At 43.9% G+C, this 472,026-nt stretch overlaps 2 protein-coding genes and 1 pseudogene across 7 annotated transcripts; all 3 read right to left on the reverse strand.

Annotated features, from left to right (window-relative positions):
• Nucleotides 1-46,891: 46,891 nt before the first annotated feature.
• On the reverse strand, nt 46,892-88,958 carry MDK (midkine). The gene is made up of 5 exons (XM_077461710.1): nt 88,795-88,958; nt 54,573-54,649; nt 52,956-53,117; nt 51,131-51,292; nt 46,892-47,323 (listed from the first exon to the last, which is right to left on the reverse strand). The coding sequence occupies exons 2-5, from the start codon at nt 54,646-54,648 to the stop codon at nt 47,298-47,300; spliced, it is 426 nt and encodes a 141-aa protein (XP_077317836.1). The 5' UTR covers nt 54,649; nt 88,795-88,958; the 3' UTR covers nt 46,892-47,297.
• Nucleotides 88,959-111,993: 23,035 nt separating this feature from the next.
• On the reverse strand, nt 111,994-453,144 carry DGKZ (diacylglycerol kinase zeta). Of its 6 annotated transcripts, none has more exons than XM_077461759.1 (33): nt 357,228-357,414; nt 355,839-356,087; nt 268,885-268,987; nt 259,902-259,997; nt 242,841-242,918; nt 235,399-235,455; nt 233,247-233,315; nt 230,373-230,444; nt 223,350-223,466; nt 223,196-223,267; nt 215,664-215,759; nt 209,153-209,235; nt 205,612-205,672; nt 200,224-200,337; nt 197,063-197,203; nt 195,640-195,718; nt 194,213-194,268; nt 194,073-194,135; nt 185,675-185,748; nt 183,523-183,634; nt 176,157-176,353; nt 171,325-171,425; nt 167,601-167,680; nt 161,466-161,510; nt 157,524-157,593; nt 156,088-156,128; nt 153,760-154,034; nt 142,726-142,757; nt 142,447-142,490; nt 138,696-138,816; nt 134,944-134,980; nt 130,053-130,152; nt 111,994-119,685 (listed from the first exon to the last, which is right to left on the reverse strand). In XM_077461759.1, exons 2-33 carry the CDS (start codon nt 355,976-355,978, stop codon nt 119,569-119,571), a joined length of 2,943 nt encoding a protein of 980 aa, XP_077317885.1. In that variant the 5' UTR covers nt 355,979-356,087; nt 357,228-357,414; the 3' UTR covers nt 111,994-119,568. The 6 variants fall into 6 exon arrangements, with proteins under 6 accessions (XP_077317885.1, XP_077317874.1, XP_077317847.1 ...); XM_077461748.1 differs by having other exon boundaries at nt 356,655-357,414; XM_077461721.1 differs by lacking the exons at nt 355,839-356,087; nt 357,228-357,414 and adding exons at nt 275,090-275,693; nt 297,951-298,176.
• On the reverse strand, nt 144,938-145,692 carry LOC143940426 (apolipoprotein M pseudogene; annotated as a pseudogene).
• Nucleotides 453,145-472,026: the final 18,882 nt, after the last annotated feature.

Below are 472,026 nucleotides of genomic sequence, written 5' to 3' on the forward strand. Positions count from 1 at the left end.
TTCAATACATTTTTAAAATAACAGTTACATGGTTGAAAATAAAGATTCTTGTCTTTGTGTTAAAGCTTTGTAAACTTCCAGCTGCCTGCGACCCTTCTCACAATCAACTGCCTTGGTTTCTGAGCACACAAGGCCTTGCCTCACTTTGGGCCTAGTTGTTCTCTGTTATGCAACATATTTTATTAAAGACGCACAGAGAACAGTCTTGGTAGTACAGGTGACCTCAGCCCATGTCCTCTTACTGGTTCTGGGCATTTATCCGGTGTCCCTGGAAATAACCAATGCCTACAGAACCTGATACCCCTATTGTTATAGGGTTGCCCCCATTGTATCTTCAGCTCTGCTCTACAAGGCTGAAGTCTTACCCCTGTCTTCAAGGATGTCCACTATGGAATTTTTGTCTGTTTGTGCTCAATTACTAGAGCAGTCTGCTCATAGAGGCTCTAAGCTATGGTCCTGTGGCATCTGCAGCAGAGTCTAGTTTTGGCTCATTTGGGTCTTCAACTCAAAATGTATCTTAGGCAGGCTATAGAATATGTGATTTTCTTTCCTGCAACCATAGGAATCCCTCCCATGGAGCTATTCTGTTGTCCCCGGGCAGGGGAGGGGAGAGCGTGGGGAGCCATCCCTGGCGGGAGAGCACAATGATCTTTGATAGCAGCTATAGCCGCTGGCTATAATAGCATGCTATAAATCTGAAATACTGGTTGTACCCAAGTCAATCGATGGATGAACTTGGGTACAATCAGCTTGCCCATACATGAATCGAATCTTGGCCCGGTTGGCCAGTCCCTAGGTGGTCCATCAAGACTCCAAGTTCAGGGGCTAAAATCTGGGAAGATGAATGGCCTATACAGCACTTAAGTAGCAAGGTCTGCGATGTAGTTGGAGGAAAAGGTGTACTCTGTCCAGTAGAATCAAGTTTTACAAAACATTTCTTCTCTGTGATATGTAGAGGCAAGGATGTCCTCCTTTTTGTAAATTTCTTAAATTTTGTGTAACTGAACACTTAATGGGGGGAGCTATAGTTTGCTTTCAGAAAAGCACGATGCAGGCCTTGGCAGCAATAAGTAACTAAATTATAAGTGACCGCCAATAACACTTATACAACATACAATAAGGTGACCAGATTTTTAAAATGAAATCCAGAGACATCAATTTTTTTTTTATTGGCAAATGTTAAACTATTTTATAAGCATATTTTTCTCAAATTATACTGTATATACAGTGTATGTGGTATGTGTTTATCGGATGATTGTATGCTATATACCTTATTTCTCACATTTCATCCATGAGATAAAAAAAAAAAAGATATTTCTTAGAATTTTTGGGGATAAGACTACCAAATGTTAAGAAGATAAGATACAGAAAAGACTTTTCAATGCATATTTTGTAATTTATTCTTAACAAAGGAGTGGTAAGAGGTGCGCTATGTACAGAGTGCAGAGTTCAGGGGTGCACCCATAGATGGTTTGAATCTTAGCCGGTCCCTGCTAAACCAGGCAAGATTCAAATCATCTATGACTGGCTTAACTGACTATTTCTTACAAATTTTTTTTACACAGTGCTTCGGTTGGGGGTGGGGCTGTGGATGGTTATGGCTGGATGGCGTCAGTAGAGCAGTGGACAGAGTCAGTTGTTTTGAATTTTTTTTCTAATTCATATATTTTTTACAAATGTATTTATTTTATTTTTTTTACAATTGAATTTCTTCTTTTTTTTTTTTTTTTTTATGACTATTCTTTTTTGGGGGGAGGAGGTTAGCAGTGGATCATATCAGTAGGGCAGTGGATGGTGTCAGTAGAGAAGTGGACGGTGTCAGTCGGTTTTTATTTTTATCTTTTTTTTTATTATTATTTTTACAATATAATTCCTAGATATTTATTTATTACAATTCTTTTTTTTTTTTTTATCAGCCCTGTTGGGGGGGGGGGCTTTGACCCCTGACATCTCCCCTTTGAGATAGGGAAAGGGACTGACAACAGAGATTCCCTAGCCTCAGCTGCATTAAAGATGAATGGACAGGAGACAGCGGCTCCTGTTCATTCAAAAACGGAAGAATCATAAACACACTTTACAATGCTGAGTTATGAATGGACAGTCAGTGATCACTGACTCTATTCATTCAGAAATGGAAGAAGCCACTAGGTTACATATTTACAGGCTCCTTCCTCCGCACTCCATCCTGACAGATCGGGGACAAGGGGGGACCAGAGGGGTACAGAGGGGGACCAGAGGAGCATGCAGGGGGTGAGAGGAGCACAAAGGGGACCAGAGGAAGACCCAGGGAGCTGGAAGAGGACATGGAGAGCCAGGAGAGGAGGAGGAGCCGGGGAGCCGGAGGAGGACACTGGGAGCCAGAGGAGGGCATAGGGGCTCAATTAGGGACATTTGATTCATTCGGGGATGATTGGTGCGGTGGTAGGGGGAGTTATAAGCACCGATCTCATTGTATAGCTTTCAGTATAGCAGCTGACAGCCACTTGAGAGAGAGGAGAAGAATCGGCTGTTAGCTGCTTCATTAAAGCCATAAAGGGAGATCAGTGCTTGTAACTCCCCCCACTGTCGCACCCACTGATCATCTGTGAGGTTGCCCGGGCCCCCATTGCTGAGCTCAGGACACCTTGCCTGGCGCCGCCCCTGCCGGGGGCAAAACAGCGGACAGACTTAGTCCAGGTACTGCCACCGGGAACGTCTGGTCACCCTAACATACTAGTCAAGTGAAGCAGATAAGCTGCAGGGTCTTCTCTTAGCTGGCCTTCCATGAGTTTGAAGATAAGGTCACGAACCTGTGCATAAGAGGGTTTCAGAACTGGACATCTGCAGAACATATGTACCCTAAGTATGCTGGGAGCAACTTGTAAGAGGTGTAGGGTGTAGCAGCTTCATCAAGGGAATCACACGTACTGACTTTATAAACCAGGCGACGTTTATTAAGCTGCTCCATATGGTGCCATGATTGACCCTCTAGCCACTCCCCCGCTTGAGGATGATGGTTCTGACATCCTGCCAACTATGCCAAAATGTAAGCGGTGTAGGGTGTAGCGGCTTCACCGAGGGAATCACAGGTACTGACTTTATAAACCAGGCAAAGTTTATTACCGGAGTATAAACCCAAGCACACAATGCCTATCGGCTGATTCACACACGTTACCTGGGAACAGCGGTATTCCTTCAGCAGATGGATATAGGCATCTGATGCACTTGTCCCTCCCTCACAGCGAGGACACCAGATTTATTATCCACAGTGGTGAGTCTTTTATCCAAACAGGATTTCTGATACAGGACTCCATAGGAACCCTGAGCTATCCCTCACAGGCCGGAACATTCTCCCTATCTCCTCCTAACTCGCCCTCTATCTCCCTGTCTATACACACACGTGTTCTGTTCTCAGATGGCTGGGCTTTACTATATAAGATAGCCACCCAAAAATGGCCGACCAAATCTCCTGAGATTTGCTTGTCCTATCAGGACACCAGGCTTCTCCAAAATGGTGCTGGAGACAACTATAGAGGCCAACCAGCTCTGAACATATGTACACATAAACATATCAAATTGGTTGAAAAGTAAGTAAACACACTTGCTAACCCACTTCATCTTGCAGCCAGCTAGGCTGCCCTGCACTACAGCTGCCTACAAGTGGCAACATTGAGAGGGTATACATTGAAAAATTGTGTGTGGGGACATGGGTGGAGATGCTCTTTTTGAGCCACCTGCAGATGTCTCAGATTTGCAAGCGTTTGTTTCTAATCTGGTTAATGCAGCACATGCCACCCTGCATTTCAAGAATTAGTCTGCTGTCTCAGACCTAGAGCTGAAAAGACCTCTCCAGTACACCTTTTAAGTCATTTGTCTATGATGAGTGGAATCTCCCTATATAGATTTCCTATAGAAAAGAGAAAAACGTAATTTGATGCACCCTATGCATTACATGTGGCAAGGAGGTAGAAGGAATTATGATAATTGGTTGCACGCACATATTTTCTGACATAAATGGTCTTATCATAGTTATCATGGGGAGTGACACTTAGAGGAAGCATCTGTACTGCTCAGATATAAGACTAGCAGGGACCACAGATAGTGAATTATAATTATATAACTATAATAGATATAAAATGAATGGTTCCACTGAAATGCTTGGAAGTAGTATGGTCCTGAAACATAGCCTTTGGATGAGCCTGCCATGTAAGGTGGTTGTCTAAAAACAGTTCTCCGGTTCTTAACAGGCATAAAATTGCCAGCAATCTGTCTGGAGCTGTATTAAAGCAGTGCCCTCAGTAGCAGGGGAGCTGTGCTCTACATCTACTTCTGGGCTGGCCGGATCAGCATTATGGTTGCCCTCAAAGGGCCAGTTGTATCTGTAAGACTATATACATTCATTAAGGCTCCCCAGCCCTACCAAACCATATCGAATGGTGGGTGTGACCAAATTGTAGTGGGAGGGTCTTATAGGGACAATAAATACCAGAAGTATGTGCGGAGTTCAGGGGTGTGCTAGGTACAGAGTGCAGGGTTCAGGGGTGGGCAACGTATGGAATACAGGGTTCAGGGGTGTGCTAGGTATGGAGTGAAGGGTTCAGGGGTATGCTAGGTACAAAGTGCAAGGTTCAGAGGTGCGTTATGCACGGAGTGCAGGGTTCAGGGGTGTACTAGGTATGGAGTGCAGGGTTCAAGGGAGTGGAGGGCAAAAGCCACAGGTGGTGGAACTCTGCCACATTCCTGCTGAAAAAAGCCCTGGGTGTAAGGGCCACCGGAAATGGCCTGGCATGCTGTGTGACACATGTGCCATAAGATGTAACTAGAGTACTCTGGCAGTTTTTGATATCGAATCAATTTCAGAAAGATACAAAGAATCGGGTTCATAAAGATACAAGGTAAATCTTATTAGGAACAAATTAGGAGAGCCAGAACAGGATAAACGCAGAAAAAAAACATGTTAGCCTTGAAATGTTTGTGTATGGCATGTGCTGAAATAAAAGAAATAGTTGTGGCACACTGCAGCAAACTGAAGAGTTTGGAATGAATGAACAAATATGGGGCTAACAGCGGGGAAAAAAATCATGTCACCGTGCCAGTGACATCACTGAAAGGAAAAAAATGTCTAGAGACCTTTTTTGTGGATGATGGAGAGATGGGCTTCAAGGAGTGCATAGAACTAAAGGATCTGGGGGCTGAAAGGACTGTAGGGGTTCATCCAGATGTGCAGCTATCATTGCTGCTCCTCTTAAAAACTGTTTTCAAAGGGTATTTGTCTAACACTTAGGAGGTGTCTGCCTGTTTTGTCCCACTGACCCACTGCACTGCAGCCATGTGCATGGCATGCAGTTGCAGTGTGGCTCTGTTCCATGTAATATTGGCTATGGTCATAAAGCAAAGCATCGCGGCCAATGCATGTGTACAGTACTGAGCAGCTGCATCTCTTTATTCAGGTAGTTGTTGGGGGCAGTAAAAACAGGACCCAACTGCTTGCTTTTACCACCTTCTGTCCACCCATGCGAACAAATACTAAGGCCTTTTTTTACATTTGTGGTTGGGGAGGATGAGGCCATGTTTTTACCAACCGTCGCCCCACCCCCAAGCTGCACAAACAGCTGCATGGGGGTATACAGATGTGCAGCAAAAATTCCCCCGTCACATTCAATGGGCAGTGCCACCCACTCAACGTGACCCATTCAAGTGAATGGGGCTAAGCTGTAACCACCCCACAACCACAGCGATTTAACACCTCCTCATCACCTGTCCAACTCCTCTAAAAAGTTATCCAGTGCGATTCACTCTTCAGAGGGTTACTGTAAGTCAGTGATGGCTGGTGCTCAATTTTCTTGAGGGTGGCTTGCGGCCCCCAACCAGCCATCCAACTCCCCGGCCAGCCAACCACCCCGGTGCTCGATCGATCGACCGCTGCTCCCACGTCACTCGATCACTTGCTGCTTCGCTCGCTCATTGCCTACCAGGCCCCCCTGCCAGCCCCACACTTACCCCATCCAGGTTGGGGCTTCGGCAACTTCCCCCCGGGTCCCCTCCTGAGTCCCGGCAGTCGCTTCCCCTCTCGGCCAATCAGCACTTAGGACTCCCGGCCAATCAGGTCTCAGGACCCACTTCCTGATTGGCTGGGAGGAGAAACAGGAAGACATTAGAAAATATTAATTTGCTAATATCACACAACTGGGAGGCCACCGTTTTTGAAGCCAATTAGAGCCTCAGGCTCTAATCATGTACTTAAAAAAAACAATAAAAAAAAAATGAAATCCATGTGTCCGGCACCCTGCATGTAGATTAGGGGCCAGGCACATGGATTACGGGGGCAGCACCTCTGCGCCCTGAAAGAGCGGCTGCCACTCCTGTAAGTCTAATCTAGCTCTAAGGCTGCGTACACACGGGCGGATTGTCTGCCCAACTAAGTTCGGCAGACAATCCGACAGACAGTCCGTTCAAAATTAGCATGAACGGACTTGACCACACACGATGAGCAGACAGTCCGCTGAAAGCGTGCGTGATGACGTGTACAGCACGTACGACGGGACTAGAAAAACGATGTCCTATACACTGCAATGCAACCTTCGGCCGTGTAAACCCTTCCTGAGCATGCGCCATACTTAGTCCGTCCAACTTGCCTACACACAAGCGGACTGTCCGCTGAAACCAAGTTTGGACGGACAAAACCAAGTTTGAACGGACTGTCTTACTGTCCGCTGAAAAAGTCCGCTGAAGCCCACACACGAGCGGATTGTCCGCTGAAACACTGTTCAGCGGACTAAGTTGGGCAGACAGTCCGCCCGTGTGTACGCGGCCTTAGGCTCTGTTCACACCTATGCAGGTGCAATGGGGTACATGTTTTTGTGTGGCATGCTTGGGGCTGCCTATTTATTTCAATAACTTCACTATGTGTGAAAAACTCACAAAATGCATGACCCTATTTAAAAACGGAGGAAGGAAGATTAGGGGGTCTGAGGAGGAGAGGGGAGGTATGGGCCTGAGCTTTTACCCCCTTGTATTCGCAGTTAGTCAGAATAACACATTTCCCATCCGGAGCTTAAAAGCAGCTTCTTCTTCCCCTTTCTGGTCATTTGAAATGTCACATGACAAGGGGAGAGAGGAAGAAGGGCAATCTGCCCTCCCTCTTCTTCTACAGCACTGTGCTGCAGGCTGGAGGGAGGCAATACAAATCCTCACAACAGTAGCTCCTTCTGACTTGAGTGATGCTGCAGTTACTCCTGTCCTATCAGTTAGGAGCTGGGTAAACATCAAGATTGCCACCACCCCTCCTCAACACAGCACACGGGACATGTACCTGGGGATAATCTGAGGGAGAAAATTAAAGTATAGTTGTTAGGTGGGTGCAGAATACGCCTCTCTGAAAAGAAAGGTTTTCAGGGATAGTCTAAAGGCAAACAGAGTAGGAGATAGTAGGAAAGATTGAGGTAGGGAGTTCCATAAGATGGGAGAGGCTCAGGAAAACTCCTGGAGGTGAGCATAATAAGAGGTGAAGAGGGAACTAAAGAGCAGGGGGTCTTGGGAAGAACAAAGAGAACGATTAGGTTGATATTTTGAGACGAGATTAGTAATGTAGCCGGGGGCTGAGTTGTGGATGGCTTTGTAAGTTGTTGTTAGTACTTTGAATTTTATTGGTTGGGTGAGTGGAAGTTAGTGGAGAGTTTGAAAGAGAGGAGTAGCAGACATGTAGCGGTTGATAAGGTGGATAAGTCGGTCAGCAGCATTCATGATGGACTGAAGGGGGATAGCCTATGTAAAGGTAATCCCGTGAGTAGGGAATTGCAGTTGTCGAGGCAAGAGATGACCAGGGAGTAAATTAGGAGTTTTGTAGTGTCATTGGTTAGGAGGGGGTGTATTTTGGAGATGTTGCAGAGGTTGAGGTGGCAAGATTTGGACAGTGATTGGGCATGGACCGAAAGGATAATTCGGAGTCCAGGATCACACCTAGAACCTTGGTATGCGGGGACGGGCTGATAGTAGTGCCATTGATCTTAACAGAGAAATCAGGGGAAGGGGCACATGGAGAAGGAAAAATGATGAGCTTGATTTTGGATAGACTGAGCGTGAGGAAGCGGTGTGACATCCACGCTGAAATGTCAGTTAGTAAATCAGTAATAAGTGAGGAGACTGAAGGAGTGAGCTGAGGGGTAGAGAGATATCTTTGAGTGTCTTTAGGGTAGAGATGGTATTGGAAGCCATGGGAGGCTATCAACTGGTCCAGGGGAGGTGTAGATCGAAAACAGGAGAGGTCCAAGAACAGAACCTTGAGGGACCCTGACAGTGAACGGGAAAGAATATATAATTTCATGTTTCTACTTCTAATATGTTTTGGGCAACAGTGGGGGATGAACAAGAAAGAGAAATGTCTCTAGATAACCCATTGAGAACAAAGCTACCCCCCATGGTCCAGAAGAGATGCTAGAAAATACACAAACACCTTGAAATACTACTTCTTTTTAAAGGATTAAGAAGATCAGACAGAAGAAAGGAAAATAAAAAACAAGAGAAGAGGCTACAGAAAAAGGAGAACTAATAGAAACAATAACAGACTGGTAAAGCACTTCCAATACTGATCCCAACACTGACACATTAGCACAAGATTTTTCCAAGCAGGGGATAAAGGTTGGCTCAGTCCCCCTTGAGTCCTGCAGCATAGATGGCAACCTCGGCCCAAGCCTCCTGCTGTTCAGGTCCCACTTGCTTGCCAGGGTGTCTCAACCAGTCGAGATAAGACCCTGGCACCCTCAGCTTCCTTCCTCCTTTCACTCAGCGCACCATCTTTCTCTCTCTCTGGCACGTTCTGCCTGAATCCTGCCTCTCCACCCTTCTGTGCCCTCCTCACCCAGGGATTGGTAGAGCTCCCATGAATATTCAGGCTTCTGTCTCTATCCCTCCACCCACTAAGACCTGGAACTTTCTGGAAGCTTCCAGAAGCCAGGGGAAGGAGATCAAAGGCTGCCAGCTGAACTGTGCATGATCCCAATTAATCCTGGCTTAAGTAAATTTACTTAAAACCCATTGATATAAACAGTTAAAAAAAAAAGGCATGCCGGGAATGCTAACTGCACATTGACTGTGCTCTCAGCCAAACTATCAAACCATCCAATGGCTGGTGTCATAACGAATCACATGTGCAGCACCATAGCAGTTGAAGATTAAACAGAGGCAAAGATGGCAGCTTCCTTGGCTGAAAACGATAGGGGAGTTTACTTCCACTTTAACCTATTCACACTATGTACACAATGGGGTGCTACACTAGTCTGAATTCTGAATCTATCTTTTATCCATACACTATTAAAGACTTTCTCATAAATACTTATCACCGCATTACTTTTACAGAGTTATTAAAAAAAAAAAAAAAAATATATATATATATATATATATATATATATATATATATATATATATATAAAATATAAAAGCAAACATTTCAATAAAATTGATATAAAGAGAAACTGGTCCTAATTTGAACTGAAAATAAGACCATGATTATTAAACAGGCAGAGAAAGGGAAAATAATTATCCCAAATAGAACATATTATGAAAGTTTGCTTTTGGATAAAAACACCTACATTCAATTACCAGAGAAATCCTTTATCTGAATATAAAATGGAGATGATAACACTGTTTGGCAGGGCCTTATCTAATAAGATTTTGACAAAAGCAGACTAGTCTTCTCTGTATAGGGATTTTTTATAGCACTCTTTTATCATTGTCCCAAAGGCCATAAACTTGAAAATAATCCACCGGGGAGACTTATTCTCAGTTATAATCAGCTTAACAAGTGGTTTGTCCCAAAATCCATCAGGGATTCTACACATCTACTAGAGACATTATGTGGACAATAAATATATGGGTATCCTTGGATGTGTGTTTACTTTATACTTCAACCTCCCACCATATTGGCCTTTTAGCATTAAATTATCATCCTGCCAGAAACCCTAACAAAAATGTTAAGCAGGCGCAGTTAATTGTGGAAAACACACATTTTACACTTGAACACATTTGGCACAGCTATGGGAACAAATTATACCCCTAGCTATGCAAATTTGACTATGATTTACTTAGAGGACTTATACATATAGAAGAAAAATCCCTTTTTTGGCCAACATAGTTTCTTATGTTTGTTTTATTGATAATATTTTAATTATTACAGATGGCCCCATGGAGCACATCATTTCTCTTCTTCAATCATTGGATTACTAATAACTTCAGACTATACTTCACACATGACTATCATTTAAATGGCATCAGTTTTCCTTTAAATATAATTTAAAGGCATAGGTTTTCCTAGACTGAATATTGTCATGTCCAAAAATCACTTTAAATTGACATTGAGCGACTCTTACTTGCATAATAAGAGTTGCCATCATCCCTAGTTAAAAGCCAGTTCTATGGTCTCAGGAAAAATTTTAGCCATACAGAGGACTATGAGTATAAGTGTTATTCTGGGAAATACATTTATTGATAAGGGTTATGGTGTGACTACAATAGGTGAAGCCTGCCATCAGACAAAACACAGCACTAATACCCAGAGTTATGAGACACAGTTCATTACATAATTTAACTATTGTTTCTGGCCCACTGAAAAGGTTATAAATAAAAATTGCCATATAATATTTTAGGACTGTAAATTAGCACCACTACTACCCTAAGTGCCTAGAACCCTCTTCAGGGAAGCTCATAGCATAGGCTACAAAATAGCAAATAGTAAAATAATATTTTTCAATATGAAATCTGTGACTAAAACTTTACTGAATGATTTCAAAGAAATCCTCCAGCGGAAAAATGGAAAATACCTTAAAGTGTTACAAAACCCAGGACCCTGCATTCACTATATCTGGTCTCCCACAGTAAACAGAGCATGGAAACACAATTATTTAAAAAAATATGCTAAATACCTTTTCTCATCAGCAGTCTTGTGACTTATATCAGTGTCTGGCCGAGCACTGGTCAAAGCTTGTAGGGGGGAGTTTTCCTTCTATTCTGACTGTCCTATGAGGCTGCATGACTCCTGACCCTCCATTACCTTCTGGGTGATCTATGTACATTCTACATACCAGACTCTAAGCCATATTCACACAGTATATAAAAAAACATAATTATTTTACTATAATACAGTAAAACTTGACTGATAAAAGTATTGGTTACAATCTTGAAATGTAAATACATGATTGTAGCATCTAAATAGCTTGACGTGTTTCGTGAATGTCTTCCACTCTTCAGAAGCAGATGTGGGATAATGGCTAAAGGAATATTTTTGAATTACAATGGGTCTAGAATCTATGGGGAGAAAGGATGGGGGAATATTCCACCTACCCATACTTACAGATCAACTATGAGTCTGATTTAGAATGTTGACAACTGAAGGTTGGCTGGGGTGGTCATCAGTCCTGAGGAGCTGCGGTGGTATACCCCATGGCTCAATGGTGGAAAACCATCAGGAAACAATGTCCCTGGGAATAGCCCCCCATAGATGTCCAGGGGTGATGTGAATCAGGGGTGGTTGGAATCTGATTGATTGATTGCTTCTGTGGACAGGTGTCTTTTAGACAGGTAACAAGTTGAGATTAGGAGCACTCCCTTTAAGAGAGTGCCTCTAATCTCAGCTCATTACCTGTATAGAAGACACCTAGGAGCCAGAAATCTTGATGATTGATAGGGGGTCAAATACTTATTTCACTACTTATTGCAAAGCAATTAATAACAATTTTGAAATGCATTTTCTGGATTTTTTTTGTTGTTATTCCGTCTCTCACTGTTAAAATAAACCTACCATTAAAATTATAGACTGATAATTTCTTTGTCAGTGGGAAAACGTACAAAATCAGCAGGGGATCAAATACTTTTTCCCCTCACTGTACCTGTCCTCCTCTGGTTCTACAGATACTGTATATTGTTTATTATATTTTTATATTCATTATTTAGATATTAGTTCATGAAAACATATAGCTCCTCCCTATACACTGTCATCCCAAGAATTTAACATTATCATTTCTTAAGAATTTATGTATATGTTGTGTAGATAACCATTAACATATCTTATTATTTATTCTAGATAGGTTTTGATATTTATTACCACTCCCTACCTCTTCTGAGTAGTAGGATATCATATGACCCACTGGAGACATTCCTTATCATTATTCACTTCTATATCTATCTATATACCTTTATGGTTCTATTACATTCTGACGTCGCTGTCTTTATTGTGGTATGGCTTTCGTAGGGCTATTAGTGGATATATCCATGTATTTCCTACTTTTTAACCTCCTCTGCCTCTCCCAGTGTGTCCTTAGGATAAGGTTTATCGTATTATCTTTCTGAAACTAAAACTGTTTTTTTTTACTGAAATTGATATCATGTCAAATTTGTTACATTATAGGAAATAGTGAGGAGTACTCCAGTTCCATCTATTGGTATAATAACACTGTTACAATTTCATCCAAATTTGAATTGTATTTTACTTTAGTGTTAAAAACATATTTATGATTTCACTTCTATATGTATCCCAGGCATTACAGAGGTGCATCCATGAAGCAGACACAGAGCTGCTGATAAGGGGTGGAATGTTAACATGTGAGTGGATATTTATTCATTTTATCAATAAACTTACTGAACTGCTGTACTTAGAGGCACCCTCTTGTGTTTTCTACTATATTATAGATATCCCTTCTATCTAATGAGGAGCTGCTCTAAGGACTATGTGACCAGATACTAATTACAACTTTAGTCATGCCCCCCGTAGAGGTTGCTGATTGTAGGGTTCACCAGTCACCCTGCTCAGCCAGACATCCATCTCTCAAACACTCAGAGACATATAAAAGTCCATAAGCTTTGTTTTTTGTTTTTTTATTGAGGAGATTGAACTTGGATGGGAAATAGGGAATCATGGGATGCCCAGGAATATTCAGTGCAACTTGCTTGGGACTTCTATATACACTCTAGTATATACACGCCAGCCTTCTCTGCAGCACAAACTCTTGCTCAAGACCTCTAATCCTTCACCCCTCCAGCACTTCACTTGCTGCATACCATTAGTTCTCCAGCCGTGACATTAAATACAGTGATCAGAAAAAGATTTGTACACTATAGTAGTGACACTGGTGACAGGGGGTGAAAGGGTTAACTGGGGGGGGGGTGATCAGAGGGTTAAACCTTTATTAGGCGGTTAATGGGGGTACCCTAAACCTACATGGGCCAACTACTAATTGCCCTAACGCTGCCTAACTGAAAAGGGCTCCACGAGGGGAGGTGACATCACTTCCTCTGCCTATGTTTACATTACACAGGCAGAGGACAGTCTCTCATTCGCCAGAACCAATCACCAGGTCCAGGCCACAAATCAGTGGCCTGGGCCTGGAGACTGATCTGTTCTGGAATTAATATGATCACCGCGGGGGTGCGAGCATCGTTCAGCTATGGTGATTTGCACAGGAGTGCCGTATAACGACGGCGGCTGGTCGGCAACTAGTGAAGAAAATGCATCCAATTCAGGTATGTGTTCTTAACCCAAAAAAGTTATATTAACCGATCTCAGACGCTTCCAAATCTCCTTTTTATTTCTGATCTAACTTCCTGAAATGGGTTTTGGGATGCGGTTTTGGTCTGTAAGTTGCATGTTTTGGGCTGTGGGTTTTGGGCTGTGGGCTAAAGGAGAGGTTTGGGAGATAATGGAGAATATCAAAAGGTTGCAGAAACATATAGGGAAAATTTCATGAAAAATACTTTACAAGGACATTAACTAGAATGTCTATCTATCTATCTATCTATCTATCTATCTATCTATCTATCTATCTATCTATCTATCTATCTATCTATCTATCTATCTATCTATCTATCTAGCTATGTATCTAGCTATCTATCTGTATTTTGTATTTTTTTTTTTTAAACAAGACCAAAAAACATGTATTCTGTCTTATCATATCACTATCTTTTCTATGTTTACAAAATTTAAATATAATTTTTTTCAAACAAACAGGAGTGAGAGGTTCGGGAGTTAACAGTTCGGGAGGAATCAGAAACACACAGTAAGAAACAATTTCATGACAAATAATTAGTAAAGTAAAATGACTATAATATATATCTTATCTATAAAATCTATACAAGAATAATAAACATACATACTATCTTATCATATCACTATCTTATCTATGTTTACTAAAAAAAACAAATAAAAAAAAAAATATATATATTTTTATTTTTTTCAAACAGAAGTGAGGGGAAAGGTTCAGGAGTTAACAGAGGATGTGACAAGGAATCAGAGACACACAGATAAGAAATTATTTCATTCAAAATAAATTACAGAGACATTGTGGATCTGGATGGACTGTTTAAAAAAGTTATATATTATTTAGTGTCACGAAAAAAAAAAAAGGCCCACTCCTCCCCTTAAAACTGGCCAATCATGGCGGCCCTGGAGGAAAGGCAGGAGTTACAGATGGAGCTGTTAATCGACCAGCAGCTTCACCAGGAAGACCTGGAAGACCGGAGCCGGAGGAATAATGTCCGGCTCCGCGGACTCCCGGAGGCCACGGGGGGGGAAGACCTGAACGATACAGCTCTGGCCATCTTCCGCAGTATCGCAGGTGTGGAGCTGCCTGAAAGAATGACGCTGGACCGAATACACAGGGCACTTGGACCCAGATCTCCCAACCCAGAACGGCCCAGAGATGTGATCTGCAGGATCCATCACTACACGCTTAAGGAGCAAATCGTGCGAAAAGCGTGGGAATCGGGAGTTCCTGACTTTGATGGGGCAGCAGTTAAAATTCTCCCGGACCTCTCTCGTGCGACGCTGCAACGCAGGGCGCTTCTCAAGCCCCTGCTGGATCTCGCCAGGCGACAGAACTTCACCTACAGATGGGGTTATCTGTTTTCTGTAACCTTCCGGAGAGACCAGCGGTCCTTTACACTCCGGAATCCTGCCTCACTCCCAGCTTTGTTTGCATTCCTGGAGGTGGAGCCGATAACAGTCCCCAACTGGCTGGCACTCATCCCCCGGTTCCCGGCGCGCCTAGACCAGCCGCCCCAGCGGAGAGCAGGGCCTATCCCAGGTCAACCAAGCAGCCGCCGTCGTGCGAGAGCACTCTCTGCGGAGGGAAGTCGGGAAACGTAACTAAATGAGGCTGTAAGTACATTCCCTGGTTGCATTGCCGGTTGTTTTGCCCCTGCCCTACTCCAGTGGACCCCTACCACCCCCCTGTTTTTTACTCCCTGTGGGTGCTGACTGTCCGAAGCCGCGCTGGGGAAAGGGAAGGATTCTCGCGCCTCACGATCCCTGTGCCCTCCTTCACTGTTTTTTTTTTTTTTTGTCGCCTGCTGCCGTCTGTCCTGCATGCCGGACAGATGATCCTCGCTCCCTCACATACTCGTAGGTTCTTTGGAGACTTGCAGGGGTGCCAATTGCGGGCAGAGACCAACCCTAGCTTCGGCTTTGCCAGAGAAGCGTGTATACCGTTACAAGTTACCATCCATTGGATCTGTCTGTGCAGGCGGAGGGCAGCGCCACGGACTTTGCTGAGAGGATGGGCATTTGGGGGGGGAGCGGGGTCGGGGGGCAGGAGTTGTGGCGGAAATGTGGGGATGTACAGTTTATTATCGGTTAGATCCCAGTGCCCTGCTTGCAGGCTCAGGTTTGCAAGTTGAGTTCGCAGTTTTGTTTTCTCTTTTGGGTTTTGTTTTTCTTTTTTCTCTTGCCTGTCACAATCTGAGTAAAGCTGATTGTTTCTTCCTTGCTGCTGCGTATGTTTGACTTAATGTTGTATGAATAGACACGGTCGGGTGGAGGGGGGCGGTTTCGGGGGCTCATCTATGGAGCCCTGCCCTCCCTCTTCCCCCAATTAGGATTGCATATCCGCTCGGGATGCGCCTGCGCACCTGAGTAAGATATATGCTAGGCTCGTGCAATTGCACGAACTCAGGCCCCCGGGCCAAGGTATAGTGGTTGTAGTTCTTTTCTCTTTTTTCTTATCTCTTTCTCTACACTCTTCTCTCCTCTATCTACCCTTGTACTTTTCCGTCTCCCTTGCTCGGAATACTCTCCTCCTCTGCATCTTCCCGATTTTTCTACCCCTTCCCTTATCACAGCTAATCCCACCTACCAGCTACCCTTGCCCCATATCCCCCCCCTCCCTCCCCCTCTTCCCTTGACTGCCCTCACCCGCCCTCCCTCCTTTTCTTCCTTCTCCCTTCCCTCCTGCCCTGGACATGGCCCTAGACGCTTTACGGGTGTTGTCCCTCAACGCCAGAGGGCTTAACACGCCGGAGAAAAGGCGGATGTTATTGCATGATCTCAAAAAAACGTTTACTGACATCGCGTTCATCCAAGAGACACATTTCAGATCTGACAAACTGAATTATTTACAAAATAACCACTTCCCCTTGGCTTTCCACTCTACTAACCCATCGGCTAGATCCAGAGGGGTATCCATCTTACTCTCTAAGCATATCCCATGGCGCACCCAGGCTACCATGGCTGACCCCTTGGGACGCTATCTGTTTCTCAAGGGGCTGGTGGGAGAAACGCAAATAACACTAGCTACTGTCTACGCCCCGAATGATGGTCAGGCTGCATTCCTGGAAACCACGCTGAATAAACTAGAGGGCTTTCAGCAGGGCCACTTGATACTAGGCGGGGACTTCAATGTCCCATTAATACCGTCCACGGACACCTCTACGGGTAAATCTTCGACTCCCCCAAGTCACCTTAAACGTATCGCCAAAAGATTTCATAGAGCCCAACTAATTGATGTATGGAGATTATTCCATTCTGGTGAAAGGGACTACACGTTCTATTCTCCCCCGCACAGAATTTATACTAGAATTGACTACTTTATGATTCCCCATGGCCAATTACATGCAGTGAGTGCTACATCGATTGGACACATTACCTGGTCCGATCACGCCCCTATTCTCCTTACCTATTCCTTAGTTGGTAACGCGTCACCTAGGCGACGGTTCTGGCGCCTCAACAAGAGTCTGCTACAGACTCCGGAGGTATTGGCAGAGGTGTCCAGAGAACTCGACCTGTACTTCCAGTCGAATGACAGGCCGGATTGCGATCCTGGCGTGCTGTGGGAGGCCCACAAGCCAGTCATTAGGGGCATCCTGATAAAGCATGGCGCCCGGATTAAAAGGGAACGAGCGAAACATCTTACCCAACTGCTGCAAAAATTAGACGCCCTGGAAGCTCGGCATAAACACGCCCCATCCCGAGCGACCGAAGCGGACCTGGCAACGGTTAGAGGACAGATTACTGACCTGCTGTGGTATAAGGCCAAAGCGGCGCTACAGTTTTGCCGTAAGGCGAATTATGAATCCGGGAACAAGTGTGGGAAGCTGTTGGCGAAACAAGTGCGAGACCATAAACTTTCCTCCTATATCCCCAGGGTGTCCAGGACTGACGGGCGACAACTGACCCTCCCAGAGCAGATTACTCAGGAATTTGGTGAATTTTACTCTCGACTATATAATTTGCAGTCACCTGGGTCGCCTCGGGCCGCCATGGTGGACTACATTAGGGAGTCCCAGGTGCCCTCACTGCCTCCAGAAATCCGGGAAGAGTTAGACTCACCCATCACTCTAGTGGAGCTCCAGAAAGCGTTGAGCTCTATGAAACCGGGGAAAGCACCGGGGCCGGACGGCTACACCACACAATATTACAGAACACTGCTGCCAATTCTGGGCCCCCGTCTACTTCAACTGTTTCATGCATTAGACTCGGGTTCGGTTTTCGCCAGGGACACACTAAAAGCCCATATCTCAGTCATACATAAAGACGGGAAGGACCCTATGTTGTGCGGTAGCTACAGGCCCATCTCGCTCCTAAACACGGACCTGAAGCTGTACACCAAGATTTTGGCCACCCGCCTGGCCCAGCATGTCTCACGGATAGTGCATCTAGACCAGGTGGGATTTATACCTGCGCGAGAAGCAAGGGATAGCACGTCCAGGGTGCTTAACCTCATACACATAGCCCGATCTAGCGGTACACCCTGTGTCCTTCTTAACACGGACGCAGAGAAGGCGTTCGACCGGGTGGACTGGTCGTACATGTTCTCCGTCCTGAGACAGGTGGGGCTGGGGGAGGTGATGTTGCGCCGCATAGCGGGAGTGTACTCTAACCCCTCGGCACAGGTAAAGGCAAATGGGATATTGTCAGATTCCTTCCAGATTAAAAATGGCACTAGACAGGGTTGCCCACTCTCCCCCTTGCTGTTTGCTATCTCCTTGGAACCATTTCTGGCCACGATTAGACTGAACCCCGACGTCCAGGGCATAAGGGTTGGTAAAATGCAACACAAAATTGCGGCGTACGCTGACGACCTCTTATTTACACTGACAAACCCTGCCATATCTCTCCCGAACTTGCTTAACCAATTTGAGATCTATGGGACTATGTCCAATCTACAGATTAATTTCACGAAATCGGAAGCGATGGGGATAGCGATACCGCCAAACACTCTACGGACGATGCAAACTGACTTTCGATTTAGGTGGACATCTACAGCACTGACTTATCTTGGCACGAAAATTCCAGCCGACCTTTCGCGCATATATGAGCTGAACTTCCCGCCGCTGCTTACAACTACTAAAGCACTATTGTCTAAATGGCGGACGAACCTAATCTCTTGGTTTGGGAGATGTAACCTACTAAAGATGAGTATACTCCCTAAATACCTCTACCTCTTTCAGGCCCTACCGGTGGCTATACCGTGCACATTCTTTAAAAGAGTGCAGGCTTTGTTTACGGAGTTTGTCTGGGCCCACAGGAAACCCCGCATCAAGCGCTCACAATTGACTATGCCCAAACATTCGGGAGGCCTTGCCCTCCCGGACGTCAGAGGCTACTACCTGGCGGTTCAGTTGGCCAGAGTTGTCGATTGGCAACGACACGGGGCACTGAAGCTGTGGGTCCAGATAGAACAGGAGCAATCCACCATCCCCCTAAATAGGGCACTCTGGTGTTGGGATGGGATCCCAACTGACCTTAAGACACATCCCCTGATTGGAAACACTCTGACACAAAGTGCAAAAGCTATCCTGAAGACACAGCAAACCACTCGGACCTCTCCCCTGACCCCTATATTAGGGAACCCTAGCTTTCCACCGGGCATGTCAACCGCACACTTCCGGACTTTAAGAGACACCGACAGGACCGTGGCTTCAGGTTTCGTGAGGCAGGACAGATGGCCTGCCATTGCGGAACTGATGGACCCCTTAGGTCTTTATAGACTTACCTTCTGGCCGGCGGTACAACTACACCATTTCCTTAAAACCTTGAGGGACCCGCAAGCATATGCTAGGCAACTTACGACTTTTGAAGAGTTATGTTCAGGGGTGGAACCCCTCCCACATACGCTGTCCAAGACATACGACCTGCTGAACACCCCCCCTACCCAGCCTTTGTTACCCAGCATCAGACAATGGGAAACTGATCTGCAGTGTACGTTCACGGCAACACAAATACAGAATATGATCCACTTGTCCTTTAAATCCTCAATCTGCACCAAAACACAGGAAAATAACTATAAGATTTTGACGAGATGGTATCTGACACCCAGCAGACTCCAAACTATCTTCCCCGAGGCATCGGATAGATGCTGGAGGTGTGGGACGAGCAAGGGTACGATCCTACACATTTTCTGGTCATGTTCCAAATTAACCTCCTTCTGGACGACAGTCCGCTTGATCTCTCAAAAGTTTACGGACTTCATAGTCCCGGAGGATCCCGCTTTCTTTCTGTTGCATGTCTCTACCATGTCTGTCAAAACGTACAAAAAAGCTGTCCTACGTCATCTGGTGAATGCTGCCAAGTCCTGTATTCCCTTACTCTGGAAACAGCAAAACCCCCCTACTATTACACTCTGGCTGAACAAAGTAGAAGAAATTAATAGAATGGAAGATCTGATAATGACCGCGAATAACAAACACGAGGTGTATCAGAAAACATGGACCCACTGGAATATTTTTAAATATTCAGAAGAGGGCAAAACCCTCCTTGGTTTGGGTCAAACTAGTTAATGTTAGGATTGGATAAGATCTGGTTCTGTGCACCTGGCTGTTTAGGGGGCCATGTCCAGAATTGCTTCCCATCCCCCTCCCTCCCCTGACCCGATTTCCCCCACTTATCTTTCCTATCCCGTCTCCACCCTCCCCCTCTCCTCCCTCTTTTGCTTTTTCTCCCCTTCTCCTCTCTTTCCCATCTTCACTCTTTTCTCAGTCTTTCCTCTTTCCTCTTCGGTGAAGCCCACGGATCGCCGACCTCCTAGGATCTGCGTGTCAGAGGGGTGTGGACAATAGGAGAGCCTGGCGTAAGAGAACTGTACTATGGACAATATTACTCACATGCCAATGTGCTATAGCTGGTAGAGAGGATGTCCTGTGTTCGCTTGTCGCAGTTACCTTTTTTTTTTCTCTTTTTTTTTACTGTATGTACGTTTCTGTATCTGACCCCTTGGGACCGGGATTTGTGGGCCTATCCTCTATTTTCTGTTTCTGTATTTATGTGATATAAAACCAATAAAACTGATATTTGCAAAAAAAAAAAAAAACTGGCCAATCATGGTCCTTTTTTGTTAGGAAAGAAGTGATGCTAAACTCTGGTTTAAAAAATATCCAATTCAGGTATGTGTTCGTAACCGTAAAATCTCCATATATTTTTTTTTTTTTTTTGTAAAACAACTTCCTGCTGTGGGCTATGGGATTTGCAGTGTACATAGAGCCGTGTACATAACTGCAGCTAACGTTCACTGCTTGTTCCAAACAGACAGAAGTGAAGGGTAAAATGAGAGGTGTGGGAGCTCATGGAGGATGTTACAGTACAAGGAAGCAGAAAAACAAAGTAAGAAATGAATTAATGAAAACTAGATAGCAGGGCCATTTCCTAGTGGATGTGTATTGATTTTTACTGAAAAAAAAGGATATTGTTTAGCGTTGTAAAATAAAATTAAAAATTCGACCTCCTCCTCCCCTAAGGGCCGGTTCACACTGCGACGCGAGGCGAGGCGACACGGCTCGCCTCGCCTCGCTCCCGCAAGTCGCCCCCATTCAGTGCTATGGAACCGTTCTGAGAGGAGCGACTCGAGTCGCTCCGACTCAGAAAAAAGGTTCCTGTACTACTTCGGGGCGACTTCGGGGGCGACTTGCATTGACTTCTATGCAGAAGTCCTCTGCAAGTCGCCGCTGAGGTCCGTGCAGGTCGCGGCGAGGCAAGTCGGAGACGCCTCGCCGCGCATCGCTGTGTGAACCGGCCCTTATAGTCGGACAATACCTCTCCTTCTTTGTAAGATGTTAAATAAATGACATCAAACTCTGGTTTAAAAAAAAAAGTGTTTTGCTGTTTATATTTTGAGTTTGTAGATACATTTTTTTAAAGATATTTTTATTACTTTTTTTTAACATACAAACAAACACACAATAAAAACAACAAAATACAAACATAAAATACAAAATGCTCCTATGTCAGCCTAGAACAGAAGGAGATTGTGCGTCATGTACATACTATGTTAGTCAGAGTGCATAAGATCTAGCTTAAAGTGGTTGTAAACCCTTACAACACACTTTAACCTACAGGTAAGCCTAGATTAAGGCTTACCTGTAGGTCCAAGAAATATCTCCTAAACCTACACTGTTATACAAGCTGTACACTCACTACTTTACATTGTAGCAAAGTGTAATTTCTTCAGTGTTGTCACATGAAAAGATAGAATAAAACATTTACAAAAATGTGAGGGGTGTACTTACTTTTGAGAGATACTGTAAATGTAGACTATGAAAATTTGAATCTGTGGTGTGCACCAGCAGGACAAAGAAACATGTTCACTTTAATGCCCCCCTCACAAGCTGCATATATTTAGCTTTCTTTCAGTGTTCAGACACTGGGAAGAGAAGTCCTGTGTAAACTATGGATTACTGCAGTCATAATTTACGTGAGACTATGGTTGCCCCATGTGATGATGCTGATTGGCCCAATGCTGTCCTGTGGTGTGAATCACATTCTACTCCACACCTGGAAGTATCAGGTATTTCTTTAGATCAGTGATTCTCAACCAGGGTTCCTCCAGAGGTTGCTAGGGGTTCCTTCAGCATTGGGCAATTTCTGCCTCTCAGATAAGTTCCCCCTGACACCATTGATCTTTTTAACTATCTGTAAGGAGGTAATTCTTCCCAATGACCACAAGTGTAAGGACCATTCCTCTCACGGACCATCACACTGATGTATCATGAGTTGTAGATTTCTAATTTTTAGAAGGGGTTCCCCGAGACCGGAGAACTATTCCAAGGGTTCCTCTGTGATGAAAAGGTTGAGAAAGGCTGCTTTAGACCCTCAGCACTAAATAGAACTGCAAAGAACATGGTGAAACAAAGAGCTAAATCTTCAGTGCAACAAAAGATAGGAATCGGCTACAAAGTTTGTTTAAATTCCTCCAATATACACTGATCACCCAGAATTATTATTTAAAAGTACCTGTGATCATATTATTTTTACACAATTACCATGTGCCTGCATTTGCTCTTTGGGGGGGCACTTCAGGCTCGATGGACTCTAATATGCAGGAATTAAAATATATGAAAAATCACTAAATGCACATCAAAGTGCATTTATTACATGTCATTGGAACTGACAAGTTACACATAGGTAAATTAGTTACAACCTGTGGATCTATAACCACTGTTCACGTTAATATATAAAACAGAATAGAGAGGTTGGTGCAGCCTATTAGTGTTGGCTATACCTTTCTATACAGTGAGGAAAAAAAGTATTTTGCTCACTGACAAAGAAATGATCAATCTATAAGATTAATAGTAGGTTTATTTTAACAGTGAGAGACAGAATAATAACAAAAATTTCCAGAAAAATGCATTTCAAAAAAGTTATAAATTAATTAGCATTTTAATGAGTGAAATAAGTATTTGATCCCCTATGAATCAGCAAGCTTTCTGGCTCCCAGGTGTCTTTTATACAGGTAACGAGCTGAGATTAGGAGCACTCCCTTAAAGGGAGTGCTCGTAATCTCAGCTCGTTACCTGTATAAAAGACACCTGTCCACAGAAGCAACCAATCAATAGGATTCCAATCGGGGGGCGTGGCTTAGCCAAGCATGGCGTAGGACATGTGATACTCCCAGTATGGGAGGGGCTATATAGGGAGGCAACTTCCTGTTTAGGGTTCCGATAAAAAATGATTTTTATAACAGCTTACCTGTAAAATCCTTTTCTTTAGAAGAACATCACAGGACACAGAGCCATAGCAATTACTATGTGCGTTATAGTCCACCTTCAGGTGCTGGACACTGGCACACCCTAAACAGGAAGTTGCCTCCCTATATAGCCCCTCCCATACCGGGAGTATCTCAGTTTTGTAGCAAAGCAATACACATGTATGCTAGAAAGAGGGGCGGGACCTCTGTGGGTCTGGAGGCTTGGTGATGCACTGCCCACGAAGCACTGTGGTCGTTGAAATAATACCTATAAAGCATTCAAGGCCAGCTTTATTTCTCACCCCATCTGCAGAAAGTCAAGGACTCTACCTTTGACCTATTTCCTGGGGTGCAACTGCTGGTTTCCCACCAGGAGACATATGTTTCCCAGACTCCATAATATGTAATTATGCAAAGCCGGCACCCTTGAATTAACCAAGGTAGAAACTACTGAACCTGACAGCCATGGGCGTCCGCAGAACTTTTTCCAGGGGGGGGCATCATTTTAAGGCCTCTCATGCTCCGCCCCTTTTCGACAATCTCATGAAAATCTTTCCACTGGTAATACATATGTGTTATATAACAGATAATTCATCTTCACTTTGTATTGGAAGTTACTCTGGCGGCTGTGTTCCATGCCCATATAGCCTAGAGAATGTACATCTTTTTACATTGCAATACATCTGTTGTGGCCATATTTTGATCTCATACTGTCACTGTATAGGCTGTTTTCATCAAGATAAAAATATGGCAACAACAGATGTATTGCAATGTAGAAAGATGTACATTCTCTAGGCTATATGGGCATGGTACGCAGCCACCTGAGTAACCTTGTGGACGCCCATGCTTTCAAAAACCAGCCCTGGAAAAAATTTCATACCAGCCTCACAGCATTATTATACCAGCCCAACAGCATAACGTCATTATTTTCTTGTTCATGAAAGGGAAAACCATACATTTTAAAGCACATTTAATGAAGAGAGTATTAGATATAGATATGAAATCACATAGGGCATATATATACACACACACATATATACAAATTCCAGTTAATAGTGGTAAGTGATCAATCATCAAGGGGGACCCCAGAAACTGCAGAAAGAATACTCTAAGGTAAGGGAGGTGGGTTACTAATATAAGGAGGAAACCCTTTATATCAGTGCCCCTTACATTATCGTATTCACTCCCCCCTTACATCAGTGACCCCCGACTGGCCTGGCGGTGCTTTCACTGACCTCCTCTTAGGTGCACTGTGTGGGGCTCAGTCAGTCGGCTCCAGCTTGGTGGCTCTGGTTTTATCCTATAGTCTCAATCCACACAAGTCTGACTTCTCCCATGTCCCCCATCCTGGCGGTGCTCCCACTCTTGACTCCTCTCCAGACTCCCTCAGAGACTGCAGACATGCTACAGGAGATGGTCAGAGACTGCAGACTTGATGCAAGAGCTCAATGCAGCCTCATCAGTGCCCATCAAATGCAGCCTCACTGTGCCCACCAATGAAACCTCACTGTGCCCATCAATGCAACCTCACTGTGCCCACCAAATGCAGCCTCACTGTGCCCACCAAATGCAGCCTCACTGTGTCCATCAAATGCAGCCTCACCGTGTCCATCAAATGCAGACTCACCCATGTCCATCAAATGCAGCCTCACCGTGTCCAACAAATGCAGCTTTACTATGCCGTGAATGCAGTCTCACTGTGCCCATCATTGCAGCCCCTCCTGTGCCCCATGTCCCAGTCTGCAGGCCCTGTCTGTGGGAAGGTGTGTTGTTGATGCTTGGTACGGTACCTTGCATGCCAGCAGGATATCCATGATGGCCAGCAGCAGGCAGGGTCTGTTCTCGTTTTGGATGGGGACGGTGCTCCTTCCAGAGGATCTGTCTGCTGTGAGTTGGAGTGGTCCTCATTTTCCGGCCCCAGTCAGCCTGCCCTCTGGTCCTGGGGAAGTGGAGAGCACTTGGTGGGAGTAGGAGAGAAGGGGGAGCAAAGAGTACTAGTGGGGTTGAAGAACACATGGGTGGGGGCAAAGAGCGAGGGGGAGTGGAGATCACAGGGGTGGGGAGCAGAGAGCACTGGGGGGGGCTAAGAGTGTGGGGTGGTGAAGAGCGCTGGGGGGGCAGAAAAACAGGGGGAGTGGAGAGCAATGGGGGGAGCTTGAGAGCACCAGTGGGGGCCAGAAAGAACAGGGGTGGAAAGCACGGGGGACTGGAGAGCACTATGGGGGGTGGAGAGCACATGGGTGGGGGCAAAATGCAGGGGGAGTGGAGAGTACAGGGGTGGGGAGTGGAGAGTGCTGAGGGGAGCCAAAAAGTGGGGTGGAGAGCACGGAGGGTAGAGAGCACTGGGGGGGGCTGGAGAGCACCAGGGGGCAGAAAGAACAGGGGTGGGGAGAATAGGGGGCTTGAGAGCACTGGGGTGGGGGCTGGAGAGTGTTGGGGAGAGCTGAAGAGCCCTGGGGGGGGGGGAGAAAGAACAGGGGGGAGAGCACTGGGGGGGAAAGAACAGGGGGAGAGCACTGGGGGGGAGAAAGAACAGGGGGGAGAGCAGGGCACTTTGGGGGAGAGCAGGGGGGAGAGCACTGGAGGGAGTGGAGAGCACTGGGGGGGAAGAACAGGGGGGAGAACACGGGGGGAGAGCGTGGATGGGAGAGGACTGGGGGGAGCGGAGAGTACTGTGGGGGGGGACAGGGGGCGGAGCACTGGGCGGAGTGGAGAGCACTGGGGGAACAGGGGGGAGAGCACTGGGGGGGCAGCATTGGGATGGTGGCTAGAGAAGGGTGGGGAAAGCTGGAGAGCAGGGGGGGCAGCAAGAACAGGGGAGGAGAAAACTGTCGGGGAGGGCAGGAGAGTGTGGTGGAGGAGAGCACTGGGGGGGGACAAGGGGGAGAGCACTGGGGGGAGTGGAGAGCACGGGGAGGCGAGAACAGGGGGGAGAGCACTGGGGGGGAGTGGAGAGCACTGGGGGGAGAACAGGGGGGGAAAGCACTGGGGGGGCAGGGGGGAGCACTGGGGGGTGAACGGGGGGGTGGAGAGCACTGGGATGGTGGCTAGAGAAGTATGGGGAGAGCTGGAGAGCAGGGGGGCGGCAAGAACAGGGGAGGAGAGAGCACTGGGGGGGCAGGAGAGTGTGGTGGTGGAGGAGAGCACTGGGGGGGCAGGAGAGTGTGGTGGTGGAGGAGAGCACTGGGGGGGGGGGCAGGAGAGTGTGGTGGTGGAGGAGAGCACTGGGGGGCAGGAGAGTGTGGTTGTGGAGGAGAGCACTGGGGGGGGCAAGAGAGTGTGGTTGTGGAGGAGAGCACTGGGGGAGTGGCAGGAGAGTGTGGTAGGGGAGGAGAACACTGGGTGTGGTAGGAGAGTGTGGTGGTGGAGGGGGGCAGGAGAGTGTGGTGGTGGAGGAGAGCACTGGGGGGGCAGGAGAGTGTGGTGGTGGAGGAGAGCACTGGGGAGGGGGCAGGAGAGTGTGGTGGTGGAGGAGAGCACTGGGGGGGGGGGGGCAGGAGAGTGTGGTGGTGGAGGAGAGCACTGGGGGGACAGGAGAGTGTGGTGGTGGAGGAGAGCACTGGGAGGGGGCAGGAGAGTGTGGTGGTGGAGGAGAGCACTGGGGGGGGTGGCAGGAGAGTGTGATGGTGGAGGAGAGCACTGGGGGGGCAGGAGAGTGTGGTGGTGGAGGAGAGCACTGGGGGGGCAGGAGAGTGTGGTGGTGGAGGAGAGCACTGGGGGGGGGGCGGAGAGTGTGGTGGTGGAGGAGAGCACTGGGGGGGCGGAGAGTGTGGTGGTGGAGGAGGGCACTGGGGGGGCAGGAGAGTGTGGTGGTGGAGGAGAGCACTGGGGGGGGAAGGAGAGTGTGATGGTGAATGAGAGCACTGGGGGGGCAGGAGAGCGTGGTGGTGGAGGAGAGCACTGGGGGGGGTCAGGAGAGTGTGGTGGTGGAGGAGAGCACTGGGGGGGGCCAGGAGAGTGTGGTGGTGGAGGAGAGCACTGGGGGGGCAGGAGAGTGTGGTGGTGGAGGAGAGCACGGGGGGCAGGAGAGTGTGGTGGTGGATGAGAGCACTGCAGCCCCCATCCCCCCTCGATCCTCCTATCCAGGGACTGTGGCACAGATGGGCATCTCCTCCTCCTTACAGAGTGGCCGCCGAACACAGAGCCACACAACGCTGGCTCTGTGTTCGGCGGCCGCTCTGTAACACAGTCCCGCCCCCCCAGACCGGCTTGTGTGATAGGCGGAAAATTGATTCTCTCTACTATCACGCGAGCAGGTCTGGGGGGGGCGGGACTGTGTTACAGAGCGGCCGCTGAACACAGAGCCAGCCAGTGTTGTGTGATCCAGAGGAGAGAGCGAGGATGCAGCCGCCAGCGGACTCAGTAAAAAAAAAAATGCAGCATGACGGCATGCAACACCTTGGGGATTCCAGGGGGGGGCACTTGACCCCCCTTGCCCCCTGCTGCGGACGCCCATGCTGACAGCCCACGCTTCTTCAGAGTGTGGGTCTCAATAGCCAAACCGTTAAATTTAGCGTTTGTAAAGTAGAATGGAACACCGAACCTTGTGAGAGAAGGTCTGGCCTTGATGGTAGGGTCCATGGGTCCCCTACTGCCATCTTTACGATCTCTGCACACCAAGATTTCCTGGGCCCTGCTGGGGGATGCGGGACCTGGAAGCTGCCGCCGAGTAGGGGCAGTGAAAGTAAACGGCATTGTCGATCGTTTTCAGTTCTCCCTTATGCTCAGCCTCTTGAAGAGGGGAAGAGTTCAGCCCAGGAGGGGGCGTCTGGAGGAAGCAAAACCCCCCAAACTTACCGGAGGTCTGCCTGATAGCTGGAGGAAAAAAGTGCTGCTTCTGTGACACAGCATGGTCTCTGGGCAAAGCATGAGAAGGTACATGCTCCATACAGCCCCCAGTGGTGACACTTAGGCATAACAACATTTACTTTAAAGGAGACATTTCATAAGAAAATGTAAAGACCATACAGCTATTTAACAGGACAGGTTCCACTCAGGCCTCTCCATGGTCAATCAAAGCAGTTGAATGCACATACTCAGCGTCATATCCAGAGGTTGTCTTTGGGAAATAGATGTATGAGTGTTCCCAGCATTGCTGCAGAGGTTGAAAGGGTGGGGGGTCAGCCTGTCAGTGCTCAGACCATAAGCTGCACACTGCATCAAATTGGTCTGCATGGCTTTAATCCGAGAAGGAAAGATGATGCACAAGAAAGCCTGCAAACAGTATGCTGAAGACAAGCAGACTAAGGACATGGATTACTAGAACCATTTCCTGTGGTCTGATGAGACCAAGATAAACTTATTTGGTTCAGATGGTGTCAAGCATGTGTGGGGGCAATCAGGTCGGAGTTTCATGGTCTGGGGCTGCATGAGTGCTGCCGGTACTGAGGAGCTACAGTTCATTGAGGGAACCATGAATGCCAGCATGTACTGTGACATACTGAAGGAGAGCATGATCCCCTCTCTTTAGAGACTGGGCCGCAGGGCGCTATTCCAACATGATAACAACCCCAAACACACCCCCAAGACGACCACTGCCTTGCTAAAAAAAGTTGGATCTACAAGTGATGGACTGGCCAAGCATGTCTCCATGTACAACATATATAAAGTGCTGCGTAAATTGACGTTGCTATATAAGTACCTGTAATACATAAATTAAATAAAGGAAGATCATAAAAATGATTTGTTGCAAATTGCATCAAGCATGGAAAAAGTTATTTTGGCACTGACCACCAGGGGGAGGTGCATATCAGCTTTTTCGGTGTACAGGATTGTATATGTATTGTTTAGAGTACCTGATAAAGACGTATCCATTGCTTAAAGCGGGAGTCCGCCGGGACTCCGCGTTTTTTTTTTTTTTTAAAAGTCAGCAGCTACAAATACTGCAGCTGCTGACTTTTAAAATAGTGACACTTACCTGTCCAGGGCGCCCGCGATGTCGGCACCCGAGGCCGATCTCTAGATCGACACTCGAGTGCTGCCGCCGCCATCTTGGGTATGGGAATCAGGAAATGGAGCCTTTCGGCTTCATTTCCCGGTTCCCTACTGCGCATGCGCGAGTCGTGCTGCGCAATGAGGACGGTCCCCGCTGCCTCTGGGATCTGTGTGTTTCCCAGCAGGCAGCGGGGCACTTGCGGAAGGGGGCGGGCACTTGCGGAAAGGGGCATAATGTACGCCCCTTTCCGCAGAGAGCTATCCCGGAAGTGGGTGCAGTTACCTGGATTATCCAGGTAACTGCACCCCCCTCCCCCCTGAAAGGTGCCAATCGTGGCGCCGGAGGGGGGGAGGAATCCGATGAGCGGAAGGTCCATTTTAGGGTGGACCTCCGCTTTAAGGACAAGAGAATGTTACAACAAAAATGAAGATAATTCAGTAACACCTCAGTCTTTTGCAATGGTCATTTAGTTGCAAATTCTGTAAATATACAGTATGTGTACCAAAAAAAAAATGTTATAGCTAAGATTTTCATCTGGTTTATGCATAGGTGTGCATAGCCTATAGCATTAGTGTGTGCACCCCAAAGCTCAAACACATATGTGTGTGCATGTGTATACATGATATACGGCTGGTGTCAGTAGAGCAGTGGATGATGTCAGTGGGGCAGTGGATGGTGTCAGTCGTTTTTATTTTTACTATTTTATTTTTTGATTTTTTACAAAAAAAATTTCAATTAGTTTTTTTATTATTATTATTTACAATTTTTGTTTTTTAATTATTTTTTACACATTTTTTTAGGTACCCCATTAGGGGGCTTTGGTGAAATATTGCGGGTCTAAAGAAGGGGCATCTGCAGCACACAAGGTGATCAGGGTGTGCCCAGGCACACCTGGCACACCCTGTGCGCACACCTATGGGTTTATGTGATGACAGCAGCAGGTTTGTGGGTTGATCTCTTCCGTAATCACAAATTCAAGAATAAAAATAAGAGAGTCTGCACAAGTTGCAATTACCAATTCCTAGATTAATAACAGAGGGATGTATCTGATTTGAGTCTATGGCACAGGGGCACTGTGAAGAAGGGAGATGAAAAGAGAAGATGCCATCTACCCTAATGTGGTTGTAGGTGGGATGCAGCGCGGTGCGACAGCAATAATACACACAGTCCAAGTGCGATGAAAGAACTTGTATTGAAATAATGCAAAAAAAGTTCACAATAAACCCGGTGGGAAGACAGCCCAGCCCACTCGCAAAATGCACATTTATCCCTTGGCATATAATGTTCTAAACCAGGGGTCTCCAAACTGCGGCCCGAGGGCCAGATGTGGCCCTTTGCTAGCCTTTATCCGACCCTTGGAGCACTATTTCTCCCACTGATATGAGGCAATACCCCTCTTACTGACACCAACAATGGGGCACCATATCACCATACCAGGGGTCTCCAAACTGTGGCCCGAGGGCCAGATGTGGCCCTTTGCTAGCCTTTATCCGACCCTTGGAGCACTATTTCTCCCACTGATATGAGGCAATATTCTTCCTACTGACACCAACAATGGGGCACCATATCCACCAATATCAATAATGAGATACTACTCCTCCTTCTATTGACCCCCAACCCTGGTGCCATATTTATTTTCACTAATGCTGGGCCCAGGAGCAGTGCAGAGTGTGGAGACGCAAATGATTGAGGACCTTTTTTGTCCACATGGAAGTCTAATATTCAAGGATTTGGAAAGTGTTGCTGCTACATACTGACTAGGAGCCATATTTAAGGCTTTGAATAGCGCTTTCACTCCAAATAAATCTACAGACCTTGTCTGGCAATCTGCCATACCTGACTCCCTGAGATCACCCGGCAAATTGAATAGAGCAAATCCCAGTTCTTATAACATTATCGTGCAGTATTGGTGCCGAGGGCTGGCGTCCTCTGGCACCCCCGCTGGCAGTGCTTCATCCATTTTTTCAAGTTATATGGGGGAACTTTTCACATGTAAGACAAAATTATGAATGCATATACTCTTATTAAATACCCCTGACAAAGGTGCTAGAACCAGAAATGCGTTGGGTACTGGAGATCATTACATACAACTATCTTTTTTGTCATACATACCATGTAACCTGTTGTTTTTTGTCTTGTCTATGCTGTTTGCATACTTGTGTAGTATTTTTCTATGCCCTTTTAAATACCGGTCATTACATTATTGAACGATTTTATGTATATTCAATCAATCAATTATATTTTGTAAAGTTTACATCTGTGTTTGCTGCCTACAAAGTCCGAATGAAGAGACCCCTCTTCTAAACTATAGTACTGCTTGATTCACCATCCAGCCACAGCGGTAGGGTTGCCACTTTTTCTTCAAGTCAAACCCAATTTAGTACAGTAAAAATGTTTTTTTTTTTTTTAAGTAAAGAATATAGGATTGTAACAGAACTGGGACAACTTCTTTGGACGCTCCAAAGAGAATAGTAATGTGGTGCGCATGGTGCCCCCTCACCCTTCTTTCGGGCCCTGTTATGAGCAACATTTCTGTCTGAATAATGTGTCTGGGTTTCAGGCTGACTGAAATCCAGACACATGATTCAAAACCTGGACTGTCCGGGTGAATCCCGGAAAGGTGGCAACCCTACACAGCAGCTGTTAGCCTACTATAGAGTTTTACAGGCTGCTGGCAGGGGGACTGGACAGTTTACCTAGGCCTTCCACCCATACCTAAACACTATGAACTGGGACTAAACATCCAGCATGCATAAGGCACAGAAATGCAACACTCCCTTACAACTGTGCTCCAATCAACAACACTCCTATTCCCTAAGTGGTGTTGTTTGGATCACCATGGAGAGAACTCTCAGAACTCTGTAGGACCAGACTGCAGCGCATTGTGTGAACAGTGGCCCGGTGTCCTAGCAGATACTGTCCCCCATCACAAAGCGTCCGCCGAGAAGCTGAACATCTCTGAAGAAGAACAGCGCTTGTCCAGGTTCAAGCCACACAGGGGCGGGCTGGGCCGGGGGGCAGGGTGGCAATTTCCCCCTAGGCTGCCCTAACAATATATGCAAAACGGCCGGCGGCCACCGCTCACGATTTTTTTTTTTTTTTCGGGTCAGGACAGGGGCTGCAAGCTGAGGCAGAGGGAGGGGCGCGGAAACTCAAGAGGCACTCACTTATGTAGTGGAGGCCGCTCTGTTCCCACACCTCCCGTCGGTCGCGCTCACACTAATCCAGTGACAGTGGAGTGAGAGCCAACCTGTCAGCTCGTGTGGGGGATTCCCCCCCTCCTCTCCTCCTCCTCTCCTCCGAACACTGCAGCTTGTGTGAGCGTCCGCCCACTCTGTTCCCTCCCCTGCTTCCTCATTGGTAGAGGGAGGGAGCCCATCAGAGCCTCCAGCAGCTGCAAAGCATCATGGGACATGTAGCCCCGGTGGCCTAATAGCAATTCCTGGGCGCAAACAATTCCCTAGCTTGACCACAGGAAGAGAACAAACGAGAGGCTGCGGGGGAGCAGACTTTCACCCCATGAGGCTGATCCTGAGGACAGAGCACAGATAATGTAAGTTTTTTGGTGAATGTGTTTTTTTTATTAAAAAGAAAAGTCTTACACTATGAAGATTTCCCACTTCTTTCCCATTGTTTTAAGCTGGGAGCTGATATTATTAACCCCTTCATGCCTAAACCTTTTTTGACACTTGTTTACAAGTAACAAATCTTTTGTTAAAAAATTACTTAGAACCCCCAAGCATTATATATATATATATATATATATATATATATATATATATATATATATATTATTTTTTTTTTTAGCAGAGACCCTAGAGAATAAAATGGCAATCGTTGCAATATTTTATGTCACACTGTATTTATGTAGCTGTTTCTCAAATACATTTTTTTTTGGAAGAAATACACTTTCATTAATTTACCACTTCAATACTGGGCATTTTCATCCCTTCCTGCCCAGGTCAGTTTTCATTGTGCGGTCATGCAACATTGTACCCAAATTAATTTTTTCCCACAAATAGAGCTTTCTTTTGGTGGTATTTGGTGATATCACCTCTGCGGTTTTTATTATTTGCACTTTAAACAAAAAAAGAGTGCCAACTTTAACCACTTCAGCCCTGGACCATTTTACTGACCAAAGACCAGACCACTTTTTGCGATTCGGCACTGCGTCGCTTTAACTGACAATTGCGCGGTCGTGCGACGTGGCTCCCAAACAAAATTGACGTCCTTTTTTTCCCACAAATAGAGCTTTCTTTTGGTGGTATTTGATCACCCCAAACAAACAAAAATAGAGTGACAATTTTGAAAAAAACGCATTATTTTTTACTTTTTGTTATAATAAATATCCCCCAAAATTATATTAAAAAAAACATTTTTTCCCTCAGTTTAGGCCAATACGTATTCTTCTACATATTTTTGGTAAAAAAAAATCGCAATAAGCGATTATTGATTGGTTTGCACAAAAGTTATAGCGTTTACAAAATAGGGGATAGTTTTATGGCATTTTTTAATAATTTTTTTTTACTAGTAATGGCGGCGATCAGTGATTTTTATTGTGACTGCGACATTATGGCGGACACATTGGACATTTTTGACACATTTTTGGGACCATTGTCAATTATACAGCAATCACTGCTATACAAATGCAGTGATTCCTGTGTAAATGACACTGGCAGTGAAGGGGTTAACCAGTGGGTGGCAGTGTAGGGGTTAAGTGTTCCTAGGGGTGTGTTACTAACTGTGGGGGGCTGGGCTTTCATTTAGTGAACACTGATCTCTGCTCCAATCACATGGAGCAGAGATCAGCGTCACTTGTTGCTAGGCAGAACGGGGAGATGCTGTTTACAACGGCATCTCTCCGTTCAGCCGCCCCGTGAGACGATCGCGGGTATGCCCGCAGCGATAGAGTCCGCAGGACCCGCGACCAGACTCACAGGGGTCCCGACCAGATTGGACGTACCTGTACGCCAATATGCCTGCCTGTGCCATTGTGCCGACGTACATTGGCGTGTGCTGGTCTGGAACTGGTTAAAAAAAACACAATATTTTTTACTTTTTGCTATAATATGCCAACTTAAGCCTTAACAGTTTAGGCTGATGTGTAATTTTCTACATATTTTTGGTAAAAAAAAATTGCGATAAGAAGTAATAAGTTATAGCGTCTACAAAATAGGTTATTGATTTATGGAATTTTTATAATTTTTTTCTTTTTACTAGTAATGCTGCAATTTTTATTGTGACTGTGACATTGCGGTGGACAGATCGGACACTTTTGACACTATTTTGGGACCAGTGACTTTTATACAGCGATCAGTGCTATAAAAATGCACTGATTACTGTATATCACTGGCAGGGAAGGGGTTAACACTAGGGGGCAATCAAGGGGTTAAATGTGTTACCTAGGGAGTGATTCTAACTGTGGGGGAGATGGGACTGACTAGCGAGGAGACCAATCCTATATACTAGGAACATACGATCTGTCTCCTCTCCCCTGACAGGATGTGAATCTGTGTATTTACACACACAGATCCACATTCCTACTCTGTCATGAGCGATTGCGGGTGCCCGGCAGACATCACAGCAACCGGGTACGTGCATCGGCTCCTCAGTGACGTGTACCTCAGTGTACCACCAGGAAGCCAAGGATGGCCTATGATAAAGAGCACACTGGTGACATCTATCATAGAACCTGGTCCAGGAGGCAGGACTTCGTATGACAGAAGCCGCACTGGGTAGGCGGGAGATCTCCGCTCTGTGTTATCCAGCAGCTTTTCTCTCTCTAATCCCCATGCACTGAACAGACTGCATTGATGGGCTATGGTGAGGCTGCATTGATGGGCACTGACAAGGCTGAGCTGATGGGCACTGGTGAGGCTGCATTTATAGACACTAGTAAGGCTGCATTGATGGGCATTGGTGAGGCTGCATTGATGGGCACTGGTGAGGCTGCATTGATGGGCATTGGTGAGGCTGCATTGATGGGCATTGGTGAGGCTTCATTGATGGGCATTGGTGAGGCTGCGTTGATGGTCACTGTTGATGGTGAGCTGATTCGTGGATTAATGGGCCACTTGACTAGACTTGCCCCCCAGGCCTAAGGCTGCCAGCCCTCCCCTGAAGCCACACCATCCAAGTGGACATAGAGTCAGAATATAAAAGAGCCGAGCGAAGTGAGCCTGCGAGGGGCCCTCTTACTATCTGCAACCCTATGTCCACTTGGATGGTGGGGCTTCAACCTGGACTCTTCTTCATCTTTAGAGATGTTTGGCTTCTCCTTGTCCCCTGTACTGCGCAAGCGCTGTGCCTGCGCAGTACGGCCCGGACACTATCCGATAGGCGGACACTTTGTGTCAGAACACTGGCTCTCCACTGTGCTGTTGACACAAGCACCTTTTAGATTACAAAGCACCACATTGGTAAACCTCTTTATATACACTATATTGTCAAAAGTATTGTGACGCCTGCCTTTACTCGCACAAGAACTTTAATGTCATCCCAGTCTTAGTCCATAGGGTTCAAAATTGAGTTGGCCCACCCTTTGCAGCTATAACAGCTTCAACTCTTCTGGGAAGGCTGTCCACAAGGTTTAGGAGTGTGTCTATGGGAATGTTTGACCATTCTTCCAGAAGCGTATTTGTGAGGTCAGGCACTGATGTTGGACAAGAAGGCCTGGCTCGCAGTCTCCGCTCTAATTCATCCCTAAGGTGTTGAGGTCAGGACTGTGTGCAGGCCAGTCAAGTTCCTCCACCCTAAATTTGCTTATCCATGTCTGTATGGACCTTGCTTTGTGCACTGGTGTGCCGTAGGGTTGCCACCTCATCCCTTTAAAACAGAATGCATATGAATTACACAGGTTCTGAGGCTAATTTAATGCAGATAAGGCACTAAGTGAGTTTAATTACCACCTTAATCAGCCACAGAACCTGTGTAATTAATATGTGTTTGGTTTTAAAGGGATGACCCTAGTGTGCAGTCATGTTGGAACAGGAAAGGGGCCATCCCCAAACTGTTACCACAAAGTTAGGAGCATGAAATTGTCCAACATTTCTTGTTATGCTGACAGCTTAAAGGCCCATACACACGATCAGACTTTTTGACAACAAACATGCAAATTAGCTTTTTTGAGGCAACATCTGGCCGTGTGTACGCTCCCTCGGGCAAACTTTTTCATTTTTCATCGGACTTTTCATCAGACTTTTGTTGGCTGTGCAAACGGACAAAGTTTTTGACAACATAAGTCCGATGGAACAAAGTCCAATTGTGTGTACACAAAACCATCAGACTTTTGTACAAAGTACAAACACGCATGCTCAGAACCAATGCAAAAGATCAGACAACAATACAGAAGTTGACCAAAGGTGGCGCTGGAGTGATTGAACATCCTCTTTTAAAGTGTCATCAGTACGATGAAACGTCACTACGTTCGTATTTGTTGCCTAAAAAAGCAGATTGTGTGTATGCAATACAAACTTACGGTCAACGCCCTTTGTACAAAAATCCAAGGGAAAGTTTGTACAAAGTCCGATCGTGTGTATGAGGCTCAAGAGTTCCCTTCACTGGAACTAAGGGGCCAACCCCTGAAAAACAACCTCTCACCATAATCCCCCCTCCACTAAACTTTACACTTGGCACAATGCAGTCAGGCAAGTTACGTTCTCCTGGCAACTGCCAAACCCAGACACATCCATTGAAAGCACGCCTCGGTATTAGCCTGGAAGGCCCTAGTTGATAGAGCACTATCTTTCTATAAAGCCACTTATGCCCACAAGGGGTGGGGTACCCTCTAAATTTGATAAGGTTTGGAGGGGTTGGGACAATTCTGCCTCCACTGTGTCAGGTTAAAGAGGAAGTAAAGCCAAAAAAAATACATCCTGTAAGGCAAAGGCATAATGAGCTAGTATGCATAGCATGCTAGCTCATTATGAATAACTTACCTGAGATGGAAGCCCCCGAAGTGACCCTCGTTCTCCTCCTCTGATGCCGCTATCCATACCGGAGTGACTTCCGGGTATCGCAGCTCAGGCTCTGTGACTGTCCGGAGCCTCGATGACATCTCTCCCGCGCATGCACGCGGGAGACGCCACTAATGGCATGATCGCCGTTTGCAACGCCACTGTCTACGGCACCGTGTAGGTTTAGGAGATTTTTTTTGCACCTACAGGTAAGCCTTAATCTAGGCTTACCTGTAGGTAAAAGTGGTCTGTAAGAGTTTACAACCACATTAATAGCTACCCTGGTGCTTCACTTCATAGTTTGTAATACCAAAACTTGCATTTTGTATTGGTTCTTCTGCTTGATCCTCTATACTTTTAGGGGTCATCTTGCCCTCCTTTGTTATTGCTACATGTAATGTCTGTTACTGTTAGTATGCATTGGGGTTGATTTACTAAAACTGAAGAGTGCAAAATCTTGTGTAGCTCTGCAAAGAAACCAAATAGCTTCCATTTTTTTTTTTTGTCAAAGATTAATTGAACAAGCTGAAGTTAGAAGCTGATGCACAGCTGCACCAGATTTTGCACTCTCCAATTTTAGTAAATCTATCCCATTGGGGGGTTATTTACTAAAGGAAAATCCACTTTGCACTGCAAGTGCACTTGGAAGTAAAGTTGCTGTAGATCCGAGGGGGACATGCAAGGAAAATAAAAAACAGCATTTAAGCTTGCACATGATTGGATGATAAAATAAGCAGAGCTTCCACTCATTTCAGAGCTTCCCCTTAGATTTAGAGCGACTGCACTTCCAAGTGCACTAGCAGTGCAAAGTGGATTTGCCTTTCGTAAATAACCCCCATAGTGCTTTTCATGTATGTACTGAATTACCTGGGTTGCTATTGTAGCCACTGGCACTATTGTATTGTGGTCATAGTTTGCGTTAGATTGTCTATAGTGTTTTCTTTGTAATTAACTATAGTTAAAAACAATAAAAAGACATTTCAAAAAAGTTTTTTCTCAGCAAAATAAAGTATGGAGACATGGATGGATTTCAATACTAAAAATTGATTAAATAATAGCATTTTCAGTAGTGCTCAGATACAGTTTAGTTCAGCTTTGGCATGCATCTATATAAGATTATATGCATTCAGCATGCAGGAAGGTGGTGGTTAATGCTGCCCTAATTGGGAAGATTGGCGTTAATTGGGTTCCTGGGTTTTTCTAGGTGGGTTTTCTTGAGTTCAACCTAGGGTTTCCACCTGTTCTGGGATTCACCCGGACAGTCTAGGTTTTAAATCAAATGTCCAGGTTTCAGGTGGACTAAAACCCAGACACATTATTCAGACCGAGCAGTGGCTCCCCAAGTACCCAAGATAGTAACACGCACTTCCCGTTTGGCCGGGAGGAGAAGCAACATCTGTTCGGCCGGAAGGATAAGCAATGCCCCCGGCTCTTCCCTCGGCAAACTGGAGCGAGGAGCAGCAGGTGGAGGGGTGGATAGGCAGCAACAGTCTCTAAGCTTCCAGGATCCTGCACCACCTCATCATTGGCCTCCTAAGTTAAGGCCACTGATTGCCACCATCCAGTCTGTCTCCCACGGGGAGGGGGGGGTGGTAGTGTGAGTGAGGGGGCCAGGATTGTATGCCGCCCCCCCCTCCCCAAAGTTTTGAGCATCAGCTGTCACTGTTCCCAGTGCCATGCCGAGGTTGGAGGTCTTGCTACCAAAGGAGATTGCTGGGGCTTGCAGATTGCTCTGCCTAGAAGAAACCAATCCTGGATACTGCCATCATGGACTCTGCCAAGAATGGATTCTTTCCTATGCAGGTATGCTGGGGCAGCCACAAGCCTAAAGTTGGGAACTAGGGATATTAGGGAAAAAACTGCACTTTATTCCGGACTGTTGTCTGTGTATGTCATCATAGTAATTTATTCAAGTAAAGGGTTTGAAACTTTGCCTTTGCCTGGTCTGAGGTTACTAAAGGAGTGTAATACAAGTAAAGTAGTTACATTGTTACAGCTTGGGTCACAACACACCTTGGGGTATGAAGATAATGGCACAAGAGTTTATACAGTGTGAAGATTACGTGGTTACCAAGAGTAACAAAGGTTTCTCTAGTGATCTGTCATAAACGTGTACATCAGTGGCCATCAGGATATTAATTTCCATATTGAGCACTTGGCTCATGCACATTAGTAATAGTAACATAACCAATTTTTCCTGCTGTCCTGGACCCTGCCTGAGGGTTCCCCTTGTGCTCCTCTCTCTCTCTCTCCTCCTATCATCCCGGGCCTGGGAGAAGATTCAGTAAAGAAGAAAGCTGTGCAGAGGAGGGTGGGCAGAGCATTGGACTCCGCCAGTCAAATTATGTGCAGCCGGTCTGACCAATCACCGGCTACTTATGAGGGTACCAGTCATCGCCGCCCCCGACATTACGCTACCTGCCTGGAGTTTGGATGTTCTCCCTGTGCTTGCGTGGGTTTCCTCCGGATACTCCGGTTTCCTCCTACACTCCAAAGACATGCTGGTAGGTTAATTGGATCCTGTCTAAATTGTCCCTAGTATGTGTGTGTATGAATGTGAGTTAGGGACCTTAGGGTGTAATCTCCTTGAGGGTAGGGACCGATGTGAATTAAAGGCTCTATATATGTACCCTAAATAAATAAATAAATAATAAATGTGCAGGAAGAGAAACAGAGTGAATCTACTGGACTGTACATAGTTGGTCCCAAGTCAATTTCTTCTGGGCATCCCATATTTCCCTTATCTCATCCAAGTTCAATTCCCTCAATAAAATACAAAAACAAAGCTTATGGACTTTCATTGTCTTAGCCCTTGTACACACGGTCGGACATTCCAATGGTCAATGTCCGATAGGACCGTGTTGTCGGATAATCCGACAGTGTGTGGGCTCCATCGGACTGTTTTCCAGCTGGGCTATAAAATTTTCCGACAACATGATCCGATCAGACTTTGTCCGATCATGTGTAGAGAATTTCGATCGGACAAAGTGCCACGCATGCTCAGATCAAATTCCTAGACCAAATCTATTGGCTACTAGCCTGAACGTAGTCCCGTCCTAACGAAATAACGTCATCACGTTAAGTACGATCGGATTTTCTGACAACTTTCTCCGACTGTGTGTATGCAACAGTTTCGGACAAAATCCATCGGACAAAATCCGACGGATTTGGTTGTCAGAATGTCCGACCGTGTGTACAAGGGCTTAGAGTGTCTGAGAAGTGAATGCCGGGCTGAACAGTGTGACAGGTGGGCCACATCACTTAGCAGCCCCTACGGGGGTACCGCTACATTAGTATATTGCGAGAGTTTACTCAAGTCAATAATCTGTTCTAGTAAAGGTACCCCATGTGTAAGGCAGTGGCCCTGTACAAAGTGCCTAGTACATCCCAGAAGAACCCATCCCAGGGTAGACCTCTCATGGGACCCTGGCTTGGCGCCCAAGGAGGAGGGAAACATGGAGGATTTGACAACCACCCTAACCCTGCACCCGCCTACCCTTGCAAGCAAATCATATTCACATAAAATGCAAAAGTCAAATACATATTTAAGCCACAATACAATATTACTGTACAGCTAAACCATTCTATTCACTCATCATGGAACAATTTGAGGTTTGAACAATTTTTTTTTTTTTTTCATCTTGACCTAGACTTCTGTCTTTGTCGGCCTTCACTGTGTCTCCTCCAAGCATCTTCAAAGAGTGCATGTTGGAAAAACATTATGTTTGGCATCTGAATCACTGATCTTCCTTCCTGGCATATAAACCGACCATAGGTTTGAGAGATGAGTCACTGGTGAAATATCTAGTCAGTCTGACATTTAAGAAAAATGGTGGGATTGATTTGATAGTAACTGTTAAAATCCGCAACCAAATTATCTTCTGGGATGTACCCTGGCCGTGTGGACTGATGCATGACTACGATACCCATACCATGTCTTTATCTTCTCCCACGCTATACTGCATTTGACATGAGTAAGCCGGATGTTCATTTATTTTCCTTGAAGGGAAACTATAATGGTTTTGGGCAAATGTTATTTTGTTTTTGTTCTTAAACAGTTTTTCATATCATCTGTTTTTTTTTTACAGTAAGCCCTTGTACACACGGTCGGAAATTCCGACGGAAAATGTCCGATCGGACCGTGTTGTCGGATAATCCGACTGTGTGTGGGCTTCATCTGACTTTTTCAGTCGGAATGTCCAACAAAGTTTCAGAGCTGGATATTAAATTTTCCGACAACATGACCCGATCGGACTTTGTCTGATCGTTTGTAGAGAATTCCGATCGGACAAAGTGGCACGCATGCTCAGATCAAATTACGAGACCAAAGCTATTGGCTACTAGCCTGAACGTAGTCCCGCTGTAACGAACGAACGTCATCACGTTCTGAGCGATCGGATTTTCCGACAACTTTGTCTGACTGTGTGTATGCAACACCAGTTTCAGACAAAATCCGTTGGAAAAAAATTAGATGGACTTTGTGGTCAGAATGTCTGACCGTGTGTAGAAGGGCTAAGGCAGGGCCACTCACCCATACTGCTGTCAAATTGTGAAGAATGGGTTTGTCTATGCAGCCACTGCATTCCCATACACATGAATGGGTTGCCCGAATGCAGCATCCACTGTAGATGTTCCAGCAGACAATAAGAGCCCTTTCACACTGAGCCGCTTAGAGCGTCAGCGGTAAAGCGATGCTATTTTTGACCGTCGTTTTAGCGGCACTATTCGGCCACTAGCGGGGTGGTTTTAATCCCCCGCTAGTGGCCCGAAAAGGGGTTAAATTCGCCTGCAAAATGCCACCAGAACGGCGTTTTGCTGGCGGTATCGCAGCGCTGCCCTATTGATTTAAATTGGGAGCAGTGGTGGAGGAGCGGTGAGTTCACCGCTCCAAAGAAGCTGCTGGCAGGACTTTTTCTGATGCCCTGCCAGCCCACCGCTCCAGTGTGAAAGCCATCAAAAACAGGAAGAAGATCTGGACAGCCGCACTCAAAAAAGGGGTCTAAATGACATAGAGATGGCCAGCGTGCATCTCACAAGAGCAAACAAAAGATGGGGCATGAGTGCTACTGGATCCAACTATAACAATAGATTAATAACAAAGAAAGAATATGAAGAGGAAGTGTGAGAGAGAGCCTCTGCAACAAGGGGGTGGTAAAAAGGCAATACTGATGTAGCACCCTCTAGTGTGCCAGAAGTGTAGATTTTTTTTGTTTTTTTTGTTTAGTGTAGGTAAATATGTGCAGGCTTGGCTTCCCATATCATCCCTTCCCCATACCTCCCAACATTTTGAGATGGGAATGAGGGACATCTACTAACAAGTGTATGTAGGCATAGGACACGCCTCCTGCCACACCCCCTTAAAGGAGAAATAACCAAAAAAAAGGTTAATTAAATCCACAAGGGTTTTTTTTTTTTTACTACTATTCCTTTATATTAGCTTTTAAAATTCACAATGCATCCATTTAGAATTTGGATGGAAGGTTTAGCACTGGGAAACTGTTTTTGAAGGATAAAAAGTGCATTTTATATACAACTATATTAGGGCTGTGGAAATTAAAGATTAATTCCTCGATTAATCGTTAATTTTTTTTCATCGATCAAAATTCTTTTGATCGATCAAAAAAAGCACTTAGATCTTTTCTTTCTACCCATGACCTGGCATCCTTGCTGAGATCTAAGGAGACGTGAGAGAAGTTTATGTTCTGTATTAAGCCTTTTGATATCTGCTTGCATGACCACCTGTTTGCACAGGGGTCCATGCCATAAGGTGAGAGTGATTAGTTAGACCGGAGGTGGAGGGATTGTCACGCTACTGTGGAAAAAAAAAAATTACTTACTTCAGTGCTAGAGTTTGAATTTAAAACGTATTTGTGTGAACTGTGAAGTTAAGTCATGGATTGTGGAAACTAACTAGTGTCGGGTGATTGTATATCGTGTATACCACATTTACCACTGACTAATGCAGAGTTGCAATGCAAGGAGATCAGCTAAAAGTAGTTGGATCTGTATGTGCGTTATAATTAATCTAAATTAGTCGATTAATCAATAAAAAAAAAAAAACGACTAATCGAACATGAACATTTTAATCAGTAACAGCCCTAGACTATATAGATAAGATCAAAATGAGGGACAAATGAGGAGGAAAGAGGGACAGAGGGACTTTGCTCCAAATAGGGAGCTATGCTTCCTTATCAAAGTTCAATTCCCCTAATGAAAAAAACAAACAAAGCTAGCTGCAAGGACTGTTTCTTGACATTGGAGTGAGTGAAAAATCCATGTGCCTGGCTGTGCAGGGTGGGAGATGACCACATTTACCAGTGGCCCTTATGGGGGTAGCGCTACACTGAAAAAAAAAGTAACACGTATAGCAGGTGGAGGGGGAGGCACGGGAAGACATCGAGAACACCCAAGCAAGGGCTGAAAATTCCAGTGCCTATAAGGAGGTATAGCTTGTTGCAGGAACCAAGGGAAGCCTTTTGTTTTTCAACAGAACAAGCTATCCTGCAGATGACAGTGGTGCTTACAATTATCAGCTTTTATTAATTTATGTAAAGCCTTTATCCCATAAGGGAAACAAAATGTTGCTGTAACTGCTTTAGGTTAGGTTCATACTATGCAGCCACGTTTGCATGGGCACAGCAGCTCATTCATTGACCCTATACCTTTTCCAAAATCACAGCCACGGGGAAACTGCAATGGTGTTATACAGTTTCCAGTGCATGGGGATGTCATTAAGTGTGTTTTCACTGCAGGTGCAGCAAAGTGGGCAATTTACACGCACCTGCACCAGTGGGAACTTAGCCTTAAAGTGGTTGTAAACCCTTACAAACCACTTTGACCTACAGGTAAGCCTAGATTAAGGCTTACCTGTAGGTCCAAGCAATATCTCCTAAACCTATATGGTTTAGGAGATATTTGCCCGAAAACGGGCACCGCTGTCTACGGCGCATGCGCCGTAGACAGCGGCGCGCAGGCGCACTGAACGCGGCAGTTCCAAAAATGGAGCTGCCGCATTTGTCGACTCCCGTGCGCATGCTTGGCAGTGACGTCATCGCGGCTTCGCCGAATGCGAGACGCCACCAGCAAGATGGATGCGGCGGACTACAGGGGACAGCGCGACTTCGCTGGCTCCTGTGTCAGGTAAGTGACACATAATGGGCTACTATGCGATGCATAGTAGTCCATTATGCTTTACCTTTGCAGGGAAAAAAAGAGGAAGTAAACTCATCAGGGTTTACTTCCTCTTTAAAGAGTAATAGCTGGAGCTTGGCTTCAATTTGATATTTGATCTAAAGCTGCCAGTACATATGACGCTCATTTCCCCCCAGATTAATAATGCTGCTGTCCAAAGGTGTCTCTGTTGCTCCTTCATCCAGAGTACAGGCACTCTAATATAGGAGTTGTGTTACTGGCCAGATCACCAGGTGAAAACAAGGTAAAAGCCTACAAAAGAAAACAAACACAACCACCACATTTCAGGATTGGTAAGCTGCAATATGTAAAGTATTTTTGTTTTGGGTTTAATACTGCTTTAAAACTCCTGTATTAGGCTCCGGTCACACTGGAGCAGCTCCAAAGTCACCAACTCCCCGCACAGCGCGACTTTAGCCCAGCTTGCAAACGACTTCCTAAATAGACGTCCATGCAAGCCGCTCTCAGGCGGATCCGATCGGGCCACCCATTGACTTCTATGGGGAGGCGAATGTCGGGGGATATGTGTCTGTCTGCAATCGAATCTGACAAGATGCGCTGAAAATAGATGTATGGCGATACATTCGTCTTCCATCCAGCGGATCGAGTGGGATCGGATGAAAACGGACAGGAGGTCCTTTTTTATCTAATTTCCTCATAGAGGACAGCACAGTGAGCAGAGACAGACCTGTCATCCTCCTGCTCAGCACGGATTAACGGAGCAATCCCTCGCTGAGCTAGCGGAGTCCGTAAAAACGGATCCACCCCATGTGAAAAGAGCCTAACAGTCTAAACAAAAAAACAGTCGTCGCATGTGCGGTGAAGCCAAGCCAACAGCTCGGTAGTGGCGTAGGCTCATCGGAAGTGACGAGGTCGAGGATTTTCATAAGTCAAGGATTTTCTTAGAACACCGGTGACACTCGTATGTCTTGCGAATTGGATGTGGTGAAAACGGCATCCAATTGACACATATGTGAACCCGGCCTAAGTGAACCTGTTGCTTTGCCCTGCATTAGCCAAGCACTAGAGCAAATAATGGCAAATGGCAAATAATGGCAAAGCATTGAAAAAATATTGTGTGTGTATGTATTTTTTTATGCTTAGAACTTAAAAAACATTTTTTTATTGTTGTGAGACCTCTGCAGAGAGACCACTACTTCCACACAGGCTTTGGTGGGGGGTGCACTGAGTCAGGCCAGCTGTAAGGTGCCCATGGAGTGCAAGCACCACTAGGTGGATTGACATTCTACCCAACAGCGTGTAAAGTTCTGGAATCACTCAGCAGAGGCAATGTTAGTGCAGTGGATTGTTGACTGTGTAGTGTAACAACTGACTTACCCAAATATATGCAATTGCACATTTGTGACCCATTTATTGTCAATATTAGAGATGGGTTCGCTCCAGAACTCTTGAACATCGCTAAAGTCTATGGGACACAAACATGAACATTTTACCCATTTTGAAGGCTTATATGCAAGTTAATGGACATAAAAAGCATATGGGGGGACTGGGTACTGCCCCAGAGGACATGTACTAATACAAAAATGTTTTTTCTTTTTTTTTTTTTTTAAAGATTGTTTCTAAAGAAGCAGTGTTTTTAATGATGTTTAGAGTGAAACAATAAAAATTCCTTTAAATATGGTGCCCGGGGGATCCCCTTAGTCTGCATGTAAAGTGGTGCATCTGTACCGTGTATAGAACCTGCTGCAGCAAAGATAATATTTCTAAAGAAAAAAAATGACATTTAAATTGATTTTCCCTGCAAGCTTTCTTTATTTAGTAAACAACAGTTTGGGGAGCCAGTCTGTATGATGAGGCCAAAATTGAGTGCACTTGGAACAGGATTAGAGATTTTTTGATAAATTCTGGTGTCTCTTTGGCAGACTTTGGATGGAAATAACAAGGTTTTGTACCACAGTGAGCAAGCCTTATGTGTAGGAGTCAAATTATAGTATACTCAGACCAAGATTAACATTTGTTTTTCAGCTAAATTCTGATGTCTCTTTCACAGACTTTGGATTGAATAACAGGCGCGGCAACATTGAGCTTTGGGTGTTGGTGGTTTAAGGGCTCTGACAGTGCTTTGTACCCTGATTGGCAAAGTCTAGCACCTAACCAGCAGTCAGGTGCAAGGCTTCATCCAATTAGGGCCCCAGAATGCACTAGGCAGTGGGATGTTTGCCCGCTGAGCACCCAACAAATTGCCGAACAAGGAATGTTCGGCCCAAACTTTTGCTCGCCCCAAACTGTTCGCCCAACACTAATCACAACTGAAACTTTTTTGCCTATGTATTGTAAAGTCTGCATTATTTTGAGGATCATATTAATTTAAGAACTTGCAAGCATTTCACTAGCAAGCTGCACTGCTATTATTTTGTTGTAATGCACTACATGCACTGCTATTAAATGCTTCATTTTTATTATTCTTTTAACTGCCATTATTGTACTAATGACGTTGAAAGGAATAATATGTGTTTTTTTTTTTTTTTTGCCCAAATATTAGTGTTCAGTAAATGTTTAATTATCAAATGCAAGGGAAGTCAGATACTCCAGGTACAGACTTGGCTCTACTACATCACACAGAGAACATACAACAATCAAACAGGAGTCATTACTACAAATTCAAACTGTACATTTATTTAAAAACAAAAACAGTAAAAAACAAAAAAAAGGACTTTTCCTATTAAAAAAAACACAGAAATATGAAACCACACACTTACAGTATGTATAGGTAAAGGGAAAGTTTATATATTGGGGTATCAGACAATAGCAGAGACTGCAGAGAAAAATATTGGGGATAGTTTTATCTTTTGTGAGAGGAGAGATTGTATCTTATTTTTACATTCCTTTTCTTTTTTTTCTTCCTAAAAGACATTAGTGATTAAAAATAGAAATCTTGGGGTAATGGGGAGAGGGCAGAAGATTGCATGTTGAAGACTGACTGTAGAGAGCATGTGTTGACTCGGTTGTTCTTTTGGGTTCAGACCCCACTGGAAAATGTTGCTGCTTCATCTTCAGTCTTTAATCCTTCCCCTTTCCCTTTTTACCTGTAGAAAAGCACATAAAATTATTTTTTTCCTATGATAGTTTCATGGTATGTCAAAAGGGGGATATTTATCGGAGATTATGTGTGTGATTAAGTATGCCACAGAAACCTATAGCACACAAACTGGAGGATGGGAGGTTCTGCCGCTTGGATGATACATAAGGGGGCTAAGAGGCACTGGAGGAATCTGGGAAGTTCCAACACAGGGCACCATCTGCCACTCTGTAGTATCCTGGATCCTATGGGGAAATCCAGGAGGATCAAGACACTTACTCACTATTGGCTTGACTCCACCCTAAGTCACGGCCTTGTAGAGCAGTGGTTACCAACCCTGTCCTCAGGGCCCACTAAGTGCCCGTTCACACAGGGGCGACACGACTTGCAGCGCGACTCACAGACGCGACCTGCACACGACTTCAGCAGCGACTTGCAAAACGACTTCTGTATAGAAGTCAATGCAAGTCACCTGAAGTCGCCCCAAAAATAGTACAGGAACCTTTTTCTAAGTCGGAGCGACTTGAGTCGCTCCTATTAGAACGGTTCCATAGTAAAGAACGGAGCGCGACTTGTCAGGCGGCTAAGTCGCCTGACAAGTCACGGTAGTGTGAACGGGCACTAACAGGCCAGGTTTGCAAGATAACTGAAATACATCACAGGTGATATCATTTGCTGCTCAGTGACTGCAGTATTCTAGTCTACATCTCCCCAAGGGAATACATAAAACCTGGCCTGTTAGGGGGGCCTGAGGACAGGGTTGATGACCACTGTTGTAGAGAAACCCAGCCAGGTGCTGAAATCTCCATTGGCCATGTGGAGAATCTGCTTTCCACCAGATCAAACATAACCTAAAATCTCTCACTAAATAACAGGAGCTGTTAATCAGTCTTTTTGCAAAGCCTGCATATGTAATATATATATATATATATATATATATATATATATATATATATATATATTAAATGCATCTTTTTGCAGGTAAAAAAAATTGTCAATTTTTTTTTTTACTGGGAGCCTGCAAAGCATTGCACCCATGATCAGCAGATCCCGGGTGAAATACAGGGCTCTTGCAGACTGTCAGTGTAAGCTGTCTGCCCATACCTCGTTCAAGCAGGCAGTTACACAATGACAGGAATGGCCTTAATGAACTACCTAGAGAGCTCAACAGCACCCTGGTATTTCATTTAGAACTACAAGCCAAAAGCTGCAAAGCCTGTCGGTACTTGTAGTTCTCCCATTCACAGAACCAAATGACGTGGCTGGGCAGGTGGAGGTGGAGTTTTCTAAATTGTGTAAGCGAGTGTGGGGAAAAGATCCCCTGACCGCTGTCACAACGAGGAATTGGGGGGGGGGGGGTTGTTGCGACAGTAACATGTTATAAGTTACATCTTGAATATGGGTGTAGAAAAGGTGAACTTATCCTTTAAATGTGGATGGAGTGTAGTCCAAACTGGTGCTTGGAGGATACAGACAACAATGATAAAATACCTTTACATAAGTTACATTTTTCATATAATTGCATAGTATAGTTGCATGGCATGATTCTTTTGATATTCGTTTTTTGAGTGCGTTCTATGAATGAAACATTATTTGAATGTTCAGTAGGCACCGCAAGTTAGGACCGAACCATATTCACTGAACATGAATGTATGATCAGGAATGTAGGACTGGGGGATTACTAATAGTTAATGCTTACCCAATGGTTTATCTCTACTCTTGTTCATTTTGTTTAATACATCAGACCCTCCAAGTAAGCTGTATTTATACTTTTTTCTCCCCTAGGCCAGCTAACATGTGAACCCCCACTGTCAATCACAGACACAGACATACAGCACCAAAAATTACCTTACAAATTATAACAATGGCAAGATTATGATTAAAATAAAGAAGTTGACTCAAAAACATTTAGCGCAATAACAATCAGTAACCTGTCTGCAGATACAACACAGGTTTTGTACTGACAAAACTAAAGATCATCAGTACCATACTGACACGCTTAAACACATCTGCAGACACAAAAATGGTACTGCACTGACACAACCAGAACCTTATGGGTAAGTAGCCAGCGTGTAAAGACCCTCCACCCTAGCTGACATCATGTAAGGGCTGGGGGAGCTCTGCAGACCCAAGGCTGGTGGAAAGGGGAGAGTCCCTTATTAAATCTTTCCTATATCTATATACTGGAACATACCCCTCAGTGAGGTTTGGGGGGGGGGGGGGCAGCTTCCTCTTTTGAGACAGTTAGAAAGGAATTTCCATTTTTGGGACTTGTCATCTACACATGTGAACTGCTTGATGGATGTAGAAAGAATAGCATTCCCCACTACACTGGTCTCAAAAGGGTAGCTTGAAACCACATGTATAAATTCTCAAAAAATCTCAATAAAGAGGACTCCCAATAACTCAGAATCTTCTCTGTAAGAAAATATATAGAAAACCTTCACCACCTATAGAACCTGGTCCAATAGAAGGAGTAGGACTGTGGTCACTTCTAACATCACAAGTAATGTTCTCCTAACTGTGCTGGCCTCAAGGAAGCCCGAAACTGCATGCCCACCCCACTGGAGGTTGTAAGAAATCAAAAAGGTTTACAACTCTAAGGGGACTACAAAGGTCTCAACAATCTACATATGAAAATATATAAAAAGTCAACCTTTACTACCCATGGAACCTGGTCTAGTTGTGTAAGTAACAAACATCACTTACTCTGTATTGCACAAACAAATGTTGTACTGTGTATAATTAACAACCAGCGAAAAATATAATTATAATCGTTATATTGTAGAATGCATTATATACAGTATATATGGAATTAATGAATTCCATATATACAGCATTATAAACATACCATTTATTTCTCCAAAGTTATTTCCACTTTAGGTAAACTGATGCACACAGTCCAACTTTGTTTCAATCCACCAAGCTATGGTGCATTAAAAGAGTTCAGTACACCCACCAGATGCTACAGCGTTCAATTAAATTCAGAATAAATGGCACGGTTTAAAACGTATTATATATTAATCCATTGGATCAAAGTATCAGCATTTACCTGAAAAGTGTGTAAACTTCAGAGTAATACAATCTCTGAAAATCACCTCTTATACAATGTATCTGCTGCCATTATATGTACTAAATTCATCCAGGTCAGGAATGGACAGAAAAATGTACCAAAAATGTATTCCTTTCTTTAGAAACAAAACAGTGTATTATGCAGGGTAACCATGAAGGCCAACATAGTATAACTCAAACCCTCATGCTGATGTGTCGAAATCCAACATAAGCGACTGATACAAACGGTTCAAGATTGCTCCATTGCCAGTCAAACAAATAGCATGCCAAAGGTTAAGTAATCAATTGACCTATATGGTTCCCTGGAATCAACGGCTACTTCAGGAGGAACTTTGAAACCTTTCCAAATCATTGACCAGGGTTTTTAAAGCTTCCATCTTGCTCCTTCAAACATCACATCCATCCTGTCGAAATGTGATGCATGACCTATGCCCTTACTCAGAATGCAATAAAAGCTGTTGCTTTTAAACAAAAAAAAAATCAAAGTACAGTGCTAGCTTTAGGACAACAAAGGGGGGATTGATATGCATATTAAAACAATAAATCTTATTAAGTAGATGCCTATCTGAACCTAGGTACCAAATCTTGAGAGCTGCTATTTGCAATTGTGTATGTGAAAGTGTGCTTGCCAAGTTTTAGCACTGCCATGAGACTGGCCGACCAAAACTATTAGAAGAATATTTGTAGAATATTGTCTGGAGATCCAGTTATCCATCTTGAATATTGGTTTTCGCAAACTCACCTTTGGTTTTGGTCTTAATTTTGACGGAGCAGGGTTTGGTAGCTTCAACGGTTTGTTGGCATTCTGCGTTGTACAAGGCCTTCTTCAGTGTTCCAGTGCGGATCTTTACATTAGTCTCAGTGTTACATTCTCCCCAGTTGTTGAACTTGTACTTGCAGTCAGCTGGAGGGTAAGAAATATATGGTGTTACAGCTAAGCCAACCTATACTGGGCTTAAAATATTTTGTCAACTCTAAATCAATTTTTCAGTATGTTTGGCCTCATGTCTCACAATATATAGTTTTTAAATAATTTCTTTTGAGTCTGTTGCAAAGTTTCTTACCCGGAGATTCTCCCAGCAACAGCTCTTTCTGCTTAAGGTTGACAACGCTAAGCTGTTCTCGCAATTAGCAGAAGCTTTGTCGGCCTTCTATGCGCACTTCTTCAGTTGGCCAGTCAGGTACCAACCAGATCATCAGCTCATAGCCAACTGAAGGAATGGTAACACTGCTGCTAATTACAAGGCAATAGCTTAGTGCTATCAGTCTGAAATAGAAAGTGATCTTACTGGTAGGATCTCCAGCTAAGAAACTTTGCAACAGAATTGTACAAAATAATTTTTTCAAGAAACTGAATACAGTGAGATATGACGACTAAATGAAAGAAGTAGGGCTGTGGAAATTAAAGATTAATTCCTCCATTAATCAATAAATTTTTTGATCAATCAAAATTCTTTTGATCGGTAATCACCTCTCCGCCGGATTCCGGGTCTTCAGGGAGTACCGTCGGAGACCTGGTGACGTCATGGACATCGACATCACTGGACTCCTCTCCCTTCCCCAAGTGCCTCCGTCTGCTAACGAAGGTAAGGGGGGGAGGAGTCCGGTGACATCTAAATTCTGATTGAACGTAACGCGCACAGAGGAGGAGCTACGAAGGACGTCACCCGCTGCTGCCCTATGGAACTAACACGATTGTTGTGTTTTTATCATCTTTATGTAAATAGTTTGTGTTTGAACACAAAAATTAAATCTTATACTTAAGTGGTGAGCACTTAGATCTTTTCTTTCTACCCATGACCTGGCGTCCTTGCTGAGATCTAAGGAGACATGAGAGAAGTTTATGGTCCGTGTTAACCCTTTTGATACCCGCTTGCATGACCACCTGGGGTCCATGCCATAAGGTGAGAGTGATTAGTTAGACCGGAGGTGGAGGGATTGTCACGCTACTGTGGGAAAAAAAATTACTTACGTCAGTGCTACAGTTTGAATTTAAAATGTATTAGTGTGAACTGTGAAGTTAAGTCATGGATTGTGGAAACTAACTAGTGTTGGGTGATTGTATATAGTGTATTCCACATTTACCACTGACTAATGCAGAGTTGCAATGCAAGGAGATCAGCTAAAAGTAGTTGGATCTGTATGTGCGTTATAATTAATCAAAATTAGTCGATTAATCGATTTTAAAAAAATAGATTAATCGAACATGAAAATTTGAATCAGTAACAGCCCTAGAAAGAAGCTTTTGGGTTTGTATACACTAAGTGCTGTAATCCATCATTTTGCTGAATACGTTAAATGAAATCAAATCTGCAGGCAAAGTTTGACAACTGACAAGTAATTACATGCACAGACATGCCCGAATGATCAAGCAGGCACATTAATATCTATAGACGAGAGCAGGAGGACATTCCAATTTTTGGTATCTTTCAAGGGGTAAAAGACAAGTTGGGAGTTCTATTCGGGTTCATTGATTCTTCCATGAGAAGCATCCATCAGAGCCTACAGAAAGTGTGACATCTTTGTAGCTCATTGCACTAATGTTTCTCTTTATCCTACTGTCTCACCTCCAAAGGGTTTCTTCCAGTTGCATGGAATTTTGCACTTTAGTTTGCTTGTCTCCTCTTTGCATGTCCCCTCCCGAGTTCCCACACCACAGTCCTTGCTGTTCGGGACACAAGGGCTCCACTTCCACTCTGAGCAGTCCGATCCGCCTTTTTTACCCTTGTCTGTGGATGCAAAGAAAAAAGGGTTTGCAAAAGCTGTATGTCAGCACTGAAAAAGAAACTGAAGGCAAAGTACCGGAACTAATGGGACAGATTTATGAGCCCTGGAAAAAAAAGGAAAAGATCTTAAAGTAGATCGAGACCCTAACTGGGTGACTGAGTATCAAACAAATGCTTTGCTGTTTACCATGAAATACTGTTAATTCTTTTAAATTAAGTTTTGGGACTGACTTCCTGATAGTGACAATGATGGACCATGCCTGAGCAATGTGTTTTGGCACATTCACATGGCAGAAGTACAAATGGGAGACAGTTATCATCCCATAACAAAAAGTGCCTGAACAAGGACATTTATGGCAAGATCACCAGCTATTATTTAGAATAAAATTTCAAATTTAAAAAGAATGAAAACAACTTTTGTAACTGGGTTAACATGCTAAAGTTGTATATAGGTTTTTAGTGATTGAGTCTAGATACCCAATGATTCCAGCCTTGTAGTGTGGTTACATATTCTTACTTAGGCCGGCCGGTTCCTGCTTTGAACAGTTAATGGGCAGTATGAATGTACCAAGTTGTTTAATCGATCAACTTGGGTATAACCAGCATGCTGGATTCTCTTGTGGTTATCTAAAGCGGCTGCTGTAGCCGCTTGCGATAATCACTGTCTTTTTCCGGTGGGGACTGTTTCCCCTGCCCAACCCCACCGGGGGAAGAAGACAATGGTCCAGAAAGAGGGATTCCCACATCAACACGGTCTGTGTTGCTGGGGGAATCTAGCAAATGTATTTCCTGCAACCTGTGGTTACGGGAAAGAAAATCACTCTGTGTATGGCCGGCCTAAGTTTTGCTCTAGAATTATCAGCACTAAGGAAGAGTGCACCCCCTTTAAAAGGAGGGATCCCTTGTCTTTTTATATTACCCAAGCATTTTATATAAGCTATTTTGTTCCAAGATAAAACTCCAATTCTGTTTTGGAGATATCCCACCACTACTTCTAGGCAGGATTCACCACCTGATCAGTTTGAACCAGAATGAGCAGCTTCTGCATCCCTTTACATATGCCAGCTCATTCAAGTATCTCATTCAAATGGAAATTCCTGTTGCAGGGGATGTCTTTAATATGATTTCAGGCTCTTCACAGAGATCTGGGAAGAACAGTGGTCTAAATATGTGGGAAGTAAAAGTTGTGTCATTTTTGTATACAGAAGGCATACAGAGATCCCTGGCAGGTATACAATAGATACAAAGAAGTAACATTAGAATGTTTGACTGTTTAAATAAATTATAATGGCTGCATTTTGTAAATAAATATTGATTTTTTAATATTACAAAATAGTTCGGGAAGCAATTTTATATATTTTTTCTGGTTGATTAAAACAATCCTAATTGCTCAGAGAGTTTAACTGGTCTTTGTAGGTAAATGTGGAGAGGAGAAATGTCTTTCATAACACTAATTACCTTTCTTCTTGGCAGCCTGAGAGCTGACGGCAAGGATTGCCACCAAGACGATGACACACAAAGCTCGCAATTCCATCCTGTAACAAAAAGATTACATATAAAACATGACTAAGTATTTTAAAGGCATTCTATATAAAAATAATTTGGATGTTGCTTGTTAATATCGTCTTAAAACTAAACCTGTCCTGAGAAACGATGTAATCTGCAATGTTTAACCTTTTGGAAGATGTCATTTGCCTGGCTGGGATATCAAATCAAGAACTTATGAGTTGCTCGCCTTGGGCAAATATGCAGACCAGGACTTCTTGCCTTTCTTAAACTTCAATAATGGCATACTCATTCATGTTACCTAAAGTATTGAGACCAGAGACAGTCAGGCAAGATGGCTTGGCCAGGTGCTCACCGTGAAATTACAATGATCACCTGCTTAGAATGCAGGTGTGACCCTCAGAGCACACTCATTCTTCCCAGTTGCTTGCTGCAAGGCTGTTACTAATAGCCGGGTCACAATGAAACACCCATGGGCACAATTTAGAAAATGTGCTTTGTGCAGCAAACAAAATCAGGGGTTCAATTCTATACCTACAATACACTGAGAGGATGCACTGCAATATGGGATGTTGATCTCCCTGGCTGGAGAATGACAAGCATAGACTCTTTGTGAAGCCCACATTTAAGAAAGTCCTTAACTCCATATAGTCCAGACAAGGTACAGGTCCACTTTTAGGCATTAAAGAAAAACAAAGATGTATTTGGTAATTCTAGTAGTAGTTGGTCACTTTCAAAGTGGGTCAGTTCTGTGATGATGAAGATGTCTTATAGCTTACCAAACAATTTCTTCAAGAGTGTCAGGAAAATACCCCAACAATTATATCTACACTGGTAGCACCTACAACTTGATCCAATAGCCATGGAATGTGTACATGTAGATTGTAAAAAGACAGAGTGGGAAATATTAAAGTTGTAGAACAACCCTATTTAAGTTATATCATCCCCATCCTTGGTGTTAGGAATGCTCCATAAGTGTGGTCAAAAATGTTCACACCTCCCATCTGGTTCTTCAAGAAATAACATCCACCTTTCTATGGTGATTGGATCAAGGTGTTGTTGCTCTTCTGTGGAATTAGAAAATCACCTGGCTTTTAGGAAAAAACTCAAGACTTTCCTCTTTTAGCAGATGATCAAAGTTCGCCACAGCGCCTAGAGGCGATTCAGTTCGCATTGTGCGCTATACAAGTATTTCATTCATCCATTCATTCATTCATTCATTCAATTAATGTAAATGTTGGGGTGTTTTCCTGACACTCATAAGAACTGAAGGGGCTTGGATAAGCCATAAAACATCTTCAGCATTACAGAATAAGTCCAGTATAATGGTTCCAGTGGCTAACTACTAGATGTAGCATAACCTAGATAAATGGGACCCTTCACACACATATGTAATTAGTACCTCTATGCAGGGCCTTTTTTCTTGGAGAATAGGTGCAGGAACTCCCCCGTCGGAGTCATCCCTTGTCTCTGCCCCCTGGCCACCTCTGACCACCGTCCCTTGATTCCACCCCCTACCCACTTACCAGTACTGCCCCATTTAGAAAATACAGAATCAAGTATCATTTTGTGGCGCTAAATAATTTGTATGGAACATGTTGATGATAAAAAGAAAAGCAGTAAAAAAGATCCCCTGCAGCCAGCAACAATAGAATCTAAGCAATAGACCCCCCCCCCCCCAGCAACAATGGGCTCCACCCCAACAACTATAGGATTCCCTGCAGCAACAGTGAACTACCCACAACAAAATATCACACCCAGTAACAAGATATCCACCAAAGCAACATTAGACCCCCCCAGCATCCCCCAGAAACAATAGACCCACACACAAAATCAGATCCCCACCAGTGACAATAGATCCCCCAGCAGTCAACATCCATAGATCCTCCAGCACACCCCACAACCCATTCTATTACATACATTCAGTGCTGCAGGTGCCGGAAATACTTTCCCCGGTGAAAAAAAAGTCCTGCCCCTATGGCATGATTTACGAACCTTCCCTAAGGTTTCATTTTAGGCTATACCTGCAGTGTTCTCTTAACCAAGCAAGATTTACCTAACTATGCCTATAACCATGCCAACTGAGCATTGTAATTATTCCTTAACAGGAATGCATAATGTGGCCAATCCTTTCATATATAGTCTGAAAACCTTGTAGGTCCAGTATTTGCTATAACCTTTACACACATAATAGTACCATTTGTTCCACATGTATGCAAATGATAAACTGTAAGCTTTAATGGATCATTTTTATTTCTGGATAGAGTAAGGGAGGGATAAAACCCTGTCAATTATTATTATTTTTTTTTTTAATCTGCCCAGCTCACGCTCGAGTGATTTACCCTTCAATTCCTGCCCCAGAGATACAATAGGAAGTGGAAGGAAATCTCTACAAAGTGAGAGGAAATACTCTCTTGACAGATATTAACAAAGGTGGGGTTTCCCCTCACTCCCTGTTCTGGTGACAACCATAAAATTTTGGGTTTCCCATCACTTTCTGTCTCATCGTCCATGGTCAGCAGGCTCCTGTTCCTGTTAACAGTTATTGTTCCCAAAAGTTTCTCCCACTTTATCTGTTCAAAAAGCATCAGAAGGGAATCATAGATTCTGCAAGTTTATACTGTAGAAAGTTTAAACTTGAATAATGTCATTTTTTTTTCACAATCCCTTTGAATGCTAATAAAACGTTGAATATGAGATAATTGGTCAGCAGGGCAAGATTCAGGATTGTGAATCTACCTAGTCAGGACAGAGACCGCAATTAAAGACCAACAGAGGTTATAATCCTTTGATGCTCTATGCAAAACTATTAAAAGAAAAAGAAAAAAAATTGGGCTTTGCATTTATTTTAGAGAAGATCAAAAGTGTCACGTAAGCCAAATACGGTCTAATTTAGCACAAGGGTTTCAAAAATTGGTGCAATAATAGGGCTTCCGAAATGTTATCACTATAAAATGCTCATCCAGGATCTAAGAGTAATGAAAAAAATAACAGTCTTGGGAAAAACAAGCCACATGGTAGACCCATTAACCCAGCACATTTCTACTGCTGGAAAATAGAGTGCAGTGAGCAATCTCACACACACACACACAGGATGCCCCCTGCTGATGCTGCTGCTAAGGATTCCTGTACAGCCCCTAAAGAATCCAAAAATAAAGGCCAGCTCACAAAAGGCAGCTCCATCCACTGAGAATAATGTGTTATCCATCCAACCATAGATAATGTACTCTTCAGGGCACTCTATGAATTCTCCAGCCCCATAGCAGAGGTAACCCTACACTCTTCTAACTCTATAAACGACATTACAAGCAACAAATGTGTTATTTAGCACGTCCTCCTTGTTCAAAAAGGAAACTGCAGTGTAGTTTAAGCGATTACTCTTTATGAGCAATTATACCTGCAATCAGTATCACTGTTCAATGGCCGCTACATGGAAATTAATTGCATGTAAAGATGAGCAACTTGATCCAATGATTGATTGAGTAGGTGTGAATTCTGCTTATACTTGTGCATGATCCTTGTGTTATTTCCCTAAAACGAGGCAAAGTGGCTGCTGAAAATGCTACTTTCCTGGTAGTCATGGTTGCCCATCACCTTTAATAGTTCTGTTACTGACCTAGTATGCAACTCAGGTGCTTTAAACTCATTGGCTACACAATTGTTCAGGACAGTGACCCAAAATGATTGACATTGCAAGAAAACTAGAATATGAAGAAGGTCAGCATTGGCAGCATAATATATATTTCATATTGCAGGTAGAAGATAAAATCTCTAAAGGCTCTCATCTATCCAAGTCATATTGTTAGTAGTAGTTGGTCACATTCAACTGGACTTGTATTGTAAAGTTGAAGACCTTTCACAGCCATTATCTTTATCCAGTCATTATCTTTATCCAGTCATTATCTTTATCCAAGCCATTTCTTCAGTTCTGATGAGTGTCTGGAAATGACCCAAACCATACAGGTAATACCAAGACCTTGATCTAATCACCATGGAAAGGTATATGCTGATTGTCCAAGACCAAGATGGGAGATGTGGAAGCTGTGGAACCACCCTGTTCCACCCGGTTTCCCCCAAAAATGATACCTAGCGTGATTGTCGGTGATGGCTGCAATATAAGCCCTACCTCCCAAATAAGCCCCAGTTAAAGTCCTTGTAGGTCTTATTTTCAAGGTAAGGCTTATTTGGGGGGTAGGGCTTATATTGCAGCCATGACCGACAATCACACCAGGTCTTATTTTCGGGGAAACAGGGTAGTTACATAATCCCATCCTTCCTGACACCAAATATTGAAGGAAACTAGTGAACTTAGCAACAACAGACCCTGTATTTCTCTCAGTCCTAGTTTCTTTAAACAATCCATTCAATGGAATTTGTAAAAAGACCATTAAGGACACACGGCACCCCCCCCCCCCTTATCCATGCGTCCGGCCCCTTGAAGGACACCGGGAGCATTTATTACAATGGTGGGGGTGTTTTTTAAAGCACTGATTACTAGAGCTGAAGGTTCTAATAGGCTTCAAAATATGATGGACTTGGGGCGAAGAGAATGCGCTCACAGCCCACCCAGGTATGTTACAATAGCAAATGAATATTCGCTTTGTAACACTGATCCTCCTCCCTGGCCAATCAGGAAGCGGGTCTGTGACCCGTCACCCGATTGGCTGAGAGGATAGGAGGAGGAGGGAGAAGACGCACAGCCGCCATGATAGAGGAAAGGGACACAGGAGCCACAGCCCAATGCTTGCTGCCCACTTCTCACTGCCTGCTGCCTGATGTCCGATGCCTGCTGCTCACTGCTCAATGCCTGATGTCCGATGCCTAGATGGGGTAAGTGCCGGACTGACCAGGAGATGGGGGTGGTTATTTGCTGACCTCCCCCCCCCCAAAAAAAAAAAAAAAAACACTACCAGCCGCCACTGTCTGCCACTAATGATATCACTATGCCGTGAAGTCAAACTGAAAAGAAGCATAATCAAGGTGCTGGCCTCATAAGCAGGGAGTAAAGCATGCATAGATGTACATTTTCTATCTTGGCTAGCAGGTTCTAAAACTATTGTTTCCTTGCACACCTTCATGGAGTAATCTTCAAAAAACATTTTAGGTTGGAGGGAGAGGTAGTGTGGTGTAAAGGGAGCCTATAGAAAATTATGGCTATCTTTTGGCCTTGTTTAATAAGGATTTATCAACCAACTGGAATTCACATTTGTGACATCAAACCAGTATGCAATGAAATATGCCACAGGTTATTGTATTTAAAAATAATAAGTACTCCATGAAGCCAAAGGCTAATGTACGACCTTTTCAAGTGTATTTGCTGTCAATGGGCCCTCAAAGGAACTAATGAAAGAATTTGTTCTTATAGCTGGCTTTCACATTGGTGGTCCCATAAATTAGTTTTGTTCTGCCTATCCCAGATTCTTTGGCTGCAGGAGTCCATACATTTTACATCAAACAAAGGATGGCCTTGTACATAAAGCTGGGTATACACCGGGAGTAAATCATTAGAACATTTTTTGATTTTCAATCCATTAATATGCTACCTTTCACAAGCTGGGACAAAAACATTTAGAAGGAACAAGATAAAATACTTATTGTTTCTAAGAAATTATTCCTATTATTACTCCCCCCCCCCCCTTCTTTCCTTCCCCTCCACACCTGCAAGATATAATATAAGACTATGGCAAAGTGCAGGAAAGTCACAAGTGCACTGTGCTGCACCCATGGTGTGTGTAACCTACATTGCATCAGTGTGAAGCCTTTTAGAGGGGCTCAGGACAGTAAGGGCTCATTTACATTTGCAGTTTGGCTGGGTGGTAAAACCTCATAGTTGAGATGTGTTTATACCACACACCTCAACCACTGGTGTAGCGTCAGGGGTTGCAATGGTGACCCTGCACCATGATCCAGGGGGCCTGTGCACAGGAGGGGTAGCAATAACAGGACCCAATACTCTTCATTTTCCACCTGCAACCGTTGAAAGCCAGCTTCTCCTCCCCTCCCTCCCACCAGTATTCATCAGCTGCTGGAGGAACATGTTTATTATGATATTCAAAATTCTAAAATTCTAATTAATTGTGGCCTGTGACCAGTTACCAAATCACTTAAGTGGCCTTCGCTCTTCAACAGGTTGGGCACCCCTGTCCTAGGCCTTTCTTCCATCTGGGACCTGACCATTCTCCATCTTCTGTGCTACACATGCCAGTTTCGGGGTGGGAAGTGGAGGTAAAGTTAGTCATTAAGTCATTATTTTTCATCAGCTGGGAAATGAGAGCTTCTGTTTGCTACTATTGTAGCAACTTGATCTCAGTTATGCCACACAAAATTGGCCCAAACAATCCCCATTGCTATGAGTTTGCAGAATTCGTACAAATGCCATAACTCACCACTGTTCCTTACTCGGAGGGACTGTGCTGCTAACCAAATCTTTTTTTATGCTTTGCTTTTATTTATTTATTTTTGGTTTAAATATATGTATTTCTTTTTTAAAAAATTGCCATTTACGTAACAAAACTACCCCAAACCTTTCATCAAACATCTGCATTTGTGGGCTTAACCAATGACTTTTTGTGTATTATTTATTTGTGGTCTGCAAAACTTGTAGGGGTGTGTCCTCTGTCTACAATTTAGTGCTAAGCACTGTCCCTTTTTCTTATATGAAATTTAGGAGATATTTTAATACTGACCATGCAAAATTTCAACGCAATTTCAGCAAACCAATTTCAATTGCAAAAAATATCTGGTTGGTCAAGGTAGTCCACAGCAATGGTTTCTGTTGAAACCAATAAACCAACAATCTAAAGAGTTGTTGGCAGGTTGCCTTGACTTCTCGTGTTGATTTGAGATCAAAAGCTGGTGGAAAGTGGTTAAAAATTGCCTTGATAATGCCACAAGAATCACGTGAATAGTCAGATAGGGTTATGGTTAAGCCAGCCATTCAAACTGCATGTGAAATGTCTATATAGCCATTTTATTTTGTTTTGGATAAAATAGGGAAAGTCAAAATCTCCCATTTTTTTTTTTACCTGGAAAAGGTATGCTTGTTCTGAATTTGTACTCATGCATAGCTCTCATTGGGAAGAATTTCCTAAAGATGCAATAGGAAGTGGGAAGAAATCTCTCCAAAATGGTTTAAAGTCCCCTCTTAGACACTTGCCACTAGAACAAGTGTCCCCATTGGAACATTTCCCTTTACCCCTTGTCCTGGTGGCAACTGTCAAATTTTGGATTTGCCATCACTTTCTGCCCTGCTAATGGTCACCGGAATAAATAGAGAAGATAAATACTTGTAGAGCAATATGAAGATTGACTCTAGTGAATACTAGTTCATTGGATGCCAAGTTATATCAACGGCTTTAGTAGAATCACTAACCTGGAAAAGGTATGCTTGTTCTGAATTTGTACTCATGCATAGCTCCCAAGTGTCCCTCATTTCGAGGGACTGTCCCTGATATGTCCATCTGTCCTTCATTCCTCCTCATTTGTCCCTCATTTTGGTCTGATCTATATAGTTATATATAAAATGCACTTTCTATCTTTCAAAAAGTATTTCCCAGTGCTAATCCTTTCATCCAATTTCTAAAATGCTGCATTTGTACATTTTAAAAGCCAATATAAAGGAATAGTAGTGGTAAAAAAAAAAGCACTTGTGGATTTAATTACATTTTTTGGGGGTTAATTCTCCTTTAAGGGGGTGTGGCATGGGCGTGTCCTATGCCTACATATGTTTGTCAGTAGGTGTCCCTCATTCTTATCTCAAAATGTTGGGGGGTATGCTCATGCATAAATACTAAGACCAATTTACACAGAAGCCAAGGAGCTGGTGGGATAGGCTTCCAATGAGACCACTTAAAAAAATGAACATTAATTTTCGGCAAGGAACCAATAGATGTGAAAATTACAGTCACATGGCTAAAAATAAAGATCTTTATTATTGTTTTAAAGCTTTTTGATTTGAGCCTTATGTGTCTCAGTTTTGAACACTGGCATCCCAGGCGAGACAGTGGTTTCAGCACCCAGGTTTAAAGCGGTATTGAACCCAAAATCAAAAATGTTATATGTTGCAGTTTGCCAGCCCGTACCAGCATGTCTTTGGAGTGCAGGAGGAAACCAGAATACTCAGAAGAGAAGAAACCCACACAAGTACAGGGAGAACTTGCAAACTCCATGCAGGTAGTGTCATGGTGGGAATTTGAACCGATGACCCTAGTGCTACAAGGTAGAGGTGCTAACCACTATACCACTAAATTTCATATCATAGAAACAAAAAGAAGGAAATGGAATAAAATGTTTTTCTTTTTCCTAATTTAGCATCAAAGATTTTTAGAGGAGGATTTCATGTGTTTCACATGTACAGGCAGAGATGGAGGCTTTGCATACATTAGTATTGATAAAGATCTTAAATACAGTTACATTTACCGAATGTAAAGTAAAACAAAGGGTCCGCTCATTTTAAATTTGTAGGTTTTTAACTTCAATACTGAACAGGATGTGTTTTGTTTTCTTCTATCTTTAGATACCAAACTGGACTTCCATATATATTTAGAAGAAGGCGATCAGTTGGGTTGCAGGTGCCCAGAGCTTTATGATGCAGAAATATAATCCCTATGCCTTGTACACACGGTCGGACATTCTGACAACAAAATTCATCGGATTTTTTCTGACGGATTTTGTGCCAAACAAAGTTGACGGAAAATCGGATCGTTCTGAACGAGGTGACGTTCGTTGCGTACGACAGGACTACGTAGAGGCTAGTAGCCAATAGCTTTGGTCTCGTAATTTAATCTGAGCATGTGTGGCACTTTGTCCGTCGGAATTCTCTACAAACGATCAGAAAAAGTCAGATCGGATTTTGTTGTCAGAAAATTTTAGATCCAGCTCTCAAACTTTTTCCGTTGGGATTTCCGATGGAAAAAGTCCGATAGAGCCCACACACAATCAAATTTTCCGACAACATAATCTGATCGGACTTTTTCCGTCGGAAAATCCGACTGTGTGTACAGGGCATTAGAGTTTTAGGCATTGGATTTTGTTACTCTGGTCATCGTGACATTCAAACCTGTGCAAAGCGAAGAAACAGCCTGGTGCTATTTTGTAAATAACCTTGAATTGTTATCTTTAGTGTTTTAAAATTGGGAGCAATCAATTCACACAGCCAAGTCTGATTTATCAAAGTATCTAAAGAACAGTTTGTACTGACCTTCATTAGCCAATCAGAAATACTTATGCAGTTATCCCAACTGCACTAGACTAATGACCAGTTAAAGCCTCCTTTTATAAATTAGCCTTTGAAGTGAATCTTTGTTGCCATTCTAATCTAAACATCCTGCCAAAGAACAGCATTTTCCGTCTCTTATTTGTTTTTCGTCTGTTGTTTTTCTATACTGCCAATCAGATTTTAGCTAACATAAATATAAGAATGGCTACTAATGTAACAGTTAATGTTTCATGTAACAACAGCATAGTGGACCCTTCACTCACTGAACCCCAAAGAAAGGCACCACAAAAGGAAGGGGCCTTCTCTCTTTGACGACCAATGTAACAGGGGCCTTGCAGGGTCTAATAAATACAAATACCAAATCTTTAATTTTCATATACAAATGTTTAGATTTAAAAAAGTTGAATACAACTGGTTAAAACCACAGTTACTGTAAGTCTATCCAAGATGGGCTGGTCCTGGCTGAAGAATCGAGAAAACGTACCTATGCATTTCGCGGGGAGTCCCGCTTCACCGGGGCCTTAGGTTGAATCATAAATTTGTACATATACCGTGTCATTTTTGCCAGCCGGTCCGGTGGAGAAGAAGCCTGGGGAGCCCATGGGGATCCGTGTCTCTACACCCCCCCCCCCCCCCCCCCCAAGAGAAAACAGACTCTTTGAACAGTCAACAGGGGCCAGAACTGAATCAAAAGATTGTTCCAAGTTACAAGAGGCAAAATGGAAGAGTGAATCAAGCCACACCTAAGGTTTTGCATATCCTTGCAGCATCGAAGGAACCATGAAAAAATCTATATTAACGATTTACTGGGTGTGCATGCTTTCTCTGTCTGTGTCTTCAAATGAATGACCAGAATGAGTGGCTGGTCATTCATTTGAAGACACAGACGGAGGAAGCAAAACACATACTAAATTGTATTACTCTATTTTTAAAATTAATGAAAGCGATTGAAACAGAAATAATAAAGGCAAAGAGAAGGCAACATTTAAAGCTTATTTAGTAGAAAGCCTTTCAATCTTCTATAAAAGGAATGTAGTTTTTTTTTGTTGTTTGTTTTTTTTGTCCCCCGGGACCTCTAACACTGAGTGTTCAATCGCTTGGCTCCGTGAGCAGAGACCTGGCGAATGTCAGTTAGCAGCGCTCTGCCTGCCTGCTCCTCCCCGCTCACTGGAGCGCTGGGCTGTGGAGGGGGTGGCCGGCTCAGGCTGAGGCTTAGCTGGGTCCAGGCTTGTGGGTGGATCCTGGCCCCATTGTCGTGATCTTGCCCAAGCCTGGACCGGCTCTGTGACGTCAGCCGACAGTGGGCTTCAGCCCGCTCCCTGCCAAAAACAGTTCACAGGGGTGCAGAATGAACTGCACTACTGTGATCCACAAGAGAAGTACAGCCAAACGAGATTTATTGTTTTATGTAAAACTGTCTACAATTTTCCAATAGTGCTTATGTATCGAGAGAGGGTTCCTTGACACCTGAAAGTCATTTGAAGAGGTCCTTAGCTTAAAAGCAAAGTCTTATAAATAATATACAAATGCAACACTCCTTGTACTGACAATTGGAGATGCAAATGACCAGCCACAATGGTCCTTGCGGCATCACTTCGCTCTCCGCTCATCACTTCAGGTCTCTGATGACTTTTGAAAGGCCTGTTCAAGAAACTAGTGCAAAAAGCAAAGCATTTTGCACATCAATATCTTTGTATCCTCCAATTGAACCATCCTCTAAATGTGTACACGTTTTGGTAATTTAGGATCAAATGGGGTTGAATTATTAATAAGGGAAACCTCACCTAAAAAGGAAGGTATCACTTATGCCGAGTACACACAGTCTGATTTTCCAGCAGCAAATGTTCGATAGGAGCTTTTTGTCGGAAATTCTGACCGTGTGTAGGCTTCATCTGACATTTTCCATCTGAATTTCCGATACACAAAATTTGAGATCTGGATCTCAAATTTTCCGAAACAAAATCCATTGTCAGAAATTCCAATTGTGTGTACACAATTCTGACGCACAAAGTTCTACGCATGCTTGGAATCAAGCAGGAGAGCCACACTGGCTATTGAACTTTTCTCGGCTTGTTGTACGTCACAGCGTTCTTGGCGGTCGTAATTTCCGACAACATTGTATGACCGTGTGTACGCAAGACAAGTTTGAGCCAACATCCATTGGAAAAAATCCCATGGATTTTGTTGTCTGAATGTCTGATCGTGTGTACACAGCATTACTCTCCTCCTCCCCTCTCCTCTGCCATTAATGTAGTTTTTTTTTTTTTTCTGGGAGTGGGTACCCATTCCTGGCAGGCTCACCTAGGAAATCCAAGCAGCATTTCAACCCCCTCATTCTACCTGCCCGCAACCTCCTGGGATGTCACATGTCCCAGGAGGCTGCGGGATTTTCCCAAAAGTGTAGCACAACTCACGCATGTGCAGTGGAGAGCCAGCTTCCCATAAGCAAGCAAGGAGCCAAAGACTGACAACTGAGAAGGGATGATAGCACTGGATTCCTGGGCTGGTAAGTGTCTACGGTATTTGTAGCTGTTGAAGTGTTTTTTTGTTTTTTTTAACTGACTGGAGCACCTCTTTAAAGTCATTCTATAAGTTGGTTGGACATTTAATACCTTAATGCATTTTCCAGTGCTGGAACAAGGTCATGTAGAGCCCAGGGTGAAAATGCTAAACTGTGCACCCCCCCCCCCCCCAAGATGTATGAGCATTATGTGCCAGCACATAAAAACACTGAGCACTAATCTGAATACTTACCCCTTAAAGGGGTTGTAAACCCTCATGGTTTTTCACCTTAATGCATTAAGGTGAAAAACCTTCTCTCATGCTGCAGCCCCCCCCAGTACCCTCCTTTTACTTACCTGAACCCGGTCTTTTTCTCACTGGGACGAGCCCGTGTCCTGATTGGATAGATTGATAGCAGCGCAGCCATTGGCTTCCGCTGTTGTCAATCAAATCCAATGACACGGGCACCGCGGGGGGCGGGGCAGAGTCCTGCTTTCTGTGCTAATAGGCTCAGAAGCAGAGCACTTCTCTGGCAGGTCACTTGAAAAGAGGAGGAGCTACCAGCGCTGCTGAGGGACCCCAGAAGAGGAGGATCGGGCCACTCTGTGCTTAACTAACTGCACAACGGTGGCAAGTATGACATGTTTATTATTTAAAAAACAAACACAACTTTAGTAACCCTCTAAGCATAAATTCCCCCTCCACCCCACAAATAGAAATTCACTCCTCCTATCACAAATCCTTTATCCCTAAAATGTCCCCTCCTAGTACACATCTTCTCCCCCTCACTTCAAATCTCCCCCTCTCAGCACAAATTCTCCCCCAAATCCCGCTCTTCTAGCACAAATCCCCTTAGATAACCACTCATAGCACCCCATCTCCCCCCAAATTTCCCCTCCTAGAACAATACTTACCCCCTGGCGCCCCACCAAATTCCTCCTTTCAACACAAACCCCCCTCCCCTATCTAGTTCTGGTGCCCCCCACCTCTCATGACACCACAGTGCCCTCCTGCCCATCCCTTGTCCTGGCCCTGATCTCCCCCCTCACCCCTCGGTATACTTACCTAAGCCCGATCTCAATCCAATGATCCTGTCTGTAGCAGCTTTCTCCTCTCCCTATCTGCTCAGAGAGGCCATTGTCTCCTGCTGCTGTCAATCAAATTGTGTGAGCAGGAGGTGGGGCTGAGCCTGCAGGTATGCCCCATAAGAAGCAGCTTCCTATGGTGGCGCGCTGAGAAGAGGAGGAGCCCAGAGTGCTGGCAGGGGACCCAAGAAGAGGGTTTTTCGGGAAAGCTCTGTGCAATACCATTGCATAAATCAGGTATATGTAACATGTTGGTATTTTAATTAAATAAAAAGAAAAAAAAAAGCTTTTACAAACTCTTTAAGGTAAATAGGCTGTTCACTTTGCAAGGAAAGTTGCACTTTGCAGGGAAATCGGTACCAGTGCTTAGTGAATGCAGTAGAGTTTCACTTTGCAAAGAATACCCAACCACATGCAAGGAAAATAAAATAAAAACAGCATTTTTACTTGCACATGATTGATTGATGGAAGTTAGTAGTTTCACCACATTTAGGCTCTAGGGCGAATTCCCTTGCAAAGTAAACACCCCGTATGCCTTCAGTAAATCAACCTCTACCCGTGAAACAAGGGTCTTCCAGTTTACTACACTCCAGGCACAAAGACCTCCAACTACATGAAGTCCCTGTAAAGGTTTACAAATAAAATAACTCCACCACCTCCCCTCCTCACCCATCACTGCTGTTTTTATGGTCCTGTCCATCTGTTGCATGTAGACGGTGACCTGTGCAGTGCAAGGCTAACAGCCCCAGGCACATTCCAGCCACAGGACCCAGCATGGTATGCTCCCAGAGGGGGGAGATTCCCATCTGGGGCCCCGTCCAGGATTTAGAGAGGCCTGAAAATCTGAAATTCACACTCCAGTCAGCCAGACGCACACAATGTTTTAATCCCTGGGCCCCACCACCATAATACAACATTCAGAACAATACGTGAGCTGGCCTGGACATAAAGGAATACAAAAATCCAATCATAACAGGCAGACGGGCCTGCGTGCAACTTCGTCAAAACATTGCCATCACAGATCTAACTGTACAGACAATACGGTCATCTTACAGCATGTTATGCAATGTTACATGATGAATAATCCCAAGGGTTCCATATTGGAAGCGACTGTCAGGTAACCATCGTCCCCTCTATAATATCTCATCTTCTTAGCAGGATACCTGTGCTGGCTGTGCGCCTAACAAATTGCAAGCAAATTGTACAATAAACTCACCATATATGTTGCAATCTGACTGTAAAATCTTTTGTTAAAATTACTAAAGCTATGTACTATGAGGAACTACCGAAATAATCCAATCAATTCCTATCCAATCAGGCAAGCTCTTACACTACATATTTGTTGGTAGATCTAAAGGAAATTGTACAGTCCGATTATAATGTATGGTGGTGAGCTTAAGGCTCTGTTCATGCTAGTGTGATTTTAGATGCGACTTGAGTCGCATAGAATCACATGACAGTGGAAATCACATTGGTTCCCATTCCCATCAATCCAACTCAGCATGGTGCAATTTTGGAAAAGGTTCCTGTACTACTTTGGTGGGCATCCAGCAAGATTATGACCCCATAGAGTATGCAAATCATATCCAAGTTGCACGGAAAATCAGATCATAGCAGTAACGAACGGTAACAGGAATTGCATTAAGGCAGCCTGCTCATCTAGAATGAGCTGGCGATACAACCTACAACCTAGCACAGCACACACTATACCGGAATCCTTCTCCAAAATTCGACATACGGTAGTGTGTTTTGTTGCGCTTCAGCACAGGTGGGTTGCCCTAATGTACTGGGCTGCCATCCAAAATGAAATGCAAAATAATGCATGCAAAGTGCCGTGCCAGGTTATATGTTACCACAATACAAAAGTGTGGTCCCTAGAGTCACCAAATCTCTAACATAAGGGCTGCCAGTGGTGTCGCTAGGGGGTGGCTTTTGGGGCTATAGCCCCAAATCTGGGGCCCATAGCATTCAGTCTCTACAAAGGTCCCCAAGGGGAGAGGAGATTCTCTGGGGACCCTGGTGCATGTGGGAGGCTCTCTGGGGACCATGATGTAAAGTGGGGCTCTCTGGGGACCCTGATGTAAGCTGGGGGGCTCTCTGGGGACCCTGATGTAAGAGGGAGGGCTCTCTGGGGACCCTGGTGTAAGTGGGGGCTCTCTGGGGACCCTGATGTAAGGGGGGGCTCTCTGGGGACCCAGGTGTAAGGGGGGGCTCTCTGGGGACCCAGGTGTAAGTGGGGGGCTCTCTGGGGATATATATACACACACACACTTAGATTACTGAATATACATGTGAATGCCCACCCAAGCGTATGACTTTCTTTACTACGCTGCTATGGGCAGCTCTAAAGGAGATTGTATAGTTTAAACATAAGATGGCAAATGTAAGGCTGGCAACACACGGCTACTCTCAGTCAATTTCAACCAGCTTTTGATTGCCAAAAATGACCAAACATTACCAACATCATAAAATTACTATAGAGGTGGTGGTAATTTGCCCTGATCTTTTGTTTTATATAACATTGAAATCTGCTTGAAAGAGGTTAAAAGTGCCTGAAAATTCCAGTATACAGTAGTACCTTGGATTGCGAGCCAATTTATTTCAGAAGAATGTTTGTAATCCAAAGCACACGTATATCAAAGTGCGTTTCCCCACAGGAATCAATGGAAAATCAGATAATTTGTTCCAGTGTCACTGCTAGTATATGCAGTACTGCATGTGGCCAGAGGTGGGGGGCGCTGGAGACACTAGGAAACACTTGGGGACGCTTGGAGACCACTCGGAGATGTTCGGAGACAGCATCTCCGATGCCCCCCACCTCTGGCAACATGCAGTACTGCACATCTCAGAGGCTTGAATCCGGCTCCTCTTGTGAGACAGGATTAAAAAAAAAAAACTTCTCATATTGTGAAACGCTCATAAACCGCGTTACTCGCCATCCGAGGTTTTACTGTATTTGTCCAGCAAAAGGCTAGACAGTCAGCTAGGGCAGGAGTGGATGCAAGTGCCTTTTAATCTTAGCACTCGGAAAGCTACGAGTTTGTTCTTGACTTGACTTTAAAGAGGAAGTAAACCCTTCCAAACAACTTGGACCTATAGGTAAGCCTAGATTAAGGCTTACCTGTAGGTCCAAGCAATATCTCCTAAACCTATATGGTTTAGGAGATATTTGCCCGAAAATGGGCACCGCTGTCTACGGCGCATGCGCCGTAGACAGCGGCGCGCAGGCGCACTAAATGCGGCAAATCCAAGAATGGATTTGCCAAATTTGTCGACTCCCGTGCGCATGCGCGGGAGTGACGTCATCGCGGCTTCGCCGTATGACAGCGGCGGACCTGCGAGGCGCGACTCCCGTGCGCATGCGCGGGAGTGACGTCATCGCGGTTGCGCCGCTGTCATTGGTCGGAGCTGCGAGACGCCACCAGCAAGATGGACGCGGCGGACTACAGGGATCAGCGGCGACTTCGCTGGCTCCTGTGTCAGGTAAGTGACACATAATGAGCTACTATGCGATGCATAGTAGTCCATTATGCTTTACCTTTGCAGGGAAAAAAAGAGGAAGTAAACCCATCAGGGTTTACTTCCTCTTTAAGGCTGGGTTCACATATGTGCAAATTGGATGCCGTTTTCAAAGCATCCAATTTGTATGACACGTGATCGTAAACTGGTTCTCAATGATGCTGGTTCACACAGGTCCGGGTACGGATTCCAAAAGGGTCCTGTGCATTTTTGGGTCTGGTTCAGGTGCGAATTCAATCGCACTTATGCTGGTGAACAGAAATGCATCAGACCCCATGCTGGAAACCGCGGCTGCACATATGTGAACCCGCCCTAAAGTCTTGTTCATCCGTTTGTCCAAAAATGATCAAACAGATGAACCTGAGATTGCCAACATCTATGGCAGTGGTGGGTGGAGGGTCATCCTGACTATTAGTTGTATTTGCCATATTGAAATTTTGTTGAAAGTGGGTACAATTGCCTGAACATTCCTGTATCTATAAGACTAACCAGACAGTTGTGGAAGGAGGAACAGCACAAGGCAAGTGGCCTTTTATCTTGGCACCAGGAGAGCCTTGGGCTTGTTCTTGACTTTGCCAAAGCTCTATACACAACTCGTGGGCCTTGGGTCCTAATCCTGGTCCTTCTCCTCCCCAGTTGCAAAGAAACGGATTTGCAGATAGATGCAGATACTTGGCAGGCACCACCACACTCCTACACTTTTCCAGTAATGTTGGTTTGTATGCTTCAGTGGACATGTCAGGTTTTAGGAAAAAATCTGGTTTTAAGAAAAAAAACCCACACAAAAAGCATGTAGTGGTACATTATCGTGTACAATGCTCCAATTGCATGCAACAAATCAGTGCCACATGCTACTTGTATACCCTAAACCAGGGATATGCAATTAGCGGACCTCCAGCTGTTGCAGAACTACAAATCCCATGAGGCATAGCAAGACTCTGACAGCCACAAGCATGAAACCCAGAGGCAGAGACATGATGGGACTTGTAGTTTTGCAACAGCTGGAGGTCCGCTAATTGCAGATCCCTGCCCTAAGCTATAGGAAGCTGCTCATTCCATCGGTTAGGCAATAAATCACTACTTTTGGTAACTAACCATTTGTAATTTCAATAATACAATTAAAACGTATGTCAGAAAAAAAAAAAGTAGCACATCTCTAATACTGTACATCCACAGTTCCCCATGTTTTCTCCCTTTAAACACCTTGCTAGTACAGATATATTCCTGTTGATTTGCTACAAAATGCACTTCTAAATCCTGTTGTGCGTTAACAACAGACAGGATATGTGGCCTGAGGGGTGTCAGCCCTGCCCAGTGACTTTTGCTAAACTCACTCTTAGATCTCTACAACATAAAGGCTGATCATTCTGTAGTCCAAGATAAGAACTAGGAGGGCTCCTTGAGATTACACAGGAAGTGTGCTGAGGACACAGGACAGCTTTACATTTCTGACATGATCAACAGGTATTTTTTTGACCTTCTCAAATAGATTTTATAAAACTTTTCCAATGGTATATTTAACAGACCAAAAGGGAGCAAATATGAGATGTTCAATGCTGGGATTTATATGCATTTTAGGCTCATGCACCTCTAGGTTTTCAGTTAAAAAAAAAACTAAAAAAAAAAAAAACAGCCACTCACCTGTCCCAGGATCCAGCAGTGTGCTCACCCCAGTCTGTCTCACCCGGTGTCTTCGGTCCCTGGCATATTCACAATGGGCACCCGGCTGAGACAGCTTGCAGCTGCGTGTCGTGAATGGTGGATGCAGTCTTCGGGACCTGTCAGCGTCCCAGAAGACTGCAGGGGAAGGGAGGAGAACGGAAGTGGGAAGCAGGTACCTGTGAAAAAAATCGAGTACTTGCTCCCCCCCCCCCCCTCGCTGCTCAAAAGTGCCAATTGTTCAAGGGGAGCGCGGAACGAGCCCTTAAAGGGTGACTCCACTTTCGTGTCAAAAAAAATAATATAGCTTATACAATTGTGACAGAAGTCATATTGTAATTGAATGTTATTAAAAATTACCTTTCCTTTTCAATCTGCAGTGACTGTAAATGCAATGCAACATGGCTACCTAGAGGCGCTCTGTACACAGAATGTGTACTAAACACACCCCAGAAACATCATTTCCTGCTTGGGTGATTGGCTCGCCAATTTTCCCAGAAGTCTGCCTAAGCTACAAGTCAGGTTTCAGGCATCCCCTGCGACAAAAATGTCGGTTTTGGTGAGATACTTCCTGTAGGAACACGTCTAAGGCCAGGTTCCCACCTCTGCAAATTAGATTCGAGTTTCCCCGCATTCAATTCGCATAGCCGGAGAATGTGACTGGCTCCCTATGGAGCCGATTGCGGCTGCGGAACGCACTGCACAGAAACGTGCATCTTTGGCTCCATTTTAGTGCCGAATTCAGGCATAGATTCCGTCCCGATTCGTCCCTGAAACGGGGAACATCCACAGCTGGTTCCAGTGTGAACCCAGCCTAAGGGATGCAGGTCCAGCAGTTTTCCTCAATATTGCTGTACAGGTGCACAGCTGATTGATAATGATGAAACCACTCCCATTAGATCCACTCGGCACAGAGGCACAGAGGAACATACATGGATTTCTTCAGAATAACAAAAGTTAGCAATCTGCAACAAAGTTAATGGGTACATTATTACCCAGATCACACAGAGGGGAATGTTTTTTTCTCAACAAATATGGAGTTACGCTTTAAAGCAGAACTTCCCCTTTTGGGTGGAGCTCTGCTTTAATTGTAAACCCAAGAACAAAGCTGTAATATATTGCAGCTTACCAGTACTTTAATGTGGTGGCTGCATTTGTTTTCTTTAGCTCAAGTACATTTTATGCACCTACAGAAAAATACCTATTAATCCTGCCAGAAATCCAATGTCCTTGCAATGTCCTTTGCACTAAAATGCTATTTCAAAACAATGTTATCCATTTTTCTCGGCACTTTCTATAAACTACACTTGCTAAATAATGCAGATGAGTAAAGAGAGAAGAGTGTATATAGTCAGGAAATCAGGAGAGGGGCCTATGATGAGAATGTGCCCCTCCATAGATACAGTACAGAGAATGAGCGTTGTCATTGTAGGTCGGGAATGGTTACTGGAGGGATCATCAGGTGAAATTGGAGGGGGGATCTAAAAAATAATCTAATGCAGCCACCACATCTAAGCTGCAATTTATTACATTTTTGGTTTTGGGTTTAGAAACACTAATATATAACAAATTGCAAGGGATATTTTTAATCCTTATAAAACACAAGGGGTTGCCTGAACAGACGTCTACATAGCTATACATTTTTGGAATTTGGCAAGAAACACGCATACTTTATGGAGATGTTTAAATTCAGACACATCTGGTTTACGCAGTAAAAATTTGCCTTTATGAAGTAGTTCATAACATAACGAGTAATGGTACTCCAGAAAAACTTACTACATTTTAGCTCCAGGCAGAGAAGCAGTTGGAGTTTTGAGCATAAAGACTCAAGTCCCCCCATTTTTTTTCCTTTTTCTGTAAAAGTCAATAATCTAATGTTAGCATTGGCTAGAAGCCACAACTTCGGGGATTTTATTCATACGTAAGATAAGGAATAGCATTTCGTGTCACGTTCCCGTCTCCAAACTCAGGATTACCCATTAATGGCCCAATTAACTTTAACTGGATCACAGTGCTTAAAGCAATAAGGGAGTCTCGTTTGTTAGGAATGCGCAGGTTCAGAGTCTTGGATGCCGGTCAAATAAAGCATATTAAAAGCTGTATAAATATTTGAGAAGCCACATGAGAAGATTTAATGAAGTGGGGAGAGCCATTGAGGTTAACAAGGGATGTATGGATGGGAGAGAGGTAGCGGGACTGAGCGTGAGTGAAGTTTGCGTAATGGCCTTTCAACTCCTCGAAGTTGAAGAGGTTTTCCACTTTAGAGTGGGGCCCTAACATTGTTTGAGGGAGGCAATGTAGGTTTAATGCTCCACATTCAAAAGCAAGAGTGATAAAATTCCTGCCAAATTCTAGCCCTCCACTCATGTCCCTGGGCTTCCAATGATACCTGCACCTTGAGCCTCTTGAGTCTATACCAGGAATGCTGGGGGCACAACCACCTGGGAACAACCCCCACTCATGGGAACCCGGTATTTATACAACTGATAGTCATCCCTACCTTTTCTACATCACCACCGCCTGGTGAAAATTGGCATTGCTGTCCATTGAATCAGAAATGCTGGCAATTTTAGAGTTCTACCAAAAGCTGCATGGATCATCTATAGCTGGTCATGGATGTAAGGTGGTGATAAGGGTGGTAACATATGAGCAGATGTATTGGCAATATCAAGAACAGAAGAAAAGATTGATTGCACACTTGAATCCAAAATATACTGTACACATTTCTTTATTGTCATGAGCCAGACAAAATTGCAATGATTATCAGTTGACGCGTTTCACACGAAAAGAACTGTGCTTGTAAGATGGTTTTTGCCCACCCTTCAAAGTGCCAGGACTCAATGTGATGTTTTCTGCATAAACATAAATTTTCCTATTTTCCAAGGTTTACCAACACCTGAGTACATTAAAGTGAATCTATACTCTATCTTAGGGTTTTTAAATGCTGAAGACTTACAGAGCTATATTATGATGCAGGTCAGTGGCAGGACATGATCATCCATAGACCAGGGCTAAGATACCATATTGTGCCCTCTCCCCCATTATTTGTGTGGTTATGAGGAGGAGGAGGGGGTGAGAGAGCCCAGCCCATGCCTCCTCTCATCTCTCTCCTCCTCACCTTGCCGTTTCCAGTGCTGAGCTGACAGAAGTAGTGATGCCACTGTCACTACTCCTTTCAGCCTTATAGTAGAAGGAATTTCCGGCGGCCCCATCCCTACAATGCACGCTGCGCCCAGGGCACCCGATCCTTCTGCCCACCCCTTGTCCTGGCCTTGATGCAGGTACAATCTAAATGGAATGAGGGCTCAGGAAAAATTATTTTGGGGGCAGGAGGTGGTAAGGATGTTTTTTTTATATTTTGTGAGGTTGGGTCTTGCTTTTCCCTTGGCCAAATCTGCCAGAGATGTAAGGGGTTGAACTTGATGGACATCAGACTCTTAATTTAACATAGTTCGTTTTGAATTTGAATTTCATAAAATTAACCCTTACCCACCTGCCATACCCTTCTACCGAGAGCACCCCTATTGGCCACTTAGTTCAGTCCTAAAGCTAAAGAAGACAAGCCCTTAGTAATAAAGTGAAACTGAGATCAACCAGAAGTTTCTAGTTAATAAAAATAACAAACATCTTGTGGTACCCACTATTAAAGTGTTACTAAACCCACAACAGTAAAATCAGTCTGTATATGCAGTAAAGCATGCTTGTTATACTCACTGTGGAACCTAAGGGGTTAATCCTCTGCATTGTGTATGATCCTGTCTTCTCTGATCTTCCCCTTCTTCCACTGTCCCCAATCCATCTCCTGATAGATCAGAGGCTAAGGGACAAGCTGCACATGCTCAGTTTAGTATGTATTGCTAGAGTTTTTTTTTCTTGGGAGGATGCATGTGATCAGCTCAAGGCCAATCAACACTGTCCAGTCAGAGGGTCAGGGGTCCTGCAGCCTCATAGGACAGTCAGAGCAGATGGAAAACTCCTGCTACAAGCTATAACCAGACACTGATAGATGTCACAACACTGCTCTAATTGCTGAAGAAAAAAAAGTATCTAGCAGCTTATATTTACTAAAACTATTGCATTTTCATGTTCTGTGTACTGTGGGAGATCAGATATAGTGAATGCAGGGTCCTGGATTAATAACACTTTAAGCAAGATTTCTTAATTAAAGTTTTAAAATTGACTTTGCATTTTAAATATATGCCAACCCCCGACAACGTATTAGCTCCTTTTGTCTCTTAAATATACAATTAGAAGCATTTTGTTATACGTCTTTAAGGTGGCAAAAATACCTTTTGATCATGCCAGAAATTCAGGGCTGTCCAGTGCACTTTATGACTGTTATCTCAAGGAATCTAATCATCTTTTCCAGTTATCTGAGACTGCAAAACAATTCATACAAAGTTGTGGAGCTAAGGAGAGGGGAAGGAATTCTGTAGTTCAGCAAAAAAAAAAAACTGGCATGTATTATTTTGTACTTGCAGGGTCTTTAAAGGGATGAAACATGGGGAAATGTTAATGTATTGCAGATATGTACTGAAATGCCTTTTGTATTGTGCCCTGAAACACTTTAAAGCTGAACGTCAGGAAAACTATTTTCCTAGCACATCTGTTAAATGGGACTTACAGTTAACGATCTCATACAGTGCATACAGCAAAGGACAGTGGGTCACTCCATTGTCTATTCATAAGATTATTGTTTCAATAGTTTTTATTAAAGATTTACAATACAAGGAACAAAGATCTCGACTTTTCATTATGCAGAATACAACGTGTTTAGGGAGCCATACAGGGAATATTCTAATACACTTGAGGATTCCTCCTCTTATAGCATACATGGACCATTATCACCTCCTGATGTTGACTGTAACTTATTTGCTTAGATAAATGTGGTATATATGCATGGGTGTCCGCATGTAGGGGCAAGGGGGGTCAAGTGCCCCCCCCTGGAATTGAGGATCAGATTTTAAATTCAGCACAGTTGCGTCACTATCAGGGCTTCCTGCCCGCTCCGTTCATTCCCTATTGGCCATAACTGAGGGCCAATCAAAGGAGACTAGGAGAGGAGAGCATCATGGGACATGTAGTCCCAAAGATTGGCAGCCCCATTTTCCACAGGAAGTAGGCTACAGCTTGATCAAGAGAGAGATTGAGAGACTGCAGCCTGGAAAAAAGCTGATGGAGAGAGTGCTACATCACAAATTATGAGGAGTTTGCAGGGTAGAAGCCAGAGAGACCAGGGTACAGACATGCTACACTAGTGACCAGAGTCACCTCCGGGGGACCCAGAGTGAGTGATCTTCCAGCCGGAGGGATCACTGCTGTAGTTTCGCTGGGTCTGGTAAGAGGGCCTGTTGGTCATTATCCATTACTTATCCTAGGGACTGTACTTAGTCTCCAGTCTCTGACCATGATAATGGGATCATAACATTGTCGAAAAGGGGAGGTGCATGGGTGACCCTAAAATGATGCCCCCCTCTGAAAAAAGTTCTGTGGACGCCCATGTATATATGCCTTTCTCACCTAAGAATCTTAAACTGTACACAGTATCACAGCATCTATGACCTAAAGTATATTTCCAATCCTAGGCCCTAACGTATGTTCCACCCGCTAGGAAGGAGTGAGGTTCCTCCGGTCACGCGGGTATCTCCCTACATAGTCGAAACAGACAATGGTCCGCCAAAGGTGAATGAGAGAAACAACATAACAAATGAAATAAAAATTGAAACCCAATAATTAAAAATTATGAAAGGGGGGGGGGGGGGGGGGGTACAACAAAGTAGAGAAAAATTTCAGAGGAGAGGGCAGAGAAGGAAAAGTTTGGGTGGGGAGGGCGACTGTGGCTCCGTGCCCAAAGACCCATTTCTTGAGAATAGGTCTAATTTGTGGGGTCATTTGTCAGGTATCTAATCCATGGATCCCCTGCTTTGTGAAACAACTTCATCTTATCTTGTACTATTGCTGTTAACATTTCATTCAACATAAACCACGGCATTTTGTGTTTAAGCTGATCAAATGGCAGGGCAGCGGACCTCCAATTTCTAGCTATAGTTATTTTAGCTGAAATTAATACGAATGTCAGAAGTCTTCTTTGGAATCTGCAGGCTTCCTCTATCCTGCCACCCAGGAGTGCGTGTTTTGCTGATTTCTGTATTCTTTTTAAATAACTCAAGGCATTCTGTGATTAGATGAGGAGAGGGATGGATGAACCTCATGATCATCTCTTTCCAGGGCCAGGTATTGGTTGCTTTTATTGAACTGTGATCACTTTTATCACTTTTATCTTTTATTTTTGTATGTCGGTTTTTATTAATTAAAACCTACTTTTTGACCTGTACCATTGGAGCCCCTTTTTTTCTTTCCCTTCCATGTCCTGTGGATGAGAGTGTTTTGGGTTCCAGTATCAGGTCCGTGCCACCCCTATAGGGGGCAATTCACATCAGCCTCCATCTGTCATCTCTGAATTTCTCGTTGCCATTTCCGGCTGTTTGAATCATCTCTATAAATGAGATACCAACATCTGACTGACTACTGTTGGCCAGTGGTTCAGTCTTATGATTGACATCATTGGGAGAGGAGCCGGACGCATTCCTAGGTCTTCCAGGATCACAGTGACAGCCCAGTTCATCAGCCCATCAGGATTATCCATGCTCGATTGATCCGTTGCCATTCGACAGTCGGGTCCAACAGTTCTGGTAAGCGTGCATAAGTCACACCATTTGCTTGAAAGAAATTTCCTGGATGGTCCGTATGGCTTTACGCCATTGTCACCGTGATATTCTTTATCCATTCATGATGGACATTTGCACTATATTGGGTTCACGTGTGGACTGATTTTTCAAATATTTGTTTCACCCTTTCCCTCCTTGGGTGTTTATTATTTAGTGATTTATACATATCTCACTGTCTGATCACTTAGCGCTACACATTCACCCCCATCACTTTTTGAATTTTCGTCACATTCTAGTGTAGCTGCTTCCTTATTTAGATTTAGGGAAAGCGCAATAATTCTTTTTATTCACATCTCTTTCCATTCCCTATGCTTAGAGCTCATTTATTGGCAGATAGCAAATGTGCAAAAATGTATATTTTTTCTGGAGTTACGCTTTAAGTCCACCAAGTTTTGTTGAATTTTAAATTTACTGTAAAACAGTAGTGAAGAAAACAATACATCCCTAATTAATATAATATTTGTTTTCATATTTACATGATGTGTCACATCCTTGGCTGCATCATCATTTTCTACTCATAAATTATTACTCAGACTGTTAAATTGCTTTCTAGCTGCTACTACTAATTATTCTTCATAAAATTGGATAAGACTTACAAAAATATAATGATACAACACATATTACACCAAATGCATAAATTACCGCATTTATCGGCGTATAACACGTTCCGGCGTATAACACGCACCCCAAGTTTAGGAGGGAATTTTAAGGAAAAAAACTTTTTAAGGAAAAAAACTTACATTTAAATGCCCATCAATGCAGCCTTATCAGTGTCCATCTGCAGCCTTGATCAGTGTCCTTTGCAGCCTTGTAAGTGTCACTTCATGTTTAAATATGGTATATTATTTTACAATTTTCACACAAATTTGCGTTTTTCAGTATTTGAAGCATTGCATATGAGACACGCTTTTTTCTGTCCAAATAGATGTAATAAAAACATGTGTTGGCACTGACATTGCACAGGTGGATACACTCTTAAAAACAGATGGAAAAGTAAAAAAAAAAAAAAAAAAGAAAACAATGGAACCCCAATGCAATGCAATACAATGCAGTACCCTGTGATGCAAATAAAACATTATTGCGCTTATCACCCCCATTTTTATGACAGGGTATGTACCCTGCAGTGTAAATCCTGGCTATCTTCCAAAAATCCAAGGATCCCCCTGTGCAAATAAATATTAGTTGGCATTGGCCATGTGGCCTTTTGCCTCCTGCTTGCTCGGTGGGGCCACCCTTCACATTAAATCGGCCAATAATGAAGCGTGGGAGGTTCGTTCCCAATGATGTTTGTAAGGTGGTATTTTAGGTTTTGGGACTTCTAGATTGCTTTGGCAGAAGAGATGGGAATGAATCACTGGGTACCAACATTCACATGGGACTACAGAAAACCGGACGTTGGAAATCGTAACCAAGAGCAAGGGAATTTTGGGGACAATCCTTGCCATTCACAGTAAGATTCTAAATGGTCAGTTCCAAAAATATTACCAAGGATTGTGTAATTAATAGGCCAATCTTAAAAATCAGGATAGTCCTTATACTGTGTGGTTGGGATAAAAATCTCACCCTTTGTGCTTTATGTCCCGGCAGAATAATGTTCCTACTGTCGCTATTCCTAAAAAATACCTTTTGCCAGTTAAAAGCAAGTCCATGCAAAAACTGATTCGGGTGTCACCAGGATGATGGAGGGATAGGCTGTTTTACCTCTACCATTCCAGTTTTGGGATAATATTTTGGGTTTTAAAAACCAAAATTATTATCAGGATACCCATTACTGATATATGTGCTTGGTTGCAAAGTGATTATACATGTGTATGAGAGCTTTTTAGGGCTTATATGGGCTTTTATAGGAATTTTCTATGCCTAGCGTAATTTCCCACCACTTTCCACTCCCAGGAGCCACACCTGCAGTGTACAGACTGCAAGAGAAGTAAATGATTGTACATGGCGTGGCTCCCTGGGAGCAGTAAAGTGCTGGGAATTTGGACATAGAAAATGCCTGTAAAAGCCTTGTGTGTGTATGAACCCTTAATCAGCATTTAAGCTTTGCTTTTAGTTTATATAAACCAAGCCTTATGCATCTCAAATGCCTGGGATCACTATTAGCCCTTAAACTGTATCCAAAGCAAAACCTTTTTCTTTTGGGGTAGCGTATGTCCCGGTTTGGAATATTTACTCCGTTTGTCATGGGGACAACTGTCATTGGGAATATGAGGGAAAATCCAAAATTCTGAATTTTTCATAAGAGGACAAATAGCTGGGACATTCTTCTGGTGACAACTTTCAGGGAAGGGACATCACTTTGGAGAGAATTCCTCTGACTTTTTTTTTAGTTGACAGGAAGTAAAGGAAAATCCCCCCAATAGGGCACACATGGCAAAATGAAAAAAAAAAAACGGAGGCAAGTTTTAAAGCAGCTCCCACAAATCTGGTCTCCTGAGTGGCTCCCACTGAGTGCAGGATGGGGACAAGCAAGATGTGGGTGCCTGGGGTGCAGTGCAGATGCCGACACCCCCACTGGATGATCTCCCTGTAAGTGAGAGAGGCGGAGCCATTTGCAGTGTACGGGGAGATCCTAGAGCTGGCTGGGAAGAGGGGTGAAAGTCAGATGTGGATGGGGGATGTAAAGGTAAACAGCTGTGGAAGAAGGCTGAATGCTGCACTCTGTGTAGTGCACACCTTAACTCTGCACTCTGTATGCAGCACACCCCTGAACTTTGCATGTAGCGCATCCATGACCTCTGCACGCTGTATGCAGCACACCCCCGAACTCTGCACTTAGCGCACCCGTGAACTCTGCACTGTATTTGATGCTGTTTGAAGGGTGTGTGTGGGGTTCCAGGGGGTTTTGGGGGGTCATGGTTGAGTTCCTGCACCTATTTTCTAAGAAAAAAAGCCTAAGAGATGGTCTCCTGTGCCAACTGTAATGTGCCGCAGCAAATAAAGTCACCCAAGGCTTTCTGGGGAAGAAAATGTTGGAAAGCCTTGTCTGATTGCAATTGTTACCCTGATAAGCATAATAGACTTAAGACAAATGTTCACAAGATTCAACCGTTCATGTTTTGGGAAGTGCTGACAGATCACATGCCTGAGGAAATAGAGTTTCCAAACATGGCATGCACAACCTTTAGAAAACCTTTCCTCCTTGCTATTTTTTCCATGTTTTTACAAGGTGGGTAGTGAAAGGAAAAAGTAGGAGATCAATTGGCCACACCTCAAGATACCCCTAACAACCTCTGGAGGAACCCTAGAATTCAATGGCACCCTGGTTAAGAAAATCTGTGATAGACAATTGTCTCATAAAGAGCAGTCCGAGATGTCTTCTGAGTGCATAGACATTAATACCACTTGTTGAAGACAGTGGAAATTGACCATCTTGGTTATGTGTGACCTTTGTAGCTGGATCGTGTGGTAGGAACACTAGGTATTTCTAGAAAAACATGTTACCTGTTCGCTCACCTATTTATCTACTCATTAATTTGCCACCAGCTGTCTTATTACGTGGAAGCTTTGTAAAAAAAAAAATGGGGCAACCATATGGCAGTCTCTGTAAAAGATTCCTCTCCCCTCCTGTAGAGTAAAAGCTGTACTCCTAAAATCCAATGTGAACTGCTAACTTCTAACTTGCAGGTGGCAATGGCAAATCAGAAACCCAGAACATACAGCACATACTGCATTTTATGAACCCTGAAAGAGAGGAAGCTTCAAAAGTGTTTGCAGCTCAGTTGCCCAGTTTGTAGCTTCCTTGCCCAATTGCTCAAACTTTGAAATGTGGTAAAGTAACTATTACAATACAGGGATGCCAAATTTCCAGCTTCATTGGCAAAGGTGAAGATATATGCTTGTGGAGCACCATGGTAAAATCTACATGGGTTGCATAGAACCCAAGTCTGGTCTGATATATGGGCAGGTCAAGGTATGGATAATGTCCTTGATTTCACTGTACTCAATACTCAACCAAGACTTGACTACTGACTTGGTCTGCAACTTTAATATTTGAATTGTATAAAATATTTAAAAAATATATTTATGCCATTAAACATCAGAGAACAGGAATAGAGGCTAAACATTAAATCTGGCTTACTGAAAATGGACTGTAGGTTTTGTTTTTTTGAATAAGGAACATACCTAGTTTTTTCGACATGTATGGATTTAATATAGGACATTCAGTAAAGGGCAAAGCGAGCAAATCAAACCTTTCAAATTACTCGAATTGAGATTCCTAAAAAAATGTATTCTGCCTGATTGTTACGACTTACCATACTTACATTTTTCCTAAAAAAACTATTCTGGTTCATTGGGCAACACCTCTACTGTTTGTTATGTGGCAATTCTCCCCCTAAAATGAATCTATTTTATCTCTATATCAAGCTCATGTTGATGCTGTCCTTTTTGTAAGAAGTTCCTTTGTACAAAACACCAATGTTTTGTTAATCTTATTAGCAAATCAGGGTGGTTTAGAATAAAAGGAAGGGAAAAAAGAACTGAAGGGGATATAGGAGAAAAACTATTTTTATGCAGACCTCTAAAGAGTGGTATCCCAGGCACGTGCCTCGTTTGCATATACAGTAAATAAAAAAATAAAAAAACACAAAAAACATAGGCCTCTGTATCCTGCCCTTTTCACCCCTCTACCCTCTTGACTCCCCCCAATAGCACTTGGTCTATAGTCACAGCTCTCCACCCCTCTACAGACCTCCTGCAGGGCTTGTGATGGACAGCAACAAGCCATGAATGGGCTGGTCATTGACATGAGCATCTGTGAACCTTGCAGCCTGGAGCAGCAAAACATTGAATATAATAGACTGCCTACCCATGGTGCATTCAGCAGCAGCCAATGAGCTCATGCACTGGGTATTGTTTCCTCTAAATCCAAAGAACTTTTATTGATGAGAATGGTACACAATAGGTGCCAGCATTTAAGAAAAAAAACTGCTTTGCATCAGGTTGGGCATTATAACGTAAAATGTTATTAAAGTAGAGTAAGCATTCAGGACGTTGAGGTTTACTAGTGGGACCACAGAGTCCTGATATATTGATACTTTATACATATTTCGGTCACACTATAAATTGCATATACTGAATGTTTATTTATCTTTCTAAGAACAGAAACTTCATTCCAAGTATATGCAGTATTCTGTATATCATTTTTCATCAGTTGACCCCCATATGAGTCAGAGAACTACTTTCCTTCTTGCATTTCAACTAAACTTATTGTCTTCACAATTTTCCTATAGAATTGTGCAAAAAAATTCCAACAACTTAGAAAATATATAAGAATTAGTTACTTCTGGCTATTTGTTGTTTGTTCTTTATACTCTGTGACCAGGAGTAGTAAAAATACCCATTGATATTATGTTCACTTTGCCCAAACCTAGAGATCTTAGGTGCCTTCAGAGCTCCGCTATCAGTCCCGGACAAAATTGGGAATGGGGGTGGAGTCTTTGACAGGTAGGATTATATTTATTTGATAAACCAGTCTTTCTTAACTTTTGTACCCCAGAGGAACCTCTAAAATAATTTTCAGCTCTCAGGGAACCCTTGCTAAAATTAGTCAATCAGGGTCAATGGGAAAAAAATGCCTCTTACTTTGTCAGTAGGAAGAATGCAACTTATTACAGTGGTGGTCAGAATGCCACCATTAGGCCTCTTGCGCACACAGCTCTTCTGAATGCCTTTCTCCTGGCTGGAGAAAAGCAGCATTAAAAATCACCATCAAGTTGTGTTTGGGAGTGTGTCTAGCATTTGGGCATTCATTACTTTCTTTGGCCAGAATAGTAATTATTATGGCCATTGAAAAAAAATGAACGCTTAAGCGCGAAATGTGCCTAGTGTGTAGGCATGTTTACACGCGCTTAGCCGCATCAGCCATTTTTTTCCTGCTCCTCTTCTGAACATGAATTTGGTGAGTCCAGATTTCTGTGTGTGCATGGCTAACAGAGAGGCGTTTAGGGGCAAAAAAAATAAAATATCAAACACCTGTAAAACGTGTAGTGTGCACGAGGCCTTTAAGACAGCAAAAAATATAATTTGTATCATGCTGCTGACTTTGCCAATCAATGTATGTCCCAGAACTATAATAAGTACCTTCACATAGGAGGTCAATTAGCCACACCTCATGGAATGCCTAGAAACGTCTGGAGGAATCATAAGGTTTGGTGGGACCTTGGTTGAGAATAGCTGTTATAGACAATTGTCCCATGATAGTCCGAGATTTCTATTGAGTGCGTAGACATTAATGCCAGTTGGATACAAGACTACCTAAGTCAATGTCAATTTTCCACCGTGGTTATGTGTAACCTTTTTAAGGGGGCCTTTGAGGAAACACTAGGTACTTCTAGTAAACGCCTTACCTTTTCCCTCACCTATTTATCTCCTTGTCATTTTACCTTCAGATATCTTTTTACTTGGAAGCTTGTTAAACATTGGGGCATCCAAGTGGCTCTGTCAAAGCTTCCACTCCCACCGTAGAGTGCAGCTACACTCCTAAAATTCAATGTGAACTGCTAGCTTCTAACCTACAGGTGGCAATGGCAAATCATAAACGGAGAACATACAGCACATGCTGCATTTTACAAAGTCTGAAAGAGATGAACCTTCAAAAGGGTTTGCAGCTCAGTTGCCCAATTTGCAGCTTAGTGGCCTAATTACTCAATAAACTTTGAAATGTGGTAAGATAACTAAGGAATGTAAAATTTCCAACTTCAATGGCAAAGGTTAAGATCTATGCCTGAGAGTCATCATGGTAAATTCTGCACAGTGTGTAACATAACCCAAATCTGGTCTGATATATACCCAACTTTGGTCTGATATATGCCCAGGTCAAGGTATGATAATGTCCTTGTCTTGCCCTTGACTTCACTGTATTTCATATTCCACCAAGACTTGACTACTGAATTGGTCTGTAACTTTATATTTGATTTAGATCAAATATTTTTAAATATGTTTTTGCCCTTAAAACACCAGAGAACAAAAATAGATGCTAAAAACTACATTTGGTTTACTGAAAATGGTCTGTAGGTTTTATTTGTATAAGGAACATACCTAGGTTTTACAACATGTATCCATTTATTATATTATGTCTTCATCACAAATTGTATTGTAACGTAATCTCCTTTTTTTATAATAATAAGTTATGAATACACTGGAAGCTTGATATGAATAGACTAAGCATGTTGTTTAAGATGCACGCTGCCAGGATTAAAAAGAAACATTTTATAAGGTTATACATTATCCAACTCTTACCAGCAATGCAATCCATCTATCTAATGCGAACTTGGTGATAACTAACTAGCACAGAAGAAAGAGAGTGTTTGACTTGGGTAGGTTGAAAAGATTTTCCAACATGCTGGTAAATCAGCAGCTCAGTTTTTTCTGACAAAATGAGACAACCCCATCCCCAAACACATACTAATATAACACTGCAAAATATATGGCAGTGTCCAAATTACTTTATATCAACAGTTAGGCTTAATGTACACGGGACGTTTTTTACAACCTCTCCTGAGCGATTTAACTTGACAGATAAAAACCCAGGTTTAAAACGTCTGTTTTGCCACCTTTACATGCCGCGTTTTGCCATGTTTGCGTTTAGAAGCTTTTTTTTTTCCCCAAAATGTAACGTTGGAAACTTTAGCATCTGAACTAATTTTTTTGCCTTCAAAGAAAAGCCTCTAAAGGCAACTACCTAAAAATGACATTGAACGAACCTGTATACATATACACATAAGATAACATTGGATGAGTTCAGGGGCAGCTGAAAAAAGCAGCCAACTGCCTCTGAACGTCCGTTTACCAGCAGCAGTATAAATGAGGCCTTAGCATTTATCCCGTAATAAATCTACTTACTGTATTTATTGGCATATAACATGCACTTTTTCACCCTTAAAACTGGGTGCAAATAGCGTGTGCATGTTATATGCCAATATTTCAATTTTAGCTGCCTTGGAGGGGAGGGGGGGGGGGGGCGGGACGAGCGCTGTCAGATTACATACAGTGAGAATCTCCTGTTTAATTGGCGGCCTCTGTAATAGGAAGTACCATCTCCTGGGCCGCCATTGGACCACTGTTCTGTCTATCATAGGAGATTCTCACTGTATGTAATCTGTTGGCGCTTGTACCGCCCCCTCCCTGTCCCTTTTAGGCTACAGATGGGCATCGATCAGGCTGCACTGATGGCAATGTTGAGGCTGCTGCATTGAAGGCAATGGTGAGGCTGCACTGATGTGGACTGATAAGGCTGCATTGGTGGCACTTGTGAGGCTGAAGATGGGCATTGATCAGGCTGCATTGATGGCAGTGGTGAGGCTGCAGATGGGCACTGACCCTTATTTTTCTTCAAAGGTCTTTATTTAATTTTTTTTTTCTCCTGAAATTTCCCTCTTAAAATGAATGTGTGTGTTATACGCCGATAAATATGGTAATCTCGTTCTATAATAACACCTTTAATGGTGGGTATTTTTTTATTTCTACAGAGAAAAGGGAATGATCTTAAATTGAGTACAAATATTTTACAATCAGTGGAAATAGAGACACACACTTATGATATATGGTCTGTATTGCTTAGGTGTTAAGCTGGATATACACTATACAATTTTCTGTAGATTTTTTTTTCCTTTAGATTTATCAAAACCATATAATATGAGATCAAACCTTAAGAGTTTAAATTTGTATGCAATCAGGCAGGCCCTTGCACTACATGGTTTTGGTAAATCTAAAGGAAATCAGACAACAAAAGTTGTATAGTGTGTATGGGGTCTTAATTCTGATAGTGGCCATACATTTGCATTTGAGCTAGTTATGAGTGAACGTACACAAGTGATTTATCATTGCTTACAACATTGCACAATGTAACACAGGGTATTCTTCTGCATTTTGCGATCAAATAGCAATAGAAAAAAAAAAGAAATCTATCAGCCATAAATCTAAACCAAAAAATAGTCAATAATGTAAAACAATTAAAAATTTCAATACAACTGTTTATTTTACATATTTATTTCCTGACACACGCAAACATAATTTTTTTCGATCAATCATAAGAGATTGTCAAAAATCCACCACGGCTGATCGAATTCACAGTCGAAATCAATCAAGAACTTTCTATAACTATTGAATAGATGTAATTTTTTATTAACGTTGATCAGTTAAGTTGCACTAAATGATCAATTAAATGGGGGGGGGGGGGGTCTTTGGTTTGCAATTTTTTATCAAAGTCAATCAGTTGAATTGCTTCAAATGATCAACTGAATGATCCTATCAATACATGTTTGCCCACCATAAGCTCTCACCAGACCATTCAAATTATTTTTCAATCCATGGAAGATATTTTGAAAGCCTTGGGCTAACAGTAAAAATATTAGAGAGAGAATAGACACAGTCCTACTCTGTTATTTTAACTGGCAGAAAAAGTGATAAAAAGTTTGAGCAGCAAAGGGGCAATTGGGACACAACTAGTTAGTGCTGCTTACCTGCTTGGTTGCCTCTGTTCACAGCAGCCTCCTCACTCTGGATTGAGTTCAGCCAGCAGTGCTCTGCTCCCCTTATCTCCTCCTTTGTGTTCTCCCAACTAGTTTCAGCTAGTCGGACAGAAACCTTTCAATTATCTGCTCAGCTGACACCAGTAGGGAGTTTTTCCCAAACTCTGCCCAGCTCTGACCCTCCCCCTAGAGTGAGAAGAATAGGGAAGGAGGTGGTGGTGCTGCTGCTGGAAGGGAAGGGAGGGGATGTGGGCTACACTATAGCCATTTCACATCATCCAGCTGTGCCAGATCTGGCTGAGTACCTAGCTGTAATGTCCTGGAACATGTCACACCCGGTGGCCCCTGGGAAACCAGGATAATAGGGCAAGGATGCCTTAACCCCTCACATACTCAATGGCCAAGAGGGGCCAGAAGAAACATATGTGTAATGTACATTCTACATTGCCAACTTCAGTCTTGGAGTCTGTTCATAACCATAGACACATTTTTTTTTCTTTATGTTTCAATAGTTTTTATAAAAATTTTCAGCAAAACCAAATAGAGATTCGGCATTAAGTTTAACAGTACACAACTTACTTATGCATAACACAGACATTGAAATCACAAGCCCTCTACCCCTTGTAAACTGGCGCCGGGTATTGGCTTCTTTATTATCAACTTATATATAGTATGATATACAGTTCTGATTAGTGCTAGCCGATCGGGAGGCAGGGTACCCGTGTTGGGCCTCTTGCCACAACTTGCTTTTGTAAAACCATCTCATCATTCGACATTTTTTTCTTTAAATACACTTTTGCTATGGAAATATGGGAATTCATGTGATCCCTATATTGGCTAACTAAACCTTTGGAACTGTTGGGTTCCTTCCTCAAGCATTATGTTGCACAATGCTTGAGGAATGAACCTAATGGGTTCTGAAAGCTCGTGTGTCTAGTAACTGAAAACCCAAGTTCAGCTTTACTGGAACAACCCCCCCCCCCCCCCCCCTAATTTTTATTAAACCAACGTGGTAACCTGACATCATCAATATTGTTCCTGAAATGGTGGTTCTGAATGCTGCAGAGAACACTTCCGTTTAATAAAATAGACATTGTTCCCTGTGGCAATCTAACATGAGCCCAGGCTGACCTGGATGACATACATCCAAGGGGTGTGTCCATGACACCCTGAGCTCCAGGAAGTCAGCTGAATGACACTGGCTAATAATAGACTCTGGATGAAAATTGATAATCCAAATGATCTTAAGGTGGCCATCCTCCATGGGTTCTTTTAGTGCTTCCTTTACAAGGGATTTAACCATCAGCAAATCTACCATTGCATAACATGTTCAGAAATGATTGAAAAGAAAAAAAAAGAAAACATCTATAAAGCAGTCAGCAAAAATGTAAGGGTTTCTGGACCTTTTCAACCTAGGTGAGTAAGGTGTCTGTAGCTGAACTAGTGCATTTTAGTGTACTAGTTAGTGTATGTGTTATGCCCTGTACACGCGGCCGGTTTTCCGATCGGAATAAACTCTGAAGGTTTTTGCGACGGAGATCCGACAGAATTCTGCTCAAGCTGTGTTGCATACACACGATCACACCAAAGTCCAACCGTCAAGAACACGACGACGTACAACACGTACGACGGGACTAGAAAAAGGAAGTTCAACAGCCAGTAGCCAATAACTTCCATCTCGTACTTGCTTCAGAGCATGCGTCGTTTTTGGTCTGTCAGAACAGCATACAGATGAGCGGTTTTCCCAATAGGAATTGGTTCCGTCGGAAATATTTAGAACATGTTCTATTTCTAGGTCCTTCAGAATTTTCGATGTAAAAAGTCCGACGGGGCATACACAAGATCGGAATATATGATGAAAAGCTCCCCTCTGACTTTTTCTGTCGGACATTCCGCTCGTGTGTTCGCGGCATTAGTGTATAGTAAATGTACTGTAAAGTCAACATTTTTAGTTGTGGATATCGTCTATCTCCGTCCCATTGGATAGATCTCTCTTTATGTCCTTCACGCACAGCATCAAGTGAGACGAACTCTCTCAAACATTAGAAAAATGTTCTCTTCCTCCCTGCAGCAAAAGTCCCTTTAGAAGATTTCCCCACTAGTCCTGATCTGGTAGCAACTCAAGATTTTAGATGTTTTCTTTGCCTTCAGTCCCAGTGAAAGTGGGCACTAGACCAAATGGAGAGAGTAAGGTGCCTTTCACATGGGCAATCAGGTCCGCCTGTGAGTTTTTCAGGTTGATCTGATCGAAAGGTCCATGCATTCCCATGGACAGTCAGGCGTAAACAGACTTGTGTCCGTATTAAACTCACCTACCTCTGGTCTGATGAAACAAATTTTGAACTCTTTGGCCTGAATGAATGGCAACCGTCATGTCTGGAGCAAAACCAGGCACTGCTCATCACCTGGCCAGTACCATCCCTACAGTGAAGCATGGTGGTGGCAGCATCATGCTGTGGGCATGTATTTCAGCGGCAGGAACTGGGAGACTAGTAAGGATCGAGGAAAAGATGAATGCAGCAATGTACAGGGACATCCTTGGTGAAAACCTGCTTCAGAGCTCTCTGGACCTCAGACTGAGGCAAAAGTTCATCTTCCAACAGGACAATGACCCTAAGCACACAGCCAAGATAACAAAGGAGTGGCTACGGGACAACTCTGTAAATGTCCTAGAGTCGCCCAGCCAGAGCCCAGACTTGAACCTCTCTGGAGAGATTTGAAAATGACTGTGCACCAACGCTCCCCATCCTACCTGATGGAGCTTGAGAGTTCCTGCAAGGAAGAATGGGTGAAACAGTCCAAAATAGGTGTGCCAAGCTAGTAGCATCATACTCAAAAAGACTTGAGGATGTACTTGGTGCCAAAGGTACTTCAACAAAGTATTGAGCAAAGGCTGTGAATGCTTATGTACATGGAATTTTTCCATGTATTATTTCTAATAAATTTGCAAAGATTTCAAACAAACTTATTTCACATTGTCATTATGGGTATTGTATGTAGAATTTTGAGAAAAATAATGAAATAAGGCTGTAACATAACAAAATGTGGAAAAAAGTGAAGTGCTATAAATACTTTTTGGAATACACTATATGTTGCCTGCTGTCACTGCTGCTTCGCCCATCTAAATTCTGACTCACTAAAACCACGGTCAGGGCAGGTGTGGCGAGGTCCCATACACTTGGGATGGGTTACACTTTGGAAAGCAACATGTTGTTTCATTTTTTCTGTGGCATGCATACAGCCCGGAGTGGCTGCATGCCTTTGTTTAGTGGATGGTTGGATGGGTGGTAAAACCATAGTTCAACTGCCTGATTTTACCGACCCCAGCCACCCTTTTGAACAAAATGGTATATAAACTAAACCCTAAATGATATATAAACCATTTGGTAATCAAAGTACATCTACAAAAAGTTAGATATATATTCTCTTGCACATTACGGGTCCAAAGTCCATAAATGTAATTTTCTGTTTCCCCATGATGGCTCTTTTTTTTTTTTTTTAACAAGACCTAGTAATATGTGACCCTTGCACTCCAGGGCAAAGTCATGTTGAAGCTCTTTCTGTGTTTTCTTTGTTCTAGACCTCATTAAACTGGCATTTCCAGAGCACTGTTGTTTAATGGCTTGTTTTACCATGGGTTGGAGATTAAACAACTTCAAGTCAGCAGAGCGACAGAGGCTAAGTGCCATTGTCTTCAGTTTAAGGACCATTAACGGAGGTCATATGCCTAGATCATGAGCATGAATAGGTAGACATTCACCCAATATTTATTTTACTTATTGGAATATTACTGACACTATACAGAAACCATTGAACCATTAACACCAGTCCCTGCCACCTAAAGAATAAAGAAGGTTGACAAATGTGCTATACACACTTTAAAGTGAATTTAAACCTGAACATTGAATGTCTCTTATTTTCTGCTTTTAGTCCTGTTAAATATATCGTTGGAAGCATTTTGCTATATCTGCAAGTTAAAATATATGTTGATCAAGGCAGGAATTCAAAGCTGTCCTGTGCACACAATAACTTAAAGAAGTTATTAAAGCTGACCTTCCCCCCAAAAAACAAGTCAGAAATAACACTTAGTGCTTTTAAATTAGACAAGTACACACTATAAAGGGCTTTGCTTTGTTCATATTTCATGTTTGAGATACAACCACTTTAAGGTCAGGCAGGGCCCTTTGAAACCTCTGCACGTGGTATACAAAGATGGTGGGGTGATGGGGGAGTCGTGCATTACGGGGACTGAAATTCCTCTTTAAGCTCGCCTAATCATTATGGACTACAGAAACAATTGCATGGAATTCCAGCTGTGTATTAATTTTTTTTTTTTTTTATCATTTTGGGTTAAAGTCAGAAGGCCTTAGAACCTCTGTAAGGTTTTTACTGCTATTTGTGTCCAAAGAACTGAAGCTTCCTTCTAATTTATTGTCCCTGTTGACCACAGGGGATGTGACTGTGAGGAAAAATCTCCTTGAAAAGGACACAGCAGGACAAAGCATCAAACTCTTCTTTACTCTATCCAGAAACTACCAGAACAATGGTTTATTCTGAGATTTTATTGTGCATTTTCATTGGGAAAATTCTAGGGGTTCATACACTTGGACAAATTCATGTGTTATTTGTATGTGAGGTGAATCATTGAGCCGAGTGCTACCAAGAGAGCAAAGGTGTGAGCATACACAATGAGCCCCATACTCACCAATGTGATATGGCCTATACTTCAGGTGGGAAAGCAGGGATCTATTTGTAAAGGTCTGATGGCCCCTGCTGAATCAGTGCCAGGGCTCTCCAAGGATATCAGGGAGGAGCATGATCTTTTGCCAATTGCAGAGCTATAGGTCTGACTCTGTAGGATGCCTATCTAACTTCTGCAATGGAACTATTGCTTCCCCACAGAAAGAAAAGGTCCCATTCTGCGGTATTCTGGCAGAGGACAGGTTTTTCTTTTCAGGCTGTGGCTGTTTTAGAAAGAAAACAAACTGTGAGACTTTGCTCACCTTTGTTTTGATGAACCTGAAATGTGTCTAGCTGATTTAAGCTAAGGTTTCATTTGGGCTTTAAGGCTCTACTATACACCCAATGGAAGTGTGCACAGCAGTGAAATCAGCAGACGCCTTTTACTTCTGTAATACCGTTTTGGGTTCTCTTCCCAACAATTACACTTCAGCTTTAGCTTGAAGTTATAATCATGGCCGCCATCAGGGGGCGACAGCCTATACATATGTAGGAAGCCTGGGTGCCTCAAGGGTCCTTGCTGCCCAGCAGGGGCTGGAAGAGCACCAGCCCCTGGCGCACTCTTTTCATGTGGGTGGAGGGGTGCTGAATGGCTGTGCTGGCTTTCTTTATAGGTGCACTACAGAAGGGGAGTCAGTAGCCGCTGCTGCTCTCGGGCTCATTACTGCCACCTCCAAAGACACTGGTAGTTTAAATGGCTTCCTTGGGTAGTAAGTGTGTAGATGATTTAATAGTACAAGCAATGCAAGGGTTGTGATGGTGGTACACAACAACTGACTAAATGTGTGGCTGAGCACTGGGTGTCTAGGTGCATCTGTCAGGAATTATAGCTTTGCCTGTGTCCAGAAGGTCTTCAAGTTCAGTGCCAAAAAGAAAGAATGACTATGGGCGTTATTTACAAAAGGCAAATCCATTTTGCACAACAAGTGCAAAATGCATTTGAAATTGCACTGAAAGTGCACTTGGAAGTGCAGTCACTGTAAATATGAGGGGTAGATCTGAAATGAGGGGAAGCTCTGCTGATTTTATCATCCAATCACGTGCAAGCTGAAATGCTGTTTTTTTTTTATTTTCCTTGCATGTCTGCCTCGGATATACAGCGACTGCACTTCCAAGTGCACTTTCAGTGCAATTTCAAGTGCACTTTGCACTTGTAGTGCAAAGTGGCTTTGCCTTTTGTAAATAACCCCCTATGTGTTCCTACCAAGCAGTGCTAAATGTTGGCGCACTGTGTTCAACTGAATGAATTAATGAACAGGAGCATTCAACAGTATATTTCAGTGGGCATCACAGAGTGGTTTTGTGCAGTAGAAAACTTTGGGTTCCCATTTGCCTCTAAATACATTGCTCCAGACCAGAGTATGTCCCCTTCAGGAACTATTACATTGTACAGTGTGTTGTTTTTACTATTTTCCATTGAGAAGCCTATTTATTCACTTCAGCAACACTCTTGGTATTATTGGCTCTGTTGGCATGATTTCCTCTGGTTTCTCCAGCACCATAGAACACAGTCCTTAAACATTCCTTTTGAAGTCTGGTCATTCTACAGAGGGACCAAGATGACCATCAGAATTCAACCCAAACTCCTGATTTCCAGGAAGCCTTGATCACCTACCACCCTTCATATGGGAATCCTGATGACCTCTACTGGACCTTTTGAGTCCCTTTGTAGCTTCTGTCCCTCCCCGAGCTCCACTGACAGTCCTTCAACTCCATATATTGGGGTCAAGGCACACCTTCCTACCTCTATTCTGCAATGCAAGTCTAAAGCCCCATACACACTATCAGTTTTTCTGCTGAGTTTTTCCTTCGGTTTACCAAAACCATGTAGTGCAAAGGCCTACCTGATTTGATACAAATTTAATCTCCTAAGGTTTGACCTCATATTAAATTCTCTTCCATCCCGGGCAAGAGAAATGTCTTTTATGGAGATACTTTCTTGCATGCATCACGTGATACTTGTGGCTGCAACTTTTCCTTATGAGCACTGAAAACGACCATGTCATTGTATTTAAGGCAGGCAAGATAAACATCCCCAGGACAGAAGCCGGTACAAATCTGCTATACAATTACTATGAATCCTTGCAATCTACGTAGTTGACCTTGTGTGGATTTCTGTTTCTTGGCAAAACTGGAATTTCACTATAACCTTGTCATCACTTCCAACATCTTTTTGACATTGCAAACCTGAAGCCGCGTACACACGGGCGGACTGTCTGGCCAACTTAGTCCGCCGAAACACATTTCAGCGGACAGTCCGCTCGTGTGTGGGCTTCAGCGGACTTTTTCAGCGTGCAGTCTGGCGGACTAAGTATTTCGGAATTTCCGTAATATTGTCCGTCAGACTTTGGTTTCAGCGGACAGTCCGCTCGTGAGTAGGCTAGTTGGACGGACTAAGTATGGCGCATGCTCAGAAAGGATTTACACGGCGAAAGGTTGCATTGCTGTGTATTGGACTTCCTATTTCTAGTCCCGTCGTACGTGCTGTACACGTCATCGCGCAAACTTTCGGCGGACTGTTTTGCATCCGTGTGTGGTCAAGTCCGTTCATTCGAAAGTAGGACGGACTGTCCGTCGGATTGTCTGACGGACTTAGTTGGCCAGACAGTCCGCCCGTGTGTACGCGGCTTGAGAGGTGAAGTTATAGGAGAATTAGGGGTGACGGGCTCAAACGTTATTCCGAATTTCACATCAAGTCTGAACAAGTTTAATGGGAGCGACTTTATCAGGATTTGCAGTTTGAATTATATGAGGAAAAGAACGCTGGGTTCACTGCGCTGTTGATGTCTCTTGGCTTCGAATATTTACCACCAATCTGCTGCCGTGTGAGAAGCCTTGAAATCATTCTCATAGGATGCTGACAACACTCTCTATTATATAGATAGCAAGTGAAGGGAACGTTTCTGAATTTGTACGCAATAAATGATCCTTAAACTCTGGAACGGAGGGGAAGATAAATAAATGTTGCATCAAGAACTATTTTCAGGTAAACCATATAATAACTCAAAATGCGTATGAAAACAAAGATACTCAACGCTTTACAATTCAACTCTACAAAGAGAAGAATAGAAAAAAAAGTTAGATTTTTCAATGAAGACAGGGAGGCTTCTGGGTAACTCCGCAAAGTGCTTCTCAGGAAAGTTGGTACACTGGGGAGGGGGAAGGGAGGGGGGCAAGGAGACTAGTTTAATTCAGGCTTGATGGCTTGCCCATTGCACCACCCCGCCTTTCCCCAAACTCTTTTAATGAACTGCATCTTGAGTGGTTTACAAACAGCCCTCTCTCCCCTGCCGTTAAGTCTTTGTGCGCTCTCCTTTTTTTTTTTTTTGGAAGAACATAAGGGGGGGTGAGTTTGTATCCTATTTCAGCCCTTAGCCCAATGAGAGATGAGGAGCAGGGGATGGGGAAGGGGGGCTTTCTTGACCTGGAGCAGCCTGATTCAGTCCCTGGTGACTGAGTGTTGAGCTGTGAGTAATGTATTACTGCAGGATTGTACCCCAGGCTGACTTAACTCCTGCTCTGCCGCTGAAGCCCAGCTGCTTTCTGCTACATGTTTTTGGGTGAAAATAACCCAAATCAGTGTTTATTATTTAGTCTGTAGGAAGGTTATAGAGTCCACAGACTATGGTATACAGTATATCTAAAAATAGATCAATCCTGATGTACCGATATACCCCATAAATGCCAGGACAGTATAAATACCCCCAAATTACCCCTTTTTAGAAAGCAGACAGTCCAAGGTATTTAGAAGCATGACCAATCTTGAAGTTTGTACTTTTTTGTAATAATAATTTGAAAAATGAAGAAAAAAAAACTGTTTTTTTGTTTTATATACTTTCCCCAGTGAAGTACAACGTCCTCATATAACTGGTGTTCATCATCAGGGACACTGTCTGGTGAGAGTATGTTGAAAAAAAGAAAAAGAATACTTTTTTTTTTCTTTAACACACTGTGACCAAAACAATACAGTGTTACCATAGTAACACTGTACTACTTTGGGGAAGTAATCAGGATTCTTTTTTCTTTTATACACGATTGCTTTATAGCAGTGAATTTCATTGCTATAAGCAAGCATTTTACTGAATTAAATTGATTCATTCAGTGTCTTTAGTTGTGATTAGCTGTGATTGGCCAGAGCTAATCACATGGTACAGATGGGCTGTGATTGACCCTGTCTATACCATGTGATCACTGTGACCAATCACAGCTAGCAAAGGAATGGTATACAATGGATGGCATGAAAGGAAGCAATCCATTGTTTACAACTGTCATGTGATCTGCTGCGTCATTTTACTATAGGCCAGGCATGTTAATGGTGATCATACTTGCTTTGTTATTATTATTACAGGTACTTATATAGCGCCATCAATTTAAGCAGCGCTATATTTATATATATATATATATATATATATATATATATATATATATATATATATATATATATATATACACACACACACACAGGGCTTTTCTTCTCAGAGGATAGGTGCAGGAACTCTCCCCTTCCGACTCACCCCTTGTACCTGCCCTGTACTCACCTCTGAGCACTGTTCCTTGGTTCCACCCCCACTCCCCCTCCCAGTACCGTCCCTTTTAGAGAATACAGAGCCAAGAATCATTTTGATGCTAATGATAATGATGTGATGCTAAGTAATTTGTATGGAATTTGTTAATGACAACAAGAAAGACGATAAAATAGATTCCCTGTAGCCAGCAACAATGGACCTTCCAGCAACAATAGATCCACCCCAGCAACATTAGACTCCCAACAGCCAGCAGCAATAGACCACCCCCCCTGCAAAAATAAATATCCTGCAGCAACAATTGATTCCCTAGCAGCGAGCATCAATAGAACCTGCAGCACACCCCCAGCAACTCTTACTATTACATACATTCAGTGCAGGAGGTGCCGGAACTGCGTTCCCCCCACATTCTCGCTGAAAAAAGCCCTGTATGTGTATATATATATGTGTATATATATATATATATATATATATATATATATATATATATATATAGTACATTCACATCAGTCCCTGCCCTCAAGGAGCTTACAATCTAACTCACATTCATACATACACATAATTGGGACAATTTAGACCCTTAATTTATAACCTTCCAGCATGTCTTTGGAGTGTGGGAGGAAACCGGAGTATCGGGAGGAAACCCACCCAGGCACAGGGAGAACATGCAAACTCCAAGCAGGTAGTGTAATGGTTGGGAATCAAACCGATGATCCTAGTGCTGCCAGGTAGAAGTATTTTGATATATGATTGATTTATTTTCTGATCAATCTCTTCTGATAAGAAATAAGAGATATATTTAGTTTTTTTACTACAGGTACTTATATTGCACTGGTAAATTACACAGCACTTTACATATATTGCAGATTCACATCAGTCCCTGACCTTAAGGAGCTTACAATCAAGAATTTTTTTTTTTTCGACCAGCCATATGGCTGATAAAAATAAAGACAATCAGATTTCTCTATACACACATTCAAGGTGCATGGAGGAAACCTTCCCGCTGCGCTATAGTACTCTGACAATGGGGACTTTGATATACACTGATCAGGGCTGCAGCCGCTGATTGAATAAAAAGTTTCCAACATTCCCATTTGTCAAAAGTCAATCATTAGATCAACAGAGGCGGCCATGGATGGATCAAACTTTTCGCTGGTCTCTGTTGAACTGGCCAAATAGGACAGGAAGTGTATTAGGCTTACAGAACACCTCTCCTTGTCTCATCTTTATAGCATAGGGGAGGTGTTCTGTAGACCACAAAGAGAACTGGGCCGGGCTGATATCTGATAAGTGCAGCACAGGAAGTTGGGAGCACACAGATTAACTGATATTCTTTGTATTTGTAGCATTTTGCGATAAAATCTGAAGAAACATACATGTATTGCGGAGATATACCAAATATGTTTTTATTATTATTTTTATTATTATTTTGCCCCGACACTTTAAAATATGATGGGAAAAATCCTCTCTGAAGGCTAGGTTCCCACCTCTGCGTGTGGCTGCTGGCGTGGGAATCGCATCTGTACCTGAACCCACAAACACCCGCAACCAATTTGTGCTGCTCTTAGGAGATGTGTGGTGCTGCCATTCATTCTGAATGGCACCCTCACGCATTTCGGCACGCGACGCGTTTGTGGGTGCGGGTACAGCAGGGAAATCACATTGTCAAAAAAAATGCAGTTTTCTTGCGGTTGGATTTTTGAAAAGGTGCTTTTTTTTTTTGCGAAAACGCAAGCGCAGCAGCCCATTCATTTAAATGTGCAAACGTGGCCCGCACAAATCATTGAAGTGTAAACCTAGGGTTAGAGCTAGTTCACACCAGAAATTCAAAACGCACTGGGTATTCGATCTGCTGCGAGTAATTCTAACATCACCCCAAATGCAGATTGCAAAGGCAGTGCGTTTGCCTGCACCGGATTGCATGGTACCACAGTAGAATGCGATCCAGTTACAGTGCGTTTTTAAAAGTAGTGCATGCGCTACTTTTGGTGCGATCTGGCACATTCCTGTGTGATCCCACTGTTACACGGTTAGTCAGGTTGAAAAAAGACACAAGTCCATCCAGTTTAACCAATAAAACGGAAAATAAAAAAAAACATTTTTACAATCCCATCAGTGGCGGCTGGTAGTAATTATTTTTTTGGGGGGGGGGGGAGTTCTGGCCTGTCGGGTGGGTCTGTTGCACTTACCCCATCTATGGTGAGCAGCGCTTCTCCCTGGCTTCACCAGTGGCTTCCTTTGCTCGGCGCCAGCGGCTTTCCCTTACCCTGCTCTCCATGGGCATCGTGGTGTCTTCCATTTCCCCCCTCCTCCTCAGCGGCCAATTAGGGGTGGTCGCTTTTCGGCCAATCAGAAAACGGGTCTCAGATCTGCTTCTGATTGGCTGGATTGAGGATCAGTGTTTTAAAAGCGAATATTCATTTGCTGATGTAACACGTGGGTGGGCTCTTGGCGCAATGCTCTGTGCCACGAGCCCACCTTTTTTTGAAGCCTAATAGAGCCTCTTGCTCTAATCTGGTGCTTAAAAAACACCCCCCTGCCACTGTAATTCACATGCCCGGCATCTTGAAAGGGTCCAGGCGCATGAATAGGGGGTGGCGGTGTCCTGCAAAATAGCGGCCATGTATGGAGCATGGGAGTGGCGGTCATGGATAGAGGGGGCGGGGCTCTGGCGCCCCTAATGGATGGGCCGCCACTGAATCCTATATACACAATCCTATACTCACAGTTAATCCAGAGGAAGGTGAAAAACACTCGCAAAGCATGCTCCAATTTGCTACAGCAGGGAAAGAAATTCCTTCCTGATCTCCCGAGAGGCAATCGGATATTGCCTGGATCAACTTTACCTGTAAATGTCAAATGGCACTGAACCCAACAGAGGTTCTAACCCATCCCGAATGTATCCAAAACTGCAAAAAGATTTGATTTTTCTGGAGTTGGGCTTCAAGCCAGAGCGTTCGCCTGATGGCTAGACAATTGGTATTTTGGTCAGCAGCAGCCAGCAATGGCATCCTTTCCTCCCCTAGTCTCTCAGTACAGGATTCCTATAGACCAGTGATGGCAAACCTTGGCACCCCAGATGTTTTGGAACTACATTTCCCATGATGCTCACCTACATTACAGAGTACATTAGCATCATGGGAAATGTAGTTCCAAAACATCCAGAGTGCCAAGGTTCACCATCACTGCCCTAGACCTAGGAGGAACCTCCACAGATCTGAAGACCAGGAAACCTCCATCCACGGGGTGCTGTGGTCAGCGAGGGCCCCTGGGTGCTTCTACATGGCTGCTACAAGCAATGACAGCTAATGTTCGATTGTGAAGATACAATATAATCCTGATAAAAGATTACCTGTAAAAAAAATTGATCCCGCTAAATGGCTGATCTAATCAATGAACGGGAGGGAGAGGCCCATCAGTCCATAGAATGATCGTCTATGACATGAGTTTGAGTCAGACAGTGTCTGTCTGGAGGGATTGCTCAATAACAGACATAATGAGCCAATATATCTACACTATACGTGTTACTGAGCTCACCATGACACAGCCCACACCAGTCAGTGCCTGAGAGCTACAGGTTTATCTTGTGTACACAGCCTGTCATATACACCCTTCATATATCCCATACATAAACCAGACCACTGACACCACTACATATCCAGGTATTAGGCTGTGTCAGGCTCCCGCCAGTATATTCCCTCTGTCTGCATATATTTATATTAGCGAGAGAATGAGTGATAGAGGACAGAGAGAGAAAACTGGAGAGAGATAAGGAATATGGAAAGAAGGAGAATAAATGAATGAGTTAAAAACAGAATGAGAGACAGAACAGGGAAAGGGTATGAGAGAGAATGAATGAATGAAAAACAGAATGAGAGACAGAACAGGGAAAGGGTATGAGAGAGAATGAATGAACGAACGAATGAGAGAGAGAGAACGGGGGAGTGAATGAGAATAAATAAATTAATAATTGAATTGGAAATAGAATAGAGACTGGGAGAAAGAAGAGAGAGAGAGAGAGAGAAAACTGGAGAGGGATAATGAATATGGAGAGAAGGAGAATAAATGAATGAATGAAAAACAGAATGAGAGACAGAACAAAGAAGGGGTATGAGAATGAATGAATGAATGAATAATTGAATGAGAAATAGAATAGCGAATGAGAGAAAGAACAGAGAGAGGATGATGATGGTGATGAAGAGGACAATGATGATGATAATGATGATGATGGAGAGTAGGAGGATGATGGAGAGGAGGAGGAGGAGGATGATGATGGAGAGGAGGAGGATGATGATGGAGAGGAGGAGGATGATGATGGAGAGGAGGAGGATGATGATGGAGAGGAGGAGGATGATGATGGAGAGGAGGAGGAGAATGATGATGGAGAGGAGGAGGAGAATGATGATGGAGAGGAGGAGGAAGAGGATGATGGAGGAGGAGGGGAAAGAGGAATAAATGAATGAATAGGAAACAAAATATAGAATGGGATACAGACGAGAGTGAGAGAGAAAAATATGAAAATAAATGAATGATAGTAGAGAATGAGAAACAGAAGAGGGAGAGAGAGAGAGTATATTGCCGCGTACATACGAGCGAATTTTCCATCAGAAAAAACTTGGATGGTTTTTCCGACAGAATTCCGCTCAAGCTCGGCTTGCATACACACGGTCACACAAAAATTCTCTGAACTTTTGCCCGTCAAGAACGCGGTGATGTACAACACTACGACGAGCTGAGAAAATGAAGTACAATGCTTCCGAGCATGCGTTGAATTGTTTCCGAGCATGCGTAGGAATTTTGCACGTAGGAATTTGTACAGAATTTCCGATCAGAACTTTTTCTGACCGAAAAATAGAGATCCTGCTCCCAATCTTTTGCTGGCTGGAATTCTGCCAGCAAAAGTCTGATGGAGCCATACACACAGTCGGAATTTCTGACCAAAAGCTCTCATCCGACTTTGGCTGGCAGTGTGTACGGGGCTTCAGACAGGGATTGCGGAAGAAAATTTAGATAATGAGAGCCAAGGGGACACAAAGAGAGAAAACCAGAGCGGGAGAATGAGAAAGACAGTGGGTGAATGAATGGGAAACAGAAAAGAATAAGAAATAGAAAGAAAGAATGAAAAACTGTACATAGGATGAGATACAGAAGAATGAGAGAAAATGTGTAAATTAGAAACAGAATAAGAGACAGAGAACAGAGAGAATGAATGAATAGGAAACAAAATAGAGAATAAGTGACAGAGAGACTTAATGAATGAAAATTAATGAATAGGAAACAGAATCTAGATGGAATACAAACGAGAGAGAGAGAGAATGAGAGAGAGAGGGGGGAGAGAGAGAGAGAGAGAGAGAGAGGGGGAGAATGAGAAAAAGAGAGAGAGAGAGAGTGTGTGTGTGTGTGTGTGTGTGTGTGAGAGAGAGAAAATGAGATAGAATGAGAAAGAGAGACAGTGAGAGAGAGAATGCGAAAGAGAATGAGACAGAGAAAGAGTAAGAGAGAGAATAAGAGAGAGAGAGAGAATAAGAGAGAGAACGAGAGAGAGGTAGAAAGAGAGATAGAGAGAGAACGAGAGAGAGAGAAAGAGAGAGAGAGAGAAAGAGAGAGAGGGAGAAAGAGAGAGAATGAGAGGGATAAAGAGAGAGAACAAGAGGGAGAGAGAGAGAGAAAGGGAGAAAGAGAGAGAGGGAGAAAGAGAAAAAGAGAGAAAGAGATAGAGAGAAAGAGAGAAAGAGAGAAAGAGAGACCGAAAGACAGAATAGGAACTAAGCTCCATTCACACTTGCCATACGACTTTTGGACACAAAGTCTCATGACAAGTCGCAGCACATGTATTTCAATGGAAGCTGTTCAAAGCTATGTGATTTAGGCACAGCGATTTTAAAAAGGTTCCCGCACTACTTTGATGTGACTTTCATGCAACTTGAGTGCCATAGACTGCAACGTAAACTTTTGAAAACATCAAAGTTGTATCTTAATATTATCAATGAGACAGTTATGCAACAGTCAAAGCCAAAGTCGCATCCAAGTTGCAATGTAAAGTCGCATGGAGCCTAAAACTGTGCCTCAGCTTCCTGTTCTTACTGCCAGTGTTATGATGCATAAGAGTGGCCTGGTATACCGTATTTTCTGCTATAGGCGGCCTCCAGGTGTCGACATGTAGTTTCAGATTTCTACTACCGTAGAACACCCCTGGTGCTGTATTATGCAAATGCTGACCAAATAGGAAATCATGAGAGGTATTTTTGCCCTGAGCATAATTATGGATAGCAGGACAATTGTAGCATACGTTCCTTGGGGGAAACCGCACAGGGATCATGCTCAGGGATCATGCTTTCTAACAAAATGCAGTCTGATAAATATTTCCTCCCTGTATTGGTCGGCCAACATATCAACTGGTGCCCATAGGCACCCAATCCTCTGTATACTTTCCATTTATATGAGGCTGGTACTATTCCAGCAGGTGCAAATCATTAAAAAGTGATTTCCATACTGACGAGGTCCAGGCTTTCTTCTGTGCCAGGTGCATGAATGAGATGTCTTAAGAAACATGAAAGCAGAACAAGGTTTAATTATTGCAAGCATTAAAAGTCTGCTCACACAGAAGGCAGCAAGCGGAAGGTGGAAGAGGTCCTCCAGGGCAGACCTCACACATCTTTTGATGGGCGGCAATGCATTAATATTCATTCCTATTCTCATGAACACTCCTCATGGCAAATGTTTGACCCCAAGTCTTCAGGGAGACCTTCAGGAAAATGTATTTTGTGAAATTTCTGCCTTATAAGATGCTCATTCCCCACCTCTGTGGACATTATGGCTTCAGACTGCGCTGCAATCATGTTCATTACATGTATACACGTAAATGAGTCGCTTCCACAGCAGTACCACCTGGCGAAAGCAACATGCTTAATTTTTGCCGTGGCCATGACTAACCCTGACAAGCTGCATTCGCTTCTTTAGGTGGTTAGTCAGGGGAAGAAAAACTGCTCCTCAACTGTCTATATTTACCCCCATTCCCTCATGAGCTCTGAATGCTACAACCAGTGGCATCGTTAAGGGGTGGCTATTGAGGATGGAGCCCCGATTCTGGGGCCCATAGACCCAAGTACAGGGCTGGCCCTATCATGAGAGTGTGCCGAGCTGCCTCACACATCGCTGTCTGCACTCCATGCTTCACTGACATTCAGAGAAGGGATATGAGTGTGAGAGCGAGTCTCCTCCTTGCGCCGCACATATCATATAGTCAATAGGTGAGTGCGGACCATGGTGGGGGAAAACTCTGTATACACCCAGTGTCTTTGTACACCCAGCCTCTCTGTATATACACTAGTCCCTCTGTATGTGCACCAGCTTCTCTGTATGCAACAATCCACATCTGGTGGCAGGTGACGTAAGAAGCTCTCTGGGGATCCCGATGTAAGGGGGAGGCTCTCTGGGGACCCTGATGTAAAGAGTGGAGCTTTAATATAATTATATAGTAATATATAGTGTTTTATATATATATACACACACACACACACAGGTATATTATATACATGTGTATGACCACCCAAGCATATGACTTTCTTTACTTCGCTGTTATGGGCTCTAACTCCAGATCTTTTGTAGACCAAGCAACACCCCTGACTACAGCATATAAAGACATTTGAGACAATAGTGTGCTTCAAACCATGTAGAAAGTTTAAAACTCAACTCTGGAAAAAGTAAAAGTCCTCCCTTGCAGGGAGGCAACACCTGCATTGCATGGGTTAGTGCTAGTTCATTCTAGGGTAAGGTAGAATCACGTTTACATACCTTATCCACTGCTCACCCAGCAAACTGTGCTCCCCTCTGCTCGCTACCCTCACTACCCTCCATCTATTGCAGGACTATGGTCTTGATGACGTGTGGGGAATCTGACAGCCAAAATGCAGGGGAGAAGAGGATGCAGAGGAGCCTGCGAATAAAACTGCCTTACCTGGTCCACTAGTAGTTCTCAAGTACCCCCCAGCGGGCCATGTTTTGGGAACTTCCCTTAGATAAAATAGATCTCATTAATACCATGCCATTGATATTGATATTGATTTAAAGCAGCTGTGCAAAGTAAAGGAAAACCTGAAAACATGGCCGTTGGGGGTACTTGAGGACTGAGGTTGAGACCAACTGCTTTACCTCATCCACTAGACCCAAAGGGCCTGGTATGCATTGGGGGGGACCCCACGCCGTTTTTCTTTTTTTTCGGCTGATGAGTAATCCGTTATTAAGGATGCAGTAGCCGGCTTCCCAGCCCGCTCCTTAGCAACAAGCACAATGCGGTAAATTACTGCAGTAAACAATGTAGAAATTACCGCTAAGGCGAACAAATACCGTATTAGGTATTTAATGCAAAATTCTTAATGAATAGAACACTTGCACAATTGTTACCGCATGCTGTATTTTACAGCATTTTATTAGCCGTTACTTAACTCTTAGTGAATTGACCCCAAAATCTTCTGGAAAGATTGGAAAAAGAGTGGAAGCTGTTTTTTTTTTAAAAGCCAGCAGCTACAAATACTGCAGCTGCTGACTTTTAAAATAGTGACACTTACCTGTCCAGCGCGCCCGCGATGTCGGCACCCAAAGCCGATCTGTAGATCGTTTCTCGGGTGCTGCCGCCGCCATCTTGGGTATGGGAATCAGGAAATGGAGCCTTTCGGCTTCATTTCCCGGTTCCCTACTGCGCATGCGCGAGCCGCGCTGCGCAATAAGGATGGTCCCCGCTGCCTCTGGGATCTGTGTGTTTTCCCAGCAGGCAGCGGGGCACTTGCGGAAAGGGGCGTAATCTACGCCCCTTTCCGCAGAGAGCTATCCCGGAAGTGGGTGCAGTTACCTGGATTATCCAGGTAACTGCACCCCCCTCCCCCCTGAAAGGTGCCAATTGTGGCGCCGGAGGGGGGGAGGATTCCGATGAGCGGAAGGTCCATTTTAGGGTGGACCTCCGCTTTAACTTCATATTAATGCCTATAGTTTTAATTAGGGATGTCCAGCTGGCTGATATAGACCAGATGGTCAGGAGTCCACAAACATTTGCTCATGTAATGTAGCTCCAGGGGTTGTTTATTCATTACATAGACATGTATGTCCATAGGCCATATAGGATGGCCAGTTATACAGACATGATCAAACTGCTCAAAAGTATCTGGGTCATTAGAGGGACGATGAATGCTCCCTGCAGACACCTCAGAGGGCAACTCAAATGTATCTCAGGGGAAAACATGCTCTTTCTACGTTTTCTAACCAAAAGCCTCTGCTGACTGCATCTGCTGCAACCTCGTAAACAACAGATCATTGTTCAGTTAATGTGCCTCCCTAACGAAAAACCAAATCAATGTCCATTGGGATGTTGATGAGCTAGACCAGTGGTCATCAACCCTGTCCTCAGGGCTCAGGCTTGCAAGATAACAAATACATCACAGGTGATATCCTTTGCTGCTCAGTGATTGCAGTATTCTAGTCTGCATCTCCCCAAGGTGATACATAAAAGTGGGCCCTGAGGACAGGGTTGATGACCACTGAGCTAGACCTTTCTCAACCTTTTTTTATCATGGAGGAACCCTTGAAAAAAAACTTTGCAGGCTTTGGGAACTCCTACTGATAATTACTTTATGTACAGCTCATGGTACATTAGTGTGATGGTCATTTGGAAGAATGCTCCCTACATTTGTGGTAATTGGGAAGAATTACACCCTTACAGATAGCTAAAAAGATCATTGTTAATAGTGGTTACTTAACTGAGAGGTAGGAATTAGCCATTGCTAATTAAACCCTAGGCAACCTCTGTAGGAACCCTAGTTGAGAAAAGCTGGGCTAGCATGATACGTGGGAATTTTTATTTTCACTGGCCACAGAGGTGGTAGTAAAAACAAGTAAAAATTTCTGATTCACTGGTGTCATTAGAATGAATACATTTCCATCTTGGTGTCAATTAAAGTGATTTGCTTCACCAAGGGTAAAAAATGCCCAATCGATGTCACTGGCTTTCTAAAAACTCTCCTGCATTGGCGATTAATAACACATCCCTTTGTGTAGGTTTTCACATCCTGCAGTGTTCTTCGTTGTCCTCATGGTTGGAGCTATAAAGGTATTGTCGAGTAAGGGTACAATCCGCCTGATAGTGGACTTATTTTGCCAAATGCTGGAACAGAGATCGCTCTTCTGTGTGGCAAATGCTACCATTCTGCATTTAGCAGCTTTTCCTGGGTTTTCAAAGCCCCTTGGTTATGAGCATTATCCTTTCATCAACGGGCATCCAATGAGCTGAAAACGTTGTCTGCTTTCTGATTCCAATAACTAGTATCAGTTATGCAGGCCATATACAGAGCAAATTTCTTTCCTGCAAGCCACTAGCGGCAATCGCATGTAAAATCAGACAGACTGGTTGTACCCAAGTTGATCGATCAATCAACTTGGCACATTCAGCCTGCCCATACATGGTTCGACTCTCGGCAGGTTCCTGCTGAACCAGCCCAGATTCAAACCGTCTATGGCCAGTTTTAGCATTATTTCCAATTTTCTGTGTGGGCTACAGAATACCTCCTCCTATTGTTATGTAGTTAGGGAGAGGGGTGTTCTTTAGTCTTTAGACACTTCCTATCTAGGGTGATAACACTGTTCCTCCATATGGTACAGTGAGTGTCTGTTGTCATCTAGGACAGAAAGTGCGTTACTGGCAGAATCCCCAGGCGTAAATCAGGCTTGTGCTGGAGACTGGACTGACTGGATTGGTCACTGGTACTGAGTGGGTATTCATGTGGGCAAAAAGGAAGAAATGCCTTGCAGTGGATAGTTAATTTATATAGTATTATTTATACATTTTTATATTATGTTTATATATTAACATTGATGATTCTTACATTTATACATATTACTTTATATCTCTTTTATCCATCCTTTGTTTTGTGTGCTAGCCCTCAAGCAGGACGAGTTGTAACGCGTTGGATTGATATACACGTTGCTAATTTTTAAGTAGTCACATTACCCTGGTCACCATGCGGCCACCACATCCACAGACTGGTAAGCTGCTATTTTACATATTTATAAATAATATATTACATTTTTGTTCTCGAGTTTAGATATGCTTTAAGATACTTAATGACATCATCAATCTGATGGCTGAATGGTTTGGTTCCGAAAGATTTCGGTACAGAAATGTAATTTTGTGAATATGCACGCTGCTACCTAAACAGAAGGAGCACTTAGAAGACATACTCATTACTGACTTTTCTTGGAGGTGGAGATACAGTAGTGATCGGCTATGAAAAATACAATTCAACCTTAAAAATCTGTAAATAAAAGATATATGCCGCAGGAGGGTCTACAGATATGTGAACATTTCCCTATCTAGAGTACAAAAAAACAAAACAATGGAATTGGTTGAATGCTCTTGGTATGGCTTTAATCACCTTTAAAGAGGGGGTTGGAAAATAGAAAATCAGCTACTTTTCTTCCCTTTTCCCAAAGTGCCCCAGGAATCTTTCAGCTGCAAAACATAGAGATAAAACAACAAAAGTGACGGGTTTTAAAGATTTCTCAATAGGGCGTATGATCGTTTCTGACAGAGATGACTCACGCGACAGTGGAGCAGAAGCCCCAAGGGTTTAAAGTTCCACCACTGTTTAACCAGACTAGCTTTGCAGTCACACCATGGTTTACAAAGATGACTGGAAGGAAAAAGTAACAGGCTTTTTTTGTAGAAGCCATCTTTTATTTTACAGACGATTATAACTTGGAGACAGATTTTAATTTATTTAAGAATAACGTGCATTTTCACAAAAAAAAACCTACCCCTGACCCCCTCAGCAGGACTGTCCACTGGATCATAAGTCCACCATCTTGGTGTGTTTCTAATATGACATGCATGTTTCAAGTCTGACCATAGATTATTGGTTGTCCAGGTTGTGTGCACCAAGTCTTTTTTGGTTTTACCAAACTTTTTTTTTTTATGAATGTGAAAGGTTTAGAAACCTTTTTTTATTGCTGTATGTGCCCCTGATAGATATATTTACCCTCTATAGTTGTCCTTTTGACCATTGTCACCAATACAGAAAGTGATAGGAAATCCAAAATTGCCACCAGAACAGGTGGCGAGGGTAAGTCTTTCAATGTAGACACATGGTACAGTGACCGCAATGTACAGGAGAAGTCTACTCACATCTCCAAGGCAGGCAATGTAGGAAAATCTCCCCAATTGGACTGACAGCAAAAAAATGACTGACAAGGATTTCAACGCATCACTGCTCTATCGAAAACATTTTGGCTAGACAGATCTTATAAAAAAAAAAGCCAGTGCAGTACAACCCAAAACCTACCCCTGCCCCCCTCAGCAGGACTGTCCACTGGGTCATAAGTCCACCATCTTGGTGTGTTTCTAATAATATGACATGCATGTTTTAAGTCTGACCATAGATTATTGGTTGTCCAGGTTGTGTCCACCAATCTTTTTTTTTTAACCAAACCTTTTTTTTTTTTTAAATAAAATGTGGAAGATTTAGAAACCTTTTTATTGCTGTATGTGTCCCTGCTAGGTAGATTTGCCATCTTATATTTGTCCTGGTGACCATTGTCAACAAGACAAAAAGTGATAGGAAATGCAAAATTTCACAATTTCACCAGAACAGGTGAGGGTAACTCTCAATGCGGACACCTGTTGCAGTGATCGCGACGTAGAGGGGAATTCTACTCACGTCTCCAGGTCAAGCAAGAGAAGAGAAATCTCCCTAATGGAACAGACAACAAAAAATTTACTGACAAGGATTTCAACCTATCCCTGCTCTATCCGAAACATTTTGGCTAGAGAGATCTTATAAGAAAGCCAATGCCGAGGAAAACAAACGCTGCCACTGTTGACCTCCTGAAAATGTTGTTGCAGACTAGAAAAGATATGGTGTTGCCAGAACCTGTTAATGTTCAGTGACTTACTGAAGCTATTGGGTCTGCATGACAGCCGGGCAACCAGCAATTGCAGGATAAGACATCCTATAGAGAGGTTTCTTTTAAGATGGTGATCCCCCACCGACATCCAAGGTCAAGCACAGCTGTCAGAACTTGCAAAGTTGGGAAGCCAGCAGGCAGGAACTAGTGCCCAAACCTTGGCAGGATGTGAATAGCGGGATCGCAGAATCTAAAGGTTTCCGTTTATAGGCAGTGTTGATGCAGTTGGGATGAGGGGTAGAAAGGCAAGATTACCCTTTTAAATTAAATTTTTTCCATGCAGCATTACTGGAGGAACCATGTACAGTAACCCTCCCAATAGCATTATGTTAGTACAGACATGCAGCATTAATCTGCCAAAATTCCAAAAAACCTTTACTGGAGGAACCATGTACAGTAACCCTCCCAACAGCATTATATTAGTAAACATTAAAATTCAGGGAAGCTAATTTTTGCAAATTCAGACTTCAGCTACTAAGTTTGTGCTTTCACCAGCCCCCCTGTGGTGCACATTTGTTTTATTATTGAAGCAACTTCACTAACCAAAAGATGCAAGAAAGAATAGGCCAAAGTGCCAACCTCTTGGTGTTGAAGTTGGAATTTACTTTAATTGCCTCCATGGGTATTTAGCTTCTGAGTCATTCTAGATCTAGAAGATATTTTAGTAGGGACAAGCTCCACCAGAGGCAACCTCGCACTCCAGTTGTGGTGAAACTTCAAATCCCATCATGCCTCTGCCTCTAGGAGTATTGCCTGTGATTGTTAGGGTCTTGCAATGTCTCATGGGACTTCGTTTCAAAACAGGTGGAGGGCTGAGGTTGCCTACCCCTCAGCTACACCATCCCTCAGGGGAGGGGCCAGTTATGCCATCCCTCAGGGGAGGGGCTTGCTACATCATCTTCTTAGGTGTTTTATCAAGCTATCACTGAGTGCAAATGTCAAAAATTGTAAAATGTAATGAAACAAAGAGGCTCATTAGTAAAATGTACATATTTTATTTTTATTGGCAAGAAAACAATACCTGTTTGTGTAAAGCCAGCCCCCATAGAAAGGGAGCAGGGGTGGACACAATGTGTATATAACATTAGGAAAGTGAGACTAGCACTAATACAACCGCTATAAAAACAAGAGATCGCACACATGTTCTGATACAGAAACCCAGTATTGCACACTCAGGGGGGGTGAGGACCAGAGGGGAAAGGGGCAGTGTAACAAGTTCAATTCCCCTCCCCCCATCCGGCACCCTGAGAAACAGAAGATTGCTGTAACAGTAAAAGTAAAACATAACAATGTAGGAGACCAGTGTATCACTGTGTACAGTCAGACGTCTGGACTGAAAGAGCACCTGTCACAGAGGAGGTGGCTACTTTGTGTGATTCAGTGTTCATCATAGAAGGAAAGGTTACCTTGCTGGAAAGCAGGGACAACACTGAGGCACATCTGCCACTGGGTCAGCCAATCTGGGTCTAATAGACTGGATGTTCATAAATACTAGCTCAACTATTTTGCATTCTAGCAACCTATGTTCTGGTGACAACTAGATTTTCAAGATTTGTCTGTGTAATGAGCAGTTCCTAAACATAAAATTTTTTTCTTTAAATTAAATTAGTATTAAATAAATAGAAGAGAGCGTCTAGAGTGCCTCGATAGCAGTTTTTGGTGAACCAATAGGCTGGAATACTAGTGAAGACCTTTCTTCCCCAGTAAACAGAAAGGCAATAATTTCTTGGTTTGGCCACTGCATGTCCTTGATGTCCCTGGTTCCTTATGAATTGCCAACCTGCATTGACATGAACACACTACAGCTGCCACATCTGTATCCCGGTGACAGGTTCTCATTAATACTGAGACCTTTGTCAAGTGCTTCACTCTGTAATTTGATAAAGTGGGAAGAGCGACACTTTACAGTCATTCGTTTTTTTTATTATAGAAGAATCTGGAAGGAACATTTGAAAACATTGTCCCTTTAAACTGACTAAATGTATACCATCAACGGATGCATATTTCCTGGTCAGAGAAATTTTTTTTTTGTTCCATTCCTTCTATCTATGTGTGGTGATGCATTCATGATTTGTGGATGAGGTCTGTCTTTTCTTAAAGGGACGGCATTACTGATGTCTATCCCAACACCGCCAGTGTATGTACAGTACATGGGGCTCAGAATGGCGGACATGCCTGCACAATGCTACTGCTCTAGTGTGCAGGCAGCCATATTGTGTCCCACTTTTATCATTGGAAATGGTAACCTGTAGACCATATGCCTAAAGTCTTAAAAAATAAACCCAGCACAAGTTTTGGTAATCTAAACTACATATCGGAGTTTAAAAAAAAAAAAAAAGAAGTTGTCATCTTCAGTGAAAACCACATACCGTAACAAATAATCAGTAGATCCAGAACCATAAGAAAGAACCTGTATGAGTTGAGATTGTCTGCACCTCCCGTGTTTCCCTATTGGTCTGAGAGGTCTTTAATCACATATAGAACCAGTAAGGGCACGAAGGCAAAGCAAATTTAAAAAAAAAATCCAGATTTTCTTGGAAATGTACACTTCTGGATCCATTAGACTTTTTACAGTGCGGTTTTTACAAGTAAACCCTACAATTTTCATCATATACGCCATTTAAACTGGCCAGGTTTCGGCCAGGTTTTCTTCAAAGAGAAACTATATATTAACATTCTAAAACGGTTGTCTGTTGGTGTAGTATGCAATAATGTATTTTACATGGCGGCATCCTTATTTACTCACTGTAGACTCTAGTTGTTGCACACTACCTGTGCTTCAATACTTCTATCCATATATGAAAGGCTTTAAGCCAGACTTATCTCAGCAGGCTGTAACCAAAGATGCTAATCCGATGGCATTCCAATTACAACTTTGTAAGAAAGACAACAACCAGCATATGGAATTGCAAAAAAAACCCCCAAAAAACATGAAAGTTGCATCAACACTAACACGGTTAAATGTTACAATACCAACTGAATGTATTCACTTTTTGAAAACACAGTATAGTTTCCCTTTAGTTCTTGTAAATATAATCCTGGGTAGTGGGACACACAATCAAAAATTTTTCTAAAAATAAAAGGCGATGTCAGCAGAGCTTCACCCGAACCTTTTTAAGTATGGCGTGGACAAAGGGGTTACGGTTATGCTACTAGGGCCCCATTCGCACCTGAGCAATATTTTCTGCTTGAAGCTTGTAGCTCTTAAATGCTCAACAAGCCAAATCCCATTCATTTCAATAGCCCCTGTTCACATGTGAGCGTTCTGTTGCCTGAAGCACAGTGCTTTCCATTGGCTAAACAAAAGCCCCTATAGCTGTAAAATGCTTGTAATAGGCTTCTAAAAAGTTTTAACCTTTTCGCTGCCAGGGGCGTTTTTTTTTAACACGTTTAAAAAATTATTTTTTGGCCTGAAGATTACACAAAACCCCTAAACATATATTTTTTCAAAGCAGACACCCTAGAGAATAAAATAGTGGTAGCTCCAATTTTTTAAGTCACACGTTATTACTGCAAAGAGAATGCAAAATTTCAGTAAAATACACAACAAAGTGAATTTTAGGGCAAACAAATGCAATAAACTACCCACATTTTTGGCAAAATATAAAAGAAGAGGTTGTGTCGGGTAAAAAAAATACCCAACACGTACAAACTTCAGTACCCTATATTGTCTATGGGCGACGCTTCAAAAGCCCCCTATAGGTATTAGTTTAGTGTTGCGGAGGAGGTCTTGTGTTTGAATTATTGCTGGCGTGCGTGGCAATATGTAACATATGTATCGCAATCAACGTTTTCACGCGTAGGCGCCCATGATGCATGCGTTTACCTTCGTAAATGTGGGGGTGGGGGGATTTTATGTGCATGAGTGTAACTATTTTTTTGAAAAAAGAAAAAAAGTCCCCTATGTGATGTTTTTTAGGTGACAGGTTCTCTTCAATGAGACATGCAAGGTCGGAAAGACCCTGCATGTCTCCCTTGTGCTCCACTGAATGCTTTGCAACATCTTTTCCTGGCTGAGCTAGCTGGGGACATGGAGAGCTTGACCCGGAAGTGACGTCAGAGGCGTCGCTTTTCCGGGTCACAACAAGGAGGAGGACAGCAGATATGTGTCTGCTCTTCTCCTTCCCCTCCAGCCGCCGGCACCCACCATCTCGTTCCAGGGCCCGCAGATGGGCAAGCAGTGCCCGGAGAGGATTGTGGGGCGCCAGTACTGGAGGTGTGTGTGAGCAGTCTGGCGGAAGCGCTGCCACCCAAATGCTTTCACCTGACAGGCAGGAGTCTGTCTGTCAGTTTCACACACAATCCTGGTGGCTGTGCGATATCCCCCAGCTGTCAGGTCCATATGATGTACGGACCTGGCAGCGAATGAGTTAAAAATGCTTGTAAAGAGCTGCAAAAACACTTAAAACACCTGAAAAACGACAGTAAATTGCTAAAGTAAATTGCTCAAGTGTGAATGGAGCCTTACATGTTAAAATTCCCATATAAAGTTTTTTTTTTTTTTTACTTTTAGGTGACCTGCTATGAAAAATATTTGACTGTCAGGTCGAGCGCACACAATGCCCACCTGACTCCGCCTTTATGGGTAGATGTCTCAACATACTGGAATTTGGCTTGTGTCTTGCATGTCCAAACTGATCACACAAGTGTGTAAGCTGTACAGTCCTAAATGAAACATAAAGAAACACACACAAGCCATAATATAGACGTGGGAAAAGTGGGGATCAAACATGACCAGACCACAAGGACACTGGTTAGCATGCTGTAAGCAGCGTTTGTTTTCCTGCTCAATGGACCAATGCACAGCATTCAAAGTACTGTGTATTGCAGACATATTGCTGTAAATTCATTGCACTTCTTAATCCCTGACCAGGGGGATCTGCAGTGTTCTTTGCTTTTAGCAGTGAGGATGGAGAGATATGTTAGAGATAAATGGAAAATATTCCACCATATACACAGGGGATTAAAAGGGTCAAAGGCAACTCAACCCTGTTATTGATTGTCAATCTACAATGCTTACATAGTTAAAAAAAATAAAAATAAAAAGTCAACATTAAGCAGGGCTTTACCAGGAGCTAAATATAATATTCTGGTGTCAGAGGCTACATTGATTTTTATACAAAAATATGCAATAAGTTAAAGTGAACACCAATCCATAGCAGCCAATAACTGATGTGCTTTGAACAGTCTGGATTCAGTGAACTTCTACAAAACAGATACTATCTGGCTGTGATGAGTTTCAGAAAGTGCTGGATTTCGGTTCTTGTTGGTCCTAAGCACTGGCCCCCACTAAGCCCAAGGCATTGCTCCCCACTGAATGCAGATGCCATGATGTTGGCGGCACTTCCAGTACTTGTTATGTACTTCTTTAGGGATGTTTTTGTTAAACACCACTAAACGAGAAAAGTTAAAGACATGGGCAGAACTGGCATGCAATCATTGACTTTGTGGGCCATTTTGGGAAAGCCTTTGTTTTGGTGGGCCTCTAGCAAGAGGAAGTTTGAGGAATGCTCTAGAACACATGTCAAACACAAGGCCCGTGGGCTTAATCTGGCCCACCAGGCCATTTCATGTAGCCCTCGCATCTCTTCTGCAGCTGTGGTACCCCCCTCATATCTGCCCCTGTCTCGTCTCAGCAGTCCACAGCAGAAAGGAGGATAGAACTCCTCCACCAGATCCGGTGCTTCTATGTTCAGCTGTAGCACCCACCATCTCCCCTGGTCTCAGAATTTAGCACACTCTGGCAGCTGACTCCAGTTCTCCTCTGGTCCTCTTCCAGACCCTGCACTTTCTGCTACCCAGCTTCTTCCCGGCAGCAGCGCAAGACCAGGTAAGTGCACTATGATGTAAGGGATGGTGGGAGACGCTAGACTTGTGATGTAAGCAGGAGTTGGTTGCTCTGGACATCTAGTCTTAGATACAACCGGCGCTTAGAGAGAAACCATAGTGCTGATGCGACACCCCTGAGTTTGACACCCATGATGCAGACAGAAATTGTCCACAATTGACATCTGCAGCAGCCATCTTGGAAAAGCCTGCATTAATGGGATGTTAGGGTGGTGATCCTTCATAAACATGCTTTATTTTTCTCCCCCTTTCTTTGTAGTTGATACAAATGCCATAGGCACAATGTACTATTCCATTCAATGCCTGGAGGGAGCTGCTCTTTGCACTGGGTGGTAAAATAAGCCACACTGTCTCAGATTCGGTTCACGCCTATGCATTTTTTTTATGCTTTTTGCACAAACACAGTACAGTCCATTTAACATGATATCCTATGGGACACGTTCACATCTATGCTTTTTTCAGCCGCCGTGTTTTTTTGGAAAGGATCAGGGACTCTTTTAAAAGCAAAACAGTGTGTTTTTGGTTTAATGGACTTCAGTGGAGAAGCTGCAGGATTGTATTGTGTTTTTGAATCCACCCAACATCAAACTGGGCAAAAAAAGGCAAAAAAATTGCAAAATGCACAAAAAAAAACACCCGAAAAATGTGTGTGCAAAAATGCAAAATGCACCACAAAAAACAGATCAAGAGCAAACTGCGTAGGTGTGAACTGAGCCTCAGTGAGTCTTCAAGGTAAGTAAGGAATGACTGCACAAAAAAAAGACCTGTTTCCGTAAACACAGCACTGGCAACCAATTGGTGAGCTGAATCATTATGTAAAAGAGAAGACTTGAGTTACAAATACCTAGTGGTACTTTGTGTTTCAGCGGCTCCCTTAGTCTGTGTCTGCTAGAGAAGAATGGTAGTTGAAATTCTCTACTCAACAATTTGGAGTTTTACTTTAACAGCAACATGAGGTAATCAATCCATTAACTGATAGCGCTACTTAGCACTTACTGCAATAAATCAGTCCAACGTTTTGACCCTAATGTGAGCCCTCTGCAATCCCTTTCAGCCAGAATTCACACAACCCTTCACTTGTTCGGTGGAAGGGTCTGATTCCTGAAGCTCATGCGATTTATCTTCTTTGCATTATGTCACCAGTCTTACAGTCGTGTTTAAATGTGATTAGTTTCTGTTAGAAAAGTCCTAGTTTTCATACTCTGCAATTCAGGAGAGTCATTAACAAATACCCCCCACCACTAAAGGCTCCTTCTTGTCTCACAGGGAAAGCCTGATGGCATGATGTACCAAAAAAATAAACAAAAGGGCTTCCCAGATCACCGACAAATAAAAGCAGGATTGGCTGTTGCACTACAGCTTTTATTGGCTTAAAAATGAAGCCGCTAAGCAAGTAAGCTGTAATTAACTAAAATCTACTTTTATAAACTCTAAAAGTTAAGTTTTGCTTTTTGGGAATATTTTTAACCGTAAGAGATTTTTCTCTTTTTTTGTATGCTAAAAAATAGCATAACTATTCTCCCTTGGTGGAGAGAAAGCTGTATCTGAGGACCTGCAGTGCAAGAAACTCCCTGCTTCTGCTTCATTCATTTGCTTCCTCCACCTCTCCTGCTCCTACCTGAATATTCCCCACCAGTCATCAGCGGGGGCAGCTTTGACACTACCAAGCTGGCCACCCACACAGAGACAGTGCAAAAAAGGTAAGTCCGAGATACGTTCAGCTCACAGAAATGTATGTCCTGAAATAACAATGAATCCACTTAACTGAACACTGAAGTAACACCCTGGGCAGTAGGAATAGAATATTCTAGTCACAGAAAGTATATACAAAGTGCCTCTTGCAAGGCATATTCTAAACTTACTAACCAGTCCACAAGTTACCCACTTTAAATCTGATAAGACAGGAACTGTTTAAATAGGCTCTCGGCAGCTATCTCGGTTCTAAAGGTTACAATATATATATATATATATATATATATATATATATATATATTTTACACACACACACACAAATTAACATAAAACTAGTTCAACACAACACTCCACAATGAGGATTTAAAAAAATATTATACATAAAACATTTTGATGACTGCAACCACCAAGATTCAGACATCATCATAAAAAGACCACATGTAAACTAGCCCCAATTGCCAAGACTAAATGTGCAAGAACATGACAAGTCTTGTGCCCTAAGGGATCTGAGAATAGAGGGTTAGCACAAGTCAAGTCACATGAACAGAAACAAAATGGAGGACAGTACAACACCTGTTATTAAATATTCGGGGGCATCTAAATAAACAGATACAAAAATATAGCTAATATAGAGGGGTAAGCACAGTGAGTAGGTCACTGAGAAGGAGTAAGTATCGAAAATGGAAGCATGTTGGCAAGAGGCCTATTATCAATGAAACACATTTTTAGGGGATGATGAGCTTGTAATTTGCTTTGTGAGGTTGGGGGATATTTCCCATTATGGTTCAAAAAGATGACCAGTTTCCAGCAGAGAAAAGGCCAATCCCTTATCCAGTAGTCCTAGAAGGTGTCATGTACAGTTGGTGGGGCTTTGAGGAAATGTACAGTAAGGCTTTTCTGTAAGGGGAAAAGGAAAAAGGAAAAAAAGGTGCAGTTCTGCCCACATTAAGGGAACCTGGAAGGTTAGGACTGTCTCTATGAAGTAAAGTCTTTATTGTAGAGCTCAGGTTTCCCATCACACTGCCGTTTCCTGGTCTTCCCTCTGGATCATTTGGTAGTGCTGTCTATTCTCCAGGTAGGCAGCAAGTTCAGGGTCCTTAGCCTTCTCAGCTCGGTTTTTTGGGGTGTCCCCCTGCAAGATATAGATGAAGAATGTTACCAAAAGGCAATGTAAAAATCTATCAGTTTGCTTTCAGTAGTCAGTGATTTGTCCATACAGGGCAAAGCAACAGCAGCTTCACTTTGCTGCAGACCTCTGCAGATGAATATACTTATCTAGACCTATCGCTGAGCTACCAGCAATTAAAGAAATGTCATGTGCTAGATGTAAGTCACAGCTTACACAGGAATATGGACTCCCCAAATGGCAATGCTGTTTGGCTGTGTGGTTAGTGTTAAGCCAGGAATATGAGAGACAGTGGTTGGTGACAAGCCAGGATGAGGAGGAAGATTGGCTATGTCAAGCCATGAAAATGAGGGAGAGTCATTTGTGTTGAGCCAGGAAGATGAGAGTGAATGGTTTGCATTGAGCTAGAATGATGAGGTTGAGTGGTCTGTGTCAACCCAGTAAGATGAGGGAGGGTGCAGAGAGGGGAGAGGTCAGTGTTAAGCAAGGAAGACGAGAGGGAGTTGTGTGTGGAGCCAGAAAGATAATACAGAGCAGTTTGCTTGGAGCCAGGAAGATGAAGAGTCGTATGTGTTGAGCCAGGAAGATGAGAGGAATTGGTCTGCATCAAGTTAGGATGATGAAGGGGAGAGGCTAGTGTCAAGCCAGAAAAATTAGGGAGAGAGTGACCATTGCTAAACCAGGAAGAAGAGGAGACGTGGCCAGTGTCGGTCCAGGAAGAAGAGAAGAAGTGGCCAGTGTCGGTCCAGGAAGAAGAGAAGTGGCCAGTGTCGGTCCAGGAAGAAGAGAAGTGGCCAGTGTCGGTCCAGGAAGAAGAGAAGTGGCCAGTGTCGGTCCAGGAAGAAGAGAAGTGGCCAGTGTCGGTCCAGGAAGAAGAGAAGTGGCCAGTGTCGGTCCAGGAAGAAGAGAAGTGGCCAGTGTCGGTCCAGGAAGAAGAGAAGTGGCCAGTGTCAGTCCAGGAAGAAGAGAAGTGGCCAGTGTCAGTCCAGGAAGAAGAGAAGTAGCGGCTACTGTTGGCCAGGCCAGGAAGATGAGGGGAAGTGGCCAGTGTCGAGGACAGAAAAATTAGGGGAAGTGGCTGTTTTAGAGCCAGGAAGATGAAAGGGGAAGTATTAATTTAGCAAGATGAGGAGGAGTGCAGTTGTTAAGCCAAAAGCTGTGGTGGAGTGTCCCCTGCCAAGTAAGGAACATGAGGGGAGTGGCTGTTGCAGCTGATGATGTGGGATAGTGCCCATTGGTGAGTGAGCGAAATGAGGGCTTCCAGACAGGAAGATAGTGAACAATGGCTTTTGTCATTACAGGAAGAAGAGCAGTGGAGGCCAGTGTTATGCCTGGAAGAAGAGAGGAAGGTGTGTCAAGCCAGGAAGAGGAGAGTGGTTTACATCGAGCCAGGAAAATTAGGGGGAGTGGTTTGTGTCCAGCTGGACAGATGATGGGGAGTAGACTACGTTAAGTCAGAAAGATGGGGGGGAGTGGTTTGCATCAAGTCAGGAAGATGAAGGGGAGTGGCCAGTGTTGAGTCAAAAAAAATTATGGAGAGTGGCCATTGTCGAGCCAGAAAGATGGAGGAATTGCCGTTGTCAAACCAGGAATATAAGTGAGGTGGGCAGTGACAAGCCAGGAAGATGAGGGGGAGTGGCCAGTGTCAAGCAAGGAAGATGAGAGGGAGTGGCCAGTGTCAAGCCAGGAAGATGAGAGGGAGTGGCCAGTGTCAAGCCAGGAAGATGAGGGGGAGTGGCCAGTGTCATGCCAGGAAGATGAGGGGGAGTGGCCAGTGTCATGCCAGGAAGATGAGGGGGAGTGACCTATGTTGAGCCAGAAAGTGGAGGGGACTGTCTAACCAGAAATACGAGTGAGAGTGGCCAGTGTCGAGCCACAAAAAAAGGAGAAAGTTGAATGTTGAGCCGGGAATATTAAGGGGAGGGGCCAGTGTTGAGCCATGGAAATGAATGTGAGTGGTCAGTGTCGAACCAGGAAGATGGGAGAGAGTTGTGTGTTAAGCCAGGAAGATGAGGGCAAAACCAGGTACATATGGGTGTATGTCATCAAACCAGGATGATGAGGGCAGGATGGTCTACAAGCCAGAAAGATAAGGAATGGTCTGTGTCAAGCTGACCAGACAAATCGAGCCCTCTCCAGCTCTCTGCAGAGAATCCTTATTTCCACTGCTTGGCCTTTGGCATAGTCTAGCCCTCATTGATCCAACACCATCCCACAATAGCCTACAAATATATATATATTTATATACTTTTTCTGCAATTTGCAACCTAACAAAACTGAATTATCCATACACAGTGAACTTATCCATGGTTACTATGGAAAACCGTATATATATATATATATATATATATATATATATATATCACAATACATCCAATGTAGGCATCCACATCCCCCACAATCAACTAAACCAACATATTTATCACAGAATATAGGTTAGTAACTCTGGTCCTCCACCAGAGAAACATTGTATAGAAAAGGAGCAAGCGGACTATTGCGGTGCAGAATTAGTGTAAGAATCATGAAAAACAATATAAAAAAAATGTATTTTTATTTAGAAAGTTAACAAGCACTTTTTTATGTGCTTGTTAACTTTCTAAATAAATAAATATATATATATATATATATATATAATTTTTTTTTTATATTGTTTTCCATGATTCTTACATTAATTCTGCACCGCAATAGTCCGCTTGCTCCTTTTCTATACAATGTTTCTCTGGTGGAGGACAAGAGTTACTAACATATATTCCATACTATTTGGATGATGGTGCAATGTACTTAGTATATTTTTTTGTTCCTTTCATCTGTAGGCCATTGGCACACAACATATTTATCACATTGGGATTTTTTTTAAAGGATAAGCTCACTTTTTCAACATGCTATCCATTACACCCATATATAGGGTATAACATGTTCAGCATCCCCCCCCCCACACTTCCCTGTTACAGCAGACAGGGAGTTCTTCTCCTGCTGTCACATTTAAATCTGTCCACACAGCTGCGTCAATTCATTCACAGGGATCTGTGAATAAAATATACTACAAATCCTGTCTGGCACCACAGCCTCCGCACTTGTAGTTTCAATGGACTGAGAATGGGCTGATCAGAGCACTCATAGTCCATTCCCTCTTCCTCCAGCTTTTAAAATAAAAGCCTGTATAGAGATATGGGCAGAAAGCTGGAGAGAGGGTGTGCAGGAGCCTGACATGGCACCTGTGATCCACTGACCGTAGGTGCAATACTTTCCAGCCTCCTGTAGAAACAAATAATAGAAGGACATTTTAACCTAAAAATGTATGTGCATTTATTATTTTTTTGTTAAAGGTGAAGCCTTTAAACCGGAACTTCACCCAAAAGGGGACATTCCGCTTTAAGTCCTCCTCCCCCTCTTCTCTCATATCTGGCATGTCATTTTTTATTTTTTTTGGTGTGGGGGGGGGGGGGGGGGGGGAGCAGGTACCTGGTTTTGACAGGTACCAGCTCCCACTTCCACTTCAATCTCCTTCTCCCCACCCTCCTCGCAGTTTTATGGCACATGTCTCAGGTCCCAGAAGGCTTCAGGACCCATGCAGCATAGTGCAGTTCGCGCTTGCCAGCAGTGAAGCCAAAAGCTGCATAGCCAGCTGCCCACAGTTAAGATGCTGGTGCTGGGAACCCAAAGGCTAGTGAAAAACTACCCCAGGTGAGAACAGCGCTGGTTCCCTCGACAGGTATGTGTCCTGATATTAAATGCCCTATTACAAATCTTGTAGCTGCTGACTTTTGATTCTAATTCTTTTTGCCCAGGCTGTACAACCACTTTAAGTATACTGATAAGTCATAGGTGCTCTAGATTGGCTATGGTTTATTGGTATCCTTAAAAACCTTGTTCTTCTTTTAGAACAATCCATGTACAATAATAATGCAGATGCTGGCACTGTATGCAATCCCCTGTAACTTTGCCAGATGGTAAAACCAGAACATTATTCGACGCGATGCTGCTTGCCAACATAATAAAATAGAGAATGTACAGCGTGACACTAAACAGTGATTGATTGCATATTTGTGAAAGGGAGATATTAGGTCTAATTAGAGAAGAATCCCAAGAAAACAATAATAAGGCGAGTTGAAGAACGCAGAGCAGAGATTAGAGCACACAGCGGAGAGCCTGTCTAGTGTTATGTGGGACAGGCACTTGAATCATTGCACTTTTTGCCAAAATTCACTAAGCTCCATCCCTCTCCTCGTTCATGCTGGCACACCGCTGTCTTTACACTTATTCTACAGTTATTGTATCTCCAAGAAAATGAGTCATTGCATTACCAGCAGCAGAACAGGAAACTGGAAGATTGACTGTAGAACATTGTAAAGCCTGGACTGTGGATAGTTAGAGACCTGCAATAGAGTACAGGTCCATGCCCGAAGGAACAGGAGTGAAGGTGCAGTTTTATATTGCAGAAGCAATATTGGTTTAATGAGAACACAAAGAGGAGATTTCTCAATTAGTGTTTTGGGTTTGGAGTATCTAAACTGCACCAGCTGCTCATTGAGGTACCAGGATGAGATGCAGGATCAATGGCACACTGAGGGACTAGGGCTGGGGTGCAGTTTCAGCATTGCATTGTTTGATCGCAGCATGAGCTGTAGGATCAGAAAATGGTTTATATTTCACTATTTTTATTGAAAAAGATCCGACAGAAGTCAGAAAATGGTTTATAAAAAAGACTTTGGCCCCTTTCACACTGATGATCCGTTCAGGCCCACCTGTCAGTTTTTCAGGCGGACCTGAACGGATGCTCCATAGACCTCTATGGAGCGTCGGATGTCAGCGATGACATGTCCGCTGACATCCGACCCGCTCCGATCCGAAAAAGTGTGACGGAGGAAAAAGCTATTTTTCCATCCGTCTGCGGATCGGATCGGGTGACGACGGACACTGCGGTCCGTCGTCATCCGATCTCCCATAGGGGAGAGTGGCGCTGTGACAGGTCTGTCCCTGCGCAGTGTGCAGAGACGGACCTGTCATCTCCCTGCTCAGCGGGGATCGACGGAGTGATCCCCGCTGAGCAAACGGATATCCACGGGGAGGACCAGCACTGATCCACCCCGTGTGAAAGGACCCTTTAATAGATTGAATTGATTTTAAGAATTTGTCCGAAGGGCCATTCACACTTGTGTGTTGAGGCAAAGATTGATCCAATCAAACAGGTGTTAATATACGTTATTTCAAGGCACCTGCGCTGTGCGTTGCACTGCCATTCACTGTGCATGGCACCACAATGCATTGTACAGTAGAGCACAACACACTGCAGCACACCACATCCAGTTTTGAAAAAAAAAGAAAAAAAAAAGAAAAAAACGTCATGCACCGTTTTTTTTTTTTTTTTTTTATAATGAATGGTCTACCTTAACAGAACACATATTACCGCAAGCCAGAACGTGCATTACTGTATTATATATAACACTCACTTTTTCACCATGAAAATCGGGTGCAAATAGCGTGTGCATGTTATATGCCAATACTTCAATTTTAACTGCCTCGGAGGGGATGGGGAGGGGGGTGGAACAAGCGCCGTCAGATTACATACAATGAGAGGCTGCTGCATTGATGGCACTTGTAAGGCTGCAGATGGGCATTGATGGCAATGGTGAGGCTGCAGATGATCATTTTTTTTCTGAAACTTCCCTCTTAAAGCGGAGCTTCACCCTAAAGTAGAACTTCTGCTCATCAGAACCCTCCCCTCCCCCCCCCCCCCCCCCCCGGTGCCACAATTGGCACATTTCAGGGGGGGAGGGGGGTGCAGATACCTGTATAATACCGGTATTTGCACCGACTTCCAGGCATAGATAGCTGCAGAATCTGCGGGTATTTATGCCACATCCTGTCTCTTCCCCGCTGTCTGCTGGGAAACACAGGGGTCCCAGAGACAGCAGCAACTGTCCGTATTGTGCAACGCGACTCGCGCATGCGCAGTAGGGAGCCTTCACTTCCTGATTCCCATACCGAAGATGGCAGCGGCAGCACCCGAGAGCGGATCGACAGATCGGCTTCGGGTGACGACATCACGCCCGCACGCGCTAGACAGGTGAGTGTCCATATTTTAAAAGTCAGCAGCTGCAGTATTTGTAGCCGCTGACTTTAAAAAAAAACAAAAAAACTTGGGAACTCCCGCTTTTAAATGAATGTGCGTGTTATACACCGGTAAATATGGTAATTAATTGCAATGGATCGCTTTAGTGTGAATGGCATGTAAAGGGGCAGTCCACCAGCATTTTCTTTATAAAAATTATAGCTACTCAAGTCTTTCAGTGGGGCTCCAGTGATTAGAGCGGTCTGTTGGAAGTTTCTGGATCTGCTCCTAACATCACGGAGTCCTCATTCTGCTGCTGCAATCTCTATGATGCCGCATTAATAAAAAATAAATTCTAACAGGCAGCATGACTATCTCCTTATAATGACTACAGTAAATGAGTGGAATTGTGTGCAATGATGCAGGACTGATCCAAAACAGTCTTTGTTGACCACTTGCCTACTGGGCACTTCCACCCCCTTCCTGCCCAGGCCAATTTTCAGCTTTCAGCGCTCTCACACTTTGAATGACAATTGCTCGGTCATGCAGCACTGTCCCCATACTACATTTTTATCTTTTTTTTTTTTGTTTTGATCAGCTGTGACTGGACACAGCTGATAACATGGTAAAGAGCCGCTGCAATTGGCTCTTTCCCCCGATGCATGATCGGCTGTGTCTGAAGACCATATCGATCACAGAGTGGGTGGGAGGACACGGTTCTGGGAGGATGTCAATAGACGCTCTCCCAGAACTGGACGACTGCGCTGAAGCCACCATTCGGCTATAGCGCGGTTGGCAAGTGGTTAAAGCAAATAACCTGCTCCGATGTGAAACCATAGAGTTATTCGCACTGTGCCCGATTTTATTTTCTGATTGACGAACGGAAGCCAATTGACTCTGCATGGAGTTTTTTTTTTATGTCCTCCCTGTGCTTGCATAGGTTTCCTCTGGGTACATCCAGTTTCCTCCCACACTCCAACAACTTGATAATGGGATAATTGGCTCCTGTCTAAATTGGCCCTAATATAGGTGTATGTGAGCTTATGAGATAGGGATCTTTGGTTGTAAGTTTCTTGAGAGCAGGGACTGAAGCTAGTGTATGTATGTAAAGTATGTAAAGCACTGTGTAAATTGGCAGCACTAAATAAATACCTGTAGTAAATAAAAAAAAGAAATACTATTTTCAGACATAAAAGGCCAATAATTTGCGACACGTTAGTGATTGCAGAGCGTGCTCTAAGAGAGTGTCCGGTATCTAGTAATGAGGAAAGCAGTCTCAGTACCAGCCTGTGTATGGAATGCACATTAAAACCTGTAGCTGTTGGGGGGGGGGGGGGGGGGGTAGCTGCCTGCAGCTGTCTGGAATTCCTTAGCTTCTGTCTTAACCTTTCTCCCAACACTTCCCGTTCTCCCCCCCCCCCCCCCCCCCCTTCCCAGCCTCACACCCCGACCAATAGCCTCTGTACCAACAGCTGTCACTGCTCTGGTGGGGGCAGTATCCACAGAGGGGGGTCACAGGCAAGGCAGGGGTACAGCTGAACTCATTACCACAATGGGCCCCACGTGAGGACGACCCATCACACCTATGAGCTCTTTGTTTAACAGCACTGAAATAAGAAGGGCCTGTGTTCCCAGCTACCAACAAATCCGTAGCTCCCTTTTTGTTTTCAGACCTGCAGATTGATTATTTGCTTTGGGTTTCTACATCCAAACATGAGGCCCATGTTTCAACCAGAAATGGTCTGCAGTATTCAATATCAACCAAGTGTACATTGGTTTTCATGGGTCTGACCAATATAAACTGCAAACTGAATTGTAATTGGCTGCTATTGCTTACAGAATATCACAGTGTTGGCGTGCCATGACCTAAAGAAACAAACAAGGAGCAGTGTAGGAGGAGGCAAGCAAAGCAACCAAATGGCAGATGTCATTTTCCTAGTGGAGGCTAGAAATGGAATTATGCAATCTGTTCTGGATCTGTGACACTGGCAGCCAGGCAGCTAACATTTTCAAAAGCTCAACATTGGCAGTCTATAAGTAAGCAGGGTAAAACCCTTTAACAGCCTCGAAAACTTAAAAACGAATATGACCAAAGCTTTCTTGGTCATACTTCTGTGAGTCACAGGAGTGCACTTACTTTTGCTCTGTGACCGGGAATTAGCCAATTACGGGTTATTCCCTGTCATCAGCTGAAGTGGAAGAGCTGCTTCAGATTCTGGAAGGATCCTAACAGGATCCACCCAGCTGCCTGATTGACAGCTGGCTCTGCCTCTCAGGATATGGCTGAGAGCTGACCCCCCCCCCCCCCACCCCCCCCCCCCCCCGCTTGGTGTTTCAGTGAGCACTAGAGGAACAGAGTGGAGAGCGGTGACTGACCGTCACTGCTCTCTGCTCTGAGCCCACCAATAGCCAAGCAATCATTGGTCATGTGATCGCTCAGTTCTCGGTCTAAGAGCTCATGTAGGACAGCTGCAGCATCACACCAATTCTGCACCTTAGCATGAATGTTTATTTTTAGTTTAACCACTTAAAGACCAGCCGCCGCAGTTGTACTGCGGCAGGTTGGCTCTCCCGGGCGAACTGCTGTCATTGTACGTCGGCTGCTTTAAGAAAGGGGCACGCTGTCCACTGGCCACCTGCGATCGCTCCTGAGAAAGACAGAATAGGGATCTGTCAATGTAAACCGAAAGATCCCCATTCTGTCAGGGGAGGATAGACAGATCTGTGGTTCCTAGTGATTAGTCTCCTAGTCTCCTCCTCCAGTCACTACACTACCCCCACAGTTAGAAACATCTCCCTAGGTAACACATTTAACCCCTTGATTGCCCCCTAGTGTTAACGTATTCCCTGACAGTGACATATATACAGTAATCTGTGGCTATATTTAGCTCTGATCCCTGTATAAATGTCACTGGTTCCAAAAAAGTGTCAAACATGTCTGCTCTGTCTGCCGCAATGTTGTAGTCCCGCTAAAAATGGCTGATTACTGCCATTACTAGTAAAAAAAAATTTAATAAAAATGTCATAAATCTAGCCAATATTTTCTAGACGCTATAACTTTTGTGCAATCTAATCAATTTACTCTTATTGAGTTTTTTTTTTACCAAAACTATGTAGAAGATTACATATCGGCCTAAACTGATGAAGAAGTTATTATTATTTTTTATTTTTTTTGGGATATGTATTATTTCAAAATTGTCTGTCTTTTTTTTGAATATAGCGCAAAAAAAACCCCAAAAAAACAAAAACCGCAGAGGTGATCAAATACCACCAAAAGAAAGCTCTATTTCTGGGGTAAAAAGGACATAAATTTTGTTTGGGTACAACCTCGCACGACCGTGCAATTGTCAGTTTAAGCGGCGCAGTGCCGTATAGCATAAAATAAAAAAAAATTGCCTGGTCATTAAGGGGGCAAAGCCTTCTGGTCCTTAAATAGTTAAAAACCCCAAACCTCCATTACAATGAACTGGTAAAGGAGACAAATACAGGAGAGGACAATGCTGACTTTTTTTTTTTCTTCTTTCTTTTTAAAAAGGTGCAAGTTTGTGAGCCGTCATCCTGATCCTTGGAGTATCCAAGAATTAGAAGAAGGATCCCATCAGGTTCCATTCATATCATAATCAGGTTCTATAATTAAATATCACTTTTGGATGGACTAACCCTTTAAACTACAAACTGAAAAAAAAAAAAATGCAAATGGCGAAACATTCAATATACACATAATACAGCATAAAACCTTTTTTTAAAATCCCTTACAGTTGGGAAATTTACAAAATCTGGAGCCACATGTAAATAAGAACGCTCCTGGATTTGCATATTTTTCCCAAAGTACATGTTATATTGTAACCCACAACTGTATATTGTCATTATTTATAAGTAAAGTCATATGCTAAACTGTATTTTTTAGTAAAATGCAGAAACGGCCCATTCTTTTGTATTAAAAAATGTCTCCCAGTATATACATACTGTGAACAATGGGTAAAAGAGTAGTGGTCCCTTTGTCTTCTCTAATTGAGAAAAGAGGTAAAAGAGTAGTGGTCCCTTTGTCTTCTCTAATTGGGGTTCGAGTACCCCATCTCAGTGTGTGCAGCGGTGCAACAATTAGATTACTCTCTGATTAGGCGCAGGAATATTTTCTTTTATACTTATACTGTGAACAATGCTGAACTGGGGATTCAACCGTCCAAAAATGTGAAAATTAACCTCTTCAGTACTAGAAGAATGCCAGAGTGACAGGATTCTGTGCCTTGGTTTTCCCCTCCTACAAATTCCTCAGTACAGCCACACCTGTATGTCTACACATCAACACCCCCTAGCTTACCTGTAAGTCTGTCTTCATGAGCGATGCTCCGGCCTCCACTATATAATGACAGATGGTCCGCTGACGTAAGGATGCCGCAAGGTGCAAACTAGTCTCACCACTGCAACACAAAAAGAATGGTTAGGAGGAAGACAGTTGTGGGGTCTACGATCTAAGCCTGCTAAAGTGCTGTACAAAGCTCTATGAAACCCCCTCTGTACCTTTTTAAAGTAATTCTCCATCTTTCAGCAAACACCATCTTTGTATTAAACAAAGAACGCACCTTAATGCTGGCCCTCGCAGCTGCTTATACTTCATATAGTTAAAAGTTTGGGAACCTCTGGCAACCGAACCTATATGAGCTTAGGACATCCCATTACCATGATTATGGAGTTGTCCCTTTTTTTTGGCTATAACAGCCTCTGCTCTTCTAGGTAGGCTTTTCGCAAAGGCTTTGAAATGTGTCTGTGGTAATTTGTGTCCATTCAGACAAAAGAGCATTTGTGAGGTCCTTTGCTGATGTTGGATGAAAAGACCTGGTCTTCAGTTGGTGTTTCAATTTAGCCCAGTGAAGTGGAGTAGGGTTGAGGTCGGGGCTCTGTGTAGGACACAATTTCCTCCACACCAGACTCATAAAACTATGTCTTTATGGAGGTGGTTTTGTGCAAAGGGGCAAAGTCATGCTGGAACAAAAAATACTTTTTTTGGAGGAGCACATTTGCCTAAAATGTCCTTGCATGCTGTAGCATTAACAATGCCCCTCACTGGAAACACCTGAACTTGGAGGCTTTTGGCCACTTAGCATAGGTGCGATAGGTGTCCACAAACTATGGCTATATAGTAATTACCTTCCATTGACTCCCTCACCACTCTGGTAGTCTACGGAAGTAATATAAAACACCTGGTCATTTCCGGTATGGGGGAGCATGTGAGACTCACACTCCTTCCCAACGTAACAGTGCTGGTGCTTTGCAATTTTTGCCTTAATTATTTAATTACAAATGTAATTAGTTTGCCAGAAAAGTATAAACTACCTTTAATATAAGTAGGCTAAGCAAAGAAAAGTCAGGAGCCAAGCATTGGCTTTTTTTTACTGGTTTGGAATTTCAAAACCAATATTTTGGAAGTTTGGAATTTCAACACCAATATTTCTCTGCATTGGTCCTCCTAACCAACTTTGGAATTTCACTGCTCTTGGTACAAAATAAGTGTTCCCTCTCTGCTGTGTTCTCCATGGTAGAAAAAAAAAAGCATACAGGGACGCACATGAACTTTAATGGCATCCCAGGCTTAGTCCGTAGGGTTCAGTATTGAGTTGGCCCACCATTTGGAGCTATAACAGATTCAAGTCTTCTGGGAAAGCTGTCCACAAGGTTTAGGAGTGTATCTATGGGAATGTTCAACCATTTTTCCAGCAGTGAATTCAGGTACTGATGTTGGATGATCAGGCCTGCCTCGCAGTCTCTACTCTAATTCATTACAAGGGTGTTCTATTGGGTTGAAGTCAGGACCCTAAACTGGCCCATCCATGTTGTTTTATGCATCTTGCTTTGTGTACTGGTGCGCAGTCATGTTGCAACAGGAAGGGGCCGTCCCCAAACTGTTTCCACAAAGTTGGGAACAAGAAATTGTCCAAAATGTCTTGATATGCTGATGCCTTACCTCTTCCTTTCACTGGAACTAGGGGGCCAAGTTCAACTCCTGGAAAAAAAACACACACCATAATCCCCCATCCAACAAATGATTTGGACCAGTGCACAAAGCAAGGTCCATAAAGACATGGATGAGCGAGTTTGGAGTGGAGGAACTTGACTGGCCTGCATAGAGTCCTGACCTCAACCCAATAGAACATCTTTGGGATGAATTATACCAGAAGCAGAGACTGGGAGCCAGGCCTTCTCGTCCAACATCAGTACCTGACCTCACAAATGTGCTTCTGGAAGAATGGTCAAACATTCCCATAGACACACTTCTAAACCTTGTGGACAGCCTTCCCAGAAGAGTTGAAGCTGTTATAGCTGCAAAGGGGGGGCCAAATGAATATTGACCCCTTCGGACTAAGACTGGGATGCCATTAAAGTTCATGTAAAGGCAGGCGCCCCAATACTTTTGACAATATAGTGCAGTGTTTCTCAACCTTTTTACCATCGAGGAACCCCTGGCAAAAGGTTTGAGATCTCGGGGAACCCCTAAAATAGCATTCAGATCTACAACTCACGGAAAATTGGTGTGATTAGCAAGCTGTGATATAACAATTATTTTAAGAAATAGCATTAAATAATATAAATAAATATTAGAACTTACCTATTTTATGTGAAATGTGTGCGTTTTTTCTTCTGAAACACACAACATGGCACAGGGCATACAACACAGTACAGTACAGGGCGTATAGCAGGGTACAGGGCACATAGCCAGTTACAGGGCACACAACACAGTACAGGGCGTATAGCAGGGTACAGGGCACATAGCCAGTTACAGGGCACACAACAAGGTACAGGTCACATAGCCGGTTACAGGGCATGTAACAAGGTACAGGTCACACAACATGGTACAGGTCATATAGCCAGTTACAGGTCACACAGCAGGGAACATATCACATATCAGGGTACAGGCCACATCATTTGTTACAGGTCAAATTGCAGGGTACAGGTTGCACAACATGGTACAGGCCACATAATTGGTTACAGGTCAAATTGCAGGGTACAGGTTGCACAACATGGTACAGGACACATAGCACTGTACAGGCCACATAGCAGGGTACATAATTGGTTACAGCTCACACAACATGATACAGGTCACATAGCAAGGTACAGGGTATACAAAATGGTACAGGTCACATAGGGTACAGGGCACACAACATGGTACAGGTAACATAGCAGGGGATGGGGCACACAGCAGGGCACATGAGGGTGCAGGGAATGGAGCACACGGCAGGGTACAGGAGGGTGCAGGGAATGGAGAACACAGTAGGGTACAGGAGAGTGCAGGGAATTGAGCACACAGTAGGGTACAGGGAATGGAGAACACAATAGGGTACAGGAGGGTGCAGGGAATGGAGCACACAGTTGGGTACAGGAGGGTGCAGGGAATGGAGCACACAGTAAGGTACAGGAGGGTGCAGGGAATGGAGCACACAGTTGGGTACAGGAGGGTGCAGGGAATGGAGCACACAGTAGGGTACAGGAGGGTGCAGGGAATGGAGCACACAGTTGGGTACAGGAGGGTGCAGGGAATGGAGCACACAGTAGGGTACAGGAGGGTGCAGGGAATGGAAAACACAGTAGGGTACATGAGAGTGTAGGGAATGGAGCACATTGCAGGGTACAGCAGTTTTTTCAAATGCAGAGTAGGGTGGGAAGCGGTCATAATAAAACCTCTCTTATAGCGTGATCCTTCCCGCCGGTCCCTCCTTTCCTCCCTTCCACCCCAGATGCTTGTATATGACATCACCCGGGGTGGACGGGAGGAAAAGAAGGAGCCTTGGAAAAGATCGTGCTACGAGAGAGGTCTTCATACAGTGCTACTCTGCATGTTGACTGAGACTCGATCTATCCGTCTGTTGTTTGTGATCGACAGGTAGATCGCGGCGAAACCCAGGTTGAGAAACACCGATATAGGCTCCCATGCCCCAGGTGTTGTCAGTGCTCCCTCCTCTCCCTTGCAGCTGACACAGAGGAGTCAGGTCACATGACCAGAGTCAAGCAAGCTGACAATAGGCAAGTATATACATCTTTTTACACAGGTTAGTCAGCATAGATATTAGGAGTGGAAGGGGACATTTTTAAAAACAGTTAGTTTAATTCAGACTTCTACTTTAAAACTGAATTCCAGATAGATTTAAAAGGCACAAATTAATACATCTCTGTATTTATTAATAATTAAATACAGTACATGTCTATTCAACTAGTTTAGGTACCTGAACTTCTTTTTATCAGCCTCCTGCAATTTACTATACACTCAGAGCGAGAGTCAATCAGGTATGCTGCATGCAAATCTGCATGTTGGTAGGGTGAGAGAGCAGAGGGATGACCTAATCAGTGTTTCACTGTTCAGTAAGCAGGTTGTGAATGGAGAAAAGACGACATTGTATTCCTTTTATAGTCAAAAACTGTAATAAAGAGGTGTCATTCAGCTAGCTATGCAGCAGAATTGTGTAAATCTCAGGACTGGAGGAACAGAAATGTGTAAACAGCTCCCTACACAACTCTGCCACATAGCACAGTCCTGTCTGGGAGCGGACGGGACCTGATATTTCTCTTCTGTGGTCCAGTAACACTTATGGGTCTCCTCCACATCCCCACCCAGTGTGTGGACAGTAAGGAGAAGCAGTACACTGATGAGGTCATCTCTCTGTCACTCTGCATTCTCCTCCTATTCGCATGTCTCTTGTACTGCAGCACATGTGATTGGCTACTTGTACTTCTTCTCTTACCCCAGTCTAAGCTCTGCTATACAGGGACTGTAAGAGGATGATATCAAGTCACATTCAGGTAGGTAAAAAAAAAAAAATACATTTCATTATCGAATATTGAATACAGAGTTGAATTGATGTCTTTTTCTTATCTGCCTGGAGTTTAGCTTAAAGAATACATTAGGTGACTATACTCTTCATAATCTACCAATAAAAAAAATAAAAAAATACTGGTTTTGAGTGGACTGAACTGATTGGCTGCATTTTAACAACATAATTCTTCCATTGTCCTGGTGACAGATGTTCCACGAGTGATGTATACCTAAAGGTGAAAACCTCAAAAGCTATGCTGATGTCACAGAAACTACCCTTTTAGAGGCAATTAACTTTCATTGCTTTAGGAATAAAAATCCTCCTTTAAGCCTTTTCTGACATTAATGTCTCTTTAACACCCATGACTCAGCAAACAGCCCACGGAGTGATTTTTGGCAGCAAACTTACTTCTTGAGCTCTGCAACATCCAGGATTTCAGACGGAGCTGGATAAAAAAAAAAAAATGCGAGACAAAAAAAATGATATGAGACATTTGGAGTGTAAAGGCAAAAAGTAAGAATGTTTTAAGGGCTGGTATAGTGTATATTTAGTAAGTGAACTGTTCTGATTGCACTGGTTACTAAGGCCTTTTTATGATTTTGCATTGTTGTTAATACAACTTCCTATATTTTTATTAATGTACAACAGTATGTATAATGCCAAAATGTTATGGATATAATTTGCAAGAATTAGAACCCCTGACATTTTTTTTTTTGCTTAAAAGATTTGAGACTGAAGTGCCACACCACCTAATTAATCGTCCAGATATAAAGATTTTCCAATGTAAGCTCAAATATAGCCAATATCAATGATTCAGGGGCCAGGAACAGCTGCTGCTTTATCAGGGTATGAAATAGCACATACATTGTATTCTTCAGCCAATCCAGTCCATATAAACATCCCTAGTGCCCAATCTGCGGCCCTTTTTGTGCGTTACTCAGGGCCTCGGCAGACACTAATCTGTGTCTCTCTATTGTCCTGTAATAGCAGTGACTTCTAGCAGTCTCATGTAACATGTCTCCAGTCTGTGACTGTCTGCTGAAGTACAGTATCTCACAAAAGTGAGGACACCCCTCACATGTTTGTAAATATTTTATTATATCTTTTCATGTGACAACACTGAAGAAATGACACTTTGCTACAATGTAAAGTAGTGAGTGTACAGCTTGTATAACAGTGTAAATTTGTTGTCCCCTCAAAATAACTCAACACACAGCCATTAATGTCTAAACCGCTGGCAATAAAAGTGAGTACACCCCTAAGTGAAAATGTCCAAATTGGGCCCAAAGTGTCAATATTTTGTGTGGCCACCATTATTTTCCAGCACTATCTTAACTCTCTTGGGCATGGAGTTCACCAGAGCTTCACAGGTTGCCACTGGAGTCCTCTTTCACTCCTCCATGACATCATGGAGCTGGTGGATGTTAGAGACCTTGCGCTCTTCCACCTTCTATTTCAGGAGGCCCCACAGATGCTCAATAGGGTTTAGGTCTGGAGACATGCTGGGCCAGTCCATCACCTTTACCCTCAGCTTCTTTAGCAAGGCAGTGGTCGTCTTGGAGGTGCATTTGGGGTTGTTATGTTGGAATACGGCCCTGCGGCCCAGTCTTCGAAGGGGATCACACTCTGCTTCAGTATGTCACAGTACATGTTGGCATTCATGGTTCCCTCAATGAACTGTAGCTCCCCAGTGTCGGCAGCACTCATGCAGCCTCAGATCATGACACTCCCACCACCATGCTTGACTGTAGGCAAGACACACTTGTCTTTGTACTCCTCACCTGGTTGCCACTACACATGCTTGACACCATCTGAACCAAATAAGTTTATCTTGGTCTCATAAGACTACAGGACATGGTTCCAGTAATCCATGTGTAGTCTGCTTGTCTTCACCAAACTGTTTGCATGCTTTCTTGTGCATCATCTTTAGAAGAGGCTTCCTTCTGGGACAACATACAGACCAATCTGATGTAGTGTGCTGCATATAGTCTGAGCACCGACAGGCCGACCCCCCCACCCCTTCAACCTCTGCAGCAATGCTGGCAGCACTCATATGTCTATTTCCCAAAGACAACCTCTGGAGATGATGCTGAACATGTGCACTCAACTTCTTTGACCGAGTCCTGTTCTGAGTGGAACCTGTCCTGTTATACCACTGTATGGTCTTGGCCACCGTGCTGCAGCTTAGTTTCAGGGTCTTGGCAATCTTCTTATAGCCTAGGCCATCTTTATGTAGAGCAACAACTCTATTTTTCAGATCTTCAGAGTTCTTTGCCATGAGGTGCCATGTTGAACTTCAAGTGACCAGTATACCAGTGAGAGCGATAACACCAATTTAACACACCTGCTCCCCATTCACACCTGAGACTTTGTAACACTAAAGGGACACATGACACCGGGGAGGGAAAATGGCTAATTGGCCCCTATTTGGACATTTTCACTCAGGGATGCATTCACTTTTGTAGCCAGCGGTTTAGACATTAATGGCTTTGTATTGAGTTATTTTGAGGGGACAGCAAATTTACACTGTTATACCAGCTGTACACTCACTACTTTACATTGTAGTAAAGTGTAATTTCTTCAGTGTTGTCACATGAAAAGATATAATAAAATATTTACAAAAATGTGAGGGGTGTACTCACTTTTGTGAGATACTGTATGTCCCCAATCTCCAACAACTAATATAGCATGTTCCCAATCAGAGTCTCCCGCAGCACGCCCACAGTCTCCGATAATCTGTTGTATCCTGTCTGCAGTCTCTGACCATCTCCTGTATCATGTCCGCAGTCCCTGACCATATCCCGTATCATGTCTGCAGTCTCAGACCCTCACCTGTAATATGTCCACAGTCTCTGACCTTCTCCTGTACTGTGTCCACAGTTTGACCATCTCCTGTAACATGTACAGTCTCTGACCATCATGTCTGCAGCCTCAGATCATCTCTTGTATCATGTCTGCAGTCTCAGATTATCTCTTGTATCATGTCTGCAGTCTATGACCATCTCTTTTATGATGTCTGCAGTCTCTGACCATCTTCTTTATCATGCCTGCAGTCTCTGACCATCTTCTTTATCATGCCTGCAGTCTCTGGCCATCATCTGTATTATGCCCTTCATCAATGACCATCTTTCATCATGCCCACAGTCTTTGGTTATATCCTGATGTGTGTCTGCTGTCTTTGGCACTGAATAGTTACTGAATTTTATGTGCAGCCCCTAAGTGATATCAGTGGCTGCACTTGAGGCCCCCCCACATCAAAAAAGTTAACCACATTTCATATACATGATTTCTTCTCTTCAAGTCCATCTAGTATGATACAGTCACTTTGGTTAATAATTTTTCACCTGGCTCAATTGATTTTCAAATCGACTATTGTTGGGGTGGCAGGGCTAATCACAGTTTGAATTTCAGCAGAAATCAGCAGAAGTGTCCATGGCTAGCATAAGGCTCCTTTCACACATCAGTTCAGTCATGTTTTTTCAAAGAAAAAACTGATAAAGTTTAGCTTAATTTGCAACAGTTTTTCATCAATTTCTCATCAGCTGCTCATCAGTTTTATTTACATCCACTATCAATGCGAAAACGGATGCAAAAACTGACCATTTGTCTGTTTACATCCATTCTTCGTCCAATCTGTTTTTTTAAACGGAAGAAAAATAGAGATTTGATCCATTCCAAAAAACATATGTGGACGGAAGCGAATATAAATGGATAGATGAAATATTAACAAACGGTCCGCATGGGTGAAAGGGGGCCATAGACCCCTTTCACACGTGCATTACGTTTTTCATCCATCCATTGACAGATGAAAAATAGACACCAATGTATTTCTATGGACAACCGGATGATCATCCATTCACATCCAATTCTATCAAGATCTTCTTTTTGGAACGGATCAAAGCTCTATTTTTCTTCCGTTAAAAAATGGAATGGACAAAAAACGGATGTAAATGAACAAATGATCTGTTTTTGCATTGGTAGTGGATGTAAAAAAAACTGATGGGAGACGGATGAGCAGCTCATGAGAAATTGATAAGAATCCCTTGAACTATGTAGTTGTTAGTATTTCTAAAATGACATTGTACAGCTGTAATGTGTGTGGTGAGGATTTAGTTGTGGCTGGCTATTTAAATCATGATATCGGCTCTGCCAGCACTTACCATGCTCAATGAGGTACTTGACGATCTCCTTACTTCCAACATTCACAGCGTGATGTAATAGTGTATAGCCATCAGTGTCTCGCTGTGCCAAGTTACCCCCAGCACGATGAGCCTCCCGGAACTATGGGAAATACGAGGCAGAGAAGGAGGTTTAAAAATAAGTTTTAACAATCATTAAACCTGACATTTAAATTGCTTATATTTTTAGCTTCCTTGGTTCCTCCTTTCCCCCCTTATCAACATGCCAATAACATTAAAAAAAAAAAAAACTGTTTTCATTAAATATCTTATTTTAGACCAAGTGATAGCATATTTGGCAATTTTTTTTTTACAGCAGGCTGCTTTGACAAAAATCTGTCAAATGATCAACTTTTGATGAGAAATAAGCAGGGCCATCCACTAAGCCAATTTGCATAGTATGTGGGCAGCTTAAAGCTGAACTAAACCCTCAAAAATACTCTCCTCTACCATTTACGAATACAGAAGTTACAACCCTCGATAGCTGCTGTCATCTTCGTTCTGCGTACTTCTGGGTGAAGGGTTTTGGCCTCTTGATTGGCCGGTAGGGGAATGAGGTCATTCCGTGCATGCGCAGGGGAGTCCGTCCATCCAGCATAGGCAAAATGTGCCAGGGATGCATGCTGAACTACACATCTCACTATACACTCAATAGAAGACTGCAGGTAAGTGTTTGTTACTGCAGAAGGGATATAGTATGTCTCTTCTGGAATAAAGAGGTTCTCGCTTACAGTTTTTTTACTTTTTAAGTTTAGTTCCACTTTAAAGTGATTGTAAAGTGTAATTTGAAATAACAAACATGTTCTAATTATCTGTTCTGTGCAACAGAATTGTACAGAATGGCCCTGATCCCCCTCTTCTGGGGTCCTCTGCCAGTGCTCCTGGCTCCTCCTCTTCTTGGTGTGCCGTCAGAGGAAGCAACACACCTGCACGCTCGATTTTGAACTGTGCTGTCTACATCTATTGACACAGACAGCTTGGCTCGACCTTCCCGCTCCTTCGTCCCCGGATTTGACTGACAGCAGCAGGAGCCAATGGGGGGAGACGCTGATGACGGGAACATCGCTGGATTAAGTGGGGGCTCAGGTAAGTAAAAGGGGGTGTGAGGAGGCAATATTATTACCTAAACATTTCTTACCTTAATGTGGGGAATGCCTTAAGGTGAAGAAATTTTGAAGCAAAATTGAGAGGCACATAGCAACTATATGGGTAACATTTATTCCTAGGCAATACCCAGCTGACAACGCCTGGGAAATGCTTAGGAATAGATGTTACCCATATAGTTACTATGTGCCTCTCCTGCACACGCCTATACAGAGGAGTCCCTGCTGACAACTTACTGTGGGACCGGAGTGGCTGCAGAAAAAGTAAGTGTAGCGATTTTTGATTTACAGGGCTAGATGGATTAGTCTTAAAATCAGTGGCGGCTGATTCCCCCCCCCCCCCCCCCATCTATGTGGCCGTGCACTTTGTGGATGGTCTCTACCTGGTCCATCACCGCCTCACAAGCACATGACCACAGCCTGGAGCCCCAATTGGGCAGTTATATGTTGTCCTTGGACCACAGAACACTGCCTTCCGAGCCCTCGCACCATGAGATACCAGCAAAATCGGCATCGGCTTCCTGCAGCGGCCAATCAGGACAGGAGGCTGAGTCATTGCAGAAGCCACGGCTCCGGGTACTAGGGGAGCGGTGACTGCTGGAGGGCTCCAACCGCAAGGTGAGTGCGGAGTCTGGGCAATCCGGTTCTAGCTCAGTCTGCTGCCCTCCGACACTATCGATGGAGTGATTTGTGGCCAGAAACAGGACCCGCTCCCAGTCTCTACCCCCACTGGCTGCAGGACTATGTCACAGCCAACAAGAAATCCAAGATGGCCGTCGCACTAGACACGGGTACTGCAGCTGACAGGCAACGCTCTCCCTCTCCTGCCACCCCCCCCCCCCCAAAGTCTTCCAGCAACAGCTACCACTGCTTAGAATGTGGCTGCCAGTAGACTGAGGCTGGGTTCACATACAGTTAGGTCCATATATATTTGGACAAAGGCACAATTTTCATACTTTTGGCTCTGTATGCCACCAGAATAAAATTAAACTAAACTAAATGAATTTGAAGTGCAGACTTTCAGCTTTAATTCAAGGGGTTGAACATAAATAACAAGTAGAAGTTTTAGGAACTGCAACCATTTTTATACACAGTGTCTCTATTTTCAGGGGCTCAAATGTAATTGGACAAATATAATCATAAATAAAATGTTAATTTTTTTATATTTTGTCGAGAATCCTTTACTGGCCATGGCTGCCTGAAGTCTGGAACCCATGGACACTACCAAAGACTGTGTTTCCTCCTTTCTGATGCTTCCCCAGGCTCTAACTGCAGCTGTCTTTTCGTTTTGCCTTCAGCAAGTGAAATGCATGCTCAGTTGGGCTGAGATCAGGTGATTGACTCGGCCATTGCAGAATATTTCACTTTTTTCCTTCAAAAGCTCTTGAATTGCTTTTGCAGTGTGTTTTGGATCATTGTCCAGCTGTACTGTGAAGCGCCGTCCAATCAACTTTGCTGCATTTGGCTGAATCTGGGCTGACAGTATATCTCTAAACACTGCAGAATTCATCCGGCTGCTTCTGTCACATCATCAATAAACACCAATGACCCAGTGCCACTGGAAGGCATGCATGCCCATGCCATCACACTCCCTCCACCATGTTTTACAGATAAGGTTGTGTGCTTTGGATCATGAGCTCTTCAGAGCCTTCTCCACACTTTTTTCTTCCTGTTATTCTGGTACAGATTAATCTTAGTTTCATCCATCCAAAGAATGCTTTTCCAGAACTGGCCTGGCTTTTTTAGATGTGTTTTGGCTAAGTCTAATCTGGCTTTTCTATTCTTTAGGCTTATGAATGGTTTGCACCTTGTGGTGAACCCTCTGCATTTGCTTTTGTGAAGTCTTCTCTTGTAGATTTTGACAGCGATACGCCCAGCTCCTGGAGAGTGTCCTTTACTTGTCTGGATGTTGTGAATGGGTTTTTCTTTACCATAGAGAGGATCCTGCGATCATCCACCACTGTTGTCTTCCATAGATGTCCTCGCCTTGTTATGTTGTTGAGTTCACTAGTGGGTTCTTCATTCCTCAAAATGTACAAAACTGTTGATTTGGCCACTTCTAATTCTGCTGCTATCTCTCTGATGGATTGGTTTAATTTTTGAAGCCTGATTTGGATGTACATACCCTCAAATTAAAGCTGAGAGTGTAGACATATCCATTATATTAACTATAGCTTGAATATGTTTTGGTAAATACCTGAAAAAAAATGAAAAAATCTAAAATTGTGCCTGTGTCAAAATATATAGGGACCTAAGTGTATATGCGAATTGGATGTGTTTTAAACTGGCTCTCAATGGAGCCGGTTCACACACATCCGGGAGGCCGCGGTGCGGTTTCAAAAGGGTCCTGTGCATTTTTGGGACCAGTTCAAGTGTGAATTCTGGCAAAAATTGTCACCTGAACCGATGAACAGAAACGCAGCAGACCCTGGACTGCATACCGCACCCACATATATCTGAACCTGTCCTTAGACCTAGTTTTTGGCTGAACTTCTAATTTAAGGCTACATTCACACCAGTGATTTACAGATTCCTGCTGCAGCACTGATTGGTTAGGTGCGGCTGTCAGCCCCATTCACTATGATGATAGGCAACTGCAACTATTCGCAGCAGTCAAATGTCCTACTTACCTTTTCAAAATCATCATTTTTTGCAGATTCCAGTAAAGCTTCATCTATAAAAGAAAAATGAGAAATTTAATATGCACAAAGTAAACATTTACCCTTGAAAAAAAATCTTTAATTGTGACAGGAAAGTAACATGCCCTTTGCACGGTATTGATAAACAGGTTAAACCTGCATTGTCAGTCCTATGATAATAATAGTATTAGGAATGGCCCTGGATAACCACACCTTGTACCAATCACTCACATAGAAAACAGCTGATAAATGGGGATTCTATATGCTCACCTGGCTGGTAGTCGGAGATGTCATTTTCTGTCCTTTAAAAAGAGAGAGAGTAAAAAATTAAAATATAAACAATATAAATGTGCAAATCTGCTGAAAAAGTAACAGAAATCTAGGAACATCCTGGAGCATAGTCACATGACTAATGTTGAAGCACTGGTCATACGGTCTCTGCTAAATCGCCCTGGACATCAGCTCTTCAGCTCTGCCATCTATAGGCCCTCGTCAGAGACCATGTGAGAAGTGCATTGGCACTGATCATGTGACCGGCCTGTCTTATTAATATTATAAGTATGTTATTCAGAATCTAACACATATTTTCATGCATTATGTTTCTACACCCAGTCCTGCATTTTTGTTAAATGTTTGTGTTAAAACCCAAATGGACTTTCAGTTTAGATTAGCTAAAGACATTCCAGGTTGTATCAATTCAAGGTGAACAAAGCCTTTGTAAAGGAAATGTATTTCCTTTACAAAGATTGTAGAATTGTATTCTATTTTATATGTATTGCTCACTGTGGACACGGCACTAATAATGTTTTCATTACATGTTTACATTCTTTCGAGTCCTGATTAAAATTAACCTGCCTATGTTAGGCCCCTTGTTACCATAAATGTACAATTGTAATATTAATGTGATAACTAAGTAATCATGTGTATAAAAACCTTCAATTGAGTCATAATAAAGTAGGACAGTTATTTGGAAAGATGCAGTGTATCTTTTGTGTCTTTTCCCTACTGCAGCAGTTATTAATTTTGAACCCCCCTAATCAATATGAGGATAGGAGTTGCCCATCTATAAAATGGCCAGGTCACCTTACAGTAATTTTTTCCCCCCGAGGAGCAGCCACAGCCTGGGTAGAAAAGCCTGTCCCCTGCTTGCATGCTGCAGATTGGAACCCTTGCTCTCTGTGTGGAAGCAGTGGTTTCTCTGCAGAGTTCTGACACACCTTCACTCTGCTTACATTCAATAAGGAGAGTGGCAGTAGCAAGGGTAGCGAGCCAGGAACTCTGAGGACCGTCACACATATACGAGCTTGTTGGACATCCTCACCAAAAACCATGGTCCCCTTTTTGCAATTATAACAGCCTCTACACTTCCAATTGCAATACAACATGTAGTAACACACTATACGTGCATTGCTGCACTGCAGTACCATTCATTTTTAATGGTGCCCCAATACACCTCCACCACTCACCCACGCTGCAATGCACTGCAGCACACCACTAGCAATGGGGTGCTCTGCAGAAAATGTCTTTTCATACTGTGGAATTATTAGTACCCTTCACTGATAACAGCGAAGATCGATAATTTAGAACGGTTTTGGTGTTCACAAACGTTTGTTCAAAGAGAGCCTTGGTGCTCAACCTGCAGCCCTTTGACACTTATTGAGCAGCCAACAGGGTCCCTGCACCCCAGACTGTGTTTTTGTTACCTAGGTTCTGACTCAGGCCTATGTTCTAGTAGTTAAAAATACCTTAGTTTCTTTCTTTCACACCATGTAACTTTTTTTCTGTGCTGTCCCATCCCTTTCATCTAAAGTTTATTTTTCTTTGATCTTTAATTATGAAGCTTGCTGAGAGAGATGAACAGAGTGCAAGAACATTTCTAGTAAGGGTTGAAGGGAAAACAGATGGAAAAGCATTTATTTTCTAAAGAGGCTGTAATAACATTGATCTCCAGAAGTCACACGTATTTTCTATGGATGCCTCCTAAAGCATGGTAGTCTCCAACAACTTTTATAGCATGCATGCAGTCTGTAGCCACCCTATGTATGATTACTATAGTCTCTAGGCCCATCTTGCTGGATTTCTATGGTTTTCGACTACCATTTGTAGCATTCCTGCACTCTGTGACCATCTCTGTAGAATTCCTGTAGTCTTTCACCATCTCTTGTAGCATTCCTGTAGTCTCTGGCCACCTCTTGCTGTATTCCTATGGTTTCTGCCCATCTCTTGTAGCATTCCTGCAGTCTCTGACCACCTCTTGTAGCATTCCTGTAGTATTTCTGTAGTCTCTGCCCACCTCTTGTAGCATTCCTGTGTTCTATGACCACCGCTTGTAGCATTCTTGTAGTCTATGACCACCTCTTGTAGCATTCCTGTAGTGTCTGACCACCTCTTGTAGCATTCCTGTGGTCTCTGACCATCTCTTGTAGCATTTATGTGCTCTTTTTTTTTTTGAAAAAAACACAGGGTTTTTATGGACACAATATAGATTTACATTCAGTCAGTTTATTGTTTAGGTTCTTCCAAAATATAACCATACGGTATATTGAAGCTGTAAGCTCATTCAGTCAGAGGACAGTATTCTAGAGTCTGAGGAATCAATAGAATGTCTTTGTAGCCTTCACAATCAGATTTGCGCTTGAACTCATCAATGCAGCCTTTTTCTAACTGCGGGGTGCAAGAGTAGAGGAGAAGTCTGTTGGTGCTGTTATCGGTTTCCTTCAGGATGATGCAATCGGGGCAATAACAGGAAAACAGCTCGGTCAGTCTGTCTGGATGTCCTTCAGTCCGGAGTTCTGTGCTGCCCTCATTTAGGAGATAAACCCACTTTCGCGGAACACAAGACCCATCCATAACTCTGATGGATGCAGTGAACTCCAGTTTCTCCCTCTCTGTGCTTTCCTGGACATTGAATCGGGCGTTATCCATAACCTTGAAAATCTCCAGCTCCTGGCTTCCATGATGTGCTGCCGCAGCCAAGAAGTGCCACCTCCCCATGTACTGCAATGGGAACTGGGTCCTATTGATGTGTGATGCTGAGAGCTGGTCACTGTGTTCACAGACGGAGAGGGAGTCGATGGCCAGGCCATATAGGTAGAGGAAATAACGCCAAGCAGTGTTGAACATGTCTATGATGGTCTCTCCACGATGGCTACAATATTGTGTCAAGCAGTCTCTTGGTAAATGACTCTTCTGCCCTCCTTGTGCCTCTGCTCTCTGATTCATGTGCTCTTTTACCACCTCTTGTAGCATGCATGTTGTCTCTGCCCACCTCTTGTAGCATTCCTGTGTTCTATGACAACCTCTTGCAGCATTCGTGTAGTCTACGACCATCTCTTGTAGCATTCCTGTAGTCTCTGACCACCTCTCGTAGCAATTCTGTAGTCTCTGATCAACTCTTGTAGCATTCCTGTAGTCTCGGACTATCTCTTGCAACATTCCTGTAGCATCTGACCACCTCATGTAGCATTCCTATAGTCTCCGACCACCTCTTGTAGCATTCCTGTAGTCTCTGACCACCTCTTGTAGCATTCCTGTAGTCTCGGACTATCTCTTGCAACATTCCTGTAGCATCGGACCTCCTCACGTAGCATTCTTGTAGTCTCTGACCACCTCATTTAGCATTCCTGTAGTTTGACCACCTCTTGTAGCATTTCTGTAGTCTCTGGCCACCTCTTGTAGCATTTCTGTAGTCTCTGATCAACTCTTGTAGCATTCTTGTAGTATCTCACCACCTCTTGTAGCATTCCTGTAGTCTCTGGCCACCTCTTGTAACATTTCTGTAGTCTCTCTTCAACTCTTGTAGCATCTCACCACCTCTTGTAACATTCCTGTAGTCTTACCATGTCTTGTAGCATTTCTGCAGTCTCTGACCACCTCTTGTAGCATCTCTGTAGTCTCTGCCCATCTCTTGGACATTCCTATAGTCTTTGGCCATCTTCTTGTAGCATTCCTGTAGTCCCTGGCCACCACTTGTAGCTTTCCTGTAGTTTTTGATCATCTCCTGTACAATTCCTGTAGTATCTGACCACCTCTTGCAGCATTTCTGTTGTTTTTAAACATCTCCTGTAGTATGTATGCTTTCTGTAGTATTACATTTACTGAATAATACGCGTGTCCTTTTGGTGATGTAAGGTCGCTAATATTAAGAAAATTGACCATCATGGAAATAGATTCTAAGAAACTAATAGGTTATTTCATTTTCCAGCATCTACCAAAAAATATAAAAAACGCCAGTTTTCAGCAGACTGACCTTTACAAAATGTCACTTTCTTTATTTTATTTATTTTAAAGAACCTTGTGTAAACACAGGAAGTTTAGCTTTTATCATTTAATGTAGAACTCAGCCAGGGTGACTAAGACCGTCAGGATTTGAACATGTCTATTACCCATCAGCACCAGGCCACAGCGATAATACGGCCAGCCGCCCCAAGCGTTTTATAGATTGCCTTGTGTAATAAGTATGAAGGATGATTTGTTTGTTTAAACATTTCTATTAGGTCCAGATGCCGGTTCCACATGTACGCATGCAAAACCATATCATTAAATCTCTCCACTTGTAAATCCTTCTGTATTATTTACATGCCACAAACTTTAAGACTGGGATTAGGAGACCCACAAACCAAATTATAAAAATGCATTGCTGGCGAGGGAAAGTGGTCAAAAGACATCGCCAAATCTAAAAAGGCTCATCAACTGCTATTCATCAAAAGCAGCTATTTGTGGTATTGTGCATCCTCCCTTTTTATTTTAAGCAAAGCTCTGTTTTGTTTTATAAGATAACTGCAAATTTATTGTAGATCGTTTGGTAGTCAGTAAAAAAAAAAAAAAAAAAAAAAAAAAAAAGAGGAAACCGTTGTGCTTTTTACGTTGTGGCCCGCAAGCCTCCCCAGCTTTTATTTGCAACCAGCTTTGCAGTTATAAATCGTGTTACCACTGGAGGAGAAGGCGGGGGGCTTCTTTGGAGGTTGTCTAGAGCAGTTTTCTTTACTTATGGCACCTTTTGAAATGGGGTCCCCTTCACATCAGAATTATCAAAATTCAAAGTTTCCCCGTTTGACATCAGAGTCCTCCGTTCCCCACACCTTTTACAACAGAGTCTTCCCACCCCTTTCATATCAGGGTCCTTACTTTCCCCTCTCCTAATGTCCCGTACACATGAACAGATTTTCCATCGGAAAAAACTTGGATGGTTTTTCCAACGGAATTCCGCTCAATCTCGGCTTGCATACACACGGTCACACAAAAGTTCTCTGAACTTTCGACCGTCAAGAACGCGGTGATGTACAACACTATGACGAGTCGAGAAAATTAAGTTCAAGGCTTCTGAGGATGCGTCAAATTGTTTCCGAGCATGCGTAGGAATTTAGCACGTCGGAATTTGTACAGACGATTGGAATTTCTGGTCGGAACTTTTTCCGGCCCGAAAAATAGAGACCCTGCTCTCAATCTTTTGCTGGCTGGAATTCTGCCAGCAAAAGTCCAATGGAGCCATACACACGGTCGGAATTTCAAAAGCTCACATCCGACTTTTGCTGGCAGAAATTCTGATTGTGTGTATGGGGCTTTAGAGTCCATCGTTCCCCCTTCCACATCAATGTTTCTCAGTTCGTGCCCCTCCACCCCATCATTTAACGTCTGAATCTGTATATATATATATATATATATACACACATATACACACACACACACATACACACACATATATACAGTTGTACTCAGAAGTTTGCATACCCTGGCAGAAATTGTGAAATTTTGGCATTTATATTGAAAATATGACTAATCATGCAACAAAACTGTCTTTTTTCCCCCAAGGATAGGGATCACACAAAGCCATTTATTATCACATTGTTTTTTGGCTCCTTTTAAAATCATAATGATGACAGAAATCACCCAAAGGGCCCTGATGAAAAGTTTACATACCCTGGAATGTTTGGACTTGGTACAGACACAGAAGGCACACACAGATTAAAATGGCTATTAAAGGTTAATTTCCCACATTTGTGGCTTTTTGAATCGCAATTAGTGTCTGTGTATAAATACCGTATTTATCAGCGTATAACACACACTTTTTTACCCTTACAATCAGGGGAAAATCAGATGGACACTGGGCAAGGGTGTGATGATGGACAACAGTGCAGAAGGACACTGGGCAAGGGTGCAATGATGGAGAAGGCTGCAGAAGGACACTGGCATGGACAAGGCTGCAGAAGGACAGTGGGTAAGGGTGCAATGATGGACAAGGCTGCAGAAGGACAGTGGGCAAGGGTGCAAAGACACTGGGCAAGGCCGCAGATGGACACTGGGCAAGTGTGCAATGATGGACAAGGCTGCAGATGGACACTGTGCAAGGCTGCAAAGACACTGGGCATGGCATATTCAAGGCTTTGGGCATATTTTTATATCCTTTTACATCTTTATAAAGTTCCATTACTTTGTTACGCAGGTCTTTTGACTGTTCTTTTCTACCTCCTCATGGGTCAGCGTCTAGCCTGCTTAAGGTATCCATGTGAGAGCTAACAAACTCATTGACTATTTATATACAGACACTAATTGTGATTTAAAAAGCCACAAATGTGAGAAATGAACGTTTAATTACTATTTTAACTGTGTGTGCCACCTTCTGTGTCTGTACCAAGGACAAACATTCCAGGGTAAACTTTTTATCAGTGCCATTTGGGTGATTTCTGTTATTATGATTTAAAAAAGGATCCAAAAAAATATGTGATAATAAATGGCTGTGATCACTAGCCTTAAAGTGTACCTAAAAAAAAAAATATTAAAAGAGAGCAGCTACAAATACTGCAGCTGCTGACTTTTAATAAATGGACACTTACCTTTCCTGGAGTCCAGCGATGTCGGCAGCCAAAGCCGATCAATTGAATCGGCAGCCGAAGCCGATCAATCGATCGGCTCTCAGCTGCTGCCTGCCTCATTCTTGGTGAGGGAATCGGGAAGTAAAGAGTAATAATAATATAGCGTATACAATTGTGGCACAAGTCATATTGTAATAGAATGTTATTAAAAATTACTTTTCCTTTTCAATCTGCCGCTCTGTAATTGTCTGTAAAGTGCAATGCAATATGGCTACCTATATGCGTTCTGTACACAGAATTTGTACAGAACGCCCCCCAGAAACATAATTTCCTGCTTGTGTGATTGGCTCAGTGATTTCCCCAAAAGTCTACATAAGATACAAGACAGATTTTTGGCACTCCCCAGCAACAAAAATGTTGTTTTTGGTAAGATACACCCAATAGGAAATAACATCTAAAGGGATGCAGACCCAGCAGCTTTCCTCATTAGTGCCCTGATTCTGTAGCAGCTGGTTGATAATTATGAAACCACTCCCATTAGACTCACACAGAACAGGGGTACACAGGAACAAACCGGGATTTCTTCAGAATACCAAAAGGTAGGAAACTGCGACGTTTGTTAAAATCCTTGCATTATCATAAATCACCCAGAGGAGAATGTTTTTTTCTCAACAAAAAAGGAATTATGCTTTAAAGTGAAGTTCCACCCAAAAATGAAACTTCCATTTTAAGGACGGTGATCCCCTGACATGCCACATTTGGCATGTCATTTTTTTGGGGGGAGCAGAAACCCTCTTTTTAGAGGCATCCAGCTCCCACTTCCTCCCGGGGGCACCGCGGTGCTGGAAGTAAGTTCACCTCTTCCCCCTCCCTCTTGGCAATCATCTGGGGCATGTCACAGGTCCCATTTGATTGCCCGGCCAGTCACAGCGCGCGGCTCTCGCATCTGCAGTGCATGCCCGGCTGTGAAGCCACAGCCGGGCGCCCACAGTGACAATGCCGGGGCCGCAGAGAGGAGGAGGAGACGGGGGGGGGGGGGCTTAGTTACCCCCGCATTGCTGGACCCTGAGACAGGTAAGTGTCCGATTATTAAAAGTCAGCAGCTGCAGTATTTATAGCTGCTGACTTTAATTATTATTATTATTTTTTTTTTGTGGGAACTCCACTTTAAAGCAGGGCTCCACCCTAAAGTGGAACTTCCGCTCATCGGAACCCTCTCCCCCTCAGGCGCCACAATTGGCACCTTTCATGGGGGGAGGGGGTGCAGATACCTGTACAGTAAAGGTATTTGCACCCACTTCCGGCATAAATATACGCAGAATCTGCGGATATTTATGCCACTTCCTGCGGGTCCCCCGCTGCCTGCTGGGAAACACACGGATCCCAGAGACAGCGGGGACCATCCTTATTGCGCAGCGCGATTCGCGCATGCGCAGTAGGGAACCGGGAAGTGAAGCCGCAAGGCTCCACTTCCTGATTCCCGTACCCAAGATGGCGGCAGCACCCGAGAGACGATCGAGAGATCGGCTTCAGGTGCCGACATCGCGGGCGCGCTGGGTGGGTAAGTGTCCTTATTTTAAAAGTCAACAGCTGCAGTATTTGTAGCTGCTGACTTTAAAAAAACAAAAACAAAAAAAAAAACGTCAGAACTCTTGCTTTAAGCACACGATATCAGACACATATCAGGAACGTGAAATGTTGGTCTGACATACACTTTAAATGGAAGTCTTTCTTTCACAGTGAACTTCAAAACAATATTTGATCATTTTGTCACACTGCCTGATTTGGGTGCGCTTTTGCTGGGAAAATGGAATAATCCTATGAATGCAATTTATTTTCATGTGTTGGCGTGCTTGCTGCCTTGTGTCTTCAGTGTTATATTATAATTGGTTTTGATTGGTACAGGCTGCCAGTCTGGAGCACTTAGAGCTAAACTGAAAACAGATGTAGATTTAGTTGTTTGCAGCAGTGAAAACAACAACTAGGGAAACCAAGCCTCTGCAGGCTCTAGCACAAGCTACACTGTTAAGATCTGGAGCTTGGGCTACCTGGAATATATTTAACCAATGAATCTGTTGACCTACAATAAACTAAACCTATCATGCCTTTCTAGTTATAAATAAAGCATAGGAATGGGTGTTCTCATTCACCAGATCAATTCTGTGCTCCTATAAAGAACCATTCAACAATTCAGTGCAATTGCTGAAGTGCTACAATTGGTATATGGGAAGGCAGTGGACAGGATCTAGGTCCACCTTACAGATAAGTTAAAAAGAATATTAACTGCAAGTACTAGGTAGGTACCTCCACTTTAACAAATCAAAAAGTCAGGGCAGGTTCCCTTTAACTTGTTGCCACCCAGGCCCAGTTTTACATTTTTCTCCTACATCAGTATTCTTTTGCTAGAAAACGACTCAGAACCCCCACACATTATATATGTTTTTTTTTTTGTTGTTTTTTTTTTTTTTAACAGGGACCCTAGAGAATAAAATGGTGATTGTTGCAATTTGTTATGCCACACGATATTTGTGCAGACATTTTCCAAATGCAGTTAAAAAAAAAAAATACACTTCAATTAATTTTAATGCAAAAAACACAATGTATAACCCTTTTTTTTTTAAATTGCATTTTGTAAAAATATAACACATGATTATACGTTGAGTAAATAGATATCTAAAATGTCATTTTAAAATTGCGCACGCTCGTGGAATGGCGACAAAATATGGTAATTAAAAATCGCTTTATTATTGCTTTCGCTCTGAGGCTCGCGAAAATACCTGACGTGTGGTGAGAACACTGTTTACATATGCGGGCGCGACCTATGTATGTGTTCACTTCTGCATTGAAGCGCGAGGAGACGTGGGTGCTTTAAAATGTATTTTTTAATTAGACTTTTTACACTGTCCCTTCAATTTTTTTTTAATCACTTTTATTCCTATTCACAAGAAATAAATAATAGTAAATATCCCTTTTGATAGAAATAAGGCTGACAGGGCCTCTTTGTGAAGAGATCTGGGATCTATAGGACCCCAGGTATCTTCTCTACCCTGCAAAGCACGAAAAAAGAAAACAAAAAAAAAAAAAACATTGATCTCTGCTTTATAGGGGAAAACAATGGCAGTGTTTACATCTGCCAAAACCAGAAGTGAGGTTATAACATTGCTTCTGGTCTTCCAGGGTCATAAGTGATGGCCGTGGACAAGGGACAAGGGATGCACATTTTTTTTAGGAGTACAAGCATCGATACTTTTTTTTTTTTTTTTTTTTAGTACTCGCCGATACCAATTACCGAAACCTACCGCAACTGTTTAATTTTCACTTCAGCTGTCAGCAATGGTACAAAGCATTGAAAAGTTATAGACAAATGAAATAAATAGATTTTTTTATTTTTTTTATTTTGAGCTTTTTCAATGTGAAACGTGTAAATATATGTTAATATATATGTGTAAAATTATTCACTAACAAAGCAAACTAATTTTTTTTTTTAACTGTTTATCGTTTATAAAATAGACGTGAACAAAAAAAAAAAAAAAAAAAAAAAGCAGGAAAATAATTAAATGGAGGCGAACAGGGAGTTAATTAAGGCTGATTACAGTAAATTAAGGATTTATAAGGGGTTAAACAGAGGAACATTTGTTCACCCCTTTGATCTGCAGATGAAGAAACAGAAAGATTCAAAAAGAAACAATGTTTCTTTTTATTTTAGTGTTTCAGGGCTGAGCAATGTTGTTAATAAACATTCCCGTCTGCTTTTTTTTTTTGACAGTTCACCGGAACTTCTTTAACACTTCAGCTGTCAACAGGGGAAACCCATTGAGACCTCAAAGAACCAAGCCTGAAAGTATCGGTTTCAGGTATAGGTGCATTTGCACGACTACCGATACTTGTGCAAATACTCTGTATCAGCACCGATAACGATACTAGTATCGGTGCAACCCTACCGGGGACCGTCTGATCCTTGGCCAGCTCTGTGGTAACCCAGATCCACTGCTTCATCAGATTTCTGTCTTCCCAATCACACGTGAGAGCCCCAAGAGGTGCCGTTGGGTGGTGGGAAGGGGAACGTCCCCTACTACTGCTTGTAAAAGCAATCTTGTAGCTGCAGGCATCATCCAAATATCTCCACCCAAAGTCCACAACATCATATGACGTCATGGGGGTGGGAAGTGGTTAAAAGAGAAGTGTGGGATCAAAATAAAATAATTGAACATACATACTCACCTATGTGGCTGCAGCTGTCCCCCGCTTGGAGCTTTGGCCGTATTTCTACTTTAAGTTTACAAAAGATGCTATCAAAATTATGTCGGATGACCAGAGCAATGGTCTCAAAGAAAAATATAAAATTTGCATAAAAGTAAAAGAAAACTTGTTTGCAACATAATGCTTTTTCTGGATGTAATGAATGCCAACTAGCCATCACCCTGTTCTGATCTCACCACATGGGTAAGTCACAATGCACAAGTACCATGACAATAATACTCCTGGAAAGTACCTCTGCTTGCACGTGTCTCCTGACTTGGTCACAGAACTGTTGATACACATTCTGCCTGCATGCGGAAATCCATTATGAGGCTCCGTAAGTTCAGGGGATTCAGGAGGAGATGATGGCGGGAGCATTGGGAACTGGAAGTGTGGGTTGGTATTGGTCGGCTGGTCTTTAGAATTGGGCAGTGCCGGGGAAGTGCCTACAGACTGGGTAATGATCAGCTCTGGGTCCAGAACATACAACTCATCCTGGCAGATTTCCAGTACGTAGTTCAGGTGCTCCTAGAAAAGAATGGGTAAGTGTGATATGATGATTAGATAGATTCTGTACAACAACCTCCATTTCCACAGTCTCAAAATGCATCTAAATTCAAACACTTAAAGTGGATGTAAACCACACTCATCCTTTCTAAACTACTGCAATATTGGCTATCTAGAAGGATATACATGCCTCCTGCATGTATACTTATCTGTCAAATGTCTCCCCTCTGTCTGCTATGAGACCCGAAAAACTGCAGATTTTGTGGGTGGGTCTGTTTCCAGGGCTCAGTGGGTGGAGTGGTGATGTCAGTAGACACCCGCCCACCTCTACACTCCCCTTATCAACATGCATTTTCTCCTGTGTATTTCTTACACTGAACTTCTGCTATGATCACTAACATCCAGTCAAAACACAGAAAAGTCCCCACATGACTTCAGCATGCCAAATCATGCTGAGGTGTGGAACAGCCAATCCTTGCAGAGCTGCTGAAGGAAGGAGTGGGGGTGGGAATTAAAAAAATAATGCAGGTTTTAGGCTAGTGCACGAGATATGTAAATCACCTGACAATCACAGCAAGGGGGAAGAACTGACAAAGATTTCACAGTTTGTCAGTTTTATGTCACTGAAAAAAGATATGAGGATTGCTCAGAGCTGCATTAACTGTTCGTGGCAAGAGTGGCCACAGATGATCTGAAATCCCATACTCTATATCCACTTTAATCCAAATATGTTTCTGCACATGTTCCTGTTAAGTCAACAAGTTTGATTGTTTAGATTTCCCTTTTTAATAAAATCATATATAATGATCTTATCAGCAACATTCCCAGGCACTTCTATTACTGTAAAGCTTGAGCAGTTCAGCTGCAGAGTTGTCACTCTTTTTGGTGCACAGTAGACTGGCAAGGCTATAGTCACTGCAGTTAAACTGAGACATTCAGCTACCTCTGAAGTGCCCACACATCCGCAGGAAGATCCTACAAAGAGTCCATAGGACGTTCACAGCGGTGAAAGAGAAATATGAACAAAATAAGGCAAAAAAAAAAGTGATCCAATCCTGCATTACCGACAAGTCCTCTACAAAACCAGGTATTCTTTTGCAAGAGTTTAGTTTTACTTTAACTCCATTTTTCTTTTAAAAGAGTTGCGTAGAGTTCTTAAAGGCACCCAGGTTAGATCTAATACACTCTGGGGCCCATTTAGTATTGAGAGCTGATAACAATAACTGCTCATTATTATCCTCTGCACACTTCAGTCCACATTTTATTATGGCCGATTTGTAAAATATGGGCTATGGTGTTGAGCTTGTGCTCCTATATGGAACTCTCTCTGCAGAGACAACCCCATGGGGGGGGGGGGGGGGGCTTGACTGAAGAGTACCTGGTCATGTGGCTTTGACATGTCAAGTGACTAGGACCATTTTTTTGCTCCTACCATGACTGAAGAATACCTGGTCATGTGTCTTTGACATGTCAAGTGACTAGGCCCATTTTTTTTGCTCCTACCATGACTGAAGAATACCTGGTCATGTGTCTTTGACATGTCAAGTGACTAGGCCCATTTTTTTGCTCCTACCATGACTGAAGAATACCTCGTCATGTGGCTTTGACATGTCAAGTGACTGGGCCCATTTCTTTGTTCTTCCCATTCACTTTTATTACTTTAGCAAGAAGCCTGATCAGACATGCCCCTCTTCCTCTGCAATACAACCCTATGTCAGGACACTTGTGATAAGAGATGTAGCTATGCAAGCATAGAGCACTGGAGAGGAAGGGCAGAAAGCAGCATTTTTACTGGGAAAAAAATATTTGAAAGTAAAAAACAGTCACAAATCAAAACTTGTGGGGATACAGAACTATAATGAATTAAACAAGATGTGAGAGTCAGTTTGGGCTTTAATGGCAAGTCCAGGTCTGCAGTGTCTAGACACATGCCCATCTATAATCTACAGGGCATTGTAAGGCAGTGATGGAGGTATTGTCAGGTTGTCTGCCTTTGTTCTAATCACTATCCATACCACCACCCTTGGGACATCCTGCAACAAGCAACCATGAAAGATTTAACATAGTGTCTTACCTGTGCTCTATCAATCCTATAGAACCGGTCAGCAGTGGTGGCTGCAAGAGGAAAACAAAATCACATTTTTTTTTCCCGGAGGTTTTAAATACTCCACACCATTATCAAAACATTTGCCACAGCAAATAATTAAATACTTTCTTTTATATTCCAGCCTGCTGTGACAACTAAAGGGGGGTACACACTATGAGAAAAGTGGAAGAATAATTTGGCACGAGGCACGATCGTTCATTTTTGTATAGTATGTACTGTGCACAACTTTCGGAATCCAATTCAGACTTTGCAAACAAAAATTTCCAAAGGGACATACTCCAAAAAATTTCTTGTATGTGAACAGAACAAATGATTTTCGTTTAACCACTTGCTGGCCGTATACTATATATAAACAGCAAGGAGGCTCTCCTGTGCTGGATCACGTACCTAGAACGTGATCCAGCATGTCCGGGTTGGGGGCACGCAGCCAGAATGCGATAAGCAGGTACCTGCACCTGGCACGAGTACCCACAATTCTAGCACTAGACCTCCTCTGTAACTCTAAACTGGTAACCTGTAAAAATTTTCAAAGCGACGCCTATGGAGATTTTTAAATACTGAAGTTTGGCAGTATTCCATGAGTGTGCGCAATTTTAAAGCATGACATGTTTGGTATCTATTTACTCGGCATAACATCATCTTTCACATTACACAAAAAAATTGGGCTAACTTTACTGTTTTGTTTTATTTTTAATTCATGAAATCGTTTTTTTTTTTCTCCAAAAAAGGGTGTTTGAAAAAATGATTGCGCAAATACCGTGCAAGATAAAAAGTTGCAATGACCTCCATTTTATTCCCCAGGGTGTCTGCTAAAAAAACAAATAATGTTTGTGGGTTCTGAGTAATTTTCTACAAAAAAAATTATGATTTTTACATGTAGGAGAGAGGTGCCAAAATAAGCCCGGTATTGAAGTGGTTAAAACAGAAAAACAGGCAAATGAGCCTGTTTTAGAGAGATGTACTGCATATTTTATTTTATCTTGACCCGACATACACTTTGAGATAGTTGATCACATGATTGATCCTTAAACAATCCCCCTGCTGAACTGGAACAAAATGGTATGGGTGTCACTTTTGTGATATCGGTGTCCATTCAGTTTTTTTCTTGCTTGTTTTTTTCTTGCTTCTTGTAACTGACCTATGTTAGGTCTATAGGCAGGCGGCTGTTGCATTCATTTACAGCCCTTTACCTCTGATCTGTCATGTTTAGGTCCATAAAACAGAAAGGGACGCAAACGGTTTCATTTTTGCAGATCCATTCACATCCCCCTGTCCACAGACTAACACTGAGCTTCTGTTCAGATCAGCCTGAAAAAAATGACAGGCAAATCCAAACAGAACTCTCGTCTGGAAGGTCCCAAAACTGGAAAAGGACATTTAGACAAGTGCACTTTAATACTCACAATCCAAGAAGCACCATTTCGGGGACAGCTTTTGTGATGAGACAATTTGAGGTTTGTTTGTTCCATCCTCCTGAACACACAGAAAGAAATAGCATTAGTAGAGTAAAGGAACTTGCTAGGAAAGCCTAAATGTCAGCGCACAACACCAAACACTGCTAGGAAAGCACGCACATACATCCAGGTAAGTACAGCCCTAAAGCAACTACTGGTTTTCTAGAGCTAATCTTGCAAGAAAGAGCTGTGCAGAGGGAACATCAGTGGTCACATAGATTTTTTTTTTATCACCCACCATTTTTTCCCCCAAAAAAGTAGGCTCTGTTTATATTAAAAGTTTCTCCAGGATTAAAGGGTAACCCTACACATACAGCAAAGCCCTTATCCTTCCTCCCTCTCCTCAACAAACATGTCCACCCAATATCAGTATCAATATTTTTAGCCCTGGACAAACATGATCATCTATGGATAGACCTGGAGCATGATCAGCATACCAGAGACAACTCTGCTTCCAACATGGCCACAGCAATGACAAGAGTTGTATATCTGTATCATGTATGAGCAAATTTGATGTGAAGGGTGTAGAGGAGAAGACATGGGTTTTGGGGTAAAATGTACCAAGACAACTTCTGTAGCTTTTTTAACCAGATTTGAATGTCAAAAATGATTGTCTCAAGGAAACCTACCACCAATGGTGTTGTTTCTTTTAAATTGATTGCTAGTTGGTTATCGTAATCCATTTACGTGCTTTTATAAATAAAAAAATGGTTGAAACTGCTAAAGAAGTGCCCATTTATATGTCCAGCACTACCTTGAATAACAAACCTGAGCTTTGCCTATACAAAGAAACGGGTATGCGTTAATGTCCCCTTTACCCAAGAGGAACTTCAAGAGAAACAGAAATGGAAGGCGCGCCACACCTAATGCTTTACCAGAGATAATTTAATGAGAAGACATTTTTGTATAAAAGTGGGTACTCACAAAATGCAACTGTCAAAAGACTATAAACACAGTGCATGGATATGCCCAGAACACGGGGTACAGCTAACGTGTTTCAGGGATGCGCCCTCTTCCTCAGAGCTAGGTTAGTCTCCTACACCATGGGCAAATCCTTTTATAGGGAATGGTGGAATTGAAAATTGTGTGTCAAAAAGAGCCACACCCTCAAAAGGAGCGAAAAGATAAAAATAAAAAAAAGAAGTTCATAAGAAATTATTAATAAAAAAAAAATAATAATATATAGTTGCACTAATGTAAAAACTACAGAATCCGTATCAAAAACCTATATCCAAAACAAGACTCCATCATAAATACACAAATAATGATAATTCATTCAAATCCATGATATATTACACATTCATTTATATTTAGTCAGGTGAATACAGGTGTAGGAACACATAAGCAAAAATGGGATGCAGGATTGATAAATGGGTCAATCCATGTGTAACCTCTACATGCCTGAAGTAGCTGGGGGGAGGGGTTTGGGATAAATTTTTGCACAACGTTAATAATGATTCCTCAATGTGTAACAATTAATGAAAAGCGCTAGCCTAGCTCTGAGGAAGGGGGTGCGCCCCCGAAACGTGTTAGTGGTACCCCGTGTTCTGTGCATTTCCATGCACTGTGTTTATGGCCTTTTGTCAGTTGCATTTTGTGAGTACGCACTTTTATACAAAAATTTCTTATTATTAAATGACCTCTGGTAAAGCACTAGGTGTGCGCGCCTTCCATTTCTGTTTTTCTTGTAGTTCCCTTCGGATTACCCCATCTGAGGAAGGCAGAATCTACCTAGTTTTGGGATACCATATATACCTTTCACACCACCATTTTATCTGACATTTGTTACTCCACACCTTGGAAGACCTATTAGCGCTGGAAGTGACTGTGTTTTTTGTATCCCAGGAGGAACATACACACCTTTCCTTGGCTCCCCTGCTGCTCCTTTCATTCACCAAAAGTGAAGACCATACTTGATGCTTCCACGTATGAGGAGCATGTGACAGTGCCGGTGCTTGGTGATTGGACCAGTGCTGGCACATGGCAGGGAGAGTCCTCAGCTCTGTGTAAGCTCTGCCTGGAGTAATGTGGAGCTTGTACAGGGCTTTTTCCCCTCAAACCTGGTGGAAGAATGGAGCAGTGGGAATAAGGAGAAGAAAGAAGGTACAGTATATGCTGCAGAGCAAGGGGTAATTAAAATAACTGCAGTCCAATAACCTCTATGTGAGAGCTAAAAGCAGAACTTCACCCAAAGGGTAAGTTTCGCTTTTGCTCCCCCCCCCCCCCCCCAACTACATTTGGATTAAATTTTTTTCCAGGGAGGAGTGGGTATGCAATTTTCACAGGTGACTAGGCGTTCTGAGCAGAAGTTCTACTCCCTTCCTGCCCGCAACCTTCTGGGAAGCGTCAGAGGGACCTAGATCATGACTAAGCACAAGATGTGTTAAACATGTTAAAGTGATTGTAAAGTCAATTTTTTTTTGTTTTGTTTTTTAAATAACAAACATGTTATACTTACCTGCTTAGTGTAGTAGATTTGCACAGAGCAGCCCAGATCCTCCTCTTCTCGGGTCCCTCTCCGATTCTCCTGGCCCCTCCCTCCTGTCGAGTGCCCCCACAGCAAGCAGCTTGCTATGGGGCACCTGAGCTGAGACGCGGCTTCCTGTGTCCATTCAGACACGGCACTGTGGTTCAGCCCCGCCCCCTCTCTCTCCTGATTGGCTGACTTTGATCGACAGCAGCGGGAGTCAATGGCGCCACTGCTGTGTCTCAGCCAATCAGGAGGGAGAGTTCTGGATGGTCAAGGGACTCGTGGACAGAGATGAGGCTCAGGTAAGTATTCAGATGGGCTCAGGGGGGCTACAGCACACAGAAGGTTTTTATCTTAATGCATAGAATGCATTAAGATAAAAAAACATCTGCCTTTACATCCCCTTTAATCTTTCGTTCATCCCTGTGACTGCATCTGTCTACATTACAATAATGACGTTTTTATTGGTATCTCGTTGCAGTGTACGGCTGCCTATTCCAAGTTTCCTTGCAGGCGTTTGACAGCCTTAGCTGTCCATGTATTTCTGTGAGCTGTTTAGAGGGGGGCATTTCCATTTCCTCCACTCAGTTCTCAGATTACACTGGTTTCTCCTCTTTATTCTGTGCAGTGTGTGACCTCAGATCCTCGCCACCTTCCTTCTCAAGCTCAAAAATAGCCCTTGGTTCATGTGTTTTAGGAAGTTGCAGAGAGAAGGCTGCAGATAAAACAGGAACAACTTATGTAGGAGGATTTGTTTAATCTCTGTGTATTACCCTGAGGACACTCACTTCACTAGGTGTATGTAAGAGATTACAACCACTTTACGCCTGAGCCCAGCCGTCTAGCTACATCTGAAATCAGCCCAGCAGACTAGCTGGCATTGGTGGTGTTGCCATAGATCAGGGATCTGCAATTAGCGGACCTCCAGCTGTTGCAAAACTACAAGTCCCATCATGCCTCTGCCTTTGGGTGTCATGCTTATGGCTGTCAGAGTCTTGCTGTGCCTCATGGGACTTGTAGTTCTGCAACAGCTAGAGTTCCGCTAATTGCATATCCCTTCCAATAGAAGAATGAATGCACCATCCATCATAACATTCAAAAATGACCTATTCTACCTTTCTGCATAAGTGACATGGAGGGCTGGCCAGTTACCCGACAAGGGCAACAAGAACTGGTTTTAGCTAAATGCAATTTTAAACAAGGATCACTATCACTGCTAAACACTGCCATTCCCCTATGTTGGATTTCAGGGGGCTGACACAAATCGTAAGTCCTAGCCATGATAAGATGAAGAGCATGAGCAGGGAGAGCTTACACGTTGCATGTACTTTTCACAGAAGGAAGCACACAAGTCACTAGCACATATGTTGCACAAGGCACACAAGAATGGCACACATTTTTATAGCTGGTTCTACACACACCTTCAGGTCGAGACGCTGTAATATTGTGGGGTACGCAGGAAAGTCCTGGAGAGAAAGAGTCAAATCATCTTATCCCCAATATCTGACAGCTTTCATAACCATATACCACCTCTGCTAAACACCTTTTCATTTTATCAGTTCATATTAGTGCAATCAGTTACTGGCAGCCTGATCTGAAACTTCAGCAAGTGGACAGAAGATGTAAACTCCTATGTAGACAGAGAGTGCCAACAAAATTCACAATAAGACCTATACAGCTTCAAGTGTCACCTGCTTGTTCACCGATTCGTAAATGAGAGATGGGGTTCTCACCTACTCCTGTAAGCTGCCCGAAGTCGTGTACACACGATCGGATTTTCCGACAACAAAATGTGGATTTTTTTCCGAAGGATGTTGGCTTAAACTTGTCTTGCATACACACGGTCACACAAATGTTGGCCAAAAATTCAGAATGTGAGAACGCAGTAATACGTACAACAAAACAGAAAAAGGAAGTTCAATAGCCAGTGCAGCTCCTTCTGCTTGATTCTGAGCATGTGTGAACTTTTGTGCGATGGACTTGTGTACACATGATCGGATTTTCCGACAAGTTTAGTTGGCGGAAAATTTAGGAACCTGCTCTCACACATTTGTTGGCGGACTTTCTGACAACAAGTTCACATCCAACATTTTCAGTCGGAAAATCCGACCGTGTTTACGCGGCATAACAGTTTTTATCTTTTTTTTGCAACCCAGCAGGCTGCACGAAAAAACCCCCAAAAAACTGTTGGCTACAGTCGGAGACACTGTACTAACCATGCAAGGTAAGTTCAGCGATCTCCCCCCTGAGCTGGAGAATACTCCGAACTCAAAACACTCCGATCAGCGCCATTGCCTGAGAGCGCTGATTGGGAGTCGGTCGGCTGTTTGTTTTCCAGGATGCACATCTGATAGAGGCCAACCAAAGGGCTGGCTTCCATCTGACAGACCGACATATACATGGGCAGAATGTCGGCCGTTTAAAAACAAAAAACAAAAAAAAAACGTCAAATGTCTCCTGACATTCTGCCTGTGTGTACCCAGCTTAAAATCTCCCCCTCCAGCACCTGGTGCCTAAAAGCATTCTAGACTAAATCTGTCCATACTTGGTTCCATTTTTTTCATTCAGCCAGTGGAACATTCTAGGTGAATGTGGGAATCTTCTCGGCTGTGTCATTGTATTCTAACAGCAAGGAGACTCCCCTACCGTCAGAACACACTGATCAGCGCTGCAGCTGGATGGCTGCATGCACTGATCAAAGATACATTTTCGAACAAGCTGGTTCATAAGAAATTGATCAATAAGATTGACTTCTCGTTATTAGAAACAGTCAATCGTCTGCATGCACTGATCGAAGCAAAATTTTCCAACAAGCCGGTTCATAAGAAATCGGGCCATAGATCAACTTCTCAAGAAAAGGAATGGCCATAGATGAATAGATGGATTGAAATGCATCCGGTTCCTGCTGAACAAAAAAAAACTAAACGGATTCCCCCATCGACATAGTCAAGGTGGATGAGGGAATCCTCCCTGTTGCGTCATTGTATTCTGACAGCAGGCATCCCCTATTGTCAATATACACTGATCAGCACTGCAACCAATTGGCTGCATGTGCTGATCGAAGCAAAATTTTCTAAAAAAACTTCTCATGAAAAGGAGCAGCCATAGATGGATGAAAATTTGTTTGATTCCTGCTGAACAAAAAGAAAAAAAACTGAACTGATTCTCCCATCCAGAGACTCAAGGTGAAAGAAGGAATCCTTCCCACTTCACTATTGTATTCTGACAGTGGGCATTCCCTGCTGTCTGATCAGAGCTGCAGCCAACTGAAACATGAACGTTGGTTCATGGGCAATCCAGTGATGGATTGACTTCTCATGAATGGGAACGGCCCTAGATGGACTGAAATTCAGCTGGTTCCTGCTGAAAAAAAAAAAAAAAAGAAACGATTCCCCCATCCATGAGATGGATGGGGGAATCCTTCCGCTGTGTCATTGTATGCTGACAGTGGGCCTCCCTTGTTGTCAGTATACACTGATCAGTGCTGCAGCTGATTGAAGCAAAACTTCCCAAGGTGGTTTAGGAGAAATCGATCGATAGATTGACTTCATGAACGGGAACGGCCATAGATGGATCGAAATTTAGCCACTACCTGCTGAACCTACCGAATTTCCATCCATATAAGGCCAGCTTTAAAGTATTGTGCAGTGAAATAGAGCCTGATGGCGTTTTTCCACTGGGAGGCAAATACCCTTTACTGAAGCAGAAGATACTACAAAGACATATTTAGGCAGTTATATTACAATATATATTTGCTAAGTTTAATATAGGCCTGATTTTAATGTCTGCCTAAGCTTTGTTAGTAGCTGATCAGTTTAAAACTTTTTTTTTTTTTTGCCTTCTAGGAAAAAAGAGTGAAAAGAAAAAATGGTAATTGCACAGAAAGTGAAGATTTCGTCAGGGTAAAGTGTTGGTCAGGCTGTATTTCCGGCATCACCACTGCCGGTTCCCCATTGAGCATACGGGATTGTGCGCCAAGCTAAATAAATTTAAATCCATCTGAGATGACCTCAGCACTTGGGGGGGGGGGGGGGGGGGGAATGAGGGGAATAAAGTGGCGGTTTTGGGATGCTGCCATATAAAACAGCTCAGTCTGGAATAATCTGCAATACAAACTATTTCCATGATGTCAGTGTGTCCCCGCAGTGCTCCAGAGTGACATGTCTGCAAGGAGACAGAAGAAATGGCATTCGATATGGCGGCTAGGCTACCATTCAATGTGAGCACACAGAGCAGCGATTAAATGTCCAGACACAATAGGGACCACTAAGAAGAAAAACATTTTTTACAATTTATTATAAGCATTTATACGTCAGTGTGCAAACCAAGGATGGTGTGCAAAGTGCAGGATTAAATATTAACCCCAAAAAAATTTCAGCTACAAATAAAGTGAAATCAGCTTGCTTTAAAAAAAAAAAAAAAAGTTTACAAAAAGTACCATTTATTGCAGTAATGTATTCCATATTAATAATTATTATACACAGCAGGCAGTTATACTTGAATCAGTCCTGCTGTTGTCTTCCACCAATTACCCCGCCTAGCAGCACTCTGAGCCTATAGAAGGAATAGCAATCGGAGCCAATCAGGTTGGATATTACTTTGCTTGTCAGCCTAACACTGAATGGGCTTATGAGATGTGAGAGCACAAGGGTGACCTCATGAATCTACTTCTTCTTCTTCACTATTCAATCAATGGATAGGGGGATGAAAGGTGACTGTGGAAGCAGAACTTTGGCTACTTTCACACTAGGGCGTTGGCGGTAAAGCGCCGCTATTTTTGCAGAGGTTTTTGCCGCTAGCACTTTTAACCCCTGCTAGTGGCCAAAAAGGGTTAAAACAGACGGCAAAGCGGCGCTTTGTCAGCGGTACTGCCCATTGATTTCATTAGGCAGGGGCATTTTAGGAGCGGTGTATACACCGCTCCTACAGCGCTGCAACGACGCGGCTTGCAGCACTTTTTTTTTACCGTCCTGCCAGCGCACCTCTCGGGCTTTCACATTGGAGTGAAAGGAGAGGCTCTTTCAAGGCACTTTGCAGGCCCTATTTTGTAGCGTTATAGCGCCTCCGTGTGAGAGTAGCCTTAATCATCTTTTTACTACATTTGGTTGTGTGGTGGGGAGCGACTAGCGACAACAGTCATATGACTGACCTGGTCATTAGTTTTGAAGTCTTTATTAGTTGGTACTATCGCATTTAAGGATGTAGTCCCCCCCCCCTTTTTTTCAGAACAAATAGTATAATCAAGTTGGCTACTGGACATCATTCATAAAATGCAAATCTTTATGAGCTAAATATAGAAACACAACTGTAACAAGCTAACACAGCCAATAAAGATTTGCATTCGATACCAAGTAGCTTGACTCTATTATTCGTTCTTCTACTCAATTGTGGAGGCATCTCAGCCAGAGCAGCAGTTCCTGGCACAAGAAGTTGCATCTGCGGTCAAGCATGGGTATTGTGTTTTTTTCCTTACCACTTTTTTAGTACTACCGGTAGGAGAAGTGTTAGGTCCAGACTGCCAACTCTGAAAAGCCTTGCATAAGGGTACAATGAGCAGGACTAACATTTGTTGGCAGCAAAACCTGATGATTCAGCTCATTTTACCCTTACGTAAGGCTTTTCAGGGGACGTAGACTGGATCCAGCAACAAATCTTTGACTAAGCCCTGAAGAAGAGGCGAGTATCTCCTAAAACTCGTTGGCAGTATACTAACAACAAACTAAAAAATGAAGCATTGAGTTGTATGACGGTTTGCACTGGGTACGCCTCACCACACAATGTAAAAACATTCATCTGATGAATGACGCCCCCATCAATATCAGGAGTGCAGCAGCTTAGGACGAAATCACCCAAAAAAGGCAAACTACCAAAAAGGGAGAATTCCTGACCATCTACCAGATTGTTTTCCTATCAACTATCACAAGGGCGGATAACATTGCTATATTTTTGGGGGGTGTTGAACTGTGCACAATTTTGCAGCCATAAAGAGTAGAGTATACATAGGGGGCATATAACGGAGATCCTCAGAGGGTGGTTTTTGAGTTCCACTGTAGATTTAAGTAATTTGCAGATCATCATTGCTCTTTGCCAGCGAAACTTAAAGGAAACTTTGGGTTAAGAGAGAAGCTTTTACAGTCTTACAAAGCACAGTAAAGATGAGCATTCTATGGGAAAGGAAGAGAGGATTGGCTGAGAAAATCTGGGAAAAGCAAGGAGTTAGCTGTAGTTAAAGTGCATATACAAGGCTTGTATGACTCTGAAGCCAATATATCCATATACTGACTAACCATCACTATCTGTAGCAGTAGCCCAATGAATTATACTTTTTGTTTCAACATGCTTTAGGGCAATGATGGGCAGGGAATCCAATACACAGAAAGGGGCAAGACTTTTCTTTACTTAAATTTTTTTCACCTTTTTGCAGGTAAAATGTAATGTGTAAAGCATTGCACCCGCAATCAGCAGATCTAGGGTGCAATGCCGGCTCAAGCTGGTTCTCAGGATAGCTGTGTGCTTGTACCTCAGATACAGGCAGGCAGTTACTTGAGAGCAGGAAGATCAATGAACTATGAGAGCGTTCCCCAGTGCCCTCCTAGTTCATTGAGAATTACAAGTCATCAGCCGCAATTGCTCATGGTACTTGTAGTCTACTCATTCACAGGAAACTGTGAATGAATGATGCAACCATATGGGCAGAGCCCCACATGACCACTCCATTTTCAAATTGTGACAAGGGGTGTGGGGGGGATTCCCATCCCACTGTCACAATGGGGGATCGGGGGTCTGCGGGAACTGGAGCACAGATAACATGTTACAAAAGGTGAACCTTTCCTTCAAATCAATTTTTTAGTATGGTATGTTTGACATGATACACCACTGTATTATGTTTTCTCAAGCAAATATTTTTTTAGGATTGTGCTGCAAAGTTCCTTGCCTGGAGATTCTGCCAGTAACAGAACTTCCACTCATTTGGTGGGCCACTGGGCTGTCTATCGGATAGACCTGATATCGGATAGACCCGATAGGCAGTCCAACAGCCAGCTGAAGGAGCACATGCGGCAGGCGGACAACGCTGCTGCTAATCATGAGGTTGTGGCCTAGTGTTGTCACTCTGTAACAGGAAGTATTTTTGGCAGAATCCGTTGGCAAGAAACTATTTTCTTTTAAAAAAACTGTATGTGGTAGGACATGATATATTACAAATAGTTATAGAGTTTACATAAACTTTAATGGAATGGTGTGCTCAGTAGTCTATATCCACTAAATAGCAGCTTCTGGAGTAGCAGCAATTTTGCAGTGGAAGACACAAAGATTGGTAAAACACTATATTATACTTGTGTCTGTGTGTATATTAGCGTCATGTACAGGTCTGGTCTAAGTCAGAAGGCCCAATACTTTTACACTTGAGAATGTTTATATCTGTGGGCAAGAAGCACAGCAGGGAACACACGTAGAAAAACATTCTAATTGCCTGGATTCAGTAACTGAGCACGGATAGGGCATGTGCATTCTGTAAACACAAGGCTGACAAATATGTGTGCGCGGAGTGTCCTTACCTCCTGCAGCTGCTGTATGTGGATCCGACACGTCTCAAGATCGCTGTCTCCAGGAACCACAATAACTCCCAGTGGGAGAGCTGCAATCACCAGAAAAGAATTAAAACTTGGGAAAAACGGGGATAGAATTAAAAAGGATAAAAAGGGAGGGAGAGCAGAATAAATAGAGGAGGCGAGAAAAGGGGAGACCGAGGAGAACAGGGGGTGGACAGAAGTGGCAGAAATGAAGGGTACCAGGCAATGCTTTAAACAGGAAAGAACATTTTTTGCTCAAATTTCTGCTCATCCTGATATATACTATATAAATAAACGGCCTATTAAAGTATACCTTCCACTCTGTTAAAGGTCGGCTTTTTAAGTGACCCCACCATCCTTACTTTAATGCAGCATACAGTTTTAAAAAAAATATATATAAGGAGATAAAATTATAAAAAATATATTTACCCCTCCTGAGGCTTCAATGTGCAGGGGGTGGCATTTTTTTTTTGCTAACACAATCCCGAGGAATGATGAGTGCTCTGAATCTCACAAGTAGTGCTGGGAGTGTATTCTTGGTGAGATTTGGAGCACTCTAGATTTTCCGGATCTCGCTAGAAGAAGGATGATGTCACCCTTGCCTAAGCAATGTGAGCGGAAGAGTTAGGAAAGGTGAGCAAACCATCCAACTACCCCTATAAAGGTTTGTTTTTAATTTGTATGCTGCCCTTCTAAAAAGAAAGGGGGTATTTAAATAGCAGACCGTGCATTTAACTTGCTTTAAGGGACATGAATTACAGGCTGCCATTCTAAAACAAGTGTGCAGCCAGTGATGTTCAATAGGTTTATTTATCAATGTTTTAACCCAATTAGAAAAAAAGTTGTGATGTCAGTAGACTCCCCGCCCACCTCTACACTCCCCTTGTCAATATGCATTTTCTCCTGTGCATTTCTTACACTGAACTTCTGCTATGATCACTAACATCCAGTCAAAACCCACAAAAGTCCCCACATGACTTCAGCGTGCCAAATCATGCTGAGGCGTGGAACAGCCAATCCTTGCAGAGCAGCAGAAAGAAAGGGGTGGTGAGGGAATTAAAAAATAATGCATGTCTCTTAGGCTAGTGCACGAGATATGTAAATCGCCCGTCACTCCCAGCAAGGGGGAGGATTTGACAAAGTTTTTCCTCTGTTTGTCAAGATTTATCTCACTGAACAATAAAAGAGGATTGCTCAGAGCTGGATTAACTCTTTGTGGCAAGACTGGGCTCAAATGATAGGAAATCTTATACTCTACATTACGACATAAAAAAAAAAAAGGAGACTTTAGTTCTGATTTAATAAACAAGCTTCAAAAGATGGCCATTCATGGATGTAAATTCGGCCAGTTCAGCAGGAACCAGCTGAATTTTGATCCATGCATAGACAGGCTGGTTGTACACAAATCGATCTATAGAGTGACTTGTTTACAACCAGCAACCAGTGGGTTGAATGAAAGAAAAGGATATGTATATGGCCATCCTAAGAGTCAGAGCTTTCATGTTTTTTTTCAGGGTCTGTGACATGCTTACTAGAAAGGGGTGTTCATGATGATGACTGGAAGTTTTCATCTTTAAATATAATTGAGCAGTAATAGCAAGAGCAGTAAAATTCAGTTACAATTTAAAAAAAATGCTTTGTTTAGAACAGAGTTCCCCTTTAAGCCATTTACTACGGATTAAATATATTTTCATTTTTAGGGCTTTTTTTTTTGTAACTTTACCATTTTTCAATGGCTTTAGTTGATTCTGAACTTAATTGTTAACCCATTTGTCAGTTATAATTGTCAACCCTGTATAACATGACAATTTTAAGTAGAATTATGCCAAAAAATAACAAATAAAATATAATGCTATCAGTAGCATTTTTCCCCCTCTGCAGTACATTGCACATTAGAGTGGTTGCCCTGTGGACAAGGTAGATTTAGATTGACTTTAAAGCCCAACTCCAGGAAACCTGAAAATTCTCCCTTGAAATGGGGCAGCCGCACTGCAAGAGTTAACTGCTCATTTAGGTCTATGAGGAATATAAACAATTTTACATACATACCGATCCTCTGCTCCCGCAAGCTTTGGTAGTCCCTTGGCATCCTCACACCCAGTGAAGGGGTATGAACCGTGCATCGGTCTTGAAGACATTAAAGTGATAATAAAGTCTCTTTTTTTTTTCTTTTTATACTTACCTGCTCTGTGTAGTGGTTTTGCACAGAGCAGCCCGAATCCTACTCTTCTTGGGCCCCTCGCCGGCTCTATTGGCCCCTCCCCCCTGCGCAGTGCCCCCACAGCAAGCAGCTTGTTATGGGGGTACCGATCCGAGCCGCAATTCTGTGTGTCCATTCAGACATGGAGCTGTGGTTCGGCCCTGCCCCTTCTCTCTCCTGGCACCCCTACTGTATCTCAGCCAATCAGGAGGGAGAGTCCCGGATGGCCGAGGCACTTGTACATATTGCTGGATCGAGATGGGGCTCAGGTAAGTATTAGGGGGGGGCCGAGGGACTGCGGCACACAGAATGTTTTTTATCTTAATGCATAGAATCACTTTAAGATCTTAGACAGCTGAAGCATAGCGGAGAAGACGCTGTTGGGACTGATCTAGCAGTGGGGAAGAGTGGAGTAAAATGAAAGTAAATCTACTTTTCATGCCCCCTAGACCTAAACAAGCAGAATTTTCAAGTTTCCTAGGATTGGGCTTTAAGTTACACTTATTAAGGAGTTGCAGCAACACTGGTCAGCCAGAACATTATTACCACTGACAGGTAAAGTGAATAATATTATTTCATTATCTAATGACAATGGCACATAAAAGTGGGAGGGATAGATTAGGCATCAAGTGAACATGTTGTCCATGAAGTTAATGATTTGAAAGCACAAAAAAAATGGGCAAGTGTAAGGATTTGCGGTACTTTGACAAGGGCCAAATTGTAAAGGCTAGACAAGTGGCTCTGGGCATCTCCAAAACTGCAGCTCTTGTGGGATGTTCCTGGTCTGCAGTGGTCAGGCCAAGCATAAGTGGTCCAAGGTAGGTGAACTTGTGACAGGGTCATGGGTGGCCAAGGCTCATTATGCACGTGGGGAGCAAAGGCTGGTCCATGCAGTCCGATCTATGTTGAAGATCTACTTTAGCTCAAATTGCTGAAAAAGTTAGTGCTGGTTACAATACAAAGGTGTCAGAACACACAGAGCATCACAGTTTGTTGCATATGGGGGTGGGTAACTGCAGAGTAGTCAGGGTGCCCATGCTGATCAGTGTCCTCAGCCAAAAGTGCCTGTAATGAGCAAGTAAAACAGAACTGGACCACAGAGCAATGGAAGAAGGTGACTTGTATACCTTCAGAGTCTAGTGGAGTCCATGCCTTGACGGGTTATGGTGGGTGGTCATAATGTTAAGGGCTGATCAGTGTATATTTTATTTTGCAAAAAAATATATATAATATATAATCAGGTGTCAGCCTTTATCACTGAACCTGCACTATAATGAAACAGTGACAATTCTGATTTCCTTTCCTCTGCCTTCCTAGAAAACCCTGTTTAACAGAAGCGAGAGTTTCTGGGCATAAAGGGTAAGAGGACTTATTCTGATATAGAAATGAACAATGTAAGTGATCACAATAACAAAGAAAAGATGTACCATGAACATAAGACCTATGAACAATAAAGGACAGGTACAGTTACAGTGAAACGGATAAAGGACAAATGACCACAATACTCACAGGCTTCCTTTAGCTTCTCCTTGTCATAGTGCAAAGCCTCATAGTCATGCATGGAGATGCGATTAACACGAAGGCGCAATCTATCAGGGACCAGCTGCTGACTGGAGACAGACAGACACAGACAAATTCAGAAGATTTGTTAAATCGCAACCAGGCTTGTATATGGTTCTCTAGACCCACAGTAATGATGGGGCCAGGTCTTTGCATGAGTGACCCTATATGCACGACTTGCAGCGCCGTGACCTGCCGCGACCTCAGCGGCGACTTGCAAAACGACTTCTGTATAGAAGTCAATGCAAGTCGCCCGAAGTCGCCACAAAAGTAGTACAGGAACCTTTTTTCTAAGTCGGAGCGACTTGAGTCGCTACTATTAGAACGGTTCCGTAGTACAGAACGGAGCGCGACTTGTCAGGCGGCGAAGTCGCCTGGACAAGTCGCCCCTGTGTGAACCGAGCCTAAAATATAACTAAAGGCAAAACATTTTTTTTTTTGTTTGTTTTAGATAGAGGGGTGATAGATTAGAACACCTGTAATTTTTTTATTGCTTTTTGTGTGCCCGTTAGGAAGAGTCACCCTCCCTATTTGTCGCGTTAACCATTATCATTGAAAATGAAAGTAAAAGATCCAAATGTTGTCCTCTGAAAAAGAATATTGGAAAATATGACAATGGGGACACTAGTTCTGGTGACCTGGGGGTCCCCAAGAGATCCCCTTAATCTTAATTTGCAGGGATTTCCTTTCACTTCCTGTTTGGCTAAGGGACAGGAAGTGAAGGGAGTACTCTTCAACGGGACAAAGGAGGCAAAAAAAATAAACCCTACATGGGTTATAAACCTCCCTTACTCTACTCAAAATGAAAAAAAAAAAAATAGATTTTTGCCTATAGTTCTACTTTAAAATGCGTTTTTTTTGCTGTAAACTCCAATACAAACACAGACAGCCATAACATTCGGGACGCTGTGTAAAACCTACATAAAAACAAAATTAAATGATTTGTAAATCTCATTAACCCATGTTTTATTCACGATAGAAAATGTATTATTTTATTCACAATAGAAAACTGTGAAAATGTACCAGTTTAAGAAAAGAAATATGATAATTTTAAAAATGAAAGGAGCAAAACGTCTCAAAAAAATTGGGACAGGACAACAAAATCTGGCAAAATAAGAGGTGCTAAGAAGGAAGCGCTGGAAAAACATTTTGCAACAGGTCAGTAAAATGATTGGGTATAAAGGGCATCTTATAGAGTCAGAGTTGTCTCAAGAGTAAAGATGGGCCAGAGGTTTATCAATCTGTGAAAAGCCGCATCTAAAACGCGTCAAACAATTTCAGAATAATGTTACTCCATGTAAAATTGCTTACTCCATGTAAAAGACTTCTGGTGAAATCTCTATGTTCAAGGGACAAGACCAAAATGCAATATTGGATGCCCGTGATCATCTGGTACTCAGACCTCCCTGCATTAAAAGCTGTCATGATTCTGTGATGGACATCACTGCATGGGCTCAGGAATACTTGCAAAAATAAATGTCTGAACACAGTTTGCCATGCCATCCAAAAATGCAAGGTAAAGCTCCTTCATGCAAAGAAGAACCCATATCTGGACATTGGTCCAGAAATGCTGCTGTCTTCTCTGGACCAAAGCGCCTATAAAATGGTCTGTTGCAAATGGGAAACATTTTCTGTGGTCAGGCAAATCAAAATGTATTTATTTTTCATTTATTTATTATAAATACTTACATAGCTCCATCAATTTACGCAGCACTTTACACATATATATTGTACATTCACATCAGTCCCTGTCCTCAAGGAGCTTACAATCTAAGGTCCCTAACACACATTCATACATACACATACTAGGGCCAATTTAGAGAGGAGCCAATTAACCTACCAGCATGTTCTTGGAGTGTGGGAGGAAACCGGCGTGCCATTAGGAAACCCTCGCAGGCACAGGAAAAACGACCCTAGTGCTGCTATTTTACATTCCTTTTGGCAATCATGGGGGCTGCATCCCCCGGACTAAATAGGAGAAGGAGCATATGGCTTGTAAGCACGCTGTTCAAAAACCTCCATTCCTGATGGTGGTGCATTAGTGTTTATGGAATGGGCAGCTTGTACATCTGGAAAGGCACCAACCAATGCTGAAAGATATATCCAGGTTTTGGAGCAGCATATGCTCCCATCCAGGTGACATCTTTTGTCGAGGAAGGCCTTGCATATTTCAGCAGGACAATGCTAAACTACATACTGCATCAATAACAGCACGACTTTGTAGTTGAAGAGTCCAGGTGCTTAACTGGCCTGCCTGCTGTCCAGACCTTTCACCAATTGAAAATATTTGGCGCATTCCGAAATGAAAAATTCCACAAAGAAAACCCAGGACTGTTGAGTAGTTAGAATCCTATAGCAGGCAAGAATGGGACAACATTGCTCTCCCAAAACTCCAGCAACTGGTCTCCTCAGTTCCCAGACACTTACAGAGAGTAACACCATGGTAAACATGGCCCTGTCCCAACGTTTTTGGGATGCGTTGCTGCCATCAATTTTAAAAATGATCTTATTTTTTTCTTAAAATGTTATGTTTTCTCAGTTTAAACATATGATATATTTTCTATTGAGGGAAGGGACTGATATGAAATGGACAACATATATGTAAAGCACTGCATACACTGACAGCACAATCTAAGTACCTTTAATAAATAACAAATATTGTGAAAAAACAATGGTTTTATGAGATTTTCAAATCATTGCATTCTGTTTTTATGTAGATTTTATACAGTGTCCCAACTTTTTGGTAATTGGGTTTGTACTACTTGCCCAGTTTATCCAGAAAGAATTAAAACGTTTTGGCATAAAGCAGAGTTCCGCCATTTTATTGATTTTTATTTTTTTTTTACAAATACTGCACCTGCTGACTTTTAAAATATGGACACTTACCTGTCCAGGGCGCCCACGATGCATGATGTCAGCACCCGAAGCCGATCTGTCCCTCGGCTGACAGGGGGGGGGGAGGGGAAGTGGCGTAGATACCCGTGGGTGGCTTGGATATCTATGCCTGGAAGTGGGAGCAAAATACCTGTATTAGACAGGTATATGCTCCCCCCTCCCCTCTGAAAGGTGGCAAATGTGACACCGGAGGGGGGGGGGGGAGGAACCAGAAAAGCGCAAGTTCCATTTTTTGGTGGAACTTCGATTTAAGTTTGGCTCTCTCCCTTATCTGAAAATCTGATATTTTCCTGATGAACAGGGATAGGCTGGGTTTGTTACTGTCTAAACCCAGTTTGGCAAAACCAGTGAAAAGTTGTCTCATGATTGGACCCTCGCTGACTGATTCAGCTGTGAGCAGGGCACTCCTCGCCCCGCAGCTGCATGTACGCAAAGTGGCAGGCATCCTCTTGACCTGATATGGCTAATGTCATTGGCCTAATATGGCCATGTGGCAATATAGGTCAATGAGGTCACAAGCATTCCAGCTCCTTTGTGTATGTGCAGCTGCGGAGTAGGAAATGCCCATCATCTAAGTGATCAAACCTTTAGAGAATTGAAAACACAATTTTTGATCGTAAAATATATCAAATAATATTCGCTACTGAGAATACATGATTATTGAAATTACCCTATTATCTACTAGAGATTAGATTTGTTAACGGTTACATTTATCAGGAAACCACTGCATATTTTGAGACATATATCTGAATCAGGAATATGGCAGGGAGATCTTACAGTTGGGAATATCCAAGACATAAGAAGTCATGGACTGCCTCAGCTCTACCTTGAACCAAAATAATGTCTTGAGTAGGCTGACCCTTTAAACCAGTGTTTCTCAACTCCAGTCCTCAAGGCGCCCCAACAGGTCATGTTTTTAGGTTTTCCATTATTTCACAGGCAATTTGATCATTTTCGCTGCCTTGGTAATTAACCACAGCCATTTCATCTGAGGGAAATCCTGAAAACATGACGTGTTGGGGTACCTTGAGGACTGGAGTTGGGAGACACTGCTTTAAATGAATTTACATGACTTTCACATTGTACTTGATTGACGGACCATATTTACATGACTATTACAGATTTGTATATTATCCTTCTAGTGAAGCCCTTCTCAAATGTTCTTTTATCACTGGGGAACCAATAAATTAACTCTCTGGTCCCAAGAAACCCCCACTAATAATTATTTGAACTACAGCTCAGGGTACATTAGCATGATGGTCAGTGGGGAGAATGCTTCTTACATTGGTGGTCAGGGGAAGAACCTCCCCTTACAGGTAGCCAAAAGCTAATTAGTATTAAGTACCTTATCGGGGAGGCAGAAATTGCTCATTGATCTAGGAACTCCTAGCAACCTCAGAAATAACCCTAGGGCCCCATGGAATCCTTTTTGAGTAAGGCTGCTCCAGCAGATGGCTGTATTTTACTACACTCTCTCAGCCTCCCTGCGCAACATCTTGAAAAAAAAAATGGGGGTTGATTGTTGAAAGTGCAAAATCTGGTGCTGTGCATGTTAGCCAATCAGCTTCTGACTTCAGCTTGTTTAGTTAAGCTTTGACAATAAAACCTGGAAACTGCTTGGTTTCTATGCAGAGCTGCCCAGATTTTGCACACTTTCGTTTTAGTAAATCAACCCCATGGTGTGCAGCTACTAAGGAAAGACATCTTTACTATGGCTTTGTGAGAGTAGCTGGAGAAGAAAGGTACTGTGCAAAGTCTCTGATTGACTAAAAAAAGCCATTAAGTTACTTAATGACCAATGACTACTTGGAATTTAAATGACAATTTACTGTGGAGTTGCTGTTTGCTGTTTTGTAAAGCATGTTCACAAAAGAAATGTCACTTACTAAGGCAGATGGACAGATGTCCTCCTCTTTGTCTTCTGGATAAGGTTGGCCTGGTTACGAAGACTAATCTTCACTACAGAGGGTCCTAGTTTGCACGGTTCCCCATCCACCTGCATAGGAATAGATTTAAACGTCTGCAGAAGAACCTCACGGCACTGGTGCAAGCGCTCACCATGACCTCCAACCTGCAGAGCTGCCTGTGGACAAAAGTGAGAGATAGAATAGATTAAGGTGCATGTGTGACCATAAACCTGAAGATCTTTGTCAAGTATTGCGCGTGGGGAGAGGTCTGCAGTTTCCAATTTGAACAATGATCCTATACAACTTTGCTCTCTGTCATACAGAGGTAGTACATGTAAAGAAAAGGTAAAGACTGTTTGATAACATCAGAGATTTCCCACCATGTTCCTGTGGTATAATCTTCTCCTTGCGACTAGGGATGAGCTCAGGCGTGTTCGCATGGAACACGTGCAGAGCCCGCCAGGAAGTGAGCGCAGCGCTGCGCTAATCACAGGCAGTGAGACATTGCCTGATCTCTGCAGCCACGCATCGGGGCAATGTCTCACTGCCTGTGATTAGCGCAGCGCTGCGCTCACTTCCTGGCGGGTTCTGCACGTGTTCAATGCGAACACGCCTGAGCTCATCCCTACTTGCGACCATAAGTCCCCCTGGGTGTTCTCCATAGGCTTCTGGATGGGTGTCCTCTCTGGCCTAAAGGATACATGGAACATAGTCACATCTCCCACTATGTCCTCCCTGGATAGAAAGAAACCCACCTGTGCCATCACTTTGTATTGATGACCATATCCCTTACCACACTCTGGACTGACAGAGGCATTCTGCAATCAAATCCTGCTGCACAGTGCTTCCACCAAAATAACAACCGTTATAACCCACCAGGATTCAAAGAGCACCCCAACATTCCTGTACACTGACATGCAGACATATTTCTCTGAAATATACAGAGTCGACACAGTGGCAGACATATTTACCAAAGGGTTCTCAAGCAAGAACCTTTTTTGAGGACAAGCAGAACACCCACACACAACCCAAAAGGAAAATCAGACGTAGCCAGGTGATTTAGAGACTTTTTGCACTATTTTAGGTGCAACTTGTAGTACAGTTAGGGCTGCCACCTGTCCAGGATTCACCCGGACAGTTTGGGTTTTGAATCATGTGTCCGGGTTTCAGTCCACCTGAAACCCGGACACATTTTTCAGACCAGGCTGTGGCTCCCCGAGTAACCGAGATAGTCGTACACAAATCTGTTGCCGCTGCGGGAGGCTGTTTGCGGGGTCGGGTTGGCATCACTGAAGGGCAGGGTGATGATGCCAGCAGCAGCAATTTAGCCACGCGCTCTGGGCACTACATTACTTCCCCCCCCCCCCCCCCCCCCCTGGGGCACCCAAATGTGTCCCAGGTCTTTTATAATCCTTTAGTGTTTACTGCATACTTCCCAACATTTTGAGATAGAAATGAGGGACGCCTACTAGCAAACGTATGTAGGCATAAGACACGCCTCCTGACACACCCCCTTAAAGAAGAATTAACCAGGAAAAAAAGGTTAATTAAATCCACAAGGGCTTTTTTTTAACACCACTATTCCTTTATATTGGCTTTTAAAATGTACAAATGCAGCAATTTAGAAATTGGATGAAAGGTTTAGAACTGGGAACTATTTTTTGAAAGATAAAAAGTGTATTTTATATGCAACTATATAGATCAGACCAAAATAAGGGACAAAATGAGGAGGAATGAGGGACAGAGGGACATTGCTCCAAATCAGGGACAGTCCCACAAAATCAGGGACAGTTGGGAGCTATGTTTACTGCAAAAAAAAAAAATAGCCCTGTGCCGCAAAAAGTGTTCAGGTTTGGCTTGAAGAAAAGGTGGCAACCCTAAGTACAGTAGTAGAATTGTGTGTTTTTGGCCCTATACAGTTTAAATGGGATGCCTAAAAAATAAACATACTATTTTAAACTGGATCTTCACTGCATCTGAGCACCACAAACAAAAACACTATTCGATTAATTTTGAATATTCAAAGCAAACTTCCCCATCCACCTATGCTTTATTTTGTTGAGCAATCCCTTTGAAAAACAACCCCCTAGCATTTCTGGCAGTGGCCATCTTGGGTAAGGGCAAATGTTTCATGTAGCATTTACTTCCTGGAATCCATCTACCCTTCGCTCAATCATGCATGCATGAGAGTGCGCTTAGCTGATAAAACCCCTTCCCTTCTCCTTCCTTCCTGAAGACTCCTGGGATGTATGACATCATTTGCTCAGGCAAGAAACCAGGAAGTAACTGAAGATATGAAAAAAAATGTAAACAAGTAAATATGATTAACTTTACAATTTACTAATGCTACCAGCATGAGGATTAAAAATAATCAATGTAGATTGCGAGAGTGAAGTTCCACTGTAACCACTTTGTTACAGGGCACTTCCCCCACTTCCTGCCCAGGCCGATATCCAGCTTTCAGTGCTGTCACATTTTAAATGACAATTGAGCGGTCATGCAACACTGTACCCAAACACGTTTTTTATGATTTTGTTCCCACAAATAGAGCTTTCATTTGGTGGCATTTGATTACCACTGGGGGTTTTATTTATTTTTTTGTTAAACAAATAAAAAAAGAGACTGTTTCAGTTATAAAATTTTGCAAATAAGTACGTTTTCTCATGATGAGGCACTAATATGCAGCAATGATGGGCACTGAAAGGTGGCACTGATGGGCAAACATGGGTGGCACAGATGGTCACTGATAGGCGACACTGCAGGGCACTGAAAGGTGGTACTGATGGGTAGCACTGATGAGGTGGCACTGGCAGGCATTACTGATGGGCACTGATTGGCACCTATAACGGGCACCGATTTGCATCCCCGATGGTCATGGATGGGCATCCCTGGTGGGCATCCTTGATGGGTCCGCACTTATAATCAATGCTCTGATTATCCGCGTAGACCCCCGTCAGGAGAGCCATCTTGTCAGCGCGAATAGCGGAAAAGCCGATAGACGGCACTTCCTGTTTACGATGTGACCAGCTGTGATAGGACGCCTACGTCTACGCCTACGTCACAGGCTCTTTACTAAGATCAGAGATGCCGTATGACTGGCGCGAGTGAGCAACTCATCCTGCTGGATGTCATAGGACGTCCAGGTAGGATAATGAATCCACTCTGTGACCGTCATATTGCTATATGGTGGGTGGGAAGTGGTTAAAGTGGTTGTAAAAGCAGAATGTTTTTCATTTTGATGCATTAAGATGAAAAGCCTTCTGTGTGCAGCAGCCCACCACAGCCCCCCCCCCCCCCGCCCCCCTAATGCTTACTTGAGCCCATTTCTATCTAGTGATTTTGTCAGAGACTAGGCTACCCAGGACTCTCCCTTGTGACTGGCATTTAAAGTGAGTGAGCCAATAAGGAGAGAGAAGGGGGGGGGGGGCTAGCCAGGGCTCTGTGTCTAAATGGACACACAGAGCTGCAGCTCAGTTCAGATGCCCCCATAGCAAGCTACTTGGCAGGAGGGAGGGGCCAGGAGTGCCAACTGGGGACCTGAGAAGAGGAGGATCAGGGTTGCTCTGTGCAAAACCACTGCACAGAGCAGGCGAGTATAACATATTTGTTATTTTGAAACACACAAAAAAACAAGACTTTAGTATCGCTTTAAGTAATTTTCAGACACTCTCATTAAAGTCCATGGGGCCAAAAACAGGAGATCCTGTCGCAAAGAAGCTCATGTACTTTTTTCAGCTGCACACAAGGGAGCATTGTCATGCTTCAGGAATTCCATAACAAAGCCCCTCAGGTGTGAACAAAGGTTTACAGCCAACCACCTGCAGCCCCCCCTAGACCAGCCCTTCTCAACACAAAGGAACGCTTCATATAACTTTCAGGTCCCAGGGAACCCATGTCAATAATTACTAAATATACAGTTCAGGGTACAATAATGTGGTGGTCAGTGATTCTAAAGCCTTAAGGTTTTTCACTCTTATGCATTGTATGCATTAAGGGGGACAAAACCTTTTTCGGAACTGAGCCTAATCCAGTCCAGCAATGTGCATGAGTACAGCGGTTCTCGCTGCCGTCTCCCTTCTCTTAGAGCAGATTGATAGCACTATAGCACAGACATGCTGTGACACGGGAACGGGGGTCTGTGTCAATAGACACAGACAGGGTGGCTCGGGAGTGAGCATGCATGGGTGCTCCCATGGAAAGTGGCTTCCTGTGGGAGCACCCGCTGAAGAGGAGGGGCCGGGGGGATCCACCGAAGAACAGGGGCCTGAAGAGAGGGCCGAGGGGCCCCAGAAAAAGAGGATTGAGGCTGTTCTTTTCAAAAGCATTGCACAGAGCAGGTAAGAATAGACATGTTTGTTATTAAACCTTGTTTTTAAAAATAATTAAAATAACACTTTTATTGGTGGCCAATGGGAAGAATAAGCCCCTTACACATAGCTTAAAAGATCAATGGTGTCATTGATAACTTACTTGATAGGCAAATATTGCTCGTTGCTTGAGGCCCCCCCCCCCCCCCAAGCAATACCTAGAGCATAGCTCCCAACTGTCCCTGATTTGGAGCAATGTCCCTCATTCTTCCTCATTTTGGTCTGATCTATATAAATGTATATGAAATTGACTTTTTATCTATCAAAAAGTGTTTCCCAGTGCTAAACCTTTCATCTAATTTCTAAATTGCTGCATTTGTAAATTGTAAAAGCCAATATAAAGGAATAGTAGTGGTAAAAAAAAGTACTTGTGGGTTTAACCAATCTTGTTTTTTTATACAATTCTCCTTTAAAGGGGCGTGGCAAGGGGTGTGTCCTATGCCTGCATACTTTTGCTAATAGGTGTTCCTCATTCCCATGTCAAAAAGTTGGAAGGTATGCCTAGAGTAGTGATGGTGAACCTTGGCACCCCAGATGTTTTGGAACTACATTTCCCATGCTGCTCAACTACACTGCAGAGTGCATGAGCATCATGGAAAATGTAGTTCCAAAACATCTGGGGTGCCAAGGTCCATCATCAGTGGCCTAGATCAGGGATATGCAATTAGCGGACCTCCAGCTGTTGCAAAACTACAAGTCCCATCATGCCTCTGCCTCTGGGTGTCATGCTTCTGGCTGTCAGAGTGTTGCTATGCCTCATGGGACTTGTAGTTCTGCAACAGCTGGAGGTCCGCTTTTTGCATATCCCTGGTCTAGAGGAAGCCCAGGGTTTCACAGAACTGTGGTTCAAAAAGGCTACTCTAAGACAAATGACCCACCAGCCCTCCATTCCCACCCAGCTACATGCACTGTATACCTCTCTAGATTTACACGCAGCCACACACTGCTCCCCAAAACTGGTGAAGACCGCCTCCCAAAACAAAATGACCCATACACTAATTACAACAGCATGTCCACCAGAATGGAAAACGTAAAAGAGAAGAAAAAATTTTATGTCTGTACATATTAAGGACTTTTTAATGCATCTCGGTTTCCGCTCAACGTTCAACGGTCAATCTTTTGTTAGTACGAAACGCAAAAACTTTAGAAAGAAAGTACAACTGAGTATTACATCTCCCCAGCTCTGACAACCAATAGCAGCACTGCCATCTAGTGACAGCAGCTACTCGCTGACTTCACCTAACGAACATACTGTAAAGACGAAGGAATCTAGCCTGTATTAGGTACTAGTGTTTTAATACATACAAATGACATAGGCAAGCTATTGATTGCATATATAAAACACATGGCACAACCACAGATAGCTAATAAGGCAAACTATGGTCTTTTTAGTGGTCTTTAACACCATACTTCTGAAAGCTGAACTGCTGGCTGAGGTTAATGACACAGCTGAACGTAGCTCTTTATTCATTATTAAATGCATTACATTTCGTAAAATATAACTAATGCAGGTAATCACATGTGACTTGGTATTAGCCTTTCGCAATCACCTGTACAGCAGCCCCTAGACAGGGAGAATCAATTAGGAGTATGCATGCATGACAAAGGAGCATATGGAAAGGAGAGCAGAGTGAGGAGGGAGATGACCTTCTCACTCTGCTGCTGCTCTTTCACTGACACTGCCGTATACCTTCTACAGTCTACAGCTGTAAAAGAGAAAGTCATGTCAAGTGTGTGACTGTGCTGTGTGCATCTCAGAACAGGATAGACTGAAACACAAATCCTTTGGAAGATAAAACATGTTCTATATCTGTAATTCTGTGTATTTAGCTGTTTGCCTAAAGTTCATCTTCAAAGCCTAATTCAAACAATCTTAGACAGTAAGGGGTGCATTTATAAAAAAAAAATACTGCAGAGCTATTCAACCTTTAAAACAGAATGTAGAATCGTTTCTGTGAGATTGGGGGCTAAATGGAATGCTACTAGGTTATTTTCACTACAGGGCGAATATTATTTATATAATTCATACAGGACAGAGTGAATCAGAAAATACCACGTTATGGCCACTAGATGGGGCTGAGGATCATAGAAAACAAATAATATGCTCACCACCTCCATCTAGTGGCCATAATGCAATATTCTCCCCCAACTAGTACTTTTTATGAATTAGCGTGGAGAGAAAAGAGCCGAATAACTTTTGATTTTGCTGCCATTAGCACATGATGACTGCAGTTTCACAGGATAAATAGCTCTGCAATTTAAAAAAAAAAATAGAGTCCTATATTTAGAGGGGAGATATATCTTTTGACACTATAGAGAGCGCAAGAGAGATACACAGTACATAGTATTTTACTTCAATGAAGAAACTGATGTGAATAGCCCAACTGGCTCAGCAAAGTGTTGAGGAGGTGTACTGGTCCTGGATAAATGTAACCTCTTCCCACCCACGTAATGTAAATGTGTGGCAGCAAAAAGGGAAATTGAGCCTTTCGGCTTCATTTCCCGGTTCCCTACTGCGCATGCGCGAGTCGCGCTGCGCAATAAGGACGGTCCCCGCTGCCTCTGGGATCTGTGTGTTTCCCAGCAGGCAGCGGGGCACTTGCGGAAAGGGGCGGGCACTTGCGGAAAGGGGCGTAATCTACGCCCCTTTCCGCAGAGAGCTATCCCGGAAGTGGGTGCAGATACCTGTACTGTACAGGTATCTGCACCCCCCTCCCCCCTGAAAGGTGCCAATTGTGGCGCCGGAGGGGGGGAGGGTTCCGATGAGCGGAAGGTCCACTTTAGGGTGGACCTCCGCTTTAAAAAAAAAAAAAAATTAATTTAAAATACTAATATTTATTTAAATAAATAAAATAAATACAAATATAAATATTCCATATTTACATGAAAAAAAAAAATGCAATATTTGTTTTAGTCCTAACCATAATAAATAGGAAAATATGTAAAACCACAACACAGATTCTTTAAGCTGACAGTACCAGTGATGCCATAGTGAAGCCGATCACTTCGATGCATCCATCATCGTGTCTCTGAGGTTCGAAGTCATGGTGCTCCCCAGGATTTCCCCATGGCATGGTGCCTGCACAATACCTAGTGAAATAATATATAGATTAAGAATAAGAATAATAACACTATGTGCAGCAAGAGCATGAAATAAAGGAGTAGATCTTGCTAGTCACAGAATCTCATTTTATCACCTGGCCCAGAAAAATGATAGCAGGAAGCTGATTGGTCGTTTGGGGTATCAGAAACATTATTCATTAATAGGTTCCTATATGGAAACGCAGCTTAGGATAACAGGCAAGCACACCCTGGGCAGCGGAGTTCAAATATAGCGAATGTAAACATCTATTTCACATTATCCTGCTGATTACATTGCAAAAAGGGTTATAGACCTACGAGGGGAAAACAAAGACTACAGCTGCCCATAGAAATCACACTTGGAAAGGGTTGGGTCAGAGCTGGTTACATTCCTCCGTGTCAAGATAAGTCCATAAATATCATAAAGTTCAAAAACTCAGGTGAGGCAGCACTCTTAGCACGGAAGGGCCTCAAAGAAAACCTGGATACAGGAAGGTAGATAGAAATCAAAAGTGTCACATCAAAGGTTTAGGCGTTCAGGAATATTTATTTTATTTTAAAAATCTGATGGAAACATGTTTCAGGGGCTACAAAATGACCCCTTCATCATCAGATGTGGTTCACTCCTATGCGTTTTGCAGATTTGCAGTCCATTTAGCACTAGTTCCTGTGGGTCATCTATGCAGTTTCCACCAATGTTTTTTTTTGGAAAGATGCAGGGACTTCAGAGCTAAGAGAATGCAAACAATTGCATACTTTTGCAAACAAGTGTGATGCATACTAGCTCATTATGCCTTACAGCAGGGGTGCCCAACCAGTGGCCCGTGGAGCCCTCTGATGTGGCCCGCGACCTCTTTCTGTTGGATGGCAGATTGGCAAGCCCAGATCATGGGTTGCAGACCCGCAATTCCAGAGCATATGTGTTGTTAATGAAGCCGGCAAAGCAAGCAGCTGTGGAGCAGAGCTGTATAAGCTGACGCTTCCTTTATCGTCTCTTGCCACAGGCAGAGTGATACCAAATGCACGAGGAGATAACTGAATGGAAGACTGATATTAAAGGCCAGTTTATTACTAAAATTGCAGTGTATATATGGGTATATCTGCGCAGTGGTTACTGGGCTGCTTTCAAACTGATCCGCAGGTGCAGCACACCTTTAGGTTACCTGCACTGAGCCATAGACTTCTGTTATTACCTGCGGGTTTGGTGAGCTTTCAGAAAGTGCACAACACCAGAAGGATATAATAAAAGTCTATGGCAAAGTGTAGCTAACCCACAGGAAAGACACAGGTGCACTGCGCTTCATTAGTGTGAAAGGCCCCTTTCACACAATCGGTCCAACTCAATCAAACCCTCCATTCACCTCTATGAAATGGCAGAACAGATTTGGTTCCTTTTACACCCGCCTACCTCCAATCTGATTCGCAAAAAAAAAAAAAAAAAAAAAAAAAAAATCCCCTTCCATTAGGGAGGATCGGATCAGAGGATCCATAGAGTAGAGTGGGCTGTGTCCGTGTCCACTCTGCACGGACCCGTCATCCGCCTGCTCTGGCTCCCGGCCGGTTACCAAGATGCTTAAGTGGCCCCCACACTTCAAAAGGTTGGGCATCCCTGCCTTACAAGTTTGGAGGGGGTTACAACCGCTTTAATAGCCCAGTAATATATTTTTCATTAAATCCTTTCCAACTGTGTTTTTTTGCCTCCTTGTAACATCCTCCACGAGATCCCACCTTCTCCTTTTACCCCCTCATTTCTCTTATTTGGAACAAGCAGCGCCCATTAGTTGTGGTGAAGTGCTCTGCTCTATGCACATTACACATCTCATAGTCTATAGTCGATTTGGGGAGCAAACAAGAGAGCGTGGCTACATTTTTACATACAGGGGGATCATGGAGAATGAAGGTAGCCACCCTCTAACAGGAAGTCAGATCACAGCAGCAAAAAGGAATTTGGAGAAGGCAATACAAGGGACATTTTTGGGTTAAGAATACATACATGAACAGAATTTTTTAAAAGAGTTTAGTGTCACTTTAAGTGCTTTCCTTACTTACCGAGGGATGTTTAGAAACACCAAGCATTGTAACTTCAGCTCCTGAATTTTAGCTGTCAGGTCCTGGCCGTCACACTGTATATATATATAAAAAAAAAAAAAAAAAAGACATAAATAAAATTAAATAAAAAGTTTTACACTTGTCATAATCAGAGAACTTCGATACGCAGCAAATCACAAATCAAGTATTGTGTGTCCACCAAGTCATTTAACGTATAGATTAGGGTTACAATGCAATAAAATGTTCTGAGTGCAGCCATGTTTAATAGATATCTATATGTCCATGAATGCAGTCCCATCAAGAGGTAGAACTCTACTACACCTTTTTGTAAAGGTAAAAAAAAGATTAAGGATTAAGGGTTCATTCACACCTACATTGGCCTGAAGAGTGATCAGATTGCTGTTCAGAGAGCATTTGACAGGCCGGGAGGGAAAGCACTGTATCACCCCCACACCTCTTGATTTAAAGGCTTAAACCCTACACTAGTGTCCTGCAACCACATTCATTGCACACAGTTGTGGGGGCGCTTGCAGTGACCCCATTCACTTGAACAGTTCGCTCTTTGTAGGTGCTACACCTGCCGAAAGGGACAGGGAGTATAACTCCTGCCTTAGCTGAGAAGTAAAGCATGATGGCTGCAGCATGTATACACCCAGGCCTCTGCCACTAAAATGGGAGTGCTTGGGAGACAGTAAAAACATGGCTCAGCTGTGGAGTTTTACCACTCCTCATTAGTGTGAACAAGTCCTTAGGCAAACCTGTACTCTGTTTACATGGGGAAAATAAAAACATTTGCTATAAAAGCTGAATTCCAGGAATTCAGCTAATCATAAAAGTGAAGGCATACTATGAATTAGGTCCAAGGAGCAGCATGACATCTCCTGGACTCATCTATATTACATTTGACAGTTATACTGCACTCCCAGAATCTGGCGATCGCTGAATCTCCTATGAGACTGATGCTGATGATTCAGGTCTAAGCATCCTTAACATTAGAGTTGTGCAGCTGCTATGCCTGCCCCTCCCCTCCCTCTGCCCAATCACAGAAGCCTTTGTATTATGTGAACTCATTCACAAAATACAAAGGATTATCTGAATGAGCTGCTCCGTGTGCCTCTCTCTCATCTATCACAGTATATGCTCCAGCAGAACCATAAAGCTGTCAGATATAAATAATAGAGATACGCTCAGGAGATGTCATTCTCCTCATTGAACTCAACTCCTAGTGTGACTGCAGTTTTTATAAAGTGGCTGAATTCCTGGAATTCAGCTTTATTCCTCCCCCTCAAATAATACATACTCACATTTATGGTGCTTTTTTGCTGCTTTTTTTAGGTTTCTGTAGCAAAGTAAATACCCCAGACTTCCAGGTATAGAAGTGCATGCAAATTAGTACATGTGCACTTGAGAAACTCATAGCCTACAGGGCAACGTTTCCCGCACCTGATTGCTGAATAGATTGGCAGCAGAGGGAAAAAACACAAGTATGTGCTCCTGGGAAGGGGAAGATGAAACTTCTTTATTTAATCTGCATTAGCAAAGCACAGGTTCCTGTAAATACAGTAAAACCTTGGATTGCGAGCATAATTAGTTCCAGAAACATGCTTGTAATCCAAAGTACTTGTATATCAAAGCGAATTTCCCCATAAGAAATTAGGAAAACTCAATTGATTTGTTCCATAACTATTTATTCATAGGTCCTTAAGTTTATAGTCCATATAAAAAGATTATAGCAATGTGATTGTTGTGTAACCATAAAATGTCCATCCACAAATGGAAGCCTCCACAAGGGGATAAGAAGCAAAATACAGCCAGAGCTAAAGAGCATAAAAGAGAAGAGAGGCGCCTCTAAGTGTAGCAATATGGTTACATTTAAAGAGGAAGTAAACCCTGATGAGTTTACTTCCTCTTTCATTCCCTGCAAAGGCAAAGCATAATGGACTACTATGCATTGCTGATGGTGCCGCGCTCAGTGCGCCTGTGCGCCGCTGTATTTGGCGGTCCTGTCTTCGAGCAAATACCTATACGGTTTAGGAGATATTTCTTGGACCTACAGGTAAGCCTTAATCTAGGCTTACCTGTAGGTCAAAGTCTCTTGTAAGGGTTTACAACCACTTTAATGAAGGTACAATATTTAGCAACTCACATAGTTGATGATTAAAACCAGCACATCTAAGTGTGCAGGCATCTGGGGTAAAACGGTCCACATAGACCGTCTTCCACACCGCCGGCTCTCACCGCTGTCAGTCTGCAATCGTGCCCGGGAAGACTACCTTGCAGTTAAGCGATCTTAAAGCGAGGCTCGAACTATTCGTGTAGCGTAAGGGATGATGTAGATGGCGGTGCGGGGGATGGTCTATGTGGACAGCTTTACCCCGGACGCCTGCATACTTAGATGTGCCTCTTTTAATCAACAACCATGTGAGTTGCTAAATGTTGTACCTTCATTAAATGTAATCATATTGATACACTTAAAGGCGCTTCTCTTCTCTTTTATACTCAGTTGTGACCTGACGCTACTTGTATATCAAGTCAACATTTATTAAAAAATTTTGCTTGTCTTGCAAAACGCTCTCAAACCAAGGTTTTACTGTACTCTGAAATTCCTCCACCGATTAGTCAGCAATGTTATAATATATACAATCATATCTTGCATCACATGTAACGGATTCCTTTTATTACTAAACAAAGCAACACATTTATTGCAGCAGGATATGTAATCGCTCTTAAATGTGGTAATTTGTCAAGTAAGGAAATTCAGCAATTAAAATCTGCATCACTGTAGCAGAAAGCTGCATAGTGCACAAGCTCCGCACCAGGGGTCGCAAACTCAAAGTGCCCGCATGCAAACTTTCCTTTCCCCCCAGCATTGGTGTCAGAGGACGCACTATTAACCCCCAGCATTGGTGTCAGAGGATGCACTATTAACCCCCAGCATTGGTGTTAGAGGATGCACTATTAACCCCCAGCATTGGTGTCAGTGGACGCACTATTAACCCAACACATTGGTGTCAGAGGACGCACTATTAACCCCCAGCATTGGTGTCAGAGGATGCACTATTAACCCCCAGCATTGGTGACAGCAGATGCACTATTAACCCCCAGCATTGGTGACAGCAGATGCACTATTAACCCCCAGCATTGGTGTCAGCGGACGCACTATTAACCCCCAGCATTGGTGACAGCGGACGTACTATTAACTCCCAGCATTGGTGTCAGCAGACGCACTATTAACAACCAGCATTACCCCCTACACTCCACAAATACCCCCCCACACTCCACAAATACCCCCTACACATATCCCCCCTTACACTCCACAAATACCACCCCACACACAATCCACAAATACCCCCTCTTCACAAAATTCAACCCCAGTCACGCAACTAAGGACGTTGCTCAGCCTCTGTGGGATGACTCACTTACCTCTCCTCCTGGCAGTCAGCTGGTGGCCTGATCTTCTGCCTCCCGAGTCCTCTCCTCCTGTCAGGTCCTGGCTTAATCACAGGCCTAATGGCAGGGAACCCCGATAACGCCACAATCTTCTGCCCTGAGGTGGCAGCAGGACCCTGGATCCAGGGCCGGTGTTCTGTCGAGAAGTGCCCACTGTGGAGGAGGTGCTTTTACTAGGGATAGGCATTGATCCATGTTCCTGCTTTGCAGGAACACAGGATCAATGCCTTCGCTACTGACAGAACGGCAACCTGCCTTGTTTACATAAGCAGATCACCATTCTGGCTCTCTGCCTAATGACAGGCGGGTGCCCGTGGACTTTGAGTCCATGGTATCCATTGATCAGCTCCCGCTGTATCTAATCACATGCATGCCCCAGACTCAGAAGTGTAGGATCACATACTAGGTAGGTGATCCACCGCAGAGTGGCTGCACTGCCACAGTATATGTGTAGTGGGCGGTCTTGAACTGGTTAAAGAGGATTTCTGGCCCCCTACCCCCAAAAACACTGTAACTGCTGACTTTTACTATTAGGGCATTTACCTGTCCAGACATCCAGCATAGACCTCATTCATTCTTGAATCAGCTCTCAGGTGTGGTCGCCTTCATCTTGTCTAAGGAAAACCAACAGTGAAGCTTTGCAGCTTCAGAGCAAGTTTCCTACTGTGCATGCGCAAAGTGAGCAGGAAGTGGGAATGGATACCTGTCAAAATTAGGTACCCGCTCCCCCCCAAAAGGCGGCAAATGTGGCAGCTTCCCCTTTTGGGTGCAGCCCTGCTTTAAGTTGTAGCTTTGCCACATCTTCCCACAATGCAACGTGCTGACCTTCCCTAACCAAAAGAGAGAAGAACCGCAGCTCCTGCATACTGACTGTCCTCTTGCTTGTCATAGATCATGGGGTTCCCAGGTAGATAAAGGCACAAGGACGTACCTCTTGTTGGTCACTCTTAACTCTGGATCTCAGCTTTTATTATTTATCTTCAACACAAAGCTACTTTAGTCTGGGCACACAACAGCATGTTACCAGAGATTACCTTTTTTGGGGGGTATGTCAGCTAGATTAGACAGCCTACTGTGCTACTCAGAGGGTATTAAAGTGAAGTCACACTTTTTATTTTTTTAGTACATTGTGCAGTTACAATACAGGTACAAACAACCAGTGGCGGCCCGTCCATAGGGGGCGCCCGGGCGCCGCCCCCCCTGTGTGGTCACAAAAAAAAAAAAAAAATGTAAAAAAAAAAAAAAAGTTTTAAAACTGCCCCTTTAAAAAAAAAAAAAAAGTTCTTTAAGGAAGTGCTCGAGCGCCGGTCACAGTGCACGCCGGGAAACGCCACGCCAATGCAATCATGAGATTGCAGGCGTGGCGCTTCATTTGCGGGCGTTTAGCCCGCCTCAGGGCGCTTTCTGAAGCGCTGAGTAGCTTCCGCCCGGCGCTGTAGTATGTGTTACTACGGCCGGGCGGGCAGTTTGATTGACATCTGAGTTGACTCAGATGTCACTTCCTGTCTTCTCTCTCCCATTTCACCTGAGAGAGGAAACAGGAAGTAAGAGGAGTAGAGCGGTGTGCAGGAGAGGAGCGGCTGCGGAGAACACCGGAGAGGAGCACACATTCAGGTAAGTGGGCTTCGGGTGTGTGTGTGCGGGTCCTGGGCATACATGGGATCGTGTCCCACTTCCTGCTGTGGCACCATGCCACCCAATGCTATAAAAAGGTGAGCAGCTGGTGACGAGCCAGAGTACACTATGTGCCGCATACATGGCTGTCCTTTCTTAGGAAGAGGACTCCATGCACTGTACTTCGGCACACTTCTCTTTTGGGTTTTTATATTTTTGAATGGGGGGGGGGGGGGGGCAGGGAATCCTGTAATAGAGCCTTGAATCGTTGTTCAGACCCTTTCCTTCACTCTTCCAACATTTTGAAGCTTTAGCCTTTTTTGTAGATGACTCGGGTTGTTGCCATGGTTTAAAACCTATTTTATCAGGGGCATGCAGGTCCTTTTTGGGGGTTTTATTTTTCTTTAAGATGACAGCTGATGAGGGGGACATGCGGTGTCCTTGCAGCCAGCTGTGACTGGACCTTGCCCTAATTGAGATGTGACGTTGGCTGTTGGGGGGGAAAAGTGTGGACTTTGGATACTGAGTGGGTGTCTCTGAACTCCAGATGCCGTGTGTCTTGATCATCTGAAGCATTGCTGAAATACAGATGAGGGAGAAATCTGAAGGCTCAGAAATGCAGACTGTTGTGGCTCTGGGGCAACACAGAAGCCAACTGAATTTTACAATGAAGATTATGGGTTAAGTCAGTGCATGGTGGAGTCCTCTCCAGATTTAATTGAATGAGGTGCAAGAGCTGAGTGGTTGTTGCATTGACTTGCTATATTAAAGTAGACCTGCCAGGATATGTAGCCCCTGAAGAATTTGGACCTTTGTCATATTGCCTTTCCAGGAAGGTTGCTTTCTGCTCAATGGCAATGATTAGTGGGGGGGGGGGGGGGGGCACTTGTTTTGTCACTTGTCCATGGTGGGCTTTTCCCACAAACTGACAGGTTTTTCTAATCTGCCCAGGAAATCTAGAAATCTGGTCTGCCAAAACCTATTGTTCACACTTCACTGGCCACTCTGACCTGTCCTCCCTGTAATGTGCCTTGCGGAGGAATGGCCACAGGAGAGCAACAGCACACCTATGTGTAACATTATTCAGGATTACAGACTTCTGGATAGACATATCTGTGTGTATATATGTGTACCACTACCCAGGATTGCAGAGTGCTGTATAGATATATACTGTGTATTTATAGGTATACCATTATTTAGGATTGCAGACTTCTGTATAGCTATCTATGTATAGATGTGATATTATCCAGGTTTTGCAGACTCACATGGATTGCAGAGTGCTGTATTGATATCTATATGTATAGGTGTACTATTATCCAGGATTGCAGAGTGCTGTGTATATATATATCTATGTATACTATTCATAGATATATATACAGCTCTCTGCAATTCTGGGGCAATGATACGCCTATACACAGTTATACACAGGTATGCCTATACATAACCCTGTATTTCTGGATACATAGATAATGTTAGTACAGTATGTCTATGTACACAGCTACTGTATTTGCAGGACAATGAAATTCTGGATACACGCCAATATCATTCTACAAATTCTGGGTGTGGCTTATGAGAAGTGGGAGGGGTCAACCGTGGATGGGCGGGGTCTTGCGCCCCCCCATCCTAAAACTTCACCAGCCGCCACTGCAAACAACGATACTAGAAGGATAGAAGAAAAGAGGGTGCACCAGGCTAGTGCATCATCCCACATAAATGTATTTTGCATATAAAAAAAAAAGATTAAAACTACTCACAAGCATGTAGAAATAAATACGCATATAAAGGCCTCTATCCCATGGCTATACAGTCCTGGGACCAGCAGTCTCCAGATCGTAGGGCAGACCATACAGGGGCCCCTGCTGGCTGACACATTTTGAAGGTAAACCTTCCTCAGTTCTGAATAAAGACGACCATGCGAAGATTGCAGCAGTGGCGATGAATGGATAAGGGGGTATGAAAAACTTCCTTCACTGGTGGAGAGCACTTTAGGAGGTAAGTCTGCTATAAGTGCACGTATGGAACATTAGAACAGGTGTCCTCATTGGAAGACTTTCCCTCAAAATTCAGCTTTGGTGACAACTAACATTTTGGAAGACCCATCAATCTTTGGCCTGGTAACAATGATCACCATGGCCATTAGGCTCGTTAATACGTGTGGCCATGGGTGAGTAAAAACAGGAGGTTGAGCCACAGTTTTACAGTCTCCCGACCGCCCACCTGAATGGCAACAATCAACTGCTCACAACTGTACAAGTGCTGCGGCCAGGGCAAAAATTAAACAGCATGTTGCTTTCAATGAGTTTTTCCACTTACGAACATGGGCTACATGTGGGTCGACTTGTAACTGCCTAGCATTGTGGCGCAGTAGTGTTGCATTTAAAGGGTTAAATACGGCAGTGAGGAGGCTCCATTCTCACCACCTGGATTGCTTTTCAGAGGAGCAGCAGTCCTTGCCACATGTCTGAATGAAACCTTAGAGAGGGAGAATTTCCCCTGCTGAGACACAGGCAGCAGAAAAACTGACCTAGAGTCTAACTAGAGATGAGCTCGGGCGCGGTTGGATGCACTTCCGCACCCATGTAGCCAACCCTACCATGAAGCTGTCACCTTTAATGGGCCTATCATTTGTTGACAAAGCATTTCCCACCCAGAAGCCACACATACACACACCCCTTGTATATAAAATGCAGCTGCAGTGTAGGTAATGCCTTGACCACAAATGATTGGCCCACTGCAACACCTCACTTGCGGGCTCGGCCCTGTGGATTCAGAAATGACCAACACTCATTCTAAAGCTTCCATGCTCCACCAAAAACGATTGTGGTTAGGAATACACTTCATAGGTCCTTTCAGACCTTCAAAGCACTTTCTACATCATTATAAAAAAAAAAAAACGGAAGCACTACAACAGTGATATGCAATTAGCGGACCTCCAGCTGTTGCAAAACTACAACTCCCATCATGCCTCTGCCTCTGGGTGTCATGCTTGTGGCTGTCAGTCTTGCTATGCTTCATGGGACTTGTAGTTCTGCAACAGCTGGAGGTCCGCTAATTGCATATCCCTGCACTACAACATGCTTTGGTTTGCCATGATGTGCTCAGATCTAAGTTAGTGGCGGTCCAAAATTGCACCTGTCCCACCAAAACATGGACACACACACAATGACAGTCTGCATACACTTACCTACAGTACATAAAGCACAGGCAGATGTTTACTCTCTGGCATGGATTTAAATATTCTTGACACTTTTCCATAAGATGGACAAAACACAGTCACCCTCCCAAGTGGTACAATGCACAACAGTAGAGAACGAACATAAATGTGTCTACTTACCACAACTCGGATGTGTTTGGCCAAATCTCTGGAGCTGCCGGTTAGGAAGTCGGAGAACGCAGTCTGCATTGAAAGACAACATGAGTAGGAAGGACTAGGAAGAAATGAGAGTGATAATCATTACACCTAGATCTACTCACCCCAGCGTAGAACATCTTATTGCGAAAACGACTGTTGAACTTTTCTGGGTTTGCCTCTAGGAAAAGAGAACAAATAATCCAGTCACATAACAGATCTGGTCAAAAAAATAATGCCACTTACAGTGTATCTAAACCCGACAACGCACTTAATTGTTGCTACCTTTAGGCCTGTTACAAAATTCACTTGAAAATAAAAAAATGCATTAAATCTAAGGTCTGATAATGTACATTATATCACCTATTTTGTCCTTAATTTAGATATGCTTCAAGCATACAAAAGGTTTTAGATATAACATCTAAAATAGGAAGAAATATGTTGAGCAGAATGGTCACACACATTGTGATTATGTATTTTTATTTCACTGGACATTTAAGGATTGGACACTATGCTATAAAATGTGTATTATGTATAATTAACTTGACTTTTTAAATATACAGGAGTTGTATATGTAATTACTGAATTGTGTTAATGTCTTAACAGTGTGTTGATTTAACACACAATAAGAAGACTTAAGCTGGACACAGATGAATCGAATCCCATCTGGTTGAGCAGGGACCAGTTGAGATTTGATCCATCTATGGGCAGGCTGATTGTACCCAAGTCAATCGATTTACTTCGGTACAACCAACATGTTGGAATTTTGAGATGCAAATATTGCCAGAGGCAGTGCCCCCCCCCCCCCTCGCTGGGAGAATGCAATACTACCACAGGAGGGATTGCCCCCCCATCAGCATTAACTGTGTTGATGTGGGAATTAAGCAATTTTCTTTCCTGCAACTTGTGGTTGCAGAAAATATAACCACATAATCTATGGCCTGCTTTAGGCAGTTAGGTTTTTTTAATATGTACATTTAATGTTCCAAAAATGGTGCCTAAATGGCCAACCTCCAGCCTCAAGTGCTGTCACACAGAAATGTGTCCCAGTGTATAAGTTTTGAAGGGACTTTGAGGACTTCAGGCGACAGATCCAGATGGCAGGGAAGTACAGAAGAAACTAAGTACTGGAAGCCTACAGAGTTTATAATAGAATGTGCCTGTTACTTTGCATGCCAGGTATGCTTCACAGGAACAAACCACATGGTTATTTGAGTACTGCACATGAGGTTTACTAAACCCTAAAGGGAAGGACACTGCTTTGTAGACAGACAATTCATAATAGTAGTGGATTCCAACAAGATAATTCCTACTGACGCAAAGTGACTGCACGGTTATGAGCATGTATGCATCTAATCACAGCTGCTAGGGTCCTCATGCAGTAATATTTCTGCAACAAATACAGTTTATTTCTCCTTTATTCAGATCTACATGTCCCCTTTTTTAGTATCAATATGACTAGTAAATTGTAAGCACACAACACTTGTTACAACCACATCCATCACCCATCACCCATCACTGCATCCCCAAAACATACAGAGTGCTTCCATACCTCGGGACTCATGGAATTCCAGTGTGACTCGAGCATCAAATCCCAGGCTGAAATAATTATTGAACACATCTAGAGGCAGCTGTAGGAAGAGAGGATGGTTAAAACACTAGTCCTTCTATATGGTACATATGACAAAATTTACCAACAACTTTGTAGTACAAGGACCTGACTGATTGGATAGAAATACAATGGGCTGTTAGGGGTCTCCACCCTACAAAAAAAAAAAAAAGGGGCAGTTCACTAATACATTTAATATCCCAGCATCAGTGGGAGTAAACAATGCCCCATCTTTTGTGTCAGTGAGAGGAACTGTGCCCCCATGATGGTGTCATTGGGGGGAATTGTGCCCCATCATTGGTGTCATTGTGTCCCATCGTTGGTGTCATTGGGAGGAACTGTGCCCCATTGCTGCCATCATTGGCAGGAATTGTGCCCATCGTTGGTGTCAGTGGATGAAATAGTGCCCCAAGGGCCAGATAAAAGCAAGCAAAGTGCTGCATCTGGCCCCTGGGCCACAGTTTGGAGACCATTGAGATAGGCCATCACATAGGATGGTAAATTTAAAAGGTGATAGTACAGAGGTTGTACAATGCGATTGTACTGTGCATGGCCAGCTTTATTAACTGCTTCTAAGATCGACATGGGCTACTTGTCTGATAATAACACAAAGTGCACTGATAGATGCAAAATGAAGATCTAAAAAAAATGAGAAATGCCCATAAATGGAATTAAAATGGAAGTAAAGTCTTATTTTTAAAAAGTGCTGACATGCAGGTCTCTTTTAAGACAGTGTATATCTCTTCTTCTATAGATGCTTCTACCTGCCTGTCAGCACATTTTGCTTGTACAGCGAGCTGTGCATGCACAGCTCAGTTCAGTCTTGGCAAAATTCTGTTCTGGGATGAAGTACCCCCAGTGTGCATGTGCAGGAGTTAATCTGGGTATACACTGGAGTTTTTTTCCCCCTCAATAGGCCCCTTCATATGCAGATCAAATGCTGGTTTTCCAGCAGGCCCATTCAACAGATGGCGGTCTAAAGACCACCTTCTGTTTACAAAGATAGATATACGCACATTGATATTCGCATGGTTCCTGCTGAACTGGCAGAATTCCAATATATGCATACCCTGCTTTACACCATCCTGCCAATCAAGATGGCCAAAGACACCAAACTCAAAGGACAACTATGTAAAAATGGAAGCGCCAGCCTTGGAAGGGAGCGCAGACATCGCTGGAAGTAATTGCTTTGCTCGGTAAGTGTGACACAATGTGCAAAGATGCTGTGCAGACTATAGAAAAAACCTCTTGGGGAACCAAAATGTAAAATTTACTGTGGGGGTTTATTACCACTTTAAGTCTGTCCACTGGACTTTATTTTAGACTGCCTCCCATTTCCGCCCTTCAAAATAAACTGCATACTCACTTTAGCGGTTGCTCCTTCTCCCCAATCCTCATCACAGGCCTCGAGGTTTCTCTCCACTTCCAGGTTCCACCGATCCAACTGGACCACAGTTCCCTCCTCTATGTGGGATAGGATCTTAGAAAGTGGCTCATCAGTATAACCCTAAGATTTAGGAATACAGGCTAAATTATTCAGCACATTCCATCTCATTTGTACACAGAGCATATATAGTGAACCACAGCCTACAGTTTGCATCAGATCGTATGCTACACTGAATCACAGCACATGTGTGTACATACAAAGGAAACATACACCAATAGAAATATGGATGATGCCACTACAGACGCCCTCCCCCCTCTGTAAATGCTAGTTGCCTGGCTGTTTATGGTTTCTGATCCCTGATCTGAACCCCTGATGTGTATATTTGAGAGCTGGGTGTGATAAGAGAGCAGAATTCGGTACCACATCCCAGTTAAACAGAAAAGAGGAAGAAAGGGGGCAGATGGGACTTTTAAGGTACCAGGAAATAGAATAATCAATTTAGAAAAATATACATTTTATTTAAACAATTCTTTAAACATTTAAAGGAATCTTGTATTATTTCTCATGACATGTACAACCGCTTGTTACTACATGTTTCACTCAGAAGAGCTTCCTCAGGAGTTTTTTAGGAAGTGTCACATGAAGCAATATATACGGATGCTTGTGTTCATGAAATATATCAACTAAAGCCAGGATTTACAAAGTGGGAAGACCTGATGTGTATACCTATTCTGAAGTATAAAGGTCCATTAACACAAAGCACTGCATGTGAATCGCAGAGTAACGTTGTTTACATGCAGTTCTGTGCAGTGCAGTTTCATCCCCATTAATTTAGAATGAGCTGAAATTGCACAGCACCAAAAGAAGTGCATGCACTACTTTTTTGAAACATGCAAAAACTGCATCGCATTTTATTTTTGTACCATGTGATCCGGTGTGGCCAAAACGGACTGCATTTGTGACCTGCATTTGGGAAGTCGTTAACTTTGAACTGACCCCTGCAGCAGATCACAAGGGCAGTGCGATTGGAATGCAGTGAGGGAGAGCTCTTGTTCCCGTCTGGCTTTCTGCACTGCATTTCAATCGCACTGCCCTTGCCCTGCATCCTAATGTAAATGGGCCTTTAAAGCCATTAGATCTTTGACATTTTCAGAGGGAGAGGTCAGAACTGGCAGTCTACATATTCCTTCCAGTGTAGGTTAGGATTAGGCAGAGGTGTAATCACAAAAGCTAAGATGAAGGCACATGTAACCAAGTTGTAAAACACAAGTCAGTTCCTAAAGAACAGTCTCCCAGCTCAGTCACCGACAGCAAAGAACAGTTTCTAGTTCATTCACACGGAGCAAAGAGCATTCTCTCTATTAATTTACATACAGCAAAAATCAGAGAGGAGTCCCTTAGTTTGTTCATATAAGAGCATAAAACATTGTCCTAACTTCTTCAAATGCAGCAGAGAGCAGTCTCATAGGTCTATCATGGGATGCCTTGATGTCACCTTCCAGCTCGAATAACTTAGATTTAAAAAAACGAAGGAGACCGGGAGAAGATTGTTGGTCAACCAGTGAGTGCATCCATTCAGACGCAGTCACTGTTCGGCTATTCAGCAGTTTCAGGTGGCAATTGTCAGAATACAACAGCCAGCAGGGGGAGATTCTTCCATTCTTAAGGTTTAGCTTAGCTGAAAAAAATCTATAAATGTATGGCTAGCCTTAGCCCACTGTTATTCAGCAAATAGAGTATTGGCTCACTTACATATAACAGAAACAATTTCTCAGCTAATTAATATGTAGCACCCTGTAGTTTAGGCAGGGTTGCTCCTCACAAATTTGCTTGCCAGGAGTAGTTATCCTGGTTGACAGAGATCTATTGATATCTCCCTAAGTTTGGCCTTGTTGCACTTTTTTCTTTTACCACTAGGTGGCCGGGTACTTGGTGGTACTAGATGTGAGAAGGGCAACGCAAGGTCAGGTTATGGATATATGGGGTATCTCAGCCAATGGGCAGGGATTTTCTTGAATCCCTTGGCCTGCTGGGAGAACCTATATATTTGGTGGAGTCAGGTAATCGGTGCTCTGCACCACCTGGACGGCTGACTGGGTGGACGTGTGTCGTATTGCCTGGGCTGCAAGGCCAGAGATGGGGCCTATCCCAGACACATCTGGCTGCTTGACTGTCTGAGGGCCTATTCAGACGCAAGAGATCAGCGCAGGTTTGGGATTGCGGCTTGCAGTCCAACCAAAGTGACAGTTCTGTCAGCCAGAGAACCTTTCGTGGTCGGAGGTAGAGGGGAATCTGTCGCCAGTAAGGGACTATCTGCCTTATTACCAGGGACCACAGTGAGTAACTGAAGCAAGTACCGGAATAGTATTCTCACCAACCACGGATGGTGAAGAGTCGGGAAACTTCAGTGGGAATCAAGCCAGGGACCCAGCCAGCGGAGGCGACTCTTGCAAAACAGCCTTGTGTGTCAAGCCAGGGACCGAGCAGGCCAGAGGGGTGAAGCTTGAGAGGTATCTGGATTGCCAAGCTAGGGATCCAGCAGCGAGGGGTGACGTTTGAGGAAGATACCACTGTGAAGATTGGAGGAGCTCAAGGGATTCAGTGGCACTGAATCAGAGGGTCTAGTGAGAGACTGGGAGCTCAGTGTATGGAAGAACTACAAGGAGAATTTGTAGTGAAGCTGAAAGGACTGTTACGCTTTGTGTTAGGAACTGTTAAAGACTGTTGCCATAGGAAATAGCATTCCTGCACGTGCAGATGTGGCTTCTTGCTGGAGGCCTTTCCCTAAAAGGTGCCCTGGCCCTAACCCTCTCTCCCAAAAATACAAAAGGAATGTTAAGAGAAATAAAACCTCTTTTACATCCAAGAAGTGTCTGGCGCCTAATGACTTTCACCATCTGACTTTCACCATCAGTATGCCCCACAGCCCACTACATACAGAAGGATGTCGGCTATCTTTGGCCTTGACAGTCCTCAGAGTGGAGGAGACTGGAGACCTTGCTACAAATATATAGCAGGGTGGAGTCCTCTGACCCATTTACATAGAGCAAAGAGCAGTCTCCTGGATCATTCACAATTGATTTATATCCAGGGTCTATCTTACACCCCAGCAAGAGCACTCTTACCACAGCATCACTTACCCCACCCCAGTTAAGAGTTCTGGCGAGGTCATTTCCTGTTCCTAGGGGCAGTATAGCGACAGGCGGAGAAGGGAAAAGATGCAGCTGATCCAGTACAGAAAGGATCCATCCCACCTGATGAAAGAAATGTGTTAACTGTCACACAAGGAAATGCTCAGGGGTCTTACAATCAAATATAGCAGCTTCAGAATATACATTACATGGAAATTCAAGAATGTAAGGGACCCGATGCTTGCACTAGCAACACTCAGATATTTGTAACAAGCACTGTCTAAAGTGTTTTTCATAACCTCTGCAAAATATCTTTTAGGCCAGATTCACATATGTGCAGCCGGGGGTCACAGCATGGGGTCCAGGTGTGATTCAGGTCCGAATTTTTGCCTGAACCGGACCCAAAGACGCACAGGACCCTTCTGCAAACCAGACCGCGGCCGCCCCGACCTGTATGAACCAGCTCCATTGAGAGCCAGGCACAGTCGCCTATCATGCAAATTGGATGCAGAGAAACTTGCATCCAATACGCATATATGTGAACCTAGCCTTACTCTTCCTTTAAACGGGGAAAAGTGCTTCATTCTGACCCATAAATTATCGTTGGCTACTAGGACACATGAAACAGGGTTCAAATGTATTATAACTCGGTGGCACAGGTACCCCTCCGTTCTCCATAACCATGCAATCTCAGATGCTTGCTGGGGTTTCCACACCTCCAAAAGGCTCCATGCTCCATATCTGGTAGGCTTGCCCCCTCCCATCCAGGCATTCAGAACACATATCTTTAATCTTTACTACACGCTTATGGTAACATAGATTCCATTGTCTCGAAAGATAGCACTTCTCTCCATGATTCCTGGAATCCTTAAATCCACAAAAAGATGTCCTCAGGCATTTTCTAGCTGTGGCCGGCATGTAATACCCCGATATTAGAAAAGGACCTCTACATCTCCCCTTGTGGAATGGGCAAATTAACTTGAATCCATTAGGAACCTGGAACAAATGTTGTTGCAGAAAACTGGAAGGGAAGAACAATTCAAACAAACTTGGACTTCTTGGTCTCCGTTTCATTTCTCTTCTGAGTTCCTAGACTGGGCCAAGGAAGGAATTCCATCGACCCCTCATTAGCCACGGTGGAGTGATTTCAGATCCCTTTCATAACCCCAATCACTTTTCTCTCTTAACACGTTGTTTTATCTTAACCAGATTTAAATCAATATCCCCTTTTTTCTTAAACTTGGGCATAACACCTTACAGATTTAAATTACCCTCAACATGTCAATAGATGAACCTGAACTGAATTTTACTGCATTTCACTATGTCTGCTGACAAAGGTAACATATGACTAGTTTGGTTGGGTAGTTGCCTCCCCAGTTACTTCTTGAACGACCAGAAATAGTAATGCCTGATTACCAACACCTTCTATTTGCTAACAATTAAATACAAGTACATTTTTGTTGTGTATATACACTATATTGTCAAAATTACACGCCTTTACACGCACATGAACTTTAATGGCATCCCAGTCTTAGTCCGTAGGGTTCAGTATCGAGTTGGCCCACCCTTTGCACCTATAACAGCTTCAACTCTTCTGGGAAGGCTGTCCACAAGGTTTAGGAGTGTGTCTATAGGAATGTTCCAGAAGCGCATATATTGAATCCTATGGACTGGGACATCATTAAAGTTCATGCATGTGTAAAGGCAGGTGTCCCAATACTTTTGAAAATATAGTGTATTTTGGAAGATTTGGATCTAACCACCTTTACACTTTTTCTACTCTTTGTACCTGTAAATCTTACATATAAAAAGTTAAGAAAAAAATATATATATCTTATGGGATCCTCCTATATTTGACAGTCACATGTGGAAAACTGTACAAATAAAATGCTGTGGAGGCTACAACTGCTGTTCGGCATGTTCTAGCTGTCAGTTGTGGGAGGGGGCATATGGCATCTACTGCCATTTAAATCAGGGTGCACAGAGACAGCAAACTATTCTGGGTCCCTGGTTTATCAGGCCAGCTAGCTTATTGTCAAATAGTTAAAGTAGAATTATAGCAAAAAAAAATTTTCATTTTGGATAGAGTAAGGGAGGGTTATAACCCCTGTCAGATTTTTTCTCGTCATCTGTGTCCCATTGCAGAGATTTCGCTTCACTTCCTGTCCAATAGCCAAACAGGAAGTGATAGGAAATCCTTGCAAATTAAAGAATTTTATTGAGGGCCCCCAGGCCATGTCCCCATTGGAAAAATCCCTTCCTATTACTTTTCTGGGGAAAACCCCAAATTTGGGATTTTCTTTTACCTTCAATGATAATGGTAAACAGGACAGATAGAGGGGGTAAATCTCCCTAACGGGGGCACAGACAGCAATACAAACTGAATCCCTCACAACATTATTGAAAACTGAAAGTAAAGTTTTGCATTTAGTTATACTTCAATGTAGAAATCCAGCCAAATGTTTCTTCTAGTTGTGCATAAAGGGTGGAAATGTTAGAACCTCCACCAGGTTTATTTTATTGCTGTTTGTGTCCCTTTTGCGGGAATCTTTCCTCAACATTTGTTCTGGTGACCAAAGTCTAAAATTAAGGAAAACCCCAAGTTATACACCTATCACCAGAATTGTAATAGTAGAGGACGTATCTTGAAATGGGGACACTAAGGTTCGCTTACTTCCGGTTATATCTTTGAAAAACAAAGGCAAATCTCTTTGAATGCGACTACAGGCTATAAAAACTGTCAGAGGTTCTAAGCCAGGGGTGCCCAATCTTTTGAAGAGCAAGGGCCTCTTAATCAACTTGGTAACCGGTCCACGGGCCACAATGAGTGGAGCGGGCAGATGACAGGTCCATGTCCATTCTGCATATGTAGGAGTGGACACCGAGACAGCCCGCTCTACTCTATGGGCCCTCCAATCTGATCTGCCCAGATGGAAGGGGACAACCCCCCCCATTTTTTTTTTGTGGATCTGGTTTTAGGTTGGTAGATGTAAACGGCCACAAGTCCTTTTACATCTTTGGCTCAATAGAGGTGAATGGAGGGTATTATATGGTCTGACTGATCATGTCAGAGGGGACTAAGGCTGCTTTCACACTGCCGAGCTGTGGTTTATCCACACCAAGGGTTCAGCACAGTGCACCTATGGCGTTCCTGTGGGTTAGCTGCACTTTTCTATAGACTTCTACTATATTCTGCAGGTGTGGTGCACTTTTAGAAGTGCACCAAACCCGCAGGTAATAACAGAAGTCTATGGCTCAGTGCAGGTAACCTGCAGGTGTTCTGCGCTGCACCTGCGGATCAATTTGAAAGAAGCCCAGTAACCACTGCAGAGCCGATATGCCCATATATACATTGTGATTTTAGTAATAAACTTACCTTTAATAACAGTCTTCTATTTAGGTATCGCCAGCTGTTGCTGTCCCAGGCAGAGAGCATTTGGTATCACTCCGCCTGTGGCGGACGTTGGCGGTATACAAAAAGCATTGGCTTATGCGGCTCTGCTCTGCAGCCGCTTGCTTTTTCTACCGCCGGCTTCATTCCTAACACTGATGCTCTGGGATGGCTGGTTGGCAAACCCACAATCTGGGCTTGCCAACCCACTGTCCCAGGGCTACATCAGAGGGCTCGGTGGGCCACATGTGGGGCACCCCTGTTCTAAGCCTTACTGACTTAATAATAAAACAATATGGAATGCTGCCTTAAAAGCTCTTATTTAAAAGGTCGAAACTACTAGAAAAGCTTTGTTTAGACCTAATCCTAATCTAAAATAAATAAGATCTTCTTTGTGTAGGTCATCAAAATGCAAGATCCTCTTTATTTCCCATCCATATAGAGATACGAACGGTGATGGGAAATGCGCAGCAAGAGAAGCACAGGAATAGTCTGTAATGAGGATATTGAGTCAGCAGGAAGTCTTTGTTCTGTGCAAGTAGTGAATCTTCCAGCTTTGTTTCTCTGGCTCATCAAATCTGTCAATATGTTAGCATGCAGCACAGTTGGAGACAACCCACCTCTTCGCACTGTGTGGTAGCCAATAGAACTTTATGAAAGGTCACTGTGTGTTGTCTCGCTTCATCACGCCGCACACCACCCACTGCGCTTTAACGCAGCAGATTTTATGTGAACTGACCCTTGCAGTGGCCATACACACTTCCATTCTATTATCTGATTAATATGCAATTCAATCAAATGAGAAACTGGTCAAATAACCATAACTTCCTGTCAGACCGATTTAGACAGAATTTGATTAAAGTGAATTATTGATGGTTTGCTGCAACCAGCAGCACTGATATACATTGAGTCATAATTTCAAATTTCAATTACTGTATTTATTGGTGTATAACACGCATTTTTTCATCCTGGAGACCGGGTGCAAATAGCGTGTGCATGTTATGCACCGATACTTTAATTTTAGCTGCCTCGGAGAGGACAGGGAGGGGGGCGGGACGAGTTCCGTCATATTACATACATTGAGAATCTCCTGTTTACTTGGCGGCCTCTGTAATAGGAAGTCCCGTCTCCTGGACCGACATTGGACCACTGTTCTGTCTATCATAGGAGATTCTCACTGTATGTATTCTGTCGGCAATCGTACCACCCCCCTCTCTGTCCCGAGCCTGTCCTGAGGCTGAAGATGGGCATCGATCAGGCTGCACTGATGGCAATGGTGAGGCTGCTGCATTGATGGCAATGGTGAGGCTGCTGCATTGATGGCAATGGTGAGGCTGCTGCATTGATGGCAATGGTGAGGCTGTTGCATTGATGTGGACTGATGAGGCTGCATTGGTGGCACTTGTGAGCCGGCAGATGGACATTGATAAGGCCGTATTGATGGCAATGATAAGGATGCAGATGGGCACCCTTTATGTTTTTTTTCCTGAAACGTCCCTCTTAAAATGAATGTGCCTGTTATACACCTGTGCCTGTTATACGCTGATAAATATGGTAATTAGATTACAAGGCTGCCTGGTGGAAACATAGATATGATGGATAACTTACAGTTGTATCTTCCAAACATAGATGGAATTCAACTTTCCTATGTGTGCCATATTAATTGATTTGGTTATCGACTATTGATCAAGTACTCTTTTCAGGAGAGATCGATGGGAAAATAAATCAATTGTTTATTAAAGTGGGTTATGGCTACCATTACAGAGATTAAAAAGATCCTTGGTGTCATGCCGCTGATTGTTTGTGCCTTTGGTCCTGGAACTATGCAAGCAACAGGAAATCGGAACTCAATCAGGCACAGCTCAAGGAACCCCAAGCAACATCTGACAATCTGGTTTGATTGGCTGATCTAGAGCGACAAGGAAACAAGACTGGCCAAGTACATGGGGTCCTAGATAACACAGATACAGCCCAGACATACACTACCAGAGACACACAGAACTTACGGTGCCATCACCCCCGCAAGCTAGGATACGCAATGAAGGAACCTTCCGATACATCTCCAACCTACGGACAGGACAAAACAGGATTATCTAATCAGAACACAACCCATTACAATAATCACATTTTAGCTTTATTTTACAGCTTTTAAGTGAAAGCGTAACTGTGAGAAAGGCCGTTAAACTAATAAGAGGCATGGAGGAGCTCAGCAGACCAAAACAGAAAAAACACCATCCAGCACTCAATCCTAGTATTCCACCAAACAGGGCTGTGATAGGCAATGGTTTCAGCTCTCCTGCGACTGAGCGGTCTTTCCAAACACTGAAAAATTGTACACAAGAGGGCACTAACTCTAAGAGCTCTGAGGAAGGGGGTCTGACCCCCAAAACGCTTACGTCTTTCCACCGTGTGGCCGACGTAGGTTCACCCGCCTCACCAGTTGGAGCATTGTATATGATAAGCCTTCAGGACTTCTCCAGAGCCTCTCCCATCCTCTGGAATTCCTGGCCCCGGTATATCCGATCAGCCCTTAAGCTGTCCACCTTTAGGAGATCCCTGAAAACCTTTTTATTCAGGGAAACCTATCCCACACCCACCTAACAACTGTCCCCGAGCTACCCCCTTCAAATTATGCCCCACATCTATTACCTTTTGTACCACCACCCCCTCCCTTTAGAATGTAAGCTCTATGAGCAGGGCCCTTCCTGTACCTTCTGGATTAAACTATACTGTAATTGTGCTGTCCTCCCTCTACATTGTAACGTGCTGTGTAAACTGTTGGCGCTATATAAATCGTGTATAATAATAATTAGCCTGATTTTATTCCTACTTTTGTGAGTACAACACGGTTATGTGATTTTAATAAATGGTTATTTATGTGTACATTTTTGCAGTGAGGAAAGATCAGCTGAACTGAATTTATCAGAGGAGAATGAGGGATATGATCACCATGTATAAATACATAAATGGTCGATATAATGAACTTGGTGCAAAGTTATTCTTTGCATCTGTAGAAGAGACAATCTTTACATATGCAAAGGTATCTTTACAGTTAAAGTTGTGAAAATGAAATAAGCGTCATCAGGAACTAGGTCTAGACATCTCCACTGATTGTTTAAAAAAAGAAAAAAGAAAAGTTGGATGCATTTCTAAATGCACGGCATATAACTGGAAATTAAAATTAAGTAATAAAACCAAAGACTGTTGATCTAAGGACTAGTAATTGTGATGATTCATGAGACCACACATGTAGATTGCCATCATCCCTTGATAATATGTAAATAACCTAAAAAAAACTGGGATTTTATGGGCAATAAAAAAATATACATAAATTGCGCAAATTTTTTTATTTATTTATAGAAACTGGTTAAAAACCTCTCATGTTGGAAATACAACCCATCAAACATTGTAAACATGGCACTCTGAACGAATAAAAATTGCAGACATTTGCACAAGACTATTTTAAACCATAGAGTGGTAGTCCGGGACTGCTTGCTGCTCCCTTTATTTGTGGTTTCTGATAGGAAACGCTGCAGAGGAGGATATCCAACGCATTTTAAAATTATATTGTGAATCTTCTTCAGGGAATGATACCACTCTCTAAAAAAACAGCCCATATTAGTAAAACATCAAAACAAATTCAAACTGTATGAATTTGCATTGATGTTTTACTAATATGGGCTGTGTTTTTTTTTTTTTTTGTAACATTGGCACGTCAGGAGTGCCATGTTTACAACGTTTCAATGATGTGTTGTATTTCCAACACAAGAGATTTTTAACCAATTTCTATAAATAAACATTTTTGCACAATTTATGTATATTTTTTATTGCCCATAAAATCCCAATTTTTTTAGGTTATTTACAGTTGATCTAAGGACTATGCCATTGCCTTAAAGAGGTAGTAAACTGCAAAAAAAACAAGCAAAAAAAAATCTTCCCCCGCAAGTTAGGAGAATAATGTGCTAGTATGCATCACATGCTACCACATTATGAAAGACTTACCTTAAAATGAAGCCCTGCAGCAGCACACTTTCACTGTTATCAGGGCTTCCATCTTCACCTAGTTTTCCTTCTGGGTTCCGGACGTTTGAAAGGCCAAGCCTCGATGACATCATTCCCGCGGCATGTCGTCCACTGAGAGTGGAGTGCACCGGCTGCTCATAAAGTAAATATCTCCAAAGCGCTGCACGTTTAGCAGATATTTACTTACCTACAGGTGAGCCTTATTATAGGCTTACCTGTAGATATAAATAAAAAAAAATAAAAAAAGAGGACTTTACTACCACTTTAAAGGATCAGGAAGGATTTTTTTTCCCCGTTGGAGGAAACTGGACAATCCTTTATAATTTGTGACTTCCTCTGGTTCAACTGTGGATATATGGTTCTGTATATTGAGGTGTTCAATGTATTTATTAGTTTTTCATTTAGTTTACCATAGTGGTCTCCAAACTGCGACCCTTTGCTTTTAATCAAGCCCTTGAGGCACTTTTCCTGCCACTGAAGCAAGCTGCTATTTCTCCCGTTGACACCAACAAAGGGGTATAATTCCTGTTATTGGCATCAACAACATGGCACTACCCCTCCCACTGACACCAGCAAGGGGGCAACATTCCTCCCTGAAACCAATGACGGGGCACTATTCCTCCCCCTAATGCCAAAGATGCACGGTTTACTCCCAGTAAACGACGCCAGTACACTTTCTACTCCCAATGGCCACAGTCCGGCCCCCCTAAAGTCTGAAGGGGGTAAAGTGGCCCTTAGTTTGGGAAGTTTGGTTACCCCTGGTATCAATGGACTTGTGTCTTTTTTACACCCTATGTAATTTGAGTCTAGGTTTACATCTATGGGGCCTGCGCTTGATGCATTTTTCCAGGGCATTTCGTGGTGGGTTTTTAAACCTGCGTTTTTGATGTACCCGAAAAGGACATTGACCCCATGTCAATGGGTCTATGGTTGTGGGGGTCTGCGGGCGGGGGGCTTATCAGAATCTGGAAGCCCTCTTTAACAAGTCCCCCTCCAATGCGAATGAGTGTGGGGTACATAGTATACCGACCCATTCACCAAAAAAAAAAAAAAAAAAAAAAAAAAAAGGTAAAAGTGAAAAAAGACAGTACAAGTTCTTGAGAAGTCCTTTATTAAAAAAACAATGTCCCCCGATGTAGATCCATCGTACAATCACGCCGCTTGCAGCCACCAGTTTCAAGAGAAAAAAAAAGCTCTGCTCGTCACCGTGTACCATAGGAAACCATGTTAAATAGACTGGAGTGCGTTTCTGCAAACTGCAAAATGCACTAAAAACCGCATAAGCGTGAACATAGGGTTAAGATGAACCTACCCATCCTACTGGGAACTGTAGATGGGAACTGTAGACAAAAGGTCCACACACTGTCATACTATGCGCTAGATTTTGAACGAGTAATACTTCCTCCAAGATTTTATCTGTTCTACACACAATCTGACATTTCATGTTTTTATATAATGGCTCCAAATTTCAAAGGAAAATGTTTCACATAATAAAATGGCTAATAGCCTAATTTAAACACTTACGCTTCTCTTGGGCCACCATGACATAGATCAAACACTTGCCGTGGATTCAGATACCACATAAAGGACTGAAGGATCTTTATACCCTGTGTGAGCAAAAGTAACATCACATAACTTATAACCTGCGTTTACCATCAAGAACGAATGCAATTACATGAACTTGTATAGGCTTCTATTTGTAGATGACAGAAAAAAATAATATTGTGTTGGCCTACAATTTTCCATCAAATCTTTACTCAAAGGGTGTGGCCAAACATGGATTTAGCCTGGTTTTAATTCTGTTTTACTGATTGTCATCCAAACTTGCTAGAGTTCAGAGAACAATGTCCAAGGATCAATAACTGCTAAAAAAAAATACTGTTAAAAAACACTGTGATCGGTCAATAAGTGTTAGGTTAACATTAGGATGTTGTTGCACAAAGACGGAGGCAGCATGTTGAAGGGTAGAAGGCACCTTTAGAAAAATACACAAGCAGAGACAAAACAGCGCCAACCTAAGTGCAGCAATATAATCCATGTTTGTTTATTACAATAGTAATACACTCACTACTCTTTGTAGTAAGAAAGCAGGCACATCATATTTAAAAATGTTTGGATGGTTGATCTGATAAGCGACACAGTACTCCAAAGAAGGGGTGATCACAAAGCGCAAGTGTATTACTATTGTAATAAACAAACGTGGATTATATTTCTGCACTTAGGTTGGCGCTGTTTTGTCTCTGCTTGTGTATTAAAAAGTAATGTACTACTTAATACAGGCAACTCTGGCCAATATATGCCCGTTTTGCTGCTACATGCACACTGACTGTGTCTGTGTGTACTAATCCTAAAACATTGATTGATTTTCTTTTGTTTTCTTATGGCCTTTTAGACAGTATTACCTCTTTGCTGGTGTAGCCATCAGAGCGTCTCTTGTGGATGTGAATCAGTGGCCAGTCCGGGGTTGCATGCCTGTTTACCTATGTTGTACATGCGGATGCCTTACAATTGTTTTTATTATTTCCCCACGTCCTTTCTTTTTTTTCTTTTGGTGGAGAATGCGGGCAATGCTCTCGCTAGCCCCATGTCCTTTCAATGAACCCTATATTTAAGTACCTTTAAGTCTAAATACCATATAGTTCACTATGTAAAACTACCTGCTTTTTATGCACTATAGTACAATTATGTAACTATATTAACATTGCAGATAAAGATAAAGTCACCCAAACGTAAACCTCCCCTGATGAAGGAAAAAATATACCAATACATTTCTGAAACATGTCGGGATGCATGCTACGAACCTTCATGGACTGACCTCAGCTCGACTCCGACAATGCCTGGATTATAGGCTTTGGGTTTGATATACACATTTATATATGAACTGGTTCATTGGTATATCTTCTATATTTTAACGTTACCGTTCAGGTCTATAAAATGTATTACATATTGTGTACTCAATAACAGTGGCACTTTGCTGCCTTTTACTTACTGCATTACTCCTATTTCTGCCTTAAAAGTCCAAGGGGGTGACCTTTGCGGTACTTGTTGCATGTCTTTTTTTCATGTTTTAAGGATGTTGGCAGTCCCATACACTCAATTCCCTCTAATAACATTCTTCTTATTTTAGGTAATTAACTCTTAATATTTATAGCGTCACACACATAATTATCTTGCACACAGCACAGAGAACATAGTTCTGCAGCTGTATAAAATATTTTATTACACCTTTGGTGTAGAGTTATTATATTTATATTCTTCTCATCTATGCAGCCCCACCTTGTTTGTATTCCCTACACTCCATCCCCTCCCATACAAGTTGGCAACAGTTTGTTTACTGCTATCACATGCTTGTGCTTGATGGGACAGAGTGCAGAGAATACAAAAAAAAAAAAAAAAAAAGGGGGGGGGGAGTTGTATATAGAGGGGGGTGTTCTGTAGTCTGGAGGGCAGGTGTGGGCAATGCTGCTTGGGGTTACAGTGTAGCAAAGGCAGAATACACAGGATCTTAGGAGCTCACTGGATTTAAAGGCATATATACATTTATTTTTTTGCACCTGCAGTGCCTACAACAAGACCTAAAACATAAGTAATGCCCTGAACACACGATCCAAAAATCATACAAAAAATACCGCTTTCAAAACGATCGTACGATAATTTGATCATTAGTACACAACCCTCTTCCTCCTCCTCTATACGTCATGCACAGTCTGTGGGCATCTCCCGCTGTGTGTCTCCCAGCCGAGTGTGAAAACTTTGGTCGCGCTGTGAGAAAGGTCCCACCCTCCTCCTAGATCAGCTCGTGTGATAGACACAGTGTTTATCACACGAGCTGATCTAAGAGGAGGGCGGGACTTCTCACAGTGCGGCCAAAGTTTTCACACTCAGCTCAGAGACACACAGCGGGAGATGCCTGCAGACTGTGTAATCCAGGCACAGGCACTGACTACAGTGAGGCTGCGATTATGGGCACGGTGAGACTGCATTATGGGCACGGCGAGGCAGCCATTATGGGCACGGCGAGGCAGCCATTATGGGCACGGCGAGGCTGCGATTATGGGCACGGCGAGGCTGCGATTATGGGCACGGCGAGGCTGCGATTATGGGCACGGCGAGGCTGCGATTATGGGCACGGCGAGGCTGCGATTATGGGCACGGCGAGGCTGCGATTATGGGCACGGCGAGGCTGCGATTATGGGCACGGCGAGGCTGCGATTATGGGACCAGCGAGGCTGCGATTATGGGACCAGCGAGGCTGCGATTATGGGACCAGCGAGGCTGCGATTATGGGACCAGCGAGGCTGCGATTATGGGACCAGCGAGGCTGCGATTATGGGACCAGCGAGGCTGCGATTATGGGACCAGCGAGGCTGCGATTATGGGACCGGCGAGGCTGCGATTATGGGACCGGCGAGGCTGCGATTATGGGACCGGCGAGGCTGCGATTATGGGACCGGTGAGGCTGCAATTATGGGACCGGTGAGGCTGCAATTATGGGTACAGTAAATCTCAGATTATGGGCACGGTGAGACTGCATTATGGGCACGGTAAGGCTGAGTTTATGAGGTGTGACGTCCTAGCCATGCCCGCTATGTCCGGCTTCGGGCGTTGCCATAACAATGGTGCTAAATCAGCTAAAAGTATTTGGTTCTGTATGTGCGTGATAATTAATGGAAATTAGTCGATTAAAAAAAAAAAAACGATTAATCGAACACGAAAATTTTAATCAGTAACAGCCCTACCGAAAATACAATAAAAATACACTACAGCACATTAAAGCGGAGGTCCACCCTAAAATGGACCTCCGCTCATCGGAATCCCCCCCCCCCCTCCGGCGCCACAATCGGCACCTTTCAGGGGGGAGGGGGGTGCAGTTACCTGGATAATCCAGGTAACTGCACCCACTTCCGGGCTAGCTCTCTGCGGAAAGGGGCGTACATTACGCCCCTTTCCGCAAGCGCCCGCCCCCTTCAGCAAGTGCCCCGCTGCCTGCTGGGAAACACACAGCTCCCAGAGGCAGCGGCTCGCACATGCGCAGTAGGGAACCGGGAAATGAAGCCGAAAGGCTCCATTTCCTGATTCCCATACCCAAGATGGCGGCGGCAGGACCCGATAGACGAGCGAGCGATCGGCTTCGGGTGCCGACATCGCGGGCGCACTGGACAGGTAAGTGTCACTATTTAAAAGTCAGCAGCTGCAGTATTTGTAGCTGCTGGCTTTTAAAAAAAAAAACGCGGAGTCCCGGTGGACTCCCGCTTTAAAGTATATCTAAAGGTGAATTAAAAAAACAAACACCTTGGGGATGAAAAAAAAACAATGTCATACTTACCTACCTACCTGTGCAGTTGGTTTTGCACAGAGTAGCCCTCATGCTCCTCTTCTGGGGTCCCTCAGAGGCACTCCTAGCTCCTCCTCTTCTCAAGTGCCCCGTCGGAGAAGCGCTCTCCCTCGGGGCACTCATGTGGGCACACTCCCCTGTCCTGCATCTATTGACACAGACAGCAGGACTCGGGGCCCTCCTCCGGCTCCCACGGATTTGACTGACAGCAGCGGGAGCCAATGGCTGTGCTGCTATCAATCTATCCATTCAGTATACGAGACACTGGCTGGAGCTGGTGTGCTCGTTTCCAGTGCGGGAAAGACCGGGTTCAGATAAGTAAAACGGGGGCACTCGGTGGCTGCTACACTAAAGGAGGTTTTTCACCTTAATGCATTAAGGTGAAAAACCTTGAGGGTTTACAATCCCTTTAAATCCCTTATGAATTTTTATTCTGTCATAAGAGAATTTTTGAAACTTTAGCAACCTATTCAATTTCTACATGCGACTAGCAAGTGAAAAAAGTCGGACGATCTTGTTTGCGGGGCATAAAGGTGCAAAGGTGCACACACTAACTGTTGCAAGCCCTTCCCTCTTCCCCTACAGTGCCTTTGCGAAAGTATTCGGCCCCCTTGAACTTTTCAACCTTTTGTCACATTTCAGGCTTCAAACATAAAGATATAAAAATTTAATTTTTTGTGAAGAATCACCAACAAGTGGGACACAATTGTGAAGTGGAACGAAATCTATTGGATTTTTGAAACTTTTTTAACCAATAAAAAAATGAAAAGTGGGGCGTGCAAAATTATTCGGCCCCCTTGCGTTAATACTTTGTAGAGCCACCTTTTGCTGCGATTACAGCTGCAAGTCGCTTGGGGTATGTCTCTATCAGTTTTGCACATCGAGAGACTGAAATTCTTGCCCATTCTTCCTTGAAAAACAGCTCGAGCTCAGTGAGGTTGGATGGAGAGCGTTTGTGAACAGCAGTTTTCAGCTCTTTCCACAGATTCTCGATTGTATTCAGGTCTGGACTTTGACTTGGCCATTCTAACACCTGGATACGTTTATTTGTGAACCATTCCTTTGTAGATTTTGCTGTATGTTTGGGATCATTGTCTTGTTGGAAGATAAATCTCCGTCCCAGTTTCAGGTCTTTTGCAGACTCCAACAGGTTTTCATCCAGAATGGTCCTGTATTTGGCTGCATCCATCTTCCCCTCAATTTTAACCATCTTCCCTGTCCCTGCTGAAGAAAAGCAGGCCCAAACCATGATGCTGCCACCACCATGTTTGACAGTGGGGATGGTGTGTTGAGGGTGATGAGCTGTGTTGCTTTTACGCCAAACATATCGTTTTGCATTGTGGGCAAAATGTTAGATTTTGGTTTCATCTGACCAGAGCACCTTCTTCCACATGTTTGGTGTGTCTCCCAGGTGGCTTGTGGCAAACTTTAGACGAGACTTTTTATGGATATCTTTGAGAAATGGCTTTCTTCTTGTCACTCTTCCATAAAGGCCAGATTTGTGCAGTGTACGACTGATTGTTGTCCTATGGACAGACTCTCCCACCTCAGCTGTAGTTCTCTGCAGTTCATCCAGAGTGATCATGGGCCTCTTGGCTGCATCTCTGATCAGTCTTCTTCTTGTCTGAGCTGAAAGTTTAGAGGGACGGCCAGGTCTTGGTAGATTTGCAGTGGTCTGATACTCCTTCCATTTCAAAATAATCGCTTGCACAGTGCTCCTTGGGATGTTTAAAGCTTGGGAAATCTTTTTGTATCCAAATCCGGCTTTAAACTTCTCCACAACAGTATTACGGACCTGCCTGGTGTGTTCCTTGGTTTTCATGATGCTCTCTGCGCTTTCAACAGAACCCTGAGACTATCACAGAGCAGGTGCATTTATACAGAGACTTGATTACATACAGATGGATTCTATTTATCACCATCAGTCATTTAGGACAACATTGGATCATTCAGAGATCCTCGCTGAACTTCTGGAGTGAGTTTGCTGCACTGAAAGTAAAGGGGCCGAATAATTTTGCACGCACCACTTTTCAGTTTTTTATTTGCTAAAAAAGTTTAAATTATCCAATAGATTTCGTTCCACTTCACAATTGTGTCCCACTTGTTGGTGATTCTTCACAAAAAATTAAAATTTTATATCTTTATGTTTGAAGCCTGAAATGTGGCAAAAGGTTGAAAAGTTCAAGGGGGCCAAATACTTTCACAAGGCACTGTATATGGTCCCTTTCACATAGGCGTCATACATTTTGCTAAAAAAACAATTGACTTTAATTACATCTGTTTTTCATCCATCTTTGTCAGTTCTTCATGCTGGGTGACAGTAGATGAAGATGATAGCACTTTCTTTGTTGACCACTACCTGGATCACAGGATCTTTTGGTTCATAAAGTACATTAAAATATTCATTTGAATTAAATTAGTTAATCTAAAACATTTGGTAAAAAAAAAAAACGGAATGGAAGAAAAACAAACAGATGATGATAATCTGTTTACATCCTGTTTTTCATCCACTTCGGTTTTTTGAAACGGAAAAAAATGTCAGACTTGTTCCATTTAAAAAAAAAAAGTCTCTGAACGGAAGTGGATGAAGAACTGATGTAAACTGACAATGTCCATTTACATCCATTTGTCCATAGGAATGCACAGCTGTCCGGTTTTTATTTGTCAGCAGATGGTTTAGTATAATGAAGGAGTCTGTACCTGATTTCCTCCACTCTTAGGGTTCACAAAAACGAGTAAGGGCTTCATAAGCGGGCACGGAGAAGGTCTGATAATGAACGGTCGTATCCTCAGCTCCTAAAACCAACATATTTTTTTAAATGAAGTTCACCAAATGCAACACAGATCTACAGTCATACTACCACCCTCATTATTGTGGAACCTCATTCCCTTATCTAGTTATTAAGACTGAACAAACAGCTAAATACACAGATTACATAGTAAATATAAGAAAGATGTTTACCCGCCAAAGGATTTGTACTTCTGTCCACAGAGTCCTACCCTCACAGAGCAAGAGAACAGTTTTTTTGCTTTTTTTTTTTTTTTCACAGTTTTTGTTCCTTCATATTCCTGATATGTGTCTGCTGTACCAACGGTACTTGTACGAGAAACTATCCTGCTCTCTTTATATTGCTTCCTTTGTGTGAAATCACCGGTGTTCCTGACAGTCCCTCTGCTTTCCCATTTAAAACTGACCACACTAAGCAGGAGAACATACCATGGTAAGTTCTCTAGCTATGCTGCGAACTTAGCTTGCTCTCCTCCAATGATCAGACTTGTCCTGACACCCCCCCCCCCCACAGCCATTTACTGGGAAGATCAATGAGCTGCTGTTTCTCCTTCCCTAGCTCTTATGCAGCTGAGAACAGAGGGAATGTGATCTCTTATAACAAAAAAAAAAAAAAAAAAAAAAGGGAACAAAAAGGTATTTATCATTTTTTTTTTAAATACATTTTTATATCTATACACAAATGTTTTCCCTTTTATTTCAATTTGAACCACTTAAAGTGGTTGTAAACCCTTACAAACCACTTTGACCTACAGGTAAGCCTAGATTAAGGCTTACCTGTAGGTCCAAGCAATATCTCCTAAACCTATCTGGTTTAGGAGATATTTGCCCGAATACGGGCACCGCTGTCTACGGCGCATGCGCCGTAGACAGCGGCGCGCAGGCGCACTGAACGCGGCAGTTCCAAGAATGGAGCTGCCGCATTTGTCGATTCCCGTGCGCATGCGCAGGAGTGACGTCATCGCGGCTTCGCGGAATGACAGCGGCGGAGCTGCGAGACGCCACCAGCAAGATGGATGCAGCGGACTACAGGGGACAGCGGCGACTTCGCTGGCTCCTGTGTCAGGTAAGTGACACATAATGGGCTACTATGAGATGCATAGTAGTCCATTATGCTTTACCTTTGCAGGGAAAAAAAGAGGAAGTAAACTCATCAGGGTTTACTTCCTCTTTAAGGGCCGCCCTATAGTAGCTCTAAATGTACAGAGCGGCACCTCTGCGGCAATCCTCTTCCAGGTAGAAAACGCGCATGCGGCAGATTTCTACAGCTTGCACCCGCCGATGATCCATCAGAAAGGCAGAACGGCGGTCTCCCTACGTAAGCAAGGCTTGTCACCGTTCTGTCAGTAGGGAAGGCATAAATCCTGTGTTCCTGCAAAGCAGGGACAAGGATCCATGCCTTTCCCTAGTAAAAGCACCTCTCACACTGTAGAAAAACAGTTAGGAGCATAGTTAACCCTATGATTGTCCCCGATGTTAACCCTTTCCCAGCCAGTGTTGTTATTACAGTGAAAAAAAAAAAATTCCAGACACAAGGAGAGCTGTTCCAGCATATTATTACACAAGCAAAGTGGAATAAAAAGTATAAATCTTTAATGACAGTTGTATCTAGTTTATAAACTTTAACCAAAAGATCAAGTAGGGAATTCCTTGAAAGCACAATAACGGCTGGCATGTCATCCTTTGCAGACGCGGATGGAATGAATGGGTGTAACAAGCCCTGGTACTGTGTAAAGACAGTGAGGGTGTAATAAAGGGCTCCCACTCTCAAAACTGTAAGATAATAAAACGAGGGAGGGTGGAGGGGGACCCGAGTGCTCCAAGATGTAAACTTTCAGCCCAGGAAAGGCACGCTCGGTTCCCGATGGTCAGGGGAGGGGCAGGAGAGACAGAGCTGCACAGGGCTGTACAATCCCGACTGGAGGAACAAACCAATAGCTTGGTTCCGGGTCTATACAGATAAATGTGCAACAGCGATCACAGGCAGGCTGGAAATGGTCAAGCGACCGTAGAGCCATTGAAAGAACAGGGTTGTAGAATTATGACGGAGCTCAGTCAGTGTTAGGCCCCTTTCACACTGCCGCGACTTAAAAGTTGTGCGATTTTGACCTGATTTCAGGGAATGCCTGTGTAAACTTGAGGTCTATGGACCTCAATTTGCATCAAAGTCGGAACAAAGTAGTACAGGGACTACTTTTATGAATGGGGTATGACATGTCATTGGACTCTGATGTCCAAAGTCACAGGAAAAGTCTCACAAGTGTGAAAGGGGCTTCAGACTTATGCGTCACTGTCTTTACACAGTAACAGGGTTTGTTATAGCCATCCCATCCGGGTCTGCAGAGCATGACATGCTAGCCGGGAGTTATTGTGCTTTCAAGGCATTCCCCACTTGTTCTTTTGGTTAAAGTTTATGAATGGATACAACTGTCATAAACCACTTAAGGACTGGAAGGATTTGCCCCCTTAATGACCAGGCCATTTTTTGTGATACGACACTGCGTTGCTTTAACTGACAATTGCGTATGACGTTGTACCCAAACAAAATTTATGTCCTTCTTTTCCCCACAAATAGAAGTTTCTTTTGGTGGCATTTGATCACCTCTGCGGTTTTTATTTTTTTGCACTATCGACAAAAAAAGAGCGACAATTTTTATTTAATAAATATCCCCTAAAAAAAACATATAAAAAAAAAAAAAAACTACTTTCTTACTCAGTTTAGATATATTCTTCTGCATATTTTTGGTAGAAAAAAAAAAATCTCAATAAGCGTATATTGATTGGTTTGCCCAAAAGTTATAGTGTACACAAGATAGGGAAATAGATTTATGGCATTTTTATTGTTATTTTTTTTTTTTTACTAATAATGCCAGTGATCAGCGATTTTTAGCGGGACTGTGATATTGCACCAGACAGATCGGACACTTTTTTTGGAACCACTGACATTTATACAGTGATCAGAGCTAAAAATAGCCACTGATTACTGTATAAATGTCACTGGCAGGGAAGGGGTTAACCCTAGGGGGCGATCAAGGGGTTAAATGTGTTACCTAGGGAGGTGTTTCTAACTGTGGGGGGGAATGGGAGTGCCTGGGGGAGGAGACCGGTCGCTGCTCCTAAACAGTAGGAACAACAGATCAGTCTCTCTCCCCCCCCCCTGACAGAACGGAGATCAGTCTATTTACATTGACAGATCCCTGTTCTGTCTCTGTCAGGAGCAATCACGGATGGCCTGCAGGCATCGCGCGCACCCTCTACCGATACGCCCAGGGGAGCCAACCTGCCGAACTGCGGCGGCTGGTTCTTAAGTGGTTAAAGATTGATACTTTTTACTCCACTTTGCTTGTGCAATAACATACTGGAACAACACTCCTTGCGTTGGAATTTTTGTTTTTTCTCATTTGGTCTTATGAATTTGAAGCAGCGGCCGGATCGCTACATTTTTCCACAGGCATCCTTGTTCACAATCAAGTGCCTGGCTCTCTGATCATCTTATTACAGTGTACAGTGTTGTATTTGATTACTGTAGTACAGTTGGTACAGTGCATATTTTTTAGCACTAATCATTGTATTAGTGTCCCTAAAAGTTTCAGTTAGTGTCCAAATGCCCACTACAATATCACAGCCCTGCTATAAGTCACTGATCACCGCTATAACTTTTGCACAAACCAATCAATATATGCTTATTGGGATTTTTTTTTTTTACCAAAAATATGTAGCAGAATACATATTGGCCTAAAATGATGAAGAAATTTGATTTTAACCACTTCAGGACCGCCGTATTGCCAATGTACGTCAACACAATGGCACAGGCAGGCACAATCGATTGCCTTCCAGCGGGTGGGGGGTCCGATCGGACCCCCTCCCGCTGGTTACGGCGGTCAGGTTCGCTCCAGGAGCGCTCCGTGATGAGGGGATGGCCGTTGGTTTTCGGCCACCCCCTCTGGATCGCTCCTGGCCAATGAGAAGCTTCCTCCCACTGTGTATTGTTTACACAGGAAGGAGGAAGTGACGTCATTCTCCTCGGGGCGGTCTTTTTGACCGGACTACGAGGAGAAGACTAATAGTAAGTGTGCACCAACACTACACTGACATGTAGGTACACACAGGCACACAAACCCCCCCCCCCGATCGCCCCCGCCCCCCCTCCCACCCCCCAGTCACAGTGTCACTGATTGCATTGATCATTTCTTTACTGATCAATGCATTCAGTGTCAGTTGTGACAGTAAAAACTGTCAGGACAGTTAGTGTTAGGTCCAGGGTAGCCCCCTATCACCCCCCAATAAAGATTTAACCCCCTGATTGCCCCTAGAGTTAACCCTTTCACCCCCTTTTGCCAGTGTCACTAAGCGATAATTTTTCTGATCGCTGCATGTGTCGCTAGGTAGCTAGTTATTTTTTTAGGTTCACCGCCAGGTTTTTATATCGCTAGGTACCCCGATATACTACCCAATAATGGTTTTAACCCCCTGATTGCCGCTAGTTAACCCTTTCACCCCCTTTTGCCAGTGTCACTAAGCGATCGTTTTTCTGATCGCTGCATTAGTGTCGCTACAGTCGCTAGGTAGCTAGTTATTTTTTTAGGTTCACCGCCAGGTTTTTATAGCGCTAGGTACCCCGATATACTACCCAATAATGGTTTTAACCCCCTGATTTCCGCTAGTTAACCCTTTCACCCCCTTTTGCCAGTGTCACTAAGCGATAATTTTTCTGAACGCTGCATCAGTGTCGCTAGTGTCGCTAGGTAGCTAGTTATTTTTTTAGGTTCACCGCCAGGTTTTTATAGCGCTAGGTACCCCGATATACTACCCAATAATGGTTTTAACCCCCTGATTGCTGCTAGTTAACCCTTTCACCCCCTTTCACCAGCGATCACAGTATAAGCGTCACTGGTGACGCTGGTTAGCCAGTTAGTTATTTAGGTTCCCCGTCAGGTTTTTATATAGCGCCAGGGACCCCCATATACTACCTAATAAAAATTTGAACCCCCTGATTGCCCCTAGTTAACCCTTTCACCACTGATCACCGTATAAGTGTTACGGGTGACTCTGGTTAGTTTGTTTTTTATAGCATCAGGGCACCCACCATTTATTACCCAATAAAGGTTTAACCCCCTGATCACCCGGCGGGTGATATCAATTAGGTTTTAGGGTCAGGGTCTGCGTCGCCCCAGGCAGCGCTAGGTTAGTGCCAGTACCGCTAACACCCACACGCAAAGCATACACCTCCCGTAGTGGTATAGAATCTGAACAGATCAATATCTGATCTGATCAGATCTATACTAGCGTCCCCAGCAGTTTAGGGTTCCAAAAAAACGCATTGTTAGCGGGATCAGCCCAAATACCTGCTAGCACCTGCGTTTTGTCCCTCTGCCCAGCCCACCCCAGTGCAGTATCGATCGATCACTGTCACTTACAAAACACTAAACACATAACTGCAGCGATCGCAGAGTCAGGCCTGATCCCTGCCATCGCTAACAGGTTTTTTTGGTAGCATTTTATATTCAAATCCGGAAGGCAGTGCTTGGTTTTCGGGGTCCCGTACGTGGCTAGGCTCCCAAAAAGTCCCCCACATGTGGTATCCCCGTACTCGGGAGAAGCAGCAGAATTTATTTTGGGGTGCCATTTCACATATGCCCATAGCATGTGTGAGCAATATATCATTTAGTGACAACTTGGTGCAAAAAAAAAAAAGTTTGTAATATTCCCGCAACTTGTGGCAAAATATAAAATATTCCATGGACTCAACATGCCTCTCAGTAAATAGCTTGGGGTGTCTACTTTCCAAAATGGGGTCATTTGGGGGGGTTTTGTGCTATTTTGGCATTTTATGGCCTTCGAAACTGTGATAGGTAGTGAGGAGTTAAATCAAAAATTTGCACCCTTAGAAATCCTGAAGGTGGTGATTGGTTTTCGGGGTGCCGTGCGCGACTAGACTCCCAAAAAGTCCCACACATGTGGTATCCCCATACTCGGGAGAAGTAGCGGAATATATTTTGGGGTGCAATTCCACATATAACCATGGCATGTGTGAGCAATATATCATTTAGTGACAACTTTTTGTAAAAAATTTTTTTTTTTTTTGTCATTATTCAATCCCTTAGGACAAAAAAAATAAATATTCAATGGGCTCAACATACCCATCAGCAATTTCCTTGGGGTGTCTACTTTCCAAAATGGGGTCAATTGGGGGGGGATTTGTACTGCCCTGCCATTTTAGCACCTCAAGAAATGAGATCGGCAGTCATAAATTAAAAGCTGCGTAAATTCCAGAAAATGTACTCTAGTTTGTAGACGCTATAACTTTTGCGCAAACCAAAAAATATATGCTTATTGACATTTTTTTTACTAAAGACATGTGGCTGAATAAATTTTGCCCTCAATGTATGACTAAAATTTAGTTTATTCGATTTTTCTTATAACAAAAAGAAGAAAATATCTTTTTTTTCAAAATTTTCGCTCTTTTTCCATTTATATCGCAAAAAAAAAAAAATCGCAGAGGCAATCAAATACCATCAAAAGAAAGCTCTATTTGTGGGAAGAAAAGGACGCAAATTTCGTTTGGGTGCAATATTGCATGACCGCGCAATTACCAGTTAAAGCAGCGCAGTGCGAAGTTGCAAAAAGACCTCTGGTCCTTAAGGTGTTTATTGGTCCGGAGCTGAAGTGGTTAAAAAACATTTTTTATTGGATAGGTTTTATAGCAGAAAGTAAAAAAAAAAAAAAATATATATATATATATATATATATATATATATATATATATATCTTTTTTTTTCAAAATTTTCAATTTTTTTTGGTTTACAGTGGAAAGGTGATCAAATACTACCAAAAGAAAGCTCTATTTGTGGGGGGAAAAAAGAAATACATTTAATCTGGGTACAGCGTTGCATGAACACGTAATCTTCCCAGACATCAAGTGCTTAAAGCAGAGGTCCACCCTAAAGTGGACCTTCAGCTCATCGGAACCCTCCCCCCCTCCGGCACCACAATTGGCACCTTTCAGGGGGGAGGGGGGTGCAGGTACCTGTACAGTACAGGTATCTGCACCCACTTCCGGGATAGCTCTCTGTGGAAAGGGGCGTTAGATTACGCCCCTTTCCGAAAGTCCCCCGCTGCCTGCTGGGAAACACACAGATCCCAGAGGCAGCGGGTCCATCCTTATTGCGCAGCGCGACTCGCACATGCGCAATAGGGAACCGGGAAATTAAGCCGAAAGGCTCCATTTCCTGATTCCCATACTCAAGATGGCGGCGGCAGCACCCGAGAGACGATCGAGAGATCGGCTTCGGGTGCCGACATCGCGGGTGCGCTGGACAGGTAAGTGTCACTATTTTATAGGTCAGCAGCTGCAGTATTTGTAGCTGCTGGCTTTAAAAAAAAACTGAATGGGTTTTACAAGGTGAGTTTCCAATGCAGCGCACACAGATCTTTTGATGCTTACCTCTGTGCCTTTCTTGCTAGGTTTTCTCTTGAATGAGGGTCTCTTTTTCTTCTTGCTGGACTTGATTGAACTCTAAAGGGAACAGGTGAAGAACATTAGAAGACTGGCAGAGAAGAAGAGAGAAGCGGAAAAAAAAAAGCATGGCATCACTTACCTGTGGCCGACGCACTCGGACAATCCAGGTGGGTGGGACTATGACACCAGCATGAGCGCCTAAGGAACACGGTTCTTCTATGTGATGCAGCATGAAGCATGAGACCTTGTTGTGGTACTGAAGCGAGAGAGAGAGAATACAACACATCTAAGAATTGCATTTGGCTGATTTAAAAACAAAAAACGGACATTTTAGATATGAAGAGAATTTGGTGAGATGTTTCTACTACTGATTTCTAACATCTCTTGGAGACTCAGGTAAGGAGGTCTCCTCGCCAAAGTTTTTGATGCTATCCTTACTTATCTGGAATCTCATATGTGATGCACCAACAGGGGTGTTCATGCTCTTCTCCTCTTGGTTTCTTCTTAATAATAAAAAAAAAACATAAAACATTTGTCAAGGAAAGCAAGAACGCAAGTGCTGATCTCATCACTGGAGCCTTTAATGAGATCTAGGACTCCAGTGATGAGAGAAGTCCTGGAGTCCTTGAAGTTTAACCCTCCTTCAGCTACCAAAAATTAAAATCTCAGTTTTGGAACAACTGCGTGAAGTACAAAAATTGCACAAATCCATCACAACCAATCATGTTTTACATTCCATCAATTTAGAACATCCTTGAAAAAGACTGCAAACTGGTTGCTGTGTATTACTATCTGGCATCATAAATTACATTGAAAGCTATTACGCTGGATAGAATAAAACAAACAATTCTACCCTTTAGCTCTCAGCCAATCTATCATTTTGAAAGTGATTTTTCTGACCCAGGTATACTTCCCTACATCCACAGTCCGGGATCCCAGTTCCCCAGTGCTGATGAGTAAAGGGTACCTCATGGGAGTGCCCATGTCCCATCCTGATGACATGGATATGTTTGAAAAGGTTTCACTGTCGTGATCCTGCACTAGCTACAGTGCAGCCATGATGAAATCACCGCAAGCAGGTTTCGTCACAGGTTTGACGTCGTCATGGGGCATTCACGACGTCATCGCACCCCTTGACTTTAAACCTGTGATGAAACGCGCCGGCAGGAATGATTTACTGAAGTCATCATGCGCTACATCCTGTTGTTGTAAGCACGGGCGTGTGAATTGTAGCCGGCCGGCCGCATATATTTTTATTCTTTGCTGTTTTTACGCCTAATCGGCGTTTGTGTTTTTAACATTTATTAAAAACCAAGCGGGTTTTACCTATGGCTATTTATTGATTTTTTTTCTCTGAGCCACGTTTGCATTATCATGTATAGAGTTGCACACAAGCTTCCAGAGGAGGATTTGTTCCGTTAAAGTTCGGACCAGAAGATTCCCCCACAGATGCGGTGACTGGACTGATATCGGAACACCATTGAGGAAAAGGCCCTGGCTGGGTGTTAGCCACAAGCATCACTTGTCTGTGCAGCTGGTAAGCGCACACTTCTTATGGTGGTGGGTCTGCAAGCAAAGTCACATTGATTTTTGTGGAACTGACCACAAGCTGATATTCTCATTATTTGTTAGAGATTGGTCGATTGGAAGTCTGATTGACTGTCATTGGAATCTCTATTTAGCGTCACTGAACATTTATAGAGTTACACTATAAAAATTTTTGTGGGACGTTTCATAAGTTATGTTTAATTTATCATTAATTGATTACTTATTATCACGTTTATAAGGTTAAATGTATAGAGTGCAACCATTTTTGTTTTTTATTCGTTACTTAACATTAACCACTTGCCGACCACGTAATGTACATGTACTGCAGCAAAGTAGCTCTAATGCAAGAAATCACGTACATGCAATAGCCTCTAGGGGGCACACCACCGGAGACCCGATCGCACACTGATTGGACAGAGGGGGAGCCAATTAGCGGGTCCGGCGGACCTTATGTCCACCAGCCACCCGCGATCGTTCCTAAGAGAGGCAGAATGGCAGGCTGCCAATGTTGAGATCTCTGTCTTCACCCAGTTAAAACATCTCCCACATAGTTAGCAAGCACTCCCAGGAAACACATTTAACCTTCTGATCGCCCGCGAAGGGGTTAACCCCCTTCCCAGCCAGTGTCAGTACAATGACCGTGCATTTATGTTAGTGCTGATCGCTGTATTAGTGTCACTTGGTGTCAGCAATGTCGTAGTCCCACAAAATAGTAAAAAAATAAAATAAAAACTATATATATATATATATATCATAAATCTGTCCCATAGTTTGATATATATGCTTATTGGGATTTTTTTTTATTTTTTTTTTTAACAAAAATTTGTAGCAGAATACATATTGGCCTAAAATGATGAAGAAATTAGATTTTTTTAATTTTTTTTTTAAAACATGTCGATCTTTTGTTGCTTATAGCGCAAAAAATAAAAACCGCAGAGGTGATCAAATACCACCAAAAGAAAGCTCTATTTTTGGGGGGAAAAATTACATCAATTTAATTTGGGTACAGTGTCGCACGAGTGCACAATTATCAGTTAAAATAACGCAGTGCCGCATTGCAAAAAGTAGCCTGGTCGTTAAGGGGGTAAAACCTTCTGGGGCTGAAGTGGTTAAATGCTGTCAGCAATGGCACCACATGGAAGAGAAAATGTCAGAAAGCCTGAGAAAGAAAATAATTTCTTTACACGAGAAAGGTGAAGGCTACAAGAAGATCAGCAAAGCTTTACTTATCAGAATACTATAGCAAATGTGATACAACAATTTAACAAAGATGGAACTGCAACCATCTCACAGAGATGTCCAGGCCATCAACGGAAGTTAACACCTTGACAGGAGCATCGTCTGATGAGAAGGGTTGAAGAATATCACAATGTACGTTCACATCAGTTAGCTAAAGAAATAGAAACTCAAACTGGGGTGATTGTTTCCCCAATACAGTGTACACTGCAGAGGAATGGCATGCATGGGTGTCGCCCACAAAGGACCCGCTCTTAAAGTCCATGCACACAAAAGCCTGTCTAAAATTTGCCAGGGCCCATGCTGAAAAAGAAGAAGACTACTGGGAATCTGTACTCTGGAGTGCTGAGACCAAGATAAATGTTTTTGGAACTGATGGCGTCAAATCTGTTTGGTGTTGTATATGTGAGGAGTACAAAGAAAAATGTATGGTGCCTACAGTGAAACATGGTGGTGGCAGTGTCCTGCGGGGCTACAAGAGTGCTGCTGGTGTCGGGGAGCTGCATTTCATCGATAGTATCATGAAATCACAAATGGACTGCTCTATATTGAAAGAGAAGATGCCCCCATAACTCCGTGCCCTGGTCGTCGTGAACTTTTCCAACATGACAATGATCCAAAACACACATCTAAGGCCACTGTTGCCTTTCTGAAGAAGAACAGGGTGAAAGTGATTCAGCGGCCAAGCACTGTATGTCTCCTGATCTGAACCCATTCAAACACCTATGGGGAATTCTGAAGAGACAAGTTGAGCATCACTCTCCATCCAGCATCCAGGCTCTAAAAGAAATCGTTCTTAAGGCTGGGTTCACACTGCTGCGGGGGGAGATCCGGATGTGATTCGCACCGCAAATCACATCCGATCTCCGTAGCGATGCGAGTACAGCCATACAGATAGTATGGCTGAATTCGCATCGCTCCCGCAGCAAACTCGCATGGGACCCTTTTTTTGGTCCGCAACAGAATCAGATCGCATGGGGTTTCACACCATGCGATCCGATTCCTGTGCGAGTCGGCAGATCGCACTGCGATATGCGGACGGATCTGGGGGTGTCATTAACATATCATTGACACTCCCAGCCGTCCGCATAGGGCAGTGTGAACTGCCGGCGGGAGTAATGCGATGCGGGAAAACGCAGCGGATTTGCGGCGTTCCCGCATCGCAGCGGTGTGAACCTAGCCTAAAGCGGGAGTTCAGCCGTTTTTTTTTTTAAATCAGCGGCTGCAAATACTGCAGCTGCTGACTTTTAAAATAAGGACACTTAGCCGCCCAGCGCGCCCGCGATGTCGGCACCCGAAGCCGATCTCTCCATCGTCTCTCGGGTGCTGCCGCCACCATCTTGGGTATGGGAATCACTTCCTGGTTCCCTACTGCACATGCGCGAGTCGCGCTGCGCAATAAGGATGGTCCCCGCTGTCTCTGGGATCCGTGTGTTTCCCAGCGGACGACCCGCAGGAAGTGGCGTAAATATCTGCAGATTCTGCGGATATCTATGCCGGAAGTGGGTGCAAATACCTGTACTGTACAGGTATCTGCACCCCCCTCCCCCCTGAAAGGTGCCAATTGTGGCGCCGGAGGGCGAGGGGTTCCGATGAGCGGAAATTCCACTTTAGGGTGGAGCCCCGCTTTAAAGAATTGAAAAAGATAGATGTTGCACTACAGTAGATCTAAAGGAGATGACAAAATCAGAGTGTAGATTGTATGGTCAGCTTAGAGACTCTGTGATGAGAAACAAAAAACAAAACTGCTGTAGGTATAAGATTATGGGGATCTAGAGGGGCACGTACCTGGAGCCCCCCAAACTGTCCTGCTATGGACATCCTGACAAGCAAAGCTGATAGTGCTGAAGCTTACCCATCTTCCTGCATTCTCCTATCGTGAATCATTGTAATGGGCCAATAGCAATGCTCTGCACTCTGCAGCCCTGGCACTACCTGGAAGGGTGACGGCTTTGCCTGCCAAAGTCATTGTTTTTGCTCACACTTAAAGAGACCCTGTCAGGTTTTTAAGCATATACAGTATCTCACAAAAGTGAGTACACCCCTTACATTTTTGTAACCATTTTATGATATCTTTTCATGTGACAACGCTGAAGAAATTACACTTGTCTACAATGTAAAGTAGTGAGTGTACAGCTTGTATAACAGTGTAAATTTGCTGTCCCCTCAAAATAACTCAACACACAGCCATTAATGTCTAAACTGCTGGCAACAAAAGTGAGTACACCCTAAGTGAAAATGTCCAAATTGGGCCCAAAGTGTCAATATTTATGGGCTAAATGTTTAAACTGCTGGCAACAAAAGTGAGTACACCCTAAGTGAAAATGTCCAAATTGGGCCCAAAGTGTCAATATTTATGGGATTTCTTGTGCATCATCTTTGGAAGAGGTTTTTTTCTGGGACAACAGCCACGCAGACCAATTTGATGCAGTGTGCGGCGTATGGTCTGAACACTGACAGGATGACCCCCCACCCGTTCAACCTCTGCAGCAATGCTGGCAGCACTCATGCGTCTATTTCCCAAAGACAACCTCTGGATATGACACTGAGCACATACACTCAACTTCTTTGGGTGACCATGGCGAGGCCTGTGCTGAGTGTAACCTGTCCTGTTAAACTGCTGTATGGTCTTGACCACCATGCTGCAGCTCAGTTTCAGGGTCAAATGGCAACGGGGAGGGAAAATGGCTAATTGGGTCCAATCTTGACATTTTCCCTTTTGGGTGAGTCAGGGGTGTACTCACTTTGCCAGTGGTTTAGACATTAATGGCTCTGTGTTGAGTTATTTTGAGGGGGCAGAAAATTTACACTGTTATACAAGCTGTGCACTCACTACTTTACATTGTAGACAAGTGTCATTTCTTCAGTGTTGTCACATGAAAAGATAGAATAAAATATTTACAAAAATGTGAGGGTTGTCTCACTTTTGTGAGATAGTGCGTGTGTGAGTGTGTGTGTAAAGTATAAAGTGTAAATATAATATATATATAATTTATTTTTTTATTGGCTTAACTAGATGGACTTGTGTCTTTTTTTCAACCTAACTATATAAAACAATGCTTCCCCCCAATATAAGAGGGACTAAAGGCCCATTTACCCACTGCAGCTTCTGTAAGTCTCATCGGGATTTGACACTTCCAGGAGTGTCAGGTACACGTGTTCCTTGCCATGCAATGTTGTTCCATCCTCTGACACCTGTGATGTCCTGTGCAGACATAGGGATCAGAGGAAGTAACAGCAGTGCATGGCAGGAGACAGAGGCGCCTGACACTCCTGGAAGTGTTGAATCCCAAAGAGACTGAAAATGGCTGCTGCATTAGAGGTGAGGTAGGAGACACAGACCGCCAAGGGGGCAATTATACACCTTCTATTGCAGAGGTGTGCCGTTTTGATATGTTTAGAGACCTGGCAGGGTCTCATTAAAGGACATCTGTGTGGAGAGAAAAAACACAGGTCACCAATACAGGCCTCTGCGTGCAAATGATAGTTGCTTAGATGTCATTCACTTCAACAATTTTCTTAGTCATTGCCCTGCAATGCAACCAGTGAATTTAGAACTCAATGACTTTTGAAGATAGAGGATCAGCATGATATCCGGGTTAAGTGAAAAACACATATGTGAAATTTTATTATGAAATAAAAATGGCAAATCACTTGATTAATACAAGTACAAGCATATCTCCTTCCACAATCCTGTGGTGGTAGTGGTAAGCCTTGTTTTGGACTTTCAAAGATGTAGGTGCAGTTACAAACTCTAGCTGGAAGGATGAGCACTGAAAGCCGAACCCGGGAATGTCAGAACCACGGTGGAACACATGGAAGGCACAAGGCCAAAAATTACATAACACCTGGGAGGACCGCAATAGGAGGTGTGGCTACAGGTTTCGGAGCTTCGCTGCTTCTTTTTCAAGCCTCAAGACTAAATAGTTCCCTTAAAGCTGCCCATACACTATGTGAATTTCAGCTGTTTTCTTATGAATGAACCAGCCAAAATTTGGTAAGTGGGTGACCCTGTTGGCCTCATCCTGCTCGACAGAGGATCTGGATGGAAAACGTCTGGCTGAATAGCAGCTGCATTTAAACAGATGCAGTTGCTGTTCGGGAATTTTCACTGTACTGAATACAATAGGCACAGTGGAAGATCAGACAATCCACACTATAGGAATAGGTGAGTTTTTTTTTTTTTATGTTCGGCCTGCAGGCTGAATGAAAAAAATAAATAAATCTAATGGTGTATGGCCAACTTAACACTAGTTTCTTTTCAATGTCCCCATCATAGTAGTGACTCGGCAGTCCCATGCTATATTTCCTTCCACTCAAGGGCCAGATCACAGAGGAGGTGACAGCAGAGTCAGACAGCCATGACACTGAGACTTACCGCCAATTTGCACCATGAGCAGCTGATTGCAACAATCTCTTTGCTGTGAAATGCAAACTTCTGTTGAAACCCCTGAAAAGAATAACAACCTTTCATTAGCTACGATTGCATATTATTTAGACCATATATGAAAAAAAAATCAACCACTTAATAAGGGTTCTTAAAGTGTATGCATAGTCAAAACATTTTTTTTTCCCGCTTTGGATAGAGAAGAATTTTTTTTTCTACCTGCCCCCTTGCCCATGCGTAGATGTGCTGCATGGCTTCGGGTCCTGAGAGACAAGCCTTCACTGTCTTTGCACATGCACAGAAAACCACCTACACGTGCACAGATGTGCCAACAGTTTCTGCCAGGACACACTGGGGTTGAGTCACTAGAGTGTGGAGTGTGAAAAATCTTGCGCAGCTCTGCACAACCAATCGGCTTCCAGGTTATTTTGGCAAAGCTTAAAAGAGAAGTATGTCAATTTGTTTTTTTATTTTATTTATACTTACCTAGGTGCATTCAGCATCGGTCCGATGGTGGATCTGATCCTCGGCAACTCTACACTGAGAACCGAGCTATTGAACACCGCTGATTGCTCAGTTCTCACAGCTCGGAGCCTGAACAAGACTTCTGTAACGTCAACAGAGAGCAGACTTCAGCCCGCTGTTTGCTGAAAACAGGTCACAGGAGTGCAAAACAAACTGCACTCTTGTGATCCATAGAAGGAGCTTTGACTGTACTTCTCCTTTAATTGAACAAGGTGAAGTTTAAAGTGGTTGTATACTCATTTTTTTTACTTTTACGTACAGTAAAGCCTATAATAAGGCTTACCTGTAGGTAAAAAAAATATCTCCTAAACCTGTACGGTTTAGGAGATATTCCCCTCGGTATACGCCACTGACTGCAGCGGCGCATGCGCACAAGGGGATTCTTGGCTGAAAGCCTGGCAGTGGCCGGACTCGGCCGGGATGAAATCTCCCGCGCGCATGGGCGGGAGTGATGATATCGCGGCTCCGGCCACTCACAGCGCCGGAGCCGCGATACACGGAAGAAACGCAGAGGGAGCATGTCAGCTCCCTCGGCGTGGATCGGGCCAGATGTCGGGGCCTCGTTCTAAGGTAAGTATTTCATAATGAGCTAGTATGCGGTGCATACTAGCTCATTATGCCTTTTCCTTTGCAGGTGGGAGAAAAAAAAAAAAAAAAACATTAGCGGGTTTACTACCGCTTTAAAGCCGATTGGCTACCATGCAAAACTGCACCAGATTTTGCCCTCTCCGGTTTTAGTAAATCAACCCCAATGGGCTGTGCTGGGCAAAGCCTATCTGACACATCTGTACATGTGCCATAACAGCAGCTCCCAAAGTGGGGGAGAGATTTTTGGGGGGATTGAGCCACAAGAGAGGTGGACTGAAGTTACACTTTAAAGTAGATGTAAACTCTATCTGAATATTTTGTTGCTAAAGCATCTTGAGTTGACTGGCTCACTTTAAAGAGAGATGACCTGTATGGTAATTTTTGTGATTTTTAAATATTTTTTTTCCCATGCTGTGTTAAAGGATATGTCTGTTTTACCTCCCATATGCAGTTGGTTTTGCACAGAGTGGCCCCTATCCTCCTCTTTCCTTGGGGCCCTCATGTGGGCGTGCTACCGAGTCCTGCTGCTGTGTCCATTGACACCTGTATCATTGGGCTTGATTGACAGCAGCGGGAGCCAATGGCTGTGCAGCTATTAATCTATCCAATCAGGACCTGAGACACTGGCTGCAGCTGGTGTGCTCATCCCCATCGATGGAAAGACCGGGTTCAGGCAAGTAAAAGGGGGGATATGGGGGGCAGCTGCATCACAGGAGGTTTTTCACCTTAATGCATAGAATGTATTAAGGTGAAAAACCTTGAGGTTTACAACCCCTTTAAAGCGTTCGTAAACTCATATATAAAAAAAAAAAGTTTCTACCTGCAAGGCAATATCATAATGTGCTTGCGCGTGGGAGTCTCGGGCATGGCACACAGCTCTAAAGGAATGGCACAGGTATGCTGTTCCTTCAGAGCGCATGTGCTGGTGACGCCGCCGGCTGCTGCTCACTAGAATATCTCCTAAACGGTGAACATTTAGGACATATTCATTTTACCTCCAAATAAGTTTTGCTATAAGCTCACCTGTAGGTAAAAATAAATAGAGACTTTACTACAAAGTGGTTGTAAACTTCATACATGAAATATGAACAAAGCATATCCTTTTATAGTGCATACCTGCCTCAATCCAGAGCACTAAGTGTCATTTCTCTCTGCTGTTTTGTTCCTCTACTATTTGTAGGAGTCACTTTAACAGGTTTTTCCTTACAGCTGGTGTTTGACAGTCTCGGCTCTGTTCCTGTGTGCCAATCAGCTCTCAGAGCTCTTCTCAATGAGATCTGCAGAGTGTAATTCCAGCTCCCCGCCCCCTGTTTTCTGAAATCTCAGAAAAGCTGTATAAATTCTGTACTTTAAACAGCTGTAGAGAAGAGAAGACTGCATATAAACAGGTACAAGTCATGTAGGAGGCTTTGTTTCATCTCCATGTATCATATGAGGCCAGTCACTTCACTGGGTATATGTCAAGGTTTACAACCACTTTAAATTATCACATTTTGACAAATACTGCAAGAAATACCACATGTGCTAATTAAAATGAATATGAGATTGTCCCTTTTTTTGAAGCATCCATTAGGATATTTCTATGCGGATAATTAAAATAACACAGTGTGGACATAACGCATATGGCAAAGAATTTCCACTCACCCCTATTATTTATTAATATTAGTCAAGATGTAATACAAATCTGTCAACCCTGCAAGTCTAGATATAATACACTTCTACCTCTCAGTACATGCTAATAAGGTCTCTCACCTTCCCACACTGCCGGCACTTCCCTGCTTGCCGTCTCCGATGAACCCAGTGATGCCGAACAATTACAGGCTAAAGAGAGAGAGAAAGTACTTGAGTAAGTTCAGCAAAGAGGTGAATGGACGTGCTAATTGCACAATGAAGTCAGCAATCCAAGACAACATACAGAGGGAAAATTAGGATTTTTGGACTTACCATAAAATCTTTTTCTTAACATCCATTGAAGAATACAGGATAGCTGTAATTCCTAGACAAGTGGGTTATAATGCCACCCCTGCAGTATAACCCACATATCCAGGAGTTAGTACTATTCCGTGGTCCTCAATAGACAATAAAGAAATTGTATCTGCAAGAGACCATTACAGAGAAACCATAGAGAAAATTTCCAAGTTAGACCTGTAAAGTAAAAACTTGTTTCTATCATTTTGGATAGCGTGGGGAATGGGTTACTATCCCATTGGGAAGATCTCCCTGTACTTTTTTCCTGTAGGCACAACAGGAAGTTAGTGGAAATATCCAAGTTAGGAAGTCCTTCTTGGAGTCCCCATTGGTATATTTCACCTATATTCCTGTTTTGGTGACAATGGCCACCAGGTCCAATAGAGTCGGTGAATCTCTCCAGAGTGGTGGGGGGAGACAAAATGTCCAAAATTGGCCCTAGTATATGAATGGGGACCTTGGATTGTGGGCTCATTGAGGGTAGGGACCAATGTGAGTGTGCAATGTACAGGGATAAGGACAATTGTAGACACTCACTCAGGTTTAACTGGATGGACTGGTGTCTTTATTCAACCTTACTAGCTATGAAACTAATTATGAAACTATAGGTTGTAGCCCCTCAACACTTTATCTAAATTAAAACTTTTAGACTTTAGGCACACAAAGTATTTTTTTAGTGATATTCAAATTTCTGAAAGTTTGCACTGTATTATTTCTGCTAAATATGGAAGGGTTAGAACCTATGGAATGTTTGTGTTGCCATGTTTGTCCCCTCACTCTTCACTACCTGTCCAGGGGACATGTGCTACACAAAGCATGGGTGAAAAAAAAAATCTTTGTCCGTACAACGTCTGACGTTGATCTCTTCAACAAGGATATTCAAAATTAAAACTTGCCAGAGAACCTAACATATCTCCATGATGTACAAAACTAAAAACACATGATTGGCTGGAGTTGGGCTTTAAGCAAGATATCTTAAGGCAGATGCACAAGTGGATGGAAAAATGTAAAACAGCCACATGAAGCATTTAGCCTTACCTGGTCCTGATTTTTAAGGCATATGTAGGTATGGTTGGTCTATGATTCCCCTATTAATAAGATAATGAACTAGTTGGACTGGTTCAAGAAGCTCAAGAAAGGAAATTATATTGGCAGGAAGTAGTGGGAGGGAAAATGAATTGAAACATAGCCATGTGGTGGACAAAAAAGAGGGAGCAGTTTTACAGGACTAAGAAGCAGGAAGCAGTTGGGAGAGATCCTGGAAGAAGAGTCCATTACCAGGAAGGACCAAGTAATTGTGATTGTAAAGGCAGCACCCCCACTCAGGCCCCCTAACGCTTACCTGAGGTCCCTCTAGATCCAGCGATGTTGCAGGAATGTCTCGCTACCCGGCACTCCCCTCCTCATTGGCTGATACAGCAGCGTGGCACCATTGGCTCCTGTTGCTGTCCATCAAAGTTAGTCAGCCAATGAGGAGAGAAAGGGGGGTGGGACCAGGCAGAGGCTTTATGTCTGAATGGACACATGGACCTGGGACTCAGCTTGGGTGCCCATATAACAAGCTGCTTGCTGTGGGGGCACTTAACTGGGAGGGAGGGGTCGAAGAGGGACCTGAGAAGAAAAGGATTGCCATTGCACAGGGCAGGTAAGTATAACATGTTCGTTATTTTTTGTGACTCAGAAAGTACAAAAGCCTGTGGATCATGATGACCGTCAGGGAAATGGCACTATTTGCAGAAAAGGGCAGCATTGGCAGACTTCATACTTCCTTGGTACAGACCTTGAGGCTTTTACAGCCAGCTTTAAAAAAAATTGGCATACTGACTACCTTGTTCTCAGAATTTGCATAACCACAAGAAGGTGTAACAGCAAGAAGAGGTCATTGGAAGCGACTGGTTCACAACATTGTTCAGATTTCAGAAAACATAGCTCTTACCTCCCGTATGTTGCGGGACCCGGACTCCCGAAATGATGGCTTGCATCGGAAATTTATCTACAAAAAATATTAACAAAAATTAAAGCTGAGCAGGTGAGGGACCACTAAACCACTCTGCTTGAGCATTGAATAAACAGGAGATATGTCTACTTAGTCATCTGTGTGCATGGCTAATCTGACTGATCACACATGAATCACTACAGTAATCTGATTTTTCAGTTTTTTTTAAATCCACTCATATTCAATACCAAAAAATGACATCCAACCCGGTGAATACCATGGAGAAAAGACGGAGCAAGAAAAAATAGGATTTTTATAACAGCTTACCTGTAAATTCCTTTTCCTCATTGGTGTACATCACGGGACACAGAGCAGCATAGTAATTACTATGTGGTTATAGGCCACCTTCAGGTGATGGACGCTGGCACACCCTTAACAGGAAGTTGCCTCCCTATATAACCCCTCCCATACAGGGAGTACCTCAGTAGCAAAGCAATATACATATGTCCCAAAAGAGGGGAGGGACCTCTGTGTCCTGTGATGTACGTCAAGAAAAGGATTTTACAGGTAAGCTGTTATAAAAATACTATTTTCTTTATCGTACATCACGGGACACAGAGCAGCATAGTAATTACTATGTGGGACGTCCCAAAGCAATGCTATCTGAGGGCAAGGAGACACAAACAAACAATCAGGGCGTCATCAGACTTGAGGAACTATACTGCTGCCCGCTGCACGTTGTGCCCAAAGGCACCCATCCTTATGCTCTTTTTTACATCCACCTGATAGAATCTAGTGAATGTATGGACCAAAGATCAAGTTGCGATCTTGCAAATCTGATTAATGGAGGCTTTGGTGATGCACTGCCCATGAAGCACTTACTACTCTGGTAGAGCGTGCTCTAACTCGAAAAGGCGGAATTCTCCTTTTGAAACCATAAGCCTGAATCATAACTTGCCGAATCTGCTCTAAAAAAAATAGTAGATCTTGACACTGCCCGCCCCTTCCTGGGCCCTTCTGGGAGCACAAACAAAGCATCATTCTTCCGTATCTGAGCAGTTGCTTTCAGATAGACTTTAACCGCTCTCACTACATCGAGAGAGTGTAACAATCTTTCTTCTGCAGAACAGAGTTCTGGAAAAAAACATAGTTAGGGAAACATCTTTGGTTCATATGAAAACTAAATACTACTTTAAGTATAAAAAGGATGGGTGAGGACGAAGCACCACCTCATCCTTAAGAATGATTAAGTATGGCTCTTTACAAGAAAAAGCTGCCAACTATGGAACTCTTTTTGTGGAAGTTACCGGAACCAAGAACACCAATTTCCCTGTCACAAGGATCAAGGGGACATGGTGCCAGGGCTCAAAAAAGGCTGACCTTGTAAAGCCGACAAAACCACACTGAAATCCCATGGGCACAAGGGCGACCCAACTGGTGGATTTATATGCGTTACCCCTTGTATAAAGGTCTGGACCAAGCAAAGCAAGCGCCCGAGATTTTGACCCTTGAAAGTACTTCACAGCTAACTTTATTTCTACTCCTAATTATAGGAAGGAGAGAACTCTACTTATGACATACTTCTGAGGATGCCATCTTTTGCTTTCACACCAAGAAACGTAGGTCTTCCAGACCCTATAGTAAATGGTCCTAGAGGCTGGCTATCTTGCATTAATCAGGGTAGTTACTACTGAACCTGAAATCCTCCTACTCCTTGTGGGTTTCAATAGCCAAACCCTCACATTTAGCGCTTGTAAGGCAGGATGGAACACCGGCCCATGCAAAAGCAGATGGAAGAGATCAAGGGTCCCCTTACTGCCATCTTTAAGATTCTTGTATACCAGTATCTACTGGGCCACTAGAATTAATGGCTTCCGTTTCTCCCTGAGCCTGCATAACAGTCGTGGTAGCAGCTGAACTTGAGGGAACGCATAGGATTACTGATAACTGATCCCAATGGGTCACTAAAGCATCCGGACCGTAGGCAAGCAGATCCCTTGTCCTTGACACAAACCTGTCCAACGAAAAATTCCCTTGCAAATTCCCCCCCACCCCCCCACCCCCCCCCGCGAAAAAGATTGCAGATAGGCAAGGAAGATTTTCCTCTGCCCAAGAGAACATGGTTCACCTCTCTCTGGGCTGCGTGATTTTTTTTTATGCCCCCTTTTTGGTTATTGAAATAGGCTACTGCTGTGGCATAGTCGGACTATATGCAGACGGGACCATTCCGCAACCTGAACGTCCAGGCTATTAGAGCCGGACGTACTGCTCAAATCTCCAGGATTTTGATGGGCAAGGACTTTGTGGACTCTGACCATTTCCTTTGAAAAGTGGTCTGTTCCAGGACTGCTTCCCAGCCCCATAGGCTAGCATCCGTTGTTACTATTTTCCAAATAATCGTAATGAAGGATTTCCCTTCCTGAAAATCCCTGGTTATCAACCACCACCTGAGACTTTGACGCACCCTTGGGGCCAGATTCATTGGATAATCCAAGGCTTAGGCCTTCCTGTTCTAAGCACACAGAATACTGTATTGCACCAATCTTAAAACTGGACATAGACACCTGCTTTGAATGAAGCCAGCATCTTCCCTAGCAACCCCATGCCAAGGCAAATGGAAGAACCCTTACTCGCTTCGACCACCTGAACCAGCTTCCTTATAGCATTGATTTTGCCTGGGGCAAAAATAATCCTTACTGATCATAAGGATGATTTTTCTATGTTGAGAATCCAGCCCAGGTGTTCCAGATAACTGACTGTACTGGATATCCTTGGTTTAATCGTGCCAACGACAGACTACTTACTGCTGTAGATCAAGGTATGCCATTACCGCTATACCCTGGCCTCTTAGTCTTGCTAATACTAGGGCCAGAACTTTTGTAAATACCCAGGGAGTGGTGGCTAACCCCAAGGGCAAGGCCACGAACTGAAAGTGGTGCTGTTCCACCACAAAAAACAGAAATTTCTGATGAGCTGGGAAAATTGGCCCATATAGATATGCATCTTTGATTTCTATTGATGCTAGAACTTCTCCCTGTAGGGTGGATATGACTGACCGGACTGACTCCATGTGACAGGAGCAGACGTTTAGACGTTTCTGATCTTTGAGATCTAAAATGGGTCTGACATCTCCAATCGGTTTCGGTATGGTGAAGAGATTTTAATAAAACCACATACCCTGCTTCTTCTGAGGGGGATCTCTGTGATTACACCCTGAGACATCAATGCCTCCTAGGCCGTGAGCATCCAGGTGCCTGGCCGGACATCCCTCTCGTGAAGGGCGCCCGGGCTTGAGGCTTCCAAACCTTCCGAGCCCCCTCCGCCCCTCCCGGGTAAGGGGCGGCGGGCCCATGCAGTACCCCACTTGGTCTGCTGGCAGGTGGGTTCCCCTTCGGGCTGGAGGGGAGGGCTGCTCAAAGCGATATAGCACCAGACATAAAGGCTTACTTTCATAGTGTCTTTGGGGCGTAGTCTAGGAGCTACCACAGAGATGACCGATCCATCAAGGATCTCTTCTTGTCAAGCCCCTGAAAAAAAACACAGAGGCCCCCCCCCTCCCCCCACCTTGATCGAGCGGGGGCGTCCCATCATAAGGAGGCTTTGGGACTCTATTGTAGGCTTCTCCCCTGAGGCAGTTCCGTAGTTTTATGCAAATAAACATAGGTAAATATTTCCAAAAGAAGCAAGTACATACGTATACAGCTTTAATGTATGCAGTATGTATCAAAGCAATATGCCTTTATGGAAGCGTGCGTTCGTGGAAGCATGGTCCATACAAATATGTTTTTAGGCAAAATATGAAAAGTGCACGCTGTACAGCTGCATCCATGTATCACGTGCCATTGAAAAAGCATCTTTGCAAAGTAAGCATGCATTTATGAAACGTGTTATGCCACATTACGTAACATGTATCTATGCAGACATGAATTCATATGTGAACATGAGGAATCATGTATATCTTAAGTAAACATCTCATTATGCAACCATGCATGTTTAGGTGATCATGCGACTTTTTAGGTGATCATGCAACTTTTGGCGATCAAGCCTCTCTGCGTGATCAAGCATTCTTGTGTGCTTAAGCACTCTTATGCGATCAAATATCCTTGTGCGATTAAGCACCCTGTGCGATCAAGCATCTTGCGAGATCACGCACCCTTGCGAGATCAAGCATCTTATGCAATTATGTAAACACCCCGCGTATCCATCTAAACATGCATTTTTATGATCATGTTATGCGATCACGTGTTTTTATGAGATCACTGCTGTGTTACCTCTATAGTAACCCAACCAAAGCTGAGGACAAACGTCTTCAGTAACATAAACAGGGGCTGGAAGATTGGAAACAGCTGCAACTGAAAATCCCAACGGCTCACCCTGATTAGCCACCTTCGGTCTCTCCGGGGAGGAAGGTACTGTGGAGGCATGACTAGAAACCTCAGAGTCTGATGGAGATTGCCTTAGGAGCCTTTCTTTGAGGCGTTTGTACCCTTCTTGGAAGGCATAGTATTAAGCACAAAAACAGAGGTACTAAAGTAACCAGCACACCACCTGCTGAGCTATAGTCCACCAAAGAAAAGCTGCTATTAATGCTCAGCCTGATGCCGAGTAAATGTGTCCTGGGAATCCCTGTATGCACCTTTTTTAGCGTTACAAGACCTTAGTGCTCCGTCCGTCCGTGGATGCTGCGTCCCGAACGTGGCGCAGCGTGAAGCCACGCCCTTTTCCGTCCCCCAACATGTCACTCCCTACTTTTATAAAATTTACAATTGCCACAGGGGCCGTTCAGCAGGTCCGGCGTGGGGTGGAGAGGACAGAAGGGGAAACATAAGAAAAAACACGGGGTGCCGCCGCTCCCCCGAGGGGAGAGAAGCTGCAGTAAGGTGCTAACTTTTCATGGAATATCCAAGAATCCCCCCCTGTAATATCTTCCTGGTGGCTGAGACTAAGCATGCTGTCTGCTGCTGACACAGGGCGAGATCTGAGGAGCATGTAAAAAGGTATGTGCATTTTACACCCTCTAGTGAGAAAAATAGGCATGACAACATTTACTCACAGAAGAAATCCATAGGTGGACTTAAAAGTTCCTAGGATTCTTCACTTACCTTATCCTTGCCACAGGATTCTGCTGATATCAGACAGACCCAACCTTCACCCATCACGGTGGGCTGCGTTTAAAAAACCTTCAAGAACCAGGTCCCTTTTTAATCGGGGGTCCACTCCCTTGGACCTGTAAAGCATCCTGCCAGAAAACATTATGGTAATGGTTGCATGACCAAAGCACTGGATCCCAGGGTCCAGCCCTCCAAAAAGAGGCGTTACAGGCAAAACCTTGTTTTTGCTACACGAGGAACGGGTACCATCCACTTTGGCCTCAGTGGCACTTTGGATGGATCCAGTCTGTAAAAGCTGTTTAATCTAGTAAAGGATCCTTCCAGCGGAGCTCTTCAGCGCACATCTTCAATCGTGACCAAACACCTTAGACACTGGTGAAAAAACGGAGGTACTCCCTGTATAGGAGAGGTTATATAGGGAGGCAACTTCCTGTTTAGGGTGTGCCAGTGTCCAGCACCTGAAGGTGGACTATATCCACATAGTAATTACTATGCTGCTCTGTGTTCCGTGATGTACGATAAAGAAAAATAAGGTGGACAATGATGATAACTTAAAGGATAACAATGTGGCATTCCTAGTGTATTTGACACCGAAGAGTAGATAATTTGAGAGTCAGTTCACACCAGATTGTGGTGCGGGAAACCCACATTCCACACATGTTCACCACACCACATTTAAAACACACTGCAGTTGTGATCTGCAATGGGTGTCAATATTAAGTTAATGACACCTCAAATGCAGGTCGCCAATGCAGTGCATTCACACACACCGGATTGCTTGGTACAGAACCATCATGTGATCATGTTGCAGTGAGTTTCCAAAAGTAGTGCATGAATGGGCTGAAATGGCACCATGCAGAGCTGCATATGAATTGCACAAGAACTCATAGCACGTTCCTGTGCTATTCCCGCTAAGAACAGGCCCAGAAGAACAATCATATTCAGTAATAATTATAAAATGAAACAAATAAGATTAATGACCAGAAAAAATGCTACCAGTGGAATTATAGTGCCCCTCCTTATATTGGTGGTCAGCATGAGAAGAACCTCCATATAAAAGTGGTCAGTGGGAGAAATGTCCCCTTATATTCGTAGTCAGTGGGAGGACTCCATTATATTAGTGGTCAGTGAGAGAAGGACCCCCCTTCTATTAGTGGTCAGTGAGAGAGGGCACCCATATATTAGTGGTCAGTGGGAGGAGGACCCCCATATATTAGTGGTCAGTGGGAGAAGGTCCCCCATATATTAGTGGTCAGTGGGAGAAGGTCCCCCATATATTAGTGGTCAGTGGGAGAAGGTCCCCCTTATATTAGAGGTCAAAAAAGAAAAGGGCCCCATTATATTAGTGGTCAGTGGCAGAAGGATCTTCATATATTGGTGGTCAGTGGGAGAAGAGCACCCTTATATTAGTGGTCAGTGGGAGAAAAGGACCCCCTTATATTAGTGGTCAGTGGGAGAAAAGGACCCCCTTATATTAGTGGTCAGTGGGAGAAAAGGACCCCCTTATATTAGTGGTCAGTGGGAGAAAAGGACCCCCTTATATTAGTGGTCAGTGGGAGAAGGGCACCCTTATATTATTGGTCAGTGGGAGAAGCGCACCCTTATATTAGTGCTCAGTGGGAGAAGCTCACCCTTATATTAGTGGTCAGTGGGAGAAGCGCACCCTTATATTAGTGCTCAGTAGGAGAAGCTCACCCTTATATTAGTGGTCAGTGGGAGAAGGGCACCCTTATATTAGTGTTCAGTGGGAGAAGGGCACCCTTATATTAGTGTTCAGTGGGAGAAGGGCACCCTTATATTAGTGTTCAGTGGGAGAAGGGCACCCTTATATTAGTGGTCAGTGGGAGAAGGGCACCCTTATATTATTGGTCAGTGGGAAAAGGGCACCCTTATATTATTGGTCAGTGGGAAAAGGGCACCCTTATATTAGTGGTCAGTGGGAGAAGGGCACCCTTATATTAGTAGTCAGAGAATTAAGGCCAAAGACACTCTTACACTGATAATCAGTGGAAAATCTTCCTCTTCATAGACAACTAAAAAAACAAACAAAAAACATATCAGTGGTTACTGAATGACCGAAGTTCCTCAAAGAACCCTCGAACAACCACTGAAGGAAACCCTGGTTGGGAAATGCTTCTGTAATTCCACCTTCTGCATCCAGACTAGGTGAAAAATTATTTCTCACCACCGTCAGTATTGATTGTTGTACCATACAGCAACCACTCCAAATCAAAAATAAATGCAAAATAAAAGAATGAATAGTTGCTGTGGGCAACACAGACAGTTTTGGATTTATTTGGTGCACTGTCAGTTAAATAATTTGTTGCTTACCTTTTCTAGCTGTTCAATGCAGGGAGTGTGAACCACGATCTTACATGCAGCACATTTCCGCCGTGTTGCTGACTTTTGCTGTATAAAAGATACAAAGGTATATGTCAAGGCAAAATGAAAAAACATGCTGTACATCCATGTCATACATGCATATTTCTCATATTTTATCCCTTAAAATACCCTAAAAGGAAGCTTCCTGTAATAAAGACCAGTCATAGCTGCTCTCTCCCTTTCAGGGTAACTGGTCTCGTCTCCGCCTCCTCCTGAAGTTTACTGCAGACAGCCTGTAGTGGGTGGTGGCTGCTGGGCCCCTCCCATAGCTCCTGGACAGGCTATGTACTGCACAGTGATGATGTCACAGCTACTTTTACAAGCGAATACCGACGTTTGCAAAAGCATTTGATGCACATAAATTGGATTTATATTCTGTGTGCTTGTTGAGGAATATATTAAAATGAAAGTGCTTGTGTCCAGGGTTCAACTTTAAAGTTAAATAGGGGAGTAGTAGAAACCTTGCCAGCTTCTTATTTTTGTACGTTTCCCTGCTGTAGATTTTCCCTCACTTCCTGTCTGGTAAAAGCTTGACCCCATCAAATTGTTGATCGTTTGACCCACTTCTGTCCAAGGAGAATGTTGGAAAACTTTTCTCAATCAGCAACTGCAGCCAATCAGCTACAACGGCTGACCAGTGTATTCTGAAGGCAACATTGGCCGTCCCAACATTGGGGATGTAAGGGGCTGAATTCCTGCTTCCAGCGGATAGAGGAAGCTGTAAGGTTTACTTTCCAGTTCCCTTTTATTCCCCTACAGCAGGTAGTTTACTGTCCTTCAGACTTTAGGAGAGCCAGCTATGGCCAGTGAGCATAAAAAATGCCCCAGCATCAGTGGGAGTAGACAATGTCTTATGCTTGGTGGTCTGTGGGTGTTAAAAACTATATAGTTCCTGTGGTCAGTAAGAGGAGGAATAGTGCCCATCATTGGTACTAGTTGAAAGAATAGTGCCCCATCATTAGTATTAGTTGGAGGAATAGGGCTCCATCATTGGATAAGTTGGAGGAATGGTGCCCCGTCATTAGTCAAAGTTGGTGGAATAGTGGTCTACCATTGGTCATAGTTGGTGGAATAGTGCCTGATTATTGTATTAGTTGGGGGAACAGTGCTCCATAGTTGGATAAGTTGGAGGAATGGTGCTCTATTGTTGGCCAAAGTTGGAGGTTTAATGCCCCATTGTTGGTATTAGTTGGAGAAATAGTTCCCCGTCATTGTTGTCAGTGGGAGGAATAGTGCCCAATTATTTAGATCAGTGGGAAGAATTATGCACCAGTGTTGTTGTCAGTGGGAAGACTAATGTCCCATCATTGGTCATAGTTGGAGGAATAGTGCCCCTTTGCTGGTATTAGTTGGAGGAATAGTGCTCCATTTTTGATATTAGTTGGAGGAATAGTGCTCCCTCGTTGGTATTAGTTGGAGGAACAGTGCTTCATAGTTGGTATTAGTTGGAGGAATAGTGCTCCATAGTTGGTATTAGCTGGAGGAATAGTGCTCCATCATTGGTTAAGTTGGAGGAATAGTGCCCTATTATTGGTCATAGTTGGAGGAATAGTGCCCAATTGTTGGCATTAGTTGGAGGAACAGTGCTCTATCGGTGGATAAGTTGGAGGAGTGGTGCCCTATTGTTGGTCATTGTTGGAGGAATAATGCCCCATTGTTGGTATTAGTTGGATAAATAGTTCCCCATCATTGTTGTCAGTGGGAGGAATAGTGCCCAAACTTTTAGATCAGTGGGAGGAATTATGCACCTGTGTTGGTGTCAGAGGAAGGGAATAGTGACCCATTGCTGATGTCAGTGGAGTTAAAAATGCCCCATCATTGATGTCAGTGGGAGGAATAGTGCCTGGTATCAATGGGAGTAATAGTACTTCATACTAGTGGTAGGAACAGTGACCCAAGAGCCAGGGAGAAGCAAAGGGCCTTATTCGGCCTGTGGGTGGCCACTGTTCTACAGTGAAGCAAGAACGTCTTTAGGTTTACCTATATAATTAGGAAAGAGAATTTTTTTATTTCCCCCCCTTAAAAGCATAATAAAGTCTAAACTAATAACAGGTGCAAACACTGAAAGATCAGAAGCAGCAGTTCCATGAAAGCTGAAAATAAGAACAAAGTAAATATCAAATTTAAGAGACTTATAAAGTCAATGCAAATGTCCTGTTCCTCATCAATCTGTTTAATTCAAAGTATAAATTAGATTTCTCAGCAATTTTCTTTTATCTCTCAGAGGCAGGAGGAAGATGCATAATCTAATTCAAGGAGAAAGCTTTTAGCATGCAAGGATACAAAGAGGGCTTTAAATTCATTAAAGGTTTGAAAAATAATTACATTAAAAGAGAAACGTATTCAGTAGATTCTCACTCATTATTAAGATTTACTACCCACACGTATCCATGGATATACTGTATAAACATATATAGTATAAATAAGAGCAGACAGAGACATGAGATTGCGGTTGAATGATGCGGCAACCATATGGTTGATCTACAAATGACTGTGGCATAAAAATGTATGGTCTTGTCTGCTGAGCGTGCTTTTTAGTGCAGGAGTAGTCCCATCTGGAGTTGGTTTCACCCCACTAGAGCAACTGCAAATGGCAGGGAACACTGGATTTTTATACTTATGTACCCAAGTTTAGGAGTCTATTAAGAGACACAAGGGAACAAAACAGTCCGGTAAACTCAACTGAGAAAAAGTAGACAAAGCCGTATAACAGGGAACTGTTTTTTCCTATAGCCTAACTAAATTTAACTAGAAGAAAACTGCCAACAGGCAATTCTTTAGTGCAAAAGAGACTTGCTAGGTGCAATAATACACACTTACCTGCCTGCTTGCAGTTTACTATTAAATACGCAGCCCCACACACTCTGGCTATGCCAGAATGAATGGTTCCTGTGCACATGGGCAGGAGAACGTAAACTAACCCATCCCACCACCCCCCCCTCCAACAGACAGACAATCAAGAGACTGAAAACCAGGCAGCCAGGGAGAAGATGACAGCAGCCACCTTAAGACACTAAACTAAACTGAACCATGGCTGGTCTGGCAAGGGCCCTAGGGGCTAGCCTATACTTTTGCTTGCCTAGTGCTCATTCCACCTGAAGGTAGCGCTATATAATCCATGGTATGGATTGGATTCTGTATTCCTCAAAGGACCATACAGGAAAACTGAGCTGAGGAAATGAACCTGTGCGACTTCAGGTGAACTCGCACGATTTCACTTCCGCACGTCAGTCCCGTTTTCGGCGGCGATTTCACAGATGTCAATGGAAATCGCACCCCAAAATCGCAAAAAGTAGTACAGAAACTACTTTCTGAAATCAGTGTGGCTCTGCAAATGCAGCATCGCACCGATTAAAATAGTGCCATTACCATCGATTTGACAAATCAAATCGCATATCAAAATGCACCAATGTGAACCAGGGCTAAATGCTGATGCTAGAACTATCCCTCTTCTAGTCTGACCATAAACTATGGAGCCCGGCCTGCCATGTGGGCACCATCCAAACACACTCAAGTAAGAAATTTCAGAGTGGTGCACCAACTTGGCACTGTGAATGAGAAGGAGAGTAATAGGGAAGGAGTCAAAGGGGGGATATGGCAGTGCGTTGAGAGATAAACCATCAGCAAAATCACATTTTAAAATAAATATTGTTCCTTAAAGTGATTGTAAAACCTAGAATTTTTTTTAAATTAAAATAACAAACATGTTATACTTACCGGCTCTTTGCAATGGTTTGGCACAGCCCTGATCCACCTGTTCTGGGGTTCTCTGCTGGCCCTCCAGGCTCCTCCTCTTCTGTGTGCCCTAAAAGCAAGCCGCTTGCTATGGGGGCACAACTGCAGCTTTGCTCCTGAGTCACCCTGCCTGTGTCCATAGATGCACACAGTGCCGCCTCCTGCTCCCTCCTCACAGCATTTGATTGGCTCCTGTTGCTGCCCAAGTCCCTGTGAGAAGAGGGGTGAGAAGACTGCAGCTGTGCACAGCACTGGATCGCTGACAGGCCCAGCTAAGTAGGTTTTTTTTGGGGGGGGTGGGGGGGGGGGGGTAGTTAGTGTTTTTTTTTACGTTAACACAGCGTGTGCATTAAGGTTAAAAAAAAAAAAAAAAACACCCAGCCTTTAGAATCACTTTAACAGAAAATTGAATATGAATTGTGAAGTCAGGGAAACTGGACAGCAGATGGCAGCATCCAATCGGACTGATAACAGACAATGGTTAGAAGACGCAAACTGTGATTTTCAGGACATTTCCAGGGATTATAACATTTTGTCTTCAGATAGAAAGAGATTAAATATGTTTTCTGTACAAGAACTGCAAGACGCTGACACCAGTTCCTTTTTAGGGATTTACATTGCTTACATAAAAAAACAAAACAAAAAAACAACCAAACTATATCTAAAACCAAAACCTCTTTTTACATTTTGAATACAGTATATGAGGGTTAAAACTACTGTGAGATCTTTTTGGCATCTGTATCCAATTAGGGAGATTTCTCTTCACTTCCTGTCCTGTAGACTCATCAGATTTATTTTCAATGTGAAAGAAATGACTTCTAAAGCCCCATACACACCATCCGATTTTCTGATGATTTTTTCCTTCAGATTTACCAAAACCATATAAAATGAGGTTAAACCTTAGGAGTTTCAATGTGTATGCAATCAGGCAGGCCCTTCTACTACATGTTTTTGGTAAATCTGAGGACAAAAATCAGCAGAAAATCCGATAGTGTGCATGGGGCTTCAGACAGTTGTTACAGGAACAAGCGTCCTCATTGGAAGATTTACCCTCTATTCCTGTTCTGCGGGAAACTCAAAATTTTGGGTTTAGGACGAGTTAGCACTGGTGCAAAGCACAGACATCGCATGTGATCCGCACTGCATTGCTGTGCAGATCAGCTGCGATGTCTGTGCGATGCGAATTCAGCCATACAAACTGTATGGCTGAAATCGCATTGCCTTCGTGCCAAAATGGTGCAGGACCCTTTTTTGGTTTGCACTGGAATTGGATCACATAGTTGTTCACACCCATGCGATCTGATTCCTGTACCATTTGACTGTTCGCACTGCGATCTGCAAACCAATCTGGTGGTGTCATTACCTTTCTATCGACACCTGCTGCGTTTCGAAGAGGGCTGTGTAAACCGCCTGCAAGTGACATGCGATGCGGGAACCTGCACAGGAATCTAGCTGGTTTCTGCATTGCATATGTGTGGACCAAGCCTTACCCTCGCTTTCATTCCCAGTGCCATTGGTGAGCAAGACCTTTAGGTTGAGAGAATCAGAGAGTGAATTTCCCTAAAAGGGACACAGACAGCATGAAAAACCTGACAGGGGTTCCAACACCAACCACCCTATTCAAATCCAAAATACTTAGCCTTTACAGCAGTAGTAAACTGCAGCAGTTAAAAAAAAACACCTGTAAGGCTATCGCATAATGTGCATCGCATACTTGCACATTATGAAATACTTACCTTAGAACAAAGCCCTCCAGTGGCGCTGTCACCACTGACAGTGCTTCCATCTTCCCCTGGTCTTTCTTCTGGGTTTGTGGGCTACGGCTAGATGAGCGGCGATGACGCAAAGCTGCGGCACAAAGCTCAGAGCGCATGCACCAGTGACAGCACCCACCAGTTGCATCCAGGGTGAATATCATTTTCCAGGGTAAATATCATATTCGTTTTACCTACAGGTAAGCCTTATAATAGGCTTACATAGTAGGTGAGGTTGAAAAAAAACATAAGTTCAACCTATGTGTGTGATTATATGTCAGTATTACATTGTATATCCCTGCATGTTGTGGTCGTTCAGGTGCTTATCTAATAGTTTCTTGAAACTATCAATGCCCCCCCCCCCCCGCTGAGACCACCGCTTGTGGAAGGGAATTCCACATCCTTGCCGCTCTTACAGTAAAGAACCCTCTATGTGGTTTAAAGTTAAACCTCTTTTCTTCTAATTTTAAAGTGGCCACGAGTCTTGTTAAACTCCCTTCTGCAAAAAAAATGTTTCCCTATTGTGGGGTCACCAGTATGGTATTTTGTATATTGAAATCATATCCCCTCTCAAGCGTCTCTTCTCCAGAGAGAATAAGTTCAGTGCTCGCAACCTTTCCTCATAACCAATATCCTCCAGACCTTTTATTAGCCTTGTTGCTCTTCTTTGTACTCGCTCCATCTCCAGCACATCCTTCCTGAGGACTGGTGCCCAGAACTGGACAGCATACTCCAGGTGCAGCCGGACCAGAGTCTTCTTGAGAGGGAGAATTATCGTTTTATCTCTGGAATTTTTTTTTTTAATTCAGCCCACAAAATGTAAAAGTAATAAAGCAGCTTTTTTTGTTTATCCTGTTAGGCCTCTTTCACACGGACGATCCGTTCAGGTCCGCCTGTCAGTTTTTTAGGTGGACCTGAGCGGACACTCCATAGAGGTCTACGGTGACATGTCCGCTGACATCCGACCCGCTCCAATCCAAAAAATTGTGACGGAGGAAAAACCTACTTTTGCATCCATCTGCGGATCAGATCGGGTGATCATGGACTCTACGGTCCGTCTTCATCCCATCCCCCATAGGGGAGAGCGGCGCTCTGACAGGTCCATCCCTGCATAGTGTGCAAAGACAGACCTGTCATCTGCCTGCTCAGCGGGGATCAACGGAGCGATCCCCCGCTGAGCAGAGCGTGCTCTGTACACGGACGCATTCGTGTAAAAGAGCCCTTAGAAAGATTTCCCTTTCCTATCCCAGAGACGCAACAAGAAGGGAGTAGAAATCTCTCACTGGAACAGGTAAAGATTTTCCGCACCTCCTCTGTTCTGTTAAAAAAAAAATGAACCAATTAGGATTTTCCATGACCCCCTGTGTCTCTGACAAAGGTCACTAAGACAAATAGAGAGTGTAAATGGTTCCAGCAGCGGCGGCCCATCCATTCTGGGCTCAGGGGCACCGCTCCCCTAATCCATGTGCCCAGCCCCCAATTTACATGCGCCGGAGACATGGATGACAACTGGCTTAAAAAAAAAGTGTGGGCCCCGAGTCCACCCAGTTGTGTGACAATAGCGAATTAAAGGGTTACTAAACCCTCTTTTTTTTTGTTTTCTTTTATAAATAATAAACATGTCATTCCTCCTCTGTGCAGTTAGTTTTGCACAGAGTGGCCCCAATCCTCCTCTTCCGTGGTCCCTCAGCAGCGCTCTTGGCTCCCACTCTTCTCAAGAGACCCATCAGAGAAACACTCTCCTTTGGGACACCCGTGCGGGTGTGCTCCCGTGTCCTGCTTCTGCATCTATTGATACAGAAAGCAGGACTCGGCCCCGCCCCGGGGCGCCTGCATCATTGATTGACAGCAGAGGGAGCCAATGGCTGTGCTGCTATCAATCTATCCAATCAGGACATGAGACACCAGCCATAGCTGGTGTGCTTGTCCCCGGGGTGAGAAAGACCGGGCTCAGGTAAGTAAAACGGGGGGCCAGGGGGGCTGCAGCATGAGAGAAGGTTTTTCACCTCAATAAATAGAATGCATTAAGGTGAAAAACCACGAGGGTTTACAACACCTTTAGAATTCGCTATGGTCTGCCTGATTCTCCTCCTGGCCAATTCCGGCTCAGGAAGCAGGTGCTGAGACCCGATTTGCCAAGAGGAAAATCGATCGTATCGGACACCGAGGAGGCAGGAGATGCAGGAAACGCAGGGGAAGCCACACCGTCATGAAGCCTGAGGAAGGAGGAGGCACAGGGTGAAACCATCTCCCTCAGGAAGCCTGCGACCTGGATGGGGTAAGTCCCGGACCGATCGACCGATTTGGGGGGGTTGTACGGGAGACCTGACTGACTGACCTCCCCAAAAATATACCCCCAGCCACCACTGGTTTCCAGGAGCTACATGTACAATTAAAAACCCTACATGGGTTCATTCTTTCCTGGATGAGGCACCCGTGCCTCCTGAGCCCCCAAAAATGCCAGGATGTGATGCACATGGCAATAAAGGATTATAGTCTATGAACAAAAGCACATTGATTAAAAATCTGGCACTCAATACAACAGTTCAATTAAGTATAATCCATGAATCATTAAATCCATGAGTCAGCTTTGGGCAAGGGAAAACTTCAGAAGTAAATAGATGCCTGCAATTCCTCCATACAGATCTGTGGGTGATCCAGCCAGAAATATGTAAGAGAAACAAAGTAGCAGGATGCAGGGAATAAAAACCTGTAACCGGGGTATACAAAAAGTATCACTTACAGGGAGACAAAACTGTGATGGTCAGCATGGCCGGGTAGAACATGAGCGATCAGTAAGCTCAGGACAGAAAGCAGGAACATGCCAGGGTTGCCAACCGTCAGTAAATTTACTGACAGTTTGTAAAAATCTGTGATTTTTTTTTTTACAAGTGACTGTGAATATCAGGGGCTGATAATTTGTCCTGCTGTGTTGTAAAGTGTAAACCAGGCAAATAACTTGTTATGGATATTGTCAGTGTTCTATATTGTGTTTATACTGTTTAAATATCAGTTGTTTTAATCGTTAACCACTTGATCTCCAGAAGATTTACCCCCCTTGAAAGACCAGGCCATTTTTTGTGATATGGCACTGCGTTACTTTAACTGACAATTGCGTAGTCATGCAAATGCTGCACCCAAATACAGTTTATGACTGTGTGAGGTGCTTATACTTAGGGAAAGAAATGTTTTGCAGAGACACAAATTCCATTCCTTCCCTCGTGTCAGAATGGCCATCTGCCTTGTTTACATTGGCAGATTGCAGTTGTGGCTCTCTACCTAATTATCAGCGGGTGCCGGAGGACATCGAGTACCGTGCACCCGCAAATCGGTGGAAGTCAGCTGCCGCCGGCGCACATCTGAGCTCCCTGCTCAGAAGTGTCGGATCACACACACATTATATATATATATATATATATATATATATATATACACACACACACACACACACACACATATATATATATATACACACATACATATATACACACGTGATCTGGGGAACAGGTGGCGCCCTGTAGCAGTGAAACTGCTATAGGGTGGACCTCAAGTGGTTAATTGACGTTTTGTCATTTTCAGCAAAAAATTTGCTCGGTCAGTTTTGTTAGTCAAAAAAATGCTGCAGGGGGTTGGCAAAACTGGGACCTGCCAAATGAATGTACATCTATGGCTGGTCTTCATGCACATCCACACAGGTAAACTCAGCCCAAGGTGCAAGTGGAAATGGGCAGGAACATGATTTGAGGGCTTCATCCCCTTTATCAAGCCTTGGCGCGTGGGTGGAGCTCTTGAAACATGTTGCCCCCCTCCCCATGTCCTCTCTCACCTTGGGATTACCTGTGTGGATGTGCATGGAGAGCAGCCGTAGACACTGCCAATATAACATTCATTTGGTGGGTCCTGCACTCTGCCCTGGCCTTGCTGATCTCACTGATCCGTTTTATCTGGCCACGTTGCCTCCCTGCATGGTGAACCCCTCACAGTTTAGCTCCCTGTAAGTGATACTTTTGTTTAAAGACAAATCTGCTACGAGTTTTTAATCCCTTGTTTCTCGTACACGTGATGTATGCTCAAAAGCCTAAGCAATATGTACAGGAAGTCCCCTACATACGAACCTTCGAGTTACGATCTTTCAAAGATGAGAACATTTGCACAGTTGTTTCTCATTCAACCCAGCGGGCTGAACTAAACAAAAACGGACAGATCGCCGTACTAACACAAGCAATGTTGGTGCAGCGATCTCCCCAGCTGTGCTATTGTATTCTGACAGGGGGACTCCCCCTGCCAGATGCACCAATCAGCGCTTGCAACCTTTGTCTGCAAGCACTGATCTTTGTTGGACTTAAAAACAAGCTCCCGGAACAGAACTCGTTCGTAATTAGGGGACATACTATAATCACATCTATAAATAAAGGCATGTTTTTAAATTTAGCCCACAGGATGTAAAATTTAATAATTGTTTTGTTTTATTTTTCATGCCTGTGTCCTGCCAGGGAGATTTCCCTTCACTTCCTGTCCTAGAAACACAACAGGAAGTGAGCGGAAACATCTCACAGGAAGAGATGTGTCCATTTTTTTTACTCACCTCCTCTGTTCTGGTTAAAAAAAACTATAACATTTTGGATTTTTCCCATCACTTCTCTCAGTGATAACAGGCACCAGAGGTTTTACTCTTTTCTACTCTATTTAAAAACAGAGAAAAATAATTTTTGCCTAAAAATTAACTTTTAACTTTTTTCTCTTTCCTGTAATAATAACATCAGCTATGTGTGAGCAACACCAGATGGTCTTGGAGACTGATGGGTGGTGATCATGTGACCAGGTCTGGTATCCAATGATAACTAGAAGAAAGGCATATTTTACCTACAAGATCTCCTTGTCTATGGCCACCCAAGCTCTTATGTTTTTTTTTACACTGTATATTCCCATTCTCCCAATATACAATGTATTTCAAATACAGTGGAGTCTCAATACCCACTTGACCCCAAGGCTTTTTCTGGCACTTTTTGTTTACATGTAACAATCAGTATTTTTTGCTAGAAATGTTTATGTCACACGGTATTTGCACAGCAGTTTTCAAATTACATTTTTTTATTTGTAAAAATAACACTCTTTTAAATTGTAATGAAAAAAAAAAAATACAAAAAACTATTTTTTTTGGTAAAATATAAAGATAATGTTACGATGAGTAAATAGATGGCAAGCATGTGATGCGTTTCAAAATTGCGCACGCTTGTACAATGGCGAGAAATAATGTAAATTTTATAATCCATAGGCAATGCTTTAAAAGCCTTCACAGGCTACCACTTTAGATTTACAGTGCATCCGGAAAGTATTTATAGCGCTTCACTTTTTCCACATTTTGTTATGTCACGGCCTTATTCCAAAATGGATTCAATACATTATTTTCCTCAAAATTCTACAAACACAACCCCATAATGACAATGTGAAAGACATTTGTTTGAAATCTTTGCAAATTTATTAAAAATAAAAAACAGTATTCACAGCCTTTGTTCAATACTGTACTTTGTTGAAGCACCTTTGGCACCAATTACATACAGCCTCAAGTATTTTTGAGTATGATGCTACAAGCGTGGCACATCTATTTTTGGTCAGATTCTCCCATTCTTCTTTGCAGGCTCTTTCAAGCTCCATCAGGTTGGATGAGGAGCGTCGGTGCACAGCCATTTTCAGATTTCTCCAAAGATGTTCAATTGAGTTCAAGTCTGGGCTCTGGCTGGGCCACTCAAGGACATTCACAGAGTTGTCCCGTAGCCGTATAGATGAACCTTCGCCCCAGTCTGAGATCCAGAGCGCTCTGGAGCAGGTTTTCATCAAGAGTGTCTCTGCACATTGCTGCATTAATCTTTTCCTCGATCCTGACTAGTCTCCCAGTTTCTGATGCTGAAAAACATGATGATGACGCTGCCACCACCATGTTTTACTGTAGGGATGGTATTTGCCAGGTGATGAGTGGGGCTTGGTTCCCTCCAGGCATGATGTATGACTGAGGCCCTTCTGCCCCGATCGCAGAGTTTGGCCACGCGGCCCTCTCTAGGAAAAGTCCTGGTTTTTCCAAACTTCTTTCATTTAGGGATGATGGAGTCCACTGTGTTCATTGTAATCTTCAATGCTGCAGACATTTTTCTGTACCCTTTCCCAGATCTGTGCCTCGATACAACCCTGTCTCGGAGGTCTACAGACAATTCCTTGGACTTCATGAGTTGGTTTGTGCTCCGACATGCACTGTTACCTGTGGGACCTTATATAGACAGATGTGTGCCTTTCCAAATCAGGTCCAATCAACTGAAATTACCACAGGTGGACTCCAATCAAGTTGTAGAAACATCTCAAGGATGATCAGTGGAAACAGGAGGCACTTGAGCTCAATTTAGAGCGTCATGGCAAAGGCTGTGAATACTCATGTACATGTCATCTTTTCTGTTTATTAAATTTGCAAAGATTTCAAACCAACTTCTTTTTATGTTGTCAGTATGGAGTATTGTTTGTAGAATTTTTCAGAAAATAATGAATTTAATCCATTTTGGAATAAGGCTGTGGCATAACAAAATGTGGAAAAAGTGCTGTGAATACTTTTGGGATGCCCTGTACACAGGAGGTCTGGTGCTAGAACTACTGCCCATTATCTGACTTTGCGGTGATACCTCACGTGCGGAGCGATCGTTGTTTGGGTGCGGGACTAACACGTGCGTTCGCCTTTGTTTTTGTTTTAATCTTTTTTTTTTTTTTTACACTCGGTTTATATTTATTGCTGTCACAAGGAATGTAAACATCCTTTGTGACAGCAAAGGGCATGTGATAGCTACTCTTTATGGAGAGATTTGGGGTCTCCAAGTCCCCAGATCCCTCCTCTGCCCTTAAAAGCATTTGATCACACCAAGATCAGTGTGTTTGAATGATTTTGAAAATGACATCGTTTACATCTGGGTAAACCGGAAGTGATGTCAGGTCATCACTTCAGGGGTACCATAGCCGAGAGCCGGATCTCCGATCAGCCGGGAGATCCTGGTAAATCCGTGGAAGAGAGAGCCGACCATAAGGCTCTAAAAAACTGTAACTTGATTATAGCTACAGCTACAGGCATCATCCAAGTATAACACCTTAAAATCCAGCGATTTACAAGTTACATAAATGGTCAGCAAGTGGTTACTGAACAGTAGTACACTGTCCTATACCAAGGTTATACTACACTGTGCAGTAATAACCGTATCTGAAATCTGATTGTAGTTGCTACTTGCAGGAAGAAAGCACGCCCAAACTCCACAACCTCTTTATAGAACCTAGATAATATTGCTGTCATCAAACTAAAGGTCTCCTTACCCCAGAGTGCCAACATGTGCAGATCCGCCTCCTCCAACACTGGAAAACCTCTGCTAAGAATTTCCGTTCTGATCCAAAAAAAGGTCATTGACACATAAACAATCACTTGCCACCAAAAGGAGAAACGTATCTAACCATTCAAGTTCTGGAGAATTTGACTTGCACTTTAGAATCTACAGTACAAATCAGCCTCTAAACCTTTGGTCACCATCCACGAGACATGTGGTCCTTATGTGGCTTTGCTGAGGCTTGTAGTAGCAGCTCAGTGTCCAGTGTCTATCTAACTCTTAAAGCTTTATGTTTGGGCACCAGTTCCTAAAAAGAATATCACAGTACTGGAGAAAGTGCGGAGAAGGGAAACCAAACTGATAAGAGGCATGGAGGAGCTCAGCTATGAGGAAAGATTACAGGAACTGAATTTGTTCTCTCTTGAGAAGAGGAGATTAAGGAGGGATAAGTGGTCCATATAGTGAAGTTAGTGTTAAGCTATTCAGTTTCAGGTCATTACAGAGGACAAGGGGGCACTTTATGTATGGAGGAAGAGAGATATAAGCTCCACATATGGAAAGGCATCTTCACAGTAAGAGCTATGAAAATGTGGAAGGCACTCCCTCAAGAAATTTTGGCCAGCTTAGTAGATGGATTTAAAAATAAAAGCCTGGATGCTTTCCTAAATGTAGAAATTATAACTAGATATTAACATTTATAGGTTATAACATCAGAGATTGTTGATGCAGGCAATATCTTATTTCCTCCTGTGGAATCAAGAGGAATGTTTTTCCCCCGCTGGAGAAAATTGGACCATGCTTTATAGGATTTTTTTGCCTTCCCACTTAAGTACTTCTCAACCTTTATTCAGTCAAGGCACTCTTTAAAAATTATGGACAGCCTTGAGGTACCCCAATCTAAAATGTAATAACTATTCTAATAGTTTTACATAATGCAGCAACATCCACAAGTCTAAGTAGGACACCCAACACTAGAGGGGATTTATTCTTCCAAATCAAATACACCTTTGCACATGGCACTGACTAGTATTCCAAGGTTTCTCTTCTTCCTCAGTTTTTCTCCATCACTCAGCTAATGTGACCTCAATGCTGATGGAGGGGGCAGAGGAGGGTCAACCAAGAATGCTATGCAGGCAACTAACATCCTCCTTATCCACTGATGAACTGATGGTGCTATTGGTCCTTAGGACGCCGGCAGCTAGAAGGTTGTAATGGTGCACAATGAAAACCTGTGAATTAGGCCGCGTACACACGGGCGGATTGTCTGCCCAACTTAGTCCACTGAAACGTGTTTCAGCGGACAATCCGCTCATGTGTGGGCTTCAGCGGACTTTTTCAGCGGACAGTCTGACGGACTTAGTCTTTCGGAATTTCCGTAATTTTGTCCGTCCAAACTTGGTTTCAGCGAACAGTCCGCTCGTGTGTAGGCAAGTTGGACGGACTAAGTATGGCGCATGCTCAGAAAGGATTTACACGCCGAAGGTTGCATTGCAGTGTATTGGACGTCGAATTTCTAGTCCCGTCGTACGTGCTGTACACGTCATCGTGCAAGCTTTCGGCGGACTGTCTGCTCATCGTGTGTGGTCAAGTCCGTTCATTCAAAAGTTGAACGGACTGTCTGTCGGATTGTCTGACGAACTTAGTTGGGCAGACAATCCGCCCGTGTGTACGCGGCCTTAGAGTAACTAAAAGGCAGGCTTCATCCACACGCCTGCTTGTGTACAATTTTTAGGCATTTTGCACCCTGGTTGTAAAAGGCTTGTGTAGATCATCTGTGGATATAGGATTTTGTTTATGGAGGTATTACATTTATTTATTCAATTGTTTTATTTTTCTATTGGTCTTGCATCTGACTATTTAGCTTTGTAGAAAATACAATATTTAAAGAGCATCTGAAGCCATAAATAAAGTAGGAAAGGGTTAGAAACTCAAGTATTTTTGCTGTTTGTGCTGCCACTGAGGAAATCTACTCTCTCTATTTATCTTTGTCTTGCCAGGACAGGAAGTAATGGGAAATCCAAAATTTGGAGTGGTCAAAGGAAAAAAATATACTTGTTCTGGTGACAACTGTTTAACCACTTCAGCTCCAGACCATTTGGCTGGCCGAAGACCAGAGCACTTTTTGCGATTCGCTTTAACTGACAATTACGCGGTCGTGCAACGTGGCTCCCAAACAAAATTGACGTCCTTTTTTTCCCCACAAATAGAGCTTTCTTTTGGTGGTATTTGATCACCTCTGCGGTTTTTATTTTTTGCACTATAAACCAAAAAATAGCGAGAATTTGGAAAACAATGTATTATTTTTTACTTTTTGCTATAAATATCCCCAAAAAATATATTAAAAAAAACTTTTTTTTCCTCAGTTTAGGCCTATACATATTCTAAGCGAATATAATAAGCGAATATTGATTGGTTTGCGCAAAAATTATAGCGTCTACAAAATAGGGGATAGTTTTATGGCATTTTTATTAATATTTTTTTCTTTTTCTACTAGTAATGGCGGTGATCAGCGATTTTTATCATGACTGCTACATTATAGCAGACAGATCGGACACTTTTGGCTCTATTTTGGGACCATTCGTATTTATACAGAGATCAGTGCGTTTAAAAATGCATGGATTACTGGCAGTGAAGGGGTTAACCACTAGGGGGCACTGTAGGGGTTAAGTGTGTCCAAGGGAGTGATTCTAACTTTGGTGGGAAGGGCTGTGTGTGATACGACACTGATCACCACTCCCGATTACAGGGAGCGGTGATCAGTGTCAGTGTCACTAGGCAGAACAGGGAAATGCTTGTTTACATTAGCATTTCCCCGTTCTTCCTCTCCGTTAGACGATCGTGGGTATCCCCGCGGACATCGAGTCTGCAGGACCCGCGATCACACTCACGGAGCTCGCGGCGTGCATGCGCCGCAAGTCGTTTCTTAAAGGGCAAACGTACAGGTATGTTAATATGCCTGTACGTGTCCTATATCGGCGTGAGCCAGACAGCAAGTGGTTAGGGAGGATTCTCTTTACCTTAGAGAGACTTCCTCTCACTTCCTGTTGTAAGAAAAAAAGTGGATAGGGAGGATTCCACTCTGTTCTGTTCAGCAGGGAATCAGCTCACAGATCCCCTGATGATCGGATCAGAGCGGGCGGATGACACAGCCGTATCCGCTCAGTTTCTGCAGAGTAGACACAGACAGTGCCTGCTCTGTTGTATAGGTGCCCCGGAGTAAACAGACTCTGTTGTCCAATTACATTTGACTACTTCTGATCTACCTTAATGGAGAAGGATTCAGTTTTTTTTTTTTTTTTTTTTTTTTTTTAGTGGACCAGATCAGATCCAGAGGTAAGCGGAAGTAAACGAACAAGTCCGTTTACACCCACCTGTCCACAGGAATGCATGGACCTTCTGATCAGCTCCATCTGAAAAAAATGTCAGGGTGCCCGATTGTGAAAGAAAAAAAAACTCTGTGTGCAACAGCCCCCCATAATACCTGAGCCCCATCTAGATCCAGTGATGTTGAACAAGAGACTCAGCTGTTTGGGACCCTCCATCCTGATTGGCTCCCACTGCTGTCAATTAGAGATGGGCTCAGGTATTTTCAGGATCCTAGTCCCAGCCCATCTATCCAATCCGCCAGGATGCCCACATTGCACACTGCTAATCACAGGCATTGAGACATTTCCCGCTCTGTGCAGCTGCGGATCAAAGTCAGTGAGCCATTGAAAAGAGAGAGAGAGAAAGAAAAAGAGAGAGGCAGGGCAGGGCCGAACCATGGCTTTGTGTCTGAATGAACACAGAGCGCAGCACCTCAGGTGCCCCCCATAGCAAGCTACTTGTTATAGGGGCACTCAGCTACAGGGAAGGGCTAGGTGCGCTGGTAAGAGACCTGAGAAGAGAAGGATCTGGACCACTGCACAGAGCAGGTAAGTATGACACGTTTGTTATTTTTAACCAAAAAAATAAAGAGAGACTTTAGTATCACTTTAAAGCAGGTTCAGCTGTGAGCTTGGTATTGTTTTCTTTTTCAGCCAACTCTCAGCTGTCTTGTAAAAGTGATCCGGGTGGCTGCAAAGCTTCCCAATCACCTTTACAGTACACTGACACATTTCATATGTATGGGGGAGATCAGCAGCAGGATGGCTCATCCACCGGCTTCCCGTATCGGGGAACCATCAACCTACCTGGATCTTAGCTGTGCAGTTCTGCTCTCCCACGTAACAAAAATCTCCGGACACATTGGTTTCGAACCAGAGGTGGTCACCGTACAAAGCAGACTCCTAGAAGAGAAGGCTATAAATTATTACCAGCAGATAATATAACCTGTGCAATAAAGCAACATGCCTGATGGTCCATGCATTATCCAGTTCAAGTCACGTTACGGTCATATGATAAAATGACCCCAGCTATCATTTGTAAGGAATAAGCTTTCAACTAAGGCAAGCCATCACAAGATATACATCAATGACATACCTAGTGCCTGTTCTGCTACCTGTCTGATATTGTTATCTGCAGCTTCCAAACATTCCCAGGTTACTCAACCTAAAGTCAGCTTCTATCCCCCTGCAGCATTAGATGTAGAGATATAAAGGTCACTCCTGGTCATTAATACTAACGTATAAAGGGTTGTAGAGCTGACGGCCAGAAACAATGGTGCTTAGATAAAGGGATGGGGCTCTGTATAACCCAAAATATGAGATTCCTGGATGAAGCTATAGTGACAGTTCACACTACTGCGCTCTGCAAGATCACATGTGCTTCGTACTACACTTTGAATCACATGTGATGTGCGCGTGCGATACGATTGCAGCCAGATAGTATGGCTGATATTGCATTGGGACCAAACTCGCACAGGACCCCTTTTTTTGGGTCGGCACCAGAATCGGATAGCATGCATCCTGCAGGCAGATTCAGTGGAGGGAGATTTCTGCAGCATATTTGGCAAGTACAGAATCACAGTATATATAAAATAATATGCAAAGTGGTTGCAGGAAAGTTTCAGAATGGTAAAGATGTTTTTATTACAAATTATGTGAGCAGACTGGAGCTCCTCTTTAAGTTTCCCTGCAGACAGGCTGGGAAAGAGTTGGGTCATGTGACAGCTGGATATCGATTAGGAAAAAAGGTATTTCGATTTTTTTTTTTTATTAAAATAATTACAGTGCCATCATCCACGTACAGCAAAAGAAGGGACAATGTAAATTAAACATTGTGTGTTTAGTATCACTGTAAGGCAAATCTAATGAAGAAGTAGGTTACCATAACTTACTGTAGAAAGGCTCCATTCATACCTATACAAGTGCGACGGAGCATGTCAGCATTCCCATGCATCAGATTGAAATGAATGTGTGGCACTACATACACAAGATATGTAAAATAAGTGCCGGTCCCTTTTTTTAAATTGTGCTGCGCTCAAATGCATGGTACACCATCACCATGCCTTTTGGCACGTGCGCATTAGCAAGATTCATGGGGGTGCAATTAAAATATAAGTGCAATGTTTGGAGCATGTTACACGTTACACCCATATTTAGGGTGTAACGTGTTACATGCTCCAGCACATGTCCTCCTCACGCCCTCGATCCTTCCCTCATGACGGCGGGAGGAAGTTCCTCTCCCCGCAACCTCTCTCACATTTTAAAGACATCATCATTCATTCACAGGAACCTGTGAAAGAGAACTACAAGTTCCGTCTGCCACCGCGGCAGACGGCTTGTAGTTTTCAATGAACTTGGCACTGATTTTAGCGTGCTCATAGTTTATTCATGAGCCCTGCAGCTTTCAAATCGACAGTCCACACAAAAAGGTATGAGCTGAAAGCTGCAGGCCAGTGATGGCAAACCTTGGCACCCCAAATGTTTTTGAACTACATTTTCCATGATGCTCATGCACTCTGCAGTGTAGGTGAGCATCATGGGAAATATAGTTCCAAAACATCTGGTGTGCCAAGGTTCGCTATCACTGCTGTGGGGTTCGTCTGCAGGAATGTGGCATTGCACCCCAGAGTCATTGATCACAGGTACAATGCTCTGCAGGCTCCTGTGGGGACAAAAATTGAAAATGCATTTATTTCTCTGCAAAATATGTGCATTTATTTATTTATTTTTTCTCCAAAAGATGAATTTAGACTTTAAGCATTAACTACAACACCGCTGCAAAAGGGGCTGCTCATTTCTGAGCGCTGTGGGAAAGTGCACGATTTTGCACGTGTTCCTGCAACACACACACGTGTAAACATAGCCTCAAAGCTGCAGCAGTGGAACATTTCTAGGAATTCTCAGGGGACACTACACTACGGAAGTTCAAGAGATATATAGAATGTGTGATTTCACACCACTTGCTTGAAATATTCGTACTGGACGGAATTGAGGTAAAAATGGAAAGAATAACGTATTTTTAGTGTATTTTGAGCTTTTATTGCAGCACTTCTCTTAAATTCATTTGGTAATAATTGTGGCTTCCCTATTAGAAAGCTTCCTCTTCCTCTTTTTATTGTTTTATAATAGGTAGAGATTTTTACATTAGAGCAGCCGTTCCTAACCTTTTTTTTCAGCAGAGGAACCCTTAAAATGTTTTTCAGATCTCAGGGGACCCCCTGCCAAACATAATTATACTTCTAGTTCGGGGTACATCAGCGTGATCACTAAATTATAGAACATGTTAAATATAAGAACAAACAGTCATGCCTTGCATATTTGATACCCTGGGTTGATCATTTTTAGATCTGTGGAACAAGACTTTTAGTGAAAAATCTTGAAACTGAATGAATAAGACCAGAAAATAAATGCAGACAATACAAATTGTGTTCCTTGCATTAGTGGTCAGTGTAGAGGTGACCCCCTTGCATTAGTGGTCAGTGAAGAAGTGCCCATCTTGCATGCGTGGCTAGTGTAGAGGTGCCCCCCTTGCATTGGTGGTCAGTGTAGAGGTGCCCCCCTTGCATTGGTGGTCAGTGTAGAGGTGCCCCCCCTTGCGTTGGTGGTCAGTGTAGAGGTGCCCCCCCTTGCGTTGGTGGTCAGTGTAGAGGTGCCCCCCCTTGCATTGGTGGTCAGTGTAGAGGTGCCCCCCTTGCATTGGTTGTCAGTGTAGAGGTGCCCCCCTTGCATTGGTGTTCAGTGTAGAGGTGCCCCCCTTGCATTGGTGTTCAGTGTAGAGGTGCCCCCCCTTGCATTGGTGTTCAGTGTAGAGGTGCCCCCCTTGCATTGGTGGTCAGTGTAGAGGTGCCCCCCCTTGCGTTGGTGGTCAGTGTAGAGGTGCCCCCCCTTGCATTGGTGGTCAGTGTAGAGGTGCCCCCCTTGCATTGGTGGTCAGTGTAGAGGTGCCCCCCCTTGCATTGGTGGTCAGTGTAGAGGTGCCCCCCTTGCATTGGTGTTCAGTGTAGAGGTGCCCCCCTTGCATTGGTGTTCAGTGTAGAGGTGCCCCCCTTGCATTGGTGTTCAGTGTAGAGGTGCCCCCCTTGCATTGGTGTTCAGTGTAGAGGTGCCCCCCTTGCATTGGTGTTCAGTGTAGAGGTGCCCCCCTTGCATTGGTGTTCAGTGTAGAGGTGCCCCCCTTGCATTGGTGTTCAGTGTAGAGGTGGCCCCCTTGCATTGGTGTTCAGTGTAGAGGTGCCCCCCTTGCATTGGTGTTCAGTGTAGAGGTGCCCCCCTTGCATTGGTGTTCAGTGTAGAGGTGCCCCCCTTGCATTGGTGTTCAGTGTAGAGGTGCCCCCCTTGCATTGGTGTTCAGTGTAGAGGTGCCCCCCTTGCATTGGTGTTCAGTGTAGAGGTGCCCCCCTTGCATTGGTGTTCAGTGTAGAGGTGCCCCCCTTGCATTGGTGTTCAGTGTAGAGGTGCCCCCCTTGCATTGGTGTTCAGTGTAGAGGTGCCCCCCTTGCATTGGTGTTCAGTGTAGAGGTGCCCCCCTTGCATTGGTGTTCAGTGTAGAGGTGCCCCCCTTGCATTGGTGTTCAGTGTAGAGGTGCCCCCCTTGCATTCGCGGTCAGTGTAGAGGTGTCCCCCTTGCATTGGGGTCCATATGCTGTAGGTAGAAGATCAGTATTACCATTGCTCACAAAACCGAAATCCTGGTTTAAAAAGGTTGTATTAGACATCAGATCCAGGGTAGTCTATTGATATCTATAATGTGTATTCAGCTTAACTTCTTAACAATTGAGGAGATGAGATCTCGGGCAGAAATTGTATTGTTTTTCATTGTGGTCATGGTTTAACCACTTGCTTACTGGGCACTTAAACCCCCTTCCTGCCCAGACCAATTTTTAGCTTTCAGCGCTGTCACACTCTGAATGCCAATTTGCGCGGTTATGCAACACTGTACTCAAATGAAGTTTTTATGATTTTTTTCACACAAATTGAGCTTTCTTTTGGTGGTATTTAATCACTACTTGGGTTTTTATTTTTTGCTAAACAAACAAAAAAAAAAGACAGAAAAAAAAAAACTTTCATAGTTTGTTATATCATTTTGCAAACTGGTAATTTTTCCCCTTCATTGATATTCACTGATGAGGCTGCACTGATAGGCACAGATAAGGCGACGCTGATGAGCACAGAAAAGGAGACACTGATAAGCACTGATAAGACGACACTGATAGGCACTGAGAGATAAAATGGCAGAAAGTAAACACCCTGTTTTTTTGGGGGGGTTTTTTCAGTGAAACTTAGCCCTGTGTGAAAGTGCAAAGAAATTTCTTTGTTTTTTCTTTAATAGCATTTTAGCTAATCACAGCTGTTACTACCTGAAAATAGCTGTTAAAATTCATCCCTTCTCCTAAATGCACCTAACTCAATTCAGCTATGCGCAGCAATTTGCATAGTGTGAATGGAGATATATTTCATACATATACGCTATAGTACCAAAAGTATTGGGACATCTGCCTTTACACGCACATGAACTTTAATGACATCCCAGTCTTAGTCTGTAGGGTTCAATATTGAGCTGGCCCACACTTTCCAAATATAACAGCTTCAACTCTTCTGGGAATGTTTGATCATTCTTCCAGAAGGGCATTTGTGAAATCAGGCACTGATGTGGAAAAGAAGGCCTGGCTTGCAGTCACCACTATAATTCATCCCAAAGGTGTTCTATCAGGTGGGCTTGGCCCCACCTGACATATGGACAATTTCATGCTCCCAACTTTGTGGAAACAGTTTGGGGATAGTCTCCTCCTGTTCCAACATGACTGTGCACCAGTGCACAAAGGAATGTCCATAAAGACATGGATGAGCGAATCTGGGGTGGAGGAACTTGACTGGCCTGCACAGAGTCTTAGAGTGGAGACAGGCCATCTCATCCACATCAGTGCCTGACCTCACAAATGCGCTTCTGGAAGAATGGTCAAACATTCCCATAGACACACTCCTAAACCTTGTGGACAGCCTTCCCAGAAGAGCTGAAGCTGTTATAGCTGCAAAGGGTGGTCAAATTCATTATTGAACCCTACAGACTAAGACTGGGATGCGTAAAGGCAGGTGCCCCAATACTTTCGGTAATACAGTGTAGCTGCGATTAGAAAATCACTCTAACTGAAGCTATTCTCATCACCCATGTGAATGTACCCTTTACGCTCTACTCCAGGAATTGACAATTTACCCTTGTAGTGGGACCATGCACACTGCAAGGGTTAAATGCTGGTTATCTCTATCTAGGGGGTGCTGGGACAGGCATCAATACTTACCTTATCCCCTGCTCTGGCAGCCGGAGCGGCCCTTTTCTTCCAGAGGCTCCGCTTTATGAGCGATCCCTTGGCGTCATCGCATACAATGCAGGACGATTAAACCTGTATTGTAAGTGAAGGGGGCAAGCGTGCAACCAAACCATGAGCAGCTTACATTAAATTGCAGGGGAACGGTGGCATCGCTAGAGGGAGTCTACAGGAGTGTAGTGAATAAGGTAAGTATTTATTCACATTAATGCACACCTAGACAAATTGAGCATTCAACCCAGTGCTGGTGGGGGAGGGGAGCATTGCAAGGGTATTCTGTTTGTTGTGCCCAGAGTTGGGCTTTAAAAAAATAAATAAAAAAAAATAATAAATCGCAGAATTGAAGTGAGATGTCAGATAAACTTTAGTAAACGTTGTTTTCCTGCTCCTGGCTCCCCTGATTGAAAGCCTGTCCAATCACCAAGAGGCAACAGGACATGACACTCTCTGGAAGGCATCCCCACTTATATGTACACTGCTCCAGGAAAGAATCTCAGCTTCTCGTTAGTTAAAGCAGAAGAGAAAGTAATTAAAGTGAAAATCTAACACAAAAGAAGATCCATAGACTATAGAAAAAAAAAAGTTCAAAAGAAAACAATAAAAACACGGGCGGCTCCAGCACTGGATACAGGAAGAAAAACAGCTCGAAAATAGAGTTCCTTCCCGTGAAACTGTGAATACAACAGAGTCATCAGAGGTTGAGGACAACACAAAACAGAAGCAAAAATTACACAATGAAAACGTGAGCTAAAAGATTATTTTTAAGGCTGGGTTCACACTCGTGCGATCACAGAAATCGCATGCGATTCTCACCGCGTTGCTGTGCAGATCACATATGATGTCTGTGCGATGCAAATTCATCCATACAAACTGTAAGGCTGAAATCACATTCGCAGCAAAATGGCGCAGGACCTTTTTTTTTTTGGTCCACACTGGAATCGGATTGCATGACAGTTCACACCAATGCGATCCGATTCCTGCACCACTTGATAGTTTGCACTGCGAACCGAACTGGGGGTGTCATTAACTTTACACTGACACCCCCAACAATTTTCAGTGTGAACCTGTGTGCGATTCAGGTTTTCGATGCGGGAACCTCTCAGGGTTTCCCGCATCGCACCAGTGTGAACTGTAAAAACCCAATTCCAGTAATTAGAAGAAAAAAAAAAAATACCCTTTAAATTGATACTAAACACTGTTATGTTGCGTACACACGGTCGGAATTTCGGCCAGCAAAAGACCGATGAGAGCATTTCGGCAGAAAATGCAGTTGTGTGTATGCTCCATCTGAATTTTGCTGCCTGAATTTCCGCCAGCAACAGATTGAGAGCATGTTCCGATCATCTGTATGCAATTCCGAAGCGCAAAAACTCACGCATGTTCAGCATGCTCATTCAACTACGAGATGGAAGCCATTGGCTACTGGCTATTGAACTTCCTTTTTCTAGTCCCGTTGTACGTGTTGTACGTCACCGCGTTCTTGGCAGTCAGAATTTGGTGTGACCGTGTATATGCAAGACAGCTTGAGCGAAATCCCGTTTCGGACGGCATTGATAGGTGGCACTGAAGGGCACTAATAGCTGGCACTGGTCGGCACTGGTAGGTGACACTGCTGGGTGGCACCAATTGGCACCACTGGTGGGCACTGATAGGTGGCACTCCTGGGCATTGATAGGTGCCACTTATGCACTGGTGGGCACTGATGCGTGGCACTGTGTGGGCACTGGCAGCCAGTACTGGTGGGAGCAGATGAGGTGGCTTTGCCTCTTCGATTTACTTTGCACTGAAGCCAGTGATCGGCTTTTTTTTCTCCTCATGCTGTTAGCAGGAGAAAAAAAAAAACACGATTACCGATCTTCTATTTACATCACGTGAACAGCTGTCATTGGCTGTCACATGGAAAGGGGCCGGTCTACGCCGATCCGTGATCACCTGAGTCTCGGTGACTCGGTGATCACAGCGCATGGGCGCTCGCGGGGAGTGTGCAAAGGGGAGGACATCTATTGACAGCCTCCTGGCAAAGTAGATCCGTTCTGTAGCCATCATTCGGCTATAGCGCAGATCTGAAGGAGTTAAAATGCAGTTTTACCTATCTTATCACTTGATCCCAAAGGCTTTCGCCTCTTCATGTAACCAGTCCCCTTAGGCCGCTTTTCATCAGTGATCTGTTAGTCGAATTCAGACTTTAGGAAGCGGAGTGCTACCAGCCAGGGGACTGAGGGATACGATGAGCAAAACTGCTTTTTGAAGGTATTCTCAATAAAAACATTTATTTTCTTGGGAATATTCAAATCTAACCCTGGGTTGGGGTGGACTCAGCAGGGAACAATGTCATCCAGCACATGAGCACTGGAGCCAGTCATTTGGGCACAGCCAGAGCATGCCAGGAATGATAAGCTACAAATGGCAAGCAGGTAGGTGTGTATTATTGCAGAAGAGATATGGCCTTTCTAAAAGTTAGATTTAAGGTCTCCTCTAGTTTTGTATGCATGAATGTTGTTTGCCTGTAATCATCGATTATCGTGTAGTTGCTCCATTAAATGTGCAGACTTTTAACTTGGTAGTGCTGCACAATGTCCGTTTATTACTAATGCCCCAGTCCTCTTGTTCCACAGTTCCATTAAAAATTGAGCTCATCCTCTCCCCTTGAGCAGCTACACAGTGCATGAGTTGCCTCCAGGCAGCAGCCCCTGGGGCTTGGAATCCTCTAGGGCAGGGCTCAAAATTTCAAGTCCTGAGCTACTAGCCAGGCCTCAAGGGTTACTCGCCACCAGTTGCCCCGCTCAACCCCTACCCTGTCCAGCCCCTAAACACGCCCTCATAAATTATCTCATGAAATGACACTTAAATGTTTTATGCAGAATTAAGTTAAAAACAAATATTAACAACTTTATCTGTGTCCAACAATTTAGCCTGCCTGTTTCCACCAATGCAGCCTGTGTTCCTTGTGTCCGCCAGTGCAGCCCCTGTTCCAAATGCAGCCGTGGAAGCGAGAGGAGAGCCGCCAACTGGTTTATTAGAGTGCCGGGAAACATAACGGCTTTTATTTCAATAGTTGTGTTTTCCCCACCATGTGCCGTCATATACAGCCCCTTCCCCTTGTCCAGGGAGCTTCGATAGACAGATCATCCATCCCAGGATTGGACGGGTCATCTGAAAAAAACTAAAATTGTGCCTGTGTCCAAATACAATATATATGGCCCTAACTGTATGTGGCATTCTACATAGCAAACATCTTTTTTTTTGGTTGAATTGTAATAACGTCAGCTGCCTATACTGCTTGATCTACTGATCAGTTTTTACTGAAGGCAATATCTGTTCATACATTTTATTCAGCATAGGCTCAGCTTGTCCAGGTTCCCAAATGTTACTGTAAAGAAACCATATGTATTTTGGAGACAATGAAATACATAGTAAACTGTGACCACACACGAAAGGATCAGGCTGATTTCTAGATATATACTCACACCCCAGTCAACGGTGCTGCGTATTTGCGTTTCCTGTGCTTCGGCGTGCAGGACACTGGAGGACGTTGTGAGGTGCTGGGCTCCAGATTTGGCAATGGCTTTCCTGTAAGAAAACAGTATGCATCTGAGAGTGGGCAGATGACCATTTCATATTCATATGCAGCTCATGTATCTGCCTAAAGTAGAACTAATATCATGCAGTTCAGACTTCATTAAAGCAATATATAGCTATGCCTAAATAGAAGGTTTATACAAGGAACTAACCTTGCTGCTACAATATAACCTGCTATCCCTCCTCTACTCTAAAGCCGGTGCCGGAATTCTATCACATGACCTGACCAGGTATGGAATAGGTACGTATAGACCAGTGATGGCGAACCTTGGCAACCCGGATGTTTTGGAACTACATTTCCCATGATGCTCAACTATACTGCAGGGTGCATGAGCATCATGGGAAATGTAGTTCCAAAACATCTGGGGTGCCAAGGTTCGCCATCACTGGTCTATACATACCTGTTCCATACCTGGTCAGGTCACGTGATAGAATCCCAACGCCGGCTTTAGAGTAGAGGAGGGATAGCAGATAATGGAAGCCCTATAGCAAGCCGATGGGTGACGTCACTGCTGAGGCTCTTCAGCCATTGTCACTGTTCTCTCCTCCCCCCTGCAGCCGGCTGCTGGCAAGATCCAATAACCAAACTGGAGCACCCTTAGATTATGTATTCACATATTTGCTTTAAAGGCTAGTTTTAGACAAGACTTTAACTTTAAGCCAACGTGGTGGCACATCCCCATGGGTTGTGTACAAGGCGGTTTAATTTTAGACTTTTGAGCCCCGGATGGCCCTGCAAGCACCCCTCAGCTCAACAAAAGTCATTTCAAAAATCCTTTGACCCTGATGGAAAACTACCAGCCAAACCGCGACTCCATTCTATCGGATGCAGTCACTGTTCGGCAGTCAGGTGCAGCAGCTGCTGACTATAAAGGCTGCTCCATCTACACATTATAGCATGGAGAAACCATAGAAAAGCGAGATGTATAGTATATGGCTAGCTTTACCAGCATTGCAATTTGCTCATTATTACGGCAGTGTACAATTCTGCATTGAACCGTTATGAGATATTCCTTATTATATATATATATATATATATATATATATATATATATATATATATATATGTATGCACACCCATTGCAGAGTTTAGGAAGTCACCACGGAAGGATTGGCCATACTCTAGAGAGAGCATTCTATCCCTAAGACATTAGACAGGTACCCACAGACACTGCCAGGAGAGAACACAATCTAGAGCCAAAATAAACACAGCGCCTACCCCCCCATTAAACACTAGACGATAGGCAATAACAAAGCTAAGTATCTGTTTCTAAGGACAGATAGAACTGTGCCAAGCACAGAGAACACAAACAGTATGAAGAAAAAGTCTATAAAGACAATATAAATTATCTTGTGTTTAAATTAGCAATTTGCGCTTCTCAGCTCATAAAGGTCACACTCTTTTAAGCAGTAGACAGGTGGGTAATATTAAGAAATACGTTAAAGTTATATAAAACAAAACACACATTTACACAATTTAAAAACCTATATCATTATTTTGCAGTTACGTTTTTGAACGTCTGTAGCGCCTGATGGCAGGTAGTGAAATACATTTATACTACTTTCTACAAACCGATGTTGGATTTTTTTTCACAGATCATTATGAGTTTTCTAAATAGACCGTACAGCAGAAGTTGATTCCTTTCAGGCTCTCTGTCTCTGATTGAAACTTTATATGTAGAAATCCAAAGACAAGGAGACTCTCCAACAACTCACTTAGGCCCCTTTCACACGGGTTGTTCGATCGGATCCACCTGTCAGTTTTTCAGGCAGACCTGAAAGGACCATCTATTCACTCCTAAGGAGCCGCGGATGTCAGCGGACACATGTTCACCGACACCACTGCTATCCGATCCTGTCTGCCAAATTCAGACAGATGGTGGTCCTATTTTGCATCTGTCTGGTGGATCAGATGGAAACAGACCGCCTGTCCTTTTTCATCTGATCCCATAGAGGAGAGCTGGACTCTGACAGGTCCGTCTCAGCACAGTGAGCGGAGACGGACCCGTCAGCTGCCTGCTCAGCGGGGATCAGCAGGCAGCTGAGCAAGCGGAATCTGTCAAATGGATCTGCCCCCTGTGAAAGGGGCGTTAGCTGCGATGTAAATGTAAGCTTAAGCTATTGAGTTCTGCAGCTATTGAGTTATATTTAGTAAAGCATATAAAAGATAGAGAAGTAAGCATGTAATCTGCTGGCTTAAATATATAGCACAGAATTATTCCGTTGCAGTATTTTATGTTTACTTGACAAGAAAGGTTACAATATTTAAAAAATATATATATTTTATAGTCCTGACAATAATAAATAAGGGAAATGCCAGCAAAATCACTATGCAGTCAATTTAAAGGACAAGTCTACTTTGTAAGCCACATATCTAAATACCAGCCCTCTTCAGATATCTTCGCTCTCCCTAAAACTGCACATCCTTTACTAAAAAAAAGTCCTAGTACTATATTGGCACCACTTGCTAATTGCATTCCTATGGACTAGCTAGATTGCTGAGCTGCTGTGAGCACAGCCCCAGCCTTAATAATGAATGAAGCAAGTGGTGCGCATGCGCAGGACGTGGCCAGGACTTTTTTGTTTGTATAAAGGCCATACAGTGCCGAGCAGGACTGTACAGTGAAAAACGTTGGAGTGGGGCTGAAGGTAAATACTATATATAGGTACTGTATGTGGCTTACACTGAGAGGGTAGAGGAAACCTTATTCAAGTGGTTGGACCCTGCTTATGCAGCCAGGGTCTGGATGGAACCAACCTGTAAAAAGACTGATAGGTGGTGTTGACATAATTAGAGGTGTGATTTGGGGAGGTGAAATGCAGACCATAGGCAATATTACCAGTTCTGGGATTGGAGACCATAATGTTGGAAAGTATGTACACATGCTATGCTTCTTGCTATAATATACAGCACTTATATTATACTTTACTACTTACCTTCACTCACGCTCTAGAATAAAGTTGCAGTCTATACTGTAACAGAAATTCTTGCATCAGTTGTTCATGAGGAGTGCCGACTGTACTGCCTCATTGCTTTCCACATGAGCAATCATTTGAAGAATTACCATAAAAAAAAGGCATCTGCTACTGTTTAAACCACTGTTAGACATCAGAAAAATGACCCATTACCCAAGTGTTTGAGTTGTAGATATATTGCCGTAAATTGGGGATATGCAATTAGCGGACCTCCAGCTGTTGCAAAAGTCCCATCATGCCTCTGCCTCTGGGTGTCATGCTTGTGGCTGTCAAAGCCTTGCTGTGCCTCATGGGACTTGTAGTTCTGCAACAGCTGGAGGTCCGCTAATTGCATATCCCTGCCGTAAATTCATGCAACTAAATCAGTATTTCTGACGATTCAAAAAAAAATAAAAAAATAAAATCACTAGGTGTATAGCCAAAAGGATGGGAATGACTAAGCATCACTGTAGGAATAAAATTAACAACCAGTAAAAAAAATACTAAAAACTTTCCAGAAAACAAGACTGATGCGTAAACATACACACTAGACTGAGATGTTGATAGCTTGGAGTTGATGGCAGACAACTGACGCGCGGCAAAGTGAGGTCATTGCTGTTTCATCGCTTTAAATAATTAAAGTGTTGCTACAGTCAAAACATGGAAATGAGATGACAAATTCAACATTGCTCGCTGACCTTAAGCTTTTCCCTGATTGCTCTAGCTATGGTGTTGAGATTAAAACCACATCCATAGATATCCTGTACCAGATAACGTTGAGTGTTCTCGTCCATTATCTCAGCAGTATGACTGATTTACTAATGAATTTGAAGATAAGAACCTTTTTTTCACCTTTGAATAAAATATGGAAGGATTAGAACCTCTGTCAGGTTCTACCGATCGACTTTGGGTCAACCGCCCTGTTGGAAAAAAGCTGCTTGATCAGTGCTATAGGCTATAGTCTGCAGCGTTGATCAGTGTATTCTGTGTCCTTGACTGTGTGGATGGGGGAATCTAGTACATTTTTTTTTTTCATTCAACCCACTAGTTGAACCAAAAAAAGGACAACTTTAGTCTTTGGGTCAGGAAGTGAAGAGTATTTTTTTCAAAACAAGACACAGACAAAAAAAACAAAAAAAACAAAACAATTGCCAGTGATACCCATCCACCTACTCTATCAAAGGAAAGTTTGTGTTTTAGATACATTTTAAAAGAAACTTTTCCTACAATGATTAAGTCCTCCATGATTAAGTTGCTTAGTGGGCCAAAACACTTCAGAGAGAGGGAATGTGAAGTACTGTCTATGAGGTGTGTCTAAAAAGTTTGGTGAATAGTCCGATAACTCAATGCCAACATGGGGCAGGTGCACACGCATGCACATAGCATGAAGTACACTTGACCGTCAGGGTAAACCCACTGTGGGCAGTTGAATGTAGTCAGTGTGGGAGGTAGGCTCACAGTGCAATGGAGCAACAAGTGAACATCATGTTCTGCTACGAATTGGGGAAAACTGCAACAGAGACTCATGAAATGTTGGTGCACGTGTATGGGATGGAAGCTGTGAGCAGAAAATGTTTTTACGACTGGTTCAAATGCTTTCGCGACAGGAGGGAAACGACTGAGAATGAGCCACATTCAGGTCAGCCATCGACAAGCAGAATCCCAAACACAATCGAGCGAGTGCAAAAAATGCTGGCACAAGATCAGCAAATGACACTACAATTGATGGTGGAGGAATTTGTGGAGAAATTGGGCATTAGCAAGGACACGGTGCACGCCATCATCTGAAAAAAATGTGAGCAAGTGGAATATCTGTTCCTGGTTTGTGCTGCACAAGCTGACAGCCTAGACTGTCAGGGCCGGGCTCAGCCCTTCCTTCTCAAAGCTGGGCGCTCAACTATCAGGTAAATGCTAGCACCCATCTCTCCACAGTGACTCACCTGTTGATATCCTGCTCGTCAGTCCTGCCTACTTAAGCTGTCCAGTCCAGATGATCTCTTTGGTCACATCTCTAGAGATGCTCTCCTGTGTTCCTGTTAAAGACTTGCTTGGCTTGGCATTCCTTCTGGCTCCAAATCCTGCTTGCTGTTCTACTCCGATCCTCTTTGGCTCCCTGACATTTTGGCTTGTCTGACTATCCATTCCGATTCCTGAACTTTGGCTATGTTTTGACTATGTTTACTCTGTTTACCTTTTTTTTTTATTATTATTAAACAAGTGTGATTTAACTGTACTTCTATCTCATCTTCGTGGTTTCTGACACAGACGAACAGAAAGAAAAAATGGATGGAAACCTCTGGACATTTCATTACCATGTGTGACCAGGATCCATCCTTTCTTTGAACCATCGTTACAGGGGATGAGAATTGATGCTACCAGTTTGATCAGGAATACAAGCAACAATCCATGGAATGGTCTTCCATGCGGCCCAAAAATTAGTCGCCTGGAAAAATACAAGGTCAAGACTATGTTGGCAGCAACCCAAGAATGTCTTACAGCATTTCTGCGATTCATTCCTAAAGAGGCTTTTGCTGTCAGTTTCCAGAAGCTTTATTTAAGTTGCCAAAAGTGTGTTGTGAAGGATGGCGATAATTTTGAAGGCCAATAAAAGGTAATTTTTTTGCATCTTCAGTTTTGATTGTTTTCTGATACCATTCACCAAACTTTTTAGACACACCTTGTATATTCCAGTGACATGCAATAAAGCAAGCCTGTAGTAAAGACTGATGTGGATGATCAACTTTCTATTTGACTGAAAAGAAAATTTAGAGGCTTCCGAAGTTGACCTCTTAGTCATAGTCTATACTGATATTCAGGTCTTAAAGCTGAACTCTGAAAATCTATCCCTGCAATTGGAGAGCTTCTACTGCCTTTTTGCAGCTCTCTCCTTCAAAGCTGTAAAGCCTTTCATTTTAGCCTAGCTGCAGTATGTCAAAATGCGCTAATAGGTAAACGATTCATTTAATTTGTTAATTAAAAGCTTTGGAAACTTGTTCAAGTTCACAAAATTGCTTAATGTGTTATGTAGCAAATATATGATGCTAGCTTATACACTAGTTCTTATATAAATATAGAAAAATTGTATATCAGATACACACTTATCCCCCCCACCCCACCTTTACTCAGGCCTGTGCGTACAGTTTTCCGTGGTCAGTGGTGGAAGAAGAAGAAAGCTCACACATCTCCTCAGTACTTTTATGGTCAGAGGTACTGGAGATAATGCTATCCTGATCAGTTCCTTCCTCTGACACGTCTTCCATTTCCTCCTCCTCTTCCTCCTCCGATTCCCCTTCTCTCATGCCTGCATCTTTCTTTATTGGGATGAGGCTGGCCAACAACATAGAAGGCCCCAAAAGCTGATGATCAATGGAGTTCAGTTTCCCCCCACGTCTCCTCTGAACAGCAAAACGAGGACTGAGGCCCGGAGTGGTGGTACTCGACCTCCTTCTCCCATCTCTCTTCCCTCCACGCCCTGATGTCATCAAACAAGGAGAGAGAGGCTGTGTTTGAGTAACTGAACATCGTCGTTGCATAGAAAGAGAGGAAGATGGCAGGCCAACACTGGATCTGCGGCGTGCTTTTCCGGTGGTAATGACCACATTGCACCTCCGCAAAGCTGGCGGGCAAGACGTCTCTGAGGGTGGAGGAGCAACTTTTTTTCTGAAATGCCTTTTAAAAAATGCGTCCATTGTGCCCTCGATGAAGAGGGGATTAGGTAGAGTGTGGTCAGCAGAGGAAGGGGCTGTTGGTGTAGAAACCATCATGTTAAAATGCAGGAAAGCTTCAAAAATCTTTATTAGTTCAGAAATACAGAAAAATCTAACCAAGTGGAATTAAAGGGCAGATCCACTTCAGACTATCAAGTAGGTATCAGTGAAGGGAAGGCAGTCAGTGTAATTTTCACCAATGAAACCAGTTTTCCAGTCTTGTTCCTTAGACCAACTCCAGTTTTGCATAAAAACAGCCTTTCTCAACTTTTTTTTTTTCTTTTAACATGGAGGAACCCTTAAAATAACTTTCAGTTCTCAAGGAACCCTTGTCTATAATTGCTATATCAACAACTCATGGTGCATTAGTGTGGTGGTCATTGGGAAGAATGCCTCTTACACCGATGGTCAGTGGAAACAATGTTCCCCATACAAAATTTATAAAAAAAAGATCATTAGTGTTAGTGGTTACATATCTGAAGGAGGAACTCTAGAGTTCCACTGAACCCTGGTCGAGAAAAGCTGGTTTAAAACAAACACAAAAAGTCAGCTTTGCTTTAATATCCACCACCTCTCCAAACCAGCAGACTCCCTGTTTTGTGCCTGTCCTCGGTTAATCCAGTCCTTGGGGGTACAATATCAGGCCATTCCCTAGGTACACGGTAAATAAAAGCTGCAGAGAACAGGGCCAAGTCATTATGTGACACCATTCTCTAGAACAGTGGTCTCCAAGCTGCTTGCCTTTAACTGGCCCTTGGGGTAGTGCTTTTATCAACGATACAAGAAACTATTCCTCCGACTGACACCAATGATTGTGCACTATTTCTCTCACTGACACTAATGATTGGGCACTATTCCTCCCACTTACAAAAATAATAGGGTATTATTCTTCCTACTGATACCAATGATGGGGTACTATTCTTCACACTGACACCAACATTGCGGTACCATTCCTCACAAGGCCACCAGTGATTGGGCATTATTCCTCCCACTGACTTTAACGTCAGGCCCCCTTCAATTCTGAAGGACTGTAAACTGACCCTTTGTTTAGAAAGTTTGGAGACCCCTGCTCTTGAACATTTAGGACTTGCCCACAGCTGGAGGAAAAAGAAGAAAGAAAACCACTGAGGTCACACAATGGATCCATCATGGACATGGATTGTCATAGGACCAAAAGAAGCATAAAGTAAAATCAGGTCCATGGGTTATCCAAAATAAAAAATCTGTAGAACTGGAATTGAAACGTGCTTCTAATGAAAGTCACATGCAGAAAAACAAAGCCAAAATAACACGAGTGCTTATACTGGGCCATGCATTACAAATTCATTTCACGGTTTATGTACAATCTCCTTAGCTTCCAATAATAGCGTGAGGGCCTACAAACTTTATAAAAGAATGGGGCATGTGAGCGATGTAATTACTAAAAAATCAGTTCCACTTTAAAGCCTATCTCCGGGAAAGGTCACATGCTGCCTTGCTGTGGAGCTGCCCCTACAATGGAAGAGTCAAATGCTCCTCTAGGGTACCAGAAAAAAGCAGTTGTACTCAACTGATCCGCTGCTCTTGCAGCAGCTGACGCTCTTCTCCACTCCTCCACTCGTCTATTCCCTGGCAGTGGAATGTCTCTTGGGGTCTTCACTTCCCATGCAGGCTATGGGATAATTGGACTTGATGCTAGTGGACCTGCTGCAGCCACAGCATAGGGGAAAAAGAGGCTGCAGGCATAGGTCCTACCGCCTTGTGGAAACAAAAGAACTAATAAGAAAAACTTTTTTTGGCCCCCTACACCTAAATGAGCATTTACCCCTTGCAGTGTGAGGGCAGCCCCACTGAAAGGAAGCATGTTTCCTTTTTCCTGTAGTCCAGCTTTAAATGATTAGCACACCATAAAATGATAGTGTCATTGCAAGTGCAGCCTGGAGGGCTGAGCTAGCCACTTGCTTGGATACTCTAGCAATGAGCTTTTACTGTCATAATTTCTGACTCTGCCCACCCCGGACATTGCTGGTAGGAGCAGAGCAAATGGCTCGAAACTCTTTTCCAAAACTTTAAAGCAAAAGACTGGAAGCCTGGGTGCAAAGAGGTACTTAGAATCTAAATTTACCTCTCGCACCAATCCCTACTTGTTAAATTTAAATGGAGCTGCCCTTTAAATAATCTTAAATAATCCAAGTAACAACAACAAATTGCATGCATTAGCTTGTTCATAAACCACATTTCTTTACATTGCAATATGAAGCAATAAATTGCAAGCTATCCAGCACCAGAAATATGTTGCCTAAATCCCGAGCTCAATTAAACTCAGGAGCTTGGAACCAGCCTGTCATAACAGGAATACGTGGGCTGCAGAGCTGGGACAAAAGCAATCCCACTGCCTTCTCTACTGTGCGGAGTATACTGATAAATACATTTCCAGTATTTATACACTGACCACATATTCGTCTGACCTTCTGTCATTCACAACAGGCCTCTGTAATTTAGAATATAATGTCCCCAACTCAGTCAAACATACACAGGTCACTGAAGCCTAGATGCCCAGGCAAATTTCTTTCCTAAGGACTTAACCACTTGCCCACTGGGCACTTAAAGAGGAAGTAAACCCTGATGGCTTTACCTTGCAGAATAAAAAAAAAACAAAAAAACAGCAGTTTACTACCGCTTTAAGGATTTCATTTGATGCACTTTTAGTAAAAAGCCCTGCTGTCTTTTTTTATTTATTTTTTATTTTGAGGCCAATGGACAAACAAAAAGTATGTAAGTTTTTTTATAAATTTATAATAAAAATTTGAATGCATAATTTATTTAATACTGTTATTTAACAGACAATTACAGTATTAAATTGATATAAAAGTCTCTCTTTTTTTTCTATTAAATAACATACATGGTATACTTACCGGGTTTGTGCAGCAGTTTTGCACGAAGCAGCCCTAATTACCCTTTTCTCGGGTCCTCCGCTGGTGCTCCTGGCCCCTCCCTTCCGCCGATTCCCCCCCAGAGCAAGAAGCTTGCAATGAGGGCACCCTAGTAGGTTTGCTCCCGAGCTGTGGCTCTGTGTGTCCATTCACACACAGGGATGCAGCTCGGCCCCGCCCCCTCTCTCTCCTGATTGGCTCAGTGGAGAGTCCCCGGAGAGCCAAGGCACTCGTGCACATCGATGGATCAAGATGGGCTCAGGTAAGTATTAGAGGGGGCTGCTGTACAGAGAAGGTTTTTTACCTTAATGAATATGCATGAAAGTAAAAGACCTTGAGCCTTTACAACCACTTTAAACAAAGAAACGCTGCCATCTACAGTGACAGTAACATGCAATTTTGGGGCATGGGACATCATGTAGGGCAACCCGAAAAAGAGAATTAAAGATGGCGTTACTTACTTTCACTCCAGCGCTGCAGTGATCATAAGTTTTCTCTTCATTGCAGATATCTCCGCCTGGTCTTTTCCTGCTCCAGAGACTTTAGCCTTCTTGTTTGGCTGACTTGGGATCATGCAACTCCCACACATGAGCATGGGAGTGAATTCATCCAAGCATCAAGGAATGCCAAGATTCTACACTAAACACACACACACACACACACACACACACACACACACAAACACACGGCCCAGTGTACAAGCTTCGGAAATTGCAAATTTTTTTTAAATGCTGAAATTCCACTTTAAAATATGGATTGTGGGTGGGAAGGAAGTAATTTAGGTAGAAGACAACAAACTAGTAAAATTTGTAAGAAAACTCAAGTACAGAGAGGAAACACGCACAAAAGGCAAAACTCCATGCAGATGTCACTTTTGAGGTTTTTAGTCTCCAGAACTATAAGACCTTAAAGTACAATAAAAGACAAAAGTTGTTTGTTATTTGGACAGAGTTGAGAGGGATTACAACCAGTGTTAATTTTAGTCGACTAAATGATTATTTTAGTCAACTAAAGTACAACTAAGGCCCCTTCAGACGGACGATCCGTTCAGGGCCGTCTGTCAGTTTTTCAGGCGGACCTGAACGGATGCTCCATAGAGGTCTATGGACAAGTGACAAGTCCGCTGACATCTGACCCGCTCCGATCCGAAAAACTGTGACGGAGGAAAAAGCTATTTTTCCATCCGAACATCGGATCGGGTGACGACGGACACTGCCATAGGGGAGAGCGGTGCTGTGACAGGTCCGTCCCTGCGCAGTGTGCAGAGATGGACCTGTCATCTTCCTGCTCAGCGGAGATCACTCCGGCGATCCCCGCTGAGCAAGCGGATATCCCCGGGGCGGATCAGCACTAATCCGCCCCGTGTGAAAGGACCCTTCAACAACTGAGGTGACTAAAATATGACTAAAACTAAAATGCCATTTTAGTCAAAAGACTAAAACTAAATTGAAATTTGACTTCAAAATGCCATAATAAATAAAAAATTTCACTCCAGCGGTATATAATGAGTTTGGAAATGGTAGAAAAATGTTAACAAATGCATTACAATTTAATCACACCTATTAGTACTGGATATTTAGTCAACTAAATACGAATAAAACTAAAAACAATTGCAGAAGACTAAAATGGGACTAAAACTGAAATGCCATTTTAGTCCTAAGACAAAAACAAACTCGAAATTTGCTGCCAAAATTAACATTACCTTCTGTATTTTTGTCCCGTTTATCATTAAAAATTAAAGTAAAAAAAAAATCCCAAATTTGGGGTTATCCCCAGAAATGGGGAATTCTCAATTCTTCCAATGGGGGACACTGATTGTGGTGACCTGGGGGTCCCCAAGGGATTCCCTTCATTTGCAAGGCTTTCCTCTCGCTTCCTGTTTGGCTATGGGATAGGAAGTGAAGGTAAATTTCTGGGGCACAGATGGCAAATATAAACAAACAGGGGTTATAACCGTCCCATGCTCTATCTATAAAAAAAAAAAAAAAATATGGTTTTGCCTATAGTTCTACTTTATATTGTAAATGAGTGGCCAAACGCCAAACCTCGAACACTGTGACATGGGGGCAATGATATCATCCACTTGGGTAAGCCCTGATACTGGAGGTTAAGTGGGTGGATGATCTCATTCACCATCCAGTGTTCATACATTGTGATTGGCTGTTCAGGCTGGAGCACTGTCACACGAGGCAGGTCACATGCCCCCCTATATCTGGAAGTCCACTTCCGATTAACACTGCAGGGGCTCCAGCGGAGAGGACACATAACTTGCTGGGCAGGTGAGCTATTAGAAGGCCAATGTCTCTTTATGTTGTTTCCTGGAATTGCAATTTAATATTACTGGCAATACGAACAAAAAAATCAGCCGGTAAGTATTTACTGCTGCTCATTTTCGAGTGTCAATGGCGGCATTGTGGTCTTTGATGTAGGTGAGTAAGCAGCGTCAGGGGGAACTTTTTTCATTTAGTTATGTATAAATTAAAAGGATCTTTTCATATGGTAATAACTAGTATACCCCCCATGATGTGGCCACAGCAAGGAGCCAAGACACAGGAGAAGGAAGACTATGCTGCAAGCAGGGCACCAAACGAGGATGAAGAACAGGCTCAAAGAAAGAACTCTATTAGCTGGATTGACCTTTAAAGGGAGCGAGAGAAAGAGAGATCTGCACCCACTGAAACATACTGAAATGAATATCACACGTACAAGACGCCATGAGAGGCACAGCTGATCCACCTTTTCATTTGCACATAACAGGTCCCTGTGCATTTTATTTTTTGTGAAAAAAAATGATTCAAATCAATTACTCAAAAATTCTGGTATTCCAGTTTCCTCCGAGACTCCAAAGACATGCTGGTAGGTTAATTGGCTCCCGTCTAAGCTGGTCCTAGTATGTGTTTTCCAGTGACAGCTCCCATCTGTGACTACTCTCCCAGGTATCTTGCTTCATGACAAATTTCCTGTAAAGCGAACTAAAGAATTAAAGTAGAACTTAAAGTTCGATTTCATTCTTAACCACTTAAGCCCCGGACCAATTTGCAGCCAAAGGGACCAAGCTCCTTTTTGCGATTCGGCACTGCGTTCTTTTTAACTGACAATTGCGAGGTCCTGTGACGTGGCTCCCAAACAAAATTGGTGTCTTGTTTTTCCCACAAATAGAGCTTTCTTTTGGTGGTATTTGATCACCTCTGCGGTTTTTATTTTTTTCACTATAAACAAAAATAGAGCGACAATTTTGAAGCAAATTCAATATTTTTAACTTTTTGCTATAATAAATATCCCCAAAAAATATCGAAAAAAAATGTTTTTTCCTCAGTTTAGGCCGATACGTATTTTTCTACATATTTTTGGTAAAAAAAAAAATTGCAAGTAACGATTATGGATTGGTTTGCGCAAAAGTTATAGCGTTTACTAGGGGATAGTTTTATATCATTTTTATTAATATTTTTTTTTTTTTTTACTAGTAATGGCGGCGATCAGCAATTTTTATTTTGACTGCGACATTATGGCAGACACATCGGACATTTTTGACACATTTTTGGGACCATTGTCATTTATACAGCAATCATTGCTATTTAAATGCACTGATCCCTGTGTAAATGACACTGGCAGTGAAGGAGTTAACCACTAGGGGGCGAGGAGGGGTTATGTGTGATGTATTTTTTTTAATTGTAGGGGGCGTGGCCTGGTTAGTTACTAAACCAATAAAAATTTAATTTCAAAAAGGTGTTACTAAACCAATAAAAAAATCTATTTCAAAAAGTGTTACTAAACCAATAAAAAATACATTTCAAAACAGTGTTAGTAAACCAATAAAAAATCAATAAATAAAAAAAGTTTCACTAAACCCAGAAGCCTGCAGTCACTATATCTGGTCTCCCACATTATACAGAAATGCAATTATCTTAGTAAATATAAACTGCTAAATACTTTTTCTCATCAGCAGCATACCGCAGTCTTGTGACTTCTATCAGTGTCTGGTTAAAGTTTGTAGGAGGAGTCTCCCCTGACTGTCCTATGAGGCTGCATCACCCCTTACCCTCTGTCTGGGCAGTGCCGATTGGCCCTGTGTTGATTACATGCACTCTCTCAAAAAAAATAAAAAAAATAAACTCTTTAGCAATACACAACAAACTGAGCATGTGCAGAGTGCCCACAAGGCTCTGTTCTATCGGTGGATGGATTGGGGACAGTGGAAGAAGGGGAGGATTAGGAAGACAGGATCAAACAGCCTTTTTACACAATGCAGAGGATTAACCCCCTAGGTTCCGCAGTGAGTATAACAAGCATGCTGTACTGCATATACAGACTGATTTTACCGTTGTGGGTTTAGTAACACTTTAAGTCACCAAATAAAAAACTACAAGCAGGCAGGCTATTTATTGCAGAAGAGGCATGCAAAGTCTCTTCTGCAATAAAACAAACTTACCTGTCTGTTTACTGTCACTGTTTACATTACAGCACAGATCCTGCGTGCCAGGTTTACTGAACTTCCGCACAACCAAGATGGGCACAGCCCAGCACCTAGATAGAAGCCACGTTGAAGATGCTGGCGCGGACCTCAGACCATTGAAGGAGAGGAAAATATTGTGGACTTCCACTTTAACTACTTCCAATCTGCCCACAGTAGTTGTACTGCCGGTGGGCTTCAGCTCCAGGCCAGGCAACCTAGCTGTACATTGTGGCTTTTTTTTGGGGGGTTCGCATGCACGCGCCATCTGCCGACTCGTGCTGTAATTGGACACAGCACAAGTTTGGCAGCCGATTTCATTTCAGTCAATGATGTTGGCTGCAGTCAGCTGATCGGCTGTGGTGAAAAGCACAGAGTTCTATGTTTACAAAAACACAGAGCTCCGTGTACTGTGAACAGCGATCTGGCTTGTTTCTTTTGCAGGGAGAAAAAACACATAAGTAAAATCAGCAAACATTACACATTGTTAGACACACGGAACATGTGAACTCCTTTCCAGCCAGTGTCATTTTTTATAGTGTCAGTGTACAGTATTATCACTAATCACTATATTAGTGTCACTATTAATGTCAGTGTACCTCCCAGCAAGGGTCTGGTCACACCAAGTCACTGATCACCGCCAGTATAGCTTCTATAGCTGCGTGTATTCCAGAATATATACCATAGTTTGTAGACTCTATACCATTCAAACAAACCACTTAAAGCGGAGTTCTGCTTAAAAAAAAAAAATTAAAAAAAATTAAGAGTCAGCAGCTACAAATACTGCAGCTGCTGACTTTTAATAAATCGGACACTTACCTGTCCCAGGGTCCAGCGATGCAGGGGAACAAAGCCCCCCTCGTCTCCCCCTCTCTGAGGCACCAGCATTGTAACTGTGGGCGCCCAGCTGTGGGTTCACAGCGAGGCACCCACTGCGCATGCGCGAGCCGTGCCGCACACCGTGACTGGCTGGGCAATCATCTGGGACCTGTGATGTGTCCCAGATGATTGCCGAGAGGGAGGGGAAGAGGTGATCTCCCTTCCGGCGCCACAGTGTGCCGGGAGGAAGTGGGAACTGGGACCGGCTACCCTCCCCCAAAAAAATAACATGCCAAATGTGGCATGTCGGGGGCACCTCCCTTAAAGCAGAAGTTCAATTTTTCGGTGTAACTCCGCTTTAATATACACTTATTGAGATTTTTTTTTTTTTTTTTAACAAAGACATGTAGCAGAGTATATTTTGGCCTTAATATACACTTAATGGGATTTTTTAACAACATGCAGCAGAATATATTTTGACCTAAACTTATGAGGAAATTATAGTTTTTTTATTTATTGGATATGCTTTATAACAGGAAGTAGAAAATATGGGTATTTTTATTATATTCTTGGTCTTTTTTCGTTTCTATAATAAAAAAATTAAAAACCCAGTGGTGATTAAATACTACCAAAAGAAAGCTCTTTCTGTGAGAAAATAAATAAATATTATATGTTTCATTTGCATAAAGTATTGCATGACTGCGCAATTGCCAATGTTAAATAGTAAAAAAATGCTCTCATCATGAAGGGGGTATAACCTTCCATGGGTCAAGTGGTTAAAGTGTCTGAAAATTGCTGACCTTCTGAAAATGCTTACCATCTGGCTTTCTCTGGCTTAAATAAATGACATCAGTTTTCAGAACTAATCTGCAAGCCTGTTTCATTTAGCGTCTCAAAAAGGTTTTAAAAAAAAAGCCACTGGATGAGTATGACTGCCAGGCAAAAAACATTTTCAGGACACCTTTGGCCCTCATTTCCCTTGTAACGGGTTTACTTTAAACTTGTTCAGATCCACGATATAGCGGAATGACGGCTACAGCGCAGGCCTACTTTGCAGAGAGTATGTCACAGAGCTCTGTGATCAGCGAGTCTATGAGACTCGGCTAATCACATATTGGAGTAAGGGGTCGATCCCGAACCCTTACCACGTGATCAGCTCTCAGCCAATGCCCGCTGATCATGTGATGTAAACAGAGCCAGTAATCGGCTATTTTTTCTCCTTGCGCTGACAGCCAATCACCGTCGGCTGTGAGAGGGACATCAGTCCCAATCAAGGATAGCTGCTGCCTGCTCATCTGTGCCCACCTGTGCCACCTAGCAGTACACAACAGTGCCACCTACCAGTGCCCACCAGCATCACCTACCAGTGCCCACAGTGCCACCTATCAGTGCCCACAATCAGTGCCTCATCAACAGTGCTGCCCATCAGTGTCACCTACCAGTGCCCATCAGTGCCACCTACCAGTGGTACCTATCATTGCCAGCCCATCAGTGCAGCCCATCAGTGGCCACCAGTGCAGCCCATCAGTGGCCACCAGTGCAGCCCATCAGTGCCCACCAGAGCCGCCTCATCAGTGCATATCAATGAAGGAGAAAAATTACCTGTTTGCAAAATTTTATAACAAACTATGAAACATGATTTTTTATTTTTATTTTTCAAAATTTTCCATCTTTTTTTGTTTGGCAAAAAATAAAAACCCCAGTTGTGATTAAATACCACCAAAAGAAAGCTCTATTTGTGTGAAAAAAAAAATGATAAACATTTAATTTGGGTACAGTGTTGTATGACCGCACAATTGTCATTCAAAATGTACCAGTACTGAAAGCTGAAAATTGGTCCGGGCAGGAGGAGGTTTAAGTGCCCAGTAAGCAAGTGGTTAAAATCCTGATTTCAACAAAAGCAGGTGGCTTGGCATACCATACAAAAAGATGTTCACACCTATCTCACCAAATATCCAATTATCCATCTCCGATCAGGACATGTGGAAGCTGTGCACTCAGGTGCCGCCTGTGGCCAGATCTGTATTCTAAGTAGAACAGCTGGATGGGAGGTGTTTTCAACCCAAATCCTGGATGCTGGCAGAAGAGTGGAGGGATTATATTCAGCAGATATCAGGAATCAGCACTGCGGGCTGGCAGCTGGATGTACACAATGCATCAATTATACCATGATTGCCCATAGCTTTGTATGGGCTAAATAACAAGGCTAAGCGTTGACCTTTCCCAACCGTTAACTGTCAAAACTAGCTGTAAGCATGAAAAGACGCTGCCCTGGATCCATAAAACACGTGTACGGTGCCTGTCTTCTACAAGTGGAAATTCTCTGTCCTTTTTTGCAGGGTTGTTCCCAGCCTCCTTCCTAAAACCATTTTGGATTGCAGCCCAGAACAGCCAAAAAGGACATGGGTTAAAAGGTCCCCTCCGCGCAAAGAATGAATAGGAAGCCGCCTGTAACATGCACTTCCTGTGCGCTCTCCATTGTGCGGCACATAAAGGTCTCATCAGAGGGGGACCTTGCACAGATTTGCATTTGCAACATCTGCATTTGCTCAGGGCTACTTGATTACCCTCCATTATTCCCAGCTGGTGACGTCAAAAGCTAGAATTTCATTAAAACAGTGCGTCTTCCCAGTTTTTAAAAGTTACAAATCAAACTGCTGAAAGTTGAAAATGTTTGACACCGAGCACCGACAAGACATGTCCAGATAGAGCCTGCGAGAGGTCAGTTAACAGATTCAAATTTACCCTAATGTAAACGAAAAGAGAGTGCTTAGGTTCGTGAACATGGAAGGCCTCTTTTTTTTTTTTTTTTTTAGGGGGTAATAAAAAAAAAAAAAAAAAAAAAAATTAAAGCAGACATTCACCCCAAAATTACACTCATCATCCTCCTGTTCCTCTTCGCCAGCCTCATACACAATTTTTTTTTTAGGAAGCGAGTACCTTTTTTATGGTGGTGCTAGGTCCCTATTCCTCATTCCCCGCCTTCGCAAGGATGATGTCCCTCAATTCTCAAATGGTACATCAACCCCTATCAGGGTTTGGAGTGCTCAGAACAACTCAACTATAAACATAACCTATAAGGATGATGTCCACTCGTTCCGCCATTCCCACCATCACCCAACCTCTTGCCTGCAGCCTCAAGGGTTATCATTACACATCCAGGAGGCTATAGAACCTCCTGGAACCAAAACCAGTCTCCCTACAAACTAGAACTCATGCATATGCAGTAGGACACCAGATGCAAATGATCAGGAAGTTACAGCCAACTCCCAAAATAAATCCAAGATGGCGGCACAGAAAATCAGACACCCTGAGAAGCATCAGCTGTGTGGAAGACAGCACTGGGCTTCATGGACTGGTAAATATGTGTAATGAGGAAACTGTATATTTCATATTCCTTAATAATGTTGGCCTCACAAACATCTAAGAAAGCCTCTAATATTGTGGTTTCCTGATTATTTTGGATGACTCATACGAAATAAATGTGTGATTGTAAACTGACCAAGGCCTTGAGGGGTCATATTGCAAAGGAAGTTGGCTTGGAGGTTGTCTATTCTTTGTAAGTCTAAATACCCCAGCCCAAACTGGAATAGGTTAGTCTCGTAACAGAGCTGCCATTAGGTAAGCGTCTGTGGTCACCTGTGCCATGCCAATTATAATTGGAAGGACTCCATGGTGGAACAGCATCTTTAGAAAAGTATTCTTGTCATATTTTCTTTATCTGTCATTATCTTTAATACATTTTATACTTCTAAGTAATTGTGTGATCTCTCTTTGCATGTCTCGAAGACAACTCCAAAAAAACATGACAAAACAATGCGTTTCCTTGACAGTACTTGTATCTGCTGACTTTTAATTTTTCCGTGTTCAGGTGAAGTTTCTCTTTAGACAGGACCTGAACTATGGAGGTTGTGGCCAAAAACAACCAGCAGAGTCACCAGGAAATCTTGGTAGAACAGCATAGGTTTGCCTTCTTATTTAGAGCTTTAACCATCCCAATGGCTGGTGATATGATAACTACAGCAAAAATGGAGGGAAGAAGTATAACTCTGCAGAATGGATGAAGCAGAAGCAAAGAGATCCTCAGAGATGCTCAGATACAGATTTTCCTCCAGCAAGGAGAACAGCGAGCAGAACAGCAGTGACATCACTAAATCTCACACTACGCCTGTGAGACTAGTAGTCTGCTAGTGTTAAAGAGTCAAGTGTCACTTTAAGAGTCATGGGTTCCTCAATAGTAATACAAGTAATGAAAACAAAAAGGCACCCAATGCGTTTGGGGGCCAACGATCCACCTTCATCAGGGCTAAGCAAAAAGTATCTAACTGGACTAAAAAATGTGTTCCTGTATAGAAGCTTTACTGCTGGTAGGAGGAGAAGTTATTCCGAAGTGGTAGTGCTTGTATTGCAAATGATTTTGCCAGTAACTACAGCCGAATTAAATTAAATTCTATTGGGGCTCTCTTAAGCAGGGTACACACATTCAGTTTTTTTCACTCATCCAGCAGGTTAAGGATTTCTCCCACTCTTCTACTGTATTCTGACAGCAGGGGAATCTCCATTGGCTGCAAGCGCTGATTAAATGCTGGTTTTCCAGCAGGACCATTCAACAGGAGCCAGTCCTTGGACTGGCTTCTGCTGAACAGACTTCGGTACACATGGACTTGCTGGACTAGCTGACTTTCGGTCCGTGTGTATCCTGCTACTGCAGATACACAGCTATGAGTCTCCAAGGACAAAAGTGGCTGGGCACAGCCATAAACCAGGAAGTGCACTGTATACACCGCTCCTACAGCACCCCTGCCCTTAGAAATCAATGGGCAGCGCCGAAGTGCCGGCAAATTGCCGCTGCATCAGCTCTTTGCGGGCACATTAAACCCTTTTTCGCCCGTTAGTGGGGGTTAAAAGTGCCGCGTTAGCTAGCGAAAAGGGCCGCAAAAACAATGGTAAATCGCAGCTAAAAATATTGCCGCTTTACCGCCGACCCCCCCCCAACGCCCCAGTGTGAAAGTAGCCTTAGAGTAGAACTATGGGGGAAAAAAACGTTTTTTTTTCATTTTGGATAGAGTAAGGGAGAGTTTTTTTCGCCATCTATATCCTTTTACGGAGATTTTGCATCACTTCCCTGTCCCATAGCCAAACAGAAAGTGAGAGGAAATCTCTGAAAATTAAATAAAATTTCTGGGGAATCCTCAGCTCACCAGAACTAGTGTCCCCATTGGAAGATTTCCCATCTACAGTATTACTTTTCTAGGTATAACCCAAAAATTTGGGGTTTTCTTTCACTCTCAATGATAACGGTAAACAGGACAAATAGATCTCCTTAACAGGGGCACAGACAGCAATAAGAATTGACAGGGGCTCTAATCCCTCTTCACTCTATCTAAAACAAAACAAAAAAAGTTTTACCTTTAGTTATACTTTTAGACTGACCATAAATGGTGTGACCCATCAATCAGACAACTTAAGGGTACAACATTGAGGGTGGATGAAAACCTCTGGAGTCACCCGTAGCACTTGGGAGGCCATATGCCCCATCTATGTCAAGTCTTTGTCTGCCGTCGTTTTCCTCCCATGATAGTTTTGTCTGGACGTCCTTATCTAATGTATACAGTGTCAGCTATCTGGGAAAAGGATAGTGTTTCACTGATGCCATTACCCTGATAGAAGACAGAGTAACTCTACGCCTAGGCGCGGACACGAAAAGACGGCTCGTATTGAAGAACGCGAGAGGGGTTAGTTAACCCGCCATGAGCAAAAACAAACACAACTATTTATAGGGAACTGATCTGAGATACGCTCATTGCTATTAATAGCACAGGTGCATTGCCTGGAATGACACAGAACCACAAGACAGCTAAGTTTCATGCTGTTCCAGCTCACAATACTTCTGCTGATAGTTCAACCACTATAGAACCCCCCATCCCTCCCACGCCCCAGAGTAAAGGTCACACTTCTGCACTAGCGAGATCATGAATATCCAATTTTTTTTTTTTTTTTAAAAGCTGCTTCCTTTATGAAAGCACTTCAGTCTTGACACTAGTTACACGCTAAAGAAGAACTCCAATCTAACAAAAAGTTTAGTATAAAATGCCTGTGGGGCATTGCTACCTCTTGCTTGGCAGAAAACTTTGCACTCTTAGTAGAAAATCTTTTGGGCACAAAAAATAAAACAAAGCAGCAAATCATATAGTGGGAGGTACGCCAGGGGGAGCGGGCAACACTAGGGGGGCCAAGCCAAGAATTGACCTTTTACCAAAGAAACATTAAATATTGCATAAATCCATAACCGTGGATTGCTTTTTAGGTTTTCTAAATAGCAAGCATAGCAGGAGCGGTTTGCTTTTAGATTCCCTCTCTCAAACTGGATCTCAATATGTCCCTGTATAAAAAAAAAAAAAAAAAACAGGCAGGTTGGGTCTATCTAAATATGTTATGAGCTTTGCAAACAGGCTTTTTTTCAGCAAAGCAGCTAAGGTAAGTCTGGTAAACAAGTGAAAATGAGCCAGAAGCTCCCTCACTGGCAGAAGATCAAAACAAACAAACAATTTAGGGCCAGTTCACACAGGGGGCGATGCGAGGCGACACGACTTGCCTCGCCGTGACCTGACAAGTCGCCCCCGTTCTGTACAATGGAACCGTTCTGAGAGGAGCGACTCGAGTCGCTCCGACTCAGAAAAAAGGTTCCTGTACTACTTTTGGGCGACCTCGGGGCGACTTGCATTGACTTCTATACAGAAGTCATTTGCAAGTCGCCGCTGAGGTCGCGGCAGGTCGCGGCGAGGCAAGTCGGTGTCGCCTCGCATCACCCCCTGTGTGAACCGGCCCTTATATGTATATTTTCCATATTTATCCAACTAGAACAAAATATTTTAAAATAATTTTAGCTCTGAAAATAACAAAGAAAGTATGCTCACACATTATTTGCCCCTTTAGGCTCGGTTCACACAGGGGGCGACACGACTTGCCGCGCCGCGACCTGCCGGGACCTCAGCGGCGACTTGCAAACGACTTCTGTATAGAAGTCAATGCAAGTCGCCCGAGGTCGCCCAAAAGTAGTACAGGAACCTTTTTTCTAAGTCGGAGCGACTCGAGTCGCTCCTCTTAGAACGGTTCCGTAGTACAGAACGGGGGCGACTTGTCAGGTCGCGGCGCGGCAAGTCGTGTCGCCCCGTGTGAACCGAGCCTTAGGCTCCTCTTACACGAGAGGTCCAATCTGGTGCGCCTGTCTGTTTTTCAGGCCGACCCGACCAGACCCTCCATTCTCCTCTATGGAGTGGCAGATGTAAATGGGCTTGTGTCCATTTACACCCAAATACCTCTGATCCAATCCAGCAAAAACAAACAGAAGGGGATCCATTCCCCTCCGTCTGGCTGGATCAGATCGGGGGGGGGGGGCAATCGGGTGTTAATAGGACAGCTGGTCTGTTTAAGTCCGACTGCTTATAGAGCAGAGAGAGCTGTGTCTGCTTATGCTGAGCAGACACAGACCTGTCATCCGGCCACTCCGCTCAGCTCAGTAGGGGGATTAGTGGATGGATGCCCAACTGAGAAAAAGGGCTGATAGCCCCATTCCCTAATATACAGGTGACCGATAGCATTTACAGGTCAGTAAATCAAACAAGGTCTATAATTAAAAAAAAAAAAAAAAAGCAAGCAAATAATAACAGATATTAAAACAATAAATCATCCTTAGTGAAAATACAACACAGTTCCACTTTAAGCCCCCGGGGAGTCAATTAGAGCATCTGTGCCTGCACCCCTATCGTCATGGCTGACTCGGGAAGAAATGTTCTCTCTGAAATAATGAGTTTATTTAGGGTGAAGGTCCACTTTAATTTAGACCCGCTCAGCTGTGACATTGTCTAGTACAGTGGTCTCCAAACTAAGGCACGGGGGCCGGATGTGGTCCTTTCCTTGATCCAGCCCTTGGGGGAGTATTCCTCCCACTGATACTAGACACTATTCTGACAATAGGGCACCGGTTCTACTACTGACACCAATAACGGGACACTATTCCTCCCTATGTTATGATACCAGCAATGGAGCACTATTCCCCCTGATGCCAGGAAAATTCCCACTTACGCTGGCCCTCCTATAGTCTGAAGGGCAACAAACCGGTCCTTTGTTTAGAAAGTTTGGAGACCCTTGGTCTAGTACAATGGGAACGTTATTTGATCCAAATGGATACAAACAGAACTTAGCAGAGTTCTCCTTTAAACCAATTTCTAAACTCCATGTCAAAGCAATAAGTAGAGTAGATCCACAGATCTAGGAAGTTACATTTCCATACAAATCTCAACCATTCCGCTCGCCTCTCCCACCTCCTGAACCTTCTTAGTGGCCCTTTAATACGATGTATGCTGAGCAGCCGTGACGAATAACAGGAGCAAAAGGCGAAATCACATATAAACGGCAATGCATTTTACAAGAAGCCAAGATTAGCATTCAACTATATCTCTGATCATCCAGACGTGGTTTTCACTAAGGGTTACTTTGGGTTACAGTTTTTTTTATATCAAATGCTCAGTTTTAATTTCCCAAGTTTGTGACAGATTTACTTTACAAATTAACTCCTAACTCAAGCCAAAAATGTTTTGTTTTGGACAGAGCGAGGAAAGGTTAGCATCTAGGTGGGGTTTTTTTATTGCCATTTCTGTAACCATAGTGGAATAGAGATGGTAATAAAACATTATTTTTTCTAAAGAACTAAAGCTGGGAAGGGTGGGAACCCGTTTTTTTTTTTTATGGTCATCTGTGACCTAGCTGGCGAGATGTCTTCACTTCCTGTGTGGTCACCAAGACAGGAAGTGGGAGGGAATCTTCTCAGTGGCAACACACCAATAAATAAAAATTACAGAAGATATAATTCTTCCCCACTGTAATCATAATATGATAAGGCAAACATTGGGTTTAAAATGCATTGTCATGCACAAAGACTCAACCACAAACTGCTGGAAATATCTTGGCCACTGAAGGTCTCTTTTTCCCAGAATGCTGAAGAACACACGGTAGTGGGGTCAATATCCCAAGAGACATTCTGTTGTTCCACATGGTCACCCTTACTATCTAGCAGACCAGCCTTTGAGGTCTCAGGGAACCCCTGCTCACAGTTATTATAGCTACAGATCATGGAACATTCAACTGAACAGTTGTTAATATATCAGATGCAGTCACTGTTTGGGCATTCAGGCAACCATATGTGTCAGCGTCTTCCTGAATACAATAGTTGGCAGTGAAGATTCCTTCATCCACGCTGTTTAAACAAAGCGTTTATAGCTAGTCTTAGATTGGTGGTCAGTGGAGAAGGGCCTCATTGCATTGGTGGTCAGTGGGAAGAATGCTCTTTACAGTGGTGGTCAGTGTGATAAAATGTTTCCTTACTTTGGTGGCCAATAGGAAGATTACTCCTTACATTGTTGGTCAGTAGTAAGAATGTTCCTTACATTGGTGGTCAGGGAAAAATGCTCTTTACATTGGTGGTCAGTTGGAAAAATATTCCTTACATAGGTAGTCAATGGGAAGAAAACTCCTTACATTGGTGACCAGTGGAAAGAATGCTCCTTACATTGGTGGTCAGTGGGAAGAATGTTCCTTACATTGGTGATCAGTGGGAAGAATGCTCCTTACATTGGTGACCAGTGGAAAGAATGCTCCTTACATTGGTGATCAGTGGGAAGAATGCTCCTTACATTGGTGATCAGTGGGAAGAATGCTCCTTACATTGGTGACCAGTGGAAAGAATGCTCCTTACATTGGTGACCAGTGGAAAGAATGCTCCTTACATTGGTGATCAGTGGGAAGAATGCTCCTTACATTGGTGACCAGTGGAAAGAATGCTCCTTACATTGGTGACCAGTGGAAAGAATGCTCCTTACATTGGTGACCAGTGGGAAGAATTCTCCTTACAAGGGATGAGCTCAGGCGTGTTTGCATGCTCCACGTGCAAAGCCCGCCAGGAAGTCGGCGCAGCTCTGCGCTAATCACAGGCAGTGAGACATTGCCCGATCTCTGTAGCCACGCATTGGGGCAATGTCTCACTGCCTGTGATTAGCGCAGCGCCGACTTCCTGGCGGGCTCAGCACGTGGAGCATGCGAACATGCCTGAGCTCAGCCTTACTCCTTACATTGGTGGCCAATAAGAAGAATGCTCCCTACATTGGTGATCAGTGGGAAGAATACCCCCTTACATATGGCTGAAAGACCATTGGCGTCAGAGGTTATCTGGAAGGCAGAAAATGCTCTTGCTCCAGGAACCCCTAGAAACCTCTGGAGTAAACCCAAGGTTCCATGGCACCCTAGATGAGAAAAGCTTCAGTAGACTATGGGACATGACCTGCTTATATTTCTTTTTTTTTATACAGTTCTTACAGAAAGAAATTCACCCCTGGACCATATTCAATGGGTGTCCAGCCAGACAGAAACAGACACGGACTCTCAGCCCAGAATCCGTACATGCTTATGCAGTGGCTCCAGACCCGTATTGACAATGCCAACTGTGTTCCTATAACCGGCAAAGCCAACTTAACTCGGGCTTTACAGGGACGACTTTTTACTAGAGCAAGGGGAAAAAAATCCCTATTTCTGCTTACTAAGAAGCAGTTCTGGTTAAACAGTAACAAAACAAAAAGGATAAAACTATTATATACCTAAATGACTGTTGTATTACAACACAAAAGTACAAAACATATTCAAATACACATAGGTAAGGGAAGTTATAAATACAAGCAGGCATTGAACCAGACTTTAGAGAACAAAAAGCACACTCTATAAAATTTGCATTGTAAGGTGAGATAGAGAGACGTAATGAAGACCGCCACTATGGGAACATTGCTCTATGCTCTACTAAGATAAAAAAGAAAGTAGTTCTAAATTCAAAAAGCAACGTACCATCTGCAGTATCCCATAACAACCAATCAGCAACCCTCTTCCATTTTATTAAATGTTGAAAAAAATGGCATTTGTTGGGTTGTTATGGGGTTCCTACTTTGCTTTTTACTGATAAAAAAAGCAAAAAAAAAAAAAAAAGCATTTGATAATTGCTGGTGGTTTACTCTGCTTTCTCCTCCTATCAGCATGCTCCCTTGTGCTGCTTCCCTATCTACTTGTCTGAGTTCTGCTACACAGGAGACTGCAAGAGGTTGCAATATCATGTACTGCACTTACACTGCTGTAATGAAAAAAATAATAATACTAATATAACTTTTTGATGAATTAATTAATGCAGAGCTGCATTTGTTTGTTTTTTTTTTTGTTTGTTTTTTTAATAATTGCCTGGAACAAACAGTTTCACACGACGCTCAGAGATTTGAGATTGAATCCAGATATTTGACGTTTATAACCCAGATTTCCACATCTGTAGCTGCCATTACATAGCAGTCTAACTTTCCCTGCTAGATATACTTTACTGCAGCAAGAGGAGTGAGAACACTCAGAGATGAGCAGGATCTAGGCCAGGAACTGTGGCAGAGATGGATCTCACCCATGAGGTCCCCAAGGGACCAAAGAAGCTGGAGGAGCCACTAAGCCAGCCAGACTACTACTAAAAGACCTCTTTCACACTGAGCCGCCCCGGGCGTCAGCTGTAAAACGGTGCTGTTTTTAGTGCCGCTTTACCGTCATTTTAGCAGTGCTATTCGGCCCTAGCGGGGCGGTTTTAACCCCCCGCAAGCAGCCGAAAAGCGGTTAAATCCGCCCGCAAAACGCCGCTTTGCCGGCGGTATAGCAGCACTGCCCCACTGTTTTCAATGGGCAGGGGCGCTTTAGGATCGGTGAGTTCACTGCTCCTAATGCTCTCCAAAGAAGCTGCTGGCAGGACTTTTTCGGACACCCTGCCAGCGCACCGCTCCAGTGTGAAAGCCCTCGGGCTTTCACACTGGAGCCGCTGCTTCAGGGCGCTTTGCAGGCGCTATTTTTAACGCTATAGTGCCTGCAAAGCGCCTCAGTGGAAAGATCACTTTTGGGTGGACTGACCATTGAGGGGTAAAATAAAACCAGCATTTCAACATGTAGTAATTCTGATAAATTTTCATTGTAGATTGACACTACAATCTCTCCGACTACCACCTTTACCTTTAGACCCAAGTACACTTAGCAGCACAGCGTAGTGGTTAGCAGCACTAGGGTCTCCCTAATTCTAACCCTAGTCATGACACTATCTGCATGGAGTTTACATGTCTTCCCTGTGCTTGTGCAGTATTCCTCTGGGTAATCTAGTTTCCTCCCACACTCCAAAGACATGCTGGTAGGATAAATGGCTTCTTTCTAACTTGGCCCCATGTAAGATAGGGTCATTAGATTGTAAGCTCCTTGAGGGCAGGAACTGATGTGAATATATACTTATGTAAGGCACTGCATAAATGTTGTTTTTTGCTATATAAATATCTGTAAGGACTCTTCCATATGGACATCAAAAATGCTAAATTAGGTATTCAGATTTTTTTTTCTTGTCTAAATGCAGCCAATTGTTTTTAATTAGCCTGTACACACAGGCCTGTAATAGACCCCATACACACTATTAGATTTTCTGCAGATTTTTGTCTTCAGATTTACCAAAATGATGTAGTACAAAGGCCTGCCCTGATTGTATACAAATTGAAACTCTTAAGGTTTGACCTCATATTATATGGTTTTGGTAAATCTGAAGAAAATCTAATAGTGTGTATGGGGTCTAACACTGAATATAAATTACAAAGTAGAAAAGGAAAAAAAATAAAATCTGCTGGTCAGTATTTTACATGCGTACATCACACCTTCTTAACAAAACTATTTTTATGTATGTGTATGTATGCACATATACACAAGTACTATACAACCAATCCTCGTGTTTTTTTATGCAGGAACTTTGGACCAGGAATATCGGATGTTCAGGGCCCGTTCACACTATATGCAGTGCAGTGCTTGCACAGCTATAGTTCTGTACTTTTTATTTATTAGGGTTCTTACACACAGTACTAATGTATGAGTGCCCGTTCCCAACACAAAAACCTCCTCCAGATCCATTTCAGATGCATTTTTGCATGCGCTTTTTTAACACAATCCTTTTTTATTTACTACTGGGGTCTTGTGCTTTTTTGACGCTTTTTACAGCGCCCAGTACAGTTCTGTGCAGAAAAAAAGCATCAGGTTGTATATATATATATATATATTTTTTTTTAATGGAACTGAACTACATGCAGTGCTTTTTTTTTTTTTTTTTTTTTTTTTTTTTTATCAAAAATGCATGGAAAGTAGGCTATATGGGTTCCAATGGCATAGTTCACACCATGAACCCATACACTTTCCATGCATTTTTGATACAGAAAAAAAGCACTGCACTGCATGTAGTTCAGTTCCATAAAAAAAAAAATACAACCTAATGCTTTTTTCCTGCACAAAACTGTACTGGGGCGCTGTAAAAAGCATCAAAAAAGCACCAGACCCCAGTAGTAAATAAAAAAGCACCTGGAATGCATCCAGAAATACATAAAAAAAAAAAAAAAAAAAAACACATCGGAATTGTGTTAAAAATGCGCATGGAAAAACGCATCTGAAATGGATCTGGGAGGAGGTTTTTGTGTTGGGAACGGGCACTCATACATTAGTACTGTGTGTAAGAACCCTAATAAATAAAAAGTACAAAACTATAGCTCCCTTCCACAGATTCAGAGGATCTAACGAAGCACAAGAACAGATTTTCCACTGCTGATCACCCTGCAACAGCACCACAATTTAAAAAGATTAAAAATAAATGGCGACTATTATGCTGTATAATCTGCTCTCCGACACTGTGATCTTACTTTCCATGGCTGCAGATTCACTTTCAAAATGAGCTTCATTCAACTTGCTGTCGGACAAGCAGAGACAAGCTGAATGGTGAGAGGTCCTGCCTTTAAGAAGAACGCTACAAGGCTATACATGTACACAGACACACACACACAACTTTAACAATTTTGTTTTTAAATGCTCTCTTGGCCAATAGCTGTGCTGGATAGCTGCAATGCATTGCTTCACCTCTCTACTTTTACAACTTCTAACCACAAAAAGCATTTTGACATTCCCCCCCCCCCACCCCCACCCCTTACCCCAAAACACCCCTTTGTGCCCTCTTAAGAAATGATGAAGTCAATGACCTGAGCCGTCGGGCAGAGGATTCAGCGCAGTTGCAGGCTGGGAGCAATCCACTGGACAAGAAGAGACGAGGAGGATTAGTATTAAGAAAGCATGACTGAGTTAGAAGTGAGCTGTGAGAGTGTGTGTGTGTGTGTGTGTGTGTGTGTGTGTGTGTGTGTGTGTCGCACAGCGTGAGAACAGAGGCGATGTCACAGCGTCCCTGTGCCTGTGCTATGAATGTCACCAAGTCAGATAGAAAGGTGAGTACGAATCGGAGCCCTGGTGTAGGCGTGCAAACTGACTTTGAAGCCCTGGTCTGTGCGGGACGGCGACCTACAACCTGACGCTGCGTCATCCAAAGTGTTAATGCAACAGAGAATGCGGTGGTGATATGATATTACTAATGTAAGTGGGAAACCCTACTTCTCACGGGCAAGTTGCAAAAAAAATAAAAAATCTTTGGTACATGAGTGTGTTAAACCATAAAGATCTATATATAAAAGATTGTATATACTTCCTGAAGTAGGAAGGGGAGATAGCGGCTGGCGTGCATGCTTCTGTCAGCCAAGGTTTACATTGGCAGCTGAAAAGTTTGGGATCTTAAAGTGAAAGCTAGTTCTTGCAAACTAGGCTAAAGTTCTATAGGTGCTGGTTGCCTAGGGGAAGGCGTTTCCAAAAAAAAAAAAAGACAGTCAGTTTATGTGATCAAAGAATGCCCTGGCTGCCTAAAACTGCCCCCAGTCTTGTCGGCTGGGCTGACTGGCTCCTGGATTCTACTTGCACTTGTCAAGTCCTGGATAACGGTATATGGCTGGAAGGTGTTGGTGGAATTGTGCAGGCTTTGGAGATGATGCCAAGTCATCTGTAGTGGTTGGTGTGTCAGGTGGTGAGGTGCTGTAGGAGTTTGATGTAAAAGGAGAGAAGAGGCTGCCCAGTCTGCCAGCTTGCGGGCACTGGTCTCAAGTCCTAGTTTGGAGTTTGGATTGCCGGCTCCCCACCCAGCCCAGCAGCGGGATGGAGGAACCTTATTGGTAAGTCAGAGCACTTGACAAAAAAAAAAAAAAAAAAAAAAAAAAAAAGAGTGGAGGGGGGAGATGAGAGGAAGGGAGAGGAGGGAGACTGGAGGGGCAGGTGAACCAGAGGAAACGGGCTGGCAGGAGGAACGGGAACCACCAGAGGGGGAAGTGTGTGTGTGTGTGGGTAGGAAGGTGGGGGGGAAGGAGTTGCTGATATCATAGAAAAACATAAAATAAATGCAAATACTAAATGCAAATGAGGAACGAGAGATGAAGAAGCTGGCATGAAAGGGCTAGGAAATAATGAAAGCTTGGCAGGGGGGGTAGCAAAGAGGTGATGATGTTCAGATGTGTTCTGCTTCTTCTCCAAAAAAGTGCTGCTCTATTAACTCTTCACAGACCACACATCTAGCCAGTCCCTCAAATTATGACAGCTATGTTCTAATACATCTTTGATCTTTTAAGAGCCCTAATTATCAAAGTGACTGAAGCATCCAATCAGAAAGGTTTGCATCAGATTTGTTGGCAGAGCTGAATCCTGACGGTTTGGGTTTCAGAAATAACCATGAAACTAAAGCAAGTAGAAATTGGCTATGCACACTGAAATCTGATGTCCCGTTTTGGTTATTGTACACCGTGGCGCTCTGTACGGTGTTAGTGGAATACCACAACAGGTGTCTTATAAACAGGAGGAAAAATGGCACTCTGGCCCAAAGCAACCAGGCAAATGTCAATATTATACATACTTTATATACGTACATATGGGTCTGAGTTTAGCCCAGCATGTCAGTGGCAGGGTCCTCAGTATCCATCCAGGCAGACGGCCCACAGATGTACAAATCCTCAATAGACAGATGCTTTGCTTTAAAATATTTCCTTTCAATTATGGACCAGAAGTGTGGAAATGATGGCTGTAACTCAGTTGATTGGTTGCTACAGGCTACATTTTTGCTGTGCTCTGTCCTTCTGATAGAAACCCCAGTGCAAGTTCTGGAAGAGGCTTAGGACAGAATATGGAGGGTGGAATCTATAGAGCAGCCATCATCAACCAGGGTTCTGTGAAACCCTAGGGTTCCTCAAGGGTTTCTCCTCAAGCCATTGCTGACCAACCTCCAGTTTGATTATGCCTGCATAGTTCCATTATCGATGCTGTTTGACAGTCAGGTGCATGAACCCAACGATATTTTTAGCTGTCTGTAAGGATGGCATTTTGACCACCAATGTAAGAGGGACATTCTTTCTACTGACCTCCAACATACAGTATAGGCAGATGCTATGCTTGCTTTGCGCCAAAATATTTCCTTTCATTTAAAAAAAAATTATATATATATGCCAGAAGTGTGGAAATTATGGCTGTAACTCAGTTGATTGGTTGCTATGGGCTAAATTTTTGCTTTGCTCTGTCCTTCTGATAGAAACCCCAGTGCAAGTGCTGGAAATAGCGGAGAACAAAATACAGATAACGGATTGTATAGAGCAGCCATCATCAAGAAGGGTTCTGTTAAACCCTACAGTTACTTAAGGGTTGCCCCTCAAGCCATGACTGACTGATCCATCCAGTTTGATTATGCCTGCATAGTTCCATGATCGATGTCACTTGACAGAGCGAGGTACATGAACCCAATGTTTTTTTTTTTTTTTAGCTGTCTGTAAGGGTGGCATTTGGCCACCGCTATAAGAGGGACATTCTTCCCACTGATCTCCAAAATAAAAGGGGCATTTTTCATACTGACCACCAATCAACTGGTTTTCGCAAAAGTTCCCGAAAAACCTGAAAATCATTTCAAGGGTTTCTTTCAAGTAAAAAGGTTTGGAAAGAATGCCATGGAGGCACGAAAGGGACAAACTTCAGCCTAATTCAAAAGGCAGTCAGGTACTTAAAGTCCAACTCTGAGCAAAAATGAAAAAATGCATGAATTTCCTGACCCCTCAGTCTTGATTTCAGACACCTCTTCTTAAGGCATCGCACAGTGTAATGGATCAGTTTCCTCTTTAAGCCAAGCTCATTTGCTCCCCTTGGGAACAGGCCTTTTCCCCCAGTGGTGATCTTTCTGTGCACCAGTCCCCTTTCCACTCCGAAGAGTTCTCCTGCCTCAGGAGCCTATGAAAGAGGACCTGGTTGCTGGAAGTTTTGCCACCGCTATTACAAGGTGTCCACACCTGTAGGAAGCGAGAAGGACAACAAGAAGTAAACAGAAGAGAAAAAGATTGGGCCCAGCACTGCCACGTGGCTTACGGTAAATAAAATGGACATTAAAGTTTTTTCATACCAGTGGTTAGGGTGAGGCGAGAAGAAAGAATGGGTAGAGGGCATTGCTAATATTCTGGAGTTAGGCTTTAGGAACCAGCCAGCTCTTTCACGACAAAATCAAAAGCTTACCCACACTACAATAAAAAAATATAAAAATGATGGCATCACGCTATAATGGGGGTCTAGCGTTCCCCAACTTTATAAAATATTACCAAGCGGCTCAACTACGCGCAATAGTTTCCTGGATTCCCCAACGCTCTTATAATAAACGGACGGAAATTGAAAAACTATGGCTGGCGCCTGTACATCCGCATAGCTTACTCTGGAGTGTGAATGCGGAGGTAGACCCTAGTAGATTGTTGGGGTTTATGTCCCAACTTTGGCACAAATTATCACGTTAACATGAACTTAAATCTGAAAAATCGCTGCTGACCTCCTTCTTCTGCAATCCCAAGTTGTCTGCTAGCCTCACTCATCAGATATCCTCGCCCTGGGCGTCACTGAATTTATTCCATTTTGGACACTTTGTGGACCCTAGATCCCACAAATTGCTGCCATTTCCTGAACTTCAGGTTAAATATGATCTACCTCGCTAGGAGTTTTATGGATATTTGCAGATTCACCATTATTCCAAAACTAAACTCCAAATTTGCAATTTTCCACACCATCCCCTTTTGAACACATTATATTAGGGGGCTCCGCATGTAAGGGTCTGATCTCCGATGTTTATTGAATACTTAATGCCTACTCCATGCCAGCCCAGAGTAAACATGCTTATATGCTTCATTGGGAAAGGATACTAGGGGAAGAAATTCCCATAGAGAGACGTGGCAGGCGATCTGGTCTCAGGCGGCCAAGAGTTCCTTTTTTTTGCTCTCTATAAGGAAAGCGCTTACAAAATTCTCTACTTCTGGTACCTGAAACCGGAGGTGCTCCACATCATCTATCCCTCTAGCTCTGATCGATGCTGGCGCTGCCATGGGATAAAGGCGCCCTTTTCCACACTTGCTAGAGCTATCCTTTGGTAGCCCCATTGTGGCATTCAACACAGCAATTGCTGATCTGCCTCTTTGAGGTGTCTACCTCTATGACACCAACATTTTTCCTGCTGGGCCTCTCCCCACTGAAAACTACCAAACCCTATTAGAAGCTACTTAGAAGCCTCATGCTGCCTTGTTGCCCTCAACTGGAAGCAGCACTCTCCATCTTTCCCAGATGCCCTGTATGCTAGGGTCACAGATGTGGAGTTAATGGAGAAAATGATCGCTAGAATACGGGATAGACTGGAAGCCTACAATAAGGTCTGGGAGATGTGGCACCTCCCTGAGGACCGGCCTTGAACCTGTGGAGGAGCTAATTTGATGACCCTCTACTTTACCTTTTTCCTTCCTTTTCTTTTCAGATTATCTATCTTATTCTCCATGCCTTATCAGACTTCATATAATCGCTATAATGTTCCAGCAGTGGTTTTGCATCATTTGACACCATGTTATTTGCAGTTATTTCCATGTTTCTTTCACAATGACATTATTGACTATGGAATGTATATTGTGAACATTGCAACTGTCCCTTTCTTTTTTTATTGCTACTTTGAATGTTCACATTTCGTATTTGTCCTTTTTTTTTTTCCTTCTATGAAAATGAATACAATCGTTGTTTGAAAAAATATAAAAAAAATGTGGCATACTGACACCAATGTATTCCTTCAGTTGACTCAAACTTTCAGTTAATGAGACATTTGCCATAACATTCGATGGCACTATTCACAAGTAGGCAATTGTATAAAGTGCATTTTGGTCCTGCAGGCAACATGTTTTGCACATGACCTAAAAAGGCATCTGTCAGAGAGGAATGGGAATGTTGGCCCCTGTGGCAACAACAAAATGGCTTGGAGGAGTTAGGTACCAATCTTAAACTGACCGTGAAAAGGAGAACAAACCTAAATCTAGACACACAATAGATCTCTATGAACAAGTGCATGCCTAGTCAATCCAGAAACTTTAACCTACACAATAGAACCATAACATGTATAAACCTTAAAATAGAGCTTTGAAAAAAAAAGCTATAAAAAATATGACTTTTACATGTGTGCACATATGTAAAAGTTCTGTTAACACCTGTTGTGGTATCCACTAACACTCAGCTCGCATTGCACCAACTGCAATGACTTGAAGAAACAACCCACCCTTTCAACGAGACTTCCACAATACGACATGAAGAACATCATTGCCTGACCACTCCGATCTATTGGAGATTTCCCATTCCAAGGTGACAGCTATGAATCTGATCTACCTAATAGAAAGAGACAGCAAAGAAATGAGCAGGGATGTCACCTGGAGGCCAGACTGATCCTACAAATAGGCTCTGCAGGGAGTCAGGCAGTGAAATGATAAAAGGAAGCGTGCCATATGATCAGAAGAGAAGAGTTTTGGCTATTAGACCCCTTTCACACTGAGGCGCTGGAGTGGTGAAGGAGCACTGCCCATTGAAATGAATGGGCAGCATGGCTATACCGCCGGCATAGTGCTGCTGCAGCCGCGCTTTGCGGTGGTTTTAACCCTCTCGGCCGCTAGTGGGGTAAAAGCGATGTGACATTGACGGTAAAGGCCCACTAAAATTAGTGCCACTTTACCGCCAACACACCCACCACCCCAGTGTGAAAGGGGCCTAATAGCTGGAGGGAAGACAAACCTTTACAAATAAAATCTTAGATAAAAGCTAGATACGGATAGATGAAGAAAAGGAAAAATTTAAATGAAAGAAGGATAGATTCATTAAAGGGAAGGAATAATGTAAAGGGGTGGAGTGGCGGAAAGGAAAGGGATGGGATGGAGTGGCGGAAAGGAAAGGGATGGAATGGCGGAAAGGAAAGGGATGGGATGGAGGAAAGGAAAGGGATGGGATGGAGTGGCGGAAAGGAAAGGGATGGCATGGCGGAAAGGAATGGGATGGAGTGGCAGAAAATAAAGGGATGGGATGGAGTGGCAGAAAGGAAAGGGATGGGATGGAGTGGCAGAAAATAAAGGGATGGGATGGAGTGGCAGAAAGGAAAGGGATGGGATGGAGTGGCAGAAAGGAAAGGGATGGGATGGAGTGGCGGAAAGGGATGGGATGGAGTGGCGGAAAGGGATGGGAGGGGATGGAGTGGCGGAAAGGAAAGGGATGAGATGGAGTAGAGAAAAGTAAAGGGATGGAGTGGCGGAAAGTAAAGGGATGGAGTGGCGGAAAGTAAAGGGATGGAGTGGCGGAAATGGAAGGAAAATAAGAAAAGGAGAGAAGAGAAAAAGAAAAAAAAAAAAGAGAAAGAAAGAAAGAAAACGAAAAGAGAAGGGGAAAAAAGGAGCTCAGAGAAAGAAAAAGAAGAGAACAAAAGGAGAAGAGAGAGAGGGAGAGGGAGAGGGAGAGAAAAGAATGAATAGAAGAGAAAGAAAAGCAAGAAAAAAAGATCAGGCAAGCAAGAAACAAAGAAGAAAGCAAAAAAAAAAAAGAAACAAAGAAGCAAGAAAGCAAAGAAGAAAGAAACAAGTAAGAAAGCAAGACAGAAACAACAAATGGAGCTGTAAGAAAGAAATATGAGGACAGAGAGATGGAAAGAGATTCGGTTGATAAGTAAATAAATACTAGATAAATATACAAGATACATAAATATGCAAACAGACAGATGGATAGAAATGAGATACAGAAATAAAGAGGTGGATAGGAAATACACATAAAGAGTAACAAATGAAAAGGGATAGATAGATAGATAGATAGATAGATAGATAGATAGATAGATAGATGCTCACTGCTACAGGGTGAACAGCTGCAGTAGATGAGGGGGCTCTAGGAAGCTGCTGCAAAGACTTTAAGGAGATTAACATTCTGTAAGCTTTTATCTTCCAGGGTCGCACAGATCCCCCCCGGTTATCCGCCAATCACACACAGTGACTAGTTGCGTACTCTCAGCAGTACACTGTAGATGAAGTGTCAGTCATTGCTGTGCACAGGACACTTGGTGGCACCTCTAGTGAGCAGAGGGAGTAGCAGCTCCTGCTGGCTGGAACTGGAAATTCAACCAAAATTTCCCCCCCTGACAGCAGAGAAGATCTGTGCAAAAGCCATACTATACCATTTATAGGACCCGTGTGCTTTAGGGGTGTCGAAACTACGCACTTCTTTGGCAACTGATTTCCTCATATTTTAGTGCAACAGGAACACTGACAAAGAAGGAGGAGATGGAGAAGGAGATGAGGAAACTTACTGTTATTACATACTGAGCAACAGCGATTTTTCACTAGTAAGGGCTCATCCATGCTATACCACACTGCGCTGCAACACATCCGTTTTCATGCATTGAGACATGTTTTGGAGAGCTACATCAAGCAGCCCATTTAAAATGAATGGGCCACAACACACTAAACAAATAAGTCTTACTGCAGTTTTGTGCAGCTCACTTTGCGTTGCGGAGCAGGTACATACTTGCCACGAGTCAGAGCGCCAAAACAAATATTAGAGGGTCAACCAATATTGTTTTTTCTGGGCCGATACAGACTTTTCGGCTGCCTTTTAGGCCGATATTCTGTATACTTAAAGTTTTTATGTTTATACTGTCCTTTTAAATTACATTTTTTAGCATTATTATTGCTGTCACAAGGAATGTAAACATTATTTGTGACAGTAATAGGCATGTGACAGGTACTCTTTATAAAAGGGATCTGGGGTCTATAAGAACCCCAAAACCCTCCACTGCATTCAAAAGTATTCAAAACATCAAGATCAGCGTTTTTGAATACTTTAGATTTTCTAAAAATGGCGCCTTTAGGATGCCATAAAATCCAGGAGGTGATGTCATGACATTGCTTCCAGGTTACTAGATCCGAAACCCGATCAAAGCCCAATCCAGCTTTGTTCGGGTCTCTGACCAGCTGGCAGACGGCTCGGGACTCACAGTGGGATGGGAGACCTGGGCAGAGGGGCAGGAGGGGCCCCTCCCACTGCTTGTAATAACAATCACGTGGCTGCTTATTACAAGAAAGCTGACCGTCCGCTCTGAAGAACAGTACCGGGGTGATGCCTGCAGTTGCATGCATCACCCTGGTACAACCCCTTGAAGCAATATCGGTAAGTTTTTGACCAATATTGATTCTTCAAAAAAAACTGAATATCGGCCCCCGATAATCGATCGACCCCTCATATATAATCACCTTCTAAGTCACAGACCCGCTATGCTGCCAGCAAGTCAGGACCCCTGATCTGTAGATCTGCTCTAGGTAGGTGACTTAGGAAGCCACTGGACCAGCATGACAACCAGAGAACTAGAATTTCAGGAGGAGCAATGACAGCGGAGTATTCTGACAGCACCCTTTCCCTTTCTATGTACCTTCACACGGATCTACACGCCATCTCTTTGCTTTCCTATTTGCTTTGTATGGACACAATTCAATAGCTGCTGCTAAATGGAAATGAGCGTGGCAAGACTCCAGGCAAACTCCATCCAAACAGAGCTTTTTAAATATTTGCAGGTAAACACACATATTAAACAGCAGCTAGAAAAAAAAAAAAAAAATAGATAGATAGATAGATAGATAGATATATATCTATCTATCTATCAGGAACAGTCCACCACTGGATTGTGGGGGAGCATCGTTGGCTGCTGAAACAGAGGATTGGATGAGTATAAGCTTTCTGGTCACTCCTGGACAAAATGAGCAGTTAATGAATGCAGTGTGAGCACAGCCCCACCGCATGGGAAAACTTTTTTTTTTTTTTGTCTGGAGTTGGGCTTTAAATCCTTGAACCCCGCATCAGTGCGCTACCACCATATAAACGGCCTGTGGTTGTGAGGCATTGCAGAGTGGCCTCATTCCCTTATATGGGTCGCACTCGGCAGCCTCTGCGACTGCCAAAGGCATCAGGGGGTATAATTCCTGCCGGCCATGTGTACAATCCTGGCCGCTGCCTTTATATCAAAAGGGGGAGCAGTAAACATGTGGCTCGACTATGAGGTTTACCATCCCTCAACTGCTACTATGAATAAGCTCTAACACAAAGAGTGTCAAAATTAAAGGACACTTAGCGCCTGGGACTGAACAACATAAAATATGGACATATTTCCCTGGCCAAGAGCTACAAAAAGAAAATAATTGGCTGTATGTGGGTATGCAGTTAGCAGCTACTTGCATAAATGCATACATGTGTATGAATGTGTAACTGTGGGCACAGACTGCCTGCTTCCAGGAGCATACATCTGCATGCATGTGCCTATGCAAGTACAAGCCTATACCTGGGTACAGCCATTGATTTCTATGACCGGTTGTACTCAGCACCTGTGGCTCTCCGGCAGAGAAATACATCAGCTCTTTATGTTGCATGGCCCCAGGGGCCTGTGTGTCTGAGAACACATAAAACTAGGTTTGATACTAAGCAGGGGCCCCATCAGTTACTTAAAAAAATTGAAAGCCCCATTCAATGAAATAGAAACTCTCTTATGGCTCGTTTACAGTTGCAATACCCTCTGAAGAGCAATCTGCAGTGAACCACTTTTCAGCAATATTTTGACAGGCAGCGAGGACACATGAGGTCACCTCCTCACCACGTTTTACCCTTTAAAACCAACACCCCTGTGCCGCAACCCAAGAGGTGTGTTGAATCCCCATTCAAGTGCATGGGCAGCATTTGGTGGGTTGCACTGTCTGCTGAGGGCAGCAGAGGGATCAATTTTGCTGTGCCAAGAGGCAAAGCATTGGGGCCATGACATATGTACCCCCCACTTCCTTTGCAGTTTAAGGCTTTATTCACATGTGCAGCCAGGAGGCAGTAAAACTAAATAGATGAGCCAAGGTATTATTATCTATTGGTGGCCTTTGTTGCCACGGAATGTGGCTAATGCTGTTTCATGGGGCCACATCACAACCATTGTATGGGATTGCGGCACGATAGTATGGCAGCTTAAATCCGGTGGTGAGAAGGTGACATATCACCGTTTGGTAAACAACCTGAGTGTGGATAAGAGCAGCAACAGTTCCTGCCCCACAAGTGCATGAGCTCTAAAAAAGGTGTGATTGAAGGGCAGTAAAAATGCAACTCAAATGTGTGTTTTTTTACCACCCAACCCCAAGTTTAAACACAGCCTCATACTCAATCTCTCTCTGGCTGCTCCTGCCTTCTGCCCAAACTCCCCCGGGAGTGTCAGATCCTCGTGTTCCTTGCTGTGTGCTGAGGATCCATCTTCCGGTTCTAACATAACAACAGAACTTAGCGGTGATGGAAGGGTTGGTGGATGAAACGCCAGCATGGGGGAAAGGAATTCAAGCATCCGACACTCCCAGAAGTGTCAAATGCTGAAGAGTCTGAAACGGAAAGGGAGGAAGGAGACTGAGGCTGCCAAACGGGTGAGTAAAACTGTTCTTCTTCTATAATAGGAAAATGGCCTTTTATTTTATATTTTCTTAATGCATGGACAGGGTCACTTTAAGAATGATCTCGCTCGGAGACCTCTGGTTTTATGTCATTTATCATACATTTTATTTTTGCAATTCACATTTGCAGGTGTGATGAAGTCATTCTTACACCTGGTCACAGCAGCCAAGTCTCAGCCTAACAAGTGCTAAGCTCCATTAGTCATCGTTTTCACATTGATAAACATTAAAAGGCAGAAAAAATGCGCACGTGCTTAGTGTGAGATTATCCCACATCAATCAAAGCACTCGGACCATTAAGTCATAGGGCAGCCAGGATGAACCTCAGCAAAAATAAACCATCAACTTCATGTAATAAAAAGATAATGTGTCTCCGCTGACAAGTGTTCAGAAAATGTAAAAGGAAACCTATCAGTTAGATTTTTGAACAAACTTTCATATGAACATTAAAAAAAATGCACAAAAATTCTCAGTAAATTCGATGACTTTTGATCTTCTCATTGCCCTTTTCATTTTAACTAGCCTTGCACTGATACCAAGCATTTGCACAAGTGGTCTGATAAACCGATATTTTTTGCAGTTTCAAATTAATTTGGGAAGGTCCAAATCACACTGATCTGCAGCTTTTAAATTGTGCGACTTCAAAGCCGCAGATCAGTGCAATTTGGACCTCCAATTTCATTGCAACTTCATTTAACAGAAGTCAATGCAAGGTGCAATAAAATGTCAGAAACCTTTTTTAGCGTTGCGACCATGTGAACAGAACCTTTCAGCGCCGCGACCATGTGAACAGAACCTTTTTCAGCGCCACGACCGTGTGAACAGAACCTTTTTCAGCGTCACGACCATGTGAACAGAACCTTTTTCAGCGCCACGACCATGTGAACAGAACCTTTTTCAGTGCCGCGACCATGTGAACAGAACCTTTTTCAGCGCCGCGACCATGTGAACAGAACCTTTTTCAGCGCCGCGACCATGTGAACAGAACCTTTTTCAGCGCCGCGACCATGTGAACAGAACCTTTTTCAGCGCCGCAACCATGTGAACAGAACCTTTTTCAGCGTCGCAACCATGTGAACAGAACCTTTTTCAGCGTCGCAACCATGTGAACAGAACCTTTTTCAGCGTCGCAACCATGTGAACAGAACCTTTTTCAGCGCCGCGACCATGTGAACAGAACCTTTTTCAGCGTCGCGACCATGTGAACAGAACCTTTTTCAGCGTCGCAACCATGTGAGCGGTTTCACTGGCAGCAACAGAATGCAACTTGTCATGCAATTTGAACTGTGAAATCGCATGACAAACCGCATCGGAGTAAACAGTACAGGCATCCAAGAGCAAAATAGGTACTGGTAATTGGTATCGGTGATTACTTGAGACAAATTGTCCGTACTCGTGGAGATCGATATTTATATAAAAGTGCATAGTTGAGATCGATTTTATATAAAAGTGCATAGTGCAGATCAATTTTATGGTCCTAAAAAAACTGGTATTGGCGCATCCCTAACTATAACCACATGCGGCCAATAAACCCAGCACTGATCTGTGATCCACTGCTCCGCTGCCCAATGGCAGGTCCCTTGCCACCATTTTCCTTCGAATGTCATAAGGAGCCAGATGTCCCTTCCAAGTTTCGGCAGCCAGTGCCCTGACTTTGCACCAGCAGGGCCTACTTCCTCCAGCAGCAGGGTTGAAGCCGATGCCACCTGGAATATACAGCATGTACAGTATATCCCAGGAGGCACCAAGAGTAGGGTAGAAACATAGAAAAGTTAAGGCAGAAAAAGACAGTAGTCCATCTAGTCTGCCCATTTTTTTGTTTTTGTTTTTTTCATTATCCTCATTGTCTGACTATAGATTTACGTTTATCCCAAGTTTGAAGCCATTTACTGTTGACTGTCTCACTACCTCTGTTGGTAGTTTATTCCAATCATCAACCACCCTTTCAGTAAATATAATACTTTCCAAGATTAGTTTTGAACTTTCCTCCAGTTAGTTTGAGGTCACATCCCCGTGTTCTTGATTTTGGTTGCATATTGAAAAAAAACTGCCCTCCTGAACCTTGTTCACTCCCTTGATATATTTAAAGGTTTCAGTCATGTCTCCCCTTCTTTCCTCCAGACTGTACATATTAAAGTGGAGTTCCACCCAAAAGTGGAAGTTGCACTTTAAGGACTCCTGACCCCTTGAAATGCCACATTTGGCATGTAATTTTTTTGGGGGCAGGGGAACGGGGGACCTAGTTCTGAGGCTGCATTCACACCTATGCAGTTTACTATTGAGCGTTTCTGCAGTCATTTTTGCCGCAATTTTATCACAATTTTCCTTTTTTTGTTTTTTTTTTTATTCAGAAAATTTGTTTTTGGGCAGCTTGAAAAAAAAAAAAAAAATTGCAAACCGCGGCAAAATCATGATAAAAATGCAGTAAAAACAAATGACATGCTTTTCTGCAGCTTCTCCATTTTGCGAATAAAAAAGGGCCCTGACCTTTTCCAAAAAAGGCACAAAAATGCATTGATGTGAATGTGTTCCATATGAGCCCATGTTAAAAATAACGTCCTGTGTTTCTGCAAAAAGCGTGAACATGCACATTGGTGTGAATGGAAACTAAAGGCTCTGTGTTGTCAGCTGAAACAAAAAGCTCAGTGGTTTGCTGGCAGATGAACAGGTATCGTCTGTTCTTGCAGCATTTTTTTGCATTTTTAAAGCCTTAAAACATGGGAGATATTTAACTGTACTGCGAAGATGTACAAAATATACATATTTTCTTGCCATGCATGCTTTCTTGTGACTGTGCTGCTGTTATCACAGAAAACCAGCTTAACATTCACTTGAAAAACATAGGGGTGTATTTTTACCCAGTGAAAGTGCACGTATATTTTTTTCTGTGTGAATGGAGCAGAAACAAACATTATTAGGCTACTTCCTGTGCTGGTTGATTGATTTAAAAACAGAAAATACAGTATTTAGCCACTAGATGGCACTACAAAATAAACTCCCTATAGCACTTAGTGCCACCTGGTGGCCAAATGCAGTCTTTTCCATGCTTAATTAATAAACAACATTTGACTAGCACAGGAAATAGCCGAAGAACATTCATAGAGAGCAAATTTACATGCACTGTCAATGGGCAGCTTGCTATGCAAATACACTCCATACTGTATACCCATCATGCAAACGTTAAAACTGCCCCGTCGCAAGTAATTTGGTTATACTGCTATCCGCTCCCTCACTTTATTTCTGTGATTGAAACACACAGAACTGAAATGGAAAAAAAAACACATCAATGTGAATGAACCCCATCTGCTCTGACGGGCAGTGACAGGATTCTGAAGCTGTGACATCACTGTCAGTAGCCCGATGTGACGCGCAGGTCTTTGACACTGACACAAATGACTGCCTTTTATAGAAGTCTGGGGGAAAAAAAGGAACACAAAGTCCAAACACAGCCGGAAAGCTGCAAGAACAAACAAAATAACACATTCAAAAGGAACTTGTAACAGCTCAGCTGTCATCATACAAACTGGTTGAGCGAGCTGTTATATCAGCTGCATTGCCGCACATCGCTCAGCCAATGTGTCCGCTGAGATTCCATACAGACGCTTTTGACTACAGTATTTAAAAGCATTCTTTGTTAAAGATAAAACTGATGTGAAGTTTAAGAGTAGTTATTGCTAGGCTTTTAAAGGCTGAAAAGTATTTTTATGTGAGTGTTACATATTTCTAAAGAGACGAATGTGACTTTCACCAATTAGCCTCAGGTCACACTATGAACCACATGTGAATCGCACAGGAACCGCACCGCATTCCTGTTCAATTCACGTGCGATTTAGTGCGGTGCGATTTGAGCCCATTACTTTGAGCTCAAACTGCCCCGTGCATGCACCAATTTTGGAACCACATTGCAACCTGATCACATGGAGCTTTTGTACAATCTGGTGCAGGCAAACGCACTGCGTTCTCAACCTACTTCTGGGGTGCCGTTAAGATCGCACAGACATCTGCTGTGGATCGCGATTTGAATGCAGTGCACCGAATTGTACCGGATTACAACTTTGGTACCAGGTATTACAGGACAATTTAGTGCAGGCAAAACACACTTTGTTTTCAACCTGCATCTGGGGTGTCGTTAAGATTGACATCCGTTGTGGATTACAAGCGCAGTGCGATTTGAATGCAGTGTGGTACGTGCACACGGATTGCAGGTTTCCCACACTGTATTAGTGTTCCGAGTAGAATGCAGTGCAAGAAACAAATGATCAGTGCGTGTTTCCCCCACCATGTTCAAATCGCACTGCTCTTGTGTTCCACAGTGGGTGTCAGTGCAAACTTAAAGACACCCCCAAACACAGGTTGCCAACGCAGTGCGTTTGCCTGCACAGGGTTGCATGGTACGAAACAACCATGCGATCCAATTGCAGTGCGTTTCTAAAATTGGTGCCTGCACTACTTTGGTGCAATGTGGTGTGATTTGAGCCCATTCAAAATGAATGGGCTCAAATTGCACCGTGATGAATCGCACAGGAATTAGGTGCGATCCACGGTGTGAACCAGGGCTAAATCAATTTAAAAGTGCAGGCAACAAGAAGATTCCCCTGTTTGGTGAATGTCAGATTCACTGCTCTAGAAGGTCTCTTCCACATGGGCAGAAAAAAATGCAAAACTTTTAGGCATTTAGGGCTTTTTCAGACTTAGATTGTAAGCTCCTTGAGGGCAGGGACCTATGAATGTACGATGCATATGTAAAGCGCTACATAAATTGACAGCGCTATACAAGTACCTGAAATAATTTTCATTATATATATATATATATATATATATATATATATATATATATATATATATATATATATATATATATATATATATATATATACATATATACACACACACACACACATACACACACACACACACACACACTATGCAGACCATATTCTCAGATTTTTTTTTTTTTAGCAGGAACTTTCTGCCAGGAAGATCCGCCAGTCATACTTCAGTATCGTACAAGAACCCTAAATATTAACCTTCCTGTTCCATATTAGAGATAACATTTGTAAACTGTTCCCTTATTGGCTGTTGGTATAACAAACCAGCTGCTGACATGACCTGTGCCTGTAATCACACTGGAAAAAAAAGCCATTACAGGTCCAGCTCAGTTATAACCCATTGATAATGTCTTCACAACCTCAAACCTGATGAAGGGGGCTTTTGATTGTCCCCCTGAGCTTTAGCCCCCACTCACCCCTGTGCGGCTTTTAAACCACACATCAGTACGATTTGCATTGCTGATTTCATTGAGGTTTGAGACTTCATTTACCAGAAGTCTTTGCAAGTGGCTATGAAATCGGTTGAAAGTAGTGCAGGAACCTGTTTCATTGTTGCTGCGACATGAGTCGCGTGATATGAATGGTTTTATTGCTGGTAATGGGCCGAGACTTGTTATGCGATTTGGAACTGTCAAATCACATGAAAAGCCGCACACGTGTGAATGGGGGCTTATTGAAATAAAGTTCTATTTGGACCTTTCAGCAGTGGTGTGGTTTTTCAATTCACAACATCAGCTGAATGCTGAAATGACAGGATGACAGCCCGGTGGCGACAGCACCGGGGTCCCCAGTTTGAGTTCCCGGTCAGAATGCTATCCGCATGGAGTTTGCATTTTCTTCCTATACTTGCACGAGTTTCCTCCCACACTCCAAAAACATGTTGGTAGATTAATTGGATCCTGTCCAAAACTGGCCCTAGGAGGATAGTCTATTGCAGGGCTAAGAAACCTGGGGCCCTCCAGCTGTTGTGGAACTACATTTCCCATGAGGCATTGCAAGGCTGGCAGTTACAATTACTCCCATAGGCTTGATGCCGCACCATGCAGTTTGGCATGCGCAAAACAACAACTAATAGCACCACCGCGCCTGCTAAAGTGCAGCGCAGTTCTCTGCATCTCGGAAAAGCGCAAGATTTGGCGATAATCAAAGATCTGAACCTAACCTAAGGGGATCTAGTCAGCAAATGGGGTAGATAAAGTTGGGGAGCTGTATTGTCGGGCAACTCAAAAGGGGTAACCTCAATTCAAAACATACCCTACGGCCTGTCTCTAAACACCAACACCAATGAGCTAAAAAAAAAGTGCTTTGAAACCTTTGCTGGATTTACAATACATTTTCCAGGAAAACATAGTAAGTGAATAGCTGCGGGACGTGTACAATTTACCATACTAGGTATGGCTGGGATCATCAGCATTCTTTACTAAACTAAGTCAAAAATTTGCATCCTGAGGGCTTAGCAAATCAATGCTTTGCAAATCAAAAAGCTGCTCAACAACATCTTAACTCTTACAATTCTGCGTCACGTATTCCCAAGGTGTGCCAATAATGTCACTGGAGCAAGCTGTGTATAATAAGCATAAAAACTGAACAGACTGAATAAAAATGTACCTCTATATAAAAAGAAAAATAACATTTTATTTTATTTCTATGTGTTCTAAAGTGCAAGAAAATACAAAAGAAAATGGATGAGACTGTTCAGTTGCCCAAGTCCAATTACATCACCAAAAAACTGCAATAAAATCATTTTTTATTACAAGCATTTAAAAGATTGGGTCATAAGACCATAAAAGATATGCAATGCAAAAAGCTTACACGGTTTCATTACATCTTAGCAGGCAGTATATTAAAAATGCTTCATAGTCTGCCTTTTCCAACCTCAGCAGTTTATTGAAGAATAAATAACTCCTGTGGTCTTGTTTAGCTGATCTGCCGGGGAGGGCAATTATAAGCAGCAGATGCACAACGCGTTTCGTGGGTTGAGCCAGCTTCTTCAGGTTCTGTTAAACTTTGACATGTACATAAAACACATTGTAAAATTTTACATGGCAGGTTGGGTAGAGAGCTCGGCTAGTTCAGGAGAACTTGTGGTATTAAATTATTAATTATAGGATCCTAGCTAAAAGGACCTCAAAAAGCAAGAGTGTCTATTGTGGCTCTATTAAAAATGTCTCTCCTACAGAGAATGAGGAGGAGGAGAGGCAAAAACTAAAGCCTCCCTCCTAGCACAGCTCATTACTATAATTTATTTTATTTATTTCAGATAGTTATATAGTGCCACCAATTGGTGCAGAGTTTACATATATATTGTGCATTCACATCAGTTCCTGCCTTCAAGGAACTTACAATCTAAAGGACCCTAACTCACATTCATACGTACACATAGTAGGGCCAACTTAGACAGGAGCCAATTAACTACTAGCATGTCTTTGGAGTGTGTGAGGAATCCAGAGTACCCGGAGGAAATCCACCCAGCCACAGGAAGAACATGCAACCTCCAGGCAGTGTCGTCCATTATAATAATAAAACAGTGTAAGCCTTCTTGTACTGTTTATCTGTTGTGGTCTTGTGACCCAAAAAGATTTTATTGCACTTGAGCACCTCAAAAGTCCTATCCATTTTTTTTGTGTTCTCCTTGTATTATTAAGGTTGTTGGTACTTATTTGTACACTTTCAGTGGTTCTCATAGCTAATTCTCATAAAGTACAGGATAGACCCTAAAATCCCCAGTTACCATGTCCAGTGCTGATCAACTCAGAAGAATGGGGACATCTGGTGCATACAGGGCATCATGGAACCGCCACCTTAGTGAGTGTCGCCACGACCCTCCATATTCATATACAATGACTCAGAGAGAGCTACTGATGTCATAATGGCGGTGCTGCTCTCTGAATCAACAAGGACTGTTCAGCTCATTAGGAAAACATAAGAGGAATACAAGTCCAAACAAAAGGCAAAAACAGTGTGCTGGAAACAGGTTTTCAATGGGTCAATCAAATTATTACTGGGCATACTAGCTTCAGGTTTTTCTCTTAACCACTTCAATACTGAGCACTTCTACCCCCTTCCTGCCCAAGCCAATTTTCAGCTTTCAGAGCTGTCACACTTTGAATGACAACTGCACGGTCAGGCAACATTGTACCCAATTTGAAATTTGCATAATTTTTGAGATTAGAGCTTTATTTTGGTGGTATTTAATCACCACTGGTTATTTCATTTTTGGCTACACAAACTAAAAAAGGACCGAAACTTTTCTTCACCAGTGGTGAGGCTGCGGCGGATGGCCCCTGGTGAGGCTGCGGCGGATGGCCCCTGGTGAGGCTGCGGCGGATGGCCACTGGTGAGGCTGCGGCGGATGGCCACTGGTGAGGCTGCGGCAGATGGCCACTGGTGAGGCTGCGGCAGATGGCCACTGGTGAGGCTGCGGCGGATGGCCACTGGTGAGGCTGCGGCAGATGGCCACTGGTGAGGCTGCGGCGGATGGCCACTGGTGAGGCTGCGGCGGATGGCCACTGGTGAGGCTGCGGCGGATGGCCACGGGTGAGGCTGCGGCGGATGGCCACGGGTGAGGCTGCGGCGGATGGCCACTGGTGAGGCTGCGGCGGATGGCCACTGGTGAGGCTGCGGCGGATGGCCACTGGTGAGGCTGCGGCGGATGGCCACTGGTGAGGCTGCGGCGGATGGCCACTGGTGAGGCTGCGGCGGATGGCCACGGGTGAGGCTGCGGCGGATGGCCACTGGTGAGGCTGCGGCGGATGGCCACTGGTGAGGCTGCGGCGGATGGCCACTGGTGAGGCTGCGGCGGATGGCCACTGGTGAGGCTGCGGCGGATGGCCACTGGTGAGGCTGCGGCGGATGGCCACTGGTGAGGCTGCGGCGGATGGCCACTGGTGAGGCTGCGGCGGATGGCCACTGGTGAGGCTGCGGCGGATGGCCACTGGTGAGGCTGCGGCGGATGGCCACTGGTGAGGCTGCGGCGGATGGCCACTGGTGAGGCTGCGGCGGATGGCCATTGGTGAGGCTGCGGCGGATGGCCATTGGTGAGGCTGCGGCGGATGGCCAATGGTGAGGCTGCGGCGGATGGCCAATGGTGAGGCTGCAGCGGATGGCCACTGGTGAGGCGGCACTGATAAGCTGCGCTGATGGGCACATTTTGGCACCGACTGGGCTGCACTGATGACCATTGCCCTGATTAAGAGAGTAAATATGCCCTGTCAGCCTTCCCGGTTATTGGCTCTTCTTTCCTCACACAGTGACAGTGCGTTAGGAAAGGAATGTTGTTAACAGCAAAGACACAGTGGTCACAGAGTGTGCAGGATGCACGCCCCCATGGAGCGTGTGGGAGGCGTGTTCTGGGAGGGCATCCATGGACACCCTCCCAGAACAAAAGGGCCCCACTGTAGCCATTTTTTCGGCTATAGCGTGGTACTGAGGTGGTTCAAAAAAAAGAGACGAGAAAAAACAGAGTTGAGAATCCACGTATCTACAGTCTAATCATGTATATGCCAATCAAATGTCCAAGGGTCCAAAGTTTTTAATGATGAAGAGAGTTCAAATCAAAAAATAAAATAAAAAATTAAGCATGTTTCGGGGGACCAGATAGACTTTCATCAAGGTTCAGGAAATGTAACTGTGTTCAATTGAAGTCAGATCATCAGACACCAGATATATTTAAGATTTTCTGGTTGTAATGGTTTCAAGAGGGCAGGTTAAGCCAATGTTAACAAGCGCAGCAAACAAGCTTGTTAACACTGTTCTTAGATTGTAAGCTGTAATGAACAGGGCCCTCTGATTCCAACTGTATTAAAGTGTATTGTATTTGTACTGTCTACCTTCAAGTTGTAAATAGCTGTGTAAAACGGTCGGCACTATATAAATCCTGCATAATAATAATAATAATAATAATAATAACAACCTGCAATTTTGAAACCTTTCCTGGCAGAAAACCACAGCTCTATCTTATGCCTGCTTACGCAAGGCCATTTAAGCACAGTCATTTCTCAGCCCTGATGAAAGAAGAGAGTCAGTTTGGTTTTTCGAAACCCATTGGCTGGGTTTCTGCTGTGAACCAATTTGATCATTAAAAACTTGGACTCTTGGACATTTCTTTTATGCTCACATTAGTCTAAAAAGGAAGAAGACCCTGCATCTTGTGTCCAGCCTGAAGAGCTTTTTAGGAAGGTATGAGTAAAAGAAAAATAAATAAAATACACACACATATTGGGCTCTAGGGGAACAAGGGGTGCAACTGAGGGCAGGAAGTAGAGCCCATAACTGGGCTTTGGTCAAAAGGTTTTTACCTTAATGCATTAAACAAGAAGTATGGACTTTAAACAGCTGCATCTATCCACCGCCGGCTTGGCAGGGAGAAGTAAGCAATCAAATCCCGCTGATCACACAGTTCTCCCCTCTGCTCTGAGCAGAGAGCTACGACTGCCAATCACTGACTCTCTGCTCTGCCCCTCCAGTGCTCACTGAAACTCTGGGCTGTGAAGGGGGCAGGAGCAGCTGGCTCAGGCTCTCAGCAGATCTAAGACTAAGCGCCACTAACTGTGCAAAACGCATTGAGCCATCATCTGTACCTGTGTCTCTGTTGGTGTATGGACTACGTTTTGTTAATAAAGGCATTATATCGGAGTGTGGCCGTCCTATTTTCACTTCTCTTGTTATTACTTTTGCTGAGCCAGCACCCTTCATCTCCTGAACACAAGGAAGTGAACACGGGGCTATCACCTGGAGCGGTAATTTCTTTGAATCTCTCAGCAGATCAGTTTGAGGCTGAGCCAGCTGGTGGTCCAAGCATCTGGTCAGCGATGTTAGCCAACAGCAGGCTTTAGCTTGGTATGGGGGCTCACTCGACAGAAGGAGCCAAGAGCGCCCCCGGAAGAGGAGAATCGGGGGGGGCGCTCTGTGCAATATCCTTGAACAGAGCAGGAAAAAGAACATGCTTTTTTTATTTTAGATAAAAAATAAGACTTTAGTATCATTTTAAGAATGAACAGCGACACACATATACAGCGCATTGCTGCTACATGTATTAACACGAGCCTTGCCACCTTCACCATACTCGCCTACCACCCTGTACCCAGGCATGATAAATACCTGGAACTTCCTGGTATGGCAGAGTATGTGACTCTAAATATTCAATACTGGGTTACTTCTAGAACAAAATTTCCATTACTACCCAACAAAAAACCTTGATGCACAATCAAAACCTGTTTGGCCTGCAAGACACACAACCCCAGGCTCCCATCAGTTATAAATCTCTCAGCAGACACTTTTTGAATTATTTTAACATCTGTAATTCTCTAATTTTTCTGGTGAAACAAAGGGTTATGAGGAGCAGCAATTCCACTTCTGATTTTCTTTCTAAATAGATTTTATGATTTTATGAATAAATATCTTTTATGATTGGTCTAGACCAGTGATTCTCAACCAGGGTTCCTCCAGAGGTTGCTAGGGGTTCCTTCAGCATTGGGCAATTTCTGCCTCTCAGATAAGTTCCCAGCAATGATCTTTTTAGCTATCTGTAAGGAGGTAATTCTTCCTAATGACCACAACTGTATGGACCATTCTTCCCACTGACCATCACACTAATGTATTATGAGTTGTAGACTTCAAATTTTTAGCAGGGGTTCCCCGAGACCAGAGAACTATTTCAAGGGTTTCTCGGTGTTGAAATGGTTGAGAAAGGCTGGTCTAGACTATGTACACGTTTTCTTCCCTGAATCAGCAGTAAGATCTTGCTTTTATCATCAAACCACTCAAACGTGTAATATGAGCTACATTGGACTTTCTATGAATTCTTGGAATTTACTGAGAATATCTATAGAAAGCGATTACGTAATTAGATGCGTGGGTGTATAATGTACCGTAAAAGGGACACTTGAGTCCATGCAATAAACATACTTTTCTCTGTATAGAAGACAGGGAACAAAAACAATGCCTGCTATCGTTATCATTGGAAGGCTGAACATGCAACAGGCCAAAGACTAGTATTATGATGGCCTCAGAATTACATTTATTAAAATAACCCTCTACTTTGCCCCTTTGGGTAAAGCAACAGTTTCACCCAATTGCACACCACACACTGCCTATACTCCCCTTCCATGTTCTCTTAAACTATTCAGTTCTGTTGGAATTAAAGGAAATAGGAAATTAAAAACTGTAGGTATGGGTGCATATGACCCTTTCCACTTTCGCACAATATACAATACTTGGTGCCTGAACAGTCAATTGTAGCTCCAAGTGCTGTCACATAGGGGTTTGAGGGGTTGGGAGAGTCCTTAGGCTTTTGTAATATCCAGCCAGAATGACATAGAGCCTATACAAAGCTCTTCCACATTTTTCCTGCAGCGACTATAAGCAACTGAGGTTGAGGTGAATTAATTAGACCTGTTTCTTTGTACCTGATGGGCATAGTACAGGTTCCTAATGAGATGGTGCCAATTACATTAGTGAGACCATCTATTACCCACCTAGGGCACAATAATGAGCCTGTGGTTGTCAGAGGTAATCACTATCGTACATGGAGATGGTCTATTCTTTTGAAAAATCATTGTGTAAGTGGGGCCAGATATTTTCTACTCCTGTGGGAAGAGGTCAAATAAGTGAAGCATGTTATACAATGTCACTACTGTCAGAAAGGTGGCCAATCCCAGCATCTGAGCAACCTGTTTGAAGACAATCCAAAACCTACTCACTCATTGTTCTCGTACATTGTGCATCTGAAGCCGCGTACACACGGGCGGACTGTATGGCCTACTTAGTCCGTCGAAACACATTTCAGCGGACAGTCCGGTCGTGTGTGGGCTTCAGCGGACTTTTTCAGCGTGCAGTCTGGCGTACTAAGTATTTCGTATATACTGTCCGTCATACTTTGGTTTCAGCGGACAATCCGCTCGTCAGTAGGCTAGTTCGACGGACTAAGAATGGTGCATGCTCAGAAAGGATTTACACGGCGAAAGGTTGCATTGCTGTGTATTGGACTTCCTATTTCTAGTCCCGTCGTACGTGCTGTACACGTCATCGCGCAAGCTTTCGACGGACTGTTTGTGCATCCGTGTGTGGTCAAGTCCGTTCATTCGAAAGTAGGACGGACTGTCCGTCGGATTGTATGACGGACTAAGTAGGCCATACAATCCGCCCGTGTGTACGCGGCTTTAGGCCAGTCTTAGGTAGAACTAAGAAGGTTAATAAAGGGCCACTGTTTTTTGTAATTAACCTCAAAAGAGGATGGCAGGGAACAAACACACGACTTTTTATTGGTATTTTTCGTTTTCTAAAATGTCTAACTGGTCATCTCAAGATATCCCAAATCCAGGTGCCACTATGTAACCTTAAGTGTAAATCTGGAGCTTGAGCGCACACACAACCACCATCATTCCATTATCTAGACAGATTGCTACTGGCTGGAGAGTCTTTCCATTGGACAGTGACATGACAGAACATGCCAGAGCTCCGAAAGGAACTGAACAGAGCTGCAGAATTCCGGAAAAAACAAAAAATGTACACACAAGCATCTAGCATTTCCAAAAACACAAAAGCCAACTTGACCTGCTCTAAAACTTTTGTATGGAAACAACAGTACTGTAGTGCAGGCACCTGTATTAGTCCTAAATACACCGTCTTGAAAAAGTATTCATACCCTTTGAAATTTTCCACATTTTGTCATGTTACAACCAAATACCTAAAATGTATTTTATTGGGATTTTATATGATAGACCAACACAAAGTGGCACATAATTGTGAGGTGGAAGGAACGATAGATAAACTGTTTTAAAAAAAATGTTCCAAATAAATATGTGAAAAGTGTGGGGTACATCTGTATTCAGCCCCCCCGAGTCAATACTTTGTGGAACCACCTTTTGTGGCAATTACAGCTGCAAGTCTTTTTGGGATGTCTCTACCAGCTTTGCACATCTAGAGTGACATTTTTGTCCATTCCTCTTTGCAAAATAACTCAAGCTCTGTCGGATTGGATGGAGAGCATCTGTGAACAGCAATTTTCAGGTCTTGTCACAGATTCTCAATTAGATTTAGGTCTGGACTTTGGCTGGGCCATTCCAAGACATGAATATGCTTTGATCTAAACCATTCCATTGTAGCTCTGGCTGTATGTTTAGGGTCATTATCCTGATGGAAGGGGGGCCCTTTGCCCCAGACTCAAGGCATTTGCAGACTCTAAACATGTTTTCTTCTAAGATTGCCTTGTATTTGGCCCCATCCATCTTACCATCAACTCTGACCAGCTTCCCTGTCCCTGATGAAGGAAAGCATACCGCCATGTTTCACGTGGTGTATTCAGGGTGATGCGCAGTGTTCGTTTCCCACCACACATAGTGTTTTGCTTTTAGGCCAAAAAGTTACATTTTGGTCTCATCTGACCAGAGCACCTTCTTCCACATGTCTGCTGTGTACCCCACATGGCTTTTCGCAAACTGTTAACAGGATTTCTTATGGCTTTTTTTCAACAATAAACAGAAAAATTTTTTTATATTAATATAGGATACCGCACTCCCAATATTAAAATAAACACATAGAAAAACCTAGTTCCATGCCAAAAAAAACAATTATGTTAAGTCCATACACCACCACCAGATGTCTCCAATCAAGTGAAAGTGAATTCTTCTTAGTAAACGTGACAATAATTATGGTGCCTTCTTCCACCCGATATCTAGGCAAACATCCTACTCACCAGACAGACATGACACCCATTACAGGGAGTCGTGGAAGGCATGAGTAACAAAGAATGGGTCTTCCAAAGGGAAGTGGCCCAGAACGATGTACCAGCCAACAAAGGTTTATATGTCAAGGAGAAAAGAAATCATCATAGTGCAGTTTAAAACGTACCTTGCCATAAAAACAAGTATCACTTACAGTTCAGCAGGCACACCGATCACGTTCTTTCAACAATGGCTTTATTCTTGCCACGCTTCCATAAAGGACAGATTTGTGGAGTGCACGACTAATTCCCCCACCTGAACTGTGGATCACTGCAGCTCCTCCAGAATTCCCAGAGCTCTTGGCTGCTTCTCTGATTAATGCTCTCCTTGCCCGGCCTGTCAGTTTAGGTGGATGGCCATGTCTTGGTATTAAATTGAGATTAAATTACACACAGGTGGACTCTATTTACTAATTAGGTGACTTCTGACGGCAATTGGTTCCACTCGATTTTAGCTAGGGGTTTCAGAGTAAAATGGGGCTGAATATAAATGCACGCCACACTTTTCAGCTATTTGTTTGTAAAAAATGTTGAAAACCATTTACCATTTTCCTTCCATTTCACAATTATGTGCCACCTCGTGTTGGCCTATCACATAAAAAACTTTTATGTTTTTGGTTGCAACATGACAAAATTTGGAAAATTTCAAGAGGTGTGAATACTTTTTCAAGTCACTGTAGATTCTTCTGGCCTTGAAGAACCCCTAGATCAGTGATGGCGAACCTTGGCACCCCAGATGTTTTGGAACTACATTTCCCATGATGCTCAAGTACCCTTCAGAGTGCATGAGCATCATGGGAAATGTAGTTCCAAAACCTCTGGGGTGCCAAGGTTCCCCATCACTGCCCTAGATCCTAGGAACTGTTCATGGGGTCTCCAAAACTATATTCAAGTCTATGCTCAGGCAAATCATTTATTCTTAGTTTTGGGATAGACAGTGGAAGGAGTAGAATGCCCAGAGGGTTTTACTGTTATTGAGGGTTATAGAAAAATGTTTCGCTGCAACCGTGCTAGTAGATCCCCAAAGGGAGAAAAAAAAAAAGGAACTGCTTGCACACTATGAGACAACCACCATAGTTAGAAAAAAGAATATAAATAAATTGCGGTGCTCATCTCACGGACATATGTATAACCTACACATAATAAAATAATCAAATATTTGTGTACACAGTGTCAATAATATTCAAACCTAATCAAACACAAGTACATATAAAGGTATACAGTGCAGTCATAATAAATGGTGTATCAGAAAACTTCCCCGTATAAACCCAAGGTGACAAACGTCATAAAATAAAGTCTACAGTCTACAAATATGCATACCACTCCCAATGGACCTTCACCGTCATGCTCCACTCAAAGGTTTACCAGAAGAATATGACCCTCTAAAGATAGAGAAGTCATACAACACACAAACCCAAGATTAACCTCTGGTTAGCACTGGTCTTCCCCAGCAGTCAAACAAGCATTGGAATAAAAGAGATCCAAGTACACAAGGACCAAACAGTGGACAGCCCTCCTCAGCCTCGATCCTCTCCAGACCACATATGTTAAAAAAAAAAAAAAAAAAAAAAAAAAAAAAGAGAGAAGCAAAACTCTCTACATAGTGTAAAAATTAATAAAAACAGCTTTATTACATAAATAAAATGATAGTAAACAGCGCTGTACAAAACGTTCCTGTTCGGGTTGACAGAGACATTTTGGGGTATGTGGTGATGTCATGAGGTTAGGCTCCGTCCTACACATTTTGTCATATCTGACATCATCTGAGGTTTGAGCGCTGGATAATGTCAGATATAATAAAACAGGTAGGAGGAAGCCAAGTGTTACGATGTCACAGCATGCCGAGATGTGTGCCTTTGTGATCTCAAACAGGAATTTCTGTACAGTGCTGCTTACTATAGTTTATGTTACTATAGTTTATGTGCTTACTTTTAAATAGAGCTTTTTTTTATTGATTTGACATCATGTGGAATGTTGTGCTTCTCTCTTCTGTTTTTTAATATACATATACGATATGGAGAGGATCAAGGCTGAGGAGGGTTGTCCACTGTTTGGTCCTTCTGCCATTGCATCTCCTACATGTTGGTGCTGGTTTGCTTATTATGGAAGACCATTGCTAACCAGAGGCTAATCCTGGGTTTATGCGCTATAGGACTTCTCTATCTTTAGAGCGAGTTATATTATTCTGGTAAGCCTTTACATGGCGGTGAAGGTCCATTGGGAGTGGAATGCACATGATTATTTTTAGACTGTAGTACACTTTATTTTATTAAGTTTCTTTTCTTGGATTTGTATGGGGAAGTTTTCTGAAACCCCATTATGAAAGCACTGTACACATTTATATGTACATTTGTTTGATTAGGTTTGAACATTATTGACACTGTGTGCACAAATATTAGATTATATTATTAGGTGTAGGTTGTGTATGTCTGTCAGAGAAACACTGTCATTTCTGTATATGCTTTGTTTTTGAGGGTTCCAGTAGGCCCGGTTCACACTGATGCAACAATCGCACTGACTTTGGAGCACTTGTCGCATCAGAAGTCAGACCCCAGACGGACAAAATTCTATACAATGGAACCGTTCTAACTCTGTATGACTTGAGTCGCTCCAACTTAGAAAAAGGTTCCTGCACTACTTTTGGTCGGACTTTGGTACGATTTTGCATCGACTCCTTAAAGCAGCTCTGAAAAGCAGTAAAAGCCCAACAAGGGTTCTAATTATTCGCCACTCCATTCAAAATTAAAAAGAAAAGTTTAGGCCAGACATGCACTTTAAACTCTACCCCCTTAAAGCACAAAGCTCACCCAACATCCTTCAATTCTCAAGTGCCAGAACTTCTGGGGTTCTGGTGATTGACAAGGGGCCAGGTCTAGCATCATGAGGAACCGAAAATGAAGTGGAACTAAACCCACCAATTTAACCATTTCCATTATCAGTTACATTCAAGACTATCAAGGGACAATGCATAGAACCCAAGCGCTCCACAGAGATCAATCTGAAGACAAAACACAGAAAAGGCAGCCAGAAGAAGACATCCAAACTTCTGCCATGACCTTACAAATGTCAGGATCACTTTAAGACTGCTGTCCTTTGAGTCTTCATGTTATTCATAGGTTACCATGGCAGCTGTAGCAAATTAGCCCATGGAAAAGTTAGATGTGACAGGCTGAAGTGTCATTCAGCAGGGAATACCATAAAAATATACTTTAAAAAGAGTCATCTTGAAATTCAGTGACCTGTATAAAAGCTTTTCTACCTAATCCATTACTTACAGGCAAAGGTGAAAAGAAAATGAATTACAATTTATAGGATTTATAAAGCACCAATAGTTTGCACGGCACTTTACAATATCAAGGCAGTGCAGTTACAATATGACCCAAGTCAAGAGGGTTAAGAGGGCCTGCTCGGAAGAGCTTGCCAAAAAAAAAAAAGAAAAAACAGACATTGTGCCCAGTAACCCCAGTAGATCCTTTTGAAATGCAAACTTGCTTGCAAATAGCATACAAATTAACCAGGGACATGCAAAACAAAGACTAGTTATAGTAATAGGGCTTTACACGCCAACTCAACCACAACTGCTCTTGGAATTACAATGGGGAGGTTCAAGGGAATGTGCAAGGATAGAAACACAAGAGTCTAGCATGGCTAACTTATTTTGGCTTTCATCCTTAAAGTGACCCTGATGCAAAATCAAAAAGTAATAAAGAAGAAATACTTGACTTACCTGTCCCACTGCCCATACTGCTGATCTTTTCTCTTTTCAAGTTTATCGGTGCTGGAAGAATCCTTTTCATACAACACACTACCATGGAGTGTCAGATTTCTGGTCCCCTGCAGCGATGTAGGGCCTGGTGGTGTACCAGGAATCCGACACTACCAAAGATCAATAGTGTGGGCGGTGGGACAGGTATGGTACATATAAATGGCTCTACTTTACAGGGGAAGTCTTCTTTGCTACTTTTTTGACTTTGAAACAGGGGCAATTTAAAACTTTGGAAGGTTCTCTTTGAAATACGTGACACAAAAAAACACACCAAAAACGCACAAGTGTAATTTTGGTGTGTTTTCTATGCAAAAAAAGGGAGATGCATTTTTGGTACACTTTTGAAAAGCACATCAAAGATGCATCATGCAGGACTTTTACAAACCCACTGCACCCGCATTGCCATGCTGTGAAGAATTCCACAGGATTCATTTTTTATCCCTTTTATTTCCGTTTTTTTACCGTGAAGCTGGGGTTCACACGGTTTTCGAATGTGGCTCACAGCTGGGGTCCGGTGTGTCCCTGCATGCCGATTTAAAAAATTTTGGCTAAATTTGGACCTGAAAAGGCCTGACCAAAAGACGCACAGGGCTCCTGTGCAATTTGCACCGGAGATTTGTGAACCGGCTCCAAAGAGAGCCAATCAAAATCTCCTGCTATTGCGAATTGGATGCAGGAAAACCACATCCAAGTCACAATAGTGTGAACCCAGCCTGAGAACCATCAGAAACAGATTAGTGTAAAAAGACCCTAAAGGGATCGGTTTTTGATGCTCTTTCATGTTTAAAAAACGTAACAAATATGTGTGAAAGACGTATTCTCTTAAATCCTACAGATCTCTATACACCAGTGCGATTCGGGAACAATGCATTTTTAAAAAGTCCTGTATGCTGCATCTTTAGTACGATTTTAAAAAGTGTACCAAAAATGCATCTCCTTATTGAAATAAATGGAAATGCATCAAAAACGCCCCATGGTTGAATTTTTTCACAGGTGCATGATTGGAATCAGGAAACCACAAAAAACGCAACAAAACCCATCAAAAATGCATATGCGTTTTAGAACGTTTTTTTCCAACCGATCAGGGCGAAAGGGCCGTTACTCATAGATGGTCATAGATGGTCATGGCTGCTGCTATTTCGGACTTGTGAATGTACAGTGGATCAGTGGATATAAAAAGTACACACTCCTGTAAAAATGTCAGCTTTCCGTGAAAAAAATGAGACAAAGATAAATTATTTCAGATTTTTTTTCACCTTTAATGTGTTTAAATTTTACAACTCAGTTGATTAACAAACTGAAATCTTTTAGGTGGAGGGAATAAAAAATAAATTAATAATAATATGGTTGCATACGTGTACACACCCTTAAACTAATACTTTGTTGAAACAACCTTTTGATTTTTTTTACAGCACTCAGTCTTTTTGGGTATGAGTCCATCAGCATGGCACATCATGACTTGGCAATATCTGTCCACTCTTCTTTGCAAAAACACTCCAAATCTGTCAGATTGCGAGGGCATCTCCTGTGCACAGCCTCTTCAGATCACCACACAGATTTTAAATCGGATTCAGGTCCGGGCTCTGGCTGGGCCATTCCAAAACTTTAATGTTCTAGTGAAGTCATGCCTTTGTTCTTTTGGATGTATGTTTTGGGTCATTCTAAGGCCGCGTACACACGGGCGGACTGTTCGCCCAACCTTGTCCGCTGAACAGTGTTTGGGCGGACAGTCCGCTCGTGTGTGGGCTTTCAGCGGACAGTTTCAGCGGACAGTTGGACGGACAAAGTCTTTCGGAAATTCCGAAAAACTGTCCGCTGAAACTGTGTTTGAGCGAACAGTCCGCCCGTGTGTGGGCTTGTCCGCTGTACTTTCGAAATGAGCGGACTGTTCCCGCTCGGAAAGTCCGCCCATTTCGAGCGCGTGTACAGGTAGGCGGGGCCCGCGAAGGAGACGTCGCGGGCTCCGCCGCCTGGAATGGGCTTAAAGGGGAACCCCAACGCCGAAAAAAATCGGCGTGGGGGTTCCCCTAAAGTCCACACCAGACCCTTGTCCGAGCACGCTACCCGGCCGGCCAGGAAAGGGGGGCGAGCGAGCGCGCCCCCCCTCCTGAGCCGTACCAGGCCGCGTGCCCTCAACATGGGGGGGTGCCTTGGGGAAGGGGGGCCGCGCGGCCCCCCCACCCCAAAGCACCTTGTCCCCATGTTGATGAGGACAAGGGCCTCTTCCCGACAACCCTGGCCGTTGGTTGTCGGGGTCTGCGGGCGGGGGGCTTATCGGAATCCGGGAGCCCCCTTTAAGAAGGGGGCCCCCGGATACCGGCCCCCCACCCTATGTGAATGAGTATGGGGTACAATGTACCCCTACCCATTCACCTGTGAAATAAAGTACAAAAAAAAACACAACACAGGGAAAAAATATTTTATTGCACAGCTCCGGGGGTCTTCCGTCTTCGGGGGTCTTCTCGCCGGACTCCTCCGCTATCTGTGTGTAGCTCTTTTACTAGCGGAGGAGTCCGGCTTTCTTCCTCCCCGCCGCCGGCCTCTTCTCCCGACTTCGGGGGTCTTGTCCCCCTCTTCGGTTCTTCTGCCGGGCCACCGCGCCTTCTTGTAGCTCTTTTACAGGCGGTGGCCCGGTCTTCTGTCGCCGCTGTCGTCGTCGCCGCCGCCGCCGCCTTCCGTTCTTGTTCTTCTTCTTCTTCTCCTGGAGATGTTGACTCGACGATCTCTCCGGCCGGAATGCCAGAGCCGCGCTGTGCGGTCACTTATATAGTGACAATGGGGCGGTGTCACATGGTATATGTCACATGGGTTGGTCACATGGTGACCCCGCCCCCTTACGATGTCATAGTCCCCATGTGACATCAACCCATGTGACCAACCCATGTGACATATACCATGTGACACCGCCCCATTGTCACTATATAAGTGGCAGCGGAGCGTGTCCCTGGCATTCCGGCCGGAGAGATCGTCGAGTCAACATCTCCAGGAGAAGAAGAAGAAGAAGAAGAAGAAGAACAAGAACGGAAGGCGGCGGCGGCGGCGGCGACGACGACAGCGGCGACAGAAGACCGGGCCACCGCCTGTAAAAGAGCTACAAGAAGGCGCGGTGGCCCGGCAGAAGAACCAAAGAGGGGGACAAGACCCCCGAAGTCGGGAGAAGAGGCCGGCGGCGGGGAGGAAGAAAGCCGGACTCCTCCGCTAGTAAAAGAGCTACACACAGATAGCGGAGGAGTCCGGCGAGAAGACCCCCGAAGACGGAAGACCCCCGGAGCTGTGCAATAAAATATTTTTTCCCTGTGTTGTGTTTTTTTTTGTACTTTATTTCACAGGTGAATGGGTAGGGGTACATTGTACCCCATACTCATTCACATAGGGTGGGGGGCCGGTATCCGGGGGCCCCCTTCTTAAAGGGGGCTCCCGGATTCCGATAAGCCCCCCGCCCGCAGACGCTGACAACCAACGGCCAGGGTTGTCGGGAAGAGGCCCTTGTCCTCATCAACATGGGGACAAGGTGCTTTGGGGTGGGGGGGCCGCGCGGCCCCCCCTTCCCCAAGGCACCCCCCCATGTTGAGGGCACGCGGCCTGGTACGGCTCAGGAGGGGGGGCGCGCTCGCTCGCCCCCCTTTCCTGGCCGGCCGGGTAGCGTGCTCGGACAAGGGTCTGGTGTGGACTTTGGGGGAACCCCCACGCCGATTTTTTTCGGCGTTGGGGTTCCCCTTTAAGCCCATTCCAGGCGGCGGAGCCCGCGACGTCTCCTTCGCGGGCCCCGCCTACCTGTACACGCGCTCGAAATGGGCGGATTTGCCTCCGCCTTACGTGGGCGAGTCCGTTCATTTCAAAAGTTGAGCGAACTGTTTGCCCAACCTTGTTCGTCAAACAGTCCGCTCGTGTGTGGGCAAGTCCGCTCATGCAAATTTTGAGCGGACTGTTTGCCGAAACTGTTTGACGAACAAGGTTGGGCAAACAGTCCGCGCGTGTGTACGCGGCCTAATGCTGAAATGTGAAGTTCCTCTTCAAGTTCCTCTTCATGTTCAGCTTTCTAGCAGAAGCCTGAATGCTTTGTGCCAATATTGACTGGTATTTGGAACTGTTCATAATTCCCTCTACCTTGACTAAGGCCCCTGTTCCAGCTGAAGAAAAACAGCCCCAAAGAATGATGCTGCCACCACCATGCTTCACGGTGGGTATGGTGTTCTTTTGGTGATGTGCATTGTTGTTTTTGCGCCAAACATATCTTTTAGAATTATAGCCAAAAAAGTTCAACCTTGGTTTCATCAGACCATCACATTTTCCCCACGTGTTTTTTGGGAGACTTCAGATGTGTTTTTGCTAAATTTAGCCGGGCTTGGATGTTTCTCTTCATAAGAAAATAATTCTGTCTTGCCACTCTTCCCCATAGCCCAGACATATGAAGAATGTGCGAGATTGTTGTCAAATGTAACACACAGCCAATACTTGCCAGATATTCCTGCAGCTCCTTTAATGTTGCTGTAGGCCTCTTGGCAGCCTCTCTGACCAGTTTTCTTCTGGTCTTTTCATCAGTTTTGGACATCTAGTTCTTGGTAATATCACTGTTTTTTTTGTTCTCCTGACTGGTACCTTTTAACAATGAGACCCCTCTGATGCTTTGGAAGCTCTCTGCGGACCATGGATTTTGCTGTAGGATGCGACTAAGGAAAAGTCAGGAAAGACCTACTAGAACAGTTGAACTTTATTTGGGGTTAATCAGAAGCACTCTAAATAATGGCAGGTGTGTACTGACTCCTATATAACATCAGTTTGAATGTGATTGCTTAATTCTGAAGGCTACAACCTCAGTTATAAGACGGTGTGCACACTTATGCAACCACATTATTTAATTTTTTTTATTTTTACTTTTCCTCCCTAAAAGATTTCAGTTTGTTTTTCAATTGAATTGTACAGTTTATAGGTCACATTAAAAGGTGGAAAATGTTCTGAAATTATTCATCTTTGTGTAATTTGTTTACATCACAGAAATCTGACATTTTAAACAGGGGCGTGTAGACTTTTTATATCCACTGTAGCCTAAGAAATAGAGTCCCCCTTTAATCTGCTAAGGCAGACCCCCTGCTGCAACAGACCGCCATCACATTCTAAGTTCTTGATACCACCTGTCTCTGTTATCAATGGGTACTGGGAGAGGCTGGTACTTTGCATAAACAATGTGGGAGAGGGGGCTGATTAATAGTAGAACTCACTGGGAATTCCCATCATAGTTTACTAGATAATAATATCTGCACTCTATAAACAGACACATACAAGCGTGTTTCTTCATGCCTGAACTTGTAGAGTCATTTGTAAACTGTAAACAAACATTATGAGCCCAATAACTCGTCATAGAGATTTAACCACATTGCTGGAAATCCAGAACACAAATCTAGAAAGATACTGCCTCAAACCAACTAGTATGTCAGTCTAACAATAGCTATCATTTATCTTGATGGGTTCTTTCAGTTTTTGGTGGACTTAGAGAGACAACCCAATGACTACCTCACCCACTTCTTTATTTTTTAGTTACTACCATCCCCCAGGGGATGAAGGGAAGTAGCCCATTGTCCCATCTTTCTAGGTGGTGACAATCCTGGGATATTGTGCCCCACCTCCCTCCACCACTGTTCCCACCACAGCGTGTCCCAACTCCCTCCACCACTGTACCCACCACAGCCTGTCCCACCTCCCTCCACCACTGTACCCACCACAGCGTGTCCCACCTCCCTCCACCACTGTTCCCACCACAGCGTGTCCCACCTCCCTCCACCACTGTTCCCACCACAGCGTGTCCCACCTCCCTCCACCACTGTTCCCACCACAGCGTATCCCACCTCCCTCCACCCCTGTTCCCACCACAGCGTGTCCCACCTCCCTCCCCCACTGTTCCCACCACAGCGTGTCCCACCTCCCTCCACCACTGTTCCCACCACAGCGTGTCCCACCTCCCTCCACCACTGTTCCCACCACAGCGTGTCCCAACCCCCCCCCCCCCCCCCATTGTTCCCATCACAGCGTGTCCCACCTTTCCCCACCACGCAGCTAGCAAGGAGATTAATATTTCATGAGCAGTGATTGACAGCCCTCGTCTTGGACACCAGGAACTTCCCTGAAAAAAGAGCCATCGTTTGGTATGCAGGAGGAGGGGGCAAGTCAGTTACGGTGCCAGTAAAAAAAGTAGGAAAATAATTCCAAAGGTAGGCAAACTCTGTGCCATCAGTACTGATACTTAGGAGGAGACATGTCCACTAGATCGCTCGTAACCAGTTCCACCCCCTCTGTCTTTTTTTACACAGCGGCAGGCTCAGTTGATTTCACCACCCGACAATCGGTTGATAGGACCACCAGGTCACACAGCACCATGTGTTTGCATAGTGTGATTGCATCAGACAGGATGAGAGAAGAATCTTCTAAACCAGAATTCAAAGAGCCAGACAAAATAAACAATATTTCTAACTCACTCTCTGCTCCAAAAAATAAATAAAAAATGGTTGGATTTGGCTCTCAATTGAACCCTGGGCCAAGGTGATGGACATTTAAGGTTGGGTTCACACTGATGAGGCCTCGGGTCACACCATAGGGTCTGATGCGTCCCTGTTCAGGTGCGAATCAGGTCTGAATTTTTGCCTGAATTCGCACCTGAAATGGAGATAAAGACGCACAGCACCCTTTTCCAATGCGGACCACGGCCACCCCGGAGATGTGTGAACCAATGAACCCAGCCTTAAGTATTTATATTCATTGTATTTATATGTACACAACAAAACAAAAAAAAAAATAACAAAAAAAAAAAAAAAAAAACATTATACAAATGGAATATTGCACATTTACTGCATATTTCAAATTTACCATTTGCATATAGGAGGTGGTCCAGTCAAAAACGATGACTGTTTTTCCCTGAGCTGGTTCACTATGCTGTGACTAGCCTGTATAATCTAATCTACTGCATCAGGTCCATTCAAAACACACACACACAGAAGGAGGTATATTTCCCTCCCTCAGCGCTAGTTCATAAGTTCTAGTTTGGATTTCCAGTTAGACAGGCGCTGTCTTCAAGTGAGCAGGCTGTGGTGGATGTTCAACTGGAGAACTCAGAATGTTCTGCAAACAGGCTGTCCTACTCTAGGGTGCCGTGACGTGGCTCGGCAGCTTAAGTATATATTTGCAAATGTGTGCAAACTACACCCCTGGTTTTAACGTGCACTGTTAGGATAATTCAGTTTGTTGCAGGCTGGCAAGTGAGAGGTAAGGAGTTTTTCTTTGTTGTTTTATGACGTGTCGCCCTTCCATGTGCTCCTTGCAGTAAAGGCCAGTTATAGGTTGGGGTGGTTGTCATTTGTTTGTACGGTCACAGGATTTGATTGACAGCAGTGGGAGTCAATGGCTTTTGCGATCAATCTGTCCAATGAAAAGAGACAGCCGATGGCGCTGCTGTGCTCGTGCACATCGCTGGATCAAATCTTGCTCAGGGAAGAAAAAAGAAGGGCTGGGCTCTTCAGTACAGAAGGTTTTTTTACCTTAATGCATTAAGGTGACAAACCTATGGGTTTACAACCACTTTAAGGGGGGCTCCCAGGCATACCCGTCTTTAATGTATCTATTATTATATGTGCTCCTACTTTGGAGGCTCTCAAAATGTATAGAGTTAGGACTGCAGATAATACTGGGGTGCCGTGAAGTTGCCCTGCAGCTTACACATATATCTGCAAATGTGTGTAAACGAAACCCCTGGTTTTAACGTGAACTGTTAAACAGGACAATTTGGTTTGCTGCAGGCTGGCTTGTAAGTGAGCTGGGAATTTTTCTTTGTTGTTTTTTAACCGCTTGCCGACCAGCCACTGCAGTTGTACTGCGGCACCATGGCTCGGCCTTGGGAATCGCTGTCATGTTACGTTGCTTCTTTTTGTGGCCACTAGGGGTGCATGTGCATGCCCGCTGCTTGCCCCGAAGCCGATACGAATGCCCGGAGGTTGCGATGACTGCCGGGCTCTTGTGATCGCTAGTGACACTGCCAGAACCGAGATCTGTGTGTATAAGCATCTCTGTTCTGGTTCTCTGAGGGGAGAAGAGACCGATAGTATGCTCATACAAAGAACACCAATCTATCTCTTCACCTAGCAAGTTCCACCCCCCCCCCCCCCCAAGTTAGAACACCTTGCAGGGAACACAGTTAACCCCTTGATCACCCTCTAGTGTTAACTCCTTCACCGCCAATGACATTTTTACAGTAATCAATGCATTTTTATAGCACTGATCGTTGTATAAATGCCAATGGTCCCAAAAATGTGTCAGAATTGTCCGATGTGTCCGCCATAATGTCGCAGTCACAAAAAAAAACCTCAGATAACCGCCATTACTAGTAAAATAAATAAATAATAAAAATGCTATAAATACCCTATTTTGAAGACGCTATAATGTTTACGCAAACCAATCAATATATGCAATTTTTTTTACCAAAAATATGTAGAAGAAAACATAACGGACTAAAGTGAGGAAAAATTAGCTTTAAAAATTTAAATAAAATGGGGATCTTTATTATAGCAAAAAAATTATTTTTTTTTTTTTCAAAAAGGTGTTGCTCTTTTTTGTTTATAGTGCAAAAAATAAAGACCGTAGAGATCAAATAACACCAAAAGAAAGCTCTATTTGTGGGGGAAAAAAAAAAATAAAAAAAAAAAAAAAAGGATGTCAATTTTTGTTTGGGAACAATGTCACACGACCAATCGGCGCAGTACCGAATCGCAAAAAAATGGTCTGATCATTCATCAGCCAAATCTTCCGGGGTTGAAGCGGTTAAACAAAAAACTATCCTACAGGAACCTTGTACGGAATAGTTCCATACAAAATGAAAAAAAACAAAAAAAACATCGTTTATAAATAATGAAAAAGAAATATATTCATATAAAAGATCCATTTATAAAATCTCAAAAAAAAAAAAAAAAAAACATTAAGCACAGCCAGCAGTTATGGCAGAACGAATGCCCATTTTCAAATTCTTTATTTTCAAAATAACAATACAGTAACTGTAAAGATTTGGTTACAAAGGGCAGAACTTGTTGTATTTACAATGTCTGCGCATCTCGACTTCCAGAGCATATGAAAGTTAAAACATTTTATGTCCCTGGGTCGAGACTACTGTATTCCCATTCTGGGATAACAGTCTCGCGAGTATGAAGCTCCTTATGTCCCTTGTGTTGGTACTTTTGGTTCATTAGCAAGTATGGGGTGATATTTGATGTCGACTCATGAGTCAACATTCCTTTAAAGGGATAGATAGAGAAAGAAATGTGAGGGTAAAGTAAGCTAAGGAGGGGGAAAGAGATAGGAAAGGGGGAAGGGGTAGACTACAGCAGGGAGGGTAGGCCCAGGGGGGGCAGAAGGATTCGCCCATCCTCCAGCCCTCCCATCTGTGTCGCCACACCCGATTAGGGGTCCCTGAGCCCTCCCATTTATGTTGTCAACCTCGCATATTCCTCTGAGTAGTAGAATTCCAGCCAATAGTACCATTTTTTGAGGTACTGCTCCCTGAGGCCCCTGTCTGTGGCCACAAGGTCTTCCATACTCTGCATTTCCGCTACGCGCTTCAACCACACAGCCACTCTCGGAGGCTCCGTCTGTTTCCAGAAAAGGGGGGTGCAACTTTTTGCTGCCGTGATCAGTGCTAGGAGAATGGACCTTCTGTACGTTTTGCTTGGTATGTCATGGTGGTGTATTAAAAAGAGCTCAGGGGTCTTGGGTAGTTTCCTATCTGTGAGCTTCATGAAATCATTATTAAAAAGGTCCCTTAAGCCTAATTTCAGCCTTATTTTATTTAGGATAGAACTGGGAGGATTTAGAGCCTCTGTCAAGTTTTTATCCTTTGGTCAGCAATGGGGAAATCTTTTCACCAGAGAAACATATAACAGCAAAAATACATTTGTGACAATGTCAAAGAATTCTTGCTGGAGCAAATGTTTTTTTTTTTTATTTGTTTTTTTTATTTAATCAACTGGTCCCCCATCAGAAGCAGGTAAGCACGGCTTAGCCATGCTGCTACAGTTCCACCCCAATGACCCAGTATTCAGATTGTGGTCCTCTGCCAAATATCACTGGTGAAAAAGGTTGCTGCTTTTTTAGTTTGATATATGTTTGTTGACATTTCCTGAATTGTCGGTCACACTTATTCCCACAGGAGCTTAAAATATAAAAAAATAAAAATAAAAAAAGCTCAGGCTGCAATACTTCAAAACAGAGATGTCCCCTGCAGTACTTTTTTTCGGTCACAAGATGTCCTCGATCTTCCTGGTTGAATAAAGCCCACTGTCGATCAACCTGGCAGACTGACGGACATAATGTGAATGCAGGGAATAATGGGCCAAGGCACCTTTCATTAGGTGTACTGATGTCAGTGCCAGGGAGAGCTGCAAAAAAGGAACCCGTGTACCAAAAAAACTATGCAAGACATACTGCCAGGAGGACCTCTGGGGGGGAGCAAGTGACTGGAGGAATGAGCCTAGAGATGAGCTTTAAAAAGGAACCTGAAGCCTTTTAAAAAGTTTCCCCCATTCTTTACCTTTATTCTGTTTACACACAGGTGGACAGGTGGACAGGTTGACAGGTTGTGATATGCTGCATCCTGGATGCCTATTTTAGCCCCTGAAAGTCTGAAACATTGAAATGCAACCATAAACATTACACAGGGATTCAGGGCAGTTGTGGCACAGTCCTATTCACTTGAATGGGCAACATTTGGCAGTGATACGGCTTGCTGGACATAACGTGGGGTTATAGATTTCACTATTAAAAGTGAAAAAAAGGTCACGCCCATTGAAAAAAATTAATTAACGCAGACTTCAATCAAGGACTAAATCCAACAGACTTTTTTAGCTAAGAAAGGATTTGTAATTCTGTCCAGGCAGCCTTGTGATTTCCACACATCTGCCACACTGCACAGCCAGGCATGCGAATCTCCATCTGGATTTGCAGCTTCCTGAGCCTGCACATTGGACAACCAGACAATAGAGAAGTGAGCCTTTTTTCCTAATCCAATTCAGCACCATCAAAGCATCACCCAATGAGCAGGCAGATTACACAGTAAACTGCTAAGACAAAACAGGAAATAGTGGTGTCACCTTCCCAGCTATGTCTTTGTTCTCTGCAGGGGATTTGTGTCCGATCCAGTCACACTTTCTATCAGCAACTCAGAATTGTGTTTCGACTTTCACAGAAATGTGATACAGTGACATGCCAGCGAGCTATTTTTGAATGAAAAGAAATGGGACAATAAGGACGTTTCAGCTTTGGTATTCAGTGTTTACTAGAACAAGCTCAGCGGTGCTGAAAATGAAGGAAAACCGGAACGTTTTATCCTTTTATCATTTGTTAGAGTTTAGGTGCCAGAATACTGTATGTCAAGAAACGAACACTTAAATCTGAACTTAGCTTTCCCTTCAGTCTTACATATCCTCTCCTGTACTAAAATTTCTTACCCTGATTTCACAGAACACTGTGAGCCTCTCAGAGTGTGCATTAGAAGCTGCAGCTAGTGAAATATAACCCATCTCATTTCCTGCATTTATCCCTTCCCTCCCCAAACCTTACTATCCCTAGAATGCTCCTTTCATTCCTTTAATTTCAGGGTTTTCAATCATGAAGGCTCAGCATCACATAGGGCAGACTGCATGCAAATGTAGCCTGGTTAAGAATATGCACCCCTACCGACTAACACCCACCCTATGAGGACATTTTAAAAACGTGCATTACTGTTCCAAATAGCTGGCCTAAATTTATATATCAGGGCTGAGGGATCTTGAGAGGACTACTGAAACAGGGTGCTGTGATGTTTTTAGGAAGCCATGTACAGCACCCTGCTGCCCCTCCAACCAGCCATGATCTGCCCGCATTTCATAGAGAGACACAAAAATCTAGGGATGATTGGATATAAATAGCCCCTCCCCCTTGTACGGGCACTTTGATAGACAGATCATCCGTCCAATCCTGCAGGTGATCTGTCTATCAAAGTGCCCAGACAAGGGGGAGGGGCTGTATGTGACGGCGCGCAGCCGGGAACACACAGCTATTGAAATGAAAGCTGTGATGTTCCCGGCACTGTGATCAAACAGGCGGCGGAGGCGGCTCTCCTGCGCTATAGGACACCCCCATGATGGGCGGCACCGGGGGGGGGGGTGGAGCCCCAAACCTCACCCAGGCCACGCCCCATTATCGGCCGTTTTTCTCTTTCGGCAAATTGCCCAAAAACTGCATTTTTGTCCGATATGTTTCGGCGGCTGAAATTTCGGCGCATCCCTAGTCAGACCTTTTCTGACAGAAAGTCCGGTCGTGTGTATGCGGCATCAGAGACCCGCCACTGGCTATTTTTTTGTTGGGCTTGATGCTGCTGCCGCATTCTTAGATTGCCTTGAATGATCACCTTACTATAATTGTTTTAAAGCAATCTATTATAAAAATTCTTTAATACATGAGGTTTCTCCCTTGTTCTCTGTTTCCTAATATAATGAGATGGTAATAGGTGCATCTGCCAGCTTCCAAAATCTAAAATACCAGTTTTGGTTCAGCATACCCCTTTGAAGATGAATAACTTATATTTCCGCTGAGGACTAGTAAGACCGGCATGGAAGTATACACCCACACATATACAGATCTCTTGTGTAACACAACAATAAGTACACAGAAATACAGGGTAAGAGAGGAATAACTGAGATCACAGAGCCTCATGAGATAACTTGGTGTGGGGGCGAGTAAAGGACTGAATTCCTCTTTACAGTAACAGCTTGTGTCAGCATCACTTCCACAACACTCTGTAGATAGAGAATATAGATGAGTATGGCCTCCCACGCGTTTCGCTCATACTTCCCAATCTGGAGCAAAAAAGTTAGGCATCACTCTGCATACAGCAAAGCATGTTACATCCCTCACACCAAGGCTACCTTCACATCTGTAAGAGGGGCCATACAGTATGTTCTTGGCTTTTTTTTGGTGTGTTATATACACACGGTTTGCAGGTGTTCCACCATGTATTTCAATGGAAAGTGCTTTTGATGGAAACCATATCAAAGGTAGAGCTAGCAGTTTGAAAAGTTTATCTCTTGGCCAAAATGTCTTCTAACTGGCATGTTGGCAATTGATCACCATTACCTTCTTTGTCCTGTATTCAGGGCCCCTTCATACTAAAGCAATCATTTGGAGCGAATATGTATATACACACACGTGATAGTATATTTGAACCCTTACCTGTAAAAACAACCCATTCAGTTTAAAATAGAAAGTAAAACATGTCTGTATAGAATATATATATATAGAGATGTATCTATCTATATACACACATATACATGAATACATTTTTTGTCTTATTATATAAGTGATCACCTAATCTCTGTTCTCAGCTGCATAAGGGGTGAGGGTGGAGACTGCAGGGGTGCATCAGCAAGAGGCAGAGAAAGTGCAGTACACTGATCTTCCCAGTTAACAGCTGTGAAGGGGGAGTGTCAGCACAAGTCTGATCATTGAAGGACAGGCAGGCTGTGCTTCCAGCATAGCCAGAAAACTGACCACGGTGGGATGGAGGTGCGGTCATGCATAATGTGGTCAGTTTGAATTAGGAAGGCTGGAGGACTGGCACACATGTACATGGAACAAAAGACAAAGATCAGGAATATTAAATGTTATGGTAAAAAACACTTTAATGAATGCTCAATAAAGTGAAACTTCAGTTAAAAAAAAAATAATTAAAAAAAAAACCTGTAAAACAGGCAGACTCCTAATACAGAAGAGGCATAATCAAATAATCAGTATCGGTAAGAAACTTTCCGATATTTCCAATATCGGTCAGTGTACAGTTTATAGGTATTTATGCAATTTTTCTATGTTTTGGGAAGCCATTTGATGGTATTATTTTTCAAGCACTTTATTTTTCCCAGTTGTCTACTTTTAATGTTTAAATTTTAATGAACATGTTCAGTTTATACCAGATTCGTGTGGAAATTGTGTTGATTTTTCAAAACGTTAAATGTACAGAATATCGGCAGCTGTTACTGGCTATCACCCTGAAAGCGGTCCATCCCTACTTGATAGCACAACATTTACAAATTGGTGCTATTAATGCACCAAATTCAAAAATAATTACCTCTAAGTAAGCCTACTCTAAGTTGGTATACAAAGACAGGCAAAATGCCGGTCCTTGTACACAGTGTAGCAGAGCGCATTTTTTTGCTGCCGCTAGCACCTCCCTGTCACTGGTTGCTAAGGATGCTGCCATCTTCACATCCGACAGCCTCCTAGCAACCAGTGATGCTCCAATTGTGTGGAGCCTGATGGGGAAGCCGGGACACTAGTTACCCATCAGGTCTGCCCTGTCGATTGGCTGATCCATCCACTGCCGGCTGTCAATCACGAGGGGAGCAGACCTGATTGGGAACTAGGGTCTGTGAATCCTCATCAGGCTCTGCACTCTTCATGAATTCCACTATGTCTCTTTTACATAAAAGTTTTTTTACATGTCTTTCCATGCTGTACACTGAGCTGGCAATGCCAAATAGAATAACCCACCCCATATGCAGAAGTGACATCATCCCAGCCCAGCCAATTAAAAACAGACAATGACTGGTACCTGAAAGACCACCCGAAGATGTCAGCAGCTGGCAGTTAGCCCAGGACACCACAACAAGCGAATGAAGGAGAGTATTGTTCTGATTTAACAGGTTATACGGCATGTAGTGACATGTATTGTGTTAAGGCAGCCCATTCATAATGAGCTGGCTGCTGACAACTTCAGATTGGAAAATGTGCCTGATGTACTATGCTGTGCTCTACTGTACAATGTCATGGAGTGAGATTACCAATAAATGCATAGCACAAAGAGCAGGTGCCTTGCCATGTGTTGTGGCAATATACATTAATGTGTGCATTTTAGCATACGTTGACAAAATGCACAAGTGTGAATCAGCCCAGAATGATTTTCATTAGCGTTGCTGCGCATTCCTGTCCAACAGACACCTATGCCTGCTCTATGTGCTGCACAGTGACCGATCCCCTCAATGCTTAGAGTTCTGCAACATCACACAGCCTCCTCCTGACACCCTGATATGGCAAGATTATAGAACACTTTTTGATGATGTCTCATGCAATATTATATCTTTTTTTTGCTGACTGCAGCTCAGAAGTCGAAAATGAAATATACATAGCAAATGGGGAGAAGGACAATGGATCTCAGAGATAATCTTTGGTTTTCTTTGACTTCCTGTACCGTTTGACACCTGTCAATGAGATAGGGAGTGAATAAAAATTTACCACTCACTACTCAGGACTGCTCTGCTTTCAAATGCTGACCAGCTTCCCTGGTTAAAAACTTGGCCCCGGCTCCTCCTGTGCCACATTACTGTCTAGTGAGACCACCCAGATATAATCCAGCAGCATGCCACAGGAAGTGAGAGGTGGTACAGCCAGATTATCACCAGTGGGAGCTGATCAGACTTCATTACTATTGTTACTATTGGGTAGCACAGTGGCTTAGTGGTGAGCACTTCTGCCTTGCAGCACTGTGGTCCTCAGGATGAATCCTGGGCAGGACATGATCTGCATGGAGTCTGTATGTTCTCCCTGTGCTTGTGTGAGTTTCCTCCTACGCTCCGCAGACATGCTAGTAGGTTAATTGGCTCCTGTCTAAACTGGCCCTAGGATGTGTATGTATGTTTGTGAGATAAGGACCTTAGATTGTAAGTTCCTTGAGGGCAGGGAGTGATGTGAATGGATAATATATAAATTGTTGGTGCTAAAAACTGTATTACTATTATTATTCAGGATTTATATAGCGCCATACAAAAGTACCTTTAAAGTGGTTGTAAACCCTTACAACACACTTTTTGCTATAGGTAAGCCTATAATAAGGCTTACCTGTAGCTACCCTGGATATACCCTGTATTTGCACGTGCCGATGTCATCGGCACATGAGTACGCACGTCGGAACATGCGTACGTACGTGCCCTTGCTTCAGTTAGACTGCACCGTTACCAGCGGCTCCTGTGTGCATGCGTGGGAGTGGAGTCATCACGGCTCCTGCCAATCACAGCGCCGGAGCCCGCAATACCCATAAGTAACTCCGGGAGAGATGTCGCTGGCTGGAGCGGTGAACACGGACCACTCCGGGGGGTTCGATCTAAGACCCCTTTCACACTGGGCGCGTTTCAGGCGCTACATCGCTAAAAATAGCACCTGCAAAGCGCCCTGAAACAGCCGCTGCTGTCTCTTCAATGTGAAAGCCCACAAGGGATTTCACACTGGAGCAGTGCGCTGGCAGAACACTAAAAAAAGTCCTGCTAGCTGCATCTATGGAGCGGTGAAGGAGCAGTGTGTACACCGTTCCTTCACCGCTCCTGCCCATTGAAATCGATGAGGCAGCGTGGCTATACCGCCAGCATAGCGCTGCTCTAACAGTGCTTTGCGGTGGTTTTTAACCCTTTTTAAGCCGCTAGTGGGGCTGTTTTAATATTGGAGCTAAAACGACAGTAAAGCGGGCTAAAAATAGTGACGCTTTACCGCTGACGCTCTGGACGCCAGCAATGTGAAAGGGGCCTAAGGTAAGTAATACATAATGAGCTAGTATGCTATGCATATTAGCTCATTATGCCTTTGTTTTGCAGGTTGTTGTTTTTTTGCTTGGATTTACAACCACTTTAATAATAACAATTTCACCTAACAAAACCTATTTTGCTAACAAAAGGTGAGTTTTCATTCTTTTATCTTTTAATCTTGACCACAAAACAAAGAAAATACATATAAAAATACATTCCCTTTAAGCTGTAGTGCTAATCCCATTCTACTGCACAGATGTAATCACTATATACTTACTAAAAATACACTAAAGTTGACTTTACATTGCCAGAAGCAACCTGACAATAGCACAAAGCTGCCCTTTACACCGCAGTACTGACCCATATTTTACTGGCAGGGGTTGCAAAGCAGGAAACGTGAGTTTCTTGTATTGCATTAATTGGGAACCAGGGGAATCTGCGCTCGTCCCACGCACCCGTTCTCCAAAAGAAAACAAGAAAACCAAGACTTTCTACACACACAGAGAACAGCAAGATACAGACCCTGTTTTGTCAGATCTAGAAACAGGAAGCATTGTGACACACGGAACAATAGAAGCACTTGGAGGAATTGACTAATTGTGCTTGATGACTCTGCAGTGTAAAGAAGCAGAATGGCAAAACTTCCGAGCGCAACCCGTCCAGGGGAGGCTAAGCCAGCCAAACAAATCCATCACTGGAACTCCCTATTGCCAATATGTTAGGTAAAATCAAATGAATGACTGCCAAGTTCGTCTACTGTTTGACAATTCCTAAAAAAAACATAACGTGGAAGGTGAAAAATATTACCAAAAAACAAAGCAAAACTTGTATTTTAATAGAAAAAATAAATAAATAAAAAAAGGATCCCCGTATAATACCATATAAACGATATACAGTCAAAGTGGTATTCATACCCCTTAAAATTTCCACATTTTGTCAACCAAAAACGTAAATGTGTTTTATTGGGATTTTATGTGATAGACCAACACAAAGTGGCACATAATTGTGAAGTGGAAGGAAAATTGTAAATGCTTTTAAATTTTTTTTTTTTTTTTTTACAAATAAATATGTGAAAAGTGTGGTGCGCATTTGTATTCAGCCCCCGGAGTCAATACTTTGTAGAACCCCTTTCACTGCAATTAAAGCTGCAAGTCTTTTTGGGGATGTCTCTACCAGCTTTGCACATCTAGAGGAGGGACATTTTTGCAGTTTTTAAAAAATAGCTCAAGTTCTGTCAGATTGGATGGAGAGCGTCTGTGAACAGCAATTTTCAAGTATTGCCACAGATTTTCAATTTGATTTAGGTCTGGAATTTGACTGGGCCGGTCTAACACATGAATATGCTTTGATGTAAACCATACCATTGTAGCTCTGGCTGTATGTTTAGGGTCAATGTCCTGCTGGAAGGTGAACCTCTACCCCAGGGGCCCTCCAGGGACAAGCTCTAACAGGTTTGCTTCTAAAGCCTCATACACACGATCGGACTTTGTACAAACTTTCCCGTGGACTTTTGTACAAAGGGCGTGGTCCACAAGTTTGTATTGCATACACACGATCGGACTTTTTGACAACAAACACGAACGTAGTGACATCACAACGTACTGACGCCACTTCAAAAGAGGACGTTCAATGACTCCAGCGCCACCTTTGGTCAACTTCTGTATTGTAGTCTGATCTTTTGCATTGGTTCTGAGCATGCGTGTTTGTACCTTGTACAAAAGTCCGATGCTTTTGCATACACACGGGCGGACTTTGCTCCATCGGACTTTTGTTGCCAGAAAGTTTGTCCGTTCGCACAGCCAACAAAAGTCCGATGAAAACAGAAAAAGTTTGTCCGATGGAGCGTACACACAGTCGGATGTTGCTCCAAAACAGCTAATTTGCATGTTTGTTGTCAAAAAGTCAGACAGTGTGTACGGGCCTTAAGATTGTCTTGTATTTGACTCCATCCATCTTCCCATCAACTCTGACCAGCTTCCCTGTCCCTGCTGAATGAAGAAAAGCATCCCCACATTATGATGCTGCCACCACGTTTCATGGTGGGGGTGGGGTGTTCAGGGTAATGTGCCGTGTTAGTTTTCCGCCACACATAGCATTTTGCTTTTAGGCCAAAAAGTTACATTTTGGTCTCATCTGACCAGAGGACCTTCTTCCACTTTTGCGGTGTCCCCCACATGGATTCTCGTGGCTTTCTTCTTGACACTTTTCCATAAAGGGCAGATTTGTGGAGATCACCACTAATAGTTATCCTGTGGACAGATTCTCCCACCTGGGATGTGGATCTCTGCAGCTCCTCCAGAGTTACCATGGGCCTCTTGGCTGCTTCTCTGATTAATGCTCTCCTTGTCCGACCTGTAAGTTTAGGTGGACGGCCATGTCTTGGTAGGTTTGCAGTTGTGCCATACTCTTTCCATTTTCCGATGATGGATTGAACAGTGCTCTATGAGAGGTTCAAAGTTTGGGATATTTTTAATAACCTAACCCTGCTTTAAAACTTCTCCACAACTTTATTCCTAACCTGTTTGGTGCGTTCCTTGACCTTCACGATGCTGTTTGTTCTCTATGGTTCTCTAACAAACCTCAGAGGGCTACACAAAACAGCCGTATTTATACCAAGATTAAATTACACACAGGTGGACTCTATTTACTAATTAGACGACTTCTGAATGCAACTGGTTCCACTAGATTTTATTTAGGGGTATCCAGGTATGGATATAAATGCACGCAACACTTTTCAGATATTTATTTGTAAAATATTTTGAAAACCATTTATCATTTTCCTTCCAATTATCACCTTTCACAATTATGTGTCACTTTGTGTTGGTCTATCACATAAAATACATTTATGTTTTTGGTTGTAACATGACAAAATGCAGAAAACGTCAAGGGGTAGGAATGTTTTTTTAAGGCACTGTACACTCCATGGCCAAAAGTATATGGACAGCACTCTAAATTATTGTGTTTTTACTGATTCTTCTACCCAGCTATTAAAATTACCCTAAATATATAATATATGTGATCAAATATCTCCCCACTAGGGACAATGATGAAGACAAAGTGCAAAGTGTCTTCCTGTCTAGATGACAACTTCCCCAACCGCCTCCCCATTTCTTATTAAAAGGAGGGGCAAAAGAAGTAAAATCTCCCCAATAGGGGTCACAGACAAAAATAAACTTGAATAGCCAGAAATGTTATAGGGATATTAAAAGGTTCAGAGTTTAAAAAAAAAAAAAAAAAAAAAAAAAAAAACCATGTTAAACTTACCTGCTCTGTGCAATGGTTTTGCACAGAGCAGCAATAATCCAACTTTTCTTGCTCCTGGCTCCTACCCACTTGGGTACCTCTCCTGGCAAGCTGCCCTGTTGCCAACTCACTCGTCATAACGCTTGATTGAAAGCAGCAGGAGCCAATGGCTCCCACTGCTATCAATCTACCCTGTGAGAAGGGAGAGAGCGGACAGAGCCGCTGTGCACAGCGCTGGATCGGGAGTGGACTCAGGTAAGTTTAAGGGGGGAACCTAAACACAAAAGGTTCTTTACCTTAAATGTAGAGAACGCATTAATGTAAAAAAAAAAACGAAATAAAACCACTTTAACTCTTCTCTACTTTATCCTAAGAGAAAAAAAAAAAAGGAACACCAAAATCAGAGCTATAGAAAAACGTTGCCAAGCTCTATTTTTATCTAAAGTGGCTACATAACATAAGCAGTGTAATTTTAGAAGTACTGCAACCCATTCTGTGAAAACAAACGCCTTTTTCCTTTAGTCTTTCCATGCTTTTAATTGCAAAGCAGACATCTGAATCTGAATATTTAAAGTGAAACTCCATGCAAAAAGGTATAAAAAAACTTTTCAAATTTCCCATTGGCTTTTTTATGCTTTCCTTCTGTTCTAAGTATTACCTTTTGATCCTGCCAGTGGTGCTGCTGCGGACTGTTTTCCTGCATTGGGCTGAGAACGTCACGATACCGCTGCTGTATTTGCAGCATTGCTGTCCCTCTGCTCTCCATTGCTGCATTTGACTAAAGCCTCGTACACACGCTACGATTGTTGACAGGGGATTGTCTGTTGACAGACTGTTGTCCTAAAATCTGTTAGTACGCTCCTTTTGACAATTGTTGTCCAATTTTCCGCCAACAAATGTTGGATGGCAGGCTAGCAAATTTTCGGTGGACAACGGTTTGATGTCAGATTTTCGTATATGGTCAGTACACAAATCCGTCACACAAAAGTCGAAAGTACAAACACGCATAGATCGGAATCAATGCTTACCAAACACCAAATTAGCATAAGGGGCCCAAAGGGTGGCGCTCAAGAGCTGAAATTCCTTGTAGTAAGTACGTTCGTGTTTGTGGCTCGACAATTTTGTACCATTAGTATGCAAAACAAGATCCTGGCACATGCCCTTTTCACAAAAATATGACGCTCGGTTGCCCAACAATCGTCCTGTGTGTACGAGGGTTTAGCCAGCAGTCTCCAAACTGCAGCCTGCTGCAAGATTTTTTTTTTGTCCCTCTGATGTAAGTGGGGACTCCTCCAATGCAAGAAGGACTTTGCTAAGAACTCTAATTTAAGGGGGGACTGATGTAAGGGGGCTTTAATAAGGACTGATAGGTTCAAATTTATTTGGCGTTTTGCTGCTTTCTTTTACTGAATTTTTTTTTAAGATGTTCTAAATCAATGGTGTCCAAACTGTGACCTGTGGGTCAGGTGCGGCCCTCTGCTTTCCTTTATCCAGCCCTTCAGGGACCATTCCGTCCACTGACATCAATAATAGGACACCATTCCTCCCACCGACACCAACGGTGGGGCACCATTCCTCCCACCAACACCAACAGTGGGGCACCATTCCTCCCACCAACAGTGGGGCACCATTCCTCCCACCAACACCAACAGTGGGGCACCATTCCTCCCACCAACACCAACAGTGGGGCACCATTCCTCCCACCAACACCAACAGTGGGGCACCATTCCTCCCACCAACACCAACAGTGGGGCACCATTCCTCCCACCAACACCAACAGTGGGGCACCATTCCTCCCACCAACACCAACGGTGGGGCACCATTCCTCCCACCAACACCAACGGTGGGGCACCATTCCTCCCACCAACACCAACGGTGGGGCACCATTCCTCCCACCAACACCAATGGTGGGGCATCATTCCTCCCACCGACACCGACGGTGGGGCAACATCCCTCCCACTGACACCAATGATGGGGGCGCATTCCTCCCACCGACACCAAAGGTGGGGCACCATTCATCCCACTGACACCAATGATGGGGGCACCATTCCTCTCACTGACACAAACGATGGAGCACCATTCCTCCCACTAGAACCAATTATGGGGTACCATTCCTCCCACTAGAACCAATTATGGAGCTCCTGCCCATGCTGCGCAGAGAAACACAGTGACATCACCAAGTCTAGGTAGGATATGTAATGAAAATGGTTTTTATTTAAGAAATTGCATTATTGATGAGAGAAATGAGAAAAGGAAAGGAATAGGGGGGTACAAGGCAAGGGGAAATATAAGCCAATCAAACTTCAGGTTTAAATTTGACCATCAGGTTTAAATATTACCATTACATTATATCAGGAAACAGTCGTCGTCCAAAGTCTGGATAGAATATTTTTCAGATTAAAAAAAGAAGTCAATGCAACCCAGATCACTGTGATTGTGGGAGTACAATGCTCCTGGTTATTCTGTACCAGTTTGTGGACACAGCACGTAGCTTCTAAGAGATAATATGCCAACTTCAAAGGCACAATGTAATGGCCCTCTGTGCCTTTTATTATAGTGCCTTATCATAGGACATACTTGGTTTGATTCTAGCCAAGTTAAAGAGCTTTCCAATGTTCTCAGAAGGTAATATACAGTACATGTGTGTGTGTATATGGAGCCCTGCCTAAAAGGGTCAATCCATTCAAAACGAATATATGAGATATTGGAGGACTAAACCATCAGACGGTTTCTTTCGTCTCCCAAGGACTCTATAGGGGTGGTTTCTGTATTGAATTCTTGTGTTTTTTTTATTTTATTTATTAAGCTATCTTTCTTATTCAAAGGGCTCATGCACACAGGCATATGATTTACGCCTTGTGCACAGGGGCATAATTCAGAGTACACTTTTGCAAAGGCCATGCTTACCTGCACAGATGTTCCGGGCATTCCTGTGCAGGAAGTACCATTCATTTCAGTTGGAATGCAGCAGCTGTAAGGACACAGTTGCTGTGCACAATTTGACAGCAGTGCTGGTATATGGCCTTTAGGCAGGGTTCACACATATGCAAATTGGATGCGGGTTTCCTGCAGTATGGTCTGCACCAACTTATGCAAAAGGAAATTGATTTTCATTATAGCAGAAATCCCCTTTAACCACTTGCCGTCCACAGTGCGGACCTGAATTTCCAAGAGGACGTCATATGACGGCCTCCCTTTTGCATGCTCCCTGCGCGGCACAGGGAGCCGCTGTGATCACCGAGTCACTGAGACTCAGGTGATCACAGATCCGAGTAAGGGGCCAGTCCCGGCCCCTTACCATGTGATGAGCTGTCAGCCAATGATGGCTGATCACATGATGTAAACAAAAGCTTGGTAATCATTTTATTTTTTTACTGCTCACGCTGACAGCGACAGAGACATCGGTCACAAATTGGAATAGGTAATTATGCCTCATCTGTGGCCCACCAATACCCCCGCCATTGCCACCTGCCAATGATACATGCCAGTGCCCACCAGTGCCACCTATCAATGCCTACAAGTGGCACCTATCAATGCCCACCAGTGCCACCTAGCAGTGCTGCCTATCAGTGTAACCGATCAGTGGCCATTATTGTCACCCATCAGTGCCCATCACTGCCACCTCATCAGCGTACATCAATGAAGGAGAAAAATTACCTGTTTGCAAAATGTTATAACAAAATATAATAAAGAAAAAAATATATATATGGTTTTAATTTCGGTCTTTTAAAAAAAAAAAATTTTAACAAAAAATAAAATCCGCAGAGGTGATCAAATACCACCAAAAGAAAGCTCTATTTGTGGGGAAAACATGATAAAAATTTAATTTGGGTACAGTGTAGCATGACCGCGCAATTGTCATTCAAAATGCATCAGTGCTGAAAGCTTAAAATTGGTCTGCATAGGAGGGGGGGTTTAGGTGCCCAGTAAGCAAGTGGTTAATCTACTCTGACGGCTGGCATTGGAATTTCCCGAGTCCAAACCGTCCTTCACCACCCACCTCTGCACTTTGGTTGAGAATGGCTGGTTTACAGAGACATACAGATCTAGTGAGATACATTTACAAATATGGATATGCAATACAATACAAAATGTGAAAGTCTCATTACTGGAAATGCAATACAGATCCCCTTCAAACAGAACTCTCAGAGCCTGATTTAATCAAAATGAAGAACGACCCTCAAAAAGCGCAGTAAGCTACAGCAACCGAACAGAAGCCATCTTCCACCGATCCAGCTGCTCTGATTTCATGTGAAATCTAATTAGGTCTCTAAACACACCACACTTTGCGGTTTCCTTATTAAACAAGCCCAACCTTATTAAAGCCAAACCGAGAAAAGGGCACTTGGATGGCAGTTCAGGGATGAGATGAAGAAATGCATTTCCAAGTCAATCTGTTGGTGTCCAACAATGTAATGCCAAGTTCTATGCAGATGCAGCCATTTTCAGTGCTCACCCCTGGTATCCAGGCAGGAAGGATTTGGGATTGGCCATACACGCTACAATCTTAATGTACAATCTCCTTTACATCTACCGTGTGTAGTTGGTTAGACACAGATCGAAGAAGGTCTTCACCCAAAATAAAAACATATCTTCCCCGGTGTTCTCCCCAATTTAGATATTTGCAACACAACATTTCCATCCTTCTCGCCTAGGCAAGAATGACATTCCCCTCCGGGTTTTGTATGTTTACAGATGTGCTGCAGGGCTTCAGGTTGTAGCAAAGCCCTGTGGCTTCCAGGCATGCAGAAAGACGAAGCTTGTATATCTCAACATTTGGCATGTCTGCACATACGTGGAAACCCTGTGCGCACAGATGTGCTGCAGGGCAGAGCCTCTCAGCACGTCTGTGCACGCGCCACACTATGGCAAGCCATAGATGATTCGATTTTCTTTCAGGTTTAATTTAAGGAAAGAAAAATCGCTCAAATCCCCCAATCAACCAAGTCAGTGTTGATGGGAGAATCCCTTCCACAGCACTATTGCTTCTTGCCAGTGAGAAGCCTTCCTAGCCAGCAGAACACAATGATTAATGCTAGCGGCTATAGTCATCGTCAGTAATCGCATTAAAAACACAAACAAAAAAACAAAGCAAAACAAACAAAAAATCAACACACACACTGATTAACGAAACAACTTGGGTACAGCCAGCCTGCCCATAGATGGCCTGAATCTTGGCTGGTCCCTGCTGAACCGGCCAATATTCGAGGCAGGCTTCATATGGGTGGCGGCATGGAGGGGGTTGAGTTGAAAAAGCTAAAGCGACTAAAGTTCCTCTTTAAATCCAGGTTTAAGCAGACCCTCACGTGATGTAATTTGATAAATCTACGGGAGATTTTACAGAGATTCTTCAATCAGGTTGGTGCTTATATGGCCAGCTTAATAGAAACCTATCATAAGAGATGCTATAGCTTATTTTTCTTTTACAAAGGTTTTTATTGAAAACATTTTAGTATAACAAGAGTATACAGGTAATTATCAGACAACAAAATATCAGACAACAAAATAAAAAATCTCGACAGCGGGATGTTGGGCTATAGCTTATTTTTGAAAAGTTCCATGACTGTCATCGTCATCCTGGTTTCACTATTTAGAGAGATACTGACCCAGAACCAACACATGTACGTCTGGTGCCCCGATGTCTACCATGTCCATGTCTGTTCCGGGTTAGTGATCATGCATGCATTTCATAAATAAGCCAGCATTAGCAACTACCTTGCTTCTGTCCTGATACTTTTAAAAGAGATGAATATGCCTACTGTCATTGCCAACCTTCTTCTGAAAATTCTAGTTGCCTGGCTGCTATTGTGATCCTCTGGCCCCAGTAGTTTCTTTATCCCTGACATGGAACAAGTAAACAGATCACCTGCATACTCGTTCCTGATGTGTGACCTTATTAAAAAGGCAGAAGGTTAGAATGACAGCCAAACGGCATTTTCAGCAATGGGAGCCTCTTATGTTTCTCTAATAACAAGTCACCTTTATGAGCAATCCTACACATCTCTCTGCTATAAATTCAAGACGGAGCACCAAAAAGGCAGAATTTCCACAACTCATTTTTACATTGGCAGTCTTTTTTATTATTATTCTTTAGTGTTCCAGTCGGCAATACAACACTGCAATCTTAGATTTTACAGATTAAAAAAGTGATTCTATTTTGGAGTAAGGAAAAGGTTAAAACCCCTGTTGGGTTTTTTGCCATCTGTGTTTTATTTGGGAGACTTGCCTTCACTTCCTGTCCTGTAGACACAACAGGAAGCGAGCGGAAATCTCTCTGAAGTGAGGGAAATACCTTCTTAGACAGCTATCACTGAATTGAGTGTCTCCATTGGAAGATTTCCCCTCTATTCCTGTATGGGTGGCAACTCAAAATTTTTGATTTACCCCTCACTTTCTTTCCCGGTGACATTGGCGATCATTTATGTTAGAGAGAGTGAATCTCCCTAATGGAGATACAGACAGCAACAAATAGGAGACGTCCCTTACATTGATAAGATATCTTCTCATTTTTTTCCGATTTTACAGGACAGGAAGTGAGGCTAAATCTCCTTAATAAGGTGGCATTAAAAAAAAATAAAAAAAAATGGACAGCTGTCTAACCCTCTCCTACTCTATCCAAAATGAAAACAAAAATAAATTTAAATATACTTTTAGGTCCCTTTCACGCGGGCCTGATTCACTTTTGCTCAGCAGGTGATCCGTCTGCTGATCCCCTGCTGAGTGGAGTGGTTAGAGGACAGGTCTGTGCCTGCTCCGCTTGTGCAGAGCAGACAGAGACACAACCCGCTCTGCTCTATAGACAGCTAGATGTAAACAGACCAGCGTTCATTTACACCGAACTACTGCCCTCTGATCCAATCTGGCCAGCCAGAGGGGAACAGATCCCCTTGCATTTTTTATTTTTTTTTGCTAGACTGGATTGGACCCAGAGGTAGCAGAGTGTAAATGGACTGAAGTATGTTTACATCCAGCGCTCTATAGAGGAGAATGGAGGGCCCAATCGGACTTCTCCTGTGAAAGGGAATCTCTTCCACGGCACTATATGACCAATCAATGAATCCCTTTAATTTCTGTCCCTGAGACACAGCAGGACATGACAGAAGATCTCACCAAAGCAAGGGGATAACCATTCGTAGTTGTCACTATAACGGATATAGCTCCACTGGGATTCCCCGTCGCTTCCTGTTCTGATGACAAACTTAAAATGTTGGATTTTCTATTACCTTCAATACTGGAGGCAGTAGTCACTAGGCCCAATAGTGAGGTTGAATCTCCCCAGCGAAGACACAGACAGCAGTGAAAAATCTGTTAAGGGTTGTAAGGCTAGCCATACATGTATTGATTTCACTCATTCTCTCTAACCCTACGCTCACATCTCTGCGCGTGGAGGCGGAAATCACAGCGATTGACCTACTCGCTGTGAAAACGCACTGCTCTGCGGAAATACGTAGGGCTGCCATTCATTCTGAATAGCACCCCCATGTATGTAAAATCGCAGTGCACGTGCGCCAACCATTCCATGCGGGCAGCGTTTTTGAAAAGGCGCATGCACTTTTTTTTTTTTTTTTTTTTTTTTTAACAGAAACGCAGGCACGGCAGCCCATTCATTTGAATGGGCTGCCGTGCCCACGCAAACGTAACATGTGAACCTAGGTTTACAGACTCCTCCATTCACACTAAGCCTATGTTAACATATGTGCGATGTGTGAACCAGCGCGATTAGAGGGCTGGTTTCCGCATCGCACTTCTCCTGCAGGCAGTTCACACTTAGTAAAAATACAACAGTACAGCGCAGATACACGAACTAAAAAATAAAAAATAATAATAAATAAAATAAATAAATGGAGTGCAGAATAGATAAGGGAAGTATCAAGAGTCCACAAGTGCAGAGTGTCTTCTTTCAATCAAAATTGAGAAGTGATGATGTGATCCCTTCCACCGGAGGATAAGATGGACTCTCACCTTAGGCAATGGACCCCTGACAGCTCAGGCAGGTCAAACAAGCATGTCCCCACCAGGGGTGAATCCCAGGTAACAGCTCTCCAACATCGGTGTTCCAAGGGTTAATCCTTCTCATGTCCCTTATACCAATATAATCCCATGAAGTATATATAAAAAATATAAAAAGGGCAACAAATAGTGCTCTCCGTTTCAAAATGTATTAAAAAAACAAATTTAAAATAATACACTCACATGGTATGGCACTGCTCTCCAGTGCCAAGTTGCAGACAGAGTAATAATACAGTCACAGGCGGGTGACGTCACGGCTAAAGTCACGTGGTCCGTATGCGTTGCGTCCCCTCAAAGTAGGCGGGACTTCATCAGTTCACACTGCCCTCTGCGAACCGCTGAGGGTGCCAATACATTGTTAATGACACCCCCAGATTAGGATTGCCACCTCATCCCTTTACATCTGAACACATATTAAATTACACAGTTTCTGAGGCTAATTTGATTCTGATAAGGCACCAAGTGAGTTTAATTACCACCTTAATCAGCCACAGAACCTGTGTAATTCATGTGTTTTCAGGTTTGAAGGGATGAGGTGGCACTGGCAATCTTACCCCAGATTGCTTCACAGATCGCAAGTGCAAACTGTGAACTCGCACATGAATCAGATCGCATGGGTGATAACAACCATGCAATCTGATTCTAATTCAGAGAGAAAAAAAAAAGCCCTTGCAACTGTATGTAACTGCACACACATTTCATGTGATCGGCACCTGCGGTGCGGGTGCGAATTTACATGCGAGGTCTGAGAATGCACATGTGAACCTAGGCTAAATGCAATGGATGAAAGGATCTCCCCTGCTGGACATTGTATTCAGACAATCACAGCATACGCAGTGATTGAATACCCAAACAGCGACTGCATGAAATTTCTGTTTGGGTGCCAATTTTTTACCCAGTTCCTTCATGAAAAGTCGATCGAAAAACTGACTTTTGTCAAACTGGACGGTGCAAGTAGGGTCTCTAAACATATTTTGGCCACATCAGCAGCAATCCAATGAAATGTGAGCCATGTATCTAAAGCTTAACCCTATTAAAAATAACAAATGTTGGCATCACAAACACCTTAAGTTTTAGATATGTAAGTTTCCATCTTCTCACCTGCGTCTGAAAAAGCGGAGCCCGCTGAAGGTCTTGACGCTGTGTCTCCGGGCGATGACAGATCGGTCAGGTTCGGGGGCCTGGTCTGAGGCACTGGAGGCCGCCGAGCTGGTGTTGGCAAGTTCCGCTTCGCCGTCCATCCCCTGTCACCTGCCCCCTTATATCCAGGCAGCCCGGGGCTTCTTCAAGCCATCTTCCCAAAGGAAAGGACCCACAGCTCAGCCTTCCCTCTGCGCTCTGCATATACCACTGGAGGTGCGAACAAGATACACGAGACTGCAAACATTGCAAACACTATGCAAACATCACCGGCAATATATTCAAACCATAAACTAATCTGCACACCCACAGAGGATCCTACCAAGACGACAAACACTTTACAAAGAGCATGTCCTGAACTGACATGGCGGAGTGATCCTACATACACGTGTACAACTACCGACCTTCCCTGGGGCTCAGACACGTATCAGTCAGAGCCCTCTACATCCTTCATCTGGATACTATGAATTCATCGCCAAAAACGCATGTGAACGAAAGATGCTTAAATTTTTGATGCTGGGCACCTCCGACCTCCACCTGGCTATGATGCTTAAATAACAATTATTGCTTTTAGGAAACTGAAAAGGATTTAAAATTTGCAATGCCTGCCGACCCACAATGAGTTTTCTATGTGAGACAACTTCTGAAAAGACCAATGCCACCGACCACAAATGTGATCTACCTAATGAAAGACTGCCAAATATCTCATTTTTGAGGCTGCTTAATTACAAGGATTGCCTTTAGGAAAATCGAAACTATTTCATTTGCAACACTTACCGACCACAATGACTTCACTATACGAGCCAACCTCCGAAAGACCGCCGCATCGCAAACCGTTGATACCGGGTACTGTGTGATCTAAAAAAAAAGAAAAAAAAAAAGACGGACGCCAAATCTCCAATTTTTGATGCCAAGTGCCTCTGGTCACACTCAGACCTCCGCTCGGCTAGGATTCTTATGTATATATCAAGTATTGCTTTCTGGAAATCAATCAAAATTACTTTTTTGTTTGCAATCGCCACCGACGGCAATAGGGGTGCAATGCGATCCGACAGAGCTCTACTTTTCTATAGCAGACGCCTCTCCTTACCCACTGACAGGTTGTCAAGCAAAGTCTTTTTTTTTTTTTTTTTTGGGTAACACAGAATAGAAGCTAGCTGTACGATTTCACACCCTCCAATCGCACAATCAATAACCGTATAAAACACAGCAGCAGCAATCGCACCCACAGATCTCACCAGCCTACACGCTCTGAAAGCAGCAGTGACAGCCCTGGCAGAGGATCCATGAGCCCAGGGATGAGATCTGAGGACAGACTTTCACCTGTTGCAGATCACACAGCAAGCTTACTCCTGTCTGGGTCCAGCAGTCATCAGGCAAGGCCAGCACACAATGACAGGCAGAAATACAATGCTTAGAAAGCCCAGTGATTGCAGCCTTTCCTTCCTGTCAGCCATGCAAACACATTTCCTGCCATAGACTGTCACTTCCCAGCTCACAATAACATGACTCTTCCCTACCAGGAAGTGTGTGCAGGCACTGTGTGTCCCCTGCCAGGACCCCGCACATAGGTGGCCACAGCAGTGCCTGCTCACAGGGAGGCACAGAGAGGGTCAGGGGGAGACACCTGTTGACAGTTTGTGGCACTGCAGTTCAGAATGAATGTAAAAAAAACAAAAAAACAAAAATAAAATAAAACATTTCTGTAGCGTAGTTTTTTTTTTCACACCGGCGCAATCAGTTCTTTTTGCAAAAGAAAAAAAAAATGGTGAATATGAATTTATGTTCCTTTTTTTGCACATCCATCTTTGGTTCAGTTTACAGCCGCTTTCCCACTGCGCAAATAAAAAGACGCATTAACCAATTCAGCCCCGGAAGAATTTTCCCCTTTCCTGACCAGGCCATTTTTTGCGTCTCTTTAACTGACAATTGTGCGGTCGTTGCGACGCTCTACCCAAACAAAACTGACGTCCTTCCCCCCCCCCCCCCCCCCACAAATATAGCTTTCTTATGGCGGTATTTGATCACCTCTACAGTTAAATAAAAAATTGTGCTGTTTGTGCTGTTTTTTTTTGGGATATGTATTGTGCTACAATACATATCCAAAAAAAAAGTATTCATCAGTTTAGGCCGATATATATTCTTCTACATATTTCTGGTAAAAAAAAAAAAAATCGCAATATTGATTGGTTTGCACAAAAGCTATCGCATCTACGGGATAGATTTATGGATTATTATATTTTTTTTAATTGTTTTTACTGGTAATGGCAGAGATCTGCAATTTTTAGTGGGACTGCGACATTGCAGCGGACAAATCTGACCCCAAATGACACTTTTTGGGTACCAGTGACATTATTACATTGATCAGTGCTATAAAAATGCACTGATCAATGTAAAAATGACACTGGCAGGAAAGAGGTTAACACTAGGGAGCAATCAAGGCATAGCTACCAACTGTTCCTGATTTGGAGCAATGTCACTCATTCCTCATCATTTGTCCCTCGTTTTGATCTGATCTATATAGTTGTATATAAAATGCACTTTTTATCTATCAAAAAGTGTTACAAGTGTTTTACATGTGTATTTAAGCTTCAGATTGTTTTGTTTTAACCAACAGAAAGCACTAGGGCTAGGGGGGGAGATTATGGGTGGAGGGCTGCTGTTTTGAAAGGAAAACACACAACAAAACGATGTAAAACGCTCAAATCGCCCATTTTCATGCGTTCCCATTAAAATCTGTGGGCCCAAAACACTCCTGACTGTCTTTTTTGAGTGACAGGCTCCTCCACCGCCCCTGCCCATTGAAATTAATGGCTGGCACTTTGAAAGCGTCTTAAAAGCGATTGGAAAGCAGCGCTAACCGGGCCCTTTTAACCCCTTTTTACCCCTTCGGGTGTTAAAAGCGCCCTGCTAGCAGCGCCAAAGCCCCACTAAAACTAGTGGCGCTTTACCACTAACGCCCGCCCCGCCCCAGTGTGAAAGAGGTCTTACTGTCATGTCGAGTCAGGATACATTCGAAGCCTTTCAACGCCTCCCATTCAAGTCTATGGTAACGCATCGTGAACGCTCTGGCAGGCAGTTGTGGTGTGGTCGCGGTGTGTTAAGATTTGTTTGTTTTCTGTAATGGAATAGGCATTTGTTGAGCGGTTTTAATGCGCCTTACCGCTCATCAAACGCTTCTAAAACTGCCCATAGGGCATTCGGGGGGTATTTTTAACTTGTTATTAAGACCCCTTTCACACTGGGGTGTTTTGCAGGAGCTATAGCGTTAAATATAGCGCCTGTAAACTGCTCTAAAACAGTTGCTCCTTTCACACTGGAGCGTTACGCTGGCAGGGCGTCAGAAAAAGTCCTGCCAGCCGCTTCTTTAAAGCGGTGAAGGAGCGGTGAACTCACCGCTCCTCCACCGGTCCTTCAATGGGGCAGTGCTGTCATACCGACAGCATTTTGCGGGCAGATTTGACCCCTTTTTAGCCACTAGTGGGGGCTAAACCCACCCCGCTAGCGGCCGAATAGCGCAGCTAAAACGCCCTTTCACATTGTGCCAGGGTGGCACAGTGTGAAAGGGGTCTAACTCTTGTAAATCGCCAGTCTAACACCCATACTGAAGCTCATTAACGTAACACCCATATTAACCCTATAGGAGCATTTGTAAATGTGAATAAGCCCTTATGTCTTGTACACAGGGTCGGAAATAGTCCGATCGGATTATCGGAAATTGTCGGAAAATCCAATCGTGTGTGGGCTCTATCGGATTTTTTCCATCAGAAATTCCAACGTAAAAAATTTGAGAGCAGGATCTCAAATTTTCTGACAAAAATAATCCAATCTGACTTTTTCCAATCGTTTGTAGAGAATTCTGATTGGACAAAGTGGCACGCATGCGCAGATCAAATTACGAGATCAAAGCTATTGGCTACTAGCCTCAGCATAGTCCCGTCGTAACGTACGAATGTCATCACGTTCCGAACGATCTGATTTTCCAACAGCTTTGTCTGACCGTGTGTATGCAACACCAGTTTAGGACAAAATCCGTTGGAAAAAATCCGACGGATTTTGTTGTCGGAATGTCCGACCGTGTGTACAAGGCATAACACTTATCAAGTACATGTCTCTCTATGGCTACTTTGCTCGTTCTTTCTGTTTTGTGTTTCAGGTGACAAGCTGTCTGCTGTTGCTAGGAAGATTTACCACAGCTGCTGAGCGCCGGATTGGTGACAAATCTTTTGGCGGGAAACATCTAGCCAATGAGTAGCCTCTTACTAGTCTATCTTTCTTTGTCACTGGGCGGAGTCAGCATTTACCTCAGCTGGACTCACCTCTGGATTATGGTCAGCCTTCCTTTTTGGAAACAACTATTTCCCCAGGAGGAAGGACTAGGGGCTCAGTCATTTTATTTTTTAATTGTTCACTGGTGATGGCTGCCTCACCATTTCTATCTGTGAGCCCTGTGAATGTATTTTGCCTCTCATTCCTGAAGTTCCAGGGCTTCCCTGTATACTGAGTAGTAGCCCACCTGAGGTCACTCAGAAAGTCTTCATCTACCTGTAGGCAGACCAGGACCTGCAGCCGGAGCAACATGGGAGCTGCCATCTGTATCCTGGGAGGAATAAAGAATTACGGTACAGCGTGGTCAAGATGTCTACCGTACAGCGGCACCTCATTCTCACCAGGGACCAGCAGGCAGATGGAGAAGGTAATGAGAATGGACGAGTTGTACCTGAGCACCACATCACCACTGGGCCCGGGTGGCCATTAGGACTTGTCGAGGACCAGCACAGGAGAAGTGTCAGCACACAGGCCGAAAGAAGAGGAGCTACCATGCAAAAATATGCAGGCCGCAAAGACCCTACCCTTCTCCAAGACACCCACCACTGTTCCTGCCCCTGTCAGCCAGGTAGGTGGCGGGTCTGAAGCTGCTACCATGGCTTCTTCAGCCTAATAGGATCATCATGATCATGATAGGTGTGCGCATAGGGTGTGCTGGGTGCCTGCGCACACCCTAATCACCCTATGCGGTGCAAATTCCCCCTGCTTCCTGGCATCCCCCACTTCCCTCTCCCCAGGGCTGTCAGCTCTCCTCTCCCACTGACTGCTGTGGGGGATGTTTCAGGATGGATGAATGAATATATCGCTCCTGTGTTCATTCTTAACTGAAGCATAGTAAACCATGCTAACTATGCTTTCATTTGTGAATGAACAGGAAGCCGCTCAGCAAAGAGCACTTCCCATTCGCTCACTATCCAGTGCAGCTGAGGAGGCAGAGAAAGGGAATGGGCTGTCCTCAGTCTCTTTCTCTGTTTAGACCCTTAATATTTCACCAAAGCCCCCCTACAAGGCTCCTAAAGAAATTGTAACAAAAAATAATAATAATAATATTGAAAAAAAATTATTAAAAAAATAAAATTGAAAAAAATAATAATAATTTTTAATAAAAACGACTGACACCATCCACTGAGATGAGAGAGAGAGAGAGAGAGAGAGAGAATGCTCATCACTGGATTGAGATGGAGCTTAGGTAAGTAAGGGGGGGGGGGTTCCTTAAAATGTTAATTCAGGAGCCTGCATTCACTATATCTGGTCTGCCACAGTACACAGAACATGGAAATGCAATTATTTTAGTAAAAATAAACTGCTAAATACTTTTTCACATTAGCACTATATAGCAGTCTTGTGACTTCTATCTATGCCTGGTTAAAGCTTGTAGGAGTTTTTATTCTCTTCTGACCTATGGGTCTGCAGGACCCTTGACCCTCTGTCTGGATAGTGCTGATTGGCCCTGTGCTGATCACATGCACTCTCCCAAGGAAAAAAAACTCTAGCAATACACACCAAACTGAGCATGTTTGCTTGTCCCCTAGCCTCTGTTCTATCAGCAGATAGATTGGGGACTGTGGAAAAAGGGGAGGATTCAGAGAAGACCGGATCAAAGAGCCTTTTTACACAGTGCAGAGGATTAACCCCTTAGGTTCCACAGTAAGTATAACAAGCATGCTTTACTGCATATACAGACTGGTTTTACTGTTGTGGGTTTAGTAACACTTTAATGCATTAACCACTTGCCGACCACCGCACACCGATGTATGTCCCTACTTTGGGGACGCATATCCTTTGTTATGGCAGCAGCTAGCTGCCATAACCCCCGGTATCCTCATGTTTTGGCTGGCAGTTGGCTACATGATAAAAGTGATCTCTGCGGCAAATTCGCCGGCAGATCACTTTTATTAGTAGTGGGAGAAGGGCCCCCCCCCCTCCTGCCGCGATCCGGTGCCCTCCGGCGCTTACCGGAGCCGCCGGCAGCGGCAGAGGCGATTGCGTGTGTCTCCTTGCTAGGTATGGAAGGGAAGGGAAGATGACCCCCACCCATCTCCATACCATAGCAGGGCGGAAGCAATGTAAAAACATCACTTCTGCCCATACTCCTTAAAGGCACATTTATTAATTTTTATGCCATTTTTTCAAAATGTTGTTTTTTTTTTTTTTTTTTTGCATTTAAGTCCAAATATGAGATCTGAAGTAGTTTTGACCCCAGATCTCATATTTAAGAGGTCCTGTCATGCTTTTTTCTATTACAAGGGATGTTTACAATCTGCAAAATGCAAAAGCACTAAAACTGCACAGGTGTAAATACAGCCTTAGTGGTTAAATGGGTTGTAAAGGTAAATGTTTTTAAAAAAAACATCTGACAATGCCGCCCCCCCCCCCCCTTTTACTTACCTCACCCCTCGAGAGTCCCGCGCTCGCCCTCGTCGTCCTTTCCACCGTTCAGCCTGGCCGCTGATTGGCTGGAGTGGATGGATGGAAAGCAGCGCAGCCATTGGCTCGTGCTGCTGTCAATCACATCCACTGATGCAGAGCGCCGGGGGGCGGGGCCGTGTGATACAGCGAGTGGCTATAGCTGCTGTATCATGGGAGCGCGCCCGCAGATGCTTCTCACCATGCGAGGGAGCTCGCATGAACGTGAGAAGTACCTGCGGGAGGAAGCAGCTGCACAGTGGAGGTAAGTATAATATGTTTGTTATTTAAAAAAAAAAAAAATCACTTTACAATCCCTTTTAAGGTAAAAAACCTGCTACCTTTAGGACCACTTTAAACTTTGTTTTTGGCAGTTTTTTACAATTTTTTTTTCTTTTTCATGCTAACACTACACCATAGGAAGATGGTTATGTAAATAAATGCACACCAATATTATTAAACTGTAAACTTTCTAGCACGCTTTCATTCACAGAACGATCGCTCTCTGGTGAAATGTTACTTTTTTTAAAATTTATTTTCATTCCTGAGCTCAGGGCAGAACATTTCCACATACACATGATACATTGTATATTTATAATTTACTGGCCAGTGCAGAGATCCCCTTATTGTTATTTTGTACTTTGCTAAAATACTGGCCAGTTATAAATAACGAGTGTGTGTGTGTGTGTGTGTTTTTAGGCCCCTTTCACACTGACGGAGTCCACACCGCTTTCCACCCACTGTGCTCTATGGGCTGTCACCCCCTATCCATGCATACGGCCCCCTAATCGACATGCAGGGTACCGGACGCATGGATTCCAATGGGGTTTTTTTTTTAAGCATGTGATTAGAGCCAGAGGCTCTAATAGGTTTCAAAAAAAGGGTTTTATCATGAGCCCACCCAGTTGTGTAACAATAGTAAATGAATATTCGCTATTGTCACACCAATTTTCCTCTCGGCCAAACAGGAAGCGCGCCCAGAAACCCATTTTCCCGATTTTCTGAAAGGAGAAGCAAGTCCATTGGCCTAGGAAGAGGGAAGGAGGAGACGCACAGCCGCCGTAATGCAGAGGAGGAAGATGAGATTGGCAAGATGCAGGGAAAGCCGTCACCCGTCGGGAAATGCTGCCCGCGCCATAGATAGGGTAAGTGCAGGACTCCGACCGACTGTGGGGGGGGGGGGGGGTTGGGCGGGATGCGGCTGACCACAGGTTGCAGGAAATAAAATTGCTTGATTGCATTGTTATGTGAAGGCCAAAGAATGTCAAATCACACAGTTGTGAATGGGGACTTAAGTCGGGCCACACATGGATTGAAATTCGTCTGGTCCAGCAGGGACCGGCCAAATGTTGATCCAGGTATGGGCAGGCTGGTTTAACAAAAGTCTATCGATCGACTTGTGTACAACCAGCCTGTCGGGTTTTTGCCCAACAATCAGTACCACTTGCTATAGCTGGCAACACTGATCATTGTATTCTGATGGTGGGGAAGTTTGCCCTGCTTCATCCATTTACCTATTTTTTTGGTTGACTATTATGGGATATAAGTGCCTGGCAGGTTGGGGCTGGGTGCAGGGTGGGGGGAGGGGAGTAGGTATGTGTGTGCTTGTGTTTTTTGTTTTTCATGGGCAAGATTTTTATACCTGGACTCAAGTATGGGTTTATGGGGAAATTGTATCTCATCTTTTAATATGTTACAGAATGTCTCCCATGTTTTTGGTGGACTCCTGGGTGCAAAGAAACCCTGGTATCCTCCCCTACATTAATGGGGGGAATGGGTGACCTGCTCTCAGGCTGTGCTGGAATTATTAGCAATGGAAGTTAACCTTAGAGTGGTGTCCTGGAATGTCAGAGGCCTCAACTCCAAATTGAAACCCTCCCTAGTTTTTAACTATATCAAAAAATATAAGCCACGTTTGATTCTGCTGCAGGAGACTCACTTACAAGGTTCCAGGGTTCTCTCTCTCAGGAGGGCCCATATTGCTGGGGCTTACCATGCCAGTTCCTCCTCTTATGCCAGAGGGGTTTCTACCTTAGTTACCAAAGCAATACCCATAACTATACAGGCGATTAAATCGGATATTAAAGTGGTGTTCCACAGAAAAAAATAATTTTTTTTTTTTTTTTTTTTTTTTTTTTAAACTCGCCTCTAAATGCCTGTTGCTAGGGGGTCCCTCGTAGTCTGCCTCCTTCAATGCCTGGGCTGGTGACATCACTTCCCCTCAGCGCAGGAAGGGCTCAGCTCTGCCCCCTCCCTCCTGTCAGTTATCTGGGACACGTGACAGGTCCCAGGTGACTGCACGGCCAATCACGGCGCCGCTCGCGTATGCGCAGTGGGTGCCTGGCTGTGAAGCCACAGCTGGGTGCCCACAGTTAGAATGTCGGTGCAGCCGAGCGGAGGGGGGAACGAGCGGGGCTTCGTTCCTCCGCATGCTGGACCCTGGGACAGGTAAGTGCCCGATTATTAAAAGTCAGCAGCTGCAGTATTTGTAGCTGCTGACTTTTAATTATTTTTTATTTTTTTTCACAGGAACTCCTCTTTAAGGGAAGATACATCATTATGGTCGTCAAAATAATGAATAAGTGCTTGACATTTGTGAATTTATATGTTCCTCCTCCCTTCACGCTTTCTCATCTAGATAATATGTTAATGGCTACATATGAGATAGTAGAAGGAAGGATTTTCATTTTGGGCGATTTTAATGCAGTGGCAGATCTGGTTATGGATAGGCTGGGAGCATCTCCTGGGACTCCTGCTCCCTTGGTGGGATGGCTGTCTACCTAATGGCTTCCGGGATGCATGGCGGTTTCATCATCCGAACACCAAGGAATACTTTTGCTTCTCTGAGACTCATAAATCAATGTCCAGAATAGACACTGTTCTTGCTGAGGGGGGTGGACTGGAGTTAGTGAGCAAGGTTGCATATTTGCCTAGAGCACTGTCTGACCCTTCTCCCATTGTACTAGACCTTAGGGTGGGATCTAAACCTGGGATCCCCCATTGGCGCATGTAAAGATTAAATGTACTCAGGCTATTGATATCTTCTGGGTTGAAAATGGGAGCGTGGGTTCACTCCTCCTTCAGCGGGAGGCCTTCAGAGCCACTCTAAAAGGAGTTATCATGACGGAAGTGTGTGGGTTCAAGAAGCAGCTCGCCTCTGAGGTGAAAGAGAAGGAAGCAGAGGTGTCACTGGCAGAGGCAGAATATGTTAGGTCCCCGACTAGGGAGGGATTGCTGGACTTGCAGGGGAAAACTAGGGGATGCCGTGCCCTGCTGACTGATCAGACCACTAAACTCAGACTTGCTAAAAAGGCGGTGCATATTTGAGTCCGGGGACCAGAATAGTAGACTGCTGGCCTACCTGGCCTGACCAGAATATGTATATGTGTATTCTACATTGTATGTGTCATGCACCTCTGGGGGGGGGGGGGGGGTGGCTTCCTTGAACACAAAGAAGGCTTTTTGATTAATTGATTCAGTGGAGTGGCCCTACCTGTTTCGGCTTCTGGAGTCCTATGGGTTTGGCCCTGTTTTCATCTCTTGGGTGAAAGTTCTATATACGGAACCATTAGTGAGAGTTAATGGTATCTCAGAGCCTTTTTCCTTATTTTTCTTGGGACTAGACAGGCATGCGCATTGTCACCACTTCTGATTGCCCTGGCCATAGAACCCCTAGAGACTAAGTTGAGATCTGGTGATACTTTCTCTGGCCTCTGGTTGGGGCAGCTGGAGGAACGTGTGTCATTGTATGGGCGTCCAAGGCCATACTGAAATTGCCTGTTACAATGGGGGACTAGCCCTTTTGGACTTACAAGCCTATTACTTTGCAGCACAGCTGTCCTTCCTGTATTGGAGATTTTTTCCTCAGATCCCTAATGCTACTACATTGCTGGAATCTGCAGTGGCTACTTCGCAGGAGACTCTTCTGAATATGGTATACAGGAAGGGAGTGCCGAGTAGAGGTGGGTTCAGTGATGGTTCTGCCTGGACGGATATTTCATATCTGAACCCACCAAAAGAAAGATGTACCCCTATGGAAATCACCTAATAACCCTCTATGGTATAATGAAACCCTCAAGGACTTTTCCAAATTGGAGGCTAAGTATGGGGTTAAGTATCTCCATCACATATTTCAGGAAGGGAAGCTGTGTACCTTTGCTCAGCTGAGGGAACTGTTTGGGATTCACAGAACCTGGCAGTTTCGATATGCCCAGCTGCGACATGCAGCGGTGGCGCAGTTCAGTACAGGGGAAGTACAGTTACAGATTACCTCTTTGGAAAGGTTCCCGGGAGACCCTGACCTGGTCAAAAGAATTTCCAGATACTATAGGGAGGTGGGCCCAGGGGACTCTGGGTTGATAGTGAGGGTGAGGTCTTGGTGGGAAATGTTTATACCGGAATTGTCAGAGGAGCTGTGGCAGGAGACATTGGATACTTATTTGGGCTCTGTTATCTCTTCAACGGATAGGATGATACAGCTACGATACCTCCATCAGATGTATTATACACCGGTCAGACTATTCCATATGCACAGGAGAGACTCCGCTACTTGCCATAAATGTTTGCGGGCGGGTGGCTCTTTTGTTCATATGGTGTGGGAATGTGCCAAGGTGAGACCACTGTGGTCTAGGGTGACTGAATTTATCGCAGACAATTTCGACCTTCCCAATATATATTCTCCCTTTTTTGACCAAGAGGAGTTAAATGAGCACACCAAGCTGTTCCTCAGAAAATTGTACTTTGGAGTTGGGAAACTTAGAGCTAGGAGATGAATCCACGCAAAATGACGACATTAGGGATGTGGTTGAAAGTTGTGAATGCTGCCGTCCTTCTTTACAGCATGACGTACGAGGCCAGGGAGCCCCTAAGAAAATTTGGAAGGTTTGGTTTAGGTGGGTTGACTCAAAGGAGACACTGACAGATGGGGTGGTGAATGAGTAAAGGCTGCAGAAGTATGGAAACGGATGGATGTATATATATATAGATAGATAGATAGATAGATAGATAGATAGATAGATAGATAGATAGATAGATAGATAGATAGATAAGTTGGGGGGAGGAACTTGAGGGTGGGGTTACAGACTCGGTTATGATTTGAGTCATATGATGGGGTGGTGAAATATTTTCATGCCCGGGGGGGGGGGGGGGGGGTTTGTATATAGTTATTTTATTACAGGAGAAATCACTGGAATAATGGTGGGAATATTATACCCTTACTGAAGTCAAACTTTCCCTGGGCAGGGGAAGCGGCTATGTGGACCGGATTATTATGCAAGTTTTTTTTTTTTTGTATCTGATTCTTCAACTGCCTGATATTCTGTATGTATATATTGTCTCTCTTGAATAATAATAAAAAAAAAGTATATAGGGCAGTGAAGGGTGGGGGAAGGTGTGAGGGGGCAATACAATCAAAGACATTTTTACCTTAAATCAGGTAATGCATTAAGGTAAAAACAAATGTCTTGCCTTTTAGAACCACTTTAAAGTTTAACTAAAGGCAATTTTGAATAGAGTTGAGAAAGATGGATAAGAACATCTGTCAGGTTTTTATTGCTATCTGTGCCCCTGTTAAGGAGATTAACCATCTCTTGTTGTCCTGTTTACCATTTATTTTCACTAAAAGTAAACATTAGTTCTGGTGAATTTCCTCACTTCCTTTTCCTCACTTTGGTGGGATTTCCTCACTTCCTTTTTTGGATATGAGACAAGAAGTTGAGAGATCTCCAGAGTGAGACACAGAAAGAAAGAAAATGGCAGGGGTTAAAAAATGTGTAAGGTGGTGATCCTCAGTGGTCAGCAGAGTAAAGCCAAAGGAGAAAAAAAAAAAAGGCGAGGTGGGAAAACCCTGGCTTCACTGGAGTGTGTCTGCATGGACCTCTACACATCCACGCAGACACAAAGAATGCGCTCACAACATTGGCTAACAGCAGGCAATCTCATATGAAATGTAAAAATCAGGCCTGTACAGATGAGCATTTAGGACACGTAGGATAGGATATTGAGGAAACTTTCATATTTCTATTTGGGCATAAGAGACCAGTTTATTGCAATCAGCAGTTTTACCCATTTAATGATATTTTACCTTCAGCCTTTTATGTTGCATGACTTTGCAAGTCCCTTTCCCGGTGATTTATAAAGTGAAGATATGATACTATGTGGGTGTAATAAAGCAGAACTATCACTAAAATTCACACTTTACATAAATCATCAGCATTTACAAAATTAAAAACCGGAGAGCTGATATATAAAAGGTATGGCAACAGGAACGTTTCTCGCTTCTTATAGCAACCACTCAGCAGCCTTGTTGCATTTTCTACCCTGGACTGTGAAAAAAAAAAAAAAACATAACATAAAAAGCTGGTTGCTTTGGGGAATGAGAAATGTACCTTTCATAAAAATAAGTACTGCTAATAACAGTCTAAAAACACTTAGCCCCTGTACACACGGTCAGAGATTTCGACAACCAAATCCGTCGGATTTTGCCCGTCGGATCTTGTCCGAAACTGTTGCATACACATGGTCGGACAAAGTTGGCGAAAAATCTGATCTTTCAGAACGTGATGACGTAATTTCGTTAAGATGGGACTACGTTCAGGCTAGTAGCCAATAGCTTTGATGTAGGAATTTGATCTGAGCATGCGTGGCACTTGGTCCGATCAAAATTCTCTACACATGATCGGAGTATGTCCGATCGGCCCAGTTGGTTGGGAAATATTTCCAACAAGTTGGAAAATTGGGTCCGACGGATATTCCGACGGAATCAGTCCGATGCATACCACACGCAGTCGGATTATCCGACAACATGGTCCGATAGGACACATTCCGACGGATTCTCCGACCGTGTGTACAAGGGCTAAGACCTCTTTCACACTGGGGTGGTGCCGGCATTGGCTCTAGATTTAGCGTCTCTTTACCATTGTTATAGCGGCGCTTTTTCGGCCGTTAGCGGGGCGCTTTTAACCCCCGCTAACGGCCAAAGAAAGGGTTAAAAGCGCCCATGTTGTGGCGCTGCCGAAGCACTTTGCAGATGCTTTGACAGCGCTGCCCATTAATTTCAGTGGACAGGGCATTTTGGAAGCGGTGTACACTGCTCCCGTACTGCACCAAAGATGCTGCTTGCAGGACATTTTTTCCTGACCTGCAAGCGCGCTTTGGCTTTCACACTGGGGAGGCATGGGAGGTGCTTTTCAGGCACTATTTTTAATGCTAAAACGCCTGAAAAGCGCCCCAGTGTGAAAGGGGTCTAAGAGCCTGTGCGATGGGCTTTTTTTGTGCATCAAACAGATTTCGCATTCCTATACTAAGTATAATGTTTTTTCAGTCTTTTTTTTGCTTATCAAAAAAAAAAAACAAAAAACAGTGGTGATTAATTACCACCAAAAGAAAGCTCTGTGTAAATAAATAATAAAAATGTAATTTGGGTACAGCGTTGCATGATCGTGCAATTGTTATTCCAGGTGTGACAGCGCTGAAAGCTGAAAATTGGCCTGGGCAGGGAGGGGGTGAAAGTGCCCGGGATTGAAGTATTTAAAGTGAATGTAAAGGTAAAAAAATATAACAAACCTGTTTATACTTACCTGCTCTGTTCAATGGAATTACACAATGTGAATCTCCTCATTTATATCCCCTGCTGACACTCCGGGCCCCTCCCCTCTGTCCGGTGCCCCCATGGGAAGCCACTTCCCATGGGGGCACACGTGTGCTCGCACCCAAATCCCGCTGCTGCATCCATTGACACAGACAACAGGACTTGGCCCCGCCCCCCGCTCCCTCATCAGTGGCTTTGATTGACAGCACTGGGAGCCAATGGCTCCTGGTGCCCCAGCGAAGCCAATGAGACCCAGAAGTGAGGGGATACAAGAACTGCGGACCTGCACACGCTGGATTGAATGAAGGCTCAGGTACTGTAAGTAAAAGAGAGGTGAGGGGGGTATGCTGACACCTAAAACATTGTGTACCTTAATGCAGGGAATGCATTAAGGTAAAAATTGTTTAGGCTTTACAATCACTTTAAATGGATATATTCACGGTATACTGAAAAGGTTCCAAATGCGCTGTATGCTCCATTCATGATGCATACCCCAATATGGCGCTTGAGGTGTATAATAACATTCTTGTAATTCTACATTTTTTTTTTCCATTCTATTCATTTTATCAGCACTTTGCATCCTTTGAAACACACATAAGCACATTTTCAATGCCGCACTTATTAATGCTCACTGCTTTATACATTGGGTCTTATGCTACACTTAAAAGGTCATTTTTTTTCAAACACACCACGCATAGGCGCTTTTTACCTCACTGTGCGATCCTAGGAAAGCTAATACAGAGCAAAGCCAAGTTTTCAATAAACAAAATTGTACAATTTTTTTTTCCCATAAAATGTTTATTCATTTTTCAAAGAAAAAAATATGATAACAAGCTGGATTAATGTACTAAAAAGGCAAAGTACAGATCATTATCACAGACAGTTACAATGAAAACATTAATACAAGTGAACAGTCAAACAGAACCTTGAGTCAGAGTTAGGACCTGAGGTGAACTTGTACCTACATCTCTGGCTCGAACTTAAAACAGTTCAATTCCCCCTACGTCTCTTCCCCTTTTCTTTTCCTCCCCAAGATTGCCATTTTAGTAAGTGTTAAGGGGTGTCTTTTCAGGGGCAAGTCTTGTGTCTCGGGAATATTCAGTCGCCTATATATGTCGGTCTACTTCCCAGAGACCCAATGTAAGGTTGCGGTGAGCGGGGGGTAATACATCAGCTGGAAGCGAGGTGTAGGGGACCAGGAAGGGGTTCACCTTGTCAGTAGGTAGCCGTCAACCGTTCGTGGGGATGGGCGTCTGCGTCAAAGGTCGACCCCCTGTGAGGGGGGATAGTGGGGGTGTAAGGAAAAGAGGAGGGGGGTGAAAGAGAGGACAGTGGAGGAGGGGATAGGGGGTGGGTGGTGGAGGCATAGATTCGGAAGGGGATCTTCTCTCCGGACTCCCCCGGTCGCCTATGTGCAAAATGAAGAGGGGAAGCGACAAATCAGTCTGGCCTATATAACTTGGGACTGAGCGAGCGGTTTAAGTCAAGGCAGGGCCATTCTCCAGATCAGACGGGTGTTTGCCCAGAAGGTGAAGGGCTAAACGGGTTGACCCCGGAGTTTAAGGAGCCGTAGTTTCGAAAACGTGTCCATTTATCCCATATCTGTGCGAATTTGTGCGGGGAGTCTCTAGCAATGTAAATGAGTTCCTCCATCTCTGCTATCTTTGCTACCCTATTTAACCAGTCATTTGTGGAGGGGATGATGGGAGACCCCCAATGGATTGGGATACAGAGTTTGGCGGCATTGAGTAAGTGCATGCCCAGAGAGTTCATGTATGTGCGGTTTGGGACTGAAGTGTGGTGGAGGAGCATGTGGGCTGGTGTGAAATCGATAGAGCTGTCGGTAATGATGCTGGATATTCTGTTCACCTGGATCCAGAAGTTCTGGATACTGGGGCATGACCACCAAATGTGTAGGAGAGATCCATCATTACCTAGGCATCTCCAGCATTTGTTAGGTATCTCTGGGTTAAACTTACTAACTAGATCAGGTGATCGATACCATCTGGAAATAAGTTTGAAGTTATTCTCCTGGGTATTCACGTTACAATTTTAATGTACAGTAAGGGCACTTTCACACTGAGGCGCGGGGGGCAGCTGCAGTTTTAGCAGCGCTTTACCGTAGTTTAACCACTTGCTTACTGGGCACTTAAACCCCCCTCCTGCCCAGACCAATTTTCAGCTTTCAGCGCTGATGCACTTTGAATGACAATTGCGCGGCCATACAACACTGTACCCAAATTACATTTTTATCATTTTTTTTCCCACAAATAGAGCTTTCTTTTGGTGGTATTTAATTACAGCTGGGAGTTTTATTTTTTTGCTAAACAAACAAAAAAAGATGCAAAAAAAAAAAATTTCTTAGTTTGTTATAAAATTTTGCAAACAGGTCATTTTTCTCCTTCATTGAAATGCGCTGATGAGGCGGCACTGGTGGGCACTGATAGGCTGCACTGGTGGGCACTGATAGGCTGCACTGGTGGGCACTGATAATGAAAGAAAGGTGAAAAACACTGCGCTACTCAAGTGAACCTAGCAGCTAACACTCAAACAAACAAAGTTAAAACACATGTGTAAACCAAAAATGTAGCGCTAAGAAGTGAATGCCAGAGGACAAATTCTATATAGGTATAAACGACCTGTGTTTCTAATAGGAAAGTTATAAGCTCATTATAAACCACATTTAAACATCATGAAAATAATGTGATAACTGTAATAAAAAAAGCAGTGCATGGATAATACAATGACAATGGAATCATGTAGCATAAATCCTGCCTGGATGGACTTATTCTCAGTTTATCAATATATCCATAGATCTCCTTGTATAAAATAAAGTGGCCAATCCTCTCATATGAACCAAGGCAGGCACGGACACCAACGATAACAATCTGTTTGTCTGTAGTAATCTCTGCAACACTCTATAGGTATAAGGTAGGTACTCTTACCAGAAATGTTGGACCTACATGCCCTACGGCAGTGGGTCTAAAAGGCTTGTAATCCCAAAGGGGTATATTCCAACTTCAAATGGAAATGGATTGTGGTGTAGGGTCCCTGCACAAGGCGGCACTAATAGGCACATCCTGTACATCCCCTTGCTGGTAAAAACACACACGTCTCTCTACAGGCGTACAGTTAACATCATCTATTTCATATTACAGTTTAATTTTAATCGATGAAGAGGATATTTAAAACTTATGTTCATTTTTCGTCTGTAAGCAATGGAGACTTGCATTATCCCATACATATGAAACACCATTCAGTTCAAAAAAAAAATGAGATTGTAAAAACTTTCATTCTACCAATCCAGAGCTTTTTTTGAACAAACACACAAAACCGACATTTCATTATAGGGTCAAACAAAAAGCTGTATTGCGAAATTGATGTCTGCTAAAGATAGCTCGTTGCATGAAACACATATAGACTCATATCGGGGGAAGAGAATGTCTTGTTCCAACTGGGTAATAAATTTATCATAAAGACACATTAATGCAGAATTCTGTTAAAGTACAACTATTGGCAACACTTTTAATTTTTGGAAATAGCAAACGAGTGTTAAACCCCTGCCAGATTTTTTGTTTTTCACCATCTGTGTCCCACTGTGAAGATTTCCCTTCACTGCCTGTCCCATAGCCAAACAGGAAGTGAGAGGAAATCCCTGCAAATTAGGAGAATGCCTTGGGGAACCCCCAGGTCACCAGAACTAGTGTCCCCATCGAAAATATCCCCCACTTACTTTTCTGTGGACAACCCAAAATGTGGGATATTCTTTTGCTTTCATTTTCAAAGATAATGGAGAGGGTGAATCTCCCTAATAGGGGCACAGACAACAATAAAAACTGACAGGGGTTCTAATCCCCTCCCCCCTCCCCCACACACACACAATCCAAAACTTAAAAAAAATAAGTTTTGCCTTTGGTTATACTTTAATCCTTTGGCACCTTTTAAGGCAGGGGTGCCCAACCTTTTGAAGAGCAAGGGCCACTTAAGCGGCTTGGCAACCCGGTCGTGGGCCACAATGAGCGGAGCGGGTGGATGGCGTATTGGATTGGAGATAGGCCTTTGTAAATGGACACATCTTCCATTCCTTAGAGGTGAATGGAGGGTCCGATTGGGTTGGACTGACCATGTGAAAGGGGCCTAAGGCTGCATTCACACTGATGCACTGTTTCCCCGTATCCTGGGTGCAGCACAGTTCACCTGTGGCTTTCCTGCAGGTTATCTGCACTTTGCCATAGACTTCTATTATATCCTGTAGGTGTGGTGCACTTTCAGAAAGCACACCAAACTTGCAGGTAATAGAAGTCTATGGCTCAGTGCAGGTAACCCACAGATGCACTTCTCTGCACCTGTGGATTAGTTTGAAAGCAGTCCAGTAACTACTGCAGAACAGATATGCCCAAATGTACACTGTGATTTTAGCAATAAACCTTTAATAACGGTATTCTATGTTATTCCATACCAGAGCAGGGGGTCGCGATTCACATCAGAGGGCTTCGCGGGCCACATGTGGCCCCTGGCCACTGGTTGGGCACCCCTGTTTTAAGGGGTTTTAGATTTCAGAAGACAGGGTGGGGTTTCTGATCATGTGACCGATGTGATTGGCTGTCACATAATCAGAAAACTCCCAATCGCTCGTATGCATCAGGAACTTTCCAGCACCCGCCGGCTACCGTACTGGGAGCACGCTCTCAGTGCAGTAAGTTGTCTTAACAGGGCCGTATATATGTGGCTGCAAGGCATTAGCGCCACTCGGTTAGCGACTGCATATATGCATTCGACCGGCATCTAGGGGTTAAGCATTATGTTCATCTATACTACATATACCATATAATCTGAAGAACCAGATTGATTATAGGGTCCCATGCCTCTAACCAACCTGTCCCCATAAATGTCCATAATCCACCTATGTCCTCTATGCTGTGTACCTGAAAAACAGATTCTCTAAGGCCGCATACACACGCGGGGACTGTTCGCTCAACTTTGTCCGCTGAACAGTGTTTCGGCGGACAGTCCGCTCGTGTGTGGGCTTTCAGCGGACAGTTTCAGCGGACAGTCTGCTGAACAAAGTTTTTCGGAAATTCCGAAAAACTGTCCGCTGAAACTCTGTTTCAGCGAACAGTCCCCTCGTGTGTAGGCTTGTTCGTCAAACTAAGTTCCGCGCATGCTCAGAAAGGATTTACACGCCGAAGTTTGCATTGCAGTGTATAGGACGTCGTATTTTTCGTCCCGTCGTACGTGCCGTTCACGTCATCGCGCACGGTTTCAGCAAACTGTTCGTTCGTCGTGTGTGGGCAAGTCCGTCCATGCTTATTTTGAGCGGACTGTCCGCTGAAACTGTTTGACGGACAAAGTTGAGCGAACAGTCCCCGCGTGTGTACGCGGCCTAATGCCGCGTACACACGATTGGAATTTTGGCCAGCAAAGGACCGACGAGAGCTTTTCATCGGAAAATGCGACTGTGTGTATACTCCATCAGAATTTAGCTGACCGAATTCCCGCCAGTAAAAATTTGAGAGCATGTTCTCAATTTTCCAGACGGAAAAAGTTACTATCGGAAACTCTGATCGTGTGTATGCAATTTCAACGTGCAAAAACTCACGCATGCTCTGATTCAACTAAGAGATAGAAGCTATTGGCTACTAGGTATTGAACTTCCTTTTTCTAGTCCCGTCGTATGTGTTGTACGTCACCGCGTTCTTGACGGTCGGAATTTGGTGTGACCGTGTGTATGCAAGACAGCCTGAGCAAAATCCCATCAGAATTCCATCGGGAAAACCATCAGAGCTTTTTTCGACCAAAATTCTGATCGTGTTTACGTGGCATTAGGCTATATTAATCCGTCCAGAAGAGTTTCAACTCTGTCTACTGAAACATGTTGACCTGCTCCTGAAGCCTGATGTGACCTAAACACTGCTATACACCTACAATGCATAAAACCTGGACTGTTCATGAGGTTGCCATGCCTCACTAACCTACCTGTTCCCATACATCTCCATGTTCCATCCATGTCTTCTATGCTGTGTGGATTTCTTATCTTGAGCTTTCATATTCTATAAGGCTTCATTAATCCATCTAGAAGAGTATCTACTCAGCTCACTGAAACATGTTGACCTTTGCCAGATGTTACCTAAACACTGCTATACAACCTCAATGCATGTAAACTGTTCCCGTGCCTCTTTAACCTACCTGTCCCCATAAATGCCAATGTTTGTCCTCTATGCTGTGTGGCTTCTTTGCCTTAAACTCTCAGATTCTCTAAGGCTACAATAATCCTTCTAGAAGAGTTTAAATTTTGCCTACTGAAACATGCAGACCTGGCGGGAGAAAAGGTCAGATGGAATCATTTCATCCGATATTCCTATTGTGTGTGGGCTTCATCTGACTTTTTTTTTTTTTTCAAAAATTCTGATGGACCTAGAAATAGAACATGTTTTAAATCTTTCCGACGGAATGAATTTCTGTCGGGAAAACCGTTTGTCTGTATGCTATTCCGACAGACCAAATACAACGCAAGGGCAGCTATTGGCTACTGGCTATTGAACTTCCTTTTTCTAGTCCCGTCGTACATCATCACGTTCTAAACGAACGGACTTTGGTGTGATCCTGTGTAGGCAAGTCAATTTCAGCGGAACTCCGTCAGAACTCAGTTGGAAAGACCATCAGAGTTTATTCTGACAGAAAGTCTGGTCGTGTGTACGCGGCATATGGTGACCAAAATACTGCTATATATATACCTGTGAGCAAAGTGCTGCATGGTGTGGGGGGCAGCAAGCACAGAGTGTAAAATAGGCAAGAGCAATATATTGTAGAAAGGTCCAACACAGTACAACTAGGCCTGGCGGATAGTAGACTAGAAAGATGCCAACAGCATCTGCAATGAGGAGCATAATGTGGCCTGGCCAGTCCACACCCAAAGGGGAGGCTTCCTGAAAGGCAGTAGACGTAGTCCCTGCACTGTCCCTCCTCCTTTGGAACCTTTCCCTATCTCTAAGTACTGTCCCTATCGGACAGGGAACCTATACCTAAACTAGCCACTATCATAAAGCACACACCCAGGTGCTGGAGTATTAAATAGACTATTTGACCCAAGATGGCCACCAAAGTCACATGGGGTGCCAGTGTCCAATCAGATAGTTGTCTCCCTGTGACCACAAGAATTCATAGTGGGCCCAAGTTCCTCACAACTTCCTTCCCCTTCTGCATTGCTACTTCGGTCAAGCGCCGCCTCCATGCTGCACCCAGGACCGTTTTTAAGACATAGCAAAAGGGGCAGCTGCCCCAGGCCCTATAATTTTTGTGGGGCTCAAAGCAGCTGCCTCATACTGGCTAGCCATCTCAGTTTAAATTCCCTTACACCTTGAATCTTTAGTCCCATGCTGTGTCCCGATATCTCAGGGTAAAGTTCTGTTGCTGCTGCCCAGCTCTGCCCTATTGCCATGTACAGATGATTCACCTGCAGACCCTGTGTTTACATGTAAATAATCTGCATTGATATGTAAATAGCAGCGGCATTAATATGTAAATAGTCGTGGACCGCAGCATTGATATGTTAATAGAGGCGGAATTCATATGTATATCATGTACCCCTGAGGTCATATCTACCATCACTTCTGCTGAATGCTGCTTACTGGGGAGGTAAAGGAGCATGCTTGAAAGTCCTGCCTACAACTATAGTCATTAAGCCTAACATCAGCCTGTTCTGTAAAGGTAAGCAAATTGGAGGTAGAACCCTTCTTCAAAATAACATGGTGCCACAGCATCTCAGCCGATGCACAAGGGTGTCATTAACAATTAATGGCACTGCTGTGTATCTGCTAAAGAGCAGCAAGTTTCCGTAGTGTCAGGAAAGCAATTCTGCATGTATTCCCAACAGACACAAATGTGAACGCAGGCTAAATGTCTCGGTTTCATTGGCGGTCAGTGTAAATCTTCTCATTACATTGGGGCTTGGTGTACAATCTTTTCATTCACACTGTTGGCAAGTGTGAAGGTCCCCCTTACATTGGTGGCCAGTGTAAATCCCTCTTTACATTGGTGGTTACTGTGAATGCTTAGTAATCAGTGTAAACCCCCATTATATTGGTGGCCAGTGTAGAAACACCTCTTTGTATTGGTAATCATTAAAAAAAATCCAATTTGTGTTCAGTTTCTGATCCTCCCTTACACAGGTGGTTCATGTAGAAGCCCCCTTTATATTGGTGGTGAATGTAAATCCCCCTTATATTGGTGGCTAGTGCAGAAATCCCCCTTTATTTGTTTTTGATGTAAAATTCCCCATTACATTGGTTGTCAGTGTAAATTCTTTATAACATTGGTGATCAGGGTAGATTTCCCTTTACATTGGTGGTAAGTGCAGCGCTGTCCTTACACTGGTGGTCAGTGTAAACCCCCCTTCACATTGGTAAACAGTGTAGAAGTCTCACCTCACATTGGTAGTCAGTACAAATCTCTTTGACAATGGTTGTCAATGTAAATTCCCCCTTACATGGAGATCATTTTATATCCCCCCTTGCACTGGTGGTTGGTGTAAATGCTCTTATTACATTGGTGTCAGTGTAGAACGCCCTCTTTTCTATTGTTGGGTAGTGTAAATATTACATGGTGGTCAGTGTAAATCCCCCTTCACATTGGCAGTCATTGTAAATTCCCCATTATATACTTGCCAAAGATTTCTAGCTTTGCTCTACATGATTCAGAATTTTCCTGTGTACTACCTCCTAACTAATCCCATCCAACCACCACTGCCACTGATCCCATTAACCCACCAGCATTGCCACTAATCCCTGGAGTCCTAGGATTCCTAGGAGTTTTCTGTCTATTGATGGGTCCCCTCATCTCCCCAGTCCATGGTGTGCAGGCAGTGAGGAGATGATGTGCTGTAACATTTATCAACCAATCAGTGAGCAGTAATGCTGTGCACTAACCTATTGCAACCAATCATTGAGTAGTAATAATGTGCAGTAACCTCTAACAACCAATTAATGAGTGGTACAGATGTCCAGTAACCTCCTAGCACTCAATCAATGAACAGTATTGATGTACAGTACGTTCTAGCAACCAATCAACAAGCAGAAGTCATGCGCTGTAACCTCTAGGTAATAATCAGTGAGCCATAACCAATCGCAATAGCTGCCTGATTTGATTCAGTAAACAGAGTCTAGCTGCTATTTATTGTATGTCTCAAAGCATGTGGAGAGCAAAATTGCATTTAAGAGGGAACCCAAGAAAATGTTTGCCCAGGGTCCAGTCAATATCAAAGACAGCCCTGGATGCACCTGCCTACACACCTAAATTGCATTACTTTTTAATTACAGATTCTGAGTGAGCAGCAACTCCACTTATTTCAAATGTTTTATAGAGAAGGCACAAGGAACCGTGGTGGTCAGAAGTGGTTGTAAACCCCATTCATGGAATTTTGACCTAAGTGCATATATCTGTAGTGTTTACTTGTCTCTCTCCAAAGCTCTAAGTGCCATGTCTTTCTGCTGCTCCATTCCTCTGTTATCAGCAGCGTCACTTCTGACAAGTTCTCGACACATGAGATAACAGTAGCTGAAAATCTGGGAGGGAACGTAGAGGTAGATAAGCAGAGAGTTTGTCTATTCAGACTACAGCTTTGCATGTTCCTCTGCCTATGTGTGAGGGGGTGTCTCTTTCCTCCAATCCGCTGTCACACAGTGTGAGCCCAGGTACCACACCCACTGCTGGAAGAAGAAACACGATTTCTAACAGAATCTGCACTTTCCAAAGAATGTAGAAAATGGAAGATGGCAATTATACATGTAAAACTCGTATAGGGAAATTTGTTTCATCTTTGGCTGTTCACTTCACTGGGTATAGAAGTTACAACCACTTTAAGCTGAAAAAAAGTGAATTTTAACGGGGAAAAAACACTAATTACAAGAAAGAATTGGGCACTTGTGTGGCATACATTTGTGCAACATGCTGGCACACTGGAGTCGATTACTGATTTTTGTGCTGGACCACCAATCACTTAGGCTAGGTTCACGCATGTCTGACGTGCATTCTGCATGTAGGTAGCCCATTCAATTGCAATGGGATGCTCTACCCGCAGAAACACGGGGGGGGGGGGGGGGGTTAGTCCTTAACTCTTTTTTAAATTGTGCTGCACTGAGTTGCTACAACACCATGCAATTTGGTGCACTCGCAAAAACTCATCACGTTTACCGATGCAGCGGGGTGCCATTAAGAATTAACAGCACCCCAGCATGTCTGCTGAAGAGCAGTGCGTTTTGCCTGCAGGCGAGATACATGTACGATTTTTGCAAACGTTCCCAACCCACACCCTTGTAAACCTAGCCCTATGCCCCGTACACGAGATCGGAAATTCTGCCAGCAAATGTCCGAATGAGAGCTTTTGGTGGGAAAATGCGACCGCGTGTATGCTCAATTGGACTTTTGCTGGCGTAATTTCGGCCAGCAAAAGATTGAGAGCATGTTCTCAATTATTTGGTGGGAAAAAGTTCCGATCGTCTGTACAAATTCTGACATGCAAAATTCCTACGCATGCTCGGAAACAATTTGACGCATGCTCCTAAGCATTGAACCTCATTTTCTCGGCTCGTCGTAGTGTCGTACGTCACCGCATTCTTGACGGTCGAATGTTCAGAGAACTTTTGCGTGACCGTGTGTATGCAAGCCGAGCTTGAGCGGAATTACGTTGGAAAAACCATCCAAGTTTTTTCCGACGGAAAATCCTCTCGTGTGTACAGGGCATAAGACTTTTTTTTGTAATGCACTGAGTTTCTAAATCATTGTATGCATTATGCAATAAGTAATGGATGATTGCAGTCACGTATATACAGTATATTTAATAGCCCGTATTTGTAAAGGGTACTTTTTCTTACCATGTTTGCACTTTATACATTTCTAGTTGCAGTGAAATCTCATATAATATATTAAGTCAAGGCGCAGATGCATATTGCACTTTACCTTTGAATGAGATATAATATAATTTATCAGGGTAAGATTCATGTTTCTTATTGTGGTTCAAGTTTAAGGTAACATAAAGTAGAACAGATTCATCAATGCACTAAAATAGATTTATGTATTAATTATCCTACGGTAGTTTTTTTATTTATTCATTCATAATTTGCCCTTTATAAGGCGCTGCACTTTATATATAGAATTTTCATAATCGTCTGGTGTTTTGGGTAGGAAGCAGCTTGGGACTTATTAAATAATTCATTTATCTATTTATATACCGCGGCAGAGCGCAGGTGTATATATTAATTTACTGTATTTTGGCAATTAGTGACCCTTCTCAAAACATTTTTCAGATTCAATTAATTAAAAAACACTTTTGAAAACAAAATTCTACCCAAATTTTTCATGTCTTATAAAACGAGGACAACCCAAGAGAGTGCAATGATAGTCAAGAAAGGGCCTTCATGCAACACTGGGACCCCAAAGCAGACATCCGAAAGACAACTGTTACAAATAACGCTCTAGTCCTGATCATTTACTAACCTTTGATCATTCTCGGGTAGAACTTGTGGCACATCCCAGGAGTGTCTCTTCCACATGGGAACTCTTTTTTTTTTTTTTCTTCTCCTCAATAACTGATTTGGTATGGTCCACCATCAAAGCCTTCAGAACCGCAGTGATGCACAGCAATGGTCCCCCATGTAACTGGCCTGTTGATAACTACCGTCAATCCCTTAAATCTCACTTCTGAAATCTAGTTTCACTCTGGCCTTCCACCGCAGATAACCTAAACCACATCTTGTTTGTGCTTTTCGTATACATCTCACTTCTGTCTCTACCACCTAGTTTTGCAGTGTTCTTACGTCTAAAGCGGTTAAAGGTTTATTTCTTCCTCCGTGTAGGTCCCTCCAGTTAGCACTGTGATGTAGCTCCTTTGAAACCACTTTTTGCCAGTTTTTTGTTTTGTTACAGCTATATCCTTCTTGGGGCCCACCCTCCTGATTGCTCTGTCCTGTTTCCCTTTTTCTTCACAGCTGTGCCCTCTACTTCTTGCAACATCAAACCTTTTCCTCTCCGCTCACGTCCATCCTCTTTGCGGCTCTGTCCTTTTTTCCTCGTTGCTCTATCTTTCCCTCCATGCAGCGCCGTCCACTTCACTTTGCCCTTTGCTGGCTGCCCTGGGGCTGTAGCATGCGTCTTCCCCCACTCTGTTTACCACTCACTTTTCTCGTACAAGTGATATTTTTGTAGATCCTTCCTGTTTTTATATACTTCCTTGTTGAATTTGTCTTGTTTCTGAATGTTGCTCCTCCAGTGCACAGGGTGATGCAAAGAGAGATAGGAGGCTTGCAGGATGACAGGATGTTGGTGTCATAACTGAATTCAGCACCGGGACAAGGAGACAGCAAATGCTGAAGTGTAAACCTTAAAGTGACACTGAGCTCTTGTTAAATATATTACATACTTGAGTATATATATTTTTTTTTAAGTATGTATTTTCAACAAAAAAAAACATACTGCTCTCAGCCACTTTCAGATCTCAAAATTCCTTTTTTTTGCTGCACTGATCTAACTTCCTGTTAGAAGGTGGCTTCATTCATTCTCCATGGTCCCCACTGTATGCAGGAACAGGGGCAGACTGACAACTCATGGGGCCCCCGGGCAATAGGAGATTATGGGGCCCCCAGGCAATCAGAGATTATGGGGCCACACAGTATACACAAACACACACACACACACTGTATACAATCACACAGTATACAATCACACAGTATACACAGACATGTTTCTATTGGCTGAGAATGTACTGGAGAGGTGGGGCAGCTATAATCTCAGGATTTTTAGACCAAAAGGATGTTGGTAAGGCACATCTCAGAGACAGGTGTAAAAAAAAACAAAAAAAAAAACACAATTTTTTACATACTGTCCCTGGTTTTACTGAGGCTGGCAACCCTGATGGGGCCCCCTAGTGGCATGGGGCCCTCGGGCAGTGCCCGAGTGTCCCAATGGTCAGTCCGCCCCTGTGCAGGAACATAGACGCCCACCCTCTGTTGTTTGCCTCCAAGGTGGACTAGGGAGTGTAGGATTTGTAGTGTGTATAGAACAGTGTACAGGATTTCTAATAATGTGCTCTGCTTGTTCCAAACAGATGGAAGTGAGGGGGGAAAAAGAGCAGTTCAGGAGCTCACAGAGGATGTTACAAGGAGGTCGAAAAACACATTAATTTCTTGAAAAATAGATAACCTGGCCATTACGTAGCAGATTTGAATGGAATTTATTTGAAAAATAAGGTCACTAAAGCACTATAAACCCACAAATATAATATATTGCAATGTGTGTTGGCTGCATTCATTTTCTTTTTTAGAAATTTTTTTACTTTATTCTTACCTGTTGCTTAGTCCAGTAAGCCTGTTACTTTTCAACTTCCTTTCACCACTTCAATACTGGGCACTTCCCCCCTTCCTGCCCAGGCCAACTTTCAGCTTTCAAAGCTGTCACACTTTGAATGACAATTGCTCGGTCATGCTACACTGTACTCGTATGACATTTTTATCATATTTTGCACACAAATAGATCTTTGGTGGTATTTAATCATCACTGGGATTTTTATTTTTTGCTGTACAGAAAAAAGCATGCTGAAAATGTAGAAAAAAGTGTTTTTCCATAGTTTCTGTTTATAAAATGTTGCAAATAAGTAATTTTTCTTCTTCTCTGAAGTGTGCTAATGAGGCTGCACTGATGAGGCTGCGCTGATGGGCACTGATAGGCTGCACTAATGAGGGGGAAGTGTTGAGACTGCACTGATGGGCACTGATAGACGGCACTGATAATCAGGACACTGATGGTCAGTACCCTGATTATCTGTGTAAATGTACCCTGTCAAACTTGCAGGTCACCGGCTCTTCTTTCCTCACGCTGTGACAGTGTATGAGGAAAGGAATGACGATAGCCAGCAAGTTTGTTTACACATGATCAGCTGTGATTGGACACAGCTGATCACATGGTAAAGGGCTGCTGTGACTCGCCCTTTACCTCAACAGCAATCAGAGTGAGCCCGATGAGCACCTTAGGGGGCATGCGGGAGGCGTGTTCTGGGAGGGCATCCATGGACGTGCTTCCAGAACAACAGAGCTGTGCTGTAGCCATGTTTAAGTGGTTAACAGATCAAGCAGTTCAGTAAAAATGTTCCAAACTAATAAAAAAAAAAAAATCAGGAATACAAGAAAATAAACAATCATACTCGCCTAGATGGCTGCAACAAAGATCGCAGATGCCCCCCCCCCCCCAGCTTTAAACCGAGAACTGAGCAACTGCTGATCGCTCAGTTCTTGGAATTCAGTCTACAGAAAGCTGGTGACTGTCAGTCATCGGTTTTCTGCTCTGGCCAACCAGAGCTTACTGGATCCCGGTTGGTGGAGGGGGTGGGAGCAGCTGGCTCAGTTTCCCAGCAGCACACTGAGAGGCTGAGCAAGCTGCCTTTACAGTCTGAATCGTTCCATGATCTGGACTGGCTGAGTGATATCAGCCAACAGCGGCTTTAGTGGCTGGTGGCTAAAAAAGTAAACTTAGTGCACTTCTGTAATCCCCAGGAGGAGCAGGGCCAAAATAGCTTTGGCCATACGTCTCCTTTAACACTGACAGAGGTGTTTACAATGATTAGCTTTTATTTATGTAAAACCTTTATCCCAAAAGGAAAATGTTGCTGTAACTGTTTAAAAGTGTTAGGCTGCTTTCACACTGCTTCCTTGCAAAAACACATATGTGTTTGTGCTGCATTACCGGTGCATTTTTCACCTGTGAAAAAGGATCTGTAACTCCAAAACTCCAAAAACGCAACCAGTGGGTTGAACTAAAAAAAAAATAAAAAAAAATGATCGATCAACACAAGCAATGTGGATGCAGGGATCGCCTCCACTGTTTTAGGCACAATCACATACCTGTACGTTTCCACGCTGCTCCTGTGACTGCTGTGTCCACCGGACACAGTAGATTGCAGCTCCTGGTACACAGCCACTTCGAGCAACCAGGGTATCACATGATTACTATGCGATCACAATATGAACACAATTGTTATGAATGGGTTTCATTCATAACAGCTGTGCTTAGTATTGTGATGCTGCGATTAGCTATGACATGGTACATGGGCCAATCACAGCACTCAGTACCATCTGATAGCTGTGGGGCAAACACAGCTGCACACACTAGCAATCACAGCTGTTATGAGCGTAACCCATTCACGACAGTTCAAAACAGTGTTAGGCCCCTTTCACACGTGCGGAACGTATGTCCGTATTTCATCCATCCGTTTTCGGATGAAATACGGACATGCATGTATCCCTATGGGATAGCAGGTGTCAGCAGATGAACATCCGCTGACACTCAATATCACCTGTCTCTGCTATGGTCCGGTTCTGCAGACGGAGGAAAATTCTATTTTTCTATCTGTCTGCAGAGCAGATTGGATAAATACGGACAGACGGTCCATGTTCATCCGATTCCCCCATAGAGGACAGCGAAGATCTGACAGGGCGGTCCCTGTACAGTGTGCAGGGACCTCCCTGTCATCCGCCGGCTCAGCGGGGATCAATGGAGCGATCCCTGCTGAGCAAACGGATGTTCACAGGGTGGATCATCACGGATCCGTCCCATGTGAAAGGGGCCTTACAGTGATCATCACTGTACCAGCAATCAAGGTGTAAAAAAAAAAAAAACCCTGATCACTCCCCCTGAGTAGTACAGTGTCATTATGGTGATACTGAACATATCACCAGTCACCAGTCAATATCCCTGATCACTGCCACACCGTCATATGATGACGCTGTACTGCACAGTATGTAAAAGAAAATTATTTAAAAAAAAATAGAATTTCTTCTTTTTCCAAAATGTTGTGACCATGCCTTTTACTAAATACCTTGGATTGTCTACTTTCCAAAAAGGGATCATTTGGGAGGTATTTGTACTGTCCTGTCATTTTAGGGCCTCAAGAAATGAGATCGGCCACCAGTAGATCAGGATAGTTCGTTTTTCAGATATACTCTATACGCCATAGTTTGTAGATTCTATAACTTTTGCACAAACCAATTAATATACACTTATTTGGATTTTGTTTACCAAAGAAATGTAGCAGAATACATTTTGGCCCACGTTTATGCAGAAATTTGATTTTTATGAATATGTTTTTTAACAGGTAGAAAATATGGTGTTTTTTTTGTTCACAATTTTTGGTCTTCTTTCACTTATAAAGCAAAAAAATAAAAACCCAGTCATGATCAAATATCACCAAAAGAAGGCTCTATTTATGTGAAAAAAAAAATGATATAAATATAATTTGGGTACAGTGTTGCATGATTGCACAATTGTCAGTTAATATAGCGCAACGACGAACAGCAAAAAATGGTCTTATCATGAAGGGGGTAAGACCTTCCAGACATCTAGTGGTTAAAGCCCTAAAAAAGTTGTAATTTAATGGTACAAAAAAATAATGATTCTATGTTATCGCACTTCCCCATCTCATATTATCCACATAGTTATAAAGCTGAAGTGGCAGGAACCCGTCAGCCATCACAAAAAATTCCCATAATTGGAGAAATGCAGTGCCTTGAAATTTTCCACATTTTGTCATGTTACAACCAAAAACATAAATCTATTTTATGTGACAGACCAACACAAAGTGGCACATAATTGTGAAGTGGAAGGAAGATGATAAATGGTTTTCAGATTTTTCTTTTTACAAATAAATATTTAAAAAGTGTAGCGTACATTTGTATTCAGCCCCCCCTGAATCAATACTTTGTAGAACCACCTTTCCCTGCAATTACAGCTGCTAATCTTTTTGAGGACGTCTCTACCAGCTTGGAGAGTGAAGGTTTTGCCCATTTTTCTTTGCAAAATACGGTAGCTCATGCTCTGTCAGATTGGATGGAGAGCGTCTGTGAACAGCAATTTTCAAGTAATGCCACAGATTCTCAATTGGATTTAGGGCTGGACTTTGACTGGGCCATTCTAACACATGAATATGCTTTGATCTAAACCATTCCATTGTAGCTCTGGTTGTATGTTTCGGGTCGTTGTCCTGCTGGAAAGTGAACCTCCGCCCCAGTCTCATGTCTTTTGCAGACTCCAACAGGTTTTCTTCTAAGGTTGTCCTGTATTTGGCTCCATCCATCTTCCCATCAACTCTGACCAGCTGCCCTGTCCCTGCTGAAGAAAAGCATCCCCACAACATGATGCTGCCACCACCATGTTTTACGGTGGTGAGGGTGTGTTCAGGGTGATGTGCAGTATTAGTTTTCCGGCACGCATAACGTTTTGCTTTTAGACCAAAAAGTTACATTTTGGTCTCATCTGACCAGAGCACCTTCTTCCAATTTTGCGGTATCCCCCACTTGGATTCTTGTGGCTTTCTTTCAACAATGTCTTTCTTCTTGCCCCTCTTCCATAAAGGTCAGATTTGTGGAGTGCACCACTAATAGTTGTCCTGTGGACAGATTCTCCCACCTGAGCTGTGGATCTCTGCAGCTCCTCCAGAGTTACCATGGGCCTCTTGGCGGCTTCTCTGATGACTGCTCTCCTTGCCCGGCCGGTCAGTTTAGGTGGACGGCCATGTCTTGGTAGGTTTGCAGTTGTGCCATACTCTTTCCATTTTCAGATGATGGATTGAACAGTGCTCCGTGAGATGTTCAAAGCTTGGGATGTTTTTTTTATACCCTAACCCTGCTTTAAACTTCTCCACAACTTTATCCCTGGCCTGTCTGGTGTGTTCCTTGGCCTTCATGATGCTGTTTACTCACTAAGGTTATCTAACAAACCTCTGAGGGCTTCACAGAACAGCTGGATTTATACTGAGATTAAATTACACACAGGGGGGGACTCTATTTACTAATTGGGTGACTTCTGAAGGCAATTGGTTCCACTAGAATTTAGTTAGGGGTATCAGAGTAAAGGGGGCTAAATACAAATGAACGCCACACTTTTCACATATTTATTTGTAAAAAAAATTTGAAACCCATTTATAATTTTCCTCCCACTTCACAATTATGTGCCACTTTATGTTGATCTATCACATAGAGTCCCAATAAAATACATTTATGTTTTTTGGTTTTAAAATGACAAAATGTGGAAAATTTCAAGGGTTATGATTACTTTATCAAGGCACTGTATGTTTTCCCTGTATTATTACTGTATTATTTGCCAGCTAGTGGCCATAATGTAGTATTTTCTTGATTGGTGTATTTCAGAAAATTAATGCATTTTGGACACTAGATGGCGATGATAATAATAAAGTAAACATATTACAGGATTATTTGTGACTGTGCAGATCAAAAGGGCTACTGTGAGCATAATGCCGTGTACCCGACCGGACTTTCCGTCAGAATAAACTCCGACAGAGTTTCCAATGGAGTTCCGACCGAACGGACTTGCCTACATACGATCACACCAAAGTCCGTTGGTTTTGAACGCGACAACGTACAACGGGCCTAGAAAAGAAAGCTAAATAGCTAGCTGCCCTTGCTTTGTATTTCGTCCGTCGGACTAGCATACAGACGAACGGTTTTCCCGATAGGAATTTATTCTGTCGGAAAGATTTAAAACATGTTCTATTTCTAGGTCCATCAGACTTGTTGAGAAAAAGTCAGCTGAAGCCCCCACACGATTGGAATATCCGATGAAATGATTCCGTCTGACCTTTTCTGCCGGAAAGTCCGGTCGCGTGTACGCAGCATTAGTGTAATGCCCCGTACACACACACACACAATCAGATTTTCCAACAACAAAACCGTGGATTTTTTTTTCGAAAGATGTTGGCTCAAACTTGTCTTGCATACACAGTCACACAAATGTTGGCCCAAAATTCCAAACGTGAGAACGCAGTGACATACAACAGGTACGACAAGCCGAGAAGAAGGAAGTTCAATAACCAGTGCAGCTCCTTCTGCTTGATTCAGAGCATGCGTGAAGTTTTGTGCGTCAGACGTGTGTACACTCGAATTTTCCCACAACTTGCTCTCAAACATTTGTTGGCGGAAATTCCGACAACAAATGTTCTACGGAGCGTACACGTGGTATGACTTGACTTTCTGACAACAAGCTCACATCCAACATTTGTTGTCGAAAATCCTATCGTGTGTACAGGGCATTAGAGTTACAGAGTCAGTGCCGGGAGAAGGTCATCCAGCGCCCAGGGCAAAGATGCCAAACTGCAACCCCCCCCCCCTCCCTAGAGGGTAAGGGTCAAGGCACTCCCATCCCTGCAATAAATCATGGCGCCCAGGGCAGCCGTCCCTCCTGCCCATCCCTTTTCCAAGCCCTAGTTGGAGTTACTGGAAACTTAAAGAGGAAGTAAACCCTGATGAGTTTACTTCCTCTTTCATTCCCTGTAAAGGCAAAGCATAATGGACTACTATGCATCGCATAGTAGTCCATTATGTGTCACTTACCTGACACAGGAGCCAGCGAAGTCACCGCTGTCCCCTGTAGTTCCGAGCGTCCATCTTCTTGGTGGGTCTCCGTGGGTCTCGCTGCTCCGGTGCTGTCATTCGCCGGAGCAGCGATGACGTCACTCCCGCGCATGCGCACAGGAGCCGAGACTCGCGGCATTGCCGTTATCGACGATGCCCCGCTCAGTGCGCCTGCGATCCGCTGTCTACGGCGCATGCGCCGTAGATAGCGGTGCCCGTCTTCGGGCAAATATCTCCTAAACCGTATAGGTTTGGGAGATATTTCTTGGACATACAGGTAAGCCTTAATCTAGGCTTACCTGTAGGTCAAAGTGGTTTGTAAGGGTTTACAACCACTTTAAAGCTTTCCTAGGCAGAGAATGCTTTGTTCTAATTCTTTTTGTTTTTTTAATTATTGTGACAGACACTTCAAGGTTAACCGGTTAAACATTAGAAGGAGAGTCTATGCCACCAGTAAAAAAATTTAAATAAAAGAAAGGGAGCCTATAGCACCATCTACAAAAATACACTGGAGGCAATTTATTAAAACTTGAACAGACAGAATCTGGAGCAGCTGTGCATAGTAACTAATTAGCTTCTAGCTTCAACTTGACTTCCATACACAGTTGCTCCAGTTTTGATAAATTCCCCTCGGTGAAGTCCATGAGGTATCTAGCCAGACCTTTCAATTCAAGCATAAATAAAACGAAAACTCTTTATTTTTTTATTTTTTTTGGATTGGATGGGATAGGTTTGGATGGAGAGGGAATAGATCACCTGTCAGGTTTTAAAGGGGTTGCAAAGGTAAATATTTTCACCTTAATGCATTCTATGCATTAAGGTGAAAAAACGTCTGACAGTGCCGGCGCCCCCAGCCCCCCCCGTTTTTACTTACCTGACCCCTCGAAAGTCCCGCATTCGCCCTCGACGTCCTCTTCGCCACTCAGCCTGGCCGCTGATTGGCTGGAGTGGATGGATTGAAAGCAGCGTAGCCATTGGCTCACGCTGCTGTCAATCACATCCAATGATGCGGCACGCCGGGGGCAGGGACGTGTGATACAGCGAGCGGCTATAGCCGCCGGCTGTATCACGGGAGAGCGGCCGCAGTTGCTTCTCACCATGCGAGGGAGCTCGTATGAACGTGAAAAGTACTTGCGGGAGGAAGCAGAGACAGCCGCCGAGGGACCCCAGAAGAGCAGGTTCGGGGCCACTCTGTGCAAAACAAGCTGCACCGTGGAGGTAAGTATAACATGTTTGTTGTTTAAAAAAAAAATTATAATTACTTTACAACCCCTTTAATTTGCTGGCTGACTTACTGTCTCAGCTTGTCCTGTTTACTATAATCAACAAAAATCCTACATTTGAGGTTGTCACCAGAACAGGACTGAAGAGGAGATCTTCCAATTTGGACACTAGTTCTGGTGACAACAAGAGATTACCTTCATTTGGAAGGATTTCCTCTCACCTCCTGGTTGGGCTATGGAGCAGGAAGTGAACAGGACGCAGGGCAAAAAAAACAAAAAAACGTACAGGGGTTATGACCCTCTTATTGTATACGAAAAAAATTTTTTTGCCTTTAGTTCTACTTAAAGTGGTTGTAAACCCTTACAACACACTTTGACCTACAGGTATGCCTAGATTAAGGCTTACCTGTAGGTCCAAGAAATATCTCCTAAACCTATATGGTTTAGGAGATATTTGCCCGAAGACAGGCACCGCTGTCTACGGCACATGCGCCGTAGACAGCGGCGCGCAGGCGCACTGAGCGCGGCATCTTCAACGACGGAGATGCCGCGCGTGGCGGCTCCCATGCGCATGCGCGAGAGTGACGTCATCGCGGCTTCGCCGAATGACAGCGGCGGAGCTGCGAGACCCACCGAGAAGATGGATGCGCCGGACTACAGGGGACAGCGGTGACTTCGCTGGCTCCTGTGTCAGGTAAGTGACACATAATGGACTACTATGCGATGCATAGTAGTCCATTATGCTTTGCCTTTGCAGGGAATGAAAGAGGAAGTAAACCCATCAGGGTTTACTTCCTCTTTAAATCCTCTAGTATTCCTTGTCACATATCCTCCTCTTGCAGCTACTGCAAAATTATTACTGAATTAAATCTGTGCCTGCTTCCTCTGACTAATAAGATTGGATATATTGAGTTATTCATCAGTCATAAGAAATAAAAACCAAACGCCAACCACTAGTAGAGCTTTTACTGTACACTTACCAACATTCTTATTTTTTTTCTTCTCTATAACAGATGTAGTGCCCTGGGGTATAGTCATGGAGCTCCTCACCAAACTCCTTGTCAGGAGTAGCTACTATAGATACAGGCATACCCCACTTTTAAGTACACAATGGTGTTTATTTACTAAAGCTGGAAAGTGCAAAATCAGACTCACTTCTGCATAGAAACCAATGAGCTTCTAACCCCAGCTTGTTCTTTTAAGCTTTGGTAATAAAACCTGGAAGCTCATTGGTTTCTATACAGAAGTGAGCCTGATTTTGCACTTTCCAGCTTTATTAAATAAACCCCATGGGGTACTTAAAAGTGGGGTATGCCTGTAGTTGTTAGAGATCCATTGATTTCTCCCTTGTAGTTTGGCCTTGTTGTACTTTTCTCTTCTGGCACTAGATGAGCGGGCACTTAGATGTGAGAAGGACATTTCAAGGTCAAATTATGCGTACATGGGGTATCTCAGCCAATGGGCAGGGGTTTTCTTGAATACCTTAGCCTGCTAGAACCTATATATAACCTTAACCTTAGAACCTATATATTTGGGTGGAGTCATGTGATCTATGTTCAGTGCCACCCAGACTTCTGTCTGGGTGGACTTGTGTCATACACCCGGGCTGCTAGGCCGGAGATTGGGCCTATCCCAGGGGCATCTTGCTGACAGGCTGTGTGAGGGCCTATCAAGAAGTAAGAGGGCAGCGCAGGGTTGGGACTGAGATTCAAAATCAGTGAATCAGAGTACAGTGAGAGACTAGGAGCTCAAGGGGCTAAAGAACTACAAGTAGACGTTGTAGTGAAGCTGAGTGAAACGTTGAACTTTGTGTTAGGAACTCTTAAGTACGGTTGCCATAGGAGACAGCAATCCTGCATGTGCAGAAGTGGCGCCTCGCTGGTGCACTTTCCTGTACGGCTGTCCTATTGAAGTCTCGGAGTCTGCCAATTGAAATTGCAACTACTCAAGGTTGTCCTGGCCCTAATCCTCTTTCCCTTCAAAAAGTATAAAAAGGACTGTTAAAAGAAATAAAACCCCTTTTGCAACCAAAAAGTGTCTGGCACCCAGTGACTTTCACCATCTTTGCACCCAGTATACCTCACAACCCACCACATATTGAAGGATGTCTGCTGTCTTTGGCCTTGAAGGTCCTTTTGAGACTGGAAGCGGTTAAAGACTTTGCTACACAAACATGAGCACCAGTCACCAAAAATTATGTGATGCCCCCCCCCCCCCCCCCCATCCAAAAACTGTCTATATTCCCCGTAGTGGAAGAAGCAGAAGAATGCATTCCAGAGGTGTTTTTACATTTAATGTTTTTTTTTTTTTTTAAGCTTGTCTTTTTATTTTAGTTAAAAATTCTTTGCATTTTTGTGTGTATATATGTGTGTGTGTGTGTGTGTGTGTATATATATATATATATATATATATATATATAATCTATATCTCACAGCTTGCACTGAGCCCCTTCAATTGTATGTGATTGGTTTATAACCATGGTTCACACTGATGCTGTGTGGGATTTGCAGTGATTCCTGTGCATTTCCTGCACTGTATCACAATTGCACTCCATTCATGTGAATCGCTGTGGGTGTCAATGTTAAGTTTACAACACCCCAAAAACGGTTCACAAAATGCAGTGTGATTGGGTGAATTGGATCGCATGGGTATGAACACCCATGTGATCCGATTCCAGTGGAGCAAAAAAAAGCGAATGCACCTTTTTTGTGCGAGTATAGTTTGAAAATGAAGGAGCTCAAATCCGCATGCCTGTTAAAATCACATGCGATTCCTTGCAGTGCGATTCCTGACCGCATCATATCAGTTTACCTGCACCGCATCAGTGTGAACTGGGGCTCAAAGTTTAAAATGACACTAAATGATATCCTTATTCTTCAAAAATATTCCATACATACTCACTACTTAAAGAGGAAGTAAACCCTTGTGGGTTTTAAGAAGTTAAATAAAGAGGTTATGGCGCTAAACCCGGATAGTTGTGTTCAAATTGACCTATCGTCAAAATTTGTGCTATGAAAAAGTGCTATATTAAATTAAAGTGCAAATGCTTCCTACTTATAATTAAATAAAATAAAAAACTATAAAAATGCAATCAATATTAAATCATCATATAAGTGTCATCATGCAAAAAGTGAAACCCCAAATAATTCATATGGTAAATATTCACATAGGTCATAGCAGATATTGCGTTCTTATGTAGAAATGGCAAATTTCTTTTAGACAGCACAAAAACACTACAGATATCCTTCAGTGTCCTTATTCAGAATGAAAATGAACCGTGCAAAGAAAGTGCAAAAAGGCTAGAGGTCAAATCCAAGTTCAGCCAATAATCGCATAAAGACGCATGTGCATTCGCTACACGTATCCAATATGTGTCCAATATTAGTATTTTGGCTGATAATACTGCCACCGCAGATTACTAGTATAAATAGTGCATGAATTCAATAGGGAACATTCATCCACTAATGCAATCAGTGCGGGTCTTCAATTGGAAACCTTCATCCCGGTGGGCCACTCAGTGTTGTAATATGTAAATGCTCTCACCAGAACTTACGCCCCTTGTGGGGCTAGATGGACCTTCACAATGTAAGCCACTGTGTGGCTCTCTGGCTGCTGCTGGTGCACTGGGTGAAGTTTCACTGTTCCGTTCGTATAGTCTCCATCAAAAGTTATACATGAGGAAAGACACATCCATAGTGTAATACGTTCTTAAACAAAATCCTTCGTTTATTTAGGTTAAAAACTACTCACATTTATTGTTAAAAACACATGCATGTAATCTCTGCCGGTCGTCTCTATCCGTTCGGATGGGTGCACGCAACGTGGCCACGCCCTACGCGTTTCGTCAGTCTGACGTCCTCTGGAGCGGGGGTTTTACTTCCTCTTTATTTCCCTGAAAAGATACAGCATAATGGGTTACTATGCATCGCATAGTAGCCCATTATGTGTCACTTACCTGAAACCAAAGCCCATGATGTCACCGTTTTCCCCACTAGCAGGGAGCATCCATCTTCGCCCCTCTTCCTTCCGGGGCCACTAACTCCGGCTCTGTGACTGGCCGGATTTGCTTGACGTCACTCCCACGCAGATGTGCGGGAGCCGTCAGTCACGGCATGACCCCTATTAGAAACGGCATGATGTTCCCTTTCTAAAGTGCACATGCGACGATGATATCGGCGCTCAGGTCTTTCGTAAATATCTCCTAAACAGTGGAGGTTTAGGAGATATTTCAAGCACCTACAGGTAAGCCTTATTATAGGCTTACCTGTAGGTAAAAGTGGTTGACAGGGTGTACAACCACTTTAATGGCCCTGTAATCTTGTATGTGAATTTAAAAATTTTCAATAAAGTGGTTGTAAACTTCAGACATAAACTATGAACAAAGTATTTCCCCCTATAGTGAGTGTGTACTTGTCTTAATCCAGAGCACTCAAGCCCCATACACACTATCAGATTTTCTGCTGATTTTTTTTTTTTCCTTCAGATTTACCAAAACCATGTAGTGCAAGGGCCTGCCTGATTGCATACAAATTTAAACTCCTCAGGTTTGACCTCATATTATATGGTTTTGGTAAATCTGAAGGAAAAAATCAGCAGAAAATCTGATAGTGTGTATGGGGCTTAAGTGTAATTTCTGTCGGCTGTCTCGTTCCTCTGCTATCAGGATGAGATACTTCTGATGAATTTTCCTGACACCAAGAAAAAAAAGGTGATGGGGAGTGAGCTCCAGCAGATGACAGCCTCAGTTTTGTTCCTGTATGAAGGGGTGTGTGTGTCTCTTCCCTCCAATCGGCTCTCACTGATGTAACTTTAGCTCTCCGCACCCTGCTTTTCAGAGCTCAGAGTTCCCATGTAAGTTCTGCACTTTAAATGGATGTAGGGGTAAGACGTTATAGATAAACAGGTACAACTTATGTAGGATGATTTGTTTCATCTGGGGCCAGTCACTTTGCTAGGTATATATGAGGGTTTACAGCCACTGTTTTTTTTTTTTTTGTCCTCTGAGCTCCTGAACCTCTCATTTCTCTCCTTACTTCTGTTAGTTTGGAACAAGCAGTGCATATTAGTTGTTGTTGTGTGCACTGCTCTACTGCTCTAATCCTGAAAAAGGAATTTGGAGAGGTAAGACTACATACTTGAATTAAAATATATTTTAGCCAGTTTTTAGTCTGACTTTAACCACCTTCAGACCGGACCATTTTGCTGGTAAATGACCAGAGGTCTTTTTACAATTTGGCACTGCGCTGCTTTAACTGGTAATTGCGCGGTCATGCAATGTTGTACCCAAACAAAATTTGCGTCCTTTTCTTCCCACAAATAGAGCTTTCTTTTGATGGTATTTGATTGCCTCTGCGATTTTTATTTTTTGCGATATAAACGTAAAAAGACCGCAAATTTTGAAAAACAATGATATTTTCTACTTTTTGTTATTAGAAAAATCCAATAAACTCAATTTTAGTCATACATTTAGGCCAAAATGTATTCAGCCACATGTCTTTGGTAAAAAAAAAGTCAATAATTGTATATTTATTAGTTTGCGCAAAAGTTGTCACATCTACAAACTAAGGTACGTTTTCTGGAATTTACGCAGCTTTTAGTTTACGACTGCCTATCTCATTTCTTGAGGTGCTAAAATGGCAGGGCAGTACAAAACCCCCCCCAAATGACCCCATTTTGGAAAGTAGACACCCTAAGGAAATTGATAAGTGGCATGTTGAGCCCATTGAATATTTTATTTTTTTGCCTCAAGCGATTGAATAATGACAAAAAATAATTTATTTATTTTTTTTTACACAAAGTTGTCACTAAATGATATATTGCTCACACATGCTATGGGCATATGTGAAATGACACCCCAAAATAAATTCTGCTGCTTCTCCTGAGTATGGGGATACCACATATGTGGGACTTTTTGGGAGCCTAGCCGCGTACGGGGCCCCGAAAACCAAGCACCGCCTTCAGGCTTTCTAAGGGCGTAAATTTTTGATTTCACTTCTCACTACCTATTACAGTTTTGAAGGCCATAAAATGCCAAGATGGCACAAAACCCCCACAAATGACCCCATTTTAGAAAGTAGACACCCCAAGCTATTTGCTGAGAGGCATTTTGAGTCCATGGAATATTTTATATTTTGCCACAAGTTGCGGGAAAATTACAAACTTTAATTTTTTTTTATTTTTTTTTCACAAAGTTGTCACTAAATGATATATTGCTCACACATGCTATGGGCATATGTGAAATGACACCCCAAAATAAATTCTGCTGCTTCTCCTGAGTACGGGGATACCACATATGTGGGACTTTTTGGGAGCCTAGCCACGTACGGGGCCCCGAAAACCAAGAACCGCCTTCAGGTTTTCTAAGGGCGTAAATATTTGACTTCACTCCTCACTACCTATTACAGTTTTTAAGGCCATAAAATGCCAAGATGGCACAAAACCCCCACAAATGACCCCATTTTAGAAAGTAGACACCCCAAGCTATTTGCTGAGAGGCATGTTGAGTCCATGGAATATTTTATATTTTGCCACAAGTTGCGGGAAAATTACAAACTTTTATTTTTTTTTTTTTCACAAAGTTGTCACTAAATGATATATTGCTCACGCATGCCATGGGCATATGTGAAATGACACCCCAAAATAAATTCTGCTGCTTCTCCTGAGTACGGGGATACCACATATGTGGGACTTTTTGGGAGCCTAGCTTTGAAGGCCATAAAATGCCAAGATGGCACAAACCCCCCCCCAAATGACCCCATTTTGGAAAGTAGACACCCCTAAATTTAGGGGTACACTAGTGAGACTAGGTAATAAATGGCGGGTGCCCTGAAACTATAAAAAAAATAACTAACCAACCAGCGTTACCTGTAACAGTTATATGGTGATCACTGGTGAAAGGGTTAACTAGGGGGCAATCAGGGGGCTTTATGCGGTAGTATATGGGGGTCCCTGGCGCTATAAAAAGCTGCGGCGAACCTAAATACCTACCTGCCTAACTAGCGTCACCTGTGACACTAATACAGTGATCAGAAAAACGATCGCTTATTAGGCTGGGTTCACACTGGAGCGATGCGGGAACGCCACGAATCCGCGGCGGGTTCCTGCATCGCATGCCTCCCGGCGGAAGTTCACACTGCCCTATGCGAACTGCTGGGAGTGTCAGTGAAATGTTAATGACACCCCCAGATCAGTTCGCATATCGCAGTGCGATCTGCAAACTCGGATCGCATGGTGTGAACACCCATGCGATCTGATTCTGCTGCGGACCAAAAAAAGGGTCCCGTGCGAGTTTGCGGCGGGTGCGGCGGGTGCGACACGAATTCAGCCATACTATCTGTATGGCTGAACTCGAATCGCACAGAGATCGGATGTGATTTGCACTGCAGTGCGGTGCGAATCACATTCGTTCTCATAAACCGCTGCAATGTGAACCCAGCCTTAGTGACACTGGCGACGGGGGGTGATCACGGGGTTAAACCTTTATTGGGGGGGTTAGGGGGGTACCTTAGAACTAAAGGGGGCTAACCCTAACTGCCCTAACAGTTATTACAGTCACAAATGACACCCGCCGGGTGATCAGGGGGTTAAACCTTTATTAGGTAATAAATGGCGGGTGCCCTGAAACTATAAAAAAATAACTAACCAACCAGCGTCACCTGTAACAGTTATATGGTGATCACTGGTGAAAGGGTTAACTAGGGGGCAATCAGGGGGCTTTATGCGGTAGTATATGGGGGTCCCTGGCGCTATAAAAAGCTGCGGCGAACCTAAATACCTACCTGCCTAACTAGCGTCACCTGTGACACTAATACAGCGATCAGAAAAACTATCGCTTATTAGGTTGGGTTCACACTGGAGCGATGCGGGAACGCCATGAATCCGCGGCGGGTTCCCGCATCGCATGCCTCCCAGCGGCAGTTCACACTGCCCTATGCGAACTGCTGGGAGTGTCAGTGAAATGTTAATGACACCCCCAGATCAGTTCGCATATCGCATTGCGATCTGCAAACTCGGATCGCATGGTGTGAACACCCATGCGATCCGATTCTGCTGCGGGCCAAAAAAAGGGTCCTGTGCGAATTTGCGGCGGGTGCGGCGGGTGCGACACGAATTCAGCCATACTATCTGTATGGCTGAACTCAAATCGCACAGAGATCGGATGTGATTTGCACTGCAGTGCGGTGCGAATCACATTCGTTCTCATAAACCGCTGCAATGTGAACCCAGCCTTAGTGACACTGGCGACGGGGGGTGATCACGGGGTTAAACCTTTATTGGGGGGGTTAGGGGGGCACATTAGAACTAAAGGGGGCTAACCCTAACTGCCCTAACAGTTATTACAGTCACAAATGACACCAATGCAAAAAAAAAAAAAAAAAGCAATTGGTGTCACTGTGACTGGGGGGGCAGGGGTAATTGGGGGTGATCGGGGGGTAAAGGGGGGGTGTGAGTGTGCCTGGCATGTTCTACTGTGTAGTGTAGTGCTTGTGCAACTCACCGATGCTCTCTCCTCGGTGCCGGAACGAAAAATACCGACACGGAGGAGAGAATACATCACTTCCTCTCCTGTGTTTACATTACAGGAGAGGAAATGATGTCACGGGACATTTTCATTCGTCGGGAGCGATCGCGAGGGGGTGGCCATGAATGAATGGCCGTCCCCTCGTCCGGGATCGCTCCCGAACGAATACCGGCCGCCGCAGGCACCGGGCGGGGGCCCGATCGGGCCCCCGACCGGCGGGCAGGCAAGGACGTACATGTAAGCCCTTATGCCTGCCCGTGCCATTCTGTCGACGTACATCGTCGTGCGGCGGTCGGCAAGTGGTTAAAGTGGTTGTACACCCTTTACAGCCACTTTTACCTACAGGTAAGCCTATATTAAGGCTTACCTGTAGGTGCTAGAAATATATCCTAAACCTCCATGGTTTAGGAGATATTTAAAAAAAAGCCGAGCGATGATTACTACGGCGTATGCATCAATGTCATCGGCGCACACACACTTCAGAAAGGGCACATCGTTCCCTTTCTCAATAGGGGTCATGCCGTGACCGGTGGCTCCTGCGCGCATGTGCGGGAGTGACGTCACGTGACTGCGGGCAGTCACAGAGCCGGAGTTTGCGGCCTCGGAAGGAAGACGGGTGAAGATGGACGTTCGCTGCTAGTGCAGACAGCGTTGACATGGTAGGCTTCAGTTTCAGGTAGCCCATTATGCTTTACCTTTGCAGGGAAATAAAGAGGAAGTAAAACCCACCAGGGTTTACTTCCTGTGTAAGGTCACACAAGCACTTATGGTGCCACTAGGGATGAGCTTCGTGTTCGAGTCGAACGTACGTTCGACTCGAACATTGGCTGTTCGTCCGTTCGGCGAAATCCGAACTCTTGGTCCGTTCGCGTCAAAATTCGTGTGGCGCGCACGGCCCACAATGCACTGCGATGGCGCAGTGCATTGCTGGCTCATGATTGGCCAAGTATGCACTGTGACCCCGCATGCTTGGCCAATCGCAGCGCCAGCAGCGAGGAGAGCCATGATTGGCCACAGGCAGGATGCCTGTGGCCAATCATAGCTCAGTCTGTGTAGTGCACGCCCCACACTATATAAGGCCGCCTTTGAGGCGGCCTCGTGTAGTGTGTTGGCATCTGAAGCAGTGGGTGTTCTGTGTACCTTCAACACAGTTACACACCGATCGTTTTTGGCTGATTTCCTATCTTGCTCTTGTGTAGTGGTTATTGTCTGCGTGCCCTGACCGCAGTATACACCACTATATTCACCTCACCTATATAGCTAGTGATCTATCTTTAATAATAGAGCTTGCAGTCAGTAGTGTTAGGAGATAGTGCGTGCTGTCTGCGTGCTCTGTACCCAGTACATACCGCTATAATCCACCTACATAGCTGTTCTCTATTTGAGCCCAATTGCCATCTGCAGGAGTTATTGGAAGTTGTGTGTGCCTCCAGCACAGCACAGTATACATCTGTATATACCCCTTTATCTCTGCTGTTTTCTGGTTATTGTCTGCGTGCCCTGACCGCAGTATACACCGCGATATTCACCTCAGCCTTACGCCCAATTTTTCTGCCCCTGTTTAACAGGGGCGTTTAAGTACAATTTTTGATGCAATGCTTTGCAGCAGGGCTAATTCCAGCAAAAAAACTAGAGTATATGGAAGAGGTTGCAGTGTGGTGGCACCAGCAGCAGTGCCTAAGGCCAAATTTTTCTGCCCCTGTTTAACAGGGACATGTAATTACAATTCTTGATATAATATTTCACAGGAGGGCCCCTTCCTGTGCCCACCCAGAGTAACGGTGAGGACTTATAGTGTTGTGGCACCAGCACCACAACCACCAAAGGTCAATTTTTCTACCACTGTTCAACAATGGCATGTAATTACAATTCTTGATATAATCGTTCACAGCAGGGCGCTCCAGCGCCCACCAAGAGTCAATTTGAGGGCTTACAATGTTGTGGCAAAACCAACACCTTGTTCCGCCATTTCTGCAGAGCATATAGGGCAGGCCCCTACTTTCAAACATCCAACTTACAAACATCAGACAGCAGCAAGTGAGATGAAAAAAGATGGACGACAAAACAAATTATACAGGGGTGATAACCCTTCCCTATGTTTTCCAAAAAGCTTAAAAATAGTTTTTTTGACTGGAGCTACACTTTAAAAATGTACCAGTTGAAAATTACAAACAGATTCAACTTAACACAACAAACCTACACAGTCCCTGTCTTGTTTGCATCGCCTGTATACTGCTGTTCTGAGTATATAGGGCCTGGGGGCCACACGCATTTCCTTTTTTTAATATGGGTACAGGGTTCCCCTTAATATGCGTACAAGACCCAAATAGGCTGGTAATGGGCAGGGAGGACTACCCATGCCATTTTTCTCATTGATTTTCAACCATATTGCAGGAACCAGATATAACATTAAAACCGCAAGCAGTTTTAAATGGTGTTATTTCCGTTTAATGTCATTTTGTGCAGGGACTGTTCTAAACACGGGAAACACGTGGCACTTCACAGGCATACTACAGACACCCCCCAGGCACCATATTTAAAGGAATATTTCACTTTTTTTTTCACTTTAATCGTCATTAAAATCAGTGCTCCCGCCAAAACGGCCGTTTTTAAAACTTTTTTATGCATTGACCCATGTCCCCTGAGGCAGGAGTCAGGTCCCCAAACCCTTTTTAGGACAGTATCTTGCATATTAGCCGTTAAAATTAGCACTTTCCATTTCGAACGTTCGAGTCCCATAGACTTCAATGGGGTTCTAACGTTCGTAACGAACGTGGGGTCCGTTCGAAAGTTCTGGTGCGAACCGAACCGGGGGGTGTTCGGCTCATCCCTAGGTGCCACTATATTAAAGCTGGACTCCAGGAAAATCACAAAATACACGGAGGAAATACATATGAGAGTTGTGTATTTCTGTCCATTTAGTCCAAAAAATGTACACAGGTCTGCAACACTGCACAGGCAGGGTACCTTACACTTCATCTGCTGCAGCTCAGTAATACTAATGCCGTGTACACACGACCGGACTTTTTCGACGGACTAGGTCCGACGTTCTTCCCAACGGACTTTAGGCGGAGTTCCGATGGACTTTCCAAATGAACGGACTTGGCCACACACACTCACACCAAAGTCTGATGGATTTGAACGTGATGATGTATGACCGGACTAGAATAAGGAAGTTCATAGTCAGTAGTCAATAGCTGCCCTAACATCGTTTTTTGTCCGTCAGACTAGCATACACACGAGCAGATTTCTCGATAGCAACTGGGTCCGGCGGAGTTCCGGCGAAAAAATTTGAAGCATGTTCCATTTCTAAAGTCCGTCAGATTTTTGGATAGCAAAGGTCCGATGGAGCCCACACACAATCGAATTGTCCAACGGATTTGTTCCGTCTGACCTTTGCTGTCAAAGTCCGGTCGTGTGTATGTGGCATTAGAGATCTTGTCCACATCCACACCCTCATCTCTGCCAATCTGCTATTTTCTCCTATAAGCATGTTCCTTGCACTCCAATACACCTGATTGGCTCCTTGTGCTGCTTCTCTCTCTCCTTTTGTGAGCTGTAAGTTGCTGACAAGTCAATTTCAGGTACTTTCATTACATGAATTTAAAAATACATTTACAAGCCTCACTATAGGCTGCTGTGAAATGTACCCATGCAGTAGCCCCAGACCTTCATTAGTTACATGATCATCTGGCTAGGGGGGAAAGGGATAGGCACAAAAACGTACATTATTCTTGTTCTTCGCAGCCAGTGTTATCCTATGTCACAAAAATAAAAATATGTGCACACCCAGGGGTTATTTCCTTATTCCAGTTTATTGTAGAAAATGTATAACAGCAACACAATAAAATGACTCTCAGACAAATGTCTAACCTCCCCCACGTGATGCCACCACCCCCTATATATATATATATAGATATAGATATAGATATAGATATAGATATAGATATAGATATAGATATATAGATATATATATGTAGAGCATCCCTGCATGTGCAGAAACCCACTATGAAAATGCCAACCCTCTATTCCCTCTGTACATCATGGAACCACTATATATCTCCCCTTCAGAGCTGGAACCAAAGAGCTATATAAACAGCCCCCGCTAAAGGTTGTATCCCTGATAAGCACCTATATCCTAACTAGGCAGAGATGGTATGGAATAGACATGTGGACTGCTGAAAAATGAGTTTTCGGATTTGTTTCATTAGTTTTTTGTTTATTTTTCTGGAAATGAACATTCGGGATTCGGAAAAACAGAAATTAAAAAATTCGGAAATTTGGAAATTCAAAAATAAGAAAGGAAAATTGGAATATTAGTGAACGTAACGAATACAATTTATCTGAAGTTACGGATTATACGAAATAAAGAATGCTGCATCTAAACAAACTGAACAGAACTAAATAATAATAAAAAATTTTTAATTATTATTTATTATTATTAATTTGTTAAGTTCCATTCGATTAGATACGGGATTTGTTATTACGGATAATTCGTAACTTCGGATAAATTCGTATTCGTTATGTTCACTAACAGCCAAATTTGAAATGAAATTCCAATACCTATAATTTAATAGTTAGTAAAAGTTAAGTTATTTTTAGTTAGTTATTTAAGATTTTAGAATTTTAGGGTTTTTGAATTTTCGGAGTTTCATTCTTATTTTTGGATTTCCAATTTATTTTTTTGGGATTTTCAAATTCCGAATTTATGACATTTTGAATTTTCGGATTTTCGAATTCCCATCTTTCTCTGAAAAATTCAGAAATTCGGATATTTCCGAATGAAGAAATTTGTCTAAATTCATTTGAAAAACGGATTTGTAACTAAACGAGTTGCACATATCTAGTATGGAACCAGATAGCTCCCAGTACCTTGACTAGAAAGCTCTGCCCCTTAAAACCGCATTGGGCGAATGCAGTAGCCTAAACTATGATAGGAGATTCTGGGAGATTGTCTGTCCGCTGTGTGGGACATCTTCTTGTTGTGTCATAGGACCCAGTCCCGAATAAACGGGTAATAGAAAGTCCCAGTGGTCCTGTCAGGAAGACCCCAACAAGGGCTAAAGAATTGAAGCTGGTCGTTGACTGATAAGATATACAAGTATTATGGCGCTCAAAAAAACACCCACCCGCCTATCACTATTTTTCAAGAAGTGAAAAACACTTAATAAACACAATATTTAAAAAACATATTTAAAAGGCATAATGATAATGCTGCAAGTAATAATGCTGTAGGTGCAATCAGCACAAGAGGGGGAATGGAAAGGGATGGGGGGGATGGGAGTGAAAGGGGCGGAAGTAAGGAGCGGGCCCCTTCCTTAACTAGGTCTAAAATCCGACAGGGAAGGGGTTAATCACTCTCGGGGGGGGGGGTAAAAACTCTCAGGGGGGTAAAAGTACGGTCCAAACACGGCAGCCATCCAGTGGAAACTGAAACAGGTTCCCAATTAGTACTGTAAAGATAAGAGAGAGAGGCGCCTCTGAGTGTAGACTGTAAAATTCTTATTTAATGCACAGGTGGTTAAAAACACTCACATTAAGACCCTGAAGGGTCTGGTTATGGATATTTAGGGGGAACCCCACGTCAAATTTTTTCTTAAATTTGAGGCAGGGTTCCCCTTAATATCCATACCAGACCCGAAGGGCCTGGTAATTGAATTTGGGGGACCCCCACGCTTTTTTTTTAATTTTTTTTTTTTTTTTTTATCAATGACTTTCAATGAGTGTTCTCTGTATTACGGAGCCGAAAATTCATAATAGCTGCGAGTGATTTTAAAGGACTTTTTTTCCTGCATAAATGACACTTTGTGCAGGGACAGTTCTAAGCACCAGAAACATGCGCCCCTTCACAGGCATACTATAGACACCCCCCCCCCCCCTACGAAATGTAAAGGAATTTTACACTTTTATTGTTTCACTTTAATCATTATTAAAATCACTGCTCCCGAAAAAACTGCCATTTTTAAAACTTTTTTTTGCATTGATACATGTCCCCTGGGGCAGGACCCAGGTTCCCAAACACTTTTTAGGACAGTAACTTGCAAATTAGTCTTTAAAATTAGCACTTTAGATTTTGAACGTTGGAGTCCCATAGACTTTAATAGGGGTTCTAAAGTATGCTATATACTAGCTCCGTCGAATCTTCTTTATACATTCGACAGACACCATAAGCCTTCAAAGACAGATTCGACCGTAATTCATGTGGATTTTCGGACGAATGCAATTTTTGAACGAAAAACGAAATAAATAAAAACGAATTTCGGGAGTAACTAAATAAATTAAGTTTTCGGACGAAAACGAAATTCCGAAACAAAATATTTTACTCTGCACATGTCTACTGTTTAAAGGAGGAGGAGGGTCAATTACTCACTCAGCCACAGGATGGTTGGATTTCTTTCCACCAACTTCCTTCTGGCTCAGCTCAGTCTCGGGACAGTCGTTCTTCGGTAGACCTCCCAGCTAAGCCTAGCTGGGATTTTGATGTCTTCACAAGGGCTCCTCCGGCTTCTTCTGCCCCAGGGAGAGAGACCCTGCACAGGAGTCTCCTTCTGCAGGACTGGACCCAAGAGCTCTGAACTCTGTTGGCTACTTATGGGTTCTCTCTCCACTTTCTGGGCACACCTCCATCAGGATTGGTTGGATTTCCATAAATATCCAGGCTGCCTGTTCTGCTCTCCTTCCAACTCTGCTTCCAGAACACTCTAGAAGTCAGGGGGAAGTAGCAGAACAACAGCCTGCAAAACACTGAACAGTTCTAAGCAGTCAACCACTGCTCCACTGATTACAGAGAAACTAAACTAAATTTATCTAGCAGCCTACTCTGAACTAGGAGGGTGCTACACCTTCTCACTAGGGAGAACTTGGGCCAACTTAGAATGGATTCTGACTTTGTCTCTTTGTTGGATAAACCCTACAGCTGTCTTATTGCCAACTTTACCCCCAGCCTCAAAATTCTGCCTGATAACAATCAATTTATTGTTACGATCAATGAACAATCTGCTCAAGTGTAGCCCTCAAACATATGAGAAAAAACAAAGTACCCAGTTCATTTACAGAGAGCCTCCTCTGGAGCCTTTTTCTCTTCATTAATTGGGTACATAATGTGCTCCTTTCCCCCCCGTTGATATTTAAATGGCAACTCAGCCACGCAGCTTTGAGAGTTTATATTTAGCTGCCTGATAAACATAATTCATTAGTGCGATCCATTTCAGAGCAAGAAGGAATAAATACGACTGATTAGTAGCAGGTAGAAATTCAGGTTTGGAAGAGGTAGGTAGGAACAGCCACTGGGGAACTGATGAAAAGGAGCTGTCAAGAAAGAGGAGAGTAAAGGGCAGCTCGGCAAGAAACACTTGAATTTCAAGACTCGAGAAACACAACTTTTGTGTACAGTCACCCATGGTCCTAAAGTGAAAATGTAATTGGGTTACTCATAGCAAAGTAATAGAGTTGCTGTAAAGTAGGATCCATAAAATACAAGCTCCTACATTCACTACACCCTTTTTCAATTACCAAATTCAGCATTGGTGTGTAGGCAAGGGTTATTATGCCTTTTATAGAAACTTCCTCTCTTGGGGTGGGTACAGTGTATGGTGCTAGTCCCTCGCTATATAATCAGGGGCCAGCTTCTTCCCAGCTTCTTCCAGGCAGCAGCACAAGGTAAGGGGGGGGGGGTGCACTGTGATTTAAAGATATGGTAGAGAACTCTTGACTTCTGATTGAGGGGGGGGGGGGGATTCTTGACATCTCATGTAAGGGTGTGTGGAGTGTTCTGGACATCTAGCCTTACAGATACAACTGGCCCTTAGAGGGTAATCAGAATGCTGATGCTGCTTGCTATGAAATTTGAGTTTGACGCACCTGTTTTAGATTGTTTAAAGCACCCTTTTCTCATTGAAATAAAAACATTTTCTTTCTGTAAGAGCACACCAGCTCTTTTCATTACCTGGAGTGACAGCGAGTTGGGTTCAGCCATGGTGAATCATCACTGACAGAGGACAGAAGAACCCAGTTGCTACTCCATGACATGGCAGCGCAGCAATCCCAGAACATGATGAAGTCACAGGACATGGGTGGATTAAAGAAAACTTTGTACAATCCTGTTCAACAAACAACTGAAACGTTTTACAGCAGGCCTTCCTTCTCTGAGCTGGCTGCTCAGCTGTCGGCTAATTGCCAGCTCCTATCTTTCCACAGTTACTCAGCTGTTGGTGATATCCTGCTAGTTAGTCCTGCCTACTTAAGCCATCCAGTCCAGAGGAGCTCTGCCTTTGCCTTGGTCAACATCTTAGAAACTGCAACGCTTTCCTGTGATCCTGTTCAATCAAGACTTGCTTTGCTGACATTCGTTCTAGCTCCACATACTGCTTGCTGTTCCACTACATTGATCCCTGACTTCTGGCTTGGCTGACTGTCCATTCCGGTTACTGAACTTTGGCTATGTTTTTTTCTTTTTACTTTTATTATTATTATTATTATACACGATTCATATAGTGCCAACAGTTTACGCAGCGCTTTACAATGTATAGGGGGGGACAACACAATTACAGTACAGTTCAATACAAAAGGTACAGGAGGGCCCTGTTCATAGACCTTACATTCTAAAGGGAGGGGGTGGTGGTACAAAAGGTAATAGCTGTAGAGAATGATTTGCTGGGGGTGGCTCTGGGACAGTTGTTAGGTGGGTGTGGGATAGGCTTCCCTGAATAAATAAGTTTTCAAAGATCCCCTAAAGGTGGACAGGGTAGGGGCTGATCGGACAGACTGAGGCAGGGAGTTCCAGAGGATGGGAGAGGCTCTGGAGAAGTCTTGAAGGCGAGCATGGGAGGAGGTAACAAGGGAGATAGAAAGGTCCTGGAAGGAGCGGAGGGGACGATTTGGGCGATATCTGCAGATGAGGTTGGTGATGTAGATGGGGCGATGTTGTGGATGGCTTTGTATGTTATGGTTAGTATTTTGAATTTTACATGGTGGGGTAGGGGAAACCAGTGAAGGGATTGGCAGAGAGGGGCGGCAATCACGGATCGATTAATGAGGGGTATTAGTCTAGCAGCAGCATTCATAATAGACTGAAGGGGGGATAGCCTGCTTAAGGGTAGGCCATTAAGGAGAGAGTTGCAGTAGTCAAGGCCGAAAATAATCAAGGAGTAAATGAGTTGCTTTGTGGTGTCATTAGTCAGGAAGGGTCGAATTCTGGAGATATTGCGGAGGTGAAGGCGGCAGGATTTAGCCAGTGATTGGATATGGGGGCTGAAGGGGAGGTCAGAGTCAAGGATTACACCCAGGACCCTGGCATGTGTGGAGGGACCAATGGTTTTGTTGTTGTTTTTAATGGTGGTGAAGTCACGGGGGGGGGGGGGGATCGTGAAGGAGGAAATATAACAAGCTCAGTTTTAGAAAGATTGAGTTTGAAGAAGTGGTCTGACATCCATACTGATATGTCATTCAGTAAGTTTGAGATCTGTGAGGAGATTGAGGGGGTGAGTTGAGGAGTGGAGATATAGATCTGGGTGTCGTCGGCATAGAGGTGTTATTGGAAACCATGGGAGGTTATCAACTGGTTGTCAGGGCTGGCTTAGCCCTTCCTTCTCTGGGCTGGCCGCTCAGCTGTTGGCTAATTGCCAGCTCTCTTCTCTCTCCATAGTTACCAGCTGTTCCTGATGATGCTCGTCTGACCTGCCTACTTAAAGCCTTCCAGCTCACTTCACCTCTGCCTTCACCTTGGTCACATCACTGAAACCATCTCCTGCGGTTTGTTTAAAGACTGGCTTGCTCACATCCCTTCTGGCTCCTTATCCTGCTTGCTGTGCTCTACTTGGATCCCTGACTTCTGGCTTGGCTGACTACCCGATCTGGTTACTGGACTCTGGCTATGCTTGACTATGCTTTTTCTATATACCTTTTTATTTTTATTAATAAATAAGTGTGATTTAATTGTACTTATGTCTCAGCCTGATTCATGGTTTCTGACAGTAGGCGAAGGCCATGAATTTAGAAGATACAGTCAATCCACTTGTTGGTAATATTTTTTCCAGATTGGATGAGCAAGATCACCGCATGGATCAGTTTGCCTTGGCGTTACAAATGCTCCTGAATCGCACGGCTCACCTGGAATCCCACACGGTGGCTGCTCTGGTACCAGGCCGTCCCTGCTGCTGCGCCAGTCTCTGTGCAGGCACCCGCCTCGAGAATTACTTCTATAAGAGGTATGTCTGGTTCTGCTCCGCTTCCCCAGCGATTTGGGGGCGATCCAGTTCAATGCAGAGGGTTTCTCAATCAGTTTGAGATATACTTCGAGATGCTGCCCCAGGCGTTTCCCACGGACAGAAGTAAAATAGGTTTCGTGATATCTTTGCTTTCTGAGAGAGCCTTGGCCTGGGCTAAACCTCTATGGGAGACGCAAAAACCCGTTGTCTTGAGTTACCCTCAGTTTGTGGCCTCCTTTAAAAGGGTTTTTGACGTTCCCGCACACTCTGCTTCTGCTGCCAAGTGCCTCATGTCCATCAGATTACGAGAACCGACTACTCCATTGAATTCCGTACTCTGGCAGCAGAGGTTGCTTGGAACAATGAGGCCCTCGTGGCTGCTTTTTCTCATGGTCTCTTGGATTCCATCAAGGATGAGATAGCAGCCCGAGATATACCCACTGAGCTGGAGAGCTTGATCTTGTTTGCCATCCTCATTGACTCCAGACTCAGAGAAAGACTTTCTCTTAAGGAGCGCTTACGGAAGCCTCCTGTACGTTTGCCTCCGAGCTTTGTAGTCCCTCCCATGCCTCCTGGTAGCGAGTTGGTCAGTGAAGATGAACCCATGCACCTGGGCTTCACGTGTCTCTCTGCGGATGAGAGAGCCTTTAGGAAGAGGGAGAGATTGTGCCTTTATTGTGGCCAGGCAGGTCACTTTTTGAAGTCTTGTCCTACCCGTCCAGGGAAGGCCAGAACCTTGAGGTCCTGTCATGGACAGACCTAAGGTGGCGTTGTTTCGTCCCCAGTTATCCAGAAGGATAAGCCCCTGGTTTACCCTTTCTTGGGCTGAGTCGTCCATCAAGATACAGGCTCTTATCGACTCTAGGGCTGCAGGCCTGTTCATTGATGCTGCATTTGTTTTGCAGCACTCGATTCCGCTGCAGCTGCGTGACACTCCACTTGCCATTGAGGCTCTTGATGGGAGACCTTTACAGCCTGCCCATGTGACTCATGAGACGGTTCCGTTGTCCATGGCCGTAGGGGCTCTTCACCATGAGATAATCCAATTCCAAGTTATTTCCTCACCCAGGTTTCCGCTGGTTATTGGTTATCCTTGGTTACAGAGGCACAACCCCTCTTTTGATTGGCTCCATGCTGAGGTTCTCTCCTGGTCACCACAATGCAGTGAGACATGCTTCCTGCAGGTATCCAAGGTCCTGTGCACCTCTTCACTCCCCTCCCTGCCAGAGGAGTACCGTGATTTTAGAGATGTCTTTGATAAAGGTCAAGCCGGTAGTTTGCCTCCACACCGGTATTATGACTGCACAATTGACCTTCAACCTGGTGCCATACCTCCTCATGGCCGGATTTACCCTTTATCGGTCTTGGAGGATAAGGCCATGGAGTATGTTGCTGACGCACTTTCTCAAGGTTTCATCCGCAAATCCTCGTCTCCTGCTGGTGCTGGTTTCTTCTTTGTGAAAAAGAAAAGCGTTGAACTGAGACCTTGTATAGATTATAGGGGTCTCAATCGTGTCACGAGAATGCCTACCCGATTCCATTGATTACAGAGTTAATTGACCGCCTCAAGGGAGCAACAGTTTTCACGACGCTTGACTTGAGAGGGGCATACAATCTTATACGCATTAAGGAGGGCGACGAGTGGAAAACTGCATTTAATACCAGAACAGGCCATTATGAATACCTGTTAATGCCTTTTGGCCTTTGTAATGCCTCAGCAGTTTTCCAGGAATTTATTAACGATGTCCTGCGAGATTTGTTGCAGTTGTGTGTGGTGGTTTATCTCGATGTCCTCATATTTTCCAAGTCCCTGGAGAGCCACCACACAGATGTCTGTCGTGTGCTTCAGAAACTAAGAGAGAATCAATCTCTTGTATTGTAAACTGGAGAAGTGCGAGTTCCATCGTGAACAGGTTACATTCCTGGGCTATGTCATTTCCACTGCTAGTTTTTCGATGGACCCAGAGAAACTTTCGGCAGTCCTACAGTGGCCTCGACCCGTGGGTTTACGTCCTCTGCAGCATTTCCTGGGCTTTACCAACTACTATCAGAAGTTTATTCGTAACTTCTCATCTCTGGTCAAGCCCCTGACTGATATGACCAGGAAGGACGGTAACCCACAGAGTTGGTCTCCGAAGTCCATTAAGGCCTTTGAGACTCTCAAGGCTGCCTTTGTTTCTGCTCCTGTGTTGGCACATCCTCATCCTATGTTGCCTTTTATCCTAGAAGTTGATGGTTCTGAGACTGGAGTTGGCACCCTTCTGTCTCAACGTCCTAACTCTGAGAGCGCTATGCATCTGTGTGGCTACTTTTCCAAGAAATTGTCATCTGCTGAGTGCAATTATGAGATTGGTGACAAGAGAGCTGTTGGCGATCATTTTAGCCCTGAAAGAATGGAGACATCTCCTTGAAGGTACCACTGTGCCTGTTCTTATTCTTACTGACCATAAGAATCTTACATTCTTGTCTGAAGCGACTCTTTCCCAGAAGTGCACGATGGGCTCTTTTCTTGTCGAGCTTTAATTATATTGTCTCATTCTTACCCGGTACTAAGAATGTAAGGGCTGATGCCTTTTCACGACAATTTTCCTCCACTTCCAAGTCTGAGTCGGTTCCGATTCCTATGATTCCTCCTGATCTTATCTTGGCTACGGTTCGCACCAGTCTTACTTCTCCTTTGGGTAACAAAATTCTTGCTGCTCAGGTCCATGCTCCTCCTGATAAACCTTGTGACCGCTGCTTTGTCCCTGAGAGTCTCCGTAATGCTGTGCTCCAGACTTACCATTCTCCCAAGGCAACTGGCCATCCTGGGAAGAATCAACTCATTTGGGCCATTTCCCAACAATTCTGGTGGCCTAGTCTACGGGCTGATGTTACTGCCTTTGTAGCTGCCTGTCCCATGTGTGCTCAGAGTAAGACTCCACGACACCTTCCACTGGGCCTCCTACAACCCATACCCATTGGAGAGAGGCCCTGGACACACCTGTCTATGGATTTCCTTGTGGAGTTGCCCAACTCCCAAGGTAACACTGTTATCCTTATGGTGGTTGACCGGTTCTCAAAGATGTGTCCTTGTATTCCACTTAAGAAGGTGCCCACCTCTAAGGAACTGGCTTCCATTTTTGTTTGGAGATCTTTCACTTACATGGGCTACCCAAGGTGATTGTCTCGGACAGGGGCAGTCAGTTTGTCTCCCGGTTCTGGCGAGCCTTTTGTGCACAGTTGGGAATCCAGCTTGCATTCTCTTCTGCGTATCACTCGCAGTCTAATGGGGCTGCAGAACGAGCCAATCAGTCCTTGGAGCAAATCCTACGTTGCTATATTTCTGACCATCGTAACAACTGGTCTGACCTATTACCATGGGCAGAGTTTGCTCACAACAGTGCCTTAAATTTTGGCCCCCGATTGTCTCCATTTATGGCGATTTATGGTTTCCAACCTTCCATGTTGCCTGACTCGTTTGTTCCGCAGAGTATTCCTGCTTTAGAGGAGCATCTCTGTGGTCTTCGTTCCACTTGGGTACAAGTCCAGGAGGCTTTGCGTCATGCTAATGATGGGTACAGACTTCATGCTGACCGCAGACGCCTGCCTGTGCCTTCCTACCAGGTTGGGGACAGGGTCTGGCTGTCATCTCGCAACCTCCGGCTTTGTGTTCCCTCACTGAAGTTTGCACCTCAGTTTATTGGGCCTTTCCGTATCCTTCGCAGGATTAACCCAGTGGCTTACACGTTGGACCTTCCTCCTAGTATGCACGTCTCAAATGTTTCATGTCTCCTTATTGAAACCGTTGGTCTGTAACCAATTTACCACCCCGGTGCCACGTCCTCACCCTATTCAGGTTGAGAACCATGAGTATGAGGTACAATCCATTGTTGACTCCCGTAGGTTCCGTGGGCGTATACAGTACCTGGTGCATTGGAAGGGATATGGTCCGGAGGAACGCTGGGTTTCATCCTCTGACGTACATGCCCCTGTCCTCCGCGAGTTCCATAGACGGTTTCCTCTCAAGCCCGGTGGCCCTCTGAGGGAGAGGGGTCATTGAGGAGGGGGTACTGTCAGGGCTGGCTTAGCCCTTCCTTCTCTGGGCTGGCCGCTCAGCTGTCGGCTAATTGCCAGCTCTCTTCTCTCTCCACAGTTACCAGCTGTTCCTGATGATGCTCGTCTGACCTGCCTACTTAAAGCCTTCCAGCTCACTTCACCTCTGCCTTCGCCTTGGTCCCATCACTGAAACCATCTCCTCCTGTTTAAAGACTGGCTTGCTGACATCCCTTCTGGCTCCTTATCCTTCTTGCTGTGCTCTACTTGGATCCCTGACTTCTGGCCTGGCTGACTACCCGATCTGGTTACTGGACTCTGGCTATGCTTGACTAAGCTTTTTCTATTTACGTTTTTATTTTTATTAATAAACAAGTGTGATTTAATTGTACTTCTGTCTCAGCCTGATTTATGGCTTCTGACACTGGTCCAAGGAAGAGGTATAGAGCGAGAATAGGAGGGACCCAAGGACGGAACCTTGGGGTACCCCAACAGAAAGAGGAAGGGGAGCGGAGGAGATGGAGTTGTGACACTGAAAGTGCGCTGAGATAGGTAGGAGGAGAACCAGGATAAAGCAGAATCGCGGAGGCCAAAGGAGTGTAATTTGCTGAGGAGGAGCAGGTGGTCAACTGTGTTAAAGGCAGCAGAGAGGTCTAAAAGTACAAGTATGGAGTAGTGGCCATTGGTTTTAGCAGTTAGTAGGTCATTGGTGAGTTTTAGTAGGGCAGTTTTAGTAGAATGTTGTGGGTGGAAGCAAACGGGAGCAGGGAGATGGGTCTGAAGTTGTTAAAACAGGTGGGGTCTAGTGAGGGTTTTTTGAGTATGGGGGTAACCAATGCATGTTTGAGCGGGGAAGGAAAGGTGCCGGAGGAGAGGGAGAGGTTGAAGATGTGGGTTAGGGAGTTGAGGATAGAGGGGGAAGGTGGTCGCAGTAATTGTGAGGGGACAGGGTCCAGGGAACAGTTAGTGAGGTGGGCCATGGAGAGTTTATTATTTAAACTAAATAAAATAAAATTAAAATGATTTATTATTAAACACATGTGATTTAACTGTACTTCTGTCTCGCCCTGATTTCATGGTTTCTGACAGGTATTAGCCCATTGCATCCCTGTACAGCAGAGCTCAGTGTTGGGGAGGAAGAAGCAGCATGGAAAGCAATCAGTTGTGCTGTATTGCTCATTTTCTGAAAAGGCACATGTTAATAGAAAGGAGAGGGCAGAGTGACCTGTATTATATACAGTGCATCCGGAAAGTATTCACAGCTCTTCACTTTTTCCACATTTTGTTATGTTCCAGCCGTATTCCAAAATGGATTACATTTGTTATTTCCCTCAAAATTCTACAAGCAATACCCCATAATGACAACATGAAAAAAGTTTGCTTGAAAGCTTTGCCAAATTTATTAAAAATAAAAAGCAAAAAAATTACATGTAAATGTAGCACCCTGGTATTTAGGCAGGGTTGCTAATAAATTTAGTTTGCCAGGCAGTAGTTGCCGTGGTTAATATGGATGGCCGAACGGTTCGCCCGGCGGTCGTTTCATGGCGAATTTCAGCTGTTCGCCGTCCGCCCCATCGGCGGACTATTGCCGCCGTTCGCCCGGCGGACTTCTGTGTTTACTGTGTAAAAGAACTTTGACCTATGATGACACATCCATCATGGGGTACAGGACAGCCAATTGACACATTACAGCACATGGACACTTGGACATTCCCCCTAACTTATAAATAGACCCGATCCGGCGGCCATTTTACATTCTTTCTTCTGTCACTATAGGGAGAGGTTGCTGTGTGGAGCAGGGAGAGACTGCAGTGACCCAAATCGCTAGCTATTTGGTCCACAAAAGTTCTTTTCAGGACTGGTATAGGTGTTAGGTGTAGTTCAGGATATAGGTTTGAGCCACTGCTGTGCTACTGATTTTTGCAGCAGCCTGTCTTTTTGTCAGTGTAGAGAGAGGGACAGGACGCTGTGTGCTGCAGGGACAGTCAGTTTAATCATTAGCTGTTACTATTAGGTCCACAAAAGTGCTATTCAAGTTATTGTTCCAGCAGCCTCTGTTTTGTCAGTTTAAATAGGGACAGGCAGGAAGCTGTGTGTGAGGCAGTGAGGGACAGTCAGTTTAATCAGTAGCTGTTACTATTAGGTCCACAAAGGTTCTTTTCAGGACTGGTATGGTAATAGGCTTGTACACGTATAATATTCTTTCTTCCAAATATAGAAAGAATATTATACTTGACTGCTGCCCTTCTGCTGCAGTAGTCCTTTATCAGTATAGGGACTGAGGTACAGTCTGCTAATCATTCACAACCTACTTGTTCCACAAGGGTCCTTATAAGGACTGGTAAGGTATAGGGTACTACAGTACATAGGGTTGAGTGAGGTACAGTCTGCTATTCCTTAAGGACTGGTATAGGTCCACAATACATAGGGTTGAGGTGCACTACTGCTGACTGCTGCCCTATACTGCAGCAGTCCTTTATCAGTATAGGGACTGAGAGTTTTGTCACAGGGTCATTTAAAAAATGACAGGCAGAGGAAGAGGCAGGCCCTTCCGCAGGGGTGGTAGGGGTAGGGCAGGAGCAACAGGCTTGAGCCAAAGTGGGAAGTTGCAGAAGGTGCGTTTAATTACTTTAAAGGACGCACCAGACTTGGTTGAGTGGCTCACTCAGCCTTACTCTTCTGCACCCTCCTCATCCTCTCAATCTGCACCCTCTTCTTCACTCTCTGCTATGTGCACCCCCAAAGACACTACCACCAACAACACCACCACCACCACCACATACCTTCCGCTTGAGTCACAGGAATTATTTTCCGATCCATATCAAGACATTTCTGATGCGCAGCCACTCTTGGTATTTGATCAGGAAGAGGAGGTAGCAACAACCGCCACTCAGCAGTCTGACGACAGTACCCAAATCAGCCCAAAGAGGAGGTTGGTCCCCGGTGTTGCTGCCTACTCCAAGATCTCTACTTATAGCGGTGGGGAAGGTGACGTTGATGATGACGTGTCTAGTGATGTCACGTGGGTGCCCACAAGAGAGGAAGAGGAGGGGAGTTCAGAGGGAGATATGGACCAGCAGATAGGGAAGAGAAACAGCAATAACTTACATTGCACAGGAGGGACAAAGCAGACTGCAAATGTATCAGGAACGAGTCATCGACCAAGTACAGTCACATCTGGCGCTCCCAGGACACCGGCACCTGGCTCCGCAGTGTGGACTTTTTTTAACGTGTCCGCTGCTGACAATAGCGTTGCCATCTGCAATCTTTGCAGTCAACGCATTAGTCGCGGTAAGCCCAACACTCACCTAGGGACGACCGCCTTAAGAAGGCACATGAGCAGCCATCACCGAGCCCAGTGGGAGCAACGGAACACACAAAGCCACACTCCAGGCTCTCACCATCCAGCCTCGTCTTCTACTTCTCCTTCTCCTCTCTCCTCACAATTGTCCTCCACTCCACCTTCCATCACGCCAAGCTCACGTTTTTCTGCAAAAAGGCAGGCTGCCGTGGGCCTAATGTTCGAGGGTAAAAAAACGATGACGCCGGATAACCCTCTTGCCCAACGGTTGACGGCTGGCTTGTCAGAACTGATAGCCCGCCAACTACTGCCATATAAACTGGTGGACTCGGAGGCCTTTCGAAAATTTGTGGCCATTGGCACACCACAATGGAAGGTCCCAGGAAGGAAGTATTTCTCAGAGAAGGGCATCCCAGAGCTATATGGCCATGTTCAGCGGCAAGTGAATGTATCTCTGGCACACAGTGTCGGTGCCTAGATACATCTGACCACAGACACGTGGTCTAGTAAACACGGGCAGGGAAGGTATATCACTTTTACTGCCCACTGGGTGAACCTTCTGATGGCTGTCAAGCATGTAACCCGTGGCACCCGTGTAGATTTGCTTTTACCGCCACGGATTGCATGCAGGCCTGGCTCTTCTTCTCCTCCTCCTCCTACTCCATCCTCCTCCCTCTCCTCCTCGGCTGACTCCTCCTTTTCAGCTGCTAGCGTCTCTTCCGCTGTGCCGCCCAAGCTCTCCAGAACCCATTCGACATGCCAGGTGAGACGTTGCCATGCCGTGCTGTGTCTGTTGTGCCTGGAAGCCAAGAGCCACATTGGCCCGGCACGCCTTTCAGCTTTGCGTTCACAGGCAGATCAGTGGCTAACACCGCTCAATTTGACAGTTGGTAAAGTGGTGTGTGACAACGGTGCCAATCTGCTTAGCGCATTGAAACAGGGCAAAATTACGCACGTGCCATGCATGGCACACATCTTAAACTTGGTCGTGCAGCGATTCGTTGTCAAATACCCTGGGGTCCAGGACATCTTACGGCAGGCAAGGAAAATCTCGGCCCATTTCAGAAGATCTTACATGGCCATGGCTCGCCTTGCTGACATTCAGCGGCGACACAATCTGCCGGTCAGACGACTTATTTGCGATTGCCCGACGCGATGGAACTCAACCTTCTATATGCTTAATAGGCTGCTCCAGCAGAAACGTGCTGTCATGAACCAGATGTGACCAGAACTGTGTGACTGCGACAAGTGAACCAGACACAAATAAGTGAAGGTAAATTTATTAAGCAAACGCATATAAATGTGAACACACCACCAATACAAACTAAGTGAACAAACTAACAACCAAACAGTGCAGATAAGCAAGTAAACCAGTATAATGTAACAAAAGGGAGAACCAGAATCGTAGTCAAGCCAGGCCGGGGTCATAAATAGGAGGTAAGCAGAATAGGGGGACAAGGAGAGAGGGAACAGGTACAAGAGGCAGGATACAGGAAACAGGGATCGGGGATCAGGTAACAGGTAACAGGTAACAGGTAACAGGTATCAAACAGGCTGCAGGTCAGGGCTCAAGGACAATACCAAGGCGAAGTGTATATGAACTTGCCGGGTATTTATAATGGCTGCTGTCAGTCATGTGACGCCTGACTGCAGAGGGCAATACCTGCTCCATACTGCCAGGATCCCTCCGCTGGTGGACACCAGTACTGCGGACCAAAGATGACATAATTCCAGCAGGAGACACCTGCTGGTGGATCGCAGTACTGCATGCCAAATGATTGATATTACCAGCGGAGGGAACCTTTCCTGACACGTGCAATTTACGTCTACCTGTATGAACTCTGCGGCAGAACAGGTTCTGGGGAGCTGTTTTTTTTTTTACCGCGCCAGTTTTCTGCTCATGCGCGACGCATGCAGACTTCTGCGGCCATTTGAGGAGATCACCAAACTGGTCAGTCGCAGCCATGGCGCCATCAGTGACATGGTACCTTATGCCTTCTTTATGGAGCGTGCATTGCGTCGTGTCATTGATCAAGCTGTGGAGGAGCAGGAGCGGGAAGATGAGGAAGTCGCAATGCTGGATGAATTCCCAGGGGGGGCTACTCTATCTGAGACAAGTCAACAACAGGAGTCTGAAGAGGAGTCAGAGGAGGATGGTGTCGGGGCGGATGAGGAGGAGCAAGAAGAGCATGCTTTAAACCTTTCTGGGATCCCTGTTGTTGTGCGTGGATGGGGAGAGGAGAATGAAGAGGACGACATTATCCTGGATGATGAGCAGGAGCCAGGCCACCACACCGCTTCCAGTTTAGTGCAAATGGGGGGCCTTCATGCTCCAGTGTTTTAATAGGGACCCCTGTATAAAAAGCATAAGGGTCAAGGACCAGTACTGGGTAGCAACGTACTTAGACCCCCGGTACAAACACAAAATGGAGGAAATGTTACCGCCGTCACAGAGGGCTGTCAGAATGGAGCACTTCCAGGCCTTGCTTCGAGAAATGCTGCATTCTGCTTTTGCGTGCGCTGGCAGAGGAGCAATTCGCACTCCCAGAGAAGGAGTTGCGGGTACCAATCCAACAGCGCCTGCAAGAAGAGGCCAGTTTGAAGATGTGTTTTTGACTTCGGATATGAGGTCATTCTTTCAGCCGACCCATCGACAGGTGTCATCCAGGTCCAGCATCAGGGAATGCCTAGACCGTCAGGTGTCCGACTACATTGGGTTAATGGCCGATGTGGACACTCTGAGGAGTGATGAACCCCTGGACTACTGGGTGGGCAGGCTTGACCTCTGGCCAGAGCTTGCCCAATTTGTAATCGAACTGTTGGCTTGCCCCTCGTCCAGTGTCCTGTCTGAAAGGACGTTCAGCGCAGCAGGGGGGATCGTGACCGATAAGCGTACTCGTCTAGCTCACGACAGTGTTAACTACCTCACATTTCTAAAAATGAATGAGGCATGGATCTCTGAGGAATTCAACACATGTGACCAGTAGACCATGTATATGTCTATAAACAATTTTTTTAATCGAGCACACAGACCTTCTTTCTTCATTTGGCTCACTTCCTTGTCCAAAAAAAGCACACCGTACTATATGCCCGTACCCTCCTGTTTGAAGAGGTTGAGCAGTGTCATATTTCTACTGGGGCTGCTTATTATGAGGGGCTCCCACCATCCCTGTGCTGTGCTGACTTCCTCCTGGGGCTGCTTATTATGAGGGGCTCCCACCATCCCTGTGCTGTGCTGACTTCCTCCTGGGGCTGTACCTCTGCTGTGCATATTATAAGGGGCTCCCACCATCCCTGTGCTATGCTCATTATGAGGGGCTCCCACCATCCCTGTGCTGACTTCCTCCTGGGGCTGTACCTCTGCTGTGCATATTATGAGGGGCTCCCACTATCCCTGTGCTATGCTCATTATGAGGGGCTCCCACCATCCCTGTGCTGTGCTGACTTCCTCCTGGGGCTGCTTATTATGAGGGGCTCCCACCATCCCTGTGCTATGCTGACATCCTCCTGGGGCTGCTTATTTTGAGGGACTCCCACCATCCCTGTGCTGTGCTGACTTCCTCCTGGGGCTGTACCTCTGCTGTGCATATTATAAGGGGCTCCCACCATCCCTGTGCTATGCTCATTATGAGGGGCTCCCACCATCCCTGTGCTGTGCTGACTTCCTCCTGGGGCTGTACCTCTGCTGTGCATATTATGAGCTGCTCCCACCATCCCTGTGCTATGCTCATTATGAGGGGCTCCCACCATCCCTGTGCTATGCTGACTTCCTCCTGGGGCTGCTTACCGTGCAGGTGTCAGTGCTGTATATCACGGTGCTGGTGTCAGTGCTGTATATCACTGTGCTGGTGTGAGTGCTGCATATCACGGTGCTGGTGTCAGTGCATTAAGTCACGCTGCTGATGTCAGTGCTCTCTATCACGGTGCTGGTGTCAGATCACTCTATCACGGTGCAGGTGTCATTGCTGTATGTCACGCTGCTAATGTCAGTGCTCTCTATCACGGTGCTGGTGTCAGATGACTCTATCACGGTGCAGGTGTCATTGCTGTATGTCACGCTGCTGGTGATCATCTCCTGCACCATCTTCTTTGCCTACCCTGACCTTCCCTCTCCTCTTTTGCCTTCATGCGCTCCACAGTCCTGAATTGTCACAACAATTTCACATATAAAAAAAGAATGCTTGTCGTTGTCGATCCCAGATTCACCTCATACATGTGTTATGTCATTGGCCATGTGGTGGGACCATGTTTGCACAGCTAGTAATTATTTTGTGGCTGCAAATTTGACCTGTAGGTTTGCAAAGTTCGCCTCCCATTGAAGTCAATGGGGTCCGCCGCGAACGTTACGGTTCGCGTACTATCGGCCGCGTTCGCGGTCCGCGTTCGCGAAACGTCCCGTCGGAAGTTCGTCCATCACTACTGGTTAATTGTTAGTAGATCCACTGATTCCTCTGTAATTCTGGACTTGCTGCACCTTTTCTCTTCTGTCGCTAGGTGGCATTATGCTGGTGACATTAGACAGACAAGGGCTGCTAGGCAGTAAGCCTGAAGCCTATCCTGGGGAAATCTGGCTTCTAGGCTGTCTGGGAGCCTATCCAGAAGTAGGAGAAGCAGCGCAGGGTTGGGACTGCAGGATTGGAGTCCAACCCAAAGTAATGGTTCAGCCGGACGGGGAACGAGTTGTGGTTGGAGGGGAAGCTGTCGCCACTAAGGGACCATCCTCCTTGTTCCTAGAGACTATTGTGAGTAAGATGGAGCCAGTACCAGAGCAGTCTTCTCACCAGCCGGGGAATGTTAAAAAGTGGGAAAACTTCAGCAAGTGTGAAGCCAGGGACCCAGCGGGACAGCAGAGGTGACGCTTGAGGAGCATCACTGAGTGCCAAGCCAAGGACCTAGCGGGTCAGCAGGGGTGATGCTTGAAGGGTATCTGTGAGTGCCAAGCCAGGGACCAAGCAGGGAACCGGGGGTGACACTTGAGGAAGACACTGAGTTATGGAAGTAGAAGAGCTCAGGGGATCCGGTGTCGATTGGGTCTGAGAGTCTAATGAGAGGCTGGGAGCTCAATGAGTGAAGACCTACAGTGAGAGACTGTAGCATGCAAGGAAAACTATTTGTGTTACCAATAGTTAAGTAGAAATACAGTTAGTGACTGTTACAAGATTTGTTGCCATAAGAGACAGTGGTCCTACCTATACAGAAGTGGTGTCTGGCTGGAGGCCTTCCATTGTATAGCTGTCTACCTATAGACGTCTCGAAGTCTGCCAATTGTCATTGCAGCTACTTAAGGGTGTCCTGGCCCTAACCCTCTCTCCCGCAGTTCTTGTTCAATACAATAAATCTCTTTGCATTCAAAAAGTGTCTGGCACCCAGTACTTCAGCTTGTATTACACCCACCATACCTTGTAACCCACCAAGAAGGATGTCAGCTCTCCCTGACTCTGGAGGTCACCATTAGGCCTCTAGAAGTCTGGGACCTCACTACATACATAAGTATTCATAGCCTTTGCCATGACACTCAAAATCATCATCCTTGAGACATTTTTACAACTTGATTGGAGTCCACCTGTGGTAAATTCAGTTGACTGGACATGATTTGGAAAGGCACACACCTGTCTATATGAGGTCCCACAGTTGACAGTGCACAAACCAAGCCATGAAGTCCAAGGAATTGCCTGTAGACCTATGAGACAGGATTGCATCGAGGCACAGATCTGCAGCAATTTCTGCAGCATTGAAGGTCCCAATGAGCACAGTGGCCTCCATCATCCATACACGGTAGAAGGGAACCACCAGGACTCTTCCTAGAGCAGGCCGTCTGGCCAAACTGAGCAATCGGGGGAGAAGGGTCTTATTAGGGAGGTGACCAAGAACCCAATGGTCACTGTGACAGAGCTCCAGCATTTCTTTGTGGAGAGAGGAGAACCTTCCAGTAGAAAAAACACCTCTGCAGTACTCCACCAATCAGGCCTGTATGGTAGAGTGGCCAGACAGAAGCCACTCCTCAGTAAAAGGCACATGACAGCCCACCTGGAGTTTGCCAAAAGTCACCTGAAGGACTCTCAGACCGTGAGAGATAAGATTCTCTGGTCTGATGAAACTCAGATTGAACTCTTTGGCCTAAATGGCATGCGTCGTGTCTGGAGGAAACCAGGCACCGCTCATCACCTGGCAAATACTATCCCTACAGTGAAGCATGGTGGTGGCAGCATCATGCTGTGAGGATGTCTTTTAATGCCAGGAACTGGGAGACTAGTCAGGATTGTGGGAAAGATGAATGCAGCAATGTACAGAGATATTCTTGATGAAAACCTACACCACTTGCTCTGGACTGGGGCAAAGGTTCCTCTTCCAACAGGACAACGACCCTAAGCACCCGACTGAGAGATCTGAAAAAAAGTTGTGCACCTACGTACCTCATCCAACCTGATTAAGCTTGAGAGGTCCTACAAAGAATGGGAGAACCTGGCCAAAAACAGGTGTGCCAAGCTTGAAGCAGCATGCTCAAAAAGACTCGAAGCTGTAAATGGTGCCAAAGGTGCTTCAAAAAAGTATTGATCAAAGGCTGTGAATAGCGTATTTATCGGCGTATAACACGCACCTTAATTTTAAGAGGGAAAAAGGTACATTTTAAATAAATTATTATTTTGAAGCAAACTACCACCAATGCCCACCAATGCAGCCTTATCAGTGCCCATCAATGCAGCCTGATCAGTGCAACTCTGTCGCCTTGCCCATCATTGCAGCCTTATCAGTGCCTGTCTGCAGCCTTGCTCATCATTGTAGCATGATCAGTGCCCATCTGCAGCCTTGCCCATCATTGCAGCCTGATAAGTGCCCATCTGCAGCCTTCCCCATCATTTCAGCATGATCTGTGCACATCATTGCAGCCTAAACAGCGCCCATCTGCGCCCAATCAGTGTGCATCTGCAGCCTTTTTTTTGCCGAAATATACAGAGCCGGATCTCCTGTGTACTCGACTTGGCTCGCAGGCACGTCCAGTCCCACCCCCTTGGCCTATGATGGATATAACATGGCGGGACGTCAATGCTAGGAGGCGGGACAGGACGTGACTGCGAGCCGAGTACACAGAAGGTCGCGGCTCTGTCGATTTCGGCAGTGCTCGCTCCCTCCTTCCCCTCTGAGGCCTAACACACACACTCAATTTTCCCCTGATTTTATGGGGGGAAAAGTGCGTGTTATATGCTGATAAATACAGTACTTATGTACATCAGATTTTTTTTTTTCCAAAGAAACTTTTTTCACTTTTTTTAAGTGGTCATTATGGGGTACTCTATGTAGATATTTAGGAAAATAATTAATTTAATCCATTTTGGAATGAGGCTGTAACATAACAAAATGTGGAAAAAGTGAAGCGATGTGAATACTTTCGGGATGCACTGTACCTGCAGCAGAGCTGTGTAATTGTCAAAATTACATAAACAGAAATACAAATCCTTTTGGCAGGTACATCAGCTCTTCCAGATGTACTTCATCTGTGTGTTGATCTGTCTGAATAGAAAATATCATTAAAGTGGTTGTATGGTCAATTTTTTAACTTTTACCTACAGGAAAGCCTATAATAAGGCTTACCTGTAGGTAAAAAAAATATCTCATTCCCCTCGGTATGCGCCGCTGACTGCAGCGGCGCATGCGCACAAGGGGGTTCTCTCCGTGAAAATCCGGCAGCGCTCGTGCGGCCGGACTGAAATCTCCCGCGCGCATGCGCGGGAGTGACGATATCGCGGCTCCGGCCACTCACAGCGCCGGAGCCGCGATACCCGGAAGAGATGCCGAGGGAGCATGTCGGCTCCCTCGGCGTGGATCGGGCCAGATGTCGGGGCCTCGTTCTAAGGTAAGTATTTCATAATGAGCTAGTATGCGGTGCATACTAGCTCATTATGCATTTTGCTTTGCAGGTTTAAAAAAATAAAATAAAAAATTGCGGGTTTACTACCGCTTTAAGTGCAGTGAAAACAAATTAGTTACAGCTAACAGGCTGCAAACTTGCAAAATGATAAAAAAAGGCAAATCTGGTAGGAGTGAGATGAATAGTCGTCCTGTGTTTATCTCGCAGGTAATGAAGTTGATTAGTGATGGCACAGATCTCTGCTAGGATACCAGATAACAGGTAGAGAATCTGGGGCAAGTACACACACAAACAAGAAATCACACGGACGGACCTATCATAAATAAACATATCACCCACACAGTACATGCTGGGGCCAACTATAGACATCAGATGATGGTTGTTCTTGCGTCTATGATCCATACAATACTAAATATGGTACAGATGGCTGTTCTACAAACATGCACATTTGCATCAGGAGGGAGAAAATGTACAATATGTACTGTACATCCACAGAAACTCTTCAATAAGACACAGAAGTTGAATCCAATGCAATTTTACTTCAGCTAATTGCAGTACGGAGGATGCTTTTCCAGTCTTTGGAAGTATAGTGCTTACCCTTGATAGGGACGCTGAAAATATACCCAGGTCTCTCATAATGGTACTGATAAATCAGGGGTACTCCATATGAGCAGAGACAGGGAGGAAGACAAAAAAAGGGGTATTAAAAGCCATGAGAGAGATTCTTCTAAGGGTTGTATTCTGTTGAACATATGTGAAAAATAAGTAAAAAAGTGTAGTAGACTTATACTCACGTTCATAAGGTGGCTGGATACCCATCCTAGGGTAAAGCAATCTATTTTAGCACATGTGGAGAATATGAATGTCTCCACACAAAGTGTGGGTGGTCACACTCAATGCTCATCTGGGTTTTCTGGAAATTCTTGCACCATGCTAGGTTGCGATCAGATCCAGTGAACAACGGTAGATATAATAAGGCCTCAAAATGGAACTAGTGTGTGGTCAGCAGAGCCGCCCATTTAATAAAAAGGTGTTTCTAAGTGGAGTCCTCAGAAAGGTTGGTATTTATTGATCATGAAAACAGATTAAAACACATTCAGCACGTTTCGTGGCTTTTGGCCACTTCATCAGGAAAAGGTGTACAGTACACTTTAATGCGAAGGAACAAAAAAAGACTTGGAAGCACCTTTTTATTGAATGGGGACCCCTGCTGACCACACACTGGTTCCATTTCGGGGGCCTTATTCTATTTACTATAAGGGTACTGAAGTTGCCAGACACAAGCACATGCACACTAACAATTCAGTCTCAGTCTAGGGGGTGTCTTTTTAGGTTTATTGCTGAAGAACTTGAACAAGAGAGGGGTTTAGGGTCACAGGAAACCCCAAAGTGGAATTAGCAATCAATGGGAGGACAAACTTCTTAAGAGAAAAAAACATCCTTGCAGCAACACACACTACTGTCCCAAATTAGGTCTTACTCAAAGTCTCAGGAGCTGTCTGCCACCCGGCATCCACAGGTAGATCCTCACTGAGGGAGATAAAAGATCCTTCACCAGACTAGGACTTTAGGACAGTGCACTCCAGCAAAGAGTTCATTAGCAATTTTCTCCAAGCCCTCAGCCCAGCTCCCGCCAGACGGCAATCCCTTTGCCTTATGAGACCCAAGGAAGAACTAAAACCCTCCCTGGAAAGGAAAGAATGCTCTGCTTAGGCCTCGCAAACATTTATCACCTCCCCAGCCACCTTCTGGATGCCTCCTTCCAGAGAATGGCTGGAGCATGATAACTATTCATATATGCTATTTGAATCTCCCTGCCCTACATTCTGGAAGCTTCTTCCAGAAGCAGGTGAGTGAAATCAAACACCCGGAGAAATCAAATACCCAGCTCAGGAAACCCTGAACAGACAACACAATCAACTGCTGCACCACTAATTACAGTAAAGCCAAAAACTAAATTTAACCTAGCAGCCTAACTAGAAGAGGGTGCAGCAGAAGATTTACTTAAACTGGAGAGTGCAAAATCTGGTGCAGCTGTGCATAGTAGCCAATCAGCTTCTAACTACAGCTTGTTTAATTAAAGTGATTATAAGGGTTTGTTTTAAAAAAAAAAAAATAACAAACATATCATACTTACCTCCACTGTGTTGCTCCTTTTGCACAGAGTGGCCCTGAACCTCGTGTTCTGGGGTTCCCAGGCAGCTCTCGCTGCTCCTCCCCACATCAGCGCTTTCCTGGGAGGGAAGGTTACCTTGCGGGTGCGCTCCCGAGTCCAGCACTTGCGTTCATAGACATGAATGCTGGGCTCGGCCCCGTCCCTCCGGTGCTTGCGTCATTGTATTTGATTGACAACCGTGGGAGCCAATGGCTGCCCTGCTATCAATCTATCCAATCAAGAGCCGGGACCCCATGGAGAGAGGAAGAGCGTGTCTCCGCAGACAGAGGTAAGTAAAACGGGGGGCTGGGGGTCCAGTCACTGCCAGGCGTTTTTCCACCTAAATGCATAGAATGCATTAAGATGAAAAAAACACGAGGGTTTACAACCCCGTTAAAAAAAAACTGGAAGCTGATTGGTTTCTATGCAGGGCTGCACCAGATTTTGCACTCTGAAGTTTTAGTAAATCAACCTCAATTACTTTCTCGAGCCCTGTCTTTGAGTAACTAACACTGACTGAACATAAGGTGGGTTCTAGCTTAGGACTATTGTGCAGAGTATTGCAATAAGTGCTGGAAGCTTCTTGGATGCAGTAATACAACTGTACTTTTATGGAGAAATATATTACATGTCTTACAGCATGGAGAAACATGAACAGGAAGCAGAAATATACAAGTACTTGCACAAGAGATAAATACAATACATCCTGTTATAGCATGGAAAACACAAACAATGCACTATAATACTACAGCGCCACTTGCTGCATAGATAGGTATAATGCATACAATATTGTCAGTTTATTAACAAATTTACATGCTGTTGTTTTCCAACAAGGACTAAATTAATTGACCATAAAAAGTAGGGAAGGGTAGAGGAAAATACCAAAATCACATTAGTAAACAATTTGCAGCAGCCCCAAACTGCCATCATACTACAAAAAAAATGATAACCTCATGCAGTCCAATACAAGACATACAAATACATGAGTGTGGGGCAGAGCAACTCTGATAATACTTCTAGAATTCTATTGGGTAAGATACAATCACAGACAACCACCACCTCACCCTCTGAAAATGCTCAACCACGAAACGTCTGCCAAGGCATACACCCTAAAAACATAAGATCAATGTCTAATCCAACCATAGACTGACACAAGTTTAAGAAGCCACAGGATCCACTATGATACTTAGCCTACAGTGATCTTTCTGCCTTCTCCAATAAAGGGTAAAAGATTTTTATCTGTTCAAAGGGAGATTTACCAACAAATTACAAATCTTCTGACTTCCTGAGTACAGAAATTGACCAATAACGGCAAGTTCCCCACACTTCCATCTCATAAGTAATTTCTTACACCGTCACAGACCACTCTACCGCCACCACCCATAAGGGTGACACCTTACTCTTAAGGGCCCCTCCGCATCCTCAACACACGTTTGATCCCATCCTGCAACCCCCGGGACCACAGATCTATCCCCACTGTCTTTTGATTTCCTGAGTACAGAAATCAACCAATAACAGCAAGGGGTGCTGTTCAACTGACTGGAATGAAGGCCATAAAATGCCAAAATAACACAAAACCCCCCCAAATGACCCCATTTTGGAAAGTAGACACCCCAAGGAAATTGCTGAGGGGCATGTTGAGCCCATTGAATATTTTTTTTTTATCCAAAGTGATTGAATAATGACACAAAAAAAAAAAAAGTTTACAAAAAGTTGTCACTAAATGATATATTGCTCACACATGCCATAGTTATATGTGGAATTGCACCCCAAAATATATTCTGCTGCTTCTCCTGAGTATGGGGATACCACATATGTGGGACTTTTTGGGAGTCTAGCTGCGTACGGGACCCCGAAAACCAATCACTGCCTTCAGGATTTAAATATAAAACGCTACCAAAAAAAAACTGTTAGCGATCGCAGGGATCAGGCCTGACTCTGCGAACGTTTGCAGTTATGTGTTTAGTGTTTTGTAAGTGACAGTGATCGATCGATACTGCACTTGGGTGGGCTGGGCGGAGGGGCAAAACGCAGGTGCTAGCAGGTATCTGGGCTGATCCCGCTAACAATGTGTTTTTTTTGGAACCCTAAACTGCTGGGGACGCTAGTATAGATCTGATCAGATCAGACATTGATCTGTTCAGATACTATACCACTACGGGAGGTGTATGCTTTGCGCGTGGGTATTAGCGGTACTGGCACTAACCTAGCGCTGCCTGGGGCGAGGCAGACCCTGACCCTAAAACCTAATTGATATCACCCGCCGGGTGATCAGGGGGTTAAACCTTTATTGGGTAATAAATGGTGGGTGCCCTGATGCTATAAAAAGCAAACTAACTAACCAGAGTCACCCGTAACACTTATACGGTGATCACTGGTGAAAGGATTAACTAGGGGCAATCAGGGGGTTAAAATCTTTATTAGATAGTATATGGGGGTCCCTGACGCTATATAAAAACCTGACGGGGAACCTAAATAACTAACTGGCTAACCAGCGTCACCAGTGGCACTTATACGGTGATCGCTGGTGAAAGGGTTAACTCTAGGAGCAATCAGGGGGCTAAAATCTTTATTAGGTAGTATATGGGGGTACCTAGCACTATAAAAACCTGGCGGTGAACCTAAAAAAATAACTAGCTACCTAGTGGCACCAGTGACACTAATGCAGCAATCAGAAAAACGATCGCTTAGTGACACTGGCAAAAGGGGGTGAAAGGGTTACCTGGGGGCAATCAGGGGGTTAAAACCTTTATTAGGTAGTATATGGGGGTCCCGGACACTATATAAAAACCTGACGGGAAACCTAAATAACTAAATAACTAACTGGCTATCCAGCATCACCAGTGACACTTATACGGTGATCACTGGTGAAAGGGTTAACTCTAGGGGCAATCGGGGGGTTAAAACCTTTATTGGGTAGTATATCGGGGTACCTAATGCTATAAAAACCTGGCGGTGAACGTAAAAAATAACTAGCTACCTAGCGGCACCAGTGACACTAATGCAGCGATCAGAAAAACGATCGCTTAGTGACACTGACAAAAGGGGGTGAAAGGGTTAACTCTAGGGGCAATCAGGGGGTTAAACCTTTATTGGGGGAGGTAGGGGGCTACCCTGGACCTAACACTAACTGCCCTGACAGTTTTTACTTTTACAACTGACACTAAATGCAGTGATCAGTAAATAAATGATCACTGCAATCAGTGACACTTTGACTGGGGGGGGGGGGAACGGGGGGCGATCGGGGGGGTGATTTGTGTGCCTATGTGTACCTACATGTCAGTGTAGTGTTTGGTGCACTTACTATGTGTTCTCTTCGCAGTCCGGTCAAAAAGACCACCCCGAGGAGAATGACATCACTTCCTCCCTGCCTGTGTTTACACTACACAGGCGGGGGAAGGTTCTCATTTGCCAGGAGTGATCGAGAGGGGATGGCCAGAAACCAACAGCCATCCCCTCATCCCGGATCGCTCCTGAAGAAAAACGGACCGCCGCAGCCAGCGGGAGGGGGTCCGATTGGACCCCCCACCCGCTGGATGGCAAGCACGTACATGTACGTGCTTGTGCCTGTCGGTACCATTGTGCCGACGTACATTTACATGCGGCGGTCCTTAAGTGGTTAAAAAAATGTTAAAAGGTGTCCCTATTTCTCATCTCAGAAAATTGAGAGGTATGACAGAAAGGGTAAGTCTTGCTGTCTCTGTGGTTAGAGGGCCCAAGCATAAGGGATTTATCAAACTACCAAAATACCATTTGGTATATTTTGGTTCCTTGGCAGGATACTTTGACCTACTAATGTGTTCTGAGCCACTTGGCTATGGCAGAGTGAGGGTCATTTTATATTTTTTGCTTTGCAATAGGATACCTAAGGTTGTTGAGAGAGGGAAGAACCTAAAAAAGGGTCTCTGAGCAGGATGCACCAATGTTTGGCTATGATATTCTCCATTTTTTTATGACAATCATGGAACTGGGTTGTGAATCGTGTTGGTTGCAGGTCCTCTAATGTCTTTGCCTTTGGTTTTTTCACTTGTTGAAGGAAGGCTTCTTGAACCAGATTTGGTGGATATCCTTTATCTTGGAATTTTTCTGAGCGAAGTTTGCCCTGGGTGTGGTAGTCTTCATCTACTCTGTGTCTGGATGCTTGCTGAGCACTGTTGACATCACTTCCTCCCCCGCGTTCCAGGGTGGTTAGCGTGGAGCTTCCCACACCATGTATAACAGGGACTAGCTGCTAAAACAACCAGGACTGACGTCCCTACAGCAAAAGGACTGCCAGCGGAGCCTGCACCCTATCATCAACACACTCCGGGATTTTTTAGCCTTTGATGGACATCAGCACTTTATGAACCTGCAAACCAGTAAGTTAAAAAATCAATATATATATATATATATATATATATATATATATATATATATATATATATATATATATATATATATATATATATAATAGAACTACTGGAGTTAGCACCTTCAAAAACCCCCTTCCTGTCTTTTTTGCTTGTATACTGAGGTTATAGACACCCTCTGAGGATGGCTGCCGTCTCGCCTGCAAATAAATAGTGACTGATTTTAATGAGCCATTTAAGCTTGTATTGCACCATTCTATCAAGACATTACAAAAACTGGAGGGCCGGAATCCCTTCCTTTCTTTAATATTGACTTTAAATATTAGGATTTATTTACCTGTCCAGGAATCCAGTGATGTTTGCACCCCAGCCGATTTTTCCATCGGCTCTCGGATGCTGCTATCGCCATTGCTTCCAAGAGAAACTGGCAGTGCAGCCTTGTGGCTTCACAGCTGGTTCCCTACTGTGCATGCGCAAAGCATGCTGTGCTTTCTCAATGGCCTGACGGCAGGGGAAGGAGGGGGGGGGGGGTCTAACTTCCAGGTGATCTTGCCGCAGTGAGATTACCCGGAAGTGGGAGCTGGTACCTGTCAAAACCAGGTACACGTTCCTCCCCCAAAAGGTGGCAAATGTGGCACCGGAGGGGGAGACAGATAAGCAGAGCTTCCCCTTTTGGGTGGAGCTACGCTTTAACATCCACATGGCAGAACATTTAGATCTCCCTTTTCTTAAATGCTGTGGTGCAAGGGCACATTGGAAGCAAATAAAAAATATTTTTTCAAGAGATAAAGCTGCAACTAAGCATTTCGAAATGCTTATTTTTAACTATCATTTTAAAATAGGTGACAAGGTATCTTAACAGGAGAATTCCAGCCATGGATATTTTATATATGGTTACAATGGTCCAGCTTGGACCAATGTAAATAGACATATACCATACCCGGTCAAGGGCCCTGGAAGATTGATATCATTGAAGTAGACATCCCTACCTAATGATCTCCACTTGCTTCTAGGTCCTGCACCAAGTGGCTTCCCTACTGCTTGACCAGTGTAGATCAGATGTCCCCAACTTTCCTTTTTACCTGCCCGACCATAAGGCCATAGCAGCCCTTTTAACCAAAACACTTATTCAATTAACAATCTTTACATCAACACTTGAAACCAAAAATTAACAGTCCTCAGGCCTGTTGGTCTGTGACGACAACCCCAACATTCCAAAACATTTTCCACTGCTACACTGTGGGACTTTTACCATGATGAGGCCTCTAGCCGTTAACACCAGCTCGGAGACAACCCCACTACCCGCAATGCAACCATTACCCTATTCCAGCTAAACCATGTTAACTGGAATCCACCAGAGGAGCACATGCCACCGTTGAGTTCCCCCACACTTCCATCTCGTAAGTAATTTTTTACACCATCACAGATCAATCTACCACCATCCAATCAGCTGCCATGACTTCCCTGTTGATACTACACCTGCAAAGAAAGAAAACAGACAACACACAGGGAGGGTGGATGGGAAACTGCCTGCTTCTTCACCTGCTGACCCTCCACTAATGCCCGAGAGCCCCATCTCCCCCTTAAGTAAACTACCAGACCCCTCCTTTTCCTGCTTTTCTCAGCCAATCCTCTCTCCTTCCTGCTTCTACAACTTCCTTAACCCATTCATTGCCTCCCCTTCTCAGTTTGTCATGCCGGCCCTTCATTATTTCCATTACATTCCTATCGCTCCAGGCCTCACTTTCTGAGCGCAGGAAGTCTGCTGCCAGGTATGGATACTATTCAAAATGCAAAACATTTGTGATGCCACTTCACCACCTCGTTCAATCAGAGAACGCTTTGCATTAATTCAGAGGATGCAAAGCATTCTCTAAATGGCACCTGTGGCAATTTGCTGATTTCCTGTGTTCAGAAAGCATCAGGGCAGCCGCTCAGCACAGAACCCAGAAGCAAGTGGAGAAAGCTGAAGTAGCGGCATCTACTTCAGTGATTTCCAGATTCCGGGGTCATTGGTCAGGTATGGTAATTGCATACCGTAGTTACATTTGTCTAGGCTGGACCATGTATATATGTAATTATGTATAAAATATCCATACCTGGAATTCATCTTTAAAGGATCAGTCCAACTAAAAGTGGTGTACTTTATAGTGAAAGTTGTAAGCTGACAGGCTACTGTAAATTCATGTTTTTTTTTACCTCTTGGGTATTGCAAGAGCAATATCTTCTTTCCATAATTCCTGAGTCTGTTCCTTTTTTTACCTTTTATACCTTGTCATACCTGCTGTTTGAGCCTCTAGCAGTTTTAATGAGAGAAAACCAACCACCCGCCATTGTGTGTACCATGTGAGCAGAACTTGCATTAGTTCTGTATGAGATCTGAATGGTGGTAATCTGTTTAGATTTTGTAGCAGCGTCTTAATGCTTTTAGTTCTCAGGTACACTGTATAATGACTACATACAAGAGAATAAAGAGCCATGTCACTTATATGCTATAACTGATCTCGCTCTTGTGTTATAATTGCCTCCCCGCCTTCATTCAAAGAACAGATCTCAGAACAGCATTGAGCTGTGCCATTCTCAGCGGGCTCAAAGGAAAGATGTTAAGCACACTTACAGATGATTAACACAGCATGAGCCTGGCACACCAAACCAATCTTTCATTATGCCTGTTACCCCTTTGAGTTTAAGTCTGTTGACAGATGTGTGTACTCTTGTAACTTTTGCAGCATTGTGCATATCTATCCATGCAGAGAGAGCAAGCTCACCCTTTCAATGCCAAGCTGGCTTTCCATGGGCAAAACACAAAGTTCTATCACAGATAGAAAAATATGAAATATGTTGGTGAATAAAATAGAGAATTAAACATGGGAAGCGGACGACCTTTAGAAACTCCCAGTTATATCAGGAGCTCACAAAAGATGCAGCCTGAAGATGATTAGGGGCCAGAAATGCACATGCTTTAGCATGCCAACTGCTCTGGACCCCTCCCAAGTTGCAACAGGACAACAGTGACCGTATTGACTCAACAGGGTGGCCGATTTGAAATTAAGGTTTGGCAGGCGATGCAGCTTCGGCACTTCTTTGAGTCATTAGGTCCAGCAATAAACTATAAACGAGATCTGACAAGATTTGAAATATACTGTGAAGAGAAGGAACCTCTGTCTCGAACGATATCAAAGATATATACAATGCTCATAGCCCCCCCAGATAATTATGAGATACCAGGTTTTGTAAAGTGGGAAAGGGACTTGGATAGGACATTTTCATCAGATCAACGTCAGAGGATGATATACCTCTCGTTAAACTCATCAATCTGTACTGGAACTCAGGAATTAAATTATAAGTTGTTGACGAGGTGGTACTATACCCCATCGAAGCTCCAGAGGTTCTTCCCTGGAGCTTCAGATCAATTTTGGAGGTGCAACAGGGGACGGGGGACTTTATTCCATATTTTTTGGACCTGTCCCAAGATCAAACAGTATTGGAGAGACGTGCAAAGAATTGTGCAAAAATTTATCGAATACTGGATGACCCGGCTTTTTTTCTGTTGCACCTCTCACATATTCCAATAAGAAAATATAAGAGTTCGGTTTTGTGTCATATGGTTAATGAGGCCAAGGCATGTATTGCCCGATCTTGGAAAGATCCTAAGCCACCCACAATAGCAATGTGGTTAAATAAAGTTAGGAAGGTGGGGGCTGTGGAAGATTTGGTATACTCGGCCCAGGATAGAAGTGAGCAATATGCCAGGGTATGGACGGTGTGGAATGCTTTTCTATCTTCAGAGGAGGGAAAGAAATTGATGGGGAACAGGGAAAGATAAGGAAACCACTATGTAGTGGGATTAAGTAAACTGTATTTTTATTTTATTTTTTTCTTTCTGGGGGGAGGGGGGAAGGCTGGGGGAAAATATTAAAATAAAAGGAGGAAAAGTGAATACTTAATAACAGTAGAGATAAATAAGAAAGGGTTCTCAGCAGGGGCGTAACTATAGGGGGTGCAGCAGTTGCGACCGCAACCGGGCCCTGTGATGCAGGGGGCCCATGCAGCCCCCTCTACATATGGCTGCTCTTCAGTTGTGCATTACCCGCATGACCTGTGTCCTCGGCCGGCTCCTCAGAGTACCCCTCTCCTGCTCCATGCATTGCCGCTCAGTCCGATGTCTGTTCTCCCCAGCCAGAGTCCCGCCCACCCCGAGTCCGGCCCACACTGCATACTTCTCCCGGGTAAACAAACTTTAAGCACACAGATGCAGTGCAGCCCTATGAGAGCCCCCCGGAGGACACTGCAGGCTTGTCTGCCAGCCCCCCCTCCTCCCCCGTCATACACAGATGATGAAAGGTCTTTCTGGGAGATATGCTGATCGCCCGTCGAGCACACTGGATGGAGCCCAGGCCAACATGGATGAGTGCACGGCCTACAGCTTGGTCATGGTGAGTGAGAGGACCCCATCCCCCACACACCATTACATACCCCCTCCATCTCCCCCTGGGTACAGGGACCCCTTCTCATGTGGGGACAGGGACCCCCACCTCCCCTGGGGACAGGGACCCCTTATCACCTGGGGGAAGTAACTTCATCTGCCCTGGAGAAAAGGACCTCATCTCTTCTGGGGACGGGGACCCCATCCTGCCTAGGGACAGTCCCCCAATGGGACACCTAAAAAAAAAAAAAAAAAACACTACTGATACCAGTGGTGGAACTACAGGGCTCACAAAGGGCATACCTGTGACCACGCCCTGGAGTACCAATACCGGACTCGGAGGGAAGGGCCCTGGCTGGGGTTCAGGGGGGCCCTTCATGGTTTCTTGCATCGGGGCCCTGAAGGTTCTAGTTTTGCCACTGGTTCTCAGCTATTAAAATCAGGGAAATAGAATTTTTGTAGAGAATAAGACGGGCCGGGAACTGATGAATGTATGTATGCAACTATGAAGATGTATGTAATTCAACCTTGTAACCTCCTTGAGTATAAATAAAAAATATAAAAAAAAAAAAAAAAAAGAAAAATATGAAATATGTTGGTGAATAAAATAGAGAATTAAACATGGGAAGCGGACGACCTTTAGAAACTCCCAGTTATATCAGGAGCTCACAAAAGATGCAGCCTGAAGATGATGAGGGGCCAGAAATGCGCATGCTTTAGCATGCCAACTGCTCTGGACCCCTCCCAAGTTGCAACAGGACATTTTTAACACTGGTGTGGCTGGAAAAATGGTTTATAGATCAGCTTCAAGCTAAACCGGCTGAATTTCGAACAATGTACGGTTGGCTTGATGGGAGGTGATCTGTAAAAGGAGACTGCTTGAGCAATTAATTTGAGGGAAACTTGCATGGCAAGGTCTGCTTTAAAGTAGACTTCAATTTATAACATGTACTCAGCGCTGTCTTCCCCTCAAAACTATTTCCAAAAATCAAATAAAATCAAATATATGCAAATGCAAATAAATCTTAAATGCCAAAGACTTTATGAAGCCTGAAAAAATCCCCAAAAATCTGTGTCAAAAAGTGTGTTCTTTTCATATATTATTGTGCAGTCCTTGTGCCAGTGCTTCTTCGGACTGTGCCACGCCGTGCTCCCCTCTTTATGTGCCCACACTCACCAGATAGTGGTGGATATGTATCAAGAGCAATTACTCATCAGGTAATCTTTTCAATTGATGGTTGGCTTGTTGTAGTTCTCCAGCAGGTGGGGATGGGTCAGTATAATGGTGGTTATTACACCTGTAAGCCCTTGTACACACGGTCGGAGATTCAGTCGGAATGTGTCCTATCGGACCGTTTTGTCGGATATTCCAACTGTGTGTGGTCTGCATCGGACTGTTTCCGTCGGACCAAATTTTCCAACTTGCTGGAAATATTTTACGACAAACTGCTCCGATTGGACATACTCCAATCATGTGTAGAGAATTCCGATCGGGCAAAGTGCCACGCATGCTCAGATCAAATTCCTACATCAAAGCTATTGGCTACTAGCGTGAACGTAGTCCCATCGTAACAAAATTACGTCATCACGTTCTGAAAGATCGGATTCTCTGACAACTTTGTCCGACCGTGTGTATGCAACAGTTTCGGACAAGATCCGTCTGACAAAATCCGACGGATTTGGTTGTCGGAATCTCCGACCGTGTGTACAAGGGCTAAGACTTTGCATTAAGGCAGGGGTCTCCAAACCATGGCCCTCCAGTTGTTCAGGAATTACAATTCCTATCATGCCTAGTCATGTCTGTAAATGTCAGAGTTTTACAATGCCTCATGGGACGTGTAATTCTGCAACAGCTGGAGGGCCGTAGTTTGGACATCACTGCATTAAGGCAACTCTGCAGTGGGCAGCCCAGTGCATGGAGCCCCAATGCAGGTTTATGACACACCTTGAAGTGTTGAATGCTACAGCGCTAAAAATAGCACCTGCAAAATGCCTTGAAACGTCCATGTCTCCAGTATAAAAGCCCCGAGGGCTTTCACACTGGAGCGGTGCGCTTGCAGGACGTTAAACTCCTGCAAGCAGCATCTTTGGAGTGGTGTATACACCACTCCTAAACCGCTCCTGCCCATTGAAATCAATGGGGCAGCACGGCTATACCTTTTTTTTTAAAGCTTTTTCGGCCGCTAGCGGGGGTTGTGACTGGAGTAAATTATAAAAAGGTAAGTACACATTTTTTTTTTTTTTTTACATGTTAGGTAGGAAGGTGGTGGGGATGCATTTTTAAGAAAAGTGCAGCCCCGGTCCAGGGCACACTATGAACTACAGCTGCACAGACCAGGCTGTCACTGACAGTGTCACACATGCTTCTGCTATTCTCTCTCTTCTTGCCTGCCAGTGAGGAGAGGAGGGTAGAGAGAGACAAAACACTGAACATTTCCAGGACTGTGTGCAGCCACAAACAGAGCAGGAGGAAAGCTCACCCACCACAAGGGACAGCAGAGGAAGATGTAATGTAATGCCATGCATCCTGGGAGAGGACAAAGCCTTCTGGGAAGAGAAAGGAGTCGTGGGAGATGTACTTCCCAGAGAGACTGAGATTGTGATGCAGTTTTCTTCTTGAACTACAGATCCTAGCATTACCAGACCCATGCAGAGGAGGAAAAAGAAATGTAAGGACTGTTCTTAGGCTTCTGGCAGGCAATGGGAGGACAATTTAGAGCACACACTGTGCAGCAGGCTGCTGATACGATGATTTACTGCAGTGTTGGGGATGCATAAAGGCAGAGTCACTGACATCTTCTGGTCTCAAGGAACGCCACTGTCAAGTCTGGTGTCGCCACCTAGTCAAACGGAGGACAACACAGAAGCTGGCATCGCCGAGCCTTGGGCGGAGAGTGGGTTCCTTCACCACAAACTCACTCATTCATGTCTTTATGGACCTTGCTTTGTGCACTGGTCAAAACCATTTGGTGGAGGGGGGGGTTTATGGTGTGTGGTTGTTTTTCAGGGGTTGGGCTTGGCCCCTTTGTTCCAGTGAAGGGAACTCTTAAGGCGTCAGTATAACGAGACAATTTCATGCTCCCAACTTTGTGGGAACAGTTTGGGGATGGCCCCTTCCTGTTCTGTGCACAAAGGAAGGTACATAAAGACATGAATGAGCGAGTTTGGAGTGGAGGAACTTGACTGGCCTGCACAGAGTCCTGACCTCAACCTGATAGAACACCTTTGGGATGAATTAGAGAGGAGACTGCAAGCCAGGCCTTCTCTTCCAACGTTGGTGCCTGACCTCACAAATGCCCTTCTGGAAGAATGCTCAAACGTTCCCATAGACACACTCCTAAACCTTGTGGACAGCCTTCCCAGAAGAGTTGAAGCTGTTATAGCTGCAAAGGGTGGGCCAACTCAATATTGTTCCCTACAGAACCCGGGTACAGTTTCTTTTGTTGCATGCTAGTCTCATATCAAAAGTGAAGGGATTACTTAACATATAAAAACTCTTGTACGACAGAATTCAACTTTAGAAGTGATGGAACATTTTTTAATTGTTTTGTATGTGTTCTTTCGTTTCCGAGCATGCGTAGTCTTTCTCTTATGATTCTTTTCGGACGAAAACTGTACTAATTAACCACTTCAATACAGGGCACTTAAACACCTTCCTGCCCAGACCAATTTTGAGCTTTCAGCGCTGTCGCACTTTGAATGACAATTGCGCGGTCATGCTACACTGTACCCAAATGAAATTTTTATCATTTTTTTCCCACAAATAGAGCTTTCTTTTGGTGGTATTTGATCACCTCTACGGTTTTTATTTTTTGCGCTACAAATAAAAAAATACCGAAAATTTTGAAAAAAAAAATGTTTTTTTTTTGTTTCAGTTTCAAAACTTTGTAAATAAGTACGTTTTCTCCTTCACTGATGGGCACTGATGGGGCTACACTGATGGGCACTGATAAGGTGGCACTGATGGGCACCAATGTGGCACCAATGAAGTGGCACTGATAGGCGGCACTGATAGGCGGCACTGATAGGCGGCACTGATGGGCGACACGGATGGGCGACACGGATGGGCAACACGGACGGACACTGATAGGTGGCACAAATTGGCACTGATAGCTGGCACGGATGGGCGGCACGGATGGGCATGGATAGGCGGCACAGGTGGGCATGGATAGGCGGCACAGGTGGGTATAGATAGGCGGCACAGGTGGGCATGGATAGGCGGCACAGGTGGGCACTCATAGGCGGCACAGGTGGGCACTCATAGGCGGCACAGGTGGGCACTCATAGGCGGCACAGGTGGGCACTCATAGGCGGCACAGGTGGGCACTCATAGGCGGCACAGGTGGGCACTCATAGGCGGCATCAGTGTTATAGTAATGGATGCCAATCAGTGCCAAACAATAATGCATGCCAATCAGTGATGCCCATTGTGGGCACTGATTGGCATCCATTATGGGCACTGATTGGCACCCATTGTGCTGACTGGCATCCCTGGTGGTCTAGGGAGGATTATGGATTTTATTACCTTTTCCCTGGTGGTCTAGTGGTGTCCCTGGTGGTCCAGTGTGGGCATCCTCGGGGGAGGCTGTGCTGATAATCGATCAGCACAGACCCCCCCTGTCAGAGGAGCAGCCGATCGGCTCTCCTCTACTCGCGTCTGACAGACGCGAGTGAGGGAAAGCCGATCACCGGCTCTTCCCATTTACACTGTGATCAGCCGTGATTGGACACGGCTGATCACATGGTAAAGAGTCTCCGTCGGAGACTCTTTACCGAGATCGTAGTTGCCGGGTGTCAGACTGACACCCCGCAACAACGATCGCCGCGATGCGCGCCCCCGGGGGCGCGCAGCGGCTCATAATCCTAATCACGTCATATGACGTCCGGTTAGGATTATGAAACCACTTTGCCGCCGTCAATTCCCTATAGGGCGGGCGGCAAGTGGTTAAACAAAAATCAAACGTTGTGTTCACATCCGACAAAAATTTTAGAGCCTGCACATCCATTTTTTGTCGTCCTAAAATTTGGAATTGACTGTTGAAAGCACCATACTATCGGAAAATCAGCAGATCGTTCATCGGACTAAATTTTACTTTAGATTTTCTTATCGTGTGTACAGGCCTTAAGACTGGGGTGCCATTAAAGTTCATGGGCCTGTAAAGGCAGGTGTCCCAATACTTTTGGTAATATAGTGTGTATTAGCTGACCTTCAACTTTCAATATTGGCCACAAAATTTTCAAAACTTGATATTTAGAGATTGCCTGATGATGTGATAAATGTTACAATAGGAAGTGTACCTGGCTCATCTAAAAAATGTTAACTGATATATATAGTTAACACAAAACACGTGAACAAACATATGTGATACCTCAAAAATTATTTAAATAATTTTTGCATAAAACTAATTTTCCTTAGTCCTGCATGGTGATAGCTAAAAAGTAAGAAATGGTGGTAATAATAATAATAATAACAATCGTGTATTCAATAGATAAACAGTCCCATTGATCCTCCGTATAAAATGATCATTCGAATCCCACGTGCACAAATTCACATCCGTGACTTGAAAAACCATTCTACCAATTCATGAGACATCACCACCTTCTGAAATGGACACTCACCAGAAATGAGTAAAAAATGCGCCTTTGGCTTATGCTGGGTTAACCGCTCTACTCTATGTTTGAAGATTCCCCAGTTGGTTGCCAACGGTTACTCCTTATACCTCCACATTAATCACCACCACCATTAATCAACCACATCTTGATATCTCATGGAAAGCAGACAACCATCATCATGTCTAAAATGTATTTAAGACAATAAAATAGGTATATAAATGTACACTCACAAGTAAAGGGCCTTTAGACCGCCACTAAGTCTTTCCAGCAGTTAGCCTTTGGGGCTAGCTAGCACCGTTACTGTGTCCAGAGATCGGCGTGCGGTTCAAGCCTTGATCTGGTGTGGGCCGGGGCAGGAAGTGACATCGGCGTTTACCCAGAAGCCTCTACGCGTTTCACATCCAATTATGCCTCTTCGGGAAACATAATTGGATGCGAAACGCGTTCTGGGTAAAAACTGATGTGATAAAGTCTGCTGTAGATGAAACAGTTGGTTGCCATGGCAATCTATCAGTATCCTTGATGTATTTTAAACCTGGGCTGTAAAAATTACATTGGAAGTGAATTGCTTGATCTGGGCAACCACACGTCTCTCAAACATTGCTTTGTTCATGGAGGCTTTAGGAGCTGATAATGACAAACACAAATAAAATATTATTGGTTGCTGACATTGGAGTGTGTCCAGAGTCTTGTATTGTAGCTCCTAAAGACTCACCCGCATGTGTGGTAGCCCCTGCTGCCCCTCTGTAAAGTGATCCACAGTGGATTGAATTTCAGAGGTGTTAGGCAGGCATGAGTAGGTGATAAGTCACCTCCTCGCCACCTCATTTGACTCTGTAAATGCCACACTACTGCACTGCAATCTCGTGCGTTGCAGTGGGGGATTGCAGTGTGGACCTATAGACTTGCATGGGCTATGTAATGAATGTGACATGCTGCCTAGTTTTTGCAGAAGCATCATTCACAACGACGTGTTCTGGCCTGCATGTCTGTGTCCGGATGGCAATCGGGATGGAGGGCAGTAAACCCATGGTTCAACAGCAGAGGTTTTACCATCCCCTGGTTACATGTGTGAACAATACCCTAGTATTTCATTAGACCAAAGATGGGAATGGTTTTACAGCTTTCGAATATGATGTGAGGACACAGTAGGATACAGGAACATATGGCTATTAAAATATGTATGACATTTTGGAAGGTACTGTTGTTTGAAAACCGCATGATTACAGATCAGATAAAAAAATAAATATTTGCCCGCAATGTTTATTTGTCTCAGATTCAATATCAGTTATTGTTTTAAAATATTTTTGTCATTTTAGGACTGTACAAGACACCATCGGGGGAATTCAATAAAGCTATAACGGCACTCTTCTGGCAGCAGTTTCCATAGGAACCATCTGCGCCTAATTCAGGCAAGAATTACTGACATGTGCGGCAGATTCAGGTAGATCACTTTAAAAGAAACGTTGAGTTTTTTTTTTTTGGAATCATACTTACCTAAGTGGATGCTGCATCTGGCCCCCGCCGGCTCTAAGGCTGAGAACCGAACGATCAAACACTGATAGTCACTAGCTTTCTGGTCTACCTCCCCAAACCCTCCCCCCCACGCTCACTGGATTGCTGGACTGTGGAGGGGGTGGGAGCAGCTGGCTTGGGCTCTCAGTGGCTTGCTAAGAGGCTGGACCTGGTGCCGATTCAGGCATCTGGGTGGATTCTGACCATATGGCCAGGATCCTTCCAGAGCCTGGACTGGCTCTGTGACATCAGCCGACAACCCTACTTAAATGGTGGTGAGTTCGGCATGTTTCAGATACCCACCCAGCGGACCCAGGGTTGTCCAGTTGAGACCCTCTTCTCTTCTGGCAATGCTCAGTCACCATGTTTTGATGTGATGCCATTGAAAGGCTGCTGGCTATTCCAGGGTTCAGCTGGTTTGCTGTCCTGATGAGGCGCCATTTGGCCCTCCACCTTTACTGAGTGGAAGGCTTTGCCTCATTGGATATATGACTTGCATATCCCAGGAGGCAAAGGGAGGACAGTGCATGTAATTTGCCTAGGTGAATGACTAGCAAGCAGGGGCAGAGCCAGACAATTTACTAAAAAAATATACATGCAGAGGACCAAAGGAGAGGTGGAGAGGAGGGATTATTTATTTGAGGGTGAAGATCCACTTCAAGACTAGCTTTTAGCTGGCATACAGAGGCCCCTGCACAAGGCTCTACCCCGGCCCCATTTAGCTGTCGACTGGGAAAATTCTCCAGCCAAAAGCTAAATGTAAAGAAAGGGGCAGGCTGGGATACTGGTGATGTCATTACCCAAATGGGGCCATGCCTGTATTTGGGAAATGACTGGTCACTGGATGGGCAGAGCCTGATGAAGAATTGCTTTACTTTTTATTCACACCACACAGCAGTAAGCAAAATCAATTGCCACTATTGGACTAAATAGCGGCTATGTATCATTGCTATTGCCATATCAATCACTATTGCCATATGCTGTCAATCAAAGTAAAGTGGACCTAAAGAAGAACTAGTCTCTCAGTTCCTTATCAGGCTCTGCCCACCTTTAGTACAAAACTAATCAGCCATGACACACTGTATGTGTCCCAGGCACAATGGCAAGGGGGGGAGGGCAGATATGCTCCAAGGAAGGAGTAAGCAGAGACAGGTACAAGAACTGATTGTAAGCATCTATGAGACCCTTTATGAAAACCCCTGGGTGTTGTCAGAATGTATACAGTTAAGATGTCTATTAATAAATCTTTCTCTAGTGTGATCCCCATGAAAATAGATTTTCTGTACCCATGCTTTACCAGGGTTCCTCCAGAATTTGCTAGGAGTTTCATGAGCTGTGGCAGTGATGAATCAGCGGTCTCAATGCTGAATTATCAAATAGGTAGAGTAGGCACCAGCCTATAAGGTCCTTGCAATTTAAGGGCCCGTGACAACGGAAAAAAATAATATTGATTTGATCTTGAAATAAAATTGCAATGAAGCTTTCATAAGTTGTTTATAAAAGAGAGCAAAAACGAATCAACTCAAAGAAGTGAAAACTTTACATTAAAGACTCTATGGAGAAAATTCTGTATTGCTGTAATATACCCAATAACAGTAGTAGATAAACCATAGATATCAGGATCACATTACAGTTTGTCTCTTAAAAGCTAATCTTCAACTGTCAGTTTGGAAAAAATGACACGTACGTCTGTATGATGGACAGTAGTGATGGTCATCTCCATCTGGTGGCCAACATGCACACTACTTCAATGTTATCCTACTAGAGCAGGGGTCTCCTAATTTTTTTGGCCGAGGACCACATTGTAGATTTTACAAATTAGTTATTTATAAATAAATGAATATAATTTAAATGATCTCATCAGAGCCTTTTCACACGTCTGTGTCCCCATCAGAGCCTTTACACACGTCTGTATCCCCATCAGAGCCTCCTTGCACATTGTGTCCCCATCAGAGCATTTCCGCACATCTGCATCCTCATTAGAGCCTTTCCACACATCTGTATCCCCATCAGAGCCTCCTTGCACATTGTGTCCCCATCAGAGCATTTCCACACATCTGTATCCTCATCAGAGCCTTTCCACACATCTGTGTCCCCATCAGAGTCTCCCCAATACCAGTGTCCCCCATATCTGTGTCCTCCATCTGAGTCTCCTCATCATGAGTGTCCCCATCAGAGTCTCCTCATCATGAGTGTCCCCAGCAGTCTTCACATCATCAGTGTCCCTAGCACAGTCTCCCCATCATCAGTGTCCCCAGCAGAGTCTCCCCTTCATCAGCGTCCCCATCATCAGTGTCCCCAGCAGAGTGTCCAAATCAGCAGTCTCCCCATAATCAGTGTCCCCAGCATCAGTATTTCCATCATCAGTGTCACCATCATCAGTGTTCCCATCATCATTGTCCCCAGGATCAGTGTCCACATCATTGATGTCCCCAGTAGAGTGTCCACATCTTCAGTCTCCCCATCAGCAGTCTCCCCATCATCAGTGTCCCCAGCAGAGTCTCCCCATCATCAGTGTCTCCATCAGTGTCCCCTGGATCAGTGTCCCCAGCAGAGTGTCCAAATCATCAGTCTCCCCATCAGCAGTGTCCCCAGCATCGGTATTCCCATCATTAGTGTCCCCATCATCAGTGTCCCCATCATCAGTGTCCCCATCATCGGTGTCCCCAGTAAAGTGTCCAAATCAGCAGTCTCCCCATCAGCAGTCTCTCCATCATCAGTGTCCCCATCATTAGTGTCCCCATCATTAGTGTCCCCATCATTAGTGTCCCCATCATCAGTGTCCCCATCATCGGTGTCCCCAGTAAAGTGTCCAAATCAGCAGTCTCCCCATCAGCAGTGTCCCCCCTCATCAGTCTCCCCCTCATCAGTCTCCCCCTCATCAGTGTCCCCATCATCAGTGTCCCCATCATTAGTGTCCCCATCATCAGTCTCGCCATCATTAATGTCCCCATCATCAGTGTCCTCAGGATCAGTGTCCCCATGATCACTGTCCCCAGGATCAGTGTCTCCAGCAGTCTACCAGAGATCAGTATCCCCATCATCGGTGTTCCCAGGATCGGTGTCCCCAGTAGAGTGTCCAAATCAGTCTCCCCATCAGCAGTCTCCCCATCAGCAGGGTCCCAAGCAGAGTCTCCCCATCATTAGTGTCCCCAGGATCAGTGTCCCCATCATCAGTGTCCCCAGCAGAGTGTCCAAATCATCAGTCTCGCCATCATCAGTGTCTCCAGCATCAGTATCCCCATCATTGGTGTCCCCGGCATCAGTGTCCCCGGTATCAGTGTCCCCGGCATCAGTGTCCCCGGCATCAGTGTCCCCAGCAGTCTCCCCAGGATCAGTGTCCCCACGCTCAATGTCCCCAGCAGTCTCCCAATGATCAGTGTCCCCAGCATCAGTGTCCCAATGATCAGGGTCCCAAGGATCAGTGTTCCCATGATCAGTGTCCCCAGCAGTCTCCCCATGATCAATGTCCCCATCATCGATATCCCCAGGATCAGTGTCCCTAGCAGAGTGTCCTGTACATACATCTTTAGTACATTTTCCTCTTGCCTTGAGCAGACTTCAGCTCTCTTGCACCTCCCAATAGAGATTGCCTTGCCTGGCGGTCGGTTCGTGGCAAATTTTGCGTGTTCGCGATTCGCCAAAACGGCGGACTTCTGGCGCTGTTCGCCTGGCGGACATATGCGTTTACATTGTGAAAGAACTTTGACCCATGATGACACATCCATCATGGGGTACAGGACAGCCAATTGAGACATTTCAGCACATGGACAATTGGACATTCCCCCTACCTTGTAAATAGACCTGATCTGGCGGCCATTGTACATTCTGTCTTATGTCAGTGTAGGGACAGGACGCTGTGTGGAGCAGGGAGAGACTGTAGTGATCACTAGCTATTAGGTCCACAAAAGTCCTTTTAAGGACTGGTATAGGTGTAGTACAGTATATAGGGTTCAGTGCACTGCTGCTGACTGCTGTGCTGCAGTCATGTCTTTTGTTAGTGTAGGAACAGGACGCTTTGTGGTGCAGGGACAGTCAGTTTAATCACTAGCTATTACTATTAGGTCCACAAAGGTCCTTTTAAGGACTGGTATAGGTGTACAGTATATAGGGTTCTGGTGTACTGCTGTGCTGGTGATTGCTGAGTGCACTGCTGACTGATTCTGCAGCTGTCTTTTGTCAGTGTAGGGACAGGATGCTGTGTGGAGCAGGAACAGTCAGTTTAATCACTAGCTATTACTATTAGGTCCACAAAGGTTCTTTTAAGGACTGGTATAGGTGTACAGTATATAGGGTTGTACACGTATAATATACTTTCTTCTAAATATAGAAAGAATATTATACTTGACTGCTGCCCGATTCTGCAGCTGTCTTTTATCAGTGTAGGGACTGAGGGACAGTCTGCAAATCACTAGCTACTAGGTCCACAAAGGTCCTTTTAAGGACTGGTATAGGTGAACTATTTGGTGTGCAGTATATAGGGGTGTAATACACGTATAAAATACTTGCACTTATAGAAAGCATAGTGCTCTCTATCTCGGTGCTGGTGTCAGTGCTCTCTATCTCTGTGTTGGTGTCAGTGCTCTCTATCTCGGTGCTGGTGTGGTCTCAGTGCTCTCTATCATGGTGCTGGTGTCAGTGCTCTCTATCACGGTGCTGGTGTGGTGTCAGTGCTATCTCGGTGCTGGTGTGGTCTCAGTGCTCTTTATCACGGTGCTGGTGTGGTGTCAGTGCTCTCTATCTCGGTGCTGGTATTAGTGCTCTCTATCACGGTGCTGGTGCAGTGTCAGTGCTCTCTATCTCAGTGCTGGTGTGGTCTCAGTGCTCTCTAACTCGGTGCTGGCGTCAGTGCTCTCTAACTCGGTGCTGGTGTCAGTGCTCTCTAACTCGGTGCTGGTGTCAGTGCTCTCTATCACGGTGCTGGTGTCAGTGCTCTCTATCTCGGTGCTGGTGTCAGTGCTCTCTATCTCGGTGCTGGTGTCAGTGCTCTCTATCTCGGTGCTGGTGTCAGTGCTCTCTATCTCGGTGCTGGTGTCAGTGCTCTCTATCTCGGTGCTGGTGTCAGTGCTCTCTATCTCGGTGCTGGTGTCAGTGATCTCTATTTCGGTGCTGGTGTCAGTGCTCTCTATTTCGGTGCTGGTGTCAGTGCTCTCTATCACGGTGCTGGTGTGGTGTCAGTGCTCTCTATCACGGTGCTGGTGTGGTGTCAGTGCTCTCTATCTCGGTGCTGGTCTCAGTGCTCTCTATAATGGTGCTGGTGTCAGTGCTCTCTATCACGGTGCTGGTGATCATCTCCTGCACCCTCTTCATAGCCTGCCCTGACCTTTCCTCTCCTCCATGGCCTTCATGCGCTCCTGAATTGTCAAAATTTAACAGATAAAAAAAGAATGCTTTTCGTTGTCGATCCCAGATTCACTTAATACTTTTGTTATGTCAGTGTCCATGTGGTGGGACTATGTGTGCACAGCTAGTAAGTATTTTGTGGCTGAATATATGACCTGTAGGTTTTTAAGGTTCGCCTGCCATTAAAGTCAATGGGGCCCGCCGCAAACTTTGCGGTTCGCAAACTTTTGCCCGCGTTCGCGGTTCGCGTTTTGCGAAACGTCCCGTCGGAAGTCTGTCCATCGCTACCTCCCAACTCCCTCCTACTGCAACACATGCGGATCTCTAATGCAAACAGCAGGTGGGAAGCCGGGAGGTGCTGCACTGATGAGGTCACTGGTTGCTAGGACATCAGCGCTCCCAGCAGCCAATCCTTACAGCATGGGAGGGTGTAGGGCGGAGCAGCTTTGTTTGTGGGACCTGCCAGTCATACTCCCGATCTGCTGCTTTTAAAAGGCAGCAGATCAACAATGCTATGTTGGCAGATTCTGGGTGAGCCACGGGCCTGGAGAAAAGACACGAGCGGGCCAGGGTTTGGAGACCCCTGTACTAGAGCACAGGCATGGGAAACCTACAGAAACCTGCAAGGGGGGCCTCAAGGTTTTGACTGCCTAGGGACCTCCACAGAGTTTAGTCTGGCACTGGGTAGTCTAGGAAAACAAGTTTGTTTACATCTAGTCGCCCACAGATCTAATATAGGTCCAGAAAGCTTAATTTTTACTTGCTTATTATTATATAGAATTTACTTATCGCCAACAGTTTATGTAGCTCTTTAAAATGTATAGGGGGATGGTACAATTACAATACAGTTTAGTACAGAAGGAATAGGAGGGCCCTGCTCATGGAGCTTACAATCGAAAAGGATAGGGAAGTGGTACAAAAGGTAATAACTGCAGGGGATGATCTGATGGGGGTGACTTGGGTACAGTTTTTAGATTGGGGTGGGGTAGGCTTCCCTGAATAAGTGAGTTTTCAGGGAGCGCTTAAAGGCTGACAGGGTAGGTGCTAACCGGACATACTGGGGTAGGGAGTTCCAGAGAATAGGAGAGGCTCTGGAGAAGTCTTGGAGGCAAAATGGGAGAAGGTGACAAGGGAGCTAGAGAGCAGGAGGTCTTGGGAGGACTGGAGAAGACAATTTGGGTGATATCTGCAGATGAGGCTGGTGATGTAGCTGGGGACGATGTTGTGGATGGCTTTGTATGTTGTGGTTAGTATTTTGAATTTTATACAGTGAGGTAGGGGAAGCCATTAAAGGGAATGGCAGAGAGAAGCAGCAGTCGCAGATCGATTAGTGAGGTGTATGAATCTAGCAGTATCATTCCTAATAGACTGAAGGGGGGATAGCCTGTGTAAAGGTAGGCCAGTGAGGAGAGAGCGGCAGTAGTCAAGGCGCAAAATAACCAAGGTGTGAATACGTTGTTTTGTGGTGTAGTTAGTCAGGAAGGGACAAATTCTGGAAATGTTGCAGAGTTTAGGGCTGCAAGATGTAGCCAGTGATTGTATGTGGGGCTGTAGGAGAGGTCAGAGTCTAGGAATTACACCCAGCACCCTGGTGTGTGTGGAGGAACCAATGGTTGTGCCCAGGGGTGTTTTTCAGTCTAGAAAAGATCCGGGGCTAGAGCCCATAGCAGTGAAGTAAAGAAAGTCATACATTTGGGTGGGCATACACATTTATAGAATATACTTGTGTGTTTAGATATATAAATATATATACAGTCTATAATATTGTTACATATCTGAGTGCAGATTCCCCCTTACATCAGGGTCCCTAGAGAGCCCGCCACTTACATAAAGGTCCCCAGAGCTCCCCACGCTTACATCAGGATCCCCAGAGAACCCCCTTACATCAGGCTCCCCAGAGAGCCCCCTACTTACATCAGGGTCCCCAAAACCCCCCTACTTACAGTACATCAGGGTCCCCAGAGAGCCCCCCTTACATCAGGGTCCCCAGAGAGCCTCCCTACTTACATCAGGGTCCCCAGAGCCCCCCTCATTACATCAGGGCCCTCAGAGAGCTGCCCCTTACATCAGGGTCCCCAGAAAGCCCCTTCCTTACGTCAGGGTCCCCAGAGAGCCCCAGGGCGCAGGAGTTGGCTACATAAAGAATGCAGGGCTCAGCTGTGCCCATTTATGCAGCCTCACCAGTGCCCAGCAATGCAGCCCCCACTGTAGTGTCCACTGTCCCCTGCACCCCACCCCACTGCACTGCCCCCCGTCCAGCCCTGTGAATGTCCACGGCTCGGATGCACACATTCAGCAGTGGCGGGCCAGGTGCTGGCCCCTGCTCTAGAGACCCAGGGCTATGGGCTCCAGATTCGGGGCTATAGCCTCAATAGCCACCCCCTAGCGACGCCTCTGGTTGTGCTGTTGATCTCAGTGGTAGTCATGGGAAGGTTTTGGCATTTTGAGGAAGTGGTGTGACATCACATCCATACTGATATGTTGCTCAGTAAATTTGTGATATGTGAGAAGATGGAGGGAGTGAGTTAAGGAGTGGAAAGATAAATCTGGGTGTCGTCAGCATAGAGGTGGTATTGGAATCTTATCAACTGGCCCAGGGAAGAGGTATAAAGAGAGAATAGGAGGGGCCTAATTTGATTATTTTTATATACTTATTTGTATATTTTGAGGTGTTATGATTAGCCTGACATAAGTTAATTTGTTCTTACAGAACAATCAGTAAAATCTCATTAACTTTAACATGCTAATGTAATATCAAAGGTGGTTTTCATTCTTTATGAATCTGCTGCATCCATTAAAATAATAACTTATGATCCTGCCATGAAGGTCTTCATATAAGAACTTTCTGTTATAGGGTGACGGCGCTCTGTCCCTGTCTGTCAATTGTGCTTCAGCGTTGTCACCTGTCACTTGTGTTTCCGATGGAGATTACAAGTGGCCCTTTTGACACACATTATACAGGCATGGTCTACTGGTGTCACCATCAGGAAACCCACCCTGGTAAATCCCATGCGGCCATTGCTGGAATGCAGATAGATATGAAGTAGCTTCCAATAGGCTGCAGGATATCAGCAACACTGAAATGTAACAAAATATGGAAAAAAGATTTAAAAAAAAAAAAGAAGTACGAGGTAAGAAATACGGATTCTTTAGGATACACTGTGCTTTAGCACACAAAATCTCATTCAGTTAGAGTTTTCACTTAATTTAATGTTTTTACGACCCCAATCTGTTCCCAAACCCTTTTACCAGTCTGTTAAAACCATTATTATCACAAGTTCTATAAGCCAGTATGACTTCAAAAGAGGTCAATAGCTTGTTTTTGCTTTACACATGAATAGCTAGGAACTGGACAAGTGAAAGAAAATCACACTGATTTGATCATATTTATTTATATAGAAAATGCGAATCACAAATACACAAGTCAACTAACTAGTGAGGTTTTTGCTGCTTTTTTTTTTTTTGTACAATCAAAACTTAGAATCAAGGTCCAGTTATTGATGCTTCATGTTCTTCTGACACAAGTCAATTTTTTCAACTTGTATTTTAAGTTTAATAATGTAGAGAATCCTGAATTGTTTAGAAACCCATACCCATTCCTCCATCATTTGGTTCCTGTACCCCTAGTAGACCTGATCCATAGAAGTGCAAGAAGAGGGGAGCAGTAAAATGCAGTCACTGTGAAGAACTACTAAGAAGGACACAGACCCTGCCTATGTAAGAAAAATAAATATACTGTAGCTGCACTTATGTACACCATACATTGGGGGAACAGGCAGTACTCCTTTATTGGGCTTGAGTCCCATTGGGTTAGCAGGGGGGCCTGGGCCCAGTGTGGCTTTTGCAACCTCTTTCAGTTGCACTTTTGGTGCATTTTATGTAAAACCACCTGCAGTAAAGAATGAGTTTTTCAGCAGCTGAGGATAGCTGGCTCCTTTACACCTTCCGGTAAACATGCCTGTGCCAGTATAGGTGATGCTCCAGGGGGGTTAACTTTAGCCAATGAGAGCCATGTCTACCTTTCAGCTGAAGCAGCACAGAACCCCTATATGGGTGAATAAAAAAACTGGGCTGCCCTAAGGCACTCCCTCCCAGAGCAGCAGCCCTACTAAATGGCTGGGGCTAATGGCAATGTCTCCTGAGGAAGCCCCACCATGTCCACTCAAACAGGGGCCCGCTTAAGTACATATGTAAAAAATAAATAAAAAAAACAGGAATGAAATTTTAAGACCTCTACTTGCATTCATAAGATTGATGGCATCAGGCTGAACACATTCACATGTGCAAATGAAAAAAAAAAAAAAACATTTATTATACTTAATTTAATTGACTTAATGAACTAGAAGGTAAATGATCTCTCACCTGTATGACAGCTGCTTCTTCATATAAAGTGGGATCAGAATGTCTGCTGTTTCTTCAGAAGAGACTCTTGAAGTGTTAAACTGTGACATGGCAGAAGTACTGGCTCTCACCTCTTCTCCTTCAGATAAACCATGCATGCTGGTTACTTGTCCATCCCCCGATCTACTGGGGTCCTGATCCTGCCATCTCTCCGCCATGCTGCCCGCTGTAGTCCCCCCCTGGAAACTCTGTCAAAGCCTGGCACTGTTCTGTGCAAAATGACAGCAAGTTCTATCAAGGAAACTGTGCTGTTGAAGGGAGAAGTAAGAGCAGAGAAGGAAAAGGTTGAGTAGAAAGCGTTTTATTTACGAAAGGAATAATGTATGCCTATGTTCACTTCCAAAGTCCAATCAAGTTCAGCAAAATAAAATCTATTTTCTTTTTCAAATTCTAATGAAGCTGATTGGGTGTTTGAAGTGAACACAGACCAGGATAACAATGATTCAGCCCCAAAGAGGAATAAAAGGGAAATAGGTTTTGGTAAGATGCACATCTAGAGTGAGAAGGGAGATAAAGAATGGGAAAGAGAAGGGGAGAGGAAAAGAGAAAGAGGAAGAGAGATGGAGAAAGGGAAAGAAGATGAGAAAAGGAAATATGAGGGAGGGAGGGAGGGAGAAGGATGAGCAAAAGGTAAAAAAAAAAGAAAGAAACAAAGAAGCAACGGAAGCAAGAAAAAGAGAATTGGATTCTGATCAGCTGAGGTGAAAGCAGGTATGGCTGTATAAATGTCTAAATGTACAAAGTCCAAAGGTGCACAGAGACATACCAGAGGCAGGAGAGGGAGAGGGAAAAGCGAAGACGAGGGAGAGAGAGAGGGGGTGGAGTTCAAAGCTGGGATGAGGAAAGAGGGATACGGATGGAAAGATACCCAGGAGACCATGCTGCAGATCTAGGAGTGGGTAAAAGTATGAGGGATATGGATTGATGGATACCCTTGAGACCACACTGCTGATCTGAATGAGGGTAAAAGTAATACAGATACAGATGGAAGCATACCCAGGAGACTACACTACAGATCCAGAAAAGAGTAAAAGTAAAGGGGATACAGAAAGAAGGAAACCCAGGATACCAGGCTGCGGGTCGAGAAGAGGGTAAAAATAAAGGGATATTGGTGGAAGTATGTATGTAAAAAGGCTCCTGCGCTATATGGCAAAAAAAGAACAATTTTGGAAGTGGAGTGGAAAAAAAGGTTCTAATCGGAGCAGCAGACACTGTTATGAGTAAACTCTCAATAAAAATAGAAATGATAGAAGGAGGGTGTGTTGCGCTTCCTTAACCTCCTCGCGCCCGCCCTATAGCCGAATTACGGCCGTAGAGCAGGCGCGTTCGTTTGGGCGGTCGTCCCTGGACGGCCTGATGTTTACTTCCGCAATGCGCGCCGCCGCGGGCGCGCATCGCGGAAGTTCTGTGTTCGCCGTGTCCCCCGGGGACAGGCAAACACAGATCGCTGTAAACGGCCAATCACAGCGGCCGTTTACAGCGTGATCGGCGTGTCCAATGGGAGATGATCTCATATGTAAACATATGAGATCATCTCGCAGCGCCGCTCTCCTTCCTCGCACAGACAGTGCGAGAGGGGAGAGATGAACGGCTGCAGCGGCAGCCGTTCTGATTCCGGAAAAAAAAAAAAAAAAAAAAATGAAATAAAAAGTGCCATCCGCCCCCAGCAGTGCCATCCGCCCCCAGCAGTGCCATCCGCCCCCAGCAGTGCTATCTGCCCCAGTGCCATCCACCCCAGTGCTACCTGCCCCCAGTGCCATCCACCCCAGTGCTACCTGCCCCCAGTGCCATCCACCCCAGTGCTACCTGCCCCTAGTGCCATCCACCCCAGTGCTACCTGCCCCCAGTGCCATCCACCCCAGTGCTACCTGCCCCCAGTGCCATCCACCCCAGTGCTACCTGCCCCCAGTGCCATCCACCCCAGTGCTACCTGCCCCCAGTGCCATCCACCCCAGTGCCACCTGCCGTCAGTGCCACCTGCCCCCAGTGCCACCTGCCCCCAGTGCCACCTGCCGTCAGTGCCACCTGCCGTCAGTGCCACCTGCCGTCAGTGCCACGTGTCATCAGTGCCACATAGTGCCATCTGTCATCAGTGCCACGTATCAGTGCCATTTGTCATCAGTGCCACCTGTCAGTGTCACGTGCCATCTGTTGTCAGTGTCACGTGTCATCAATGCCACTTATCAGTGCCATCTGTCATCAGTGTCACGCGTCATCGGTGGCATGTATTAGTGCCATCTGTCATCGGTGGCACATATTAGTGCCACGTATTAGTGCCATCTGTCATCGGTGCCACGTTTCAGTGCCACGTGTCATCAGTGCCACGTATTAGTGCCACGTGTCATCAGTGCCACGTATAAGTGCCACGCGTCATCAGTGCCACATATTAGTGCCATCTGTCATCAGTGCCACATATTAGTGCCATCTGTCATCAGTGCCACCTGTCATCATTGCCACGTATCAGTGCCATCTGTCATCAGTGTCACGTGTCATTGTCCTGGTGCTTCAAAAGTGTAATAAATAGTCAACAAGTTAGATGTGTAACTTATGTTCCTAGAACACATGATGGCGCTACCTGCATGTTGGGCCTCTCTATGTGGCCAGGCTGTGAAAAAGTCCCACACATGTGGTATTGTAATACTCAGGAGGAGTAGCAGAATTTTTTGGGGGGTGTCATTTGTGGTATACACATGCCATGTGAGAGAAATAACCTATTACAATGATAATTTTGTGGAGAAAAAAAAAAAAAAATGAAAAATCTTAATTTTGCAAAGAATTGTGGGAAAAAAATGACAACATCAAAAAGCTCACTATACCTCTTACTAAATACCTTGGAATGTCTACTTTCCAAAAAGGGGTCATTTGGGGGGTATTTGTACTTTCCTGACTTGTTCGGGTCACAAGAAGCGAGATAGGTCACCAGTACATCAGATGTGATCAATTTTGTGCGATTCGCACCACAGCTTGTAGACTCTCTAACTTTCACAAAGACCAAATAATATCCACTAATTTGGGTTATTTTTACCAAAGACATGTAGCAGTATAAATTGTGACCAAAATTTATGAAGAAAAATTAATAATTTGCATAATTCTGTCACAGAAACAAAGAAATATGCGTTTTTTTTCAAAATTTTCGGTCTTTTTTCATTTATAGCGCAAAAAATAAAAACCCCAGAGGTGATCAAATACCACCAAAAGAAAGCTCTATTTGTGGGAAAAAAAGGACAAAAAATTCATTTGGGTACAGTGTTGCATGACTGAGTAATTGTCATTCAAAGTGTGAGAGCACCGAAAGCTGAAAATTGGTCTGGGCAGGAAGGTGTTTAAGTGCCCTGTAAGCAAGTGGTTAAATACCAAGAGAAAAATAAATAAACAATAAATTAATAAACATAAACAATAAGCTTATGTGATAAAAAGTGACTGTCAATCGTTCACAAAGTATCAAAAAGACTGTGCAAAAAAGTGCATGGAAATGAACATCTGATATAAAAAAAAAATATATATATATATATATTAATAGTGCATCTAGCCAGTGCCTATACAATAAAGGACAATAGAAAACGGGGGGGGGACTCCAGCTATACAGTGTAAAAAGTGAATTGCAATAGCTATATAAAATAAAGTGAATCGTCTAAGATGAAACAAAAAAAGACAAAATCTGACATCTAAAATAAAACTACAAACATTGTATATCAATAACTTAGTGTAGTAAATAGTCCAAAAAAATCTATGAATGGTTTAAAAGTGCAAAAACCATAAAAACCAACAGTATAATCCTTAGTGAAAGGAAATAAAAATAGCAAAAAATTGTAACGACAAATGGTGAATCTCGATAGTGTCCCATACACAGTCCAATCGTGCAGATCTAAAATGTGATTTCACAACCAAACATAAAGTGCAAATGTGCCAAGGTAGCTCTCCTCCAAACGGTTTTAAATCTAAAAATTTAATTTAAATCGGAAGTGACGTTCGTATCATTCATTGATCCGTCTAGTTGTGTGTGCCTGTTTATTCGCTCCTGTTTGTGAGTAGATATAGTTTGTTTTACAAATAAATCGTTCTTTTTAAAACTACTACACTATGGAGGATATCTTTTACTTGTTATTTTGAGCATTGTTGGTCAGCTAAAACTACAAGGAAGAGTGGCACTCTCAGAAGTCCCAGTCACAGCTCATCTGATCCCCTGGAATTTCCCCTGCAAATTTACTTTCTCGCTGTAGCCTTACAGCTGTGAGGTAATTATTTAGGATTATCCACATTAACACGGGATACCGTTTGGAGGAGAGCTACCTTGGCACATTTGCACTATGTTTGGTTGTGAAATCACATTTTAGATCTGCACGATTGGACTGTGTATGGGACACTATCGAGATTCACCATTTGTCGTTACAATTTTTTGCTATGTTTATTTCCTTTCACTAAGGATTATACTGTTGGTTTTTATGGTTTTTGCACTTTTAAACCATTCATAGATTTTTTTGGACTATTTACTACACTAAGTTATTGATATACAATGTTTGTAGTTTTATTTTAGATGTCAGATTTTTTCTTTTTTTTGTTTCATCTTAGACGATTCACTTTATTTTATATAGCTATTGCAATTCACTTTTTACACTGTATAGCTGGAGTCCCCCCCGTTTTCTATTGTCCTTTATTGTATAGGCACTGGCATGATGCACTATTAATATATATATATATATATATATATATATATATATATATATATATATATATATATATATATATATATATATATATATATTTTTTTTTTATATCAGATGTTCATTTCCATGCACTTTTTTGCACAGTCTTTTTGATACTTTGTGAACGATTGACAGTCACTTTTTATCACATAAGCTTATTGTTTGTTTATTCATTTATTGTTTATTTATTTTTCTCTTGGTATTTAAGGAAGCGCAACACACCCTCCTTCTATCATCGATATTGGTGGATGGATACTCAGGAGACCACATTTCACATCTAGAAGTGGGTAAAAGTAAGAGGGATATGGATGAAAGGATACCCAGATAACTAAGCAGTGGATCTAGAAAAGGTTAAAAGTGGGATACAGATTAAAGAATACTCAGGAGACCGCACTTCGCATCTAGAAGAGGGTTAAAGTAAGAGGGATATGGATGGAAGGATACCCAGGAAACTAAGCTGTGGATCTAGAAAGGGGTAAAAGTAAGATACAGATAAAAGAATACTCAGGAGACCATACTTTGCATCAAGAAGAGGGTTAAAGTAAGAGGGATATGGATGGAAGGATACCCAGGAGACTAAGCTGCAGATCTAGAAGAGGGTAAAAGTAAGAGGGATACAGATGAAAGGCTGTTCAGGAGATCACACTTCACATCTAGAACAGGGTAAAAGTAAGAGGGATATGTATGGAAGAATACCCAGAAGACTACGATGCAGATCTAGAAGAGGACAAAAGTAAGAGGGATACAGAAGGAACAATACACAGGAGACCACCTACTGGATATAGAAGAGGGTAAAAGTAAGACTGATACGGAGGGAAGGATATGCAGGAGACAACACTGCAGATCCAGAAGAGAGTAAAAGTAAGAGGGATACAGATAGGATCCCCAGGAGATCAGGCTGCGGATCAAGAAGAGGGTAAAAATAGAGGGATATGGGTGGAAGGATGCTTGAGAGACCACACTTCACATCTAGAGAGGTATAAAAGTAAGAGGGATACGAATTGAAGGATACCCTACGTTGTGGATCTAGGAGAGGGTAAAATTAAGAGGGACACAGATTAAAAGATACTCAGGAGACCACACTTTGCATCTAGAAGGTAAAAGTAAGAGGGCTATGGATGGAAGGATACCCAGAAGACCAAGCTGCAGATCTAGAAGAGGGTAAATGTAAGAGGGATACAGATGAAAGGATACTCAGGAGACCACACTTTACATCTGTTAGAGGGTAAGAGTAAGAGGGATATGGATGGAAGGATATCCAGGAGACCAAGCTCTGGATCTAGAAGAGGCTAAAAAAAGAGGGATACAGAAGGAAGGATACACAAGGGACCACCTACTGGATCTAGAAGAGGGTAAAAGTAAGAGGGATACTGATGGAAGGATACCCAGAAGACCACACTGTGGATCTAGAACAGGGTAAACGTCAGAATGATACGGATGGAAGGATACCCTGGAGACCACACTGTGTATCTAGAAGAGGGTACAAGTAAGAGGAATACAGATGAAAGGATACCCACAAGACATTGTTTTGTATCTGGAAGAGGGAAAAAGTACAGAGTAAGAGGATGGCAGCTGTAAGATGGCAGAGAGCGGCACAAGTCAAGACTGGGACTGTGTAAGTTCACAGCGAGAGATGTGGTAGAGATGAATGGGTGTATGACAGCTGGGGTGAATTGAAAGGACAGCGTCCAAGACAGACAGGAAATGTGTGAGAATGGAGGGTGAGCGGGCCAGGCTGTGACATAGCAGTGATCAAGCCAGACTGTGAAAGAGCGCCTTGTGAAGGAGGAGGAGACCCACTAATATAATAATATTCATCGTGTCACCTTAGAGACACTAATTAACCCTGCACAGCTATACAACAGCAAAAGCGAAGGAGGAAGAAAAGGGCAAGACACATCACTGGCTCCTGTGTTTTATGCCACATCAGAGCACTCACATACAAAGACATACTATGTAACAGCTTAAACATCACATTGAGATTTGGTTATTGTACATTAAGTGAGTTAAAAGGCCAGTTCAACCTAAGTTGAAATAAGTGTTATCACAGCTTTCAGTAGATACTGGCAGGCTAAATCACCAAATACAATGACCCCTGTCATTGACTGTGGTCCTGAGACCACTGCATGTTGGTTTCTAGGTTGCCCCCCCCCCCCCTTTTGATGATTGAGAAGGGGCCCTGTATCTTGTTGTTGTTGTTTTTTTTTTTTTTGCAGCATGCAGCAGGGGGCAATATGGAGCCAAGGGGGAAATGCATCTTGTTGCTGGAGCCTCTGAGAGATATTAGAAGCCGGTGGATGATTTAGCCTACCCACTAAAAATATATGGGTAGGATGGCCTTTTAAATTGATGCTTGAAAGGTCAAGAATACGGACAGGTTCCGGAATAAACACTTTATATATAGAGAGTTTGCATGACAGATTGAGTATAGAGTGTGCTGTGACTGACCATAGAAAATATGCTCTGGGATGGAAATAGAGCATTATTAGATATAGGTATTGCAAGCAGAGTTTCGTATATTAGATCAAGGAAAGAGTTTATCAAAAATCTGTGAAAAGGCAATGAATCAGGGACAGAGGGCTGTGTGATGGATGTGGACAGAAGGTTGTGTGATGGATCAGCGATAGAAGGTTGTGTGATGGATCAGGGACAGAAGGTTGTGTGATGGATTGGAGACTAAGGGCTGTGAGGTGGATCAGGACAACAGGTTGTGTGGTGGATCAGGGACAGAGAGCTATATGATGAATCAGGGGCAGCAGGTTGTGTGATGGATCAGGGACAGAGGACTATGTGATGGATCAGAGACAGAGCACTGTGTGATGGATCAGGGACAGAGGACTGTGTGATGGATCAGGGTCAGAGGGCTGTGTGATGGATCAGGGTCAGAGGGCTGTGTGATGGATCAGGGTCAGGGTCAGAAGATTGTGTGATTAGTAGGGGACAGAGGACTGTGTGATGGATCAGGGACAGATGGCTGTGTGATGGATCAGGGACAGAGGACTGTGAGATGGATCGGTGACAGAAGGGCATGCGATGGATCATGGTAAGAAGATTGTGTGATTAGTAGGGGACAGAGGACTGTGTGATGGATCAGGGACAGATGGCTGTGTGATGGATCAGGGACAGAGGTCTGTGTGATGGATCAGGGACAGATGGCTGTGTGATGGATCAGGGACAGGGCCTATATTAATGGGTTTTGAGCTTTTGTCATTGTCATTTGTTTAACATCAAATTGAGATACTTCTGAGATCACTGACAGATGCATTTGACCAGAATGCAAATCCAGCTTGAAAGAAACAAGACCCTTAGAGTGATGTGTGAAGGATGACCCTTAGCCCCTGTACACACGGTCGGAGATTTCCACAACCAAATCCGTCGGATTTTGCCCGTCGGATTTTGTCCGTCGGATCTTGTCCGAAACTGTTGCATACACACGGTCGGACAAAGTTGGCGAAAAATCCGATCTTTCAGAACGTGATGACGTAATTTCATTACGATGGGACTACGTTCAGGCTAGTAGCCAATAGCTTTGATGTAGGAATTTGATCTGAGCATGCGTGGCACTTGGGCCGATCAAAATTCTCTACACATGATCGGAGTATGTCCGATCGGCCCAGTTGGTCGGGAAATATTTCCAACATGTTGGAAAATTGGGTCGACGGAGATTTGGACGGAATCAGTCCGATGCATACCACACACAGTCGGATTATCCGACGACACGGTCCAATAGGACACATTCCAACGGATTCTCCGACCGTGTGTACAAGGCTTTAGAGTGATGTGCAAAGATAGACCAAGGACAGTGGGCAGTATAAGTGAATGATTAAATACTTTACTGTATGATGGATCAATATAGTGCAGTGTGATTGACCAGGGACAGAGTACAAGTGATTTGATAAAGTGATGCATGATAGGTTTCTTTGAGATGGGTGAGAGACAGATTGCCATAAACGTGGTTGGTAAAATACAATCTAATGAATGAGGGATAAAATACAGTGTGATGAATAAGGATCCGAGTGCAGTATAATTGATTAAGTGAACAAAAAAGGATGAAGGCTAGATTGCTGTGTACTGGATCAGGGACAGAGGAGCTGTGTAATGGATCAGGTGCAGAGTGCTCTGAGATGGATCAGGGGCAGAGTGCTTTGTGATAAATAAGGGGCAGAGGGGCTGCGTGATGGATCAGGGGCAGAGTCATGTGTGATGGATCAGGGACGGAGTGCTGTGTGATGGATCAGGGACGGAGTGCTGTGTGATGGATCAGGGACGGAGTGCTGTGTGATGGATCAGGGACGGAGTGCTGTGTGATGGATCAGGGACGGAGTGCTGTGTGATGGATCAGGGACGGAGTGCTGTGTGATGGATCAGGGACGGAGTGCTGTGTGATGGATCAGGGACGGAGTGCTGTGTGATGGATCAGGGACGGAGTGCTGTGTGATGGATCAGGGACGGAGTGCTGTGTGATGGATCAGGGACGGAGTGCTGTGTGATGGATCAGGGACGGAGTGCTGTGTGATGGATCAGGGACGGAGTGCTGTGTGATGGATCAGGGACGGAGTGCTGTGTGATGGATCAGGGACGGAGTGCTGTGTGATGGATCAGGGACGGAGTGCTGTGTGATGGATCAGGGACGGAGTGCTGTGTGATGGATCAGGGACGGAGTGCTGTGTGATGGATCAGGGACGGAGTGCTGTGTGATGGATCAGGGACGGAGTGCTGTTTGATGGATCAGGGACGGAGTGCTGTGTGATGAATCAGGGGCAGAGGGGCTGCGTGATGGATCAGGGGCAGAGGGGCTGCGTGATGGATCAGGGGCAGAGGGGCTGCCTGATGCATCAGGGGCAGAGGGGCTGCCTGATGCATCAGGGGCAGAGGGGCTGCGTGATGGATCAGGGGCAGAGTGCTTTGTGATAAATAAGTGGCAGAGGGGCTGTGTGATAAATAAGTGGCAGAGGGGCTGTGTGATAAATAAGTGGCAGAGGGGCTGTGTGATAAATAAGTGGCAGAGGGGCTGTGTGATAAATAAGTGGCAGAGGGGCTGTGTGATAAATAAGTGGCAGAGGGGCTGTGTGATAAATAAGTGGCAGAGGGGCTGTGTGATAAATAAGTGGCAGAGGGGCTGTGTGATGGACTAGGGACAGAGTGCATTGTGATGGATCAGGAGCAGAGTGCAGTGTGATGGATCAGGGACAGAGTGCAGTGTGTTGTATGATAGATTAGGGGGCGAGTGCTGCGTGATGGATCAGGGGCAGAGTGCTGCGTGATGGATCAGGGGCAGAGTGCTGCGTGATGGATCAGGGGCAGAGTGCTGCGTGATGGATCAGGGGCAGAGTGCTGCGTGATGGATCAGGGGCAGAGTGCTGCGTGATGGATCAGGGGCAGAGTGCTGTGTGATGGATCAGAATGCAGTGTGATGGATCAGGGGCCGACTGCAGTGTGCTGTGTGATGGATCAGGGGCAGAGTGCAGTTTGATAGATCAGGTATAGAGTGCAGTGTCATGAATCAGGGGCAGAGGGGCTGTGTGATGGATCAGGGGCAGAGGAGCTGTGTGATGGATCAGGGGCAGAGGGGGTTGTGTGATGGATCAGGGACAGAGTGCTGTGTTATGGATCAGGGGCAGAGGGCCCTGATATGGATCAGGGGCAGAGTGCTTTGTGATAAATAAGGGGCAGAGGGGCTGCGTGATGGATCAGGGGCAGAGTGCTATGTGATGGATCAGGGGCAGAGCGCTCTGTGATAAATAAGGGGCAGAGGGGCTGTGTGATGGATCAGGGGCAGAGTCCTGTGTGAGGGATCAGGGGCAGAGTGCCTTGTGATTAATAAGGGGCAGAGGGGCTGTGTGATGGACCAGGGACAGAGTGCAGTGTGATGGATCAGGAGCAGTGTAATGGATCAGCAGCAGAGTGCTGTGTGATGGATCAGGGACAGAGTGCAGTGTGCTGTATGATAGATCAGGGGTCAAGTGCAGTGCCATGAATCAAGGACAGAGGGACTGTGTGATGGATCAGGGGCAGAATGCAGTGTGATGGATCAGAATGCAGTGTGATGGATCAGAATGCAGTGTGATGGATCAGGGGCCGAGTGCAGTTTGATTAATTAGGGATAGAGTGCAGTGTTATGAATTAGGGACATAGTGTACTGTAAAGGATCAGGGGCAGAGTGCAGTGTCATGGATTGGGGCAGAGGGGCTTTGTGGTGGATCAGGGGCAGAGTGTACTGTGATGGATCAGGGGCAGAGTGCAGTGTGCTGTATGATGGATCAGGGGCAGAGGGCTGTGAGATGGATCAGGGGCAGAGTGCAGGGTGACAGATCTGGGGCAAACTGCTGTGTGATGGATCAAGGGCAGAGTGCTGTGTGATGGATCTGGGGCAAAGTGCATGATGAATTGCTGTAGGACAAATCAATACGTGAGTGCAATTTGATTTACTCTGAAGTGATTTTTCGTCATTTGGATTAGAAGTAGAGACAGGTGTTATTGATTAGTTACATTGTTCCATGTACTGGATCAATAACTTGAAAGATACATCGCCAACAAGGTGCTCTCTGATGGATCACAAAGAGACCGCGGTGCAAACAGCATATTTTTTTTTTTCTTTATGTGAAAATAGAAGCTTTGTAAGATGATTTCATTTGAATAGACTAGCCAGAGACAATGTGCTGCTGCACAGCTGCTAAACCACATAAATCAAATTGGTTATAGTCTCTAGATAGATCTTCATTGCCCACAATACACAGGCCATGTCCCCATTGTGTAGATTTCATTTAAAGGTGATAGTTGATTTGTAATCTAAGATGATGTATCTGTTCATTGATTAATGCCAGTGCTGTAAATTACAGGTATCAGTGTATTGGTGATCTAAGTTATAGAGGATGTGGGCTCCAGATAACAGGGCCCTATTGATCTGTAGTAAGCGTCCCTTGCACAGCGCACACCGATGCTCCTAGCATGAAGCTTGGTGGATGCTGGGGGACACTGGCTCCTGCAGCCACTGATGCGATGCTTGATCTCATTAGGTGAATGTGATCTGTCAGCGGCAGGAAGGATGATTTTGAATTACTGGAGTGACTGCTCAATGACTTTTCCACGTCTGGGAACATCTGCAGCTGACTTATTAACTCTTCTGTATCCTAGAGAAGTCCAGGTCTTACTCAGAGCCATCCCCTCACCCTCTCCATCACAGGGCTTATTTAAAGCAATATTAACCTCAAAATCAAAACTTTTGAATATTGCAGTTTACCAATTCTAAAATGTGCTGGTTGCATTCATTTTCTTTTTTTTTTAGGCTTTTTTTTTTATTCTCACCTGGTGATCCAACCAGTAACACACTTCCAGTTTTAGGGTGTCTCCATTCCCCTGGAAGAGCAATGGAGTCACCCTTCAAGGGCAGCATTGTCAATCTGGGCAGAGGGCTGTGGTAGATGCACTATCAAGTTTAGATGGACTTGACTTACAAATTCAAGCTGAACTCTAGATTTTTTAAACAGTTACAGCAACAGATTTTTTTTTATCCATTTAAGATAAAGGTTTTACATGAATGAATAAAAGCTGACCAGTGTAAGCGCCCCTCTCAGAGTTCAACTCCAAATGCCACTTTTGCTGGACAGCTTGGTTTGTTGAAGGAAATTAAAAAAAAATAATAGACTTACTGGCCATAAAAAAAAGTCTTAAAAAAGAAAAACTAATATAGCCACCACATCTAAGAACAGATTAGCTGCAATATAATACATTTTTGGGGGCAATAAACCAACGGTAGAAAGTAGTAACCAACAGCAAACAATAAAGTAAACCCTTGTTAAAAGTAAAAAAAAAAACAGGCTGTCAATGCTGACCTACTTCTGAAAATACAAGCTGCTTGGCTATCTTTGGCTTTAATACCTTCTGAGTCACTGACCCAGAACAAGCATGCAGATCAGGAAAATTAGAGTGATGTTTGAACTCACAATCTGAATATGCGCTCAGCGGTCAGTATTTATTCAGATTCCAGTGACTCGGAAACCAGTGGCGGCTGGTGCTCCATTTTTTTGGGGGGAGGGGGGTATGGGGTTGGTTGGGGTTTTGTTTGCGCTCCCCCCAAAAAATAGAGCACCAGCCACCACTGGTTCTGAACAAAGCACTCGGCCGGGCTGATGCTGGTCGGCACGATCAATTGCGTTACAAAGCACCTCCAAACCCCGCCAACCGCGTTTGCAATCTCGTGTTTGCATTGACGTGGCGCTTTACACAGTGCACTTAGTTAAAGGGCACCCCCTATAGATGGGCTGCCACTGCTCGGAACACTAAAACTATTAAAACGGCATGACAGCCAAGAAACAAAATTTTCAGATAGAAAGGACGTCCAGGTTGACATCCATACTCCCTCAGATTTTCTTTTAAGAGGCCCTGAATGGGCAAAGTGACATAGTCACTTTAAATCCCACGCCCTACTCACTTATACTCATCATCACAGTGCTCCCTAGATGTTCCATTCCTCTGTCATAGCCAAATATGCAGTGTAAGCTCAGTGTTGGAGCTTACACATGTTGATGATGTTGCCTCCTCCATCAAGTGACAATCTGTGGACCCAGTGACTGTCTGCTCACACAACAGAACTAGGTCCAGATTTAGACCTAAAGGGACCCGGGGCACTTCAGGTTCAGGTGGTCCCTCATACACAGAGTTGGTTTACATTCTCAATGAACGATACATTTTTATCCAGTTCCCACCCAGACAATAGCAGATTGATGACACTGTATTGCACTGACAGTATGTTAAAAAAAAAAAATTGTGAAAAAATGTTCTTCCGATTTCTTAATTTTCCAAAAAAGTACAACTTCAAAAAACACACCATGCCTCTTACTAATACCTTGGACTGTCTACTTTCCAAAAAGGGGTCATTTGGGGGGTATTTCTACTGTCCTGGCATTTTAGGGCCTCAAGAAATTAGATAGGCTGCCAGTACAGCAGGACTAATCAATTTTCAGATATATACAAAACAGTAGTTTGTGGACACTATAACTTTCCTACAGACTAAATAATATACACTGATTTGGGTTATTTTTCACCAAAGAAATGTAGCAGAATACATTTTGACCTAAATTAACTTAAATGAAAAACAATTGTTTATTTGTAAAATTTTATAACAGAAACAAAGAAAAAAAAATTTCTTCAAAATTTCCAGTCCTTTTTAGTTTATTTAGCATTAAATAAAAAAAAACCCTGTGGTGATTAAATACCACCAAAGGAAAGCACTATTTTTGTGAACAAAATTATAAACAGTATAATAGTTTGGCTACAGTGTTGCGTGACCGTGCAATTGTCATTCAAAGTGCTACAGCACTGAAAATTGGCCTGGGCAGGAAGGGAGTAAAAGTACCTGGTATCAGAAGGCTCAGCGTTTCCTCCACAAACGCTTGAAGCCCACATCGCCATTATCCCCAAACCAGAAAAAGACCCTATCTTGTGTGCAAATTATAGGCCCATATCATTAATTGGAGTGGATCTGAAAATATATGCCAAAATATTAGCTACTAGAATGCAACCGCTACTCCCCCGCCTTATACATCTGGACCAGGTGGGTCTTGTAAGTGGCCGCGAGGCAAGGGATAACACCCTGAAAACCCTGCTTCTTACCGACTATGCCCGCACCCACGAAATCCCTCTATGCCTTTTGACGGTCGATGCAGAAAAGGCATTCGACCGGGTTGACTGGCAATTCCTTCGGATGTCTCTGCAACAGATAGGCCTGGGTCCCAAAATGCTATCCCGAATTATGGCCCTTTACTCCTCCCCTTCCGCTAGAATTCGGGTAAATGGTTCACTGTCACCTACATTTGCCATTACAAATGGGACACGACAGGGCTGTCCTTTATCTCCCCTTCTATATGTCCTTGTCATGGAACACCTAGCAATAGCCTTACGCAATAACCCCAACATCTCAGGTGTATCGATAGGCCCCACTCATTCTAAGCTGGCGCTCTTCGCCGATGACTTGCTATTGTTTGTAACCCAACCCCACCTATCTTTACCACATATAATGCAGGAATTCACGAGGTTTGGCATGCTGAGCAATTTCAAAGTAAACCATACTAAATCAGAAATCCTGAACATCTCACTGTCCCAAGAGGTCCTCCGCCAGATATCCGCTAGGTACCCATTTAAAACAGGCTCTACCTCCATCCGCTACCTCGGAATCCAAATACCCACGGAAAGGTCCCATCTATTCTCTTTGAATTATGCACCCCTGCTGCTTAGAACCAAGACGGATCTCTCAAACTATGCAAAGAAATGCCTATCGTGGCTAGGCAGAGTAAATGCCCTAAAAATGGACGTAATCCCTCGGTTTCTCTATTTGTTCCAAACAATTCCCATTTCCATACCCTCCTGGTTTTTCAGGAAGCTCCGCCAACTATTCTCCTCCTTTATTTGGGGAGGGGCTCGTCCCCGGATACGCTACGAGACCTTATCACTCCCCAAGATTCGTGGTGGAGCAGGAGCCCCGGATGCCTCCTTATATTATAGAGCAGCTGTGCTCACGCGTATACTTAACTGGTTCCATCATTCCTCCTCCAAATTATGGGTACAGGTAGAGAGCCATATTAACCCAATAGATCTTTGTGCATTGCCGTGGACACCTACTGAATTCCTGAAAGGAGAGGTACCACTGAGCGACCTCACCCGACAAACCATACAAATCTGGACCCGAATGAATTCCTCCAAGACCCTATCTCCCATGCAGGGACCCATGGCTCCACTGTTTGGAACTCCGGCTTTTCCACCGGCCCTACAGGGAGCGAGTTTTGGACCTTGGTGTAAGGAGGACCACAGGCGACTTGCCCAAGTCCTACGTTCAGACCCCTCTCTGACTCATGACATTCCCTCTGACCCATCTTCTCATGCCTCTACACACTGGCTGCAGAGACAACAGGTGATTTCCTTTATTCGCACTTTCCCATCGTTACCTAATGTACTCGCTGACTTAACAGACTTGGAGGGCATGCTGCTCCAGGCCACCCCTCCTACAAATGTAGTCTCTCAATTATATTCCCTCTTACATGTGGCTTACAATCCTGACCTTCCCCCATACACACAGGCATGGGAGGAAGACCTGGGCCACTCCATCTCGCCTGTAGACTGGCAAAAGTGCTTCATACTGACCCACAAAATGTCCATAGCCTCCAATTCTCTAGAAAAGGGGTTCAAGCTGTTGACCCGCTGGTACAGATGCCCTTCGACTTTGCACCGAATCAACTCAACACTTCCGGATACTTGCTGGCGTTGCTTGTCATCTAAGGGAACCTTACTTCACATTTGGTGGGCATGCCCCCCTGTGAGGAAGTTCTGGCAAAAGATCCTTGACTTGTACTGCAAACTCATGGCGACCTCCATCGCACCCTCTCCTGAGATGGCTCTGCTATCTCTGCTCCCGGGACCGCTTAAGTCAGTCAAGAAAGACGTTCTGCGTCACTTTTTGGCGGCTGCTAGAACGGTGTTGCCCAGACATTGGAAGTCAATGAGCATGCCTTCCCTGGGGGATTGGGCAATTGAAGTGGACCGAATTAATAGTTTGGAAAGAATGTTGTCGCAGGAAACGGGTAGGGAGGAACAATTCTCTAAGACCTGGACCTCATGGTCGATGTTTCGATATTCCTCAGAGTTTATCTCATGGGCCACAGAGGACTTTACCAATACACCTGTGTGATCAGAGGGGGAATGTATATCTTTTGATCCCTAAGCTCTTTACTGTCCTGACCCCTCTTTCCTCACTCTCTTCCCCCTTTCTTCCCTCCCCTATACAAGTTGCAGTAATACCCGATTACTTAAGTTATGACCTCTAGTCTCATTAGACCAGCATGGTGGCACATACAGAGCTTCCCCCCCAGAGTGAACGTTGCCAGAATGAGCACAATAGCCCTAGTCTACCTGTAATGAGTGGGCATCACCCACTGAGAGGATAGTGGTGCACACACACCCACTTTGACTTAGACTAATCATGGTAGGACTACAGGCTCTCTTACCATACTACCTAAATCGAAGCTCAAAACAAACACTTTAACCTCGTGACAGTTCGACACCACTGTAGTAGAGTGGATTTCTCTGTGGTTTATTTTTTTATGTTTATGTAACAATGTAAAACGAATATGTTGGAATATTCTGTATTTTTTTTCCCCCTCCTATCTTGCTTCTATATCTCAATAAAAATAAGATTGAATTAAAAGTCCCTGGTATTGAAGTGGTTAAAATACATGACACAACGTCATCCTGAGGTCACATGTGCACACACAGACATGCAGTCATAGCATTGGATGTGTGGTTCACATGATCTGACTAAATTTGTTTTTAAAAAGATACAATATACCAGTCCAAAGTAAAAACTTTTACAGATGGCATGCAAACTATTACTTCTCAAGATACATTTAATAAAAGAAAGTAATTTGTTATTATATATTTTATATTATTGTTTGTTTTTTATTATTTTATGTAATTTTTTTATATTATTTTATATTATTTTTGTATATAGGGGGCCTCTTTCTGGCAGGGGGTTCAAGGCAGTTGTCCCTTTGCCCCCTATAAATCCAGCACTGACCGGCACTACTACAGTTGCAGTGCTGCGGTGGAGGAAGGAGCAGTGGGGGATGAGTAAAAGAAGTAGTAGGCTTCAAAGGGAATCTGTTGCTAAAATGGGTCAATAAAAGAATTCCCTACAAAAAAAGTAAATATTCACCTCTCTAGCTGCCCATGAAATTCTGGGAAATTGTCACCTGAAGTCTCTTCAGACACCAGTACTTCCAGAAGAGTGATTTTTGGACAACTGAAATGTTCAGTGGTTGCTCCCGTTGACCTCTATATCACTTATTTCTCCTGTAGTGACATAGGGTTTGATAGAAGGAACCAGTGAGAATAGCGGGGAACCAGGAGATCACCACTCCCAGAAGTGTCAGACTGTAAAGTGCCATCATTGGTATCAATGTCCGCTATAATAACATGGAGTTGGTACGAGAAGCCAATGAGCACAGCAGGGAATCAGGATATCACCAACCCCTGAAGTGTCGGAATGTAAAGTGGTATCATTGGTATCAACGTCCCCTATATTAACATAGGATTTGGTATGAGGAACATCTAAACACAGCAGGGAACCAGGAGTTTATCACTCCCAGAAGTGTCAGACTGTAAAGTGGCATCATTGGTATCAATGTCCACTATAATAACATAGGGTTGGTAGGAGAGGCCAATGAGCACCGCAGGGAACCCGGAGATCACCAACCCCTGAAGTGTCGGAATGTAAAGTGGCATCATTGCTATCAATGTCCCTTATAGTAACATAGGGTTGGTATGAGAGACCAATGAGCACAGCAGGGAATCGGGAGATCACCAACCCCCCAAAGTGTCTGACTGTAAAGTGGCATCATTGGTATTAATGTCCCCTATATTAACATAGGGTTTGGTATGAGGAACGACTGAGCATAGCAGAGAACCAGGAGTTTATCACTCCCAGAAGTGTCAGACTGTAAATTGGCATTATTGGTATCAATGTCCGCTATAATAACATGGAGTTGGTACGAGAAGCCAATGAACACAGCAGGGAATCAGGAGATCGCCAACCCCAGAAGTGTCGGACTGTAAAGTGGCATCATTGGTATCAATTTCCACTATAATAACATAGGGTTGGTAGGAGAAGCCAATGAGCACAGCAGGGAATCAGGAGATCACCAACCCCCAAAGTGTTGGACTGTAAAGTGGCATCATTGGTATTAATGTCCCCTATATTCACATAGGGTTTGGTATGAGGAACAACTGAACACAGCAGGGAACCAGGAGTTTACTACTCCCAGAAGTGTCAGACTGTAAAGTGGCATCATTGGTATCAATGCCCACTATAATAACATGGAGTTGGTAGGAGAGGCCAATGAGCATTGCAGGGAACCAGGAAATCGCCAGCCCTTGAAGTGTCGGGCTGTAGGCATCATTGGTATCAATGTCCCCTAAATTAACATAGGGTTTGGTAGGAGGAACCACTGAGCATAGCAGGGCACGAGGAGATCACCACTCCCAGAAGAATCGCATTCTAAAGAGACATCATTAACGTTCTTTCAGAATTATAGCCAGGATCGGCAGTGATAAGTATTTACTTCTTTGCAGGAGCATCTGTTGTTGGCACTTACATTTTTAGCAACATAGTCACTTTAATAAAATCCCTGTTGCAACACCATTTATTTCAACAATACCCTGTAAAAACCTGCCTTGTGTAGATATTCAAAAGCCCTGAGACTGCTATTGGGAGTCGCCATATTGGATGTGATGTCAGCAGCCCCAGCAGATGCAGAGCTGTCCCTCAGTTGACACTCTACAGTTTTCTCCTTTGCTTCTCACCCAGCAGCTACATTAAAGCGGGAGTCCACCGGGACTCCGCGTTTTTTTTTTTTTTTTTAAAAGCCAGCAGCTACAAATACTGCAGCTGCTGACTTTTAAATAGTGACACTTACCTGTCCAGCGCGCCCGCGATGTCGGCACCCGAAGCCGATCGCTCGCTCGTGCCGCCGCCATCTTGGGTATGGGAATCAGGAAATGGAGCCTTTCGGCTTCATTTCCCGGTTCCCTACTGCGCATGCGCGAGCCGCGCGGCGCAATCCGGACGGTCCCCGCTGCCTCTGGGAGCTGTGTGTTTCCCAGCAGGCAGCAGGGCACTTGCTGAAGGGGGCGGGCGTAACGTACGCCCCTTTCCGCAGAGAGCTAGCCCGGAAGTGGGTGCAGTTACCTGGATTATCCAGGTAACTGCACCCCCCT

This window comes from Lithobates pipiens, unplaced genomic scaffold (assembly GCF_037356315.1).
Source record: "Lithobates pipiens isolate NorthernLeopardFrog02 unplaced genomic scaffold, aLitPip1_a1.2 Scaffold_10, whole genome shotgun sequence".
NCBI lineage: Eukaryota > Metazoa > Chordata > Amphibia > Anura > Ranidae > Lithobates > Lithobates pipiens.

Coding starts and splice junctions, on each gene's coding strand:
- MDK (XM_077461710.1), bottom strand. CDS start 54,648: ATGGAATTGCGAGCTTTGTGTGTCATCGTCTTGGTGGCAATCCTTGCC. Junction 51,293..52,955: donor CTGGAAGAAACCCTTTGGAG/GTGAGACAGTAG, acceptor CTTACCCTCCAG/CTGACTGCAAGTACAAGTTC. Junction 47,324..51,130: donor AATTAAGACCAAAACCAAAG/GTGAGTTTGCGA, acceptor GCTTTTCTACAG/GTAAAAAGGGAAAGGGGAAG.
- DGKZ (XM_077461721.1), bottom strand. CDS start 275,640: ATGGACGCATTTTTTAAAAGGCATTTCAGAAAAAAAGTTGCTCCTCCA. Junction 200,338..205,611: donor CTTGCGGGGGTGATGGCACC/GTAAGTTCTGTG, acceptor TTCTTTCATCAG/GTGGGATGGATCCTTTCTGT. Junction 156,129..157,523: donor GAAATGGTGCTTCTTGGATT/GTGAGTATTAAA, acceptor TTCCTCTTGCAG/CCACCACTGCTGACCGGTTC.